The sequence below is a fragment of the Mixophyes fleayi genome, chromosome 7 (assembly GCF_038048845.1).
Source record: "Mixophyes fleayi isolate aMixFle1 chromosome 7, aMixFle1.hap1, whole genome shotgun sequence".
In the NCBI taxonomy this organism is placed as follows: Eukaryota; Metazoa; Chordata; class Amphibia; order Anura; family Limnodynastidae; genus Mixophyes; species Mixophyes fleayi.
The window spans coordinates 130,816,818-131,279,317 of record NC_134408.1 but is presented as its reverse complement, the minus strand read 5'-3'; the positions used below and the strand labels follow the sequence as shown (position 1 = coordinate 131,279,317).

Sequence of the window (462,500 nt, the reverse complement as noted above, 5' to 3'; positions counted from 1 at the left end):
TGACGCGGAATTCTGGGAAGGGCTTAGTTGTGCCGAGGGTAAGATATGGTTTGCGGAGAACCGATCTAATGACACTGCTGATAATATTATTTATTTTAAAAACAATGTGAGCAAAGTAAAATATTTCTCAAAAAAGCTTTGCTCAATCCATATTGTTTTGTAATGGGAAGAAACTATTCTGCCATTGATCATCTGACAACCAGGGGCACTGGTACATCAGATATTCATATGATCTGGACAGAGAAAACACTATGGCAGTACCTATTCCTATCCATAAAAGAACATCTGTCCATTTATAGAAACATCAGCAATTTTCCTTGCAAATCGTTATTCCTCTGTTGAATCACTCTGTCAGTCTCTACACTGGCTGCCTGTTTTCTACCAAATCCAATATAAAATACTCTTACTAACCTACAAGGACATCAACAAAGCTGCACCAACATACATCTCCTCTCTTATCTCAAAATATCTCCCAACTCTGCAACTCCGTTCTGCACAAGATCTGCGTCTCTCATCCACCCTCATTACATCCTCCCATTCCTGGTTACAATACTTTTTTCGGACTGCACCCACTCTATGGAATTCTCTCCCCCGCACAATAAGACTCTCCTTTGGTCTACAAACTTTCAAGCATTCTCTGAAAACCCACCTCTTCAGACAAGCTTATAATATTCCTCAACCAGTCTCTTAACTTCACTACATTACCCTATTACCACCCGTTACACAATTTCACACAAGACAACTACCCTCTGATCAACATTGTTGTGTGACAGGATCATTTAGCTTATGAGTCACTTTTATCTTTGCAGCTGGCTGGACCGAAATGCAAAATGTAGACATAACCTCATGTATCAAACTCCCATTGTCCCATAGATTGTAAGCTTGCGAGCAGGGCCTTCTCACCTCTTTGTTTTACCCAGTTTGTTTATTAGTTTACTGTGTTTGTCCACAATTTTAAAGCGCTACGGTATATGTTGGCGCTATATAATTAAATGATGATGATGATTATTGGGCAAAGGAGACCAGAGGTAGGTAATCTATAACGCTCCAACTGCTTTGAAACCATGAGTAACGGGCTTACCCTGCCAGTCAGCCTATCAACACCATTTAAAACTACTCTAATTTCTTCAAAACAAAGGTTAGACTGGATGTTATCTATAGAAGCAAACCAATGTAATGACTTGTTCTAACCTGTCCCCCCTATGCAATGTGAAATGAGCCAGTTTTATTTTAAACCCACACATGTGCTGCTAATTTGCATACTGAAGCCACTGACATCAGGAGTAATAAGTAGCTAAAATCTGTGTTTATTCTGCACTATTAAATCTGTTTATTCTGTGTGTCAGATACACTTGAATAATATATGTTATATTATTTCATTTCATTTTCAATAAGCATTGTATAGATCAGGCAACCCTTATGTTTTACTCTAATGATTATCTTTGTATATAGATAAATGTGTCAAAGTAGATGCTTACAAACTAAGGCAGATAATGGGATAAAGGTTTTTATACACGTTAAAAGTACTAGGGGACAGTTAGAGAAACAGCGTCTGGTGCTCCGACAGCTGAAACCGGGAGATTCAAGCAGTCCAATTTTGCTTTAAATAAAAGATTTCTTAGTATAAATATTACACACTTAAGCCATACCTCCCAACCCTTCCCTGCGAGTATGACATTATTACCAAAAAAGTAGCAATGATTTACTTTTTGTTCTTTATGGTTTTCTGGATAATGGGTTTCTGGTAATTGGTTTCCGAATAAGTGACCCAATACCTGTATTTCTGTTTCAGAGACCAGATAGGCCTCTAGAATAATTCTGACTTTCAGGAAAAAAAAAAAATCTTTAGTGAGCAGAAATAATCTCTGACATGCATAGCGGTAATCTGCTGCTCAGTTCAGTATAATAGAGATTGACATGAAGAACACAATGACATTGTCATGCACGACTGCCACAGAGCTTTCTGATTCAGCACCTACATTTAGTAGGACGCTGAAGGTTTCTGAATCAGCACCTACATTTAATTAGACAGTGAAGGTTTCAGGATCAACGCCTACATGTAATAGGACATTGAAAGTTTCTGGATCAATATCTACATTTAAAGGGATATTGATGTTTTCTGGATCAGAACTTACATTAAAAGGAGCATTGAAGGCTCCAGCACCTACGTTTTACACTGAAGGTTTCTGTATTTAAAGGGACACTGAAAAGTTATAAGATCACTGGTCACTGTATGACTTAGTGGTGCAAAAAATTGAAATATGTTTAACTTTAGGTCAAGTCTCATTTATTTTTAAAGGCTACTATCACTATTTACATTAGTTCCTATAGAATCACCCTCTACCATCTTTATTTCTGGACTCACAGGTACCCATAGGTGTTGCAGTTTTCTAAACTAATTTTGAGCTTAATCCTGGTTGTCCAAACAATTCTAATACCTAACCTCTAGTATAGATCTCCTCCATCTTACTTCAAGGCACACTCCTATACATCTTACATTATTTTTTATTATTATATGTCTTGTGTACAATAAAACACCCCGGACCATGTATAAATATTCATACGTGAATGGTTTATACACTCTACCATCCCACCACTGCTCAATGTCTGATTTTGATGGTTTGAATTCTAAAAAGGAAAAACCTATTGTGAAAACTGAAATCTCAATGTGAATGACTGGATCTTCTACAACCCAGTTGGTGTGGCCTGCCAATAATCGCATTGACAATAGGGATCACATCTGATTGATCCCTCTCAGATGTTGATAGGGAATGACAGTCATTTTAATTTCTGTGGTTGAAAAGGGACAGGGCCTCAAAAGTTAGAATCTCACCTAAAATATCTGATTATCAGACCAGGGGGTAAATGTATCATAGTCTGGTTTTTGCATCCCGCACGAGATCGGCGAGATGACAGCTAAAATTTAAAGCGGCACTGCCTTGTAAAGGGAAACTTGCCTTTACAAGGCAGCACCATTTTTTAAATTTTAGCTGTCATCTCGCCGAACTCCCGCGAGTTGAAGAAACCGGAGTATGATTCATTTACCCCCAGATGTTGCCTATAGCAACCAATCAGATTCTAGTTATCATTTATTTAGTACATTCTACAAAGTGACAGCTAGAAACTGATTGGTTACTTACTATAGGCAACATCTCCACTTTTTCAAACCCCCAGTTTGGTAAGTATATACCCCCTGGAGAGTATAGAAAAGATTAAAAGCAGAACTGAAGAGAAATATGGACAGCTTAATTAAGCTTTTACAGAGAAAATAGTAGTAAAGAGAGAGGGTAAAAGGTTACATGAAAATAAATGAAGATAGTCAGCAATATAAGTTTGGTGAGGGAGGATAATACATATTAAACATACTTGCCAACATTTTTTTTTCTTTTTCCGGGAGATGCCGGCTGGGACGTGGGCGTGCAGGGGGCGGGGCTGCGAAATCGCGTCATTTTGGCCCGCCCCCGTGACGGAATGACGCAAATCGCGTCATTTTACAGTGGGGGCGGGGCTAAACGCCGCGATTCCGGGTGAATCGCGGCGTTTAAACTAAATTTTTCCCCCTTCCTATCAGGGAGATTGCCACACTCGTCCGGGAGACTCTCGCAAAATGCGGGAGTCTCCCGGACAATCCGGGAGAGTTGGCAAGTATGATATTAAAGTGTATAATATTTCTAAACGACTGCGTTATTGACTAGAATGTTAAACGAGTGAGATATAATTAATATGTAATAAAGAATCCAGAGGTCTGGTAAAGATATTTATGGAGGGTTAAAGTGCATACAAGTAATGCAGCAGTAAATAAAGACAGTGACCTAACTAGGCAGTGAGAAGTGGAGACTCCATAACATTCAGCAATAGAGGGCAGGAACTGCATTATTGTACTGAGTCATAAATTAAGAATAGAAAGGGAAACCCGTAGTATCACAATGGTTTCATGGATGTGTGACTCAGCAAAAGTGATCCCTGACAGGACGATGTGAGTGCACCACAATGCTGTTATTTTTTTTATTGAGTGACAGCCTCCCCAGGTTCGTATGATATAAATTCTGAGGTAACATATTGAGAAGGTAATTCGTAAGGGATTGGAATAATAATATGATACTTGCCTACTTTTGGCAAGTTCTTTCCGGGAGAGGGGTGTGACTGGAGGGCGAGAGGGGGTGGGGCGGGGCAAAACAGGTCATTTTGGCCCTGCCCCACGACAAAATGTCATTTTGTCACGGGGGCGGGCCAAAATGACGCGATTCACAGCGAATTGTGTCATTTTGGGAAGGCAGTTGCGGAATGCGGGAGACTTGCCTGCTCTCCCGGGAGTCCTTGAGACCGACCCGAATTTCGGGAGTCTCCCAGACATTTGGGGAGAGTTGCAAGTATGATTATTGGTATACAGACATATACATATATGTCATATATTATGAATATAATTATGAATGTAATTTATTATGAACATAATTTAGAAGAACTGGGTATTATACATTGTTGAAAATAATATTAGTCTAGCAAATTATATTTATGATTGTGTATATAAGGAATATGGTTAATAAAGTTTGTTAACAATAAACCAAAGAGAAATATTTATATATCAAGAGATTAGATAAAGTGCAGCAAATGACATTGCCATTGGTGCATTACACGTCTATAGTTCAAGAGAACCTATGTCTGAAGCTCATTGCTTATATTATATTAGCATTGCTTGATCACAGGAAAGATCTACTCTTATGTACAAGAGCAAATGACACAACCCTCCACCAAAAACACTCCAATACCAATGTATGTACTCTTAGTAGGAAATGGCATGCCATTTCCTACTAAGAGTACACTTCATTTAAATAGGACCTATCTGGACGAGGATACTCCAAGATTGCAGATAATCTTTTTCTTCTGGTATGGACATTTGTATCGGAGTGTTTTTGGTGGAGGGTTCCACATATTTAAAGAGATTACGCTATTGTGTGATTTTTTTCTGTTTATCCTGATCTTCATGAGAGGACTTTGATATTCAGAAGGATCATCTACTCAACATAACCAGTTGCTGAAGTGTCTATCATATTCCTCTTTCTGGTACGCATATATTGTGCATTATTTTGAATATTTGAATATATTTAAGGCGCCTACTTCATCATCATCATCATCATCACCATTTATTTATATAGTGCCACTAATTCCGCAGTGCTGTACAGAGAACTCACTCACATCAGTCTCTGCCCCATTGGGGCTTACAGTCTACATTCCCTAACATACACACACACACAAAGACAGACTAGGGTCAATTTGTTAGCAGCCAATTAACCTACTAGTATGTTTTTCTTTGAAAATATATATATATATATATACACACACACTTCATCACACAGAGCACATAATCGCTAAGGTGCTAGTTAGTGCTTCAGAGCTGGACTTGTGTTGTGGGTGGGGCGACCAACGTCAGACAGTGACCGGTGACTAGTGAAGGGACTGTGTGTCTAGCTAGCAGCAGTGTAGCATGGAATTGTAAATACCTTTGCGTGATTGAATTGCTGGAACTACAAGAGTTGCTTACATTCCTGTTACATTTTTCAACACATCACTTCCAAGTATCCACTTCGATCACTGTGTGTGTATGTGTGTGTATATATATATATATATATATATATATATATATATATATATATATATATATATATATATATACCCAATAACAACCCATTGACAATAAGTGCAACACTTGCAAATAATCATTCTGCTACAGTTATGCCACAGTGTTACCTTGCTCTAGAGATGTCGGCAGTAGCCTACATTTACAATTATTTCTATATTTCAAAGGAAGGACATTTTTAATGTATTACTGCTGATTAATTAAAAAAGTAATCCACGATTTCTCTGGCAAGCAGCAACGAAAAATCAAATAACAGAGGACTGTATGTAACAAGGCCCTCTAGTGGACACTGTTCAGATTGACTGCAACTATCTGGAAATTGCTCCATTTGAAGTATAGTATCAGCTAAATGAAATCTCTGGTTATTGCACAAAAGAGGCAGACTTTAGTTCATGTCATAATAGAAATATTTGCTTACTTTGGCATACATAGAACAATCCTAAAACAAATACAGCATTTAGGCAGCTATTGTGTGTGGTATCAGCATTGCCGATCTTCTCTATGCAAATACCTAGTACTTTGCATGACCAAAGACAAATGTAAACCTCCAGTCCTATAATGAATATGGGAAAAATGTTTTAGAAGCCTATTAATTACCTGGGGACTAAAAACACAGATTGCTTACTCCTGGGCGCAAATTACTGCATTGTAACTATAGGAGAAAATAAAGGTAATTTAAAAACTGTAAAAATGGTCGCGCTCAACACATTTTTTTATTTTTTTATTTTTTTTTTGTGCACAAATGCACTTAATTGTCTACTTCGCACATTCCCATATTCTTTTTTTTTTCTCACTACCATTATAAAAATGCTCTATAATCTTATTGAAATTGTAGACGGTGGAAAGAGTGACATTGTTACTTCAGTCCAGTCTACTAACGCTTTAATTCAAGACAATGTTCCTGATGAAACCTGGTTCAAGTCCTAGGGGTATATTTACTAAACTGCAGGTTTGAAAAAGTAGAGATGTTGCCTGTAGCAACCAATCAGATTCTAACTGTCATTTTGTAGAATGCGCTAAATATGGGGCATCTGCCCTTTCTAGCACGACATTCTGGGATTTGTAGTCCCATAAAAGCTGGAGAGCCACAGGTTGCCTAAGTAGCTCACTGGAATCTGTAATTGACTTTTTTTTTTTAATGTAATTTAAAAACATGAACGTTATGGTTATTATATTCCTTATTTGAACCGATTTATTATGCATTCCGGTGCCAATTTTTCCCATGTTCCTATGTTTCTAATCAATCTATTTAGATCCTATTAATCCATTATTCCCAGGTGTTGTGGAACTACATCATACTTGCCAACATTCTTGATCTCCAGGAGATCTTAGAGGTAATATCCTGCTGCACAGTCCAGGGAGTGTGGCTGCGCGAATCACATAATTTAGCTGCGCCCTTGCTGTGCAATGCTACGAATTGCAGCCTATTACAAGGGGGGGGATTTGATGGGCCAGGATGGCGCAATTCGCTGTGAATCGCGTCATTAAGCCCTGCCCCACCCACTTCATTATGGAAGTGGGCAGTATGTGGGAGGTTGCACTGCTCTCCTAGAAATTTGTGAGTCTCCTGGACCTTCCAGGAGAAGAGGTGCATGGCCAAGCATGCACTTCCAGAGGCTTGCAGGACATACTTCCACGTCTAGAGAGTTAGAGGATGTATACATCCTGCATTGTTCGCCTTGGTCCTACATCTTCCAGCATTCTTTGCTACGGTTGTTCGTAGAGCATGTTGGCTGTTCAGAAATCATGAAATATTGAAGGAGACAGCTGGTTAATTCCCATTTGTCAGTCCCGTAAATACTGATAGTTCTGTCCTCATAGCGATCTGTTCATCACTAGTCTGAAATCTGTTAATTCTGCATTCACCTGCTGGGCACAACACGGGACAATGGGTAACTAGTATGTGAATACATAGACTAATAGTAAGCATATGAGCATTTATACTGCAGGATTATGTTGTAAGTCGGGGCTGATTATTTTATTTGTTCATACATAGTGACAACATTAGTTTATCTCTAGAGATTTGCAGATGGGACCCAGGATGCTTTAAGCTTTGTCCCAGTCTGTCTGCCAGGATATCCACAAGGTCTTTAGGCTGCAACAGAGACAAGCTACAGCAATATGCAATGGGAAACATTGATGAAAACTGGAGGTAAATGTATCAAGCTGAGAGTTTTTCCGATGGGTTTGAAAAGTGGAGTTGCCTATAGCAAGCAATCAGATTCTAGCTATCATTTTGTAGAATGTACTAAATAAATGATAACTAGAATCTGATTGTTTTTTCAAACCCGCCGGAAAACTCTCAGCTTGATACATTTACCCCCTGGTGTGCAAAGAAGATACTGTAACCCATAGCAACCAATCTGACGTTGGCTAAACAGCACTAGAAAAATGACAGAATCTGATTGGTTGATATGGCTGACATCACCTTGTGTTGCACAATTACCTAGTCAGTCTTCAAAAAAATGTCCTCCATTGTCTTTACTGTGATTCCTTTGCATGGTTCTCTAGATTCACAGAAATAATCCACTTTATTTGTAATCGTGGACAATTCTTCAGCCACTTATTTGCTGGCAGGTTGGTGTTAAAATATTGAAAAGTGAAATATTAGAATGCAATTTTGTTTTGTGTTTGGATGTGATGGCGTTACCCATGTGTCGGTCACTTACTGCCTCAAAGTTATCAGGGTGTGTGAAGACATAGGAACATTGTAAAACAATAAATAGAGACAGCCCTGTATATCAGCTGTCCTAGTTACATATTACCTCTCAGAAGGATGAAAAAAACCTATTCGTACAACGAAGAAAACAGTTTCTATGAGAAAGATCTGCCTAACTCAGATCAGAAACATTACTCTCATGTGATAGGTTCCATCAGGTCCAATCATGTGCTCTAATTGATTCTGTTATAATGAAGGAATTGAGCACAAATAAGTTTGAAGCTTTGGTTTCTCTTTATCAGTCCACGTTCTCCCAGTAGTGTCTATGTTTTTTTTGACAAAATCATATAAATTGCTCATAAGGAACGTTCCCATTGGTCATCGAGCCAATATTCATTGAGCTATTTCCTTCTCTGTGATGTTAGTGGTACAAGTGTCCTCTTTTGTTGAGTGGGTGGGTATTTAGCCAAAACAACATCTGTCTGTTTCCAAGCCAACAGCAGTTGTCTTCACTCCTTCACTTGTAGAGTAATATCGCCATGGACATTATACTGCTAAGGATTACTAGTCAGGTCATCAAGCTAAACAAATACAACTGCAGATATACTAAAACCTTTCAAATAAATTAAATACATATCTGTAACATTCATAAAAAGTCAGGAACAGTGTCAGGAACCCGACGAGAAGTGTTCCAGGTCTGAAACGAGGTGGCTCTTCCATTCAGGACTAATGTGGCTGCTTACGTTTTATGTTTGGTGGGTGCGTGTTTACAAATACAATTACATTGCTGCCACCTCATTGTATTAATTGTAATCACTTATATTCGGAATCTTTTGCATGGAATGATTATAACACAAGCTGCGTTTTAACCATTTTTCATCCTTATTATTCATTATTAATTTAATATGTAATTAGAAGTGTTTTTAGCTAGATCAGTGGTTCCCAAACTGTGTGCCTATTCTCCCTGGAGTGCCTCTTCCAGGGTCAGTGGTAAGCAAGGCGGGGGACTAATTGATAATTATTTTAGCATAGGGGTCCCTTCAAAAATTTATGGAGACCCTAAGGGGGGTATTCAATTGTTAGCGAGATCCCCGGAAAACGAGCGCTCGAAAAATATTAGTGTTAATACTGTAATTACTCGCCGAATTTCATCTCGCAGCTCCCTGAGTATTAACGGTATTTACGCACATATTACCATATTAACGCTAATATTTTTTGAGCGCTCGTTTTTCCGGGGATCTCGCTAACAATTGAATACCCCCCTAAGGGTGCCTTGAACAGAAAAAGTTTGGAATCCACTGAGGTAGATCTTTTCTCTTTGTTTATTGCTGAGATTTTACACAATGGACTAACATTCAATGGACTGTAGAGTTTGTGTAGACCCCAGGTGGGCAATCTGTGGCTCGTCAGGAATTGTAGCTTCTATCAGGACATGGTGGTACTTGTAGTTCACAGCAGCTAGAGAGCCACGGGCTGCTTCAGCCAGGTCTAAACGTACAGTAGGCAACTTACTGCTATAACATTGGCCATATATCTCCCACCATGCTTTGCTAGCTTCTAAAATTCTATTGGCTAGTAGAGCACGACTGAGCCAACAGCGGATAATTGCTACTTAGACCAGCACACATTGGAAGGGGGAGGAAATCTACTTTTAATTTTGCTGTGTTGCAACTGATAATGGGCATTTACCTTAATTTTACTCAAATTGGAAGTCAATGGTCTGCATATCCCTTACACAGAGTAAATCTGACTCAAGGCCGATTGAAAGCATTCACACAATAACGTTACATCTCCGAGAAATAATTTAATATCATTCTTCATGCGATAAAACCTAAGTTCGTAACATGCAAGTGTTAAAAAATAAAAAATAAAAAAATATAAGGTGCCTTTTGATGCTGGCAGTTTATATTTTTAAGCATACAGTCTTTACATGATATTACATCATGACTTTTCAAATGTACCTTTAGTAAGCTTCAAATGTATCAAAATATACAGTACTTTTGCATATTAGATATCCTTTTTTTTTGCCCCTGAGTCAAGTAAAGAGGATTTTAAATACAGAGAGGAAAACAGCCATTAAAAGCACTTACAATTTATTTGAAGGTACTTATAAAATTAACTCTTTTGGATTATTTTCCAGGAAGACCAGGGTCAGATTCGTGCCTGTGGAGGGACATGTTCCCCTTGTGGAGTACAGAAGAATCTGGCAGAGATGTGTGTCTCATGGGGTTGAGATATGATGTACAATGCCTCGGCTGTAGCTCTAGTGGAGATCCGTGCTCGTGATCCGGTAGAGAAGTCAGGTTGTCCTCGGACGTTGTCTTTAGCTGGATTCCACTAGAGACAGATTCTTTGGATTTTGGTCTGGACATTTCAAAGTCTACAAATTCAGGACTCTGGGGGTTAGACAAAAAAAAAATGCAAACTGTATTAAGCCCAAATATAAGGTGACATGAATGACGATGACCATTAATTGCTCCTTCATGTAGATATAAAGGGCCTGATTCATTAAGTAACGTAAATGCCGATAGGTCTGTATTTTCCATAAAATTGCACTGCGCAGGCCCAGAACCGCCAGGGAACGCAGCAACGTCCAATTCATCTTTGAGCGCAAATACACTTACCGCAGCCAACGATTTAAGGGCACTTGGCGTATGCACGTAGTCAATGTACAGTAAGAGCGTGCAAAGCTCGAGCGCACGCAGCAGCATCCGAATCAAACTTTGGGCATCTCAAAGGTACGTGTTTTTCTATTACATCACTTGCACCAGCTACAGGTCAGGTGTAAGTGCTGATTACTAGTGATGACGGAGGCATATGTATGCTAGAACATGTGTCTGCAATCAGGAACAACCGTAAAAATGCATTTTATGTACAGTAGACATTAATACATAGCTGCCCACTCTCCCGGCATGTCCGGTAGACTCCGGAATTTCTGGGAGTCCTCCCGGAGTCCCGGGAAAGCAGGCAAACCTCACGGTTTACAATGGCCACAACAGTAAAGTGGTGGGGGGCGGGGCTTAGGACATGAATTGAGTGTCATCATGGCCCTTCCCCCTGCTGTAATTGGTCGAAAACAGTGATTGATGGTTCGGGGGTGGAGCCAAATGTTGTGACCTGTCGGGCCCCGCCCTCAACACGCCCACCTCCCCCTGATCTCCGGGAGTTTTTTCAAATGTAGGCAAGTATGCATTAAAAACATCCTAATAAATGTATTTTATGTAAAAGAAATACTTTTTTTTGTAATGTTTTGTCATTAATGACTACATTATTAACAAGTGACATTAATAGAATATGTTCTTTCCTCTGTGCATTCTTTTGTGACTTTATATTCCACACATGTGTCTGACGTGTCCTGCAGTATGATGTCTGTTAGAGCAGAGCGCACCTAGACCCGTATTTATCACCACACGTATCGTCACCTCCGCTCCTTGTTGGAAACAGACGTGCATATGCCCGAATTCGGCGCATTATTAAATAAACGCACAATACGTTAGTTTTGCGTACCTTAATGAATCAAGCCCAAAGAGTGGTCCATAATTATAAGAAGCCAACCCAGACTTGCGTCTGTAGGATAGTGTTATTAAACTTCTCGTATGGGTTTTCTTAGGGTTTCCTCAGATAGATGCAAGTGGTACTAATTTACCTTAAAATACCTATTTATTATATTTTTAAATAATAACACATAGGAGTGCATGTCACCTAATGGAGGCAGCCATTTTGTGAGTTTAACCAATTTTCATGAGAATGCAGTCACTAGTGACTTGGTAGGCTGAATCCCCACAATAGCTGCCTTCACTGTGGGTAACAAATGTTACAACAGGTCCACATTAAACACATAGCAGGGATCATCTATGGTTCAACAAATACAATACAATAAGTATACGTATCTGCTTGTGCAGATACGTATGTGAATTTTTTCGCATAGTGCATGATCTTCTGTCATGTGAGATGGCTTTATAACCCTGTGGTGTGTCCTACAGGTGTGAGAATCAGGGACTCTGGGCCTGATTCATTAAGGATCTTAACTTAAGAAACTTCTTATTTCAGTCTCCTGGACAAAACCATGTTACAATGCATGGGGTGCAAATTAGTATTCTGTTTTGCACTTAAGTTAAATACTGACTGCTTTTTCATGTAGCACACAAATATCAACTTTAAATTTCAGTGTACAAATAAGCTATCAAGTATTTGTGTGCTACATGAAAAAACAGTCAGTATTTAACTTATGTGCAAAACAGAATACTAATTTACACCCCTTGCATTGTAACATGGTTTTGTCCAGGAGACTGAAATAAGAAGTTTCTTAAGTTAAGATCCTTCATGAATAAGACCCACTATTTGTAAATGTGCAAACAATGATTACCAGCGGCGGAAATACAGTTCCTGTTACCTACACAGAATACAAGCTTCCAGCCAGTCTAGAGGTGTTTGCTGAATGGTTCTGCCGCACACTTGCCTGGGATGATGGAGAGAAGCTCCTGTCTGTTTTGATGGATGACCTGGGGTGTATACTCTGCACTTGTCTAACAGCTGGCCGTTGATATTCTGAACTGGCTGTTACCATGCTGTAGGCTGGCGGCACCAGTGACGACTGTCTCTGCAGGAGCTGGAGAATAGTTTGGATATCGGCAGTCATTTGCGATTCTAACCTGTAAATTAAAAATGAACTATGAGTTAATGCAGGTACTCAAAATCTACTGCAGCTTTCTGAACATATTATCTCAGGAAACCTCTGGCATTCCAGAAATGATTATTACTTTTAATATCGGAAAACCTTTAATTAACACAGAGACTGATTCAAGAGTTGCGAGTGGTTAGTTGTACAACTGGTTGTAATAATAGTTAAAGGGCAATACATAAAAGAATAGGCAGATACACAGGCAGATACACACACAAAAACAGTATATATATTTTTTTTATATATACGGAACATTCTCAAGTGATAGCGCTATCTACAGGCTGAACCTAACAGAACTGATGGGCAGCACAGTGACCTAGTGCATCTGTGCCAAAAATAGATACTTAAAGACACTATTTATACAAAGTATAAAAAGGTAAAGGCGGTTTATCTTTACTTTTTAGAATTAAAAACATTTGAAATAAAATAATGAAAATACAATTTAGATCACTGGACTTTTCCTCAAGCAGCCAGCAGAGGGAGAGCTTGCACAGTGTATGTAAGTATATATATAATATATATATATATATATATATATATATATATATATATATATATATATATATATATATATATATATATATATATATAATAGATATAGATGTAGATTGATAGATATAGGTAGATAGATAGATATATATATATAAATCCTTATATTTTCTTGCGTCTACATTTTTAAACAGTAGATCTAACCCCAGCAGATTCATTTGTACTTACAGAAATGCAAACATTAGAAGTTTATGATAATTATTTTAAGATTCTTCCAGAACACGTTATCATTTGTGATTCAACAAGCAGATACTGCATTAAACATGCAAAGAGTAAAAAAATCTAAATATAAAACACTCAGTTTAAAGGGATCACCCACCATTAGCTCACTTTAGCTTATCAGTTTATATATGCCCTCTTGCAATCTTTACTAAGTACAGTATTTTTCTTTCTGTGCTTTTCAGCCTAGTATTTTTTATCATCTAGAAAGTTTTATTTTTGGTTTCCGCCATTGGATAAAAAACCAAAACAACATAATGCAAAGAAATGCCAGTAAGATGTAAGTCAGACATATAAATAAATGTCCTTCATAAAAGGGGCAGGAACCACAAACGAGCAAATGATTTAAAAGTAATCTGAAGGTCCAAATGTACTTTAATTGCAGAGGCCCCCTAAAAATGTTAGTTTATGAATGAAAGAAGTCATTCTGCTTTCTTAGAAGTAGGTTTTGGCAATCTGCTGCAAATGAAAATGATTTCTGCAATTATTATCTGAGGTTTCCATCTAAGTTTCCATAGTCTCATTTTCTACCATCCTTGTAACTTGGTTTATGTACATTTATCACCTCGTATTTAGCTTTTTCTATATCTGCATCCAAAATAAAGGCCCAAGGCACCCATGCTTGTGGCCAAGTCACCCCAGTGACAGTTCACATGGAAGATTAGCCGCTCACACATGTTCAGGGCAATTCCTCCAAGCTCATCGCAGGACATTTCTGGGGCACCGAGCCTCAGCGGCGTACTACTGCGAGACTGGAACTTCCAAGTACGCTACAAACATTATTCAGGGGGATTTTCACCGCAATGGAAAAATAATACAACATAATCCCTGATAATAGGATTACTTGGAAATCATTGCTATAATTTTTCTGCTGCCTTATAGTGGAATACAGCTACTCTTTAGCATTAGGGGTTTAACTATGCTTAGAGACCACTTTAAAATATTTAAAATATGAAACATTTTAGTGATAGTGTTGGGAATGGACAGAGCATATAACCAGGGGAGGGCTGGGAAATTTTAGCCTGGGGGGGGGGGGGCAAGATTTGACTCAGCAACATTTTAAAGGAAAATAAATGCAGGTGGCCCAGTGACCTAGCCCACGGTAGCCCAATATGGGACCAGCTTGATGCCCCCCTGCCACCAGCCCAGATAGCCACTACATATAACATTCTGACATATATTAGTTATACGGAACCACAAGCGCGACGGTTGATGCGTCTGAATTAAGCGCTCAGTATACAGTTATGGAATATGATGCTGCTATAAAATTTATAATACTACATTATCTATTGAGAAACGGAAACAAATGGAACACATCACAAATGATAAATCCACCCCAGCAAACCAATCCTTATTGAAGAATAACACAGCATAAAACATCACGGAAGCCCACTACCAACTTCATTGTCACCATGGTCAATCGTCCCTTTTAATGTGACTTAAAGGGGAACTCTAACTTCAGAGAATTCTACCTTACACTCAGATTTATTCATTCTTGTTGCCCTTAAATAGGACCACATCTGCACACACAATTGTAGCCTATGTTCAGACCCGAACGTGTCTGTTATTGTATGCAAAGGGATTCAACATAAGACGATAGAATTTTTGGAAGGTAGAGCTCCACGTTAATTTCACCATATGCCAACGTTACATTGTGCTTACCTGTTCATTTGTTCCTGCATTAAATCTAACCTGTGCTCCACTTCTCCATAGGTCAGGTCGTTGTCGCCTTCACAGATCCCCCAGGCTACACTGTTTAACGCTGTATGATTGGTTACACCCTCGTGTAAAACAACACTTTCTCTCTCCCAGTTCCTGGTGTTTGTTATATCTGCAACACAACAACAAGAAACACATCTGTGAATACCTCAGTCTATGTTTTCTAGAATAGGACATGCTGGTGCTTGTAGTTCCACATCAGCCGAAGAGCCACGGGTTGCTTGCCCCAGAAGGTTCTGCTTATGTGACAATACATCTAGCATAGTAGCATACTTTGCTCTAGATACGTATTATAAAATGCATCCTGCAGCATATAGGTAGGATGATTATGTAATAATAAAAGAATGCACTTAGTGATATAATGTATGCCTTTTATGCTCCTGTGCAAAATTTGCATTGAGATCAATTTACAATATTTCTCGATAAGTCTTAGAGACCAGTATATATTGGCACATGGGTCACAGTGCCACCGATTATTATGGATTACATTAAGTAGATCAAGTCGTTGGCATGGTGGCACAGTGGTTAGACTTGCTGCCTCAAAGCAATGGGGTCTTCTAATCTTGCCAGGGTGGTACCTGTGTGGAATTTGTATGTCCTCCTCATAACCACATGGGATTTCCTCCATATTGTGTGTTCCTGTTGTAGGAAAATTAGACTGTAAACCTTAATGGGGCAGGTAGGGAGATTCGATTGTAAATTCTGCTAGGGTAGGTAGAGAGATTAGATTGTTATCTCAATTGGGGCAGAGGGAAATTAGACTGTAAACTCCACTGGGACATGGACTGATGTGAATGAGTAAAGCTACATAGGCAAACCGAGGGGGAGTTTCCTAGTACCTGGAAATCCCCCTCCAAGCCTGGGGCACTGTATAATTGAGGGGGCTGGACCCTGCCCCTGTTTCACACGGCTCTGCTTGAAAAGGGAGGGCTGCGTGCACCTAACAGTAGTGCACACAACATTGTCCATTTATATTATAGGGATATGGAGTTGGAGAGCAGCCAAGCACTGTCTAATATTATAGCCACGCCCCCATGCATGCTGGTCATGCCCACTAGCGGCGTGGTGTGGTAACCCCCCTCTACAAATCCTGCGTTTGCCCCTGATCTAGGTACACACTGGAGAATTTTCCAACCAATCTGTTATCTACAACGAATGTTCCTACGACTGAAGGTCCGACCAGTCGGGAGATTCATCCATACACACTACACACGATTTACCTTCAGATCTGTGCTCTTCATCTGGTCCTCTAGTTGTTTAGACAATGACAGCACAATAGTCACTCATTCTTTCATTCTTGTCACACTGATTAAAACCGCCATGTTATAGTTATCCACATGTCCTTACGAATTTCATTAGTTTCTGTGACTCTGAAACTAAATATTCAGTCTCAGAATGAACAAACGTATTATTCCATCTACAGCACTCTCTACATTTATTCACCAGGACATGTTCATTGCCGGCATCGGCTGAATAGACCATGGGGTATATTTACTAAACTGCGGGTTTGAAAAAGTGGAGATGTTGCCTATGGCAACCAATCAGATTCTAGCTATCATTTTGTAGAATGCAGTAAATAAATGAAAGCTAGAATCTGATTGGTTGCCATAGGCAACATCTCCACTTTTTCAAACCCGCCGTTTAGTAAATTTAGCCCCATGACTCTGTAAACTCTATGGGAAATATGAACGTGAGTGCATACACACTGCAGGATCCAAAGGCAGTTGGAACAAGAGTATTAAACATGCCGATCAATCAAATGAAACAACTTTCAGCACTTTGGAAAGACTGTCATTCATCGTGTAAGTATACACACTAACGGGATATGCGGCTGAGCGGTTGTTTATCTGGTGATTGGCCTGATGATTGGCTGAAAAACCTCCAGTGTGTGACTAGCCTAAGTACAGCTCTGCTAAAGAGTAGTAATAGCTTGCCCTATGCATGTACCTGATTGGCATATTTAGTAATTAAACCCTTGATATTATTTCCCAATTCACTCTGTTAGTACCTGTGGGCATCCTGACTTCACTATACGGAGCACATCAACTAAAAAACTAGACACAGGATTCCTTTGATGTCATGTTAACTCCACAGAGAGCAGTTTTAACAAATATTATTGATCCACGGTGTCAGTGCAGGTAACTTTGTACAGCCTGTAGCTCTGGTTCTGTCTGGCTGCCTTGCTGCTGGCTGATGTACCTTAAGGTCTCTAGTTGATTGTCAGGTGTGTTTATCACACTAATTGAAATAGCATCTGCCAACCTGTCATTGTACAGGGTTAGAGGCTTGCTGGTTATTATCATTATTACAGATCAATCAGTAGATTTCCCATTCAAGCCTAAGCATCCAATGTCTGTGGAGAAATAAACACCGGTCCCAGAAATATCTGCACCGAGAGACATTAATCTGCTAAGATAGGACACAGATTTAACTGTCCAATGCTTTATTCGGTTGATAAAACAATACATGTTCAGTGTTATTCTGAAAAGGTGTTAAAGCTGCTCTTCCACCTAGGAATATATCTTCTACAGGTGCGCCCTCCCTCTAGTCCGAGCCCCCGGGGGCTGCTACATGCAGTTATTGTTCCCAGGGCTCTTCCAGTTCCGTAAAACAAAACCAGAAAATTTATTTTGTTAATCAACATTAAACGGTGGCAGAGGTGATGAGGGTGTGAGGACGAATCTTGTTAATGGTCTTCCTGCTCATACCCCACCCACTGGTTTCTGGCCATTACTGTGTGGGAAACAGAGTCTTGGGAATATGGCTACAGGAAGTAGCCACCGGGGCTCCGCGGTTGTAGTCATTTTGCCGATGACAGTAATCCCGGAACTTGGGACTCTATAGACATTTTGGGAGAGTGGAATATGTCACAATGCAGATCTCTTGTTCTCATAAAAATAATGTAAAATAAATACTAGGGGCCTGATTCATTAGTGATCTTATCTTGTGCAAAAGTTAAGATGCTTATTTTAAGAAGAAACAGGGAGATAAGAGTGAAGTTAAGATGGATTTTCATCTTAACTTAAGAAATTATTCACTTACACAGTGGATTTTGCTTCTTATCTCCCTTTTCTGAGCATGCACAGAGTGGATTTGCTTAGGATAAGCAAAAAATGGCAGATAAGAACACTAATGAATCAGGCCCTAGATTATTACAACGTTCTCAAAAATCATGCTGTTTTATGATGCGTAACCAAATATTTTGTTAATAAATAACTTATAATGAAAATATAATCGCTAGGAAACATATATACTTGACAATTATCTTTATATGTATTTTTATATTATTCTCTGGGATGGTGGATCTATTTGTATTATTTAAATGTAAAACACATACGTAAACCCCTAAAGTGCTTATACTGCATTCATTAAGCAGCAAAATCTACCACCACACTCCTATGGCACTCATGTATACCAATATTAGTAAAGAAATAAATAAGAACAACTGTAACCAATTTATAACCATAACTATATTATTATAACGATACTACTAATATAAGTATTACCATTGGCTATAGTTGTTTATAATTTTTATTGCTTTGCTAATTTTGGAGTACATATTTTTTAAGCGCTATAGGTCAGTTCCTAAATTTTTAAGCTTATTTATATCAGCTTCAATGTCACGCCCCCCCACGTGGTCAGCCACAAGAGGATACCGCCGGGATTCTCAATGGTGGCGGACACACACTAAACATGCGCCAATCTGCCAGAGTGCTCATGCGCAATAAAGAACATATAGGTCAGACAGGTTTGTATCAGCCAGGTGTCATCACGCCTGGCCGACACACAGCACATCAACGTATATGGAGTAATATAGGAGTATGTGGTGCATATATGGAACAATATAGGAGTATGTGGAGCATGTATGGAACAATATAGGAGTATGTGGTGCATGTACAGTATAAGGAATAATATAGGAGTATGTGGTGCATATATGGAACAATATAGGAGTATGTGGAGCATGTATGGAACAATATAGGACTATGTGGTGCATGTACAGTATAAGGAATAATATAGGAGTATGTGGTGCATATATGGAATAATTTAGGAGTATGTGGTGCATATATGGAGTAATATAGAAGTATGTGGTGCATATATGGAGTAATATAGGAGTATGTGGTGCATATATAGAGTAATATAGCAGTATTTGGTGGGTATATATGGAGTAATATAGGAGTATGTGGTACATATATGGAGTAATATAGAAGTATGTGGTGCATATATGGAGTAATATAGAATTATGTGGTGCATATATGGAGTAATATAGAAGTATGTGATGCATATATAGAAAAGATGAACTGGAAACTGTGTTTGTGAGTGGTTAATGAAAGAGATTAGTTATTAAATGGCCATTACCATATTTGCCTTGCTATTAGCTGTCTTATTTAATTGACATTCACTTTTATTTTTATTTTATATATGAAAAATGATGGAAAAAATGGAAAAGAATATGTGGATCTGTGATTCAGCACCTAATTGAATTGACCTTAATATCTTTATGGAAATCCATAGTATGGATGGATTAGAATTCAGCACATTTGATGATACATTATAGTGTAGGTGTCACATCATGTCACAACTAATCCCCGTTCACTTCAGTGGAAATATTGTGATAATGATCTATCCAATTGGTGCTAATTGGTGAGCCAAGTAAGGTAAACGTTGCAAGACGGTGTATGTGTATTTTAACGTTTGATGCCGTCTTATGGTCCAAATCCATAATATATATTTTATTTTTTCACTAGTAATTCTTCAAAGTGGAGGAAAATTGTTCTGCTCCACATCTACTTCTCCCACAACTTAATTTCAGTGAAATAAAACAACTACACTGGATTGTGATTGTAACAGAAGAAGAAGGGAAGCGCCATGCATTGAAACCAGGTCATGCAACTGATTAAACTGTGAATTTAATAGCACCGTTATCGTTATAAGCAATGTTCCACCCGTCAGTGACATCCCCACGCTCCTTCTTACTCCATACGCACCTTTTGTTGAAAGACAGAACAAATATAGGGACAAGATACTATGACGGCTCACCATCAGCACCACCCCCAATCAAGTGAGGCTCTTATCACATGCTCTAAAATGTTTATATGGCCTATATGTCCAAGCCTGGCAGTGAAAGGCTTAAAAAACGGTAAGATATAGACCAGGCCTGGCCAAACTGTGGCTCTCAAGCTGTGTGAAACTACAATCCCCAGCAGGACTTGTAGTTTCACAACACCTGGAGAGCCACAGGTTAGCAAGGCCTGATATAGACTATATCCAGTCAGTCATAGAACCTGTCATTTTTTCTATGTGCCAGTAAATTAAAGGAATGAATTGGCATCACTGGTGTCTTAGTGTTTGGCCCGAGTGGCCAGATGTACCGTGCCCGGTTGTACACTAAGTCAGCTTATTGCAAACATTTATCACTTATTTTACAGGAGATCTCCTAGTCATTGGGGGAAACTAGTTCTCACTAACAATATGGCCCACAGGGGAACACCCCTGACCAGGGATAAACCCAGGATTTGCAGAGGGGGGTTTCCACACCACGCCGCCAGCGGGCGTCACCAGCATGCATGGGGGCGTGGCTATAATTTTAGAGAGTACTTGACTGCTCTCCAACTCTTCCTATCCCCATAATATACATGGGCAATGGTGTGTGCTCTCTTTTCGAGCAGAGCCGTGTGAAGCGGGGGCAGGGTCCAGCCACCTCAATTATACAGTGCCCCATACTTGGAGGGGGTTTCCAGACACTAGGAAACCCCCCCTCGGTTTGCCTATGCTGGCAACACTGCTAATTAGGGAAACTGTAAATCCTTAGAAAGTGAAAACCCCCTTTAAAAGAGACATTGTTATGCATTTAGTCCTGACTAACAGATTTCCTACCTCGATACTATAATTTACACAAGCAAAACAATTTCTGAATTATAATTGAAAAACTTAATTAATACACAATCTGTTGACAAATTTGTTAGTTCAATCTGAATATGATATATTAATGATGTTGATCATGTGCCAATAAAAGACTGTCCACACATGCAAGGATACAATCATTGTCAAACATTGGTAGATCAGAATTATAAAACTTGGTTCATTACTTTTTTGAAAGATCTTTTTTTATTAGATAGGTTCATTTTAGTTTATTTTGAGCCACACACTGCCATAATGTAATGATTTTTATCAAATATGGTTGCATCACAAGTACAAATTATTAGAAATACAAATATTACATCTATATTATAGGAAATTGTTACCGGGAAACATGTTTTAATTAAGAAAGTGATACTTCCTCTTTAAAACAGGATACAAGACACAAATGATAATCCATTATACTGGTATCTATATTTACCAGTTATATTACTTGCTGGTCAGGAAGAATCATTTGATGAAATAAGGAAGAAAATACTAAACCTGTCACAGATCTATATGCCTAGACTAGAAAAGAGTTATTATGTTTACATTGGTTATTATGACATGATTCCCAGACCACATAGTTACCGAGCCGAACATGACACATTAAAACCGATAATAAACTCATTTTTTGTGCTTAGAAGCTTCTCCGCGCAAGAGACACAATAATTATCAATCTGATAACAATTTCAGACTGGCTGTAATTGGATTCTTCTTGTAAATCAATCGATGACATTAGACTGGAAGCATGCAATCTAGTAAGAGTCTACAGCCAAAAAAATAAATCCTAATTTTATTTTCAATTGAGTCAAGAATTTCAAGCTTTATTGTATTATTTCAGTTTTATTAGGTGTCAGTTTCATATATCAGACGCTGTATACTGGCTTGCTGGAGCCTTACATTCTTGGTAGCACGCAGAGGAAAGAAAAAATATCCTGCGTATTCTAAAAACACAGATTCGGATCATGTACGGACATGATCACAATGCACACTTTTTTGCAGACTTTCTAAATTTAGCTCAGACTAAGATCTGCAGCGGGTTGCCTTGGTAAGAGTTGCTATGGCTGCAGGGACACAAAGCTTCAGCCCAAATAGAAAGAAGTCTTTCAGTTGGAAAAGTCACTCGTGACAAGTTTGGAAAAAGAAGCTTTTGAGCGAGATAGGAAATTATGTCCCTCTCTCCCTTAATCTATACTCTGGAACTAAAACACTTTAGATTCCATATTAATGTTCTATGTAGACTTACTGGGCCTGATTCATTAAGGAAAGTAAAGCAAAAAAAAATGAGTAACTTTTCACCTGGGCAAAACAATGTTCATCATCATCATCACCATTTATTTATATAGCGCCACTAATTCCGCAGCGCTGTACAGAGAACTCACTCACATCAGTCCCTGCCCCATTGGGGCTAAAAGTCTAAACTCCCTAACACACACACAGAGAGACACACACACAGACAGACACAGACTAGGGTCAATTTGTTAGCAGCCAATTAACCTACCAGTATGTTTTTGGAGTGTAGGAGGAAACCGGAGTACCCGGAGGAAACCCACGCAAATACGGGGAGAACATACAAACTCCTCACAGATAAGGCCATGGTTGGGATTTGAACTCATGACCCCAGTGCTGCAAGGCAGAAGTGCTAACCACTAAGCCACCGTGCTGCCCATGTTGCATTGGAGGGGAGGTAAATTTAAAACGAGGGGACAGATTTATAGTTGGGGTAAGGCGTGTCTTAGATCAACTTCAAATGTCAGTGTAAAAATAAAGCTATCAAGTATTTGTGTCCTACATGAAAAAACAGCCAGTTTTCTCTTTATGCGCAAAATAATAAACTAATTTGCACCCCTTGCATTGCAACATGGTTTTGCCAAACTGCAACGTTACTCATTTTTTTTTTACTTTCCTTTCCTTAATGAATCAGGCTGACTGTATGCAAATAACAAAATGTAAGTTTAGCTTTTAAGACAAAGCACAATGCACTTTAATAAAATAGGAAAAAGTCGCAGTGCAATTGTCCTACAAGCAAAGTCCTAACATTAAGCAAGTCTATTTATAGGCTTTCCAGGGAACTGTGCACAGATGTGCCAGGCAAGACTTGGAGATAATACATTTTGCATAGGACGATGGACAGACCAGGGTGGATCATGGGTATTCCTAAGTCCTGCAGGAAAAGCGCAATGATTAATCTTTGTCGCACACAGACGAAGGTGTTCCTTATTTAATGTGGTACTACTGGGATTTTTTAATTAATGATGAATGTTTTCCAAATGTGTTAGTGGGACATGCTTACTGTTGGTATTCCAGTTATACAAGACTTGCTCCCACGCTCCAAACTACAGATGGACCATGATGTGGATGTTTACATACATATGCTCTGGACCATAAAATTAGACACAATTAGACACAAAGATGCTTGTGCCGTTTTGCTTTCACAAGTGACTCTAAACATGTATTTATTTGTGAATGATTTTTTTGCAGATTTCATACATGTTTATATTCAGAATGAGAAATAAACTTAAAACACATGTGGTCTAATATGAATAGATGAACAGGCGTTTTTATAACATACACAAATGCGAGATATTGAGATATTTCACACTAAATTTGGGATTGCTGCACAGCTGAATGCGGGTTCGGATTAAGCGTTAGGCATAATGGGTTTGCTTCTAAGGGGGGCAGCTAGTTTTTCCTCCACACTGCGTATATCAACGTTTTGTTTTTCATCAGCAGAGAAAATTAAATTGAGGGTTTGAGAAAAATGAAAGGATATAGATTAAATTCAAAGGAAGAAATGTGTGAGCCGGGAGATGTTGCTGTGGAATATCATTTATCCAAAAAGGAGATAATTGTGGAAAGCTACAGAGTCTTACATGTAAAAGAGGTGTGGCTAGTGGCTAGGGAGGGGCTTAGAAGTGAACAGCAATGGTTGTGTGCCTATAAATCTGGCTGCAGCTGAGTGTTAGCAATGTTTTGGGTCATCAGCCCTTTTAGATGACAAAAGGCTCCTTGCAATTTCCTTTAAATGACTTAAAAATCGGAAATCTAATGGAAAGTTTTTTCATGGAATTAGTCTAAAGCAAGTCAACCACCTTGATAAAAATAATTAATAATGAATCAGATTTTGAATGGGTCAGAACAATCACTCAGAGGCAACTATGTTATAATATTGGGACAATTAGGTTAAAACGAACCAAACTTGCTGACCAGTTTCTATCATTTGACATGCTTCAAAGATAATAATGTGAATTTTCATAAGAAACGGTTAACGATAAAGGCTGCTTTCCAGCTAAGATGCTGAATGAGATTAAAATACAGTTAATATATGGATCATTGATGCTAATGTCTGTTCATACAGACAGATGTACAAATTGATCACGCACCAAAAACACAGCACACCCACAAGTTTTAACATAAAAATGTTTAGAAAGTATACCCCTTTAAAATATTTCCCATGTGTGTATTACAGTTGAAGGTTTAATTGAAGGATAACACACTGGAGATACTTCTTACCTCGGTATGACAAACTTCTTTGGGTAAGAGTGAACTTATCGGAAGGACACACGGCTTCTTCAAACTGTGGCCTTGAGGGTTTTGGGAAAGCAGAGCTAAAACCGCCCAGCTCCGCAAATAATGGTTTCTGCTCGTTAATGGAAGAGACCAAAGACGATGATCCACTTCTCTTCTTCTCTGGGTTCTTCTTGTTGTAGGAATAATGTCGGAGGTTATCCACGGAATTCTCTGAACCGTCTTGGCTGTTGTCTTTACTACAATCTACAGATACAGGGAAAACATAGCTAATAATAGTGTTACTGTAAATCTATTTTGTAACTTCACTTACTCACAGCGGAGGCAGTCATTGTGTGGGCTAATACAGTATTCATGAGATTAACTAAAGCACAAGGCACTTTTATATATAATGCCAAGTTTGCATTTACACTGCGTGTATTAAATAAAATATTTTCTCTAGTCTATTTGTATTCAGTATGATTAAAATCAGTATATTTTCCAAATATAATTAACACAAGTGTTTTTTTTAAAGAGATTTATAACATTATTAACCCAAAAAAAAGTTCACTATTTTAAATCAGAAGTAAGATGAGTTTGTTGTAATTGTCACAGCATATGATACAGTGACAGGTCCCCACACTCCCCCCAGCAGCATACAATATACATTTGTATAGTGGGAAAGAGGAAGGTGGAGGATCCTGATCCTGACTGGCTGCTCCAGTTATATTTTAAGCACAATCAGAGCAGTTGGGTATCATCCACTGCCGCCATGTCCAATCAGAGCAAAGGAGGGGCGGGGCCGACCAATCAGAAAGAAGGAAGAGCAGGCTATGATAAATCACACCTCCTATAAAAAGGTTAGGTCTGCCCCTGTTATGGTATTTAACTAGAGAACAAACTGATGGTATATAAATAGTCATAAAACAAAACAAAAGAATGCATTGTGGCTGTCTTCCTATGTACAGACAACATCACAAGTAATTTAACGAATCTGTATTCAGTGAGGTGTCTGATGTGGGCATCAGATTATGGTTAGCAGAGCATAGGTACATGTATTGGCATCCTGTACTAACCCTAAGGGTTTGTTTTTATTTATGCAATGGCTTACAACAGTGGTGGAACTACCATTGTTGCAGCAGGTACAGTGCACCGGGTCCTATGGAGATAATGGGCCCTCATCCCCACCTCCCTGCCCCGGGGCCCACAACTCGCTAGGTCCACCTCTGGCTTATAGTGTATTCACCGCAGACAAACTGCTTGAAAACCGAATCACACATGTAATTGTCATAGATAGTGTTGATCACTGACACCCTCCCTTTGAACACAGCGTAGGCCATGAACTAAAAGTAAACAAAAGCTCATTTTAATACAAGATTTAGAGATCTGACATTTCTCACCCTAATGTCATCAAAAGATCACACTGAGGTTTAAACGTGGTGACCACATGATTAATAAGAATGCAGAACGCTGGTCTGGACATACTTCTTTTATTGACCTTGTCAATTTAGAAAATGTCCTTTTTAAAACTGCATCCCTCCATACTTGTATAATAAGGACCCCTCCCCCAGGTACGTTCTTCTTGTGCACCATGGAAACCCCTGAAGAAATCACAAAGGAGGACCCACAATGTAAAACTGAGCAGAGTGGAGTGTTCTGGTTGGCCCACACCACCGATATATGCAGCTGCTTCATTCTGGCTACATAAAGAGATTTGAACGTCCCTGAGTGGTATCTACACATTAGTTGTAAAGTGATTGGAACATACTCAAATATTACAATATTATATGCAGCCCCTATTGGGTAGGATCTTAGGGACACACGTTAGTGACTGGAAAACTCTCATGTTACCTATATTGTACTAATGTGTGGCAATGTAAAGGGGGGTGGGACATTGTGTATCTAGCAATGGTGTCTGGGTAGGGATGGCTCTAACAGGACCTTATTATCAGCTTCTCGGTATCCCAAATAGACAAGAGGTCCCTTGTGCAAAACGGAGTCTCATACAATTTATTTAACCAAAACAGTCCTAAGATTTCCTTTTCCTTCCCTGTTAATCAGAACTTCATACCTAACACCCCCCGTCCTAACGCAGATTCCAAACCGACTCAAGCTCTGACTTAGACTTAACTTTAAAGGGTCACTAGAAATTTAAATGTTATCATACCGTCACTGAAAGCTGAATTTCTATTTACAATTGCTGTGTTGCTTGAGCACTAGTCATTTTTGACTAAAGGAGACTTAAAGAGGCTGGTTGCAGTTAAGGATACTTGAAATTGTTTCAAAGTGGTTGCTGAACTGGTTCAATAATCAGTTCTGAAGTTGGAAAGCTCGCAATAAATTCTATAATTTTAGATTAGACAAAAAAATTGACCAAAAATTACATTTGAGCAAGGTGAGCAGGTTTGACCAGTTTCTATCCGGGTTTGAAAATATTTGAGCTTGTTTGAGTTTAATGGCGATATTGTATATTATTTTCACCAGTGTCCATCACATAGACTAGACATTTCCGGAGTAGCTCAAGACAAAGAATAAAACGCTGCCACAATATTAAAAGTTCAGCGCACACACCCCAAGACAGGTGGACGTACACTGCAATTATGTTCAGCTGCTAATTATTTCCATGTGCTGGGTTCTTGTTCCATCGTAATATACATTCTTGGCTTTTGCCAGCAGATTGAAAACCCCACAGGCTATGCCACCTAAAATATATCTAAATCTCATCATTATATTTGCCAGAGAAAGGTCCATGCAAATTGTTAATTAAGCACTTTTCCCAGCATCTCTGTCAAAAGTGTAAAAAGATTATGTAATGTGACACAACATGTGCTGGGCTCATCGCTATAAACCGCAGCGGACACATCTCACCTGTCAAGGAAGTGGTACAATGTATGTGGAAGAGAGAACGATAATTAGAGGTGACTTAAATCACTGGACTGTACTGTAAGAAATTTGCTTTTACTGCAATAGTCTTAAGTTATAGGTAGAGCAAAATAAGTGAATTAATGAAAGAAAGGGATTTTTTTAGACAATTACAAAAGTTATTCTCTCGGTAGACCTAATAATGATATTTTGGAGCTCAAAACTCATGTATAATTGTTGCTGATAGTTTGTGTGTGGGATGAGAAGGGGCCATTTCTGGTAGTAGTGTCACTAGGTCAGGGGTAGGCAACCTGCGGCTCTACAGGTGTTGTGAAACTACAAATCCCAGCATGCCTTGCCACCTATCTGCTGGTTATCTACTGGCAAAGCATGCTGCGACTTGTAGTTTCACAAAACCTGATTTTCAATATCCCTCCCTCTGAATAGCAATTTACTTGTGGTCTCTTCCCTGACACTTCCACATACTGACCAGCAGTAATGCTAAAAAGCAACTGCCCTTGTTATTAGCATACCTCACAGCTGTCCCAAATTTGACATGACATTTTTTAGGGCTCTGCACCACTATGACGGTCCAGCTGCCCTGCATAGCTGATCAGTGGTGAATGGATCCCAAGCACACCTTCTACTGTTGCACCTGGCATTGCATGGGCATTTGGAGGCAAGCTTGCTAAGGGTAAGCCTAATGCTTTACAGCGCTAGGCACGTCCCCAGGGGTGTGCCCACAACCTCATCGTGATGTGGCCACACCCCCACTGCAACATGGCCACACACCCTGTCCCACCTACAGAATGTCAAATGTTGGGAGGTATGTGTTAGGAAGTATGAAGACTGCACTTGATTGGATCATTAGGTCCATCCAATCATTTTAATCCTTTAAGAAACTCACTGTAAAAGGAGGACACTTCTGCTACAGAGAACTGTTCAGTCGTGGCACAAAGAGTGTAGGATGGGTTGGAGGAGCTAGACCTCATTGTGACATGACTGGGGATACAGTGTACATCGTATTAAGCAGCATATCTGCTTGGTGCATGGTATATTGCTAAATACCCATCCTAAGTGGAATTATCAGTGCAGCACTGCATTAAGCTGTTCACTCTATATAACAAGATGGAACTCTGTTTCACTTAGATCATGATGTGTGTTTGACTTCACAATCTTAAGGCACCAGTTTGACAAAAGCCTCATATTAATCACTACTCTGTGCTGTTGATAATATTTAGATGCTTGGATTTGCTACATGTTGTTCTGGCGTCTTAGCTGAAACTTCCCTACTCAAGTCTGTGCTGTGGATAACATTCCAATGCTCTGATTGGCTCCTGGCTATTCTACACTCCTTGTTATCTGTGTGTAATACAGTATGTGCTATGAATGTAATCAAACAACCCTAAAACAATAGGTTAGAGCTTTGTTATTACATATATTAGTAGGTCTTATATTATTATTCCTGATCTGTAACATTACACTTTGCCTAGCCTACAAATCACATAAATAGATACAAACAAAGAAATATAATGTACCATAAAACATTAATCTAAATATAACGACATGTAATTGGAAAACATAAACCCATAAAGAAAGATTGAATGCTCCATATGAAAACCTGAAATTATCCTTTAAACAATAAATACAGTAAACACAATTACCTCCATCTGATTTTCCTTTAAAAGACAATTTCCTTCTCCGAAGTTTGCAGTTCTCTACATCAAAGTCAGCATCCGCTTGTGATCTTAGGAGATCAGCCTGGTTTAATGAAACAAATGCATTATTACCCACAGACAAAGCTAATTCTTATCCAAGCCAACATATGCAGGTTAAATTAATTTTTATGTAAGTCACGTAAATATGTGACCTATTACAATATACACCTCACACACAGTGGAACAGCAATTACCTTGTCTTGTGTCTGCTATGTAGATATAAAATACACATCTTCTCAGCTTTCACTATACGATGCCGCTCTTTTGCCAAACAGGATGTCATGATTTGTAGACTGTGAAGGTCAACCTACATTTACCAACTAACTGGAATTGTTGCAGTTTAGGCAGATGGCTATATGCAAAACTTCTTCTATTTACTAGATATTGTGACTGGTGTAGTAAATTATTATGTTTGGCAAGAAGCTAGGGTAAAATTTGCATGATTTTGCTCATTTGAATCCAGTGCTTTTTAGTAAATCTTCCTCTATCTATACCGTGTGGTGTAGAATTAGTTCGCAAACTTTGTCTCTTATCTACCGCACTTACTCATTGAATGATCAATCAGAAAATCAATCACTTTTCTAGAATCTATAATGACCTTCTCATCTGACAATATGCACTATACAGACGAGTCCTGAGACCGGCTTTATGCTTAATTGGCCAAGAGTCGATAAATGGAGTAGTACAAACACATTAAGTCAGGGCTTAAAAGAGATAAAAGTATCCCTAAATTGAGGGGAGTGGCATGTATTAGAAACTTTGCCTAAACTATCAGAACAATAATGTTCCTTCCACCTTTGGGACTAGTTGCAAAGTTCCAGACACCCAAATTTCCTTATTAGTCGCCAGAGTAGATTGGTACTGTGAGCTGGCCAGTTGTGAACTCAACAAATTAACATCAACAAAACATAACAGCAAATTAAAAAGTCGCAGGGGGGAAATTCAATTAGCCGGGAAGAGTCTCCGGAACGTCTGGAGACACTGTGAGGTGTGAGGAAAAATGAGCGGAGATTTCTACCGTACTTGCCGGCAATGTGCCCGGCACCTCGCCGGCAATTCAATTTACCCCTCGGAGTTGTAGAATTTTACATTTAGGATGGATTCAATTGGCCTCATTACTGCAAAGAGTTATGCTGCCTGCACACTATTACCGTTACTACGGTAATAGTGCTCATTTTTACAGTTAGTACGGTAATCTTAAACGCTGGTTTTTGCTTGCGGCTCCCTAATGGTAATAGAGCGCAGGCCGAAATACTTTAAGTCGTAGCGCGGCCAATTGAATCCACTCCTATGTGTGATGCTCTTGAAAAACTTTGGGCTGAAGAGTTGAGTCTGTTCTGCTAGTAAGGGATTTAATATATTGTGTATTAATAAAAGTTATGAAAGCATGACACTTCCCCTAAATATGAGCTTTTCCATAGTGAGGTAACAACATCCCACAGTTATGTTATTATTATTATTATTATTATTATTATTATTATTATTATTATTATTAATAATAATAAAAGCAAATGTAAAATAATAATAGTGAAACTGCAAACCTTTGTATGGTCGTCCCTTAAATTGAAAGTCAGCTCCAGATTTGTGAGAAACTGGTCTGAAAATTCCGGATACATATCCAAAACTTCCAAAAGGTCCTCCCGCTGGATTTTATGTAGGTCACAATACGTCAGGGCTCGCACGTCAGCATTAGATTTTCCAGGTTTTGCGTATAGGTGAACCATCTCTCCAAAAATATCATTTTTTCCTGAGATGAGAAAGAAAAAGATCTTTAAAAAAACAAATATTGCTAAAACACAGTTGTTTAAAGTGTTCCTGCTGTCTACACACAGTGGAGGGGGTCATCTTCTGCGCTCAACCACTATTCATGAGCAAGCATTCTATTAATTTCATAGAAGCTAATGACATCACTGTGTGATAGGCTGAATATTGGTTCAATCCACAAAATGGCGGCCTCCACTGTATGCAGTAAGGAGGAACACTTTAATTGGTACTAGTAAATAATGGAAGCCACAAATAGGTGGCTTTTATATCTCTCCCTTTCATACAACAATAGATATGGCAGCACTAGTGCAGCTATAATAGTCAAGAACACATTATAAGACTGGAATCTCAGAGAAAGCATCTTACTACACACTCCCACACTACTAGAAAATGTCAATGTATGCCGCAACATTGTAAAAGTTTGAGGGCAGAATGGTGGCTCAGTGGTTAGCACTTCTGCCTCACAGCACTGGGGTCATGAATTTGATTCCGACCAGGGCAAGTTGAGTGCAGTATGTACATGTACATATAGCACGCATCCTGTAAATGTGACATAATCCCCAAATATGCTCTAAGAAGACCTATCTGTTGCGGGTTCAAGAAGGTTGGTGTAAAGATACGCAATGATGCTGATCACACCAGCAGTACTGTCTTCCCATTTCTGCAGCACAAGCGCTGTGTATTGAGTTGGACGTAATGTATAAAAAGATAAATATGACTCAAAATACACACAAAAGAATCTTGGTGACAAAATTTCAAAGTACAAAATATCGGACCTAACGGAGTCCCATAATGCACAACATATACAAATGCGGAGGGATCATTTAAAATATTGTTGGATCAGTATTTAAAAGCTTATATTGACCAAAACTCCACAGTAATGTGTAGGCACCATGAACATACATAGGGCCACTATGTAAAATGGAAAAAGGGAGACTCATGCATATATAAAGGTGAATGCAGGTATGCGTTACCTGGAGTAACATCCAAATATCAGAAATATTTTTATTTGAATTCCTGCTCAGTGATAATGACATTCACACAGATCACAATTGTCTCCACCTACAGCTACTGTGAGGAGCAGTGCTAAACAATTTAATGAAGAGGAAAATACCAGGGGACAGGAAAACCAGTGGTATTTAAATAAAAGTAGCGTATCTTAATCATGGAGATCCAAATTTGGGGAAAAAATATAGAAAAAAAACTTGAAGGTGCTCAACCCTAAGGTAAGAATAACTGTTAATGGTTTTGTGGACATCAGTAAGGGCTAAGGTTTGGAGGTAGGAGGAAAGGAAAAATACATTATTGCAATGCAGGGTGCAAATTTAAAATATGCAGACAGATTTAGAGTTGGGAGGGGGCGTTTCTTAGCCGAACTCTATTGTAGTTTAAAATGAAAGCTTCCTAGTGTTTGTGTGCTGCATGGAGAAGCAGTATATTCCCCACATGCAAAAAATATAATGCAGTCATTGTACTGTACACTCTACAGCTTCAAAGTTGCACTTTTTTACATGATACATTTCATTTAGCCATTTAAAGGGATGAGTTAGACACACTGTATCACAGCATTGTGGTTCTGTATAATAACATCAGGATTAAGGGTAAGGATAATTCTCATAATAATCTTATTATTTCTAATATGAACATTAATAGAGCATGACGTTATCTCTTAAAATATTGTAATCTTGTAGCAAAAATGTAATAAATGCATTTTAAAGTGGTCGGTAGGTTAGTTTCTAAACAAAGTGTTATGTGAATTAATCCTGGGCAACTGTGGATACATCGATATTAACATCTTGAGCAGCAGACTGATAACATTGGTTTAGTGAAAGTATTAGTGCTTAGAGTAAACTTACCTAAAATTGCAACAACTATGTCGTCTTTCAGAATTTCAATAGAACCCCTCGATAAAAAGTACAATGCAGTGAGCACGTCTCCGGAGTGAACAAGAGTATCTCCGGGAGGGGCGTGGGTGGTTTTAAACTTCATAGCTAAAGCTCGAAGACAGCCGTTACTGGCTCCTAGGAAGGCCTTGCAGTTCTGCAGCAAGGTCTGATTGAGATGCAGACAGATATCAGCTTGTAGGCATTCTGGAAATCCCTTTAGTACCTGGAAATAAATAAAACAAATAAAGTAATAGCTGTTTCCTTTTTATGCTTGTACTAAACTTCATATTTCCAGCATGCAAAAGTTTAAAGGACTTTTATGGATAAAATACAAAATTATTCTATATAAAAAAGGCCCTGATAAACATTCACAAATGTGCATGTAAACTGTTCTGTACATTGTCAGAGATAAGAAATGGCGGAATTACACATGTCCTTCCCAAAATCATATGGAGCACAACTTTCCTTTACGCCTATATTGAATCTTCCTGAGCCAATGGGAACGCTGTAGGTATTGCTGCCAACATAGAACTTGGATGAAGGTGACTATGACATACATGTCCTCTGTACAGAATTAAATATATATATATATATATATATATATATATATATATATATATATATATATATATATTTATATGTGTCTCTGCAAAATTAAAGCGCATTGGTAGTTTACAAACAGTTTCCTAGTGAATAGACAGGCTACATGCTAATGAAATCACACACAATGGCTGCACCCACTGTGGGTAGGTGAGAGTTGCTTTATATGTAAAGAGTTATAGGTATTGTGTAAAAAATATGCAAGATATTTGAGATATAATTATGATTTTATGGAACGGAGACCCCCCTCCACCCATATACAGGTAGGACGCAACTCCACCGATCTTGAGCAACCCTTACTTCTAAGGATTCATGGGGATCCCAATCTCCTAGTTATTTTGTCCCTACTGGTCTAGAGGTTAGGCTGCATCTGGTAGAGGTGATTTTCATGGTGCTTTGTAATAGTTGTTTTCTGCTCCCTAGTGAAGGTGTAGGATCAGTCCAGGAGACAAGTCGCACCTTGTGCTGCCTGGGGTGAATGAATTTAAACTGCCACTTCCCAGAGTGTTTTAAAGAGCTAAGATGCACCATATGTGGTTTCAGTAACTAGAGTGCATTATAACCCATAGGAGAGAGCAGGTTGTGCTGGTCTCAGTGGCTCATCCAGTAGACAATCTAGTGCACTGCCGCCGAGACCTCCTCTCAGCTGCGGCTCTCTCCCTCTGTCAAGTGTAGTACTGTCTGAGGAGGGAGTGGTGAGCCCTCTGATCAGGACAGGCTACCTTGGTCCTCTGACCAGGGACCGAGGCATCTTAGAAAGCTTGGGTTGTATGTGCCCCTGGTGTGGTCAGCCAGGGGTACCCTGAAAATCACTGGGGGATGGGGAACCAAATTGAGAGGGTGCGGCACTGTGCACTTTTTTTGCAACTTTACTTTTGCTTCACTTTGCCTTCTTTGCCCTGACCTTTTGGCAGGGGAAGTAGAAATGTTTTCAATAGCCCGGCCATTAGGCTGTGGCCGTACACACTTGGCACGTATTTATTTATTCACCTCTTTGTCACTGTCGTTTTTTTTGTGAGGTTAAATGAATTTTTGGGGTGCTGAGACCCTTATGGGCTCCTCCCCATTATCTAGAGGGCATGATGTAGCCCTGTGGTTCCCACACCCCTGAACCCTCCTTTCACTGTGGAGAGCCTTTGCGGGTCCCAGAACAAAATGAACCCTCCCAAAATTGTGGTGAGAGGGGCCCTGAAAACCCTTACCACTGAGGGCCCTTTTGTTGTCATGTATAAATGGGCCCTTTCTCTTTTGAGGATGGCCTGAAGCTCTGCACCCTTGTGTATCTTATTTGTGTTTTGGAGCACTTGGTGACCGGAAGCACTACCCCAGGCTTTCAATTAAACAAACCAACTTATTTTTGTTACGTTGTGGACAGTGGGGAGTACTGTCGTCTGTTTACTGTTTACGCCTGTTTTGTTTATGACTGTGTCAGCTTTTCTTAATTTCCTTAGTATGGTTGTAGAAGTCAAATAATTGCATGAAGTAAACTAAATTGATTGATATTGTTTTACCGTGCGATTGCAATAAGTACGTCACATGCAATGACGCAATCACGCGGATTAATAACACACACATTTACATTCGCACTTATACTTGTAAATAGTACACATTTATTAAGGTTCCAACCAACATTTATTTATTAGTAAAATGTATTAAAGATTATTTATACATAGATAAAACAATAGTAATGGTATTTATGGTTCAGGTCCAACAAAAGGTAGAGTTTGGTCTCATATTAAAGCTTATTTCAGCAGCATTACCCCGGTTTTGACAGAGTAACGACTGGACAATGTTTATTGGTAGTGATAAAATGAATATAACAAGTCTTGTTGGATTACATTGTTTCTCATTGATACCTTGTTGCCTTTCACGTTGGTGTATTAGAAGAACTCTATGCATATTACAAGTTCCTTTGAGGATAAGAAGCCCTCTGATTCTCTCAGCAGTTGAAGCCCTCTGCCTCTCTGAATATTAGAGCCCTGTGGTTCTACTGGGTATTTTCATACCCACCAACTGTCCCAATTTAAGTGAAACGGTCGCGATTTGAGGGCTCTGCAATGGGGTCCTAAACTGTGCCACTCTTGCTGAATGGAATGGAAGATTGTGAGGAATGTCTGTTCACCACTGCTCTGCATAGAGCTGTGAACTGGTGTAATGGGTTCTGCTCATAGTGTGTGCAGCAATGTGTGTTTGGAGGATGGGGGAGGGGGAAAGGGGCAGCTTAATGCTTCAAAGTACTAGGCACGAACTCACTAATTCTGCTTATTATATTAGGAGCTCTCTAATTCTGCTTGTTATAATAGGAGCCCTCTAATTCTGCTTATTATATTAGGAGCCCTCTAATTCTGCTTGTTATAATAGGAGCCCTCTAACTCTGCTTGTTATAATAGGAGGCCTCTAACTCTGCTTGTTATAATAGGAGCCCTCTAACTCTGCTTGTTATAATAGGAGCCCTCTAACTCTGCTTGTTATAATAGGAGCCCTCTAACTCTGCTTGTTATAATAGGAGCCCTCTAACTCTGCTTGTTATAATAGGAGCCCTCTAATTCTGCTTGTTATAATAAGAGCCCTCTAATTCTGCTTATTATATTAGCAGCCCTCTAATTCTGCTTGTTATAATAGGAGCCCTCTAATTCTGCTTGTTATAATAGGAGCCCTCTAATTCTGCTTGTTATAATAGGAGCCCTCTAATTCTGCTTGTTATAATAGGAGCCCTCTAACTCTGCTTGTTATAATAGGAGCCCTCTAACGCTGCTTGTTATAATAGGAGCCCTCTAACGCTGCTTGTTATAATAGGAGCCCTATAACTCTGCTTGTTATAATAGGAGCCCTCTAACGCTGCTTGTTATAATAGGAGCCCTCTAACGCTGCTTGTTATAATAGGAGCCCTCTAACGCTGCTTGTTATAATAGGAGCCCTCTAACTCTGCTTGTTATAATAGGAGCCCTCTAACGCTGCTTGTTATAATAGGAGCCCTATAACTCTGCTTGTTATAATAGGAGCCCTCTAACGCTGCTTGTTATAATAGGAGCCCTCTAACGCTGCTTGTTATAATAGGAGCCCTCTAACGCTGCTTGTTATAATAGGAGCCCTCTAACTCTGCTTGGCATGTCATAGCCGCACTGTTTCTGCTTGTTAAGAGCCCTCTGCTTCTATTTCTTCTGTTATAAGCCCTCACTGCTTGTATTTAAAGATCTTAAGACCTCTCAGCATTATCTGCTTCTTAATATCAGAAGTATTACTAGGTTGTGGTTGAAGCTCCTTGGTTTTCAGTGTTGGAAGCTTCTGTTTGCCAGTCTATTGTTAGCTCATGTACTGTACTGAGTATAGAAGCTCATGGACCTACATGAGAAGACCCTGCACGTCTGTGTACCAGAAGCTTCTGCAGTTCTGGATGTCCCATAGACTCAGTGCCGGATTAACCCGAGGTCTAACTGGGCTATAGCCCAGGGGCCTCGGGCATCTAGGGGGCCCTTCAAAGTCCTCAGCAGCATTATTGATCGGTCCGGGGGCAGGGGCGCCCCCAGCCCGATCAATGCTGCTGAGCACTGTCACTGTAGTCCTCCGTCCCCGGCGCTCAGTAATCTGCTTACTGAGGAGATCTCGCGAGTGAACTCTCGCGAGATCTCCTCAGTAAGGAGCTTACAGCGCGCCGGGGACGGAGGACTACAGTGACAGGTAAGCGGTTGGGGGGGGGCCTCACTGGGTACGGGGGGGCGGCGGGTGGCTCACATTGGGGGCCTCACGGGGGAATGGAGGCGCCCTTAGCCCAGGGGCCTCCATTTCCTTAATCCGGCCCTGCATAAACTGTAAGTTTGCGAGCAGGGCCCTCTTACCTCTCTGTATTACCCAGTATTGTTTTATTACTGTTTGTTCCCAATTGTAAAGCGCTATGAAATCTGCTGGTGCTATATAAATAAATGTTGATGATGATGATGATGATGATGCTAAAGGTGTCTCTTTGTTTTTAGAGGCCTTTTGTTGTAATGTGGACTCTTGGTACTTGGTGTATTACAGCTTCTGCCTATATATGGGTTAGAAGATCTGTACGTCTGGGCTAACCGAACAGATTTTGCTTCACTGGGTGGAACGTTCTAGTTACTTCACTCTATGTGTTACTTCACTCTACCTGTCAAGTGGATTTCATATCTGATTACTGCATAGTTCTTCCATTGTTAGTTCTTAGTTTACATCTCTGTTTTTTCTAGTAAATATATCTGGAATTAGCCTGCTTCTTCTAGCTATCGATTTGTCCCTTGTTTGTGGACATGTTTCCCCCAGTATACATGGATCTCTACACTTGACGTTCCCACCCTATCACTAAACTTGTTGCGCTGGTGAGGACGGATGTAGGAATCTGCCACTTACCAGTGCTTCATAAATTTATTTTCTCTCATGTCAATCTGAACGAGTACAACATTCCCACCCCTTTTTTTATATTATTTTTAAGCTTCTTTATTGTAACTCTGGAATGGGGATGTCCAGGGTCAGGGGCAAATGCAGCATTTGTAAAGGGGGGTTTCCACACCACGCCGCCAGTGGGCGTGACCAGCATGCATAGGGGCGTAGCTATAATTTTACACAGTGCTTGGCTGCTCTCTAACTCTTCCTATCCCCATAATATACATGAGCAATGCTGCGTGCACTACTGTCAGCTCTTCCTTTTCAAGCAGAGCCATGTGAAGCAGGGGCAGGGTCCAGCCACCTCAATTATACAGTGCCCCAGGCATGGGGGTGGGTTTCCAGGCACTAGAAAACCCCCTCGGTTTGCCTATGAGGGTTCCTTATATCTGTGTGAAGTGTGTATGTTCTCCCTGTGTTTCCTGTGGTTGCTCCAGTACAAAAACATATTAGTTGCTGTGCATGTGTGTGGGGTTGAGCATTTAAACTGTAAGCTCCTATGGGATAGAGACTGATGCGAATGAGCCAATATTCTCTGGTTAGCGCTACAGAATATTAATATGCAATAATAAAATAATGATAGGAGAGGGTTGCCCAAGCTTGGATGATACTGTCCTCCCTCTAGATGGTTGGTGACCAATCTATCACATGGTTGTCTTGGTTTTGAGGAATATAGAAGAAAACAAATTTACAGAGCACCCTAGATCCCTGCGTGTAAAGTAATCGATGGGAACAACTGAAAGAGCCTAAAAGAGAACATTACAGAGGACAATACTGTAATTTAGAGCTCAGCTAGATAACAAGGCTGTATAAATAGTTATTGGAACTTTTACATAGGCTCCATAGTTTATGAATTTTACAAGATGCCTTTTTCATATTTGATAAAGTTGCATTTTAAGCTTAGTTAACTACCAAGGAAAATATTTATATGTATATCCTAATTATTAATTAAGTATGAGTATGTGCCCTGGCTATTACCAGTAAGTTCTAGACTCAAATTCATTGAGGCACAAATGCAATGTTGTTGACGGATTTTAGGATTAATATTGTATTTTATATTTTCTTTTGTTTAGAAAAAATACTTTTAATCAACATTTGTTAGGTTGTCAACATTTTTATATGGTTTAATAATCCAATTTTACATTAAATGCTGAAGACACTTCTATACTTAAAGATTTAAGGAATGAAGTGGCAATGTTACTTCTCAGAACGTGGAATTCTATTTTTAATATCACTTTCTGCAGTTGTAGCAGTTCTGCATCTCAGAGTCATCTCATATAAGCATAGGCAAACCGAGGGGGGGTTTCCTAGTGCCTGGAAACCCCCTCCAAGCCTGGGGTACTGTATAATTGAAGTGGCTGGACACTGCCCCCGCTTCACACGGCTCTGCAACTAACAGTAGTGCACACAGCATTGCCTATGTATATTATGGGGATAGGAAGAGTTGGAGAGCAGCCAAGAACTCTCTAAAATTATAGATACGGCCCCATGCAAGCTGGTCACGCCCACTGGCGGCGTGGTGTGGAAACCCCCCCTCTGCAAATCCTGGGTTTGCCCCTGATAACGCTGTAAACACGACACATACGTGACTCCTCATGTTCTAACCCTCAATAATGTAACACAATTACACAAGAAGCCAAGAAGATAGCAAAACACAGGGCCAGCATTGTTCTGTGAAACTGACCCTGTAATCAAAGCACAATTTAGGACTTAAAAAAAGTATCCTGACTTTGATGTTTCTGTAACTGTTTCACTTATTAAAACAATATATTGAGTTCTCAATACATCGACATGAATTATATGATTTTTTTTTATTTGCTTTTCTACACTAAACCAGTAAATGTCGCCCAACATATTTTGCTCTTTTTTAAATATAAATTATTAAAAATAATTAATTGTTACCAGAAGAAGGGATTTTTTTTTACTAAGAAACATATGTATAAATTCTTGATGTGTATCTATCCACTTCCTAACTGGTGGAATAAGATGGAATATAGACTCTGCTCATTCCCTAAAAACGATGCATCCTGGCTTCCCCCAACCGATGCCGGATTAAGAGGGGGCCTCCCGGACCAGCTACTCTAAAAAGGTGCCAGCGGGTGGACAGTATAGTCCTTGGTGGCTGATTCCTTCCCTAGGACCAGCTATCTAGTGGCCACTGATCTAATGATCTGTTCTTCCTCCTATGTGTGGTTGCATCCTCCCTCTTCCACCCCCTCACTGACAGATGTTACATGGGACGCGCACCACGTGACAGGTGCCGTCCCGCAGAGCGGCAGGAGCTCCGACACAGCGCGGCTGGAACAAGGTAAGTGTGAGGGTAGGGGGGTTAGTATGTTATTATAATGTGTAAGAGAAGGGGGGTGAATATGTTAATATAATGTGTGAGGGAAGGGGGGAATATGCAAATATAATGTGTGAGGGAAGGGAGGGGGATATGTTAATATAATGTGTGAGGGAACGGATCTATGTTAATATATTGTGTGAGGGAAGGGAGTGGGGGTCTTAATATAATGTCTGAGGGAAGAGAGGGGGGTCTTAATAGAATGTGGGTGCTATTTTATCTGTGGAGTGATGGTAAGGCAATTTCATTTATTGGTTTGCTATTTAATTTAATATTGGGGTCTATTAAGTTAAGATGGCGTGATGGGACCTTTAATTTAATGCTGGGGTGGTTTGGGGGCTAATAATAGAATGTGGGGCTGTTTGGGGAGAATACGGACTATTTATTAAATGTGAATAGGAATTATTTAATGGCAATGATGGTTCGAGGGAAATAGGTACATTTATTAAATGCTATGAATTTATTGCTGTGGTGGGGGGGTCTCTAGTGTAATTTGGGTGGGAGGAAGACTATTAATTTAATGGTGGACTGTGGGTTGGAGCTAATTATTCAATGGAGGGTGCTATTAATTTATTTGTGGGGTGATGGTGGGGATATTTAATTTAATAATTGGACTTATTAACTTATGGTAATTTAATGCTGGGGTGGTTTGGGGCTATTAATTGAATGTGGGGCTGAGTTGGGGAAGAGGGCTATTTAGTAAATGTGAATATGTATTATTTCATGCCAAGAATGGTTGTGGGAAATGGTTACATTTATTAAATGTAAATGTTATTCATTTATTGCTGGGGCTGTTTGGTTGGAGGGAAATAGGTCTACTTATTAATTGTGCATGCTATTAATTTAATGCCAGGGCTGGTTGGAGAGTAACAGATCTATTTAAAAACATATAATTATTAAATGTGAATACTATTATTTTAATGTTGGGACTGGAGGGAGGCCCCATTATTAAACATGGCTTTTCATTTAACGCTGGGGGTGGTTAAAGTTTTCTAAATTACATGTACCCATTTTTTTTTACAAATATTGCCCCCAACATTCCAGGATCTAGACAAGCAGCAACTAAAGACACCACCAGCCACAGGTCGTGAAAGTGACAAGAATAGGTAGGAGAGAGCAGGAGAGTCTGCCAACTGAATCTGGTAGGGCAGCCCTGAATTTGGGTGACTGTCTCGCTTAGTCACGATTTGGTCTGATCGCAAGGGAGGTTTATCCTGCTTCACAGTGTACTGCTCATGAAGACAGAGCTGCGTGTACCTAACAGTAGTATACACAGTATTGCCTGTGTATTTGTCTAAAATTTGTCTAAAATGATAACCATATTACATCATAGAGCCACATCTTGACTTAATTCCCCCGGGACCCCCAGAGACTTAATCTAGCTCTACCGCCAACCTAAAACTAATGTCCAACGAGTGGTTACTTTTTATAGTCATAGAAACTTTGGGCCTGAGTTATTAAGGAGAACAAAGCATAACAAGGAGTAAATTTGCACCTTGGCAAAACCATGTTGCATTGGAGGGGGAGGTAAATTTAAAATGTGGACACAAATTTATAATTGGGATAGGACTTGCCTAGATCAACTTTAAATTTCAGTGTAAAAATACAGCTATCAAGTGTGTGTGTGCTACATGAAAAAGCAGCCCGTATTTGCATTATGTGCAAAATAATAAACTAATTTGCACCCCTTGTATTTTAACATGGTTTTTCTAAGAGCAAACTTACTCCAATTTTTGCTTTGCTCTCCTTAAGGACTCAGGCCCTATGTTTTAAACACTCTGTTTGCCTGCACAAAATAGGCAGCTTAGAAATGAAAAAAATATATAAGGCTAAAATAGACAGATACACAGAGCGGCTATGTGTCCATATCATTAAGCGTTCATTGTAAAGCCAGTGTATGGAGAAAGCCAGGGAATTATGTCGTTGGAACAATATGGGACTTTGAATAAAGTCTGTTTTAATGGATGGCAAGTCATTTTCAACAGCTCGCATATTGTCACACTGTAGTCTGCGTTCTTAGAGCATATCTGCTCAGGGGCGCACGGAGGATTGTTGGGGGGGGGGGGTTTCTCCCCGCCGACCCCAAAAAAAAATTTTAAAAAAAATTTCGAAAGAGAGCTGCTGCGCATGCGCAGCAGCTCCGTTTCGCCAGCACTGTCCTATACAGCAGCCGCGGCGCTGTCTAAGAAGCGTCTGCGGCGGTGCTGTATACAATACAACACCGCCGCAGACGCCTTTTTGACAGGTCCGCGGCTGCTGTATAGGACAGTGGCCACTTAGTTAGCGCGGGGGGGGGGGTTTCTAGAGACTCAGAAACCCCCCCTGCGTGCGCCACTGCTGCTGTCGCATTACCAGCACTAAAGAGCACTGGGAATCCTTGGCTAAAAGCGCCCATTTGATTAGGAAATGGACAAACACACAGAAGGCATAATCTTGTATTTTACATATTTTGTACTACTGAAGATAGAAATTTTAAGTAGGGTGGCTAAATTATATTTACACTGGATGTATGGATTATGCAAATGGAAAAACTTGGAGAAGAAAGAAAGGATAAGTTGCTCAAATATGGACAGATCGGATGCTCTGAAAGAATGACAAGCATCCTGCTCCGTGGTCACTTTGGCCATTAATGTGAAATGTGACCAAATTGAATGGATCTACCCTCTTACTTGAAAGCCCATATCACATATGGTCCATTTAGCACATTTGGATATATCACACTCTTTTACTGACCAGGTTTTTACTAGCCCCAATTGACATAGAAAAGTTTGGGCCAACTGGGTAAAAAAAATACTAAATTCGCCACCCAGAGTTGCTGCATATATAGGTGGCTTTAGAGAATCATTTGTTGCAATTTGTGATTGAAAAGGAAGTTCTGTAACAACATGCTCCCAGCGAGGAATTGTGGTAGATACATGCAAATGGGCAACTACTTTGTATACTGTAATGGCATTAGCTCTTTGCAGACGGTCAAACACCATATAGATTTTAGTATAGACCAGTTGATGGTGCATAGCCAATTATATTTAAAATATAAAGGCAGCTGGATCGAATAACTGAACAAGCCTGTGCTTTGCCAGTATTAGCAAATGTCTTGTTTTGAGGCAGGAGATAAGAAGTTTCAGTGATATCTGAACAAATTGTGAAAACTTATGATTCTGTGTAACCCAGTGATCAGCAACCTGATACACTTCACGGTCCAAATGGGTGGCACTCTCTAACCTTCCAAAGGGCCGCACATTATCCTTAATCTCAGTAATAAGTCAAAACAATACGTGTAATCAAAGAAAGAGCCACCTAGCTGTAATAACACACCTGGGGGTAAATGTATCAAGCTGAGAGTTTTCCGGCGGGTTTGAAAAGTGGAGATGTTGCCTATAGCAACCAATCAGATTCTAGCTATCATTTTGTATAATGTACTACATAAATGATAGCTAGAATCTGATTGGTTTTTCAAACCCGCCGGAAAACTCTCAGCTTGATACATTTACCCCCAGATGGCATTTTAAACAGGGTTACAAGCTATAACAAACTAATCTGACAATAAAGGGGGAAGGACCTGGGGGCCATTGATGAAGACTCAGAGGGCAGAATGCAGCCCTTGGACATGTATAAATAGATATTTTGCAAAAGTACAGACGTATAGGTAAAATTAAAATATGTGAATATAAAATTGTGGTTGTCATTTTTTAAAATAAAAACGTATAATTGTAAGCAGAATTCAGGAATAAACAATAGACACAGGGCACTCTTGCATATTATATATTAAAGGGGATATACTTTATATACAGGGAGATGAGCATACTGTATACTGGCAATGAGGTATACTGTATACTGGCAATAGGTCTCACTATACAGCCATGAGCCACTAATTTCATTACACTACAGTTAAATTATGTATCCCCTTGAGCGCTTATGATGATTGAGACTCATTCGCTACATGACTTCCTAAAGTACTATGGAAGAGTCCCACTCCTGTTCTACATTTAAAGGGTTAAGACAACAAAACCCTTTTCACTTTCCATCGTGATCTGTGGGTTTAATGATGCTGCCAGAGGAATGGAATCTATCTTCTATCTTCCATTAGAAACGTTCATGCGCGTCACAGCGTGCGTGAGTATGCGCACAACTCCCCCAAAGTCCCGATTTGGGGAGAATCTTCCACTGTCCGAGAGCCTAGATGCAAGAGGACACAAGTCTAAGATATGCTCAATTCTAAATGTGGACGCATTTTGGTACTTATACATAATATGGAAATGTATTAAGGAGTCTGTATCCTAATATCCAGCAATAAGGCTGATATTCTATCACTAATTATCGTGGCGGTAAAAAAATACCTCTCGCCATAATTTATTATTAAAATCTTGTCATGGCAGCTGACCAATACACAGCTGCCTTGGTGTTACTGGCCTGGAGTCGTAAGGTTTAACTTACCGCTGTGCTGAGCTAGTCCGAGGGGATAAGTATATGTATGACCCGCATGTCATGCAGAGTTGAACTGAACGTCCAGGCTAGGGCGTTCAGTTTCACTAATTTAAAAAAAATAATACTGAAAATTAGATTGTAAAACATAGAGTAAACTAATTTAAAAAAAATAAAAAATAAATAAATAAATATTAAAATATTAAGCCTATTGACCATTGAAAAAAATGCTTTATTTTAGTAATAAAGCATTTTTTAATTAATTGTATTTTGTTATCACCATCCTGACAATCAATGTGGGTGACCCCTTGATATATAGGGCCATAATGTGTCACACTTGGAGAGTGCATAATAGGTCAATAATGATGTGTGACTAGCGGAGAGTTGTGAGGTATAATGTGCGACAAGGGGAGAGTTGTGAGGTATAATGTGTGACAAGGGGAGACTTGTGAGGTATAATGTGTGACAAAGGGAGAGTTGTGAGGTATAATGTGTGACAAGGGGAGAGTTGTGGGGTATAATGTGTGACAAGTGGAGAGCTGTGAGGTATAATGTGTGACAAGGGGAGAGTTGTGAGATATAATGTGTGACAAGGGGAGAGTTGTGAGGTATAATGTGTGACAAGGGGAGAGTTGTGAGGTATAATGTGTGACAAGGGGAGAGTTGTGAGGTATAATGTGTGACAAGGGGAGAGTTGTGAGGTATAATGTGTGACAAGGGGAGAGTTGTGGGGTATAATGTGTGACAAGGGGAGAGTTGGTAGGTATAATGTGTGACAAGTGGAGAGTTGTGAGGTATAATGTGTGACAAGGGGAGAGCTGTGAGGTATAATGTGTGACAAGTGGAGAGTTGTGAGGTATAATGTGTGACAAGGGGAGAGTTGTGAGGTATAATGTGTGACAAGGGGAGAGTTGTGAGGTATAATGTGTGACAAGGGGAGAGTTGTGAGGTATAATGTGTGACAAGGGGAGAGTTGTGAGGTATAATGTGTGACAAGGGGAGAGTTGTGAGGTATAATGTGTGACAAGGGGAGAGTTGTGGGGTATAATGTGTGACAAGGGGAGAGTTGTGAGGTATAATGTGTGACAAGGGGAGAGTTGTGAGGTATAATGTGTGACAAGGGGAGAGTTGTGAGGTATAATGTGTGACAAAGGGAGAGTTGTGAGGTATAATGTGTGACAAGGGGAGAGTTGTGGGGTATAATGTGTGACAAGGGGAGAGTTGTGGGGTATAATGTGTGACAAGTGGAGAGTTGTGAGATATAATGTGTGACAAGGGGAGAGTTGTGAGGTATAATGTGTGACAAGGGGAGAGTTGTGGGGTATAATGTGTGACAAGTGGAGAGCTGTGAGGTATAATGTGTGACAAGGGGAGAGTTGTGAGATATAATGTGTGACAAGGGGAGACTTGTGAGGTATAATGTGTGACAAGGGGAGAGTTGTGAGGTATAATGCGTGACAAGGGGAGACTTGTGAGGTATAATGTGTGACAAGGGGAGAGTTGTGAGATATAATGTGTAACAAGGGGAGAGTTGTGGAGTATAATGTGTGACAAGGGGAGACTTGTGAGGTATAATGTGTGACAAGGGGAGAGTTGTGGGGTATAATGTGTGACAAGGGGAGAGTTGTGAGCTATAATGTGTGACAAGGGGAGACTTGTGAGGTATAATGTGTGACAAGGGGAGAGTTGTGGGGTATAATGTGTGACAAGGGGAGAGTTGTGGGGTATAATGTGTGACAAGGGGAGAGTTGTGAGGTATAATGTGTGACAAGGGGAGAGTTGTGAGGTATAATGTGTGACAAGGGGAGAGTTGTGGGGTATAATGTGTGACAAGTGGAGAGCTGTGAGGTATAATGTGTGACAAGGGGAGAGTTGTGAGATATAATGTGTGACAAGGGGAGACTTGTGAGGTATAATGTGTGACAAGGGGAGAGTTGTGAGGTATAATGCGTGACAAGGGGAGACTTGTGAGGTATAATGTGTGACAAGGGGAGAGTTGTGAGATATAATGTGTAACAAGGGGAGAGTTGTGGAGTATAATGTGTGACAAGGGGAGACTTGTGAGGTATAATGTGTGACAAGGGGAGAGTTGTGGGGTATAATGTGTGACAAGGGGAGAGTTGTGAGCTATAATGTGTGACAAGGGGAGACTTGTGAGGTATAATGTGTGACAAGGGGAGAGTTGTGGGGTATAATGTGTGACAAGGGGAGAGTTGTGAGGTATAATGTGTGACAAGGGGAGAGTTGTGGGGTATAATGTGTGACAAGGGGAGAGTTGTGGGGTATAATGTGTGACAAGGGGAGAGTTGTGAGGTATAATGTGTGACAAGGGGAGAGTTGTGAGGTATAATGTGTGACAAGGGGAGAGTTGTGAGGTATAATGTGTGACAAGGGGAGAGTTGTGAGGTATAATGTGTGACAAGGGGAGACTTGTGAGGTATAATGTGTGACAAGGGGAGAGTTGTGAGGTATAATGTGTGACTAGCGGAGAGTTGTGGGGTATAATGTGTGACAAGTGGAGAGTTGTGGGGTATAATGTGTGACAAGGGGAGAGTTGTGGGGTATAATGTGTGACAAGGGGAGAGCTGTGAGGTATAATGTGTGACAAGGGGAGAGCTGTGAGGTATAATGTGTGACAAGTGGAGAGCTGTGAGGTATAATGTGTGACAAGGGGAGAGTTGTGAGGTATAATGTGTGACAAGGGGAGAGTTGTGAGGTATAATGTGTGACAAGGGGAGAGTTGTGAGGTATAATGTGTGACAAGGGGAGAGTTGTGAGGTATAATGTGTGACAAGGGGAGAGTTGTGAGGTATAATGTGTGACAAGGGGAGAGTTGTGAGGTATAATGTGTAACAAGGGGAGAGTTGTGAGATATAATGTGTGACAAAGGGAGAGTTGTGGGGTATAATGTGTGACAAGGGGAGAGTTGTGAGGTATAATGTGTGACAAGGGGAGACTTGTGAGGTATAATGTGTGACAAGGGGAGAGTTGTGAGATATAATGTGTGACAAGGGGAGACTTGTGAGGTATAATGTGTGACAAGGGGAGAGTTGTGGGGTATAATGTGTGACAAGGGGAGAGTTGTGAGGTATAATGTGTGACAAGGGGAGACTTGTGAGGTATAATGTGTGACAAGGGGAGAGTTGTGGGGTATAATGTGTGACAAGGGGAGAGTTGTGAGGTATAATGTGTGACAAGGGGAGAGCTGTGAGGTATAATGTGTGACAAGGGGAGAGTTGTGAGGTATAATGTGTGACAAGGGGAGAGTTGTGAGGTATAATGTGTGACAAGGGGAGAGTTGTGAGGTATAATGTGTGACAAGGGGAGACTTGTGAGGTATAATGTGTGACAAGTGGAGAGCTGTGAGGTATAATGTGTGACAAAGGGAGAGTTGTGGGGTATAATGAGTGACAAGGGGAGAGTTGTGAGGTATAATGTGTGACAAGGGGAGACTTGTGAGGTATAATGTGTGACAAGGGGAGACTTGTGAGGTATAATGTGTGACAAAGGGAGAGTTGTGGGGTATAATGTGTGACAAGGGGAGAGTTGTGGGATATAATGTGTGACAAGGGGAGAGTTGTGAGGTATAATGTGTGACAAGGGGAGACTTGTGAGGTATAATGTGTGACAAGGGGAGAGTTGTGAGATATAATGTGTGACAAGGGGAGAGTTGTGAGGTATAATGTGTGACAAGGGGAGAGTTGTGGGATATAATGTGTGACAAGGGGAGAGTTGTGGGATATAATGTGTGACAAGGGGAGAGTTGTGGGATATAATGTGTGACAAGGGGAGAGTTGTGGGATATAATGTGTGACAAGGGGAGAGTTGTGAGGTATAATGTGTGACAAGGGGAGAGTTGTGAGGTATAATGTGTGACAAGGGGAGAATTGTGGGGTATAATGTGTGACAAGGGGAGAGTTGTGAGATATAATGTGTGACAAGGGGAGAGTTGTGGGGTATAATGTGTGACAAGTGGAGAGCTGTGAGGTATAATGTGTGACAAGGGGAGAATTGTGGGGTATAATGTGTGACAAGGGGAGAGTTGTGAGATATAATGTGTGACAAGGGGAGAGTTGTGAGATATAATGTTTGACAAGGGGAGAGTTGTGGGGTATAATGTGTGACAAGTGGAGAGCTGTGAGGTATAATGTGTGACAAGGGGAGAGTTGTGAGGTATAATGTGTGACAAGGGGAGAGTTGTGAGGTATAATGTGTGACAAGCAGTGCCGGTGCTAGGGTGCATGGCGCCCTAGGCATTTTGTAAAAATCTGCGCCCCCCCCCGTGCAGAAATCTGCGCCCCCCCCCCTGCAAAAATCGGCGCCCTCCTCCCCCCTCACCCCGTCTTTCCTTACCTTGAATCACCACCGCCGCCTCTCTGCTCCGTCTCCTCCCCTCCACTCACTGACACTGTCGGGCTGTGATGATGATGTCACGGCCCGACAGTCAGTGAGTGGAGGGGAGGAGACGGAGCAGAGAGGGGGCGGTGGTGAGCAATAGCCTCTTCCCCCCTCCCTGTGGATGTATCTGCATGCTGTGCGGCGGCCGTGACAGGTATGGTCAGCGGTCGCCGCACAGTTTTAAAGTAATGTTCATTCTGTGGCGCCTCCAGGCGCCCTCCAGAGCCCGGCGCCCTAGGCAAGTGGCTAACGTTGCCTAATGGGAGCGCCGGGCCTGGTGACAAGGGGAGAGTTGTGAGATATAATGTGTGACAAGGGGAGAGTTGTGAGGTATAATGTGTGACAAGGGGAGAGTTGTGAGGTATAATGTGTGACAAGGGGAGAGTTGTGGGGTATAATGTGTGACACGGGGAGAGTTGTGAGGTATAATGTGTGACAAGGGGAGAGTTGTGAGGTATAATGTGTGACAAGGGGAGAGTTGTGGGATATATTGTGTGACTAGAGAAGGCCAGAGTCATAATTTAAAATTTTAGTGCCTGGGTTGAGAAACAAAAATGCTGTCCCCCTAGCCCTCTATTTTAACTAAATGAAACTAAAATAATCAAAAACTGTGCCTTTCTTCAGCGCTGCGCCCTGGGCGGTCACCCCTATCACACATCCCTAGTTACGGCCCTGCAGAAGGTCATGGCACAAGTGCATACTTTCTATCTGTTCCAAAGCTGGTGGGCCCGTCCTGATTTCGGGGTATTCTTCCATTGTTTCTATCACAAAACTGAAGGGAGTTTGGGGAGTTTCCTCCCTTCGCACTGCTCAGCAACACAGACAAGCACAATGGGAGATGCATGTCCACCAGTATTTCCTGGGGATTATAATGCTTTCAGGTCTCATGACAGCTAGTTTAACCCACTAACATCCACTCGCCTGTTTATGCTGGACGGACATGGACTTTAAAAGCATAGGAATGATGCTGTGCTACATAGAGATGGTCCACAACCATTGTGAGAGGTTCCTGACCACTCCATCATTTCTGCACAGCGTTCAAGACAATGCTGTGCAGTGTACACAGGATGTAAGATAATGCAGTGCAGTGTACACAGGATGTAAGAGAATGCAGTGCAGTGTACACTAGAGATGCTCGGGCTCACCCGAACTTAGGGGATCCGAGTAGGCTCGCTAGCTGGCTCAGTACTTTCACGCGTCCTCGGATCTGAATCGAGGCAAAACGTCATTGTTGCGTTGTCGGATCTCGCAGGTTTTAGATTCCATAAGTACCTCCCTCCCCAGGAGATCCAGCACCATTGCTCACACAGAAACAGGGGTAGCAGTATTCTTGTCACTTTCCAGTCTCCAGTGACATAGCTCAGTGCCATTGCTTATACAGAAACAGGAGGTGTAGCAGTGTTCTTGTCATTTTACAAAAATTGACTGGAAATTAATGTTATTTAGGTTAATAATAATGTAGGAACAAAAAAAAGAGCCAAATTATGTGATTTTACAAAAAAAAAGGGATTTTACAAAAAAATAGGGATCCAAAACTAAAACCAAAAGACACGAGGGCGGTTTTACCAAAAACAAAACACGAACTTAATCCAGATCCAAAACCAAAACATGAAGTTAATCCAGATCCAAAACCAAAACCAAAACACGGGGGTCAGTGAACATCTTTAGTGTACACAGGATGTAATAGAATGCTGTGCAGTGTACACAGGATGTAAGAGAATGCTGGGCAGTGTACACAGGATGTAAGAGAGAGCTGTGCACTGTGTACAGGATGTAAGATAATGCTGAACAGTGTATACAGGATGTAAGAGAGAGCAAGGCAGTGTACACAGGATGTAAGAGAATGCTGTGCAGTGTATACAGGATGTAAGAGAGAGCTGTGCAGTGTATACAGGATGTAAGAGAATGCTGTGCAGTGTACACAGGATGTAAGAGAGAGCTGTGCAGTGTATACAGGATGTAAGAGAATGCTGTGCAGTGTATACAGGATGTAAGAGAATGCTGTGCAGTGTACACAGGATGTAAGAGAACGTTGTGCAGTGTATACAGGATGTAAGAGAATGCTGTGCAGTGTACACAGGATGTAAGAGAATGCTGTGCAGTGTACACAGGATGTAAGAGAATGCTGGGCAGTGTACACAGGATGTAAGAGAAAGCTGTGCAGTGTACACAGGATGTAAGAGAATGCTGGGCAGTGTACACAGGATGTAAGAGAAAGCTGTGCAGTGTGTAAAGGATGTAAGAGAATGCTGTTTAGTGTACACAGGATGTAAGAATGCTGTGCAGTGTACACAGGATGTAAGAGAATGCTGGGCAGTGTATACAGAATGCGGTACATCTGCATCCTGTATACACCAGTGATCCAGCCCTGCAGGAGAGAGAGATAGTGAACCTAAGAAGACCCAGATGACCCCTCATGGAAGAAAATATAAAAAACATATGCTTTAAAGGGGAAATATATCTGCAGTGTTCCACATGATCTATTCTGCGCTACAAATTTTTTTAAAAAAGTTTAAAAAGATAGAAATACAAAAAAGGAGTTTACAAAAAGACACATATCTAGGCCCGTTTACATCCCCTATCCTACAGAACCTTACACATTTATGGTATGAAAATGAATAGGAGAAATAGGTTAAAAGATTTAAGGACACTTTTCTAAAGTTGTTGTTTGACCAGCACATGTCAAAAATGCTAAATGTGTCTAAAGTATCCTGGTTATTAAGGGGTTAAATAATGTACTAAGAAGCACCAAACAGAGAGAAGCACGGTTATACAGCCGACATTATCCAGAATAGGATGTAGCGTACTAACTGTACTTTGCAAATATACTATTACATGCAATAAACTTTTATAATTGTCCCGATTTAGACAGAATAGTCCCGATTTGGCCCAGGGGGTGACAATTTGGGAGGTATGTCCTTTTCACTGCTGCCCCACTGGTCACTGGTGTATACTGCGTTGAAGGGGCGTTTTTAGGGGAAGGGAAGGTAGCTGGGGGTATATGTCTGTGCCCCGTGACACGGCACCATACCCTGTTCTCACGCGTGCGCAGTTGTTCTGATTTCCCAAGTTGGGAGGTATGTTTTACACAGGCTCATTAACCTCATTAACACATATGTGCTGGGAAAACAGATAAAGATGCACGAAACAGTAACAGGTGCTTTGCACACATCTTAGTAATGTGTTTTTTTATGAACCATCCGTGCGCTTTTACTAATACTGTACTAGCAACGTGTGTTACCGCATGAGAAATAAGCTCTGCTGTATTCTCAAATCTTATACGTGGAGTTAAAATTCTAGAACTCAAAAGTGGTTATGGAGCTATTATTTTATCAATTTCTATGAGCTTCTAATGCGTTTAATACATGCGCAAAAAAGCGAATAGATGTGAATTAGCTGCTAATGTTAGATCTTTTCTTACAACATAAGTACATTTTACCTGGTACACCCGATCAGAATGGGTGTGAATATATGACCAGATAGATTTGCTTAAACAAATTCTTAATCACAAAAGACATCCCCGACCAGGGGAGGGCAGCAAATTGTAGCCCCGGGGGCAAGACTCGACTCATCAGTCTATTAGGAACATTTTAAAGGGAAAACAATAGAGATGGCCCACTGACCCAGCCCAAGGTAGCCCACTATGGGACAGACCTGGGGGGAAGATGCCCCCTGTCCCCCCAACCCAGCTAGTCCATGTCCCCGACTCTTTTCTTCCTTCCATACCCGACATGCCCTATCTACCCCATACCCCCCCTCTTGATACATTGCCCCATTTAATACATATTACACATTCTTCTGCAGAATGTAATCACTACAAATTCAAATAATTTAATGTTTGCCCAATTTCTCTTTGATTCACTGTTATTCCTGAAATTTTATCATCACTGTGTGATTAAATCATTATCACTCTACATTTACTGTGTTTTACCACTTTGTTCATCCTCACTGTATATTGTTTGAAAACTGAAAACAAAAAGATTAATGAAAAAAAAGTTCTTAATGTACTTCGAGGAACACAGCGTAATTTCACTGTCTAACATGTAACGAGAATCTGCATAAACGTGCACATTTTCTCACTTCCCGATGTCTTTCTAAGAATAGCATTAATGAGAAACACCAGTGGCACAGTTACTTTTAGCACATTGTTGACACCTGCGAAACAACAAAATCACTTTGCAACTTAAGCATTTTAGTCCATTTATTCCTCGTTGCAAGGCTTCATGACTGTGCAATTAAAGGAATATATGAAGTTGAGATATGAGGTTCATACACTTTGAATTTGAATAAGGCTTTTGGGTTACAGGCTGGTATTGGGAACAGGTACACTTTAATGATACATTTAATTCTAACAAAACAATAGGGTCAAAGGTGGCGCTATTGATATACAAAGAGAAATTTAGAAACAAAAAACACATAATTATTTCTCTTTTTTTTTTTTTCATATACACGATTTCTGGGAGTAAATATTGAAGAAATTCTTGGAAAACGATTATTCGGATTTATGACACCAATTTCATGTAATGAAAAATGTATGAATAGAACTGTAAGAGATTGAGAAGGACTTTTAAGACTTTTTTCACACTATTTTATATTGACATAGAAGGTGTCACAAATGAAGTTTGGATTATAATCTTGAATAAAATCTGAATGAGTGATACAATTAGGGTATATCAATAGTGCCATCTTTGTCCCTATTCTTTTGTTATAACTACAATTTTTAGGCTTTAATATGGATCGGAAGCCTGGGTACAGAGGGCTGCTTTTGATTCATTGCACTGATTTGCTTATAATATTATGTGCATTGATACACTTAATTATGGGCAGCACGGTGGTTTAGTGGTTAGCACTTCTGTCTCACAGCGCTGGGGTCATGAGTTCAATTCCTGACCATGGCCTTAGCTGTGTGGAGTTTGTATGTTCTCCCTGTGTTTGCATGGGTTTCCTCCGGGTGCTCCGGTTTCCTCCCACACTCCAAAAACATACTGGTAGGTTAATTGGCTGTTATCAAAAATTTACCCTAGTCTCTCTCTCTCCATCTGTGTGTGTGTGTGTATGTTAGGGAATTTAGACTGTAAGCTCCAATGGGGCAGGGACTGATGTGAATGAGTTCTCTGTACAGCGCTGCGGAATCAGTGGCGCTATATAAATAAATGATGATAATGATGAATTAGTCTATCTGCCTCATAGTATTCTTTAGGCCCCTCAATGGTTCACATCTCACATTCTTCATCTCTTGCTGAACATACGGAAAGTTCATCCAGCTGAACCTATCAAACATATTCAGAATTTTCTGGACTGTCTCAAGAGAAAACAACCAATTTCAGGCTTGAACTAAAAGCAGGTCCCGAACTGCTATCCTGACCAGCTTTACTTTCAAAAGAATTAATTTTATTACTTTACAGAAGTATGTTCACTTGGGAGCAGGCAAATATTGGCAGGCAGTCAAACGAGAAGGCGCTATTAGCTTATTTGAAAAGTTGACAGCTGACATGTTTAGAAAACTTCTATAGAACATCGGAGCATCCGCATGTTGAGGAAAGAACAGGATGATATATAAATTTTAAAAACAAAATAAAAAAAAACTCACTATGGATTTGGGATTTGAAATAAGGATGTAACAGCAGGTAATATAAACACCAGCCTCTCACTATTGATCCCCAGCAGGATGAAACAGCTGTCTTACAGTAGGTTTTCGGACATGATGCTATCACATAAGATACGCTTCAAACGCTACAATGTACCAGCAAGAATATTTTTTTAATCCCCAAATCTTGCTAATATGGCAAATATTAGTGAATGCAAAGATTTTTTTTTTACATTTAGATAATAACATAGTTACATATGTTGCATCAGACTTTATCTGTTAACTCTTTTATATATTTTTTGGTGTATTGAAAGCGGTAGATTTTAATAAAGGCGGATGAAGCTACTCATGTAACTTGACGTGACAAGGATGCATAGCAAAGTATTTACAAAGCCCAACCCTCCATAATTCATAGAGACAATCTATAGCTAAACCCACCTTCCAAGATGTACCCAATCCCGAACCAATGACTTTAAGTCTTAATGTCATCGTTATCAATCGGACACAGCTACCTGAACAATATATACAGGCATTAGATGTTTAGTAGCTGCCGAAAGCTGCCTGAACAATGATCCTGTAGCTATGAGTTTGGACTGAAAGTTAGGATTATTGTGGGTCACTTGCATTAAGCTGCTGATTTGTGTACAGCGGGCTGTTACGGCTGTATTTACATTCCTTAAATTAGCTATACCAGTCATAAGGAGTATAATTAATAGACATCAAACTAATGGGATAATTTATAAAAAGGGACACAATACAGAGGATGTAGAAGGGACTGGCTGCACTGTCTCGAGTGCCTGAGTGTCATGATCTCCAGAGTTGTCTTAGCGACTTTGCCCAAGTAGGTAAAAACCTGGATGGAAAAGGATTTTCAGAACTTGCCTCTGTTTGTCACTTAACTGATACACAAAATTCGAAAATGCTGTATATAATATTTCACATACAATGTAACCTTAGCATTCTGTATAAACACATAGGGCCTGATTCATTTACCATTCAGTTACCTCTATACCAGGCTATTAGAAGTGACTAATCTCTGCTTCCTCTCTTTCATCAACAGGTAATTACTTCTAGCTTATTTGCACCAGTATCAGAACTGAATTAAGAAAGTGCATTTTTATTTCTAATTGTATGCTGTCCTTCCAGTGTTTGCTTGTTTAAAACTCTTATTGCTAGTGTTTGTTGGGGGAGGTTATTGAGGGCCTGATTGAAGAACACTGATCACATGTGTTTGTTAACCATATATATACATTGTAGAATGGCTGCAAGCCAAGTGATGGCTGCATAGTTAGTTGGTATAGTTCTAGGTGTATAGTTACAAGTGTAAAAAAAATTAAATAGCATAATTCAGAGTTATACCGGAGTTAAATAGGAGGAAACAGGAGAAGAACATTCTGTCTATTACCACAGCTACACAAGGACAACAGTCAGTATGCACCTGAAACTCCATAATGTACCTCTGATGTCTCCATCTCTCCCTGGATACAAGCTTCACACAACATGAAGACTGTTTTGGACTCTGATCTTATTTTCTACTCAGCTCATGAAAGTTTGTTTTATCTGTCAGTTTATTTTCCCTACATTCCATCTGTTTAATCAGTCTGCTGTACTACTTGCTCAGCCACTTCCTACCCATGCTACAGCTATTTCAGTCCTCTATGGCATTTTTACACTTTCAATTCTACTCAAGGCTTTGTCTGCCATCACAAGTAGGAAGAAATGAAACTGAGTTTGAACCACTCTCCTCTCTCGTGACTCTGCAATAACTCAGCTACTCCATCACCTGTGCCTTATTACTCTCCATTCAACACTTCCACCAAGTACCCACATGGATCCCCACATCATTAGTATATGCTATCAAGACATCCAGGATTAAACTACATCTACTGCAGCCTCACTCTGCACTACTTCTCTGATTACACAGGATATTGAAACTAGATAATTCTTTTAATTCCCTCATTTTTTGCTATTTTACTCATAAATTCCAATGTTTGCCTAATTATTTTTCTTCCTCTCCTTTCATGGCATTATCTTTAGGGCTATATCATCCCTCACCCATCCTGCAACACACACCTCTGTACACATTGCCCTTTCATTACTTCACTCACCTCCAGTTAACACTCATGAACTGTTGTCCTATTTAAATTCAATAATTATAATAGCCTCACCCTGTCGCCAGAAACTAAAAGGACACACATCTTACAATTATCTTTCCTATCTTTCATCCTGCCTGCTTCTATTAGCTGGTGATATATAACCTAATCCAGGTCCCACTCACTTCTCCCACACACATATATCTGAACGCTACAGAAATCCAGCAAACTTCAAATGCATCACCTGTCTCCCCTGTCTTCCAAAGTCCATTAAATGTGCCCTTTGGAATGCACGCTCTGTTTGTAACAAACTCACTTCCATGCACGATCTCTTCCTCTCAAACAACCTCAACCTTCTAGCAATAACAGAAACATGGCTCACGAAAATCAGACACTGCCTCACCTGCAGACCTTTCACATGGTGGCCTCCATTTCACCCACACCCCAAGACCTGAAGGCAGACAAGGAGGTGGGGTTGGACTACTTCTCTCCCCACAGTGCATGTTCACAGTTCTAGCAAATGTCCCATTACTCACGTTCACATCTTTTGAAGTTCATACTGTTAGGATTTTTAACCCATTCTCTATGCGTGTTGCTGTCATCTATCGCCCCCTTGGACCACAACAATAATTTCTTGAACACTTCTCTGCATGGCTCCGTCACTTCTTATCCTCTGACATCCCCATCATCATCATGGGTGATCACAACATCCCTATTGCTAATCCACCTTCCAATGCTGCTTCCAAACTACTCGAACATCCTCACTTGACTTGACTTTACACAACCATTCTTGTTGATAATATCTACATTATAGTACTTTCTATAGCATATTTTTTTATTTAACTATTTTTTACTATAGAATCATCTATAATATGTCAAAACACATTAGTACAAACATATTTGTACCAAAAACATACATAAATATATTTAGTGACTTTTGTTTTTTTATGTTTTTTTTTATTTCAATATCTTTTAACAAGAAAATCAACTTTTACATGTTAGGCATTAGTGATAAACATAGTTTATCTCTTTTTTTCTCATTATTACATGATTTCAAATAGTTTTCAGAGGCTTTTTATTTTTATCACACCCCAAAGATGTGAGAGATAAAAGAGCATATTGGCCTGTTTAACGCACTGCGTTAAAAAACAATTGAATTGCTTTTAACGTGGCTGCCTCTCGCACACCCTATTCTTTCCATAGACCTTCTACTGGAGCGTGAGAGGATCGTTTATCTTAAAAAAAACGGAGCTTTAAAAAAATGGAATTGAATCATGGGTAAAGTTAACCTGCTTGAAAATGATAAAAAACAGCATTAAAATGACTTAACGCAGTCGTTAAAAAAATCTTGCGGTCAATTGAATACCCCCCATAGCAGTTTAAGGATTTTATATCGCCAGCTGCAGGTCAGAGATGGTACTACAGCAGTTTTGGTTTTTAAGGGAGTGAGTGCTCCTTAAGGTGACAAAGCAAATGTTGAACTTGTAGATTGTAAGGATGGGACTGTGCACCTCTGTAATATGGCCTGTTTCACCACAAAACTTCTTTTGTGTGTCTTTTGACACAATTTCAGTCACCTCTACAGTGGATATAAACTACACAAAATGAACAGCATTCATTTTAAAGCTCCAAGTACAGGACATCAATTCATATATATCTGTCTATATACTTATAGATTTACACATGGGATAGTGATACATGAGTAGTTTATACTGCATACCTTCCAACATTTAGAATGTCGAAAGCGGGACCAAATAAGCCCCGCCCCATCATGACCAAACTCCTCCAACAATCATAAAAGTGGTAAATACCACCTTCTTTTCTGTTAAGCCCCACCCCTTTTGCGGGTCATGAACCGGGATGTCCCATCAAACTTGAGACAGTTGAGAGGTATGATATGAATTTTGCAATCTCTGCCTCTGAATTTGAAAAATGTTAGGTCTCCCTCAGGGGCCTCTGCTTTATTTAGCCATATTTATGTCTTAAGTTAATCATGACAGTGAGCATGCTGTTTTTATTACATGTGTTACTTTTCTGCTTTGAAGCTTTTTTTTTAATTGGTTGAAGCGCGCCTAAAAATGTACTTTCATCATCATCACCATTTTTTTTATATAGCGCCACTGATTCCACAGCGCTGTACAGAGAACTCATTAACATCAGTCCCTGCCCCATTGGAGCTTACATAATGGACCCCTGAGTCACAAAAAACAGCATTTGCACTGCAGTTTTTTTCCCCTTTATCGGTTCATAATTTGCTATTTCTGTCTAAGAACATGGGATGACTTTGATGAAAAAAGTTGGCAGCCAATGAGCAACTTCTGAGTCGTCTTTTTTTTTTTTAACCAGAGCTGTTCTGATGTTGCAGAAAATATAGTGCAACGTAGCTTACTGTACTCTACAACATATCAAACTATTTTTTTTTTGGCTTCAGCTCCATTTAAAAGCCAAACTATATCAACACCTATATAAATGTGCATGCTCAAAACTACAGGTTCAGCACTTTACAGTATATAAATAAAAAGAGTGTCTACAGTGACAATAACAACAAAAGGAAATACAGCAAAAAATGTAATCTATTAACAGGTGAAACAAAACGCATTGTGCAGCAACATATCTGTAAAAGATTTACAATCAGTGTTTAACAGGAAAAACTGTCTACAACATGGCCCGTTCTCTACAGTACTTTAATTACATGTAATAAGAGAGTGTGATAATTGCCAGCATAATTTAACAATAATTGGCAGAAAACAGCATTTCAGAAATAAAAGATTAATGTAGAGTACCAATTATCAATGTTATAAAAAAACGTAATGCCTTAAGAAAAAGCTATTTTCTGTTACTTCGTGCACGGGTAAACAATTATATGTATCAAATTCTAAATTCAATTATTTTATACAGGATGTAATTTGTCTTTCTGACAATTCCATAAAATAAAAGCACGCTTTAAGAAAAAAAAAAAAAAAAAAAAAGAGTCACCTTTAGCTAGTGACCTATTTAATATATAACAAATGATTGTTAAGGGAACCATCAAACGTGTTATTCTGCTTTCAGGTAAATGTTTACTTTAACAATTGATTGTTAACAATTCAATCGAAACTACCTAAATACGTTACCTAGGCTAAGGTGGTCTCATGGGCAGTAAGAATTGTGAAAGGGCAAGAAAATAGGTAGATAACATCTATTTCTAAACAATGGCCGACACAACAACATTGGAATGGACTGCCTCAGTATTCTGTAGTTATAACAAATAGATTTGTATCACAAAAAAACATGTATATCCCTACTCAACATATACTTATCATGCCAGTTCCATCTTGATTCTGAGTACTTCAAGATTGTTTTTCTTTAATGGTTTTGTCAAAGCATCAGCTATCGTCTTATCAGTCTGACAGCAAAGAAACACAATCACATCACCTTCCTCTGGGCTATTCAGGTAGTATGTCTGACTTCAGTTTACCAATATGCTTGGCTCTAGTATGTATTGACAGTCTCACCATTTGCAAGCTTGATACACTCTTGGTTTTCTTCCTGTATTACTGTTGGTTGAGCTGTTGGCTCTCTGAGATCTTCTAACAGTTGGCACATCCAAATCAACTCTTGGCAAGCATAAACGGCTGAAACATATTCTGTAGATCAGGCCTGTCTAACCTGTGGCCCTCCAGATGTTGTGAAACTACAAGTCCCAGCATGCTTTGCAGGTAAACAACCAGTTGATAGCTGGAAGGGCATGCTGGGACTTGTAGTTTCCCAAACATCTGGAGGGCCGCAGGTTGGACAGGCCTGCTGTAGATGATAATGAAACTGAGACTTGCTTTCTGTTGGTCCAGATTGGGCTATTTTCTGACTTGAACAAGTAACCACTTGTTGATTTGCTATCACTATAGTTAGAGGCGGAACTTGCGAGCTGTGGGCCCCAGTGCAGGTAGGTCGGGGAGGCAGGGCCGCCATCAGGGGGGTACAGGGGGTACTGTTGTACCGGGCCCGGGCTCACCAGGGGTGGAGGAATCATTCCCCTGCGATCATGTGATCTGTCTGTCACAGGCAGATCACATGATCGCAGGGGAATGATTCCTCCACCCCTGTGATCGCATTCTGGTGCCTGGCTGTCACGGTGACAGGGCCCCCAGGTAAGTTTGTGTTGCGCTGTTGCTCATGGGGGGGCGCTCTTTGGGTGGGGGGGGGGCTGCCGCTCACCGGGGGAGGGCCCGTACTGGGCCCCATGTTTTCTGATGGTGACCCTGCGGGGAGGAGGGAACCAGGGCTCCCAACCTTCTGCATCTGCCATGCAGCGGGCCCCATTATCTCCATGGGCCCCGCTGCACTGCACCTGCGCACCAATGGTATTCTGCCACTGACTACAGTCACCATCCCAATGTGTATAAACATAGCCTGTGAGTTTAAGGTCATCTTTTGCTGATATCTTCAGATTCATTTATTGAGTCTAGATATTGGATAACTCTCTTGACTACAATTGGTGTTGCAATATTTAGATGTGTCATCGGTGCCACCAACAACAATACCCTCACAGCTTGTCTGTACACATCTAGTAGAGAACAATTTACTTTGGGGAAAATCCTGTTCCAAGGGGAGCTACTCGTGAGTCTGTTCACTTAGTGTGCCTGCAGGAGCAACGTGACTTGGGTTCAGACTCCTACCACACTGGTAAAGAGCGTGTGGCCTTGCGGCCGGGACCTTTAAGAGAAAGAATCAGAATTCTCAGCTACATCTGGAGGATCGTTTTGTCAGTGAAGCTAGGAGAAAAACTTTGGTAGGGAGTAAATCTGCTATTCTTCACCAGGATACTGCACCCCCTGTAACGTTATAGGAACTACAGCTTGGCCGGACTTCAGGTAATCTCAGTATACTGGTTTAAAACCATTGGATCACCATTGGAACTGCATCAGGACCACTTGCAAGGCTACATCAACTTCAACTGGGAACTGTAAAGCTTAGTCTGGTCAGGTAATTGCTATTGAACTCTATAGTAGTTGCTATATTATTAACTCTGGGAAGCTTTGGGGACTCATGTGAGATCTGGTAGCCTTCTGGGTCTTGTTTTAATTGTGTTTTATTCCTGTTCTAGCTATTGCTTTATAGTTTTGTTTTTGCATTTATGTAATAAAGATACTGTTGTATCTTCCATCTCCACTTGCCTGTGTGATCTAGAACCCATAGATATCAGAATTACCAAGTGGGCCTATGCATCGTCACAGTGTCACTTTCAGTACTGCTGTCACAGCTATCAAGGCCCGGAGCGTACTTTGGCTAGTAACTGTAGCAAAAGTGCCATCATTATATTCACCATACTTTTACAAATATCCCTTTGAGACTAATCTCGCATTGAATTGTGAACTTTGCCTTCAGAGTCACATTTGGTCTTCAAAACCTATGTTAGATTGGTGGAGTTCCCAGGTCTGGAGTTGGCTGAGAGATTTCATCTTTTTATCAGCAGTTTTTAATCCACTTCTGCTCCTTGTAGATAGGCCATCATTCCAGTCTCCTTCCATCACCCTGGATTGGGTTGTGGTGCTGTTCGAATCATCTATGACAGGTTTTTGGCTGGAATACTCTTGTTCCATATTGTGAATCTTCTAAATGGAGGTAGAGGTGGTGCTATTCTCTCCTCTTTGATAGCTGAATCACCTAATTTGATTTCAATGTCACTTTGCTAACTTCACTGTGTTTCTGATTGAGCTTCTTGCTCAACAACTTCTGAAATGTCATGAAATATGAGTGACATTGAGATTTTGTCAATTACCATGTTTCTTCAATTCTTCTTGTGTTGGTATCTAGGTGTGTAGAATTCTGTATCCATTTTGGCTATCTATAGTCTCGCAGAATTCCTTCATTTGCATGAGCTTCCTATTATCATGCTGTTCTGTTCGAACATGTACATAGGCATTGCTTCCAAATATTCTTATATACTTATCTTTCTGTGCCACTGTTCACATGGAGTTTTTCCAAGACTTCCTGAGCAAACAATTTTGGAGTTAACAGGCTGCTATGATTTCTCACCCCAATATTGTTGGATTAGCTGCATCAAAGAGCATATTTAGCCTCATTGTTCCACACAACTGCATATGTAACAAGTACAGAGGTTGATCATCTCTGCCACTGCCAAAGATTTCGATAGTTCACTTTTTTTTTATCTGTTTGTACTTGTCAATCTTGATACTGTTAATGAACTCTTCATTAGCCACTTACAGATAGCTTTTTCTTTCCACATATAAATGCAGTTTATGTGTCAGTGCTGTTTGGTGGTATTGACCAGTCTTTGCTCTTTAGCTGCTACAATTCATTAGGATTTTTTACTTCTGTAAGAGTGTGACTTGTGTGATGTTGCTGCTGTCGTTCCTGAATGCCACAACATTGCCTTTGATTTGTGAGTTTCTTCACTGACAACAGGATGCTTTGAAGACTGGTATCTTTCTTGTGAATGTAGGGGAGACTGGGCAATATAATGAGGCCATTTACTGCCTATATACTATGGTTACTCTTTCTATCTTACTTTGTTCAAGACAGGAGGAAAAGCTTTTCCCATGACTCATGGCTAAGGAGTGAATACACAATGCATACTTTGATGATGCACTCACAATGGTATTGAAGGCAGCCTAGATATCTAAAGTGTTGTCATCCTCTTTTATAGCCCTATGAACCTTCTGTTAATTATTTTGCTTCTTCGGTTAATTCATTCTAGCTTTCCAAACTCAGCAATTGACCTTCAGGTGACCAGGTTTTCTGAATACTAAACATTCACATGTTTTATATTGCTGACTATAGTTATTACCCCAATCTTGTGTCTCTTCGATGTTAATTCTACTTGGAGCATATTGTTATTACCTGCGCTCTCTCTTATTTGTCTGATTTTACACGTCCACAAGCTGCTTTTGATATATTCTAACCTATGGTCGAGCATCAAGTACACTCACAACCATTTCATAATATCTATAATATTCTATAATATCTCGTAGACATGTCTAAGGTACTCTTCATGTAGTGAAGTTAATTAGCATATGTAAAATATAGTTAATGTACATATTCTGGCCCTTAAAGGGCTTAGTTTTCTTTTCAAATACAACTAATTGCTGAAATTTGCTCTTTCTTGCCCTTTCAGTAAATTCGCCCACATTTCTTTTGGAGTTTCACGATTGTTTATGTACATAGGTTGATCATTATCTATGCTAAAGGTGATGGTACTTTTGGCTTTTTGATCACTCTTGAACCAACTGGTGTACTGGTAGTGGAATATGCCTGGTTTCTTGAATATATTTTCACATATGTTCCCTTATTAGCAGCATCTTCACTTTAAACTTCCATGACTGCTAGTTCAAGTTGGTTAGATTGGCCACTGTAAGTGTTTAACTTCTGACTTTCAATGTTGTCCTAGCCAATAGCCTGTTAGCAGCAATAACTGAAAATTATATTGTCCAGGCTTGTAGAAAGTTAAAGAATAGTTTTTTTTATTGCAACGCAAATTGTACTAACTGCTTGTTACTTCGCCGCGGAGTGCCTTGGCGACCGTTCCGGAGACAATCCGCGGCTAATTGAATATGCCCCTTAGACTGCAACAACACGCATCTCATCAACTGTCACATTCTAGTTTCCTGTCTTCCGTCCTTATAAAAAACTTTATTAACAACTTAACAAAACACCTACAATATTGTTGTTTTTGCAAATAAGCATATAAATAAACATTATTCTAACACCATATCATTATCTACGATATGTCAGATTCTCATATTTGCAAATGACCAATCAGAAACCCATAATAACCAACCAAACTATAGTAATCAAACTTAATGTCTGGTTGCCTAATTAAGTATGACTAGTTTACCATCTGTAAATAGTTACTAGTGTATTTTAGCTTTATTGTTCATATTTATTTCTATATATAGTCACAGCATGGTGAACAAGAGAGTACAAGAGAAACCTTCATTTGCTTGGTAAAGCAGATAAAGAATTCCACTCAACATTTATAATTTAGTTTTAGGTGCAGTTTACTAGTTTAAGGCGAAATACAAATTTTTACTTACCCTTGGCCTGTTGTTAACCTGATATGGTGGGCCGTAACAAAAGCTCCAGTGATTTAGCCTGGAGATTCTCTTCCCTGCTGCTGCATGCCTGATTCAAACAGGCAGCAGTGTTTTCAAAGTTTGATTGAAATTTCTGTCCGTTTACATTGGGGTAAAACTTCACCAAAATAGGCATAACTTTGCCTTTTAACTTATTTTAAGGAACTGCACCCACTGACTTTGACAAGCAGATAGACAACGTTGGTCATACCCAGGAGGGGAGGACTGTCCCTATTATTCTGTAGGTAGAAATTCCCTATGTGTGCCACTAAGTGGGCACCCAGCTCAGCTAGACCAGGCCCCCGACCTGTAGGCCTCTGCACAGGTAAGGAATCACAACTCCAGCAGAAGCCAAGCAAAATTAAACAGTGCATTCTGCCAGTAAATGGCAATCATAAAATTATACAAGTAAAATACTAACAAATAAAGGTGACTTTACATGTGACCCTGAACAGTAAAAGGCCCTTTCTTCAAATCTTTGTGCCACAATGTATCTGTCTTTCTCCGATCTCCCATTCCCTGCCATCCAGGCTGCGGCTATACTCAGGAGTCTCCACGCTTTTGGAAGGTGCACTCCAGCAAGCTTGGCCTCTGTAAGACACCAACATGTATCCCACCCCTGATACTGTTCTGCTTGGTACTGAAATCCCCAGACAGCACAATGCAGGAATCTTCTGTCCTCTTTACCAGTGCCTTTAGCAGAAATGTTTTTCAACGCTTCCCTTGGTGGAGTTACGTTCAGATTTCCCTGGGGAAGACCACTAGGGGGCACCCTTAATGCTAGGGCATGTCTTAGTGGCTGCGTGTCCACCCTGACTCCCCTTGAGTGCCCTGCTGTTATTGGCTCAGCTAGGTTTGGGAGTGTGACGTCTATGACTAAGGAGGCTAAAGACAGGGATATTGGGGCAGTAAATGGTTGCAAAGGAGTTGGATTTGTATAATCCCTTAACCTCTTAGCGTAAAGAAGACCTCTCTGGCCACTGAAAGGTTTCCTTCATAATGGGTTAAAATCTGGACATACACAGTTGAGGTATTGTACCTGACAAAAAGAAGAACGGCAGGACTTAGGCAGGCATGACCAATATTATGGATGCCCACTGCCTGTTTTTCACCTGTCCCACAGACTCATAAAAAATGTTCTGTGTTTATAAGAAAGAACAAATAATCTCTGCACTACATCTAACTATACAATACTCTGTGCTGTCACTATAACAAGCTAAACTGTAGCAGCTCCAAATTAAATATCCCAGAGCTGCCTCACAGGTAAAGATATAGAGCAGTTCTCTTAGGAAGGCGTCACTAATCAGGTGCAGGTCACTGACAGGCATAGAATCTCTATACTCAGCACTTTGATGCATAGCTTACATGTACAAACATATAAATACTAAAACACGTAGCAAGTTTACATTCACTGTGACCTAGAACAGTGTACAACTTGCTGCAAGTGTCTACACAGAAGCCTTTTATTTCCGTCTAGAGGACGAAAGTGGTTTAGCGGCAGGAACACACGTTATCCTCTCCTAAAGTCGACAGTGTAGGCAAAAATGTTAAATATATCTGGAACTGTATTAGTTTACTGTAAAACGTTAACTAATGTTACATGGGCACTTCCTATCCAATCGCTCATTTTACAGGCCCTTTATGATCAATGTAATTTCTGCATTCCTGTTACAATACTGCTCCTACAGAGCCTGATGCTGAGTTAGAAGCAAAGCAAACAAAAAAAAAAAAAGGAGCAAATTTGCTCCTGGACAAACCATGTTGCAATGCAAGGGGTTGCTTTTGCATGTAGCACACAAACCCTGGACGGCTTTATTTTTACACTATAATTAAGAGTTGATATAAGACACGCCCCCCCCAACTCTAAAACTTAATGTACATTTCAAATTTGCGCCTGCCCAGTCCAACATGGTTTCGCCAAGGTGCAAATTTGCTCCTTTTTTTTTTTGCTTTGTTCGCAACTCAGGCCCACTGTAGATATGTTAAATGCTTCAGCTAATAGTTAAAACCTCCTATGTCAAAATGTAGGAGATATCTGCGCTAAGGGCTCTGTTTATTAAAACCCTATTGACAGCAAAAATTCTTTAGTGCGGCAAAAAATGCGCATGCAAGGCTGCGATTTTGCCCATGAGATTCCTAAATATATATGTAAAAGTTTTAGGAGCTTATCAGAACCAAATATATCTGAGCTGAAGTTGTGGTTACAAGGGAAACATTTTCCTACGCACAGCTAGCATCTTGTCAGTAATCCCATTGGAGGACACTGCAGTCAGCCTCTATCATCCTCTTTTTGCAGTAAAGATATGATAACATTGAACAATAGCTTGCATTCAGCTACACAACATAATGTAAACAGAATGTGAAACATTATTATTATTATTACCATTTATATAGCGCCACTAATTCCGCAGCGCTGTACAGAGAACTCACTCACATCAGTCCCTGCCCCATTGGGGCTTACAGTCTAAACTCCCTAACACACACACACACATACACACACATACACAGACTAGGGTCAATTTGTTAGCAGCCAATTAACCTACCAGTATGTTTTTTTGGAGTGTGGGAGGAAACCGGAGCACCCGGAGGAAACCCACGCAAACACGGGGAAAACATACAAACTCCACACAGATAAGGCCATGGTTGGGAATTGAACTCATGACCCCAGTGCTGTAAAGCAGAAGTGCTAACCACTTAGCCACCGTGCTACCCCCATCTCAAGTTCTGCCAAGGTATCAGAGCTTGTACCTATGTGTTTGAAGGTTATTAGCAGTTCATGTAAGATAACTTGTTGTAGTTTAGGTTTAGTGATCATTCATATACATTTTAATACTGTAATTACTTCAAGGTGCACAAATGTGTGTTAGACACAAGATAATACAACAATAGGGTTATCTGTTGCCACCTGCTTGCCATTATTACTCATTAACACGCATTCACGATAGAACAAATGTAGAAACCACAGTAACTTTTAGTTACAGATTGCCTCTGTAGCCGCTATCATCTTTTTTAATTCTTTTCAAAAAGCTCATTAACACTGAACTTGGCATTCATTCCATTTATTTCTATGCAAATAGAATAATTTAAGTAGTTGGCAACTATTTTTAAAACATCTCTAAAACAAGACAGAATTGTCATCACACGTGGGATATTTTAGCAACTCGGAAGGTCTTGAGAGCTGGTAACAAATATTTTAAATGGGCTTATTCAAGCCTCAGTCTATGTGGTTTTAGCACTTTTATTTTAGCAAGATTCCACAAAACAGACTCACTTTCTAATATGAATAATACATGCGGAGTAACTATATAAAGGATTCCAGAATATCTGTTGTTACGTTGTTGTTGCCTGTGGAAAATGGTAACACTGAATATCATTAGGGGATGTTTAGGAAAAGATAAAGTTTATAATAACACCTTTTTTTGCGCAGTGAATTTATTTATTTTGGTGTTCCTGACTTTAGTATCTTTTTACTACACTAAGCATAGTCGCCAACTGTGAAATAATATATTGTAGAAATGTATTTCAATTAGTGGTGCAGGCCCTGCATCCAATACCAACGGTCTGCCCGCAACTCTGGAGCTCTGGCCAGTGTGATAGGCCAGGGGGAACCATCTACAGCAACCCAGATCTGAAGGCAAGAGGTCAGGGGTACCAGCCCAGGTATACCAGCGAGGCGGTACCCTAGCAGCGAGAGATACCCAGAAGGACGCGGTTCTAGGTGTCGCTAAGGAGGCTAGTGGTGGCAGCAACAAAAGCTCCTCTACTGCGGTTAGAGGGCGCATTTGGGATAAAGAAGAGGGAACGGTGGCAAGGCAAGCCCAGCCAATCCCCAGGAACACAACAGACAGGGAGGCATAGGAGGTCCATCCTGTCACACCAGCATTTTAAAATACTTTCCTGGGACATGGTGCTGATGAACAGACGCATCTAACCACCACATACAGTTTTGGGGAACCTCAGAGCACTGCAAAATCTATCATGTTATGTTTCTTCAATTCAATTTCTTCAATCATGTTTGCATTTTAAATACCCCCCGTCAATAAACATTAATGTTTAAAGCCCAGAATTAACAAATGGATGGAAGGAGTTATGTCTAAGAGGCAGAAAACTAGACATTTCATTGTGTAGTTGGTTAATATTGAAAAATAGAGAGAGTTCCGTTGACAAATCTCTATAACCTAGCCCCGTCTCTGGAGACTAGGGAAAGTGGCAACTATGCAGTACGATAGTACCAGGGGCAAAGTCAGGATTTGCTATCCTATCCCTATAATATACATGGGCAATGCTGCGTGCACTACTGTTAGGTGCACGCAGCTCTCCCTTTTCAAGCAGAACCATGTGAAGCGGGAGCAGGGTCCAGCCACCTCAATTATACAGTGCCCCAGGCTTGGAGGGGGGTTTCCAGGCACTAGGACCCCCCCCCCCCTCGGTTTGCCTATGAGTACAATATTAAAAGGACAGTGTTGAGGCACACTATTCATGAAAATGTTGTCTATCAATTTACTACTACAATAAATGACATTAAATAAAGGATATTAGTTGATTTTAGTAAGGCACAATTTTCATGAATGCAGACTATGAATTTACTAGGAACTAAAGACATCAATGAGGTCAGATGATAAAACTCCTAAAATGTATGTCTCCACTGAGTGTACGCTATGGCTACGCTTGGAGTTGATTGAACATTAGGAGATATCTTAAAGGAACAATGAATACATTTATCTTCATATATAGGTGAGTTTTTCCTTTAATAATTAGTAGGAATTCCACCCTAGAACAAAATCAAGAGAATTGCCTTGTACTTTAGGGTTTTATTTTGGACCTCTAGACACCCCAAATACATGGTAGGTTAATTGACTTTTGTTTAAATTAAAGTGTGTATATTGCCAGGTGTTTATTGTTTCAAATAATGGGAGGGATAGAGAGTTGTAACACAAGTGGGGCTATTTTATTGAGTACATATGGACAGGCAGATGAATCAAACGCGGTAGTTGGCAGTTTTGACAAAACAGAAAAAAAACAAAACATTTTTACCATGTTCTTCTATCAGAGTAAAAGAGAAGCATTTATATATGTAAGAGACATTGTTTAAACATCGCTATCTTCTAGTCTCTAATATCTATGTTTTGCCATTGGGAATATTGAAATTAGCATAAATATCTTCTAACAACATAAACTAAGTACTAGATATAAACCTGTATTAGTGGTGCTTTCTGGAATAGATTATTGCAGTTGTTTTAACACATTATGGATTGAAAATGAAGTAGTATGAATTAAATTTTAAGGACTCAGCAGCTGATGACCAGGTTAGTGTTTAGGAGCCATATTACAGTTGACTCTGCCCTAAAAGTTGTGCATGAATACACCCATTGCACGAAGTGGTACATCCCACATGCTCATCTCATAGTTACCTACTCTACCGGAATGTCCGAGAGACTATTGAATTAATGGGAGTCATCTCGGACCCCCGGGAGAGCAGGGCAACCTCTCGGATCCTGACCATTTTAGTAAGTTAAATAGAAAGGCGGGGCTTAGTCATGCGGTTCACACTTAATTGTGCTCCGGGCCCCAGCTCTTATAGGCCAAAAATGGCAATGACAGCTTAGGGAGCGGGGCCAATTACGCGATTCTCAGATCCCTGCCCCCACGCAACCACCTGCCTCCTCGGACCTCCACGAACTGCCAAAGTTGGCAAGTATGACTTATCTTCCTCCGTCCATCACTTCATATTCCAGTACTTTTACCTAGAAAACGTGCATGCCGCTCCCTGAACAGTACTGCCTACTTTGCCTACATGGTAAATACAATCCTGGGTGTCTATAACATATCTGTCCTTGCATTTCCACTGCGTCAGGCACTGTATGAGTTCTCTCCTCTGCGAGGGCATCTACCTGTCAGCACCTCTTTTTAACCCCGTGCGCCCCAATATGTCACTTATTATACTGATGATCCCTTTTTGGTGCTGTGACATTAAAGTGTGAGTTCAGGAGCATGCCCATCTGGCACAGCTCTCTTTAAACTCACTCAGAGTATTGAAAACCAGAGTTCCTATTACACTCCATGCCTGCTGGGTGTTTGAAGCTTTTAATTACATTGTTTGGAGTGCACCATGTGCTTTCCTACAGAAGTGCACCTGGAAGCGGAGAAACGCGTAACATTATAAAAGATCTGAGTTCTCCCTCGCAAATCAGGCATAGAAGGCAAATGCTTTTATTACTGGAAGCCTCTATATCAATAATTATTGCTGTGTTTTATATTTTCCATAATACGATTAATGCGATCTGTTTTGGGACCCCTGTTATTTATCAGATTCAGATGCTCCCCAGGACACTGCTCACTATGGTTTGCCTGGAAGCCCCCATACTATTAGGACCGTCTCTTATGATAGAACACAATTTACTGGCTATAAACCAACCCGGGACTTATATGTCATTTCATTAATCTCAGACATGGCAATAATGTATGGAGAAATTGTGGTGATAAGAGATTTTATATCACCGCTTATTGTGGTGATAGAAAATCAGCCTTATTGTTACAGATTGATAAATAGGCCCGATGTAACTGAACTACACGTAATTAAAAATACACATGTAGGAAGAAGATGGAGTACAATATTTTAAAGCTTCATATCTCAAACATTTGTGGAATATCATCCCATGGTCACTGTATATATCCAGGATGTTTAGTATTCATACAGATTTTGAAAAACGTGATACTACTTTTAAATAATATCTATATACGCATTTATACATTTTATTCTGAAACCTATGTGATACTAGGTTAAATAATATATCTGAATACCTGGAGTGAAAATAAATGTGTATGCATAAATGGGATATTTACCATTGTGTTTAACTCCTCAAGGTGGGCAATCTCTTTATGAACAGGGGTATAATGAAAAATTTTGGGTCCCCATAGAAAATTTTCTTGAGCTGGATGCCTGCTTCCTCTTACCTCTTCCTCCTCCACCACTGTACTGCTCTGCACTTCCTTTTTAGAGAGGAAGTCCCCCTTCCCACTGAGCAGAATTTAACTTTGGCGCCCTAAAATGTTGGCTCACACACAAAGCATTCTGGGGCTTCAAATGCCTTGTGGTGTCAAAGGTCACACACTCTGACCACAGGCACAGTACAGCACTCAGAGGAGATGGCAGTGGGAAGCAAGGCCAAATCAGAATGTGTGGAAGGTACATGGGACTTTTCAGCTGCTACCCTGTACCCCGTTAGTTACACTCATGCACATGTATACATTTTATATAAAGTGCCCTGCTTTGGCAACTTCAAATGTTGGGCAATATGTAACTACGAAATCTGTCCAAAATTCACATAGACTTGATGTCTATTTAGGAAAACAGCTGTATTTTGACGCACATGTGAAAAATTCCTAAGTCGTTGACTTCTGACTATGGAATATGCTTGTTTCTGTTTGTATCACGCCATCCTATAGATTGTAAGCTTGTGAGCACAGTCCCCTCACCTCTTTGGCTATTAATACTCGGGGGAAAATGTATCAAGCTGCAAATTTACAGCAAGTTTGAATAGTGGAGATGTTGCCTATAGCAACCAATCAGATTCTTGCTGTCATTTTGTAGAATGTACTAAGTAAATGATAACTAGAATCTAATTGGTTGCTATAGGTGACATCTCCACTTTTCAAACCCGTGGGAACTCGCAGCTTGATACATTTACCCCCCAATCTTGTTTTATTACTGTGTTTGCTCCCAATTGCAAAAAGCTGTTGAATGTGTTGGTGCTACATAAGTTAATAATAATAATAATAATAGTAATAATAATAATAATAATAATAATAATAATAATAATTACAGTTCAATAAAATAAACTGCATTGGAAAGTTAGGGTAAGAATGGTCATTGTTATCACCTCTATACTTCATACACCTTCATTTTATTTGTCCTTTAGAAAATAAGAACAAATCCTTTGAGATAACATTATGCAGCCAGGCACATCAATTGCTGTATTTAGCTGAAACGGAGCTTTTAAGCATTTCAGTTACTATGTAAACTATACATTTAGTTCCTCATCACTCATCTATTATTATTTTATCACAGACAATGGAAATTGTACATGTTAAGCTTCTCTTGGCATACACAATCTACACATGTAGTTGCCAACAACGGTTACAGTAATCTTTCTAAGTATACTACCTAATTAGACATAATAGGAGATTATATTAGAAGCCAAAATTATACTTCTATTTCTTAACCGCCATAAATAAAGCAAAAATAAATCTCAGTTACATTATATATGATATGCAAATACACACCTGCTGTTAGGTAATACTTATATTCTGTGATTATAATGTCTAGTTATAAACCCTTGACTTAACCATAGTACAAACATAATCTTGATTGGTCTATGCCTACAAACGTAAAGGCTTAAGCTGGGTACACACTACAGGTTTTTTACCTGATTATCGTGCCAATCACACAATAAGTGACCGTTAGGTACGATATAGCATTAGTGTGTACGCTCCAACGGCCATGTTTTATTTTACCAAAGCACATTGTATTGTTTGATTTGAATTTATAACTAAAAATCTCTATTAATGATGGAACGATGTTGGGCAAATCCTACAGTGTGTATGTACTCACGACCAACAGTGTCCATAGATCTCTATGGAGTAAGCAGAATTACAATTGTTTCAGCCGATGGTTATGACAGTGTATAGTGTAAAACGTGTATAGTGTGCACACATGAAGGCTGATCGGGAATTTCAGTCGTTGGTAAAATCGTTAACGATATCGCATCAGGAGAAATTTTCTGTAGTGTGTACCCAGCCTTACTGTAAAGAGCAGAACTTCAACGACACACAATTATTATACTACAGTTTTGAATATAACAGTAGGCATTTACTAATTAGCTAACAGGATTATAAAGAGAATAAATATGCATGCATCTATGCATCTGTTTATAAAACAACAATATCGCTGTTGATCGCTGGCAGCCAAGAGTGTTATAAGTAGCTTTGATTAGGAGAACAATTTTTTGTCCTTAAAACGTCAGATATGCCATGCACAAAAATATTATTCCCAGCCACTACCCAAACTGTACAAATTATAAATAGAGGTTTAATAAAATGGGCAATGAGTACAATGCAGAGGCTCAGTATAATATATACATCTAGGGGTAAATGTGTCAAGCTGCGAGTTTCCAGCGGGTTTCAAAAGTGAAGATGTTGCCTATAGCAACCAATCAGATTCCAGCTGTCATTCTGTAGAATGCATTAAATAAATGATAACTAGAATCTGATTTAGGAAAACAGCTGTATTTTGACGCACATGTGGAAAGTTCCTAAGTCATTGACTTCTGCCTATGGAATATACTTGTTTCTGTTTGTATCACGCCATCCTGTAGATTCTAAGCTTGTGAGCACAGTCCCCTCACTTCTTTGGGTATTAATACTCGGGGGGAAATGTATCAAGCAGTGAGTTTACGGCGGGTTTGAAAAGTAGAGATGTTGCCTATAGCAACCAATCAGATTCTAGTTGTCATTTTGTAGAATGTACTAAGTAAATGATAACTAGAATCTGATTGGTTGCTATAGGCAACATCTCCACTTTTCAAACCCGCCAGAAACTCGCAGCTTGATACAGTTACCATCTATTGTTTATTCTGTAGTGCATTATATGTTCAGTAGGGATTACTAGCTGACCAGGAAATAACTGTGTTATAGAGGCAGAGAGTGAATTAGCTAAAGATTAACATCTACCATCTATATGTGGTGTGGTCAATTAGAGTAAGTGGTGGCATGCTGATTCACATCTCTTGGATTGGGGTTGGTGTGAGGTAGATTGGACCAGACCTTGGTGAATTAAGGTGTGGCCAAATGCCCTTATTTTGAAATCGGGAATACTGGAGTACAAAATGAATAGATTAAATAAAAAAAAATGCCATGAAAAAAACAAATCTATGCAGATGACAGATTGTTGTTAATTGTATATTAGACATCTCGCAACTTCATAACTGCATGGTTTAAAAGAGCTTAGTAATCAGACCTCGAGGGATCTCATTTCTGGCCTGCACTGATACTCTATGATAAAATTAGATTTTGCTAATATAATATATTCATGTCGGTGGAATATTTGTCACATGCAAGTTGCTCTTAAGCATGAGCTGGATAGATGTTATGGAGACATGCACTCAATGACACCAAAAAGCATCCAGTATAAAAAAAAAAGAAAAGAAAAACATAAAAACACCCCATAAAATTAGTAATCATAAATAGTATCATACTTTAAACCTAAAATACAAGTTGCCTTATTTAAGAGTTCCTAATAAAATTCACTATACATATAAATAAGTCCCAATATCTTGACCGAAAATGAGATGTTTGACATTGTATTTAAATTTACATTTTTGCAGTTGTGTATAAGCTATTGTTCTCTGTTACAAGCCATTCTTTGCAGTGGCTAAGGCCTCACACCAACTGCTGTTATTTTGGGCACTGTTCTACCATTCAAGGGCATTGTAGCAGAGTTGTGTTTTTTCATATTTGGCCACTTGGAATGTATGGCAGATTCCTGAACTCAGGGTAGGTCTCCCGGACTGCTGGGACAACAGGCCATACTCCCGCATCCTGCCCTGAAGTGATTTGCTGCGAATTGCATTATTTTGACCCCATCACTGCATCAAAATGACACAAATGCATCATTGCATTGCAGGGCTAAAATTATGCAATTTGCAACGCTCTGCTCCCTTCCACACCAGCATTCCCCTTGCCTCTGGGAAATCACGTGGGAGAAAGGAAACAGTAGGCAGGCATTCATTTTCAGTAGACTCTTGCTCCATTAACTCGCGTTAGCTTATTGGGAAAGCTTATGTGTCTTCCAAAGACATTCCGAAAGTAAGTGAATATACTACTAAACGCATTTGCATTTGACATGCATTTTCCCAGTGTAAATTAAGCACCAGTGGGTATGAGGCCTAAAAGTGACTAACAGCAGTGCCCTTTAATGGGATTACTGACGGTAAGTCTGCTGTGTATGGGAAAAATAACGTCCCCCACAACTTTACCTCAAATATCTTCAGTTCACGTCAAGTACCTGAAACCATTACATAGACATAGAGGTACGCAGGGGGTGTGCCCAGACATGACCTAATATCGGGTCGCGCACCTATCTCCTAATGTTTTTTTATTGTTTATTAAATTGAGCGGTGGAGCAGAGAGCTCTGGAATCACCATTCTGCTGTGACCGCCAACATCGGCTCCTAATTGATGCCCCAGAGTGGTAAATGTCCAGCTCGGCATTCTGAAGCACCACATTTAAACTTTCTGATTGCGCAGGAGCAGGCACAGGGGTACTCAGAAGGGAACTAGTATGATCAGCATAGGCAAGCTGAGGGGGGGGGGTTTCCTAGTGTCTGGAAACCCCCTCCCAGCATCGGGCACTGTATGTTTGAGGTGGCTTGCCCCGTGTATATAATGGGGATAGGAATTGCCTGTGTATATGATGGGGATAGGAAGAGTTGGAGAGCAGCCAAGCACTGTCTAAAATTATAGCCACACCCCCATGCATATTGGTCACGCCCACTGGTGGCGTAGCGTGGAAACCCCTCTCTACAAATCCTGCTTTTGCCCCTGATCAGTTCCCCTCTGGAACAGCACAAAGGTTCAGGCTGGTGAGAGAGTCAAGTGGATGATATCATGAGCATTAGGGGGTAAATGGTAAATGATAATGACAAAAGGGGTTAATGTAGAATGATGATGATAATATGGGTTCAATGATGGAGAATGGGAATTTAATGAGGATGAATGATTAATGATGAATGATGGATGGTTAACGATGGAGCGTGAGGGGTTAATAATTGATAGATGAATGTTAGCCTTGGGCGCAAATCCCAGTGAAAAGTTCTGCTCCCGCTTATGAGAATGTTATTATTAACTCTTTTTTTTTTTTTATATAAGACAGTTTGTATTTTTTTAGGTTTAGTGGCGCTCAAAAAAAAAACCATATATCCCAGAACACAGATATCATACAGCATATGTAATATATATTTTGAGACTTAATCATTTCTATTTTTCTGGGTGCACAACAAAGCATGTGCAATCAGCCTTACTAACAACACAGCTCCCGGAATGACAATTAGTTATTAACAGGGCCTCTGGCATTTGTGTCAGATTTAATAAATGTATATTCAGCAAAAAAAGATTAATTCCAGCCCACACATGACGGCAAAGGCAGTCTTCACGTGGAGGAAAATGTACGTCCAGTTTTCAGTTTTTATTGAATGCCAGAATAAATTATGCCCAGGAAATAATTGAGGACATAAATCACTGTTGAAAATTGGTATACATGTTGTACATGCGTTGTCAGCAGCCATATAAGCAGTACATTATCTACTGTACCCAGACTGCAGCTTCCAGTTGTTTCAGAACTACATCACCCATCATGCTCTCCTACTACTGACACAACTGGAAGGCCCCAGCCTCCTTCCATCCCGCATTTACCGTATTTCCCCATGTATAAGATGCACCTTTTTCCCCACAATTTTGGGTCTAAAACCTGGGTGCGTCCTATACAGGGGTAGCAGGGATGCAGGTGCAGCGTTACAGTAACAGCGGGGGGGCGACGAGGGGGAGGGGGGCAGAGGTACAGCTGTATGCGCGCACCCAGGAGGTGGGTTGCAGAGGTACAGTGGCAGCGGGGATCCAGGAGGAGGGGGGCAGAGGTACAGAGGCAGCGGGGATCCAGGAGGAGGGGGGCAGAGGTACAGTGCCAGCGGGGATCCAGGAGGAGGGGGCAGAGGTACAGTGGCAGCAGGGATCCAGGAGGAGGGGGCAGAGGTACAGTGCCAGCGGGGATCCAGGAGGAGGGGGGGCAGAGGTACAGTGGCAGTGGGGATCAAGGAGGAGGGGGGCAGAGGTACAGTGCCAGCGGGGATCCAGGAGGAGGGGGGGCAGAGGTACAGTGGCAGCGGGGATCCAGGAGGAGGGGGCAGAGGTACAGTGGCAGCGGGGATCCAGGAGGAGGGGGCCAGAGGTACAGAGGCAGCGGGGATCCAGGAGGAGGGGGGCAGAGGTACAGTGCCAGCGGGGATCCAGGAGGAGGGGGCAGAGGTACAGTGGCAGCAGGGATCCAGGAGGAGGGGGCAGAGGTACAGTGCCAGCGGGGATCCAGGAGTAGGGGGGCAGAGGTACAGTGGCAGCAGGGATTCAGGAGGGGGGCAGAGGTACAGTGGCAGCGGGGATCCAGGAGGAGGGGGCAGAGGTATAGTGCCAGCGGGGATCCAGGAGGAGGGGGGCAGAGGTACAGTGCCAGCGGGGATCCAGGAGGAGGGGGGCAGAGGTACAGTGGCAGCGGGGATCCAGGAGGAGGGGGCAGAGGTACAGTGCCAGCGGGGATCCAGGAGGAGGGGGGGCAGATGTACAGTGGCAGTGGGGATCCAGGAGGAGGGGGGCAGAGGTACAGTGGCAGTGGGGATCCAGGAGGAGGGGGCAGAGGTACAGTGGCAGTGGGGATCCAGGAGGAGGGGGGGCAGAGGTACAGTGGCAGCGGGGATCCAGGAGGAGGGGGCAGAGGTACAGTGGCAGTGGGGATCCAGGAGGAGGGGGGCAGAGGTACAGTGGCAGTGGGGATCCAGGAGGAGGGGGGCAGAGGTACAGTGCCAGCGGGGATCCAGGAGGAGGGGGCAGAGGTACAGTGGCAGTGGGGATCGAGGAGGAGGGGGGCAGAGGTACAGTGGCAGTGGAGATCCAGGAGGAGGTGGGCAGAGGTACAGTGGCAGTGGGGATCCAGGAGGAGGGGGTCAGAGGTACAGTGGCAGTGGGGATCCAGGAGGAGGGGGCAGAGGTACAGTGGCAGCGGGGATCCAGGAGGAGGGGGGCAGAGGTACAGTGGCAGTGGGGATCCAGGAGGAGGTGGGCAGAGGTACAGTGGCAGTGGGGATCCTGGAGGAGGGGGGCAGAGGTACAGTGGCAGCGGGGATCCAGGAGGAGGGGAGCAGAGGTACAGTGGCAGCAGGGATCCAGGAGGAGGGGGGCAGGGCAGCGGTACAGTGGTATGCACGCATCCAGGAGAAGGGGGGCAGAGGTATGCCCGCATCCTGGAGGAGGGGGGCAGAGGTACAGTGGCAGCAGGGATCCAGGAGGAGGGGGGCAGAGGTACAGTGGCAGCGGGGATCCAGGAGGAGGGGGGCAGAGGTACAGTGGCAGTGGGGATCCAGGAGGAGGGGGGCAGAGGTACAGTGGCAGTGGGGATCCAGGAGGAGGGGGCAGCGGTACAGCGGTATGCGCGCATCCAGCAGAAGGGGGGCAGAGGTGCAGTGGCAGCGGGGGGGGGGGGGGGGGGAATAAGCGATCGCAGGGATAGTGTACTGTCTCCACTCTCCCTGCCCTTTTTGACAGCTACAGTAATATTTTTTCTCTTAAATTTCGGGGTCCAAAATGAAGGTGTGTCTTATACATGGGAGCGCCTTATACATGGGGAAATACGGTAATCCCAAAATATTTTACTTCCATGTGATGTCAAAGCAAGTCATGCAGAAGGATGAAGTAAAATATCTGACAATGTATGCAACTGACCCCCACAGGAACAAAGACAAATATATCACACACAAAACAGAGTTATAGGAAATACCTCCTGTTCTTACCCGTGGGTGTTGTTAATCCATGGATTAAGGGATGAGGCAAGCACAAAAGAGATAAATATATTATAAGTATGTTAGAAAAAAAGCAACACAAATCACAACAAGCTTTTGACAACTACCTCCATGCATTTAGGTTGATGGGAGCCCAAATCGAGTACTTTTAGATACTACGACTACGACTACTACTAATATTGTGTCAGAATGCATGCAATGTAATGTAAATTTTGCATTTTGCAACATTTGTAGACAAGACAAGTGTAAATTGTTATTCATCTGCATAGATGTGTGGTTAATAAAGTCACTGATTACTGGTTAATGTCAATCTTGTTAGGAATAGGTTGACACTATCCAAAACAGATGTCAAAAACATAGTTTGAATGATTTTAACTTGTGAGTGTTATTGTTAGGCTTGGAGGACTGGTGGGAGGGTTACTTTACTTAAGCTGGTCACGCATGCAGGCATATCGTCAGTGATATTAAGCAATAGGCCTAATATTACAGCCTGGGTGGCTCCAAGACCAATGCAATGCCTGATAATCATCTGATCAAGATTGATAGGATCACTATCGGCAAGTTGAATAATACCCTATGTGTGGGTCATCTTCTGCCCTGCACCAGCAGGACCAAGTGTAAGCCGAACGTGATCCATCCACTCGGCCTGTCTCATCCAGATTGACCACCCATATGTAAAGCCAATTTGGACAATGATCCTGGTTCTTGGCACTCGGGTCAAGCGGCAAAAAGGGCATGGATGAGGCTTTAGTCTTGTTTTGGTAAAATTGAAGAAACACTACTTAGGGCATAAATCAATACAATTTTAACTCTAACAAGAATCCAGCTGCAGATGAACCTTCAATATTTTATTTTTTTTATCAGATATTGTTAATAAAAACCTAGATAATCTAAAATTGTCCATCTTGAGGTCAACATACTCCATATTTCTGAAATCATCGTAATTTTTACGGTTGCATCTCTTACAATTTTGATTTGTTATAGTACATTGCCTATGACATTTAAATAACTATTTTCATACTTGTGCTATTTAAATCACTGCATAAACATAACACATGAATAGGCTTTTGTTTCATGCACATTAAACATTTATAATGGGCTGTGTGGCTGTACATTTCCACACAAGCTGAGCTGATGGTATATACAGGGATACTGGATACCAGACCCACCGTGCATTTTGCAACCGAGACAAGTGTGATATTCACTGATGATAAGACTTTATTGTATAGATGTTGCTTCTCATTCAAAGCCCGAGAGAGATTAAAGTTTTGTCTGGTTAGTCAGAAATATGTTTACTGCACTGTGACAGATTAGCATGAAGTGATGATGTCAGGTGCTTGGCCACACCCATCACTAATCCCATCCCTCGGCACTCCGGCCGAGAGTCATGATTGGCCCATAGGCCTAGTTTTAGCTTTGTAAATATTCATGCAATAAATGAGTGATATCCATTGAGATATGTTAGACTTGAAGTGTCCTTGTTACGTACACACCACGGATGTAGACATTTTGCTGGGTGAATTTTCATGGATATTGGCTCCATCAACAGAATGAAACAAAATGGCTTCATCTACTAAGCATACACGTATGTGCTATTTGATATTAAAGTAAAAATAAAAATGAAAACCATCCTTTCTGGAGCGATATGATTTGCAAGAAGAGACTGAAATCCTCACATTTGGATTTCTCCGACAATAAAGGTAATTTTACAATAGCACAACTAATGTCACGTACATCATCCTATGTGACATGTCACAGCAACTATCCAATCAGGTGATATAATTTAATTAGATGGCCGGTACAAGCTTCCCAATTCTCTAGGCAGCTATAACTAGAGATATTTAATATGACAGTTTTGGATTTCGCAACAGTGGTAGATGGGCATCGTGATTCACGAAAATAGTCCTTGAAATCTAATTTGGTAGAACATGGAGTTATTGTATGCCTGTTTGATGTACATTTTAATGGTTATGAGTCTCCTTAACTGGGGTCTTAAATCAAACAGCATTAGCATTCCATAATTGTGCAGTTCTTTATCACCCTTGTGGCTGGGGAGATTCAAAGCAATAATGTAGTCCTGCTTTGAGGATTACTAGGACGGAGGTTCATTAGGAGGGAATTTCTGATTTCATTGTACTTTGTACTTCTACAGAATGAAATGGTTGAACCCAAATCCTCTTAGAAAATTACCAAAAGTGTGAAACCCCCCTTATTCCCAATCTGCAGCCAAAGAACTTCAACTTTAGCAGGATCCATGTTCGTCAATGGTTGCATTTTACTGGATGAGTAAGATACATATATCACACTGTTTACTACTGAATTCTGGTGAAGGTAAGTTTGGGGCCTGCTACTTACGAATGCTGATGGACCCAAAAGCTCACATACTGGGTTCCCTCAATGTTTTCACTTCAAGGAATCGTGACAAACTAAGAAAATATGTACATGGATTTCCTGTTGTGCTGGTTTGTGCCTTTTACACAGAAAGTCCATCACCCTGTTTCTCTAGAAAGAAAGAAACGAAACCTGGAATTTTCTAGTGTGTATCGTGTCCTTTTCTTGATCAAGGGGTATATTTACTAAACTGCGAGTTTGAAAAAGTGGAGATGTTGCCTATAGCAACCAATCAGATTCTAGCAGTCATTTTGCAGAATGTACTATATAATAACTAGAATCTGATTGGTTGCTATAGGCAACATCTCCACTTTTTCAAACCCGTTTAGTAAATCTAGCTAGCCCCAAGTGTCCATCCCTCTTTTCTAGAACGAGCAGGATCACATTATCAACAATCCATCTGTACTTGTCCTTTACATTCAAGTGCTATATATTAAATAAACTCTACATTTTTAAATGTTTTAAGCTAAATCTAAATGATTGCTTAGCTATTGTTTCATAAAAAGTTGCATTTGTACATAGAAGTATATCATTTAAAACCATGTAACCTCTAGATGTCATACAATGCTTCTGCTTATGTAAAAGATTAATGGCATACCATATTCATGTCAATGCCATTGGTGTAGGTCCATGCATGCTGAAAGTACTCTTCGAGCCTCTGCCGTAAAGGATTAGGAATTTGATGAAATCTTATGAACTCTTTCACTCGGAGCATTTGCATGTGGTACCGGGCTGTTCCTGAATATAATCTTTGGATTATTGCAGATACATTTCCAAAAATACTTGCATACATTAATGCTGGATTGAAAAGAAACAAAAATGACATTAGGTGAGCAGATAAATCACATCAAGTTCTAACTTTCCATTCCCCATTTTTATATAATGTAATAAATATAGAACTTACCAGAAAATAAAATCTGATTTTCGACAAGCAATGTATAAACTGTTCTCCTATATATAGTTCATGACAGCCCTATTTGTGGGCACTATACAGATGAGTGTGAGAAAACATCTTATTCTAACTTTCCGCTTAACATTTTGTACAGGAAGATTAAACGTAAACCTAATAAATCTAAAACCTAGACTGCAAAAAATTAATTTATGGCAAGCAACGTCTGTTTGCAGCTTGGTTCACAACAACTTTTGTGATTTAAAATCATGTAATATTCTCCTGATATTTATACTAATGAAACCTATTTCTAGATCATTAGTCATGGCAAGATACCTTCAGAGACACAAAGACCTTGTAAACCTGACAGCGCTAATTAGCAGTTGGTTTGGAGGTCTCGCTGGGGAGAATTATAGATCACCCTCTTGCACTTAAGCTACAATTATCAAGGTTGGATATCATCGCAAGTCCATAATGCACAACAGTGACGAGAGGATAGAAGACAATTGGTTTCAAATTGATCGTTTTAATGAGAAATGTGGGAGTTCTATGCTTGTTTCATAACCTTCTGTTCCAATTTATTTCCTGCGCAAAATGACACGAATAAAAATCAATTTTATATTACTTTCAGGCATTGACTTTATTTTATTTTTTGTCTTCTTGTCTATGCCAACTGTCTAGAGTACTGTGCCAATTCACCAGTTCAATTCTATGTTTTTATTGGACTTTAAGGCAGGTAAACTGTAAAAGTTAGATATTTCTGTATAACCGCTTTCATCTTCTTATGAAATAATGGGTAAATGTATCAAGCTGAGAGTTTTCCGGCGGGTTTGAAAAACCAATCAGATTCTAGCTATCATTTATTTAGTACATTCTGCAAAATGATAGCTAGAATCTGATTGGTTGCTATAGGCAACATCTCCACTTTTCAAACCCGCCGGAAAACTCTCAGCTTGATACATTTACCCCCTGATGTCTAGGTAATGCCACTTGGCAACCCTTTAATACTTTACCCACTGTCCAGTCAGAGAAAAGTGGCATATGGTACTTTGATCAAATTGTTACCTAAGACTCTAATTATTCTAAAGAATCAGATAGTTTAGCAATATTGCAGCATATTCATTTTACAGTGTTTCCTACAGCTCCTGTAGAGTTTAACCCTCCCTCTAATAGCAGAGAAATCTAACCACAGATACCTGTGCCATTATTGTACAGTACAATCTTCTGAAAACTGTAATTACTAGGCATCAATGCATGTAGGAATTTGAAGGAGAGCAGGATGTAGTCACAGGTCATCCAACCACAAACCAAGGTCCTAACTCTTGCGAAAGATTTCTAAGCAGAATATAAAATGCATAGTTCGCTTTTTAAAACACCTTCCCTAAAAATACAAAGCCAGTTTTTTTTGGTGTAAAATTTTTCCAAATAAACCTTTAAAGGTAGACTTACTAAAGCTTTCAAAAAGGAAAAGTGGAGGTGTTGCCCATAGCAACCAATCAGATTTTAGCTAACATTTCTAGCTAAATGTTAGCTAGAATCCAATTGGTTGCTATGGGCAACACCTCCACTTTTCCTTTTTGAAAGCTTTAGTAAATATACCCAGGGGAGAGCTGGAAAATTTTAGATCGGGAGGGACAGGACTTGACTCAGCAGCCTATTAGGAACATTTTAAAGATAAAAAAAATGCAGGTGGTCCAGTGAACCAGCCCAAGGTAGCCCACTATAGGACCAGCATGGGGGGCAGATGCCCACCCCTGCCTCCGAGCCCAGCCTGCCCCTGAATATACCCCTTAGTGTAGGTGAAGGATTGTACAGCTACCTGATCTCTGCTGTACAAAACAACCAGAGATAATGAACATGAATATGGGATCGCTTTCTTCAGTACCAATGCTTGTACATTACCTGCAAGTAACTATGGTTATATTGATCCTGTATTTTTTGCTTTGTACATAGACTTATTGGCTTGAACAATTCATAATACACATGGTGACTGCAGCTCTCATAATGATTTCTACTTACAGCCAATCAACATAACACAAATGGAGAAGATTTTTTCCGAGTTGGTGTTGGGGGACACATTTCCGAAGCCCACACTTGTCAGACTGCTGAAGGTAAAATATAGTGCTGTGACATATTTGTCTTTGATAGACGGTCCAGAACTGGGATCACTGTAATTGTAAGGTTTCTTTATTTGATCCCCTAGGGCATCCAACCAACTAATTTTGTGAATTAAGTAAGGCCGTTCTACATTGCCAATCGCATACCAGATGCAAGCTAGCCAGTGAGCAATTAATGCGAAGATGCACATGAGCAACATAAGAACTGCAGCACCATATTCTGAATATCTGTCCAATTTTCTTGCGACTCTGACCAAACGAAGTAACCTTGCAGTCTTCAAAAGTCCGATGAGTGTAGTGGTCTGTGAAAATAAATAAATAAACTAACTTTTTCAATGGCCTGTATAAACATGTTTAGATAGATGTTGTACTTGGCATACTCAATATTTAGTATAATATTCCATTTGTAGCTTTAAACGATAATTCCACCCATAACTAAAAAATACAATTTTGGATGTAGTATCCCTGTAAAACCCAGTCTCAAAACATGATGTACCTGGGATCTGGCAATCAGGCTACAGATGGGATACCTGAAGTCTTGGGGGTGCTCAGTTCACTCCTGTACGCTCCTGCTGGTAGCATGGTGTCGGTCGATTGGCAGAGGGGACAAAAGTGCTAAAGAACTCTCACACGCCTGCCAACCTGGTCTTTCTTCAGATAGGCAGTAAGTTCTCAACCAAACACCATCATACTTCCCAATTTTTCTCACAGAATCAGGACATAGTGGGCCTGAGTTATTAAGGAGCATCAAAGCATAAAAAAGGAGTAACTTTGCACCTGAGCAAAACCATGTTTTATTGGAAGGGGAGGTAAATTTAAAATGTGGGGACAGATTTATAGTTGGGGTAGGGCATGTCCTAGATCAACTTTAAATTTCAGTGTAAAAATAAAGCTATCAAGTAATTGTGTGCTACATGAAAAACCAGCCAGTATTTTCCTTATGTGCAAAATAATAAACTAATTTGCTCCCCTTGCATTGTAACATGGTTTTGTCCAGGAACAAACTTAATCCTTTTTTTTTAATTAGCTCTCCTTAATGGCCCAGTATGTGCACAGCAACAAAGCTGAAAACACATGAAAGTGGGTGTGGTCACATCACTACCGATGGTTATAGCAGCTGGACAGACCCCATAAATCGGGCTTGTCCCACTGAAATCAGGACACTTGGAAACACTATGCCACCAGGAGCAAATAGAGAACAGGGGACACGTGAGACATCAGGGGACCAATCAGATAGCCTGCACACTAGACCAGGTAGGTAAACTTTTGGGATTGAGTTTTGCTTAGCACCCAAAACTATCTTTTGTGTGTGAACTACGTCTTTCACATATACAATATGGAGGCCGCCATTTTGTTGGTTGCACCAATATTCATGAGAAGACACCCTATCAATATACTACGAACCAGTGATATTACTGAGACACTTCATAAATCTATTCATTAAATATATATATGAACAAACATACTATAACAATGGATACACTTTATATTGCGGCTGTATTGTGTGTTCTTATTAGAATTTTCACATGCCTACTTGTCAGGAGCCCTCTTCTGGACATATCGTCAGTAAAAAAAATGGAAAATCAGGACACACCCCTAATCTGGTCACATAACGGCTGCTTCTCCCATTCCTTCATATTTCCTGTGCCCCTGTTTTGTAGGTTACATTCTAAAATCATGACTGGAATGCTTACTGTGACAACATGAAACTAGGAAGTTCTAGAATGACTCTGAATTATAACATGAGATAACTATCTGACTCTGATTTCAAAAGGTCACAGTATCCTCAATAAGGAGAATGACTCTCACCAATAACTAATCCATACTTGCCTACCTTTGGCAAGTTGTATCCAGGAGAGGGGCGTGTCTAGAGAGTGGGAGGGGGCGAGGCGCGGTGAATCCCGTCATTTTGGCTCCGCCCCCACGGCAAATATGCCGGTTTGTCGTGGGGGCGGGGCCAAAATTACGGACATTCTGGGAGAGTTGGCAAGTATGAACTAATCTGCATTTTGTCTAAATCAAATCAGCACAAAACACAAGTTAAAGAAGCACAGTTATGCAGCTGCTTTTCTCTAAAAAGGTGTGTGTCAATAATTATACATTCTTATTAGGCATAGTTACCAACTTTCTGTTCTTCAAATCCGGGAGCCTGCGGAGGAGGTGGGAGTTACGGGGGGCGGGGCTCCAAAATGGCGTCATTTTGGACCCGCCCCATGACGTGATGACGCAAATCGCGGCATTTGACAGCGGGGGGTGGGGCCAAACGCTGTGATTCACCGGGAATCGCGGCGTTTGGGACTTAATTCTGCCCACTTCACTAGGAAGTGGGCAGAATTATCCAGATGCGGGAGATTGCCACACTCGCCCGGGAGTTCGGGAGACTCTCGCAAAATGCGGGAGTCTCCCGGACATTCCGGAAGAGTTGGCAAGTACGTTATTAGGCTTTATAAACTATTGACATAACTTAAAATAAACCACTGTAGACACTATGCTGTGCTGACTAGTTGAACAATTGGGTTATTTTCTGCTGTGAAATTCTATATTTCTGAGTGGTCAGATTAGGGTAGGGTAGTGTGTCTATGTTTGCTTAAACCACACCTGCCTAGCGAGAATATACATCTATCCTGTTCCAATGAACTGTGGCGCTGAAGATATATTTATGGCAATATAACCAATTCCTCCCTACCTGCTTAGGCCTTTGCAGAACGGTTTAGTAATAAGTGACATGAGGGGTGGAAAGTGGGGTTAAATTCCTCGTTAATTAGGGAGAAAACCTGCCTCTACCACACTGTTTAACAGTGCTGTGGAAGAAATGACTGCTATTTTAATCACGACTTCTCAGGAGGCAAGAAAAGGGTTTCTATTTTTTGATGATAGGCTAAATGCTATAGTCTGCATATTTAGCAACAGCATTTAGCTGACACTATAGAATGCCTGCTGTTTCTACATGTCCAAATGCAGAGCAGGTTAGGAGAGGAAGGGATGACTATAGGTAGGGGTCCTACAGGGCCAATCAGATTCTGCGGTAAGAGGTAATAGATAAAAACAATGCAGTTTTCTAAGCGAGGAATTATAGAATGCTGACATTTTAAAGATAAGACATTATATGGAGCAAAGCTGAGGATAAAATTGTGGGTGAATCATTAGAACCAAAAAAATTTGCATTGTTATTTCAGAAACAAAAGGCACATTTATATTAACACTTTGAGGGCCTGAGCATCCATTTGACATACCTCAAATACAAAAACTGTACTGCACAGACAGCTTTTTAAATTAATTTATAAGCAAAGCTTCTCTACGGTGTTCAGAGAAAATATTTGTTTTTTGTCAGGTAAATGATAAAATCTGAGACACCCCCTGGCCTCCCCAGCTCCACCCACTGGAGTGAACAAAATGGTTGCTGTAGAACCAAAGGAATCCTATATGCCAGGGACCCCCATCAGAAGTGCAATCATAACTCCCATTATTTGTCAAGGCAAAAGAAAACAAAATAAGCCATGCCCCCAGTTCACAGAAACCTGTCCCAATTTACTCAATAAAGTCCACTGTCTGACCAAGCACGCCCACTTTGATGTGTAAACCAGGATAGCTGGGAGTTATGGCTGCAGTGATAATCCTCCCTTTGTCGACAACAAAGGAGAGGAGATTCTGTGGTCCGTAAACTATAATTTTGGCATAAACATTCTGGTACCTACAGTGGGGACAAGGGAATGATGATGGGATTTGTTTTATATGGACCTGCCCACAGCTATGTAATGATGCATTAGTGGAGGTGTGAGGCGTGGCACAGCAGGGGGTGTCTATACCTCCAAATACTCGTCCTGGCCCACATCTAGACAAAGTCTGCATGCATACAGATATTGGGCTTGGTTACACCATGTGAGGGCTTCTGAAGTGGCCGGCCACCCTCAACCACCTGTACCCTCCCCTGAAAAGTAGTTTGAATTGCTGTGAGCACCAAGTATAGACTGAAAGTGAACCTGACAATCTATTCATGTAATTCACCTGTGGTGTCAATTTTTGTTAAGTATTATGTGAACACAGGCCCCCTGGTAACGGGCTTGACAACTTATTTATTTTTAGTTCAACAGGACAAAAAGTGACCGTTAAACTGATTTACATTTATTGTGATCCAAGAGAGGTCCAAGCAGAGGTCAAACAATCAGGAATATAGGACAAACTGCAGGCAGCCAATCACCATGCTCCATGGGAGCCAGGTCCCATAGTTGGATGGCAGAGAAGTGATCACCTGATCACTAATTCAAACTACCCACGCAGCCACTCGGCAGCGTCCATATTAACTGAGCAGCTGGCTTGGAGGAGCGATACCTAGTAGTGGCATACACCCGCCCACAAAGCTTCTGACAGTAAACCCCTTTGAGTAGGGATCAACTGACCCCAAACTATTTATTCTTTCAGTATGCACATTTTCAGAAGCATCCAAGACCTCTCTTCAGGGCCATATCCCTTCCAATGAACTAAATAATGGAGGAGTCCCCTAGATATCTGGAAAACAAAATTCTCTCAGTCTCATATTCTGGCTCTCCATTCACAGTGCCTGAAGGGTCTTTTGTTAAAACATGAATGGACCATTAATTTCAACCAGGATATCTGAAATGTACTGGAAACTTTTCAACTATAATGGCAAACCTAAAATACAAAGTAAAAAACTGAAACCTCAATTAGATCTCCTATGTGGAGAATACTTATATTTTGGTGTGATGTTTTCCTTATATGTCTGGAGTCAGTGTATTCCGCATGAAGTAGTCATTCCATGGGTTCATATAAAGGAAAAAGAATATATAATAGCATAGGCAAACCAAGGGGGGGTTCTTAGTGCCTGGAACCCCCCCCCCCCTTCAAGCCTAGGGTACTGTATGCTTGAGGTGGCTGGACCCTGCCCTGGGACCAGCCACTATGCAGCTTGTGTGCAGATTGTTTCTGTTCACAGTCATCTCTCCCCAACAAGTATTGAAAGCAGCAAGAACAGGTAGGAGAGAGCAGGACAGTCTGTCAACTGTTCTGACACACTCAATCAGGACATTGTCCTGATTGCAGGGACAGTTGGGAGGTTTGTCCTGCTTCACACTGCTCTGCTCGAAAAGGGAGAGCTGCGTGCACCTAACAGTAGTGCACGCAGCATTGCCCGTGTATATGATGGCGATAGGAAGAGTTGGAGAGAGAGCCAAGCACTGTCTAAAATTATAGCCACACCCCAAAGCATGCTGACCACGCCCACTGGTGGTGTGGCATGGAAACTCCTCTCTACAAATCCTGCATTTGCCCCTGAATAGTGTGATATTGTAAAGACCAAGGGCTAGATTTACTAAACTGCGGGTTTGAAGAAGTGGAGATGTTGCCTATAGCAACCAATCAGATTCTAGCTTTCATTTTGTAGAATGCACTAAATAAATGATAGCTAGAATCTGATTGGTTGCTATAGGCAACATCTCCACTTTTTCAAACCCGCCGTTTAGTAAATATACCCCCAAATGTTACACAGTCTATGTAAAGACAACGCTGAGAAGAGTTCACATAGGTTAAGAAGGCAATGAGCACACACTGGTTGTTCCCCAAAGTGATGCTACTCACAAGATAGCAGAATATGGGCCTTGAAAATTTTTCTTTGGATTTCTTCTAAAAAGCACCGCGTTGTCTTCACATCAAATATAATCTCCAAAGGACATGATACATATATTAATATAATAATAAAATAATATCTAGTGTGATACCATTTAATTTATCAAATCATATAAAAACTGCATAAAATGCACTCACATGGTTATATAGACTTTTGTATGTTTACTTGAAACCCATTAGGCAGCATTTTAAGTGAAGCGCTGAAGGAGTTTTATTACTTTATATTTAAAATGGCAAACGTGACTGAACAGAAACTTAATTTATAATTCTAATAATCTTGTAGAGATCAATGTATCTAGGCCTTAACATGTCAAAGGGTTGTCACAATCTGATACTTTTATTGAAAAGCCAGACCCTATCTCTAATGTTACATTTTAAACTTTATTTACAAACATGCTAAATATTCCCTTGTACTGTTTCCCCCCTAACTAGCAGAACCTCCAGGGTCTCTTTCCCAGGACCACCATGTATGGAAGTTACTCAGCCACCTTGCACCTCAGTGTTCTGGTTCAACAACAAAGACCAGCTGTCTAGAGGATGGTTTCCATGATACGCTGCCAAAGTGTTTGCAAGTGGCGTGCCAATCGTTTGAGACAATGCTAGGCTGATCTCCAACTCTTTCCATCCCCTTCAAAAACACGGATAATGGTAGCCAACTGCTTGAACCAGATGGAATAGTCCCAATTCTGTGTGACTGTCCTGACTGCAAGGATAGTTAGGATTTATGTCCTGCTTCATACTGTACTTCTTATTAAGGGCGTGCTGCTTGCATCTAAATGTAGTGCATGCAACTTGCCCTTAATGAGCAGGACAGTATGACAAGCATTCCAACTATCGTTGCAGTTGGGACAAATTGCTGACTAAGTCAGGACAGTTGGCAGACTGTTCTGGTCTCTACAACTTGCAGCTTTCACTACATGCGGCTGCTGGTCTCTTAAGCCGAGTTGCTGCTTGTCTGAATCCTGGAATGTTGGGGCCCTGTTTAGAAAAAAAGAATTGATACGTAAAATATGGAAAGTCTAGTAGTGAGTGAGCCATTTAGGCCTCCCTCCCCCCATCCAACCCTGATGTTAAATCAGTTTAATAATTAAGTCTCTCTACTTGAAATCAGTCCCGACATTAAATTAATAGCATTGACATTTAATAAAGTTACCTATTTTCCCCCACTTACCCCCAACTTTAGATTAATATCATTCAGAATTAATAGACAGACCTATTTCCCACCGACATGCCCTGGCATTAAATGAATAATACTCACATTTAATAAATACACCTATTTCCCCCCAAACATGCCCTGACATAATGAATAATACTCACATTTAATAAATACACCTATTTCCCTCCAAACAGCCCCAATATTAAATAAATAGTATTCCCATTTAATAACTAAACCTATCCCCCCAAATTGTCCAAATATTAAATAATTGGTATTCACAATTAATAAATTTCCCTCCTTCTCTATAAGCTCAGTTCCACATTAAATAAATAATCCCCAAACCACCCTAGCATTTATTAAATAATACCATCACTTCACCCTAAATTAATACTCATTGCAATAACCCCACTATTAACTGAAATAGTACCAACCAAATAAATTGCCCCCCCACCAATATATTAATATTTCACACCAACCGTTAAATGATTATCCCCCACCCTCACCTGTAAATCAATACCCAGCCTGCACTCCTATTACAGCACGAGCCTTCCCCCCACACTTACCTTGTACCATGTAGATTTCAGAGGCAGACTGTTCTGTCTGACTCTCTTATTTCCTGCACACATGGGACTGCAGTATGTTATGCTTCCCATGCCACAAAAGAGGGGGAGGGGTCGTACGGCATAGAAGGGAGGGGCAGAACAGATCTGAAGATCTGCAGCAGTAAAGTGACTGGTCCCGAGGGAGGGACAAGACTGTCAATGAGTCCTGAGTCCTGGACTGAGGGGGGTTTCCGGGCAACTGGAAACTCCCCTTAAGTGTGCGCCTGTCACTTTCCACCAATCATAAATTATACTGCAGCAAAATTAAGACTAATAATAATAATAATAAATACTGAAAAAAGCATACAGAATACAACGTGCTTCAGTTACAAAGAAAAAAAACGTCCTTGAGCCCCGCATCATTAATTTTAATCGTGTGCGTATTTACATTCATCTTTTTTTGAGTAAAACACCATATTTTTATATTCAATTTCATCCATTAATTATACACTGTATAAAAAAATCTAATGAGAAATGATATATCACTTGGGACTTCCTCATCCATATTTAAACATCAACATCTAATGCTAAATTACCTTTTACATAATAACTCAGGAGAGTAGTGTTCTGCGGGTCTAGCCTTGGGTTTCTTCACATATTTTACAGGAAATAAGTCTGTACATATTATGATTTAATTTCCACCATTAAGCAGACATTAATTTCCTTGCTGAAAGACTTTCAATTGTTCGGGGATTGAGGTTCATAAAAACTATATTCCTTCTTTGTGAATACTAATAACACACTATCTTTAGAGGAATGTGTTCCTGATATATTACATTCAAGAAAGTGGTTAAAATGCTATTATAGGTCTATTTGTGCTGTTAAAATGCACATCAACTACACCCAGCAAAAGCAGCCATTTTGAGAATACAGAGTATTGGTTCAGCATGCACAAAATGGCTGCCACTGTGTGCAAGTGACAGGTGAGTGGAGGTAGTCAATTTAACACCGTAGCTGATCCAGTGGCATAACTAGCACCAGAGTAGTCCATGCCCTGCCTATTATTGGGACCGGCAATGTGGGGGGCTCAGAACTGAACACCCTAATGGTGCTTCACTGTGTATACAAGGCTCCCACGAATATTCAGAAGAGAAGAGCGGGGGTCCCCGGAGTAGATTGCCAGGTCTTCTCCTAAATTTGTTTTCCCCACATATAAATATACAGTAATTGTGCTCACTGGTGGGGGGAAGGGGCAGCAAAGGAGGGTCACCTCAGGCACAACCTGGGCATGGAACAACTCTGGCTATAAACAAAAAACCTGTATCAACTATCAATGCATATGGTACTGCTGTATGCTATGTGTGGTTGGTGGAAGTGACATCACTGCCATCTGCTTGCTATTCAAGAAGTGCTGGCTGACAGGAAATACCTGGCAGCAATTTTCATGTCTCAGTATGTACCACACAGTAAAGATATGCTCTCACAGTTCTCCAGCCTTTTCTTCTTAATTTGAACTGAGAGGTCCTGATTCATTAAGAAAAGCAAACCAAAAAAATGAGTAACTTTGCACCTTGACAAAAACCATGTTGCATTGGAGGGAGATATAAATCTAAAATGTGATGGCAGATTTATAGTTGGGGTGAGGCATGTCCTAGATCAACTTTAAATTTCAGTGTACAAATAAGCTATCAAGTATTTGTGTACTAAATGAAAAAACAGCCAGCATTTAACTTACGTGCAAAACAATAAACTAATTTGCACCCCTTGCATTGTAACATGGTTTTGTCCAGGAGAAAACTTACTCAATTGTTTGCCTTACTTTCCTTAATGACTCAGGCCCAGCCAGTTTTACACTAGTGATCGGCTGCATTCTCATGAATATGTGTCCAGCCCACAAAACATCTTAATAAACTTCAAGTATTAAAGGTAATGTCTGAGCTCATTTGTCATGTACCAAAAACAGTTAACAGTGATACTACATCCTAAACACTATTCTTACATTGACGGGAGTACGCCCACTCTCCTTCCCCAGAGTGTCTAACTGGCCTCTACAAGCGTGTTTTACCTACCTCGTCTGAGCCAGATCCAAAAATCAGAAGATCAAATGGTATTGCTGCGACCATATCTATTAGGAACCAGCCTTTGAAGTAATGAATTGCTATTTTCGCAGGATCGCTGACGACTTCTTCGTTCTGGTTAACGTACGTGGTCCGGAAGTTTATGAGGATATCGATGATAAACATGATATCTACCATTAAGTCTACAACATTCAGGGGGTTGCAGGAATATCCACACGTACGTCTCTTCTGTTCCTCTAAGTCATTTAGTAGAAAGGCCGCTGAGTAAGGTGTGAAGATGGCAGTGTAAATAACGAGCAACAAAATTAACCAGTCCCATACGGCTTTGAAAGGGCTATAGTGCAATATAGTAAACTTATTCATTCGAGGTGTTTGAAGTTTGTATTCTGGCAAGACATCAGCTCCCAGTGAAAGTACCTGTGCAGAGACAGCATTGAAGAAGACAATTAATTCAAATGTTTTGCCCCACACTTCCATAAATGCTGAGACTGGACCTATCCTCAGTAGGTATGGATCAATATACAGTAAGAGAGACCCTTCTTTCTAGGGGTGCCAAGAAACACTGGAGTCTGTACTTGACTATTTACATGAATTCCACCATGAGAGGAAACCCAACTCCTCCCAAGTGACATCATCCCTCAACATCCCTGTGAACCTTTTGTCTGGACAAACGGCTACTAGCATGAAGAAGGTGGACTCCATGCCATATGTTATACCTATACATTCTAGTGAAAACTTACCAAGTACTTTTCAGTAACTTTTTGAATGTAATTATTTTTTCATGTTATTGTGAATATACACTATACCCTCATTACAATTTGTTCTTTTCTCACTTGAGGTCACATGGACTGTTTTTCACTCCCCTAAAGATGGCCACACAGGCTACAATTTTACAGCCCACTGCGGGCAGCTGGCATATTTGGAGGGTCTCAGGCCTCAAAACAACATTAATGCTAGATAATGATCCTATTGAACTCGATAAGATCTTCCCTGGCCATTTGAAAAAAAAATGCAGACGTAGATGATCGCCCTGTCCGCATCTTCTGACCATGCCAACGTGCTGCTATCACTTGACCGGAGAGATAAAGCGTCATATGTTATGTGATTTGGCCACCCACAGTGTGTGGCCAAGTGGAATGATGATCTTGTCACTTGACTCTAGGGTAGAAACGGCCTGTGTGTGACGTCCTTTACTCAGACACATCTTTACATGAACCTGTGAAGTCTGTTGGAGCAGGGGAAGTGGTTGCTCCATTTCATTAACATACTTGATTAATTTAAGCCATTTATTAATGCTTCTCTTAGGCAGATCTTTACTTGCTAATTAAAATAATATAACGATGACCCCGAATGAAAGAGAAACATGAGTTATTTGCTTTCATTTATAACATCTACTTTTTTACATATTTAAGTTAGTTTTATGACTGATTCATTTAAGAAAAAATACTAATTATATAGACTCAATTCTAAGAGTGCTTTTGTGAAGGAACAGGAAACTTGTAACCTAAGTATCATTTTTGAGAAGTTTGTCTCTATGGCACTACCTCCATTGTACTCAAATGGAACACAAGTACAGTTGGCAGCTGTTGCAATAGTCGCTATAGCAGCCAATCACAATAGGACCTCTTAGGTATCAGAGAATTCCGCCCTGGCATATCTCCTACCAGAAAACTATCCAACTACCAGAACATTGAGGCACCAACATGAAATCCCACCACTCATGAGACACCCACCACCAATGTCTTGCAGAATAATGACCCCTTGATGAGACCAGGGAAGAGAGTGTTGAGTATCTGACAGACAGTAAGGATCCTAGATATCAGATCCCAGTGATCAGTTAGTTGAGAAAGAGGGGAGGATAACTGCTAGCAAATTAACCAGGTGGAGTTCCTCAACTAGCTTCCATGGAAGCTGCTCATCAGACACACTTGACATGGAGAAATCAGTTTGCAGCAATAGGATTTGCTGTTAGCTTGAAATAAAACATTGCAAACCTCGTACAAAACCTTTAGAACAGTAAATACTCTACATGTAGGTTCTAAAATAACATGGTCACAAAAATGGAATGGCTGCGTACAAATGCCGTTTGTTAGGAACACCACTGGTGCACAAGGTTTGAATAGAAAACATCCATTATCTCATAGACGTTGCTTAGTGGTTAGTGCTCCATGAAACAGCTATGGTCTGAAATTACTACAGCAATTCCACATTGTTACACTAACTGCTAAACAATATAACTGATTTAAAGTACATATTTCTACCAAAATAGTGCTTGCAGAAAAGCGACTTCCAGTATGTATACTGTATTAAACACCAAAAGGGAAAGATTTGTAAACAGACACACTTTTGCTAGCATTCCAACTCTCTATATATAGAAAAATTAAACGGAATATAAACCTAACAATATGTATTTGTCTAAATGGGGGATCCATGTCCTAAACATAGGTTTAATTACTCAATACAGATTTTAGATATAATTTATCAATGGAGAGTTCTGCAAACTGATTTAATAACAAATGAATTGAAATATAGGTAAAGTCCTATAGTAGGTATATCATTATGCATTTATTTTTAAATATTTACATTAGACAAATAAAAAGGGAAAATAAAAGATGTGTTAGTATATCATTAAAGGAAAACTATGATTAGACTTGATTTTAAACATGTGCAAATTATACGACAACTGAACACTGCCGTTTATATTATGTACATTATTTTATTTATATTTATAAAATGCAGCGTTTCATTATATTCAATGTTTTGTAATAATGCTATTACCTTCCCGATATGTCAATATGATGGTTTTTATTATTATTATTATTATTGTTTGTAATATCTTATAGAGAGAGCGAGAGACAGACAGAGAGAGACAGACAGACAGAGAGAGCGAGAGATTGAGGGACACAGAGAAAGATTCAATGAAATCGTCTAATCTCCCACAATGTCCAGGAGATTTCAGGATCATTGATTGACTTCCCGGACTCCTTGCAGAGGCAATTCTCAATGAAGGCCACTGGCCGCCCTACGAAGCGGACTGGGATGTGTCATAACTATGCAAATCCCGTCATTAAGCCCAGCCCCCTGACTGGTCAGAGGCATGACAATGCGATTTGTGGCATCATACACTTTGTCCTTCCCACTCTATGCAAATTGCACCACCAAGCCCTGCCCACATTCTACACCTTCTCCTGGAAGGAAGGTATGAAAAGTAGATAAGTATAGTAATTCTTTGCAAATCATGACTATCCCAAGCTAGTGTGAATAACATGTTAATTAATTATGTTGGTGCCTCTAGAACAAAATGGCAGGTAAACCATAAAAAACAAAGCAAAGAAAAATAAGGAAATGATATAAACACTAATTTATATACTGTTAGGTCTGCTACCTCCAAGCATATTATCTAGCTACAGCTCAGACTGCTGTACACACGTTTATTCTTGGCAACCATACAATGCATTGCAAATGGACAGAGCATGATTTTTTTGTGCAATAATATATGTAGTATTGAGGAAAACAGTCTCTCTTTGCACAGTAAACTCTTGCCTTCTGGCCTTTCTCAGCTCAGTGTTTGTACATTAATTTATTTAATCAGTATCTCTATTGTACAGTATGTTACTTTGCAAGTAGTTGGTGACATTGTTGGGCTGACAGAGCAGAACCTTTCCAATATCTGCTGCAACCACCTTAGAACAAGGTCGTTTGTATAGCTCAGCCATGTATAACACATCATTTCCTCTCCAGTCAATACTCAAGAGGCAGCATTTGATAGAACGAGCAAGACCTAACAAAAGGCTTGTCCTTAAGTGTACCTTGGACCTTGTCCACTTCCACTTGTCTTCTGGCCAAGACCCGGCGGGAGGGATGAGCAACTGTTTCAAAAGGCATGTGGCGCTGGCCAGCTCAGTGGAACGGAACACTGATGACAGTGATCTTGATGTTTTTTGCGATTTTGCCAAAGTATATGAACAATAGTTGTTACACTTTGCCAGCCGAGACAGCTGATTATTCTACTTTGTCTTTCCGCCACGAGTGCCATCCAACTTGCATGGCAATTAACAGAGCAAGAATGATAACAGCCCCGGAGCTATCAGCCTAGATGTTAATGCTCACACTTGCATACTCAGGTAATTACGTACGTACCCAGTGTTCACTGAAGCCATTATCTGGGAAAAATCCCTGTAGGATTTCTTTTTTTTTATGTTCTGTACCAAAGCTGAGTCAAAGCACTTTCTGAATTCAGAAACCAGGGTCTTAAAGGAGAATTATCATTATTTAATCACTGTGCAAGAAACATACTATAGCAGAGTATTCATATAAAATAAAGCAAACTAAAGTAACAGATTAAGGGGTATTTATCAAGTTCAGAAATAATCAGAGTACATTTTTTAGTTGACTTGACCTTCTAAAGCAATTGCCTTTATCATACGCTATTCTGTGAAAGTCAAGTTCGGATAATAAACAGCATAAACCAAAACATATAGTATAATCTGGTGGCGTATACTGAAGTGAAATCAAACCTAAATTTAATTTTCACAAAAAATCTAATTAATGGATCAAGTGATATAAGCAGGGGTGGATTGGCCATAAGCCTCATCAGAGTTTTCCTGGTATGATGTCTGGGGCTGCTTGTGTCATTTTGTTAACAATTTTTTTTCTTTTTTTTTTAAATGAAAAAAACCCAAAAACATTTGAGAGAAGCAAGAGTCTCTCCAGGATTCAGTGCCCAAATCCGGGTGGGCAGGGTTCATGTGCTGTGCTTCCTAGTGATCTGTTCCTCCCCTTTACTTCACCACATCCCACTCACCCCATTACTCTTCCCTAATGTTATACAGGGGCTGGGGGATAGTAATGTAATGTTGGTTGGTGGGGGTATTAATGTCATGTGGGGGTTCTTTAAAAAAAGTGGGGCTATTAATATATTTTAGGGACAAATGTGGGATCTATATTAGATTTGGGACTAATAATTTAACATGGGTGTTTATTGGAGGGGAATGTGTATGCTATTGTCTTGATATTGGGGCTGGTGGGGTATAAACAGGTATATTTAATATATGTGAATGCTATTTACTTAATTTTGTGTTTGGTTTGGGGCAGGAAGCCTATTTATTAAATGTAAATACTATTTAATGTTAATGGGCTGGTTGGGGAGAAGGGGGTCTAACTATTAAACATGGGTGCTATTGAATTAGTTTTGGGGCTGGGAAATAGACCTATTTATTAAATGTGAGTGCAATTAATATTGGGCTGGTTGGGGGAAACAGGCCAATTATTAAATGTGAATGCAATTAAGATTGGGCTGGTTGGGAGAAATAGGTCTATTTATTTAATGTGAATGCTATAAGTTTATATTTGAAACTGGTTAGGGACAAGGAGATGTGGTTATTAAATTAGGGTTCTATTGATTTCATTTGGGAGCTGGTTGGGAGAGGGGTGACCCAGAGTGTTCATCTGTTGCTTGGATTTCCAGGATGCTTTGCTTTAAGACAAGAGCAGCAGGTAGTGAACGCTGCTAGAGCAGGTAGAAGAGAGTAGCAATCCTCCAACTATCTTAATTCTTATGAAACAGTCCCGATGTTGTGGGTCTTTGTCCTGACCGCAGGGAAGGTCGGGAAGTGTGTCCCGTTTAACGCTACTCTGCTCGTGAAGCGGAATCTGTGCACACCTAATAGTGGTGCATGCAGAGGAGAACACAACAGGTTGGGGTCTAAAGAGATCGCCATGTACTATTATGCTGACCATACCCCCACTGGTGACGCTTCATGTCATCATGAGCCCATATTCACAATGTTTTCGGGGCCACTTTAAGTTCCCAATCCAACCCTGGGTGTAATGCATAGTAATTGTTTGTGCCTGATCTGAGGGGACATCATTTTTTTTATTTATTTTTCTGTGAAATGGAAATTACATACCATCATAAATTGGCATAATATATATTTTATATTCAGTAGCAGGTGTTTTTCAATTCATAAGTGTGATTAAAGTCATAAACTACTTTCGGTAAATGTAGTAGATATGTTACAGGTTTGGACCAGGTAAGCGTGGCATTGTCTGCAAAGTCAGAGATTTTGATATGCTGATAATTAAGAGAAGGGTAGGGTACAGTTCTGGTGGAAATCTATAAACTAGAAACCCACCCTGTTGGGGAAGAGGAGACTGCAAAATGTTCTAAAGCTATCACCTTGTTTAATGGAGTTTACACCTAACTATTCAAAGAGAGTTAGCGCTAGTTGGTATTAAACATTCTAAAATAGGTCACTTGAGAACAACTATTTGAGCTAGGTGAGCTGAACGTTTAACATTCAGATATCCCGGGAATAATTAAGTGATAACAATAGAGAAACCGTGATGTCTGACATTATAAAAAATAATGGTGCAACAAGTCCAGAAAATGGGCTAAACCATAGATATACATTTGAAAGGACACAAGCAGGGGAGGGCTGGCAAATTTTAGCCTGGGGGTCGACTCAGCAGCATATTAGGAACATTTTAAAGGGAAAAAAATACAGGTGGCCCAGTGAACCAGCCCAAGATAGCCCACTATGGGACGGGCCTGGGGGGGCAGATGCCCCCTGCCCCCATCCCAGCCTGCCTCTAGACACAGGTCATTAAAAGAACAGGTAAACAACTGTGTACTGTTTGGGACACCGAGTAAATGTAGATAAATGGAGATATTAACATTTAATGTGGGCAGGGGCCATGGGTCTAAAAGGACTCTTTAACCATCATTTGAATTTTCCCATCACCTCTCTGCGAATGCCTCACTACTACAGCCAATCACTGATCCCTCTGTAAAATTGACACCCACACGGTTTTTAGAAAGTGGAGGATGAACTGATAGCATGAATGTTTTGTTTGATTTCTGTTATCAATCGGTCCTGTTCTATTCTCTTATTGAAATCAAATATCATTCACACAGACATGATCACTTAGTATTTACTCCTACAGCAATAACAAGGAGCACTGCTAAACGATCCAGCAAGGAAGAGAAAGATAGGCAGTGTTGGTAAAGACAGGGGTGATTTTTAAGTGCACTTTAGTATAACTTAGACTAGGGATGAGCGCGCTCGGATTTCTGAAATCCGAGCCCACCCGAACGTTGCGGATCCGAGTCGGATCCGAGACAGATCCGGGTATTGGCGCCAAATTCAAAAGTGAAACTGAGGCTCTGACTCATAATCCCGTTGTCGGATCTCGCGATACTCGGATCCTATAAATTCCCCGCTAGTCGCCGCCATCTTCACTCGGGCATTGATCAGGGTAGAGGGAGGGTGTGTTAGGTGGTCCTCTGTGCTGTTTAGTTCTGTGCTGTTTAGTTCTGTGCTGTTTAGTGCTGTGCTGTTTAGTGCTGTGCTGTGCTGTGCTGTGCTGTGTTCTGCAGTATCAGTCCAGTGGTGCTGTGTGCTGTGCTCTGTCCTTCTGAGGTCAGTGGTGCTGCTGGGTCCTGTGCTGTGTCCTGTTCAGTCCAGTGGTGCTGTGTCCTGTGCTCTGTGCTTCTAAGGGCATAGTTATTTCCCCAATATTCCCCTGTGTTTAAAAAAATAAAAAAAAGTTTTTTTTATAAAATACCAAAAACTACTTTAATATTTTTTAATTACCACAAAATTTTCACAACCAATCCTGCAGTATAAGCCCATTGGTACTGCAATATTACCAAGTTCACACATTCAGCAGTAAAAGTCCAGTGGTACTGCAATATTACAAAGTTTACACATTCTGCAGTATCAGTCCAGTGGTGCTGTGTCCTGTGCTCTGTCCTGCTGAGTTCCGTAGTGCTGCTGGGTCCTGTGCCGTGTCCTGTTCAGTCCAGTGGTGCTGTGTCCTGTGCTCTGTGCTTCTAAGGGCATAGTTATTTCCCCATTATTCCCAAGTTTGTAAAAAATAAAAAAAAAGTAAAAAAAAATAAAAAATTAAAAAAAAAAAAAATATATATAATAATTATAACCAAATTTGCAAAACCAATCCAGCATTATAAGTCCATTGGTACTGCAATATTACCAAGTTCACACATTCAGCAGTAAAAGTCCAGTGGTACTGCAATATTACAAAGTTTACACATTCTGCAGTATCAGTCCAGTGGTGCTGTGTCCTGTGCTCTGTCCTGCTGAGTTCCGTAGTGCTGCTGGGTCCTGTGCCGTGTCCTGTTCAGTCCAGTGGTGCTGTGTCCTGTGCTCTGTGCTTCTAAGGGCATAGTTATTTCCCCATTATTCCCAAGTTTGTAAAAAATAAAAAAAAAGTAAAAAAAAATAAAAAATTTAAAAAAAAAAAAATATATATAATAATTATAACCAAATTTGCAAAACCAATCCAGCATTATAAGTCCATTGGTACTGCAATATTACCAAGTTCACACATTCTGCAGTATCTTGTGCTACATATAATGGAGACCAAAAATTTGGAGGATAAAGTAGGGAAAGATCAAGACCCACTTCCTCCTAATGCTGAAGCTGCTGCCACTAGTCATGACATAGACGATGAAATGCCATCAACGTCGTCTTCCAAGCCCGATGCCCAATCTCGTAGTACCGGGCATGTAAAATCCAAAAAGCCCAAGTTAAGAAAAAGTAGCAAAAAGAGAAACTTAAAATCATCTGAGGAGAAACGTAAAGTTGCCAATATGCCATTTACGACACGGAGTGGCAAGGAACGGCTTAGGCCCTGGCCCGTGTTCATGACTAGTGGTTCAGCTTCACCCACGGATCTTAGCCCTCCTCCTCCTCCCCCCCCTACAAAAAATTGAAGAGAGTTATGCTGTCAGCAACAAAACAGCAAACAACTCTGCCTTCTAAAGAGAAATTATCACAAATCCCCAAGGCGAGTCCAAGGGTGTTGGTGGTTGTCAAGCCTGACCTTCCCATCACTGTACGGGAAGAGGTGGCTCGGGAGGAGGCTATTGATGATGTAGCTGGCGCTGTGGAGGAACTTGATGATGAGGATGGTGATGTGGTTATTGTAAATGAGGCACCAGGGGGGGAAACAGCTGATGTCCATGGGATGAAAAAGCCCATCGTCATGCCTGGTCAGAAGACCAAAAAATGCACCTCTTCGGTCTGGAGTTATTTTTATCCAAATCCAGACAACCAATGTATGGCAATATGTAGCTTATGTAAAGCTCAAATAAGCAGGGGTAAGGATCTTGCCCACCTAGGAACATCCTCCCTTATACGTCACCTGAATAACCTTCATAGTTCAGTGGTTAGTTCAGGAACTGGGGCTAGGACCCTCATCGGTACAGGGACACCTAAATCCCGTGGTCCAGTTGGATACACACCAGCAACACCCTCCTCGTCAACTTCCTCCACAATCTCCATCAGATTCAGTCCTGCAGCCCAAGTCAGCAGCCAGACTGAGTCCTCCTCAATACGGGATTCATCCGAGGAATCCTGCAGCGGTACGCCTACTACTGCCACTGCTGCTGTTGCTGCTGTTAGTCGGTCATCTTCCCAGAGGGGAAGTCGTAAGACCGCTAAGTCTTTCACCAAACAATTGACCGTCCAACAGTCGTTTGCCATGACCACCAAATACGATAGTAGTCACCCTATTGCAAAGCGTATAACTGCGGCTGTAACTGCAATGTTGGTGTTAGACGTGCGCCCGGTGTCCGCCATCAGTGGAGTGGGATTTAGAGGGTTGATGGAGGTATTGTGTCCCCGGTACCAAATTGGGTACCGGGGCCACCCCACTATGCAGTCCAGATACTTGTTTGGTGGAATTCCGACACGTGGAGGGTTTTTAAATTATATTGTGGCCTCGGTACCAAATTGTGTACCGGGGCCACCACACTACGCAGTCAAGATACTTGTTTGATGGAATTCAGACCAGTTGAGGGTTTTATTATTATATTGTGTGGACCACTCTATCTATACCACACTACAACTCTATACCACTCTATTTCCTACTTTAATTCTATTTAATTCTATTTCCTACTTTAATTCTATTACTAATTAATTACCATAAAGAGGAACAAAAAAAACCAATTTTACCAAAAGTATAATATGACTTAGACTTACAAACACTACACTTTAAAGATCGTGCCTTTAAATGAAAAAGTCAGTCTTCATTGCACGACTATGTGCAACAGGGACATTTTTTTGGGTTTACAAAGTCAAACAATAACACTACGACCCTGTCTGTCTGGGGTCTGTCAATGACGAATTGTCTGGAGCATGTTTGGAGGAGGTATTGTGGCCCCGGTATCAAATTGGGTACCGGGGCCACCCCACTATGCAGTCCAGATACTTGTTTGGTGCAATTCCGACACGTGGAGGGTTTTTAAATTATATTGTGGCCTCGGTACCAAATTGTGTACCGGGGCCACCACACTACGCAGTCAAGATAGATAGATGCGTATTGCGTATCATAGATAAAGTACATTCAGTGGTGTGGGGCAAATTGAAAAATATTCCAAATGCACTGACATTATCAAAAACAAGAGGTTGTCACACGCTAAAACTCCAACATGTATATGATGGAGAGGATGGAGGAGCAGCCGTATGTGTAGTGTAATGCAGATCTGTTGAAGGTTTTTTATATATTTTATTGTGGTGCCCAGTGCCCACTCCTCTACGCAGTCCAGATACATTTATTGGTGCGAATCATAAAAGTTCAGGGTTTTTAATATATATTGTGGTGACCCACTCCTCTACGCAGTCCAGGTACATTTATTGGTGCGAATCATAAAAGTTCAGGGTTTTTAATATATATTGTGGTGACCCACTCCTCTACGCAGTCCAGGTACATTTATTGGTGCGAATCATAAAAGTTCAGGGTTTTTAATATATATTGTGGTGACCCACTCCTCTACGCAGTCCAGGTACATTTATTGGTGCGAATCATAAAAGTTCAGGGTTTTTAATAGATATTGTGGTGACCCACTCCTCTACGCAGTCCAGGTACATTTATTGGTGCGAATCATAAAAGTTCAGGGTTTTTAATATATATTGTGGTGACCCACTCCTCTACGCAGTCCAGGTACATTTATTGGTGCGAATCATAAAAGTTCAGGGTTTTTAATAGATATTGTGGTGACCCACTCCTCTACGCAGTCCAGGTACAATTATTGGTGCGAATCATAAAAGTTCAGGGTTTTTAAGATATTGTGGTGACCCACTCCTCTACGCAGTCCAGGTACAATTATTGGTGCGAATCATAAAAGTTCAGGGTTTTTAATATATATTGTGGTGACCCACTCCTCTACGCAGTCCAGAAAGATACCTTGTTGCAACGTTTTGGACTAATAACTATATTGTGAGGTGTTCAGAATACACTGTAAATTAGTGGAAATGCTTGTTATTGAATGTTATTGAGGTTAATAATAGCCTAGGAGTGAAAATAAGCCCAAAAACTTGATTTTTAAACTTTTTATGTTTTTTTCAAAAAAAATCCGAATCCAATACCTTAAATCCGAACCGAGACCTTTCGTCAAGTGTTTTGCGAGACAAATCCGAACCTCAAAAATAACGAAAATCCGGATCCAAAACACAAAACACGAGACCTCAAAAGTCGCCGGTGCACATCCCTAACTTAGACACGGATCCTCAATAAACCTATATCTAAAAAAACAAGTATTCCAGATGACAGAAACTATATCTGTACCAGCAAATTTATGGACAAGTCTTTATTTTTACTAGAGTTGCTCAGGCTCGGTTTCCTGAGAACCGAAAATACCCGAACTTAGCAGATCTGAGTACCGAGCCGAGCTGGCTCGGTACCTTCACACTTTTTCGGATTTGAAAACGAGGCAAAACGTCATTGTTACGTCGTCGGATCTTGGATCTCGCAATTTTTATTATTCCTTTTTAAGATCCAACATAACGGTGGGTGGGAGGGAGGGCGGGCCCAAGGACAATTCTATCTTCCACCATTTTTCCTTTTCTGCCACTGGTGTGTGCCAATGTGTCCTAGATGTGCTAGGAACTGCCGTGTGTTTGAGTCATTGCTCTGTCGCTTACCATCCAGCCAGGTCGCTGCAGTATTTGTCCCAAAGTGTATGAAAATAATATTGTGATCTGTGAGGTGGTCAAAATTGACTGCAAATGACTTGAAATGAGTGTTATTGAGGTTAAGAATAATGTAAGAACAAAAAAAATCCAAAACCAAAACACACAAGGGCGGTTTTGCCAAAACCAAAACACAAAGCTAATCTAGATCCAAAACCAAAACCAGTTCACGGGGGTCAGTGAGCATCTCTAATTTTTACAGTCATTGTTGTAGCTTATGGTTCCTATGCTTTTAATTACATATTCTCACAAACAGATACTTTGCTATGCCAACCTTTATGACTCCCCTTGTCTCTTGTATGATCTCACTGACTGTCTCTTATGTGTACCCTTTGTCTCCTCTCTGCTTCCTTTATACCCCCCCCCCCCTCATTGTCTCCTTTCTACCTGTCATAACCTTCTTCCATTGGCTCTTGTGTGATCTTCCCCTTGTCCTCCAAGTTTGGTTTTAGCTCCATTATATCCTTCCCTGTAATCACAGAAGCATCAGCATAACCTGCTTTACATATATAAGGCTTTCTGGTGTTAGATTCTCATGGGAGCACTCTATGGAGATGTCATCGCATAGTGCTTCCAATTTTGCAGGTTTTCTATACCAGCTGTGTTGGTCCCTCTGTGGTCACAAGGAAGGTGAGTTAAACCAGATGTCTTCAAATCAATAGAAGCTTAATATAAATGTATATTCCAATTACTCTTATCTGAAGGCCAACTATAACCAAACAAGTTAAGTTATATATAGTTTATATTAATATACAGTAGCTAAGTAGCAGCATTAAAGAACAGCTTCTAGGGAAGTCAGGCTAGAAAACAAACGTCAGTGAGATCTGACAGGCAGTATTGACTATATGCTAATTGGAACCCATATTTAATTAATTAACATGACAACTTTAATGAGAACTTTCTGGATTTGTTGAATTAATTGTCGCTTTTAAAGAACTGTCACATTCAAAACCTTGAAGAAAATCAACGACCAAATGTGCATAAAAGTGTGAAATTCATTTGTGACATGATGCAGCAAAGTAAATCTAATTCTTACATCAATCATATTTACCCTGAATGGAATGGAAAGGTGTACACCGCCTTCTGTTCTAGAATTCTCCTGTGGTTAACATGAGTCAGCATAATCATTCATTATGAAAAGCCCTCATTCATAATATCCACAAATTACTGTATACAACAACATTATATGGAATAGTTTGGGGTCAAATTTTACATTCTTCAGTATATTAAATATATATGTAAATCAGTGGCCGATTTATGAGGTACTCCAGTACATCTGCTCGTTAATGCAAATATCTAGGCAGCCAATCACGTGACAGCAACTCAATGTATAGCGTGCAAACATGGTCAAATGGTTCAGTTGTTGTTCAGCCCAAACACTAGAATGGGTTAGAAATGTGATCTAAGTAACTTTACCCATGAAATGATTGTTGGTGCCAGGCAGGGTGGTATGAATATCTCAGAAACTGCTGATCTCCTGGCATCTCACACACAACAGGCTGTAGAGTTTACAGAGATTGGTGGTCAAAACAAAAAAAACAACCAGCAAGTGCCAGTTCTGTGGGTGATAACACCAGGTTAATGACAGAGGTCAGAGGACAATGGCCAGACTACTTCAAGCTGACAGTAAGGCGACAGTCACTCTAATAAGCACGTGTTACAGCAGTAGTATGCAGAAGAGCATCAGAAGACACGGCATGTTGAGCCTTGAAGGGAATGGGCTATAGCAGCTAAGAAGAGGAAGCTAAGACTGCAGTGCGCTCAGGCTCACCAAAACTGGAGGGGAAAATGTTGCCAGCCCTGACATATTATGATTTCTACTGCGACATGCGGATGGTAGCGTCAAAATGTGTGTAATCAACATGACTATATGGATCCTGTCTTGTGTCAACTGTGTAGGCTGGTGGTTGTGGTTGTGTAATAGAGTGGGGAGTGTTTTCTTGGCACACATTAGGCCCCATAATACCGGTGGTAATCAATATAAAGACGATCTACATGCCAAAACATACCCCGACATGATGACATAGAAGATCTCATTGCCGACAGAGTGATAATACCGAGTTCTGGAAATGGAGATAAACCAACTGCGACCGATGAACATCCCGGTACACTACAATGACGTTTGTGCTGTAAAGGTGGTAGCAAGTTGCGCTTGCAAGTTACGTCATTTGGAAGTGTCCCCCTCTCCTCACATCGGATTTCCAGTGTGTCTGTTTACAGGTAAGTAGTTTTCTTTTACATGTCGCTTTCTTCACTGTCGTAATAATTATGTAGGTGTAAACACTGTCGGTGTTTACATTATTGTTAACTCCTACTACACCCATTAACAGGACTATTTAAACTGCTTACCATGAACATTCCCTGCATCCCCTCAGGAAGCCAGAGAGACAAAACGCGTCATCTCTGGTACGTATCTTTATTTAGGAAATTATAAGCATTATGTCTTTAAAGAACATATTACACTATTTTCCTTATTCTGTGGAGTTTCAGCCTCTCATATGGCATTAAGTTTCCCATCATTGAAAAGCTGAAGAGGAAGTCTCTACTTTGAAGTTTACATTCACATCATATAAGCTCTCTTTGATTATATCTCTAGTACACGGCTATTCAATACAATGTTTATGGATCACTGATATTATGCATGTTACATTATGTTTGGCGCTTCTGGGTCTTTTTTTCCATATTTTAGGTATTTTACTTCCAAACAGGTGCTTAAGAAAAGAAGCAGACTTACGGTATGACTTTTTATGTTTACTTGTTGTATATTCACTAATCATTGTGTTGAGTTGTCACCTAGCACCTCAAACTTTATATTGGTTTGTACTTTACATTAACCTTTTGGTTCCAAATCTACATGAGACCCAAAGTTTTCACATCTCTATTTAGTAAAAGCATTACTGCAATACAATACTAGAATTTCCAATAAATCCAATAAATGTTTTTAACCTTATTTGCTGCTGATGTCAATAAATATATAAACAGGATATCATTAATTTAAAATTGGAATTATTTTTTCATTTCCAAATCAGGCTAAGTTTCGGATAAAAGGAACATACAATGAAATGTGAAATATAACTACAGTAAATGATGAAGATGGTAATAATGAATTAGTTCATTAGGGTGATGATAAATACAGGGATATGCTATTTTAGGAGAACACATTTATAATGCATTGCCTGGGAAGACATGCTGAATGTGAATAAAGAATGACTTTTACATCACTGTATCCATGTTCCTAGAAAGTGATTTTTCTGCTATGGCCACAGTGTCAGAGCAGTAAAGTCTGCACATAAAAATGACCATGATCATTTGTGGCCCACAGTAATCTTTCCTATATACAGTAACACATACTTGTCTACTTTTGAAGGCAGCTGTCTGGGAGGGAGTCCGTCGAGGGGGCGTGGTCACGAATGGTGCGCAGTTAGGCTCCGCCCCTGTTAATCTTATGCACTTCTGGCCAATCGCAGCAGGGGGTGGGGCCGAAATGCTGCATTTAGCCCCGCCCCCACCATCTTCAACAACGGCGACAACTGGATCTGGGATTTTCGCCTGCTCTCTCGGGAGTTCGGGAGAACTCCCAAAAATTCGGGAGTCTCCCGGGAGAGTAGGCAACTATGCAGTAACACATTGTCAACTGGGTAATTCTTAGTAAGATGAACTCATTACATAAGTCAGACATTATTGCTTGACTATGTCTATGAGATATGGAAAATATTTTATTTTCATGTGCATGTGATTTAGTGCTTAATAGTATGGGGAGAGGTATTATTCTTTTGATTGATTCGCTTTTCTTTCCAGCAGGTCAAACTTCTTGGATCTGATTCATTAAGGAAAGTAAGGCAAAAAAATGAGTATGTTTTTTTCCAGTGCTTCTCACAGTCATAGTAAGTGGAGGCATTTGGGATCAAGTCTGTGTGTAAAAAAAAAACAAGACACAGAAGTAGCAATCATTTACATTTTTCTGGTTTTCAGGATTTTCTAGATAAAAGATCCCATATGTGTATTTGGAGTATCATGGGTAACCACATTGGGCCTGATTCATTAAGGAAAGTACTGCAAAAAATGAGTAAGCTTTCTCCTGGACAAAACCATGTTACAATGCAAGGGGTGCAAATCAGTTTATTATTTTGCACATAAGATAAATACTGGCTGCATTTTCCATGTAGCACAAATACTTGAAAGCTTTATTTGTACACTGAAATTTTAAGTTGAACTAGGACATGCCTTACCCCAACTATAAATCTGCCATCACATTTTAAATTTGCCTCCCCTCCAATGCAACATGGTTTATTAATTTCTTTTAAATTTGCTTTCCTTAATGCATCAGGCCTTTTGTGTGTATCGTTCTGTCTGACATAGGGAAATCAAGAAATAGATTTATATGATGAAGCTAAAACGGAACCACAAAATTATTTCTTTTTACTATTCATATTCTCCAATTGATTGATTTGCAGCTTTTTAATATTAACCTTACTGTTGGTTTGTGGACGGCAATAAGCATATGTTAACTGCTTGTGTGCTGGAGATTTCAACTGACAAATATCAAGTTTGAAAAGGTAGAATCTTGGCATTCACAAACTTCACTCCCCTAATATGGAATGCTCAAATTAGTCAAATTGGTTTAAAATCCAATTGAATTTGTTGAGTTTGATTATCTCAAACTTGTTTGTGGTGTAACTGTAATTTTTGTACCAGTAACACTAGGTTATGACTGCCACTACCAAATTCATGGTGCGAAGTTCAAGTTTGAATTCCAAGTTAAAAGTTAAAATTAAAAAATGTTTTGCTTGTCTGAGTTTAAATGGCTACATTTATAGTATTTTCAATGCATTTTTAATTCTAACAATGAACATTATTTTTTTTGAGTTAAACATGTGAATGAGAGTTGACATTTGAGTTTGCATTTTGCATAAAAATACTACAACACAATGTAGCCATTTATGCTTTGTACTGGCTCGAATATGTTCGAAACTATTTGCCTTGCATGAATTTAGCACAATTTTGTAGTCTAAAATTTGAGAAGATATCACAAATTTTCTAACTTTACAGCTGAGTTGGAAAGGTGGTGTAAGAAATACATTGAAACAAAATTTGAGCCATTTTTAACTTTGTTGCAATAATATTGACGCAATACAAAACAGTTATAATTGTCCTGTCATCTACACACAGTGAAGACACCATTTTGTGGGCTGCAGCAGCATGAAAAACTTACTTATTTGCAGGTTTTGGTTTGATGTACTCTCTAACAGTTTGTGAATCTTCAACAGTTTTTACAAATACATTCTGTAAAACCATTTTACACTGGGAAGTACTGAGGATACCATACACACACAGTGTTCGCTATTCAAAACTATTGGTGCCAGGAGTTTAGAACCTATAATATCATATCAAGAATGAGAACGGACATCTGTGCATACTTGCTCCTAAATTGGTTTCTTCGATTGGTGGTTACGTCATTGGTAACATCAGTGTAAGGTTTAACAGTGCATTTTAAAGAACAAATAAAGCCAGTATTTAAATTAAAATATAAATAAGGATGTGTATTATTCAGCTGAATAATATACATTAAAAAATTGGAGTGTTTAAACTAAATATGTCCACTATTCTTTTTTCCACTCCACTACAGATTCCCGACCATGGCCTTATCTGTGTGGAGTTTGTATGTTCTCCCCGTGTTGTTGTGTGTTTCCTCCGGGTGCTCCTGTGTCCTCCCACACTTCAAAAACATACTAGTAGGTTAATTGGCTGCTATTAAATTGACCTTAGTCTCTCTCGGCCTGTGTGTATGTATGTTAGGGAAATTAGACTGTAAGCTCCAATGGGGCAGGGACTGATGTGAGTGAGTTCTCTGTACAGCGCTACGGAATTAGTGGCGCTATATAAATAAATAAATTATGATGATGATGATGAACAGACAGACTGTAACTGAATGACAAACATACTGACTCTTTATTTGTGTGAATTGGCAAATTTACTTATTGACCAGTTATGTTACAATGTTATAATAATATCTATTTATAAGCTTACTGCAACAACTACTGTACTGTACGTGTCCTGTATTTTAATGTTACTCACTGTTTCTATTTTCATAGGAAAGTAAAAAAAGAAAAGGAAGACAGGAAACTAGAAACTGATAATTGACTGAGATGTGTGTTGCTACAGTGTAAGAAGCAACTTATGAAAAAACTTTATTTTTCACTTCAACACACCTAGACAATATCATGAATTACTTACTACTAACACACAGAAACTGAAATTACTGCACTCTCAGTTTTTTGACCTGTATCCGATACCATTAGGACACTATCCTAAAGATTTGGGACAGCCTGTGTAATGGGGGGATGGGAAGTTAATACTTTTTAGAGTTGTAGAGGAATATCAGTGAAACATAGCAATGCATCTTACTTTAATGGCCCTTCTCTGAAAATGTTAATTTTGGGGTTTAGTGGTCCTTGAACGTCTTGAGATTAGTTGTCACTTAGGTCACCTTCAGCCATTTATTTTGTAATAGAAGATTAATGTTAGATTTATTTATTTAATTTACTGTACTTATGATAGTTTCAATGTTTCATAGTTCCTATTTGCTCAACACAAGCCCGAAAAATCTTTATCTTTTAATCCACATTCAGATGTAAAGCCATCACATCTAAATGTTAGCACGCCAGCCAATTAAATTATGAATACATTAATAATAATGTTAATTTTCTTGAACAGCATCTTAAATTGGTGCCTTTATATCACAAATAGTTTAATGAATATTTATTAGATTGGCTACAGTTGTTTAAGAAGATGTGTAAAACCAGCCAGCCCTGAATAAGCTATTAAGTCATGAATAGTAAAGAAAGTTTAATTCAAATTATTGAAATGTTTTTTCCTTCAGCCTAGAAATCCAATTGCCTAAATATCAAATACACTTGTTTTAAAGATGTGATCTCATGGTGGAATATAAACCCAACTTATATCTATACATCAATCTCATAAATGGTAACAACAAGACTGAAAATATGTCAGAGCTGATATTTTTAGAAAGGGGTATCACACTAAAATCGTATAACCAGTCTAAATTACTCCAAATATATTATTATAGTGAAAAAAACATGGGCTACGTATACATATATAAAATACTGCAGACATGGTTTTATTAGGTAGTAAATGCAAAATCATTTAAGGAAAGAAAAGGAACAGAAATCCAGAGAAAATGAAATGCTGATTCTGAGCACTACTATTTAAATTATTTAACTTCAAATGTTTTTTTTTTTACCTAAAAATACAATTAGATCACAATAATGTTGGTCTACTGTAACAAATTTCTATAAATTAAAATATGCAATTGTCCCTTCTGTATTACTTGTTCACTATTATATAGTAATATCTTAAGTTGTAATCAATGAATTTTAGCTTTATTTCCATACTGTACAGAACTGGAGTAAGTTGGTAGCATTATTATTATTATTATTATTATTATTATTATTATTACTACTATCATTAATACTATTTGTATTAATACTATTTGTATTATTATTATTATTATTATTATTATTATTATTATTATTATTATTTTTAGTAGTAGTATTTTATTTTCCTCTTGTTCACCCATACCTTACCCATATAAGGGCCTGATTTACAGGTTGACATATTTTCACATCCTAAATGTACATTGTTAAAAAAGGAAAGTAAAGCCATCATTATTGATGTATACATGTAAGTAAGGGCAGCACGGTGGCATAGTGGTAGTACCTCTGCCTCACAGCACTGGGGTCATGAGTTCAATTCCCAACCATGGCCTTCTCTGTGTGGAGTTTGTATGTTCTCTCTGTGTTTGCGTGGGTTTCCTCCGGGTGCTCTGGTTTCCTCCCACACTCCAAAAACATACTGGTAGGTTAATTGGCTGCTATCAAAATTGACCCTGGTCTCTACCTGTCTGTCTCCCTCTCTGTCTGTGTGTGTGTGAGTGTGTGTCTATATTAGGGAATTTAGACTGTGAGCTCCAATGGGGCAGGGACTGATGTGAATGAGTTCTCTGTACAGTGCTGTGGAATCAGTGGCGCTATATAAATAAATGGTGATGATGATGATGAAGTAAGTTGGGTATATATATATTCAATTGCCCCATGAGATCACATATTTTAAACAACATTAATAGATTTATGCAATTGGAAGCCGAGGCTAAAGGAAAAAAAAACATTTCAATAATTTAAATTAAACTATCTTTACTATTCATGACTTAATAGCTTATTCAGGGCTGCATGGTTTTGCACATTTTCTTAAATAACTGTAGCCAATCTAATAAATATTCATTACAGTATTTGTGATATAAAGACACAATTTAATATGCAGTTCTTCCTTGCTGGCAAAAAAAATATTATTATTAATATATTCGTTATTTCTGCATCAAGTGTACACCAGGCTATACTTATGCCCAACTATAGTTAGCCATGCAATGTGACAGTGTTATTTACAAATGTGAAAGTTACATTTACCTGTTTGTACACAAAATTATGTAATGAAGTGTCATATACACAAGAGAGAATATCATCTTAATATATTGTTATCAATAAATGCGAAAGTTGCATTTTCCATATAAAATATAATTAAATACAAACACCACCACATCTCTAGCATCATAAATCCAATGCAGATCTTCTTTCCTGTAGTAGTCCTCCACCAGGCCTCCAGTAACTGTAAAACTCCTAAGAAGCATATCTAGAATGCGCCCAAATATAATTAGATCGTATCCACAGGGGGCATTCTACAATTACTTGTGCAATAAAGGGGTGGGACATATTAGGCAGCACGTGAACAGTCAGTTCTTGAAGTTGATGTGTTGGAGCAGGAAAAATGGACAAGCGTACGGATCTGACTTCTAGCAATCACACTTTGTCAGTTGTTTACCTGGGGAAGAGATGGCACCAGGATGCACTATGGGAAGGCGGCAATCCGGCGGAGGCGGTACTTTAACACACACTACCTACCTAAACATTGTGGCAGAAAAGTACACCCCTTCATGACAGTGGTATTCCCTGATGTCAGTGGCCTCTTTCAGAAGGATAATGCGCACTTCCACACTGCAAACATTGTTCAGGAATGGTTTGAGGAACATGACAAAGAATTCAAAGTGTTGATTTGGCCTCCAAATTCCCCAGATCTCAATTGGATCGAGCATCTGTGGGATGTGCTGGAAATACAAGTCTGAGCCATGGAGACCCCACCTCGCAACTTACAGCAGATTGCTGGCATCACCAGGCTTCCTTTACCTCTAGGCCCCATAACCAACACACTTTCTTAAACGGTGTTAGTTCCACCACTGTTCCCCATTCTAGCGGGAAAAAGCAGATATCTGTTATTGCGCACAGATTGTTCAGGCTATGCTTATTAAAAGGATAATTAATTATTCCCCTCTCAATGAATATTTCTCATCCCAGTGACCTTTGCAGGGACCCCACACATTGATACTTATTTTTGCATGCATTAAAAAATATTAATAAATATATATTTTATCATTTAATCATAAGGTGCTATCATGTAAAGCACATTATAAAGAAGCAGGGAATCCAGGGGAGACAACTGTCTGTTAAATCATTGAAAGGTTGCAATGTCTGCAGGGAGTCCTGGGCTGAGCTGTACTCAGTACAGGCCAACATTGTGCTTAGCACAAGTATAGCAGGACTAGTAAGTAAGAGTAATAAACTAAGTATGAACAGGTGTAAAATGTGGAGAACATAGGTGAAAAAATAAATAAATCATGGTCCGATAGTAACACTCACAGCATTTACAAATGTGTTCAATTGGTATTTTTATATATGTGTCTAGTACAAAACAGGATGTTACCTTGTTCAAGGCAAATCTACGTGGAAACACAAATGTAAATGCTTATTAGTCATATGTGTTTACACAATGCTCCCCAATTAAGGTAAATTTTCAACTGTGTGTACGCTTGTCCACTGGAATGAAGTAGTGTTCAAAAAGTACACTGCAGCACAACTTAACTTAAATGCATGTAAAAAATGTAAAATAATGCAAATAAGGATTTTCTAATCCGGTACAATGATTTTTTTTTCTCACATCCGTCTAAATGTGCTTAACTAACTTTAGAAACACATGGTAAACGCAGAACTTTAACACCGGTGTGTATGTCGCCATAAATTACACTTGGCAGCAACACACAGTGGAAAATGCCTGTCATTTTGTTAGGGTCCGGTGACAGCACTCACTGATTGTTCGCATAAGGGCCATATGTCCCAATTACTGGGACCTATAGAAAATTTATTTTTGGGTGAGTGGAGCCTAGCGATCTCCTTACCACACCGGAGGTCCCCGCACAGCTCTTTGAAGCATGGCCGGGGGTCGGTGTGTGACTGGTGGAGCACCGTTTGGGTTGTCACTTCCACTGTCTGGGTTTTCAGTTTTACTGTGGAACTAAAAGTTTAGACAGGGGTCGAATGTGCCTGTGGCAGACCCAGCACATGCTCACAAGAGCAGAACAGAGGCCTCTAAAGCCTTTGGACAGATATCGGTGGATCCCTTCCCCACTGTGCTTCATATCAGATGAGGGACTGCTCCAGAGGCAGCTCTGTTCCTAGGTTGCATTCTGTACCAATACATAATCATACACTAGATTCCATTAATAAATGATGGCATACATAACGTGTAAGCAGAAAGCTCGGAGAGCCACAGTTACAAATCCCAATGTCTGTTATAACTATTGTATACTTAGAATACAAGTCTTAAAAACGTTTCTTAGCTTTGTCTTACCTGCGTAACCTTTTCTGTAACATTGTGTGTTCGTTCCTTAACCTTAGGTGCTATAATAGCTTTTTCAGAAGGAGGTGATGATGCCTTTTTTTCATTTTTTATGTCTGAAAAGTTCAAAGTGAGTTGGGGGATTTTGTTGATGGTGCTGTATTTGTTCAGGTTTGAATCAGATGTAGAACCCAAAAGGCTGGATTTGATATGATTAAAAGGGCCTGGAAGCAGTTAAAAACACATGTTATCAATGTAGAGAGAGAGAATACTGTAAGTAAAAACACTGAATGGTCATGTTCATCTCTGAATAAGGTATAATTCAATGTGTTCAAATGTCAAATAGAAATCAGCAACATTTTATGGTTTCTGGTATATTAGTAATGGAAGTAACTCCAAGGCTATTGTATGACTGCTGTGTGGTCAATACAAGAAATGCTTTAGGATTGGGATACTAATTGCCAATATAGGCCGAAAAAGCGAAACTAGTTAAAGGAACTCTAACACCAAAACATTGATTTGCTTAATAGTTCCTAATACAGGGTAAAGGGAATGCTAGACATAGTCTGATTATATCCTTTTATGTAGACAATGAACAAACTTAGGGGGTTGTGTGTGTCACCCCTTTAACTACTGTCATACCCATCCCGTGCCCATGGGACACGTCTCTAAGATACTGTATTATGAGATAACCAGAGACAGAGACCACAAGAAGCCTACTTAAATGTCAGCCTTGTGTGAAGACTTATTGTACTGTATAGTAAATAGTGCAAGTCCTATAATAAGCAAATTATTGTACATTAATCTTGAAATAATTCCATTAGACACATACAAAGGGACATTTGGTTAGAGTGTCATTAACCTGCAACTATAAAGTTGTGTTCCATTTATAACACCTCTGTGTCAGTTAGATGCTCATCCAGTAGTACTTTTTTATTGTTAATGTATTTATATTTGGGTGTCTTTATGTCTGTGCTGAAGCCGTCTAATGCCTTGTTCTGCTTATGAAACCCACTCATTGAAAATGAAACTAAGCACAAAATGAAAAATCAAATTGATAAAAGCTCCATATATAAATGGTAAAATAAATACTGACTTAGGTTAGCCCTACAGTCTCCGAATTTGCTGACTGGAGGCCATACGGAACAATTCAGTAGATCCACTATACCGGTAGGACTTAAGGAGTTTCAGTTAAAGGAGTTTTTCATCAATTTGAGCAATATGCTTAATATATAATAAATGAAAAATAAGAACTGCCCTAGTTATTCCCCATACTGCCCTTAACACTGGTCTCTTTATTAAATTAGTTAGCAGTGCTTCTCACAGTCATAATTACCGGAGGCATTCGGGGATCAGGTCTGTGTGTAAAACATCAACACAGAGAAGCAACAATTATTAAAAATGTTCTGGTTTACAGGATTTTCTAGATAAAACATCCCATATGTGTATTTGGAGTATCATGGGTAACTACATTATGCCTTCACAAACTGGCTCATTGATGTGTGGCTCTATTTAATCCAAAAAGAGGATACTGTATAGAATGTTCCAGAACCTTGAAATATTGTTTAGTTTTGTTCCACTTGAATAGTGTAGACCGTACAATTATCCAGCTCAACTTCATCTCTGAATAATTCCATGACTCACTAAAATCACTAATTTGATCTCTCTCAGAGCTAGATAAGACATTGAATTGAGGGATACATTTTATTAGCTCTGGCACTAAAAACTAAAGTAAATAAAGTAATAAAGTATCTTAGATACTGAAGTTACTACAAAGTTATTTTTAAGCACTGCAACTCTATTGATCCAGGAGATATGTAGATTAGTTTCATTGACTGGTTCTGTATACTCACATTGTGTAAGTTATATATTTTATTAGAATGCATTTGATTTAATAATGCATTTCAAAGTTCACGTTTATGTCTTTCTAGAAGGATGCTTTATGTGTTTTTGCTAAGCAGAGAGCAGTCTATAAAACATAATAAAAGTTCTATGTTGTGAGTGAATAAGCGTTTAAAAAAAATTGGTTTTGAGAAAATAATTACCATGGCTTACAAGGGGCTGTAAGTGTCCCCCAGGATTCTGCTGGTCTCACATATAAGAAGATAGATATTTCCTTTCATGCTTCAATTAGTATACGGACATAAAGCATTCCGACATTTGAATGTTATTTAGACTTCCCTTAATTTTTAGGTGCGTTTGACAAGGGTCAGACCACATTTTAACTATGAATCTTCATTGTTTGCACATCGGTACAGCGCCAGTTTTAAAGTGGGTGGGGAAAGAACAATCTGCAGCCAATCAGATCATCGGAATGTTCATAAGCGCATAGTATTTCAGGAGTTGAGTGTACTGATCTTGTTGGAGGCAGTGACCTGTCTAGTCATTATATTAGTGATGACAGCTGCAAGTGACATGGGCAGTGTTACATAGTGCGGAGGGAATTGAAACAAACAGGATGCTACAGGTAAGAGGTGAGCAAAATCACACTGAAATGTCATGCGAATTGTTTTGAGGAGGACAAGTCATTTTCCAAAGTTGTAAAGTTCCTGTGATACAATGTTACGAATTCACTTTTACAGAATTTTAGCCATATGTCTGCAATTTGGCTTTCACACTGTACTTGTAAATTTAAATTTATAAATGACAAAAACAACTGGGTGGAAGACAAGATATTTTGCTTTGTGGTGCCGGCCATTCAAACATGAGAAAACAGTTTTGAAAATTTCACTAATCTCTGTTACAGACTGAGGGTGAATGGATTAAGCTGCGTGTTTCCGGCGGGTTTAAAAAGTGGAGATGTTGCCTATAGCAACCAATTGGATTCTAGCTGTCATTTTGTAGAATGAGGATCAAACACAGTAAACCCGTTACAGGATAAGATTTCTACTAATTCTGATAGTTCTAGGGCATCAATAGTCTGTGGTCTGAGAAAATTATCATTTCAATTTAAATATTTCTGGTGGCAAAAGCTGCCCTCCACAGTCTTGTTTTGTTCCTCTGCGAGCAAAAGAAGTTGTAGCCTATTGGATAGGGTATGGTCAAAGCAGGCTGGGAAAGCACACTTTGGATAATGATAATAATCCAATTATCATTATCCAATGATAATAATGATAATTTGCATTTTATTTTTATTTATTGGGACTACTGGGATGCCCTAATATTTTTTGTGAACATTTAGGCTGATGTTACAGTACCATGATCCATTTGCGGTGCTAGACCGCCAGACCTGGATAAAAAGTTGCCATCACTCCCTTGGGGAAGTTATTGTAGCAGCAACACATATTTAAGTGAGCTCTATTTAAACATAAATGCTTATTCTGTACAGCAAAGTCCATTAGGAAACTTTGATGTAAAATATGATATACTGATGGCATGCGCTTTCCTTACAGGAGCTGTTATTTCTTTTTTCAATGAGGGCTAGTGCTTCACCCGCTGTGCAGAAAACCTTTACTTTATACTGATGAGCCTCAAAGGGGGTAAAACAGTCTGTCTGTACATGCTCATATTATGGTCTTAATACCTGGTAAAGCCTTCATTGATAGGATAGTAATTAAGATGCACATTTGCAATTTTTCCTGGGACAAGATTTAAAATCCCCCTAGGCTTGTTCACTTTTTCAGTAAGTTGATAGGCTCTACAAACCTGTAGCTGATGACCTGCTATGTGATGTTTTGTGATCTATCAAGATACATGTAACAATAAATGTAATCTATAACATATCTATTAGATATCTGTCAATTGAGTTTGTGCTGCCCTTGTTGGATCTAACGTGGATCTCACTGAACAATAAACAGCAAACTTGGTCCTGAATGCAATATGAAACACAATTGCATTACCATTTACAATATTCTAATTGCCATGGCTGATGAACATAGCTAAAAGCATAGGCCAAGATAATTTCATATTTTGCTTCTTCAGTAAGCAGTATGACATCACACTATCATGGTTTAATAATAATAATAACAATTTCAGATTTTTATTACTAACTATATCAGACCAGCTACATATGTTGAGAGACAGTTACTTAGCAGAGATAGGGATCATTGATCCCTACTAGAAGAAGGGAATTAAAAATAATAGACTAAACTAGACTCTTCACACCTGTGAATTCAAGCCTTAATGGCCAGTCCATGACTTTCTAGCCCATCCATATTGCAGTTTCTAAATGTTGACCTTACACAAGAACTTAAAGGAGCACAGCTCAATTGCTAAGGGCACTAAGGAACGTGTTAGAAATCTATCGCAAGCTCCTTGTGACGTTCGACAAGTCACTTTGTCTAAGGGCACCAAAATGATATTCTAAGGTCAATAGTGCAAGAAGATTGTGACGGTATACACTATGGCATTAAATTCAAATATATGTGATTAAGAATACTTTTGGAAAGGTGCACATTTTCAATGATAAGTAATCCAGAGATAACAGATTAAAACACATTAAAATGTAATGTTCAATAATAATCATTTATAACTGGGGTTTCTGCATGTAGGTAAAAAAACATGTTTCATATCAGTACACATTCATTTGGAAGATTAATAACTACATGAGAACAATAAACAAATGCAATGGTTAGTATGCATACAATGTATTATGACATAATAATCATACACAGCATGCAAGCTAGCAATTTCACATTCAAACACCGCACTGAATCGTTTGCCACCGGCATTGATTGACAACAGTGTTGTACAGAATAAATATTATATATGTATATTTTATCAGCAATTTTTGCTAAATGTTTTTCATTTGTAGAACAATATACTATAGGCGAGGACTGACCAACCTGTGTTGTCAAACTAGAAGTCCCAGAATACCCTGCCAGGCCAGCTATAGGCTTTGTCAACTTGTGGTTCCCAGGCTATTATTAATATGTCACTACCAGCATGCAGGAAATAATGAAATTTTAATAAGTGCATATTGATCATGCCTAATGGTCAAGTCATCTTGTGGTATCCAGAACTGTAGATTCGCAAAGAGTGCAATGACTGTGTATTGTGCGCCTAATCTCAGCTGCTCTTCAAAGTATTGATAGCAACAGAGGAATCTGGTCAAGTAACATGAAATCTTATTGCATTAGGCATATTAACTTGCCCTAAATGATTAAGGGGCTACTGTACGTTTATTAAATCAGTTGTAGAGTATAGTTGCTGAGATTTAATGGAGATGTTTTTCTAAATTTAATACTTCTGGATTTTTTTAAAAGCAGATTGTTTCTTGCAGGCATGTATTGTATCGTCTAAATGCCTAAAACCAGGGAAACACTAATGCAATTATTGCGCAGATCTCATGATAAACGAAAGTTTGGTCAGATATTTCAAGAGTGCGTGCATTCCCACTGTCATGTTTTATCGCACTAAAGTACATCGTATCATTTAATTTGGTTTTCTAAATTTCCTAAAAATCACAAATAACGATGGAACAATGTCGGGCACATGTGGGAGTGTGTACACACTCATAACCGGACGTCCAGGCAGATCTCTATACAGTGTACAGAGTCACAATCTTTTTAGCAGATGGTTATGAGAGATGATGATGTCAGATCTGATGGTAAATTGTCTAGGTGTGTACAGGTGTGTACGCATGAATCTCTATGCTCATTGGGACTTTCGGTCGATGGCAAAATTATTAGAGAAATCGTTTCTGAAGTTAGATTGCATTAGTGTGTACCCAGCTTCATCCAATAATATGACCTACGCCCCTACTACACAATGGTCTGTTCTGATTAGTTTTAATAAATTGCAGTAACCTGGGCTGAATTTCTTGGTATAATCTGGTGGCCCAGGGCCTGCCAGATGCAGACTTCTAAAGCAATAAAGGAGCAGCTTCCTGACAACTCCGTAGACTCTGTTCTGTGATATCCGTTTATTAATAATATCTGGTACGTGAGCAGGGGCAAATGTAGAACTTCTCTAGGGTGATTTCCAAATGCTTGAATGCTGAGGGGTGTGACCATCCCATGGAAGGGGCGTTTGGTTTGCAACGACGAACACACAACTGTTCATTGTGTGTGGTCTGTCCTTTGGGCTGCCCTGCATTGCACAGCAGCATAACTGGGGACATACTTGAAATGGCCTTTACCTTCTAATTACATTTCTCCCCTACAGCCAGACTCCCTCATATCACATTGAAATAAGTTGCCACCTGTCATATCTCTCATTGCCCTTGTCATATCTGTTATTGTCATCCTTATTGCACCCTCTAATGAATGCTTTATTGCCATTCTCTTTGCCCCCTACCATGTGTTATTGCTATCCTCATTGCCCCCTCTCTTGTCCACTTGTCATCCTCATTTCCCCCTCTCCTGTCTGATTGCCACCCTCATTGCCCCCTCTCCTGTCTGATTGCCATCCTCATTGCCTCCTCTCCTGTCTGATTGCCATCCTCATTGCCCCCTCTCCTGTCTGATTGCCTCATTGTCCACCTCTCCTGTCTTATTGCCATCCTCATTGCCCCCTCTCTTGTCTGATTGCTATCCTCATTGTTCACCTCGCTTGTCCACTTGCCATCCTCATTGCCCACCTCTGCTGCCCAATTGTCATCCTCATTGCCCATTCTCCTGTCTTATTGCCATCCTCATTGCCCCCTCTCCTGTCTGATTGCCACCCTTATTGCCCCCTCCCCTGTCCACTTGTCATTCTTATTACCCCCTCTCTTGTCTGATTGCCATCCTCATTGCCCCTTCTCCTGTCTGACTGCCAACCTCATTGCCCCCTCTCCTCTGATTGTCATCCTCATTGCCCCTTCTCCTGTCTTATTGCCATCCTCATTGCCCCCTCTCCTGTCTGATTGCCACCCTTATTGCCCCCTCTCCTGTCCACTTGTCATTCTTATTGCCCCCTATCTTGTCTGATTGCCATCCTCATTGCCCTCTCTCCTCTCTGACTGCCATACTCATTGCCTTTGTCCCCACTAAATGCTTTAAAGTCAAGTCCCCAGTAACGCTTTAATGCCCCCACACCATTCCTCGTGCTGGGCTGTGCCACAATCCAGTCTTGATCTGGGCCGTCCTGCACCTGCTGTCTACTCTTCTGTACCGTTCTCCTCCCTCAATGCTCAAGAGAGATATTGTGATTATATCCAGCCCCTTTCTGTGCATCATTACAACTGGTGCTATATAATGCTGGCCTGAGAGCACTGTATTCTGGGGTACACATCTGGTGAGCAACTACTCGTAATATAATTTCACTTTTAATACATTTCTATTACATTCCCTCCATTCTGTATATTAATACTTTGGTGGTGGGGGGTTCCTTCCCTAGGATCCCCATCATGTTCTGTATTGAGCAAGGTTCTGGCACTGACATATAACAGAGACCTATACTGATCACCTCTGGCATTGGACATTTGGTAACTATGTACAGTATGTGGCAATCTTCAATGAAATACAATATTGATCTAGATGATGTTAAAAACCAACTTGACAACCAATTACATTATTCATACCAGATTACTGCAATTAGGAAATATGTGGGTATAACGGTAGTAGAGCATTCTACCAATGGATACGGAACAGGTTGGAAAAATGGCATTCTCTAAATTTACATGGTATCATCCATACGTATATACAGTATTTGGCGCAGGGAAATGATACCGATACAATATCAATAAATAAATGTTGCTGTTTAAATGTAATTTGATGAGCTGAGCTATAAACTAGCTGGTCCTCTATATGACCTCTGTATTTAATCTGAATCAGCTACTTTCTTAAATCCCAGCCTGTCACAAGTAACCTTGAGAAAGGTTTGAGAATCACTGCTTAGATGCACATGGTATTCAATAAGCAGAGCTATGCACAGGGCAAACCATTTCAGTGGGCATTGCAATTCAGGAAAGCATGCATGAATAGCTAAACTTAAAAAAACCATACCCCCTGCCATCCAGGAATGTGAAACTAGTTTTAAGGAGACAAAAGAGGAGTAAATGAAGAAAAATATGCAAATTTTGCTTCTTTGAAATTCACCTCTTTGCTACCAGAGGATAAATATTGCAATGAATAGTGATGTGTCTGGCAGCAAAGGAGTTAAATAGATTTCATTACTGTACCTCCAACCCTGTAAAATTAAAAATAAATCAGTGGTTAGGAGTATAGTTACTTATTTCTGCACAGATTTTTAATTTCAATAATTTCATGCTGATATGTAGCATTTATTACTAGTCTACTTATACGTCATTGTGTGTTGCAACAGAGAAAGCTTGCTAGCTAGCCATCAAGACAAATACGGCTTCGAAAATGCACCTAGTCATTATCAGGCCAGCAGAGGGCACCATACTCTATAAGTCATGCAACAGGCAAGTTAACATGCCAGGCAGAGTGGCACTCTAAAGCATCAAGTAAGACATTCGTCAACCACACATTACCTTTGATATCGCGACCATTGTCTGATATTTAGCGGGACAAAGGAAATACAAAAGAGAATATTCTAAATGTTTTAAACTCAAAAAGACAAATAGAAACAAAACAAATGAAAAGGGATATAGACTTATATGCAGGTTGGTTAAAAAGCAAGGAAATGTAGTCACTACTTTGCATATCACAGTACAGTGTTGTAGCACAGTTTAAAATATACTCATATCACATGAAAAGCCTCCCTACAAAGGAACACCACCATGAATTAAAAAAGATCACTATCTATATTTTTAATTCACATGCCACCCTGAATTAGATCATCTATAAAGTATTAGTATTAATTATTCTGCTACCTATTCGGTTAAAATACATTATTTAAGAATCTTTAAATCAGTTTTCCATTATCATAATAAGGGTTAACTCTCTGTATCCGAGTGTTAACTTTTTTAAGTCATCGTTTATTCACGTATGAACTGATAAAGAACAGTGAAAGTCCTGACTAAAGTCTTGTTAAACTCTCTTGTTAGAGGTTGGATCATTCTGCAGACAAACACAGCATACAGGTGAATCAAACCCATTTCATGTGGGGGGGACCTTTATCAGCTCCTAAACTTGACAATGACCTTCTCACTAAATGAACCTGGCTCAAATAAGTAATTTACATAAATAGCGTGTTTTATATCAATTAATTATTAGAGGCCAGGATAATTCTGTCATAAAGTCATTGCCAACCAAGTTTAGGGGTAAACAAATATCTCCTGGATGAAATCGGCCAGGATGAAGTTTCTATATTAGTAAATACTTTATTTTCACCATAAGGCAACATGAAAATGAGAATCAATGATTTGAAAATAATTTTAAAATTAATGATTTCACTATAATATTGGCAATATGAATAACGCGCAAACCTAAATATAAGGCTGGGTATTTCGTTATTTACAATCGTCTCTTTTTTCTTGACTGATTTTTCTTTTTTATCATTGAAAAATACTTAACTTGGAAGGTTTATTTTCTAAAATATAGACTCTATAGAGCTGGACTGAGAGACCGAAGGGATGGGTTTAAACAACTAATGGATATCAGGAACACAAGAAGGAAGATAGCGATTTGCAGGAAATAAAAATTGTTTTGCAATATTGAACATATATTCTTCATTGGCAACAAATTATGAACCCATCTAATGACAACCAACCAGCAAACCTCACAAATGGTACAAATTCAAAGGCATTTATATTTCTTGCAGATGTTAATGTTGCAGTCATTTTAAAAGCTATTCTAGGCATTTAAAATACATTTTGTGTAGTTTCCTATATATATAGAATAATATATGCAATATTGTACATATATCAATGCATATTTATAAAACAAAATAGAGGCATTGTGTCTCATTGTGTCTAGCATTTCATTAAAGGGTACATTTCTTGCAAATAGTGTAAATAGACAGAGCCAAGGGACACTCTTTTGACCCCAAGAGAGTGTACCTTAAATTGGGTAATCTTTATCCAAGTTTAGAAAATAATTACAGAGAAAACTATATCACAGGGGTTCTTAATTGATGAGTTGGGACTCAAAACATCGGCCCCCCGGCTATTTAAGCTGAGTCCACACAATATCCCCTTTGCCAACTGATTGTGTCCCCAGTTTTTATCCAATTTGTTTCAACAATATATTTGTATATATTTGAATAAGGAAATATGAAAGAGCATCACAAAGTTGAATGAGATACAGTTTGGTTCACATCCAACAGGTCCGCTTTAAGAGATTAACAAGACCATGGCATAGATCACATTAATGGGGCCTGAAGTCTCTTAGTCTATGGTTTAAGCTTGCGGTAAGTTCCTATTTAGGCCTTGGCCCAACAATACTGCTAGGTAAGATTATTGCATTAAGATTGAGGTGGGATTTTGTTTTTGTTCTTTCTAAAAAAAACAACAACCCCAGTAAATCTTTGGATCAACTTATCTATATAAAACAACGGACAGCAAGGGGCTGAGATATCAGCTATTATTATTTCCTCTGACCTGTATAGCTTTAAGCGGTTCATAAACGTTCATAAAAGCCTACCAGTCTTCCGCCTATCCATTTCACCATGTAGTATACCGCACCCTCTTTCATCCTCCATCTCTGCCCTCTTGCTTCTTGTCCTCAGATCCCCTTACATTGGCTCACCCCCATGTGTCAATCATTTGTCTGCCCCTTTCCCTTTAGATTGTAAGCTCTAGTGAGCAGGGCCCTCTTCTGTCCTGTTCTCATTACCTATAACTTTTGCTCACCAGCTACACTGCACACCTCCTCCTTGGTCTCTCTGCCCCTTGACTCCAATCCTCCATGGTCTCTGCACCTCTTTCACTGGCTCTAAACCTGTTAGTTGTTCTCATGCTAATGGGCACAGAAAATACCTCTTGCACACCATTACCCATCCAGACTATTAGTAGATGTGTTGAGTTGTAGTGTTACTTGTTTACTGTATTGTACTCAAGTACTGGCATGGGGCAGCACGGTGGCTAAGTGGTTAGCACTTCTGCCTCACAGCACTGGGGTCATGAGTTCGATTCCCGACCATGGCCTTATCTGTGTGGAGTTTGTATGTTCTCCCTGTGTTTGCGTGGGTTTCCTCCGGGTGCTCCGGTTTCCTTCCACACTCCAAAAACATCCTGGAAGGTTAATTGGCTGCTATAAAAATTGACCCTAGTCTCTCCCTGTCTGTCTCCCTCTCTGTCTGTCTGTGTGTAAGTGTGTGTCTATATTAGGGAATTAAGACTGTAAGCTCCAATGGGGCAGGGACTGATGTGAATGAGTACAGCGCAGGGGAATTAGTGGCGCTATATAAATAAATGATGATGATGATGTACTGTCTTGTTGTTTGCCCTCTCTACTGCCCTGCGGACCTCAAGTGGCACCCTATAAATAAAGGATAATATTATAATAATAATAATAATAATTACTTTTTATTAAAGCAGCTTTGCAAACCAAAAAGGTCAGAAATCCCTGTGATAAAGGGTAGCTTGAGAAAAACATTTTGGGTTCACTGTGGCTACAACTACAGTGAACTAGGAAGTAGCAATATATACATGTTACCCCTGTACCATATAAACATTATCAAGCCTCTGTATTGCTGTCTATTACAGCATTAGCAGAAAATGTAGATGAATAGATGTGCACAAGTTTCATTTTGTACAGTGAACTAGGAATTAGCAATATATACGTTACCCCTGTACCATATAAACATTTATATGCCTCTGTACTGCTGTCTATTCAAGTATTAGCAGACAATCCAGATGAATAGACGTGCACAAGTTTCATTTTCTTACGGTCACTTTCTCATTACTACTATCCTCTATGGGAAAATACTGCAGAGCTCTGCAAGACATTTGGGAAAACATATCTCTTGGAGTCCTGCCCTAAACGGCCTCCAAAGCTAAGATACGATCAATACAAATATCTGTTTCAAAAAGGCAGTGTCTCATGATGCACGATATAACTAAATAATGAGCCTGAGAGCTATGGAGTACATCTATTTGTGTTCCATTTCCATGTCGCTACTAAAAATTTAATATAAGGGTTTATGTGGCACACATATCCCATTTGTGCAATTTTACACATATCCCGACCATCCGTCAAATCCTGCTTTGCATGTGTGTAGACCTGAGGATTCCGCACTGAAATATTTACTGGTAAACACTGTTCACCTGTCACAGTGCTGGGCTACTGCTGTCATTTGCATTGCTAGCTGACAGTCAGGCATATAATATTAACACTGGCATCTAATCATCCATCAGATCATCCATGTACTTAACTCAGGAATTTGTGAGAAACATGGGGAATCCCAGATTAATAGGAACGCTTTTCAGAGGACTAGTATAAATATAGCAAACAAAAGAGTAAAAAAAAGCAAGATATAAAAAAAAATCTCTTAAAGGGAAATCCATACCATTGAAATAAATAATTTCCTCCAATTGATAATAAGAAGATTTGCAATGGATTGTTATTAACTTTTCTGCTGCCTTCTAATTAAAAATAAGCATAGCATTCATTCTAGCCTATGTACTTGTGTTTTGGAGATTTCATATGGCATGTATCAATTCAGATGGAAAAGATAGTAGTCCTTATGCACAACAAAAGAATTTGGCAAGCAGCCCAACTACTATTAGTTTTTTTTACTTTGTTGCACTGGCATTTAACTAAGTGCCAGTGGGTAATGGGGCTAAGGTGGCAGAGAAAATAATCATCAACACTGAAAATTACACCATTCATATGGGATGTGCAAATATACGCATTCTAAATGACGAACTTTAAAGATTTGTGAAAGTCAAGATCAGCGGTATCTCTATGGTGCATGTTTGATCAGCACAGTCATCAAAACTCGAATTTTGCTATGTATACGCCGAACGTAGAAACGCACATTTACTTGTCACAAATGGACTTGTGTCAAACTCTAAATAAGGCCCAAATTTTTCAGATGATCTTGTTACTAATTGAGGAAAACAAATTGAAGGGGCTCGGAAGTGTTTATCATTGAGTTACAGGAAATAACATTAAAATGAACAAATTATTTTATTAGAAAATAATATTGATGCCCATCCAACATGACCAGTTTTGAGTACTGTCAAACTGCAGCATCATGGAAAAAAAAACAAACAGTCCTCCTACTATGGCTGTGGTTGTGAAAAAGGTATGGAAAATGACCCATATGGAATATATCACTAGTATTTTGAGGAATTCCTCCTCCCCTTTCACAAAGTTTGTACTTTCTTTTTAACCAGCCCTGCCCAGCTATAAACTTTAAGCTCCACCCCTGGCTGCCTGAACTATTCTGATCCGTACCTTTCGTTCTCTCTGATTGGCTTCCAGACCTACGTATCCCACCTTCCCCCTTTCCCTCCATCATATCAAATAAAATAATGACATCAATTGCCCTTTATTCCTGGTTAACCACACTTAGGGGCATATTGAATTAAGACGGCAGAAAGTGGTTATGCGCGGCTGCACACACTTCCCGTTACCGCAACATCGCGGGTTTCCCTTTACACTCCATAGGGGTGCGAAGGGAAATCCACAATGTTGCGGCACCGTATTGGCACTATATGTGCGCAGCCGTGCGTAACCGCTATATCCTGTCTTAATTGAAAATGCTTCTTAGCTTTAACATTATTTATGCACAAGTGGTTTTCATCTGGTTTACTCTACAATACCAACAGGTGGCTGTACGTTAAACTACCCTGTTTTACATTTTCTTTCTGATCTTATATCAGCATGTTTTACTATAATTTGTCTCTCTGTACTGACGCCTTCAATAAAATGTTCTTTAAAAAAAGGTCCAGTGCGTTCACACAGAGAACATAACAGGTTAGTCTGTGATTTGAATGGTGATATATTCAATCCATCTTGGCTAGCAAGGCATAGCTTGGGCTGTGTGAACATGCTTAAAGATTATTTATGGCACTCTTGTCATTTTATATTAGGTCCCTTTCTAGGGACTCTGATGCCATGTCTGACCAGCTATCCTATATTAACCTGTGTCTTGGGCTAGGTGATCATGCTGTTCTGATGTAATGATTTCATACGGTGGAGAATAACACATTAAATTGCTACTGAGACTTCAAAATCAGCCTCTTCTCTACAAATGTACTGTAATATGCTATGACTACGCGCCACAATGGAGGCTCCTGGGAACAACCACAAGAGTGTATGACAACAATATCACCACCTGCAATATGGGATATACAACCAAACCTACAAAACACATGTCATTGAAGTCTAAGCCTATCCATAAACACATTTTGAATGATGACTATCCAAACTATCGAATACATTTTCATACATCAATTTTGTTTATTAGAAATTATGCGCTCATACCTTCACTTGCATGGCGGTCTCTAAAAACACTTTTGGGGTGAATGCTAAATCCTTCTATATCATGTACTGATGATGCTCTTCTCATGCTACAAATGCTTTCTTTTGACCGTGCATGAGATAAGTGAGATCCATCATGTAACATGTCTGGAAAAAGCTGGTCAAACTGTCGTTTGGGTGAAGAATGGTCCAGAGGTCCAGTTATATTAACCAAAGGTGAACACTTGTTTGAGTCGATCAGTGCTTTAGTATCATCTGCTTCGGATGGGCTGCAACTTTCCTTTGTAGGAGATTTAAAGTGCTTCATAGCCATAGAGTCATCGCTGTGCTTGGATGAGTCCACTATGACAGCATCGGGATCTTCTTGTGGTAACGACTGTTTTCTGTAGTTCAAGAGTCTCAGTGACGGTAACCGGAATCCAAATAATTTGCCTGAAAAAAGAAAAGTGAAATATGACAGATGTTATCCTTGTGGCAAGCAGCAGAAAATTAAATTTAACAGGAGTCTTGAGTGTGACCATTTTGATCACCCCGACAAACTCACTATAATTTAATATACACGACTGATCACTTAGTAATATTCTTGAGTTTTAATTACTGTAATGCACTGCAATACCATCTCCCAAATTTCATTAGAATATAAAGCAAACCCCTCATCTTTGTTTAGGCCATATATCCTACACTAAGAGGTTGATTTATTTAGCCAAGAGGTTCTGTAGAAGTTTTGAGCGTTTATATGCACAAAACATGAGCGAAGATCATTTTCCAAAACATCACGGCTGAATGAATCACCCCCTGAGTCTGAGTAGGAAGGCATGTGGCCCCTTACTGTTCTCAGGACCGGTACAAAAACTCCAGTGGAACGCCCCTCATCCCCACCCCCCCAATACCCACTTCAGAGACATTAATTTGCACTCTGCCTCAATGCTGCCCCCCAGAGCCCAATGGCCCAGGCAGCTGCCCGATGGTGGCACCGGGCCTGACTGTTCTGGTCTACTACTCAAAATGCCTCTATTATAATCTGTCACTGATGGCACATCTGAAAGCGGACCTGTTATCAGTTCATCTACCGTACTGGCTGTTGGAATGTTGGGATATTCCCCTAGAGTCAGGACTGTCCAACCTAGATCAGAATAGTTGGGAGGTCTGCATTACCAGTGGTACTTTATATACCAACATGTATTTTGTTATTTATCTTGACTAGATGGACCCAACAAAACTTAAGTTTTATTCAAGATATAGTTATATGGTACAGAAACAAAGGTATGTATTCTAGATTTGAAAGACTAATTGCTCTTCTGACATAACTGCAAAGGTCATACCTTCACAGAAACCCAGGAATATTCCTTTTCATCTGTGGAAATTTTTAAAATTTGTAACTCTTAGGGGAGAATTCAATTGAACAATGCAGGCTGCGCTCAATTATCGTTACTACGGTAATTTTAACACAGATTTTTGCTGGCAGCTCACAGAGCTGCGAGGAAAAATCAGCGATGAGATTAACGTAGGAACGGTAATAATGTGCACGGCCTGCGGTGTTCTTTAGAATTGAAGCCCCCCTTATACTCTCATTCTGGAAGTTTATATGAAAAACATGTTTTCCAATACTGCCTCAATGGATTTTTTTTAAATATTTGTTTTCATGACATATTAAACTTGAGAAATACAAATTCAGCTACTTCTTCCATCAACAGAATGTGAGGATTATTAGCTGCCTGGGCAAGTCACGGGGAGGAGTACACTAGGGATTCTAGGGGCCACTTCTTCCATAACTGATATGCGGCTCCATACTGTCATTACAGATGCTTTTTAAACCAAAGACAACCCCTTTATATTTTGCTGGTATTCATTTGTTCAATATTTGACCCAAAAACATTAAATTGTATTTTTTCACAGATGTTTCATTTCAGCGATGAATTTGTCACACTAAGCGCAGGCAACTGGAGCTCCACACCCTACGACATGTTCCGCTACTTCTGGAGTATACGGGGATACCACGTCTGTGCTTTGTATGAGGATGTTAATAATCCTCACAATTGTTATCAGGTGTACATTGTCATCATCATCATCATCATCACCCTCATCACCATCAGTAACAACAATGCTACATGTACAATGAATATGGAACTGTCGGTGAAATAGCCAGTTATTGTATTTTTCTCCCAGAGGAGATTATGATGTCTTTTTACTTGTTGGTTCAGGGCAGACGTTCTGAGTATTGTTTCGTAGTGAATCCTGTTTTCACACACTACGAACTTGACCAGCAGAAAGCTGACAACTTTTTACATGTCAATCAAACACAGCTGAGTGGTCCAATGAGCAGTGTTAATGACAACCTTAAAAGCCGAAATTCATCATTTTATCCAGCTTGCAGGAATTTAGAGGCATTTCATCTCCAATTGATATAGATGCTGCGGTACATCTTTAAAGTATGTCCTCATTCTTCCGCAGGTCATGATACTCTATGAAGAGTTCTTTAATAAGTGGAACACTTGTGTAATAGTTGTCTACATGCAGCTGGTAACTATGTTTTGGCAGTGGGGAGATAACATCCTATACTACATTTCCAGGTAATATCCAGGGGTTTGAGGTGGTTACAGCAGAAATAAAACCCTTAAAGATCTGGACTGAAAGCCCAAATCCACAGTATTAAAACTTTGGGCCTGATTCATTAGTGATCTTATCTGCCGTTTTTTGCTTATCTTAAGCAAATCCACTCTGTGCATGCTCAGGAAAGGGAGATAAGAAGCAAAATCCACTGCGTAAGTGAAGAATTTCTTAAGTTAAGATGAAAATCCATCTTAACTTCACTCTTATTTCCCTGTTTTTTCTTAAAAATAAGCATTTTAACTTTTGCACAAGATAAGATCACTAATGAATCAGGCCCTTTATGTTTAAGTCAGAGGTGGAACATGTCAGGCTCCATAGCAAAATTTGGGGAAGGGACCTGGGTCTGAGCTGGGGTCTTCCTGAGATGCCGGAGTCTCAGGAGGGTGGACTGGCATTGCCTGGTACCCCTCACCATAGTGGCCGCTTCCTTGCAGTGGCAGTAATTATGCCATTGCTCTAAGCATACAAACACTAACAACATAAACTGTATATAAATTTGACATTAATCTTTAATCATTTCCAGTATTATTTATTTATAATACAACTATGAAAAGTGTCAATCAAAAGAGGCATTGCCAGGCTGCATAATACTGCTTTATATTCCATACAGAGTTACCTGTCAAAATGCTAATCAGATACAATTAAAACTTTGTTAGTATTTGGATTTGTGCCCAAGCTTAACTATTTCATGGGATATATTATTCCATATTCTACCAACATTATGAGAAACCAGCCACACAATTTCTTTTTTTTTTTTTCAGGAACAACTTGAGATTGCTACCCCTGGTTTTATTTATAGCTCGGAGAGAAACAGCTTTGCCCAACATTCGGATCGCTGTGAAAAGACTCAGAGGGAGACCAGCGTGATTATATATGATAACCTCACATTTTGATTCCCTTTTGCAACCACATCATTTGTTTTTATTTATTTTTTAAATGGAGTAACGTTATTGATGTATAACAACGTTAAAGTACTGACTTTTCTTTTCATATGTGCAATTAAAGGTTAAGATCCACTAATCCAGACATGCACTAGCTAATGCAATTCACAAATATAGAAGCAGAAAATTCATATACACTAGATACATACAAATATTTTATTTATGTGTGTGACCTATGTGGAAGCATTTTCTATTCTCACCAGACTTCTTCTTTGTAGGTCTTCAGTACAAAAAATATATTTAGCTTTATGATTGTAGGAGATATGAAAAAATACAGTTGCTGCAGTACCACTTTAGACACAGTGATGGCGATACTGAGCCAACGTATTCTTTAAATGCTTATTATTGACTATTCAGGGCAAGATGAGTATGCACTGCAATCTCAGTGGTCAGCTCTGTGTCCTTTCGCAGACACATGTGTCTTTCATAGGGATACTTGTGTACATGGGTCCAATGGAAAGACCAAGAATACGTTTTATTTGATTAGTAAAAGAACTTTGCTAAAAATGCGGAGATTTCTAGGGGATTTGAGGCAGGGAGCAAAGGATAAGATGTGGTACTATTGATAGTGCTGTCCCAGCAGACCAGCTGATGCTTGTCATGTGTGCTCTGTGGGTGTGTATTGCTGAAAAAGAATTCTAAAAGTATTCTAAAGAACACTGTGTAGGACACTTCAGGCTGAGCTGAACACAAAGGGGAAATTACCGCCACTGCAGGGGTTGTAGCCAGTTGGCGCCCAAAGGTGAGAGGAGCAAAGCCAGTTCCCTATCCTAAGGCCACCGCTCTGTGGTTAGAAGAGCAGAGTGCGGCCTCTTCTGAACATGCGTCAGTCCGGTATATGCTAGGACAAGCTCATGCTCAGAGGAGGCCCTGCTCTGCTCTTCTGAGACCAGAATGGGGGCCCAGGGGTCTGGAGCAGGTTTGCTAGGCCCTCCCCCAAATGTTGCTATGGTGCCCAGTGATGTCCTTGACAGAACACTATGTAATCTAATGTGGGGACACTACTGAGTCCACTGTATACTGTGACGTTCACTATAAGGACTGCAGTATACTTTGCTGAACCCTAATGAGGCCACTGTTCATATTGTGAGCTGGGCACTAATACAGATATACATTGCCAGTATGATATGCTTGTCATTCCTATGTATGTATTATATTTATGGTATGTCTATATAAAGAGTATAACCTGATAATTTTTTTACATTTTATGTTAGTATTCAAGGGAGTGAACAAAGACAAAATGGCAGAGTTCTTGCGGGAAGTTCAACTATTTAGTGGGAATGGAGCGGTTTACACAGTGGCAGAACTATTATCCGAACCGAAATCTCACATTTCACTGTGCACGAGCTGGTACCAATGCATGCTCACAGAGTACAGCAGGGCCCCACAGGATTAGCATTGTTGAGTTTGGTCTCCAAATTTTAATAAAGGGCACAGCCATTGAGTATTACACGCCTGGGTTTAGATAAAAATGTATTGCACACTGGAGTTTTTTCTTTAAGAAGATTTATATGTACTCCTGCAGTCAAATCAAGTCCACTTGCCTAGATCACACGATATGTTTGCATTTTGTGTATATCTATTAGCCCATGTATTATTGTAATTACTTTGTGCTACTGTAAACTCACATCCAATGTAATGAAGTATTACCATAATCCATCATTTATTATCCATGGCAACAAACTGTAATACTTGGTAGATTAGTCTGAAATTTAGATGCGTTTAATTGATGAGCATTTTAGTAGGACACTAGTAATGTAACAGTCTAATAAATGTTGTTGGATAAAGTGGTAATGTTCACAGTAGTTTCTTAACATTTCTATTCTATAGGTGGTTGAAGAGTAGAATATAAATTATATAATATACCAAAGAGATACTATTACATTAAAATATAAAACTGGAATCCCTGTTACTGTATTTCCATGTATTGTCAGATTTGCTGGTCATCATCATCATCATCATTTATTTAAATAGCGCCACTAATTCCGCAGCACTGTACAGAGAACTCACTCACATCAGTCCCTGCCCCATTGGAGCTTACAGTCTGAATTCCCTGATATACACACACACACACACACACACACACACACACAGTGGTCAGTGGCAATATATACATTGTATAGTCTCTCTTACATGGGACTATGGTTGGATGTGTTATGGAGGCTTCGGACAAGCCAGTCCCGCCACTCATGATCGTTATCCAATTTGTCTACAGACGTAGGTGGTCAAATTGAACAAGATCCGGCTGATCGGCAAATGGGTAGAGAGGCTGGATCGCTTTTGGCGCCACTGGAAGATGTCTGCACCCACACAAGCCAGTAGCAGTCATCTTCTGACCACACCACTTTCCAGCATAACATTGACACAATCAAAGATTTTGAGCCCATATGAGGTGCAATATCGGTCAACTGCCCAATATCGCTGCCGATAGGTTGAGTTACTGGCTTAGAGACTTGCACTGTAGGTAGTGATCACTTTGTAGGAGAATAAAAAATGACAGCAGAGATAACCATCAGGCTTCTCCTGTGCCCACCATGTATTTTGTTGTTATTGCGAGTAACAAAATAACATAATTTCCGGGGACACTTTGTTGCTGGGCCCATGCATCTATGGCTGGTTACCTACTGGCATTACATTTCACACCAGCGACAAAACTTGTCAAATGCAATTGACATGTGGTCATAAAGATTGCTTGCACTTATTGTGGGTCGGGAAAGAAATCCAGTGGAACATGAAGTGTCCACTAAGCTGCACAGCAGCACAAGTGCTCCCAACCATAAGTGCAAAGGCTAGTGGGGAATGTCATTTGATGCCAGTGAGAAATGGCCCTAAGATCAGCATGCGCTTTAAAGGCTGGGTATACAGTCGGGGTCCCAGCCTGGGACAAAAACTTCCAGGGACAAATCTTTAAAAACTTAGGACAGTCTCTGGAAATTAGAGAGATGGGGCCTGATTCATTAAGGATCTTAACTTGAGAAACTTCTTATTTCAGTCTCCTGGACAAAACCATGTTACAATGCAAGGGGTGCAAATTAGTATTCTGTTTTGCAGATAAGTTAGATACTGACTGTTTTTTCATGTAGCACAGAAATACTTGATAGCTTATTTGTACACTGAAATTTAAAGTTGATATTTGTGTGCTACATGAAAAAACAGTCAGTATTTAACTTATGTGCAAAACAGAAAACTAATTTGCACCCCTTGCATTGTAACATGGTTTTGTCCAGGAGACTGAAATAAGAAGTTTCTCAAGTTAAGATCCTTAATGAATCAGGCCCACGGTTGTCAACTAGGTAAAAGTGCTTTGTCAGCTACTGAGCTGCGACGTGCCTTAGCAGTGTAATGAAAACATTATCTCTAGGATCACATTTGTTGCTATATCTCAGCAATTTTCAATGGATTTGAAGATGTATCAAATGACTGTGTTGAGTGCTGAAATACCTCGTAACAAAGCACGCACATTCAAATACTGGAACATAGCAGCAATGCAAGTCAGTCATCTTGCATAAATTGTAACCATGGAAACACTAAAGTTATCTCACTAGAGATATACCTGTGTTATCAAGCAAAGCTACAAAATTACTGGTGAAAGTTTCGGACACGATTCACAAGGTCATCATCTTAATTGCAAATAATAGGTAACTTTTATCTTCTACTATGCCAGTATAAAGTAGAAATGCTCTTTTCTAGATCTATGATAATGTCAGTGGTTAAGTTAACCTATGCATTTTGCTTATTAATGGGCTTAGACACTGTAAATGTTATCTTTTTTCACGCTGAAGTTGTATAATTTGTACCATTCACATATATTAATGCATACTGTGTCAGCTCTTAAAACATTTTGGAATCAAATGTGTTATACAGAGAGTAGAGGTATCAATTTATTCTGCTTTGTGGTTTGGGTATAATAAGGGAGAAGACTTGGTTGAACCAAAAATAATAGGGGAATATGTGTAACAAAAATGATAGAGGGAACTGCATGCGGAAAACTTAAGGCCAAATTCCACCAGCAAAACGTGCAAACTTCCACATACTATGATCATTCCACAGTATAGCACTGAACATTTCACTCATGTCTAATGGTTAGAGTATTGTTGGTTATGTATGACAATACAATTAAAGTGGACCTATCACATACACACATTGGCTGCATTCATGACAATTCCATCTGTCAATTCCCAATAGTGCCATCAACATGGCGCAGTCTAGACACTATTGAACACTTATTAACGTTTTGTACAACTGTAATCAATGTTAGTCACATGGCTTGCATCTCCTTACAATACTGTTTTCAGTAAAGAAAGCATTTGTTCCTTGTACGCTTGTTATTTTTGTAAAATAGAATGCTGTATTGTAAGACAAAGGGGTATATTTACTAAACTGCGGGTTTGAAAAGTGGAGATGTTGTCTATAGCAACCAATCAGATTCTAGCTGTCATTTTGTAGAATGCACTAAATAAATGATAATTAGAATCTGATTGGTTGCTATAGGCAACATCTCTCCTTTTCCAAATCCGCAGTTTAGTAAATCTAGCCCCAAATGTCTTTCATGTTAGGTCAACCTGTATAATATTGTGTCCACTGGATATGACCACCGATGATGAGATCATAAAGGGTAGAAAGTCTAAGTAGCATTCATTAGAGGTCCCTGCAAGGGAACAGGCTCTGCTATGTGATACCCTCATGATGCTGCCCCAAAGAATAACTCAGATGGTGGTATCTGAGTACCAAGGGATAAAGCAAGAGAATAATTCGGGACAGGCAATGGTCATGGCAGGCATAAAATAAGCAAAGTTTAGGATAGGGTTATGCTATGTCATATGCAGGCAGCAATGGTCAAAAAAACAGGCAGCAATAGCTACGAAACTGAGCTAAGTCAATCCTAGGTACATCCAATAGGGTACAGCGAGGAACACGAACCACAGGGAAACTTGTCCAGTCAAGGAGCAAGTGAAATCGGTTACCGTAGTGCAGTGTTGGCTAACCTGTGACACTCCAGGTGTTGTGAAACTACAAGACCCAGCATACCCTTCCAGCAATAAGCTGCTATATATTGGCAAAGCATGCTGGGGCTTGTAGTTTTACAACACCTGGAGTGTCACAGGTTAGCCAACACTGCCCTAGTGATTTCTCACATCATCAAACAAACCTGAATGCATGCATGCACCCGGTCACAATCATGCACACATACATAGCAGCAACTGGCTAGCCTCTGTGTGAAAATCTGTCTTATAAGGGTAGCACGGTGGCTTAGTGGTTAACACATCTGCCTCATAGCACTGAGTTCATGAGTTTGATTCCCGACCATGGCCTTATCTGTGTGGAGTTTGTATGTTCTCCCCATGTTTGCGTGGGTTTCCTCTGGGTGCTCTGGTTTCCTCCCACAATCCAAAAATATACTAGTAGGTTAATTGGCTGCTATTAATTGACCCTAGTGTCTTGCTCTGTCTCTTTGTCTGTCTGTGTATGTTACGAAATTTAGACTGTGAGCTCCAATGGGGCAGGGACTGATGTGAGTTCTCTGTACAGCGTTGCGGAATTAGTAGCGCTATATAAATAGATGATGATGATGATGATAAGCATGCAAGGGGACTGAAGGTAGCAAGTATGTAACAGAATTATGGCTTGGTGGGCCTTTAAAAACTTGATGCTTGATGAAGCGATTTAATTTCACGTTCCTTGCCTAGAGCCACTGAACAAAGTAAACCACATATTTTTCAATAAAACATATTAGAAATTCATGGATTTCCCCCAATTGATTTGCCTACAAACAAGATTTAGGTTCTGTTTGCAACCATTTAACTACAAAGTAATGATTGCTCAATAGATGATCTATGTATGCTTGGTTTAAATAATTATTTTTATTGAAAATACATTAAAATGAAATTTGTAAAAAAAATAGAATCAACAGTAAAAAACAAACAGAAAATTGATAGATTAGTAATGGTTGGATAAATTAAATACATTATGACCATTTCATATGATAAATGATCATACTGTAATATAAAATGAGCTATGTACAACTGTAATCTATTTATGCAAAAACAGAGGCTCTCCGTCAAGCAACATAGAGTGATGAATGATCAGGGACCCAACAGAAGCCAAATGTCATTGTAAAGTTAATATTGAGCAGTTTGGCAGAACTCGGGCTGGGGATTTTTGAAAAGGTCACATAACTTATTAATTTAACACTTAGATTTATTAACTCCAGACAATGAATTTTAGACTTAAAAGTCAATCAAACTTTTAAATATGTAAAGGCGTTTGTAACATTCACAAATAAATATATACAGAAATGTTCTGGTACCATCATGGGAGACAAGCTGTACACCGCCTTACCCCAGAAGAATTTTATGATGCATCTCGTCTGATAGACCACCTTTGTAATTTATTCATTAGACAGTAGGAAATTGGATGGTGTGGGAAATTTCATAAGACTGTAAGACTTCCTGAAATTTTTAGGCGACGGAACATCTTGAAGTTAAAAAAGTATATAATAACTCTAGATTACAAATAAGGAACCAGCTTTCAACACAAACTCTTGCAATGGACATCAGAAATAGATTTACATCACACCTGTACTCTCAGTAATATACATACTGTTTACTTCCCTAGCCCTCTTGAATGTTAACACTTACAAACTTTGCCCTTTCTATCTAATATCTCCTATTTGCAAGGTTTCCTTTGTTCTAGTTGTCTTCTGATATAGTTGCTTTCTCTATTGTAACTTCTTGTATTCATTTTTACTGATACCATTGTTTTTCTTGCCCCACACTTATATGTGCAGTGCAGCAGTTTCTGTGGGGCTTTATAAATACAAGAAAGGAATGTTCAGATTCCACATTCCACGGGAATACTATAGCAGCAGTGGGGCCATGGTTTCCCTCCTTGAATATTCCAATGAACTATAATTGCCCACCTGCGTTAGTAGTACACTTCTATTCAAAATAAAAAGGAAACAATATGAGCAACCTAAAAAATATATAAATCTAAAATGGTATTAAATATATATGGAAAAACAGGATGTCCAGTAAAAAAGTCCAGTGACAGAAGTAGACAGCATCAATAGACATATGAATTACAAGTCCCGGAATTCTGCATGGAATAAGAAATGTGATGGAAGTCCAAAAAACCACACTGTGGAGGCATTGGCAAGAATAGGCAACATTCAATAATCCTCAATAATAGATATAGTCAATTATATGTTGTCCATTTCTGTTAATAAATCCTGAGGATGAGGCTCCCAACAACTAACTAAAGACTAAAAAATGTTCTCAAAATGGTAGTATGGTAAGTTCATGTAATGTGTTCAACAGGTCTTGTAGATTGCAGTCCAGGTGCCCATAATCCTCAAGAAAACAGAAATAAGGGTCAGAAACCCTGTGACAATAGGCTAATCACCATTTAAAGGGATCCATCACATTTCTTATTCTTATGTTTCCTTTTTATTTTATTTTGGTACATTCTGTCTCATTTTGAATAGAAGTGTACTACGAGCACAGTTGGGCAATTATAGTTTAGGGGCTTTATAAATAAACTAAAATGTTGATGATACCGTATCTCTGATGACCAAATTGGCTGAGCTGCCATTTAGGCAAGCGTTCCCTATATTTGGCATGTGCCCAGGGCCGCCGAGAGGGGGGGGGAGCGGGTACATTTTACCCGGGCCCGGCCATGCCAGGGGGCCCGGGCCGGGCCCTTGCTGCTATTTTTTGTCATTTTTTTTTTTTATTTTATTTTTTTGTATTTTGCGTATTTTTATTTTTTTAAAAAAAAAATTCCCGCGGGGTAGGGGGAGGGGGGGGGGGCGTTGGTGGGGGGAGCTATAAGAAATAAAAAAAAAAATAAAAAAATCAATACTCACGTGACCGCGGCGCCGCGTCCCTCCTCTCCTGTCTTCTCCATTCACACTGACTGTCGGGCGTGACGTCATCAAGTCACGCCCGGCAGTCAGTCAGTGAGGAGCGCCGCAGCCTGACAAGACCAAAGAAGAAGAAAGAAGAGAAGACAGAAGAGAAGAGAAGAAAAGAAAGAAGCTGACAAAAGGTAAGGAAAGAAACTGAGAGGCACAGAGGAGGAAAAGAGAGGGACAGAGGAGGAAAAGAGAGGCACAGAGGAGGAAAAGAGAGGCACAGAGGAGGAAAAGAGAGGCACAGAGGAGGAAAAGAGAGGCACAGGGGAGGAAAAGAGAGGCACAGAGGAGGAAAAGAGGGGCACAGAGGAGGAAAAGAGGGGCACAGAGGAGGAAAAGAGAGGCACAGAGGAGGAAAAGAGGGGCACAGAGGAGGAAAAGAGGGGCACAGAGGAGGAAAAGAGGGGCACAGAGGAGGAAAAGAGGGGCACAGAGGAGGAAAAGAGAGGCACAGAGGAGGAAAAGGGGGCACAGAGGAGGAAAAGAGAGGCACAGAGGAGGAAAAGAGAGGCACAGAGGAGGAAAAGAGAGGCACAGAGGAGGAAAACAGGGGCAGAGAGGCACAGAGGAGGAAAACAGCGGCAGAGAGGCACAGAGTTATAAAAAAAAGGGGCAAAGAGGCACAGAGTGAATAAAAAGGGGGGAAAGCAGCATGGAGGGCGCAGTGTAGTTGTGATGGGGCTTGTTGCAATGTAGTGTGTGTGCGGTAGGTGGTGGCTAATTAATGGGCGCTATTTTGTTTGTAGGGTGATGGTGAGGCAATTTAATAGTGGGGATTATTAATTTAAGATGGGGTGATTTGGGGCCTATTGAATGTGGAGGTGAGTTTGGGGAGGATGAGGTCTATTTATTAAATGTGACTATGAATTATTTAATGGCAGTGATGGTTGCGGGAAATAGGTATTGCTAGGCTGTTTGCATGACGGGAAATAGGTTTATTTATTACATGTGAATTCTATTATTTTAATGTTGGGGCTGGAGGAAGGCCTAATTATTAATCGTGGGTGCTATTGATTTAACGCTGCGTCTGACTGAAATTTTCTAAATGTAGCCATTTTTTTCCCAAATAGGTCCTTCTACATTCCAAGATCCAGGCAAGCCACAACTAAAGAAACCAGCAGCCTCGGGTGGAGAAAGTGAGAAGAACAGGTAGGACAGAGCAGCATAGTGTGTGAAATGTTGTGATCCTAGTAGGGACAATGCCAATGTTTGGTGAGCCCAGTGGGCGCAGGCCAAGACTGAACTGTTTGTGTACACACTGCATTCTTTGTATACTACACTGTGGTGCTGGATGTCTTAAAAGTCAGGAGTGCTTGGACATATGTGACGCTGTGGTGAATTCAGGACCTAGTGATTTTGATGTGCTAGCTATGCGCCCAACGGTGCATTGCCACGGCCCCAAATGTATGACCACATTCCCGAAAATTTTTGCACCGTCGTTAGGCTAGCCACGCCCCAATGGCGCATTGACACGCCCCTGAATGTATGACCAAACCCGCGTCGTGTTTTTTAGGGCTTACTCAACTATGGGGGGGCCCCATGAGTTTGTTGTACCCGGGCCCTGAATTCCTCTTGGCAGCCCTGCATGTGCCATCCATATCCCCCCCTCACAGAAGCACCGTTTGTACATATTACCTCTAGCTGCTCCTATGTTTTGGCTTCTTGCTGATGGTCTCCAGCAGGGGTGTCCAACCTTTTAGCTTTCCTGGGCCACATTGGAAGACGACGAGTTGGTTTGGGCCGCACATAAAATACACTAACACTAACGATAGCTGATCATCGAAAAAACCATAGAAAACATAGTTAACATATTAAACTTACTTGGAAATGAAGTTTGTAAGAGTTAGGAAACCTATTGCAGAATCATGATTAAAGCAGTAGTCCCATTACCAGCTACAATTTAACTTACCTGCATCTGTCCCTTAGTGGGGTTCGGGGAATTAAATGGCAAAAACTTTTTTTTCCTCTCTTTCTGCACCCAGGAATCATTTTTTTTATTGACCAGTTTGAAATGGTCACGGATATAGGTAGCATCAGGAGGACTAATAGAAATCTACAGAGATTTAAAGATAGGGTGGCTGGAAAAATGGCTCATGGAGCAGCCTCCAATGAGGGTAACAGTGGGTGATAATTTCACCCTACTCAGCACTGCACATTTAAAATGGTTTAAAATATTAAAAATACAATTATCTCTTCATATTTATATTAGATACATACAGAGAACACAGCTAGTTCATAACTGAATGGTGCAGAAAGTCCAAATTCAGAGTAACAACAATAAGATACTGGATAATCTTTCACTACTGCTGATAGTTCGCGCGGGTGACTCCTCTGTGCTGCGATACGCAATGGATGTCGGATGTGATGACGTCACCCCCGACATTCACTGTGAGCGCCACACGGAGGAGGAGACCAGGGAGGGAGTCGGAGCGCCAGCTGACGTGACCGCAAGGTAAGTATTTTTTAAATTTTTTTGCAGGATTTTTTTTTCAGCGCTGCCCCCTTGCCACAACCAAAACTCCTTCTGGGCCACATTTACAGGCATGCAGGGCCGCATGCGGCCCGCGGGCTGCGGGTTGGACAACCCTGGTCTGCAGTATGTCATATTTTTTCTTTTCCCTTTAACTCTTCTGACTAAAGTCTTTCTTCATTACTTATCCCGGTCTACTCAAACAAGAGTTATTGTTACTATCTTTTATTTATAAACTGCTGACATATTACACAGTGCTGTACAATGAGCAGCTCATGACATGATATAAACAAATCACATACAATGACATAAAACAGAAAGTAAATACAGCAAATATATATGTAGTAGTACTGGTACCCTCATGGGAAACAGGACATAGGTAGCCATACCCCAGAAGATTATTACGATGGTTTGATGGTTTGCCCTGTACAGCGCTACAAAATACATTGGTGCTATAGAAATGAATGCAATAATAATAATAATAATAATAATAATAATAATAATAATACTCTACACAATTCAGGCACTGGTCAGGAGTGGTCCTTTCCCCTTTTATTTTGTTGTGTTACCAGTTGACTCCTGTTCAGCCAAAAATGCCGGCCCGCACCGCTTTGTTATTTGCTTAAGTGCACCTACACGTCTGCCAAGCACATTGAACGTGCACACCCACATGTCTCCTAACATAGATACATGTTTCTGCAGGTCTGCATGTGCTGCATTTGTGTGAACACGCCCTTTACTGTACTCGGCTTAAGCCAGACTGCTCCTTTCCTCCCTCTTTCCACCTCTCCAGTCGTAAGACGATGCAGATACCAGATTTTGCGCAATCTGCGTTGCGTACATTCTCTTTGTGAGCATGCGCAGTGTCATGGAACACACAGGAGTGGTAGGATTCTCACAGTCTGTCCGATATTGCTCCACCCACCATGAAGATGCGGAGTCTAACGTGTTGAAGGTTTGGTCTTTGCTGCTAGCAGCACACAGGTTGCGGTTCTCCAGATGTTTACCAGGCGAGACTGACAGGTGAGATGGGTGTTCACTGGCAAGAGGAGATATGGGAGAAGCAAAGAAGATCCGAACACCGGAAAACAGAGAAGCCGTCAGTACCGCCAGTGGGCCCAACGGAAGATGTCCAACTTGCACACCAGACTTTGGTAAGAGAGCCGGAGAGTCTACCGCGTGACACACTGTCTTAAACTTGCACAATTTACGAATACTGGTGTAATTTCAACTCAGCATCAGGCCCAATGTGTTTGACATTGCACATAATAAGTAACACTGCAAATGCTGCTCTGTGATATCAAATTGCTAAGTTCAGCATTTCCACGTTGGGAAGCAAGATTAACTAACTGCAATTATCATTTTTCTTCTAGCTCTCTCCAATCCTAAAGGCAGTGTCATTGGTTTTCCTAAAATAGCAGCTTTAACGATAACATCAATGTTTTATAGATAGCTGCAACGTATAATAGGCCAGCTGAGATACTTCTCCACTGCCAGGTCAATCAGTCCATCACAGAGATGGGAATACAGAGAATCATATAAACATCATGCGGGAAACTCTGTAGCAGAAAATGGTTATTCTGCCATCGATCACTATAGGAGAGAGAAGGAAAATGGTTATTACTTTGCGACTGGGATAACAGCAGCTCTCTATCCTATGTCTCATGTCTGCTCCTCCTTTGTCTACCTCAAATGTACTTGTTATGTTATGTTTAACTTGTATTTATGTCATTTTTTTATGCTTTTATGTTTAAATTTGTATCGATGGAACTTGTACCTCTATAATTGTACTTGTGTGATTCATACTAATAACTTATACTTATATGATTGGTTATTATGTTTAGCTTCCTGTGATTTGTAGGCTAGCTGCGGAATTTGTGGCGCCTTAAAAAAATAAACGCTGAAGATGGTGATAATCATTTACAGGTATACAGATATTACAGATTACATGCAAGTAAAAACAACCAGTTTACACCATAATGGCGTACTTTTAAAAATTATTTCAAGGAGATTGTGCAATTAGCATTCCTTAGAGGGCGTGTCCATGTTTAGCTCCACCCATGGGTGAATCTAGTGCCACCCAGGGGCATTTCCAGTACCACCAGGTGGAACACACCCCCCCCTCCTTCTCATTCACTCTAGTGAGGTCATTATGGTTTGCCATCCTGATTTTTTCACTGTAAAGAATGTAAGTCGCTACATTTATCAATGTGCGCTTTGTCAAAAAAGGCCAAACAATCCATCCGAAAAAAAGAGGTGGTTATGAGAGAGGAGATAGCTCATGTGGTTTACCTAGTATCCTGCCGCTCAAAAGGACAGAAAGAATATCCTATCAGGAGTGGTGTCCCAACGATCACATGAGTGATGACCTCACAATGTGGGTGTGGCCACATACCCCAGGGGCACTTCTGAACTGCTAGGCTTCTCCTAACCCTCCTCTTCTCTGCCACAATCTCACACGCAGTATTCTCTTATGTATCTTTAACCTTAAAGATGAACTACACCCTTGAAATTAAATTTGGATTTATAACCATTATATTCATTATCCTTTATTTTATTTAAAATGACAGTCTTTTGAGGAATTGTGGTATCAACTACAATGTAGGTTATTGGCACGTAAAAAAATAGGGGTCCATTCCACTCAGGTCATGTTAGCTGAATGGGAGCTGCCATAATGATTTATCTCAAAGCAAAGAGATGGCGATACTTTACTTCATACTTCCCTCACCCCCAGAATGTCCGTGACACTTCCGAATTTCGGGTAGTCCTCCCAGACCCCAGGCAGGGCAGGCCTTTCTCCAGAATCCAGCTCACTTCCTAGTGAAGTGGGTGGGACGGGGGCTTCAATGACACGATTTGTCACAAGCCTCTGATTTTGGCCCTGTGACGCAATTGCAGCATTTACCTGTGGGGGATGGAGCCAAGTAACATAATATGTGGCACCAGGCCCCCTTCCTGCACTTGTCACTTGACCGCCCCTCTGGGATTTCCCAGAGAGATTTTTAAAGTTGGCAAGTATGTTTTAGTCTTAGCTGCAACAGACATTGCTGGTACCACACTAATTTATCTATTAATCGATCTAAGCTAACCTGCTTGGCAGTAGGACAAATTTTCTCAGAAATATGGTAGCATTCAGTGAGCAATGTATAAATGATTCCAAAGTAATCATGACATCCAAGTAATCATGAGGCAGCGTAGTACAACTCTTTTTCCAACATTTGCTGGAACTGAGATTCAATCATTTGGACCTGTGATGTCACTGTCACTCAGATATTCTTGGATTTCTAGGCTTTATAATATCACACCATTCTCAATGACATGATGTACTGAGTGAGCTTGACTGAACACAACAGAACACTCGGCTCGTTTTATATGAGCTGGTGAGAAAAGGCTTAAACTTTTCCAATTGTCATGGAGATAATTGATGTTTTGCTTCTCAGCATGAGAGATGAAAACATTATAAGCAATATCGATCTGATGCAAGTGGAAGTTTGTTCCCTGGCCAGGGAACAAATAATTGATAATTGTTTCAATATGGCAAAGGAAGGCAACGTTGAAGCAGAGGAAGACATTGAAACAGAAGTTGACGAAAATATCTATGATAATACAGTAATCAATGAGGAATGACCACATGTTGAGATTGTGGTAGTCAGCAAAATTCCATCAACCCAACTCATCACATGGAGAAAGAGCTACCTGAGAAAGCAATAAACATGGAGGAAGATGTGCTTTCTACAGTTATATACCTCTGCAGAGAGAGAGAGATGTGAGATTAAGAAAGTTATTTAACACTATGGAGATAATACAACAAGCCTTTAGTCAACAAAGTGAAAAAAATGAGAAGGAACTATAAGGGGTTCAATCTGACCAGCATCTTCTTCATCGTCATTATTGTTTTCCTGTTCACCGTGGTTTGGTCATTGTTTTGGAGAGGGCAGCCGTTCATTGCAGTGATCACTTCAATTATTGTGCTGGATAGAGCTTTACGCAGTGATGGGCAACAGGCATCCCTAGTCTATAAATGTCTGATATGCTACTGAAGTGGAGAAGGGTTCCATGTGAACAGCAGTTGAACATGGGTCAGTCGGTCCTAAGATTCAGGATTCCAGTTCTAGTCTGCATGACCGGGCGGACATGCCGCCTCAAGCATCCACAGAGGGTCCCAAGACTGGCTTGGCAAGCAGTAAGAGGAGACTTTATGCTGCCAGGCAGTATCACCGGGGAGCTGAGCTGTCCCAGTGACCTCTTATTAATAAATTCGTCTAGAAGTAAAGATATACAATGACGCTTTTTCCAAAATCAAGTCCAAACCACAGTTCTTGAGTTTCCCACCAAAAATCACTCTCTTGATAATAAACGGCAGCTACGTTACGAAGTAACTGGATGGTAGGTCTGGGAAACAAATCTAGAAAAGAGAGAAGGCAGAGCTCCTCATAGTGTAGTATTAAAGGAAAATAAACCTGTCTGGGTCATCAGAAATCAATTTGCGGAAAAAACAAGCAATACTGTATTAACTTTGTAGCATCTTACCCCATGCACCCAGTGACTGTGCTTAAACGTACCAGACATAAAGAATATATTGCCTATCTGTATCCTTTCAATTTGCCTCTGCGCTTCTTGGTATTAATTCATACCTCAAATCAAGATAGAATAGGGCCATATAGTGTAGTAATTTAATTCAAACACACTTTAATCAGGACATAGATATATGCACTCACAAAATAAATAAAAGCATAGGCCTGTCTGAAACAAACTCTGGCAAACAGCCAATCGTTGTATTCACATAAGTCGAAATAATCAGATATGTCAGTCCTGAAATCATACAGCCAGGTGCAGGGATGTTAGCACCGTTCTCAATGCGTTTCGCCTTGCAGGAAAAAAGACTTCATCAGGAGTAAGCACAGCAATCTGTGAAGGTGATATCTTGATAAGCCAAACAACAAGAATTTATTTGGTACGCATATTACTTGTCACCATATTTATAGGTTTATTTTTCTATTATACTACACTATGAGGTGTCCTGCCTTCTCTCTTTTCTAGTTTTCTTAATAAATTGCCTGAGAAAAGATTTTCTTGCAGTTATCGAAAAATCTACTTATGGGGGGGAGGGGCAAGACAATGAATTTTGCAGCATCATACACCTTGTCCTGACCCCTCTCAATGATGCAGATTATCATACCTTCTCCATACTTGCCAACTCTCACGGAATGTCCGGGAGACTCCCGAAATTCGGGTCAGTCTCACGGACTCCCGGGAGAGCTGACGATTCTCCCGCATCTGGCCCATCTGCCCACTTCAATAAAATTAGAGCCGGAATGTACGGGAGGAGGGGGTGGGGGCTTCACAATTCGTGTCATTTTGGCCCCGCTCCCAGTGATGTAATGCTTGTTTGGGGTCTTTTTACACTGTAAGACCCAAAACAGGCATTACGTCAGCGGGGGGCGGGGGCCAAAATGACGTGAATCGTGAAGCCCCGCCCCCTCCGCCCGTACACCCCTCCTGCCCTCCAGGATCTCCCGGACTTGGCCAACAGAAGGTTGGCAAGTATGACCTTCTCCCAGAAGGTAGGTACAAAAAGTGGGTAAGTATAATTTACACATTTACACACAAGACACATGGCTTACATGAGTAGTGCAGGTGAAACATAGTTGTGCATAACAAATCACTGTTGAGAGAATGTCGAAATCAGTAACAGGTAAAAAGATACAGACTATCCTGGGCTTGAAGACATCATGCAGCCGGCCATAACCCGAAGCTCAGGACAGTGACCTATATGGAGTCTTGAACTCTGAACACTGCAGGCTGAGCTAAGGCAGAAGCAATCATGTGCAGAGCTATATAAGTGTTTGCAGCCTAAACTAGCTGAATGCAGGAAGAAACAAACATTTTCTTACAGAATAATATTACAAGTGCTATGGATACAGAACAGTAAGTTGTAGGTGAGAACAAGCAGCCATGACACTGTCTGGTGTTACATTAATGGTTCCACGTAGCCTATGATAAATGGAGCTGATCTTCACAGTACAAGGAGTGCTTCGCACATGAGATTGATGGGGCCGGCAGTTGTTATTTACACTTATCATGTGCCTGCTGAAGAGCAGCTGCATATTGTTGCATGATTGTTTCTGCAAAGTTCACAAAGGTGTGCTCAAATAAAGAAAGCTATGTGTTACAGTTTGTATAAAGCGGATGATAAAGATTAACACATACTTGCCAACTCTCCCGGAATGTCCGGGAGACTCCCACATTTCGGGTGAGTCTCACGGATTCCCAAGAGAGTATGGCAATCTCCCGTATCTGCCCACTTCCTAGTGAAGTGGGCAGAATTAGGTCCAAAATGCAGCGATTCTCCGGCCAGAATGACACTATTTTCAGAGCCCTGCCCCCTGCAAGCCCACCTGTCCGCGGCAGCTCCCGGATCATACTTGCCATAAGTTGGCAAGTATGGATTAACAAGATTCATTATCGTTTAAACTGCCAACATGAGCTAGCCAGCTTATAATTTCTTCTGTTTGACTCCTAAACACAAAATAACAACTTTGACTTAGGGAGGTTTGACAGGGATTACTCTGCTACCCCGGTGTCCATATGTTTTATGTGGTTTTGCTGGTTGTCAACAAAAAGTTTTCACTGACTACTCCCATGACATGCATTCAAACCGACACACATGTAGAAATGACCAAAAAAATGGGGCTTAGTATTTATGCACAACCCTGCTGCATCCACACTACGGGCCTGAGTCATTCAGGAGAGCAGAGCACAAAAAAAGGAGTAACTTTGCACTTTGGCAAAACCATGTTGCATTGGAGGGGGAGGTAAATTTAAAATGTGGGGATAGATTTATAGTTGGGGTAGGGCATGTTCTAGATCAACTTTAAATTTCAGTGTGAAAATAAAGCTATCAAGTATTTGTGTGTTACATGAAAAAGCAGACAGTATTTTCCTTACATGCAAAATAATAAACTAATTTGCACCCCTTGCATTGTAACATGGTTTGTCCAGATTCAAATTTACTCTTTTTTTTGCCTTGGTCTCCTGAATGACTCAGGCCCTGCAACTTTAAAATGAACAAATAGAGGAACAATTAAAATGTGTCAAAGAATAAAATACACAACAACCTCATGTAATTAAAGTATTAATGAAACTCACTAAACTGTCACCAAAAATGACCTCCCAGAAAAAGGGACAATTAAACAATAATGCAAAGAAAAGATATAATGATGGAAATGACGCAGAAGTTTCTGACTCTAAGGGGTATATTTACTAAACTGCGGGTTTGAAAAAGTGGAGATGTTGCCTATGGCAACCAATCAGATTCTAGCTGTCATTTTGTAGAATGCACTAAATAAATGACAACTAGAATCTGATTGGTTGCTATAGGCAACATCTCCAATTTTTCAAACCCGCAGTTTAGTAAATCTAGCCCTAAGTGTTTACTGCGCTAGCGAGACATTTCGCAGTAGTTTTTTCTTCAGATGGCGTTAGCCATGGGGGTCAAGCTCCGAAAAGCTAGGTTTTTTGGAGCTTGTTAAATTGCCCCAGAGCGCAGTCCCCATTGAAAATTATGGGGACAGTAGTTTAATGTGAAACTCAATGCAAGTGATATCTCATAGTTGCCTACTCTCCCAGAATGTCCGGGAGACTTACGAATTTCTGGAAGTTTTTCCGGGAGAGTAGGGCAAGCTCCCGTATCCTTGCCACTCCGTTAGTTAAGCGGTGGGGGTGGGGCTTAGCGACAGGATTCTCGTGTCATTGTGGTCCCAGCCCCTGCTCTAATAGGCTAAAATGTTGATGACAGGATAGGGGAGCAGGGTCAAATGACACACACCCAGGAATCACCAGCGAGATCTCCCCTTCCAGGAGATCCCTGAAGTTGGCAAGTATGAGAAATCTATTATCTATCTCCTGCACTAGGCCTTTGTTAGATAGAGGTGTTACATAAAAATGCCTAAACCATGCAGTAAAAGCCATTTCCGCATGGTTTATGGCATAATAAATAAGTTCCATAACGAGAAATCTAACAAAACAAAACTAACAAATACAATTCTTAACAAAAGGAAAAATAAATTAAAATCACAGAAAAATACTAAAACCCATCCGTTTTAATTTTTAAGCAGTGACAAGTTAGCTCCTTAGCTTTTACTAATGGTACTGTGCTACCTGCTGCTCCCACAGATATTGTAGATGGTTAATAGGAAGTGGTAGCGGTGAATCAGCACTTGGATCTAGCAAATCAGAGCAAATCGAAGTGACTCACAAGCGGAAAACTCATTTTGCCACGATTCCCAATTGTTTTATCAAAATACATCTGAATCACGGTGAATAGAGTTTCTAGGTCTTTACACAACCCTGATTTTTATGATTTTTATGACTATGACAATCTGAGCTATAAGCAAAAGCTGTAATATATGAAATGATGTCTCCTGTGACATCATTTTTGCTATTCAAGAATCAGTGTCAAAACCTGATGCACTGGGAGGCATTTACCAGATCGTTGAAAAGAAAACATTTTAGTGATCCTGAGGGCACATTTTACTAACTCTACGTGACCAGATGGTATTCACTCAAGCTTTAAAAGAGAAACTGTGGCAGATATTACACTGGTTCCAGTCAATGTCTTTCAGATGCAAACAGAGCTGAGAACTCTCACATACAGAAAAATAAGCAGACATGAAGCTTTCTCTTCCTCTATCATCATCGCAAAATCCTATAGTATAATTATGCTGCAGCTATTCCTTGTATCTTATATCTTTAAGATTGTTTTTTTATTAACATAAATGTTGTCAGACATGATGGTTGTCAGACTTATCTAAAAACATGATAAACAGCACAGTAAGGTTACGAATACATCCTCAGTTGACTATGTCACTGTCTCATATATATATATCATACTTGCCAACTCTCCCGGAATGTCCGGGAGACTCCCGCATTTTGTGAGAGTCTCCCGGACTCCCGGGCGAGTGTGGCAATCTCCCGAATTCTGCCCACTTCACTAGGAAGTGCCCCACTTCCTAGTGAAGTGGGCAGAATTAGATCCCAAACGCCGCGATTCCCGGTGAATCGCGGCGTTTGGCCCCGCCCCCGCTGTCAAATGACGCAATTTGCGTCATGACGTCACAGGGGGCGGGGCCGAAATGACGCGATTTCGGCCACCCCGCCCCTTCACGCCCCCCTCCACTGGCTGGCTCCCGGAAGGGAGCTGAAGAAAGTAGGTAAGTATGATATATATATATATATATATATATATATACCGCATTATTTTGGCCCCACCAAATGACGTAATACCGCAATTCCCTGAGAATTGCGTAATTTAGCTCTAATTGTGCCCACTTCACTTGGAAGTGAGCAGATGTGGGAGACTTGGCAGCTTTACACAAGTGGAGAACACTGGTGTAGTTAGTTTTTCTATTTTAGATGTGGGAGACTGCCCTACTGTCCCGAGAGTCTAGGAGAGCTACCCAGAATTCGGGAGCCTCCGGGACATTCCGGGAGAGTTGCCAAGTATACTTATAACTGTTTCTTTTGGAACGGATGAACAAACCAGTAATAAACTAATATTGACTCTTAATAGTATTTGTCTGCCTCCAACATCTATATTCATATCCACCCCTGGGAGAGACACAATTTATCAAGTCTGAGTGAGGCGGGGCCTATTTGGGGGAGCGACACTGGCAAATAATTATTTGGGTGCATTAGTGTGTGGCATTAATGGATCATGGGAGTGGAACAATGTTTTGCCCAGGAATATTGGGAGGTTTACGACTGCCCACCTAGGGTACTCTTGTTTTTACAGTAACTGTATATAGCATCTATGTGGCTGCTTACAGGATGCTATATATAGCATATTCCAATGCATTCATTAAAATTCTTCAGGAGAAGAAATACCAATAGCCATGTCTACCCTGCAGGAAGATACATCCACTGAAACATCCTGACTATTATCTCTGCAGGTCATTCAGTAATAGCCTATTACTGTAAACATGTTGGTGCTGCAGTACTTACTTCAGATTACTTAAATGTTACTGTTTTAGTGCTTTATGGTGTATGTAACTTTCTATGTTAATTTGTGCTTTATAATCATTTGTATCCGAAAGACTGTCCAGAGTAGCTTGTACATATGGAAGGGCCAAATAGGCTTGTGCCTAGGGCAGCCCTGGCTGTCAACCCCTTGTTTCATGATCTTACAGGGTTTGTTTTTTAATTCTGCATAGAACACAACAAATTCATATTGACAGTATTATGAAAAAGGCATTCAAAGGAAAGATGTACAAAGTCTGTCATTTACTATTGCAGTATTTACAGTCCATCATCTATGAAATAATGGAAATGTATAAAGAGGAGAGAACATAAAGGGTGGGTCATTTTAGTGGATGTTAATTGACGCTAGGGTCGATGTGAAGTTTTGAAAGTGAAATAGTTCACTCCAGTTTTGTTCATACTAAACTGTACTTAAGGGGAATCCACATATTTTGAAAGCCACACACCTGCAGCCATATACAGCTGTTCTCCTCAACATTAGGGGGTAGTATACAGATTTCAGCAGGGGTATCTGTTGCGGGTGATAGAATGCCGGTGCAGCAAGACGTTTACTGTGCTCCTCAGACACATCCTGTGACATCATCAAGATCAACTATCAGTACATTAGCTGTGAGTGATCACATGAGATCTGTATCACTGGAACTTGCTTCAATGCCAGCAGCTAATTTAAATAATACCTAAGGCATGTATGTCACTGAGGGGAGGGGGCATAATTGTATAGCTGATTTTTCTTAATAATGGTGTGTGTGTGTTAATAACTATGTTGCAATTAGGCTTTCTTTCAGGGTGTACTGTTACATTTTCCAATACCGACAGGAACGCCTTAAATCTGTCAATATTCATATGAAGTTTTTTTTACATAATTGAATAGGGTTATAGTAAATCTATGCTGTGAGTGGGCAAACAGTGCTTATCTTTTTAATGTCATATAAACTACAGGGAGAAAGTAGCTAATAAACTATGGTTGGCGTCTGATCTGATCATTAAGTGATCAGGCCAAACGTGAAGCTCACAAAGTGCTCCATGTCCTCTACTTTAGCTAATGACCCCACACATGCAAATAGGGAACAGTGGCCGGACAAGAAATTAATTTGTGCACAATCAAATCAGATCTCAAAGAACAATTGTTGTGTGTGGTCTGCAATAAACGGCAACAGATTTCTTGGTTATTGTTTCTCTCTTCACCAAAATTTTCATGGACATTCCTTGTTGTGTGGAGGGATGCACCGGTCATGTTGGAGGGGTTCTATCAGCAAACGACTTGACTCTGAGCTAATGAAGATATGGTATATATCTATATCTTGAATTTAATGTTTTTCGCACCTTCCTTTTGCGGCAAAGAACGGCATTTCTATACGTCCCCAAAACCTCATGATTAATATAGACTACATAAGAGCCTAAACCAAGTATTATCTTCTGAATATATTAAAAGTTTGTTTGATCAAATGGTGTGGTACCAAAGGGGTAGGAGAATGGAGCTTATGTGAAGTTTGCGCAGTGCATTGCTCAAGATATTTTTTTTCTCTCCGCACATCAAGGCCCTTTTACTTTTAGGAAGTGACTTCCAAGAGCAGAGAGGAGGAGTACACCTTGAAATGCGCTGGAGGGATGCAAAAATTAATGTTAATGGTGTGCATTTGTAATGGTACTGAATTAAATCCCACATACAGTCAGCACATGAAGTTATGATTCTCCACAATCTAGTAGTTATTTCCATCATTCTTGCTTCTGTGACTATACTTGTCCCTAATGCCATGATCCATATTGCCTTGTTTATAGAGTTAGTTTCACCCAAAAAAGATATATTTAAATGGCCTTATATGATTTATTAGTTTAGAGCAGACACAAATCCTGCTGCATCATTCTACACAATATACATCAATGGCATTTTGTATGGCAATAATGATCCACACAGCAACAAGAGATTACTGAAAAAGGAGGTTCCATGGAAACAAATGAATGTTAAACCCTGGGTGGCGTTCAAGCCATGTTTCCTTAGTCTACATACTTATGTCATCCCTGATCACCCACCAAAGAAACCATAATTCTTTAATATCCCTTCGGGACTATTGCAGACTACTTTCTGTTAGAGGGATACTTGATTCAGGTGTGGCAACATTTTCTCCATTTAGTCGCAGCACACATTCACCAATGCATATCAAATGCATAGGCACAACGATGAACAAGATAGTCAAAAGAAGGCATATTGCATTTTATATATAGCAATAGGATGGGCAAGGTTCATAAATGCCCCTCGTTATACGTCTACATTCAAAAACAAGATTTCTTTTTGCGGAATAAGATTATTTAAATAGGATTGATGGTGTGGAAAACACACATTTAGTGGGGACATTCCATAAAAGGCTGCAGAGAACCTGATTTATTACATGTCCTCGGAGGTGATGGGAGTCCAGCCTTGACCTATGCCGGATGGCTCCTGCACTTTTAGGTGCACATTCTTTAAAACCAACTTAGGATTTTGCTAATATTTAGTTTAATTGCACTCATGCCAGTGAGGATAACCAGTGTCAACTCCCAATCACCAGGTGTCCAAGCCATGAAATCCTAGGAGCTCCATATACACTTCTACTCCAAAACACATTTGGTTTTACATTTTCATTCGACCACACAGCAAACCGCTCAATCCAAGTGTGTTATAGAGACGATAAACACTCTCAATATTATTTTGTGAAATTTTCACATTGTTTTGCATTAGTCTGCTCAATTTTACAACTGATTTTGTTAAACCAGGTTCATACAAGGGTTCATAGTGAAAGATACAGAACTACACTATAACAAGCATATTCAATTTACTGTGTACTTCGCAGCTGCGCATTTTATTTGCTATTACGGTACCGCAACATCGCAAATTTCCCTTCTCAACCCTATGGAGGTGAAGGGAAATCTGAGATATTGAGATAACACAAAGTATCTACGGGTCCGTTATGGAGGCACTTTGGGCTTAATTGAATAACCCTGTAAGAGTCAGGTCAAGAAAAAGCATTGAAATTCTTATGTATAAGCTTAATTAATTAATTTAACAATGAATAATCAGATTAAAAGTGAAATAATACATCATTGTTTACTCACGGTTTTCTGCCTTGATTGGCAGAATTTGGCTTAACTTCTCTGGGGAACCCGGACTATCAATCTTTGTCACATGTTCGAAATTAATTATAAACATCAATGCTACACCATCTTGGTTCTTTACCGGTATGACGTGTGTACTGCAAACAAATGTTGACCCTGAAAGAGAGAAAATAAATCAACACGATATCAATATGGTGCTCTCGATGCCATTATATTGACATTTAGGGCTAGATTTACTAAGCTGCGGGTTTGAAAAAGTGGGGATGTTGCCTATAGCAACCAATCAGATTCTAGCTGTCATTTTGTAGACGGTACTAAACAAATGAAAGATAGATTCTGATTGGTTGCTATAGGCAACATCCCCACTTTTTCAAACCCGCAGCTTAGTAAATCTAGCCCTTAAACTTTATTTTCAGTCCTTAAATAGACTGTCGTAGAATTACTCTTTAATGGTTAATCCACATTAAACATTGTAAATGGTAAATAGAAGCTGTGTGTTTCTCATTTTGTACATTGTATACCTTCCTTTGGACTGGGCGGTGTTTTGGGGAGAGCACGATTGCAGATGAGGGAATTCCTTTTTCTTGTGCTTAGGGGAGCCAGTACTCAGGAACTCCCGTAAATAATATCTGTATAAATAGTCAGTTCAGATGTCATAACTTATCCTTCAATCCCCGATTTGTCATTTACCCAACATCATTGTATGACTGTATTGCTGCAGCGGGACTTTGTATTCATTGATACTGGGTAAATAAGATATCAGTGGGAGTAAGGGAGGGCTGCCAGCCCAAATGGAGCCTTATGTGATGTATATTGCTGCTCAACCAACAGATTTTGTTTGACTTACTTATCAAAGCATGAAGACCAAACTTGCAAAGTTGAATGGAATTGTCATATTAAGGTAAGTACGTTTGCAAGCATGACTTAAATGGAACTCAACGTTCTATTTAGATCGCAATTAAGGAAAACAAATATTGTACTTAAATGTAAAACGTTGAAAAGGTTAGTTAAAAATGTAAAGAGTTTTCAGAAGCAGACTATTTAATAATCATAAAGGTGGAAAACTAATCTTGCGCCATTAAAAGCAAAACCGGTTATTTCACACTATGGAGTACTCCTTTAAATTAATATTAACTAAATGGATATGAGCCAGGCAGTGAACAAATGTGCAGTTTAGTAATTTTAAAAACAAACAGCAATAATATGAATAATTAATATCTTGCATTTAGATGTCCTAATTTACATGCATTATTTAATAGAAAGTTATTACTTTAATAAAAAGTATTGCTTAATTAAAAGGTCTTCAGCTCATATTTTTTCCTTAGTCTTCCATGTGAGGGGATTGTCATGGTTAATCCCGTTATATTGATTAATAACTTAAATGTGCAGGGCTGATGCCCCAGTTTATAAAACTCAATGTATAAAATAAAAGCTGAAACTTAAAATACACTGGAAAGGGAATACTTCCAGTATCCTTATTCACAACATAATAAAAAAGAAAAGTAGAATAAAAATGCAATTTTTAAAATAAATTTATGTATATATATATATATATATATATATATATATATATATATATATATATTATTTTTATATTTCTTAATTTTATGACATCACACATGTATACTGCACTTTCTGTTTCTGTAAGTGTTATATGGTTGTAATAATTCATGATTATTAGTAATTAATATAAGTAATAATGATTTATGTTTTAGTTGTCTTTTTATGTTAAGTATCAAAAAAACCTATCCACATAACAGTAAGTCAGTAGACATATATTGAAAAGTCTATGTTATGTCAAATATGATTTTACTGTGTATACTTCTAATGCCAGTTTCTGTATTTCCCACTAATACATTGCAATGGAATGATGATTTAATGTAATGATTTTATATAACAAACAGTTTTACTCTCCTGAACATAGAAAATGGAACTTACAATCCAAACCTACATAGAGCTATAATGAGGACGACACAATGCAAGCAGAATTACAATTGCTATTATATTATTATGTCTGAAGAAGACTGTCTGACTGTAAATTAGGTATAGCATATCCGTGTAATGATGTTATGAAGAATGGTTATAAATAGTTAATTCAACTATAACTAAACTGAATGAATACATTTACAACACAGGAAGAGACAGTAGGTGCAAATTGGGCAAAAGTAAAAGTGGTGAACAGATGGATCAGAGAGAGTGGACATAAGGTCTATGGGGCAGGGTAGTCAAGCATGAAGAGCTGAGTTTTGAGGGATTGTTTCAAGGCTTGAAGGTTGGGATTGAGTCTGGTAGGATAAGTCAAGGAGTTTCATAGGTGGGCAACATTCTTGGGGACAGGAGTGGGAGGAGATAATGAGGGGAGTTGAAGGTCAGAGGTGAAGCAGAGTGACAATGTTGGGTGGGGTGTATCTCGTGTTGATAAACGCGAGGGAAGGATTGATGAAGGCCTTGGTGATGAGGGAGGACTGTTTAAACTTAATTGTTTTGGGCAATGGGGAGCCAGTGACGGGAATTAAAGAGAGAAGCAGCCAATGAGGAGCAGTGGGATAGGAAGTTGAGCCGCAACATTCCTAAAGAATTGAAGAGGGGAAAGGCGGGTAAGGGGGAGGCCAGAGTAGTAAAGATGGAAAATAATGAGCGAATGGATCTTGGCTTTAGCTATTTCTTGAGTTAGCATATTGGAGGGGCATATTTTGTCAATATTATAGAGGTGGAAGTGGCTGGAATGCGAGAGGGACTTGATGTGAGGGGTAAAGCTAAGGATCACACAGGCAGCGCTCATGGGGAATGGGAGAGAGTGATATCAACTGTGAAGAAGGTTTGGGGAGGTCTAGGTGGGGGCAACATGGTAAGTTCCAATTTGGACATAACTTTGAGGAATTGTTTGGTCATCCAGGTGGAGATGGCGTATAGGCACTTGAATCCAGTTTAATAATAAATCTAACAGAAAGTGATATCACATACAGTAGGAACACCTGTTAGCTTATTGAATATAGCATTTCTGATTAATGGGAGTACTCTTATTACTCATGCATACCAGAAAACGTTTATTTTCAAAACTATTGTGTTTTATCCGCAGTATTTACTTCCTATAATAGTATGTGACTTTTTTTTAAGTTCAGTACAGTTCATCTGTTTGTTATGATCAGGCTGCTTAAGTTTTATCCATTGTGCCTTTAAACCATCTCATAGAATAGTTAGACAATGGCACTTGCTTCAGTTTCCATGGAAACAAACAAAATGACTTTAGTAAACAGAAAATAAGCAATGTAGGACTGTTCCATAAGTACTAAAAATAGCTGTGCTGTAGGATAGGTGGTGCAACTCAGACTGATTAAATAAGCACTATAGCTTTCACAATCTGAGAATAGCAGTCTTTAGGCTAATGAATAATGTTCCATAAAGCTGTCTTGGCAGATAGGAGATATTTCATCTGAATGTACAGCAAGCGTCAGCATTTATAAATGGCTTTTCTATTGTTTGTTTACATTTTCTGGCTAGAAAATAGCAAAACAGATTCATATAGAAAACATTTACCAACAAAAACTAATACAACAAATATGGAAATATAGCAGCAGACTGGAATAATAAAGACACTATATATATGTGTTTGTGTATTCAGGATAGCTCCCATTCTCCAGCAACCTCGGATTTATGTGACATGTATAAAGATATTTGGTCTATAGTCTTGGGCTGTTCTATATAATGGAATATATCGTTAGTAAAGACATAATAGACCTAGCTTTGAGAACCTACACTGTTTAAGATTAAACTGTATCCATTGAAAAGCAGAAGGCCCTATTCATGTTTGTTGCGTTTTAAAACAGGGCAGGGAATATGAGCGTTGTTCCGACCATGTCCAATTCGAAGCGTCTCTAAAGCCGCAGTATACACACATGCATAAGTGCACTATAAGGTCACATCAGAATGCATTAAAAAAATATTAGTTTATAAAATAAATGAAATACTATTAACGGTATAATCATTAATATAAATATGGATTTTAATCTTTCATATTTTTTTTAGCATTAAATACATAAATTCTTTACAATGTCATTTTATAGTCTATCTTACTTGCATACACATGTTCTCTGCTATAAGAATAATCATAATAACCCATGTCAGCGCTCCATACACAATAAATGCTGCCAAACTCTTGGAAATTAGTGTACACAAACCTTATAAAGGACTAATCATCATCATCATCATAATCACCATTTATTTATATAGCGCCACTAATTCTGCAGCGCTGTACAGAGAACTCACATCAGTCCTTGCCCCATTGGAGCTCCAATTTGACCGGTATGGCAACCATGGAAGCAGAGAAGATAAACAATACTTGCGTAATATTGTTATGACTTCCAGTTTTAATAAAAGAAAAAAAGTTCATCCAATGTAATAATAATATACAAATTCAGACGTATATAAGGGTGCTCCTACCAGAAAAAGAAGCTACATGAGCATGTCATGAATCTAGTAGATGGAAGAAGTCTCCGGGGTAGTGATTTCACTCCATGTCCATCAGCTTCAATTCAAAGTTGTTGAAAGAAGTAGGGTAGCACCCTGACCCTTTGTTAATCAATCTCTGTCCCGTTGACGAGTCCTGCCATTGCCACCTTAATGCCGGCAATGTGAGTTTCACCGTTTTAAGTGACGTCAATCACACTGCCGGCATTTTTTGCAGTCAGGGAGCACGGATGTCGGAGGTGTTGCCTGTCACATTTTAGAGTAAGTCTGTATTTTGTACATGTCGCTATTATACTGTTCGACATTTTCCTGTCTGTATATCTCTTGCCGGCTTTCTGCTTATTGGAATCACGTACCCCACCCAACTCAATGGATCACCCTGGGTAGGAATTGAACCTAAGGCTTTCGTCAGGACCGTAGCTAGGGCTATGTGAGAGGGGCAACCACCCTGGGCGCAAAGCTGGATGAGAGCGCAGGATAATGAATATTTAAAGCTATGACTTTAGTGATAACCATTGTACTTCCTTACTGCCTAATACACCAAGTGTGGTAATCACATTAAAATTATTACTTCAAAAATATGTTAAATGTTATACAAAAGATACAGATCCTCTTTTATGTCCTATTTATGAAAGGGAGAAGAGCCCTTACACCAATTAACACCGCTGTCCTCCTATCGCTATCTCAGGATGGCGATAGCATAGGATCCTGCCATGGTTGCAATGAGGAGCAAGCTAGGCTGGGGGGGGGCATTTTTTTCCCTTTAAAATGTTCCTAACAGGCTGGTGAGTTGTGTCTTGCCCCCCGAGCTAAAATTTGCCAGCCGTCCCCTGGTTGCAATTATATCTACATGATGACAAGAGGAGAGACATATACAGTGGGGAAGAAGCACAAGTCTATAATAAGATATAAAGTCTTGGATATCGCCGCATAATATTAAATAAGGACCTAAGGGGCATATTTACTGCGGGTTTGAAAAAGTGGAGATGTTGCCTATAACAACCAATCAGATTCTAGTTATCATTTATTCAGTACATTCTACAAAATTACAGATAGAATCTGATTGGTTGCTATGGGCAACATCTCCAATTTTTTAAACCTGCAGTTTAGTAAATATACCCCTTAGACTTTAGTGAGCCTCCTGTTTAATCAAACACTTTCTCGCTAGTCTACTAAATGAACTTTTATATTATAATTTTATACATTTGGCCCAAAAGCCCTAAAACTGCTTTACTTGAAAATAAAATATATATTTATGAGACTTTAAAAGCTCTACAAATCCTTTTTATAATGGAAAATGTAATCTCAGATAGCCATAACAGCTCAAATTATTTTTAAATCATTTATTATAGGTCTACATATATTATCTTACAAAGATGGTTAAAGCACTTTGCTCATTTTAAGAGGCATATTCTTCCGAAACCTAATCTAGACTCAAATATCATTTAAACACTTTGTAAAAAAGATACTTTGCCCACTTTAAGTGCTAAACATAGCTTGGGAGATTAAACAGAATAGCTGATATCAATACAAAAGTTGACTTAAATTATTGGTAGTGTTAAAAGAGCCATATGACAGATGACCAGGCACACAGAATTAAAATTAGGCACATATAGGAGTATGTAACCAGGATACAAAACATTGAGGTATATCCATTACCAAATAGTACAGACTCTAGAAGATGGGTGGTCCATGTTTGACAAAGTGACCTACAGTATAATTCATTAAACTTGCATTCTGATCAATAAAGTAGTAGGCAATGAAGTTACTGGAGCCAATAACAAGTCAAGAAAGTAGTAGGCAATAAAGTTATTGGAGCCAATAACATATCAATAAAGTAGGAGTCAATAAAGTTACTGGAGCCAATAACAAGTCAAGAAAGTAGCAGGCAATAACATTATTGGAGCCAATATCATGTCAATAAAGTAGTAGGCAATAACGTTATTAGAGCATATAACATGTCAATAAAGTAGGAGTCAATAAAGTGTCGATAAAGTAGGAACCAATAACATGTCAATAAAGTTATTTCTTAAAGTAAAACTGAACAGCTAGCAGCAGGGCCAGGACAAAGCATAGGTAAAAGAGGTAGCTGCCTTTGTGTGCAAGAAGACTTAAGGAACAAATTCAGCATTTTCAACAATGTCTAATTTACATACATTCCCTATTTTTGTAAGCTATTATTTATTTCTGTATGCTAGAACACGCAGACTGATAAATACTGTAGTGACCATATGACATGTATGTAGTATCTGATCACTTCATGTTGGATCATGGGCACGTCTCAGATGCAAGCACAGGATTATATTCCGAATTCAAATGCTATAGAAAACTATTACACAAATACAGGGTTTTCATGGATGTCATTTTATCCTTTAAGTCAAATGTCACACATGTCTGATATATGCTTAGCATATATATATATATATATATATATATATATATATATATATATATATATAAATATAATATTAGCATATATATAATATACATACAAGCATCATATATATAAATTCTGTCCACACAAAGTAAGCAAACTACATTGTATTATAAATATACAGATATAATGGCAGAAGTGTGTATCCACCATGGGTGATCAAAGGGGAAAAATAGTTTATATAATAGGCTCTGTACCCCACCCCCTCTACACACACACCGCCTCCAAGCATGCCAATGCAGCATCTGTACTTTGGGTGCCAAAACACAGCCACCTCAATCGGTGATAGCCAAATGTGCAAGTACAGAGAGGGTATTATAATAATATTTTCCCATTGCAAAAATCATAGCACAATGTAAAATCTATCACTTGCAATAAAGATTCTTCAATGCAAAGCACAAAGGTTTTATTCACAAACTATATTACAAGGCAACGTTTGGTATGTATACGCATGCGCTTGTTAGCACTAACACAAGCTTCTATCAGAACGCTCTGGTTTCCAAAGCCAGAGGTGAACAATTTATACACTGGACATTTGAAAAAAGCAGTGACAGCACAAAGATACACAGTTACAGTATTAAGGTCCACATTCATAGGTCAAAGGGTCTTGGCCTCCACTTTACCACTATATTAGCTAAAATAAATAGATTAAACTCATTTGCATGTTGTTATTTGCAGTAATGATGATTCGATTACATAACTAATGTCATTGCAACCGATAATAGTGTACAGAAAATATTAATTACTACCTTCATCCAATTATTAAAGTCTAACAACAAAGAAGCAAGGTAAGGTAAGGTAATTGATATAAGTGACTGGTTTGTTGCTATGGGTTACTGCACTCTATATTAACCAGCTTGGTTAGTACATACCCCTTTGCTTATTTTTCCCTTTACCTTTGTGTGCTGTAATAATGATTACCCATTCTTGATTCATTATACATACATAGAATACTGTAGAGAATTTAAACTTTACTATGAATAATATGGCTATTTGAAGTCATGAGGGTTTCAGTAACTATATAAAGACACATAAATCGAAAGGGGGCTGGCACCTTTGAAAATCAAAATGAAACCCCATTGGTCGAATATGTGTAATGTTGTATTTACCAGGACAACTAACCACATGCCTAGGGCAGCATTTTTCAGGGGGCAGCATAAATACAATTTTATGTTCATTTTATTTATCACTTTCATTTTATGGTATTACCACTTGGTATTTTCCAACTACCTATTTTCCCTTCATTAAAAAAATAATGAAAAAAAGGGGGACATTGTATAGTGAACCATGAGCGGGGAGCACAATTTCTAATTTTTGGGGTGTTTTCACTCACAATGCACAGCATCAACTGCCTGTCTGCCCGCCCTGTGTCAGAACACATCCGATGGCGATGACAGCCGTGCTTAGATCACTGGTAATGCCTTGCAAAGCTCGACGAAGAAAACTTTATACCCCAGCTTGATTAGCATCTGTCAGAATGGTAACGGAAGCCATACAAGGAAACAGCACTTCTTATCTTCCATGAACATATGTAAATGGTCAACCACCTGCTTAGACGCTGTTCTTCGTTGACCTTTTACACAAATGAACTTTGCAAAACCATTAAAAAAATATAAGTCAGTGGATTCAGTTAACAAGTTAAAGCTATCTGCCTCAGTGGACGGGCTAGAGTGGCTTATGTTTTCTTTGATTGTCTTATAGTTAATAATTTAAAGGTCTTCTCAAATGGTACTAGAATATATTCACCTAAATCTAGAGACTTGTCTTTTAATGGAAAGAAGAACGTAGATGTAGACATTATTTATCAGTCTATTTAAAGAGCAAAATAAGTAAAAATAAAACTGAAATGTTCTGGTATAGTAGGAACTACACTCTTTTTCTTTTCCTTGGTTGTCAGGACTGCACTGTGATGTAGGAATCATACCATCTGTTTGATGTCTCTTCTAAGTTCATGCAACCCTGTCTCTGAGAAATCCTGTCTTTAGGTCACTGGAGGTAAATTTACGAATTGCAAAATGGCCAAGGCGCAGCTTTTTTTTCCCCATCAGGCACCTTTATTTATGGAAGTGTTCCTAGAACTCTGCTTAGAGCACAACGATGGCATTTTGGGGTTATATATAGGTTTACAAGGGACAAGGGGACGAGTTAGGCAGGGTGAGGGTGTTCCTGGCCAAGTATGGTCACCAGAATGTCTAGTTTTACTAACCAGTTGAAAGACAAGATTTTATTTTGCAGAACAATAATAAAGGAATGAAGTATAGAGGAGGAAAGTTTGCAATTTTAGGGGCGTTCCTTCATTTTCACTCCGCAGAAGAGGGCTTCAGTTTTGGGATGCATTTTGTACGTTCGAGTTGCACGATGACAGAGAAGTGAATTTCTAGGCAGACTACAAGTAATTTAATAAAAAGTTTCACATACATAAAAGAGACACATGTAACAGCGAGAATCTCAATGTGCTCTAAATCGTGATTTAAGCTATAATGAGGCAAAAATTAGCAACATTTTAGAAAAAAAACTTCTGAATGAAAGAAATGGTCCTAAAGTGGTAAAAGTTGGACTTTGATGTGACTATTACAGACAGTGCACCTCTTCAGATTTTTCCACTACTCCATACAACTAGGCGTGCTTCTAGATTGTGGAGATAGGAGAGATTAGGCTGCACCTTGATGTGCCAACTGGTGCAAAACCAAGGCTCGATTAATCTTATTATCACGCTTCTGCACCCTACATCTGCACCCTAGATCTGCCACTTTCCCTCTAGGCATGTCTCTGTTGAACGTCCAGGCAAACTTGCAGAGAGAAGGCAAAGATAGAAGGTGATGAAATGTGCCACTTTCCTACATTTTTACCTTAGTAGACTTAGGTAACTATTTAACTATGTAATTATGTAACGCTCGTTTGTCTCTTCATGTAATATTTACTCAAGTATGCTCAATGCACGGTTACTTTTTTGCAATAAATATTCTTTCAAAGGACTGCGGCTATTTAGAGATATGGAACGCGGCTGAATCTGTCTATTCATTTTTAATGATAATTTGCATCTGAATCTATTCTGTCTGGTTTAGGAATACATGAAAATGTGAGTATTTTAATAAGACAATTCTAGTGTCTCTGATTTGGGAATGTTTCCTGCTAGAAGGTGTGTATTGCCTACAGGTAGATAAATATATTATTTAATAAAAAAAATGTTATTACACACTATTACGCCATGCTCATGTGTTGTCCATACTAAAACATATGGACCTCATAAGATCTATCACTAATACAGAAAAATGAAAAGTCTGTAATTCATGCAGCTTACTTTGTCTTCAGCCAAGTAAGTTCTCACTGAAAGTTTCCTGCAGCAGCTAGGCCCTTCCATAGAACAGTGTACAAGATAAAATGTCCAGTATCTAGGCAACATACGAATGGCTGGTCTCTGCTATCCATTAGCTAAAATCGTACTATGAGAGGTGAGCCTCATTCTCTTCACCATCACAAACAGTAAAAAAGACATGTACTGTACACAGGTAGATTCATAGATATATATTATTGTACATTATTAATGATGATCAATTCACTTTTGAAAGTGAACACTATGTCTAGTGCATATTCTTTATACCAAAGAACATGGACCTTGTAAGAACTTTCACCAATACAAGGCTGTAAATAATATAGTTTACTTTGTCTTCAGTCAAGTAAGTTCTCACTGAAAGTTTCCTGCAGCAGCTAGGTAGTGTCAAGGCCCTTAAACAGCACAGTGCACGAGATAAAATATCCAGTATGTAGGCAACAGACGAATGGGTGGTCTCTGCTATCCATTAGCTAAAATGGTACTATAATAGGTGAGCCTCCTTCTCTTCACCATCACAAACAGTATGAAAGGCATGTACTGTATACAGGTAGATTCATAGATATATATTATTGTACGTTATTAATGATGATCAATTCACTTTTGAAAGTGAACACCATGTCTAGTGCATATTCTTTATACCAAAGCATATGGACCTTGAAAGGACTTTCACCAATACAAGTCTGTAAATAATGTATCTTACTTTGTCTTCAGCCAAGTAAGTCCTCACTGAAAGTTTCCCGCAGCAGCTAGGTGGTGTCAAAGTCCTTCCATAGCACAGTGCATAAGATAAAATATCCAGTATCTAGGAAACAGGCGAATGGGTGGTCTCTGCTATCTATTGCCTAAAATGGCACTATAGTGGGTAAGTCTCCTCCTCTTTCCCATCCCAAACAGTATGAAAGCCATGTACTGTATACAGGTAAATTCACAGATATATATTATTAGTATGTTATTAATAATGACCAATTTACTTTTGAAAGTGAACACCATGTCCAGTGCATATTCTTTATACCAAAGCAAATGGACCTTGTAAGGATTTCATTGATACAAGTCTGTAAATCATGTATCTTACTTTGTCTTCAGCCAATTTCCTGCAGCAGCTAGGTGGTGCAGATTGTTGGCAGAGCACTTTTACTTTAGTCCGTAGACCTTTTTTCACATTCGTAACCCTCACTTGGGCTTCTCGTTCCTCTTTCAAAAGAACAAAGATGCTTTAGAATGGCTGGTGGGAGGTTTGCAAAGTGTGGGAGGTTTGCAAAGTCTGATAGGCCTCAGTTTACCTACGCCAGCTTTAAAACATCAGAGCTCATTCATGTGGAGACTGATTTTACACTAATTTCAGTAACGATCCAACAGTTTAAGAAATCATAACAAATGTGGACTAATCCTATTGGAATCGAGCTGTGTGCACATACACAAAGCAAGGTAGAAAAAAATCCAACTGAGTTTTATGAGTAAGTTCAACAACATTTTCCACTTCACAAATTTCCACACTGAAGTAGCATTACCTTTTCAAGTGTTTCATTTCCCTCCGCCTTCTGACATTTCACTTCTGTACATATTCAATTTCTTTGTATTGTCAGCATTTTTCAAGCCATCTGTTTACAGATTTCTGGCTTGGTTTCATAACTCACTGTCAAAATCTCTTATACCCTACAGTGTCAGTCTGCATGTGTGTGACCTTCTTCACCTGATAAGGGGAAGCAAGCCAAAATAGGGAAACCCCACGGTCTTCATTACTGTGCTCCTATATTCAGGATGCATGCACACCGCAGCAGACTATGAAAAGCATCTGTTCATTAAAATACAATTGGGCACAGGCTGTTTTGCACTGTCAAGCAACATTATTTTCCAGTAGTATAACCGAGTTTGCAAAGTTTATGCTTATCTGTTTCTTCGGTTTATTGTATCTATCTGTATTTGTCAAATCATTTAGTCATTAGGAAGAAAAAACATTTTTTTCAAAGTAAGGTTTACAAGTTATTTAATGCTGAATACATGGCAGTTATCAGGAGGAACCGTATTTTGTTACTTAAAATAAATAATAATCTTAATATATTTAAAGAATAATTCAGTTGTGGGTGCAGTTCAACTGGTTAAACACAAATACATAATATTTCTTACCTGGGGTCCAGGGATCAATAGAATTTGACAGGTGGGCATCGTGTTGTCAGTGGGCAATGCGCTAGCTGTCTGAAAAATGGCTTGTTTGGCAAAGTAGGCCACTAGGGATTCTCTCCTAGCTCCTGCCGAGGTGGGTTTTGAGGTGTACATTGACAACATGGTGCTGCCAGGAACAAGAACAGTCTCCACTGACTGTGGCAGATGTCAGGGCAGGGTCGGACTGGCCCGCCGGGGGACCGGTCTATCCACCGCTAGGCCCCGACCCTGATCGCTCCCCCCTTTGTTGGTGGGGGGAGCGAGTAACTGAAGGGAAAAAAAACAAAAAACCTTGCGTGACTGCGGTGCCGACATTCAGTGAGGAGCGCCGCAGACAGAAGACAGAAGAGAAGAAAGTAGCAGATAGAAAAAGTAAGTGAGGGAATGGAAGAAAGAAGGGAGCATGATGGCAGAGTGAAGGGGGACATGAAGGCAGAGTGAAGGGGGACATGAAGGCAGAGTGAAGGGGGACATGAAGGCAGAGTGAAGGGGGACATGATGGCAGAGTGAAGGGGGACATGAAGGCAGAGTGAAGGGGGACGTGAAGGCAGAGTGAAGGGGGAGCATGAAGGCAGAGTGAAGGGGGACATGATGGCAGAGTGAAGGGGGACATGAAGGCAGAGTGAAGGGCTAAGCATGATGGGAGAGTGAGGGGCTAAGCATGATGGCAGAGTGAAGGGCTAAGCATGAAGGCAGAGTGAGGGGCTAAGCATGATGGCAGAGTGAAGGGCTAGGCATGATGGCAAAGTGAAGGGCTAAGCATGATGGCAGAGTGAAGGCGGCCAGGAGAAGGGGGGAACAAAATCAGCATGGCACAGGGTGATGAATGGGGGCAAAAGCAGCATGGAGGGTGCAGTGTGATCATAAGGAGGCCCAGCATGGTGATTAAGGGGCACAGTAATGTGTGTGTGATGGCACAGCGGGCTTGTGGCAATGTAATGTGTGTGTGGTAGGTGGTGGCTAAATAATAGGTGCTATTTTCTTTGTAGGGTGAAGGTGGGACAATTTAATTTAAAATGGGGTGGTTTGGGGGCTATTGAATGTGGGTCTGAGTTTGAGGAGCATGAGGTCTATTTATTAAATGTGAATATGAATTATTTAATGGCAGTAACAGTTGCGGGAAATAGGTATATTTATTATACGTATTATACATAAATGCGATCAATTTATTGCAGGGGCTGTCTGGAGGGAGGGAAATAGGTTTATTAAATGGGATACTATAACTTTAATGTTGGGGCTGGAGGAAGGCCTAAATATTAATTGTTAGTCCTATTGATTTAATGACAGGGCTGGTTGGAATCTTCTAAATGCACTCATTATTTTTTCCAAATAGGGCCCTCAACATTCCAGGATTCAGACAAGCCGCAACTAAAGAAACCTGCAGCTACAGGTGGTAAAAGTGACAACAGGTAGGACAGTCTGTCAAATATTCTGAGTCTAGTGCAGGCTTAGCTAACCTGTGGCACTCCAGGTGTTGTGAAACTACAAGTCTCAGCACACCCTTCCAGCAATAATCTGCTATATATTGGCAAAGCATGCTGGGGCTTGTAGTTTCACAACACCTGGAGTGCCACAGGTTAGCCAAGTCTGGTCTAGTGGGACAATCCCGATTTATGGTGACTGTTCTGCCCAATCTAAGGGGGAGGTCAGACTGTGTACTCTTTATACACACACTGCATTCTTTATATACTACACTATGATGCTAGCTGTCCTTCGTGGGCTGACCACTCCCCCTCTAGCGTCTAGTCTCGCCTCTATGATGGCTGGCCACACCCCCTCTGGTGGGCCCCTAGCGTTGCAGTCCCCCGGTGGGCCCTTCATGACCCAGTCCGACACTGTGTCAGGGTATGTGCCGGATGAAATGGATCGGTGGTATATTTGGTATTTATATACTCAGGAGACCCAACTTGATTACTTCTTAGGGAGAACCCCCCCCCCCCAGACATTCAATAGAGCAAGTTAATCTCCTAGGAGTACTTACTTGCCACAGGGTAGACTGGGCCATTAAACATACTGCGTCATCATACTCCCCCCACCCCCAGTAAATATCTAGTAGTATCATGCCCTTGCCACTTGGTGTCTACGGAGATGGGTGGGGCTTGATACTGTAAGTGCCCCACCCACTTTTCTCCACAAATCATGCCATCAAGCTCCACCCACCTCATATCCTCCTACCTTACTACTCCAGGAAGCATGGTATTTTAAATATGCATGAAAATAACAATAGCAAGACATGTGTTCCGCTCTTTGCTTGTTTTCCCCTACATTTAGAATTATAAAATTATATTTCAGTATGGTGCCTAAAGCATTCTCTATCTGTCCTGAAACAAAGCGATATAAAATTACCATTGACAGACTAAAAATTAAACTAAGGAGTTATTCCAGGTTAAACTAACTGTAAAAAGGAAAAATAAATGATCTAGTCAGCACTTTGGGGTCAATTTATGACCCCAGTTTGGTCACTATCTATATGTATCGGCAATACACAAACAAGTACCACTGCAATTTACTATGTCAGGGCTGCTCTGGAAGCGCCAGTGAAGACTTTGGAAACTATATATTGTTTTGATTCATTTGTCATGTCAGTTTCCCTCCCTCTGTTATTCCCTGAAAAAAATCAATAAATGTTTATTCAAACAAAAAAAAAAAGTTAATGCCAGAGAAGTCTATGATTTCTCCAGCATTAATCCTTTGTTACATAAGAAAAAGTAGTGAAGGAGCCTTTTAAAAAGAAAGCAGTGGAACGCCGTCATTTTGGCTCTTCACCACTTGTAAAATAGACCACTTTATGTCTATACTATGTGAATAAACTATAATATTTGAATTCCAGGATGCACTGATGGTAAATACTTTAGTTTTGATTGTAATAAAGTAGGTATCACAAAATAAACCAGATGAATTGCTGTGCTGAGGTTTCTACAACTGCTGCATTACTGAAGAGCCATACGCTGTTTATATCATTTGTTTTACACCAGTGAGTCAAGTGGGAATTTCAGAATGGTGATATAGGGGACAGTTATTTGAAGGGTATTCTGTAGCAGATGGCAAACACAAACGAACTTTCCATCAACAGAGGTTATAAAAAGGCTATTGCTGCAACACAGACAGACAGACAAGCCAGAGAGATTTACTGTATATAGATCGATCTTGAAATATTTGAATCTTGCCATTTATCCAATACTGAATATAAAGTTTTACAGTTTGTAATTGTTTTGGGGGAAATGTTAGAAGTACATCTATGTATACATACTGATTTGTATTCATTCAATTATTTGCATATAGATATTTGTTAAAGTTCTTATCTCGGTGGGAGTCATGATGTGTTACCCTTAAGGGTGAATATAATATTGGGTCTATTTAAGAAAGGGAGATAAGCTAGGGCTTGTCCCTATTTACCAGAGCCACGGTGACACGGGCTATTGCCGGTAGTAGGCATGACCAGGGGCCTCCTGCGATGTTTGCAAAGCATGGGGAAGCCTACTTACCAAGTACAGCGCTGGTACAAGTACCAACGCTAAAAAATACAATTTTTAAATTCCCTTGCGCTCTCAAACACCTGCAGCAACAAAGCTCTATAATAATTCCATCCTACAGCATTGGAAACCAAAGTAACAACAGTAATATATAGTGTAACAGTTGTGCTATATATTACTGTTGTTAGCAGTACCAACGCTGTCCTTTGATGTCTAACACCATCTCAGGATGGCGTTAATTGGGGGGGGGGGGGTGTCCAGGAAAAAATGTGTTAATAAAATAAAGCATTTTTCTGTTGATTTTCTTTTTAATTTATTTTTTCATTTTTTTTTTCTTTTTTAACGTTAATACATTTTTTTAATTGAATCTAGGATTTATAGTCCAAATCCGGGCTTCCCAGTTCCAGTGCACATGCCCGAGCCGGCTCCCAGGACTGGCTTGGCAAATGGTGAGATCTATGACACCATTTAGTTGTGAGCATAGTTTAAGAAGTCCATTATTACAAATGCAGATAGAGGAACTGTGGTCCGCAAGGGTAGCTCTTTGTGATCCACCAATTCAGAATATAAGATTGTCTTTCAGAAAGTTTCGTATACAGCGTCGGACTGGCCCACTGAAATACTGGGGAGATCCATGGCGGTCCCACTGCCCAATACCCACACCCCCTTTCCCTAGGGGTCAGGGCCGGAATGGGATCACCAGCGCCCCACAGAGGAAGTAGTGTAGGAGCAGCCTGTGCTGCTCGGTAATGCAGAGGAGTTTCCTGCTCATGCAGAGACTCCGCACTGTCTCTGCTAAGCTCTGATTGGCTGACACAGTCACTCAGCCAATCAAATTATAGACACGACCCCCCACCATACTGCCATTGAGGAAGCTGGAGGCAGAACAGCAGGAAAAGGGAAATTTATGGGATTTATGTATTAGTGTGTATAAGAAATGTATTATTGTGTGTCTGTATGTATGAAAGATGTACTATACTAGTTTGTGTCTGTATGTATGAGAAATGTACTATACTAGTGTGTGTCTGTATGTATGAGAAATGTACTAGTGCGTGTCTGTATGTATGAGAGATGTATTAGTGCGTGTCTTTATATATAAGACGGTGGCAGTCATCTTTCCGATGACTAACATTCCGACAGTAGGGAGGTAGAAAGGAGAATTCCGATGCCTATGATAGTGACATCTAATAAATATAGTTTTACCCAAAAACGTACAGGAAACATTTTTGTCATTCTGCACACAGCTAAGTTCCCGGCAGTCAGTTTGCTGCTCTTAAGGGGCAGATGCCAGGACCCGGCAGCAGGATAAAGTTGAACTGTTACTACAAAAGGTAAAATAAAAAGCTTAAAGTATGGCGCACTGAAATTGCCTTGAAGCTCTGTTCAATAAAATAGAGGCTCAATTCAATTTAGCTACCCTCTCCCCCATTGATTATGTGAATTGCATTGCCACGCAACTTGCCACCTGGATCTTCCCTTTGGGATCTCCAGGAGAGGAGTTAAGGAAAAGTCAGCAAGTACGGCCAAAGGATGAGAATGAACTAGTTGAAGGACCGTTTTACAACTAAGAGAAGTCATAGGCTGAACGCGCCTAAACTAATGGAATGTGATCGACAGGGACTTAACATGGAAAGGGTGTGGACTTACATAGACCAGCCAATGGGTGCCACAGGGAGGGTAGGCAGAGCTTACTTTAGTTTCCTCCTGTGGGTGGGCTGGTCTCTCACTTCCTGGATCGTTTTCCTCCCTCCCACCCGGCTTAGTGGGACTGTCTCACTTAACAATTCTAGTCCCCCCTCCCCCCCTTTTTTTGCATCAAGGAGGGTTAGGAGTAGGAGAGCAGGCAGTCAGCGGATGGTAAGCAAATGGTGTTACCGGTATGGCTGGGGTCATTGTCCCTTCCGAAGAATCACGACTCTTGGTCCTTCCGAGTGAAGGACCCCTTGGCAGGCTTTGAGCGGGCGCCAATGTCGAGTCCAGGAGGGGCGCAGTCACCTCGTTAGCCCAATTTGACACCAGTCAATCGTAAAGGAGTTTACTCCTGGGACCAGTGGGTAATGGTATGACCTTACACTGTTTGCGTTGCAATTGCTGACTGCTCTGCTCTCGCCACCAGATCTTAGGAGATTTAATTCATTTAAATAATAAATAAAATATGTCCTTTTGCCAAGTTACATACGGTGTCTGTGTTTTTATTACATGCTGTAAAGTGGTAAGAAATACCTTATTGTGTATGGTTTAAGTGCATGGAAAAGAATCATCTGAACTATGCAGTTTAGTGTTTTCACCCAAGGCCTTTACTATCGATCAAGGGGTTACCTCCAGCAGTAGCACTGCCATTGTCAGAGGTAGCCCCCTTCAGTGAACAGATTTGCAGAGTCTCGCTTTGCATGGATGGGAAAGCCTAATTAATAAGGATTGTGGCAGCACAATACCGCCGTAATCCTTCTTCTCAGGATGGCGGTAACTGAAAATAATGAATTAAAAAAGTGCTTTATTTTTTTTTAATAAAGGATTTTTCAATTGTCAATATGTTTAAAATATTTTTATTATTTGTTAATATTTTTATTTATATTTTTACTATCTATTTAATTATTATTTTTTAAATTAGTGGAACATGAAAGTCCAAGTTTTACTGACAGCTCCTTGCCAGTACATCCGAGACATAAGATTATTGCTCAGCCTTATCATCCCAGGCTGATAAATAGATATTTTAAGCACATTAGATTTTTATAATCAGAATCCTGTATTTATTCACTTTGAAAATAGTAGTAATGTATCGTACAGCATTCTGTTATATTTCTCAATAGTGTTGCTACCTCTTGTTTCAAGAAATGTTACGTACAAAATGGTCACGTGATTCCTATTGCAATTGTATTAGGACAGTGAGTCTATCCTCTGGGTCACTGGCTCTGACAAATGTTCTCTAATAATTGTCAATAAACATTAATGTTATAACTGACCATGCACAATGATGTTAACCTCTCTTTTTTTTATCCACTAGCCTGAATATATAATCTACATCTCAAAAAAATGAGCTTGTGCCAAAGAATAATACATGCCAAAAAATCAGTGTTCATTTACAATATTTACATTTCCATTCCTAGTTAGACGATGATTCATGTTGATATTCACTCCCCCATGACTCTTCTCTCCTCGTCCCTTTGCGTTTGTCACAGTACAAGCTGCCGGGCACATAAAAATGTTCCATCAGCTGCCTCATTTATTTCTACAGTAAACACTGGAAGTTAGCACATCGGCTGCAAAAATTCTGTTGAAACAACGACACTTACCCACTGCAAATAGACAAATATAAGTGGGGTATGCAGCTATAGGGCAGTGGTATAACTGCATTTCCTCTCAGTTGTAAAATGCTCCATAGAAAATAACTCAGGCTTCTCTGTTTGTTATAAAAGACCATAGGAGAAAAAGGTTACTCTGCATTGTTTAGAAAAAAACAATGACTGTGTTTATCACTGTACTAAAACCAGAGCCGACCTTTGCAAATGTGGGACCCTGTCACACACCGGCCCCGTGGACGGTTACCAGCATTGTTACCTCTCTCTCATAAGCGGTGACCACGGTATCCTGAAACTCAATTTTGCTTTACAGTCTCCATTTGATCTCCTGTTCTGCGCATGTGTCATCTACCACTCTCTCTTATGACCTCCTACCTGTTCACATTGGTCCTGGCACTTTGGAACGCTATTTAAATCTCCCATTTCCTGCTATCTGATGCCTGTTCTTCCAGTTACTCACTCTTATTAGGATTAGGCTTCCTTTGGTTTGACTTACCTGTTGTTGCTTTGCATCACTACTCCGGGTTCAGCTGTAGTTTCTCTCCGTTGCCTCTGCTGGAACTTCCACTGTACCTGTACTCCTCAGCCATGTCCTGTGTTCCATGTTCGGGTCTACCGCTCTGGCTTCGTTGCCTCATTATTGGAACTCCAGCCTCATTAGAAACTCTCCACACCTGCTGCTCTGAGTTAACATCTATGGATCAGCTAAGTTCCTCAACATTACTGTTTCTAACTGAACTGCCGCTGTACCAGTAATTCACCTGCTGCTGCTCTGAGTTACCATCTACGGATCAGCTGAGTTCCTCATCATTACTGTTTCTAACTGATCTGCCGCTGTACCAGTAATTCACCTGCTGCTGCTCTGAGTTACCATCTACGGATCAGCTAAGTTCCTCATCATTACTGTTTTTAACTGAACTGTCGCTGTACCAGTAATTCACCTGCTGTTGCTCTGAGTTACCAACTACGGATCAGCAAGTTCCACATCGCTACTACTCACGGATGATGTACTTAGTTTCCATTGTTATCTTTGCCTATATCTTCTCTGAGCAGCTCCGTTACTCACCTCTGCTCAGCAATACCTTCTGACCAAATTCCTGTTGTTGCCTTCAGTGTTTCTCTGCTCTACCATTGCTCTCCCTCTGTATCAGGCTCTACCTATTATTCTGCCACCACTCTTTCTGGGAACTGCGACCTGCGGTAATAGGTGCTGCAAATTCCATACCCTCTCGTAAGGGTCACTGGTGAATACCACCTACCATTAGACTCTGCGCCCCGGAACGAGCATCATTTATTGGCAGTTACAGGGGACTCACTAAATATTCACCAGATTTTGTGACAGACCCCATACGCAGGGCCAATGCTGGGATCTCCTACCCCATGCTTGCCAGCAATGTTCTCTGTGGATCTCCTGGAGTCGGAGGTGGGGTGTGAGGATGAAGGAGAGCTGGGCGCAGCGAATCGCGTCATTTTGGCTCCACCCCCAATGCTATGATGCGAATGTGTCATTTTGACGCTTGGGGCAAAATGCAGCGATTCACCAAAAATCGCGTCATGGTGTCACCCATCCTTTCCACTTCACTAGAAAATTGTCAGAATGCAGGAAAATGGCCTGCTCTCCCGAGAGTTCAGGAGACTCCCAGAAAATTCCAGGAGAGTGGGCAAGTATTTCCTATGCCCCCTGCCTGGAGTTGGCGTATGAATGACGAAGCTCCTTTGGCACTCCGTTTGTGCGACTCACACAATGCCCTGCACTTGTTCCCAAACCTGCTCTGTTCTCCGCACAGCAGGGACTCAGACTTTAGGCAGCACATCTATGCCAAATAAAAAACAATTTTCAGAACAGGCGGGTTAACTTTATTGATATTATTTTTAGTTAACTGAAAGCCCAAATTCCAGCGAGCCTGCGCAGAGGGACCCTGCACTTTCCTGTGAAGCGGTAAATGTCCTCTGGTGACATTTCAAAGACAAATTGTGTTCACGAAGATTTTCGGGGTTATGGTATTGAGACCCCTTAATGCAAACATTTGAAAAATATTAAATAGATCAGTCTTTATAATGTTAATGTTATATAATTAATATCAGAGTCTTTTACTTTAAATCTGGCTTCACTGTCTTCAAATTCACAAAAGTAGCCTGCAGCCATTGTGAAATTAATAAATCCATAAAACTTAAATAATAAATCCGTCCATTTGAAACTTGATTTTTAAAGACACCTTTAACACCATATTCTGTAAATTTGTTCATACATGCTTAAAACTGGAGCCCGATAGGGTTTTACATCATCCATTGTTCTGGTCTGCGAAGGCTTGTGTCACTGAGACATAGAAACACAGAATTTGACGGCCCCTCTAGTTATAGGCAAACCAAGGGGGGTTCCCTAGTGCCTGGAAACCCCCCTCCAAGCCTGGGGCACTGTATAATTGAGGTGGCTGGACCCTGCCCCCGCTTCACACAGCTCTGCTTAAAAAGGGAGAGCTGCGTGCACCTAACAGTAGTGCATGCAGCATTGCCCACGTACATTATAGGGATAGGAAGAGTTGGAGAGCAGCCAAGTACTGTCTAATATTATAGCTATGCCCCCATGCATGCTGGTCACGCCCACTGGTGGCGTGGTGTGGAAACCCCCCTCTACAAATCCTGCGTTGGCCCCTGCTAGTCTGCTAATTTTTTAACCTATGGTAACCTCAAACCCTATTTGAGCCTTAGTTCTTTTGTAAGGATATCCTTATGTGTATCCCAATCATTTTTAAATTGTATCAGCCTCTACCACCTCTGATGGGAGGCTATTCCACTTATTCACTACCCTTTCTGTGAAGTAATTTTTCCTCAAATTTCCTCTGAACCTCCTTCCCTCCAGTGTCAGTGCATGTCCTCGTGTTCTTATATTTCTCTTCCTTTGAAGAATGTTTCCCTCCTGTAACATGTTAAAACACTTTCTATATTTGAAAGTCTCTATCATGTCCCCCCTTTTCTTTCTTTGCTCCAAACTATACATATTAAGACCCTATCGAGAGGTGTGAGGCACACTAGAGACACCTCCTGTTCTGGTTTTATTCACTACATGCGCTCTCAAGTTTCTTAACCATCTTACATTTCAATAGTGCACTGTTATCTTTTTTAAATCAGATTTTAAATCAACCTTAATGTAGAAAAACCTTATGAAACCCAGATGAAAAATTCTACCACAGCATGTGGAGAAACCTTTAGAGGCACAGGGAAATGTATTGCATTGAGATATCTTGTACCAGACGAAATCATGGAGAGATTGCAATTGCTTTACACTGCAGTGCTGAAGTCTACACAATGTTAGCCTCTTATTATTACAGAACAACAATAGTCACAGACTCTCAATAGCTTTTATTAGGCACAAGCTTTGGATCAGTTTTAATTACTGTACAGATGTTGAAATTGCCGAAGCAGGAGCCATAGAGAACGGTAATGTAAAAAGTTTCATATGGAAGAAATAGCCAAGATGGGGGCAATTTAATTGTCTAGAGAACAGTCTTCATTACACAGCATAAAATGACAGCAGTAAGATACAGTTATCCTAATCTCAGAACATACTTACCATATGCAACCTTTAATGAGATGAGAAATAGACATGGAATTAAACCTAATTAAATGAGGGACTTCTCTGAGAGTAACCAGGAATCAAATGACATTAAACTATTAAGAAGGTTTGACGGTATATCCCAGTTTGAAATGTTTTATAGCTCCTATTTCTAAAAAATATCCAAATTGTAAAGGAGAATGGAAATTGGATTTAATATAAGGAGTGAAAAAAATCTCTGGTGCCCCTCTGTTGTGGAATATCAGTAGTTACTTTTATTGTAATGGTGCCATATCATCATCATCATTTATTTATATAGCGCCACTAATTCCGCAGCGCTGTACAGAGAACTCACTCACATCAGTCCCTGCCCAATTGGAGCTTACAGTCTAAATTCCCTAACATACACACACACACACACAGACAGACAGACAGAGAAAAACTAGGGTCAATTTTGATAGTAGCCAATTAACCTACTAGTATGTTTTTGTAGTGTGGGAGGAAACCGGAGCACCTGGAGGAAACCCACGCAAACACGGGGAGAACATACAAACTCCACACAGCTAAGGCCGTGATCGGGAAGTGAACTCATGACCCCAGTGCTGTGAGGCAGAAGTGCTAACTACTTAGTCACCATGCTGCCATATTATTTTTTTAATAAAAACTTAATTGTAGTTTCACACTATTTAAGCATAATAGCCACTAAGACAATTACATAGACCCTGATTTGAACCACAGACAGTTCCTGATGTCTTTGAACGTCATAGGGCGAAGATTTACGAACTTCATGCACAAATGCAAAACTTCATTAGCAAGTCACGAGACCTTTTCCTGCATTGATCTACGATAATCTGAACTAAACTGATCAAAGCGTATTGATGAATGGATGCTGTGGGTCTTTGCTCGCTTGCAACATGTTAGTAAACTACCCACAATTTATCTATTTAGGTGCCACAATTTCAAATTACAATTTTAACAAGGATATCATACTGAACAGCATTACAAGAGGCACTATGTATATAGTTTTGGTTTGTTACTTGTTAGCCCATTTATTAGGTTTTAGTTTTTTATTTATATGGTATTGAGTTTTTTGTAAATTTTAGCAAAGCTTGTAGGGTACATCACCATCATCACCATTTATTTATATAGCGCCACTGATTCCGCAGAGATGTACACAGAACTCATTCACATCAGTCCCTGCCCCATTGGAGCTTACAATCTAAATTCCCTAACACACACACACACACACAGGCTAGGGTGAATTTTGAAAGAAGTCAATTAACCTACCAGTATGTTTTTGGAATGTGGGAGGAAAACGGAGCTCTCGGAGGAAACCCACGCAAACACGGGGAGAACATACAAACTCCACACAGATAAGGCTATGGTCGGGAATTGAACTCATGACCCCAGTGCTGTGAGGCAGAAGTGCTAACCACTTAGCCACCGTGCGCAAGAAAAAGCCCCAAAAAACAAAGGGGAGTGGGAGAAAGATAAGGGGTGCAGATACATAAATAAGATTGCATAACGGTGTCTTCCAATTGGTACAGAGGATATCGGAATTATAAAGGTGGAGGTTAATATTCAGTCTAAACGGACAATAAGATAAAACACTGTAGCGTTTCTTAAGGCGCCAACAAGCGTTGCAGTGTTGTTAGGCATTAGGAAGCAACAACATGGAGATATAGGGAAGAGGAAGAATGAACCAAATAGGTATGTTAGTACTGGAGGGGAGGAAATAGAAAGGGAGGTGTAATAAGAGAGAGGAGTCGAGTTCTCAAACCTAGATAGAGGGAGTTATGCAAACTGAGTTTCCGAATCAAAATATTCAGTCCAGGAGTGCCAAGTAGATAAAATTTGATTAGGACGTTCATGGAGTAGGCTGGTAATATGCTCAAGTTTATGGATTTGCAGGTATTTTTTATTAGAGATTCAATAGAGGGGGGATCTGGGTACTTCCAGTTCTGAGCTATTAAGCATCTAGCAGCAGTAAGGATGTGTGATGGGAGTTTCCAGATCAAGTTATGGATTCCAGGAGGCCGGCGAGGGAGGAGAAAAAAGGAGAGATGAAAGGAGAAGGAGAGACGCGTGATCCTGAAAAATAAGGTCAGACACCTTTCGCCAATAGGGCTCAATTTTCGGGCAACTCCACCAAACGTGGGACAGGGTTCCTCGTTGCCACAGTTTCACCAGCACAGATATGACGTATCATGATATATTGTTTTGAGTCTAGAAGGGACCAGATACCATAAGAAGAGAAGTTTATAGGAATTCTCCTTAATTCAGGTACAGATAATGAAAGGGGTTGTTCACTTCTGGAGAACTCCTACTAAATAAAATATTCCATCCCTCCCCAGTTATCTGACTGTTCTGTAGTTATTATACTCTCTCTTTAGCTGTTCAATACAGCTCAGTGGAAGATATATGGATGAACTGAGTCTTCCATCATTGCAAACTGCCGAATAAGCCTGCTCTTGGCTCCAGGTAAGAGGACAGGTCCCACGTGGGTCCCCTTTATCTACTATATGGAGAAAGGGTAGATTGTATTGAGCAGTTATAGTCCAAAAGTAAACAAAAAAGGATACAAGCTCCTCTGCCTCCCCTCTTTACCAGGCCTTACACTGGCTCCCTTTCCCCTACAGAATCCTCTTTAAACTCCTTACTACCACTTACAAGGCTCTCTCCCAGTCTACTGCCCCCTACATCTCTAACCTCCTTACCATTTACACTCCTGCCCGCCCCTGTGCTCGGCAAATGACCGTCGCCTCTCCTCCACTCTTATTACCTTTTCCCACTCCAGAGCACAAGACTTCTCCCGAGCTGCCCCCCTGCACTGGAATGACCTCCCTCGCTCCATCCGTCTCCCTTCCAGTCTGTGCTCCTTCAAACGGGCACTCACAACTCACCTGTTCCTGAAAGCCTACCAACCATCCACTTAACCCCTCATCCACTCTGGTGGTTCTCCCCCCTCTCCCCTGGTCCCTTTTTCTCCCTTGCATCACTGCCTCCCTCCGTGCCTGTTTTGTTCACCCTCCCTTAGGATGTAAGCTCGCATGAGCAGGGCCCCTCTCCCCTCCTGTCTCCATACCTGCTCTTCTGCTCCACCCTCACTCCATATGTCTGCCCGGAGTTTCTGAAGTATTGGTACTTTGTGTTTATTGTTCTGTAATGTTTTACCCTGTAGGGTCTACTGTTCGTACTATGTACGGCGCTGCGGAAACCTTGTGGCGCCCAACAAATAAATGATAATAATAATAATAATAATACAAGAGATCCATATTTTAAAGTTCAGAAAAATACCAATAGGATAAAGGATAAAACTCCCATTTTCACCAAAATTATCAAAGCCCCCTAGAGGGGAGAATGTTCCCATGTAATGCACTGAATACACACAGGCTTTATATATCTTATAATATAAATGCTTAGTGGCGTGTGTTAGTCTGTCTGTGTGTGTGTGGAAAAAATAAAGCCAAGCTGCAGCGCCACCTGCTGGGCGGAGTTATACACTGACCTACTAAATTCTTAGTGTGTGTGGAAAAAAAATTCAGAAAGGGCTGAAATTTGGTATACTAAGATGTTTTTAATTTGTTAATTTAATTTGTTAATTGTTAAAAGTGTTTATAAAGATTTAAAAAAAATATATATATATTTCTTGAAGGAGAAGTGACAGTTGGGAGTGGTTGGTGGTTGCCGGGGGTGACAGTGGGGAGTGGTTGGTGGTTGCCGGGGGTGACAGAGTGAGAGGAGTGTGATACTCAGGACCTCTAAGAGAGAGATCCCTGTGTCTGGATAGACATCTGGATAGATGTGGCGATGAAAATGAAGGATGAGGTGATGGAGAAGAATGATGAGGTGGTGACATGTGGACAAAACCACGTTAAAAAAGGGCGCTTACATCGGGAAGTAACGCTCTTCCCCTGAGGAGGCCTGGGCTAGGCCCAAATGCATGACAAGAACCTTTTTAACACCTTAAGTAGCTTGATTTGACTAGAATGCATGAGTATCATGCACGGGTTAACTTGTATATATATATTCAAAATTCAAAAAGGGCTGAAATTTGGTAGGGCTCATGAACACACATGTGTAGAGGCGTGCGTTAGTGTGTGTGTGTGTGTGTGTGTGTGTGTGTGTGTGGAAAAAACTATATTGTGTATATATATATATATATATATATATATACACAGACATATACATTTATATATCCAATACCAAGAAGGAAACCTAAAGAGAATGTTCTTTTTCCATTCTTATGTTATCAGGGGGCTTATTTATCAATGGGTGAGAGTCCTATTGCCAACGAAAGGGTCTCACATATGTGTGGATCTGCAGAGATCAGCCCGACACAGTGGTAAATTAATCCTCACTGCTTTGTGCCACTATCTATTTGGCAAATTGCTGCAATAAGGGATTTTTTAGCGTCGCAATAACAGTCAATAAAAAAATCTTTCTTATCTCCAAAATAAAGGGCCAATTGATAAATCAGTTCCTTACAGTTCTGTGAACACATTGATGATTAGCAGGGCCTGATTATCCAATAGGCTAACCAGGATGCAGCCAAGAGCGCAAGGTCTTTTGGGGAGGCCCAACATTTTTGGAGGTGCAAAATTGTGACAGAGGGAAGTATAAACTGAAATTAATTTTAAAATATAAGAGAATAGCCCTTCAAAGTAAAATGAAAACATGAAAGAAAAATGTTGCAAGGTTTTAATCTTGCCGTATTCTCATGGTAAAGGCTGAAGACAATGAGTCATCCTTGGGTGGGTATTTGAGGATAAGCGAGTATGAGAGACAAGGATGGCGACAGGTGTAAGTGTGACAGCCCCATCCATCTTCACCCTCAGTAGCACTCGTTCATGTCTCAGTTCTGCTATAGAGTCCTAATTTTAATAAAAATAAAATGAGTGACAAAGATTGCCGTGTCCTTTTTAAAAATCCAAGGGGATCTGCGTTTCGAAAGCATGATAACATACACATTGGCAAGGGGTTAAGGAAACTCCATTTTAAAATCATGGTGACGTTTTTCGCCTACTGCGTATTAGCCTGGTGTGGAAGGCATTTGTGGGCTGCACAATGGCTTAGTGGTTAGCACTTCTGCCTCACAGCACTGGGGTCATGAGTTTGATTCCTGACCATGGCCTTAACTGTGTGGAGTTTGTATGTTCTCGCTGTTTGTATGTTTGCGTGGGTTTCCTCCGGGTGCTCCGGTTTCCTCCCACACTCCAAAAACATACTGGTAGGTTAATTGGCTGCTATTAAATTGCCCTTAGTCTCTCACAGTCTGTGTGTGTGTGTGTGTGTGTGTGTTAGGGGATTTAGATTGTTATCTCCAATGGGGCAGGGACTGATGTGGATGAGTTCTCTGTACAGCGCTGCGGAATTAGTGGCGCTATATAAATAAATAGATGATGATGATGATGGAGAGGGGGCGCTACCAGTGTATTAGCCTAGGGTGGCCTGAGCCTCGATGATTAGTTATAAGTCTGATATAGACATTGACCATTATCCGTCCAGTTCTAAACTGTGTTTTACTGCCTGTATTAAGCATCTGTCTCATGTCTGTAAATACTGAATTTACAGTGACATTGAAAAGTGGCTTTAGATCCAGTGTTTGGCACTGTGTACTATTTCCACATATACTGTATTGATTGGTTTCTCTACTCTAGTTGTTCATAAGCAAATTGATTTAAAATAGGTCAAACGACCTGCAATGTTTTCATGGCATAGGTTGACAGACCAAAAGTTTGAAGGATATTGAAAAGACATGTGTTCAATATGGTGACCTTTGAAGTTCTTTACATTTTCTGATCTTGCATTCATAATCTTTGGTTACACAGTTAACCTTTTTCTCGCTGGTTTGTGAACTTGCTTAGTAAAAGTATTAATGAATAATAATTGCCTGGATAAGGAAGCAATATCTATCCTGAGTATGGTGTCTATTTTATAATCATATTATTCCAGTTGCTTCTAGTGTTTGACTTTGGGTAGAGGAAACACACAGTTTAAAATCTGAACACAAATTAAGCCTAATGCTGGCTGGGATGTCACAGGGGATGTCAGATAATTAGATCAACATCTCTGTTTGCCCAATGAGGATTCTATTGAAATCATTGTACTCATTATCAGGAATGTTGGTAATACAGTTGAAGGGCGAACACTATTGGCCCATTTGTTCATTCCTCCTAAGAAAGCACCAACGGACATCAGTCACAATGGTATAATCCAGCCGCTCAGCCTGAGCGATGAACTGTCACGTCCATAAACGGATCATCCATTAGGCAAACTAGGCTCCCCCCTATGGCCCAGTGGCACTGCAAGGCCCAGATTACCCTAACCCATTTTTTTGTGTTTTAGGCTTATTTTGGCAAACAGAGAGGAAAAGGGGACCCAAATCCAGCATGTGACCTAGGGCCCCATGGGGTCTTAATTCGGCCCCAGTTGCGTTACGTAAAATATGACCATTCATGTGTCCACCCTTAGGCCGAACAGTAGGATTATTGTGCAGGCGGCAGATGCATCCTATGATATCATAAACCTGAGCCAAAATTTGCCATAATTAGGATCCTTCCAGAAATAAATACATGTCTTTTGTTGTACGCATTTTATTGCTTCTGCTTATTACTCAAGAAATAAAATATAAAACAATAACCATCTATCGTTGTTAAAAATTCCCCCAAAGATATTTGTTCTGAAAGCTAGAATTATGCTCTTATATATAAAGGAGATAATAATATAATTCACAAATGTCACAAATCCTCCCACACTCCAAAAAACATACTAGTAGGTTAATTGGCTGCTATCAAAATTGACCTTAGTCTCTCTCTGTCTGTGTATGTATATTAGGGAATTTAGACTGTAAGTTCCAATGGGGCAGGGACTGATATGAGTGAGTTCTCTGTACAGCGCTGCGGAATTAGTGGCGCTATATAAATAACTGATGATGATGATGATGATGAATGTGCTTTTCATCTGTGCCATATAGTACTCATAACCCTCCATAACTCATACACTATAATTAAATGCAGGAGCTATAAGTAAACCTAATACAAAATCTATATATGCCAATTAAGCAGCCACTCACCAATAAGCATGCAGTAACTATGAATAAGAAAACACTGATACATGCTATAATAAGCTAATTATAGGCGGCTGGTCCGTTTCTTTCTGCAGGGCATGTTTATATTACAACATAAAGCAGCGTAACTTATGGACAAATTCTGAACTGGTGGAGGGTATTTAATGAGAAATGCTTCCATCTGCTTTCTTTCGCATTAAGTTATCATAATGTCTGTGTACAGATACACCACATTAGCATCTAAAGAAGGACAGGGTAAGGTGATGTCATGTGGTGCAGCAGAGCTGACGTAAGATCAGAATACTGCAGCTCCAAAACCCCTCATAAAATAGGAATACCCGTTTTACATATAAATAAACATGATGAACCTGATTCATCAAGGCATGCATTGTGAGCGCAATCCGCGTTTAGTATTAAACACACGTATTTAGGGTTCGCAGATCTCAAGATACCCGCTCTGCTGAAATCAGGGGCAGGTTTGCTGCGCTCTACCACACAAGACGCTGCAGGATACGTCCAATACCTGTGTGGACTATAAATTCGCAAAAGAATGCACTGGAAAAAAATTATTGAATTAATCTCACCCGTTACTAATATAGTCATAATGATAAAGGAGTTTAAAAATATGAAAGTGCTTTTTTTTATATATATTTTTTATCCATTATTATTAGGATGTTGTTAATGTTTATTGATCATAAAATACATTTTTATAGTTGCTCCTGTTTGCAAACACATGTTATAGCATGCATACAAGACTATCATCACTACTGATCAGGACTTAGTCTAGTCCTTTAGCTGGAGCAAGAGATACGGCAGAAAAACAAGTAACTTTGAGACACTCAGAGCTGGATTTGGACGTGAGCCAAAACTATAAGCCATTGCAGAGTTGAAATAAATGCACAGAGCATTTTCATTACTTAACAGTGGCTGCTGCAAACTTTTTACTAAAATCATGATGTGCTGTTCAGCGTACTTGTAAAGCTTATGCATCGCCCATCAAAAGAATGAGCTGTGTAATTAAATAGTGCTGCTACATTCTGTGCCCCCATAAGGAATACAAGTGTGTCAAAATAATCTGAACACTGCCAAAGCACATTGAGTCTATGCAAAAAGTCAAGTGTCCCATGCACCCTGGGGAAGGGATGATGAAAGTTATCCAAGTTAGACTGGCAGGAAAGGCTTATCCACCAACCTACAGCAGTCTGGATATAAACAGGACAAGAATGGATGGGAACCAGGGGCCTGATTCATTAAGGATCTTAACTTGAGAAACTTCTTATTTCAGTCTCCTGGACAAAACCAGGTTACAATGCCAGGGGTGCAAATTAGTATTCTGTTTTGCACATAAGTTAAATACTGACTGTTTTTTTACAATCCTGAAAGGCAAAATAAGCCACATCCGACCAAACTGCACCCACACATGGGAAACTTTCAACAAAACTCCTCCCACTTTATGATAAACCCCACCTATTTTGTGGCATTCGATTCAGGATGTCTCCTAAAACAGAACAGTTGGGAGGTATGTAATAAAATGCCATGGGAATTCCAACATGTACTAGGTGCTTCTATGTGAAATCAGAGAACTACTATACTTATTCCTATCTGTAAGTGGGACATATTCCTGAAAACCACCCACATTTATCCATGTCCAGTTGCAGAATAAGTCTACGAAAGATTATGCATCATACAACATAGTTGCCTTCTCTCTTGGAATGTCTGGGAAACTCCAGAATTTTTGGGAGTCCTCCCGGACTCCCGGGAGAGCAGGGCAACCTCCCACATCCAACTCTCTTCGTTGGTGAAGTTGGTGGGGCGAGGCGGGGCTAAATGTGTTATCTCGGCCCCACCTCTTGCTGTGATAGGCCAAAATTGTCAAAGATTGGTATGGGGCAGGGTCTAATGGTGCAATTCACGTGGCCCCGCCCCATGACAGAGCCCCCTCCCCCCTGGACAGCTTGCTGCAAAAGTCGGCAAGTATGTTATACAATCATTTAGATGATATCTTATGAATAAAAATATCTCTCTGAACTTTCCAAACCTTCACTGTGCTATTCTGGCAGTTTTGTACCGAGAAAGCAATGGTCTCAACTCATTTATTTGTATGGTGTCACTATATTCCGCAAAGCTTTCCAGGGAACCTTTAATAACCTCAAATAAACACCTACCCCATTGGTCACAGTCTACTTTCCCTATCCCAAAAGCACAACTGGAAATGAGCATTTAACAATTCCCAGACTGACGAGCAGCAACATTAGCTTCTTATTGCAGTTGACTTTTCTCCTTTGCTTGGTGTTAACACAAACCTGGATGCTCCAGACCGAACTGTCCAAAATTCAGCTTTTATACAATGAGTAGCACCTCCTGGTCATTATATAATGCACTGCAGTTGATACGCAGCACCTGGCTAAATTTACCTTCTTTATTGATATGGTAGCAATACATTTACTTGTTCAAACATGGCTTCGTCATGTCAACTTATTTTTTGTTGAATAAGTAATGAACAGGTAAAATCTGATATAGGTTACTTATCACATGAGATTAGATGAGATCGCATTTTAGGACTCAGTGAGGACTAGATGATTGCTATTATGTCCTGATGGATAAAAACACACATTTGAAAGAATTATTCACAAATGAAATATTAGTTTAGATGCTATACTATAACAGTATAAAAGTAAGTTGCTGCCTTTAATGTATTTGTACCATTGCCATTTGTACCATTAATGTATTACTGTTTATTAGAGAAATTGTGAAACGCGTTGGGTAATGTTTAGAACTGAGCATGAGAAATCTATTCTTACCTACTCTCGCACACTCCCAGAAGGAGCAGGACAGTCTCCTGAATACTGCATAAGTGGGCTGGAAGGGGGGTCTTGAAAACGCGATTCACCATGAATTGCACCTTTTTGGCCATGATATGTGTGCACCACACCCCCTCTGCGCTTGTACTTCACCTCCGATCTGGGGAAAACACATTTGGCAAGTATGGGAAATCCTTATTTACATGCAAAAAACTATTTTAGCTCATTCTTATTTTACGGTCACAAAATAATAAAGTAAAAGACCTACTTATTCTTGACAATTTCAGTTTTAATCCCAATGATAATAATAATTATAATTCATCAGCGAACGCTCTGGTAGGTGGATGTTTTGATATTAACGAAACGACGACCGTGCTTTTGTGCTCATTTTAAAATTGTAGAAAGAAATCTGAGCTTGAGAGAGTTAGTTTAAATCACATATAACATGATATGAAGTTCCTGCCGGTCGATAGGTAGAGATGATATGACTGACACAAAGATTTTTATTCCCTCGATAGGAGGGTTTGAAGCCTCCCTTGGCTATAGATGTGTAACAAATCTTGTGAACAATTTTTTAACCTTTTTAAAATGGGAAAACTATCTACACCCATCTGCAATAAATAAACTGTTAAAATAATTGTAAACCTGTCAAGTAGAGACAGCGGTTTCTTTCAGATTTATTTCTGTACCTGAACTGCATTGCGTTTACTTCAGTATTGTTTATTGTACTTTCCTAACATAATAATGCTTTAGCCAAGGTTTGTACACGTGTCTGAGTTCTACGTCTTCATTGATTTGTGCCTTCTGTTCCATTTTCTCCAACAATCTCAGAGGGACCAACGCTTGCAATGGAATGTTTGTGTTTGTATTGTCAATATAGTACATGCAGAGGCAGGTTAGGAGCACTTGATTGTAAGATGTGTGTCGATTTGATCATTGCACATATCAGATTACGATACATTTTAAACTCTCTTTCACAATAATTTTAGTGGGACACCCACATTTATGTGGTACCAGCTGCGTGGCAATATAAATGCCCATATATGTATAGAAAACAAAAAGACAGTTGTCAGCGCTAATCCTTTACACTGCATATCTGTGTGTGTCTAGCGAAATGAAAACCTGTGGCATTAGTTCATATTTTGATCAAAACATTTAAGCCTGCATCCCAACGTCAAAGGTACCTCATTATATGCAGGTCCTACACTGACCTATATGCTTTAAACACCATTAAAATTGTCATAGCAGCTGTCCATCAAGCCTATTTAAGGCACATTTGGGTGTGGCTCACAAGCCAGCCCTTGCTAGATGTAAACCCCTATACCTGGGAGGTGAGTGCAACTGATTTTAACTGCATTTTAATGGTGTTTAAAGCATATAGGTCAGTGTAGGACCTGCATATAAGGAGGTGCCCTTGACTCTGGGATGCAGGCTTAAATGTTTTGATCAAAATATGAACTAATATCTCATGTTTTCATTCTGCTAGACACACACAGATATGCAGTGTGAAGGATAAGTGCTGGCAACTGTCTTTATGTTTTCTATACATATATGTGTATTTATATTGCCACATATCTTTATTAGAGTAAACACATAATTCGTAAGCAAAATAATTAAAAAACCTATAGTGAATGAGAATATTGACCAAATAAACTTGGTAGAACACTGTTAAAAAGTAGTAAAAAAGACTACTTTGCTGTCTCACTATGTTCTGTCAATAATGTTGAGGAATGAGCTGCACCAATATCATATAAAGTATTGATTCAGTATACAAAGAATTATGTTGGGTTATCCTTATTGTGTATCCAATCCTTCTATCATTTCATAGGTTTATTACAGGACATATTGTTTCCCTTTCATAACTAGATACAAAACTCCTCTCTTACAAACTGTCCCTTATTATTGCTCCTAGGGGTGGAACTAGGTACTGCACTGGTAATTATAGTGTGGATAATAATAAACTAATAGTGCAGAGGTACATATTCTAACCCCTCTACTGCTAGATAGTAATGATGTAATATAATGTTCCTGTATATAAATTGAGCAATATAGAGGACTGAGGTTAGGTATCACTGAATATCTAGATACCTGTCTTGCCTCCTATTCCGTTTATCTACCTCCAAATCTGCTAATAGGAGAGGTGCTCTATGGTATGTGAGCTCAAGATCTAACTAGTAAGGGATCAGCTAGTTTAAAATGCTCTTCTAGATAGCGTGTGCTTTCTAACACAGTGGTATTGTGCCTAGCGTAACCCCGCTAATCTATAGGAGAGGAGTAAGGTAGTGCAGCTTATTACTTATTAAAATAATATTTAGACATTCACATAGTGAGCTCAGCTGAACGCCAACGCGCGTTTCGCTACGAGCTTTATCAAGGCAAAATAGTTAAATACTGCCTGTTTTTTCATGTTTTTTCATGTAGCACACAAATATCAATTTAAAATTTCAGTGTACAAATAAGCTATCAAGTATTTGTGTGCTACATGAAAAAACAGGCAGTATTTAACTTATGTGCAAAACAGAATACTAATTTGCACCCCTTGCATTGTAACATGGTTTTGTCCAGGAGACTGAAATAAGAAGTTTCTCAAGTTAAGATCCTTAATGAATCAGTCCCCAGGTGATGTTGATCAGGACAAATAAGATGACCTCAGTCTACCGGTTGATGTAAACTGTATCATATTGTTCTGCATTTGTATATTTAAGGTAATAGGTTGATTCATTCATATAATGGAGATGGGTGGTCTTGTATAAATATTCCGTACCACAAAATATACCTAGATAAGCAACACGCAACAAAGAAATCAAATCTGTTCTTGGCCCTCACTCAAATTCCCATCCCATTAATATGTCACAATGATACGACTGACTGACGATTGCACTTTCTGTTTCCCAGAAATCATTGCTTCAACTGGACAAGTGTTACATTTAGGTAACATAAATATAAAATGTTCTACATATCTGTATAGAACAAACACATTTCTCCAAGACCTGAAGAAGGACTCTTTCAATTGTGCTATGAACTGAAGCAGAGTCTTTTGAAATGTAAAGCGCGGCTATTAATAACACAGCTCAGTGTAGCCTTGATGACTTTCAAAGTCCTCTACTAGGCAGAATAACTGATGATCATAGGATTCCATCATTGCTTTAAATTTTTAAAGCACCCAGATAGAAATTCAATATGACCTTATTATAATACACTCCATTATTCACGTATACGGTTGGGTATTAGGGTCTTCACTGTCAATTTAAATTTATGAAGACTTTATGAGTCCTGTTATCATCATTTCTTTCTGCAATTTGGACCTTACAGCCAAGTATGCTCTTATTGCTATTGGTGATAGAGGGCAATTGCTCCCTTGGTTGGTATGAATATAATGACTTGGCCCTTTTCTCTATTACTTCGGACACTGTAGCTGAGCAGGTTTTTGCAGTGAGGCCTCATGGGTCACAGCTCAGCATATATGCAGAAGGCACTATTCACGTCCCCAGCCTATATCTAATGTATATGTGTAATATGTGTTTGCTTTCCAGGGAGCCAAACAGCCAAGGACAGGCACTTACAGATAGAGCCAGCATTATTCAGGAAATTAGTTTGCCTTTAGCCATTAAACTCATCATATGTGAGCCTTTCACATGTGCATCAAAACGCATACGTAGCCTAAATTCAGGTTTTATAAATATGTGTATATTGTGTGGGAATGGGTTAACTCGTATGTTTAAAGCTATCTGTACATTTTGTTTTGAATATGGAATGGTAAATACCCAAACCCAACTTTTACCAGGACACATCTTAAAAACCCCACATTCTGCACTACATTGCATTGTCAAAAGCGCAGGAAGCCTAATGTGGAAATGTGCATGGTTTACAATTAATAACCTAAAGGCTGATATTATTTTCTTGCACAGGCACCTTCCACCCAACATATTATAACGGTACATAATTATAACCTGAAATAAGACAAGGAGACAGATTTCAGTTTTGGCGAACTCAACTAAGGTCAAAGTTTTAATTGTATCATTGATGGTGGAGAAGAAAACAATAAAAGTTCAACTACCAGGTCTTCAAAACAGTAGGGATGGCCAACTGAACCAGAATCCCGGGTGTTTATTAACCCCAGAGAGACTACATCCCCTCCGGCGTCAAAGAGCATGCACGGTGGCTTAGTGGTTAGCACTTCTGCCTCACAGCACTGGGGTCATGAGTTAATTTCCCGACCATGACCTTATCTGTGTGGAGTTTGTATGTTCTCCCCATGTTTGCGTGGGTTTCCTCCAGGTGCTCTGGTTTCCTCCCACACTCCAAAAACATACTAGTAGGAAAATTGGCTGGTATTAAATTGCCCTTAGTCTCTCTCGGTGTGTGTGTGTTTGGGGATTTAGATTGTAAGCTCCAATGGGGCAGAGACTGATGTGAATGAGTTCTCTGTACAGCGCTGCGGAGTTAGTGGCGCTATATAAATAAATAGATGATGATGCCCAGGGCCATTGCAGAAGGGACCCTACCAGAGACATAAATCGCAGGGTGAAGAATCCTGCGGCCTAACATTATCCTCTTGCGCCATGTATTAACCGCTGAATGCACTGCTTTCCCACTGGCGCTATGTTCCTTTAATGGACACACAGCCCGCCAACACCTGACCCAAGAATCCCCAGCAAAAGGGTAAAAATTTGGGCTATAAAGATCCCTAATCCCTTGTCCGCATGATGCACCCCATCAAGTTAGTAAAGGTGATGATGACAAAATTGAATCAAGCAAAGTTTGCTAATTTTGTCCCCAAATGTCTCATGAAATTATTTTCAGATCAATTAACCTGTCCATCACCATTGCACTATGGGCAGAACTCCATGCTACCCTAGGTACAATATCAGGCCAGCTATCAGCTATCAACTGCAGATCTGCACTGATGTTTAAAAGGAGCCTCATTGAATTTCCCTTACCGAAATCGTTACCCCCTAGACAGATTATTAAAATATTGGGTTCACAAGAGAAATCTGGGGCCCCGATGCGGCTGCCTTGTGGGGCCACCCGAGGCTGTATGCACAGCATTGGCAAAAGACAGGATGATGCGCACTGGTCTAGGAGGGGTGTGACCGTGGGGAGCATTAGGAAGCTTTTGGTTTACACAGTCGCCCCCCCTTTTCACTGGAGATGGGGCTTTTCACCCTTTAATAAATAGATCTGTATTTCTGGTCTTTACAAACAGAGGCAATATGGAAGATTTCTCAACAGATGGGAATTTCTGTAATCATCCCATTTTCATCCTGACAGCTTATTAAAGGACACAGTAGAGAGTGTTTCAGCAGCTTAGATGTCTGGTACAGATGCAATCTAATACATATTAAGATTATATGTCAGGTGCAGAGAGACAAGATTTGTTTTTAATGTGGTCTCACAGGTGCGTAGCCAAAATTGGACAGATCAAGTAATTTGTCACCTGAGGACTGGGTTTGCAGGTGTGCCCGAAAATGATCCAATCAACTTTGACGAGGTCACTGTGAGACACCTCACTTGTTTGTGTCAAGTCAATGTGACGATACTGCAGGTTATGGCCAACTGTACTTAGAAAATTCTAATTGTAACAAAAAATAAATGTGACTTTAGTTTTTATATTATTCTTTGAAGGAATCAGGAGAACATTTCTTCTACGCAGTCCCTGAAAATGTGAAAAAAAAAAAGCTCAAGCAAGAATTTTGGGTTGTTTAAATGGAGCAATTAATTGGACTGTAATCCAGCCATGCCTTTCATATGTGCAAACACGGATGTAGCCTAAATCCGTATTTTATTAGTGGGTGTGAATTGGTTTATGCCCACAATTTAAGCATACTTGCAGACTTTTCATTTTTTACCTCTGGGAGATCTCGGAGGAAGGGGCGTGGCTGGTGGGTGGAAGGGGCGGTCCAAACCGTTATTTGGCTCCACCCTCACAATTAAATTTACATTTTCTTGCAGGGGGCGGCACCAAAATGACACGATTCCCCACGAATAGCGTCATTGAGGCTCACATCCTCTCAGGAGAGCAGGCAAGTATGAATTAAAGATTTATGAACTGTTTTGAAATCCGGAATGGTAAATGCCCAAATCCTGCTGTTATAAGAATGAGTCTTAAAAAAACCTGTGTTTTTACATTACACTTCAATGACAGATATGCATAAACAAATTTTGGGAATGTTTAGCTGTCATACCAAATGTGCTTGTTTCACAATGTGTGTATTAACAAAAATACACATTTTCATGCACGTATGGAAGCTAAGTGGAGGTAATAGGAGTCGGTTACAATTAGTTATTTTTATGTCACAAGTTGAATTGTCAAAAATGTAATAATGTGATCCAAACATTACAATAGTTGTGTCTGGCCAAACTTGGCAACAACCGTCTGAATGTACATGTGCTTTACAGCAGAAATCACAAAATTATCTGCTGACCTATGTATATCTTGCATTATATTTCTCCCTGGTATATCAATAACTGTTACCATAGCAACCTTCTCTGTTTTTAGTGTATGGATGACAGTGGAGATTTTAATTTCCCTGGAGCACTCCTGTTATCAATTGTTATTTCTATAATGCAAATACAAAGTATAGTGCCTGTAAATAAAGCTGAACACTACTACTTTTATACAGAGTTGCTGATATGTCTTGAAAAGCTCTTGTTGCTGGTAAAAATAATATCTAAGTGAGTCTTTGATTAAAAGTATTTGGTTAATTAATCCCTGTAGGTTTTTATATAATAACTTGGCCACTGTTCCTTTGCAGTCTATGAGTTACATTATTAGTTAACTTACTTTTACATATTTTCATGTAACGGTTCATGTTAAACTTATTTGTATCCCAATACCCTCAATGCACAGAGATGCGCAATATGTCAGCACTTTATAAAATAAAATACAATAATAATAATTTTATCTGGGCCGAGCCAGGGCAAAGGCAATGTCGCAAGTTCCAGTATGTTCCTTGTTAATGTCATCTGTTGCACTGAGCTTCTGGTTAATACCATCTTCTATTTCTGGTTATTCCACCCACTCCTGAATATCTACCTGCTGGTCACGTCTGATACCTGTGTGAAGGGCCACTACCTCTGGAAGGATAGCAGCCAAGCCCATACCTACCTGCAGGATCTCTGCTGAATACCTACCCTTCATTTTACTCCGTGCCTCGATTTCAGGTAGAGTCAAATCGGTCTGACTGATTGAGAATACCAACCGTTCCTGTGTGATTCCTTACATTCTACTCCTGTTAATAAACAGATGTATGCAGTGGCGGATCCAGGGGGGGGGGGGATCGGGGCGATCGCCAACCTAGCAGACACTTGCTGCCAATGCCTGTACAGTATGTGCAGGTCCGTCCAGCCGTGACAGGCAGGGACAGTGTGCTGCCCGGCTGGGCAGCACACTGTCCCTGCCTGTCACGGCTGGACGGACCTGCACATACTGTGCAGCCATCGGCAGCCTAAGATGTTAGAAAGGGGCGGGGCCTAAATCGCCCCGGGTACTGTAGATTTCTAGATCTGCCCCTGGATGTATGAATGCCCACAAATTCTATTTGTGCAGTTTTGCCCAAATTTGGGTGCAAAGCTTGTATTCCCACTCCACAACATCTAAATGTTTTTGTGGAATGGAAATGGCTGTGCACCCTTCTGCAGAGCAAGGAATGACCCTCAAATATGTCCACACTCCAGATTTTGATCTCATTTTTATAATCTTTAAATCTTGTAATTGCAGGATCTGCAAAACTAACTGCATGAGTGTGCCACACCTGCAATTAACAAGGAACATTCTCGCTCCCACCAATTCCGCCACCAAAAGATGATTTTCCACTGCAACTCAGTATTTTTGTGTGCATTGTGAGTGTACAAGTCAGCTTATCTCAAAAGGGTCTCATTAGAAATTAAACAATAATGACAAACACATTTTATTTGCATTTGTCAATGAAACATTATATCAATCATGGTACAGTACACCATCTCCTCTCCTTTACTCTGTCCTCTTCCCCTGCACCACCCCCCACCTGTCACTAACCGCACTAGGCGCAATCTTGACGCACTTGACCCTACTTCTTTCTCCTCCTCTCTTGAAACTCTACTCTCTTCCCACCCTTGCCTGCTCTGACCAGGCAACCTCCCTCTATAACCACTCCCTTATCACTGCCCTAGATACCACTGCCTCGGTCTCTTCTGTCCACTGTCGCCTCTTGTCACCCCAACCTTGGCACTCCAAATTTACCTGCTTCCTTCAGAAATGCACTCGTGTTGCTGATAGCCTCTGGAGGAAATCTCACGCCCTGGCCGACTTCCGTCACTTCAGATTTATTCTCTCTTTCTACAGTTCCGCCCTCTCCCTAGCTAAACAATCCTTCTTTAAGCCTCTTATTTCCCCTCAGTCCTCCAATCCCCGCCGCCTTTTTTCCACTTTCAAATCTGTCCTCTCTCCCCCATCCCCTCCTATCCTGCTCTCCCTCTCTGCCACCGACTTTGCCTCCTTTTTCTCCCCCAAAATCGAGGCTATCAGACTCGATATCTCCTGCTCGAATCTTTCTCCTGCCACTCTCAGTGCTCCGCCTTCCTCTAACAACCAACTCTGGTGCTCCTTCCGCCCTACCTTGGGTGCAGAAGTCCACTCCCTTATCCTTTCCTCTCCTCCATCTACCTGCAATCTGGATCCCATCCCCTCTCACCTCCTTCGCTCCCTCTCCCCCACTGCCTGCTCCTACCTCGTACACCACTTCAATCTGTCACTCTCCACTGGAGTTGTCCCCTCTTCCTTTAAACATGCCCTTATCTCTCCCATTCTCAAAAAACCTAATCTTTACCCCACATCACTTGCTAACTGCTGCCCCATTTCACTTCTCCCCTATGCCTCTAAACTACTTGAGTGGATTGTCTGCAAATGCCTCACCAGGCACCTCCTCAACAACTCCCTTCTTGACCTTCTCAAATCTGGCTTCTGCCCCCTCCACTCCACTGAAACCGCCCTGGGCAAAGCCACTAACGAACTTCTCTCAGCTAAATCTAAGGGTCACTTCTCCCTGCTCATCCTCCTTGACCTTTCTGCGGCCTTCGACGCTGTGGATCACCCCCCTTTTGCAGACCCTTCTCTCTCTTGGCCTCTCTGGCTCTTTCCTTGCATGGATCACCTCTTACCTTGCCAACTGCTCTTTCTTTGTATCCATTTCTGGTTCATCCTCCCTCTCCTCTGGCTCCCTGTAGGAGTCCCACAAGGCTCGTTCTTGGCCCTCTACTCTACTGTACACTACCTCACTGGGTGATCTCATCACTTCTTTCGGTCTCCAGTTTCACCTTTATGCTGATGACAGTAAACTCAACATCTCTTCTCCTGATCTTTCCCCCTCCCTACTCTCTCATGTATCCGACTGCTTTTCCGCCATCTCCTTTTGGATGTCCTCACGTTTTCTTAAAATTAACATTGCCAAAACCGAGCTCCTTGTCTTCCCTCCTTCTAGATCTTCATCCCTTCTTGATTTCTCCATCACTGTTAACAACACCACCTACTCATCTGTTCCACATCTCCGCTGCCTGGGCGTCACTTTCGACACCTCCCTCTCTTTTGCCCCCCACATTCAATCTCTTGCCCAATCCTGTCGCTTCCAAATTCACAACATCGCCCGTATCCGTCCCTTCCTTTCTCAGGAAGCCACCAAGACCATTATCCATGCGCTCATCATTTCCCGTCTCGATTACTGTAACCTTCTCATCACGACCTCCCCCTCTCCCATCTTGCCCCCTTTTCTCTGTTGTTAACATGGCTGCGAGACTGATCTGTCTTTCACACCACTCTTCCTCTGCCTCCTCTCGCTGCCTTGCCTTACACTGGCTCCCTTTCTCCTACAGAATCCTCTTTAAACTCCTTACTGACACCTACAAGGCTCTCTCTCATTCCCCCTAATATCCCCTTATATCTCTAACCTCCTCTCCATCCACGATCCCGTACTGTTCCCTGCGTTTGGGCAATGACCGTCGCCTTTCCTCCGCACTGATCACCTCATCCTACTTCAGAATTCAAGACTTCTTCCGTGCTGCCCCCCCCCCATTGGAATCACCTCCCTCGCTCCATCCATCGGACCCCTAATTTTAGCACCTTAAAACGTCTCTCAAAACCCATCTGTTCCTCAAGGTCTACCAGCCATGAACATAACCTTCTCCTTCCTTTCATCTCACCTCCCTCGTCCCTGTCTCCTCTTGTGCCTGATCCCCTCTACTGACTCCTCTCAAGCCTGCTGTTCTGTCCCCCTTCCTTAGGATGTAAGCTCTCATGAGTAGGGCCCTCTTCCCTCCTGTCTCTCTAAGTATTCTTCTGCTCCAACTTCACTTTACTAGCTTTGTTTGGAGTTTGGAAGTCCTGGTATTATCTGTCTAATGTTCTGTACTGTATTAATTGTTTATTGTTCTGTACTGTTTTCCCTGAATGGTGGACTACCTGTATTGTGTACGGCGCTGCAGAAATCTTGTGGGGCCCTATAAATAAATCTTAATAATAATAATAATAATAATAATAATACAGTATATATTTGCCTAGCACACATTGTTCTTGTGTATCTTGCAGACTGGGTGGAAGATTTATTAGTTATCCATTTTTAAATAACCTCTTAATTGCTTGTCACTATTTCTCAACCCCTATATCCTCCATGGTTTTTTCCAAACGCTATAAGTGGATTGGAGGAGCCCTGGGAAAAATTGCTGCATGTCTCAGCCTCCATAACTGCAGCCAGGAGGTAGGGTCACGTTAGTAAATACAAAAAATTCAGCTGGTGGTATTGCAGCTTTTATACAACTTCAGCATCATGCCTATAAAATTAATTTCTTTTGGACTGTTTTTCTCTTTCTGTGGGAGGGCGTTTTGGTGACACTTTACTGAATTTCATTATTACATTAATTACCACTGACCCGAGGTTGCTATGAACATACTGATGCATTTTTCCTCTGACATTTTATTTTCGCTTTGTATGAATAAGTAAACAGTTTGTGTGTAAGTGATTCCTGGCAATGACCAAGGACTAATTCCCTTTCAGATGTGACAAAAGAATGTGCCTGTGTTTTTACAAGTACACTGGTTGATATTACAATGAACTGCTTGTGTTTCTGCACCTAGATATGTAATGGCGCTATTCACAAGTACAGAAAACAATTGTGTTTTGCTGCGATTATTCAGTTTGGTAAAATACACAGATTAAAATGACTTTCTTGTGCACTTCTAGATAGTTGATGGCAGATTACAGAAAACAGTTTGCTGTGGTCAGTGTGTTGTAGTCAGTGTGTAAAATGTATAAGAACAAAGAATGGGAAAGATAAATCATACTTGCCAACTTTTTTATGTTTTCCTCTGGGAGTTCCCGGAGGGGCGGAAGGGCTGGGGCTTGGCAAATTACATAATTATTGCCCCTGTGAATTGTGTCATAGCGGCTCTAATCTTGCCCACTTCACTAGGAAATGGGCAAATGTGGGAGGATGTCCTACTCTCCCAGGAGTCCTGGAGACCTACCCGGAATTCGGGAGTCTCCCGGAAACATTCTAGGAGAGTTGGCAAGTATGAGATAGATCAGACAGGCAATGCTAAAGCACAACTATGTATAAAATGCAATGTGAAAACAAGAGTGTCAGAGGAGCTGTAAGTCCCTTATTTAAGGTAAAGACGTGACAATTATTGATCCTTGCTTGTCGATTTGTTGATACTTGTTAATTGGCTTTTTTTAAATTTCATGCTCCGTGATTGGCTTGATTCAAAAATGGGTGTTATTTATTTTGAAATGTTTTACAAATCAAGATGGCAAATCTCTGCGTTTTGACCAAATCAAATTATCAATCATTATTAATAAAACCAAGTAGTCTGCATTAAAACGTATGTAATTTCTTAGAAATCGAGTATTTTTAAAATATTAAATGCAGACCGATATGGTTTCTATATATGAAGGCAGTACAGTTATTTGGTCTATTATTCAGAATGAATAGAATTAAGGATTTATGGATAAGTATTTTTTTTTTAAATTTGGGGCACCATGCCTAAAATATACTAAATTTTATTTGTAAGTGTCCTTTCCTAAACTATCCCTGGCATTCCCCGCTGATTATATTGTTTAGCAGTGCTCCTCACAGTGTCCGTGGAAGGAGGCACTTGGTGATAATTTTGAGTGTGACATCAAGCAAAAATTCTTTACTTCCGGTTTTCCAAAATTTCTGAATATCCGTTTTCTATTATAATGTGGAACCGCGCTCTCCTACCAAGGTCTGTGAGAGCTGCACCTGCTAAGGGTATCCCTCCCTTTAGATTAAATCCAAAATTTTATAATGCTGGGCGCTCATCAATTGATTATCAAGAAGTGCAGATCTAATATTCTATTGATGTCGTAAAGCCAATGATTATTTGCTAACATTTATTAAAATACAATAAAATTACAATAGAAGTATGATCATGTGTTGCCATACATAAATGGATAAAATAACGATATGAGTATTACCAATACTAACAATTTGATTAATGACAATATTGATGCGGTCTACACATTAATATACATATAGGTTAACAACCTACTGTATATTAGCAGGTATAACTTTATATAATAAAACAGTCGATGACAATAAATGACAGTGATATTCTCTTTCAAAACCGTCCATAAAACACAGTCCTAATTTCTTTGGTTAATGACACATGTTGCTGGAGATAAAACCTTGTATGATATCAGGATATAATTAACAGTCCCCGTGAAGGTTGGAAACTTCCGAAACAAAAGGAGTATCCGTCACGCTTGGCATCAATACATCAGCTATGAGGAATGGATTAGGCTCTTAAAATGTGTTAGTCCATGCGATATGAAATGATACTTGCGGTTTGTAGTTGGAATGAGTGTAGGTCCAGAATGCGCGGTGAATCCAATAGTATGTCCCGATGTCCCGTAGTCAAAATACTAATAACAACTTGTCCCAACCGAAAAAGGAATAATGAAAAAGAGAAAAAGGAGAAAAAAAGGGGGGGAGATGGATCAGCAGCGGGTGATCACGCCGCTGCTGTTAGCGGCTGTCGATGCGTTCCACTGTGGAGCGCAAACACACTTCCGGTATTGACGTCACTTCCGGATATTGCTTTGGGCCAATAGAGTGATAGTGGGTGGAGTGCCAACGCGTTTCGTCCTGCTCCGGACTTTCTCAAGGGCTATTGTGAACGTCTATGGTCCTGTGATTTAAATATGCTGGGGTTGAACCTGATAGGTTCCCAGATCTTTAGTGCCCCAGTCTTTGTTTTCGTATAATACAGCTCATTATGCACACAATGAATGCGGTATATTTATGCTTTTAATAGTCACTTCTGTCAGCATGATATTATACTGTCTTATATGTATCCTCAAAATACATGCAGCATTAAACAGTGTGCATTGTCATATTGTAATTGTCACAAGTTACCTCATTTCAATGATATTAATACATGAGTTAAATGAAAACATATATAGAAATAAATATATAGACATATAAACATTGAATGTACAACAGAGATTCTTTTGTAAACAGATTCTGTTTGCAATAGCATAAGGAAACCATTTTTTATATATAGATGACAAGATATGGGAATAACCGTGATCCTTAAGGGCTTAATGGTATATATATTTTGCACATGCTAATTATGATAGCTCATAATAAAGATTAGGGGAACAAATATGAAAATTGAGGGAACAAGTATAATAATTGACAGTGATAAGATGACATTTAGGAGGATCCCATGTTCTATAATCTGATTCCTCTTTGGAATCCACTTTTGTTTTTGGTCTGGGTGTAGTGCAGATAGCACTGGAAAGCGTGAGGGAAGGGGAGGAACCTACAGCACCGGGTATTCATAGGTAGTCTCCTATCCCATTACTTACCTGGCCCTCTCTGCTTGGCTTCCAAGGTCGACTGGGATTGGGCATAACCAGAGAGGTATGGCTGTAAATTTAAATTCCCATTACCCACTTTTACCATGCTCACTGTACACTTACCCATCTATCCAAGTGGAATATGGCAGGAATCTATAGATTCATCACAGAGAAAGGTCAAATTCAATATTGAGACCTTTAGGTGCCAATGTCTTCAGATAATAAATAGCCTTTGTTTCCTCTTTATTTAGATATTTCGTCAGGTTCCCTCCTCTCCAATTTTTATTAATTTTCTTAATTCCAATAAATGACATCCCTTCATATTCACAGTTGTGTGTGTCTTTGAAATGCTTGGACACATGATGGTTTACAAACCCAATAGTTATGTTCCTCAGATGTTCTCTAATCCTTTCTTTTAAGAGTCTAATGGTTCTACCTACGTATTGTTTGCCACAACTACATTGTAGTAGATAGACAACATGCCTACTATTGCAGGTAATGAATTCCTTAATCTGATATGTTTTACCACTGACCTCAGAGTGATACTCTGTGATTGGCCTAGTGCTCCTGCACCTTAATCTTGTGCAGTTCGAGCATTGTCCGCAGTAGTAAAATCCTTTTTTGGTGTTATGTAGCCAGTTACCAATCTTATTTTGTTCTTCTTTAGGGATATAGCTGGAAGTTAGTTTTTGTTTGAAGTCAGGGGCTTTCCTGAAGGACATGCAGGGTTTAGCTGGTAATATGGATCCCAGTATGTCATCCTGTTGCAGAATATACCAATGCTTCTGGATGATTCGTCTAATTTTATCTGATTCCTGGGAATAGTTAGACACAAAGAATATCCTATCATTATTCAGTGTAGTGGATCGTGTAGAATCCTCCTTGCCGCTAATATTTTTGCTTTTATATTTAAGTAACTGACTCCTATCTGTATCCTGAAGTTTGTTAAAGGCTTGGCCAACTATGTGAGGGTCGTACTTCTTGTCAAGAAATTGTTGCTGCATGTCTTTACCTTGTTCAATAAAATCCTCTATTGCTGTGCAGTTACGTCTAACACGAGTGAACTGACTAAATGGTATACTCCGTAGCCAGTTCGGATGATGACTACTATTTGCCAAGATGAAACTGTTGACGTCAACAGCTTTTCGGTATGTTTTTGTCATTAGTTTGTTCTCTTTGATAAAAATCTCAAGGTCTAAAAATTGTACAGATGATTGACTAAAATTAGCCACAAATTTTAACCCAAACTCATTGTTGTTAATATATCCAAGAAATTGAAGCAAGGCTTGTTCTGTCCCTTTCCAAATTACCAAAATATCATCAATGTATCGCCTCCAGAGTACCAGGTTCGCACTCCAGCTATGTTGGGTCCAGATGAATCCGTTCTCCCAATAACTCATATAGAGGTTCGCATAGCTGGGTGCGAACCTGGTACCCATGGCGGTTCCCTGCATCTGCAGGTAGTAGTCCCCCTCATACCAAAAGTAGTTATGATACAAAATGAATTCAATAATAGATAATATGAATTCAACCTGTTGACGGGTGAGACTGGAGTCTGATTCTAAAAAGAATCTGGTGCTAGCCAATCCTAACTCATGCCTGATGACCGTGTAGAGCGATGATACATCGCATGTGACTAACCAATATTCGTTGTTCCACGTAATGTTCTCAAGAAGTTGTAAGATATGTGTGGTGTCCTGCAGATAGGCTTCTTGTGTTTTCACATATGGTTGCAGGAACATATCAACATAGTGAGACAAATTGGCTGTTAGAGACCCGATACCAGATATTATCGGTCTCCCAGGTGGTTTTGTCACATGCTTGTGAATTTTCGGGAGGTAATATATAACAGGGATAATCGGGTCTTTGTTGTGGATGTAATTAAACTCGTTAAGGGTAATAATGCCTCTGTCTAGACCCTGTTTCAATATGTCCTTAAGACTCATAGAAAAGGATGCTGTTGGGTCAGTGTCTAACCGTTGATATGTTGCAGTATCTGATAGCAATCGAGTCAGTTCTGCTACATAATCAGCTCGATCTAAGAGAACAATCCCTCCTCCCTTGTCAGCTGGTTTAATGACCACTGTATCTAGATCTTGTAAGACTTTCAGGGCTTTGCATTCTTCATTAGTAAGATTCATATGTGTATGAGACTTCCTCTCTTTTATTTTTTCTAAATCCGATAATACTAATGTCTCAAATGTTGTGATTTCTTTACTTTTGGATTGCTTTGGATAGAATGTAGAGGGGGGTTTAAGATTCGTATGTTTGTATGGGTCGGTATTTTGCTTCATTGCTGCTTCTGCTGGAGTTTTAGCATAGTATCTCTTAAGGGTCAATTTCCTGACATATTTGTGAATGTCTATAAAGGTTTCAAACTTATTCAGTCTATTAGTGGGGGCAAACTTAAGGCCTTTGTTTAATACACTAGTTTCGTGTGATGTAAGTATATGGCCACTGAGGTTAAATATTCCTATCGGGGAGATGTTGTGTTCTTTTCCTCTCTGTTTGCGTCCATGACCACCTCTTCTACCTCTTCTAATTGTTCTGATTTTCTTTTTAGCGTTTGTAGTCTCGTGTTGTTCTGGCTCAGACCTAGGAACCTTGGGCCCAGTCCTAAAAAATGACTAATTTGGGTCAGGGGATTTGAGGGATCAATATGTATATCCCCTGTATCTGTATTATCCTGGTCTGATTTAGACAATGGTGTAGAATACAAAGTATGGTCATGTTCTCTGATCAGGATAGGTGTATCTAAATGGGATCTGGCGGGTATCTTCAATGGAGTATCAATATCAGTAGTAGAAACTGAATGTGTCGTGATATCATGTAGCCACCCTTGCTCGAATGACTGCATAGCTAGCTTACAGTAATCAGAATTTGATATACTGCATGTGGTGTTAGATGAATCACTAACACCAGTATTATTCCCGTTTCCATTCTCTGTAGTCATCGGTATGGTGTTGGTATCATGATGTATCAGTGTCATATATTGTTGATATGTGAGACCTAGTTTTTTGTATGGTAATCTCTTATTGGACTTACCCTTATCAAATATTCCAGAAATTGGTGTTACGAGAATGGCTTTGTTTTGGGATTTTTTGTATTGTCCCTGTGTTCTGGATTGTCTCTGTGTTCTAGGTTTAACCTGTGTTCTAGATTTTTCCTGTGTTCTAGGTTTAACCCCAAATCTGTCGCGAACATATTTTGATTTTTTCTTGTCTATGATCTCTGTTTCTTTTCTATCCAACCTTGTTTTCATGACTGTAATTAGGTTTAGATAAACAGGATCATCTTTAAGGGAATTAAGATCCTGATCTATTGATGTAATATCGTTCTCTAATTGTTTTAAATGCTTCTTGTGTTGATCCATTAGTAATATCATCAATTTTTCGGAGCAATGATCCAATATTGCCTGCCATTGTTCCATGAACTTCGTATTGTTCCTATAACTGGATGCGGGTTTTTTAATTTTAAGGCCTCTAGGTATCAGATGTTCTTTTTGGTATTGTTCCATGTAAAATATGTCCCACCACACCCGCATTTCTTTCTGTAATAATCTATCAAATTCTTAAAGTCGAAGACAATGGTTAGTACCCTTGCCATTTGTAGAGATGAGATGTTGATTATTAGATAGTGTCAATAGTAAGGACTTATCCTCCCGCTTTTTCCTTAAGCCTAAAGGGTCATTGAATTGAATGTTAGTCATTTTGAATTAAATTAAAGATAAGAGTGCTGCAGATTCCTAGGATTAAAAGCAAAATATTATAATGTGGAACCGCGCTCTCCTACCAAGGTCTGTGAGAGCTGCACCTGCTAAGGGTATCCCTCCCTTTAGATTAAATCCAAAATTTTATAATGCTGGGCGCTCATCAATTGATTATCAAGAAGTGCAGATCTAATATTCTATTGATGTCGTAAAGCCAATGATTATTTGCTAACATTTATTAAAATACAATAAAATTACAATAGAAGTATGATCATGTGTTGCCATACATAAATGGATAAAATAACGATATGAGTATTACCAATACTAACAATTTGATTAATGACAATATTGATGCGGTCTACACATTAATATACATATAGGTTAACAACCTACTGTATATTAGCAGGTATAACTTTATATAATAAAACAGTCGATGACAATAAATGACAGTGATATTCTCTTTCAAAACCGTCCATAAAACACAGTCCTAATTTCTTTGGTTAATGACACATGTTGCTGGAGATAAAACCTTGTATGATATCAGGATATAATTAACAGTCCCCATGAAGGTTGGAAACTTCCGAAACAAAAGGAGTATCCGTCACGCTTGGCATCAATACATCAGCTATGAGGAATGGATTAGGCTCTTAAAATGTGTTAGTCCATGCGATATGAAATGATACTTGCGGTTTGTAGTTGGAATGAGTGTAGGTCCAGAATGCGCGGTGAATCCAATAGTATGTCCCGATGTCCCGTAGTCAAAATACTAATAACAACTTGTCCCAACCGAAAAAGGAATAATGAAAAAGAGAAAAAGGAGAAAAAAAGGGGGGGAGATGGATCAGCAGCGGGTGATCACGCCGCTGCTGTTAGCGGCTGTCGATGCGTTCCACTGTGGAGCGCAAACACACTTCCGGTATTGACGTCACTTCCGGATATTGCTTTGGGCCAATAGAGTGATAGTGGGTGGAGTGCCAACGCGTTTCGTCCTGCTCCGGACTTTCTCAAGGGCTATTGTGAACGTCTATGGTCCTGTGATTTAAATATGCTGGGGTTGAACCTGATAGGTTCCCAGATCTTTAGTGCCCCAGTCTTTGTTTTCGTATAATACAGCTCATTATGCACACAATGAATGCGGTATATTTATGCTTTTAATAGTCACTTCTGTCAGCATGATATTATACTGTCTTATATGTATCCTCAAAATACATGCAGCATTAAACAGTGTGCATTGTCATATTGTAATTGTCACAAGTTACCTCATTTCAATGATATTAATACATGAGTTAAATGAAAACATATATAGAAATAAATATATAGACATATAAACATTGAATGTACAACAGAGATTCTTTTGTAAACAGATTCTGTTTGCAATAGCATAAGGAAACCATTTTTTATATATAGATGACAAGATATGGGAATAACCGTGATCCTTAAGGGCTTAATGGTATATATATTTTGCACATGCTAATTATGATAGCTCATAATAAAGATTAGGGGAACAAATATGAAAATTGAGGGAACAAGTATAATAATTGACAGTGATAAGATGACATTTAGGAGGATCCCATGTTCTATAATCTGATTCCTCTTTGGAATCCACTTTTGTTTTTGGTCTGGGTGTAGTGCAGATAGCACTGGAAAGCGTGAGGGAAGGGGAGGAACCTACAGCACCGGGTATTCATAGGTAGTCTCCTATCCCATTACTTACCTGGCCCTCTCTGCTTGCCTTCCAAGGTCGACTGGGATTGGGCATAACCAGAGAGGTATGGCTGTAAATTTAAATTCCCATTACCCACTTGTACCATGCTCACTGTACACTTACCCATCTATCCAAGTGGAATATGGCAGGAATCTATAGATTCATCACAGAGAAAGGTCAAATTCAATATTGAGACCTTTAGGTGCCAATGTCTTCAGATAATAAATAGCCTTTGTTTCCTCTTTATTTAGATATTTCGTCAGGTTCCCTCCTCTCCAATTTTTATTAATTTTCAAACAGAATCTGTTTACAAAAGAATCTCTGTTGTACATTCAATGCTTATATGTCTATATATTTATTTCTATATATGTTTTCATTTAACTCATGTATTAATATCATTGAAATGAGGTAACTTGTGACAATTACAATATGACAATGCACACTGTTTAATGCTGCATGTATTTTGAGGATACATATAAGACAGTATAATATCATGCTGACAGAAGTGACTATTAAAAGCATAAATATACCGCATTCATTGTGTGCATAATGAGCTGTATTATACGAAAACAAAGACTGGGGCACTAAAGATCTGGGAACCTATCAGGTTCAACCCCAGCATATTTAAATCACAGGACCATAGACGTTCACAATAGCCCTTGAGAAAGTCCGGAGCAGGACGAAACGCGTTGGCACTCCACCCACTATCACTCTATTGGCCCAAAGCAATATCCGGAAGTGACGTCAATACCGGAAGTGTGTTTGCGCTCCACAGTGGAACGCATCGACAGCCGCTAACAGCAGCGGCGTGATCACCCGCTGCTGATCCATCTCCCCCCCTTTTTTTCTCCTTTTTCTCTTTTTCATTATTCCTTTTTCGGTTGGGACAAGTTGTTATTAGTATTTTGACTACGGGACATCGGGACATACTATTGGATTCACCGCGCATTCTGGACCTACACTCATTCCAACTACAAACCGCAAGTATCATTTCATATCGCATGGACTAACACATTTTAAGAGCCTAATCCATTCCTCATAGCTGATGTATTGATGCCAAGCGTGACGGATACTCCTTTTGTTTCGGAAGTTTCCAACCTTCACGGGGACTGTTAATTATATCCTGATATCATACAAGGTTTTATCTCCAGCAACATGTGTCATTAACCAAAGAAATTAGGACTGTGTTTTATGGACGGTTTTGAAAGAGAATATCACTGTCATTTATTGTCATCGACTGTTTTATTATATAAAGTTATACCTGCTAATATACAGTAGGTTGTTAACCTATATGTATATTAATGTGTAGACCGCATCAATATTGTCATTAATCAAATTGTTAGTATTGGTAATACTCATATCGTTATTTTATCCATTTATGTATGGCAACACATGATCATACTTCTATTGTAATTTTATTGTATTTTAATAAATGTTAGCAAATAATCATTGGCTTTACGACATCAATAGAATATTAGATCTGCACTTCTTGATAATCAATTGATGAGCGCCCAGCATTATAAAATTTTGGATTTAATCTAAAGGGAGGGATACCCTTAGCAGGTGCAGCTCTCACAGACCTTGGTAGGAGAGCGCGGTTCCACATTATAATATTTTGCTTTTAATCCTAGGAATCTGCAGCACTCTTATCTTTAATTTAATTCAAAATGACTAACATTCAATTCAATGACCCTTTAGGCTTAAGGAAAAAGCGGGAGGATAAGTCCTTACTATTGACACTATCTAATAATCAACATCTCATCTCTACAAATGGCAAGGGTACTAACCATTGTCTTCGACTTTAAGAATTTGATAGATTATTACAGAAAGAAATGCGGGTGTGGTGGGACATATTTTACATGGAACAATACCAAAAAGAACATCTGATACCTAGAGGCCTTAAAATTAAAAAACCCGCATCCAGTTATAGGAACAATACGAAGTTCATGGAACAATGGCAGGCAATATTGGATCATTGCTCCGAAAAATTGATGATATTACTAATGGATCAACACAAGAAGCATTTAAAACAATTAGAGAACGATATTACATCAATAGATCAGGATCTTAATTCCCTTAAAGATGATCCTGTTTATCTAAACCTAATTACAGTCATGAAAACAAGGTTGGATAGAAAAGAAACAGAGATCATAGACAAGAAAAAATCAAAATATGTTCGCGACAGATTTGGGGTTAAACCTAGAACACAGGAAAAATCTAGAACACAGGTTAAACCTAGAACACAGAGACAATCCAGAACACAGGGACAATACAAAAAATCCCAAAACAAAGCCATTCTCGTAACACCAATTTCTGGAATATTTGATAAGGGTAAGTCCAATAAGAGATTACCATACAAAAAACTAGGTCTCACATATCAACAATATATGACACTGATACATCATGATACCAACACCATACCGATGACTACAGAGAATGGAAACGGGAATAATACTGGTGTTAGTGATTCATCTAACACCACATGCAGTATATCAAATTCTGATTACTGTAAGCTAGCTATGCAGTCATTCGAGCAAGGGTGGCTACATGATATCACGACACATTCAGTTTCTACTACTGATATTGATACTCCATTGAAGATACCCGCCAGATCCCATTTAGATACACCTATCCTGATCAGAGAACATGACCATACTTTGTATTCTACACCATTGTCTAAATCAGACCAGGATAATACAGATACAGGGGATATACATATTGATCCCTCAAATCCCCTGACCCAAATTAGTCATTTTTTAGGACTGGGCCCTAAGGTTCCTAGGTCTGAGCCAGAACAACACGAGACTACAAACGCTAAAAAGAAAATCAGAACAATTAGAAGAGGTAGAAGAGGTGGTCATGGACGCAAACAGAGAGGAAAAGAACACAACATCTCCCCGATAGGAATATTTAACCTCAGTGGCCATATACTTACATCACACGAAACTAGTGTATTAAACAAAGGCCTTAAGTTTGCCCCCACTAATAGACTGAATAAGTTTGAAACCTTTATAGACATTCACAAATATGTCAGGAAATTGACCCTTAAGAGATACTATGCTAAAACTCCAGCAGAAGCAGCAATGAAGCAAAATACCGACCCATACAAACATACGAATCTTAAACCCCCCTCTACATTCTATCCAAAGCAATCCAAAAGTAAAGAAATCACAACATTTGAGACATTAGTATTATCGGATTTAGAAAAAATAAAAGAGAGGAAGTCTCATACACATATGAATCTTACTAATGAAGAATGCAAAGCCCTGAAAGTCTTACAAGATCTAGATACAGTGGTCATTAAACCAGCTGACAAGGGAGGAGGGATTGTTCTCTTAGATCGAGCTGATTATGTAGCAGAACTGACTCGATTGCTATCAGATACTGCAACATATCAACGGTTAGACACTGACCCAACAGCATCCTTTTCTATGAGTCTTAAGGACATATTGAAACAGGGTCTAGACAGAGGCATTATTACCCTTAACGAGTTTAATTACATCCACAACAAAGACCCGATTATCCCTGTTATATATTACCTCCCGAAAATTCACAAGCATGTGACAAAACCACCTGGGAGACCGATAATATCTGGTATCGGGTCTCTAACAGCCAATTTGTCTCACTATGTTGATATGTTCCTGCAACCATATGTGAAAACACAAGAAGCCTATCTGCAGGACACCACACATATCTTACAACTTCTTGAGAACATTACGTGGAACAACGAATATTGGTTAGTCACATGCGATGTATCATCGCTCTACACGGTCATCAGGCATGAGTTAGGATTGGCTAGCACCAGATTCTTTTTAGAATCAGACTCCAGTCTCACCCGTCAACAGGTTGAATTCATATTATCTATTATTGAATTCATTTTGTATCATAACTACTTTTGGTATGAGGGGGACTACTACCTGCAGATGCAGGGAACCGCCATGGGTACCAGGTTCGCACCCAGCTATGCGAACCTCTATATGAGTTATTGGGAGAACGGATTCATCTGGACCCAACATAGCTGGAGTGCGAACCTGGTACTCTGGAGGCGATACATTGATGATATTTTGGTAATTTGGAAAGGGACAGAACAAGCCTTGCTTCAATTTCTTGGATATATTAACAACAATGAGTTTGGGTTAAAATTTGTGGCTAATTTTAGTCAATCATCTGTACAATTTTTAGACCTTGAGATTTTTATCAAAGAGAACAAACTAATGACAAAAACATACCGAAAAGCTGTTGACGTCAACAGTTTCATCTTGGCAAATAGTAGTCATCATCCGAACTGGCTACGGAGTATACCATTTAGTCAGTTCACTCGTGTTAGACGTAACTGCACAGCAATAGAGGATTTTATTGAACAAGGTAAAGACATGCAGCAACAATTTCTTGACAAGAAGTACGACCCTCACATAGTTGGCCAAGCCTTTAACAAACTTCAGGATACAGATAGGAGTCAGTTACTTAAATATAAAAGCAAAAATATTAGCGGCAAGGAGGATTCTACACGATCCACTACACTGAATAATGATAGGATATTCTTTGTGTCTAACTATTCCCAGGAATCAGATAAAATTAGACGAATCATCCAGAAGCATTGGTATATTCTGCAACAGGATGACATACTGGGATCCATATTACCAGCTAAACCCTGCATGTCCTTCAGGAAAGCCCCTGACTTCAAACAAAAACTAACTTCCAGCTATATCCCTAAAGAAGAACAAAATAAGATTGGTAACTGGCTACATAACACCAAAAAAGGATTTTACTACTGCGGACAATGCTCGAACTGCACAAGATTAAGGTGCATGAGCACTAGGCCAATCACAGAGTATCACTCTGAGGTCAGTGGTAAAACATATCAGATTAAGGAATTCATTACCTGCAATAGTAGGCATGTTGTCTATCTACTACAATGTAGTTGTGGCAAACAATACGTAGGTAGAACCATTAGACTCTTAAAAGAAAGGATTAGAGAACATCTGAGGAACATAACTATTGGGTTTGTAAACCATCATGTGTCCAAGCATTTCAAAGACACACACAACTGTGAATATGAAGGGATGTCATTTATTGGAATTAAGAAAATTAATAAAAATTGGAGAGGAGGGAACCTGACGAAATATCTAAATAAAGAGGAAACAAAGGCTATTTATTATCTGAAGACATTGGCACCTAAAGGTCTCAATATTGAATTTGACCTTTCTCTGTGATGAATCTATAGATTCCTGCCATATTCCACTTGGATAGATGGGTAAGTGTACAGTGAGCATGGTACAAGTGGGTAATGGGAATTTAAATTTACAGCCATACCTCTCTGGTTATGCCCAATCCCAGTCGACCTTGGAAGCCAAGCAGAGAGGGCCAGGTAAGTAATGGGATAGGAGACTACCTATGAATACCCGGTGCTGTAGGTTCCTCCCCTTCCCTCACGCTTTCCAGTGCTATCTGCACTACACCCAGACCAAAAACAAAAGTGGATTCCAAAGAGGAATCAGATTATAGAACATGGGATCCTCCTAAATGTCATCTTATCACTGTCAATTATTATACTTGTTCCCTCAATTTTCATATTTGTTCCCCTAATCTTTATTATGAGCTATCATAATTAGCATGTGCAAAATATATATACCATTAAGCCCTTAAGGATCACGGTTATTCCCATATCTTGTCATCTATATATAAAAAATGGTTTCCTTATGCTATTGCAAACAGAATCTGTTTACAAAAGAATCTCTGTTGTACATTCAATGTTTATATGTCTATATATTTATTTCTATATATGTTTTCATTTAACTCATGTATTAATATCATTGAAATGAGGTAACTTGTGACAATTACAATATGACAATGCACACTGTTTAATGCTGCATGTATTTTGAGGATACATATAAGACAGTATAATATCATGCTGACAGAAGTGACTATTAAAAGCATAAATATACCGCATTCATTGTGTGCATAATGAGCTGTATTATACGAAAACAAAGACTGGGGCACTAAAGATCTGGGAACCTATCAGGTTCAACCCCAGCATATTTAAATCACAGGACCATAGACGTTCACAATAGCCCTTGAGAAAGTCCGGAGCAGGACGAAACGCGTTGGCACTCCACCCACTATCACTCTATTGGCCCAAAGCAATATCCGGAAGTGACGTCAATACCGGAAGTGTGTTTGCGCTCCACAGTGGAACGCATCGACAGCCGCTAACAGCAGCGGCGTGATCACCCGCTGCTGATCCATCTCCCCCCCTTTTTTTCTCCTTTTTCTCTTTTTCATTATTCCTTTTTCGGTTGGGACAAGTTGTTATTAGTATTTTGACTACGGGACATCGGGACATACTATTGGATTCACCGCGCATTCTGGACCTACACTCATTCCAACTACAAACCGCAAGTATCATTTCATATCGCATGGACTAACACATTTTAAGAGCCTAATCCATTCCTCATAGCTGATGTATTGATGCCAAGCGTGACGGATACTCCTTTTGTTTCGGAAGTTTCCAACCTTCACGGGGACTGTTAATTATATCCTGATATCATACAAGGTTTTATCTCCAGCAACATGTGTCATTAACCAAAGAAATTAGGACTGTGTTTTATGGACGGTTTTGAAAGAGAATATCACTGTCATTTATTGTCATCGACTGTTTTATTATATAAAGTTATACCTGCTAATATACAGTAGGTTGTTAACCTATATGTATATTAATGTGTAGACCGCATCAATATTGTCATTAATCAAATTGTTAGTATTGGTAATACTCATATCGTTATTTTATCCATTTATGTATGGCAACACATGATCATACTTCTATTGTAATTTTATTGTATTTTAATAAATGTTAGCAAATAATCATTGGCTTTACGACATCAATAGAATATTAGATCTGCACTTCTTGATAATCAATTGATGAGCGCCCAGCATTATAAAATTTTGAATATCCGTTTTCTGGCTAAAAGATCTTACTTATTTGAATAAGTAAATAATTACTGCTCTGATAATGTCATACACACACATGATCATCAAGTGTATCTCTGGTCACCACAAGGAGCACTGCTAAAGAATTTAATTTGGAGAGAAATGGCATGGAAGGCGTCTGGGAAAGACACATGGAATTTTAAGATATATAGGCTATTAAGGTGTTGCGCTCCAAATGACTGAAGGAACCCTTTCATTTTAGCAAACGCTAAAGATCCAAGCATTCAGAATAATAGATTACTTCCAGTTATTCATGCATTCCATTACCTGCTACATCACAATATTAAGCCTTCTATCGATCTCAGCAGTGAGCAGGAAAAGGCGCTACCACAGTAATAGTCTGAATGTTTTCCTTTACCACACAAGTATTTACAAGAGAACTGTTTGAGGATGAAGCAGAGATGCATTGTTCTGTAAATTTGTGAATGGAGAGAGGTTGTAGAGGAATATTGTGCATCAGTACTGTAATGGATATCTAAGGGATTGGATTAAAAGGGGGGATTTGGGTTTCATTAGTCCCAGTTGTTTCTCATGGGGAGAATAACCGTCAATAGAGAGATAATTCCTCCATTATGTAAGAGCACTAAGAAACTCAATGAGCAGTTCACAAACTTTATTAGCAATTATTTGAAATGCTGAGAAATGCAGGAACGTGAACCAATGAATGCACTAAATCTCTGTGTGTAGAAGTAAGATTAAGGCTATTTGTACTGGCTCTTCCACTGGCTACGCCAACAAATGGCTGCATGGGCAAACATGGAGGAAAGAGTGGAAATGCACTCCTCTTTCCTAAATATGTGCCTTGATACATTGACCCCATAGTGTTCTTTACCCTGCTGCTCTGAGTGGAACATAAGTCCATTGTGTGACGTAAAAATGCGCTTTGATGCACTGTGCATTTTGAGATGTGCAAAAACCCTTGCGCCAGAAGAAATAGTTGGGGTGTGTTCCCATGCAGTACAGTGAGGATGTTCACTCTGGAGTTAAGTACCCCCCTTAGAGATGTATCTTATGGCTCATCTTTTAGGAGATGTATCTTTAGCCAATGAGCCTGGTGCAACTTTACATGTTGATGATGCCTGCCCTAGATCGTATTTATAAAAAATAAATACATGAATATATATGTACAACAATATCCCAAAATCAGCACCAGTGCTGTATGGTTCCCACTAAAGCGTGGGATCATCAAGTTGAAGTGTTAGCCATTGTCAGCATGGAATACTCCCACTATTTCAGGGAAGCTGCAATGTGGGGTCCCACCCGGGAAGATCCTTGGCAAAATTTTCACTACAAGAGAGATATGTTCCTTTATAAATACAACACACACTGTCTGACAAGCTGTAGAACCCTGTATGAAAAGCAACAGCTTTGATTTGTGTAACCACTAAAAATAATTAATGTCTAACGGTCCTTTAATGTACTACTTAATGGTGACAGCTCAACATCAATTGATTACTTTCCTTGGAATGTTTGAAAATTAACTACTTATGTTATTTGCATTTATATAATTAACCGCTCCTATTTGTATTGACACGTGCACATGATCAAAGTTCTGCTATATACTGTATATATATTTCATCCAAGCCAAATTATTTCTAATATGGAAATTTCTTTTAAATATTTCAGCGTGGATTGTCTTGATTTAAGAAAAAAAATTGTTAAAGTGTTTCTGCTGCTGGGAAATAAGAATATCTGCATTAGCATGTAGTGCCGTAGATTAATGTCTTCCGGTGGGTCCACTGTTAGTCATACAGTCTTTCAGTACGTAATTCAAAAATAAGCTTTATATTTATTTTAATGGGGTGGAAATTGCATTTACTTACAATGTTTATTCTCAAAGGAAAATAATACGATAAGTGTAATATGCAGCTCAATTCTCTTTAACAGCATAGTCTTATGACGGTAAAAACCAAGTGAAACTTTTAGATATGGAGTCTAGTCTATGTCAAACATATAAACCTACAGCTAGGATAAAAAGATGTAATCGGATGCCTCTAGTCACCACGGGTAAATTTCAGCCTGGAAGCTATCCGTGAATTCTGACGTTAGCCAATGGCCTGCACCAGTCAGTACCAATAGTCTCCAGGCTTGTAAAGGTGTCCTGTATGACACTTCTGTGTCAGTTGTACAATTTTAACTCTAACAGATATCTTGGGTACCCTAATGCAAATGAAAATCACAAAATGCAAGAGTAAGAGTAGCGCATCTAACAAAACTGTGAAACAGTTTTATTTTATGAATTTTTACTTTTGCAATTAACACATGTACTAACATCCCTCCCAACTATTCCCAATGTATATGGTGGAACGCGTGAGCAACACTTTCAATTCCAATCTACTAACACTTTAAGACCAACCCTATTACTAATGTAAATGTTAGAGTTTTCCTCTTAAATATAACTTGGTTTAGCCTAATTTACATCTAAATGAATGAATGATGTCTTTATTAAATCCAGCACTTTGGTGTATTTGAAGATTTCTATTATATTGGACAATTTGTGCTATTAAGAGTATAAGATGTGATCCAATGTCTGCACTCAGACATGGGGTCTTGCTTAATAATTTAAGCATGACAATCCTGATTCTAATGAACTTTTGTCCCGACTGCCCTGTTGCGATGAACGGGTGCTGGAGGCAGTGGTATATTTAGAGGAGGAGCATCGTCACACTGGACGGGGTATGGTGTTATGACATAAGTTACATAATTAAATCCCACCAGTCCCCATCTTATTGACCTATCGTTCGCATCATCCTGAGAGGAGGCATGGCGTATAAATAAATAAATAAAATTCCCTATCCACTTAGATAATCATTGGACTAAGCGCAGTTAAACTTGTCTAGGTATTAGCAGGAAGGAGGTAAAGTTGCTGGCAAGAATATAGTTTGCCGTAGGTACCAGGACTTGGTAAGCCATCTCTACATGCTTCATACTCAAAGTATGTATCATATTCAAGCTTGCCACAACTGATTAAATCACCATAACCAAAGAAATATAAAAGGACTTGAATTTTGCACCAGCTGTGAGCTGGTGGAGACGGGGTCACGTCTTATACGTTTAATGGGACACATTCCAATTCCAGTTGTACTTTGGTGCAGAAGTGCATTTCAAGATGCACTTAACACAATGTAGAAAAAAAAACTTGAAGCACACAAAAGCGATATATATATTGAAGTCAATCCCGTGTCCTCTTACTCACATGATTCTTTTAAGCAATAAGTGAGGGTATACTAAGCGGGTTTTTTTAAAAGAAAAGCTTAAAGACTTTTTGTAATGAAAGGGATGGTACTAAAGAGCTAGAAGTTTGGAATTTGATGTATGATTTACACTTTTACACAGTGCGCCTGTTCAGAGGCTTCACACAAGCCAAACTGCACTTCTACCGTACCTTCCTGAGAGTAGACTTACACCTCTATGTGGACTAGGCGGGCCGTCCAAGCGCACCAGTTGGAAACCCTAATATTTGTGGTGTGTATCCAGTGACATTAGTAACTAAGGTCCATTGTATTCTTGTTGCTGGCAATGAATCACCCTACATTCCAGTAGTAAATATTACAAGTTATTTCCATATGTACTATGCAGGGTTGCCAACCCTTAGTATATTTTTTGCAAAAATATTTTTAACAGTTTTTACTCACAACTATAATGCTGTAGCCATACTTGTCCCCGGTGACTTAAACCATCCTTAATTTACTTTAGGGGGTATATTACCCATATCACTATTAGTTCAATAGCAACCAATCAACAATATGTTTTGATAAGTCTAGTTCAAGTTCAACTAATGAATGGGAATAACTGATTGGTTGCTATGTTTTATCCCCATTGCATCTATGTTATCAATGTAGCAAAGCAGTTTATAGTTTTGAACTCTAGAACTATTAACCGCAAATGCAACTTCTAAACCTCCTGGCTTGAGTCGCAATTGTGGAAGCATGCCTTTACTGTGCATGGCCAAGGATTGCCCGCCTTTCTGCTCACGCATTCCGCCTCACCATGTGTGCTGAGTTGTAAGTGTAAAATGCGTTAAAATCTGGATATGGACATAGGCGTGCTTTTTTTGGGTGTTCATTTGCAGCACTGAAATACTTCTCTTAAGAGAAACAAACAGTTCTTCATGAGCCCCAATGTCAGCCTATTAGTTCAGTTTTGTTAGCTAGCAGCACTAAAAGGATTAGTAATCACAAATAGGATTTATTGACTTCTACTGATCCTGAAGAAACAGAGCCATTTTTATTTAGGTATAATGAGCAAAGATAAGCAAACCTTCACGTAATGCCTATTGTCCCCGAGAGATAAATATAATATATTGTTCTGAGTAGTTTTGGTAAAAACATACTAACATTTACAATAAGGTACATTCTCTAATTACAGCAACATTTCACTAACAGCAATTTATAATAAATAACTGATGCCTTTTTACTGACAAAGCGAAACAAGACACTGTAATTACACAGCTGACGCACTTTCCTCTAACTCGTTCTAAGCATAATACATGGGAAACAAATTAAGTGGATTTAGAAATAATGTTTTTTTTAATGTCTCATAGAGAATAAAGGATTGTATGGGTACAGGTGCGCCTGCTTGTCGTACACCCATTTCACATTCCTTCAAACTGTCCTTGGAAAATCCATTTGTACTTTTCTGTGTAAATTCTTTTTGAAACCATACTTGTCTACTTTTTGGCGCTCCTCTAAAGGAGAACCCGCGGAGGAGATTGAAGAGGCAAGTGCAGGGGAGTAGTGACATTGTTTGTGTCGTCCTGGCCTCGACTCCAGGTGCGCAATGCCGCAATTCTTTTCATCGTGCGGTGGGGGGTGGGTCCATACTGAGGCAATTTGCAACAAAATTAGCCGCCCTAGGGAAGTATTCAGGATCTGGGAGGATGCCCTGCTCTTCCGGAAGTCTCCCAGACATTCTGGGAGAGTAGGTTAGTATGCATGAAAATGTATATGGTGAAACGCGTGACACATCACTTTAAGTTCCAACAAAGTAACACTTTAAGACCACCCATTTTATTAATTTAAATGTTTCAGTCTTCCTCTTAAATGTAACTCGGTTTAGGCCAAAATTGAGGGCAACTGCATTGCTTGCAGGTATGGGTAAATTGCCATGTGCATGTGGATGACTTAGGAAAAAGAATCACACTTTAATGGAGATAAAAATAGTTAGGGAATACCTTTACAGACTGTGAATTAGAGCTTTCTGAGACAGAAACACTGTATCTGATTACCAAGGTACAAGATTAATGGGTTCCAAATGTTTCATGAATGTAGTTGTTTTGTTGTACAAAGGTAGATCTGTGCGCTTAAAATCCATGTATCTTTCTCTGTTTTATATGCTTGGCTCTATAAAGGACTTTAATTGGTACAACCTTGTAATACATTTCTACCATCGATTAATCCTCTCTAACCTCACCTGCAGAGTACTCAGGGTATGTGATTAATGATATACTATACTTGAATGGTAACCATAGTAACAAAGAATCATGTCCTACTCAGTGAAATTGGGTCACATGGGCATGTGATTGATAGGGGCGGAGCTTTAAGTGACCTTACTCAGCAATTGTTATTTTCTCTGGGTGTATATGATGAATGGCTCAATGTATATTGAGTTGTACAAAAAACTAGCTTTGGGACACATTTAATGTTAAAGGCATTTAATGGAACTATTCCAAGAGACACTTTGCTGCCTTGACAGCTGCATCTAAGCACATCAAGCACAGTAGTGTCTAGGTGAGCATTAATTTACTACAATTACCATCAAGATAGTTTATTCACCTTCGTTATAATGTAATGCTTTGCACTTTAAACGCAAGATATAGTAACATATAAAGTCTATGAACTATGAATATATAATGAAAATTGCATTTAGTATATTGAAAATGAGAATTTATATTGCTCAATTCTGAAAATCCTGTCACAATCTTTAAAACCATATCTAACCCTAGTCACTAGAAAAAGTTGACAACTATGGTCAAACACGTTGTTCACCTTCAGATAGATTTATCGTTTTGTACATGTGCTCCAGCAAGTATTGCTTTGCTGTATTTTTTTTTTGCAGTGTTTAGCCATATATTGATATAATTAGTCATATTCTTATTGGCTATGGATATGACACAACTCTATTCTCTGCAACAGATACACCCAGAGAGCAGCTTTGTGTCACAAATGGCAACAAGACTCTGATTATATAAAAACACAACTGAAAAGCACAAAAGGAAGCTGAAAATAATAATAAAAAAAGCAATGTGTATATAGTATGTGTCAGTAACATCATACTTCTGAATTTTGTGGAATCATCCCAAACTCCTGAAAGAGTAGGCCATCCAGCTAATCTTACTTGAAGTGAGCTGAGTGAATCGAGTGATTATGGCCTTGCCACCCACCGTCATTGGTGTGAGTGGCATCATTGGACAGTGGGCATGGGGCTTTGATGATGTGAATTGCTCCCCTTACTAATATTTGCTATTTAAAGAGTTGGCTGCATGCATGCAGAATTCCCCTTGCATTTTACTAGGTGAATGGGAGAAGTGTAGTAACATAGGGATCAACGATCCTAAAACTTGCTGCAGATTGGACAGCCCGGTTCAACTACACTGCAAGTAAATGGGCATTTATTGATATACTGTTTTGATTTCATATCAATCATATCCACTTAGCTAATTAATAAATTAAATACTAGTAAGAAGACTTGCTTGGCCATGCGCCAGATCACTTTGTTCATGTCCCTGATTCATAGACTACCTTCCCATTAAGCCCCTGGCATGTCTTCTGGGATCCAATGTTACCAGTCTGTGAAGTTTTTGTCCAAATCCATACAGTGCAAGGCTCAGAACAGACTCCCCAGGTCAAGGTTCTGCCCAGCGTACACCAACGGGAGGTCCAACTAGGACCCTAACCCCCCCCCCTAAAACCTGGCCAGGATCCAACAGGACCACCTCGTGTTGGTTTCATCCCAATCGGTGCAGCGGTGTCTGAATGCATAACCGGGCAGTCAAACAGATCAATGATTTTTTATATATACGAGAAAGCATTGCTTAGTTAGTGTCAATTAATATGAAATATAAATGAAAATATAAATATTTATATATATGCACAATAGGTCATCCAAAATGAATGCACACCCATTTTTGGTGGAGAAATGGGATATCATAAATAGCCTAGACTTTTTTTTTGTTAGGGAGGGGGTGGTGCGAGATTTTTTTTTTTTTTTGGGGGGGGGGGGGGGTTGTAACAGGGAGAGTTATAAACTGAAATTCATTTTAAAATTTTAGAGAATAGTTGTTCTTCAAAGTAAAAAGAAAACATGAAAGAAAAGTGTAGTAAGGTTATTAATCTTAATGTATTCCCATGGTAAAGGCTGAAGACAATGATTCCCCCCTTGGGCGGGAGGTAAAGGGTAAGTGAGTAGGAGAGACAAGTCTGCAGGAGTGACAGTCCCCACCACCTTCACCCTCAGTAGTGCTCGTTCATGTGTCCGTCCTGCTGTACAGTTCTGAAGGAAAGTGAAATGAATGACAAAGATGTCTATGGCCCGTTTAAAAAGCCAAGTGGGCCTGGAAATCGAATGTACGGGAACATAAACTGGGGGTGTGAAGGAAGCCGGATTTTAAACTAAGAACAAGATTGTTTTCACCCACCGTGCATATACCTGGTGTGGAAGACGAGGGGGGTGTATCAGCCTAAGGCGGCCTGAACTCTTAATCAGACACTGATGACAGCTTGCTACAAGATAAACAGGAAAGTGTGTTTTTCTAAGCCTTATTTAGACTCTAGGGCAATGATGGCTAACCTGTGACACTCCAGGTGTTGTGAAACTACAAGTCCCAGCATGCTTTGCCAGCTATCAGCTAGTTATCTACTGGCAAAGCATGCTGGGGCTTGTAGTTTCACAACACCTGGAGTTACACAGGTTAGCCATCACTGCTCTAGGGGCACACATACCCACACTCCATTCCTTCTATCCAGACTTGATGCCCTTTTGACTAACCGCTAGCCAAAGGACATTACACCATTGTGAACGAAGGCAGTATCTTGCTACATGCAAATAATATAGTTGAACAAAATTAAAGATGATTTTTTTGTCATAGCCAAAATATTATATTTCGAACAAATCTCAAGGTTCCTAGGTTCAGATTGCCATAAAATGTTCCCATAGCCAGATACATTTACTATGTATTTAAGAAAACATGACATAATATTCTCCTGCTACTAAATATTGCAGCATAAGTTCCAAGTGAATTTTTAGCTATGTTAAAATGTTACATCTGACTTTGAGTCAAGCATGAATGCATTTTACTTGTCTGTACTTTCTTATTTTATAACAGCTCACAGGCGCCAGATGGAGTCTCAGTTTAGCAGTTTATTCGGGAGTTATTTATCTGTTATGCAAATAGAAGCAATGGTACATTTCTTAAAGTGTACCTGCCACCTACAGACTAATGATAATGCAGCTTATCAATGGACCAGGAACTAGTGACGTTATGAGGCACTTGTTTCCTGAATATTGGCCACACGACTGCTAAACAACTGCATCTGTGTCCAGCTTGGTTATGCCCCTGACTGATAGAACTATCACAGAATTAGTTGTTCAGTTGGTAGGACAATCTAATGCATTGCAATAGCATAATGTTTCCTTTCATCTGCTCACCCAGGCTGATATATACATTGGGCGACATTACGCGATGCCGTTCACCATCGATATCAGGTCTGATTCAGTCATACAGTGATTTTGGGCCAATGTGGTCTAAAACTGCTAAAGTAGATGATTAAATTACTATGTGTGGCCTGATTAAAGGGTGTACTCAGCCCAGATATATAGGGGTCTTGTCGGGAAGTGGGTCCTCTACATTTACTACACTAGTCAGAGAGTAATGGGCTCCATCATGATCTGCCTTCTTTGCATTCAGGGAGTGGGGTGACGCAAAGCAGATGACTTTCCGGTGGTACTGATTGGGGCTTAACTTCCTCCTTGACCCTCTCCAATCTGGCTTCTACCCCCTCCACTCCACTGAAACTGCCCTGGCCAAAGTTACTAATACCCCATTCATACTACACCAAAATCCCGGGTTTTTGCCGGGGCGAGCTCAACCGACCCGGGTCTTGGTGCAGTATGAATGGTACAAGTCAAAAATCCCGGGTCTAAAAACCCGGATCTTCTACCCAGGATTTATCGAGTGGTAATTCCCGGGTCGAACCCGGGTCGCCTGCACTATGAATGGTTTTTCAACCCGGGTTGCACAGAAAACAAGCTGATTGGCTGTCTGCCTGTCTCTGGAGGATGATGTCATCGGTGGGAGCCCGTGGAAGAAAAAAAAAACAGTCACCTTTTAATGACATCACCATTTTTTAGCCAATGAAAACTGCTCTGGTGATGACTCCTGCAAATTGCCAGGGCACAGACTTGTGCAGTATGAATGGGGTCAACACGGGAAATTCCCGGGTCCGTGGTGCAGTATGAATGGTGTTTCTGAGCTGGGACGCTCCGAGCCCCGGCAAAAACCCAGCTTGAAAAACCCAGGATATTGCCGGGGCGACAGTATGAAAGCGGTATAATTACCTTATCTCGGCTAAATCTAAAGGTCGCTTCTCACTGTTCATCCTCCTTGACCCCTCTCCCTGGCCTTCGACACTGTTGATCACGCCCTCCTGTTACAGACCCTTCTTTCTCTCAGCGTCCCTGGCTCTGTCCTCACAAGGTTCACCTATTATCTCGCTGACGCTCCTTCTCTGTATCCATTTCTGGGTCACCCTCCCCACCCTCTGCCCTCCCTGTAGGAGTTCATCAGGACTCGGTTCTTGGACCTCTTTTCACTGTATACTACTGCTCTCTCCTATAAGGGTCCTGACACCAGATATGTATCAGCATACGGTGGTTTGCAACTTTTGGAGCTGGATTCCAGAGTTTGGACATACTTGGAAAGACCTGGTCTACTGTCATTGATTCTGGACCCTTCCATGTTAGGATGTCTACTGAACTGGTGCTGGACCAGGAATCTGCTGCATAGTCACATGCAGCCAACTCCAGTTCAGTAAGCATATATCGAGATAGGCTCAGTGATGCACTGAAGGAAGTAGCTGCTGATCACTTTTATTCCTTTAATGCAACAAGGCACCTTTTCTCCAACTGAGAAGAGGGCATAGTTAAAAAAAAATAATAAAGACAAAAACAAAGGGATTCTGTGGTATGCTACACATTGTTGTTGTTCAAAAGTAATTTTAAGTTTTCTCTTGTGTACACTGAATGCAGCTGAATAGTTGTTGCCCAACTATATCCACTTGTCCTCATTTACAAAGAGCGTGAACTTACAGATCAGTATTACAACAGGAGATCTGTTGACTTGAGGCTCTTGAGGCTCAGTAAGTTCTAGTTACACCCCTTACATGTAAGATATTACTAATAGATCCATGCTGACATGAATCTACAGCAACTGCATGAATAGTTAATAGTAGTATTTGCACTACATCTCTTCCTGCTGAAAAAATAAGAGACTTTAGTCCAGAGTGATTCGTCAGGTTCTCCACTGGTTAGTATAATGAACAATAAAAGTAAGCCTTAGACCGTCGGTTCCCAAAGTGTGACGCTGCGTGAGAGAGGTGGATGCTGTGTCTCGGCGCCCTATCCGCGGCAGGGGGGACCAGCATGGCAGAGGAGGGGGGAACCAGCGTGGCAAAGGGCAGAGCAGAGAGGACCAGCGTGGCAGAGGAGGGGGGCAGAGTGTCTGGGGGCAGAGGGGGCAGAGTGTCTGGGGGCAGAGTGTCTGAATGCAGAGGGGGCAGAGTGTCTGGATGCAGAGGGGGCATTTTTGCATGCAACTAAATAAGTATTTCTGTCCTGACCTAAATACTTATTACAATTTTTTGACACAACTACTTCTAAAACAGGACTACTCAGTAATTATTTTGGAGGGATGCCTTGAAAAAATTATGGAGACTCTAAGGGTGCCACGAACTGCAAAAGTTTGGAAACCACTGCCTTAGACCCTTAGTAAAATACACACATTTGGTATCCCTAAGTACATTTTTAGATAATTTTATGGTGTTATATTAAATGTATATATTTTAAAATATGATGTCCATGTAAAAAAAAACAGTTAGTGTATTTCAATATACTATTAACATAAGGACATATGTCCAGGAAAAAAAATAATATAAAATTTACTTGGGTAGTCTAGGAAATGAAAACGTTATTCATGGTGAAATTGATACAGGATGAACATGTTAACATGTCAAGGTCATGGGGATGCATGTTATGTCCAATCTTGAATAGGGATAGATGGTGGCTTAGAGGTTAGCGCTTCTGCCTCACAGCACTGGGGTCATGCGTTTGATTCCTGACCATCGCCTTATCTGTGTGGAGTGTGTATGTTTTCCCCGTGTTTGCGTGGGTTTCCTCCATGTGCTCCGGTTTCCCCTCACACTCCAAAAACATACTGGTAGGTTAATTGGCTGCTATTAAAATTGACTTTAGTCTCTCTCGGTCTGTGTTTATGTATGTTAGTGTGTAAGCTCCAATGGAACAGGGACTGATGTGAGTTCTCTGTACAACGCTAGGGAATTAGTGGTGCTATATATAAATAGCTGAGGATGTAGAATCTTATGTCCACAGCATGCAGACATTTCTATGAAATATATGTACAGTAATAATCTGTGCCATTAAAAAATGTTTTTTGAACATATTTATCAAAAGTATTGAACAAAAATTTATTATGGTAAATATCTGTATTATGGTAAAATTATTGATCACCAGTTCATATAAACATCTTCCTTCTGTTTTCTTCACTCAAACACTGTGTGGTACACTGATTACATGTCACGTCAGTGAACATCTGATAAATATACAAGAGACACATCCAATGATTTATGTTCTTTAGTTTCAAAATACTTAAGCACTCATTTCCTAATTACGTTGCATTTCGTAACAGTTAATCTGTCCTATTACTAAATACAATGCAAAGCACACAGATCACATCCAGAGATATCAACTTCCAAGTATCACTCAGTCTCACCTCCTAAATCTGTGGGAAGCTTTGCGTGCGGTTGACCTGAGCCAGAGGCTAAAGACAGGAGATGGGCAGAAGGGAACTGGACATATCTGTAGGTGATATCCATTGTGACATCAATATGTATAAGGGGCAGAATGAGACAGAGGGCTAGATTTACTAAGATGCGGGTTTGAAAAAGTGGGGATGTTGCCTATAGCAACCAATCAGATTCTAGCTTTCATTTATTTAGTACATTCTACAAAATGATAGCTAGAATCTGATTGGCTGCTATAGGCAACATCCCCACTTTTTCAAACCCACAGCTTAGTAAATATAGCCCAGAATGTTGCAGGGTTAGGCAGAAAAGGACGGTTCTATCCTTGGCTCAGTGAAAGATCATAAGTCTCAATTGAAAATCGCGTTTCTCATGATAATTGTGTAAGACTTAGTACTGTAGACGAATACTCCTGAATTTCTAGGAGTTCTTCCAGACCCCTGGGAGTACAGTACAACGTCACATGCCCCGCCCATTTCTAATTAAGTGGGTGGGGCTTGATGATGTGATTCACAGTGAATCGTCTAATCAGGGGACAGCATACCTCTGTGATTTACATATTTTTTTCTCCTTAATTTCACATGGTCAGCCTGACAGCCAACTGCTTAAAACTGAATTGAAATCGTACGTACCCCATACTTGCCAACTCTCCCAGAATGTCGGGGGGACTCCCGAAATTCGGGTCGGTCTCCCGGGCTCCCAGGAGAGCAGGCAAATATCCCGCATATGGCAACACGCTCCTCAAAATGACGAGATTCGCTGTAAATCATGTCATTCTGGCCCCGCCCCCGCTACAAAACGGCATTGTGTCTCGGAGGTACGGAGCAAAAATGACGCGAATCACCACACCCCGCCCCTCCCGCCCTCCAACCACACCCCCCTGCCTGGGATCTCTTTTTTTTAAATGTGCCTAATAGGCTGCAGAGTCGAGTCTTACCCCCGAGCTAAAAGTTGCCAGCCCTCCCCTGGTGGCAGATACCCTAAATGGCCTGTATAAAAACCTAGTAAAAAAACTGTGTCACACTTTAATAGACACAATAAAGCAAATAAGCTTTTGAGTTCAGAGCAGAGCATGGGAAGCCTATCTAACATTTTAGGTCAGTACCGGAAAAAAAAATGTTTGATTAGTAAAATAGAGCATTGTTATTTTTTTTTTTCAAACAGACGTTTGGGTTTTATTTCTATCACTTAAAAAAAAAATAGGTTATTCATCACAGAGAACTATATCTACAGTATATATACCATTATAATTGTATGACTATAGAAAATAAATGTCACTATCCCTTATCTACTATCATCCAGAACAAAATAAAATACACAAATGTATCAAGAGAGGGCACAGAAATAATTGAATAACACTACAATAATTGTCTTTGCAATTTTTTTTGTTTTAATAGTAAATTATTTTTCATTATAAAGCACCATCAAATAAGGATTACAGTGATTGCTAATGAATGACATGATAAATTAGTCATTTTATTGCCAAACAATACTTATTTTACACACTTTTATCGGTTAATTGCAAATAGCATTAAAGAAATTGCAAAATAAAAATAAATTGTAGTTTGATCAAGTAATCCCCTTAGTTGTGATTTATTTTTGACAACCAAATAGGTCTTCTAATAAAGATGAGACTGGCTCCATCTTTAACATTACACAATAAGATAAACAGTCTTGTTTCCCCATCTAATCAACAATAACTCAATTGCTTTTCCATTATCTTGCTGTGCCATCCCAAAACCTCTTCTAAGTAAGCCTGATACACATCCACTCTGAAAATAGACCTATCTATTGAATCAAGAAGACAGCAGGATACCCTGGAAGGAAAATAACATCTGAACCTGTACTTGTGTCAGGAAATAAAGGCTTTGCTATTCAAGAGGAATGTCAACAGATTCTCGACCAGCAAAATCATTCCGTTCCCAGCTGCTGGAAAATTAAGTTTGTTTTGGATCTTGGTGCATCCCAGCGGGTAATGTGGCTTATCAGATTATGCCTGTATCAGCAAAGTACTTTTAAATGGCACCAACCAATCACACACTGTATTTCCAGAGATTCTCATTAAAATGTAAAAAAAAAATGTTCTAGCTATTCATTACATTACACTAGAGCCCCCGTAATTGCTTTTATAATACAACAATCTTTTTTTTTTTTTAAATTAACTATTCCATTTCAATATTCAGCTATGGATCTGTTCTATTATACAGTGTTGACAATTTCCAGCTGGCAGACTACAGTACAGATAGGCAGGCGCATTGCAATTTCACTATTAGTTTTATGTAGGATTTCCTGAGGGCCTCACAAGGTACAGCTATTTTCACTTTATTTATCTCTGTAAGGGCAAAGTGGCTTTTTTGCCTTCAGATTTCTTAAAATTATTGACTTTTGTATTCTTCATCTTGCAAGTTGCACTCAATACACTGGTTTATCTCCATGTTCCATGCTTTCAAGCCATGGTGTCTTTTTTTGTATTGCCCTGGCATACGATACAGCTTTGCTGTGCTCTCTCCAAAAAAACTGCATCACTTTGGCCCCCGTGACGTAATGACGCAAGCGCGTCATTTTACACCGGGAATCGCGGCGTTTTGGACCTAATTCTGGGCAGATCTGGGAGATTGCCACACTCTCCCGGGAGTCCGTGAGACTCTCGCGAATTCCGGGAGAGTTGGCAAGTATGATTGTAAAGCAGCTCAGCCGGCTGCATCTATCTAGAGAGCAGTTTGTATCGTATCCCAGGGCAATTTCCTCTCTGGAAGGTTTGATAAATTTACTCCTATGTCTCTGATACAAATAAATAGTAGAAAATCATAGAATGGCATTTATAACAAAAAAAATACTGTGTTTGATAAACGGTGTAGGAGGCCATGCACAGGTCTAAATATAATTAAGTTATCTGTAGGTAGAAAACTCCATTAAGAGCAGTATATTTTTAGCATAAAATCTCTTCCCTCAATAAGTCAATATGTGATTTATTTATTTTTATTAGATTCAGTTTTAATTACAGTACAATTATTATCCATATACACGGACAAGAAAGCAGACTGGGGAAATCAGGTAAAGTTACCAAGCTAAGTATAAAATTGAATGGGTTTTATGAAATTAGAACACTTCAGCATCCGCGTTACGTTTGGGAAGTAGAGTTCTCAGTCTTCATTCTAAAGTCACATCTTTGGGGACCTCGGGTGAACGAAGCACAGCAATGATTGACAGAGTTGTTTGCTAAGCAACTGTGCAGCTGATGCATGGTTGACAACACCAGCTTCTGCAGTGAAAAAGCAGACTCCTATTGTGTCCTAAATAATTCAAAACATATCAGCCAAAGTGTTATCTGCTGCCGGTTTTCTAGCCATGCAGAATTAAAAGACAAATTCAAGTGAGAAAAAAATACATGTTTTAAAGAAATTCCTTATCTATTTTGCATGCCTTGGAAACTGGTAAATGAGCAATATGTATTTAAGATGAGGTCATCATTTTTAGCCAACTGTACAAAACATGACATCACAAATGTATAAGACCATAATACAATTCTTTTACACTCTTTACAGACACAGTACACTACACTGACCTAGCATGACCTGGCCACTGGTCATCTTGGTTTTACAATTCTTTTGCACTTTATACACACATAGGATACAACATCACCAGACTGCTGGACATGATAATAATACAATTTCATAACAATATATACAGGTTTAAGATACTACAGATACACAGCATGACCTGACCAATGGACATCATCATAACACAAGACTGTTACACTCTAACTAGGAACCGGACTATACTGGACCTAGTAATAACAAACAATGTAGACGTAATATCAAATATTCAAGTAAAGGAGCACTTGGGAAACAGTGATCATAATATGGTCTCATTTGAAATTAGTTTCCAGAAACAACAGTATAAGGGATCAACTAGGACTTTAAACTTTAAAAAGGCAAATTTTAATATGCTAAAGGTGTCTATAAAGAGCATAGACTGTGACAAAGCCTTTGAAGGAAAAAATACGGAAGAAATGTGGGCTGTCTTTAAAATGTTGTTGGAAACATACACGTATAAGTTCATTCCTATGGGAAATATATGTAAAAGAATTAAGTCTAAACCAATGTGGCTAAATAAAAAGGTAAGGGAAGAAATGCAAAGGAAGAAGCGTGCATTTAAATTGTTTAAGTCTGAAGGGTCAGAGGAGTCCTTCCTTAGGTACAAGGAATGTAATAAAACATGCAAAAAGGAAATTAGATTGGCTAAATTAGAAAATGAAAGGCACGTTGCAAAAGAAAGTAAGACAAACCCCAAAAAGTTTTTTAAGTATATAAATGGCAAAAGGATTAAAAAAGATAATATAGGACCCCTAAGAAGTGAGATGGGTGAATTGATAAATGATACTAAGGAAAAAGCAGAGATATTAAACACGTTCTTTTCTACAGTATTTACCAGAGAGGAACAAATGGCAGGAGTAATACATAAAAATGGAAATGAAAGCATGCCATTAATTAATACTTGGTTATCAGAGGAAGAAGTCCAAAGGCGACTGAAGAATGTTAAGATAAATAAAGCTCCAGGTCCAGATGGCATACACCCAAGGGTCCTTATGGAGTTAAACACAGAAATAGCTAGACCGCTATTCTTCATTTTCAGAGATTCAATCTCATCAGGCACAGTACCAAGGGATTGGCGAATAGCAGATGTGGTGCCGTTGTTTAAAAAGGGGACGAGATCACAACCAGAGAATTATAGACCTGTAAGCCTGACATCAATAGTGGGGAAACTACTGGAAAGTATTTTAAGGGACAGTATTCAGGATTACTTGGTACGCAATAAAATTATTAGTGGGAATCAACATGGATTTGTGAGGGATAGGTCATGTCAAACTAATCTAATTAGTTTCTACGAGGAAGTTAGTGGGAACTTAGACCAGGGCAGGACAGTAGATGTGGTCTACTTAGATTTTGCAAAGGCCTTTGATACAGTGCCACACAAGAGGTTGGTTTACAAAATAAGGGAACTGGGTCTAGGAATCAAAATTTGTACTTGGATCGAAAACTGGTTAGAGAATAGGGAACAGAGAGTTGTGATAAATGGAACATTTTCTAATTGGTCAAAAGTCTTAAGTGGAGTAGCTTAAGGTTCCGTGCTGGGACCACTCCTTTTTAATATATTTATTAATGACCTTGGTGATGGTTTAGAGAGTAAAGTTTCTATTTTTGCAGATGACACTAAACTCTGTAAGGTAATAAAATTAGAGCAAGATGTAGCTTCTCTACAGAGGGACTTAAATAAACTGGAGGATTGGGCGACCAAATGGAATATGAGGTTTAACACAGATAAATGTAAGGTTATGCATTCAGGGATCAAAAACAAGAACGCAATCTATAAATTAAATGGAATTAATTTAGGAGAATCTATAATGGAAAAGGATTTGGGAGTGCTCGTAGACAGTAGACTTAGCAATAGTGCTCAATGTCAAGCAGCAGCTGCAAGGGCAAACAAAGTAGTGGCATGCATAAAAAGGGGCATAGATGCAAGGGAAGACAGTGTAATTTTGCCACTGTATAAATCGTTGGTAAGATCTCATCTTGAATATGCAGTACAGTTCTGGGCACCACTCTATAAAAAAGATAATTTGGAACTAGAAAGGGTTCAGAGAAGGGCGACAAAATTGATAAAGGGTATGGAGTCATTAAGTTATGAGGAAAGGTTAGCCAGTTTAGGCATGTTTACTTTAGAAAAGAGGCGTCTAAGGGGAGATATGATTACTATGTACAAATACATTAGGGGTCAATACAGAGAGCTTTCATGGGAACTTTTTACCCCAAGAACCTTACACAGGACATGTGGTCATCCCCTAAGGTTAGAGGAGAGGAAATTTCACAACCAGCAAAGGAAGGGGTTCTTTACAGTGAGGGCAGTCAAGATATGGAATTCATTGCCAGGGAAGGTTGTGATGGCAGATTCAATAGATATGTTTAAGAAAGGGTTAGACAAATTTTTAGCGGAAAGGTGTATCCAGGGATACGACCGTTAATTTAAAATGAAGGATAGTAGTGGATATAGGGTAAAAATAGGACTGCAATATTGAGTCTGGGGGGATTTTCAAAATTGAAACAGATTGGCGGTTGCTTACTCTGGATTAATTTCAAATATAAGTGCAGGATCGCAGGAGATCCAAAATAGGTTGAACTTGATGGACTGGTGTCTTTTTTCAACCTCATCAACTATGTTACTATGTTACTATGTTACTATGTATGTTACACAGACATAGGATACTATTACACTCCAACATGACCTGACTGCTGAGCATGAACAGTATACAACATAGTATAAAAACAAATACTAAGTAATGTTTTCAGAAACAAAAACAATAAAATTGGTAGATGCCCAACTATGGTCAATATAAAAAATAGTGAGGATCCACTGCAATACCAGCTACAGACTACAGGTGGCATTGCACAGTCAATACAGACAACTGCACATTCTTTTTCACTTACTGCAATCAACACTTTACTAAAGGTCAAGTAAATTAAGACTAAGGCTCCTATACAGCCTTTATAAGACCCTCACTACTACCAATCTTTGCAGAAGAAAAGTTGGAATTATGTTTCTCTGCTGAAACTTCAAAAGTCTTATGTTTACCTTTTTTTATCGACATTGGCTTCATCCTTCATGATCCTACCTTCTCTAATTCATCGACTTTGCCCGTCACAACCTTCTCCAACCCATCAACTTCACCTCTGTCCCTCCCACACTCCAAAAACATACTGGTAGGTTAATTGGCTGCTATCAAATTGATCTTAGTCTTTGTGTCTGTGTGAGTGTGGGAATTAGACTGTAAGCCCCAATGGGGCAGGGACTGATGTGAGTGAGTTCTGCACATCGCTGCGGAATTAGTAGCACTATATAAATAAATGGTGATGATGATGATGATGATAATTAAGGTTGCATGTACCTTGAGACACCATCACCTCAAATTGCACTTGCTCAGTGACAGTGGTCACGTCTATAATTATATATGCAAACATATGTATATATTTATGGATATATATATATATATATATATATATATATATATACATATATATATATAAAGATATTGTATTTCCTAAAATTGTACATTTGATTTATGCTGCAACCTTGTCTTGCAAGTACTGCCATTACTTCTGTTGGTAAGTATACAGTCATATAAACATATCCTGCCTATACTGTAGTACTTTAAGAATCGGGTTTCCTACAAGCTACTACTCAAACCACGGATGGTTTCACACTGTCAAAAAATCCATTAAATTCCTCCCAGCTTTTAGCAGTCCTTTTAAAATCTAAAACCTTCTGTATGACTCAGCGTCTTCTAAGCCAATGTGATGCTCACTGAAGCCTGCAACATTCCCCTCTGCTTTCTCTGATACTATATCTGCTATTATAAGTGCCAAATGTTGTTTAGATAGAAACATCACACCTGAAAAGTATAGTACCAATGAAATGAACTGTGGTATCTGGAAGTACAAGGCCTGGAAATATGTCACCTCCGTTATGGTGCATGGTGCCTTAGTCCCATACTTGGTACTGGCAAGTCCGTCAGTATGTGTGTGCAGCACAATGAATTCTATACATAACTTGTTAAAAGTTGTCCTGGTGACCTTTCCGAAACTAACCAGCATATAAAATAATTTTCTATTGGACAGGATGTACATGGAAACTGTCCCGCCCCCTACAGTCCGATATTGTGAGGTGATTTTTGTATTGTAATTTCTTTTACTCTGACTTTGTCCAAAATGTCATTGTATTTGTTCTTATCCATAACTATACCCAGGCTGTGCAGTCACTTCCCTACACCCATAATGGCTCAACAGAGGCCAGCGCCATACATCCCCACCATGATTGTCACTGGCATGCCCACAATGGAGGTCCTGTCCAGAGTACTTTGTATCCTCCATCCTCCCTCTCAGTATCCCGGTGACATGGTCATAAGTATTTTAGGACTTGAGTGACATAGCAACAACATCACTAAGACCCAGGGGTAAGTACTCTGAGCATTGGGCTATGTGGAGATATGATGATGCAAGTTATATGGTGGCAGTTATATGTTATATCGCGGCACTCTGGGGCTATTTGGTGGCACTATGGGGCTATTTGGTGGCATATAAAGCGTTATGGCGACATTATGCTACTATATAACAATATTGTGGAACTAAGCAGTATATTTTGCGCTTCACGGTGGCATTATGGGGAAATATGATGTATTTTGTGACAACATGGTGGCAATATCCGGCTTTTTGGCAGACTATGCCAATGGCTTTGATACCTAATTTTATATGTAAAACGCTGAATCTGTGCGCTGGACATACAGCTGTGTAAGACGCATCGTCAGGTGCACAGTTTTCTCTAGCTTAGACAAGTGGATCAAATTGTGAAAAATATTTTCAAACTGCCAGGTCTATATAGCCAAACATAGCATCAAAATAAGGGTTCATATTGTACTGCATTGCCCGGGTAGTGAACATAACTTCCACTGAGTAAAGATATTATTTTATCAAATGTATGACCGACTTGCCCACTTTTCTGTTGCCACTCCAAGGGAAAGTGTAGTGCAACTAAGGAGGGTGGCAAAATGACGCGTTTTGCCGTAACACCCCCATTCGCCGTGGAGGCCCCTATCCTGCCCACTTCACTACTAAATGTGAAATGTGAGATATTTTGACTAGTAAACCCTGGTTGAGATTCCACAGGTGTTTTTGTTTACATAAATAAGATGTTACACACAATACAGCACCAACTTTAATATTCATTTCTTGTTATTTTACTGTTTTAACTTTAGTTAGGTACATTTGTCTGAGACTACTAAGTAATCCTGGGATGAGCTATTTTAAAGAACTTGTTTGAAAGTTCACCAATTTAGATGACTCACCAACAATCTTAAGTTTAAACTATCACCCCTCCAACTCTACATGCATTGGTACAGTCCATCTAGCTCCTTATAATACTAAGCTAATATTAGTTTCAATTCTACTTTGCTGTGAAACAGAATAGCCTTCGATAATTTACACAAACAATGGAAAAAATGCAGGTTTCCCTAGTAACACCACCAATTAGGATTATGCTAAAAACAGGTATGGCTTGCTAGGATCACTAACAATGTATATCCAGCCATGTATATTATTCAAGACTTGTATACCTGATAATGTATGTTACAGATCAAATCAACAGTGATATGCATTACATGTCTATTGTACTGTGTGTATTGTGAGAAATATAGATGTAGTATACATTTCTGCAGTCAGTAAAAAAAAAATAGTCCGTTTGTGGCTTGTCAGTAAGAAAAAAAACCATTGGTAACATTCACGGTAGAAAATTATACACCATTCACCACAACAATGGTCTAATAATGGATATGAGCGCACTATTTTTAATCTTGTGTGTGTATCTGATTATTACTGCAATGTACATGTGTATGTATCTGTGTATTGCAGCACTGCGTATATGCAAACATGGACAGCACGGTCGCTAAGTGGTTAGCACTTCTGCCTTTCAGCACTGGGGTCATGAGTTCAATTCCCGAACATGGCCTTATCTTTGAGGAGTTTGTATGTTCTCCCCGTGTTTGCGTGGGTTTTCCCCGGGTGCTCCGGTTTTCTCCCACACTCCAAAAACATACTAGTAGGTTAATTGGCTGCTAACAAATTGACCCTAGTGTGTGTGTTAGGGAATTAAGACTGTAAGCCTCAATGTCGCAGGGACTGATGGGAGTGAGTTCTTTGTACAGCACTGCAGAATTAGTGGCGCTATATAAATAAATGATGATGATGATAATCCGTTTGTTTATAATTCAGTAGTGTCCCGCTTTCTACAGTTCATAAAATAAAATTTTAACTCATGTTGCCCTAAGGTCTTAACTTTAAAGGAATTGCCCACTTTTGCGTACCCCAATCTTAATATGACCCTAGGAGAGTTAGACATTTCTAAGCAGAATATTAGGGAGTTTTGGTTCAACAATTTAACAAACAGGTTACAAATTTTATAACCTTATGTAACAAGTTAGATGTCAGAAAAGTTAACAATTTCAAAATTGACAAGTAAATAGTAATTTTTTTTCCAGCACAAAAATCACAAACCACAATTTTAATAATGTATGATCCCACAGATTGTAAGCTTCGTGAGCAGGGCGTAATTAGCCTGCTTTGTTTTATTACTCCTAGGTAATTTGCTTGCGCTATATAAATAAATGTTGATGATAAACGATGATTAGAAAACAAAGAGAGAAATAAAAGTGTCTAATGACTAGATTTTCCCTTGAAATATCTGTAATTTGAAACTAGAACATTTACCATAATTTAAATCCCTCGTAGGACAGGATAGAATTAGTAGGACTCATCTTACTCATCTGTTTTAGGACAAACAGAATTAGAGGTGCACAAAGCTATATTTGACAACCAAAAGTTAAACTGCAAGAGTGCTAACTGTACACAAAAGCAGGCATGGGTTCACAGTAAAAGTTTAGGTCACATATAAATTTTAACATAAGAAAATATATTTACAAAGTTAAAAATTGTATTTTTATTTCTGGAAAAGTTAGAATGAATGTTTTTAATTTACTTCATATCTGCCACTCAGATGACCTTCCATTTACTTTTGTGTCTGTCTTATTATAATCCAAAAATGTTTGATCAGCCGCCAAGCAAAGTTGGTAGATATTTGATGAAAAGTGTTTACCATTGCTCTACAATTAGTGGGTTCCCAAGAGGCAAATATCTCATTCTTTTTTATGTTTCCTAACTCGGCCATAAAAAAGCTCAGATAATGATTGATTAATAATTTATAGCGGCCTATGACATGATGGAGCATAAAGATCACAATACAAGCTAGACTCAACAACAAAATGCTTTGGGAATACTATTTTTTTAAATTCCATATATAAAGTGCATGTGAAGCCGCTTGATTTTTTTATTTTGGTAAAATTACAACTATTGCAATTACAATAGATATATGTAACGCCCCCAAAGGTGTGATATTTAATTGTGGGAACAGGGTTGAACCCTGCGATCTAGAGAGGGCAGATTGGGGGTTGCTTTCTCAGAGGAATGGGTGCAAGTTTGAGAAGAATGGGTGCAAAAGACAGTGTGAAACCAAAGCGAGTTTGCCGACTACGAGATGGGGATAGTACCGCTAAATGATCTGTATGTAAGTTGGATGTTAATGCGCTCAGATTGGTACTCAAGAGACTATAAGACTATAATCGCCTGTACCCACTGGTCTAAGTTGAAGTTTGGAAGTGACGGTATGGATATTCAGAAGCAAACAGAGTATATATAAGTGTATATAGTTAGTGTATGTGATTGCATGAGCTACACATTGTTTTTTGTAAATACTTTTCATCATCACTCTATGTTTTCATCCATATTCCAGTTCTGCAATCGGCTGCCCCATCTTTATAAATCTTTATATACCCATTTATTGTAAGGTGTGAACTTTTATTTTAATCTGGAAAAAGAAGGTGATGGTAAGACTTTCCTCTAGTCTCCAAACCTTCAAGCGTTCTCTGATAACTCACTTCTTCAGACAAGCTTATGATATACCTCAACCACCATCTTAATCTCCCCTATTACCACCCTCTACACAGCTAACACAAGACAACAACACTCAGTACTTTTACCTTTGCATTCTATCTGGTCCAGTGTGCAATATGATGTAGCACATGCCCTTGTGTTTCAAACTCCCATTGTCCCATAGATTGTAAGCTTGTGAGCAGGGTTCTCTTACCTCTCTGCCTGTATGTATTACCCAGTATTGTCTTATTAATGTTTGTTCCCAATTGTAAAGCGCTAAGGAATTTGCTGGCGCTAAGTAAATAAATCATGATGATGATGATGATGATAATGATGATGATGATGGTAGAGGGGAAGGAAAACTGTCAATAAATGTTGGAAAATTCTAAACTGAATTAGCTTTTTATTTAGCCTTAGTAATAATACAAGTATCCTCATTTATTAAAAATATATTTCCTCGAATGCTTTGCTGTCCCTTAATATTTCTGGCTTAGGTTCATAGGCTAATAAACTTATTTCTCATGTTTTAAATGGAGCAAAATCCTCCATATTCAAATTTTGGAGGGACTCTTGTCCGCCTCCTCTCCAGCACGATAAGAATCACTTATCAACAGGGGCAGACTGGGCTGGAGGACAGGGGGGCATCTGCCCCCTGGGTCGGGGCCATAGTGGGCTAACTTGGGTTGGGTCACTGGGCCATCTGCATTTTTTTTTCCTTTAAAATAGGTTGCTGAGTCGAGTCTTGCCCCCCGGGGCTAAAACTTGCCAGCCCTCCCCTGCTTATTAACTACAGGGAAAAGCAGACAATATGAACCCATCTGGCAACCTTGCTTCACGTTTGCCTCACTTACCCCTAATACCCCTAATATACTACCGATCTGTGTTCTTCAGTCTGACCCTTTATAAGACCATGTCAATAACATTTGCAATACTTATTAAAACTTCACTAACCTTGGTAATTAATAATCCAATTTGACTGTTATAGCGTTAAACCTTAAATGTTTTGTGATGTCATCTGTGTTTTTTGTTTTACCCCCCTTCCACTCTACCTTCCCATCTCTGATGTTATATTATACCTTTAAATCCTAACTATGATATGCTGCCATTGTTCTGCGTTATTCCTGCTTTATTTCTGTTTATTCATGTATTATCGTTACACTAGTGAACATTCTAATTTGCTAATTTTAATAATTATATATATATATATATATATATATATATATATATATATATATATATATCCTCTGGCATGAACTGGACAATTGAAGTCAATGGCACATACCACTAGCAGACATGTCTCCATTATAAAGCACTTGGTCAGATCATATCAGTACCATATGCTGCATTCTTGAGGAATCCACACACTTTTTCCCCTGCAATTTGCAAGGTTAGAGAACCAGCATACCGTTTCCTCTTCTTATAGCTGCATTACCACCTAATATATTTATTTAGTAAGGTGCCCCTTCCCCAAGATGCAGCCCTGGGGGCTGTTCCATTTAACCATTTTTCTTCAGACTCCTCTTTCTTGTTACAGCCCCTTGCGAAATGGGGGAGAGGGGATTGTGAGCGGGAGGACCAATCACAAGCTGGAATCAAGAGATGCAGCTTGTGATTTGTCCACCCGCTCACACCCTCCCTGTGTATTACAGAACCAGCAGAACCCATCGAAAAAATGCTGTTGCTTTGGCTAGGTGGATGGGTACCTTAATAAAATATTTGAATTTAGATGGTCATGCAGGTTTAAACATTTGGATAGCCAAGAATTGCCATCAGTGCCTGGAATTTGCTAGGAATTGCGCTATGCTTTGCCAACTTCAACAAGTTGGTAATTTGTGAATCGCTATCTGCCACCATTCTTAAAATTCTGCTGCCAGAGGCAAAGATCTCTATCCGGACAACACGCAACTCTACCTCTCATCTCTCGATCTCTCCCCTTTCCTCCTTACTCAGATGTCTAGTTGCATCTCCGCCATCTCCTCCTGGATGTCCTTTATCAAACTTAACATGGACAAAACTGAACTCACAGTCTTCTCTCCATCAAGAGACTGCTCCCCTCTTGACCTCTCTATCCCTGTCGACAACACCACGATCTCCTCTGTTTCCCAACTCCACTGCCTGAGTGTCATTCTTGAATCCTCCCTCTCCTTCACCTCCCATATTCAACCTCTTGTCCAATCCTGTAACTTCCAGCTCTGCAACATCACTCGTATCAGAACCTTTGTCTCTCAGGATGCCACCAAAACTCCTACCAATTACTGATCATTTCTCATCTTGACTACTGCAATCTTCTCCTTACTGGCCTGCCCCGCTTCCATCTTGCTCCTCTTCGATCTATACTTAATGCTGCAGCTAGACTTATCTTCCTCTCTCGCCGCTCCACATCTGCCTCCCCTGTCTGCCAACCCTTCCCCTCCTAAATCCTCTTCAAATTCCTCTTCCTCATGAACAAGGCCATCTCCAACTCCACTGCTCCGTACATCTCCAACCTCATCTCCATACATATATTCCCTTCCGCCCTCTTGTGTTGACCAATGAATGTCACCTTTCCTCCAATCTGGTAACCACATCTCACTCCCGAATCCAAGATTTTTTCCGTGCTGCCCTCGACCAATGTAACAATCTCCCTCATTCAGACTATGCCCTAACCCGTACAGCTTCAAATGGTCATTGAAACTCAACTCATGTTGACAAAGGACAGAACCAAATGTAGTTTTGTAGCAGAGTGGCATCGCAATGCCATACAACTAAATAATCCAATAAAAGAAATTATATATGTAAGCATAAACATTTTTTGTAGAATAATAGACAGCATAAAGTAAAATTTACTGAAGAGCTAATATGATGCCTACAGCCTAAAACAGTTATTTCACAGAGGCTGTGATACACTCCATTTACTTGAATAAAATGCAGCAACCTATTAGGGTGATTACTGTACTTTAACCATTATAACACTGACATATGCTAGTTATTTAATCAAGGAAATTTCACATAGCTTTTTAATATGAATAAGACTGCAAATCATTTCTGTTACAAGTACAAACCGGCTCATGAAATTGTTCCATTTATTTTAATAGTTATCGGCACTGTGTTTATTTTTTTTATACCGGTTGCCTAAGCAACAGGGATATATTTTCCATTTTCAGCAGCATTTTCATCCATGTACAGACATGAGTGATTTTTAAAAATGCAGCGTGATGCTGAGGCCACAAGATCAGGTCACTGTGTACCTCTCCATCGGGAGGGAGGGGGAGGGGGGCTGAGTGGAAACAACACAGTTTCATAACTCTTTTTTGATGGTTATCTTCCAGTATGTTTGGCCCGGCAGGTACTGAACTTGTAAATGCAAATGTATTTGCAATCTCAATACGAATGCTGTTGGCAACTGCCAGGTAGAAGCACTGACAAATGACATAGTCAACCTTGAATAGTCTGGTGTTAATGAAAGGATATTCAAAATACTGCATCAATTAAAATATAGTTAGCAAAACAATTTTTTAGTGATACTGCCAACCATGGGCATGCTGGTGCTTGTAGTTCCACAAGGGCCAGAATGTCCAAATAGTCAATTGCTGCCAGGCCTTGCAGTTCTACAATAGTACTTAATTTATTTTTCACCTAAGATTATTCCACCTGACTAAGGGTGCCTGAATGAGCCAGGACAGGGCTGGCTGTCCCTGGGGGAGGGGGGAGCCGGACAATTTTTCTATGGATTTTGGCTCTGTGTCGACTGGGTTGAGATGCACATTATGACAGCGGGACCACATGCTACGATTCTCCCTGTTATAGCGTGATCAGCCTAGTCTAGTGCTGAATGCGGCAATTGCAGTGGGACACCATACTTGGTGTAACCCTGCATTAGCAATTACCATCTCAGGCTATAGCACTGGGACTGCTTACTTATTTTTTTGGGGGGTACACACCATTTTGCTAAATGCATTTATTCATCCTTTTTATTGCAGAGTCCCGGTTTAGGGCTCTGTCCCGTTGTCCCACTTGGGGACATGTTTTTCCCACGGCTGGAAATATTGGGGGAAGGGGGTATATTATGGGAAGCTGCCGATGCCACACCCCCACTGCCCCATGGTCAAGCCCCCTTTGTGATGTTGCCAGGCCCCCTGTCCTGCTGCCGAGGACCGACATTCTGGGAGGTATGAATAGTGCAATCTTCATCATCGAGTTAATGATGATGACTGACGTATTTTTTTTTACCACAACAGAGAGACCCAAATAAGGGCTTGACCGGATAATAAGGGAAGTATGAAGATTACTTTAGCCCAGTATGGCACAAAATCATCTGGTAGGAGTTAGAACTGAATTGAGCACTGGTTGAGATACAGGCTTCTACATGACTGTAAAACACCACTCGAAGAGGTGGAAGAATGCGCAGGTTAGATGTTGCCTGTGCAGGAATAAGCATAATGGGAGCAGAAGCTAGAAAAGTACTTAAAACTGAGATGACAGTAGGGGAGTGAATAAGGGCGGAAGTGCCTCTATGAGACTAGAGAGGCCTTGAAACAAATTCTTATTTGCTGTCAATAATTTTCTTGCTTTTGTACTCACTGAGGCAGGTCCTATGGAGTGGTGACTGATAATGGAAATCAGTGGGGTCCAACCTGAGCAAGCTGTTACAAATTGTCTAAGATGTGAACCCAATTTGCTGCAAGTGATTGCCACTGGCTACTTGCAGAGTCTAATGGCAATAACAGTTTTCATCAGGGACCCTGCAAGGGAGTGGTGGGCCTTGCTGTAAGAAACCTACAAATCATGGTCCCCAGAACTATCCAGAGGGAGGAGACAGGAATGATGGAGAATATACAGTCATGGGCAAATGTTTTGACACAAGTATTGGTTTTCACAAAGTTTGCTGCTTCAGTGTTTTTAGACCTTTTTGTCAGATGTTGCTATGGTATACTGACATAAAGTTACAAGCATTTCATAAGTGTCAAAGGCTTTTATTGACAATTACATTAAGTTTATGCAAAGAGTCAATATTTGCAGTGTTGACCCTTCTTTTTGAAGAGACCTCTACAATTCGCACTGGCATGCTGTCAATCAACTTCTGGGCCACATACTGACTGGTGGCCGCCCGTTCTTGCCTAAGAACACAGTCATAAATAAAGAATGGTACCAAAACATCCACCAAAAGCAACTTCTCCCAACCATCCATGAATAGTTTGGTGATGAACAATGTCTTTTCCAGCATGATGGAGCACCTTGCCATAAGGCAAAAGTGATAACTAAGTGGCTTGGGGATTAAAACATCAAAATTTGGGGTCCATGGCCAGGAAACTCCCCAGATCTTAATCCCATTGAGAACTTGTGGTCAATCCTCAAGAAGCGGGTGGACAAACAAAAACCCACAAATTCTGACAAACTCCAAGCATTGATTAGGTAAGAATGGGCGGTCAGTATGTGGCCCAGAAGCTGATTGACATCATGCCAGGGCAAATTGCAGAGGTCTTCAAAAAGAAGGGTCAACACTGCAAATATTGACTCTTTGCATAAACTTAATGTAATTGTCAATTAAAACCTTTGACACTTATGAAATGCTTGTAACTTTACTTCACTATACCATAGCAGCATCTGACAAAAAGGTCTAAAAACACTGAAGCAGCAAACTTTGTGAAAATCAATATTGGTGTCATTCTCAAAACTTTTGCCCATGACTGTAGGTTCAGAAACATTAGACAACCCAGAGCCGGGGTCACAGGCAAATAATTGGAATAAAGAATTAGCTGGGTTGATATTAGAAGGTCAGAAGAATAACACTTAATGCAAACACAACCTATTGCACAGGCACCAAAGAATGCTCTGATCTCACGGACATGCTCCCTATCACGTTCATATCGGTAACTGGGAGAGCCTAAACAATGCAACTATTTCAAATGCACCTATCGGAGACACCGCTCCTGAGTCACCAGGAACATATGGACAACTTTCCTTTAAAGCATGACCTATCTGGAGTAGGAATCAATGACAGTAATTAAAAAACTTTGCACCACACTAATACAGGAACAATATACTACATCTCTTCAAATAAAACATTTATAGATTTTTTTTATATACCTTTAAACAATGCACACACCTTTATTTTATCAATAGGGAAAATACTAACAACATATATATTAAAAATATATATTTATATTTCATAGGAAAATGTTCCTCATTTTTTGTCTTCGTCAAGATCAACACAATTAGAATTAAACTTGATGAATCTATGCCTTTTCTTGTTCTTTTTTAACTATGTAACTGGAATATAAAGTTGGTCATACAAAAATGTTCCACAAAACAAATAGGTATAAATGTGCCACAAAATAGATTGTTTAAAAATAATTAATTTGGGGTCATTTGCAACATTTCCGTGAGAAACTGCCATGTCTATTACTGTGATGAAGCCAGTTTTAAATATTAATATCACCATAATTTATCATCAGACTCACAATAGCATAGATGGCAAGTAGCTTTACAAAAATAGACCAAAGAAGAGAGCTGTATAAAACAAATGATAAATTAAGAGATAGTAAAGAATTACCTAAGGACGTCTTTGCTAGTTGAAGCAATATACATAGATTCGCTGCATATTGGGTTAGATATAATATATTAGCCTGAGGAGGACTGGCCCAATCAGACTGAGTAGATTATGTTTGTTAATGCAGTAAGAAAACATGTTTCTTAATAAAGGATTAAAAATAATGGTATTTCATTTTCAGTCTCTCTCCCCAGCAGTTGCATCTTCCATGAAGGTGCAGAAGGACTTGGATCAGAGAATCGATGTACATAAGAGATGTTAAACATTCTACAGTATAGAAAATCAATACTGTGAACGGGAATATGATTTTCAGGATAATTACATCCTTTTTTACATCGTTACCTACCAATTAAGCCGAAAACAGTCATGTAGTCTTTCGAGTATTGTTTTTAGTAATTTATTATATTATATAATGTCAAGGTTAATTTTGTCAGCAACCTATAAACCTATTAGTATGTTTTCTTGAGTGTTGACGGAAACCGGAACACCCAGAGGAAATCCTGGTTAGGAATCAAATTCATGACCGCAGCTGCGTGGGGTGAAAGTGCTAACCACTCCAGTGGTGCAGGAAATGAGCACTCCACATTCACTTCAATGTTTCAACAAGGGAGTTCTATGTACACTAAGGGGGTATATTTACTAAACTGTGGGTTTGAAAAAGTGGAGATGTTGCCTATAGCAACCAATCAGATTCTAGCTGTCATTTTGTAGAATGTACTAAATAAATGATAACTAGAACCTGATTGGTTGCTATAGGCAACAGCTCCTCTTTTTCAAACCCGCAGTTTAGTAAATATACCCCTATCTCTTTCCTAGCTGGAAACCTGCAAGCATTCAACATGCCTGCATGACACAACTCTAAGGGGCTGATTCAATTTGGCCACGTTAGTGTAGGAATAATGCAGCACTAATTGTATTACATACAATACAGTAATTTTAACCCAGATCTTTTGCTTGTGGCCCCGAGGGCTGAGAGCAAAAATCAGTGTTAAAACTACCGTACTAACGGTAATACTGAGCACTTTTACCGTACTGAAGGTAATAGTGTACAGGCCGCGGTATTCCAAGAATAATGTGGTCGAATTGAATCAGCCCCTTGGAAGAAGAATTTCACTGGAGAGTAATAATATGTCAATGTAAAAATCTGGGAAGGTTGTTTCCAAATAATATGTAGTAAAAAACTTCTGTGTCATAATTGCCAACATATTCTGGATATTGTGCTGACCTAGATAGTAAGCTCTTGGGGCAGTTAATCATCTCTCAATGTTTTTGGTAATCTTTTCTCCAGCTGTTATTCCTCATGATAAATGCTTGTTGTTAAAATGTCAGGGATGTGCTACTTACTGCACACAAACCGAGAGGCTGTATTTGAACACTAGACAATCTTATTCAATTTTTTTTTCCAGTGGAAGAACTAGATGTAGTATATGCTATAAGTGAATGCTCATGGGACAGGTGCCATAAAAAATGGTGTCATATATTTCAGTTTACGGATTGCCTATTTTAACAAAACTGAAATGTAACTGTTGGATATGAAGACTTTCCCTGTAAGTAAACAAAATGATCTTACAGCCAATCAGGATACAGCTCATATAGGGAGTTTAGACAGTGTATAGGGATTGATTTGCTGTTTGTTGAATCCCTTCTATACATTATAAAAGTGTCCTTGAGAAATTGTGATTAGCTGTTATTACAGAAGGTGGGATAGCACGGTGGCTTAGTGGTTAGCACTTCTGCCTCACAACACTGGGGTCATGAGTTTGATTCCTGACCATGGCCTTATCTGTGTGGAGTTTATATGTTCTCCCCGTGTTTGCGTGGGTTTCCTCCAGGTGCGCCAGTTTCCTCCCGCAATCCAAAAACATACTAGTAGGTCGATTGCCTGCTATCAAATTGACCCTAGCCTGGCTGTGTGTCTGTATGTTAGGGAACTTAAGACTGTAAGCTCTATTGGGGCAGGGACTGATGTGAGCGCTGCAGAATTAGTGGCGCTATATAAATAAATTGATGATGATGATAGATCTGCTACAGTTGGTTATTGTAGTTTACTGTTCCCTCCAATACTCAGACTTTATACACTGGCTGAATTTCTAGCATGATGACAATGTGAGCTTTAATTGTCTAATCAAAGTTGTTTTTATTGTTTTTTTCGGTTCTTGAAAAAGGGCCTTATGTGTAGTTTAAGGTACTCTGAGCCACGTTAGTTCTGTTGTAATAATGTACAGTTTGACAGTTCAGTATGGTTTCAACTGAAGGCAGAGTATCTCTTGAATGTTTCAAAAAGTGAGGTTTTACCAAATGCTACAGTACTCAAAATAGGTGGAAAAACAAAAGCAGTTCATTGTGCAATTGAGGGACCCCTCATTAGTGTGTTACCGATCTTCCTCTCTCACCGCTCCACATCTGCTGCACCAGTTTGAAAATCCTACACTGGCTCCCTGTGTCCTCCAGAATCAGATTTAAATTACTCACCCTTAGCTACAAAGCCCTCAACAACACCACCCCTTCATTCATTTCAAATATCATATCAAAATACTCTCCCTCCCGTCCTCTTAGATCTATCTCTGACCTGCGCCTTGTCTCGTCTCTGGTAACCACCTCTCACTCACACCTACAAGACTTCTCCCATGCTGCTCCCTACTTACGGAATTCCCTACCAATCCCTATCAGACTTTCCCACAGCCTTCAAATCTTTAGACGCTTTCTGAAAACCCATCTCTATTTAAAGCTTACCTTATCTCTGATGATACTATTCACACTAATACCCAGCTGTCCCAATCTCCACTCTGAGCCACACTCACTCCTCTTGTTTCAGCTGTTTCATCTTCAATTTAGAATGTAAGCTCTCTAATGAGCGAGGTCCTCCATACCCTTTTTTTTTTCATGTATGCGCTTATTTTGTCTGCCTTGTATGTCCTTATTTTATGTATGTACTGTTATCCCTACTGTACGGTGCTGCAGAGCCCTGTGGCGCCTTACAAATCTACGATGATAATGATAATATTAATAATGTTAATAATACAGTCTTTGCGATTATGATGTTGTCTCAGTGTCTGTCATATTTGCCTACTTTTTGGAGGTCCCCTCTGGGAGATAGAGTGGAGGTCTAAGGGACGAATGTGGGAGACATAACAACTCGATTTGTGTGCTCCTCAAGACAAAAATGAAGCAGGGTCTGGGAAGGTGTCCTACTTACACTTCCTGGAAAATCCCTGAAATTTGGGAGTGTCCCAGACATTCCGTGAGAACTAGGCAACAATGGTGTCTGTCCACTCCATTTTTGCTGCTTCTTTACATCTGCATTATGTCTGTATCATCAGCTCTGTTTCGGTTAAGCTTACAAGCACATCAACCCAGACTAACCCAGCTATATTTACCATAATTACATGAAACCAAAAGTTATGGTACATTCTTGGCAAACTTTTATTCCTGCAATTATGCTTCACAACACAGCTATAATTTTAGGCAACATATAAATCATTCCTAATCCAGGATGTAATCTATTTCTGATCCAGGATTACATAAGAAGATCAATTGACATGTTATTGAGAGGTCAAAGCGCAATCAACGTTATTATGATGACAGTCTCAGCATTGTGCACTGAAGGTTTGTTTTTTTCGAAAGAGCCTCATAATTTTATATTCCTGTATCATATCCTTTATATCTATTATATTCATATATACATCTCCTGTATATATAGCACTGTATAATGTGTTTATCAATACATTGTTCTTGTTTCTGATGGACTAACAAGAAAAACCTCAGAACAGAGTCTCTGGATGTTAGGTGACACATCACTCCTAATTAAATATCCCCAATTGGTGAAGAAAAGAACACTTACTAATGTACAAAACATGTAGTTAGCCGTACTGATAGAGGTGTCCCTCTATAAGCTGTCTCAAGTAGGGGATTTTTGTAGATCAGTCCTACTCTACTGTGACTAAAAGCATAAAAAGATACTGAGATACATTTTAGCAGCAAACCAGCTGGTTGAATACAAAACCCTTCTGATTCCTTCATCACATAGCTCATCCCCCCCCGTCCAAATCACCTCATGCTGGATGTAGCAAATTCAGCATTGCCAGAGGGCACTGGGTCCTATAATGCACATTTCTCCTGCACTGAAGGAGTTTAAGGTTTAGGGCAATATTTACATTTGAGGCTATTTGTTATTTTCCCCTCTAGCAAAAATATAATTACTAATATCTTTATCCTTAACCAGCAAATTCAGTTTAGTCCAAAATGTCTGAAGTGTGCTGAGAGTGAGAGAGACTGCAAATCTGATAACTTGTAATATGAAGAGCTCAAGGCTATGTGCCAAAATAAACTCAATTTGAGTTCCGTGTTGTATCAAATTGTAATTCTACAAATGATTGAATGAGTTAGAACGACCTCATGGCATTGTGATAGATGGAGGCTTTTCATGAACCTGTAAATAAGTGTGGAAAGGGAATTGTCTGGCAAAATGAGGGAGAATATACTGATATAGGACCAAAAGCATAAAAAAAGAGACTGGATAAACTAACCACAGACGTGTGTTAGAATTCCAGTAAACAAAAACACATTAATGTAATCAACAACATCTATACAAATAGTAAATCTAACAATACTAAAGATGCCAGCAAAGTAAATTTGAGTTCTCACAAGATGTTATTTAAGGTGTAAGGTGCAGATAAAGGAGATGTCCAGCTATGATGATTTCCCTCCTAGAAAGGGCCTCTAGGTGACAGGAGGCTTTCAGTGGGGCTTCCCTCATTTCTTAAAAAAATAGCTGTGTTTTCTTTACACAAGTCACTCTGGCAGGCTATAGGTATTTGTTTTCTTAGGGCTACTATTAATTGTTTATAATTCTGTTCAGTGTTATGGATAACCAAGGCAAGCACAGTCACATGGCACTTGATGTAGTGAGCAGAGAGGCTTTGAAACATCCCTCTGAGCTCTGTCTGCACTGTCTCTGTCTGTGAGCATGTGGAGCGCTGTGAGCCTATGTAGCAGACTGACCATATTTAACCACCAGAGGGATTTTGAAAAGGAGATAATGATTTGGAGAAGAAAAGTTAAGAAAAACGAGATGCAGATGCATGCTTAAACTTAAACTTACTTAACCATACTTGCCAACTTTTCCTCATTGGTTCAGGGAGATCTGGGGGAGGCGGGTGTACGGGGGCGGGGCTTTACAATTTGCATCATTTTGGCCCCGCCCTTTAAAAAATTATCACAATTTTGGCCAATTACAGCAGGGAGCGAGGCTAAGATGATGCGATATTTGCATCATTAAGCCCCGCCCCTCACCACTTATCTATTGCGGGGGGAGAACCGGGAGGTTGCCCTGCATCACCCCTATTTCAGGGACTCTCCCTGACATTCAGGGAGAGTTGGCAAGTATGTACTTAAATTGCTATTTTTCATATTTCCTTAATGGTACATGCATACTTATAGTCATTTGTTTAACAAAAGATGGATGTCTGGTCTATATATCAATTAATGTATGTTAAAACATTGGAAAAAGAAGGACCAAAATAACACACTCTCAAGAACGTATAGTTGCCAGCTAATCCCTAATTTCAAAGAAAGTCCCAGGTTTTAAAGATTTGTCGCTGGAAATGTTTGACCCTGGAAATATCCTTTTTTTCCAATACTCACCATGTGCACAGTACAATAAATCCAATACTATCAGCACAGTACAATGCATCTTATTCTGTATATTGTATGCAATTCTCACTAACTTTTATTATCCTCCGTGTTTCCCAAGAAGAGTATTTAAGATGCAAAACTTTATTTCAACCAAGTTCAGTAGACACTTTTAGGACAGGGAGTTGAGGCTAATTAGCAGTGGTGAGGAGTACTGGTAAAACAATATTCAAGTTCTGCATTTGCTTTACCATTCCACAGAATGCCATGCCTCCCTGTAACTGTAAACTCACATTTTGTTGAATTTATAGTCTATAGATAGAGCTGGGATAAAGACAATCTACTCATTTGGCTGTGTGGTGTTGTTGGGATATGACTGGGAACACTTAGGGGTATATTTACTAAACTGGAATTGAAAAAGTGGAGATGTTGCCTATAACAACCAATCAGATTCTAATTATCATTTACTTTGTATATTCTACAATCTGATTGGTTGCTATAGGCAACATCTCCACTTTTTCAAACCCGCAGTTTAGTAAATATACCCCATAGGTCAAACTCCTCTGGTGAAATGTGCAAACTTTTACAGTTGAATAAGAACAAGGCAAATATTTTGTGGAAAAAATCTGAAAATTTTGCTCATTCCTAAATATTTGGTTATATTTGTGCATAACATACTTAAGTAATATTGTTCTATAATTTACAATATGCTTAAATGTTTGTGTGTTTAATTATATAACACTGCTGTTACCCCTAAGTGGGTTTAATTTTATCTTATTATTGTTTGGAATTTTAAATGAGATGTATAATATTACAAAAATTGAATAACATTTTCTTTTTGATTAAAAAAATATTTGGTCATATTTGAATACATTTGTATATTGCTGATTACATTTAATTTCTGGGGTAGTTCTAATTTAGTGCAAGTAACTATATAATGCTTATAAAATAAATACATTTTATTTCAATGTGAAATCAAAAGAAACCTCTATTATTTATTGTTTATTTATATAGCACCAATCATATTACGCTGCGCTATATAGGGAATACAGAATCATTAAGCTCAGTCCCTGCTCCATTGGAGCTTACACTTTAAATTTTCTAATACATACACACACCTCTCCATTTTGTCAGCCGCCAATCGACCAACCAGAATGTGTTTTTTGGACTATGGGAGGAAACCCACGCAAACATGATGAGAACATACCAGATAGAACCCTGGGGGTAAATGTATCAAGCTGAGAGTTTTCCGGCGGGTTTGAAAAGTGGAGATGTTGCCTATAGGAACCAACCAGATTCTAGCTATCATTTTGTAGAATGTACTAAATAAATGATAGCTAGAATCTTTTCAAACCCGCCGGGAAAACTCTCAGCTTGATACATTTACCCCCTGGTCGGAATAGAACCCATGACCCCAGAACCGTGAGGCAGCAATGCTAACCGCTGCATAACTGTATTGACTGTTTTATAATAATATTTACTTGGATAAACTAAGAACTAAAACAAAAAAATATTTTTAAATCAATGCACCACAAAACACAAACATCGTTCTGGTCATGAAGGGGAGAAAACCCTCTGATCTTGAAGGTGTTAAAGTCAATTTACTAGTTGGCTCTATCAGTGTTTTCCTACATGAATGAGCCAATAAATAAGTCTCCACACAGTGACAGCTTGATGATTTTTCACTTGCTGCACGGTGCACACTCTCCACATCCGCTTTTGATGCCATTTCATTCCAGCTTCGTACAAAAGCTTTGTAAATCACTGGGGTAATTTCAACGCCGCAGCACTTTTTTGATGAGCCAGAATTTCTGTAAATGCCACACATTCGCTTATACTAAAGAGCAATAAATCAAAAGGAAATTCAAAGCCACTGTAAATTAATTACAAAGAAATGAATGTTTGTGATGTACCTACTGTTTGGAATAATGATTTACACAGCCACTGTGATTTAAATGATAATAAACTGCAGATTGAAGATATTTCACTTTCGCTGCTATAAACCCCAAATACACCTTAAGACCTCAAAACTTATCAAAAATTAAAGAGACAACACCACAGTTTGTTGGTAAACTGTCAGAGTTTATTAAAGATAAATGGTGGCGGCGAAGGCAAATTGTGAGGCGGCATAACCAATCGCAATAACAGGGTATGGCCATCCGGCACTAACCGCTGGTCCCAGGACCAAAGTCCTTTACGATTGGCTGGTGCTAAATCTGGTGTCAGAATGACTACAGCTCCTCTGGACTCCCAATGATGTGCTCGCACAAGGCAGGTCGAGGGATCCCCCTCACAGGGGGGACCAAGAGCCAAAGTACTTCGAAGAAGGTAGTGACCTGCGGCCAATCAGCAATAGCATCGTATAAACTGGTCGTGTTTCACAAATGCCTTGCTGCCAACTGTGCCTGCTCTGTATAGAAGGGAAAGAAAGTGGTAAAACATAATATGAACACATTATAAACTTGATGGGAGGGAGGGATTTCCAGCAGAGAAGGAGGATCCAGCATGCCCTGGGAGGAGCTATATACTAGGGACACTCCCATGGACTTCCCATTGGCTGGGATCTGCAGAGGACATAACCCCAAATGGGTAAGCAACAGACGTTGACCCTATCACCCGAGTTTAAGGTCGTTTAGCTTATGACTTCATTATTATTATTATCATGAATGATTTAGCAACACACTTTTGCCTCTGGTTTGCAAACCCATACCTCCCAACCATCCCGATTTAGGCGGGACACTCCTGATTTGAGGGCTCTGTCCAATGGGTGGGAAATTTGGGAGGTATGCCTCATTCACCGCTGCACTGCATGGAGCACTGGTGCACATAGTACTGAAGGTGTTTGGAGGTGAGGAGAGTACGGAGCAGTCTAGACCTTCAAAAGCACTAGACATGTCCCCAAGGTGTGGCCACAACGCCCATTGTGATGTGGCCACACCCCATCGTGATGTAACCACGCCCCTTGCTCAGATGCCAGATACCCAAATGTTAGAAGGTATGTAAAACTAGTACACAAATCTATAAAATGTTGGTCTCATTACACATCGTAAAAATTATACTATGTTATATGTTAAAAGAGAAGTACATATAAATTAGAAGTTGCCTAGTTGCCGAGTTACTGATAAACTTTACAGCGTATGTATGAACATTGCTTCATACAGAGGTTTGTTTGACTCCAGGATCACATGAGTGGACAGGATGCCGCCTCCCACAAATATTAACACACTAATCTCCAGCTGCTGTGAATGTTTCCATGATCTGATTGACTATTGCTTGTTCTATCCCCGCCACTTTAAAACTGAGGATATGCTGGAAAAGCAACTGTAAAGATTGAATGAAGTTAAGTGCTCAGACTCTAGTCCCATGCACTTTACAAAAATAAACACACAACAATATAGCAATTTTATAATGATTTAATACATTTAATTATATCCAAAATGTGACAGGCCCTCATTGAGCTGGAAAGACTCATTAAAAATTGACAGCCATCAGGAAAGAGATAAGACAACTAAAAGATTAGCTTAGTACAGATGTCTTGACAAACAAGTCAAGACATTGCTGTGCTGCATTGCCATAGATGCATACAACTCTTCAAAGTGGCAACAATGGCAAATTCCGGAGGGTCTGGCTTTAAGGAAAGGCTAACAAAGACCAATGATGTTAAAGTGTTGGATTTTAAAAGGGCAGCAATTACCAAACAAAATTTAACAGTTGTATGGGAGTACAATAATGCTAATTGTTAGACTTTAGCTACCCTTTATATATTTTCCAAAATAAATACCAGCTATAACAATCCATAGGAGACAGGGTATCCAAACAACCCCTCCTTGGCATGCTTACTTAGCAGAGTGATAGGCTGGTGTCAGGTGAGCTCTTTGCGAGCAACGGTTTCTCCAGCCACAAAGAAATGATAGCTTTCATAGTGCCCAGCCACTCCTGTGCTGACTGTGCACATGGGAACAATTAAGCTCGGAAAACATTGCATGCAGCTTGTGACAGGGAACGAGCGTTCCCCCTTTCACTTTAATGTGTCAGCATTGGAGCAAATGAGCTCTATGATTTCTAGAGCTGGAAAATCGTTAGCCCATAAATCAGCCCCATGACACTACCCATAAGGCTGTGCAGTCTTTATTTCTTCACTTTATATGGTTCGATTAGAGACATTTGCTCTGCTAAGGGATCTTGTACTAATACTCATTAGAAACGTTGCAAGTAGAGTGTAAAACTTACAACCCTAAGTGTTGTTAGTGGCAAAACAGCTGTCTCTTCTGTCTAGTCCTAATGTGAGCTCTGTCTGGGGGTGAATTTTAAAGCATTTGACTTTAGGGAAGATAACAGAAAATAAGCAAGAAGAAAATAGCCAAAATTAACTTCAAAAGAAGAAAAGAATTGGGAAACTTTTAAACTCCCACAAGCCACCAAAATACACACCCTTAAAGGAGAACAACCCTCCCCCCAAAAAAAAATATATAAATTGGTATGTCCGTAACCTTTCAGCAATAGAAAGCTAGGGTTGGCCTATGAAGATAGGGATGAATCGGGAGGGGGGGGTTGTGTGACATAATGTTTTTCTTATTTGGAAGCTTTCATTTCAAAGGATGCATTTAGCAGCCCCTCATTCTCACACAGCTGTAAAGGGTACAAGAACCTTGAATTAACTACAGATAATGCAGAGTTAACTCAAATATCCCTTTTATTATAGTTAAGATGGGAACACACTACAGGAAATTTATCTCGATGCAATATCGTTAACGATTTTACCAACGAATGAAAGACCCGGTCAGCATGACGATGCATGCGCACACTATACACGTTTAACACGATTTTCTGTCAGATCTGTGATTTTCGCATATCGTAACCATCGGCTCAAACTATCGTGACTCCGCATACACTATACAGATATCTGCCGCCCCTGCAGAAATATGCTAAATAAATTTAAATAAAGGGCTGAACCTCAGCGCTCAGAACATCCACAAAGATACATCCAGAAACAGGAAATTCCTTCATCGCCATTCATTCCATTGTTCAGCTTCGTGTATAGTGTACGTTCGGCAACTCCTTTCACAACTGCACACTTGTTACGATTTATTGTAATATAATGTCCACTTTAAATAAACAAAAAGCTTATGCTTTGCTGCTTCTCACCATGGCAAGAATGCTGCAAACACTGAACAGAGCGGAAAGAAGAAAAAATAATCGGACTTGTTGGACCAAGGAGTGGTTCCAGAGGAGAGTCCTTCTCACATATGCCCCTGCTACAGGAGATACGGGACAGCAATCCAGATGACTTCAGGAATTTCCTGCGGATGAATGATCCCAAATTCGAGGAGCTGACACTCATCCAGAAGGAGGACACCCATTTAAGGAGACCCCTGTCTGCAGAGCAGAGACTGGCTGCTACCCTATGATATTCAACCACAGGAAAGACACTGGCTGATCTCAAGTACAACACAGCAATTTCACTGCAAGTCAAGGTTTAATCATACCTGAGACCTGTGAGGCATCATACAAGTTCTCCAGGGACAGTATATGAAGGATAGTGAAAGAAACAGTCTGATTTTAAAAAAAATAATTTTAATTAATATAGAAACCAAACATATTAACATATTAAAACCAACACGAACAAAATATATATTTAATACGTATAAAAAAAATAACCTAAATCAAACTCAAAAATATGTACATATATATAAATATAAGACCTGGGTGTATATTTTACAAGCACTGAAGTTACCATGATTAAGCCATGCACGTGAAAGTACACACGGTCGGTACAGTGAAACTGCGAATGGCTCATTAAGTCTGATAGGAAAGGATGCATAAGAGTATTAGCTGTTAAATGTAGGTCACAGGAACACATATTTAGGTGTTCCTGTGACCTACAGTGCCAGCATACAGTGGAAGCGCTGCTTGGGGTACTAAATGCAGGAGGGGTATAGGGCCCATCTATGCACATTTTCCCAGGTGTGGCTGAGAAGATGACAAAGCGAAACGAATATTTTAACAAATTGAGGTCAAACATTAAACCTATAAAAACTGCAAAATGAAACTTTAGTAAAAAAAAAAATATAAACGTAAAAGTAGTGACGGCTGTTCATAGTGGTGCTGTTCAATGCTTTATAATGCTCCTTTTGCATTAACTGGCTCGCAGATTCTAACATCTTGCAAGTCAGCATATCTGCTCCATGTTCCGGCTCAGCTCCCCTTCTCTATCATCTCCTGCCAGTTTGTTTCCCTTGTTGCTGGGTTGGCTTGATCAGTGTCCTGCTTGGGTTGCTCTGTGGTTCGCTCTGTGGCTGTATCTGTGATTTGTCGGCTGTCTTGCGTCTGCTGGGGGAGAGGTGGTGTCGTTGTCACAGATTCCTCTCCCACATCACACAATCCTGCCTCGGATAAGACAGCTGAATGTGTAATGAAAACAGAAATTGAAATAGTTAGTAGGATGCATGCATTGATATTACATTACAATAATCTTTGTTTTGTTTTGCAGTTACTATCGACAGTTGAGGAATGGCAACATATTGCTGAAGAATTTGACAAATTGTGGCGGGGCCATAGATGGTGGATCCTATTCCTACAACTACGTGGGATTCTTCTGCATTATGCCCATGTCCATAGTGGATGCCGAATATGATTTTATCTTCGTGGACATTGGTACAAATGGAAAGGTGTCAGATGGTGGGTCGTTGGAGCAGACTCCCTTCTATGACAAACTTAGAAACAACACACTTAATTTGCCACCATTTTCCATACCGCCATAAATCTGTGCTTTGAGAAAATAGACAAGGAGGCGATGTCTTGTTGTGTCCTACATAACTTTCATAGGCGTAAAAGCCCCAATGTACGTAGCGCACCTACTGCTATGGAGCATACTCTAGAAGTAGAGGAAGAGGTGGTGGTGACACTACTGGAGTCTTCCCAGATAAGAAATGCCGGCAAAATGGCAAAGACAAACAGGGAGGAGTATTTGGAATATTTTAATGGTGAGGGTGATGTGTCCTGGCAGAATGACATCTTGTAATGTATGTACATTGGCATTGTATGTTATATTGAAGAACTAATTGTCAACTATGTATAAATAAATATTTTAGGCATTGCTGACTGTATATTTACTTACTATGCCACTTGCCGGTATGGCTTCTGTTTCCGGAGGGACAGGTGAGAAGCTACAGTCCATCTGGGGTACATTGCTAATAGATGGCAATGTATAGATGCTAATAGATGGTCTTGCAACTTCCCGGTCAGAAGTGAACCGCAAGGTCAAAGTGCCACAGTCGGGGCACATACACATCTTCAGCCCCTCCCCCTGATCTTTTTGAGACCTCCAGCTTATTAAGTTCCTTCTTGAACACAGTCCTCATGTTCTGTATCTTCCCTATATCACAATCTACAGTAGACTCTGGATAATGAGGAAGGCTCACTCTCATGTCCTTATAAGCGAAGATCCTTCTCAGCTTGTTGGATTTTGACTTTGATTGCCACAAGCAAGCAAGCAAGGACGGGACCTGTAGCCCTCAATGAAGTCCTTCATCAGCTCTACACTCTTTCCAGATGTCATCTTCAATTTTCTACAAAAAATTATAAAATATGTCTTGTAATGTTTATATACACACAAAAAAAATCGAAAGAAAGTCTCATGTAATAAAGTACTTTTGCTATAATAGCGATGAATTTAGGTATAGAAATCACTGAATCCGTTCGGAAAATCAAAACACTTCAATAAAAAGTCTCAACGCAGAGCTGTAAATACCACCGAGGACAAACGCTGTAGACGAATGAACGTTCGCCCACAATGCTCCACTCTGCAGCTACAGCTGCCGCGATTGGTCCATCCCAACTGTTAACGCCCACGTATGCACTAGAAGCGTCTATATATACAGAGAGGAGCCAGCGGTACGTGACAAAATGGCAGGTGAGCTAGGCAAAGATAAAAGTGAGGGAGAAGTGGAGGGGCAAAGAGATGAAGAGATGCCACTGGAAGAGGTGAGAAGAGCCATACCATCTGAGGGAGATGGAGATGATGATCAGAGTGCTGGACCAACATGACTACACTTGTCAAAAGAAAAAATACTGAAGAGTTATTTATAGAAAGAAAATAATAATGCAGAAGCTGATTAATATTCTACGCGACAAACTTGGAAAAAGAATAAGCAAGTTCCAAATACAGAAAAGATGATCAGATTTAAAGAACAAAGAGCAAAGAAAGTTGAGCATTAATGAACATTTTAAAACACGTGGTTATTAAAACTTTGACAAACTTGCTGGTAAACACTGTTAGTAATTAGCAATAACAATAACGATTAGAATGTTTAGCAAACCAGTGACATCTATTTACAGAAAGAAAAATATGTGATGAATTTTGGACAGCAACACAGAAAAAGAAAATGGAAGAAGTGATAGTAAACATAAAAAAAGAAAAGACCGACATAGGAATTGGGGATATAATAGAGGAACCAAAAGAAGGTAATTAAAAATCATTAAAAAGTTTTAAGAACGTAAGGTGTACCCTGTGCCTATATGTTAAAAATTGTGTTCTATATTTCAGTTGGTATGGACCATCACGGCAGCATGCAGAAAAAACCCAGGAGGGACAACAGCACAAAGCGATTTCAAGCAAGTCCAAGAGATGTCCAAGGTGAACAAACGGTTTTAGTCCCAATGAATGTTGAAAATGATGTTGTGTCCCGTGTCATCGTTAAAAATAAGTAAATTCATTTTCCATTCTTCATATAGATACCATCGTCATTTCATAAGGAGAGAAGGAGACCCAAGCATCAATAGTTCTCTGGCTTCCGGTGCTGCAACAGATGTGGCCGAGAAGATGGAGAAGCTGAGCAAATATTTTTAAGAAAAGGGGAAAACATAAATGATGCAAAGAAGAAATTCCTCAAACTGAAGAAAAATTTATCTTAATTTGTTTCACATTTATGACAAAGTAATGTTTGAAGCCCCTATATACAGATGAAAAGTTAAAATCATAGTAATTGGTAGATAAGTTAACATAGTAATTAGTATATTATGCTGTTTTGTAGTGTGAAGAATGCTTATTTCACAGCTAATGAGGACTGAGACCTGCTCATCAAACAAGGGCTGTGGTAGGAGTGTCAGGTATAAAAAGCTGTTTGTTTTATTGTTCAGTGTGACCGATGCTAGGAAAGTTGACCGGTGTCTAGAGAGCTGGTCTCTGTTTATTTAGTGTTTAGGATCGCAAGAAACTGTATGGAATCTTTATATTGTCAAGTACTTTATCATCCTGACATTAAAACACAGGAAAATGCAAGAAGTTGTTTGCATGTGTTTAACCAGAAGTGTGCGCTTGTCACTATATATATATATATATATATATATATATATATATATATAGGTGGTTTGATAGCAGGCAAAATTACACATAACACAGAATTGAATAAATGGACACGTCACATGAGTAAATAAATCTGACTTTATAATTAAGAATATTTTTTTTTATGTTGTATACACTTGCATACAGGAACACATAGATGACACAGAGCATGTAAAAAAAATGTATTATTGATTTGCTATGAAAAGATCACTTCCATGTGCTTCATGTTTAGACAACGCATCACGTAGGAGACGTAAGAGACAACATCATAAATTTAAATATACACACCCAGATAGATGTCACTGTTGGAGGAACTACCGGCAGATTGTCGGACAGATGGTCGTGAGTACGTACAAACTGCAGAATTGGCGCATCATCGTTCCATCGTTTGTAGAGATTTTTAGTCCGTTTCTAAAATCAAATGATGCAATGCGCTTTTGGAACGATAAAACATGATCGCTGGAACGTGCACACTAATGCGATATCGCACCAAACAGTCGTTTATCGTGTAATCGCCCCGATAGTTGGATGAAAATCCTCTAGTGTGCACCCAGGTTCAAGTTCTCTCAATGTATGGGAACTTTTACATTTGATAAATGTTCATCTTTTTAGTATTATTATTTTTAATATAATGCAAATTGTATTTCAGGGCTTGTTTATCAATAGGACTCTTACTCAGGCTATAAAGTTATAGCGGCGATAATAAAACAAAACACTTATTGATGCAATTTACCAAAGAATTATTGCCAGAGCAGTTGGGTGATAGTCAGTTGCCCCAGTAATACCGGCCTGGAAGGGTTCATTTATTACTTAATTATGATAGTCTCTGCAGATGTGCACAGTGGTACTGAAAGTCCAGTTCCACTAAAAAAAAAATAATAATAAACTTGATCAAAATTATTTTAAAATATGTAAAAAACTTTAAAATGCTTTATTCAATTATTATTTTTTAAATGATTTTTGCATCCTGAGAAACTTGATAAATAATCTTCCCCATCTGAAATCATATAGCAATGTTATCCCCGGCCAGGTGCACACTTTGTATTACTCTCCAATATTTGAACTCTCCTGGTGCTGAGTGCGGGGGCGTGGTCATGCAAATGGTATCATTGGACCCCGCCCCCTGCTGCTAAATGCCACGATATGCGAGATAACACAGCGGAGGGCAGGGCTAGGATGACACGATTCGCTGTGAGTTGCATCATTAGGATCCGCCCACTCCAACTGCACAAGAGAACTGGGCTGCATTCAGGAGGTTGCACTGTTCTCCTGGGAGAGTAAGCAACTGCTATGTATTAAGCACCTCCCAACATGTCTGTCATCTGGCAGCCTGACAGGGGGCGTGGTCATGCCATGATGGGGGGTGGCCATGCCCCCAGAGGGCAGCGTTAGGCTGCCAATTAGAAACATCCCTTCCCCCAACATGTCCACGTGCGAGCCCTAAAATTGGGACTGTCCCACTGAAATTGGGACAGTTCCGTGGTATGGGACAGGTTCAAATATTTTTAGGGCAGACCTGTCTGATTTAAATTAAAATGCTCTTAAAAAATAATAAACTTTTTCTGTGACTGGAAATTATGCTATACACCTCTCTTTCAAAATGGGATCTTTCTTAAAAAAAATATTAAGTAAAATACACTAGTGAGTAACATCAGCCGGGCCCTGAGGAGTATATGTACATATTTGGCCACAGTTTTCTGGGCTTATGAGAACTTTATTTAAAAAAAAAAAAAAACATTTTTTTATTCCCAAATCTATTAATCTTACAGATATAACATACTGGGAGTCGTGAGCGGAGTTAAGGGTTTGCATGGTGTATAATTTGCTGCCAAACTGAAACCATGACTAGAAGCGCAACAAAAATAGCAAGTTATCTACATACTGAGTCACCGTCTGAAAACACTACAGTGACTGATTTAATGTGTTTCTATATATATAATATATAACTGCCTCTACAACATTTGGTAAAGTCACCACACATACACCCCAACATTTCATATGGGCCAATGCTTGACGCTCGATGTTTGCTATAAAAAGATTCACATTTTCAGCTTTTATAAACAAATGCAATGAATTAAATATACAGAGTTAAATATACAAATAAATATAAAATGCTGTACTGTAAATACATTTACAAACACTAGAAAGCACTGAAACAAGTAAATAATATACAGAGTGGACACTGCTATACTATACAAGTGATGCTACTATATATATATATATATATATATATATATATATATATATATATATATATATAAAAACTCTTGTAAATTATATCTGTATGTATGGTAAGTTCATACTCACCAACTTTCTGAAGTTGGCTTCCGAGAGCCTGCCGGGGGATGTGGGCGTGAGGATGGCGGGGTGCCAAAATCGCATCAGTTTGGACCTGCCCCCGATGATGTAATGACGCAAACGCGTCATTTTACACCGGGGGCAGGGCCAAATGCCGTGATTCCTGGAGAATCGCTGCATTTTGGACCAAATTATGCCCACTACACTAGGAGGTAGGCAGATTCGGAAGATTGCCATACTCTCCCAGGAGTCCGTGAGACTCTCCCAAAATGCATTCCGGGAGAGATGGCAAGTATGGGTAAGATTCCCTATGTCAATTATTACATATATTATAGCAAAGATCATATTTCCATGACCTGTATAACAGAACTCATCTTTTGCCTTTAAATGATACTCTCCGGGAATGTTTGGGAGACTTCAGAATTCCGGGTACCTTTCCTGGACCCCTGAGAGAGCAGTCCACCCTCCAGCATCCCGCCCACTTCCTAGCAAAGTGGGCGGGACAGGAGACATGGATGACACAATTTGTGGCCAATCACATCGTTTTTGCCTACTAATCGATAACTCGATCGTGCCAGAACTCCTCCAATCCCACCCCCACCACCACCCTGGCACTTACCCCTTTACATCACTTCCAGGATAGGCGAGATTTGGGAGAGTCAGAAAGTTGGCAAGTGTGCTTTATATGGTGATGTGACTCCTCCCAGACTTATAATATCCATATAATTTACAATAGGAGGGAAAATTACACCATATGTAAAGGTAGGCAGCAAACAGACACTTTTTGAAACCAAAGCACAACAAATTGAAAAGAGGGATTATGTTTTATGGTAGTCAGGGGGATGTGGCTCCAATCGATGGACAAGTGAAAGCGATGCCAGCAACACCAAAGATGCCAAGTTCTTTCACTCGAGCACCGCTAGCAATAAATAATTGATTTCTGCTGGTTTAAATATACAAAAATAGCAACAGTGACACCTGGCTATACTGGGCACATCCTGTGAATTATATACAGGTTTGTGAATATGATTTTAGCTATTTTTAGCAATAAGACTATTCTTTTCTTAATCCCCAGGGAAATACAACTTAGTTGTTTTGCTTTCTTTCTGGTTGTTATGTTTTTAAGAAGATAAAATACCAGACGTCCTATATGTCTGTTATGTTTATACCCTATTAATTGTCAGCAGGTTACATTTTTACCTGCCAGGCCTATAAAATAATGGTCTTGATCCACTGAGCTTCCAATATGACCGCTGTGTGCGCTCTTCCACATAATAGTGGGCAGCACGGTGGCATAGTGGTTAGCACTTCTGCTTTACAGCACTGGGGTCATGAGTTCAATTCCCGACCATGGCCTTATCTGTGTGGAGTTTGTATGTTCTCTTCGTGTTAGCGTGGGTTTCCTCCGGGTGCTCCTGTTTCCTCCCACACTCCAAAAACATACTGGTAGGTTAATTAGCTGCTAACAAATTGACCCTATTCTGTGTGTCTGTCTGTCTGTGCGTTTGTGTTAGGGAATTTAGACTGTAAGCCCCAATGGGGCAGGGACTGATGTGAGTGCGTTCTCTGTACAGTGCTGCGGAATTAGTGGCGCTATATAAATAAATGATGATAATAATGATGATGATGCTGCTTTCTGCAAACTGATCACCGCTCAGGATGAACATTCCATAACCGTATGCAGACCGCCGTAGGCAGCAGCCCGCTCATGCTGCCTGACATACACCAATGTACAACCAAACAGAAAGATTTATATTAATGTATAACACTAATAATGTCACTGTAATGATTATTGGATCTGCTAACAAAGTACAGAGTACTAATTTAGCCAACAGAAGAACGAGGATTTAAAAAACAAACATATCCCCTTCCTTTAAATTCTGATGCTTCAGTCTGCCTAATAAGCCATTCCTGGACACAGTATAATGTATCCACAATTTCCACATATCTGTACTGTATATTCTAAATATAATGCACAAGTATAAGTGCAAAATATGGTCCTCTTAATAACAAATCAGAGCACGTCCTAGTGGTAAGAATGGTGAGAGTCTTCCCAAAGCATCATACTGCCGTAACACTTGTTCTGTTATTGTCAGTGCAGGAAGAAGAAGAAAATCAATGAAACAATTATTTATTCTCTGAATAAAGCATTTTTTTCAAGGGTCAATATTTTTAACAATTATTATTATTATTATTATTTTTTTTTTATTTATTTTTTTACTAAGTGGAACTGAAAGCCCTGGTTCCATTGTCAATGTGATGCTTAGTTGCCTTAGGGGGACATTTAAGTCATTTTCTATCATTGTGATAAGCTGCAATAGTATTAATAAAGAGACTCTTTAGTCCATCATCATGTTTTTTTTTGTGGGCTTTTTATTAGGGGATAATTGCACAAAATATTATAAATATTTAAACATGTCCATCATGTAGCCATTACACATTAGGGAGTATATTTACTAAACTGTGAGTTTTAAAAAGGGGAGATGTTGCCTATAGCAACCAATCAGATTCTAGTTATCATTTATTTAGCACATTCTACAAAATGACAGTTAGAATCTGATTGGTTGCTATAGGCAACATCTCCACTTTTTCAAAACCGCAGTTTAGTAAATCTAGCCCATAGACTCTCTAGGATAGGGGGTATATTTGCAACCTTTTGTGATTCAAACACGGCCAATGACAGCAGACTATAACCTGCAGTAAAGTAGACAGCAAAGGTACATAATCTATCAGACATAACTTCTGCCATAAGATGCGAACTTTTACATATACATTTTTTTATATAACAACATGATATTACATACTGGATGAACTTACATTTTAGCTTAGGGCCCATCAAAAGGACAGTGGACCAAAAACTGACAACACAGAAGACTAATTAACATAATCTATTTTTTTTAACAAATATTATCCAGAAAAAAAGGGAAATTTGCACAGAATATGGAACAACATCTGTGTGTGTGTGTGTGTGTGTGTGTGTGTGTGTGTTCCTTGGTAAAAGCTAGGAGAGTGGGTTGAAATCGGTAGTCTTACTTTAAGTCAAACATCCAGCAATGCTGTTGGTAACATGTTCAGTTACTGAGTTAAACAGTATGTTTGGTTTCTAGCTTGCAAATAGCAGATTGTCAATATGGCTGTTCTTTGTAACAAAGCCACAAAAGTAACCAGCGAAGCATAAGTTACCGTTGAGGATGACTGGTAAACTATAAACTCCCTATTTTAATACTGCAGATACTAACACAACAACATATGATGGAAATAAACCATTCATCAGAAATGATCTGCCTCTCAGTCTATACGTGTTGTGATGTGAAACTGTCCACCTGAGCTCAGAATAATTAAACAATGATATAATTTTTTAAAAGCTCACTATGAGAATCAAATACAATTATAATGTATATAATAACAAAGAGATGTTAATGTATGTATAATTCTGTAAATAATATCTGCGTATCTCCTCGGTGATTTCTAATATGAATATAATCTACACTAGGGAGTGCATTATCCCCTATATAATACAACTCCTGTTAATAATATCTGCATGGTGACTTATAATACCCTATTATTTAGATAATGGTACAATGTCCCATATATAATTTTGCATTACATTATTTATAAAATCAGCTACTGATTACTGTTATTGTCTGCAATCAGTTTAGGTTTAGCTTTACAGCACTATTGAAGCAGGGTTTACACCATACTTCCCTACTCTGCAGGAATGCCCAGGAGAATCCCGAATTTCGGGGAATCCTCCCATACCCCTTGAATATTAGTCCACATTCCCAGATTTCCCCCCCCCCCCTTTTCCTTACTAAGAGGGCAGGGCCTTGATGTTGAAATTCGCATCCTCAGGCCTTGCCGGATGGGTCATGACATAATTAGTGCCGTCAAGGCCCTGCACCCGTGTTGCACGATGATGCGATCGTGGCATTGTGCAGTGGGGGCTTGGGCCGTGATTATGTGAGTGGCATCGTCACACTCCCCACATTTATCATATGGACCAGAGAGTAGGCAAGTGTGGTTCACACTGTAGTATGGAATGCTGGGTAATAACATGCTAATTGATCCCTATGACCACAGTCATTTTCCACTTTAGCATAGTCATAGGGATCATTTACATTCTGAATTCGGATTTGATGTGACCATTCACATGGAAGCATTTAGCAGGGGCTGACTGGCAAATTTTAGCCCATGGGGCAAGACTCAGCTTATCAGTCTATTAGGAACTTTTTAAAGAACCAAAAAATGCAGGTGGCCCAGTGACTCAGCCCACAGTAGCCCACTATGAGACCGGCCCGGGGGGGCAGATGCCCACGTGCCCCAGGGATTTAGGGTATATTAGTATATGCTTTAATGAGAAACACAAAGAAGCCATAGTCATATTCTAGTGTGCATAGAAAACTGCTAATCTACAATGTTCAAACATGGTTTCACGGAACAACGTAACATTATCTCATGCAAGTTAGGACAACCCATAACTGTTACGTTTATTTCAATGCCAAATACAGAAATATTGTTACATACCTCAGACAAAAATTTAAAACAGAGATTTGCCCAACTATGCCCCCACTTTTCAGCACCGCTTACAAATTGCTAAGCCTTGACCTACTGACCGCCACAATTTGGCACTATTGGGGGAGATATTGTTATGACAGTTTGTTCTCAATAAAACTACTCGCATAGCCAACATTATATTTAGTTCTGTGGGAAAGGTAAATATTTACAATTTCAAAAACTGGGGAAATCCATGGGAGAAAGACTGATGTATAATACAGACTCATCTCTCCGCACAGACCCTAAAGTCAAGTAGACCTTCCACTACTGCCCAGAGCACTGGGTGAATGATAATTACAGGTCTAGTCACATGGGAGAATAAAACATTAGGTTATGCAGAATTAAAGTACAAAAAAAATCATACAATCCAGTAATCTCTTCTAACTCTGTTATTGTACAGTCCTTACTGCTGTTAAATATTATTATAGCGTAGACATATAACACATACATTTACAGCTATCTCTATATCATCATCACCATTTATTTATATAGCGCCACTGATTCCGCAGCGCTGTACAGAGAACTCATTCACATCAGTCCCTGCCCCATTGGGGCTTACAGTCTAAATTCCCTAATAAACACACACACACACACACACACACACACACACACACACACACACACACACACAGAGAAAGACTAGGGACAATTTGATAGCAGCCAATTAAACTACAAGTATGTTTTTGGAGTGTGAGAGGAAACCGGAGCACCAGGAGGAAACTCACGCAATGTATATGCATTATATGTACATTGTAAAGTAGGAAGACTACATTTTAAACACAGACCATCAAGGTACAGATATGCCAACATTTATATATACTTTAAATAGTGTTACTAAATTATTTTTCATACACATGAAACTTGTAACTTGTCTATATTATTATTATTCAAATTGGATGTCTTAACAATATCTCCACCTGCCGTGTACATAACTTCTCATGCAAATCACATTACAAATTAGATAGGGAAGGTTGGATTTGCAGCCATATGGATATTAACTAGTAACCAGGAACAGCAATCAATCACATACACAAAGCTCATAAACACCTGTGTGTGAGTCGTGTACATGGATGATGACAGCGTACAGTTACACAATGTATAATGTTTACATAGCTAATATGTAAGAACATAGGAAATGTTTATGTTATATAAACATAATATTACATTACTCTGCTTTCACAGTCATATAAAGAGGTTAAGAGGAATAAGATTATGGACATGGAGTCAAAGAATGGTCAAAAGGGTTTCTACCTTTAGACAATTTTAATTTATTGGTTTGTATGTATACTCCTGCAATTTACTAAATACATTACTTTATTTTTGTATTTATTTTTTAACAAATGCCTTTATATCTACCAGGAAGACCTGTTTATGGTCATTGCCCTTGAATATGACGTAGATTATGTCTGCTCTGTGCATTGGACACAACCATATCCACAGATTAGTGTTATGTCCTATATCAGTGGTGCAATTACTGTTGCAGATGTTTCAGTAGCAGTGGGGCCCGGAGGTGAGCAGGGACCTTTGCAAACCTGCTCCCAAGGCTAAAAGTGTCTGCACTGCGCATGCACCAGCCCCTACACAAGCTCACAAGAGCACAGTGGGGGGCCAACTGAACTGCCCCCCCCCCCTCCAATTTAGCTATAGGTCCTGGAATGGAATGTTATGTCCCGGTCATATACACAGTCTCGGATTGGCCTGCCGGCCAGCCGGACTAATCACCGGTAGGCCCCAGCGCGATTAAGCTCCACCCCCTCCGACATTATGGCGGAGCTTGCAGAGATCACTTGACTGCCCGACCTCTGGGGGCCTTGGCGGCAATGTCAGTAACAAACACACTGCCGCGCAGGTGCAGAGAGCCTGTCTGGCTCTCTGCACCTACGCAGTAGTGTGTTTTTTAACTACAGCAGGGGAGGAGGAGTTGTCTTCCTGTCGCGGCCGCCCAGAGGAGCAGCATGCCGGAGCATTTCACAGCCAGGTAAGTGACACATTGCGCTTGGGAGCTATTAAAATCTATATCAAACATTTCTCTTGCAGGTACTGCATTTTGGCTTTAATTGTTTTAATTGATGTGCTTAACGGGGACCTGATAAAGAGAGAACACTGGTCTCGAAAAGTACTACCATTATGTAATACATTTCTCATATCTTTTTTTTTTGCATTTTCACAAGCGCTGTTTGCTTTATTTCTTTATATATATATATATATATATAGAGAGAGAGAGAGAGAGAGAGAGACATAGATACATGTATATACATATATAGATATATAAATATGTATATATATGGATATATAAATATATACTTATCCATATATATATATATATATATATATTTATATATATATATATATTTATATATATATATATATATATATATATATATATATATATATATATATATATATATATATGTGTATGTGTGTGAATTGAGAGGACTATTGCAGGCATAATATGAATCGGGGACACTTGCGTGGCATAACATTGGGGGCACTACCGTGTGGCATATTATTGTTTTGGGGGCACTACCGTGTGGCATAACATTGTTTTGGGGGCACTACCGTGTGGCATAGCATTGTTTTGGGGGCACTACCATGTGGCATAGCATTGTTTTGGGGGCACTACCGTGTGGCATAGCATTGTTTTGGGGGCACTACCGTGTGGCATAGGGGGGCTGCCTATCTATACTAAACTATAGGGGGGGCTGCCTATGCTAAACTATAGTGAGGGGGGGCTGCACAGAGAACACTATAGGGAGGGGGTGATGGGACCTTTAATGCTGAGTTGGTTTGGGTCTATAATTGAATGTGGGGCTGAGTGTGGGGACTATCTATTAAATGTGAATATTAATTATTTAATGCTAGGAATGGTCGTGGGAAATGGATGTATTAAACGAAAATGCTAATAATCTATTGCTGGGACTGTTTGGAGGGAGGGTAATAGGTTTATTTATTAAATGGTAATACTATTATTTTAAGGTTGGGGTTGGTTGGAGGGAAACAGATCTATTCATCAAATGTGAGCACTATTACTTTAATGTTGAGGCTTGAGAGAGGCCTAATTATTAAATGTGGGTGCTATTTATTTAATGGCAGGGATGGTTGACGTTTCTAAATGTACCCGTTATTTTTTCCAAATTGGGCCCTCAACATTCCAGGATCCAGACAAGCCGCAACTAAAGAAACTAGCAGCCACAGGTGGTAAAAGTGACAACAACAGGTAGGACAGTCTGTCAAATGATCTGAGTCTAGTGCAGGCTTGGCTAACCTGTGTTACTCCAGGTGTTGTGAAACTATAAGTCCCAGCACACCCTTCCAGCAATAATCTGCTATATATTGGCAAAGCATGCTGTGGCTTGTAGTTTCACAACACCTGGAATGCCACAGGTTAGCCAATCCTGGTCTAGTGGGACAATCGTGATTTTTGATGACTGTTTTGCCCAATCTAAGGGGCAGGTCAAGACTGTATTCTTTATACACACACTGCATTCTTTATATACTGCACTAAGGTGCTAGCTGTCCATCGTGGACTGACCACTCCCCTTCTAGTGTCTGGTCCCGCCTCTATGATGGCTGACCACACCTCCTTTGGTGGGCCCCTAGTGTTGCATTCCCCGGTGGGCCCTTCATGCCCCAGTCCGACACTGCATATACAGAACAGGTTCAACCAAACCACTGCATAGATGATATAACGGCTTTTGTGAACCAACAAACCAGATATATAATGCAATTTATTTAGAGTTGTACAAACAAAGTTGTACAAACAAAAATAAACATAAACATTGGATGGCGGAGAACTTCTTTTAAAAAGGGAAACCCCATGAAGGAAAGGAAAGTCAGAAGTAGAAAAGAGTCCGTAGAGAGGAGTTTGAGAGGGGAGATGGGAAAGAAATAGGGACAAGTAGAATGTGACGGTAGGAAGTGGGGTATCAGAAGTCAAGGATAGAAAGTGCTAGGTTAGAGTACCTTAATTTATCACAATTCAACTGGGTATTATTACTGGTCGTTGTATACCAATGTAAAGTCTAATTAATAACCAGACATTAAGTGCTGGCACACACAGCAGAATCGGTTAATTTTGTACAAAATATTACAAGAACATATTATACAGTCAGAGAACTGACTGCTTGTTCCAATTAAAATGTAACATGATTCTGTAGATTTTGCAATATGTGATTACTCAGAAGAAATACAGAATGTTCCAAGTTCTTATTACAGTACGTATGGCAGGCAGTTCAGTAGACACCGCTTGGACAGTCAACAAGTTTTTATGAACTGCTGATATATTTTACGATCTACATTTACCACATCCATTAGCACCAGAGAGGGATGACATTACTTACTTAAAAGTGTACAAATTAAACTTGATTATTTCTGATACAAATTGTTATACTGTAACAAGTTCAACTTAAATGGACTCTAATCTTACCAAGCGGAGCTGTCCTAGGTGTCGTAGGTTAACACACACTTGGGGCTAGATTTACTAAGTTGTGGGTTTGAAAAAGTGGAGATGTTGCCTATAGCAACCAATCAGATTCTAGCTGTCATTTTGTAGAATGTACTAAATAAATAAAAGCTAGAATCTGATTGGTTGCTATAGGCAACATCCCCACTTTTTCAAACCCGCAGCTTAGTAAATCTAGTCCCTGATCAGTTATTGTGTACAACACCTGCTAATGTCTCTCTATTCAAAGAAACCGTCTCCACTACATTTGCTGGGAAAAGTAAGTGGTTGGTCAAAAACAAGTAAAAATAAAAATAAGAATAAGAAATAGTGGCTAGGTAGGAATGTTCTGCATTATAGTAAAATCAGCCCTATAATAAACCCATATAGGGATGTAGTTGCATTTGTGCTCCAATTGTATGTAGGAAAAGACGCATGTAACAAAAGCATACTTATGCGCACATGTTCAGTTGCATGCATCGGAGATGCGTTCACCTGTAAAGCAGTAGCATTTGCTCCAGTCTTACAAGTATCCTTATATGCTCTGCGATAGCATAGCGGTAGCGTATAAGGATGGCTTGATAGTGTTAGTAGGAAATGCTATAGGCGCATTATCCTATTTTACACAATATAATAAAGCAAAGAAGTGTCATATACCCAGGAGAGAACAGAGTCTGAACGGTTATTAATAAATGCAAAGTCACATTTTCAATATAAAATGTAATTTTATGTGGGCAGCATTGTGGCTTAGTGGTTAACACTTCTGCCTCACAGCACTGGGGTCATGAGTTAGATTTCCAACCATGGCCTTATATGTGTGGAGTTTGTATGTTCTCCCCGTGTTTGCATGGGTTTCCTCCAGGTGCTCCAGTTTCCTCCCACACTAAAAAGGCATACTAGTAGGTTAATTGGCTGCTATTAAAAATTTTGTTTTTGTATTCTACTTTAAATATCGCTCTCTAAAAATATAAAAACTGGTCACTTTCTTTATTTATCTATTTTTATTTTTAATGTTTTGCCTAATGTTTTCCCCGAATTCGATACTTTGCAATTACAAATTGCAACTGTGTTGGCTTTACTATGTTTGTTACATGGTATTATTGTTTTTACATTTGTATTTTCTTAATTGACTATTGAAAATAAAAAATTATAAAAAAAAAAATAAAAAAAAAATGGACCTTAGTCTCTCTCAGTCTGTGTGTGTGTATGTTAGAGGATTTAGATTGTAAGCTCCAATGTGGCAGGGACTGATGTGAGTGAGTTCTCTGTACAGCGCTGTGGAATTAGTGGCGCTATATAAATAAATAGATGTTGATGATGAATTAAATACAAATCCAAATACAAAATGAAAATACAAAATAAAATGACATACAAGCATCTGTTGATGTCAATGGGAATCTTCTTTTCTGCAGCAGTCCAAATGGAAATGTCAAATAAGTAATGCAAAGAGGGGACCCCAATTTCATTTAATATAGCCGTAGCTCTGGTGAGTTGAGTACGGTGAGCTGGAGGGATCAATACACAATCTCTATGTACGCATTTGTGGAGTGGAAATGTGCATATTACGCAACAAAAAATTGACATATGTCCGCCCCTAAATGAGCCCATAGTGTCTTAATACAAGGAAAATATCCAGATCATCAGCAAAACATTATACTTAATTCTATCATTATAATTCAATAATGTTAAAAAAAACAAAAACTAATATAGTATTATAATAATGTATAAAAGCCATTTATAAGTATCATTATATACATAGAAAAGTGATTGTGTTGTGTTCTTGTGTTTCTTTCTGCAGGACCCACAATCAAGAGGGAATTGCCAGTTCCTTTTCATATGATGGTCGTAAGGGTCAATGATCCCTATGGCATAGGATCATGAGATCAGTACAAATATGACATCCTCCCACAGCCTGATGTTCTATACAATGTGTGGGCTGAATGTATGAATTAATCACACATGCTCCTGGCATTTCCCGGACTCTCGGAAGATTAGGCAGCTTCCCGGGAGAGGTGCCGCTCAATAATACAATTTGCGTCATCAAGCCCCGTACACGGTATGCGGTTCCGTGAATGTCTGGATTACGTAGCAGGGGAGGGGCCATGGTGGCGCTATGACATCACAACACCCCCTCCTTCACTTGCCAACTGACCTCCCATATCCGCAGGGGAGGTTATGGAATTAATCAGATTTTTTGGTTCATTCATTACTACATTCAGCTGTAACAGTGTAAATGTATTTACGTTTTAGATAGAGTTAACTGTACTCACAAACAGCACAGATTAAACAGAAAGCATTTAGAGCAACAAAGATAATTAGTGTGAGTTAGTCTTAGAAATTATATTCCAAATTCTCAGTTCATAATTACAATAAAAACACAGTTTGTCACAGTAAGGACGCTGTAACAACCACAACAAACCCAAATCAACATCATTACACGGCAAAAAAAAAAATGCAATTAGGAAGCTGTTTCTGTTGAGAGATGTAAAACGCAGCGTAGTGTTTAGTTCTTATCATTTTTAGCCTTTTCAGTCTTACTTTTACTACGTGAAGTTCTTGTATTTTTTTTCCTTTTTTCAATTTTTCTATTTCACCTTTGTAATTTTAAGGAGAGAAATTAAATTATGAAAATTAGTTTTCCATTTTTCAGCATACAGGAAGAATGTATTTGCACAACGGGTGGCAGAGTGCCGTGGTATACCTCCTTTTTCCGTGACGCAATCATGTCATGGAGGTGCCCATCCTGCCCATTTCACTAGGAAGTAGGCAGGATGCGGGAGAATTACCTACTACCTACCCAGGATTTGGGAGCCTCCCAGAAACTCCAAGTATGATTTAATAGGCACTCACATATCTATATATTAATAGCATAAGTACGATTTTTATGAGTGACTTATTTCTATGATGCCATTGTCTGAGCAGGGAATCATATACCAAATTAAAATTCTTGGTCTGTAGATTTGCAGAACAATATTCGGGCTGTAATTGGTTGCATCATTTTGAAGTTACTACGCAAAACATCCGCCTGCCACTTACAACAATACATTACCATTGTCCTTTAGAAAATGTGACAGTTAGCAATACACCTGTGCACGTACTGGTTGCTCTAGAAAATGTGACAATTACTGAACTCTCCCAATGCACCTGCTCGGTGACCTGGAATATGTGACCTGCTGGGTGGTCTGGAAACTGTTACAGTTATTTGCAGCCACGTATATCATGAAGTCTTGCGGGGACCTCAATCACGGACTGCTGTGTTATTACATTATTCACTTGCCTTTGCTATGTTTACAACAAACATGCCAAGAGGCCACCCTCGAGGACATTGACGCGAGGAAACCTTTACAGGTCACCCAGAGCACGCAGTTCAAAGATCTTACAGACAAGAATATTGTTGTCCCAATCAACAAATAGCAAAAACAACTGATCTATTGTTAACATTTTCTAATGCACCTGAGAACATCCCATGACCTCATCAAGCTGCCAGCTTTCAGTACATTGGCTCTTAATGGTCACATGAGCTCAATCTCACAGGAACTTCTGTACCCACCAACAGCTCATTTATATAATGCTTAAGGCATTTGCGACACAGGGAGGGAGTCTTGGAGCCGATTTTCCATAACAATAGTATGTGTATAAATAACTTTACATAACAATATGTTTTTTTTGTTTTATTAATGTAAATTTCTTCAGAGCTGCATGACAGGTTGTGTGAAAATATATTGTGTAAACGCTATTCTAAATTAAGTAGTATGAAACTGTTACTTAAAGGAACAGTACTCATTAATTTGCATAACAATGTATAATGAAGACTAATTAACAAATTAATGCAAAAAGTAGATTTGTGCTCTTGTTATGTAAATTAAGGGCAGGGAATCTAATGACTGAGGGCTGATGAAAAATGGCATCAGAACCAGCCGGGGTGAGTTCTTGTTTGCAGAGGTGTAGGGATTGTTATTACAAATAGGAGTCTTTGACAAGATTAATAGAAAAGCATTATATAGTGGGAAGGATTGTTAAAAAGGGAAGAAATTGAAGGATTTAAGGATATTTAACCCATCCACACTTGCCCATCGCCTCTATGAACGAATGTTGACTGCTTAGTCATTTCTGTACAGCGTTCAATAGAACACCGTCTACTTCTGTATCCGGTATCCCCCAGTGATCCCATGATTGCAAGAGAGAGAGGGAGAGAGAGAGAGAGCTACTGGGCCTAAGATGACTCAGATCAGCTTTCAGAATAGAGAAAAATATAAGTTAACTCTTTATCTCTGCTCTTCGTTGAGCTGGTATGTCAGCTCTAGTTAGAGGAACCAAACAGTTGCTGTAAAAAAAATAAAAATCTATTCTAACCTGGTGGGGGATAGGTGGGGGGGGGAGTGGCATTCTAATAAAAAGTAATAAAGTGAAAAACATAATAGATATAAGAATTGATAAACAAAAATATAATTGTATAATAATAAATAGAATATTTATGTAAAATCACTGCCAAAAAAATCCTTAAGTGCCAAGACAAAAAGATAACAGTATAAAATTTACTCTAAACCCTAAAAATGAAAAAAAATTATGGTTGTCTTACCAGCACGTCAGGCAGTGCTGCAGTGGCGAGATATGTGTATAAATAATTTTGCAGCTTGCAGTTTGGTCTAGGTGCTTGAAGTGAAGCCAGAGAGAGACACAGAGAGGGGCAACATAAAATAGCTGGAGGGTCACACAGAGGAAGGAGAAAGACCAAAGTGCACGCCCCCCTCCGCTGGTTATGCCATGTGACCTCCCTGCACGCTGCAGAGGAGGTCATGTGACGTGGAAGTCGGCTGTCCTGTTCTAATCAGATTGGGAGTAGCCTGTTGTGGGACCGCAAGCAATGCTCGGAAGGCTGCAGACTGTCTGATGCCCACCTCTGACCTAGATGTTACCTGTATAGTCCCTCAAGGCTCTCCTCTCAGGCCACTAATGCCTTCTATCTTTGTCAGTGACTTATCTGCAGTGTGCAAAACTGCTACCATCTCTCAGGTAGGACAATGGATACCTCAATATACTGATAAATCAGTATCCATTTTATTTCGTACAATTTTGGCACTTGTAAAGTGTACATCAGCTGAGCTACAGATTAGAGCTAACTCCAACTCTAATCTGATACCACCAATACTCAATTAGAAATATCTGGGTGTAAGGCTTGATCATCACCTACTATTTAATTTGCATATAGACACCAACATACAAAACATATTCTACCCTGGGCCTGCTTTTTAGAAATTAATGTTGTCTTCCTCTTATGGCAAGAAAGCACATTTACCTAGGTATAAACTGGCATCAGCATCTTGTCCCATAGATTGTAAGCTTGCGAGCAGGGCCTTCTCACCTCTGTCTGTTTTACCAAGTTTATTAGTTTACTATGTTTGTCCCCAATTGTAAAGCGCTACCGAATATGTTGGCGCTATATAAATAAATGATGATTATGATGATGATGTTGTGCAATACATTCTCTCTTTTGGATTATTACTCCTTCCCGTAGAAAGGACTTGACAGAGTAAGAGAGGACTGTGATACATTATTATCCAGCTTGTTACCTTATGTGAACCAGCAAAGTCTTCACCATATAATATCCCTTCTCTACAATCTTGCAGTTTATAATTTGTCAGGTTGGAAATGATGACGTGTTGTTTCGAATTTTTTCTCACTTGAATTTACAGCATTGAAAATAACTTAAGCATTTAGTATTATTATATTTGAAAAGGTCAACAAGTCTTCATTAACGTTACATCGATACTTGGATCCTGTACAAATTCAGAAGGAAAGCATAACTGAAAATAACTATGATCAAATTGCAGCTGCAGGTTTAGATAAATAACATGATTTAACAACAAGTAAGAATGTACATTAAGGTTTAAACTAATGTAACCAGATCATCGTGTGATTTTATTCTTTCAATACCTATGAAGAGGTTGCACAAAGGAGTTATAAAAAGAAACAAAGAAGTACATATCATAGGGCGAGAAACAGATATAGTATGGACCAGTCCGTAAGGTATTTACACTGCAAACAGTGCTCACTACCATCATTTCAATATCTGCTGCTATGATGATCATTCTTATAGGATCATTTTTATAGGACCATTAAACCTATATGCCCTATGTATTGTTACAAACAAATAAATGTCAGTTGTGGTTTCCCAGAGTGTGTCTTTGATTGTACAACTGGACATCAGATGACAGTAGTTCGAACATTAGTTAGATTCCTCACCATGGTCTTATCTGTATGGAGTTTGTATGTTCTCCCCGTGTTTGCGTGGGTTTCCTCCGGGTGCTCCGGTTTCCTCCCACACTCCAAAAACATACTGGTAGGTTAATTGGCTGCTATTAAAGGGCAATTTAAGTTTGTGTGTGTGTATGTTAGGGACTGTAAACTTCAATGGGGCAGGGACTGATGTGAGTGAGTTCTCTGTACAGCGCTGCGGAATTAGTGGCGTTATATAAATAGATGATGATGATGGTAGTGACCAGAGGCGGAACTCACAACTAATAATGTGCCTGTTTTCAAATTATAATAATCAGCCTATGTAGAACAATTTTAATATATACCAGGGGACCCCTTTCCTTTTTTGTTAATCCTTGTTCGCTCCCAACCCCAATTTATTATTATAATCCGTTTTTATTATTATCTTATATTTATGTCTGTTTGCTCTGTAAAAAGCAATATGGGGCCTATTTATGAATCGGTGCATATGACCCCTGTTAATTGTCATCCCTTATCGTAATAAGGGATAATATTTTGCAGCAATTTATCAAAAGATCATCCTGGGACAGTACATTCGATAAGAGGCTGTCCCGACAAAGACTTTGTACAAAAAACCCTGAGTCTTTACTGCAGACCTTAGGTCACGTATGAATAGAGCCATGTTGAGGTGGTTAACAGAGGGAAGAGGAGGAATGGGCCTATAGGGCAGAACGGGTAAGGCCAGACCACAGTCCCCATTGAAAATTATGGGGACTGAGGTTTAATGCAAAACTTATCCTAAATCAGGAGAAATCTATGATAAATCCTGCGTTAGGCTTTACTTACATAGATGTGTTACTTAAAAATGCCCAAACCATGCGGAAAAAGCCATTTCTGTATGGTTTATGGCTTAAGTATGGGAAAAATACATAAGTCAGCCTATGGATGGCTTTTCTATCTAACTTTATACTGATAGTCTTAAACGAAAACAGTAATCAGCTGTCTTAGAGTGTAACTGAATTCGATAACCCTGTGAAATAATGTTTTGCTAGTTCTATTAATTAGCCCAGTGTTTCCACTCCACATAAAACCACCATAAAAAGCACCATAAAGGCTGCATTAGATATGTATATATAACATGCTGTGTCATTTACTTGTATGCATACATTACTAGGGACCTTTTAGAGGTACAAGCAGATAATGTATCTATGTTGTCAGGAAGTACAAAGTCAACAACTTATACAGTAAGTATAGACTAGGCTTGCTCTGGTTATGTGAAGGTGATAATATTTAATCCATAAAAGCTGAGCTATTATCCTTCTGCAAACGCACTGTTTAAATAAATTGAGAATGTGTTTAAATACATAAAGGGACAAAGGCAATTAGCTTTTCATTTCCATTCCCTGAGCAACAGTGCAGAGGCCAAGTTCCGTCTCCGTGGCTAGCGGTGAAAAGTGCAGTGATCCTCAAATACTGTAAACAGAGAGGCCAGTACAGGATATGCACGGCCAAAATGGGTAGCAAATGGCCAGTGATCCATTACTCTATTATGAGCAGAACGATGTTCCTGTGTGTGGCCATCTTGACATAGAATCCTAATAGTTAACCAATCAGATGCTGTTACATCTATTGATCTCTCCCTAAAATGACCGGTACCACTTATGTATAAAATTGGTAACAGCCACTTCCCAAAGCCAATGCCACTATAGAGTTCAACTACAGAGATGCATTAGCGAACTTAACAAAATTGAGCAAAGATCAATGAGCTGTAAGACACAGCAACCAATCAGATATCAAGTGTTAGTCCAGTGTTGTAGGACTAATGCAAACTACAATCAGATTGGTTGTGATGGGTTTCAGCACATTTTTCCAAACAAGTCATATTATATTGCTGATTCTATTGCAAACAACAGTTTGCTGTTGACTTTTGTATTGTGAACATTATGTTTGAGAACGTTTTAATGCTTTAACGCTCCTGGGTAAAACATTAAACGATAAAAACAGGATTAATTTGTAAGACAAATAGATATCATGATATTTGCAGCAAGTATATAGGATTAGACTACTAAATCGAGACATGTTAACATGTAGTGACAGGTCTACTTGCAACTTCATGACAGAATTAAGGAGTATTCTCACTGCACAATCCAGGTTCATGGAGTTAACATTTCATTTACATGTGTGAACAAGTACACATCTGGCTCCTTATTAAAGAACAGTCAGATCATAGTTTCCATTTTAATGCAGTGTTGTGTGTGTAATGCCTTTATTGAATATAACATGACAGTAATGTTCTGCATGTAAGCCTAGACAATTTGATACAGCCATCCTAAATTAACATGACTAAACCCCAAAAAATTGTGCAGAAGGGTTTTTTTTTGGCAAAGGTAGGATTTTAGAATGAGTAATAATGAATGTTATAAATATACTTTTGGTGAGTATACAATTCTGTAAGGTTCTTCATTACTTATCGGGCTAAATAATACACAGTAATCCCATACTTAGGGTCAGCAAGGAGAGGTGGGCCTATCCCAGGGGCGGATCTAGACTTTATGTTCAGGGGGGGCGATTTTGCATAATCACGCCCCTCCTTTGCTCTGATTGGCTGGCCCGTGTTAAACCCCGCCTTCCGCCCGCGATTGGCCCCACCCCCTCCCTTTGTGATCGCCGGCTGGGACCACTCTGATTGGCTGGCCCACATTTAGCCCCGCCCCCCGCTCGCGCTTAGCCCCGCCCCTCCCATTTTGATAGGCGGCTGGGACCTAGCTTTTTGCTGCTAGGGGGGGGCGAATGCCCCGATCGCCCCCCCTGGATCCGCCACTGGCCTATCCCTGATTCGGCACATGTACCAAGCTGTTTTTTGTGCTTTTATTAGCAAAGGAAACATAAATGAAGAAATAAGAATAATCAATGGATATGAGTTAACACTTTTGCCGCCAGAGGTCTGGGCCAAACTTCCACTTTAAGTTGCCAGGCTAAATCTCAGTTTAATGGACTGAATGCAGTGGTAGAAGTGGGGGTGTATACGGTGGTAGGCCATACCGCCACTTCTACTGCCTTCGTTGTAAAACTAGCGAATTCCATTCACTTACATTCCCATTACATTTTCCATACCGCCACTTCTAAATCCACTTCGACCACTGACTAAATGGTTTATGGCAGATATAACTTTTAAATTACTGTCTGGATTTCTCAAGATGAATAAAACATTCTTTCGATATCATATTGGAAAAGACTATATTTATTTTATTTAGAAAGTATTTTACCAGGATGAAACACATTGATCCTTAGTCATTAAGGCAGCATACTGAGCACATCGTGCAGTTGTTCTCAACGGCTCGTAAATCGGCTCTGCGTACTCCCGGAGTCAGGAAGAAACGGATCTCAAGATACGTGTGGTGTTGACTATGGGTGTAGATTCACTCTGCTGTACTAGACCAGACACTGCAGGATGCGTACAATACCTCTGTGGAATATGAAATCTCAAAAGAACACGCAGAAAAAAAAATATCAATTAATGTTACCTGTCAATAATATAGTCATTCATGATTAGAAATGGAAATTGTATAAAAAAAAAAAAATTATATAATTTTTTTTTCCGTTGAAAAACATTAGGGTTAGGCTGTCCTTAATGTCTACTGTACATCCATTTTTACAGTTGCTCCTGATAGCAGACACATGTTATAGCATGCATACGATACTGACCCAGACTAGACCCTTAGCTGGTGCAAGAGATAAGAAGAAGCTTTCACACACGCAGAGCTTCAGCCGACGTGGCTGAATTTGCTTGAATTTAGCACGCCCATATCGTACATCGAGTATGGTCACACTCCTATTCCCCCCCGACCCAAAAAAAACCAGCGCCCGCGAGAGCTGCAGCAACTCCGTTTCTTCAGCGCTGTCCTATACAGCAGCCGCGGCGCTGTCTAAGAAGCGTCCGCGGCGGTGCTGTATACACTACAGCACCGCCGCAGACGCTTCTTTGACAGCGCCGCGGCTGCTGTATAGGACAGTGCAGCTATAGCGGCCACTTAGTTAGCGCAGGGGGGGGTTTCTGGAGACTCAGAAACCCCCCCTGCGTGCGCCACTGCCCTTCACTCCCCGAAATCGTAGACCGCCGTAACTGTTCGCATATGCAGCGGACTTGCTTTCGTTGACGGCTGAGTGTCCTTGTTCTGGGAACGCGCAGAAGGGAATTGCGTACGATCCGCACAAAAAACAGAGATACGCTCCTTAATGACTCAGGCCCACTGTGCGCCACCTCTCATTTTCACATATGTCTTGAATACATTATTATTGTAACCTCCTGTTTCTGTCCCCTTCGCACACACCTCAACCATAGCATGACCCACACTCCCTACTGGTGCGTGCATTGGTACTCCAGCAATGATTTAAAGGCTGTCTGCAACTGCAATGTGCTCTGTTACTTGCGCAGCGGCAATGCACAATGGGCCTGATTCATCAAGGAACGCATACTGAGCGCAGAGTGAGTTTGTTTTAAAGCGCACGGAATTCAGGCATACGCTCACGTGAAGTCAACAAGGAGCGGATCCGAAGATACAGGCGCTGATGAATACGGGTGTAGGGCTGCTCAGCTTTACTACACAAAACAATGCAGGATACGTCCAATACCTATGTGGAAAATAAGATTGCAAAAGAATGCATAGAAATAAAAAAAATGTAATTAATGTCACCTGTTAATTATAGGCAATAATGATAAAACAGTTAAAGGTTTTTTTCTGTGTGGAGTTTGTATGTTCTCCGGTGTTTGCGTGGGTTTCCTCCGGGTGCTCCGGTTTCCTCCCACACTCCAAAAAAACATACGGGTAGGTTAATTGGCTGCTAACAAATTGACCCTAGTCTCTGTCTGTGTTTGTGTGTGTGTGTGTGTGTGTGTGTGTGTGTGTGTGTGTGTGTTAGGGAATTTAGACTGTAAGCCCCAATGGGGCAGGGACTGACGTGAGTGAGTTCTCTGTACAGCGCTGCGGAATTAGTGGCGCTATATAAATAAATGATGATGATGATGATGATGATGGTACAAGTTAGCATTATGTGAAAATTGTGTAGTTATTAGATAGCGAGCTGTGGCTGACGTCACTTATCCAAATGGTAATTATCTACCACTGAGCTTGTAGAGGTATAAAGTACCGTGCTAAATAAATAATATATTATGGCAATCCCTTTTGGTATAGTCCCTATATTTACAATCCATGCAAACACAAGGAATGATTAGCAAGGTATACTGGGACTACATCCGACACCAGCTGGAGAGCTGGTTATTAAACCTGATTTACATTCAACACACAGGGCATAAAATCAATTTCCTACCATATTTACATGGTAGGCAGTATTTACAATGTAGCAGGGAATGGTTAGTTAATGTATGCAAATATATAATCCCACAGGAAATATAATTCATCATAATAACCTCAGTCTATTACTGCAAAGTTGGTTGAACGGCCTACATCATTCACATTGTAAGTTACAGTATCGTGGATGAAAGTGACAGCTCCGACTGCATATAAAAAGCAAAAATACACCATGTGCTAATTTGCCTTCAGACCATGAGATCGATCTTTAGTTATATTTCCATAGTAAATAGCCTTACTTCTTTTGCATGAAATGTTTGGTGATACCAGGCAAATGAGGATGACACAGGGAAAGTTAAACCACTCGATACAGCTGGTTGAATGACTTTGAAACAAATCACATTTCAAGCAAAGCAATAAATAGCCAAGAATCCTTCACTGTGTAAAATGCATTCATAACAAATATATTATTGGTTTATCTGCAGACAAAAAAAACAGACATTAACTAGTTCTGAGCAGCTGTTCGGGTGGTTTTTTAAAATTTTTAAGTGCCATGGACAAATAAATTCTCATTGATTATTTCAAGGCCTGAAATTAATTTTTTTAGTTGATCATGTTTTCCTAATTATTTTTATTTCAATTCTATTCCCAGGCCAGAGTACAAATGATGTCCACAAAACAATTCTGACACTTGCTACTTATAAAGTGAAAGATAAAATGAATCCTTTACTTTTAGATGTTAATGTCTTCTTCTTACAGCCAAAGGAGGTTACCATATTTTAGGTTGAATATTCCTGAGAGGCTATCAATTCACAAGCACCTAGTGACATCACTGAGTAACTTCATGATCAATATTCATAAGGCCTGGTTACTATTCATGAGAATGTGATTCGTTAGCACCTAGTGGCATCACTGAGTAAAACTGGATACACACTAAAGGTTTTTCACCCGATTATCGGGCCAATCGCACTATAAACGGCTGTTTGGCCGGATATTGCATTAGTGTGTGAGCTCCAACGATGAACTATTATCGTTCCAAAGCTCATCGTATCGTTTGATTTTATAAACTGGCTAAAAATTTCGTGCAGTGATGGAACAATGTTCTTCCAATTCTGTAGTGTGCATGCACTCACGACCAGCAGTGTAGGGAGATTGTCACGAAGTTCACCGGTGATCTTGGGATCCCCGGATCTGCCCAGTTTGGCACAAGTCTACCCAAAGGCGCAGAGTCAAACAGATCAGGTGGTCTTCGCCAGGAACCCCACGCAAGGAGGTATGGTCTTTGCAGCCCCTGTACCGCAGGTCGCGGCCCCTTGGGTGAGTACCAGACAGATACACTTTGGAGAGCAGTGAACAGAGAGACGGTAGCTAAAGTCAATGGGAACCTCAGAAGAGACTGGAAAGAGTGAAGTCCAATACAAATAGTCATCGGACAGTTAGTACTGAACTGTAGGCTGTACACGAGGATGTGACACAGAGTAACGGATAATGGAGTCACTGGAACAGCGTGGAGTCCAATACAAATAGTCTGCAGACAGGTAGCACTGAACTGTAGCTGTACACGAGGAGGTGACACAGAGTAACGGATAATGGAGTCACCGGAACAGCCTGGAGTCCAATACAAATAGTCTGCGGAGAGGAATCCAGGAGTAGAGAGAGAGCCAGGTCCTAGCACATCAGGGAAGTGAGCACACAGAACAGGCACATGACAGCTATGTCAGGTGCTTTAAATATCCCTCCAATAAAGTGGGACCAGTGGGAGGCGAGTGGGGAGGTGGTAAATAGAAGAATGGGTCTCCGAATGCAAGATGGCGCCCGCCATTGGTAGGACGCGGCAATGGCTGTCGGAGCTTCTGACTGCCTGGTGCAGGTAAGTCCGCCAGAACCCGCTTGCAGGTCTGGCGTGGGACAGAGATCCTTTCAGCTGATGGTTATGACAGATGAAGAGCACAGATGTGATGGTAAATCATGTAAAACGAGTATAGTGTGTACACATGAATCGGCTGCTGATTGGGACTTTTAGTCGTTGGTAAAATCGTTAACGATATCGCATCGGGGGGTAATTAGTGTAATGTGTACCCAGTCTAACTGCGTGACCAATATTCAGGCTCGGTTAATATTCATAAGGTCCGACCAAAATTCATGAGGCATTGATGTATAAAGCACTTGGTGCCTGACACCCTCAGTGGTGCTGCTACTTGCTAGTGAATTGCTAGGCTGAATTCTCTTATTCTATGTTTTTTTCTGCCCACAAAATGACTTCCTCCACTGTCTCACTTGACATGTGCAGCTAAACCTTTTAAATCCAATCCTGACCTTTACATGCCCTCTCCAAATCAAAAATGTTAAATGTCCAAACACAGACATGTAAATTTGTGTAAACCATTTAATCAGACTTGCCCACTGTTTCTGGAATGTCCGGGAGACTCCTGAATTTCGGGTAGGACTCCCAAGATAGCAGACAATTCACACGCATCCTGTCCACTTCATTAGAACGTGGGCATGATGGAAGCCTCCACCACGCAATTCACAAGGAATCACGTTATTTTTGTTTGGCCCCTGCACAAAATGTCAATTCTGTCGATGGGGGGGCGGTGACGCAATCGGCCCCACCACCACGCCCCCCTCTGGATTCTCCCAGAATTAAAAAAACTAAAAGTCGGCAGGTATGCATTTAATTATTCCCTTTTGAGACATGTGCTAACATCTTGGCAGTTATTCACTTATAATTTAATGTACCTAAGTGCTAAATAAACAATCAAAATATCAGAAGAATTCAAAAATATATACCAAGTCGAATTTAGTTTGAAGACATTGACATATTAGAGGTGACTGCAAACATGTTCTGTGTAATGACATTCCATTCACTCTAGTAATGTCTACTCCAGCAATATATCAGAGCAAATAGAGGGACAATCTTCATTGGACAAGGAACATGAGATTTAGATTTAATTGAGGAGGAAGGTGTGTATGTGTTATTTTAGATTTCCAACTACCGCATAGAGAAACAACCATACACTGCACAGAACTGCAAATGATCAATTTGTTGCTATTGTTTTCTGCTGTGAAAGTCTGACTTCCAACCTCAAACCCCTCTTCTAATAACGCTGTTCCTAGTTGTTATACTGACAAACAAACAATAGCTTAGCTACCAACAACTAATAAAGTACTCGAGTGCCTGGGAAACATATCCCTGAACAGGCTCCAGTGAAGCGGAACAGGAAAAAATACTGTTATACCTCTGGGAGATCCCATTCACATCAGAGGAAGATCACGTGACTTGGGCCACAGGGGAACTCCACCTGAAATCCGCTGCACTGTGAGTCTAGCAGCACACAGAAAATCAGCTTCCAAACACAGGCAGAAATCTATCATGCTGATGGGTGAGAGGCTGCTCTAGCAAGTGTACAGTATGGTAACCACTGGATATCAGGATGCTGGAAATACGACTGATATGAGCTCTTTTATCTGGAATGGTGAAGATCAATAAATTCCGGATAAGTGTTTTTTACGTAATTTGGAACACTATGCCAAAAATAAGCTAAATTACATTTAATGATTTATATCTTTTCCTACACTGTTCCCTTGCACATTTAAGGGGTAGATTGATCAAACATTCTAAAAAGGACATGTGCATGTGTTGCCCATAGCAACCAATCACATTCTAGCTGTCATTTTCTTGAATGTACTAGATAAATGCTAGCTAGAATCTTATTGCTTGATATAGGCAACACCTCCACTTTTCCTTTTTATAAGGTCTGAGCAAGCTATCTGCAATATTTTATAGCAGGGCTCTTCACAGTGACTGTAGAAGGAGCCACTTGGTGATTATGTGATATATATAGCACAAAATTGGGGTCTATTATTCAAAGTGCCTGTGATTTATGTTTTTGGGATTTTCTGTAATATGGAATGCCTTGCCTAACATATCCTAAATTACATTTAAAAATGACCCTCGTATGTCACCACCCTGGCCCTGGCACTGCCCTTTCCATTTGTTTAGTAGAGCTCCTCACAGTGTTCATAGGAAGTTACAAATTAAGCTTTACAAGTTGCTTGGAGTATATTGCTGTACCTTCATATGAAGCAAGGAGGGAGGCTAAATAAAATAATATCTATTTTTATCTTGTCAAAGTGATGGTGATATCAGACAAAAATTCATATAGCAACGCACAGTAATCACAACACTGGTTTCTGTAAATTCAGTCTGTGCAAACCAATCATCATCATCACCATTTATTTATATAGCGCCACTAATTCCGCAGTGCTGTACAGAGAACTCACTCACATCAGTACCTGCCCCATTGAAGTTTACAGTCCCTAACATATACACACACACAAACTTAAATTGCCCTTAGAGAGACATTTGGGCTTACAGTCTAAATTCCCTAACATAGATACACACACAGACAAGGGTCAATTTTTTAGCAGTCAATTAACCTACCAGTATGGTTTTGGAGTGTGGGAGGAAACCGTAGCACATGGAGGAAATCCACGCAAACACAGGGAGAACATACAAACTCCTGACAGTATTATTAAGTTCAGATCTATGGAACGTTAGGCTTCTACGCACTACTGCTACTGGACCAGCAAATACAATGATAAAAGATAAATACATTTTTTTCACTTGCACTAAGCTAAAACCAAAATAAAAGTTAATGTGTTATATTAAATTCAATTATTTATTTTATATACCTTTTTTCTAATGGAGTCTTATAGGTACAATCAGCAGCCATTAAATAATGTGATGAGCAGCAGAAGATACTGATCGCATTATTTAGTCCAATAATGGACCTATTTTAGTAAACAAATAATGGAGGGGGTTCTGTGCAATCTATAGTTTGTGCAATAGGGTCTGTATAATGTAGTTAGTAATGCAATATTTGCAATGCAGCTGGCAGTTGCTTCATTCAACTGATCCGGTGACCCGGTATAAACCGTGTAATAGGAACCAAGACGATTTCTGTCATGTGACCCATTTTGTCCAAAATCGGACCTACTCTGCCGATGATAAAGTCACAACTCCCACATCCCACTACTATTCCCTACAATACAAATTAGTTGTTAACCAAGACTAATGTTACTTTTTTACATTGTTGCAACAATGTTGAAGCTTTCTGCCATGTAGTGCTGCACCATCATTTTCAATCTTATTTTATACTACAAAGGAGCAGAAAAGAAAAGAATACAAATATCAGCAAACCATCCAATTATCAATGGGAGGATATAGATTTAACCAAAATATTTGCATAAACATTGCATTTTACTTCTTCAGTACGGAGGACACAGATATTTTTTTTTCAGTGGGGGAATGATGACCTCATTTTATCGGCACATCCAGAACACTCAGAGCTGTAAATAATAAGCAGGCTCTACCAATTGTTTACCTTTCAAACCAGACATTGTTCCTAATGTACACTGGCAGTCCTAAGTTTTATTTGATATTGATGTCAAAATTATCTTAAAATGTATTGCAGAGTGATCATATTTTATATTTGACCTCTTTAGACACTGTAAGTACTATATATAGGTACTATATAGGTATATATTCTGAAAAATGTTCTATAGTTTTTGGCAAAAGGATGAAGAATGCTAGCTAGGTTCAAAGATAGCAGTTGGAAACGATTCATGTTCATGTAGAAACATACTATATAATTACATACAATAATCTACAGTACAAGCAGCAAGGCGGCACAGTGATTAGCATTGTGTCTCACAGCGCTGGGGTCATGAGTTCGATTCCAAAGCACGGCCACTACCTGTGTGGAGTTTGAATGTTCTCCCCATGTTAGCGTCTGTTTCCTCCAACACTCTAAAGATACACATGGTAGGTTAATTGACTAATATTGACCCTAGTGTGTGTTTGTGCTTGTCTGTTATAGAATTTAGATTATAAGCTCCAATGGGACAGGGACTGATATGAATGACAAATATTCACTGTACAATGTTGTAATATGATGCCGCTATGTAAATAAACAATAATAATATAGTCATGTTTTTCTTGCAAAAAATGCTCTTAGGACCCACTTAAGCCAAAACTGGTTGTTGCATATGTGCAGGGCCGGATTAAGGGAATGGAGGCCCCTGGGCAAAGGGGCCTCCATTCTCCCGTGAGGCTTCTCCTGTCACTGTAGTCCTTCCGCGGCGCGCTAAAAGCTCCTTACTGAGACTCGTAGTCTCACTCTCACAAGATCTTCTCAGTAAGGAGATTACTGAGCACCGGAGAAGGACGGGGAAGGACTACAGTGACTGGCTCAGCAGCATTGATCGGGCCGGGGGCACACCCGCCCCCGCACCAATCAATAATGCTGCTGAGCACTTTCAAGGGCCCCCTGGATGCCCGAGTCCCCTGGGCTGCAGCCCAGTTAGACCTCCTGGCACCTCCCATGTGGGGTAACCATTTTTTTCAGAAGACTTGCAGCTATTCAGAAAAGTATGGCCATCCATGTTATGCAAATTTTCCAAACGTTTATTTAGTAAATGTAGGAAAACAGAATAATTTTTCGCTATTGCGCTACCTTCTGGAAACTGCTGTGCATTCCAGTCCTGGGTTAGATTTGTCAGTGACACCTTATTTGATGCAGTAGGTTGCCTAGTTTGGAAGATGGTATGCCTTGTTGGGCTATTCCTAAATATTTTATGCATTTCATTTAAGGTAGGTTTTCATAACAAAAAATCTGCACTATTTGTAGAATCCTGTTTTGCTGGTTCGGAAAGGTGCAATGATGCCATAGCAAGAAACACAAAGTATTTGTTGGTGCATCTACGCAATAGGTCCTAATATACATGTAGAATGAGACACTGGCTTTGCCAACTCTGAGCTGGTACAAAATTCAAGTCCTGGCCAGGCACCCTCTTCACAGTAAGGGACACTCCAAGAAATGCGCCCTCTCCACATCTTTAAATCGTTTCAGTAATCCTCTTCCGCAAATTGATATCTTATTTTTTTACTGCAAAAATAGGCCCACTGGTGCACCTGTCCTGTGGTTGGCAAGGAACGCCCTCAGTCCATCTAACTCCACCTCTTGTGCTAACTTCTGCGCCTCCACAAACTGCGCCATCCTGCTCCATAACCCTATGCACTCTGATGGATATCTAGGCGCATTCATGTAAATAGAGTCAAAAAGCGGGACCAAAGATATACTGCCCTGCGCAGGGGAGGGCTGGCAAACTTCAGCATGGGGAAGAAGACTCGACGCAGCAGCCTATTTTACAGGGGAAAAAACCCAGGTGGCACAGTGACCCAGCCCAAGACTGTCCTCTGTGGAACTGGTCCGGAGGGGTGCAGTTGCCCCCCAGCCCAGCCAGCCCTTGGGCCCTTTTCAACTTTTTAAATTACTTCCTCCAGAACGCGATGTTCTTACCAGCAGTGAGGAATTAATCATTTAAAAAGTATATGCTATACAAATAGAAATATAATAGAATATAATGAAGGTATCAGCAGCATATCTTACACTGCATAATTGCTTTATTCTTGAAGCCGATGTCTTTTATACTTTTACAGGCTAACTAGAATCTGTCACTGCCCACTCCACTAAACCAAATTGCTTGAAGATTTAACTGTTATCACATGACAGGTATCATGCTGAACTTTTAAGATAGCTAATCATCAGGCAGATCTATCCAATCTCTTACAAACCAACAAGAACCCACTAAGCAATAGACTTGCAGGCAGCACTGCCCTGTCTATCTTCACTTTATACATGCAGTGTTTGTCAAGTATAAGGATTTATCTGAAAGCCTGATTTGTATACTTTTTCTATTTCTGATCTTATGTAAAGACCAAATTCTGTTTTGTTTTTTATGTTGAGATAGTTGTCCCGGAATGTTGTTGCTGCATAGAGGACCTTACGTCTTTGCCAAATGACATGGGTAGACTTTAGGTTGGGTACCCATCGGAATTAGGAAACCACTAGTGGCACACCCATGTGGTGGTAACAAGCACTTGCAATGGCAATGAATGCAAGTAAATAGAGCAGGCAGTATCAAAAATAAATGCTGCTGTGCCATCTTCGCTCCCCACAAGTGAAAGTGGGTATGTGGTGATTGAAGCCAATCCCTCCCACACCTATTTACATGCTTGTGGAATTATTAAAAATATCTACTACAGGCATGAGTAATATTGCCAGTGGGCAAAGACCTTTTCATGAGCAGATAATCTAATTTCTCTGTATGCAATATATTTATTAACAGTATTAACTTGTGCATCATTTTTGCTCTGTTCATGTAAAAGAAAACAGCTTCCATGGTCTACAACAGAACATGTCCATGTCGTAGCCAAATTATCATGAACAATTGTAAAATGTTTGCTTGGCATTGACCAGCAATGGCGTTGGAAGAGGTTACGTACATGAATTGGTGTTTTGTTCTTTTGTCCTGCAAAATAATTGGGGAAAGATTCAATGTCTGCGGAGACACTTCCAGGCGATGTTCAGGGGAAAATTTCTCCTCCTGAGATGAGCAGAAAAACGCAGGGAGATTCCTTACTGTAGTAGTCGGCGCAGCCAGATATTGAGGCGATGTTCGACCGCACCTTGCACTGTTTTTATTTTTAATAATTTCTTTTATTAAAAATATCTAATAATGTATTTGTCTCTCTTCTTCTTTAAATATGCTGTAGCTTACAAATATATATAACTTGTGGCAGGAGGTGTATATTGAGACAGTAAACCAGTTTTTGTCTGGTACATTTGTGATGCACACATATGATAAAATCAATTACTTTCAAGAGGTCAAATGCAAAGCAATTCTAGCCTGATAGATCTCGTCAATATGCTAGACATACAGACATTATTTTGCTACAATGTGTCTACTTATCAAGAGCGAGCAATATTGATATTGTTTTATCAAGAACCGCAAGGTGATGAATACACAGAGCAGGACACTCAAGCAGCACTTCTCTACTTTTTGTAAACTAGTATAATTTCTTATGTCATGTATTATAGATAATTTAAGAGGGTTGCATTAATGCTGACCACTGCATCTGCCAGGCCATGCTTAGGGTGCCATGTGGTTAAGTACATATTATATGTGTGAATTTCATTTCAATTCAAAAAGAGGTGTTTTTGACGCTCCTACATTAGTTTGATAGAAGCATCACATCTCTACTTGTGCTGTTGGAGGACTCTGCTGCTTCCACTACATAACTTTCAGGGCCTCTTACATCTGCATCTAAAGTGTACAATTTGTGCGGCCAAAAAAAGACACAATTGCGTTGTTGCACAAATCTTAAGTTTGGACTCGAAATAGTATGATAAATGTGCACTGAGATACATTCAACTTGATAATGATGAAAAAGAATTTGAAAACAAAGAGTAATGAATAAAAATGAATGTGTGCCCCCACCCCAACCATAAAAGTGAGCTAAGCACCAGCGCTCATAGACTGGGCTGGATGCTGCTAATGCGGAGGGAGTGTGGAGCAATGGCATGGGGTTCCCCTGCAAAAGCCAAATCATCATCAGCACAGATCTTTGCTTCACAGATCGAGCACCCACAAGAGACATGACTCCTGACAGCCATGCTGTGCCCACCTCTCATTTAAATAAGTGAACACACCCTTACTGCACTGTGCCTAGGCTATAGGTAAAAAAAGAGTAAACAGAATCCAAAAAAGAAAAAGTTACCATTGTGTAGGAATGGAGTAAATGCTCTAGATATTCTGGATTTATCCTTCAGACAGAAACCCTTTTATTGAGATGAGGATGGTCATAGTCCATATTACAATTCAAGTAATCAATTATACATTCTAAAGAAAATATACTGTAGACAATATTTTTTAAAATCAATATAGAAACATCATAGTGTACAGTCATGGTCAAAAGTTTTAAGAATAGCACAAATATTATTTTTCACAAACTCTGCTGTCTCAGTTTTTATGATGGCAATTTGCATATACTCCAGAATGTCATGAAGAGTGATAAGATGAATTGCAATTAATTTCCAAGTCCTTCTTTGCCATGAAAATGAACTTTATCCCAAAAACAATATCTTCACTGCATTTCTGCCCTGCCACAAAAGGACCTGCTGACATCAGGTCAGTGATTCTCTCGTTAACACAGGTGAGAGTGTTGACGAGGACAAGGCTGGAGATCACTCTGTCATGCTGATTGAGTTAGAATAACAGACTGGAAGCTTTAAAAGGAGGGTGGTGCATGAAATCATTGTTCTTCTTTTGCTAACCATGGTTATCTGCAAGGAAACACGTGCAGTCATCATTGTTTTGCACAAAAAGGGCTTCACAGGCAAGGATATTGCTGCTAGTAAAATTGCACCTAAATCAACTATTTATCGGATCATCAAGAATTCAAGGAGAGTGGAAGCAGCAAACTTTGTCAAAACCAATATTTGTGTCATTCTAAAATCTTTTGGCCATGACTTTAGCATGTATACTGCATACTGATTCTGTCTTACGCTTTTGCTACTCATGTTAGTTTTAACTTCTTACATACACATCATGTTTAAGGATTATGTTAAGCATACTGCACACTGATCATGTTTTGTGATTATATATGTATTCCTTTTGAACACACTTACTACATATTGTCTATGTTTTGGGATTATGCATATTATTTTGCTTTTGTCCATATATTATGTCTTTTTGATTATGACATTTTATTTGGTTATTGATCAATGATCAGTTTATGCATATTGATTATGATGCACTGTATGCTAATGTATTCATTTTTAAAATGTGGCACAATGTTTGTTTTGTTTTTATAACAATGCATCTGCATTCGATTTTAACATGTTCATTACCCACATTTTTTTGATCATGATATCACATTTGAAATTTATGTGACAATGTGTTTGACCTTGGCATGGGGGGTACAAGAACCTATAAAAGAGCATAAGATAAACCTAAAGGGTTCAAACTAATCTCAGGTCACATGTACATGGCGCTTCTCAGCATGGTACCCCTCGTTTGGGCTGCATTCAGTGTGCAGGCCAGGTAGAATATATGACACATTGCCCTCTATGGAGCTGTACACACCACTGAAACACTTGTAGCACTTATATTGTGAGTATTATGCATCTTATGAAGTGTGCAACCTTAAATATAGAGCATTGATACAATATAGTCCACAAATATCCAAATTTGCACCCATAATGCCTAGGCACAGAATTTATGCTTGTAAGCAAGGTAATTAAATACTGTTTTCAAAGGGTATAGTTATATATCCGGTCCTTACTACACTCTACTGGTGCCCCTCAATCTGCCTCTGGAGGCACAAGATGAGCGTATGCGCAGTACAGCAAAATTTACATGAGACACATAATTACGTTGCGCAAATAAACGTACATGTCTGACTCAGGCCCTATACTGTGGAACACAAATCTTACGTTGGTGTTGTCTTAAGTATGGGACAGACACGCACTTAGAATTTATGGTGACCATCATCATCAGCTATTTAACTAATAGCCACTAATTCCGCAGCGCTGTACAGAGAACTCACTCACATCAGTCCCTTCCCCATTGAAGCTTACAGTCTAAATTCCCTAACATACACATACACAGACCGAGGGCTAGATTTACTAAGCTGCGGGTTTGAAAAAGTGGGGATGTTGCCTATAGCAACCAATCAGATTCAAGCTGTCATTTTGTAGAAGGTACTAAATAAATGAAAGCTAGAATCTGATTGGTTGCTATAGGCAACATCCCCACTTTTTCAAACCCGCAGCTTAGTAAATCTTGCCCCGAGAGAGACTAAGGGCAGTTTAAGAGCAGCCAATTAACCTACTAGGTGGAGTGTGGGAGAAAACCGGAGCACCCAGAGGAAACCCACTCAAACACGGGGAGAACATACAAACTCTGCACAGATAAGACTATTGGCAGTAAAAGGGGTTTGGTATCATGAAAGACATTATATCAATTATTTTCTTATTCACACATCAACAGCTATGTATTTGCATTAGATGAAACACATTTCCTTAGAAACATTTTATCTGGCTCATATCCCGAAGTATCCATGTAAAGTGGAGGCAATACTAATCCCACCGTCTTATTCACCCCACAGAACCTGAGGGTCCTACAAACGAACATATTAACTGCCACCCACCGATTTTAAATGTCGCATTTGAAATTTACTTTCTGTTTTTCACTTTAAAAGGGAAAATGCTGAAGTTCTTTGCTTTTCTATGCATTAAAAGGTACACTTCTTAATGTATTTAAGATTAATTTGGATTCAAGCAATACAAAAGCTAAGCAGTTAATCTGAAGTTCAGTGTTCTATTAAATATTACCAACGCTTGAAGAGTATTCGGAATTAGACTTGAGTGTGAAAGTTTAATAATGTAGTTTTAATTTATAAAAAAGTAAAAAAAAAGAAAAGAATGTCAGTTCTTGAGTAATTAGGTAGCCTGCGAATCTTGACACGGCAAGCTGTGCGCGCTGGCTTTCACATTTTTGACTGAGAGTTTAAACAAAAGTATTTCATTGCCTTTAAATGCTATATAAAACCCCCCTGGAACGTAGAAGAAGCAATTTCAAAGACTGTTACTGCTGTAAGTGACAAACTTTGCCATTCTGCTGCAGTAAAGTGCACTTGTCGCCTACACAGAGAAGAAACAGCCATTTTGAGAATACGGTTTATCAATTAGGTAGGAAAAACATCACTGATAAACAGAGTGCTATAGACAGTTTGTGAGGTAGAGATGTATGAAACTTGAGAAATTCTATTTTCCTAACTTTGGAAACGAACGTGAAAATCGCTGGCTCAAATTTATGAATTGTGGCTTGCTTCGTCCATTTTCAAAATCAGGGGGGGATTCAATTAGCCGCAAAGTGCTTCATGGACATTCCGAAAGATGTCTAGGGGTATATTTACTAAACTGCGGGTTTGAAAAAGTGGGGATGTTGCCTATAGCAACCAATCGGATTCTAGATTTCATTTATTTAGTACTTTCTACAAAATGACAGCTAGAATCTGAATGATTGCTATAGGCAACATCTCCACTTTTTCAAACCTGCAGTTTAGTAAATCTAGCCCCTAGTGTTGGAGATTTTGACAGAAATCTTTGCTCATTTTTCCTTACGCCCTATTGAGGTGCAAGGGAAAATAAGCGGAGATTTCTACCATAGTAAAAGAAAAAGTGCGCAGCCGCAATGTTTGGAAGAACATTGCGGCTAACTGACTTCCCCCCTTAATGCTTTTTTATTTCCTGAGTGGAAATGGATGTACGCCTTTCCACGAAGTGAAGAAGAACCCTTAAAATGTTGAGCATGGGTCTGCAGGTTCAGTCTACACTTAGAAAGTAACTCCCTCTCTCCTTCCAACTCCTGCTCAGCATAAGGATATAAATATGCAATTTTTGCATTCAAATTTTTTAAACATAAATTACACCCATTTTCCTGCCGACTCTGCATCAGGCTCTCTTACTGCAAATAATCCCTTCCTATTGTCAGACTCTTGGATATGCAGGAACTACTAACTGGTATTTCGCTACTGAGCAAGGAGGTGCGGAGTCTAACGTACCCTGGTGTTCAGCAGGGACCCCCGCAAGGAGTTTTAGGCTTAGCTGTAAGGATATGCATGATACCAGTGTAGTGAAAGATAGAAGTCAGGACGGTCTGGGTCTAACCAAATCACGAGGAGGAGGTACCAAGGGATGATCCAAAGAGCGGTCAGACTAGCCGAGGTCACAACAAGCATGGTGGCTAAGTAGTTAGCACTTCTGCCTTACAGCACTGGGGTCATGAGTTCAATTCCCAACCATGGCCTTATTTGTGAGGAATTTGTATGTTCTCCCCGTGTTTGCGTGGGTTTCCTCCAGGTGCTCCGGTTTCCTCCCGCACTCCAAAAAACATACTGGTAGGTTAATTGGCTACTAACAAAATTGACCCTAATCTGTGTGTGTGTCTGTGTGTGTGTGTGTGTGTGTGTGTTAGGGAATTTAGACTGTAAGCCCCAATGGGGCAGTGACTGATGTGAATGAGTTCTCTGTGCAGCGCTGTGGAATTAATGGCGCTATATAAATAAATGGTAATAATAATAATATTAACAAGCAGACGAGACTAGTGCAATCCAGGAGAATGGTCAGGAAGCCGAGGTCACCACAGTAGGTAGAAACGGGCAGAATCCAGGAAAATAGTCAAGGGAATCTGGGTCAAACCAAGGAAGTAGCAATTCACAACAACAATGCTGGAGACAGGAGACCTGATACTCTGGCACAGTTTAAGTAGAGGAAGAAGGAGATCTGATTGGGGGGAGCAGTGGGCAGTCAGACACACTGACCGCTAAAACAACAAATGCGTCCCATTGTGCGCTACTGCGCATGTGCCCATCGGCTCGGGGACAGCCAGAGACGCTGCATACCTGTTGCTAAGCAACAGGACGCCCCTGGCCAGAACTACCAGGCGGCCGTCCCTGCTCCACAGAACAACAGCAAGGATGGCGCCTGAGACCTATGTTGATTGCAATAATGTTTTTATTCCTTTCTCGATTGAATCTTTGTACTGACTTTGAATATATTTATACATATTAATTAGGTTACCTATGAGATGCCTTTTTTTTTTTTTTTTTAAGTAAAACAAATTCTTAAAATATTTCTAACCTCTATTTGTAATTTAACCATTTAATTGCCTTTATTAATGAGGTGCTGCCAATGACCCTCTAGAGTTCTCCCTTGTCCTTCTTACATGAGTACCCCACTGTACCCCATACTCAAGATGTGATCTAACATGGCACTTACATGGTAATGCTACAGTATGTTTGCATCATTTGTCCCATTTTTTATACATCTCTGGATTATAATCACTTTTGTATAACCCAGCATTTTTCTAAGTTAGATTTCATCTGCCATTTCATGCCCCAGTTTGAGATTTTATCAAAATCTTTTTGTAGTATGTTATCGGCTTTGTATTAATAACCCTACATAGCTTAGTGTCATCACATAATTTAGAAACCTTACATTCTAAAAGGTCATTAATAAAAGGATTAATACTAATCCATGTGATATTTTTAGCCCAGTCTGAATATGTGCCATTTATAGCAACCATTTGTTTACTGTCCTTATAGCAGTTTTCTCTCCCGGCATATTATTTTCCCAAAGATCTAATAGACTCATCTTATGTACCAGACTGTTATTGGAACAGTACTGAATGCGTTTGCAAAATCCAATTACTGTATATTAACTTGTAGTACATATTTCTTGAAACTTACTTTCTTATAAAAATATATATTTAATAGACATGGCAGTCCTTCCTGAAACCATGCTGACACTATTTTCAGATTATTGTCTGTAATATATTTCAGAATCACATTGTTCAGAATACCTTAAATATTTTACCCATAACTCAGGCTCACAGGTCTATAATTTCATGGCTACGATTTTGTACCACCTCTGCTTCCATCAAGTTTGTGGCACTGATGGTTTTGGTTATGAGGGAGTGCATAAATATAAGACCTGTGGTTCATCAACTACTGAACTTAGTTCCTTTAGCACACATGGGTGAATACCATGTGGGCAAGGTATTTTATTCTTGCTTAGCTGTAACTGCACATTCTCCTGTGCTAGATGATTAATTACATACATTTAATCGTGTTGCATAGACAATTCCTACACAACCTTTTTCATGACATTTTTCCGACCTGGAAAAAAACCATTAAAAGATTAGCTTTCTCTTTCTCTTCTACAGATAATTATCATACTTTGTAAATTAGTGGCCCAATATTATCAGTTTTATTTTTTTTAGTCTATGTACTTGAAAACATATTTGATATCCGTTTTTCAGCTTTAATCTTTGCTAACCTGATTTAAGTTTCGCATATCTTGCTACATTATTTGTAAATCTATTATTAGTCCCTTTTAGTTTAAACTGAAATGCTCTTATTTTTGGTCGATACCACATATTGTATTGCCCAGTTATTTGTATACCTATAAAACAAATAGTCACAGTCAATGTAAGCAATTACAGATGGTCTGCCCTAGGACAACTGAGGAAGAATGAGTGATGGGCTCTAAGTTATTTTAATATTGAGATAAACATGTGATATTTGTTGATGTTTGCTGATTGGCTTCTTTATGTTCCATGCACCCTGATTGGCCAGATTCTCCCGTGGGTTTTATTTATTCAAGGGCACATTGGGATAGATTTGCAAATTAGCAGATGGCGAATCTCTAAAATGTGGCTGAATATTAGAATTGGCAATTCACTCATCTTTATTGGCGAGACATTTTATCTACAAGTTGAAAATATGGTGTCACACACTCCCTGGGGCTGATACTGCAATGGACAAATATGCATTTGCTAATAGGTTTGGTATAAATTAACAAAAAACCTCTATAATACAACAGGTATAATCTTCGTTCTCATGTACAAATGAAAATAGCAAAGAAAAAAACAAGATAAATTCTAAAATATGCTCACAAAATCATCTAATAGCTGAATGATCAATGACGAAAGCAGCTATCAGCTTCAGAGGAGAATTTCCATTCAGCCAATCTCACCTCACCTTGCCTCTCCAAATGCCAGGAGGTGCAATTATGAAATCTTCATATTGAAGAAGAAAGTCTTAAGTTTTTTTTGTGTGTGTTTTACGTTAAGTAAGTAGGCGTACACCCCACTCAGCATGAGATCCACTGCAAACTTTAAAGAGATTCAATTCATACCTAAAAACTCTAAAATTAATTATATTTAATTGCTTTTAGTGAAACAAATTAAATGTGACAGTTATATTTTTTCTGCGTGTACTCGACACAATACTGGAGAAAATCTTTTCTCTCGTTGGCCTAAGGGTACAGTGTGTACGTGAGCTCTGCCTCTCTCGATCCTCGATCTTGGCCATGATCTTCCTTTGTTAGCTCAGAGCCTCTCCATTAACAGTAATCTTTAGAGGAGTAAGCCTTCGCTTGTATTTGAATAGAAAAGTAGGAGAAGGAATTCAAGCGTGAATTGCAGCGAGGAAGAGAAGCAGTCAGTTATTGGAACAATGGAGTTAAGTACTGTCTAAGAAGAAATTATAAATACATTATAAATACATTATTGTTTGTTACATTCTAGACAAATATAAACAGAAAAAATATTATGTCAATTACCATTTAAATGGAGAGTAACTTGGATATAGGTTTTATACGCAAAAATATGTTTCTGAAAACGTTAGTCTCTCTCTCTATATAACAGAGTAATACCAGTCAATTTTATTTTTTACATAGCATCAGACATACCAAACATATGTCAAACTATTAAAACATGTATTTCCATATTACATTAATTGTTGTAAATACTGAAGTCTTCCAAAGTCAATAAATGACTTTAAGTGCTGTTTATTAGTGATCCTTTCTACTGTCAATCAGTGGGCATGAATCTGTGGGCATTACGCCTGTGGTATGACCAATGACCAGTGAGGAAAATCCTGTGGTACAAGTTCATAGCTTCCAAGAGTCCCCTAAAGGCTGTGAACCATCAGGTAAAGAAAAGGGCACAGTAGGATTTGGGCTATGGTTTGGGTAGATTGGATGAGTGCGCTAATTTGCCCCAAAATTCCATAAATGTTGAGAGGTATGCAACCTAAAAAGATCTTCTAGAATCACAACAACCTTCCTAAACATAACCCACGGATCCTTAGGTAGCCTGTGTCCTATGTACACATCTCTTGGGGACTTCATACATATATTATACTATAGTGACATTTATTTGGCAAACAACCAATCAAATGTTTGTTTCCGTTTTCTAAAATGTACTAGAACAAAATGTCAGAATGTGATTGTTTGCCTTTGGAGCACATCGTTCTGCCACAACTCAAGCGCCACAGGCTACCTAATCACAGCCAATGGCCTTTGGTTTTATGGAGACATATACCATTAACAGTCATAAAAAAAGCCATTGTGTTTTATGAGGACAACCTGTATTAGCTTGGCTATTGGTAGACTTTGTTTTACTTTGCAAAACGATCCTAATGTATTATCATCTCATTTGCTTACTCTCCCAGAATGTCCGAGAGACTCCTGAATTCCAGGTACCTCCCCCGGAATCCCAGGTGTCGAAGTCGTATAATTGGATGAAAGAAAGTATATTGATTAATGTTATTTTACCGTGCGATTGCGATCAGTACGCCACGTGTTACGTGTCATGGCGCAATCGCACGATAAAGCACGCACGCATACATTTGCACTTTCACATTCATTTATATATATATCACATATTTATAATGGTTCCATTCTACAGTCATTTATGAGTAGATGTTATTTGGTTTATAGTTATATATTATAAGGTTATATGTACACTTTAGTGTTATTTTCGGTTCAGGTCACGGAAGCATGTCATGTTATCATTCTAATCCCCTATTTATTCGCAGACGTCCGCTTCAATCGCCGAACTGATCGCACCTTGCGTATGCTAGATATGGATTGTAGGGAATAAATGGTTAAGAATGGTATTGTCAATGTAATGCTAATAGACCAGTTTGAACCAGTTCTTGGCGGGAAAACTAAGTATGCATCTGTCACGATCTGCCTGCAGCATACTGCTTTGCCTGGCAGCTCCTGCCTCCTGGACTATCAGACTTTATCATTTGTGTTAATTTTATTTGTTAGCAGCAGTACCTCTGATCACCAGAGGTGCTGCTATTGTGCCTGTTGTGCTCCTAGTACCTTAGGAGTTAACACTGCTTCCCTCATTATCTCATGCACCTGGGTCTGTTCCATTTATACCTGTCTCTCCCAGCATTCAGGGCTGGTTATTGTTGTCCCATCCTGTTGTCATATCCTGTTGTTACACCCTGTGGATTCTTCCTCCTGCTTTGCTCCTGTGATTATGCTGCATTGGGATCTCAACATACATTCTGCTGACCTGTTCCTTATGTGAACCTGGGACTTATCTGTGCATTTCCCTGTACATGCTGCCTGGAATATTTCCTCACCTCCCATTTACCTGCAACTGCTGTATATCTGGCAAATTCTGCAAGCTATTATGTCATCAACTATTCATACTCTCCAGCAATAAACATTGTTTGTTTTTTCACCTATCCATGGCTCCTTAGCTGTATTTCTTCATTGATCCGTGACAGCATCTTCTGGAGAGCAGACCCCCACCCTTGGAATGTTGACCCCCACCCTTGGAGGGGGTTGTTTGAACTGACCTATGGACTGTAATACACTGGACCTTCCTGGAGCCTGAACCTATGGAAACTTGCCAAGTCATCTGTATTGTCTTTACTATATCACTAAATGTATATATATACAGCTCCCTGGGACCAGCTAAACAGTCACTCTGACCACAGTCTTCTGGACTGAAGGACTGTAGCTGGTACCAGTGGAGCACAGCGTATGTATGTATAATATATCGGCTGTACGTTATTTATTTATTTAACTGCTAAACTTTTGCTTTTGCTAAATAAATTATGCTTTGGAACCACACAAATCGCTTAGACAATGCTTATTGGAAAACATTGAAATTACAGAAGAGGTTGTCAACCCACAATCCTGCCCAGCAAATCAATGTAGGCGGGACCAGAACCTCCATGACGCGAATCATCACGAATCGTGTCAATTTGGACCTGCCCCTTGTGGAGCAATAATGTAATTGCTGCATCACTGTACCACTTGAGTAAGGAAGTTGGCAAGTATGATTATAATATACATTTTCAAAATAAATTATAATTTGCATTTCAAATTAATACTTTTGTTTTCCTATAAAAATATCAATGAATTTTCATGCGACTTGGAAATATATCTGAAATAGTAATTAATTATTCATTTCCACAACTTCACATTGATGTATTCAGTACTGCTCTGATAAAATTGTATTGGAATACAGCATTATTGTATTTCAGATGGCATTATAGCGCTATTATTTAAAATTGCATGAGATTGTTTCTTGAAGTTAAAAAGTGAATTAATTGTCAATAATAGGAATAATCACAGGTAGTGATTTTTTCCTTCCAGCATCAAGTCTAATCTTGTAAGTTAAGCAATTTATCTAGAATGCCTCGGGGTATTATAGAGTTAAAAGTAAGCAACATGAGAGATGTTAACTGTATTCACCTTATTCAACCTGTGTCATGTTGAATTTTTAAAAAATGATAGGACATAATGGGCCTGATCCATGTTCGGACCTACGCAAGTCCATATGCGTATCATATCTTGCGTGAAATCGCTCTGTGCATGCCCAGAATCGAATCTTACACCAATAAACGCAACTGTATGCAATTCATGTCTGGATGCAAATGACACAACAGTCTACGACTTGAGAGACGGAACAGGGGAGGGAAGGGGAAAATTAACGAGGCCATGTCCAGTAAGGGTGACATTCAAGTCCTGGGTTTCTAGTAAGTATGCCCGGTTTCACTTGCACCAGTTCTGACTGGCACATAAATACTTTTGTCATATGCATTCTGTCTGTCCCCACTAATTGAAGCCCTTATGGGTTTTTTTTTTGTAAACTGAGTTGTTTTATAACCAGTAGAAAAAAAGAAAAGTACACCTCCTATGATCTGATAGTCATTTCCAATGGATTGAGGAGAAACATTTACTCTTGTCCCTTGCTCAGATGCAGATGAATATTTCCTACTTCCAAATAAGCCTAAGTCTAGCATGAACAAAAAATGGGTAAATGTGCTCAGAGAAGTGCATTGTACAAAAAAGAAGCAATGCCAGTGTCAGGGGTAATGAAGCAAATAAATGTAGTGCTGATGCATCCACATCCAAATTATTTACAATTGAAAAAATGTAATGGTTGACATGTGTCAGTTGTGTGCAATGCAAAGCATTCTGTTTTTGCTGATTCTGGAACCTTATCTCAATAAATTAAATCATATTAGACAACTTATTTTTTTAAATTGCTTGCCACGTTATATCAAGGAGTGATAATAAGGAGGAAGTAAAAAATTGCCTAGCCCACCAATCACATGTGAAAAGCACAATTCCCCGCCAAAAATACTGTGAAGGTAAGTTTTTTTTGTCATAGGATAAGAAAGCCAATAATGCAATACCAGACAGTGCTAGTTTTCCATCACCTACAACCTTCCAAAGAAATATCATGAAAGTTCTCAATTCAAGAAATGAAAGCCATAAATTATGTAAAAGGTTAGTTGCCATTGCAGGTCAAAAAATCAAGGTCACTTAAGGTTATCAGAGAACAAAGTTCAGAACATCAGCCCTGATGCCACATATGGAAAAAAATCATAGCCTCAGCAGGCAGGACAAACCAAATGTTAGTTGTCAAAATAAAACAGAACAAATTAACAATACATCTAGCATTGTTCGGATTTTAGGTGTAGGACTCCTCCATGTCGGAATGGTGATAATCATTTACCAGGATGTTATTAATGCCAACTGGACATAAAATGCATTTTTACAGTTGCTGTTGATTGCAAATAGATGTTCTGGCAGGAATACTCAACTGTCATCAATATCACTGTTCATTTACACCTTCCCTGTAGCTGATGTAAACGATACGGCTGAAAATCCCGTACCTGTGAGATGCCAAGATCTTGAATCGGACAGATGTGAATGCCTTCAACCTTGGCACGCCCTTATGGTACATTAACTACGTGCATACGCCCATTCCCTCCCCCAATACACCCTCGAAAACATAGGCTGACGGAAGTGTCCATTGCGCTCGAAGATGTTACACGTGGTGCCCTACAACTTTCATCATTTCATGTTTACTGAACATATCTGTCATTTTTATTTTCTTTGCATTTGAAATGGTTTTCTTCAGACTTGTCTGGAGAGTCAGAACAAATAGTGAAAATTGCATTTTATAGACAGAATACGAAAAACTGGACAGTTGGGCAATTTTTAAAAATAGGAAAATGTTTAGACATAAAAATTATCATATACAAATGTTAAAAACCTGGGACAGCATCTGGAGAATAGGACCAGTTGGCAACCATGTGTGTCCACTGCAACAGCCACTGAAAGGGACAGTGTAATTTAGAGAAATTTATCTAACATTGTTATACACAACACAATTTTACTAATGCACACCATGGCATGACAATTTTATTGGTTTTGTGTGAACAATCCAAAAATGCAACAGTAGCATTCTTTTTTTAATGATCAATTATAAACTACACACATAGATCCAATTGCCTCTGAGGATAGAACCAACAGTATTTAGAGGTCTGTGTGTGCGGTTTTATAAACAATTGTTGTCAGTGCTGCCTCCCTGCGCTGGGTCCATAGGTTCATCAGGGTGGGGTTATATCCCTGTGTTTGTATAGGTTTCCTCTGTACACTTCACTTTCCTTCCACAGATCAGAAACATAACGGTAGGTTAGTGGTTTGTGTGTTAGAGGGTTAAGACTGTTAGCTCCACTGGGGCAGGGACTGAACTGAATGATTATACGTTATCTGGTAACATGTTTGGTGCAGCACGGTGGCCAAGTCGTTAGCACTTCTGCATTACAGCACTGGGGTCATGAGTTCAATTCCCAACCATGACCTTATCTGTGAGGAGTTTGTATGTTCTCCCCGTGTTTGCGTGGGTTTCCTCCGGGTGCTCTGGTTTTCTCCCATACTACAAAAACATACTAATAGGTTAATTGGCTGCTAACAAATTGAACCTAGTCTGTTTGTGTGTGTTAGGGAATTTAGCCTGTAAGCCCCAATGGGGCAGGGACTGATGTGAGTGAGTTCTCTGTGCGGAATTAGTGGCGCTATATAAATAATTGGTGATGATGATGTTGGCACTGTATCAATAAAGATAAATAATTCTTTATTTTGATTATCAGTTGTTTATGACCGACACACTAATATAAGCCATGTGAATCATATTTACTATTGCTAACTTAGATACAATGTCCAACATCCTAATTCCGGTTATGGTGAGGAACCAAGTTGCTTTTGTGATTGGATCCCTATAACTAAGGAAGCAGTGACTGAACTACAGGCATTAAGGCATTAACTATGTTTTTTTCATTAACAATGTTACAATTCATTCAATGTTTGGTTAGAAAACCAGTGCAGACTATTGTCACATAGCTTCAATTTACATGTAATTGTTTATTTCCTGGTTTTAGTTTGACAGATAATGATATGATTTAACTTCGTAATGTGTACCTCAATAAACACGTAACAATTACTAGGCAACAAGCCGCAGGAGAGTTATTTCACAGCGAGCTGCAACAAAATGATATTTTTCTTCGTTTTGCATCTCTCCAACATTGTAGCATTGTCTGGCTATAGTGATGAGTGACTTAGATTAGCAGCAATTTTCAAATCATATCACTAGCATAATGCATCACAATATTAAACTCCCTAAAATGTTATGACAGTTCAAACGAACCACTCTCCATTAAATGGCACTTATGCACAACGGAAGCAGCCATTATGTGGGCTCAACTAATATTCATGACTACGCATCATATCAATTCACTATGATCCAGTGCTTAATGAAAACTGACGAGGAAGTGTCTCAGTGAAGTCTGTAGATATTACTGATTTGATAGGCTGCATTCTATGAATATTGACTCTGCCCACCATATGCTGCCTCCACTGTGTGCACTTGACAGTAGGAGATGGTTCAGGGTAAAGAATGAAATACTAGTAGTTCTGTTACAGCATAGACCCAGATCGCAGGAGTGTATGACATCATCATTGTCTGGAGCCATAGTGTGTTCTTATGCATAGGTTCAGGCAGAGGTTTTGGGTACGGTTTTTCGATTGCGAAAAATCCGACACCCACGAGACCTACAAATAAAGAACTAATGTATTAAAAAACGACATAAATATTAATAGACTTACCTGAAAACCGACAAATCACAGATGAAGCCGCAATACACGACCGCAAGTGATTTGGAATGAAGAGCTGTCCGGCACTACAGATTAGTGTCATCGCGACTTCTATTAATGTTAATTTAAAGCGGCAATGTCGGGTTAAGTGTTTAAACACTTAACCTGCGGGGTCCCGACATTGCCGCTTTAAATTAACATTAATAGAAATCGTGATGACACTAATCTGTAGTGCCGGACAGCTCTTCATTCCAAATCACTAGCCGTCATCATGCGGCTCCATCAGTGATCTGCACAGTGGGTTTTCGGGTAAGTCCATTAATATTTACATCGGTTTTTAATACATTCGTTTTTTACTTGTAGGTCTAGTGGGTGTCGTAATTGTGGTAATCGTGTTAGCGATTATCACCAGGGGAGGGAGAGAAGATGTGAGAAAACTGCTGACAAAAACATGTCTAATCTTTTCCTCACCTCTGAAGTGTTCCAGATTGAGTCTTAAAAGTACATCTAGTAGACCAATGTATTAATCAGGGGCGCCCTTACACAATGCAGTTCCAGAGATTCAAACTGAGAGCATTTAAACTTCACTGCTCTTTGCACAGCCATGTTGCACACAGGGATGTAGCTACGGTGGTGACAGCGGTAGCAGCTGCTAAAAGGGCCTGGTAGCTGAGGGGGGCCATCGGGCCACTTGTATCTGCCACCTGCCTTCTCTGGTCCCTGCTCTACTATGTGAGTTCCGTGGTTAGCAGGGAGCTTAATGAGGTCCCTGCAGTGTGGCCACAGACACCGCAGGGAATTAATTGTACTCCGAGCGGAAGGGAACTCTTACTCTCTGAGCAGAAAGTGAAGTACAGAGTCGACACAGCAGCAGAGGAACAAATGTTTATTCACAATCAGATTATTTGGTAAATATACTAAAAAGGAATGAAAAATATTTTTCTATAACTGCTGTCTGGATTGTGTGCAATTTGCAAATTATGCTTTGGGGAAAGGCTCATTGGTGGCCTTGCTTGAGCCTTTGTCATGATTGCCTCCTCGCCCAAAATGTCCAGGAGACCCCCGAACTTCTAGGCGTTCTACTGGACTACTGGGAGAGCCGTGCAAACTCACGCATGCTGCCCACTTCCCTGGTGTAGTGGGTGTCGGAGGGGTTTAATGAAGCGATTTACAGGGAATCGTTCCCACCACCCCACCGTATTATGCAGAACTTTGCAGCATTGAGCAGTGGGGGGATGAGGCTTATAGATGCTCTTCCTGGACACCCCCTCCCCTCACTCATCCTCAGGATCTCTGCAAGTATGGCCTTCTTCATTAGCATGTTGACCCTGTTCAAGTGTTATACTTGTACTTGGTTTGCTTTGTGCCAAGAATAATACATGATTGGCTGTGACTTATTCTGTTCCTCTGACAATTCAAGCATCACTCCTACACAATCATTTCAAATCATTTAAATACAGCAATCAAGTTCAGTGAGAGGATGAGAAGCCCTTTCTTAGCTGAAAGGACAGGTGGGCACCTTTTCCCTGAGGTCAGACTCGGCTTCCCTCAAGGACAAAACATATGGTCTGCCCAAAACAGCGAGCCTCAGAAAAGTTCAGGGAAGGTGGGAGCCATAAAGCTACCTGCAACCTCCATTACACCTAGGAAGCTGGGGGTCTAACCTGCTACCCCCGAACAAACGTGAAAAGTAAACAAGACACAGCACACAAAACATGCAAGAAAACATGCAGCATTAGGTCATGATGTCAACCAGCCCTTGCCTCTTAAGCATGGGGTTAGCACTTTTGGGAGAGGACCATGTTTTTATTTTTGATTTCTATTTTTTTCTGTTCTGTTGTAAACACTTGCAAGGTCTGTCAGCACCTATCTTGCACTAGGAGTCAAGCACCCGCAACAGATACCCACAACAGATCCGCCTCCTAACAGGTAAAACTACAGCTGTTCAGATATCTACATAGGTAGCAGGTATGTGAATACTTCTTTACTGTACTTACCCTGAAGCTCCCCTGTTCCACTTCTGTAAGTGTACAAAGTGGTAAGATGTGGCTTCATAGGGATTCACAGTTGCTAATTTTTAATGTGCATGCGCAGTACAGAAGTGTGTGCATTTTATACACAAAACTGTGTTTGCATCCAACTCTACATGAGGCTCTGATTATACATGTAAATATTGTTGCAAAAATTGCATTCTTACCTGTGTTGAGTTGAGAGAATTCTGTCTACACAATGTTATTAATAAATGTTAAAGCGTCAATTTCCAAATAAAACTTAATTCTACGCAAACACCCCCACATATGTTGTTTTCTGCTGGGATTCTTCTGTTCTGCATTAGTCCAAATGGAAATTACAAATATGGAACCCGAATAGACGTCCACACTTGATATAATATAATTACAATGCTAATGAATGAAATGCTGTAAGCAGCCAATCAGAAGCGGATAGTGCTGCTGGTGTCATCATCATCATCATGTATTTTTACACCAGGCCTCCGGCACCCATTAAAGATATAATTCTTCGACACAATTGGCGATGTGTCCAATATTATAGCCGTCAGTTCTTAAAATGTACTAAATAAATGATAACTATCATCATCATTTATTTATTTATATAGCGCAATTATTCCGCAGAGCTGTACAGAGAACTCACTCACATCAGTCCCTGCCCCATTGGAACTTACAATCTAAATCCCCTAACATACACACATACAGACACACACACACACACACACACACACCGAGAGAGACTAGGGTCAATTTAATAGCAGCCAATTAACCTACCAGTATGTTTTGGGAGTGGGGGAGGAAACCCACGCAAACACGGTGAGAACATGCAAACTCCACACACATTAGGCCATGGTCGGAGATCAAACTCATGACCCAGTGCTGTGAGGCAGAAGTGCTAACCACTAAGCCACCTTGCTGCCCACAAGCTAGAATCTGATTGGCTGCTATAAGCAACATCTCCACTTTTTCAAACCTGCAGTTTAGTAAATATACCCCCATGTCAGATTCGTTTTTATTTCCAGGGACTGAGATGCACATATTTACACCCCACAAATGGACGCATGTCCATCTCTAAACTCTCCTGCGGCCAAACCTCTTTCGTATTTACCCCAATTAAACATCCACTAGAGAGAAACATTTGTCTAAAACAAATGTTTTCTATTTGTATAATAAAATGTTCAAGCTCTGTTTTAACCATGTACTTGCCAGGGAGCTCATGCAATACCGAGGAGCAGAAGAACTGAATGACGCAGTACTGCTGACCTGTTATAGCGCTTGATGAATTGCTCCCACTATCTAATTATGTGTAGGTCTAAGTTTGTCTCACTTGAAAATACTGGTAGTTTTACAGATCATTGAAGAACATGATCTAACACACTATCAATCAGCAGAGAACTCTGTGTCCTCTGCTCAGATACAAACCATGATATATTACAGGAAGCACAAGGGAGAGATAGGCGTGCGGTTCAGGGCATAAGTGGTTTTCAGACATCGCCAGCATGGTCATTTAATAGCCTTAAACACACACTTATATGTTAAACAAATATGTTTCATAAATCGCTCTTTAGCAAAACACACAATTAACTGCTATGTTGTCTGTGACACACATGACTCTTGGTAAATAAGCTTCCATCTGTTCTGAAATACTCCTACATCATGAAACAAACACATTCTGCCTGTCACACTATGTAAATACCAGCCATGTATTTCGCATAATCTATTTATACAAATACAAATGTGCTGGCAAAGACATGACGTACCTAGAAGTGGAGGACAAATCGCAGGTTTTAACTCACACCTGCTGGAAGATACAGCTCAACAACAGCTTGTCTAACTCTGAATAATCCTACTCTCTATCTATCTATCTATCTCATTATCTATCTATCTATCTATCTATCTATCTCATTATCTATCTATCTATATCATATCATATCATATCATATCAATCTATCTCATTATCTATCTATCTAATATTTATCTATCTAATATCTATCTATCTAATATCTATATATCTATCTAATATCTATCTATCTCTCTCATATCTATCTCATATCTATCAATCTATCTAATATTTATTTATCTATCTATCTATCTATATCATATCTATCTGTTATCTATTATCTATCTAATAATATCTATCTATCTATCTATCTATTGCACATTTACCTACCTTTCTATCAATCTCCTATCTACCTATCTCATATCTATCGATCTGCCGATCTCATATCTATCTATCTATGTATCTACCTTACTATCTCATATCTATTGATCTACCGATCTCATATCTACCTACCTACCTCATATCGATCTCTCTATCTAATATCTCTCTATCTAATGTCTCTCTATCTCATATCTATCTATCTACCTAATATCTATCTCATATCTATCCAATATATATATCATATCTATCTATCTTATATCCATCTATCTATCTCATATCCATCTATCTATCTATCTATCTATTTCATATCTATCTACTATGATCTTTTGATAAGTGAATGTTTTGCTTAATTTCATTTGGAACTAGTGCATACCTTCCAAAAGTCACAGTTCAAAAAAGCGGGAGTGTCCTGTTGGCCCAAAGTGGGTGTGGTTTCATCAGATATGGGTGTTGTTTGGTGAAGGTAGCACAGGCATGCTGGGTAGTTTTATATTTACAATGTGCTTTAGCACTGTGCTAGGTAGTGCCCCCCCTCCCAATTTTAATCTGTCTGCATATTTTTAATCCCCCCCGCCCCAGTATCTCAACATGAGTTTGCCAAGATACTGCACATTTAACTCTAAATAAGACCAGGTATATGTAGCAAAGCATATTAGTTATTGTTGGAGGTGGTGAGTTGGAGGCAGATACATTTTAATTACCCCAGGAAAGTAAAGCTCTTCCATGTTTCCCCATTCATATTGTGTGGATATATTGTATGTATGATATGCATTTATGAAGACACTTGTTCAGTTTTACAGATGAAATTCCCTCAACACCCAGGAAATACTATTTCGCCATCAGAAGATGTACAAGCTCTTTTTCCGCTGCTGAAAATTGAATAGAATTGAACAAATGTTTGGAAAGCAGCCATTCCCAGCCATATGTTGTCAGCTGGTTGTATTGGATGCTGCAGAATAACCAGATCGGTACTCAGTTTGGCGTGGGTGTTTAGGCGGTCCACCAGCTCTATACGCTGCTAGGAGCTTTACTGTTAACTGGTCAAATAATGATCCCACAAATCTGCGATGGGGAATCCGTTTTTGCAGGCATAGCAATAGCATCACAGTAACTGCAATTCCATCTGGGCTGGTAGGGTGAGGGGGCCTACGCTGTGACTCTATATGCGGTCACTTCTCCTACACTCCTCAGAGCTCTTAATGTGGTCAGAGGACACTGCCTGGGGAACGTTAAGTGATAATGGTGGCATGTGAGGGCCATGTGCTCTGCGGTGTGGCCTATATGCTTCAATTGGATGTCTCTGTGGTGCAATTGCAGTGGTTTCAGTGCTAAAAAAAAAAGGGGAGGGTGAGCCTGTACCCAAGATGTGGGGTATCTGTGTTGCAATTGAGTGCTCTGTATGCTGCAATGGGGTATATTTGTACTGCTGTATTGTGCGTAATGAAAAGGAGGGTGAGGATGTCACTGTGATGTCAGGGGAGGACTCTGTTCTGCAATGTGTTGAGAGTTTGTCTTGCAAAGAATATTTTCCTCTGTTGCATAGAATATGTGCTACGTTTGGTCCACTATGCAGCATTTGGTGGTGTTCTCAGTGCTGCAAACTGGTCGGTCTCTGTGCAGCAAAAGATTGTTCTCTCCGGGCAACTAGAAACCCCCCTAAGTGTGTGCCTGCAAATAGCAATAAAATACCAACAGTATAGGATCTTCTTATAAACTAAACATCCGCTGTATGACAGGGGTCAGGGAACTTTTTTACCTTTTACCCCAAAATATATTTAGATACGCCGACGTTACCCCCTTGATTTGAAAGGAAGGAAATCATATATTATTAATTATTGGAATTCAAAATTTTATTGAATCTATTTAAAATTTCTTTGAAAGCTTCAACTTCAAAACTTCAGGGTTTGGAGGAATGATGTTGCTTCATTTTTGATACGAGAGCATCAATATTGGGGCATTTTGATGTCAGAGCAATTTGGATACAGTCTTCAGCATCCAATCGATTTCTCTGCTTTGTTTTTATGTTCGTTAGAGTGGAAAATCCTTGTTCGCATAGGTAGGTTGTTGCAAAAGGCAGCAATTTTTTGACTGCCTCATGTGCAATTTTGAATGTCTTTGCAGCTGTTGACATCCAAAAATATGACAGATCTGCTTTGTTGTCAAATGCAATACGTGCTTCATTATTGCATCGAAGCTCAAGAAGTGCCTCTGCCAACCCTTGAGGCTCTTCTGGTACAACAGCAATTTCACATTTAAAGGGGTCTACAATCCAACTGACAGCATGTGAATCGGCAGCATTACCCCCAGGAATTTCATTTTTACCCCATTTGGGGTAATTTACCCCTGTTCCCTTACCACTGGCTGCATGGCATTCTCTTCTAAATGAGAAAATAATGACTTTTAATGCTATTGGTCAAGTTAGCCCTTGAATCAAGTTGAAGACTGTATCATTTTAATATTAAAAATCAGAAACTGCAGACCCAGGTGAGAAAGAAAAGTGATAGGGATGAATTACTCCTGTGGAAGGATAGAATATTTTCTGTGAACTGTCGAACTCTCTCATGTCTCCGATCACATAGCAAATTTAAGACGTTTAGCCCCTGTCAACTCAGAATTAGTTTGGTAATTGTGATTAAATGTACAGCTTTTAAACATACCAAAAATGTAAACATGAAACTAGATAGGAACATTTCTAGGAAACAAGTAATGTTAGAACATGCAGTTGTAAATCTAGATACAATGGTAAAGTAATATGAATCTTCCCTGAAATAAGTCCTTGAGCTGCCCTCTCGGAAGGTAACAAATTGTAGCATAATTAAAACTAAAAAACACAACTGGACTAGTCTCCCTAACTGCATAGACTGTATAAAAATAGTAATACACTAAAGATCTAAAAATACGAATTACTTCTTTTAACAGCAATATATATTTTTTATGGTTAAAATTGTCCTTCTGTCTCCTAAATTTGACAAAATATTCAAATCATGAATTAATGTGAAATGTAGATGTGATATCCACTCATATTTGCTATTTATATCCCCCAACGGACACCAAAAAAATATACAATAACTGTTCTTCATTTCTTGGCTGCTCTATGTTGGAAAAACAACATGTAACGTATTATCTCTACAACACGAAAATGTAAAAGCACAAGACGATCCGACATCACCAAGGGATAAAGCTACATTCAACGGACCCGATTCATTAAGGCAAGCAAAGCAAGAAAAAAAAAAAAAAAAAAGGAGTAAATTTGCTCCTGGATAAACCATGTTACAATGCAAGGGGTGCAAAATAGTTTGTTATTTTGCACGTAAGAAAAATGCTGGTTGCTTTTTCATGTAGCACACAAATACTTGATAGCTTTGTTTTTACTCTGAAGTCTAAAGTTGATCTAGGCCATGCCCTACCCCAACTATAAATCTGTCCCCACATTTTAAATTTACCTCCCCCTCCAATGCAACATGGTTTTGCCAAGGTGCAAATTTACTCCCTTTTTTTTTTTTTTTTTGCTTTGCGTGCCTTAATGAATCAGGAAAAATTTGTCCATCCGGGTTGGTGTGTAGTTAAAGAGAACACTGACCGCATTTACTTGGTGCACTCCAGCAGTCGTTCAGGAATGGTGAACTGCCTAAAGCAGTTCATGTAATTAAAGCAGATGGTTCTTCTCATTTTATTATTATTATTATTAATTTTTATTTATAGGGCGCCACTAGGTTATCTGTAGTGCCGTACAGGGACAAACAAATTACAATACGAGGTGAGACAGCACAGTACATAAACAATAAGCACAGCTAGAGAGGGCAGGGGAGGGGAGAGGGGAAGTTCCGCATATGACGGAGCCCAAGAGGGAGGGCGCGGATGACAGGGAGAACCCCCAGAGGGGAGAGGAGGGAGCGAGAGGGGACGGGGGGTGGAGGGTCCTCGAGGAGGAGGGCTAGGTAGCTGGGGAGCAGAGTTACAAGTGGTGGAAACAGGAGGAGAGATGGCCCTGCTCAGAGGAGCGTACTATCTAAGGGGTGGGGTAGACAGACAGAAAGACGCAGGAGAGAGAGGGAGAGAAGGAGGAACGGAGGCAGATGAAGGGAAGGGGAATGAAGGGGGAGAGGTAGAAGATAAGGTAGGGTCATTTGCTGCGGTATCTGCTTTTCCTGAGACCTACAGGCTGTGTTGCAAGTCCTGTTCCTGGATCTCACTATGTACGCGCCACCCGTGCCCAATGACAATCGGACATATGCCAATGTGGAACAATAATCATAAAAACACTTAAAACCAGCATAAGGGGGCACCAGATGGTACTGAGATTTGTGGTTAAATTAGCACTAAAACAACATAATTCACTGTCAGAATGACGGCACGTGTGGGGACCTTAAGAGTTAACCGTTTTGCAGTCTACAGAAACATTGTATAAGGATGTGAGAGAAATGGATGTTGCTGTCTGCCTAGTACTACTGACTGAGTAGGGAAGGGAGAGGAATATAAGTGGCCCTGACTGATATCTTTTCAAACTCATGTGATAAATAGGAGATGAAATCTCCAACTCAAAAGTAATAAGCTCTGCTACATTTGTAAATTCCTTCAGGGATTAACCTATAAAATATAATTTGAGTTTTGGGACATTTCCTGGTTTCTTATCACCAGATTCTCTGTAAAACATATGATTATGTTTCTTATACTCTGTTTTTTATGAGATCCTCGGTAGAATATATGATTACTTATCTGAAATAGTTTTCTGTGTATTCCTAAAACCCTTACCAAGAACTTTAGGAAAAGACTGATTCACTCTGTAAATCTTTATTAGGGATTTATTTATGGAACAAATACCCAGAAATAAGTTGTACCCTTCACAACTTGATTAGTCCAGGTGCAAATTTGCCCACTTTAGCCACATTTGCTCCTAACTCAGGCCCTATATATTTATGTTTCCACTGGTCTAAATTACTATGTGTGAGTGTTTTGTTATTTTTAGTTTTTTATTTACTTTTTTGTATTTTGGAGAGGTATGATCAGAGCTGTGTTAGGAAACTGAACCATTTTGAAACTTAGGGGGTATATCTACTAAACTGTAGGTTTGAAAAAGTAGAGGGGTGATTCTAGCTGTCATTTTGTAGACTGTACTAAATAAATGATAACACAGATAAGGCCATGGTCGGGAATCGAACTCATGCCCCAGTGCTGGGAGGCAGAAGTGATAACCACTAAGCCACCATGCTGCCCACAAACTAGAATCTGATTGGTTGCGATAGGCACCATCTCCACTTTTTCAAACCCGTAGTTTAGTAAATATACCCCTTGGACAAGTTTGCAGATTAGGACTTAGGCTTGTAATAGTATATATCCTTATGTTAGGTCTAGGGTTAAAGCTTACAGTAATGTTCAGATCTCAGAATTATTCTGGAATAATAGGAGTAATAAACAACAAAGAACTTGAGCTTAAAATTCTTAACTGTATTTTTAATTTGAGGTCTAAAGATGGTCAAGAAACTCACTTGAAAGAGGAATCTTCCTTCCTCAAAACAAGAATTCTCCATCTTCCTAGGATATTAGAGGGCTAGTATTTAGTGTTTCTCCTATCCAGGAAAGAGCCCAGGACAAATAACTTTTTTGGCCCTTTATGAACACTGCTCTGCTGTGAATGATGTTCCTTTAACATTCTTGTGGATTTCCTCTTGGGATGGGTACCTAAATAATTTAACGGGAACCATAAGTGCTTACTGCCTTTATTATAGTTAAGTCTCTTATACCGCTTTCATACTGCCGCCCAGTCAATATCCCGGGTATATGAACCCGGGATATTGCCGGCGGGCAGAGGCTTCCCCCGGAGACAAAATCCCGGGTAGACCACGTTCATACTGAACACTGGTCTGCCAAGGGTCTCCATGGTAACATCACAAGAGGAGCTCTGATTGGCTCCTCTTGTGATGTTGTTTTGTTAGATTTTTTTTTTTACTTTAACATTGTGTCTGGCGAGACCCAGGTTGAAAAACCCAGGTCGCACCATTCATAGTTCAGGCTTCCCGGGGCAGACCCGGGAATTACCCCACCAAAAGACCCGGGCCTAATTCCCAGGTCATCAGACCCGGAACCATTGATACTGCACCTCGACACGGGTCGTATGGGCTTACCCCAGCAAAAACATTGGTTTTTGGTGCAGTATGAATGGGGTATTAACTAAAGACAATGTACAGAGCTACTGGTCAAAGCATCTACTCGCAATAAAATATTTGAAAACCGCAAATCACATTCAAATTTATTGCCATTAAAAATACATGAATCTAAAACACATATACAAAAATGTTAAGAAATGTTCTGTAATTCTCTGGAGGGAAAAGTATTTTGCAACTTGGAGATAATTAGAAGAATTAAAAAAAAGAGAACACTTAGCTGGGGGACACTGAGGTTCTAAGCAGCACCCACTAGTCCCAATTTTTAATGAGTCAGATCCAATTTTTGGTAGCTAAGAGGAGCACGACCTGTCAGAAAGGTTCTGGGGCCCAAAGGAAAAGGGGTGGATTAGGGCTTGGGTAATTCAGACCATGTCCTACTTTGTCCCAATTTTCCATTTGGGAAGGTTGTGCGATTTAAGTGCATAGATCGTTTTGTTTATCTATATCTCTTCCTGTCTGCTAATAAATGAAAAAAATCCTGTATACAAGAAAGCAGACCATCCGCTCTTCAAGCGTAAATGACCTGGTGTCTGTGTTTTGTTTTACTGCCTGAAATAGGCTACGCTGACAAGTCAGGTTGCAGAATTTGACATCCGCACCATATGTCAGCGCGTAGACAACAGTAGTCATGGAATAAAAATAGCTGGGTAGCACTTTTTTGGCCTCCGGCATTGATGAATTTATGGCAATATTTGTTAATTAAAGATTAGCTTAACAGATTCCCCCAGCTGGCTTTGACATATTTAATTAAGAATAGATACAGCATGCGGTGCCAAAGATTGTTCTGCTGGTGCTAAATTTAGCAGTTATGATGGGTTAAGAAAATTGAGTTTTCCTTTAACACTTATACATGAAAGAATGTCAAACAGCTCACGCGCCCAAACTAACAATTCACAATATTATTATCTTAACAGCGAGGTTAACAAAGCACTTACATGGGATTCCAACTCTCCTTTGCCGTGTTAAGTTATAAAATATGCATTTCCACAATTGCTTTGTACAGATAGATGCCATCTCTTCTCTAGTTTCACCGTGTAACCTATTTGAATGAGCAAAGCTGTTATATCACAACATATTATGTGATCTAAACTTATGTGTGTCTATATATGTTTTGACATTACTCTATTTGCGATGTTTTTATATTTGGAGTACATAAATTATGTTTCTTAATTCACATGTTGCCAGAAAAACACAACTGAAAATTAATTGCTGCTATTCAAAGCATGTTGTTTGCGTTAAATGGAACTAACCATTTAAACTAGACACGCGGAGGAAGCCATCTTGTGGGCGGAACCAACCAGAAGTTGTTCTACCATTTATAAACTAATGACATTACTAAAGCCAGAGGCATGGAGTTGCAGCATATTGGTTTAACCCACAAAATTACTGTGCTCATCATGTACAGGTAGCAAATCAACTTTAAATAACTTTATCATCATCATCATCATTTCTTTATATAGCACTACTCAGAGGATATTTGTCATTCCCATCAGTCCCTGTCCCATTGGTGCTTATAGTCTATGACTAGGGTTATTTTTTGTCAGCAGCCAATTAACCTACTAGTATGTTTTTAGAGTGTGGGAGGAAACCGAAGCACCCGGAGAAAACCCCACGCAAACACGGGGAGAACATTTCCTGGTCGGGAATCGAACTCATGACCTCAGTGCTGTGAGGCAGAAGTTCTGACCACTGAACCACCATGCTAGCCTCTCACATTCCTTTTCTACTGAAGCTCATTTATACATATGGCCATAAGTTATTCATTCAGGTATTCTATTGCTTGCTCTCTTGAAGTGTAATGTATCATCCTCAGACATCAATAGTACAGTTTCACCAAAAGGTCAGTTTATTATGGAAAGTGGTGGGTACTATCACACAAGTTCAGGAGACACCAGAATTTCGTGGATTTCTCCCATCCTTCTGCATTCTGCACACTTTTCTGGTGAAGTGGGCGGGGGTTATGTTAACCTGATTAACTGCAAATTGTGTCATCATGGTCTCACCTCCTGCTGCACGATGACACAAATTGCCCCCAACCCCGCACTTGGACCTCAAAAAAGTCAGCAAGTATGATTTTATATAATAACCTCTTAAAAAATAATGTATAGAAAATACTTTTTCAGCTAAAGTATAATATCTAATCAATGTAATATGAAGTTACATATCTGATACCAATACTTTTAATCTTGTTTAAAATAATACCGTACAAAGTAATTACATTGATCATTATTGTACATTTGCAGCATTCCAAAATACAAAAGTATTATTCCTCCAACCTGCTATAACCCACTGCAGTGTTAATGCCTTGCTCACCAGCAGGAGTGCTAAGTCAATCATTCTTATGCTCAATAATGTTAATAATAGCTGTATGACATAATTAGCAAGTAATCAAACCTGCTGAAATTACACAAAATATACGCTAAATAAATATCAACAAGCAACTTGTGGGACGGCTGGTGGTATACAACCAAGTTTATCTAGGAATGCATGAAATTATTTGATAGCGAGTACTGTGAAGCTTTATATATCTGTAAATATTTTACAAAAGATAAGGAGGTTTATATGATATTAACTTACAACAAACATATAGTAGTTGAACACAAACGGTTGGCTATGTATTTTTAAGTAGAGTGTGGAACATTCATGAAACAAATTAAAAAGTATCATAGCGCAGAAAAGGTGCAGAACAAATCTATAGAATCCCAGTAACTGTTTTAGAAATGTTCCTTAGTTTGCATCTTGAATATGTTGTATGATTTTACCTGTCATAGGAAAATTAACTAAATACCGCTAATTTTGAGTGCTAATTAACTTGTGTTGGATGCAGAATTGTGAAGCCACACTCCTGATGACATCATTACCCAACACCCTGATGACGAGAGCTGAAAGTGTTGCATGAATTCGATATTCATGTACATCTGCCAATTATGCATAGGCCATAGTTGCTTACTCTCCAGGAATGTCCGGGAGACTAACAAAATTCTGGGAGTTCTCCCGGGAGAGCAGAGCAGCCTCCTGCATCCAACCTCTTCTTTAGCGAAGTAGGTGGGGGGCGGGCTTTAGTGACGCAATTGACAGCAAATCACGTCATCCTGGCCCCGCCCCCATGTTGCAGTAGACCGAAAATGGGTTCATGTAGTCCAGAGGGTGGGGCCTAATCATGTGATTCATCTAGCTATGCCCCCAGGACACGGCAGTGAGATCTTCCCTGCTGCCAACCTAAACTACTAGTGAATTGAGAATGCAGAATGGGCGTTCTTACAGGAGCATGTGTCAGAGTCTGTCCACTTGTAAGTACCACGTGGGGTTGAATTGAGAATAGTTTTCTTTTGTTTAGTTTTTTTGAATCATGTGTTTTTTATTGGAACATTTTTATTACATAAACAAAAATTAAATAAAAATATAAAAAATGTAAAAAAAAGTTGACATATGTCATGCTAACAATAAAGATACTAGTTATCCAGGTTCACAATATAGAGAGTAACAAAATAGGTGAATAGTTAACTATAGGATATAAACAATTATTGACGAAAGGGCCGACATAGTAGCAGTTTTTCCAATACAGAGATTTGAAACATATATAGCTGTGTCAGTGGATAAATTAACAAAGCGTATAAAAAAATAATTCATGTACATATAATAATGAAGCTCGGAATAACACATAAATAGATGGATGTGCAGGACAATGCCAACCAGGGACCCAGAAAGAGAAGCCTGTGGATATACTAGTCGGGAGGTACATAAACTTCCCCGTCTTCAGTATATATTTTATACATGGAGTTATACCAGCGAAACCATACCTGATAATATATATGACTGGCTTTTCTAACCATGTACATGTAGCGTTCATGGCCCATAACATCATTTACCTGAGCTCGCCATTTTTGGAAATCAGAGGAAGCAACAGTAAAGCCATGTGCGGGCTATTATGACTTTTAATTAATCAAATTGAGAATAATTAAAGGGAAGAGAAACACAGTCATGAGATGATTCCAGGGGATGAGCAGAGACCCTGATGTAACTGAGAAGAGTGTGAGTCAGAGAGACAACCTCAGGGTGAGAGAGTGTCGTGATCACATGATGCTGCAGCTTATGTGGTGCCCCAAAGCCCTATTAAATAGCACAGAGGAAGTGCATAAACGCTTTTATAATGCAGGGCTACAAGGGGATACTAGAGGCCGAGGAAGACACAGTGGGAATGACAGTTGACAGTTGACAGTTGAACTGAAAGTACGTACCCAGGAGGATGTGCAGGAAGGAGGAGTGTGTGATATAGCAACAAGAAAGGAGAAGCTGACATGAGAGACTGATCTGCTGCTGGAACTGATGACATTGCCAGCACACACGGCTGGAGAACGGCTGGGAACACACAGTGGGGCGTCCAACACAGTCTGCACGAACTGCAGAACCTTTTCAAGGTAAAATCCTAGCCTGCAGTGTACTGCACACACCCCAGCGTCAAAGGGAAGAGTGATGAGAGAACAGCGCCATCTTGTGACTGAATTGAGCAACAGTCCTGTGTTTTGTTATAATCTTTAACACTGCCTACAGTTTAACATCTACCTTTTATAGAGAAAGTACAGAGTCTTTGTCGGGATTATTAACCCTTCTGGAAACCTCTGCAGGATATTTAAACACTACAAAATTCCTGTGCACAGTTCAACCCAGGACTGAGTGTAAAATATGGTAACGTTACCAGGGATAATATTGGTGCTCCAAATGTTTTAGATGAATGTTAATGTTAAGTGATTTACCTAAAAATTGATTTATTGATATTGAAGATGTTATCACTATTGTGCCTTATACTGACCAGGTGTATATTATATGTTAAATGCTATTGTGCTCTATGCTGATCAAATGATTATTTTGTCATTACCATTGAGCTGAAGGGGTCAGTGGCGCGGTGGCTTACCAAAATTATCCTTACCACATTCTTAATAAACCCAAGTTGTTTGACCAATCCTTGTCCCTTTCATTGAAGTATTTATCTCCTGACCACCGGATATCCGAATAGAAAAGAACCTGACTTGTGTCTGGAGGACAAGGTAAGGGAGGGAAATCCCATCCCTCTCAACCACCACACTTACAGCTGCTGAAAGGCTGTTATTGCCATGTTGCGATGACCTCATCATCACAGCACCGCAATCCCACCCTATCAGTAAGCTGCAGAATCATGTGATCTGCTGCAGGGACCGGCTCCTGCTGGTCTACCCATCGTTTCTTCTGTGTAAGGTAAGAGATGTGGCTGTAGATGAAGTGATGGTGAGGGAGTGGCCAAATGGAATATGAGGTTTAACATAGATAAATGTAAGGTTATGCATTTAGGGATCAAAAACAAGAACACAATCTATAAATGAAATGGGATTAATTTAGGAGAATCTATAATGGAAAAGGATTTGGGAGTGCTCGTAGACAGTAGATTTAGCAATAATGCTCAATGTCAAGCAGCAGCTGCAGGGACAAATAAAGTATTGGCATGCATAAAAAGAGGTATAGATGCAAGGGAAGACAGTGTAATTTTACCACTGTATAAATTGTTGGTAAGACCTCATCTTGGATATACAGTACAGTTCTGGGCACCACTCTGTAAAAAAGATAATTTGGAACTAGAAAGGGTACAGAAAAGGGCGACAAAATTGATAAAGGGTATGGAGTTATGAGGAAAGGTTAGCCAGTTTAGGCATGTTTACTTTAGAAAAAAGACGTCTAAGGGGAGATATGATTACTATGTACAAATACAGAGAACTTTCATGGGAACTTTTTACCCCAAGGACTATACACAGGACACACGGTCACCCCCTAAGGTTAGAGGAGAGGACATTTCACAACCAGCAAAGGAAGGGGATCTTTACAGTAAGGGCAGTTAAGATATGGAATTCACCGCCAGGGAAGGTTGTGATGGCAGATTCAATAGATATGTTTAAGAAAGGATTAGACAATTTTTTAGCGGAAATGTGTATCCAGGGATACGGCCGTTAATTACAATGAAGGATAGTAGTGGATGTAGGGTAAACATAGGACTGCAATATTGGGTCTGGAGGGATTTTCACAATTAAAACAGATTGGCGGTTGCTTACTTTGGATCAATTTCAAATATAAGTGAGGGATCGCAGGAGATCCCAAATAGGTTGAACTTGATGGACTGGTGTCTTTTTTCAATCTCATCAACTATGTTACTATTTTACATTTTGCATATTCATGTTATGAAATAAAGAAATCTATTATCTTTTAGCTGATGGGCAATGCTATTTATATACATCACTAATTTTCCCACATATGTTTTATTTATATAAGATCCAGTAAATTTTGTTGGGAAAGGTGACTGGAGGAACCCCTAGTGCTTCTTAACATATAAGGACACTATTTGCACGTTGCTTGTCGCACTGTTCCTTCATGGCGCACATGCTTTTGCACCAATGGTGGGAGAGCGGCTGAGCAGGTGCTGTCTCCAGATTAGCTCCTTTCTAGTAGACCACCGATCGTATGCATGAACTTACGCATGATAATGCATGCCAAACAAACCACAGACTTCATTATTATTGCATATGTGTGACATTCTGTGTGTGCAGTGGCATGGATCAAGTAATGGGAGGAGAGACACTGAAGTGGCAGTCTTGTGGCAGATACTTTCAAAAAGATGCCAGTCAGCCCACCTTAATATGCCTGTAGCAACTAGAGATGCTCACTGACCCCCTTGAACTGGTTTTGGTTTTGGATCTGGATAAGCTTCGTGTTTTGGTTTTGGCAAAACCACCCTCGTTTGTTTTGGGTTTGGTTTTGGATTTTTGAGAAAAAAATCCTAAAATATGCTAAAATCACATAATCTTGCTCTTTTTTTGTTCCTACATTATTATTAGCCTCAATAACACTAATTTCAAGACATTTGCAAGACCACCTCACAGATCACAATATTATTTTCATACACTTTCGGTCAAATACTGCAGCGACCTGGCTGGATGGTAAGCGACAGAGCAATGACACAAACACACGGCAGTTCCTACTACATCTAGGACACATTGGCACACAGCAGTGGAAGAAAAGATAAATGGGGGTCCGCCCTCCCTCCCACCCTCCGTGCTGCTGGATCTTTAAAATGAATTCAAAACTTGCGAGATCCGAGATCCGATGACGTCACAATGACGTTTTGCCTTGTTTTCAATTCCGAGGGCACACGACAGTACTGAGTCGAGTCGGCTCGGTACTCGGATCCCCTAAGTTCGGGTGTGTTTGGTTCTCGACGAACCGAGCCTGAGCATCTCTAGTAGCAACTAATAAACCATTTACAGCACATTTAAACTATTACCACCGTTTTAACAAATAGACTTTCTCATTTAAGCATAACTGTGGAAAATAAATACAATATTAAAATGGCACATGCTACATTTATTTTTGTTCTGGGTGCTGTGGTTTAACAGTACAATTTATTTTATGTAGGAATCATAATACAGTTTGGTTTAAAAAATAGGCACAGAGACAAATGAAATTCCGGATGCGAAGGCTGCAAAGCAACATGAGCAGAACACGGTCCACTGTGTCAAATTTTGTTAAGTGATTAGTCAGCAAAGCTAGATTACCAGCGAGATCTCTGGAGGAAAATACTGCCTCAGGCTCACATTATAACAGCTCTTGACTTGGGAAATATATGTATTTTTTTCTACAGCAGAGTTATAAATGACCATCATTTTCCAAATGTATAAATCATTTTAAAATAATTTATTTTAAATCCTTCACAACCAGCCAAGTAAAAAAAGAGAATGCACTCAACCCACAAAATGATTACACAAACCAGCTAAATCCTATTGTGTGTTAATTTCACAGATTTCTTAGATCAAAGTGAGAATTCTTGGTTTAGTGCAACAAATAATGAACAAAGCAACATATGGCTTACCAATTGTTTTTTAAACTGCAAGTCCCATCATGACTTTCCTGTTCAAGGCCAGCAGTGCATGGTGGGACTTGTAGTTCAAAAAACAGCCAGAGAGCCGAAGGTTATCTGAGGATCATCATCATCATCATCATCATCAGCTATTTATATAGCGCCACTTATTCCACAGCGTTGTACAGAGAACACACTCACATCAGTCCCTGTCCCATTGGAGCTTACAGTCTAAATTCCCTAACATACACACACTTACACAGAGAGACTAGAGTCAATTTTGATAGCAGCCAATTAACCTACTAGTATGTTTTTGGAGTCTGGGAGGAAACCCGAGCACCCGGTGGAAACCCACGCGAACACAGGGAGAACATACAAACTCCACACAGATAAGGCCATGGTCAGGAAATTGAACTCATGACCCCAGTGCTGTAAGGCAGAAGTGCTAACCACTAAGCCACCGATGCACAAAGACATAGAATTCTTAAAACTGATCATTTTAGATCATACTGCTGGCTCTGTAGACCAGCTGTCTGGGATATGCAGAGGTCTACAATGAGTGTTGGGTGAGACGCATCACTGCAGATCTCCATTGATGTACAACGACATGTTGCATCCTACCACCCGGGAGAATTACGGACTTTCTCGGATGTCCAGGACACAGCATTAGTTATGGTCAAAATGTCCCACTGGATGTCAGATATTTCTAACCCATCTAAATCTACTTAACACCTAAAAAAGTGTTCAGGAAATAATCCCTGATATAACTATTCTGATTTCTGGGATAACTAGCCATTTATTTTTGGGATGCCGTAGGATAACTAAGACTCTAAGGAAGGAATTCAATTGGCCGCGTTACTGCCGAAAGCATGGCCTGCGCACTATTACTGATATTACGGTAACAGTGCCCATTATTACTGTTAATATGGTAATCTTTATTGCTGTTTTTTGCTCGCAGTTCAAGGAGCCGCAAGCAGAAACCAGGGTTAAAATTACCGTATTAGCGGTAATATAATTAACGTCGCATTGAGTGTGGCCAATTTGAATTCCCCCCTAATGAAAGAAAGAGTAAGGGGTAGATTCAATTCCCCGCGTTGTTCTTTAGAACAAAACCGGGCACGCATCATTACCGTTAGTACGGTAATTTCAACGTTGATTTTTGCTCGCTGCTTCTTGAGCTGCGAGCAAAAAACATGTGTTAATATTACCGTACTAACGATAATGATGCACGCCCCGCTTTGTTCTAAAGAACAACACGGGGACTTGAATCTACCCCTAACTTTTTCTATATACAAATTACAAATCAACAATAATACTAAAAATATGTTTGTGTGGAGACAAAAGTCAACCGGGACCCTTAGAGTTGCTTCTGGTTTTGACCCTTTTAAGAGACCTATCTTTGCATGACTTTATGATGGCAGCATTTTTCCATCAGAGGCATCTATTAGCTAAATTTAAAGTTGCGTATATCTTAAGATAAGTGAAACATAGGCAAACCGAGGGGGAGGGGGGTCCTAGTGCCTGGAAACCCCCCTCCGAGCCTGGGGCACTGTATAATTGAGATGGCTGGACCCTGCCTCCACTTCACACGACTCTGCTTGAAAAGGAAGAGCTGCATGCAGCATTGCCCATGTATATTATAGGGATAGGAAGAGTTGGAGAGCAGCCAAGCCCTGTCTAATATTATAGCCATGCCCCCATGCATGCTGGTCACGCCCACTGGTGGCGTGGTGTGGAAACCCTCTCTCTACAAATCCTGCGTTTGCCCCTGTGAAACGGAAAATGTAAGTCAATGTCCGAATATTTGAGTGTACAATTTGATATTTAGCTCTAAATCAGATCCTTATTGACAACTAAATCAGGAGGCCTGAGTAATATTCACAAGGCCCTGATTTCTAGTGATTTAATAGGCCAAATTCTCCAGACTAGCAGTCAGACAGGTGCTCTTTAAGACGTAGAAACCAACCTTGGTTCTGTTCTGTTACAAAATATCCTTCCTATCCACTTTCTGATCATGCACTGTTAGCTCTGAACAGTTGTTTTATTGTACAAAACTTCACTAAAATAGATTTTTTTTATTATGTAGTATTAGGTGAGTTTGTTTCAAAATGGTTCTTGAATGGGTTTGTCAAAATACCTCTACAGTTGGAAAATTTGCAATAGATAGACAAAAAAGTCCAAGCTAAATTCATCAAACAGGTTTTGCCATGTTCGAGCTTATTCAAACTTAAATGGCTACGTTATATAACGAGTTTCCATGAGAACAGTGAACTTAGAAGTTGAACACAGTAATGCTTGTTTTACAGTAATGTTTGCTGTGTGAATAAACAAAACAACAAAAAACACTATGAAATGTAACCATTTAAGCTAGAAAGTTAACAATGCACAATTTATTTTAACTTCTTTTTTTTTTTTTTTTTACTGTGAACTTCGAACTTGAACTTTGAACCATGAATTTGATGGTGACAGTGAAATATAAATCAAACAAAAACATGACTGTAGTGCACACAATTTCAAGGCACTCGGTCCAGCCAAATGTGATCAAATTGTGAACCAGTTTGAATAATTGGAGCATCTTTCCTTAGGATTAGAAGCACTACACGCTCCTAATTATATAAGAACTGATAAGCGTGTTTCCATATTTCTACAAACAAGATTTACCTTTTCATTTTGCAATACACTAACTAGTGTATAGCTTAGTAAATACAAAAAAATAAAAATATAAAAACAACCTTATAAAAGTGTTCTCTATACACTGTAGGAGCTGCCATTTTAAAGGCTCACGACTCGGTGATGTCAATGTTTCCTGGTGATTTAGTAAGCAACAATATAAGCAATGATACGTACAGGCCACGAAACGGATACCTCCGCTCCACGGATACCTGTGGTAGGTGCTCACCTGTGGTAGGTGCTCACAACCCCATCCATTGTTCATGTCTATCCAAACATTGTACATTTATTTAATGTTCAGCATTTTGTATAAGTGCAGAAGACAATCAGTTAACCATATGGCAGTTCAGATGATCGTACAGCAGATACAGTGTACATATTAAACACAGTCAGTGATTATCTCTGTGTTACCCTTTGCGACAAATAAGATAATAAAAAACTGTTTATCGCACTGTGTCATCAAATTATCTTATAAAGTTCTATTCAATCATCCTTCTCTACCATACATGGACAAATTGCATATTCTAGTTCAACGTGCTTAATATATCAAGGATAATATTCCCATTATATTGCATTTTTAGGTAGTCATTTAATATCAGTATTACAGAATATCTGAAAATAAAACTGGCAAAATAGAAATTTGTATCATTGCATTAATTTTTAGCACTAAACACAGGCTTCCAGTTTATTTTTTTACATTATTTAATCCTTCATTTGTCTTAGTCCTGTGATTCAAAAGCTGCGGGTTGGAAAAAGTGGAGATGTTGCCTATAGCAACCAATCAGATTCTAGGGGGTAAATGTATCAATTGCGGGTTTGAAAAAGTGGAGATGTTGCCTATAGCAACCAATCAGATTCTAGTTTCCATTTATTTAGTACATTCTACAAAATGACAGCTAGAATCTGATTGGGTGCTATAGGCAACATCCCCACTTTTTCAAACCCGCAGCTTGATAAATTTTCCGCCAAAAGCCTTCTCCCCTCCAAAAACGGGGAGGAAAATACATTCCTCTTAATGAAGCAATTGCTTGCTGTAACACATCCTTACAAGGTACATTATAAAGCCTTGGCATGCTCAATATGCATCCTCATTTCTGGGAGCTGAGTTCTTCAAGGTCATATTGCAAACAATAGGTGAACCATGAAAACAATCATCAAATGTTAAGCACGAAATGCACATTTTTTTCTCAATCACGTGTTAATATATACTAAAGATTTAACACTCGTTTGACCTGTATTGATTCCTTTAGATCCTGGAGTATAGTGGTCCCCGAGGAATGCTTTAAACACAGCTGCCAGCGAAGACACATCATCACGTTGTTGACAAACAGGCAACAGACTAATATAGATTAATCAATATGACTCTCAGTATAGAGGTCAATGGTGAACATCCTGCCTGCAGGCCTTACCGTCTTTGTGATGATAGGTGACTTCAACTTTCCGTTCTTCTGATCCCAGCAGGGCTTGAGCTATCTGGGCAACGTCATGTCTCTTGGTCTCCGGCCCATGTAAGAAGTCACAAGTGCACGGTTTTTGCATGACGTCCGGTCTTGAGAATCCGGTCATCTCGCAGAATCCATCATTGCAGTAAATAATCGCACAGTTCTGGACCCTGGCATTAGCAATAATGAATTTTTTATCTGTAATAAAAACATATATCACAATGATTAGGGAGAAGCTGACATTGCTGCTATATTTGGTTAATGAACCCCCCCCTATCCCTACTTTCTATACATTACATAGAAGTTTTGACACTCTCACTTATATTGTCACATTTTTTGGCGACATATTATATGTGTTCCACACCCCCCACTATGAAGCTGGAAATACATTTTCTTAAAAAGGTGGAAAATCATCAATTTTACCCCCAGTTTATAACCCAAAATAGTACAGCAGATTTAGGCTCACCCGCTGCCGTTGAACTAGAAGTCCCAGCATGGTTTCACATATGCTCCCCGGGCTGGTCCCATAGTGGGCTACCATGGACTGGGTCACTGGGCCACCTAGAGCCGTCTTTCCCATTGGGAACCCTGGGCAACTGCCCAGGGGCCCCTCAGGCAAGGGAGCCCCATAGGCAGGGCTCTGAATTAATAAAGAAAAAAACGTATCTTTTTATGGTCATGCGGTGACGAGCCGGCTCCCTCCCTATTCCCTTCCTGCGTTCTGCGCTCACACTGAATGTCGGGCGTGACATCATAACGCCCAACATTTTCAGCGAGGAACGCAGCTTGGAGGAGCCACAACGCAACAGTGAAACAAGTGAGGAATAAAGAAAACAGAAAAGAAGAAAAGAGGAGAAGAAAGCGATAGAAAGGTAATAAAAGGGGTAAAATAGGAGAACAGTAAGGCACAGTATCTGATACAGGGGCGGTAAGATCAGAAGCATGATGAAGCGGGGACAACAGGAGCATAATTGAGGGCAATGTGTGTGAAATAGGGGAGACATGAAGAGGGACAAAAGCAGCTGATGTGGCTGTAAGGGGCATATGGAGAGATCTGATGGGCATGCAAGGGGCATTTAGATAGGTCTGATGGCATGTGGAGTGCTGTTATGGGTATGTTGGCCAATTATGACTTTTTGCATGTAACAGTAAATACAAAAACTTAATTTTATCAATAATTTAAATTTTTACTCCTGTGAGTAGTTGAGTAGGTAGGGGTCCCAGTGAACTGCTTTGCCCGGGGGCCCATAATGTTGTTAAGATAGCCCTGGGGCCACCTGCATTTTTTGTCCATTAAAATGTTCCTAATAGGCTACTGAGTCGAGTCTTGCCCCCCGGGCTAACTTTTGCGACCCCTCGACTGCATGGCCTGTATCCTCCACTGTGTTACTGTTAGTTTATTGTATATATATATATATATATATATATATATATATGAAGTCACGTATTCACTATTCACTGCACGACTGTAACGATGCCACATCACAGGCCACTGCCTTCAGCTGAGTAAATACATTTGCTGCTTAGCAGCAATTTAAGCTGCAGACCATTTATATGGCTAACTCTCATTTTATTTACAATGAGGATCATATTAAAGCATTACTATTATGATGGAAGGGTTTTTTCCTTATGAAATGTATAGGATTACAATGCTAAACAACCAAATGACCATGTCTCTTTTCATAATGGTTGGCTGTCAGAACAATGCCTCCAGCCTTGGAAGGATTCATCGCCTAATTCTAGTTTGCTGTGAACAAATAATGTACACTGTACTACAGTATATACTAACTCTATGTATCACAACCTAAGTTGGTGCCTCTTACTTTTAATTTTAATATAACGCTTTTATTATTATGTACTTAGGCTATGTGAAAATGCTTTTTTTTCAGGCATTCAGGGAGTGAAATGAAAATTATTTTGCATTATTTTTTACACTCCAACGCACCGTGCATTATAGAAAGTGTCCAAGTGGATGTCGTCTATCATCGTTTGTTGCAATGCTAGAACTGGCTATGTGGTAGCGTAATATAAATACTAATACAAATTCTAATTAGAAATATAGCCGCTTTCTCTACTCCCAGGGTATGGAACTTGCTCTGTTTTGATTAGAATTTAATACATATTTAATATATTTCAGTAGGATAATTTTTCTTTTCCCTATGTTGCATATGAAAAATATTAAATAATGCTATTTTTAAGCTTGGGTTAAATTATATTAAAGGCCACTTTGAGCTTATCCACCACATGAAAAAGTCATATTGTAACATTCTCAGGCATATGTTATAAGTTCTCATAGGCCTGGATTGATCCACCCCCCTTTCAGACATTTTTACTTGGTCCACAACTCCAACCTACCCCATGTCCCACCTCTATAAATGGACAAGCCGGATGAAGACGAAACAAGTTTTTATTTGTCTTTGTTAGGCAATGAAAGAAAATGTCTGATTGGTTGCTTTGATTTAAATCTAAATTTCCACCTTTGGGTAAAGTTGAAAGTTCCATAATTTAATTCTAAACCAACGACAGGAATTAAAGAAAATAATTCATGTTGGCTGCTTTGCTAGAGTGTTTAGTTCAAAGTGTGTTAGTTACAAGTGTATTAACAGTGATATGGCATAATTCAGAGTTGTACCGGAGTGCATATTAGTTATCTCTAAACAGAAGTGACTGATCTCTTCATGCTTTCTTTTATCAACAGTTAATTATATATACCTTATCTGCACCAGTATCTTAACTGAAATAATAAAGTGCAATTTTATTTCTTAATAAATGGTAATTATCCTTACCTTATCTGCACCAGTATCTGTACTGAATTAAGAAAGTGCAATTTTATTTATTTTCACTGTTTCTTTGTATGTTTAAAACTTTTATTGATAGCCTTTGTTGTGGTAGGCTATTCAGGTTTGACTGAAGTCACTGATCACATGTGTCTGGTAACCATACATAATCAGTGTATGGTGACTACAAACCAGTGTTGGCTGCTTAGCTGGTGTGTTTAGTTCAGAGTGTGTTAGTTACAAGTGTATTAAGATAGAGTATATTATGATGTACCATAATTAAGAGTTATACCGGAGTTAAAAGGAGGTAAAAAGGAGTAGAACACTACCTGATATCACTGCTACAGGGGGAAGAAAATCCAAAACTCCAGTGAGTCCTGTTACCTTACACCTCAAGCACCTGCTTTGGATATGTCTTGCTGATCTGCTAGTATTGGGAATAAGTTCACTTCTAATTTAATGAACCACTTGCAAACCTTGTCTCTCATTTAAATTCCAGCATGTCCAATCTGTTCATCTGTATTACCGTTCTACCCACAATACACAAAATGCTTTCCATGTCTATCTACACTACACCACCTACCTTTCCTCCCTTGTTCCCCTCTTTCCCATTCTCCCTGCCCAATATCCTCACCTATCTCCACTTCAACCCACCCTCCTGCCAGTTCGACCGTTTAGCCTCCACCTCCTGGACTGCTAAACTTAATGTCCCTTAGTTCCTATTGTTTCTCACTTCCCCCTCCCTCTAGAATGTAAGCTCTCACGGGCTTCTACCCAATGTCTCACGAACGACCAGTCTGTCTTCCTTCTTTGTCCCTGTCATGTCTGATGATGAATTGTGCCTGTATGTCATGCGATATGTTCTGTTAATTCTATCCATGCATTTATTACTCTTCTCTGTACCCATGTATTTGTTATGTCTACTGTTGTCATGTATGTCATATTTGAACTACTATGCCAGGCGCTACGGAATATGTGGTGGCTCAGTGGTTAGCACTTCTGCCTCACAGCACTGGGGTCATGAGTTCAATTCCCGACCATGGCCTTATCTGTATGGAGGTTTTATGTTCTTCCCGTGTTTGTGTGGGTTTCCTCCGGGTGCTCTGGTTTCCTTCCACAATCCAAAAACAAACTGGTAGGTTAATTGACTGCTATCAAATTGACCCTAGTCTCTCTCTCTCTCTCTCTCTTTCTGTGTGTGTGTTAGGGAATTTAGACTGTAAGTTCCAATGGGGCACGGACTGATGTGAGTGTGTTCTCTGTACAGCGCTGCGGAATCAGTGGCGCTATATAAATAAATGATGATGATGATGATAATAATAATATATGTTGTGTGATGATTACACGTGCAATCCCACTGCCTTAGGTCTAGTCATATGTGGCGGATATATAAAGCCAATCTTAGTAACACAAAGCTTTATGTACCATAATGCACCCACATTCTATACCATGTTAGACAAGCAAGAAATAAAAATGAAGGGAATGAACAAAATGTACTAACGTTTGAGTATCATTAATAAAAATGGGGCCATGCTTAATGAAATGGATGGGTGTAATCACAGTAAATTGTTCTGGGGATGAGCTGTGCAGGGTAGTGTTGCTATATTCTGCTCAGCCTATGGGATGTGGGACCTGGTCTGACTCGTGCATTTTATTAAATTGCGCCATAAGACCAATAAATAGGACTAAGACCTAAGAATAGGAAAAGCACTTCATACCCCCTTAAAATTAATAACGTTACAAAGACACTTGCATTATAAGACTTAGCAGATATGTTCGCCAATCCACATAAAAAGGTATCAGGATAGATTTACTATCACTGGGGAAAGATCCCAGAATATTCACCTCCACACAGGTGAGAAATAATTCAGCGTATAGTCACTAGACCCTGTCAGACAAGACTAGAACTCCAATCGATCAAGAGAGTATCACAAACAATGAAAAAAATATTAAAAATGCACCTATATAATAAGTGTCATAAATCACTTTTAGAAATAATGACAAGGTTTATCCACATTTAACAAAGACCCAGGAATGCCCAGGATAGAAGAAGTAGTGTTCCCAGCTATGTGATCCAATAGTATAATTATCATTTCTAAAAGATCGCCATGCCCCCCCCCCCCACTGCCAAGCCCCATGGCCTGCTCTTAGGGTACCTACGTCTCTGGGTGGGGCATAGGAGTGACTGAGAGCACTAATTGGTGATATAGTCCTAAGAGAGAATTTATATGAACTGACTTGTATTTTAGGTTTAATGAGTTAGCAAATTTTTATACAGTGATTGAATTCATTATGTAAAGAACACTGCAACAGATACATTTTGTTTCTAAATAATCCCTTCGATCTAAAGTATATTTTTAAATACCCAGAAAGATTCCTCTCCTGCTGGTTTGTTAAAATAAATAGACTTTTACAATGCCTTTGAGCATATTAAGTTAATTGGTTCATCTGTCTGCATTCATTTTACAATATCAGTTGTGCTTGAGTTAAAGTATTGCTCATGGTCAATATCATATGAGCCAAGTTCTGGTGCAGTATAATCGAGAATGTGATAGTTTATATGTTGAACAGTGGAAAGGATCAATTTCGATATGAATTATTGTAAATATCTAGCACAGTAATCAGCAGACTTGGGGGTATATTTACTATACTGCGGATTTGAAAAAGTGGAGATGTTGCCGATAGCTACCAATCAGATTCTAGCTGTCATTTTGTAGAATGCACTAAATAAATAAAAGCTAGAAACTGATTGGTTGCTATAGGCAACATCTCCACTTTTTCAAATCCGCAGTTTAGTAAATCTAGCCCTCAGTCTTGCCTCATCCTTATATGAACTGAAAAAGCCATTCTGACGCAGTATTTTTGTTTTACAACTAGAACCAGGTAAACACTTTCTTTTTTCTTGCACAAGCAAATAATGCAAAAGTTGTTTAAATGTTTAACTTGTACAAGCTGTTGAGCGTATCTGTATTTGAGGGCATGAGGAATTTTCTTATCAACGTTTAATTGATTTAATGTATTGTTAAAGGGAAAATTCCTTATCAATCCTTACATTTTTATTTTTTATTTTAAATGCAGCTTTTGGCAGAGACCGGATTGGCCGCTTCATTGAAAGATTCCTCCCTTGTGACATTACCACTGCCATGGTATAACTGGACATTAATCATTGTATCCAAACAAAGAGAGGTGTATCTGTAATGGACCTTGAAGACCCTTTTCCTCTGTACCGGGATGTATCCAGTCTTAGAGCATCCCAGACGAGCTTGGATGCTCAGAGCCTGCTGGCTCTCCAAACAACAGATACCCTTCATTGAATCCTCCACCCTCTAACATTTCTGGAGTGGATCTGGGCAAAGTAGTCATGAACTTTTGCCAACTTCAGAGGTCCCTGTCTGCCTCGGATCCTAACACTTCTCGTGAAGTTTGTACCCATAAAAGTGGACCCACAGCAGAAGGGAGAGAGCTTCTTATGAGGTTGTCGAGGCAAAACGCAGACAGATACATCCTCTTGGGCATAGTTCTGCCAGCACTGCCGAATTGGTGGCTTCTGCTTCATCTGCACAGCACCACCCAACATCCAGCAGCAGAATATAAACGTGCGGCCAGCAGTCAGAGTAGGTTCGCTTCCCTTTCTACTGATATAGCAGTACTCAAGGCCCTGCACCTGACTGTTGTTGAGGCTTTATTGTTATTGTGCCTTTTGGTGAGAAGGATCTGAACACGCTGATGTGCATTCAAGCAGAGACAAGAAAGAGTGTAAAATTAGGGTTATTCATTCTTGATCAGTGGTTGAAGTGGCCCGGTATACGGTTGTATGCCATACTGCCACTTCTCCTATTTCTTTGATAGTAAAACTATCAAATTACATTCCCTTACATTATCCATACGGCCACTTCTAAATTTCTATATCTCCACTTCTAAAATTCCATTTCGACCACTGTTCTGGTTTCAATTTTATGAACGTGAACCTTTCCATACTCTTTGGACAATTTCTGTGACTATTCCACCAGCAGCTCTAAATACCTGTTCAGATTATACACTAGAACATTGGCAGGAGAGAGTTTCAACAGCACATTTAGATCATTTTGGCCACTGGTCAAGTTATTCTGCCAATATTCAAGGAGATCCCATTGAGATGAAAGAGCATACAATGTATGTATGCTTCCACCTTTTTGTTTCCATAATTTGAAGATTTAGATGCTCTTAATCCTAGTACTCAATAAACTAAATTATGCAGAATTAGTGGCAGTATAAAAATAAATGATGATGATGATGATAACGAGTGACTGCTATCTTGGTAACAACATTAGTGTATAAGGCTTGAAAAATAAAAGCATCTATATACTTGTCATCTTGGTTCTGCACAATTCAGTTTCCAAAGTTATGCAAATTCAACATAATTAAAAAACATAAATCTATAGCTTTCAAGTTTAGGAAGAGTGCTCTAGATTATCTCCTACTATATGTTTTGAGTCCAATACTTCCAGCAGTGAAGGCCGGCAACTATAACTATGACTGGTTTGGAATTTTCCAGTGGAATTATTGCAAACATTATGTGACAATAAATAAAAGTGTACACAACTCTCATCAGATGCATCTTCAGTATGTGAATAATCAACATGTACATCATAATCACCCTCATCACCATCAGCAAAACAATGCTATATGTAAAATTAACATATCTATTTATTGAACCGCCATCTGGTTTGCCAGATCTTGCATGTTTCTCCAATAGGAGACTATGATGCATTTTCAGAAGTTAGATCGGGGAAGAGTTTTGTTCCCCCGGTGACCTAGACTGACCCTTGGTGCACATAGACTAACTGCCCTTCAGCACTTAGCCTAAAAAAAGTCCAAAGTGACAATTTTCAGTTTGCAATGGTGACTGTCCTTTTAGATAATCTATGACTTTTATTTCTTAAATTTGAAACTTTCTTGGCACTTGTATGTACGGATGTAGGAGATAGAGAAACAATAGCAATGGTAATGTCTAGTATTACATTATCAGTTTTACTCTGCCAATGATAAATAACAGTTTCCTTCGCAGTATAATAGGTTTTTTTTTCTATGCTTATCATGTGTCTACTGATTGGCAGCTTAATATAGTTGCATGACTCTTCATCATCACTGATACAACTGTCAAGATTTTGCAGGCAGTTTTTGAAAACAGGTTGTCAAATTTAATTTTACTTTTCACGCTGTATCACTATAATCTGCAAATACAGTGTGTTGCATTGTGCACAACTGCCAAATTTTTATAATACATTATATATTTCTAAATTCACAGCATTGCTACTTATTTTTCTTCATTACCACTGGCACTAGCTTTGCTTCTTTTTTTTTTTAAGTATGTACTAAGCTGTGTGAGCAAATGTGCCTTTTTATGGCAGTGCCAGATTTAGTTATATTATGCTCATCCTCAAATTGCCGTGGATAGTTGCTGGCATTAGTCTGCAAAAGCAGTAAACGTGTGATGGAATAAAGAAAGCTTTGTGTCACAATACAATGAAGGAGATTCGCAAGTTTAATTTTCGTCTGAACTGCCAACATGGGCCATAACTTCATGTGTGTCATATCTACAAAACACCACATTTTTTAAGTCCTTTACTTTTCTTCACACAACATAAAATTCTCAATAAGTAACAGACAGTCAATAAAATAAACCTGCATAAAAACATTGGATAGTCACTGCAGTGTAAAAACTACACCAGTTGCAGTGGTGGAACTAGCATTGGCGCAGCAGGTGGGGTGCACTGGAGCCCATGGTGATAATGGGGCCTGCTGCACGGGGAACTAGTGAGCTGTGGGCCCCGATTCCTTTCTCCCCGTTTCCCTGCACAGGGGCCCACAGCTCACTAGTTTTGCCTCTGACCAGTTGAGTTGTATTGTATTGCAAGGGTATTTATGCATGTAAATACTTTATTTTGCAGTCAGGTCATCCTAAAGTATACAACAGTAGACCACTCAAAAGTCAAAGTCACAATCCACAATCACAAGTAGTAGCAATCACATATGTTTTTTTATTTTTTACTACAACCATCCAAGACTGTGAGCTCCATTATAATACTGTCGAGGTGTGACTTTTTGATCCTTGCTAATGACTCCTTCACGTTCTATGCACTGTGACTGAATTGATTCTCTGGGGGGTGTAAATTATTCCACAAAATAAGGCCGAATACAGGTAGATTTGTGAAGTCACTGAATTTCAGAATCGGTTGAAATATTTTGCCTATATCTAGTTTCTTCTAAGATGAGTAATACGTAAGTTACAATTTTAAAATAAGCATGTTTACTATGCAGGGTTACTGTGAACAGCATATTCTCAATGCAGCACTAAATACTCCCAAAGGAATTAGCACATTCATTTCCAGTTCGCATAGAGAACATTGACCTAAGGAATGTGCATCTACAGAGATGTCTCAAAGTGGTGCCTATCAGTACTTCGTAGACAGTACAATTAGGTGACTGACATGAGAGAGGTCAAATTAAAAGGAGATAATGAAATGATTAGTGATAAAAATGAGTGAGTGCAAAATTGGATTAGGAAAGTAGTGATAACTTGTACTAGAAATTTACATTGTACATTAATCTGCACAATTTAGTGTGGGAAAACTCACTGTGCATGGCACTGGGGATCCACACTAAGATATTGGTAAAAACATATTTCTGGAAAGAAATTTATTCTTTTGAGGGTCCAAGTGACCCATCATTTAAATATTTGGAGTCCTAATTCACTATTTATGAGTCTCTTCACAATATATTCTTGATTATGTTACATTTTTTTCTTCATAATATTAAATGTATTATAGGGTAAAATACGCAAACTAGTGCATGATAAATCACTGGGGTGTCTGTATATTAGTATATTAGAGCTGTGTGGGGTAGTTGGGGTGTCTGTGTATTAGAGCAGGATGAGGGAGATGGGGTGTCTGTGTATTAGAGCAGGGTGGAGGAGATGGGGTGTCTGTGTATTAGAGCAGGGTGGGGTAGATGGGGTGTCTGTGTATTAGAGCAAGGTGTTTGTGTATTAGAGTAGGATTAGGGAGATGCGGTGTCTGTGTATTAGAGCAGGGTGGGGTAGATGGGGTGTCTGTGTATTAGAGAAGGGTGGGGGAGATGGGGTGCCTGTATATTAGACCAGGGTGGGGGGATGCGGTGTCTGTGTATTAGAGAAGGGTGGGGGAGATGGTGTGTCTATGTAAAAGAGCAGGTGGGAGAGATGGGGTGTCTGTGTATTAGAGCAGGGTGGAGGAGATGGGGTGTCTGTGTATTAGAGAAGGGTGGGGGAGATGGGGTGTCTTTGTATTAGAGCATGGTGTGAGAGATGGGCTGTCTATATAAATAAATAATTTCTTCATTAAATATATAATTCATCTAACCACATGTCATACAAAGTATTGTCCATATCTGTATTTGTTAATGTACATAGTGATTGCTAATAATATTATATCATGAAGGTTTTAATGAAGGCAAAGTTTCGTTCACCAAATATTTAAATCTTACAAACTTCTTTATTCGTCACATTTTGTGAAGTAGAGACGCGTATTACCTGAGATGATCCGGACTACATCATTGTACAGAATCAAATTGTGCTCAGATAATTACTTGTATTGCTTGGTAAAGTTTTCCTATCTTACCACATTGAGTATATCTCCAGGTTCCCATGAAAGTCTGTGTCTCTAAATGTGTATCTAAAAACAATCTCTGCAATCTTCCATTTAAGCTGTGACTAACAGACTTTATAAGGCTCATACTGTTATCATGTGTTACCAGGACACTCTTATCAGTCCAGGATTTGCATGTGGATTTTCCTCTTGTATTCACTTGTCAATGGCTTTGGTACATTGATTTGTTGTTTGGGAGGTTGTTTTGCAGGCAATAAAGTATACTGGATGTCCACCATAAAATAACAAAATTGTTGTATTTTAGCTTCAAAGATGTGAGTAGTAAAAATGAACCATGCCTGCTAAGCCCTGCTGAGACCTGTAGTTCCACAGCAGCTGGAGAACCAAAGGTTGCCTACTTCTGAGTTGATGACACAAAACATGGCAAACAGTGGTCCAGAACACAGACACTGCTTACGTAGCAAGCTTAAATTACACACTACTAGAGTGGATTATGTTTATATTATATAAATACATGCTTGTTATGTACAAAAATCTTATGAATGTTTTGTAAACGTTTTAAAAATGTTTACATGCAGAATTATATATAGAACAAACACAGAACTATATAGCTAGCTACTGGTTATATGCTGAAACATATAACAAGTATTCACGTTTAGATTTCAATTCCATTGCAATGATTTGAATATTGGTTGCCATATATTTATACAGTTCTATAGTTGACAATCTATAATATTCTACACACTGCTACAGCTTTTGCCAAAAGTATATTTTAGTATCTACAGCACAACACATGGGGTTCTGATTATTGTCTTCTCTAGATTATCAAAGATAATCAACAACTGTTAGACTGACAACATGCACCCAGACTATTCGGTACCTAAATGTATAAAAAGTGGTTTCAGCCACAAATACTTCTGTCAGAGTAATGTGACTTAAAAAATGACTCCAAACATATTTTAGATAAAAGTTACCTAACATTTTGCTGAGTACACTACAGGGGTTTAAATGCAAGATGCTAATATTAACCGTTACCAGAGCGTCACTTACATGTTATTTAAATATGCTCAACATTTTCCATGTAAAGTTGACCTACGGCAGGATTTATCCACCTTTTCTTTTCAAATGGACCCCAGTGTGCTGGTGAATATTTATTAAGTACCGTGTCAAGTGTGGTTGTTTATCCTAAGTATCCCCTTATGTGACAAATGTATTTAAAATACCCTCTGCTCTGCGTAAAATATATACCAAGCCACTATTTATGTATTTAAATGATTTAATAACACCCCTTCTCTGTCGGATTAGTTTTGTAAATGTTATATGTTTTACTTATATATTTAGTGTCATTTGGTGCTGGGATCAAGGGATATTTCAATCTGTAAAATATATCTGAAGTTCCCCTTGGGGTACACATACCACAAGTTGAGAACCTCAGACTTAAACATTGTCAGTTGCGACCTATATAGATGTTTAATTAGCTACACAGGAACATAGGTTGGACATCACATTACAGTAGGTGTATTTTTTTTTTTAACAAGAGTCTGAAATTGAATAATACTGAACCCTGCCCTTGAAGGCATCCAATTAGCCAGTGACTTTTAACATCCAATCATTTTGGAAAAGGCCACCTGTGCTTTTAAAATGTGATTGACATGTGCACTAGAAAATGATGGAGATGCTGCCCACAGTCTGACATACCTGCAGGATTTTCTGCATTTTTTAAGGTAATGCCCTGACAGACTCCAATACACTAATAAAATGAATCACTATATTTTCCTTTAATAACATATATGCACTTTGTATCATTATGTTTCTTTCTGCTAATGCATGTAGTAAGAGCCTTCAGGTAGATTCACCTGATAGGATGCCACAATGTGTTTGGGTTACCATTTTCATACAAAAGGTTAAACAACTATACTATACCCAATTATAATCTAAATACTTTTCCGTAATTTAATTAATTATATGCTCTAGATTTTCACACGGTGTACAATTCCCCAGCTCTCAATAGTGCATCATTACGTAACCTAACTACAAAATGCAGCAGACATTGCAATATTACATTCTACACTTACTGAACACACCTTGTTCCAGGACTATTTACAGTACCTTCCCCATCCATTCATGAACCTGCTCTGCGTCTTAAGAATACGCTTCAAGGAAAACTTAGCCCATTAATATTCAATAAGAAAGTAATATTTCCTACTACCTAACCCCATACCTGCATGGGAGCATCTTGCTCTATCAGAAAAAGTGTTATTATAAAGTTGCCACCCTCTGTACATGATCAAAGCAGATCCATCCAAAAAGCAAATATATATTTTTTTTGGGGTGGAAAATATTGCACACATACTAAACCACCCGCTAGCAAATGAATTACCCATGAGCTGTCAAATATCTGGAAAAATAAAGACTTTTATAATTGTATATACAGCAAATAGCAGATCACTTACTTTGTCCTTCGAACTTCCTAATAATGGTTCCCAGAAAGGTATTCTGTGGGGCCACATGACCTCTCCTTACAGGCATTTTTGGAACTGAGTGGATTCAGTTTCCCAACTGTACACAATGCTTCCCAGGGTCTCTCTACAGGATCTGAGCGATGTCTTGTTCACCAATCATTCTCCACCGAACAATGGAGCCCAGGGATAAAGGAGAAGGGGGTCCTGTGCAAGGCAGCCTCCTGAGCATGCAGGTACTGCGCCCCCCTCCCCTGATGCAGGGACTGTGAGGGTCGCTGTCCTTCCCCTCCTCACCTCCGGATCCCAGGCACAGCTTGTGATGTTATGAGAGGAGGAGGAGGAGGGGAGCGAGAGGGGAATGGCAGTCACAGCGCAGCCTCTTTAGGAGACTCCATGGCAGCGGGAAGAGCATGTCTCCCTTATTGCTCTTAAAGAACCAATGTCAGCGGCTTGTGTGCTAGCCCCCGCCCTGCTCGCTGGTCCCCTTGTGTGCAGCTGGCACGTTTCATTCTCAGTACAGAGAGCTGTCAGCGGTCACAAGGCAGGTTGTAGAGGGAGCATGTGGAAAATGCACAGGGAACCTGACAACTGTTTAACTGTGTAGTAATGACTACTATAATGTGACCTGAGCGCATGGAGATGGGCTGCAGTCTTCTGCTAACCTGCATTTCCATTCCAGGATTTATAAGTCTTAATAAAAGTAACCTTTTTGTGCAGCAGCTGCAACCTTATAGCACTTTATCTTATAGCACTTTATCTGCCATTGTGGTTTTTTTTGTGGTTTACTATATTCCTAATATTATATCTATAGCTGGGTACACACTACACAGTTTTCATCCAATAATCGGCTAAATCAGCCGACATACGACCGCTCGTTCAAAAGTCGGGTCAGTGTGTGTGTGTAGTGACACGATGGTCGAAAGTCTGCCCAAATGGACAATTGTCGCCTCATTTGGTTGGTCGGACCGTTTAATAGTTTCGTTCCAATCTCGTTTCCGTTGTGTGGTGTTTATAACTGATCGATCCACAACAGTGATTACGAAATTACAGTCATTGCTCACGACAACATGGCTGTAAAAAGTTGCTAAAGGGACGTCCGCTCTTCCCTTTATCGTCCTAAACAAGGCTAGTGTGTATGCAGTTCATGGACCGAGCGATGGGAACATCGATCGCATGTAAAATCGCTTGGCATAAAAAGTTGGTTGAAATTTCTGTAGTGTGTACCCAGCTTTAGTGACTAAAGCCATCTGCACAAACATACATCTCTTGACTTGCCTCAAAATATAGATTCCTTCTCAAGATCTGCACCTTTTATTTTTATTACTTGCTTCATTCCACATTCCAAGAGTTTTTCAGGCCACACCCACTGGCACCCACTCTGTGGAATTCTCTCCCTTGTACAACAAGACTTTCCCCCTATCCTCCAAACCTTCAAGTATTACCGTCAGACAATATTATGAATTTCCTGAACCACCTACTTAACCCCCCTAGGCTTTTCTATCCAATTACCCCAGATCTACACTGTTCATGCAAAATTTACATTTATTCTCTTTCTATAATAAAAAAAAAAACCTACTGACCCCAAAAGCAACATGATTGGATCTTAGAGCCATGCTAAGCACTTTTTCCCACTGCAAACTGGTTGGGCTAATATGAGGCAGTTAATGTCATATATTAAATTGCAGGCAGGGCATTCTTACCGCTTTGTCTGTTAACACAATTGTCTTGTTTTATCACTGTGTTTGTTCCATATTGTAAAGAGCTCCTGAGTGCACAGGTGCAGGATTTAGATATGGTTGACTAGATCTTTAGGTCAAACTTGAATTTTGATAAAATTGCTTAGATGAGGCTAGTCTAAATGGAATCCTGGGGGTAAATGTATCAAGCTGAGAGATTTCCGACAGGTTTGAAAAGTGGAGATGTTGCGTATAGCAACCAATCAGATTCTAGCTATCATTTTGTAGAATGTACTAAATAAACGATAGCTAGAAACTGATTGGTTTTTCAAACCCGCCGGAAAACTCTCAGCTTGATACATTTACCCCCTGGACTCAGTGAATCCCTGACATATGTTTATACAAATTAATATAATAGTTGTTTATATGCCTGATTTTAATGAACAGTGTGTTGTACTATCAGAACATTTTCTGGAAGACATATCAGGACATGATATGGAATTGCAATATGGTATTTTGTTATATTGCATAGTCTAGAGAATACATTTCAAATCATTATAGCACATATTGCCACTCCTTAATTTATAACTGATGCACATTTTATATGCACTAATTATTCCATAATTAGGGCTCCCATGCATCCTTGTTTTTTTTAGAATGGTCCCATTTTTTCAACCTATATAGTAATATTTGATCTGATAATAAAACTATTTAATTAAAGACAACAGTCACCAAACAGTGATATGTTGGACAATGCTATCCTTAGTTTGTATTTCATGCCATCTAGCATATTGAAATACTATATATTAAAGTATAAAGCTATAAGTATAGCATGAAATTCCATGTATATCCATAAGTTTATTATCAGTACTAACTGTTTGATATATGGGTTTTATCAATCTATTTTATAAATCTATTGTACCAAAACTCATACCATTCTACATAGTTGGCATTGAAATGAGCAGCATACAGTATCTGAGTTTGTATTATTACTTTAAGGTTTGAACTGAAAGAGGTGAAATCTGGTTTATTGATTCCAAATAATCAACTCAGCTCTGTTACTGTAGTGTTTCAACATTACACATGGGTTGACCCTGTATAAACTCTTCCATACAGACTCCACAGAGAATTCTAACAGCTGTGCTTTAACTGAAAGAAATGTCACCTTAGAATTCACCATTATTTTTAACTGAAGATTAAACTGTGATCTTACTATATAACCAAAATATGCGCAGTGTATTATTTTGAATATTAGGTGGGTGGCAGTAGTCATCATAGCATAATTATAGGATAATTGAAAATACATATGATAGCAAATTTTGTAGCTTTTCCTGAAAGGCAAGAACTGTTTATTGGTCTTACTCAATTGTCCTGTTTCGCCATGTTTCTAAAAGATAGAGGCCCTCCCCGCTTTAATGACATCATTTATTTTTAGGTTAACCTTCATTATAATTCATGTGAAATCAGTGAAGAAAATTCCCACCCATAGATATAAGCAATATATTTGTTGTTGATGTGACAATTTAACCTGACGTCAGTTCGAATACCACGAACACAACAACAAATTACATTGACTTGTGTAAACATGATAAAAATGACAATATTTTAAATAAATAACTGATGAGAGTCCAACTCCCGTTATCTCTTTATAAATAGACTTATGCCATGAATTGGGTTACCTATATTACTAGAAATGTATAATTTATGATAAACTTGCTAGCTTTTTGTATGGTTATATAACTTCACATTAATTTATTGGAAAGCCAACACCAACATAAAAATAATATGTGGATTTTAAAATGAATAGTAACGGTCCTGCTTACCTGTATAATTAATTTAAACAAAGAGACTGCCTCACACACAGTTACAACAGAGCTCACTTACAGAATGCTAGACATTGACAGTAAATGTCATGCTTATATAATGGTGATACAGTGAGTGTGCTTCACTGCCCTCTAAGTTTCAGGATATTACTTGCAATGTTAGCAGCGGTTCATATGCTAGAACTATCAATGCCATTAGCAATTTTGTAGGCTGGCACCAACACTGTAACTAGCAATTCATAGGCTTCAATGGCACTGATCTCTGTTCAGCACCAGAGACAGCTCCCCACTCAGCAGCATCTCCATTACTATGCCGTTTGGAACAAGTAAAATAATGCTAATACAATATAATCACTACACGGACGTTTCCATGATCTCCTTGTTGATTACAATGTATATAGTGTTATAAGCTTTAACTAGCATTTCCTTAATCATAAATCTCTGCTTGCTCTAGTTTCATATTTAATAATAGTTTTAATGCACAGTTAATTAACAGTTCAGCTCTCAAGGGAAGGGGATGAAGGGATTTATTTTGGACTATGATGAAACAATGTACAGTATAACAGTGTATACTGTCTTTCTTTTTACCATAAAGACAATGGCTGATTGCTATATGCATTTTCTCCAGTGCTGCTGCTATTAGGGGGTCCTGTGTTATGGGAGGAGCAGGAGGAAGAACCCTATCCCATCGCGTATTGTGGGAAAGAGGTTTATTACAAGCCGGTCACACGTTTGAGCAATCAGCTTCGTGCACTGTGCTGCTAGTGAAGCCCAGAGGGGGGCGCCCTCCCCCTTGCTGCTCCAGTCACATACATAGATAGACTGTAGTCACTTTAATGTGCAGCTGCAGCGTCTGATATTAGAGGAGCAGATCGATCGCCCTTGGTGACTTCATCACTTATCAGCCAGGAAGGAGTCCGGATGCCTTGTTCTCCAAAGGGACCGTTTTGTTTATTGCTGAGACCCAAATAAACAATAGACCAGGATGCCAAAGATATGCTAGTTCTTATTTTGCCTTCAAATATATTTCACTGATATCACACTATCACATATGCCTTTAGAATATTGTTCAGTGACCTTTTAAAAAGAATGCCCTGATGGCTGACATGTTAATGTGCAAAACATGTCCAGAACTGAAAGTAGATAAATATATATATATATATATATATATATATATATATATTTATCTACAAAAAAGGTGGGAGAGAGGACAAGCAGGCATTAAATATATATAGGATTTACCATGCTACCAATCTTAAAATTATTCCTGCTTCACTTTGATGTGTCTTATTACAAAGACAGATACTATCTAATTTTAACTGACCACAACTTTTTTCTAACTAATGTGTAATGTGTTCTTCACTGACTGTTAGTACATTTTCTGCAGCTGCCTGCCATACAGGTGTTTCCATTTCTTGGTAGTGTAACAAATATGTATATTACCAGTAATAAGATATTAATGAGGTTTGTGTCTGCAGTCATGGTGGAACTACATGTGCCAGAATGGTCGGCCTGCTAAAACATGTGGGACCGCTATGGGAGTCTAGAGTTCAGTTTAAACATGTTTCATGCATTTTTGAGAGTTTAATGTTTTATTTCTTAAGTTGCTAATACATTCAGAACTTAAAGCAATGTTGTATTTGGATTAATGATGCACTGGTTACTTACCATCACTGGTAGCTGCTAGGGGGCTTAACAGTGTTGGGCCTCTACTCCAGAGACCACACATTGCTCCCCTGGACATGCTCAGTGGCCAGCCCATGTGCTGTGTACTGAAACTTTAGAACTGCATATATACTGGCCCCTAGCATACTTAGAAGAGCACAATGGGGCCCCATGAGTGGATTTTGTTGTAGGGTGATTGAGTGTTATGTCCCTGTTTACCATGATCTATAATGTCATTATTATATATTATAATGATCTCCTACTGTATAACACAACATCATTAAACAAACACTGCAGTTATGTATATTTTTTTATATTAAGCTCCCCGTCAAACAGCTAGAAAACTGTACCCAGTAGTGCCTCAGTAACAAGTTTTCCGCAGGCACCCAATAAGCTGCTTTGTATCCCCAAGTAGACTGATATGTAAGAGAGCAAGTATAAGTAGCATTTATTTTGATGTTTAGTAAAAACCTTAATATTTAATATTGTTAAAAAATAATATAATAAAACATAAAGTTTGTCATACATGCAAAACTTGGCAGATATCATCATCATCATTTATTTATGTAGCGCCATATACAAGTGAAAATCAAAATTGTCTATTTCTCAAGCTCAATAATGCTTATAGAGTGTATATATGAACATTAGAACTCTCCAATTACTTTGCATATATCAATCCTTATGAAAAACCTTTATTCACTCTACTACTTCAAACTTTTGTGATACAAAGTTCCCAAATTTTGCCTTCTTAGGAGAACCAAGATGGATTAATAAAGCTGGAATTTTGCACAATGGAAATCTATATGCTCCACAGCCATACGTATAGCAATCGATTTAATCCTTTAAAGTCAACAATAGGAGCCAGCTCCACAGACATGCAGATAGCAACCAGTTCAATCCTTTTTAGGCAACAATAGAAGACATTTGTAAAGTCAATATTCCTTGTTATTAGATAAAAGATTGCTGTACCTTGTAATTCAGAAGATGTTTCCCTGAATATAATGTAGGCTCTAACTTCTAGGAATAAGCTGTTCCCAAATGAATAGGTCATCTCTGATGAAACCGCGCCTAAGAGGTGGAGAAACGCGTCAGGTGCTGTGTGTTTCAACTATCAACGCTCAGCTCATCACTGAACTCCTCACATTACTAATTGTTTGGGAACATCTTATTCCTAGAAGTTCCAGGAATTAGCTGCCCTAGAATAATAAAATACAGCTTTCAATGATTGTTCCCTTAGCAGCTTTTAGAGAGTTGACTAGTGCTGATGTTGATACAGCAATGCCTACGATATTAAGTTTTATAGAACTACAGTTATAAACCCTTTATAGTAAAGTCCATTTACTCAAGTAGTGGAATGGGCCAATAAATGGGAACCCAACCACCCAGGGCATACTCACCTCTGACCCATTGGTACTTTTGAATTTGAACACTTATTACACTTTCATGTCAGCAGCAACTGATTGGGGGGCAGCGGCAATCAGCTGCTCCTGACATAAATACATCTGAACATTTGCTAGCAGCGGCATAAGAGCTTACCATAATCAAAGTGGCAAGTGGAGAGTAAATTCTGAATGACCAAGACACCAGCCCCCTACCATTCTTCAACTATTAAATAATTAAGTTCGTATTTATTTGTTGCTAGGGCAAATCATGTATCTTTTAAAGAGTATTACATTTTAAATATAACAAGTGTTTTTTTTAAATTATTACATCACTGGAATGAGGATACGAGTGCATTAATTATCCTAAACATGTCATAAATAAAAAAAAAAATCCTATTTCTTTATGATCTGCCATGCAGGATTTGTGTATTATTATTTATTATTAATAAGATGGAGCAGAATGTATTGCATTAAATGGTGCACCAGGACTAAAGATTAAGTGGAGAATGTGTGCTTTCCTGTATCAGAACAGATTTGTCTAGGTGTGAATAGCTTGGAATATTCATGTTAATTTCAAAGCTGATGTGTCATGGTGTTCCGGTAACTGCAATAAACCCTGCTTCATCTGTGGTATAGAAGGTTTTATCATTACCTTCAGTTTTATATGGACCACTTACCAACATACCCTGAGTTAGGAGTTTTGGAGTCCACGCTGTCTTTAGCCTGTAATGTGTAATGGAGCAAGTTATTCTCAAGTACAAACCACCAGTTGTGATTGTCACTGCAGAAGATATTTAAGCTGTGAGATTGTAGCATTGGGATTGGGATGTCATAGCTATCAAACAAGCCAAAAGGTCATGGGCACAGATCCAAGGTCATCGTCAGATAAATAAAGCTAAGGGCAATCACTAAGAGCCAAGCTCTAAAGCTGGGTACACACTACAGAATTTTCCACCAACTTTTTATGCCGATCGATTTTACATCCGATTGATGGTCCGATCGCTCGGTCCATGGATTGCATACACAATTGCCTTGTCGATAAAGGGAAGAGCGGACGTCCCTTTAGCGACTTTTTACAGCCATGTTGTCGTGAGCAACGATTTTAATTTCGTACACACTGAAGCAACATCGGTCGGATCGGTCAGAAATTTATACACACTACACAACGGAAAGGAGATAGGAACGAAAATATTGAACGGTACAACCAAACAAATGAGGCGACAATCATCCATTTTGGCAGATTTTTGACCATCGTGTCACTGCACACACTGACCTGACTTTTGAACAAGTTGTCGTATGTCGGCTGATTGAGCCAATTATAGGACAAAAACCCTGTAGTGTGTACCCAGCTTTAGACACAGTCTGGTGATTGTGGAATCAAACTGAGAATACAGCAAGTCAAGATGCTACGAACGATTACTAGACATTTGTCTTTAGTTCAAGTAGACAAGTTAGGCTGGGTAAACACTACAGAAAATTTCCTCCGATGTGATATCATTAACGATTCTACCAACAACTGAAATTCCCGATCAGCAGCCGATTCATGTGTACACACTATACACATTTTACAAGATTTACCTTTAGATCTGTCATCTTCATCTGTCATAACCATCGGCTGAAAAGATCCTGACTCTATAAACTCTATGGAGATCTAACTACACTGCTAGTGGTGAACACACTGCAGAATTTGACCAATATCGTTCAATTGTATAGGGAGATTTTTAGTCCATTTTTAAAATCAAATCAAACAATACGATGTGCTTTGGGACGATAAAACATGATCGTTGGAGTGTACACACTAATGCAATATCGGACCTAACGGTAAATTATCGTGTGATTGGCACGATAATTGGGTGACAAATCTGTCATGTGTACCCAGCCTTTCAACTCTAGCATTTGTCTATTTGGTTGAAGGAAAACGTGAGTGACTAATTAACCTGCTGGTCATGCCTATGGATAGGATTTGTGTGTTTTGCTTTCAGTGACTTGTCTATATGTTTCATTGTAGAATACAATTAATGTCCGACAAGTTGGTACATACAGACAGACGTATACAAAGCAACGCGGTAAAGGTCAGTTACAAAAGTGCAAGTACTGTTGACACAAACAGTATCTCGTTTTCGACAAATGCACCTATTTGTCCATCTAGCACATTCATAGATGCATGCCCAAATCCAGATTTTCAGAACGTCCCCCGAAAATCAATCTGCTCCTCTTTTTGCAGTGTCGTATAACTAGAAATATGCATGATGAACATTGTAAAAACCTCCAACCTAGTACCACACCCTTCATTCATTTAAGTTCTTCAGTTTTGTTCCTAAAATACAGATCAGTTTGACCGCATTTATGTCTTAACCCATTCAGCACCCGAGATTTGGGTGGATGTGGCCAGCTCAGCTGATTTCCAAAATTTACTGATGTATTGCTTTTGCCAAAGTTATTGTTTTTATTCTCTTGATTCCATGTAATGTTATATTGTTTTTTCAGGACAGATATGACTATCCTTTTAGTACCATAATTAAGTATTATTATTATTATTATCATTTATTTGTTAGGTGTCGCAAGGTTTCCGAAGCACCGTGCACTGTACAAACAATAGACCATACAGGGTGAAACAGTACAGAACAATAAACACACAAAGTACCAATGCTTCAGAAACTCCGGGCAGACATATGGAGTGAGGGCGGAGCAGAAGAATAGGTATGGAGACAGTATGGGGGGTAGGGGCACTGCTCATACGAGCTTACATCCTAAGGGAGGGTGGACAAAAAGGCATGAAAGGGAGGCAGTGATGCAAGAGAGAAAAAGGGACCAGGGGAGAGAGGGGAGAACGAGCAGATGAGATGAGGGGGTTAGGTGGATGGTTGGTAGGCTTTCAGGAACAGGTGAGTTTTGAGTGCCCGTTTGAAGGAGCACAGATTGGGAGCGAGACGGATGGAGCGAGGGAGGTCATTCCAGTGCAGGGGGGGGGGGCAGCTCGGGAGAGCTGAGTTGAGGAGTTGTTGAGTAAATATATTTATAGAGGTTTTATATGGAAAAAGAGGCCAACTAAGACTAAAAATGCACTTTTCCATGATTCTTTCCTGAGCAACATTTACATAATTAATTAAACACAACAATGACGGTACTCTCCATATTGTATTCCCCTGCTACAACCAAATATGTGTACTTTTTTAGAGGATGGATCTGCATGTGTGGTCTATGACCCACACATGTATGATAATAATAATAATAATAATAATAATAATAATAATAATAATAATAAAAGTATTTACATTTTTCAGTGTGTTTTTCACGTTTGTAAAACTTTTCCCCCTTCTTCATCAGGGACATCCAAACTTAAAATTAGAGTCTGTTACTACCATAGGACTTCTGTCGGAAAGAAGCTCGGAGTCTTATGAGACATCTCCTTCCTGCAGGGAAACATTGGTGTTGACATCACCTTTATCACCGGTATTTCAGACAACCACGGTAGAGCCTGCAGCAGCGCAGGTCTGTCTATGTGCTCAGGAATCCATAAAGAGGGAGCCGCAGGGATGTAAAATTTATGTTTCCATCCCCTTTGGAACCGGAAAGGTGCAGGGACATAAATTTTACATCTATGCCGTTCAGAACGTTAAATTAATCATGAAAGTGAGGGGACATCAGGACTGTCATATTTATATGTGTCACTATCGTGCACTTGAAAGTTTAAATAGAAATGTTCCCAGGGAGCAAAATGCTCTGCGGCCTAATGTTAAAACAGAGAACACCAACGTAATGTGTGCCTTTAATCCCTTTAATCTCATCACGCTAAACAAAATCTCAATTTTGCATTTATGTGCCGAGCACGCGAGCAGTAAGGAGGACTCTGATCCATCTAACTCTACAAAAGATGTAAACGTGACACCTCTGCAGACACAGTCGTCTTGGCCCATATATCCACGCACTTCTCTGCAAAACGCGTGTAGTCACATAAATATGAATGCAAATTTTATATGCTCTGTGGGAGGCTCATTTTGACACTTTCATAAAATACATTTTATGTCTTGTTTTGAAGTGGAACAAACCCCTTTTATATAATTTGTTATATGCTTATAAGGATGACCCGAGCCTTACCTTCCTTTTAACAACTAAAGAGCCACTTTATGTTTACTCCTAGAATTTGCTTACTGTATGCATTTCCGTAAAAGCCCATCTTAAATGTCAAGCTACTGACGCGGATCAATAAATAAATGACAGCATGATTTTATTTTAGCCTACATTACCAATTTACAGATCTCACTTTGAAAAATAAAAATAGTGTGAATTATTAACGAAGGGCCAGCACAATTAAGAAATAGTGACTTAGTTACATTTAAAAATGGAAAAACTGAAGCTAACAAAGACAGATGAGATTAGGTTTAAAATTGGAACAATTATTTATTTAAAGGCAGTTACATCAATGTCAAACTGTATTTGAAATCATTGCTTGCTTTCAAAGTCCTTTCTTCCTGGTGTATGTGAATGGACTACATAAGATCTGGAAATGGTAATGTATGCATTCCTTAACAAGTAGACTTATTATGCATCCTGTTAAAGTGACACACATTTCCAATTATTGTCTATTCAGGAATATCAGTTGTGAAACATATACTGCAGAGAAGGCAAGAGAGACATCATAATGTAGCACTGCACACTTCCACCTATAGCTACATTAGAATGCATTAGTCCATTTGCTATTATTCATATAGAATAGACAATAGAAAGGTAGAAACTGTATCTGACTTTCTTGACCATTTGTACCCCATCTTGTTGAAGGCTTCTGGTGCTCTGGAGACCGAGAAGCAATTACTTTTGAGTTCCGTTTTCCGTTTTCCCATGGGCATGAAATGAGTACAGTTTGCCCTGGTTAGCAGATAGCAATGTAGAAGGTTCACCTCTTTCTTAAAATGTATCTGTCAGTCTTGTGGCCTTTTGCAGTAGTAAGGGATATGGCTGTCCCAGATGAGTAGTTCAGATGAGTAGAGAGACCACTTAGTTTGTGCTCAATGGTTTGGATTCTCCGATACACGACACACACTTTAAGATCACGAGTATTGCAAAAAGATGAAAGACTAGATAACCTTATAGAACAGATGAATATATATGTAACATGATAGAACTTTGCAATTTATTTCACTAGTAAAAGGTATAATTTTGAATACTTTTTCAGTAGATTTAGGGACTCGTATAGCGTTGGGCTTAAATAAACTGGAGGATTGGGCGGCCAAATGGAATAAGAGGTTTAACATAGATAAATGTAAGGTTATGCATTTAGGGATTAAAAACAAGAACACAATCTATAAATTAAATGGAATTATTTAGGAGAATCTCTAATGGAAAAGGATTTGGGAGTGCTCGTAGACAGTAGACTTAGCAATAGTGCTCAATGTCAAGCAGCAGTTGCAAGGGCAAATAAAGTATTGGCATGCATAAAAAGGGGCATAGATACAAGGGAAGACAGTAATTTTGCCACTGTATAAATCGTTGATAAGACCTCATCTTGGATATGCAGTACAGTTCTGGGCACCACTCGATAAAAGATAATTTGGAACTAGAAAGGGTTCAGAGAAGGGCGACAAAATTGACAAAGGGTATGGAGTCATTAAGTTATGAGGAAAGGTTAGCCAGTTTAGGCATGTTTACTTTAGAAAAGAGGCGTCTAAGAGGAGATATGATTACTATGTACAAATACATTAAGGGTCAATACAGAGAACTTTCATGGGAACTTTTTACCCCAAGGACTACACACAGGACACGTGGTCACCCCCTAATGTTAGAGGAGAGGAAATTTCACAACCAGCAAAGGAAGGGGTTCTTTACAGTAAGGGCAGTCAAGATATGGAATTCATTGCCAGGGAAGGTTGTGATGGCAGATTCAATAGATATGTTTAAGAAAGGATTAGACAAATTTTTAGCGGAAAAGTGTATCCAGGAATACGGCCGTTAATTAAAATGAAGGATAGTAGTGGATATAGGGTAAAAATAGGACTGCATTATTGGGTCTGGGGGGATTTTCACAATTGAAACAGATTGGCGGTTGCTTACTCTGGATCAATTTCAAATATAAGTGCAGGATCATAGGAGATCCAAAATAGGTTGAACTTGATGGACTGGTGTCTTTTTTCAACCTCATCAACTATGTTACCATGTATTTTAGAGTTGGGCAGTTCTGAGTAAATAATTGAGATAAGGCCAAGCATGGACGCTCGGTGGAGGCAGACCATCTCAATGGTGGTGAGTGGCCAGGAGGATTTAACCATGGGGTAGAGGTTGTGGATTTGCAGGTATTGGTAAAAAGATCTGTGCCAGGGGGAGAGCACCGAGGGTAGTAAATCTGGTGAGAACTCCGGTGAGTCAAAAAGAGTGATCATCGGGAAGGAGTGTGGAGCGAAACAATAGCCTTGTTTTTATGCAGTTACGCATCTCTCAACGATACCATTGTATTCCTTCATTATATTCAGAAAGAGCAATAAAAAATATGCACTTTTCATTGAAGAAATATCAGCCATATTCCCTTGGTTCCGTCACAACATATTGTATTCAAAACATATTTAAGTCATCAATAAATAATGACAAGAAAGTATTTAACTTTTATTTTAATAATTTTAAACTGCAGGTCATAAAAATATGCAACCAACTTAAATCTGCAAAAGTTTCCTCTAATGACACAATTTGTTCAAATATGAAAGTGACTGATGCATTCTGCACACACTCTCCAGCGCTCATCGCGGCTCTTAGCACAGGACAAATAGCTTGCAAGCACTGAAAAATTAAAAGGTCATTACGATATGAGACTTGCTTGCTACTTTTAGCTACAGAAGAGATTTATCTTGCCACTGTCTAGTTAGAAGCCTGATACAGTTTAGATCTCCAATTATGCTAACAGAAATCTTAAGCAGCATGGAGAGCATTATCAAATGGAAAAAGTTAAAGCACTTCATGGCACGTGGGTGGTAAAGTCAAACAAAGGTTGTATGTACTAAAATACACTGCGAAAACTAATCACGTTAAACAAACGTCCGTCCTAGGCTTTTTAAAGATCATCTGTCACCTGTACATCTCTTTAGATACTGTAAATCCACTACATCTTTAGAAATATTTACTACATCATTTCTCCATTGTTTAATATGTATGCAAACCAGTCTGACTGCTCTCACTAATATAGAATTACTTTAGTTACTATGGTCACTGTTAGGAGTTCAATACTAATCTAATAGAGAGATGCTGTTACATGCTATCTTATGTTTATATTTTTTAAACGTAATAGTAACATCATTTATTGACTCAAGCAACTTGGTGCTTGCTTAGTCAATGGACACCTCACCAGGTGAACTGTAGCAGTAGTTCATCTTATAAAGATGTTGCAGAATCTGTATAACTATTCTATATGAGGACCTAAGGTGCAGAGGACTGGAGACCTGTCACACACGAAGGCACTATAGCAGAGGATTGAGTTCTATAACCCACTGTTGTTGAGCCTTAGAGCAGGTCCACCAGATATGCCTTAATGTCCAAGTTGTATTAAAATCAGTCAGTTGAAGCACCTCCATAAAGAACATCCTTCATAGTGAAAGAGTTAACGTCCATATTAATTTTGTTCAAAGGAATGTGAAGTGAATCTGTACCCATACTTGTTATATCATGTTCCAGTTTTGCCTTGAAGATTTGTACGCTTCTTGCTGGCTCAGTACCCTATAAGCTACACAGCTGATACACTTGCACAATTATGATATGCCTGTGGAGGTGACTGCGGACTATAAAACATATACTTTTTCTAGCCCTCTGGTTCCCCCATGTTTGTCAGTCATATTTAAGCTTGTGTATATTCTATTTTGAAAGTAGTTAAAATAACTGCCATCTTGTATCGTTACCATGCAGACTAGTCCATTGTTTCAGTCTAGGCAAAAAGGTTTATTGTCCACCAGTCCTGTATGAATGTACTTTACACCAGGGGTCTCCTGTCTTCCTTTAGCTTTGATCTGTGCGTGCTAGCATAGGAAAAGGGTCCACAGAAAGAGCTCTATGTTTAATTACAGAGGATGGCATTGTGGATTCAAATGTAAGTGTGTCTGGAGTGTGGTCTTTCCTGTTTAAGCAAACTCTGCTGTCACATCACAATACCTGTTCCTAATTAAATCAGGAGTCACTAATCTGCTATCTCCTTGTCTGTATGTTTACCTGTGAAAATGTAAATACACAAAAAGGACCAATCAGGCCAGTCCTGGAATTGCTGTTGAGGTGATTTCTGGGCTTAAAAGACACCCAGAGAGAGCAGCAAATTGGCATTCACTACAAAATGATAGCTGAGGTCAGGCTGGCGTTGAGATATATTAATCTCTGCCCCTGACAGGAAAGGGACAATCGGTCCCTGAAGTACTGCCGTTGCCCGATCTACCTCTCCAGGTCTTGGGTTCTGCTCGGCCGAAAGCGGAGTGACAGTTACTTAGGTCCACTATTTTTGCTGGTAGTCTTACAGGAGAGAGTCAGCAGTCCCTGAAAGTAACAAGGATACTGGTGAGGTGTTTTTATTATACCCTGTATGTTGTCTATGTCAGACTGTAGTGTTATTTGTTGCAAGTTATTATTTAGATCTGTTTGCTGCTGTTTTGTACTACCATTTTGCTAAATAAACTTATTTGTGTTATTTCGGATATTTGCCTGGGTGATTTTGAACCTTGGATAGGTACCAGGTAGGCCAGCTGTGCGACCCAGAAGGTAACGTTAAACCTGGTATCCTCACAATGCCTATATGACTTAAGCACTGGGATGTTTTAATAAACCTCAGAGCATTTGCAACACCCCATGTGTGTGTTCCTTTGTCTCTCCGGCCGTATGAATCTGAATTTCACTGGTCACTTGACAACTTAACTCTGACAGTAAACAGAACATTCTTCTCTCCTTCTTAAGTACCACAGAGGTAGCATTTTACAACCGTCTTTGTTTTGCTGGACTTGATATTGGTAAAGAATGCTATCCCTTCCCAGCATATTTTCATATTTCCTACAGCCTTCATTATTTATAAGATTATAAATAAACACATAAAGCCCATAGTGATATAAAACCATAGATTAAGTTTTTAAAGGGGTTAAAGTCAGTTCAGGCTAGGTATGAGGTATTAACCCAGTGATAAGCAGCTGGTAGCCCTAGGGCCACATGCGGGCATCCAAGCCTTCACCTGCGGCCCCAAGCTCCTTCCTGCTGTATTGTCAGATTTTTTTTTGTAGCTTGTGACCTTTTTGATGGTTATAGGGTTGTACCATGCGGCCCTCAAAGTGTTTCAGGTTGCCTATCACTGTAATAACCTATCCAATTGTATTTGACTGCAAGCATCTAATTTTTGTATTGTACATTTTGTGTTGTATATTTCCTACTGCTCTCTCATGGTTCAAGCTGATATTCCTCTTATTTGTTTTATCATTTGTGCAGTAAGGCTGTGCAGGGGCGGGCTGGGTCGGGGGGCATCGCCCCCCCGGGCCGCTCAGGATCACCGCTGCTAGGGCCGCCCCCGGACCCAATTTCTGCTGATTTTTTCTGCCGCCTGTGCACCCCCCAGGCTGATATCTGCCAGCCCGCGTCTGAGGCTGTGTACATTATTCTGGTGCAAAATAAATAAACCAACACATACATACTTAGAAGGTCAAATATATATTTGGACTTAATGAATGAATTTTATTAATAAGTTAATCATGTGTTTGAATGTAAACAGGAAAATCAGTAAGGGATGACTGCAGAATGGTGAAATATTTCAGTATGCAAATGTCTCACGTGCTCGGTTTTACATTCAAGACATCACCCTGTTCATGTATTGTACACATGCCAAAAATAGATAGAAGTGTTATAGATGATGCTGTAGAATTAAGGTCTGCGGAACAATGCATAAAGAAAAATGAAAAGAAAAAAAATGAGAGGGAAAAAAAGAGAAATCTCTAATGGTATTTTCCATTTTCTGGTGTCATATATTATAAATAACCTTCACATTTCAGAGAGAATATGCTGATGCAGCATCGCTTTCTGTTTTTCCCAAAGGAAGTCATGCATTTTTCATCCTGTACCTGGTAAAACATGCACTCCTAGGAACAACACGGCTTTTGTGTTAACGGCAATCCCGTTTTCTGCTTAATCTCTTTCATTCAAAAGATATGTGGCGCAGTCCCCCGTGTTGTAATTGTAAAATGTAAAGTGTACAAGAATTTGTAGAACAAAACAAATCCATGATATTAGAGGTGAAGGTGTGTTATCAATATGAGCACAGCAAAAGTGAAGACTGAATCATTTACAGCGGTGGACCTGTCAGCCTACACACAGTGGAGGAAGCCATTTTGTGGGCAGAACCAATATTCAGAATATCATAGTGTCAGGATTCCCAATAAAAACCACAGAGAGAACGCAGTGAAATTAAGTGGTTTTTATGAACACCGGTTACATAGGTTTCAGGTAGCAGTACGGTAGGGTATCGCAGAAATAGCTAAAGAACACAGTGGATAACAGATACAGAATGCGGTGGTCCGCAGGACTTTACTACGAAGTAGTGGAGATGGCACACAAGCGACGGTCTGCGGAGCAAGGCACTGAAGATTCAGAGAAGAGGTAGCAATAATATGCAGAGCGTTACCACAGGATAGTGGAGTACTCACAGTGGCTGTGATGATCTCTAGGTAGATGTGCTGGAGATTCAGACAACAGGTAGCAATAATCTGCAGAGCATTACCACAGGATACTGGAGTAGACACAGCAGCTGAGATGATCTGCGGATAGACGTGCTGGAAACTCAGAGAACAGGAGCCAGTGAACAGGAACAACAACACAGGTAAATGCAACAGATGATCTGGCAAAGGTTGCTTGGGACAGGCAGGCTTATATAGGCCAAAAGCAGGTGTTTAAGCTTCCAGCAATAATGAGGCAGGAAAGAGCAGTCTAAGTACCACAGTGGCCCCTTAGGTGGACAGTGGTACTACAGGCAGGATACAAATATATACAAAAGGTCCAACAAAGTACCTGCAGACAGGAGCTGCAGGATGCAGGTTGTGACACATAGACTCAATATACTAATACCTACTTACAGTATAAATAACATATTCCCTGCCTTCACTGTGTTTAGGTGACGGATGCAGGGTTGACACTCCCATTAGGTTGTCTAAGCTGCCAGGGTTTAGGCATAATTGCCTACTCTCAGGGAATATCCAGGAGGCTCCCTAATTTTTGAGAGTTCTCCCGGGCTCCTGGGAGAGCAGGGCATCCTTCTGCATCCTGCCCATTTAGTTAGTGAAGTGGGCGGGGGCGGGGCTAATCACAGCATCCTGGCCCCTGAGATGACAGAGGGTCGGGGCCAGGGTGACGCAAATGACCATGCCCCCAGGATGTAGCAGCTTTAGAGATCTCCCGGAGAGGTGATCTCTAAAGTTTATCAAATATGGGTTTAGGGTGGGCCTAAACAGTGAATGAGTGATGTAATGTCAATCATTCAGTGTTGTTATGTTTATTCAGTGTAACAGAAAATATCACCCACTAATTTACTTTAAATTCCAAGTACTACAAGCACCAGCATATCCAAACATTGATGGCAGCCTGTGCATGCTGGGATCTGTAGTGCACCACAGGCAAAATTTGAACCTATTTTCAAACAAATACCCCACACCCATGTACTTTTCAACACAAATCTGATTACATCTGGTGATAGCCTGTATTTTTGGTGTGTGGCCGAGCTCTGTAAGGAATTCAGACTTGTGCTGACCAGACTAGGATGATTAGGAATTATGACAGGGGGATCTCTTGCTGCTATTGTGCCCCCAGTTCTGGCTGGCAAAGGGTAGTGCTGGTACTAGTAAATTCAGGGAGCCCAGTGCTTTATGTCCCCCTTATTTTGTGAGTACCAGCGTAGGCTGGTAGCACTATGCCTGGTTAAACTGTTTGGGAGGGGGGGGGGCGCTGTTTTTTTTTAAAAAAATAAAAAAATATGTGTTACCTTTTTTCTTACTACAGCAAGGTCCGTGCTGATGGTCATCATCATCACCACAGATCTTACACCAGGGGGAAAGCAGCCACAGTAGATACCCCTCTTGTGGCTACACACATGCCCTTACTTTACAGTGCACGGTCCCTACCTCCCCTGTGTCTCCTCTGGAAGCATAGAGAGGCGCAAGGGGGAGATACGTCTGAGAGCAGACTAAGAGGTGTCTTTGCTACAGAAAAAGCACTTGTTGCGCTTACAAGTCGGACTTATATCCGACTCTACTTGATGTCCTGAGTGTTGACCACTGACACGGCGGAGCCGCAGCTTCTTACCAGTGAAGCTGACGGCTGTTGCTCCTTCATGTCAGTGATACATGCCCTGTCTGGCAAATGCATGGGGATGGAGTGACATGAGGAGGGGGTTGGGGGGGTGTCAAGACTAGAGAACTTCCGCCAGCCCTGAATGGAACAATTTTAAAATAGTATTTACCTTTAAATATCTATTTACTGGTGGAGGTTGTAGGTGGCTATGTGTAACTAATATTGCACTTTCAGTATTATATATACAAATAACTGATCCTTTGCACTCTTTGAAATATTTGAAGAACAGTAGGAGATATTTATCATACATAGCTATGTTAAAATGGAGTATATATTAAAGTCTGGCAATGTGAAACTGGCCAACTTGCAACAGAGTTTACCAATCCGATCGGCAATTACAAGATAGTCCATATAGACAAACGCAAATAAATAGTGACAGTGTTTGCATTCGCGCTTACACTTACCTGAAGGGGTTAACTTTGTTTCAGGCCCGACCAATGAATGGCTGATGGGAGGGTCTTGGGTTCTTTATAGGTCTTCTCATTTCCTGGTTTGCCTCATTCTGTTTTGCAAGATCCCACCAACCCACACCTGGTGCCAGTTTGATAGGCCTGTTTTAACCTTTTTTCCCATTGCCACAGAGCAGGCACAGTTGGTAGGAAGGCACTGCGATCAGCGGCTGATACATATGGCACTATCGTGATTCGCCGCAGGTCTCTGTCACCATCGAAGCAACGGTAACTCCGTTAAGTGGATTCACGGCAGTTCGCCATGTACACGCTTAGTTTTGGGGATCAGTCTGGTAGCTGTCCCGCAGTGCTCTTTCTCTACCACCAAATTTAATTAATAATACTGTGACCTTCTTTAGCCACTTTATATATGTCTCCATGTCTTGATTCTTAGATATGTTAGTTAAGTATGTAAAGGTCTTGTGAAAGGAAAGAAGGGCATACACAGTGAACTATTTATTGATTTAGTGCTCAAACTCTTATTGTAGCTTCTCTCTTCAACCAGTCAGTAACAGATTGTGTCCAACAAATGACGCTATTACTTGGGATGTACTTGTCTTGAAAAGCTGTGCGCAGTAAAGACTCAAACCATTTGTAAAAAGCATACCAATAGTTTTGGGGAAAGTTGGACAGCTTAACATGTGTAACAATATATGCAACTAATATTCCGTGTGTTTAGTCCAGAAATTCTTTTGAAGTAGCTATATCACATCAGCAATGTCCTAGTGTTCTTTAGTGTTTTGCTTAATATGAGTGCATAGGATTCATTTCTTCTTGGTTGTGATATGTGGCTATACCTTTATTGTCCTCTGCTTTGATTGAATGGTTATAGATATCCCTATTTATATATCCTTTAAACTTTTTTCAGAGCAGCTGTACAGTGATATCTCTACCTTAAATTCCAACTATCCCTCTATTTAAAGGACAGGCTCTGTTCTATCCTTCTTTCTTGCAAATGATCCCTCTTATTGCAGTATTTATAGATCAAAGCCCAGACATGTGGAAAGCGAACACAGACCTGGGAGTAAATGTATCAAGCTGCAAGTTTTCTGCGGGTTTGAAAAGTGTAGATGTTGCCTATAGCAACCAATCAGATTCTAGCTATCAGTTTAAAGACTGTACTTATAAATGATAACTAGAATCTGTTTGGTTGCTATAGGCAACATCTACACTTTCCAAACCCACAGGAAACTCGCAGCTTGATACATTTAACCCTTGGTCCTAGTGTACCAGAATTACTGATACATCTGGCTCTACTTTTTCTCACCATTTTACCAGATTTTTTTGCATGCATATCAGCTTAAATAAAATAATTTTCATTCTGAATAATAGAATACAATATCTTAATTATTTTTACAGATGAAGTATTGGCAAGGTTGGTCTTATAAATCTTTGTGGAGATCTGGCGGAGGAAGAAGCAGCAAACTAGCGGAAACATGATTACAGTGTATGCCCCACGGTAGTGCTTTACAGCTACCATGCAGATATGTAATTTATATGTGTAGGCACCTATAGGTATGTTTACTAAACTGTGGGTTTGAAAAAGTGGAGATGTTGCCTATAGCAACCAGATTCTAGTTATCATTTATTTAGTACATTCTACAAAATGACAGCTAGAATCTGATTGGTTGCTATAGGCAACATCTCCACTTTTTCAAATCCGCAGTTTAGTAAATATACCCCCTAGAGGGATGGGTACATTTTGGTATCTTTGCCTCAGGTACGACATTATTGTGTTTCTTCACTGCTCTATTGAATGCCAATGATGTGTTACCCAGTTAGACAGTTACCTTGTAAACTGTGACCTGGTTAGTAATAAAAGTAACTCTGAGCGGTCCAAAATGTTTACCAAACATCTCTACTAAATTTTACAAGGAATTGGCTGCAAAGTAAAGCAATATTCTTCTTTAAATGTGCCACCACATGAAGCGCAACCTTTTAGTAAAGATTTCCCTCAATGATTTGTCTGCATTAGAGACTTGTAATTAATTAGTGTCAAATATGATGAAAGAGCAGGTTAGCGATATGGGAGATGGGATCTTGCATCAAGACTGTGCAGGAATAATTACATAACAATAATGATACGTTTCTAAAATAACATTGTAAATTGGACGGGCTGACCAGGACCTTCTTTTTACCTTCGTTTTCTTTCAAGCAATTGCACAATTTAGAAGGTCGAGGGACTGTTATCATGTACATTTCTTTTTATCCTTTCTAGTTATTATTATTAAAACGGATACAAAATAGACCTGTATGGATCCACATCTAAGAATATAAGTATTATATTTATTTTTTACTACATTTCAGTTTTTTGAGGGACCACAGCGCAGAAATATTGGTCTATTTTGTATCCGTTTTATGTTTAATTTGACCTAGGTGTTTGGTCTGTGTTCCAATACATCTGCAGCAGTGTCTATTGAAGTGCTGTAAAGGATTTGACATCTTATATTTTCATTATTATTATTATCGTTGATTTACATGGCACCACTATGCTCTGCCGCAGCGGACAGTGCGGGAAACAGAACATACATGATACAGGGACAAACAAGATAGACCAAATAAATCCAGACATGAAGACAGAGGGCCCAGCCAACTGGAAATCTAGGTGCAATCTAATAGCATTTACCTTCCAAAATCCAGTGCATTGGGCAATAGTTGACTTGTAACTAGACAAAATAGGTAAGTACATAACTGCACCATAATGTTTCTTACACCTTTGTTGTTTATTATATTAAATACCATATACGTCTGATCTCTTCTAAACTGCTGAAAAACTAAGTGGTAATTATAACATGTGAAAGCGTGAATTACAGAAGAAAATTAAACATCTCTTGAGATTTTGACGAAGCAAAACTGTTACATCTAAATTGATTACAAAACATTTGGTACAAATACATTTCTTTTTTTATTTAAGTGTATTATGATACCTTAGGGGACGTTTAAGATAAATTATCATGAACAAGGAATGATATTATATGTAACACAATAACTAATCACTGTCAAACATTACACATTATTGTGTAAATAATTTCAATTTGTATTCTCTTCCCCAGTGTGATCTTCACTTCAGAAGATAGAAAGAGTCAGGGCCAGAACGATACAGAAGAGCACTGTGTCATGGGACTAAAATCAAATTGCAAAACATGGCCAATCAAACCATAGAGCCAATAATGTAACGGGTAAGAGAGGTCACGGTAGCTTGCAGTGCCGGTAGTCCAATGTGTACCCAACTTGCTGGGTTTTCCATTGGTGAGGAGTCCACTCATGGGAGAGTAGATCTTGAAACCGGTGGTAGTCAGGTTCACGATACTGACTACCCCGACAACATAGAGAACGACATGAGGAGTCCAATTTAATACTACACCGACCTGCAAAGAAGACTACTTACCGGAATGAAGATGACTTCAGATCCTGACTCACTGTGTTGCCGACTGCAGAAATTGGACAGACCCACCTGCCATTTCTGTGCTGTAAGTATTATGTTAGGTGTTAGGGGTATTAGGGTTAGGGTTAACCTTATGGGTATTAGGGTTAACCCTAACCCTTATACCCCTAACACCTGACATAATACTTACAGGACAGAAATGACAGGCGGGTCCGTCTACCGCTGCTTTAAGCCAAGTCGCTCTTTGTGATGACCTCAATTTCTGCACATTTGTACAGGTGGGATTTTGTCATTTTTGATTTGGTTAGGGTATGCTGAGCAAATGGGCATTCACCCAACTCAGCATGAGCGGGTTTGAAAAGTGGAGATGTTGCCTATAGCAACCAACCAGATTCTAGTTGTCATTTTGTAGAATGTACTAAATAAATGATAAATAGAATCTGGTTGGTTGCTATAGACAACATCTCCACTTTTTCAAATGTGCAGTTTAGTAAATATACCCCTAGGTGTCTACACATATAAATTACATATCTGCATTGTAGCTGCAAAGCAGTACCGTGGGGCTAACACTGTAATCATGTTTCCGCTAGTTTGCTTCTTCTTCCTCCACCAGCTAAAATGTGATTGGTTGCTATAGGCAAAATCTCCACTTTTTTAAACCCGCAGCTTGTTAACCCCCTAGTGTGTTTTTCAGGTATGCTCTGTATAGCAAGGACTATGGAATGCACATTTACCATTTATTGCTGTGTACATCATGTAGCATGTGTTGCTGACTGAACTGCAGGTAAAATGCTATTGTTTACAGTAGTAAGGTGACGCTGTGTGTTTGAGCACTTAAAGCAAATAATGTAAATTTACACATTTACAATCACAGTCAATATTGGTTACCAAATAAAACTTACACATAAGTGACATAACTTGAAAAAACTCACATACTCATACTTGCTGGTGGACTGTCTCTCTGCATCATAACAGCAATATAGCTTGTGCAGGGCTTATTGACAGGACTGTGAGACTGGCAGAATACGGGACTGGTTGACAGACAGACAGGTCTGGTGGTCAGACTGACAGGACAGAGGGACAACACTGAGAAACAGAAGGCAGACTGACAGGAGAGACAGACACACTTACAGGACAGACAGAGGGCAGACTGACAGGAAAGACAAACACACAGAGCAGACAGAAATATTGGCAGGACAGACAGACACACAGGGAGGACTGGGAGACAAATAGAAGATAGGGATGGACTGACAGGAAAGACAGAAACACTGACAGGACAGACAGACACTGACAGGGCTAACTGACAGGATAGACAGAAACAATGACAGGACAGACAGACACTGACAGGGCTAACTGACAGGACAGACAGAAACACTGACAGGACAGACAGACACACTGATATGACTGATAGCTACACTGACAGGCCTAGAAGACACATGGACAGGGAATAGACACAGAGAGAAGCCATATTTTCATTTTGAGCGTCCAGTAACCATTGAGCATATTGGGGGGGTGGGGGGGGAGGGGTTCTGCTGATAAGTAAGCCCCCTCCAAGGGTGCACCTGTCAGTAATATAAATTGAAAGTGTCATATACTTTGACAGACTTGTCGTTACTTGACGGATTGTGAATAATAAACTCAGGCTGAATAAAATTGATTATAAATAATATATTTTACATTGAGATAATTAAATAGAGTAAATTAACATTGACATTATGTACACTATAAAACATAAAAAGAGCTGCTATTAACTCCCAAAATTATATGTGCAAAAGGTTTTGGTGCTTTTTCGAATTGAATATATTTTACACCGGGACCATGGATACAAAACACTTAAAGGAGAATGGTCAGGAATTCACTAAGAAATATGGTTCTATATGCTGTGGAATCACATGCTCCAATGCCTCCAATGGAAAGTACCCTCAAATATCTCAAAAAAACCTGCTTAAAAATACACCCACCCCCCAACACCAAAAAAACCCCAAATGTAATGATATTGAGCTGTCTGGAGTGAAGGAACATGTTTGCAGAGTAGAAAAGAGTGAATAAATCCATAAGGACAGACAGCGGGGGTTAATTAGAATGAATATATTCTTCTATGGGGCAAAGGTTGTGAAACATCTTACCTTTAAGGTGATCGCTTACAGTGATGGCAGCGTTTTATGTCTCGCCCTCATTAGATCCTTATTACTACCTGGAATGATAATTGATGACTTGGTAATTTTTATTAAAAATGCAATTTTCAGCGTCTGGAAACCATATAATCATATAAAATTATTTTTTTTTTCCAATGACAGTGCATGTGGAATAAAAAGCATATATCACCACATACATAGGGGTAGAATTTATTTAATCTGTAAATGTATAACTATAATATATATATAAATGTAAAATTTTGATCCTACCAACAAGAGACATTTCACTCAGTACACAGAGGTCAGTTTATGCTATATTTGCCTATTTATTAATTGTTGAAACATGGGCTAAATTAATTCACTAATCTAATGTGTCACAATGACCAGCCATTCTTGTTACTGTCTGATTGGATCTGGACATAAGCTCTGATCAGTGCTAGTATGACTACTACTAGTATGACTAATACTAGTATGACTACAACATTGCATTAATACCATATTCCGGGAGACTCCTGAATTTCTGGCCACTTCATTAGTTAAGTGATATGGGCGGGGCTTAGGACGCAATGCACGTGTCATTGTGCTTCAGCCCCCCTGCTAGAAATTGTGATGTCAATTTAGTGGGTGGGGCCAAATGACAGGAATCACCTAACCCCTCTTCCACACACCCATCTCACCCAGATCTCCCGGAGGACAACTTGCCAAAGATGGCAAGCATGATTAATACTGCCTGCTATGTGCAAGCATATAGAGCGGTGTTAAATACATGGGCACTCAATATGTATGTGTGTCACTAGCCTAAAACTGACCGCAAACTTTATAATCCAATCATTCAATATGATCCTTTCTATCACATTGTTGAAAAAATTACTTATCTGTGGTGATCCAAATATGATCAAATGTAGATGTCCAAACGATGGATTATACAAACATTTTTGCTGGAAAATATTCATCTAAAAGCAATTGAATGGAAGTGTCTGCATTGTATAATTAAAGGCCAACCATCCTACCACCATGCACAGAAAATGCTCTCACGGATCAAAACTGCAACGTGCAGAAAACAATAACCTTTTTTTTGAAGATCAATCTGATTTATTAAAATGCAATTGCAATGTGAGTCAATTGCTTATTGATGTAATTGTATAGAACTGCGATTGTCTGTTTGGAAACAATAGAAAAATGGATGTGCGTGTAAGCATTTTCCTTCAGTGCTCTTCTACAGAATGGATTTCTACTGGTTCTGGATTTAACTCCTTCCTGCACCTCCACATATGTTTAAGCAAACAGTGCTGGGATTGAGATGTAATCATCTAGGCTTCCCAGGCAGCAGACTTTAGCTGTGGAGTAACAAAGTGCCAATTGGGAAAGGCCTAAAATTATATTATAGAAGAGTGTGCAAACTGCTCAGCAATACATGATATTAATTTCTATTGCAGGCATTACAAAAATGTGTAGTAGGATCCTGATTTGTTCTGTGCTCCTTGTGATGATCTAATTGGCTATGTCAGTCAAACATCTTAAAAATTGATTGAGTGCTAGCAGATTTGAGGGTAAATGTATCAAGCTGAGAGTTTTCCGGCGGGTTTGAAGATTCTAGATATCATTTATTTAGTACATTCTACAAAATGACAGCTAGAATCTGATTGGTTGCTATAGGCAACATCTCCACTTTTCAAACCCGCTGGAAAACTCTCAGCTTGATACATTTACCCGCTGGTGTGAAATCAGTGGATGATTGCTGGCTCTTTCCCACATATGCACTAGAAAAATTGGTAAAAATATATGAAAATTAGTATGAACATTTTAGTTAAGAAGCTTGTGAGTAGGGTTCTCTTACCTCTCTGTCTATATGTATTACCCAGTATTGTCTTATCAATGCTTGTTCCCGATTGTAAAGCACTACGGAATTTGCTGGCGCTATATAAATAAATGTTGATGATGATGATGATGATGATGATGAAGTTGTGCCTTTTAAAGCATCTCCCAAGCATTTTATTGGCCTTTTACTAGTAGCACATGTTAGCGTTTGACAAATAGATTGGTCGACATTCTAAAATTTTAAACATGGCATGAAAATTCTAGGACACAATGGTGGGATCGGCATCATTGACAATTTGACTTATTTGACTTTTGCTCTCATGCACTTTTTGTGCATTTATTAGAATGCTAGAAGAAGGAACGTGCATAGGTGTGAACAAGCCCTGTCTGCAGTTGTAGGAAGAGAATAGAACTGGAAAGTGACTTCAGATGGAGGCATTGGCACTGCAGAAGCCATATAAAGCTATGACCTATAAGGCCATTGTACTACCTATTGCACTTGTTAACAGGTCACTACAAATAAAGGGTCATAAACGGAAAAAAAAATACATTTTAGCATTTGCAAATGGATTAAAACCACCATGAGAGGGGCATATGTTGAATAAAGTTCTGTGATTATTACTGGAGTTCATACGATCCTTCAGTGTCCACCTGGTAGTTCTATTCCATTGTTCCTAGATAAATGGAATGTTAGTCTCCTGTGAGGCTTTCTTTGTGGTCTATTTCTGTTCAGCACTTGTGGGAAAACATTATGAGATGTCATCATGTGTGAACAGAGATAATATTGCTAGCCATAGACATTAGTCTTGTTAAAATGGATGGTTTCGCCTGTTATCACTCACACAGTCTCAGAGTTCCTGTTGTTCATCAAGAGGAAAAAAAAAGCTGCCATAACCAGATGGCTGATAGGAGACAGCCACAACATTTTTTCATACAACTAAAACAACTCTCATTAAACATCCGGAACGGGGAGAAACACAGCTACTGTTTCACGTTTGAAAACATTTGTAATGATCAATGTAATTACAGGGACTTTATTTGGGACTTCTCTTCACTGTTAGGGTTCCGTGATGAAAACAGTGTCTGCATTGCAGAGTAGGACCATTATTTCGGGTACTAGAACTTATCACCCTGGGAGTTTGAAACATAATTCCACAGGAGTAATTATACCGCAGGAGGTGGTCGCTCAATTATTTACTTGCTGTTGTCTACTATGCTAACCAGGTCCTCCTTTTTGGAGCTCTGGCTTCATCCGATGACCCCAACATGACAGAAGCACGTTACTGGTTAGAACTTCTGCCTCACAGCACTGGGGTCATGAGCTCGATTCCTGACCATGGCCTTATCTGTGTGGAGCTTGTATGTTCTCCCCGTGTTTACGTGGGTTTCCTCTAACACTCCAAAAACATACTAGTAGGTTAATTGGCTGCTACCAAATTGACCCTAGTCTCTCTGTCTAAGTGTGTGTATGTTAGGGAATTTAGACTGCAAGCTCCAGTGGGGCAGGGACTGATGTGAGTGAGTTCTCTGTACAGCGCTGCGGAATTAGTGGTGCTATATAAATAGCTGATGATGGTGATGATGAGGAAGTGGGTCACTTGGCAGGGACACCCACAAATCAGGGGTAAAATGGTTCTAACCAAACACGTGGGCTTGATTTGTAAAATGTGGCCATAGCTTTACACAGCCTATAAAATGTATGAAAAATGTACATTTCAAAGAACTCTAATGAAATACAATGTTGTCCCATATAACTACTTTTCAATTGGGAGCCAGTAATATATACAGAGAGCATTTTAGGGACCAGTATACAAGAAAGATAGAGGATACTAGTGATCTACTGTATATCCTATTTAATACAGAGTGTTCTACTGGCCCACATACAATACAAAAAACATTCTAATGACTCATATACAATACGAGAGCATTCTAGTTACGGATATGCAATAAAGGCAACAAGTGACACATACAACACAAAAACATTCTAGTGACCCATATGCAATACAGAAAGTATTTTGATGACCCATATTCAAAACAGAGAGCATTCTAGTGACCCGTATACAAAGCAGAGAGCATTCTGGTGACCCATATACAATAGAGAGAGAATTCTAGTGACCCATATACAAAACAAAGAGCATTCTAGTGACCCATATATAAAACAGAGAGCATTCTGATGACCCATATACAATACAGAGAGCATTCTAGTGACCCATATACAATACAGAGAGCATTCTGTGACCCATATACAAAACAGAGAGCAATCTGGTGACCCGTATACAAAACAGAGAGCATTATATGCGAATATTCTGCAAAACATGTTTGGAAATTTTGTAATCTAAATTTTTTTTTTCTTTATTGGTATTTGATGTCAGAAAATCATTTACACGTTGCTCCCTGCACATTGCCGTGTTTCTGTTTAAGACAGTCACACGTCCCAAGTCACTAACTAACAAACTCAGTAAATATTCTGCCACGTTAGCCGCAAATGTAATGCTTTAGCAGACTTTTAATTTTTTTTATAATTTTTTTTACTGGTTGATAGGTTAGAGTTTTAAAAAAGAGACAACCATTAAAGAAAGCCCTTCTTTATGGTCGTATCTCCAGCTGCTTACATAACCAGTTACTGGTACCTGTATATTTAATTATCACCAGTCCCTATCGGACAGTCTACTGGATGATATTGGTTTGGTATTTCTGTGCCTGTTTCTTGCTGCATGTTGTCATTTGTAATCTTGTGTTGTTGACTATTTTTTAACATTGACCATCATTTGTTATCTGCTATTATAGATAAACAATACAAGAAAACATTTGTTGCACTTTTTGCTTTATTTTAGTATATAAAACACTTTATGGCAGCATATACTAGAATGTAGAATTGATGTATGTTTATAAATTTTTGCCAATTTATCAATTTAAAATGTATAAACAAATAAACAGATATGTGCTAAACGTATTAAATAATAAAAAAAAAAATTGGGAGTAAAAAAATAATTATAAAAAAGAGGGTCTGATGGGTTATTGGTCCCTATGAGAATGTGACCACATCTATACAATAAAGTGGATGTCAGTGTTTGTTCTCAGTAGTATACATCTGTGTATATATTTTGGTTAAAACATGTAAGCTTTCAACCTAACTTCAAGAAAATGAATGTGATGTGCTATCTAACACTAATACCACATTCACACTGCCATTAAAACAAAACCAATGATATTGCCAGACGAGCCCAGATGACCCGGGTTGTGGCTCACTGTGAACCGGGGTCCCTGCATCTACCCAGGTCTGATGACCCGGGAATTAGACCCGGGACTTTTGCTGGGTTATTCCCTGGTCTGTCCCGGGTAGCCGTCAGTGTGAATGGTGTGACGTGTCTCACATAAAGGAACTGATTGGGAGGTATTAGGGACGCTAAAAAAAGTCCTCTAAATGACCTCATCTTTGTCAGGCAATCAAATCTCCTCTTGTGATGATTCAAACTTATTGCCAGGTGTCCCGAATGCCCAGCCTGTCCCAGATACAGCAATCTGAACAACTGGCCGTGACTGGCGTCACCTTAATCACTTAGCAATGAATACACCTTTTCTGCTAGCACGAAGGTTTTATTATGGTGTCCTTACATTCACCAAATCCACTTATTAATGTTTCACACTTAAATCACATGCACATGTAGCATGAGCATTCCTGGACTTCGTAAGTTCACAAAGAATCACAGAGAATATGCTAGATAACAATTATTTAATCTGAATTTTTTTTACAAGGCTTAGTTACAATAACTTAACAACAAGACATACAATATGTTGCACAAATAAGTTTAGGAAAATAAAATAGGAAATAAAACCAGAGTCACTACTTACTTAGTTGAGACTTGGTCTGTGTGAGGGAACACAATTGAGAAACATGGGACATTTCATTCTTGATAGACCCCCTTATGAAAATGCACATGTTATTGTCTAAGGCAGAAGATTTTAAACCCCTTTCCACATAGTTCTCATTGCTCACCTTTGGAGTTTATTGGTCAATAAGGACAGATTGATCTCTCAAATATCACAGGGCTTTCAAAGTGAGCTAGACATGTCCTGAGATCTGGAATGTTCACAGGACCTGAATTCTAACCTCTGCTCGTTCAGCTTTGCTAATCAGGTCCACAACCTCTGCATACCAAAAAAACTCTTCAGAGATGCTTATCTCTCTCTGGATAATTTCGAAAGATTATTGACACATGCATAGGTTCAAACTCATGTAATTTAGCAAAGCACACGTTGATATTACATTACAAGGTTGCATAAAATATTCACATTGTCCTACATGAATTCAACAGAAAATAACAATCAGTCATTAGATATACTACATAATCATCACACAAGGGCAAACCCGAGTTCAGTATGAACAGGGTCGACCCGGGAACTTCTAGAGTCCAAGGTGCAGTGTGAACGGGGTCTGATGAGCTGGGTTGCCCTGTGACATAGCAATATCCCAGGTTCAAAAACCCAGGATATTGCCAGGGTGGCAGTGTGAACGTGGTATTAAATGATGTTCAAATAACATACAGTAATATTTTCAGATATGGAGGCTAAAGTGGGACAAAGACAGTATAAGTAATGGTTTGTGAAATTGAATTGTGATTAAAATACACTTGTATTTTACTTAGAAAACACCACTAATTGCAGAACGTATCTAATGCTGTAACAAATTATGCTTTGTAGGTGATTTTCTCACTTCTGATCATACAATATGCGCTCAATTGCCTACAGGAGATGAGAATGGGTAAAGAGAGAATATTTGGCACTGGATTTAAGAAAAAACGTTTAATGTTTTACTGTTATAAAAAAAATGCATAAATAATCAGCCCAAAATGTGCTGAAGATAAATGCAAGGTGATGAATCAAAACAATTATTAATTCCAGTGCCAAATATTCTCTTTACCCATTTGCATCCCCTTGTATGCAATTGAGCGCATATTGTATGATTTGCATGTTACACAGGAAGGGATTCCTTAATATTGCAGCTCTTGCCCACATAGAGTTGAGCGCAGTTCTGTGTTGTATTATGATTTTCTCACTTCTGATGCCTCAGGAAGCCCAAAGTCGATTTATCACAGTGCGACCATGGTCTATTTCACTTGCTTGAACATTCTGCCAAGAATTTAGAACATAATGTATGAAGCTCTGGAGTTATGTTTGTGCAGATTAGATTCTGCCGCTATGCAGACTGTAACATATAAATATTTCAGGCACTTGGTTATAGACTTAAATTAAATTTGACATGGGAGGAAAATACATTTGGTATATTTTTAAATATAATCTATTCTCAAATATACCAATCACCAAATAACACACATATATGGTACAGTGAATTTATTCTTTAGTTATAGTGTTCTTTATGTAATTAGTAATTACATTAATCTAAGAGTAGTATCTTGTGAGATTCTAGAAATGTGCCAAGTACTTTATTTCATCATTAAATGCACTCTATTAAAGAACATATATTATATTTCAAAAGGATGTTCATATTTAGAAATCCTTCACTCCTAAGTAGAGCAGACAACTCCCACCTTGACCACCTACTGTGGTAAACACCCCCTGTCGAAACAGGGGAGGGGAGGGTTCCGCATGCTTGATTTTGGAACAAATCAAAGAAAAACTGCAGAAATAATCCTGAATCAGACACTTTTATTGTAGTTAAATTGTTTTATATAAATATCAAGTACAGGTAAGTCCCAGGGGTATAAGCTACGGGTTTGAAAATGTGGAGATGTTGCCCATAGCAACCAATCATATTCTAGTTATCATTTATTTAGTACATTCTATAAAATGACAGCTAGATTCTGATTGATTGTTATAGTCAACATCTCCACTTTTTCAAACCTGCAGTTTTGTAAATATACCCCCAAAATGTTGCTTATTCACATAGTCCTACCTCATAACAAGATAATGACTAATAGTACATTTAAAATGGGTAAAAAATGTTTGCACACTATATAATAGCATTTTACCTGTGGTGTAGCTCAGGGCCGGTGCTAGGGTCCACGGCGCCCTAGGCATTTTTAAAAAAGCGGCGCCTTGTCTCACCACCGCCGCCTCTTTGCTCCGTCTCCTCCCCTCCACTCACTGACACTAGTGAGTGGAGGGGAGGAGACGGAGCAGAGAGGCGGCGGTGGTGAGCAATAGCCTCTCCCCCCTCCCCCGTGCATCTGAATGCTGTGCGGCGGCCGTGACAGGTATGGTCAGCGGTCGCCGCACAGTTTTAAAGTAATTTAGTATTCTGTGGCGCCCTATAGGCGCCGTCCAGAGCCCGGCGCCCTAGGCAAGTGCCTAACCTTGCCTAATGGGAGCGCCGGGCCTGGTGTAGCTGCATGAGTCACACTGTGTGTGTTTCAGGTGCAGGAAAGACACAGTTCACCATAGAGACAGGAGTTCTTGATGCGCAGACCATGTGGTTGATGCCGCTGGCAGGACTGCAGGTAAAATGCCAATTGCTTTACAGTTACCTAGTGTGTTTGAACCCTTAGAGCACATTTACAATCACAGTTAATATTAGTCAATAATTACAACTAATTGACACAACGTAAAAATAAAATACTCATATATCTATGTTTGATGGTGGACTACCCCTCTGTATCATAAAAGCAACATAACTTGTACAGGGGCTATTAACAGGACTGAGAGGTAGACAGTAGACATAACTGGAGGACAGAGGAGGGGAGGTAGACACACAGGAGCTGATTCATTAAGGGAAGTAAAGCAAAGAAAATGAGTAACTTTGCACCTGGGCAAAACCATGTGTCATTGGAGGGGGAGGTAAATTTAAAATGTGATGGTAGATTTAAATTTGGGGTAGGGCGTGTCCTAGATCAACTTTAAATTGAAGTGTACAAATAAGCTATCAAGTATTTGTGTGCTACATGAAAAAAACAGCCAGTATTTAACTTATGTGCAAAATAGAAAAACTAATTTGCACCCCTTGCATTGTAACATGGTTTTGTCCAGAAGAAAACTTACTCATTTTTTTGCCTTACTTTTCTTAATGAATCAGGCCCACAGACAGTAAGGGTGTAAGAGATGTGTCAGTATTTTGGGTTTTATGTATCTTTAAATATAAAAACCAATGCTATCTGTTAGTGTTGGTAATTTACACTATATATATGACATTCCCATTAACCTCACACACCCACACTGAGCACACTATAATTTGGTTACAACCCTCAACCCAACAAGCTGCCACCCTCCCTTCACTCACAGCCCAAGTGCAATATTTTATGCCAACCCTTTTCCTCAATATTTATATTTGCTAGTTACTATTATTGTTATTGCAAATGGTTTTTTTCACGTCATTTGTCACTGTTGATAGAATGGAATCAATGTCCTAATAATAATAATAATAGAAGGAACTATGTTAAAGGTTATTAAAGGGTGTACACATATATGTGTGGGGAACTGGTTAAAACCTCATGAAAACTAACACATGTTTTATTGATGCATTTTTAATGCATGTTCTATGTGCTTTGCATATGTTGCATTTTTACCAATACGATCTAATGTACTGGTGCCTTTTAATGCAAGATAAATGGGTCAAGCTGCATTCTAACATTGTAAAAGCTGCCTTAAATTTTTAGAAAGCAGCAATGGGACGAAACAATTTACTCTTTTTTGTCCTATTTTTAATGTGCGGTTCGTGTGAACAAAGCAGGTGTGAATAAACCCTCATATTCCACATTCAGGGGCCTGACCCATTAAGGCACGTATATGACTGTTTTGAACGTATCGTATGATAAAACCATCTGGGATTTGGGACATATGTCCGTCAACTAAGCCATGTCCACTTTGTATGCAGACGCAAAGGACACTTACAGGAAAGGGGAATTTGGCCGTAGTTAGTTATGTCTGTCATGTACGTAGACATTAAGGTCAGCCTAATAAATGTTTTACCAAGGGAAAAAAAAATATAAAAAAAAGCAAAATTTATTAAAATTTCCATTTATAACCACAAATGACTATGTTATTGACAGGTAACATTAATTGCTTAATATTTTTTTTCTCTGCGCGTTCTTTTGAGATTTTATATTCCACATAGGTATGGTACGTATCCTGTCTCGTCTAGTAAAACTACACACCTAGGGCTGATTCATTAAGCTAAGTTAAGTAAAAGTAAGCAAGTAAGGAAAAACCATGTTGCATTGGAGGGGGAGGTAAATTTAAAATGACTGCAGATTTATAGTTGGGGTAGGGCATGTCCTAGATCAACTTTAATTTTCAGTGTATAAATAAGCTATCAAGTATTTGTGTGCTACATGAAAAAAACTGCCAGTATTTTCCTTATGTGCAAAATAATAACCTAATTTGCGCCCCTTGCATTGTAACATGGTTTTCTCCAGAAAACTTGAGTAAGAAAACTTACTCAATTTTTTACTTAGTTTTCCTTAATGGATTTAACCGGTAGTCATCACCACACGTATCTTTAGATCTGCTCCTTGTTGAGTTTGGAATTACGCAGAGACGATTTTACTTGCGGTTTATAACAAACGCACAATGCGATCAGTATTCCTGCCTTAATGACTCAGGCACTTAACGTTTAACAGGGTAACTACTATATACCATATTTTTTTGTTCATGGTCTGGATATAACTTATGTCTCTGATTTCTGGTCTCATTTTGCTTCTTTTTTCCCATTTTTAGATTTGATCATGCTCAGCGTAGAGGAAATTGTTTTCACTCTTGCTTTAGGGCACCATATGACTAACATAGTTAAAAGCCCATTGGAGTGACAGCGATCTAAGTGACTTATAATTCATCTGCCAGAGCAACACAAACTAAACTGATTCAATGGAGAAGACTGTGATTTATTTAAATACGTTACAACTGATATGATTGTAATGTTTCTTTGCTAAGGATGTTTAAACCAAACTAAATCTTGGATTTCCAGTTTACGGGTGGAAAAAAAAATAATACAATCTCACAAAGCAAACAATAAGCCGCAACAAAAAATATGCTTGTTCAGCAACAATGCATGAAAAGGATTACGTGTGCAGCCGTAGATAAACTGCTTCATTACAGATTGTGTTTCTATACAAAAATAATATTAAATAATTTATTAAAACTAATAATGTAACAACTAAATGTACAATGCACAGATTAATAATTGCAATAAAATGAATGCCTAGGGAAAAAAAACATTAGTCTATAAAAAGAGTTTATGGGCCTGAGTCATTAAGGCAAAAAAGGAGTAAATGCTCTCTGGGACAAACCATGTTACAATGCAAGGGGTGCAAATTAGTTTATTATTTTGCACATAAGTTAAATACTGGCTGTTTTTTCATCTAGCACACAAATACTTGATAGCTTTATTACTACACTGAAATGTAAAGTTGATCTAGGACGTGCCCTACCCCAACTATAAATATGTTCCCACATTTTAAATTTACCTCCCCCTCCAATGCAACATGGTTTTGCCCAGGTGCAAATGTTACTCCTTTTTTATGCTTTGCTCTCCTTAATGACTCAGGCCCTATGTACGTAAAATAAAAAAATGGAAGTTAATAATAAACTGGGGGCAGCATGGTGGCTAAGTGGTTAGCACTTCTGCCTCACAGCACTGGGGTCATAAGTTCGATTCCCGACCACGACCTTATGTGTGTGGAGTTTGCATGTTCTCTCTGTGTTTGTGTGGGTTTCCTTAGGGTGCTCCAGTTTCCTCCCACACTCCACAAACATACTGGTAGGTTAATTGGCTGCTATTAAATTGCCCTTAGTCTCTCTCGGTCTGTGTGTGTGTGTGTATGTTAAGGGATTTAGATTGTAAGCTCCAATGGGTTAGGGACTGAGTGAGTGAGTTCTCTGTACAGCGCTGTGGATATAGTGGCTCTATATAAATAGTTGATGAGGATGATTTTGCAAGATACACGTTTTGTGTCTTTCTGATCTTTTTTTCAGAGCATTATAGATATATAGGGGCTCATGTGGAGTAGGATGAATGTTTATCTTTTTGTGTGAAATACGTATTTATGTATTGACTATGCAAAAAAAAACAAGTGTTCGCTTGTGTCCATATGCATCCCGATGGCATCTTACACATACTACTCTTTATGCCTAGAGAATTATGAGTGGTGTTGGAAGAGGCCAGCCAAGCCTAGGGCAAGTACAGTAAGGGCAAGTTATCATAATTGCTGCACAATTAGAGGAGGAAGTCCCCGCAGATATGGCTATCAGGAGGTGTAATATTTGCACGTGCTCGCCCCCTGGGGCAAGATACATATTGATGAGGTCATCATCAGCACGGACCGCTGCTTTGTGTAAAAATAAAATCTATATATTTTTTTAAAGAAATAATGGCATGTCTCTCCCCAAAAGTGATCTAAGCGCTAGTATTTAAACGCGTTATTGGCTAGAGATGATAGGGCTCCGCAAGGAGCAGTATGCATCATGTATATGATTTTTATATTTTTTCTTTGAGACTTAATAGCTGGAAGGCTGAAAAGGATCTCAAGCATGGACTTAGGTGTCTGGTCAATCTTCATGCAGAAGACATATGGTGTATTCTAAAAATCCAGGAAGAGGGACCCCATTTGTAGAGTACCCAACATGCTGAGCAGCCTTCATATGCAGTGTTTTGGAACTTCCTTCATCAAAGCTGTCTTAATGCACCAGCATAGGGATCCCATAGGCCTGCCAACTTTTTAGTATATTATTCTGGGAGATTTATTCAGAACTTTCAAATCCTCTTTGTTAAAACGTTTAGGTGGACTAATCACCTAAGTATCAGCTGTCATCTGTACATGCGATCTTGCTGTTGCAAATACATATCTTGACCTTGTCGAAAACAACGTACACAAACTAATTGTACATAAGCAAGACAAAATCAACACACATACTTTTGTGAAGCAATTTTTTTAAGCAATTTGCTGCAAAGAAATTTTGCAAATATTTATGTTGAACACTTGATTAATAATAAAAAATCATAGTAATTTCGTTCTCTGCCATCTACATCTGTATGATTTACCAACTGAGTAACATTTTTATGTTGAAATTATTGTTTTTCAACTTCAAGTCCCATGTTATATTGTCCAAACGTTTGTGTGGGTTAATCTCTGCTCTACAGCATGTTTTTTAATGTTTAAACACTGACTTTGTTGAAGGTACCAATAAATATAAGCTTTATTTTTATCAATAATTTACATTTTTACTCTTGTGAGTGGTTATGTAGGTAGGGCCAATTGCATTGCTTTGCCTGGGGACCTATAATGTTGTTAAGACGGTCATATCTTTCATCCTTTCACTTCTTTTTCCCGACTAGTTCGAAGCCCTGAGAGACACAGCTCGGGCCTATTTAATTTGCATTCTTATAACTCTGGCAGAACTGTGTGAATAGGGAGCACGCCCTTACTGTACAGTGACAGTGCCCATACGTCCTACTCCCTGTTATGCTCATGGATTTGTAGGCTGTTGTATGGTTTCTTTGCTCTCGAGATATGGCTTTGGATGTTGCTGCGTTTTCTGGTGTATGGTTCGTTTCTGGGCCTTAAAATGTTTTAAATGTTTTGATGGTAGTTGTTTATTCAGTTACCCATTGCAAATTTCTATAAATAAACCAGAAATCCAGAATCCCATCCAGAAGCACTAAGCTCGGCCAGATGATTGCAAGCATCTTGGAGACTGAAAGGAGAAGTTCAATGACAGTAATAGCAAATATGAATAATTTAATTAATTGATCAAAGCAATGTGATTTAGTTAGAGTAGTATATTTAAAATAACCTTATGTGGAAAGAACAAAACAGGTTGTTGTCTGCTACAGGACTGCGAGCTTTAATATTTGCCACCATAATGCTTGATCTGCCAAGTTATATTTATCATAGACAACAATATAACACTACGGTTGCATTGTAATGAAAAATGTTCTTATGTGAAATATATTGTTTTTAAATTAATTATGTTTATACGGAACAATAAAACTGTCTTATAATAGTTTATATATTTCAAAGTGCTAACCACCTTGGGCCATCCCCGTTATTGCTAAGTACATCGCTTTACAGAAAGTTGTTTCTTTATTTCAGCCGTTTTAGTTAGCGCTATGAATCATGTCTCAATTGTGTTAGCACAATATTGTTGAGTGATATAACACAGGTGAGCGGCATGATAATATGTAATGATGTGTAATCTGTCAACATCTCAGATCAAGATGATTTGTAATCTAAACTCAATAGCAACCTGCAGATATCCATTACTTACCTGAAAGAAACCTGATCATCTGTTCTCAAGTTCACAATTTTCACGATGTTTGTCTACAACTGTTCTGCTGTAACTGACAAGGTGACAACAATTGATGCTGAAAGATAAGGGAACAGGACAAGAAGCTTCAAAACAATTATTGCAAAGTTAGGTAAACATAAAATAACGTTTTAACTAAACAAATGTCTCCAGAAGGACTCATTCCGAGAATCATTTCATCAGGCCTAAAAGTAGCCTACAAGCCGAATTCAGGTCATCAATATCGATTGTAATGTTTAAGAACACTTGGACAGGAGTACTAATTACGCAGATGTATAACTATACTGTATTGTTATTAGAGATGTTCACTGACCCCCGTGTTCTGGTTTTGGTTTTGGATCTGGATTAACTTCGTGTTTTGATTTTGGCAAAACCGCCCTTGCGAGTTTTGGTTTTGGTTTTGGATCCTGATTTGTTTTCTAAAATCCCTTTTTTTTTTTTTTTTGCTAAAATCCCATATTTTTGCTCCCCCCCTACATTATTATTAACCTCAATAACACTAATTTGAAGTCATTTGGTCATTTGCAGTCAATTTTAACCAACTCACAGGTCACAATATTATTTTCATACACTGTCAAACAAAGACTGCAGATTTAGAAGACTTGGGGCTAAATTTACTAAGCTGCGGGTTTGAAAAAGTGGGGATGTTGCCTATAGCAACCAATCAGATTCTAGCTGTCATTTTGTAGAAAGTATTAAATAAATGAAAGCTAGAATCTGATTGGTTGCTATAGGCAACATCCCCACTTTTTCAAAACCGCACCTTAGTAAACCTAGCCCCAAACCTGTCAGACCTATTATTTCTATTTCAGCAATGACAATTAGCACTGGAGCAATGGCGCTCTACTGAATGTCACTGTAGACTTTGAAGAACACTGCTACCCCCCCTCTTTCTTTTCTACCTATGACGCTGTCCAACTGCACTAAAAACTGGCACGAACTGTGCTACCCCTACTGTGTCCCTCTGTGAAATGGTGCTGGATCGCCGTGGAGGGCGGTACTTATAGAATCCATAGCTTGCGAGATCCGAGATCCGACAACATAACAATGACTTTTTGCCTCGTTTTCAATTCCGAGGGCGCGCGAAAGTACCGAGCCGGCTCAGCTTGGTACTCGGATCTGCTAAGTTCGGGTGTGTTCGGTTCTCGGGACACCAAGTCTGATCATCTCTAGTTTTTATTCATTATTTTTCCATAGTGGTTAATAGACATAGGCTGATTCATGAAGGCACATATATGCCAATTTCGAGCGTATCGTCCGCAAAATTACTCTGCACATGCCCAGAACCGAGAGCTACATCCGTAAACGCAGCCCTGTCCATCTTCACACGCAAACAATACTGACTACAGCCTATGACTTCGGGCAGTGAACGAGGTGGGAAAGGGGCGTTTTGCCACAGTGAATTTACAGTAGGGGCGTGTCAAACTCAAGCGCACGCAGCCATGTCCGAATCCAGTTCTGAGTGTCTCAAAGTTACTTGTGTTTCTGTCGTATCTCTTGCACCACTTAAGGGCTAGTCTAAGTCCTGATCAGTAGTGATGACAGTCTCCTATGCATGCTATAACATGTGTTTGCAATCAAAAGCAACTGTAAACATATTCAATGTTCAGTAGACATTAACAACATTCTAATAAATGTATTCCATGGAAAAAATAAAATGAAATAAAAAAACTTTTTTTTTTTAAAACGGTTTTTATCATTAATGCCTTTATTATAAACAGGTGACATTAATTCAAAGGTATTTTATTTATTTTCCTATGCGTTCTTTTGCGAATGTATAATCCACATAGATATTGGACGTATCCTGCAGCTTCTGCTAAGGTATTTGTTCCACTACAAACACCTATCATGATAGCTTGTTGATGGTAAAGTTACTATACTATTGTTATCTTAGCACTAAAAAGAAAGTCCACAATTTCACTGTTTGTGTGAACTTCCGTTTTGGTTTAATTTCAGTATCTTGCAAATCGGTGCTGATTATTAATTATTGGGGACCAGCGATGTTCATTGGATCATTGTTGATCTACCATCATCTTCTATGGGAAATGGAACTGCAGTGTTAACAGGGCTAAAACCTATAAACTCGAAGTCCTCCCAAAGAGGGAGGGGGATACACTGTGTTTTACACCCCTACCCTAAAATAGCCTTGAATACAATATAGATAATAATTGTCAAAACACAAAAGTCATTAAATTGCTTTCAAATCAGATGGATGGGACCATTGACAACTTGAACTTTCTCCAGATTCATCTTCAATCCAGACCCAGAGACAATATATCCAAGAAAGAAAATGCTTTTTGTTCACAGATACATTAATGGTGATGTTTGCAAAGGTGAGAGAGTACCTGCTTTACATACAAACAAAGAACAGAGAGATCCTTAGAAAAGATTAAGATGTCATCAAGATAAACGACTACCAAGGTATACAGAAGATCTCAGAGGATTTCATTAATGAATCCTTGAAATATTGCAGGAGCGTTGCAAAGACTGATGGGCATAACTAGATCTTCATAATGGCTGTCTCTGGTATTAAAAGTGGTCTATCATTCATCTCCAGTTCTAATGCAAATTCTGTCATAAGCTCCACAAGATCGAGTTTAGTAAATAAGCCGGTTCTAAATGAATAGTAATAGAATTGAGTCCCCTATACTTAATTCAGGGTCTAAGGCTACCATCCTTTTTTTTTCTTTTTTCGCAAATAAGAAAACTATTCCTGACGGTGAAGAAGATATCCGAATAAAACCTCTCTGGAGATTATCTTATCTTTAATGTATTCTGACATATCTTGGGTTTTCAGGCTCTGAGATATCTTTGCAGTGAGAAGATCCAAAGGACTGTCGAATAGTCAATGAGGAGGAAGTTCTTCAGATTGTTCTTTGCTTGACACATCCATAAAACAGAATACTGTGGGGGAATGGGAAAGAACAGTAGAATGGTTGAGGGGGAGAACTTTCTTTAGACTAAAATTTCAACAATCTGAAGCCTAGGTTAAAATTTGTCCAGAGCAGCGGAGTCAAGCCTTCAGCCAGGAAAGACTCAGGATTATCGGGTATGAGGCTTGTGGAATGACTACGAGCAAGTCAAGCCCTACCTATAGGTTAAGGGAGTGGTATAAGATTGGAGGTTTGTTAGGAAATACTGAAATAGATAACATGGAAACCAGATCCTGAACAATGAAGTTCCCTGCAGCAAAAAGTCCAAACATGCAGGCAAAGAGATGGAACCAGTAGAATAAAGAATGGTAACTGAGATAGAGAATTAATTACCATTAGTAGCATGAGAAAGTTTCAGAAGTCCTAAGCCAGCCTCTCCCATACGGGATAGGATTTAGAGTTACCCGGGCATTTGGGACATTTAGCAATAACATGACTGGATTCCGCTCAATACTGACATTAATTGCTCTTAAATCTCCTTTTTTTTCTTTTTTCCTTAAATCTCCTTTTTGCGCTCCTCGGTAGATAAACATGAGCATCCCAATTGCACAGGCGCCTTCTGTGACTGTGAAGGAGAATGAAAATGGGGAGCTAATCTGATGGCTGCACAACGAGATCTTGGGTACGTTCATGGAAGGTGATCTTTACTGCTGCAAAGGGAAATCAGGTCATCAAGAGAAGTTGGTAATTCTTTAGAGGTTAATTTGTTCTTGATGCCAGTCTTCTTCAGAGCTAGTCGCAAAGCAGGATGGAATTGGTAGTGTGCACCGAGCAGGTTGCAGACCCTGGGCTAGTTTTTGAGCATAATATGTGTGCGGGAATGGAGTAACACCAGAATGTAATAGCATTTAGAGACTGCTCTACAAATATGATAGCAGGTGTGAATTACTGGAGTTTTGGCAGCAGGAAAGTGTCACACATCGGGGTCTTAGCTGTACTTACCACATCCGTCGCTGTCATATCACGGCTACCCGGGTCCCTCCTGATCGCCTGCAGCATTTCTGTCCATCACATCTCTGTTTGTAAACAAACACATACTGTTTGTTCTGCTGCATGGGTACGGCCATCTCGAACACCCTATTTAAACCTGCTGCTGAAATCTGTTCATTGCCAGAACAACACACTTCTCTCCTAAGTATAGTTCATGGCTCCTGGTTGCAGTTGTTTCTGCACTGTTCCTGATTACCCTGCGTTTACAAAGTGATCATCTTCTGTGAACATTCTGCATTACCAAGTGAACTTTACTTTGCAAGTATCTTGCATTTTAAAGTGCAATCTCTTTTCAATTACCTGCAATTCCAAGCGGATGTCTTTCTTCAAGTATTCTGCATTACCCAGAGTTCATCTTTTTGCAAGTACTCTGCACTTCCAAACTGCTCATCTTCCTGAAATATTCTGCATTCAACAAGTGTGCTTATCTCAGTAAGAACTTTGCACTGTCCGTATCTATTCTGCATTATCAATGCCTTTACCAGTATCATCAGTTCTGTTGCTACAACTGGTTCTGAGTCTCTAGGGCTTATTTCCAGTTCCGTGCATCTGTCTGTGGGTTTCAGATCTGTGGCTGCCTCGCAGTCCTGAATTTGCGATTCTGTGTCACGGTTCTGAATTCCTAGTCCTGGTCTCCAGATCCAGTTTGTTCTGTTCTGAGCTTCAGTGTGTTTTCTCTCTGAGTTCTTATTAATGAGTTCCAGTCCTGTGTGCCTGGCCACAGGTGCTGGGATTGATTTCCTACGAACAGTTCCAGTTCGTCATTACACCGTATTCCAGTTCAGTACTCAGGAACAGACTCCAGTCCAAAGACTCCTATACTGCTTATGTTACTCTGAGTACTCTAGATGAGTAAACAAATCAGCAAAGCCTCCAGGTTCCGTTTCAGTCCTGCTTCAGCTAGGCCCAAGGGTCCCGAATCGGATCGAGAAATACAGACGACCGTGACAGAAGGGCATCTGCGGTATGTGGTACTACTACTATAGCGAGCAGGACATTATTCCAAGAATATTAAAAAAAGTCAAAAAGGGTTGAGTTGAGCACTACAACATGATAGAATAGGTAAAATATGTTCTTAAAAGGACAATGACGTTTTTAGGAATGTCACGGTATCAAATATATACTGTATTGTAGGTATCAAAACTGGTGGTTTAAAATGATAACACAGTACAAACAAATGTGTAGGTATTAATGTCAAAAACAAAAATGATGAAAATAAACATAAAATCTTGCCGTAACTTGTCCCGTTCAGTTGTATGGTGGACAGCTTTTTCCGTCTTTGTTACTTGTTGAACTGCATGTGTATGGTGGAAACAATACAAATACTAAAACTAATGGAGGACAAATGGTATCGCTAATGTGTATCGTGTGGGCCCAAAGCTCTTTGCATTGTGTGGTCTTTATCAAGGCTTGATATTTTCAATAGGGAAACATGATAAGATGGATTTGAGATGCTAATGTAATTATATTTTATTACGTTATAATGCCTGCATTCGCGAAACTACTACAAAGCAATAAATAAAAAAAGATGACTTACACAAACCATTTGAGTTTCTTTGAGGCAAAGTAACGTGCTGCAGAGAGCGGAAAATGTTTTACAAAGTAAAGGTAATACTGATGCTGTCCATCTCTTATTAAGATGTGTTTGTATTTGTATGCACAGTAGCTCTCACGTCTATGAACCTGAATGGCAGGCAGTGGACCTTTGTTTTAAATGTTGGAAGCAATGTCTAGCACTTGGCTACAGGGCAACTATAACATCACACATCAAGATTAGTCCCATTTGCGAGAAAACATCCTGTTCCATTGCTTTGTTATTCTCTGGATTTGCTGTGTATGACAGGCATTTTACAATACTCTTGCAGTTGGTTTCAAGCTTCAGCAAACATTAATAACCATGAACTGGAACTCTAGTCAGATGTCTTAAAACCTGTCATCTACACAATGGAAGTTACTGTTTTGTGGACTGAACCAAAATGTAATAGAATCAATTAGCTAGGAACTGTGACACCATTGGCGCAAGAGCCACAAAGTGAGTTTTACACTCAGAAGTGACTTGCTTACTTGCTTTATTGATGTCTAGTGGTCAGAATTATGTCCATAAATTGTCATTTGTGTCCTCAGGGGAAATCCAGTTTTCCATGACAAGTTTTCCAGGTTACCATTTTTTTTGGTTGGGGTCTGGCCAGAAGATTAGTTGCATGGGTGTCGAGGTATCTATCACATGAAGTGAGGTGAGAGCACTGGTGGTTTCCAAGTGTTCACCATTGAAAGAGAAAGAGGAAGGCAACACAGAGGTGCAATCTGTGGGTGCTAAGTACCGACTGGGCATTTTGCTGGTTACATGTCTGGTGGTAAATGTATCAAGCTGAGAGTTTTCCGGCGGGTTTGAAAAGTGGAGAAGTTGCCAATAGCAACCAATCAGATTCTAGCTGTCATTTTGTAGACTGTGCTAAATAAATGATAGCTAGAATCTGATTGGCTTTTCAAACCAGCCGGAAAACTCTCAGCTTGATACATTTACCCCCTGGTCTTCTTGCTGGATGTATTTGAAATGTTCCATGAAGTATGCACAGAAATATTCTTAGGAAGATGTCCAGTGATTCTATTGGGGCACATTCCTGGACATCTTGGTGGTCATAATCTTGACATATTCAGGGCGTAATTAAGGGTTCAGGCCACCCTAGGCTAATATGCTTGTAGTGCTCCCTCTTCTTCCACGACAGGCTAATACACAATTGGTAAAAATTAGCTTGTCTTTAATTTTAAATCTGGTCTCCTCCATCCCCCCCATCAATGTTTATGTTCACATGTTTTTGAAGCTCCGTTCCTCTTGGATTTTAAAAGGGTCACAGCAATCTTTGTCACTCATTTAATTGTCATTAAAATGAGAACTGCATAGCAGAACAGAGGCATGAACCAGCACTACTGATGGTGAAGATGTAGAGGGGACTGTCACTCCTAGGTATGTCTCCATCCTTGTCTCTCCTACCTGCTTAATTTCAAGCACCTGACCAAGGATAGATTGTAAGCTTGCGAGCAGGGTTCTCTTACCGCTCTGTCTGTCTGTATTACCCAGTATTGTCTTATTAATGTTTGTTCCCAATTGTAAAGCACTATATAAATAAATGTTGATGAAGATGATGATGATTGCCTTCAGCTTTTACCATGGGAATAAGTCAAGATTAAAACCTTACTACATTTTTCCTACATGTTCTCTGTTTACTTTGGAAAACAACTATTCTCTTATATTTTAAAATGAATTTCAGTTTATACCACTCGGCCACTATGTTTGAACCCCAAAATGCCCCCCTCCCCAAAGTCTTGCACCCTAGGTTGCAGTCTAGTCAACTTTTTGGATTATTAAGTTACATGGTTCACTATTGGGCACATTACTGGTATCTTACTGGAATAATATTTTACATTCTAGATCTTGCTGGATTTAAGACAGTGCTTGTATGAATCATATTAAATAAATATTTATCTTAGAAAATCATTATCATCATCATCATATATTTATGTAGCGTCACCATTTCCGTAGCACTGCACAGAAGATATTTGTCAGTCACATCAGTCCCTGCCCTATTGGAATGTTCTGAATTTCTGCATATAGGTCATAGAAAACTCCAATTAATTCATATGACGCATGAAAGTATATACTCTTTCATTTATTATCAACATTATCCTATTGGAGCTTACAGTCTAAATTCCCTAATATATATATATACACACAGACACACAGACTAGGGTCAATTTGATAACAGCCAATTAGCCTACTAGTATGTTTACGATCCTTTCTATGTAGTGACGGCCATTATTTTATACAATCACTTTCAAAATTTTACAGCACACTGGGCCTGATCCATTAAAGAAAGTTAAGCAAAAAATTGAGTAAGTTTTCTTACTCAAGTTTTCTGGACAAAACAATGTTACAATGCAAGGGGTGCAAATGAGATTATTATTTTGCACGTAAGGAAAATGCTGGCTGTTTTTTTCATGTAGTACACAAGTACTTGATAACTTATTTGTACACTGAAATTTAAAGTTGATCTAGGACATGCACTACCCCAACTATAAATCTGCCATCACATTTTAAATTCACCTCCCCCTCCAATACAACATGGTTCTGCCTTACTTGCCTACTTTTGCTTAACTTTCCTTAATGAATCAGGGCAACTGCGACTGTTGCTTTATGCCCCACCAACACTTACTTGACTGTGTGTCCAACTACATAACATTGACATTTTACAGATTTGCCCCCTGATTTGATCAGCGCTTTCTCATGGACATTAGTTCACCGGACACTAATTATAGGAGACGTGGAAGGTCAAACAGATTATCCTAATTTATTTTAGCATGTATATAAAACAAGTATTGATAACAAACCGTGGATGTCTCATTGAAGCATATGCTGTTTCAATGCATGTGTTTCTCATTTGCTTCCAATGTTTACAGAAATTCTCCGAGTTTTAGGTGCTATAAATACTTGCGTTATCTTTATTTAAAGCTGACACTAACCCACTTGCCAGATGACTGTATTTTAATTAAGTATATTAGTGTGCAGAGTTGCAATAAAGATACACGTCTCTTAATACATTTGCTTAAATAAATACAATGTTCAAGTTTAAAATTTTAACCGTCTTTTTTGCCCTACTTGAGCCATTGACAAAGAAATATTTACAGCATGTGCAGACAAGGCAGTGGAAGAATATTCCTCATACAGTGGTGGTCCACCTTCAGTGACGCAAGTCTAATCTCTTGGGCCTTGCAGCAGTGTATTGGGATTGGCCGACCTATTTTTATATATACGGTATTATAGAGTGAATGTATTTATACTGTACAACTTTATTGGATTCTAGAAATGAACAAAACAAACTATAGAGCCTTATTGTAACTAGTTAGAGACAGTGACAATGCATTGGGTGGTTTTAAAGGCAATTATCCCGGGCACACCAGTACAGGAGGCCCACTACTAGACTTGTTAATAATGAAGGTTTCATGGTCTTAAAATAATCTCTTCTACCCCTAGAAACATAAGAGACACATGATTTATTTATTTCATATAAGTCAAGATTAAAACCTTACTTTATTTTTCCTTCGTTTTTTTTACTTTGGAGAACAACTATTCTCTTATATTTTCAAATTAATTTCAGTATATACCTCTCCCTGTCATTATGTTGCACCCCCTAACCCCCCCCCCCCCCCACCCAAAAGCATTGCACCCTAGGCTTTTTTATGGTGCTTTCAGTAAGGTCAGAGCACATTTTTGGCCCAGCATAAAATATTCACAGCAGCACCTAAGATTACCTGTCCACCTGTGTGATTATGGTAGTGAGGACAGGGTTGAATGGGGAAGGTGCAGAACCATCATAGAGGGGAGAGATAGAGATAAGTGGGATGCCACTGACTGAGAGTTAGACAGTGAAAGCAGCAGAGTCTCCATCAGCACAGAAGTTATCTAAGACTCCTGTTCAACTGATGCTATAGAAAACAAAGTTCATACATCCTGTTTAAGTTAGTTTCTTGACCAAGATCATTCATATATTAGCTAGAAAACATAGGAGGGGGGATTCAATGAACCGCAGGAGCCTCACACAAAAATAAGCAAATATTTCAGGCCAGACATCATCATCATCATCAACATTTATTTATATAGCGCCAGCAAATTCCGTAGCCCTTTACAGTTGGGAACAAACATTAATAAGACAATACTGGGTGATACATACAGACAGAGAGGTAAGAGAACCCTGCTCGCAAGCTTACAATCTATAGGACAATGGGAGTTTGAAACACAAGGGTAAGTGCTAGATCATATTGCACAATGGACCAGCTAGAAAGGTAAAAGTATTGAGTGGGCTGTGTGTGTGGCAATGTTGGTCAGAGGGTTGTTGTCTTGTGTTAGCTGTTTAGAGGGTGGTAATAGGGTAATCTAGGGAGATTAAGATGGTGGTTGAGGAATATCATAAGCTTGTCTGAAGAGGTGGGGTTTTCAGAGAACGCTTGAAGGTTTGAAGACTAAAGGAAAGTCTTACTGTGCGAGGGAGGGAATTCCACAAAGTGGGTGCAGCCCGGAAAAAGTCCTGTAACCGAGAATGGGAGAATGTGATGAGAGTGGAAGAGAGACGTAGATCTTGTGCAGAACGGAGGTGTTGAGTTGGGAGATATTTTGAGACAAGTGAGGGAATGTATGTTGGTGCATCTTTGTTGAGGGCCTTGTATGTTAGTAGAAGAATTTGGTATTGGATTCGTTGAAATACAGGCAACCAATGTAGAGACTGACAGAGTGGCTCAGCAGAGGTTTGCAAGGAAAATCAATCTAGCCACTGCGTGCAAAATAGTTTGTAGGGGTTCAAGTCTGACTTTGGGAAGACCAGTAAGGAGAGAATTGCAATAGTCGAGATATGTGCGTATTCTGGAAATGTTCTTTAGGTGTATGTAACATGATTTAGATATAGAGTTGATGTGGGGAATAAACGACAGTTGTGAGTCAAGGATTACTCCTAGGCAACGAGCTTGCGGGGTGGGATATCGCCGTGGAGCCTCATCTCGCGAAACTCCAACATCACTTGGCATAAAATTGACTTTCCTCTATAAAGACAAAATATGGAGGTGGTAAGGGCAAATAGCAAAAGATGAAAAGATGGAGTATGGTAGAATGCAAGGTAAAGGGTTAAACATTTTATAAGTTTAAATAGAATTCAGGGAAGAAGAACTGATACAGGTATTGATGTTAAAGAGAGAACATGTAAAATTAGGAGTGCGCTTTTCTTTAAGTCTTATGCCAGTATGTTTTTTGGAACATTTATTACATTAGAAATTTTCCATATGAATTACTTATTATAATGAAAATTATGCCACATTTGTATCTACATCAATATTAACATTTTCATCTAAGCCATTTGGTACCTTAAGTCAGTTTGTGTTAGTGTATTAGTCAAAAATGTAAAAACAGGCAATGCAATCTGATAGCAAACCAGCATGTTATCTGGTTAACATCGTTATAAAAAGATGCAATAATGATGCTTCAACGTTTATGGACATGACTCAAAAACACCATTATCAAGTTTACAGAAAACCACAAATACTTGGATTACATTATAAAACTCCATACACTTTTGGCAATTAAGATCATTTCCAACCTCAGAAGCCCAAGTGTCTGACTGCAAATGAATAATTCACCTAAACAGGAACAGACACATATAATAATGCATTAACAATTTAGACAACAATTTGTACAAGGTCATAAACTGCTGAAATCATGGCATAAATAAAATAAATAACAGTAAATGCACAAAGGACTGCACGGTTATATTTGACATTAAGGGGCATATTCAACTGTTGCCTAAAGTAACGCAGCGCGCACACTTTTACCGTCATTACGGTAATAGTGCGCATAAATACCGTTATTGCGGTACCTTTCACGCTGGATTTCAGGGAGCTGCGAGCAGAAATTCGGCTTAGTATTACGTAATAACGGTAATAATTTTTACGTCGCGGACAACGGGAACAATTGAATATGCTCCTAAGAAGGATAACAATATAAATAATTTGAAAATAAAATGAAGAACGGTGCAAACCCCTAAGACCTGCATGCTTTCATTAGAGGATATTATAAATATTAATATTATTAGAATTATATATTGATTTGACTTGCAAATTTAAGTATGTGAATTACTGAGTATTTCAGGTTCTGTGCCAGTTTAGAGTCACTGTACTCTACAGAATTGGTTGGTGGTCTCCAATTATTTGTAATAACAGGTGTTTTCCTCAAATACTAGTCAGTGACCCATTGTGAATGTAAGGAGGATCTTATTCACCTGACCAGGACTTACTATAAACTCCATCAGTTTTATGCTGTGCTATGACACTAAGTCATCTGGCGGCTGGGTCCTGGGTTAAAAGCCTTGGATATCTTGGTCTTATAGGAGTATGCAGAGTGTGCAAGTTTGCAACCTTTTGTTACTTAATTCTGCTCCCAGTAGTCCTGGTGCTGCCTGGGTCTCTCCGTTTTAGGTAACTGCTTCAGATGCTTCTGTTCTCTGTCCACGCACTACTCTATTCTGCTCACTATGCTAACTACTCATCCAGTATCTCCCTAATAATCTCTATTTTGTTTCTCTCTCTCTCTGCTCTTTCCTCACTTACTGCACTGACCCGTGAACCTGTGAATAGAGTCAGCTGATATACTCATCAACATCATCATCATTTATTTATTTATTTATTTATAAAGCACCACTAATTCCGCAGCGCTGTACAGAGAACTCACATCAGTCTCTGCCCCATTGGAGCTTACAGTCTAAGTTCGATAACACACCAGTGCTTGGCCTCTGTCTGCAGTTGGGGTGTAGCTCCACCTGCTGAGCTGTGATACTATTGTTGGTTGGTGCACAGTGTCCTTGGGTATACCGCCATATTTGAGAAGGCCATTGTTGGGTAGAACTTCTCTTACATGGATAGCAGATCATACAGCCATCAGGTGATGCATCCTTGTTGCCTTAAATTGGACCACCATTACATGTTGTAACATTAGCAGTCACAGCCCCTTTATTGCCTTCAATTACATTAAATGAGTCTGTTGCTGCACAGACCCAACTATGATGGTATCCGATTAGATTTTTTTTGGGTGAATTAAACGCCAATGTGCATGGGCGGGCTGGCCCGAGGGGCAGGGGGGCAGATGGCACCCAGGCCAGACAGAAGAACAGTATTTTGGGCCACCTGGTGGTCCAGTGGTAATGCGATGGAGACAGCCTTTGCGTTCTGTGCAGGGGCTGTCACATCGCAGAGTACTCACTGCAGCCACATCATTCATTCACAGAATATTGTACCACAGCTTGTAGTACTACAGCTTGTAGTACAATATTCTGTGAATGGATGATGCCCCCGCAGTGAGTACTCTGCAATGTGACAGCCCCTGCACAGACTGCAAAAGGCTGTCTCCATCGCATCTCAGTAGCAGCTTCACATCACCAGGTCATGTGACTGCAGTGGTCACATGGTAGGAAGTGTAGGCGGGGCTGATGGAACTCTATGGTCAGTGTGCAGGTCCAGGAGCTGCAGCAGTTCTCTCTGTCTTTGGAGCCACTCGTGTACAAAAAGGTAAGAGGAAGGGGGAGTTAGTGTGTGTAAGGGGGGGGGCGATTAAAGCTGAAGGGTATAGGGGGACATGTGTGGCTAAAGGTGCTGGGACAGAGGAGGACGTGTAGCTAAAGGTGCTGGGGCAGAGGGGGGCATGTGTGGCTGAAGCTGCAGGGTATAGGGGTACATGTGTAGCTAAAGGTGCTGGGACAGAGGAGGACGTGTAGCTAAAGGTGCTGGGGCAGAGGGGGGCATGTGTGGCTGAAGCTGCAGGGTATAGGGGTACATGTGTAGCTAAAGGTGCAGGGACAGAGGGGGACATGGGTAGCTAAAGGTGCTGGGGGCAGAGGGAGACATGTGTGGCTGAAGGTGCTGGGGCAGAGGGGGGATGTGTGGCTAAATGTGCTGGGGCCAGAGGGGACATGTGTGGCTAAAGGTGCTGGAGGCAGAGAGGGGGCATGTGTGGCTAAAGATGCTGGGGGCAGAGGGGGTATGTGTGACTAAAGCATGTGGACAGAAGGGGGGCCTAATTATAAAACGTGGGTGACATATTGATTTAATGCCAGGGATTGTTGAAGTTTTCTAAATTTCATGTACCCATTTTTTTTATTTTCTTTTACCAAATAGGGCCTCCAAGGATCCAGAGCTAAAGTAACCAGCAGCCACAGGTGGTCACCATGACAAGAACAGGTAGGAGAGAGCAGGACAGTCTGCCAACTGTCCTGAATCTGGTGGGACAGTCCCGAATTTGGGTGACTGTTTCGCTTAGGACAGTTGGGAGGTATGTCCCACTTCACCGTGTACTGCTTGTGAAGGCAGACCTGTGTGCACCTAACAGTGGTGCACACAATATTGCCTGTGTATTTTTTTCTCTAAAATGATAACTATGCTACATCATAGGGGGTTACCCTGTCTAAAGTGCCCAGCCCTCCCCAGAGCCTTAATCCAGCTCTGGGCCTGGGCATAAATATATATATATGGATTAGGCAACACAAATAGCCTCTTTGTATATAGATAAATATATATTGTACCAAAAACCACCCTTTAAGGATGGGCCGCTACTTATGGGCCAGTGCTGTGTGCTTGCCCCCCGGGCTAAAGTCTGCCAGCCCTCCCCTGCCAATGTGCATAAATTTTCCTTATGGTGTCATGCCTCTGTATTTACTATATCAATATCTTTTAGGAAGGTTAAACCAAATAACAGTTGCCAGAATATAATCCTCGAAGATCTAGGGGGACTTTGTGGCCCTTAGGTTCTGGCCCCCCTGAACCCCATCATTTCATATCCTTCCGCAAGTGGGCCAATTGTCGTGCCCTGATTGAAGTTCCAGCGGATCCCAGGGCCAAAATGGCCCCCTTAGGGACTTTTTGCTTCCAGGGGTCAGGGACTAGGGTCTTTGCTCTTTAGCGGAGGGCCACGTTCGCACCCTTTGTGCACATTTTTTGTTTTTTCACCTTTCTCTTGCACTTAGGGCACGAATGTACTGTTCCCGGGCTTTCAATAAAATGTATGTTTTTAAAAAAAAATGGCAAACTGAAGCTACATTTTTCATCAGACCACATTGCTAACAAGGTACTGTGGAACCCTTATCCCTGCTAGGACTCTTATTTCTATATTGCTAAGGGCCACATTGCCAATCTTTTTTTTTACTTTTTGCAAGGTCAGAATTGAGGCCCTCGTTAGCAGTAGCGCTGCTTTGCCATCATCTGAATCACGGAAAGATCAGCTTTGTATGCTAAGATCCTGTATAATAAAGCTATGCTCTTAAGCGCCTTGCTCGCTCAGCTAGAGGCATATTGGTGCCGCTTAATACCTTTATTCCATCAAGTCCTGCACACCGGCAGAAGGCTGCTTGGAGGTATGTTTTCCCTGGTGGTCTAGTGTGACGAGAAGTGGGGAAAAGACCGACTGTCCGCATAACATTTCTCCGCGTGTGCGACCAGGGGCTTGAATCATTAAGAACAACAAGGCAATAAAAAGGAGTAAATTTGATCCTGGACAAGCCATGTTGCAATGCAAATGGTACACATTAGTTTATTATTTTGCACATAAAGAAAATACTGTCTTTTTTGTCATCTAACACACAAATTCTTGATAACTTTATTTTTACACTGAAAGTTAAAGCTGATCTAGGACATGCCCTACCTCAACTATAAATCTGTCCCCACACTTTAAATTTACCCCCCCCCACCTCCAATGCTACATGGTTTTGCCAAGGAGCAAAGTTACTCCTTTTGTGTGCTGTGCTCTTCTTAATTACTCAGGCCCCAGAAGTTTGGAATCGAGCCTTGTATATGAGGAAAGAAGAGGCATATAGTAATAGCTCTGTATATAGACAAGTGACCGGAGTGAGTGACCTGTTCATAACATTGTCCTAACACTGTTCACCACATATTCTGCATGGAAGTCCAGCATACCAAAGGAGTTCCATCTACATATATATGTATATACAGCATATACATAACCTGCATAAGTCTTTTCTACTACCTGACTGCTGAACAACAGTTAACCTTGTGAGTTCCCGAATTGCCATTGCTGTTACAACTGGTCAATAAACCAACACCTTGGTTAAGTTTAAACGTGTGTGGCTTAACATCCATATCCAACACCGCTGACACCATTTACAGACACCCAAAGGGTTCTTCCAATAAGATATTGGACTGTGTTTGCCCTTAGGGTGAATAGAAGTTATCAGAATAGTGGGGATAAGCCCTGAAGATCAGGAGCACAGAGAGATATTAGAAGAATGGGTTTTAAATTACATGAAGTGCAAATCTGCTGCTGCTGTCACTACAGGTTCCAGCAAACTGTCAGACAACTGTATGCATTAACAGTCATCCATTTTAGGTGTAACTGCCACCTCTGGAGAGCGGACAACTTGTTAGTTCAAATCCACTCTACTGTTAAGAGAATTATTTGAAAAATGTCATAAGTTTAGCCTCAGTTAACAGTTACAATTACCCGTTGTCAGCAAGTTTAGCCGTGTGTTCAAAGTTAAATATTTGGGATCTACAGTCATCAGTAAAAAAAATGGAGTTTACGTTCAGTGTCTTTACCTGCTCTGCTTTCTGTTTAATGGAGTGTAATGTTCGTATTGTTGCTACCAATAAATATTGTCCAATGCGATTATTGTGGTTCCAAAGCACAAAAGAATTTAATGGCAAAAGTATAACAGAGTGTTACAAGTATAATCGATACATACGCTGCGCACTGGATCCAGTTTAACAGTAATTCAGTCCTGAAGTCTGTGAGAGCAAGGTCTGAATTTGAGACACGGTGGCTGGTATTTATACAGTTTGTATCATGAAAAAAACAGTAGTGACATTAGAAAGTACTCATGATAACTCTAAAAGCATTCTCCATTGGTTCAGGATTTAGGACAGTCCAGTACAATACAAATCGTAGGTTGATTCAAAGAATGCTCTCCAAGGATGGGGGCAGCTCAGTCCAACTGCTCCATATGTGTCTTGCATCAGGAGCCCGCCGAAATACTGGTTGAAACCAACCTATTAACCTTCCAAACACTGTATCATTTTAAGCATTAATCATATATCTTTCATAACTAGCGATCGCAGAAAACAATCGCTTAGCCGATTGTAGCGAATTCCTGATGGTAAAATGCAGATTAATATGGCAGTAAACATGATACATTTCCTATATCCTGAACCTTAGATGGCCTTAATGTAGTTTTAACATTATTATTTCAAACTTCTAAGTCTATTACATTTAAATATAAAAGAAAATGTGCTGGAACTATATTACAGTGAACTATTTACAAAATGACTGTGTGTGTGTAAATGTATTTATTTATGTTAGCTAGTACAACTGTGTAATTAGCCCTTGCACAATACCATACTGTGACGATTATGTAGTATATCTGACTGATTGTTATTTTCTGTTGAATTTATGTATGACAATGTATATTGCATGTAATCTTGTAATGTAATCTCAACGTGTGCTTTGCAAGATGACATGAGTTTGATCTTATTCAAGTGTCATTAATCTGTTGAAAATAGCCAAACCAGGTAGAGATAGGAGCTGGGAGGAGTTTGAAGCCCCAAAGTTGTAAACCATCTAACCAAGCAGAACAAGCAAAGGTGGGAAATCAGGTCCTGTGAATATTCCGATCTCAGGATATCCCTAGCTCCATTCGAAAGCCCTGTGACATTTGGGAGACCAATCTGTCCTTATTGACAGCTAAACTCCAAAGGTGGGTGGTAAGAGCTATGTGGAAGAAGGTTTAAAATCTTCTGACTTAGACAATAACATGTGCATTTTCATGAGGAGGTCTATCAAGACTGAAATGTCTCATCTTCCTCATTTGTGTTCCCTCACATACCAGGTCTTAACAAGTAAGTAGTAATTCTGATTTTCTGATTTTATTTCCTATTTTATTTCCTGAAACATATTTGTGCAAATTTATTGTATGTCTTGTTATTAACTTTTTTTGTAACTAAGCCTTGGAGACATTTTTCATATTAAATAAATTTTATCTAGCCTATTCTCCGTGATTCTTTGTGAACTTATGAAGCCCAGGGAGGCTCATGCTACATGTGTATGTGATTTAAGTATGAAACATTAATAAGTGGTTCTGGTGAACGTAAGGACACCATAATAAATCCTTTGTGGTGGCAGGAAAGGTGTATTCATTGCTAAATGACTAAGGTGACGCCAGTCACGGCCAGCTGTTCAGATTGCTGCATCTGGGACAGGCTGGGCGTTCGTGACATACCATTCGCAATTTCACAGAAAACCAATACAATCAATGTTTATTCATTTTAATTGACTTCATCCAATCATTTGAATTCCACAGGAGTTATAGAGAACTGTGTGTAATTCAAAACTCAGGCTCACAAAAAGTATTTGCATTAAGGTCAGAGTGACAAAACCCAGTTTAATGTGAGTTTAAGTTAACAAGAGCGTCAACACAAGACAGACCGGAAGACCGGATCATATCACTGCATTAAGTTTAAACTGTGTACATTGCATGGGTGCGCAGTGCGATGTGTGCAGTAGGTTATTTTAGGTAAACTGGCGCAAGGAAACTTTCTGTGCTAGTAAACTAAATGGTACTACTGTAGGTAGGCTTACCACACGTAAAGCACTGCTGAAGGTTAGATTTTTAACTGCTTGAGGTATATAACTAAAAGCATACTTGCCAACTTTTCAAACTTCTCCTCTGAGAGATCCCAAAGGAGAGGTCATGTAACAGGGGTTAAGAGGGGGCATCACCATAGCCCTGCCCCTGCTAGGAAAATGCCAAAAACCACAGCATTTCATAGCAGTGGGCGCTGCTTAATTATGCAATATTGTGCCATTAAGCTCCGCCTCCATCATAGTCCGGGAGTATGTCTACTCTTCAGGGAGTCCGGGAGCCTCTCGGAAATTCTGAGAGAGCAGGCAAGTATGGCTAAAAGGGCATTAGTGTTATACAGGAGTATAAAGATCTCATTCCGTGTTCAGATGCTTATTAAGTATTGCCATGTTAACTTCTTATGCTAGAGGCAATTTGTTCCTGCTTTTTGTGATTGCTAAGTCATTGTAAGATTGTGCAGAATTCTGTATGTGCTAATGTTCAGTACTATGTTATAACCAGATCTATAGTTTAATACACAAAAGCTAAAAGCTATTATTCACCCTATTTTGTGCTTATTCTTAATAAACCTGCCAGACTGGCCTCTACACCAACCCGTGAGTTATGTGTCACTTAGTGTTTGTGGTCACAGCTAGTGGTGATTAGGGGTTCCCCAAATCTCTCCCTGGTGTTTGTGATGGCGGACAGTGCCCTACAGCCACGAGTCAAGATTTTGGTGGAGGCACTGCCGTGAACGAGGAGGTAAGAGACGCACCATATCACACACGCCATTTCCCTGAGAGCGTGTTACACACTGTAAAGCATTGATAACTTATGGCATACAGTCCCTTAGATTTTGCATCTCGAAACATCTTTTTAATATTCCCTACAACAATTCAGTATAACGGAATCCACGCCATAGCTCAGTAGGAAGTCTCCACATATTAAATAAATCATTTTGAATAATGTATGTTATTTTGCTGTGGAATCAGTCATCAGTAATTATCAGTTACATGCAATGTTTATGCCATGTGACAGCAGGAGGAAAATTTATCAAGCTGCAAGTTTGAAAAGTGGAGATGTTGCCTATAGCAACCAATCAGATTCTAGCTGTCATTTTGTTGAATGTACTAAATAAATGATAACTTGAATGTGATTGGTTGCTATAGGCAACATCTCCACTTTTCAAACCCGCCGGAAACTCCCATGTCTTGTTAAATATAGTAGGTATTGAGAGCACTATGGGTCATTATGATATAGATGCATAGATAGATTAGATAGATTAGATAGATAGATAGATAGATAGATAGATAATATAAGGTCAATGTCTTTAGTATTAAAACAGTTATTAATAGTTAATAATTATACAGCATAAACTAGACAGCTGTATGCTAGATTTCAGTTGGCAATGAAATCTGACACTAAGGAAAAGGGAAGAAATATGTGCCAAAATACAGTCATTGACCAAGGACAAACCCAAATTAACAGCATACTCTACACAAAGCAGAAGATAGGCCCTTTAGCAAAACATCAAGGGAGATACAGCTGAAACAGAAAAAGAGACTTTAAAAAAGCAACAACATTGAACTTAAAATTCGCCATTTAAATTCCATTTTAGATAGATGTCAGTTGAACGTTTTTTTGGCACTAAAATACAGGACATACCACTATTTTAAAAAGTTTATTTCCATTACATGAAAAATCTATAATATAAATATCTAGTGGCGTGTGTTAGTCTGTCTGTGTGTGTGTCTGTGTGTGTGTGAAAAAAAAAAACAAGCTGCAGCGCCACCTGCTGGGCGGAGTTATACACTGACCTACTAAATTCTTAGTGTGTGTGGAAAAAAAAATTCAGAAAGGGCTGAAATTTGGTATACTAAGATGTTTTTAATTTGTTAGTTTAATTTGTTAATTGTTAAAAGTGTTTATAAAGATTTAAAAAAAATATATATATATTTCTTGAAGGAGAAGTGACAGTTGGGAGTGGTTGGTGGTTGCCGGGGGTGACAGTGGGGAGTGGTTGGTGGTTGAGGCCTGGGCTATGGCCCAAATGCATGACAAGAACCTTTTCAACACCTTAAGTAGCTTGATTTGACTAGAATGCATGAGAATCATGCACAGGTTAACTTGTAATATAATATGTTTATAGTTCAGTGGAAAATAAAAAAATGAAAATATGTGTGGTCATTTTTCTTTCTGATAAAGAAATGTAATATATAACTGCCACAAAGCCCTACATGCCATACAACATTGGTTATATTCAATTTGACAGGTTTCCCTAACACAACCCATTTAAATCATATCAAAACCTAAGACAGCTCTGCTGGTAGATTTGTACCTAACTATTCTGCTGACTGAGGAGACAGCTGTATTGTGGCCGTTCTCAAACCAGAAACAAACTACAATTCATATCTCTATATGACTATTTTATATATTTGTGACCAGATCCCATTTCACAGCTTTTCTATGAGGACTATTCAGTTGTGCATGCTTCTGTGTGCAAAATACTACTTTACACATTCAGTTTCATTGCAATGGCTTTTCACCTGCCTTCCCATGTAAAGTATGAAGTCTGACGGAAAGGTGTTTTCCAAACAGCTTGGCCACAGTAAAATGGTCCCCTTTGCCGGCAGCCAATCACAAGAGTTTTCCAATGCTGGCCGTTTGTGATTGTTAGATGGTGAACTGAAGTTTCGGGGTTTCTTTGATCTGTACTATTGAGCGGATGTATCAGATTTATTTTTTCTGCCATTTCACAGATCAAAAATAAAGACAAGAAGTAATGAACATTTTATTTTCCATTGAGCTACTACCAATCAAGAATAAACATCTTTATTTTAGATTTAAAAAGTACCTTTTAAATGGGCACATGCGATGTGGAATGCTGGATAAGGAAACTATCAATTGACCATATGACAACTAGGACACACACATCGCCCTCTGATATGATCCCCGGATAAGCTCATGTGGTCAAAATACTGTGTAATAAATGATCTCCTTACCAGCTTTATCATCTACACACAATCAAATATCAAAATAAAATATATATGTTTATACTACTTTATTCTGTGATTACATTTTAACACAGTATGGACTATGCATGTAGCTGGCCCCACTAACATGTCCTCTGCTATTAACAGCAATTTTACAATTCCCAACACAGAACTCTATTCATGCTGGGACCTGCTGACGTGAACAGCTGACGTGACAAAGAGATGCTTAGCCTTATGTGGCGTGCACACGATGCTCACTAGAGGACACAGCGGAACTCTGAGTCAAAAGTGACACAAACACTCTGCTACTGCAAATAGGAGGAGGATTCTAGCAGGGAAAACTTGACCCTCTGCGTAAATTAAAGTCATCAGTTCAGATCAGGGGATAAATGTATCAAGCTGCGAGTTTCCAGCAGGTTTGAAAAGTGGAGATGTTGCCTATAGCAACCAATCAGATTCTAATTATCATTTATTTAGTACTTTCTACAAAGTGATAGCTAGAATCTGTTGCTACTGGCAACATCTCCACTTTTCAAACCGACCAGAAACTCACAGCTTGATACATTTACGACTAGGCCTTGTTTTATCATCTTAATGGGACCCACTGTTTACACTTTGGTAGTGAAGCACATTTCCATGGGCACATAGAGTAATTTTAATACTATCTGTAGTAGAGACAGTCCCTATGCACCAACTATTTTCAAGTGAACTTTAAATGAATAAAAAATCTTTAAAACCATTGTTCTTACATTTATTAAATAAAAATTATATATATATATATAGATATATATTCTTCTCTGCTGTTCTTCTGTAGTCCAAATGGGGAAAAAATGAAAATTCACATAAAAAGACCAACCCGTACCTGGTACTCCCTTTCCCTAGCCAGTTGGCCGCTTGTGATTGACTGGTGAAGTGGTGACTGGTTCTAGTAGGTTGGACTGATGAGTTTTGCACAGTGCACCTCCTAAAGATTTTCCGGCGTCCCCACATATCAAGGCACGCTTTCACATTGCAGAGGCTGCACCAAAGTGTGGAGAAGAGACATGCACATTGGACTAAAGGCCCATCAATATGCACTGGAGCAAAACCAAGGGGTTTTGAAGTGCACATCAGATATGCTTTATAAATGACCTCCAGTAGGGGGCTCAGCAATTTTATGTGCTAATTAAATATTAATGAGAGTATAGCCTATTAATTCAGCAGGAACCAGAGACATCATTGAGGCCCTTCTATTCATCAGGCACAGATTCCTAATTAATTAATTGGTTGCTTTTGTGTGTTTATTAATTCATCTCACAAACTGTCTGTCTCAGCTGTCTGATGGTGACATGTACACTTTAAATAGACCTGGAAGTATTGCAACATTCAACATATTTCTTATTACAATATAATTACTAAGGATGTACACTTGTGTGCATTTACTTATCTCATTACAGTAGATGCAAAGCGGAAAGTAGAATATTTAGAGCAAAGCAATGATGGATTTTGACATCCCTTTGGAATGCCAGAAGGTTATTGAAAACATCCATTGGATGATTAGCGTCAGAGTTAATTAAACATTTTTGGATATGAGCCCCATGTTTCATTAAATTTAAACATTTTGGTTGTGTAGATTAGGCTCATATCCATAGCTTGGTTTATGGACTTCATTGTTTCATTAGATGAGGATAGTTCTGATTATATTTTCTGTTATATTCTTATATTAATCTTAAAGGCTTATTCCAATATTTGTAAAAGATTACCCGAAATTACCTACATTGTGAGATCTTTATCAGGACAACCTTCTTCAGCACTGTTGGTGTCCCTTTATTAAGTTTCCACAAAGGAGGGTCCAACAAGCCATTTAAATGATATCAATACCTAAGACAGATCTGCAAGTAGAGTTTAACCTAACTTTTCTGCTGACTGAATTTGGTAAACTAAACCGAAGCGGTGAATCCTCAGAGAACACTTGAAGGTCTGGAGACAAGAGGAAAGTCTTGTTGTGTGAGGGAGTTAATTCCACAGAGTGGGTGCAGTCTGAAAAAAGTCCTGTAACCGGGAATTGCAGCTGGTAATGAGTGTGGATGAAAGACACAAAATTTGCAGAGCTAAGGCGTCGAATTAGAGATATTTTGGGAGATAACAAGTGAAGAGATATATGTTGGTACAAATTTGTTTATGGCCTTGTTTGTTAGTAGAAGTATTTTATATTGGAATGGAAAAAATGCAGGCAATAAATGTAGGGAGTGACAGAGTGGAGCCGAAGTAGAAGACTTTTTAGGTTTTATGAGAAAACTTAGCCTTGCTTTGTTAGGCTAACAGGTCTCGTAATAAACTTGCAGAACTAACAGTAGAGGTCTTTGCCTAAAGCAGCCGCTTTTCCCATAGAGCTTGACACGCTCACAGGTACTCGGATGCCCCCAGGTCTTAACTCTATTGTAGTGCAAGTTTCTTAACAAAACCGCAGCGGCAAGGCCGGAGGAGGAAATCCAGATGATAACGGGTGGTCAGACGTAAGCCGAGGTCCGGGGTCTGAAGCAAACAGAGTAGTAGGGGACAGGCCAAATGGTCAGGACTTTCAGTGTGCAGGACTGTCCGAGAAACAAGCCAAAAGGTCAGGGTTACCAGAGGCTAAGCCCTCCCTGCCTTAAATACTCAAGGAGACCAATCAGGGAAGGGGAAGAGGTGTATTCCAATGAGCCCCCAGCAGGTATATAATACTGCTTAATTAGCCTACAGGCTATGACAGCATATTACTGCGCGCGTGCCCGGCTGTCCAAGATTGAGATCCCAGAAGTGACGTCCCGGCTGTTGTCATGACAGCAAGTAAGTGCATACAGTGGGGAGCCACCACTCATAACAAGCTGTTACATTCGAAATAGACTGTAGGGCTGAAATTGTTGTTAGAAGAAGACCAGTAAGAAGAGAATTACAATGCTCATTGCGGGAGATAACGAGTGCATGAATTACAGTTTTTGCAGTGTCTTTTCTGGTATGCTTGTTAGATGTACGTAACAGGGTTTGGATGCAGCTTGGATGTGAAGCACAAAGGATGGTCTGAGTCAGGGATGACACCTAGGCAGCGAGCTTGAGGGGTAGAGTTAATTGTCACATTGTGAACCGAAATAGAGATGTCCGGCAGGTTGCTTTTGTTGGCTGGTGGGAATATTATTTTATATCTTTTTTGAAAGATTGAGTTTAAGTTACTGAGAGGACATCTAAGATGAAATTGCAGAAATACATTCAGTAAGATGGGCCAAGACAGATGGTGACAGATCCAAAGAAGGCAGAAAAATTTGGGTATCATCGGCCTAGAGATAATACTGAAATTCAAAGGAACTTCTTAATTTTCCAAGAGAAGTGGTATAGACAGGCTGCACCTTGTGGTACTCCAATGATAGAGATATCTGAGAGGTGGTGAACCCAGATCAGTGAACTTTGAAAGAGCAATTTGATAAGTAGGATGAAAACCAAAGCTCTCAGGATACCAGGATGTTAGGGCAAGAGCCCAGTAGGTATCCCTGGTAACTATGGGTTCAGGATCAAAAAGAGAGAAATTAAATAAAGGTATCTTTATTACAGATGACAGAAATAAATGTAATCAATAACAAGTATATACTGTGAACATGTTAAATTAACAAACAAGTAATTACCACACTTCAATCAATACCCAACATCATCACAGTGTCTTTTATGCCTGAACTGCTATATTCAATACATCCTATTCTTTAACCAGACCAAGCTGTTGTAATGAGCGCCCAGCCTTTCCCAGGTACAGCAATCTGAACAGCTGGCCGTGACTGGCGTCACCTTAGTCACTTAGCAATGAATACACCTTTTCTGCCACCACAAAGGATTTATTATGGTGTCCTTATTATGGTTCATCAAAACCACTTATTATTGTTCCAAAATAACATCACATACACATGTAGCATGAGCCTCCCTGGGCTTTGTAAGTTCACAAAGAATCACTGAGAATACACTAGATTAAATTTATTTAATCTGAAAAATGTTGCCAAGGCTTATTTACAAAAATTAATAACAATACATAGAATATGTTACACAAATGAGTTTCAGAAAATAAAATAGGAAATAAAATCAGAGTTACTACTTACTAGTTAAGATCTGGTGTGTGAGGGAACACAATTCGGGAATATGGGACATTTCAGTCTTGATAGACCCCTCATGAAAATGCACAAAGTAATGTCTAAAGCAGAAGATTTTAAACCCTTCTTACAGGATCTTCATCCCCACCTTAGGAATTACATTTTCAATTACGGTAAGTCAGATTGATTCGCAAAATGACACAGAGCTTTCCTAAGTAAAAGATATATGTTCGGGCACCTTAGAGAATCTCTCACTTCTGCCTTGCTTGAGTGGCTAGATGGTTTACAAATTTGGGCTTCAAACTCCTCCAAGACCCTTATCTATCACGGGCCTAACTAGTTTCAAAAAATGTATGACACTTGCACAAATTCAAACTCATGTCATCTAGCAAAGCACACATTGAGATTACATTACAAGGTTACATAAAATATTCACATGGTCATACATTAATTCAACAGAAAAAAACAATCAGTCATTAGATATACTACATAATCGTCACAGCTGTATAAAGTCATTTTCTGCCAAGCTGTAGTTTTGCCAATGTCGCTGATGCACTTACCGAGGCAAACACAAGGAGGTACACCAGTATGCTAGTAGTTCCGCGATAGCCGGCCAAGCTTTAATTTTTAACACTGTTCACTCTGAGGCTCTCTATATCTTAGCCACTATTAAAATCTATGAGAACTTTATCTGGCCAAGCTTTTTATTGAATAAACACCCAACCAGATCTTGCAGATCCCAACCACTCGGCAAAGCTCGTTACCAAGGAGGTAGCGACCTGAACCCCAGTCACCCTACACCAGCAGGCACACCAGGTGGGCAGATCCACGAGCAGCAATTTTTCCTCCCAGTAAGACCGTTTGCAGAAGATGCCTCTGAGTCACAGAAGTTCATTCAATAACCATGATCGAACAGTTAAGAGACGACACTCTAACACCAGGATCAAAAGGATCCAGCCACCAAAGCTTTTCCTGTAGGTCTTCTTAAATTGTACAAAATTCCCACAATGAAAGTTCCACCCTGCAGTGTTATTCCCAGATCACCTATGTTGGGATTGGCCTACAGTTATACTTGGGATGGATAGGGGCAGGGGGCCGAGAGCATTCCCCCATGGGATACTTCCCTGCTGAGTTGTTGTCTCACTGTCTGTTAAAGTCCAGGTAAGAACAATCGTGGATTAATCTGGGTAATGAGAGTCTTAATCCCAGGTGATGAAGAGCAATGCCTTATTCTGACCCTTCCAACCTTTAATGACATGGAAGAGTCTTCAGGGGCTGCTAACTTCATGTTTGGTTGGAGTGAAGAGGATGGATAAAAGGAAAGTGGAGTGCAACCATTTTGTAATCCAACAGAAATCTGGCTATATTTAAGAACCTGGTGGGTAGAAGGCCGTATAACACTCCAGATGGATGAATAGGCTAGTCAAATATCCTTAGTCCATAGATGAATAAATGTGTATGTCAATGCATATGAAAACCAATTAATCCACATGGTCCAAAATGATGTGAGAGAGACAGCAGGGGGGTGTTATGCTGTCAAGCCCATACTGTCACACCAGGATAGAACAGTGGATGTAGCATTTTTATGAGAAGAGAGTGGTCATGAGTGTCAAATGCAACAAAGTGAGTAATTTCCAATTGCCAATTTTCCCTATAAGTTTCATCCATGTATGCATGACGCATGGGTGTAAAAGGTTTTATCAAAATAAAACCCCCTGTTGTGTCTATAAACCAACAATGATATCTTACACTCACTATTAAAAACCCAGTTCTGCCATCTGTGACATTTGGTTTAAGAGCTCTCATTTACTCCTTGACATATAGCAAATTAAAATCACATTCCAAATTGATCAGAAATACTAAAAACCAAACTCTCTGCCTAAAAGTAGAGTTATAAAACCAAGCCTACCTAACACATGAATTCTTAAGGAACACTAAAACAGAACATTATTAAATGTAGTTTAATGTGGCAGAAAAGTCACAATGACTTGAATAAAAATGGCGATAAAAATTGACATACAGAAATACAAATATAAAGCAGTTGTGTTAAAATAAAACATTAATAAAAACAGAAATGGTCATAGTACACTCACATACAAGCATAATTCTGCCATTTTAGTAGGCTAAAAAATCTGGACAATTAATTGGTAGAAAACCAAACCCCAAGATCTGACTACACTACATCATAGAAACCAATCACCAATAAACTTGTATCTGTATTGTGGAAGCTAGGCAATGAAAATATGTTTCTCATTGTTTGCTACTATCTACTGCATCTAAATGCAATGTTAATAAATGAGCCCTAATGTTAAGAAAGAAGAAACTCAAAATACTAATTTGATTTGGAGTATTGTAACATAAAATATAAATTGTCAGGCTTTTACATTGTCACAAATGAAGTGAAATCAAGTCAGGATTTGAATGTATAATTTACGTGCAAGTATGACTTATTTATGTGTTTACTGTTTATTGAACTCACACAAGAAGGAGACTTTTGCCTTCAGAGGAGGGTAACATAAATATGTAGTAATATTCCTGGATAGCTTACATAATATATGATCAAACAAAATAGATACTTTACATATTCCAGGTTCATTTATTTGGAGACAATATTTTTTTTGTTTTGATATTAATTATTTACATCAATTTTAAATCTCTGTGGATTACAAATACAAGAGTAATTCATTAAGGGCCTGATTTATCCATTTCGCAGCTCCGTGCATGTGTAGTAAAATGCCTTAAATTGAAAACAACTTGTTTCTAGCAGAGCCTCTATTCACATGAATGAAGGGGTCAATACGTAATCAGCCAATCAAAGAGGCTTGCGTCTGATTGGCTGCAGTGTGGGAAAACCACTCCCACTGCTGTTCACGTGTTGACGTGAGATAAATTATTTAAATAATGTTGTGGCTCTGCTAGGAGAAGTCTTAACGTTCTTTTAGTCTTTTTGAAAAAAAAAAATTCCAACTGTTGAACTACTTCAAGACTGAAGAAAGAAGATTCCCTTTGTATTTAAGAGAATAAAAAAGAGTAAAACAAGGACTTTTGTGGAGTATATATCTTAATGAATGGACATTTAAAATTGTGATGTTTGTGTGTTTTTTATCCACTAGGTATTATTGTTGAATGTGGCCTGGCAGCCATAGGCATGGTAACGCTTGTAATTCTACAAACACCAACATGCCCAGGCAGTTTATGGCTGCCACAGCTGGCTGGAGCTTGTAGTTCCACAACACTGCTAAAACAGTTTTGTCTTTATGTTATTTCCTCAGCAACCAATGCCAGTTTTTTTCGAGGACTATTATTTCACCTCGTGCTGATCAGGCTGGTTTTATATTAGGACAGGTGGACCCGATTTCCCTTATAGTGTGACCATTCCAGTCTTCCTGCTGCTGTTGTAGGAGACCCTGCGCTTATTGTCTCCCTGATCTAGAGGTAACATGGCCAGGCTGAAGCACTGGCTTACTTTTTTTTTAAAAACAAAAATTGGATTAATTTTTTTAAAAAAACAACAACCTATAGATATGGCAGTCATCATCAAGTTGTTGAAATTCTCATCAACAAGTTGCAGGAAAATTCTTAGGCCCAGCGCCTACTGGCACCAATTTAATGCGTTTAACTAGCATTTTTAATGCAAGGCATAGAAACAAGTCAAAAAGCAGAACACATCTTCCCCAGTAACACCAAATCCAGTATTCCAGTGCATTGTGTTTTGTAGAATGCATCATGTTTCATTCAGTGCATATATCAAATGTTAAATGCATTGAGGAAGCCTATGGTGACTTCAAATGAGCTCAAAACGAAATAAACTAGTAACAAACAAACAAAAATACTAGTAACAAACGCATGTAAAAAAAACATTACCAACCATGTGGATGTGGATGCGCAGAGCATTTAGATTTGTGCAAATGCACATAATGGTGTATTTTGAAATACCTCACTGCAAACACTCTGCATTTATAGATTGAAAGCTCAAATGCGAATGTTAATTAGATTTCCCTTTTACAGGTGCAAGACGATGTGCATGAGAATTCCTTGTCCTGATCCACCCAATCGTCCAATCAGCAGAAGAACATTTTTGCACCTTGCAGTCATTGCCGTCCTGATCCGATAAACCGCAAACAGGAGCATAACTTCATAAACCTCAGGTCTGCCTATTGTAACTTTATAAAAAGCTATAAGGTATAAAAGATATAAAAATAAATTTATAATATACATTTTGAAAAAAGATAATAAAAGGTAATTTTTAAAAGATAATTCTGCTAAAAACATTTTAAAACAAAAATTTGTTCTAATTGAACATTTTTGTGGCAGTTGCGAAAAACTAAAAACTCTAATTTGCCAAGTAGTTTTATTAACCTCTAATTATAATACCATTTTTTTTGGCGAACAAATATCAATACAACTACAATCCATTTTTAAAAAAAAAAAATATTGAAATGTTTTACATAATTAAAAAAAAAACCTTAACAATATTAAACTAAAGCTAAACCGATGCAGGGGTAGTAACACTATCATAAAATCAAACTTACAATATTTAAGTATTGTGTAAATCAGAAAATATTGTTGGTTAAACATGCAATATAAGAATAAAGAAAACATTTTAATATTTTTTTAAATTTTTTTGTGAAGGTCTTTTTCATTCAAAATAAACAAATATATCAATAATGTCCGAATATTAAAATAGTAGTGTCTAGGTGTTCTGTCCAGGGCATAGTACCTAAGGGAGATCCAGCTCCCACAGTACCTAAGGAGAAGTCCGCCACCGATAACAAACTTTCTCCTATTTATTAGTGAAATTACGACTAATATACATAAACCGCTAGTGTCCTACAGTACAATCATTATCATCAACATCATCAACATTTATTTATATAGCCCCAGCAAATTCCGTAGCGCATTACAATTGGGAACAAACATTAATAAAACAATACTGGGTAATACATACAGACAGAGAGGTAAGAGAACCCTGCTCGCAAGCTTTCAATCTATGGGACAATAGGAGTTTGAAACACAAGGGCATGTTCTACATGATATTGCACACTGGACCAGCTAGAATGCAAAGGTAAAAGTATTGAGTGGGCTGTGTGTAGCAATGTTGTTATCTTGTGTTAGCTGTGTATAGGGTGGTAATAGGGGAGATTAAGATGGTGGTTGAGGAATATCATAAGCTTGCCTGAAGAGGTGGGTTTTCAGAGAACGCTTGAAGGTTTGAAGACTAAAGGAAAGTCTTACTGTGCGAGGGAGGGAACACCATAAAGTGGGTGCAGCCCCAAAAAAGTCCTGTAACCGAGAATGGGAGGATGTGATGAGAATGGAATAGAAACCCAGATCTTGTGCAGAACGGAGGTGTCGAGTTGGGAGATATTTTGAGACAAGTGAGGAAATGTATGTCAGTGCAATTTTGTTGATGGCCTTGTATGTTAGTAGAAGAATTTTATATTGGATTCGTTGAAATACAGACAACCAATGTAGAGACTGACAGAGTGGCTCAGCAGAGGAAGAACGGTTTGCAATCCATTATTAATAACTATGATTTAAAATACTGTTTTTCTAAATGAATGTTGTAATGTAACGTTAGAATCCTTTCTAAAATGCTTGGTTTATATCTGTATACACTATGGTAATGTAAAGACCTATGCCATATGATAGAATTTTACACAAAAAAACTTACAACAGGGTCATTAGCACACTTACCAACATATTCTTTATAACGTACCATTAAATTGTGCCTAGATAAAGGAAGAGCATGTTAAGCAGACCACTATTATCTTATTACAAGACATTTGTCAACGCCGCACTGTTGTCATTGACTGAAACAAGCATTTCATTCAGCACCATAAGCCGTCTGCTACTGATTTGCTTACAAATCTTCCTCTTTGTTCCACTTTCACCAGAGAGCACAATGATTCCTGAGGACATTTTCTCCTCCTGTCCACCGTATGTAAAGAGCGAAGCATGAATTATCCTCACACTTTAACTATCGGAATGCATATAATTCTCTGATGTATGTTCATTGCAAATAGAACAGAGTCAATTTGCTTATTAATCACGTTTGCTGGTCTGTCATAAGAATGATTATTACTTTTACTAATTATGTCAAGACCCAATGGTTTTCCCCACTTTATGACCAGACCAACTTTTGCATTTTAGCAATGTGCTAGCTCCCCCCCCCCTTTTTTTTTCCTTTTCTTCATATACAAAAAAATTCCTTTTCCATGACCTACCCCTTTGTTACTTTTATGCAAATAATCCTACACCAAATATTTCTGTATATGTACTTTATACAATTTCTAACACTGTTAAAGAGTCTATAGGCAAAAGGCTGCATTTTGGTTTTATTTTATTTACGTTCAAGCTCTGCCATCGCCGCACGATGTACAATGTACCCGCAGGCAGAAATTCTAATGGTGGAATTAAAATGGAAAAAAAGTCGAAATTGGCTGATCAAATGTTGAGGCACGGGTACCATTTCGGATATTCTAGTATGACCTTAATTCTATGTGACAATCAAACATTTTTGGGTTGGGATAGGAATTTGCTTTACTAATTTTATTTTATTTATTTTCAGCATCAGTTTTTAAAAATGTTTTATTACTTGTAACTTTTCCCCCCATTTTTTTTTTATATACTTAGATTATTGCCACTCTTTATAGTGAGGTGAGAGTCTGATGATCTCCCTTGTACACTATATTGATGTATTCTAGTGCTATTTGATATCAAGGTCTACTAGTGTTAGGGGAGATCCCACCTGGAGCGTCCTCTGCACTATGAAAGGAATTAAGGGAATTTCGGTGAAGACCAGTGTGTCCATCACCTAACACTACAGACAGAAAGGCTCAGGCACTTCCAAATTTTGAAAACAGTTCTCACAACTGGTTCCTGGCTACTTACTCTTAAACTGTCACTGACAACCTGGATCCACTAATGGTGGCACACAGAAGTACAGAGATCCCAGTACCGAATGCTGCCTTTCTATATTGTTTCAAAGCATTAAAGGCTCCATAATAATGTAAAAGGAAAATAAGCAGTCGTAAAGTGGTTAAAAGTGAAATAAAGCCTATAGTATTATTGGTATCTTTTTTAAAAGCAACAATATATTGTGCAATGCTATACAGAGAACTTTGATCACTCATACTAGTCCTTGCTCCAGTGGGCTTACTGCCTATTATTTCTATCAGAGGTACACAAATGCACATACTACAGCCAATTTACTTTGGAGCCTATCAGCTCTCCATGCTGCGTGAGTAAAGTAGACCACCTGAAGAAAATCCACACGAACACAGGGGGAACATGCAAATTGCACAAAGCAAGCACAGTGGCTGGCAGTGACCACAGAGCACTAGTGCTACGAAGCAGCAAGGCCAACCATTGTGTCACTGTGTTTATTTTTTAAATGTTACAATATGTGGGGACGTGTATTCTCTCACTTCTTCTTGGCTACCAGTCATTTCATATACCACTCTCCAGTCTTAACATGGCACTGCTATAAATTTAAAGCCAGCACACTTCTAAGCTAAAAAGGCTTCAGGGCACCGGTTTGGAATTTAACTTGTGTTCACAATCAATTGCACAGCTACTATTGCTTGAACTTGCAATGTTTTTTCCCCCAATATATCATGAGGGTAATCATTCCATTGTTGTAGATATACTTTGCTCTCATTGCAAAGTGTTGCGCTGTAGTAGTCTTAGGAAACCTGTGAATCATCATCATCACCATTTATTTATATAGCGCCACTGATTCCGCAGCGCTGTACAGAGAACTCACTCACATCAGTCACCATTGGAGCTTACAGTCTAAATTCCCTAACATACACACACAGACAGAGAGAGAGAGAGAGACTAGGGTCAATTTTGATAGCAGCCAATTAACCTACTAGTATGTTTTTTGGAGTGTGGGAGGAAACCAGAGCACCCGAAGGAAACCCACGCAAACACGGGAAGAACATACAAATTCCACACAGATAAGGCCCTGGTCTGGAATTGAACTCATAACCCCAGTGCTGTGAGGCAGAAGTGCTAACCACTTAGCCACCATGCTGCCCATTTCCTTTTTTTGCAAAAAGGATATGTTGTGTTTAATCTTCTGTATTCCTAACGATGGCGCTTTAAGACTTGGGTACTAATGCTTTTTGCAACTCTTTCTTTTAGAAATATATTGTAAATGTAAAACTAATTGTTTTCAAGTTCACATCTAAAGAATAACCACAAGTATAAAACATTGCGAATAAAAACACTCTCACTGTCAGAAAACTGTAATAGAATTAGAGCTGGAAAAGCCTAATTGAAAATGAAATGCATACCAACAAACGTTAAAGCTCGGTTTTCTTACACTAATTTATCTTTACGGCAATGTTGTCTGAAGAACTAGCGGTCGCTTTGTCCCTCCATGTGTGGGCGTTCATTTGTATGTAAACACAACCTATTAGCCAGTCAGTGGTGTTGTATTGTTCTCACTCCAGCAGGAGCTCAATTAAATTGAACAAGTCATGAAGATATATCTCATGGCAGGGAGCATAATTTTCTTTTGCCGATATGCTGTGTGCGAGCAAAATATGTAAATCATTCAGGAAAAAAATACTTTTATTTACCTTAATCCTGCTTTAGGATGACAATGTAAAATTAGCCTGCTGTGATAGTGGAGTGGTGCTGAAGGTAAGCACTGTTTCCAAATGCCCTTGATTTCAAGGATAGTACATGCGTTCAAAAAAGTTTCCTGGGAAATCATATTCAGATATTGATGTGTGGAGTTTGTATGTTCTCGCTGTGTTTGCGTGGGTTTCCTCTGGTTTCCTCCCATACTCCAAAAACATATTAGTAGGTTAATTGGTTGCTATCAAAATTGACCCTCAAAATTGTCTCTCTCTGTCTGTCTGTGTGTGCATGTTAGGGGATTTAGACTGTAAGTTCCAATGGGAATTAGTTCTCTATACAGCGCTGTGGAATTAGTGGTGTTAAATAAAGGGTGATGATGATGATGATGTTTCCCCAGGCCTGATTCATCGTCGAACGTCAGTCCCTTTGCGTGCCGTATTTTATGTGAAATGGACCTTACACCAATGAACGCAACTGCATGCAATTCATGTCTGAATGCAAATGACTGGGTTCACGGTGGCTCAGTGGTTAGCACTTCTGCCTCACAGCACTGGGGTCTTGAGTTCGATTCTCAACCATGGACTTATCTGTGAGGAGCTTGTATGTTTCCCCCCGTGTTTGCGTGGGTTTCCTCTGGGTGCTCCGGTTTCCTCCCACACTCCAAAAACATACTGGTAGCTTAATTGGCTGCTAACAAATTGACCCTAGTCTGTGTGTGTGTATGTTAGGGTATTTAGTCTGTAAGCCCCAATGGGGCAGGGACTGATGTGAGTGAGTTCTCTGCGCAGCGCTGCGGAATTAGTGGTGAATGGTGTCGATGATGAAATGACTGCCTACGACTGGGTTTCCCTAAAGTACGTGTCTTATAGCCATATCATTTGCACCAGCTCCAGGGCAGGTGTAAGCGCCAACTGATAGTGATGACTGTAACAGCATTGTCACTGTAATAAAAGCTATACATATGCGTGAAACTAGATAGCACAGAACGTGTATACAAGGAAGGTAGACAATAAAATCAGATTGTATGTACACTACGTATTAAGATCATCTTGATTTACGTATTTACTATAAAAGAAATGGAGGAAAAATTGTAACAAATATTTTTATTTGTGATTATAGTATTTAGAGTTTATTTATTTATAAAATATTTTTTTTGTATGCGTTTTGATGGGAATTTATATTGCACATCTGCATGTGCATATCCTACGCTCTGTTCTGTCTGTCTACATATGGCACGTAACGCTTAGCCACAGCGTGCTTATACCCAGATTCAATTGGACACGTATGTATTGAACTGCTTGGATTGGAATAAAGTTGGAACTACACTCAAGTTTCGTGCTGCATAGAGACGAGTAATGAGCAAAGTCCCCAAGCATTCATTTCACAGGATGATTTCCAATTTCGAGTCAATAGTTTCATGTTCAGTTACCCTATTCACAATCTTTTTATAAATAGTACATTCTAAAAGGCATTTAACTGATTTTTTTTTGTAAATTTTTTTTATTTCTTACTTTGTTGTTTGTAAAGGATAATTTACGGCAATTATGTTAAAAGAATTGATGCAATTTTGTTCTGAATTTGGAAACTTTTTTCAGTGAGATCTTTGTAAACTGATTTTACACTGATAGAGTAATTATAAATAACAGTTGTAATATCATTTTATTTCCTCTCCTCTATATTTCCTTTGTGAGTAGCGGTCTATGAATTTTTACCTGATTTATCAAATACACTCTGTAAAGCAATGGGCATGGTGTATGGTGTTACAACCCCTTAATCTAATCCATACCTGAACTACTTTTTAACTAGGAAGTATCAGTGATGTAACTATAACATCTCCTTGGAAAAGTACTTCAGGGTTAAACTCCACCTCCACAGGGAACACTCAGGAGTTGAGTGAATTAAGCTACCATTGGTATTTCTGTTTGCTCCCTATTGTCCACTAGTGAGCTCTACAGACAGCCAGGAGCCGGACCTAGCAGGGGTCACCTGAGAGAAGACACCTGGGCAGGAAGGGGAGGAGGCTGGATAGTGTAAGCAGCCCACCAATCGAGACCTTTTGCAACTCCCCTGGGCAGGCAATTCCCAAGGTGGGATTAGGAGGTGATAAAAGAGGCCACCCTGGAAGCTGGACACATGTGTGACTAACTTTTGGCCAAGAGGTGATGCTCTGCCAGACATGCGCTGTGGAACATATCTCACTAGATTTATTTGAACTGATTTCCTCACTTGTTGGACCTGCTATCGTTACGAGGCCGTGCTGTATTTAATCCTGTTCTGCAGAATAAATCATCCTTCTATTTTTCCTCTAATACCATGTCTGAGTGATTTGGGAACCACATATCTTCACATACTCTCTGGAGGAAAGCTATTCAAATAGCCGCGAGGTTCTGTAGTAGACTCTCTCATTGTATTTTCACGTGATGTGTAGGCAATGGCCTTGCTGTAATTTGCGCATCAACAAAATGTACAAGGCTACTACAGAAGCTTGTGACTAATTGAATTGTCGCCCCATGTGTAAAATGATAATTTTAGCCCAAAAATCAAATCACATCATTTCACTTTCAAATTCAACGTTAGGATGAATGGCATTGTCAAGTAGAGGTCTAATATGATCCCTTTCGGACGCCAGCCATCAAGCCATGCCAATTATGCTATAACTGTACTTCACAGTATATCAGTGACTGGCTGTTCTCGCTGGGTTGCAGAACACATATTTAGAATGTTTAAGATTGAAAGCGTATTTGGTTCCACAAATGTGTTCTACATTATCTGTGTTACAATTCCTGCTCAGTTTCTGCAGGTCATGAAAGGGGCATACAAGTCATTTCACGTTAATAAGAGGAATGAGATGGGAGCAATATAATCCTGTTGTGAATCTGCCCTGTCATTGCCAAACTAATAATAAATTAAGTCAAATCTAGACCTTTAGCTTTCATAAAGAGATCGGTTAACATACATGAAGACTGACGATTTTGAAGTGTTACTGTGTTACTTCAATGCAAATTTTTATTCCATAACTATATTTCCAGAATTCATTATTTATAATGAGTTAAATACAGGTTAAAGGAAATGACAAATATTTTCTATGTATATCATGAAATATAACGATCATTGAACTTTATTTTAAATGTTCTTTCATTTCAAGTTCAATGGAAAATTGGGTACAGTTTTATTTAAATCAGTTTTTATATTGATGCTCTTTAGTTTGTGGACAGCATCTAGTTTCAGACATAGGGACTTATTGTCAAATAAATTTTAAAAAAATATGTGTTGACAATCTAATTTTTGCACTGGAACTGATCATTTATTATACCTCAAATTGTTTGTTAGAAAAATTAGAACCCCATGTAAATTGTTACATAGAACATAATGTAAAATGAAATTTTATTGACATTGTGATGACTCTAGTATAGGTTAAAAAGATCTCACAGCGTAGGAGGAAATGCTTAAATAATGAATTGCATAGGCTTTGTGCAGCGTTCCTTTACAAACGTAAAAATTCAAAGATGCAGCCACACCAAGGGGTATATTTACTAAACTGTAGGCTTGAAATAGTGGAGATGTTGCCTATAGCAACCAATCAGATTCTAGTTATCATTTATTTAGTACATTCTACAGAATGACAGCTAGAAGCTGATTGGTTGCTATAGGCAACATCTCCACTGTTTCAAACCCACAGTTTAGTAAATATACCCCCAAGTCTATTTATTATTGCCTTTGGGGAAGCCTATTTAACAGTATCACCACAATCCCTTTTCTGAGATGGTGATAGCAGAATAAAATCAAAGAAAAAATGCTTTATTACTTAAATAAAGCATGTCTTCAATTGTGAATTGTTTTATATATTTTGTTTAAGTTTTTTAACATATTTTTAAATATTTTTTTCATTTATTTTTTATTTTTTGTTTTTTAACTAGTGAAACTAAAGCCCAAGTCTTGACGTTCAGTTTTACTGCACATGCACGAACCGGCTAGCTGGGTCAGGCTTAAGCATATCCCTGAGTGTTTAACGTTTACCGCTCCTGGCTAGTAGTGCGGTGGCTGCCTCAATGAAATTTTATTGATACATGATGGCGATAGGTGATCTACTTCACCTATTGATAAACAGACCTGTAAAGCTTTGTGAACTAATTAATCTAGTTTTCACTGTTACATCTTTTATCAGGAACACATACACAAATTCAGGCTTCACAAGTTTAAAAATTGTGACAAATAAGGGTCATGCCCTTGACGAGGCATTCTCTAATCTGTCTGTCATGGTCATATTCAGTGAGACAATGCTGCTTTTCCAGTAGTCCTCTGGCCTCCACAATGTTGAACTGACCTAGGTCTATTGGGAAGTATGGCAATCAGTATGGTAAGATAGCAACAATTGATGAAGGAATATATTTTTGCTCATTATAATGAACAGAGGAGGCCAGATATTGGCAGATATGGGGGTATATTTACTAAACTGCAGGTTTGCAAAAGTGTAGATGTTGCCTATAGCAACCAATCAGATTCTAGCTGTCATTCTGTAGAATGTACTAAATAAATAACAACTAGAATCTGATTGGTTGCTATAGGCAACATCTACACTTTTGCAAACCTGCAGTTTAGTTAATATACCCCCTGGTTGTTATTCAGAATGTAAGATATCCACAATAAAATGGCTGATTATACACGAAAGTGCAAAAATTAGATGTTTTATGTTATGGAATATTATAATGAGCTGGCAAGTAGTGCACATATTTAAATACTAATAATTGCTGGTTGTTTCCGAAACAGTGGACTTTTTATATTTGCAGTTTTGATAAACCTAAAATATTTCAATGCTGGAGCTACTTTTCAAGTTGTGGCTTTATGCAATAAAATTGATATAAACTTGTTGAACTAGATCATTTAATAAGTTTTATACAGGTTTTTTTTTCAATATTAAATTAAGCATTTATCAGGGATTGTAGTCATGTTTAATTTCCTTTACATATATTATAAATTGCCCGTTGTCTTCTTATTTGAAGGATAAAAGCATTTCTCTATTTCCTGTGATGAAAAGGAATTATTTATAACTAAATGGCAATGGCACGACTTAGCCGGTGATAAATTTTACATACCATGAAGCAAGCAGCAGGCAAAAAAAAAAGTTTTTGAAAGGAAATTACCTATCTGTATGTTATCCTGTACTAAGGATATGTTCTGTGTCATCATGACAAAATATTGTCTCCCATTAGCTTATGAATAGATGTGAAGTTAAAAGAAAATTTGACAAAAACACACAGTGGATATAATAAGGGGGCACTCCTAGCGATGCAACATTGCAGACTTTGCCTCGCACATCTTAGAGGTGCCAAGGAAAATCTGCCATGTTGGGTACTGTGGTACCCAGAAATGTGAAACATTGTGGTGATGACGTCTATAGATCCTTCTTGAAATTGAAAGTGTTTGTGATGCAAAGCCAGAAATCAAGATAAATCATATCAGTCCTTTTCCCACCTTGCAGCCAACAAAATTGAAGTGAAAAACAAATACACAAAAAAAAACCCTATAATACCTTGGTTGCATAAGTGTGCACGCCCTTTTTAATGGGTCTGTAACTTTGTTCAGAGTTAACCAATCATATGCAAAATCATTCTGAAAGATAATTAGTATACACCTGTCAGCAATGAAAGTGATTGTGATTAATCCCAAATAAAGATCAGCTGTTCCTGTAGGAGTTCCGTACACTCTTCTTGGTTGCATCCTGCTGGGAGCTTTCAAGTGTCCATGGCACCTCTATATAATATATAATATATAAGTTCATATATCCACCTTTTTAATACAATTATAGATTTCATATACTACACACACATACAGCATAGTGAATCTTGCCCTAGTGTAACCTATAAAATAGATTGCACAATGAAGATAGTCAAACTCAAAACTCTTATTGAGCCAAATAATCAAAGTCTAAGATTGTGTGGGGCGCAAGAAAAATAAAAAGTCTCCTATGCAATTTTACAAGGTTTATTATTTCGAAAAAACAAAAATAAAGTTGAATGCTTTCTTCCCGATGATTGACACTGCGCCCTCCATGCTGCTTTCGCTGACCTTCACCTTTCACTCCTGTTTCGCACTGCACCCTCCATACTGATTTTGTTCCCTTCACCTGTCTCCCCTGTTTCACACTGTGCCCTCCATGCTGCTTTTACTCCCTTCATCTGTCTCCCCTGTATCACACTGTGCCCTCCATCATGCTGCTTTTACTCCCTTCATCTATCTCCCCTGTTTCACACTGTGCCCTCCATCATGCTGCTTTTACTCCCTTCATCTGTCTCCCCTGTATCACACTGTGCCCTCCATCATGCTGCTTTTACTCCCTTCATCTGTCTCCCCTGTATCACACTGTGCCCTCCATGCTGCTTTTACTCCCTTCATCTGTCTCCCCTGTTTCACACTGTGCCCTCCATGCTGCTTTTACTCCCTTCATCTGTCTCCCCTGTATCACACTGTGCCCTCCATGCTGCTTTTGCTCCTCTTCACCTGTCTCCCCTGTTTCACACTGTGCCCTCCATCATGCTGCTTTTACTCCCTTCATCTGTCTCCCCTGTATCACACTGTGCCCTCCATCATGCTGCTTTTACTCCCTTCATCTGTCTCCCCTGTATCACACTGTGCCCTCCATGCTGCTTTTACTCCCTTCACCTGTCTCCCCTGTATCACACTGTGCCCTCCATGCTGCTTTTACTCCCTTCATCTGTCTCCCCTATATCACACTGTGCCCTCCATGCTGCTTTTACTCCCTTCATCTGTCTCCCCTGTATCACACTGTGCCCTCCATCATGCTGCTTTTACTCCCTTCATCTGTCTCCCCTGTATCACACTGTGCCCTCCATGCTGCTTTTACTCCCTTCATCTGTCTCCCCTGTTTCACACTGTGCCCTCCATGCTGTTTTTACTCCCTTTATCTGTCTCCCCTGTATCACACTGTGCCCTCCATCATGCTGCTTTTACTCCCTTCATCTGTCTCCCCTGTATCACACTGTGCCCTCCATGCTGCTTTTACTCCCTTCACCTGTCTCCCCTGTTTCACACTGTGCCCTCCATCATGCTGCTTTTACTCCCTTCATCTGTCTCCCCTGTATCACACTGTGCCCTCCATGCTGCTTTTGCTCCTCTTCACCTGTCTCCCCTGTTTCACACTGTGCCCTCCATCATGCTGCTTTTACTCCCTTCATCTGTCTCCCCTGTTTCACACTGTGCCCTCCATCATGCTGCTTTTACTCCCTTCATCTGTCTCCCCTGTATCACACTGTGCCCTCCATGCTGCTTTTACTCCCTTCATCTGTCTCCCCTGTATCACACTGTGCCCTCCATCATGCTGCTTTTACTCCCTTCATCTGTCTCCCCTGTATCACACTGTGCCCTCCATGCTGCTTTTACTCCCTTCATCTGTCTCCCCTGTATCACACTGTGCCCTCCATGCTGTTTTTACTCCCTTTATCTGTCTCCCCTGTATCACACTGTGCCCTCCATGCTGCTTTTACTCCCTTCATCTGTCTCCCCTATATCACACTGTGCCCTCCATGCTGCTTTTACTCCCTTCATCTGTCTCCCCTGTATCACACTGTGCCCTCCATCATGCTGCTTTTACTCCCTTCATCTGTCTCCCCTGTATCACACTGTGCCCTCCATGCTGCTTTTACTCCCTTCATCTGTCTCCCCTGTTTCACACTGTGCCCTCCATGCTGTTTTTACTCCCTTTATCTGTCTCCCCTGTATCACACTGTGCCCTCCATCATGCTGCTTTTACTCCCTTCATCTGTCTCCCCTGTATCACACTGTGCCCTCCATGCTGCTTTTACTCCCTTCACCTGTCTCCCCTGTTTCACACTGTGCCCTCCATCATGCTGCTTTTACTCCCTTCATCTGTCTCCCCTGTATCACACTGTGCCCTCCATGCTGCTTTTGCTCCTCTTCACCTGTCTCCCCTGTTTCACACTGTGCCCTCCATCATGCTGCTTTTACTCCCTTCATCTGTCTCCCCTGTTTCACACTGTGCCCTCCATCATGCTGCTTTTACTCCCTTCATCTGTCTCCCCTGTATCACACTGTGCCCTCCATGCTGCTTTTACTCCCTTCATCTGTCTCCCCTGTATCACACTGTGCCCTCCATGCTGCTTTTACTCCCTTCATCTGTCTCCCCTGTATCACACTGTGCCCTCCATCATGCTGCTTTTACTCCCTTCATCTGTCTCCCCTGTATCACACTGTGCCCTCCATGCTGCTTTTACTCCCTTCATCTGTCTCCCCTGTATCACACTGTGCCCTCCATGCTGTTTTTACTCCCTTCATCTGTCTCCCCTGTATCACACTGTGCCCTCCATGCTGCTTTTACTCCCTTCATCTGTCTCCCCTGTATCACACTGTGCTCTCCATGCTGCTTTTACTCCCTTCATCTGTCTCCCCTGTTTCACACTGTGCCCTCCATCATGCTGCTTTTACTCCCCTCATCTGTCTCCCCTGTTTCACACTGTGCCCTCCATGCTGCTTTTACTCCCTTCATCTGTCTCCCCTGTATCACACTGTGCCCTCCATGCTGCTTTTACTCCCTTCATCTGTCTCCCCTGTATCACACTGTGCCCTCCATGCTGCTTTTACTCCCTTCATCTGTCTCCCCTGTTTCACACATGCTGCTTTTGCTCCCCTTCACTTACCTTTCTATTGCCTTCTTTCTTCTCTTCTATTTTCTTTTCTTAGTTTTTTTTTCTCTTTTTCTTGTGGCTCCTTTCTGTGCGCTCCTCACTGCAAATGTCAAGTGTGACAACGTCACACCCAACATTCAGTGCGAGGAGAGGAGGGTGCCAGACGGCACCGCATCAGATAAGTATTTTTCTTTTGTGGCCCGCTAGTTTGACATATGTGGTTTAACTAGATGAGCTCTGCAGTGCTAAGTGTTGGTTATAAGTGCTACTGCATCTTAGTAATGTAATTAACATCTTTTGGTCAAAATTTCTTGACAGGGAAGATTCTAAGTGCCTTTAAGTCCCTCCATCCCAACATGCCATTGACTATAATCGGGTCATGGCATGTTGGGATGGCACAATTCCATGCATGGACAGTGACTGACCAACATGTTCCTTTAATTAATTACACATATAAACCAAACAAGTTGGGCTTGATTCATTAATGAAAGTAAAGCAAAAAAAAAAGAGTAACTTTGAACCTTGGCAATACCATGTTGCAATGCACAAGATGCAAAAGAGTTTATTATTTTGCACATAAGGAAAATACTGGAAGTTTTTTCATGTAGGATGCAAATACTCAATAGCTTTATTATTACACTGACATTATAAGTTGATCGAAGACCTGCTCTTCCCCAATTATAAACCTGTCCTCACATTTTAAATTTACCTCCCCTCCAATGCAACATGGTTTTGCCAAGGTTCAAAGTTACTCATTTTTTTTGCTTTCCTTTCCTTAATGAATCAGACCCGTTATGTGTCTGCTCGGGCATAACCTATTTATGCCCTACTAATTTACATACAGTTTGTCTGTAATTAAAGTGAGCCTCCTAAGCTGGTGCTCTGATGCAGCGCCACTGTGATCTCAATAGTAATTGTATTCAAAATTATGCATCCTTCTGGCAATTGTTCTAGTAAACAACTGAAACAGGCTGGGGTAAAACAGAAACTTCTCCCCAGTAAAATAATTCTTAGTACCAAATCTCTTTGAGCCAAGAAATCTTTAGACATCAACTTTATTATAAATTATCTTTAGGACAGACTGTACTGTAGCTTGCTTTCACAGAAAGCTTATTCTCTCTGATGAATGTAACTCTCCACATGAATCATTTATATGTCAATCACAAGGGCCACATAACTCTATAAATAATATAAATGCTGACTGTGCATATATAAATGATATAGTGTCTCCAAAATCTGCCAATAATGTGCATTGTTCATCGTGGTGCAATGTTCTCAACAATTTTATTAATCACACATATTGTATTTGACAAGAAAGAATTATTGAACATTCTGAGATAAAAACAGCTTGTGTTTCGTGTCGTTGCCTTTTGCTTCATCTTTTTCATGAGCTGTGAGGATGCCATGATGATTTATTTAAAGTACATTTCACCTAGACACAGTGGACCTGATACTGAGGGGGGTGCATGTTAGGAATAACTTGTGCTCCAAAATGCCATCTCTGATTCAAAATGAGTCCAGCTCTGCACCTGTAGTATATATGTCAGGCATACATGATACCAGGTCATAAACACAAGAAAAGTTTGTTTTGATATTGAAAATTTCAATATTGAGCTTGGTATAATACAGGAGATATAATACTCCTGAAAGTAACAAAAAACATTTTTAAATATGATTTTTTAAATATAACCACAAAATAAGCGTGTTTGTGGTTGTCTTCCTGAGCCACGTGAACGCACTGTACTTGCCCCATATTTTTGACCTCAGCGTCCCTCCTCCATTCCACCTCTCCAGTCGTAAGGAGGCAAGATTATACAATGGGCTGACTAGGTTGCACTGCAGCCTAGAGCGCAAGGCTTTTGGGTAGGCGCAACATTTTTGGGGATCCAACATTGTGACAGGGAGAGGTATAAACTGAAATTAATTTTAAAATATAAAGTAATAGTTGTTCTCTAAAGTAAAACGAAAACATTAAAAGGAAAATGTAGTTTGGTTTTAATCTTGATGTATTCCCAGGGGCCTAGGAACAAAAATTTTCATGGGGGGACGGACAAAAGGCCAAGAACTACTATAAGGCTTGGAGCCACTTTATCTCATGTTTGGTATCTCGTTTTGCGACAGTTGTAACAGTGACTGTAGATATACAAAGAATCCCAATCCTATGTTTAGTTTTGTTGTTCATTTTACTATAAAAATGTACTTGTAGAATATTAAATAAATATAATTAATATTAACTACCAATTAGTACAATTGCTGTTAGAACGATAGATAAATTCAATTGTTAATATTAAAAAAAAATTATAGTCTTAAACTATTTTTTATTTAGATTTCTTGGACAGCCTAATCTCATTTGATTGGGAGCATTTTTAAATCTATAGTCACTGCCTCACTGGCGATAGTACGTGCTATAAATTCTAATAGCTATAACTCATGTCTGTTACTGGATGCACCACACAAAATTCAGTGTAAAAGTAAAGTAAATAGTTGTTCATCTTCAATACAGGTTATTTATTAAGTGTTTATGAATGCAACACTTAGAGATTTTTAAATAAACAAATCAATTAATCTGTATTAAATCTATACTAAGGCAATCTATATTAAAGAACATTTGGTAGTTATACTAAGACAATTTAAAAAAGTTTCACAAGTTTAGAACAGATACCATGACTTCAGAAAGTATCGTGAAGGTTATTGTGTAGAAGTTCATGGGGGGGGCAAAACACAGTCTTTGTCCACCCAGCAGAAATCATGGGGGGGGGGGCACCTGCACCTCCCGTCCTGGTTCCTACACCCCAGCGTATTCCCATATTATAGGCAGAAGAAAATGAGTCATCCATCGGTGGGCACTTGAGGATAAGCGAAAAGCTACTTCACCCTCAGCAGCTTTTGTTCACACCTTCGTCCTGCTATACAGTTCTGACAATAAAACGAGTGACAAATATTGCAATGACCATTTTAAAAATCCATGTGGAGAGGATTTACGAAAACACAGGGACATAAATATTGTGGGGGAGGGGCGAAGGGAGCAGCATTTTAAATTAAGGACGAACACACAGAAATTTTCCCGGTTGCTGAATAAGCAGGTACCAATATAGCACCAGTCACTAGGGTTCTGCAATTCCTAATAAAAAGAATATATCACAAAAGCAACAGTTGCAACTGTGTACAAGGTAACGAAAAAGAGATCAATGCACTGCGGTATAATAACAAATTTATTAAAATTTACATATAAAAACCATTATAAAAAATGTATGTAACATTAGCCATTTATAGAATATCAGGCTGTATACAAAGTAGGTGCGTAAATAAATTCCTGCAAAGAGATGCAGCTAATTTCTTAGGCCCAATGACTAGATACAAATAAACTTTGAGATGAATTCATAATCAACTAGATGACTTTATACCACCTGCCCAATAATATGAGCTAAATGATTATTCAAGTAGATATATCATATCCACATGTAGCCAAACCATGATATGGAAAAATTGTTAGCAAGGATAGAAAAAGTAATGTGAAAAAATAATAATATCGTATATAGCAGTCCTTGAAATCAATGAGAGATAGACAGCAATGGGAGCCGCAACAATATATAAGAGGGTCTTACCGGAGCTGCCGGTCACGGAAACTGATGTTCTTACCAGTCACCTGGATAGGTAAAAGGTGAAATATCGCACAGCAAAGTCTGCACAGAGTTGATGATCGTCCCACAATACTATGACCATCCGGCGTCTATGCGGCTCCTCCTCCTTTTAGTATTGACTGTGTGGAAAATTGTTGATAAAAATGAAATAGAATATTACACAGTTCTGTGTGTACTTGATGGATTAACGTCCCACAGTGTTAGATTTGTCCCACATGCTGCTCCTCTTCCCTTTAGGGAGGTACTAACTAGGTTTTCTCACGCTGTTTGCATTACTTAGACGTCCAAATCACAGAATGAACATTCGAACTCGGATAGATCCTTAATATGGTTGTCCACAGTGGCTATAGTGGTGGTAAATTCACTCCAATTACTCAAATCACGGACTGACGTGCCATAAACAGTCTGGGCATGCTGACGCTTCTATAACTACAAGCACCAGCATACCAATGGCAGCCAGGTCACGCTGGCACTTGGAGAACCACAAGAACCCATGAGAGCGTGGGAAATCCCCATAGAGTATAAACAGACTTTGCGGCTGCATTCTATTTATTAGCGTCGGTCTGTTTGTACACTGTACAAGCAAAAGTTGCGTTGTTTGCAAATTGGGTTTATTTTTTTATTCAAGCATTTTCCGTATTTGGATTTACAATTATGGGGGCGCTTGCGGGATGAAGATAAGACTGCAAGCAACTAGGGGTCTTGATGACCAGAAGAACAGAAGATATTTACAAGCATGGACGTTTGGATCTACAAATATTTAAGGACATGGGTTTCAAGCACATTTGAATTAAAAGCTGCTGACAAAAGAAGAAGTCAGTTTGGTGAGTATTTTGGGTTTTATTATTTTTATTAAATGCATGTGGTAAAAAAGAGGTTGTGTTATGTTTTTTTTTTTTTGAAAAGTGTGTGGTTTTAATGAGGGTGCGGTGGTTTAACATTTTTTTGTGGAACTACAGGTCTTAGCCAACCATGGGTGTCAGGCCATGTTGGCACTTGTGGTTCTCCTAGTGCCAGCATGACCTGGCTGCCATGGGTATGCTGGTGCTTGTAGTTATAGAAGCATCAGCATGCCGAGACTGTTTATGGCACTCTGCCATGGCTGGGACTTGTACTTTCACAAAACAGAATGATGTTTGTTTGTTTTTTTTACTTTATAATCGCCGATCTTACCCTGCACCCACCACCCAGGAGTGTAGGAAGAGCCCTAGTGCTTTCAGCACTAGGCTGGTTATTCCTAGAGGGGGAACATGCACATTTTATGTTTGCAGACAACACTCCCTAGGTAATCCAGCCCGGCGCTGAACAGCCTGGGGTTGGTATGTCATTATAGCAGAGTGACCCCCTGCCGCGTGTCCCCCTGCTATAGTGTCAAACACCCAGGCTGGTTTACCTAGTGCTGGTTGCTTGAAAATCTTTTTCCCGATTTTCACGCAACCAGCAGTAGGCTGGCAGCACAAGGGTTAATACTGGTCGGATGGGGTGACCCCACACATTTTTTTTTGTGGAACATTTGTCTATATTTTAACTTTTGACAGCCGCCGGACCTTCGGCTCTATAGGCAGGGCAGTGTAACAGTGATGTGTTTACTAATCACGCTGCTAGAAAGCAACATGTTGTATCTGGGATTTTTAATTGCAGCTTCATATATTTGAGACTTGTATAGCTAGAGTGGCATGAAGTTGGGACTTTGATTTCTAGCAATTTTTGAAATAACAATTTTGACAGAAACACATCTCTGGCGACTTTATATGAAATCTCAGGATCATTTATCAGCGAGTTTCAACTCTTCAGAGAAAATCGCAGCTTGATACATTAACCCCAAGAATACCAGAGCACATCCGATACATCAAACATTAAGTGCAGAGCCACAGCATATCAGGACACTTCAGACTACACCACAACCACGACCCATCAGGAATCACCTTCTTGGGTTTCAGGCATGTTCAAAAACCCTGGTGAGGAGGAAATTTCATATACCAAATATCAAGAGAAGAAGCAAAATGGATTCACACATTAGCCACCCTAACAAACAGAGGTCTCAACTTAGACTTTGACCTAGGAAAATTCCTGTAAACCCAAAGAACTCAACACCATAGGGAGCACCTCTCGTTTTTTACTATTTTTGTATTATTTTTCCTTTCCATTTAAATTCTACCATTAATTTATTTTCCACTACAATCTTTTTAATTTTTTATTTATTTCATCTCTATATTTACTTTAATTCTATTTATTAATATTATTTATTTATATTTTTCTAGATATTTATTGTTAATTTTTTATTTACCTTTTTTCCCATTTTTTAAATTATTTTTTCTACTAATTATTAAATATCCATATTCTTGTTTATTTTATTTTGTCTTCCCATTATTTTATTTTATTCATTTTTATTTTTATATAACCATACTTTATATATATTTATATTTTATTTTCTGTTTATATTTATTTTATTTAATTTAATATAATTTTATTTATATTTGTTATTTATTTTCTTCATGCATAGTTCAATTGTGATATCATATCTCCACTTCATCCAATACACCCACTTTTTACCTATACCCAGGGCTTCTTGTTACTCTCCCTTTCTCATTCATTTACAGGGCCTCCTTTCCAATCTCCTCTCCTTCCCACCCCTCCACCTTCTTACCACTCCATTCCAATCTTATTAACTCCCTCCAGAATCCCTTATCTTCCTGATTGGAGACTTGAAACACAGCACATAAACCCAGCTATTCCCACCTGGAGAACACAAAACCCTGAATAAGTCCCATTGAAAGGGATAAAAAGCATTGGAAACCACTCTCTACATCTATTTACTCTTACCTGCCTACAGCCTGCAATCACCAAGACATCTATGGCGGCTTCCACTACGCGTAAAGCAAGCATAACCAACTGAATCAGCAGTGAAAGGCACCGGCGCCTGTGCGTATCATCAAAAACCGGAAGTGTGGCATTTGGAACGCAAGCTGCAAGTTGCTCGGGACCTTCTGGCTTGACCTTCCTGTTTGCTGCTTGCCCTCGACCATTTGCATCGTTACTGCTTACCCTGTGTATATCGCTTGGTGTGCTATTACTTCCAGTCTCCACTACCAATCGCTACCTGGTAACACTGGTAAGCTCTTACTACACTGAGTATAAGACCTGAGGGCATCCGAGTACCTGTGAGCATATTAAGCTCTAAAGGAAAGGCAGCATGCTATAGGTGAAGACCTCTAACTGCCTTGTTCTAAGAGCTTATCTAGAGTTCAGCGGGAGCCGTAACACATATTACCTACATAACATATTATTATTTATTATATAAAGGATAGGAAATCAAATAAACAACAGCGGTGGTACATTAGTATGAACAGAGTGGTTAATATTCTCAGTAACTATAAGAAGGGAACACCTTACAAGTCCAATAGCCAGTTCCTTCACTAACAATTTGGGCTGGCTAGTATGTTTTAAGAAATCCCTTTATGGTGGGCTCCCCGCAATCATTATTATTATTATTATTATTATTATCATTTATTTATATAGCGCCACTAATTCCGCAGTGCTGTACAGAGAACTCACTCACATCAGTCCCTGTCCCATCATGAAAGCCAGACACGCAGCTGGTTACATATAGCCAGGAGAAACTGCTGATGAGCAGACATCCAGCAACCACCTTACTGGCCATATACTGTATATGCAAAATATTCAATGACTTTTTTTCCGTTAAGAAATAATTTTACTAGAACTGATTTGTTTACCTGGGAAGTGAAGCAATAGAGGAGTCAAATATAACAAAACCAAAGATAGCAACCTTTCTAACCACTGCAAAACATAATCTAGAATGAACAGTAAGGGCAGGCTATGCTGGGGGGCAGGGGGCATCTGCCCACTGGGTCAGTCCCATAGTGGGCTACCTTGGGCTGGGTAACTGGGAAACCTGCATTTTTTTCCTTTAATGTTCCTAGTAGGCTGCTGAGTCGAGTTTTGCCCCCTGGGCTAAAATTTGCCAGCCCTCCCTTGATGAACAGAGTAGTTCTATGTTGAGTAATAGTTACCCCAAGACTTTTCCCGTGCAGCCCCCCTTCTCTGGAATGACCTCCCTTATTCCATCCGTCTCTCTCCTACTCTGTGCTCCTTCAAACGTGCACTCAAAACTCACCTCTTCCTCAAAGCCTACCAACCATCTACTTAACCCCCATCTCCTCCCTTTAGCTCGTCCTCCCTTCTCTCCTCTTGCCTCAACTGGCACCTCTTGTGCCTGGTCTGTTTACCCTCCCTTAGGATGTAAGCTCGTATGAGCAGGGCCCCCTCCCCTCCTGTCTCCATACCTGTTCTTCCGCTCCGTCTTTACTGCATATGACTGGCCGGAGTTTCTGAAGTATTGGTACTTTTTGTTCATTGTTCTGTATGGTTTCACCCTGTATAGTCTACTGTTAGTACTGTGTGCGGCGCTGCGGATACCTTGTGGCGCCTAACAAATAAATGATAATAATAATAATAATACCCCAAATTAATTCACACAATTCACCCAGTTAGTTATCCCTAAAACCATTTACTAAGCTATATTGGTTGGTGTGAGGATACCACCCTTAGCTGGGATGGCAGTTACTCTCTGTGGAATTCAACTCACTCGGGTAGACCAGACTATATCCACAATAAGGCTTTATTACGACAGCACAACACCACAAGACATGCACAAGATACATGGTAATGGTAGCATGTATCCTCCATCAGCCTCTTGCAGTCAGCACTCCAAAGTAATAATCTCAGTCTCTTTCATAGACTTATCCACCCTCAATATTACCACTACCTTTTAGCTAGACAGTTACTTTGTCGCCCAGGTTGGGAAAGTGGCTCACACAGACTCTGTCCTGGTAGAGTTTCCTCCAGTGGCACCATGATACCTGGCCCAAAGTCCTTCTCGCTTATGTCTTGTACACCAGGATCCTCCAAGCTAGACCAACTCCCCTGGCATTCTGCTCTCCCTATATTCTTGGCTGTATACACAGGGAGTAGGGTCAAATGTCTCAATCCTCCCCCTTACAGCAGGGGTCTACAAGTGGACACTTTAACTGTTAGATATAGAGTCTCCTACCTTGATTATACAATGGAATGGCTTGACTCAATTAGCTATTTGGCTGGATACACTAAATAAAGGGTTACAATATAACAAACAACAAACTGATATCACCTGGCGCTGAAAATAACTTCACACTTAATAATGAGTCACCACCCGCAGCTGTATAAAGGATGGTGTTACATCCCATAAAACATAAATAATGAGTATATAAAGCATACAGCGCTGGAAGGAGACTCACAGAAGTTTATATCAATTGATATAAATAACAATTGATAAATCCTAAATAGATATCCAAGGCAATGATTCAAAACTCACTTTATTAAAAAAAAAAACTCCAAATGACAATTATCATATCCAAATGATAAAATATAAAATAGTCAAATGATAAATTGTCGATAAATTCAAAACACTACTGCAGTATTGATGGAAAAATTATCAATGTATATAACTTAAACACCGCGGGGTAAATGTATGAATCTCCGGATTCTTCATCTCCGGCGTGTTCAGCCTCTTCAGCGCTTAAATTTAAAGCGGCGCTGCATTGTAAAGGGATGTTTCCCTTTACAATGCAGTGCCGCTTTAAATTTAAGCGCAGAAGAGGCTGAACACGCCGGAGATGAAGAATCCGGAGATTCATACATTTACCCCCACGTCCGGTAAGTGTCCCACATAGGATCATACTGATAACTTTGACATATAAGCTGTGTGACAGTCAGTTGTAGATGAAAACAGCCAATTAAACGGAGTAAAGGAGATATCTCTGGAGCTTTTGTTACATAGAGGAGGTTTAGAGTAGATGACTCACACTTACAATCTCCCCGCTGGGTCCGCTTTGTTGAATCAAGTCCCGATTTCACTCCTCGGTGCAGGGCCATCTTTTCCATTGGGCACGATGGGCAGGTGCCCGGGGGCCCCACGGGCAAGGGGGCCCCATAGGCAGGGTTCTTAACTAGAATAAATAATCCTGCAAAAGAAAAAACCTGCAAAAAAAACCTTCAAGTGTCACTGAGCAAGTACATCTATCTATCTCTTTATATCTATATCTGTATCTCTATACATCTATATCTTTATATATATATATATATATATATATATATATATATATATGTAGGGGCCCCAGTGCACTGCTTTGCCCGGGGGCCCATAATGTTGTTAAGATGGCCCTGCCTCAGTGTCCAGTGCTGTCAGCATGCCGGCTCCAACAAAAGAGACAGGTGCGCACCTGTTTAGGATTCGTGTGATACAATCCTTTTGCAGGAAAGTTCCTGATACGTCTGTGTGCTCTGTAGGTGTTGAGTCACATCAATAGCATTGGTAACAATCCAACAATCTGCTGATAAGTGTAGGGATGATAGCAACGCGTTTCATCCACTGTTGTGTGGACTTTCTCAAGCCTCAATCCCTCTGTCTGCTTGATGATCTTTATATAGCCCTTTCGGTTTGGGCTTAATTGATTCTTTCACATCTGTTGCTCAATTCAATTTAATTGTATTGCTCTCCAATATCAGTATGGACATATAAAACAATATAAAGTCTAATCATATGAATAATTTTAAACACACAACAAGACTGATAACAATTAATGGCCTTGGATATCTCAATGTAAATATACAAATAACTGAAAAATGTACAACTGACTGTCGCACGGCTTATGTGTCAATGTTATCAGTGTGATCCTATGTGGGATACTTACCGGACGTGGTGTTTAAGTTATATACATCAATAATTTTTCCATCAATACTGCAGTAGTGTTTTGAATTTATCAACAAGTCGATATTAATTTGACTATTTTATATTTCATCATTTGGATATGATAATTGTCATTTGTTTTTTTTTTATGTTTTTTGAATAAAGTGAATGTTGTATCGTTGCCTTGGATATCTATTTAGGATGTATCAATTGTTATTTATATCAATTGATATACACTTCTGTGAGTCTCCGTCCAGCACTGTATGCTTTATATACTTGTTACAATATAACATCAAGGAATGACACTTTACGCTTGCGTGAAACAACAAGGCATTTGACACATTGTATCTGCAACATTACACAATCTGAGTCTGATATATTTTGATACAATACCATTTATATTGATACATATTAATACATTTCCCAATGCTATTTCAGCTAGTATATTACTGTGGAGGCACATTGCATATCATCTAGAAGTTCTAACCCAATTACCCTCAGATTACCTGTTGACCTAGCTAATTAACATGGGCTGCCAGCTAGCTATGTCAAGTTACTCAGACATTGTTTTGATTACAAACCAGGTCTACACCACACCTCATAACAATGGGCATTTGAGACAAATGGTAATTACCTTAGCTAGCACAAGCAGAATGACTTCTATTGTCCTGTTATTTTCACACAATATGGCAATATTCTTTCTATTTCTAATACATACAATATTGCAGATAATAGCAAGGGCAAAATGTACCTAATAACATGAAATAATAATACACATAATACACCGATGCTCTGGTGTACATACTTAGACCGGGCCAAGGATTAAAAAGTACATTAAACTGTGAGAAACAGGTGATGATTAAAAAGTTCAGTCCAGTAGCATCCCGTTTCCTGACAGTAGGTATTAATTCGATTTAGATGACACACTAATTTTAATACTAATAAATTGCATGAGGTCACTTCTCTTATTGGTAAACAATCCCTTTGAATGTGAATAACTGATTTTTGCTTTCATTGCAAAATAAAGTTTATGAACATTTGCATAATAGAAAATGCATATTATTTGTATCTGCTGAAAATGTAATGTGAACATGCAAAATGAAAATATTTAAAATATTTAAAAAAAAATTGCTTTTGCTACATATACAAATTATTTAAAAATATTATAATATGACTTCGATAACCACGTAAGTAATATAATACCATTTTGTAATGTAAATCTAGGATACAGTAGCTAACACATTCACATAGCAGTCATATAAGTCATACTTTGCATACTTCCCCAGGGTCACCGAGTGTGAAATAGGAATTAGGTTCACAATAGGCTCTTATGACAAATTGGCTTCAGGTCTCAAAATGTGTGAATGAAAATATATAACCACAAGTCAAAGTGATAATTAAATATGAACTTTAGGTCATTGCAATGTAAAGGACTATTTGGTACTTTCTTTTTTCTGGCTAATATTAGCTGGCGGCCTCACTGCTGCACAAAAAAATGGGTAAGATAGGGCTGGGGGTGAGAGTTATAGCTAGAGGCAGATAATTACAGAAGTTAAAGTCCCAGTAAAAGACTCAGATGGAGTTGGGGGTTTAGCTATAGCTAAATAGAGAAAAAAGTATCACATAGCGAATAAAGGCGCTCTCCACTTAGAAATAATATTGTGGGAATGAGACAAAAACATAATGATATATATTTGTATGTATGTATAAAAAAAAAGTATATGTATAGAAAAGTACATTTATATTGGCTATCTTGTTTGTACCTGTTTTATGTGTGCCCCACTGTCGGGCACTGAGGAGCACTGTGACGCCCTACAAATCAACAACAACAATAATAATAATAATAATAAATAAATCTATATCTATATCTATATCTATATCTATATCTAACACTATATGATATAGACATTATTTAGAACTAGTATTGTTTTCTAATTCTATTTGAGTTCTAGAATTCTATTTCTAATTCTAGTGGAGAAATACAGGGTGCTGTTGCTGTATGACTCTGAGCGGACCCCCAATAAAACAATTAGATTTATTTCATTTAAAATCCAAAGTTTTTCTAGCAAAAGAAGCAATCTTGTGTGGGTCAGTTTTTGCAGGTAAATAACAAGGTTTGACTGTGAGCGGCATCCAACAAAAAATTACATTTTTCTTTTAAAATCATTTCGCTGTCTAGTCATTTTAAATTTGGTGAGGGGCAGTCTCTGTGATCTCATTATTAAGCGTGCAAATAAAAGGGTGTTGTGTTTGAGTGTGAGCAGCAGTGTAGCAGGACCCCCAAAAAAGCAATATATTTTTTTCTTCTAAAATGCAAAGTTTTTTCACTTTTGTACTCAAAGCTAATTTTGTCAGGGACAGGCAGTGACATCTTTATTAAGCGGGGTAAAAAGGGTGTTTGCTTGTGACCGTTACTGCAGCTGGACACCCCGAAAAACTCTATATTCTAAATGTTTTTCTATTTTTCAATACTTGTGAAGTTGTTAAGGGTCATTCAGCGACATCTATATTAAATGGGAAATAAACTTGGTGTTTGCGTGTGAGCATCAGTGTAGTTGCACACCCCAAAAAAAGTAAACAGGGTGTTCTTTTCTTTCACTCTGAGCAGCACGACTCCCCAACAAAAATGACTCTGGAGAGCAACATAGAACAGGCAGATACCAGATTAAGCTGCAAATCTGCATAGTGGAACACAGTGAGCACAGGTAAGTCCCAAGAAGCAGACAACGGACACCACAAACCTGTGGCTGGAAAATGGTATCACAGACAAAGGGTAGAGTCAAATACCAGGCAAAGAGTTGGTCCAGGCAGCAATATATTTATAGTCAGGGTCACAGGCAAAGGGTCAATCTAGGGTCAAACTAGAGGAAGTTATTCACAAGGATAGCAGACAAATAGCAGCAGCCAAGAACAAACGATGAACTGCCAGGAACACTGACTGAGGCAGGTATAAAAAGCAGTGAAAAAGGTGCAGGCACTAATCATGGAAGGATATTAACTCCTGCTGGCGAGACGGAATGTTCAAGGGCAAAACAGCAGCACTGAGGTGCTCCAGCCACATACAAGATAAAGGCAGAGTCCTAACAGTAGGATGTAAAATGCCAATAACAATGCCCAGTAGGATGTAATATGGCAGTTATAATGCCCAGTAGGAAGTAATATGACAGTATTAATGCCCAGTAGGAAGTAACATGCTAGTAATAATGCTCAGTAAGATGTCATATGCCAGGAAGCATAACTATTATATTTGAATATGTCAGAATTCTCCCCAGTAGAATGTTATATGTCAATAATGTTGACTGGTGGGATATAATATGCTAGTGATAATGACCAGTAAAAAGTAACATGTCATTAATTATACCTACTAGAGTGTAATATGCATAGTATTTTTGTCCATCATGTTTTTATATACCAGTGATAATATCCTGTAGGATGTAATATGACAGTTATAGTCCTAACAAGGTGTAATATACCAATGATAATGTCCTGTAGGATGTAATATGACAGTTATATTCCTAACAAGGTGTAATATACCAGTGATAATGTCCTGTAGGATATATGACAGTTATATTGACTTTATGATATAAACTATTATGAAAAATTGTTATCTTAGCAAATAGAACCACTGACAAATAAATCCTAAAACATATATTAATATATTAACAGTGATACCTGACATAACACCTACAGCAGAGTCAGGAAAAGAAGGAGAAAGGAAGTGTGTTTATTTACTAGAGCAGAGTGGTTTGGATTCGGGGAAATTCGACATATATCCGAGAATTAAGGTTCTGTTTGACCCAAATTTGGAGTTCAAAAAGAGACAACACATAATTGAATGAAAATATTGATGCAAAGCTCAGAAGAGTTTATATCTTCTGTATATATTTAACCCTCCCTCATTTTTTCATGTGCCATTTTAGAACAGACAGCATATAGGGAGGACGTTAGCTGCAGTGCTCTGCTCTGAAAATAGCTTTAGACAGGGTGAAAGAGAGGCACAGAAAACTATAAAATAGTTGTGATTATTGCAAAGCAGTTCTAGGAGATCAGTCACCTAGAATAGTTTGCTGATCAACTGGTTTTAATTTCAATCTGTCAGCAAGTTTACATGGAGTAGAGACTATGAGCGCAAAATCCAAAAAACAATTAGAATTGTTTCTTTTAAAATTTCAAGTTTTTCTAGTCAAAGTAATCTTGTGTATGGCAGTGACATCTGTATTAAGTGGGATAAAAAGGGTGTTTGCGTGTAAGGGTTTTTTAATGGGCGTTTTTAACATTCAGCGACCACATGTAGAACATTGCAGTGGCTACAAAATCTGCCATGCCACCAAATGAAACAAACCCATTAGATAAATAAAACAACAACAAAAATGTAATGTAAGGTGCAAGAGATAAAAATGTCGCACACACAATTTGTAATGTTAGACCGCATGTATCATGGAGAGTGAAGAGGCAGTATCAATCAGATTCCATTAGATGGACAAAGGCATCAGTAGATATTTAGATGAGTAGATACCCAATTGTAAAGCACTATGTAATTTGCTGTCGCTATATAAATAAATATTGATGATGATAGACGAAGATGGCCTGCACTCATACAAAAAACTTCAAAGACTAGTACTATGTATTTCTCGATGGGCAGAGCATCCATCGTTAGTCAAGAGCTGAGCTTTCAAATACCTTGTTTTTCTTATATGCTACGAGTACGCTAGATCTTTGTCGTAATGCTGCCCTTGTGAATCAAACAAGTTAACTCTGATATACTTGCTAGCTACCATGTATATCTACATCCAGTTATCATGTCCAGTTTGAGATTATATTGTCATTCTTGATTCATCCTTATGGCTAAGCTCAAGTGTAGTATCTGACCTAGTATGGTAGGTTCAGGATGCCCTGAATGGGTGGGTTTCCTTGGTCTGATGCCAGAAGACTGGTGGTATTTGGAGCCCGGGGAACCTGTGCCTCTGGGGGAGAGGGCCCATAGGTAACCTGAAAATGCAGTGGTAGTGATAGTGAGACTGTAACCCTCACCTTGTACAACCCCAGGGTAAAGGAGACTGCCCGAGACTTTTGGCAGAGGTGGTCCCGAAGACCCATGTATATAAATATGGAATGTATATATAATAAACATATAATTTATATTAGTAAAGTGTAAGAAATATGTAAGACAGACCATTCGGATAGACCTTCCCACACAAGTAAGAGTTCATAATTGACATTGATGCAGATTTGGATGCCAAAAATATATTTCTTGACAAGACAATCCAATTGAAAGTCCACATGCTGAGAAATTAAGAGGACAGAATTTGGCTCTGACAAAGAATACATGTATAGATGGAGATATGGTGGCTGATGTTTTACACTATGTGATGGAGTTAGAGAACCTTATAGACTGGGTAAATATCTTTATAGTTGAAACAGAGAAAGCAAATGCAATGATGGCAGTTTCAAAATTTTTCATTAAGACGAGAGTGGACACAAGACCTCAACTACAGACAGCGGCATTAGTAGACATTTAAAATATGATGAGAAGGCACAATATTAAATGGTGCAGGTCAAGATGGCATTGTCCTTGGGCCCACCCAGTCATTGTCCTTGTGCCCACCCACCCATATATGTTGAAAAGGACATGCACATAGTTTAACAAACCAAGCACTTCAGTGACAGCGACTTCCACTTTTGTGGCGAAATTTCTTGATTTGTTTGGGCCCCCACAAAAGCCAACATTTTAGTTGTTGAACTGGAGAATAGATAAGGATGCTAACAAATGAATCATGAACATTTGGATAACAGAAGTCACTGGACATCTTCCTCAATGATGACAAATGGCAATGTTATAGGCACGCTCATCAAAGATGTCCACATCAATTATATTTTCATTTTAAAAAAGAAGATACACCAAGTAGGAAACTGCTAGGCAGCATGTGTGACACATTGGAGAAGGACAGCAGCAATCTTTTGACCAAAATTGGTGAAAATTTGGACAGTTGTGAAGTGATCATTAGAAAATAGACTGTAAATTATTGTTAATGCTAGACGCAGAAATATAGGAGCTCAAAATTACACAATTTTACCTATTTTTCACAATTTTTAAAATCAAAATCAAAATCAAAATATTTCATGATTTGGGGGGAAAAGCTGTAATAAAACCCAAACATGGAGATGTTTTAGGACCAAAACCACACTGAAAACTTAAACACAGCGCGCATCTCTATTATATGTATATACATATATATATATATATATATATATATATATATATATGTATATATATGGACCACAGGATAGAGGAAGAGAGGGAAGAGGAGAGATTGTTTGGGTCCTGGACTGCAAGGGTGGTTATGATTTTGAGCGAGTGGCATGAGAACGAGAGACTGTTGGTATTGGACAAAAAACAGAGCTAGGAGGGGACTCATTGGCTGGCAGGGGATGGGGGAAAGTGGAACAGTGGACCATGACATATGCATATTATATGGATATATCATGGAAACACCAATTTTGGCTGTTCCAGTGATTTCCTCAGAGGTATCTGCTGGTACAAGGGGATTCCCACTATTCAGATCGGTGGATAGAAATGAATTTTAGCTTTTAAAGTAGATCTATCACATATGCATAGTGTAGAGATGCATTTTGTGGACTGAACTAACATTAATCAGCATGTAGCTCATCAATTCGCTAGGAACCAATTCCTCACGTATATAAGTCAGGCCTCATGATTATGAGTCAGACAGTGATTATCTCTGGTTCCAAGTACATTGATAGACTGCAAACATGTTCAACCACCAAACGGAATGCATTCACTGTGTGTAGATGACAGGTTCACTTTAAGCTTTACTTGTGCTATTTTAGATGGATAAATTATGTGTAGTCCTCTGCAATACAAGAATAATAATATTACTGTGTAATGAACTATAGACAGGGAGCACTGCAATCGCAGAACTAACTTAATATGTTCTGTCAGTCTCAGTAACTGGGATTATTTTCATTTTGGAAATAAATTACAATTCTTCCAGAAAATAAAACATAAAGTTGGCAGTCTGACATTTGTTTTACATTTTTGGCACAATTGTAATAAGACCTTGCTGAAGGATTTAACTAAAGATCAGTTTGATGGTGGGAAACAGCAGCTTCCACAATGCTTTCACTAGATAGATTGATTGGGAGAAAAACTGTTACTCGTTGTGTTCTATGCTGTCATGTAAGAGAGTATATTTAATTCTATGCTTATTAAAGAGACCCTCACACTGCGCTATGGTAGAACTCAGAAATCAATCTAAACACAATCTCTGAGCAGTGAGTGCAATTAAATGGATGTGATTGAGAGATCCGCTATAGCGTAGCTCACCTTTACATGTACAGGTTGCAGCTGGATATGTCACCATTAAAGATGTATATTCCTACATGATTAGACAAGTTTCTTTCAATATCTGTGTTTTACGCCAATCTGAAAGAAGTTCGATGCATTAAAACCGTATCCAACCTAATGATCCAAATCTTAGTGGGATAGTCCCAATTTTTGTGGTCTGAAAGGGACAGCGATTAATAATTTGGGGAGGAGCATAGACAAATATGGGTTTAGTTTAGGTGGATAAGGGCATGGCTTGTGAGAATCGGGCACCATCATTTCATCTTTTGTTCATCTAATAACATTGTTAGTCATGGGGTACATTAAGTTGTTCCTGTCACAGACCAACGGTGATGACGCTGACTGTGGTTGTGGGCCCAACATACTGTTAGCTGTTGATGCTGCCTCACTTGGGGTGAGGAACCTAATGGCTGACAATTTTTCACCAGGGACCCTTTAAGGTCACTCTCCTCAGGTTAACTTCACTAGGATGCAGCTGACATTGCATGAATGAGATAACAATAAGAAGAGACAGATATGGTTAGAGACAGATCAAAGATCAGGACAGGCAGCACAAATTCAAGATAAGAAGGCAAGCCAAAGGTCAGGGTTATAAGCAGACAGGATGGTCAGAAACAGGCAAGGTCAATAAAGCAATAATGAGTGATCAGGACAACAATCGGACAGCAGGCACAATAAGGATGGCCAGGAGCAAGACAGGCCAGTAATTATATATATATATATTTATATATATAATTATATATATATTTATATTAGAGATGTGAACTGAAACCCGTGTATTTGTTTTGGATGTGGTTTTATGACAGGTTTTGACTCCAAAATCATGAAAGGTTTTGGTTATGGATCTGGATTTAATTAAAAAGTGTTAAGAATAGGTAACATAATGTCATTTTGAGCTGTTTTTGCTCCTATATTACTATTTATAGCATCAACATTCTTTTCCAGTCATTTCCAGTCTATTTTCTAATGATCCCTTAACAACTGTCTAAATTTTCACCAATTTTTACCAAAGTCTGCTGCAAGCTGTCTTACTGAGGGATTTTGTAACTTTGTCATTGTTTGCATTCTTCGATTCAATCCCTTTCATTGCACTCAATTCAATCCTTTGCACTGCACCCAATCCTCCTTTGCATGTTTAGATTTACTATTCCTGTAATTGAATAAATGTAAATTTGGCAAAATATCACAGTTTTTATTTAAACGAAAATAGCAGTGGAGAGAACAGTATGAGTCATTAACAAATAATAGCAAAATCAAACAGTGGAAGGTCCAATTGCAATTACAGCACTGGTTCCAGGATATAGTCCTTTACGATTGGCTGATGCTAACTCTGGCGTCAGAGTGGCTATACAACTTCTGGACTCACAATGATGTCAATTGCATTGTCAAGACATTTTTTAGGCACCCAAATCTGCAACAATGTGAGTATTAAACATACTTACTTGTATAGGAAGGGCAAATATTGGCCTATCCGAACTGTCTGTTTTACATATTACTTACATATCATTAATAGAACATAGAAACATTATTTATATACATTCCATTTTTATATACATGGGACTTGGGGACCACTTCTGCTGCAAGTCTCGGGCAGTCCCCTTTTCCCCGGAGTTGGACAAAGCTTCCCCCAGGGGACTGATTATTCAGCCCTCCCCATATATACAATACAAGTCCCCTGGTTTAATTCAGAATGGCAGCCTTACGGCACATAGCATATAAGTAAAATAAGGTATGAAAGCTCTGCTCTTGGATACCGATAAATGCTTTCTCTGCCCATCGAGAAGTGCATAGTACTAGTCTTTGAAGTTTTTGGTGCAGGCCACCTTCGTCTATCATCGACAACATTTATTTAAACAGCGAAAGCAATTATGTAGCGCTTTACAATTGGGAATCTACTTATTTGAATATCTACTGATGCCTCTGTCCATCTAATGACATCTGCTTCTTACTGTCTCTTCACTCTCCATGATGCATGCTGTCTAATGTTCCAAATTTAGTGTGTGCATAGCTTTTCAACATTTTTATCTCTTACACCTTACACTAAATTTAATTTGTTGTTTAACTTATCTATTGGGCTTGCTTTAGTTGGTGGCATGGCAGATGACATTTTTTTTTGCAGCGGCTGCAAAGTTCTACATGCAGTCACTGGATGTCGAAAAATGTCTAGTCACTTCTCCATCTAAACTCTCTGACAGATTAAAATGAAACCCAATCGATCAGCAAATTACTCTAGTTTACTTATCTCTACAGGACTGCGTTACAATAATCAAACATTTCTATAGCTTCTGTTTTCTACATCCCTCTTTCATCCTGAATGCTATTTTCAAAGCTGAGCACTGCAACTAACAACCTCCCTACGTGCTGCCTGTTTTAAAATGGCACAGGAGAAAATGGGGGAGGGATATATATATAGACAGACAGACAGACAGACAGACAGACAGATAGATATGAGATAGATAGATATGAGATAGATAGATATGAGATAGATAGATATGAGATAGATAGATAGATAGATAGATAGATATGAGATAGATAGATAGATAGATAGATAGATAGATATGAGATAGATAGATAGATAGATAGATCAAATTTACCCTAGTCTCTACCTGTCTGTCTGTCTCCCTCTCTGTCTGTGTGTGTGTGTGTCTATATTAGGGAATTTAGACTGTGAGCTCCAATGGGGCAGGGACAGATGTGAATGAGTTCTCTGTACAGCGCTGCGGAATCAGTGGCGCTATATAAATAAATGGCGATGATGATGATGATGATATATAGATAGATAGATAGATAGATAGATATGAGATAGATAGATAGATAGATAGATAGATAGATGTGAGATAGATAGATAGATAGATAGATAGATGTGAGATAGATAGATAGATAGATAGATAGATAGATAGATAGATAGATAGATAGATAGATAGAGAAAAGAGCTCCCTTCTTGTGACGGAGGCACCCTCAGGTGATTTACACACAGACAACTTCTTTCTTAAAACTAAGTGCTTTTATTATTCCATCACGATAAATACAGCATCACATCTTTGTCAGGACGACACCAGGCAACCTACCACATACTAGTCTCAGCTTCTCTCTCTGGTCACTGGCCACTAGCTGGCATCGGTCGCAACGCACAAATGCACAACCAAGATTTTTATACTCGAGACTCCTCCAACAGATTTGGCTTGATGGACAGGCGACACTCCCCCTTTGCCTTCAAAAGGATTTTCCTGCAGAAATTCTGTAACCTCTCTTGATTGCAGACACACCTTGTCAGCTCTGTTGTTAGCTGTGGAAAAGAAACTGTGAAAGCATGTAAGTAAAATCACATTTTACACTTCAGCTTAGTGACACATGTCTCAGACCAGTATGTAACTGAATCTAGGTGCAGCGCTACACCTGTATGTAACTTAGTCTGCAGCCTTTAACTTGCAGACTGTCAGCCAAATATATATAATGGTATTTTTGAACAAGTAATGGGAACCTAATAGTACAGTAGATACGGAGGTGAGTCTCCTGTAGCACAGTGTTATACTGCAAGTATTAATCACTCGAGCCCAAGATTAATCACTAATCTAAGATGAAGTGATAATTGCCAGGTATGTGAAATCAAAGCAGTGATCTTTGAGGAATTAGACAGCATATACACAGAGCAGTTACAGCATGCAGTGTGAATAATGTGATTCTGTATTAACCTTTCACAGGTATAGTTTATATCAGCCCATCTACTATTTCTAACAGGCCTGGAGAGTTGACAAACAGGGGGGAATTGGTAGATGGCACTACCCACATATACTGTTTAGTTTGGTCATACTGCAATGCAGGCTCTCACCTGGGTGATTTGGTGGCCTTTGTTTTAAAGACACTATGCTGATTTAGAGTACTTATGCAAACAAGAAAGCTTACTTACGTGTGTATGTTGAATCAGACGCACCTTAACATGCACCCAGCTCAAAGACAGTAGTACTTACGCCTAGCGATAGTGCAGCAAAACAGTGTAGAGATACGGCCTGCCAGCGCTAGTAATAAATGCAAAAATCACATTACTATATTTGTACACAACATAACAATGTAATAAAGTGTCATATACACAAGAGAGAATGTTTTTCCAGTTATTAATAATTGTGAAAGCAAAATGTAATTACATAGAAAAATCCCCACATCTGTTGTTTTCCCCTTTAAAAATTACATGGGAATCCTTTTTCCTACACTAGTTCAAATGGAATTGAAAAAAAAGGCAGCACGGTGGCTTATTGGTTAGCACTTCTGCCTCACAGCACTGGGGCCATGAGTTTGATTCCCGACTATGGCCTTATCTGTGTGAAGTTTGTATGTTCTCGTGTTTGTCTGGGTTTCCTCCGGGTGCTCCTGTTTCCTCCCAAACTCCAAAAACAGACTGGTAGGTAAATTGGCTGCTTTTAAATTGCCCTTAGTCTCTCTCAGTCTGTGTATGTTAGGGGATTTAGATTGTAGCTCCAATGGGGAAGGACTGATGTGAATGAGTTCTCTATGCAGCGCTGCAGAATTAGTGGCGCAATATAAATAAATAGATGATGATGATGATGAAGTATATAATATAGCTGCAACGCTAATGAATTATTATGGTCAATATGCAATCAGAAGCAGTTTGATAGTGCTGCGGACAGTCATCAACATCATCATTTTATATCGTTGCACCAACCACCCAGTACCCGCAAGAGATACTCCTCCTTAACTTACATCTGGGGATGAGTCCACATCTAGTTCAGCAGCACGCCCATATTGTAGTCGGCTTACAATCGCTTGCCCCTTCCACCTCGCCAGATCATGTGACAGTGGTAGGAAGGAGCGCAGTGACGTCTTGCGTCACCATAGCTCCTCCCCTCAATACAATGCCAAAATTCACGGCACTGAATAGCGGGGGCAGGGCTGAATGACATGATTAAGCTCCGCTCCTGATATTCAATGCCATGAATATCAGAATTTTTTAGGATACGGGAGGTCTGTCTACTCTTCTGGGAGTCCGGGAGGACTCCCCAAAATTTGTGAGCCTCCAGAAAATTCCTGGAGAGTAGGCAAGTATGTGTTCAACATATGCAAAAATCTTTGTATAATCATACATGTGCACTTTTTCTTAGTACACCTGCACGGTGTGAAAAATGTGTAACTTACTCAAAAAATAGACGTACAACCAAATCTAAATGGGATTCCAGTACACAGTATCCAAAGGAAACTGCAGTTAATTTTTACAAGGCAGACTCAATTTCTGGATGGTTTGCCCAATGCACGTTTTAGTTACAATGCTCAGAGTGTGCCTGGAAATGCAAATCAATAATTTTGTTTCTGGACAACTCAGACTGAACAAACTTTTGATTTGCCACAAACGCAGTCATCTTGCAAGCATTATGGGTCCAACTCTTACTTTGCACTGAACAGTGAATGTTTGATGCTTTACAAATGACGTGCAGTGAGTGTATTTCAGGTGGTGTTCTGCCTACAGTAGCCTCTGTTCTTACCAGATTCCTTGTGTAACCTACAGCCTTGCTCAACCAGGTAAAGGGTATGGCAAGAATAGGACAGTGCAGATGGGAGACTATGGACAGTTAGAACATAGAAGACTAGAGAGTAAAAACCAACAGAGCAACCAATACGGAATTGCTAGACATCAGGCAATGTTAATGCACAGATAGGAGACAGTAAATCAGAAGTCAGTAAGGCCTATCACAGATACACTGGTAAAACTGGAGACAATTGTAGTTTAAAAGTTTTATGTGGAATAGTCCTGCCCACTACCGAGTGTTGCTGTGTGAGAGGTACATCTAGAGTGGGTTAGCACAATTGGCGCAACTAGGAATCTCGCTGTTCTTCTAAATAGATTCATCAGAGATCTTTTATGAGCCACCCAAAATATTGCGCAGATTGTGCACACTCTTTTGGAGATTTTTTTGGTAAAGATCAGGATACAAGCTGGCACACGCCATTATAGATCGTGCACGGGTATTTGCATACCCATGGGAGATTTAACTTTGGGGGATATAGGCTGCTTCCAAGGCATTGTAAATTAAACACACTTTTTGGCTCTGCAAATCTCTGTGTACCTTATAATTATGTCCTGGAGATAATTACTAGCAAATTACAAATAATTCAATTGATTTTCAATTCAATGGAAATAATTTTCAAAGTGTGATTTCTATGGTGTGTAACCAACAGTTTTAAAGATAATGGTGACATCTAGTGGTCATGTAGAATTACACTATCTTATCTTTTCTTATCTTATCTTATTCTCTCTATCTATCTATCTATCTATCTATCTATCTATCTATCTATCTATCTATCTATCTCATATCTATCTATCTATGTACCGATCTATCTCATATCTATATATCTCATATCTATCTATCTATCTATCTATCTATCTATCTATCTGTCTGTCTGTCTGTCTGTCTGTCTGTCTATCTATCTATCTATCTATCTGTCTGTCTGTCTGTCTATCAATCTCATATCTATCTATCTATCTATCTTAAGATAATTAAGATAATTTTGGGTTATCTTTGTAGATAATTACAAGTTCTCTAACTCCACAAAGAATAGTTTGATCCTCTGATGTACTGTACATCTATGGAGAATGACTATGAGAGCTAGTTGGAGAACAGGCTGGTAGTGGCATCATTTTAAGAGAAGGAAAGCTAAATTAAAACTTTAAAAATTCGTAATAGTAGACCAGCATTAATATAGGTTATGATTATAAACATAGAATAATCAATTGTTGGGTTTACTTGAATTATGGTTAATATAATTAAAGGCATATTATAGATGTTACTATATCTCTCTGTAGTGTTATCAGTAAACTTAGGGAATAGTATTTGCAATTGTGATGATTACTAAAAATGATAAGCCCTTCTGGGATACCCCTTCCTTGGGAAAAATTCTATTGACACATTCACAATATTCTTAAATGCTGTTACTATTGTAATTATGATTTGAATATATGTTGTCATTTTTCCTTCAATAGTCTTATTCTCCCTGGGGGAGGATAAGACTATTTGGCTCATCACTCAGACAGGGATGAGCCAATGATTGACTCAAGTTGTATGTATATGTTAAATTATGTTTTCCATTTCACGGTATGTTACGATTGTCGTAACTTTAAAGTTTAGCATCTGGGGCGAGAAAACTGTCACCCCCCCTAGACCTCAATTTTAACCAAATAAACGTATACATAAACTGCGTCCCCTTCAGTACTGCACCCTTGAAGCTCGTCCTGTTATTGTATAATGTGAACTCATGATGTGTTCATGAGATCTATAGCTCCATAGATGAACATATTTAAATAAAACCCATACTCTTCATTCAGATATTTATCTGTGTGTGATAATATATTACTACCCCATGTATCAGTGCTGGGGTCAGGGACTTAAGGCTGGAGTGTGTCTCCAGGATTCACTCTTCACCGGTCTTCACAGGTAAATAGCTGCAAGGTAGCACCAGTTTTGTTACAGCCCATTCCCTAGTTCCTAGAGCTTAGTGCTATTTTTAAGCCTCTGGACCCCGGTCAAACCCTGAATGACATCACATTAGCTTCCTTGTCTCTTGCCAATAAGCTATGTCCCCATGCTATTATATTGTGTGGGGATTATCACACATGAGTAAGATGTACAAGAGAATTCTGGGACATTACTCCACAGATGGGTTTTTAATGTAAACCCTGTAATGTTCTGTATTTTGTGAGCTTCGCCTCAGGCTCTGCATATCAGTAACAAGGTATGTAGGGTAACCAATAAATCCCAAGATTCCATAAACTGAGCTTCTAACCAAGACTTTGTTTTAACTAAAGGGCTGGGAGTCCAATCAATGAAGTGTTGTAGCTCAGCCCCCAAGAAATACACATATGGATTGAGAACCACCAGCCTCCTCAAACCACTGTAGTAGAACACCAAAACGGAATCTCGGTTCACCCATTTTCAATATTACTTTGAAAAATAATTTGTTTACAATGAGTGAATTAGCTCGGGATAGTGAGTACCCCTGAAGGATACCTTTTTGTAGTCGTAAACTTTCTGATAAATAACCACTGACTGAGTCTTACCTGAGTGGGGACCGCATATAGAAGTTTTATTCATATGATCAAATTTGAAGCAAAATTACACTTCAAAGGTCATTCCACCCAATTATAAGCTTTAGGCGCTTTCCAGAGACAGATAATTTGTTTCCTTTACCCATAAAGCTATAGAGTCATGAAGAACCTCCTGATATTTGTTTGTGTGAAGGAGCTCCTATATCGCCGCTGATGATGCAGTCGCGGTGGGCAGAGCTTGAGCCACGCATAATGGCCACTAGCATTCCACTACCGTTTACATGCGCCGAACTTATGCGCAGATTAAGATATGAACTAGCTGAACGCCAGAGCATTTCAAACAAAGAAAGAAGTCACACATGTGGCATTTGGCAGAGAGCATTGCAAACAAAATAAAACATGTGCCCACAGGACAGGAAGTCACAGCTAAGAAACACAGAGCAGGGAGCCATCATTGCAGGCAGTGTCCAGTTGTGGGAGGTGTAGTAAAGTTAACAACCCCCACCTGAAGCATTGCATTCTGGGTAAAGTTTTATAAGCCACTGAAGCAGGCAATACAGTTCTCTTTTGACCACACCACATACACAACTGGAAGTTGGGACATCTCTTCCACCTGGAGCCTGCAGGACATACACACTCCACAGTAAGCTTATACCTTGTCTGTCTGTAACTTTTATCTACTTATATCTGCCTGTATATCTTCTTATTATACTCTATATATTTCTATTAACTTTCTGAATCTTTTTACAAAGGCTAGCTCCTTCCCCCGTCTCAGGGATGCTTACTATCTACACTACAATGGACTCTAGCTTCCTTCCCCCCATCTTACTCTCTCTCTATGCTTGGTCTGTATTATCCCTTGGCCTGAACAGGTTTCTATCTTACTCGCGCTTGCAAACAGACATTTACCTTTAAACACATCCTCTTTGTACAAATCCTATTTAAACAAACATAAACATGTGGTTGCTTAAACACATTTCTCTACACATTTAAACATACATAAACATGTGCTTGCTTAAACACATTTCTCTACACATTTAAACATACATAAACATGTGCTTGCTTAAATACATTTCTCTACACATTTAAACATACATAAACATGTGCTTGCTTAAACACATTTCTATTTACATATTTAAACACACATAAACATGTGCTTACTTAAACACATTTCTCTTTACACATTTAAACACACACAAACATGTGCTTACAATCTTTCTTTTTGTCTCCTTCTCATTTAAAACACATACTCTTCCTATTTAAACACACACAAACATGAGCTTGCTTAAAACACATTCTTTCTCTTTCTACATCTAAACACACACTACACAAAAGAGCAATACCGACCATACACTCATATATATAAATATATATATACATATATATAGATATATATATATATATATATATATGTATATATATATATATATACATACATATATACAACAGAATAGAATATTATATACTTACTGCTGAAGTTTTAACATCATGTCTGTAGAATCTATAATGTATTATCTGTATTGTATGTATGCATTTATGTATTGTATGTTTGATTATCTTTGTAAAGTAAAAAAAAACTTGTACCTTTCAGTCTGTTTTGCATGTTTAGATAACTGGAATGAATAGGATGAATGGATGTTTATATAGATAATGCAGTATAGTGAGGTAAATGATAGATTGGTATGTATTTAGCGATTAACACATAATGGTGGGCTATCTGACGTGGAGATCAATAGATGTGTAATACTAAGGCGGTATATATATAGCCTTGTCAAACACAGGGATCGCGTAAGTCGCTCTTACGGATTTATAGTTGGGATGCTCAAGCATAACAACTGGGATATCTTGCTTATGGTAGGCATGGTAGAAGGCGAAAGCTCAAAAGGTTGTGTAAAATAATGTCTCTAAAGTACATCTGAGATGTCACGGGTGCGTATTATTCGACGTGACTAAAATAATAAAAAAGACACAAATTGCATTATATCCCAATTATTATTGAGATTAGTTAATAATAAGATCAAAGTCATTGTATCATTATTATGGCGGAACACAGGATCCTACAACAGTTAGTTTACATGGCATGGAGTCAGTATGGGTTGACCTTACACAAATGTTGTAACCCAGAGCTGGGAATGCCAAGTTCCATCAAACATGCAAGTCACAAATGGGTTAAAAAAGCCAAAGTCGATATAAAACAGACTAACATGTGAAGTATAAAAGCAAAAGGTCTGTCTCACTGTCTTAGCCACCAAATATCAATATGATTCAGCGCCTGCCAAAAAATGGGGTAAATTTTAAAGGCAAGTGAGAGAGTTGGAACTAAATCTTATGAATGTAAAAATGGATAGTAGCTCAAAAATCTCCTATGATAAAATTATGGACAATTTAGTTTTTGTAGAGTAATGAAAAGACAAGATTTCATACTGCTGAGCGAGATTCTTGAAATTAAATAAAGGAACATTCCTTGTTGTGTGGAGGTACTCAAGGCCATTTCCCCTCCATAAGAGAACTTGATTTTTGCACCACTTCTGACATGGTGGAGATTAGGTCTCTTCAAAACAAAGATTTAAACACACAAAAGTAGTAGTATCAATACCCCCTTACTCTCAGGATTAATTTCTGCTATAAATGAAGCTTAACTGAGCCGTATTTTTTTCAGACTTTTGGGGATATTTAATTTAATTGAAGGGGTAGTTCCAGGACCGTTGGAACACGGTAGGCCCAGTAAGCATGGCAGCAGTGCATCACGCTTGCCTGGGTGACCCGCCAGCCAACTAATGCAGAGAAAATATATTTTTTCGGCACAGGCATCTTGCCCACTTATGTTCCGAGTCCCCTCTCTGCACAGAGCAGGTATCAGAATAAACAGGGGGGTATAGGGGATCGGTGCATGAACCAACTCAGGACAGGGGGTGTGCCGGAGATCCCAGTACGAGTCTTGGGTGGTTTTAAATTAGTAGGAAGATGGACTTTTGGGTTGATATTTACACATTTGAACAAAATGTTTCTTCTAAATTTTCTGCCTCTCCGCACAGTTAAGAACTTTTCTAGTTTCTTGATGATTTAACCGAAATTGGAGAGTAGACACGCACTTAAATGTACCATTGTAGCACATGTGTGTAACACGAAGGGTTTTTAGGATGCTCATAGTGGGGCTGAGGACTAGACCAGTTTACATAGCATATCTTGCATGAAATCGTTCTGCGCATGTCCATAAAGTTGGGCAGGTACAAACACATGCTCTTGATGACGACTTGTCATAAATCGGGCGCATATGCTGCTGATGTAGATGCATCTCTATACATATATGGCTCTGCTTATGGGTAATAACTCGCTATTTTTCCATGCTCTTTTTTTTTTATAGTATTTTATGTCCATTATTCCCAAATCTCTGCATCTGCCCAGGAGTTTGACTCCAAAACGACCTACTCTGTTTATTTATGTGCATAAGCAACCAGAGCTATGAAGGCAACCTTACAAAAGGTAAGAAGAATATGAATATTAGTTAATACATTTAAAATTTCTTGAGGTACTACTACAGTGCAAAACACAGTAGCTCTGCGCATGCCCACAGACAAACATGGTGCCAATGAGTGCAATAGCAGGAAATCTATGTCCGATGGCAAATGACAAGTATGACTGCCAGGGCCACCATCAGGCGGGTACGGGGGGTATTGTTGTACCGGGCCCGGGCTCACCAGGGGGCCCGGTACAACAGCGCAACACATACTTACCTGGGGGCCCGCTGTCTTGCAGTTCGCTAGTCTCCGCTACTCTGTCTTTAGCCTGGCTGTCACCGTGACAGCCAGGCACCAGAATGCGATCGCAGGGGTGGAGGAATCATTCCCCCTGCGATCGCATTCTGGTGCCTGGCTGTCACGGTGACAGCCAGGCTGAAGACAGAGTAGCGGAGACCAGCAGACTGCAAGACAGCAGGCCCCCAGGTAAGTATTTGTTGCGCTGTTGCTCATGGGGGGGGGAGGGGGGCGATCATGGGGGGGGGCGCTCATCGGGGGAGGGGGACTGGGGGGCCAGGAGGGCCCCCACTGGACCCTGATGGCTGCCTACTTCTTGAGAACGGAAGCAGGGGAAGAAAAGTGAATACTGACGTATCCCATGTACAGTAAGTGCCGATTAATGTAATGGTTTTGTCGTAAGTGCGCTTGTTTTTCAGCCGCAACTTCTGCACCCACCACAGGTCAGGTGTAAATGTAGACTGATAGTGATGACTGACACGTCATAGGCTTTGAATGAAGAATAAGACGTATTCCGGAAGCTATCATTGAAAACCTTTATGCAACTAAGAAATACTATCTAAACGCATTGTTTGTACTGTATGCATCGAAGTAATCTTTATTTAGGTAAATAATGTAAAAAAAAAATATTTAAAAAAATTGTATTTGAAAATAAATTGTTATTTTAATTGTTATACTGTTAGCAGTTATTTTAATTTAACTTAAAAGTTTTATGTGTTCTGATGTGAACTTTTATTGTATTAAAGCATGTGTGTATAGTGCAGTCTGTTCTGTGTGTCTACGTATAGTAAGTACTATTTAGGCCAAGATTCAATTCAAAACATATCCTGAGATAGATACGCTTGGAATTGAAAATAGTTGGAATTACGCACAAGTTTTATGCTCTTTTAAAACAACCAACTATTGTGCAAGTTGTGTTCGTTCTTCAGGCCCATAAAATTCTTCATTATTAGAGCATAAAGCTGAAACTATAATGATAGAGAGAATGGCATTATCACCACTTAAGACTAGATTTTCTTTTTTACTAATCGGCGGTTCCATCAAACCGCCGATTCTCGGTGCTTTGCAGTCATTTTTTTAAAATAGCAATTTTATTAAAGACAAACCCCATCGGGTTTTGTCTTTAATAAAATTGCCATTTTAAGAAAATGACTGAGAAGCGCAGAGAATCGTTGGTTCGTCGGAAACCGACTCTTTCTAAATATACCCCTAAATGTCCCACAGAAATCTATATTACTAGTGTAAAATGTGGCAAGTGAACAACAATAAATGGGTTACAGCCAATCAGGGTATAAAACATTATATCACATGAACTACAGAGTTAGAATTAGTCTGCCAGACATCTAGGGATTGATTCATCAAGGCTCTGTGCACACTCAGAACCGGGACATACACCAGTGGACACAGCTATGTTCACTGCATCTACATATTCAAAGGTCACTTACTACAGCCCACGATCTCTGGGAGGGAATGGGACAGGGACGGGGCATTCACCCATATTCAATGTACAGTAGGGGCGTACCAACTCGAGCACACGCAGCCACGTCTGATTCAAGCTTTGGGTATCTCAAAGTTACTAGATTTTCTTCTGTAGCGCTTGCTCCAGCTACCAGGCCAGTCTAAGTCCTGATCAGTAGTGATGACAGTTTTGTATGCATGCTATAACATGTGTTTGTAATATGGAGCACCTGTAAAAATTTATTTTATGTTCAGTAGACATTAATAACATCCTAATAAACGTATTTCATGGGGGGATATGAATTTTTTTTTTTTAGCTTTTAGCTGTTTTGTCATTAATACCTATATTATTAAAAGGTGACATTAACTCTATTTGATAAATTTGGGAGTGTGCAGAGTCGATTTACGTGTGTGTTTTTAATCAAATGCACGTTGCGCTCTGAATGTTGCCTTGATTAATCAGGTCCTTACAGTTTTGCAAAGGAATAACATCATCCACACACATAACTACGCCAAGCCTGGTAATCAAATCTTATCATTATACAATACACCCCTATATCAGGGATTCTTATGTGTCGACAGGGCCACACTCCTTGTGGCAGACATAGTTGTCTGGTTGACGCTATTAATCAACTTGATTTGGTGTGTGCTGCAGCTTTGGCACAATACAGCCTGGGGAAAAACTCCTACAGTGTGTAGTTCACAGGCCTCAGCACCGGCTCAGTTCGGCATGCCATAACCCCCACATCTGTCCCTGCCATACAAACCGCACATCCCTCTGTAATGTCCCACAGCTCCCAGGTCCTCTGCTCGTCTTTATACCTTCTTATCCACAGTCTTCACACAGCTCACACTCACAACACATCCGTTCTGTCACCAGCTCTCTACACTCTCTCCTTTTACCAGCTGCTTTCCGCTCCCCCTAACTTGCCTTCGCCAACTCCTGTTGCCTTTAGCGCCAGCACTGCTACTATACCCCATCTCTTGTCATCCACTGACAGACCTGGCCTTGACTATTTATCAGCATTATGACATTGGAGCACCAGAGGAGGAACTGTGGGCCCTGGAGCAGGGAGGCAGTGAGGAGGGAACTGGGGGTCCCCGACCCCCTGCATGCAGCGGGCCCCATTATCTCCATGGGCCCTGGTGCCAGGCACCTGCAGCACCAATGGTAATTTCGCCATTGTGTAGCACACACCTAACACAGGTTTTCCCCACAGCTAAGTATGGGGCAAATTTATTATGTGTGTAATCAGGGCTCTCCAGCGCCCCCCCTGACACTCACTGCACATGCACCGTGAAGCCCTTAACAGCGCATGTGCTGTGAAGCCCTTCGCAGCACAGGCATCAATCCCCTATACCCCTGCGCTTATTCCGATACCCGCTTTATTCAGAGGGTACTCAGAACAAGGGGGCATGTCGACAGTATCAAAGTAATTTTAAGCGCAGGTAGACTGGCAGGGCAGGCATTGATGCCCTCCTACCAGGCTTACCTTGTTCCACCAGACCTGTGTGTAAAGTTATGATGCACATTAATTGTGTGTCTGGTGCTTCAGTGTTTCCGTGTCACAGGATTCTTGGACATAATGTTCTTAAGAATATCTTTAAACAAAAATGTCTGTCTTCCTTTTAAACCATGTTCTATTAATGTCTTTATTTAGAATGGAATTATTTTTTTTAGTTTGTTGAAACAGTAGTTTTGTCCACGCTCTCTTAAGAAAATTGATGTTTTTGTAATTATTTACTCTCTTCTATTTCCCACTTTTTTTAAATAAAGTGTGCTGACTTAGTAGGAGAAAATACATTAAAAGAATTACATTAGGTGTATTCTAAAAAAGTGAACTTTTATTGTGATATTAACTAACCAACAAGCACTTTCTACTCATTAGCATAGAAATATAAAAATATCAGAATATAGAGTAGAAACATGGAGAATCCTAAGGACAAGTGAAGGTAAATTGACTCTTCATTCTCTAATACAACATATCTCCCCAATTATGCGCAGATAATTTACATTCTGCACGTTGTTACCAGCAGATGGCAGTGTTTTCAAAGACTTCACTGTCAAGAAAAAGCTGTGGCTACACACTGTGGATACAAAGTGCATCCTAGATCACTTTGTGCTCTGTGTAGAAAATAGACAACATTATTAAAATGCTAGTTAAGCAAAGCACTTCAGTGTGCGAATTACTCATGGAAAGTAACTGCTGAAAAAGTTCCAAAACCGGGCAATCAACTTGTATATCAGCAACCTGAAGCGAACAGGTATAAAGGAAAATGCTATTTAGTCTGTGCCATTTAAAGGAAAATAAACTTTATTCATAGCATTTAGCCTGTTTTTATATATAATTATTTTAAATAAAATTTAGGTAACTGTTACTTAATTGCACACTTGTATAAAATACATGAGTAGCCTCTGTCATATTACTTAGTCGATGCCATAGAATACATTGGCGTCTGTCACTACCTGTAGCTCACAGGTTATACAATATACAATGTTAAGCAGCAGACTCACGAGATCTCTGTTTATACCCTGCACAATATCAAATATTGGCAAGAAAGTACATGACAGACCCCATACTTGCCAACTTCTTCTAGTTGGCGTTCAGGAGCTGATGGGGGAGGTGGGCATGCGAGGGTTGGGGATCCGAAAATTGCGTAATCCTGGACCCGCCCCCCATAAGGCGGGGGGCGGGGCCGCGATTCTCCGGGAATCACGACATTTTGGACCTAATTCTGCAGACTGGGCAGACTGTGGGAGACTGCCATACGAGTCCTGGAGACCCACCTGTAATCCGGGAGTCTCCCTGACATTCCGGGAGAGTTGGCAAGTATGACATACCCTACTGACCCACAATGCCCTTCCCAGCCACCTCAGCAGAACACCTATTGCACTGATGTTTAAAACAAAACGTTATTGTTTTCGCATGGGACATACAACCAATGGAAGCTCCAGTTATAAGAATAAATATTGAATTTATAAAAACCTAATTGAAAGGGGGAATGGGGGATTGATATCTGGAGGAAGCACGCAAACGGCAGGAATGGTGCATGAATGATGCTCTGTACAATAACATAGGATGCTTACACCAACGGTAGCACTGACTGTAGTATCTAAAATACTGTTAATCTTATAGTCTAAGATGAATGTCTTTGCTCAGGGCAACTTATTAACACTTTATCGTGCCACCAGCAAAAATTTAAGAATACATTAAATAATATTTCCTTGCTATTGTACCTGTCGATGTTAACACCTGGCAAGAATATATATATATATATATAGTTGAACTTATTGTTTACATGACAGGTCGAAAAACTGGCATTTGAATCAAATGGTGCATGTATCAATAATGGATTATATATTAAACCCAGTGTAGATATCTAGACTTTATCTACCAAATAATGCATTATCCCATGAGTACAGTGCACAGTGAAGCTCAGTTAATAATTGATACATTGCCTTAAGTTTCCTGACCATAATCTGTTGTTTTAATAATGTTTCAAACTGATTTCATGTTCTGTACTAATAATAACGTCACTAAGCCAGAATCTTGGCACAACCATATCAAATAGATGTTTACAGTGTACACGAATCTACGTTACATTGTTTCTTAAAAAAGCAATCCCACGTGGTTTGTTTTAATTATTTAAATCAAAGTTGGTCCTTCATAGTGTGAATCAAGCTATTTTTTTAGCCTATTAAAAAAATCTGGTCTTCTAAGACCAACTAAGACCTTACTTTCCTAGTAAAGCCTCAATGATGTGAATTCTGTCATATCCATACACATTTACATCTGTGTGAATCGACTTAAAGGGCCACGACAGTGGTTGGCAGCCGACTAACTACAGCAATGAAATATATGTGTGTGTGTGTGTGTTTATATATATATATATATATATATATATATATATATATATATATATATATATGTGTATAGATATATTTTACTTTGGGTTTCAGAGTCCTAGAGAATAAAGCTCTTTGAACTCCCTTTAATAGTCCAGATCTTCAGGAACACTGCTTAGTTGAAATGTTAAAGCACCAAGATGAATATGTTCTCTCCAGTTTCCAATTACTCGATGTCCCTGGAATAAAAAAACATAAAAATAAAACAACGACTACGGGCAATGCTGCAGGACTCGAGGCGATGGGGCAGGACTTTTCACTTTCTATACATCAAAAATGTAAAGGATACCCACATGCCAGAAATAGATAAAATGTAATACATCAGAGCAACACAATCTGTGCAATGGGAATAAAAATAAACTCAAACAGGTCAGGAACAGTAAATTTCCAAACACTTGCTTCATGCTACATACCGAAGGCATTTCACCATATATGTATGTGTGTATGTGTGTGTGTGTGTGTGTGTGTGTGTGTGTTTGTGTCCATGTGTGTGTGTGTGTGTGTGTGTGTTTGTGTCCATATGTGTGTGTGTGTGTGTGTGTGTGTGTGCTATGATCACATTGAGAAGAATAAGCGGGAATTTATTATTCTGAGATTTTTGCCTCATGGCAGTGGAGTGTTTTTCCCCCTAGTGACATAGAAGGGTGGGTGACACTCTTACAATGGGAGAGGAAAGTCAGTTCCAAAGGTGAGAACAGGAGCGGAACAAGTGAGACGGACGGATGGAATTTGTTTGGTAGAGCATGTGTCGATTTTGAAATAAGATGAGCAAAAGGGAATGTGAACCTGACCTAAGTGAGATTCAGACATTAAGAGCGTGGTTACGTGATCTGAAAGACATGAGTCAGAACTATAAGGGAAAACTGAAGCACCCTTGTCAATGAGATCGACCAGTCCCGTTGAGAGTCATTATTGTGGGAAGTTCCGATGTTCAACCAGAGATTGTGTATATTTACTGTGTAAATAAATTCCAAATAATTTATGCACTTAAGAAGAGGATCTGGTGCCCAATATTCATACAATTTGTGTTTGTGCACCACTTCATCGTAATCTGCAGTCACAATCCTGCAAAAGGGCACACAATGGGTTCCCATGGAGGTACCTCAGAAAAGCAGAGAGTGAATGTATACCTATGTACGTGTAAGGAGGTTAAATAGGCACATTTGTACAAAATTCAATGTACTGGGGACCTAACAGAGTTGCATCTAAGTGCATATTTCAAGACATAAAAATGCTTTGGTGAAAAACTGTCGCACGGCGCCTGTGCAAAACTTATATCTGTATTTGGAGAAGCACACGTCTTGAATTTGGGGCCCCTTGAGCATGGAGGGGGCGTATCATGAGCATTAAAGTGCACGTGCAATACAGTAAGGCATGCAGATGAAAGTTAAGCACAACCTTTTTAGATGCAACATATTTTACATGGATCTTTAAGTACGTTAGCTATGAGACGTAAATGATCTACATAAACCTGGTGCCAGTTGTGGATTAGATGATGATTATTGTTGTACCTGTACTTAAAACCGACCTCTATGCTATATTTAAGGCAAAACTGATCAGCACACTGCACTTTGTATTGATCTTCCTAAATTTGTGGATTTGTGCTTTCTTTGTTCCTTTGCTCTGATTGCTTGTATGCTCATGGGACCCTCTTGGTCTATGGCTTAAAAGTCAGATAAGTGTCTCGTTTGTTTGCAGTATTTACCATTGAATTGTATCATTGTAACTTTTACACAATTTCAACAAATGCAGTAGTGGTCTTTCTTTTTTTAAGCCGGGACACCCAGAGTCAGTGTACCAGTATTTTGGATCCCTAATAGTCAGTGTATTGTTCAGGTTCTCTATGTCAGTGTACCATTATTCTGGAACCCCGAATTTCAGGATGTCATTGTACTGGGACCCCAGTTGTCAGTGTGCCAATGTTATGAAACCCAAAATTATTGCATTATTGAGCTGGGACCCAAGTCGTCAGTGTACCATTATTCTGGGATGCCAAGTGTCAGTGCGCCATTGTTTTGGGATGCCAAATGTCAGGGTGTCATTATTCTGGGACACCAAGTGTCAGTGTGCCACTGTTCTAGGACCCCAAGTGTCAGTGTGCCACTGTTCTAGGACCCCAAGTGTCAGTGTGCCATTGTTCTATGACCCCAAGTGTCAGTGTGCCATTGTTCTAGGACCCCAAGTGTCAGTGTGCCACTGTTCTAGGACCCTAA

The 462,500-nt window shown here is 39.5% G+C and overlaps 1 protein-coding gene and 3 pseudogenes across 5 annotated transcripts; 1 reads left to right on the top strand and 3 right to left on the bottom strand.

Moving 5' to 3' along the window:
• Positions 1-10,085: 10,085 nt before the first annotated feature.
• Positions 10,086-344,408, bottom strand: KCNH7 (potassium voltage-gated channel subfamily H member 7). 5 transcript variants are annotated; one of them, XM_075180750.1, is made up of 17 exons: positions 344,024-344,408; positions 331,136-331,366; positions 158,444-158,599; positions 131,386-131,814; positions 125,541-125,561; positions 125,050-125,073; positions 117,194-117,405; positions 94,437-94,862; positions 84,932-85,331; positions 82,622-82,821; positions 33,068-33,320; positions 30,989-31,194; positions 29,394-29,490; positions 24,874-25,134; positions 15,406-15,574; positions 12,754-12,946; positions 10,086-10,690 (listed from the first exon to the last, which is right to left on the bottom strand). In XM_075180750.1, exons 1-17 carry the CDS (start codon positions 344,097-344,099, stop codon positions 10,424-10,426), a joined length of 3,621 nt encoding a protein of 1,206 aa, XP_075036851.1. In that variant the 5' UTR covers positions 344,100-344,408; the 3' UTR covers positions 10,086-10,423. The 5 variants fall into 5 exon arrangements, with proteins under 5 accessions (XP_075036851.1, XP_075036852.1, XP_075036855.1 ...); XM_075180751.1 differs by having other exon boundaries at positions 33,068-33,311; positions 344,024-344,407; XM_075180754.1 differs by lacking the exon at positions 125,050-125,073 and having other exon boundaries at positions 344,024-344,407.
• On the bottom strand, positions 204,847-204,964 carry LOC142098758 (5S ribosomal RNA; annotated as a pseudogene).
• Positions 210,261-210,378, bottom strand: LOC142098718 (5S ribosomal RNA; annotated as a pseudogene).
• On the top strand, positions 215,600-215,717 carry LOC142098757 (5S ribosomal RNA; annotated as a pseudogene).
• Positions 344,409-462,500: the final 118,092 nt, after the last annotated feature.

Bases quoted from the DNA above. Each gene is read 5' to 3' on its own strand.
- KCNH7 (XM_075180750.1), bottom strand. From the start codon at position 344,099: ATGCCTGTAAGGAGAGGTCATGTGGCCCCACAGAATACCTTTCTGGGA. The intron at 331,367-344,023 runs GTAAGTGATCTG...TTTTTATTACAG, and splicing joins TAGGAAGTTCGAAGGACAAA to ATAAAAAATTCATTATTGCT. The intron at 82,822-84,931 runs GTAAGTAGAAAT...TTTTCAATCCAG, and splicing joins TTGTGTTATGTTGATTGGCT to CATTAATGTATGCAAGTATT.